The 561,159-nt window shown below is 35.8% G+C and overlaps 5 protein-coding genes and 4 long non-coding RNA genes across 15 annotated transcripts; 8 read left to right on the top strand and 1 right to left on the bottom strand.

The window, feature by feature from the left end:
- Positions 1-155,945: 155,945 nt before the first annotated feature.
- On the bottom strand, positions 155,946-400,260 carry LOC123561423 (basic salivary proline-rich protein 3-like). Of its 5 annotated transcripts, XM_053553186.1 has the most exons (12): positions 400,195-400,260; positions 355,650-355,678; positions 321,270-321,311; positions 304,135-304,191; positions 284,240-284,434; positions 280,733-280,927; positions 277,654-277,848; positions 269,910-270,104; positions 205,176-205,381; positions 179,297-179,340; positions 176,831-176,875; positions 155,946-156,549 (listed from the first exon to the last, which is right to left on the bottom strand). In XM_053553186.1, the coding sequence occupies exons 1-11, from the start codon at positions 400,226-400,228 to the stop codon at positions 176,835-176,837; spliced, it is 1,233 nt and encodes a 410-aa protein (XP_053409161.1). In that variant the 5' UTR covers positions 400,229-400,260; the 3' UTR covers positions 155,946-156,549; positions 176,831-176,834. The 5 variants fall into 5 exon arrangements, with proteins under 5 accessions (XP_053409161.1, XP_053409160.1, XP_053409162.1 ...); XM_053553185.1 differs by lacking the exon at positions 176,831-176,875; XM_053553187.1 differs by lacking the exons at positions 176,831-176,875; positions 179,297-179,340.
- LOC123561425 (uncharacterized) lies at positions 208,363-213,430 on the top strand. Its single transcript, XR_006688414.2, has 4 exons — positions 208,363-208,924; positions 209,910-210,695; positions 211,070-211,166; positions 211,920-213,430. It is a non-coding gene; the product is annotated as an uncharacterized LOC123561425 (long non-coding RNA).
- LOC123561426 (uncharacterized) lies at positions 235,408-241,816 on the top strand. The gene is made up of 5 exons (XR_008372811.1): positions 235,408-235,554; positions 237,204-237,278; positions 238,144-238,239; positions 240,153-240,219; positions 241,332-241,816. It is a non-coding gene; the product is annotated as an uncharacterized LOC123561426 (long non-coding RNA).
- On the top strand, positions 241,925-255,153 carry LOC123561424 (uncharacterized). Of its 2 annotated transcripts, none has more exons than XR_008372809.1 (2): positions 241,925-244,553; positions 244,855-244,986. XR_008372809.1 is itself a non-coding variant. In XM_045353790.2 (2 exons), the coding sequence occupies exons 1-2, from the start codon at positions 242,321-242,323 to the stop codon at positions 253,845-253,847; spliced, it is 1,140 nt and encodes a 379-aa protein (XP_045209725.1). In that variant the 5' UTR covers positions 241,925-242,320; the 3' UTR covers positions 253,848-255,153. The 2 variants fall into 2 exon arrangements, 1 of the variants encoding a protein (XP_045209725.1); XM_045353790.2 differs by lacking the exon at positions 244,855-244,986 and adding an exon at positions 253,843-255,153 and having other exon boundaries at positions 241,925-243,455.
- On the top strand, positions 244,677-246,878 carry LOC123540261 (uncharacterized). Its single transcript, XM_053553192.1, has 4 exons — positions 244,677-245,035; positions 245,339-245,443; positions 246,052-246,186; positions 246,662-246,878. Exons 1-4 carry the CDS (start codon positions 244,857-244,859, stop codon positions 246,861-246,863), a joined length of 621 nt encoding a protein of 206 aa, XP_053409167.1. The 5' UTR covers positions 244,677-244,856; the 3' UTR covers positions 246,864-246,878.
- On the top strand, positions 247,054-251,255 carry LOC123540262 (uncharacterized). Of its 2 annotated transcripts, none has more exons than XM_045325128.2 (5): positions 247,054-247,348; positions 248,682-248,759; positions 249,091-249,283; positions 249,571-249,701; positions 250,067-251,255. In XM_045325128.2, exon 5 carries the CDS (start codon positions 250,081-250,083, stop codon positions 250,888-250,890), a length of 810 nt encoding a protein of 269 aa, XP_045181063.2. In that variant the 5' UTR covers positions 247,054-247,348; positions 248,682-248,759; positions 249,091-249,283; positions 249,571-249,701; positions 250,067-250,080; the 3' UTR covers positions 250,891-251,255. The 2 variants fall into 2 exon arrangements, with proteins under 2 accessions (XP_045181063.2, XP_053409166.1); XM_053553191.1 differs by having other exon boundaries at positions 247,054-247,859.
- LOC123540199 (uncharacterized) lies at positions 331,791-335,892 on the top strand. Its single transcript, XR_008372810.1, has 4 exons — positions 331,791-331,949; positions 332,413-332,551; positions 332,959-333,043; positions 333,653-335,892. It is a non-coding gene; the product is annotated as an uncharacterized LOC123540199 (long non-coding RNA).
- Positions 400,261-467,769: 67,509 nt separating the features above from the next.
- Positions 467,770-520,036, top strand: LOC123560267 (uncharacterized). Its single transcript, XM_053516936.1, has 7 exons — positions 467,770-467,877; positions 480,069-480,491; positions 483,565-483,701; positions 496,390-496,465; positions 502,029-502,100; positions 519,311-519,361; positions 519,884-520,036. Exons 1-7 carry the CDS (start codon positions 467,790-467,792, stop codon positions 519,979-519,981), a joined length of 945 nt encoding a protein of 314 aa, XP_053372911.1. The 5' UTR covers positions 467,770-467,789; the 3' UTR covers positions 519,982-520,036.
- A 13,708-nt stretch (positions 520,037-533,744) lies between these two features.
- LOC123561428 (uncharacterized) lies at positions 533,745-560,934 on the top strand. The gene is made up of 4 exons (XR_008372808.1): positions 533,745-535,448; positions 550,417-550,530; positions 553,847-553,969; positions 555,223-560,934. It is a non-coding gene; the product is annotated as an uncharacterized LOC123561428 (long non-coding RNA).
- Positions 560,935-561,159: the final 225 nt, after the last annotated feature.

Here is a 561,159-nt window from a genome sequence, read left to right as displayed (position 1 = left end):
ATCTCTGGCCTGGCCTGGCCCGGCCAGGCCCTGGCCCGATGAGCCTAATTTCCGACTGAGCCGGGCCAGGCCAGGCCAGGCCAGGCCATAGATTTCAATTTCGTGAAAGTGATTTCTATAGCAACTTTAAAATCTGACTTTTGGAATAAGTTTGGATATTTCAGACATTGTATAAATACATTTTGAACCATCACTCTGTAAAATTATACACCTGGGAATAAGCCTGTAGCTAACAAAACTATTATGTCTAATCTAAAGGTGATGCCTAATTAATTGTTATGACTATTATCAGGGGATCTCCACCTCAATTGACCCTTGACTGGTGGTTTGGTTTTCCCCAAATTGAATAACCTAACTAATTTTATTATTTTGTCTATTGAGGATTATTTAGTACTGTCCGAAATTATTGAACTAGCACTCAAGAATATATTTTGTATGCTTCTGTAAAAAAAATTGTGCCCAAACATAAATAAAAATATAATATTGAAAATCAAATAAAATATAAACATTTCTTTACTGCCAGGTGGTACATGCAGATAAAGTTGTGCTGATAAAACGTTCAGCTGCCAATCTCGGGACTGTAAGTTCGAAACACCTGTTTGATCATTTTCATTATCATTTTTTTTTTAATTTCCTCCGTAAACTTAGAATGCAGGAAAATTACCACTTATCGTGATTTATTGTTCATTTATTGAAAGAAATACACAAATATTTGACATTATTCTACATACAAGTTATTACCATAAAATGTTGTAAGAATAAAACCAGTATCAATAAAATGACATTATATTGATTTAATGAAAACAATCTGAATTGAAATCGAACCCACGGTAACATGTGTGAAAGTCGGAGAACTTATCACTACGCCACTGTGCCATTGGTAAACTTTGCATGAGGCTCAAGAGCATCTTTTAGCATGAAATATATCACTTAGAAATAACATAAACACAATGCACCATTATTTTTTTGTGCAAGAAAAATATCAATAATCTAAAATGCCAACACCCTGACAATGAGTTAGAGGTCCCACAATTAATGAATATTATTTTCATTACTTTTCCATAGATTGAACATCAGCTTAACTAAACCAAACACATTAAAAGTTCAACTGAACAGTTAAAAGGTCAGCTAAGGATAGTAGGGACACAACCTGTAATTACAATTTCCCAAAGAGATGTGTCCTCAGTGCATGTAAATATTCAGTTATATTGCAGCAGGTAAACTTATCAATGAAATTAGCCATTAGTTTTAAAACCAAGTGTTAAAGCTGACTTTAAATAATTTAATTACAGAAAAATGGGTAGTTATCATTTAGTTACACCATTTTCTTCAGTGCAAATCTGTGTTTCAAATAAGATGAATGACGCTAATTAATGATTCTCCAGAGGACTGGTTGACATGCAGCAAGTAAACAATGCAGGTTAATACTGCCTGCTATTGTAATTGTATATTTAGATTTTATGCCATTCATTTGTCTATGTATAATAAAATCTGGCTGGCCTGGCCTGTCCTGGCCCGGCCCAGTACAAAATAGAGCTCATCGGGCCAGGCCAGGCCAGGCCAGGCCGGGCCAGGCCAGGCCAGAGATTAGAACATGCCGTAGGAGCGAGTATAACTTTGTGGGGGGGGGGGGGGGGGGGGGGGGGGGGGGGGGGGGGGGGCAAACTTTTTCGACCGGCGTGGGGGGGGTGGAGGGGGGGGGGTGCGGCAAGGTATCCCCAGTGCATTATTCATGACAAAGCCTCAAATCCTTGTACAGGGGCCAAAGGCCCATTCAAGCCTCTATGTTTTAGCAATCATTGACTTATTCTGATGATACACATACGACTAGGCACTGAACTGTCTTAATCAGTCATATTATGTATTTTATGTATTGTTCTAATTAAGTGTGCTATTTTTTTACATTCTTCTGTTGAAGCCCTGGACATACAATCAATTAAATTAGTGCTGCATTTGTCTAATTGTGATATAAAGTTGTGGAAATATCATTTCCCTTTAATGAACACTGAAAAACAAAAAAAATACATAACGTTTACATGTTAAACAGGCTTAATAGTTACATAGATTTTGCAGGCGCTCAAACCGGAACTGTAGTAGTTGCGCTCAATGATATATTATTTTTATGAAATGTAATCAAACAATCCTTGGCATGGCGCGTACAGATTTCAGTACTCACACTACGGAAAGAGACAAGTCAGAATACAAGGGAAGGCAAATTAGAAATCAGGTTGAAAAGAATTATATGATGCTAAGTAAATGTTATATTAGACTGCAAGTTATATCTCTTTTCCAAAATATTGGGGGTGCCAATCTATAGTTTGGCCCCCCCTCTCCTAGCTTTGGGGGGGCCTGGCCCTCGCTGGCCCCCCTGCTCCTACGCCTATGCATGTAAAGTGTTTGAGACTGCCCCTCGAGTGAATTTTTGTTTCATGTTTTGAGACCTCATAGGCCTTTGTTTTTCATACATTGTATACCAAAATGTATGCAGATTGCTGTCTGTTAACTGCTACCTTAAAAATAGTACAGCTATCTTAAGATGAATTAAGGTTAATTATTTTAGTAAAAAGGGACATGCAGTTTTGTTTCAACAGTACTACATGGTAACACCTTTAAAAACGTAAGTTCACCTTTAAAATTCTTGAATAATATAGTGAATACAGAACTGACAGAACTGTTAATTCTGAATTAATTTTGTTTTATAATATTATCGGATTATGGTGGTGCTTGATGCATTAGTGTGGTAGTGCTCAACAAAAGTATAATTATACTTACTTCATTTGAACATTCGGATGCGGAGACTTTGTGTTTACATTTAAATTTGGAATATTTGAATGACACTTTTCTGCGTGCCAGTTCATTCATTTCATTATTATGGCTTGATGTTGCAAGATTCATGAATACAGGGTGAGGGTCCCTGTCTATAAGGGCCACGCCAGCCTAAACAAATACATTCATATTATGAACATTGACTGATGATAAATTCGACCACTTTGTCATTCGCAAAATTTTCTTCGTATTATTATATTGAAACTTTCTCAAAAAGCTGCAACAGTCATTCCTGATCAAGTAATGAAAAGTGCAACCCTATGTCAGGCCTTCATGTTTCGGCAGTGAGCATGCGCAAAAAAACCCTATTTCCCAGTAATTTTGGATAAATATTTTTTATACAAATACATGTAAGTCATTTATTCGTACAGAATATTTACCAATTTTGTTTTGGTTTACACCAGTTGGTGTTGTAAGTGGAAACTATTAGATGGTGTGTTCAATTTTATAAATAACTGATTGCAATTGAATATTTCCAAGGTGGTCGACTTTATCATCTGTCAGGGTTTATCATCAGTACCAGTACAAAAAAATATAAAAAAATTACTAATTAAGCCAATTGTAATTTTCAGTTGACATTTACAGCACTGTACATAGTCTGTACTGTAGATTCATTTATGCAGCATACCATAAGTAAATGAATTAATTTCTGTCCAAGTATTATTGCAACAGTTTCAAACATTCAATCTGTAAATTTATATAAGGTCTAATTATGGAAAAATATATAAATTTACATAAATTAAATGTGTATAGATTATCGATATGTGTAGAAATTATGGAAAAATATATTTACTTAAATTAAATATGTATAGATTATCGATATGTGTAGACAAGCTAATTGATACTGTCGTATAGTCCAATATGAGTAAGGCTGTCTCCGTAGAGGCAGCCATACTGTAAATGTCGAAAAAAAAATTATTCGGAACCATCTTTGGTCAATTTTGTTCTCAATGAAACACTAGTTTGCTTTATATATTTGCAGAATCGTGTCTCTATATATAATTATGTAATGCTCCTGAAAAAAATTACATATTATGGTGTTTGTGCACGTCCGTCTGTCCATCCATCCATCATTTGTGTCCAGAGCATAACTTAATCAGGTCGGAGATATCCCCTGGATTGAGAGACATTCTCTCGATCTAAACATTGTCTCTTGTTCGAAAGACAAAATGTCTTCCAATCGAAAGACTCAAATTAGCTTAAGCAATGAAAATCACTGATTCTGGTATGCCTGGTATGTGGCCTATGGAGATGATAAGGTCTGCGTATTGGCGATAAGGGCCAATACACAAGTCGGGACCATTGGTAGACTTGCTTCTGTTTATCATAAAAAGCTACTGTATAGCTACTGTGCAGTAAATAAATTGCAGGTGATATTTCTCACCTTTATAACAAATCAGTTCTCACCTTTATAACGAGTTTAGAAAGCTTGATTGAATTAGGGCTAAATAAACAAAGTGATAAGATACAATAGTGTTTTATCATATTTTTAATAAAGTAAGTTTTTTAACAATTACATCTCATTATTGCTGTTTATTATTATCAAAAATATAAAAAATGCATTCAGGCACATAGCTTATAGAAGTAATAAATTATTGTGTATTTTGAACAATGATATATCTTTATTGCTGGATTTTATTATACATAAAAGAAAGTTAACATTATTTAAACAACACAAGAGGATTTAAGCATTTTTAATATATAACATCCTTCTGTTATATACCTCCTCTATCTATTAAAAATGCAACTGAACGCTTCTTTAATTTCTAATAAAATCCAGCAATTATCTTTTTTTTTTCGTTTTTATTTTGTTACTTTTGATAAAAAATATCATAATCATTGATATAAACAAACTTGTAATTTCTCTTATTAAGTTTTGAATAATTATTTTATAGTGAGAATTGCTTTGCTATAAGAGTTATAATTTAATTGGCCAGGACATTACTCACATGACTGAGCAATCAAAATTAGCATCTTAACAATTAAAATTTTGTGTACATGCTGAAAAAAGACTAAAAAAACAACAGCATTTCAATTAATAAAATGCAAAACACAGGAAATAACCAATTTACCTGTAGGCAATAAAATTTATGATTCTCTGACAATAATTAGGCTACATGTCAAGTCTACAGGGGTTTTATGGACCCTTATCAGACTGGACCAGACAGAATCTTGTATATTGGGGATTAAAAAGTCTGGTATTTTGGGGGGGGGGGGGGGGTCACTTATATAGGAGATTTTCTTTGTCTTTAAAACTCTTTTTAGAATGCGCAAATTTACTTCAAATATAGAAAATTATCTTTCTTTTATCAGATTTTCAAAATCAAAATTATTTGGGAATTTTGTTTAAGCATTATAATGCTTAACAGCTAAAACAAGATCAGATAGGGAAAGTAGAATGAGCTGATGTTTTGCGCTTGCATCTCTTTACAATAAAAAGTAAATAATTTATAATATAATGTGTGGCATTGTTTAGAGCTTGTTCTCAGCTTTCTTAGCATGTGTAACACTATCAGGTTTCGGCTCACCGTTTTAAAGATATTATGCATAAAGTAAGCTAAAAGGGCCATTTTTTTATGTTATGCTGTGTCATTTTAAACAAGCCAAAAACTGAACATGTGTGGTAAAGAAGTATGTGAAAAGAAACCAATTTTAAGGTAACCAATGTATAATTATACATATCGGGTAACATTTTGTTGATGCCATTCAATATCATATTTAATATTTTCATGGGAAGCATCTTTTGGGGAAATGTTGTCATTGTTCTGCTTTTTCAGGTATTACATTTGTGGAGTTTGTGAAGATGTAAAAGCAATATCTTTGACAAAACATGTTTATATTCATTATTTATGACACAAGTGATTATGTATCCTTACAATAGATACCGTACAAACAATTACTTGCCAAAGCTCTAGATAAGCTTCAGGAACTAACAATCAAAGTACACTGTTTGGTAGTGTCCGTAGATAGCAATTTTAAGCATGTCTTTCTATAAACATGTCGAGCTATTGGCCTGCCGTTACATGACTGAAATACTGTTGTAAAACGGCATTAAACCCAAAACAAACAAACGAGCTATTGATATGTTTCTACCGTTTTCTGTTTCAGATACTGGATATGAATGGAAATAGTAGAGCTTGAAACCTTAACTTTCTGCATTTTTTAATGGCGACCGGTTCAAATGTGTCCGTAGATCGTAGTGTCCATAGATAATATTTTCAAAGTCGAGTAATTTTGTAAATAATAGTTAGGAAATGTTGTTCTCATATAAATTATGTTCTATTGTTTTCAACTAAATATATCATATTTATCATCTAAGACTTATATATTCTGCTTAGTATTTAAATAAATCAGCATTAATGCATCATTTGCTTCTTAGTATGTTAATATATACTTCAAAACTTAAAAAAAATGACATCAAGTTTTTTAAAAAGGACTTGTTTTTATGTATAAACACCTTTTCAATAAAATACATTAAATTCTTGAACATGTTATTGCAAAAGAAATCTCTTGCAGTTCATTTTTGTTTCAGGGTTTAGTGATCTATGGACACTACAGTCTTAGGCTTAAGCTTACATAATGTTCAAGATAAAGCATTTTTCATGTTTATTTGAGAGATATGAGTGCTAAAAGAAATACCTGCTTTTTAGCTCGACTATTCATAGAATAGTGAGCTATTGCACTCGCCCATGCGTCGGCGCGTCCGCGTCCGCGTCCGCGTCCCGATTTTGGTTAAGGTTTTGTATGTAAGCTGGTATCTCAGTAACCACTTGTGGGAATGGATTGAAACTTCACACACTTATTCACTGTGACAAACTGACTTACATTGCACAGGTTCCATAAGACTATTTTGCTTTTTTACAAAATTATGCCCCTTTTTCGACTTAGAAATTTTTGGTTAAGGTTTTGTATGTAAGCTGGTTTCTTAGTAACCACTTGTGGGAATGGATTGAAACTTCACACACTTATTCACTGTGATGAACTGATCTACATTGCACAGGTTCCATAACTCTATTTTGCTTTATTACAAAATTATGCCCCTTTTTCGACTTAGAAATTTTTTTTAAGGTTTTGTATGTAAGCTGGTATCTCAGTACTTACAAATGGGAATGGATTGAAACTTCACATACTTGTTCACTATAAATGATCTGACATGCAATAAGCAAGTCCCATAACTCTACTCTCTTTTTTTTCAAATTATGCCCCTTTTTCGACTTAGCAGTTTTTGGTTAAATTTTTGTATGTAATCTGATATCTCAGTATCCACTAATTGGAATGGATTGAAACTTCACACACTTGTTCACTGTCATGATCTAACTTGCACTGTGAAGGTCCCATAACTCTACTTGGCTTTTTTACAAAATTATGCCCCTTTGACTTAGCAGTTTTTAGCTCGACTATTCGAAGAATACCCTAGCTATTCTACTCACCCTGCGTCGGCGTCGGCGTCGGCGTCGGCGTCGGCGTCACACCTTGGTTAAGTTTTTGCATGCAAGTACATACAGCTACCCATTTAAAGGCATATAGCTTTGAAACTTATTTATTTTTTTCTAGGTCAATTACCAACCTCACTGGGTCAAGTTCCATAACTCTAACATGTATTTTGAGCAAATTATGCCCCCTTTTGGACTTAGAAAATTCTGGTTAAAGTTTCCCATGAAAAGTTACTATCTCCAAAACTAATGCAGATATTGAATTGAAACTTCACATTGTCTTCGGGTTATAAAACTAGTTGATAGCACCAAGTCCCATAACTCTGACCTTCATTTGGCCAAATTATCCCCCCTTTTGGACTTAAAAAATTTCTGGTTAAAGTTTTGCGTGCAAGTACATACAGCTATACTAAAAGGCATATAGATTTGAAACTTTTTTTTTTTTTTCTAGATCAATTACCTACCTCACTGGGTCAAGTCCCATAACTCTGGCATGTATTTTGGCCCAAATTATGCCCCCTTTTGGACTTAGAAAATCTGGTTAAAGTTTTGCGTGCAGTACATACAGCTATTACTAAAAGGCATATAGATTTGAAACTTATTTTTTCTTTTCTAGATCAATTACCTACCTCACTGGTCAAGTCCCATAACTCTGGCATGTATTTTGGCCAAAATTATGCCCCCTTTTGGACTTAGAAAATTCTGGTTAAAGTTTTGCATGCAAGTACAACAGCTATTACTAAAAGGCATATAGATTTGGAACTTATTATTTTTCTTTTTTCTAGATCAATTACCTACCTCACTGGTCAAGTTCCATAACTCTTAACATGTATTTGAGCAAATTATCCCCCCTTTTGGACTTAGAAAATTCTGGTTAAATTTTTACATGCAAGTTACTATCCCCAAAACAATGCAGATATTAAATTTGAAACTTAACATGTTCTTGGGGGTTATAAAACTAGTTGATAGCATCAAGTCCCTTTAACTCTGATATGCCCCCTTTTTGAACTTAAAACTCTTTTGATATTTAACATTTTGGGTAATAATTTCCACTTCTGTGACAAATTTCGAAAAGTCGAGCTTGGCTGTCTTATGGACAGCTCTTTTTTGTTAAGTTTTTGTATGTAAGCTGGTATCTCAGTATCCACAAATTGGAAAGGATTTAAACTTCACACACTTGTTCACTGTCATGATATGACAGCAGTACAGAGGTTCAATACCTCTACTTGCATTTTACAAAATTATGCCCCTTTCAACTTTTGTATTCATTCAATTGACAAGGCTGTTGAATAGTCGAGCGTTGCTGTCCTCCGACAGCTCTTGTTTATATGACACTGTGTAGGTTGGCAGCCCTTATAACAAGCTTTTGCCACTTTGTCCATGAATCACACAACATCAAGTTGTATATAATAAAATAAATGAACTAGCATACAGAAATATGTTGTTAAAACATTCCAATTAAATGTAGCCACAAGTTGCTTTTAAAAGAAGTACATATTGTATAATTATTTGTATTTAATGCCTATGTGCTCTATGTCAAAACTTGATCATATCATTTTGAGCAACGGTACTCAGGTGAGCGATACAGGGCCATCATGGGCCCTCTTTTAGCTGATTTTGCAGTTTGTGTGTTTGACTGAAAATATTTTTCTTGCATTAAACATAACTCATACAGTTTTCTTTTGTTTTTTATTCAGCATATATATGCATTTACAAATTTTTCAAGAAAATTTTAATTACTGCCATAAAAAAGGGGACTGGCTTCCATTTGAACATCCCAAAGACGAAAAAAATGGTACTACCCAGTTTCCCTCGCTTGGCGCTCAGCTTTAAAGGGGGATAGTGCTAGGATTGGTCACCTGGGTCAGTATAATGTACTTGGGGGGGTCCTTTGCCACGTGTCTACGGCTGATTTTCCAATGGGGCAGCACTAAAAAAATTGGGAAATTGTGCTCCTGCCAACAAGTAGAAAACCTTTCGTTTTTTCCCCTGAAAAATTTTTGAAAAACCCGGGCGTCGGAAGGGGGGCCGCAGGGGCCGTGACCGCGGCCCCAATAATTTGCCAAAAAAAATTTTTTTGAAAATTTAATAATTTGGAGTCGCAAATCCCCCGACCCAATTTTTGTATAGTATTTTAAAAATTTGCTTCGCGTTAAACAATACACGCTGCCAGTTTATGTGTACCGTGGTGGGGTTGACACATCGGGGGTTTAATTGGCCCCTTACACAGTGTCGTGATTAGATTTAAATTTACAATAAAAAAAATCAGCATTTTTTTTAATTGGCATGTCTTTAGTAAAATGGAATGTTTAAGCTATCCCCACCCGCAAAGATCTAAGGTTTTTAACTTTAAAAATTCAGAAAAATAATTATAAATTTTTTTTATTTAATGAAAAGGGTAAGTTTTTAAAGATTTATCACACCGCAAAGAATGAAAGGGAAATTTTAATTACTAAATTGTTTTTTCCCGAAAAAATGATATTTAAACCCAAAAATAAGAAATGAATGAAACCCTGAATGTTAATTGTTCAATACAAAAATAAAAAAAAAAAACATACTTGCATTTTTTTTGTATTGCGTTAAAACATTTTAATTCTGAAAATTTTATTAAACTTTATTTTGCTTATAGTCATTTTAAAAATAGTAGAAAATCTGGAAAATTTGGGGGGGATGCGTTTTCCCACCCCCCTTAAAATGCACCGAACCCCGCCATTTATGACCCCTTTTTTAAAAAAAATTTAAGGGGGGGCCCCCCCTTTCCCCCCCTTAAGGGGAAGCCCCTCCAGTACCTAAACCCCCCCCCCCCTTTCGGCCCCAAAAATTAAACCCCTTTCCACCCCCCCAAAAGAAGTTAAACCCGAACTTCAGCCCCATTGAATCGACCCCCAATTTATTTTTTTGAATGGGGTAAAAAACCTATATTAAAAAGGTTTAAAAACCCTTAAATTACTGACAAATTATATGTTACAGAAACAAACAATTTGCTGTTTTTACAACTTTTTACATGAAATTTTAAAAAAGTTTTTTGTATGCTCTGGGATTATGAAAAAACCATTTTTGAAGTCAAAAATTTCACTAATTCCGTTTATAGTTTATTTTGGGTTAAAAACACGAAAAAATTTGTCTTAATTTGCGGCGGTCCGAGATTGATTCCCGACAAGAGTATCTTTTTTTCTTGTTTTGGGAAAGGAACTGGGACTTTTTCCAAATTCAATTGCCTTTTCCTTTTAAAGGGAAAAAGTGACATAGGGATAGACTTCTGAAATTGCATATTTTACGATATTTAAAGGGACCTTTTCTTGATAAATGCGACTTCAATTTAAAAGTTTATAAAAAAAAAAAAAAAAGAAGACTTTGTGACTTTTCTTTCTCTTTTCTTTTAAAAATTATAAACATAAATCATTTTTCGTTTTAAAAAGATTTTCCCCCCAGTGATGCAACAAAATAGTTCTTATCCCTTTTGAAATGTTATTATATATGTATGCTGCAAAAATGGTCCCTTGATCACAGGGGGAAAGTGTTTAAAAATTAAAAAAACTACGTACGGGTGTCAGCAAAAAAATTTTTCCATAAATTTGGCACTTATTGCATGTTTTTCCCAAAACCCTTAAATACTACATTTTTATTCATTTTTTTAAATTTTTTCAAGCACAAAAAACACTAAAAAAAAAAAAAGGGGACATGAAATCAAGCTAAAAGGCCAGTTTTAAAAAAAAGTTATTTTAAACAAATTTTTAAATCAGATCTTTTTACCGTTTGACAGCAAAGGGCCGTCGATGGAGTGCTCGGGGTTGAGAAAACCTGCGTCTGTCAAAAAGTCAAAAACCCCAAGAAAAGGTGGCTTAGACAATTACATTGTTTTCCTTCAACGAAAAAAACATGAAAAAGAAATACAGACAAACTTTTTAAGGGAATAGTGCCACTTTGGTGCAAATTTTTAACCTTTTGTAGGACACAATTAAAGGGCGAGCCTGGGAAAGCATTTTAAGGCAGCTTTGCTTTTATTCGACCCAGCATCCTATCCCTAACCCAGAACTACCCCCGACCCACCCTCAATGACCCATTTTGCTTCCAAATTTACACTGAAAAACCTATGAACAACACGACCCCCAGAACTAACATGCCAACCCCCCGGAATTTAAAAAACATTTTTCGCTCACACCCCTGAAACTTATTTCGAACCCAAACCTAAAAATACATTAAAGCCCTCAAAGAATAACACAACCCCAAAAAGAAAAACTATATAAATGTTGTCCCCCTAGTGAAGTTTGCACCCCCCAAAAAATAAAAATGCAAAAATTTAGGCCCTCCCTGCCCCCAAAAACCGGGGGGGGAAATAGGCAGCCCTCCTGCCCCCCCCCGTTTAAACCTGGGCCCCTACCCCCGTTTTGGGCCCCGCTCCCCCAAGCATGTTTTAAAAAAAAATCACCCCCAAAATCCCCTTTTTCCCTTAAAAAACCCCCATTTCAAAATTTTCCATTTCCCCCCCCCCCTTGAAAACTTTTTTCCTTTTTATTTATTTTTAACCCAAACATTCAAAACCCCTTAAAAAAAACCAACCCCCCTTTTAAACCCCTAAAATAAAAAATTTTAAATATAAATTTTAAATACCTTTCCCCCCAAAAATTTTAAAATTTTTACAAAACAAATTCATAAAAAACCCTTTTTTACCCAAAAAATTATATTATTTTAATCCCAATAATTAAATTAAAAAACCCCCCCCCAAACCCAAAAACCCAAACCCCCAAAAAATTTTCCCCCCCCCCTTTTTCCCATTCCCCCCCCCCCCCCCCCCCCCTAATTCCCCCCCCCCCTTGTGTCAGGATAAATTTATAAAAGAAAGATGTATAAAAAACAAACAATGGCTTTTAAATCAATGCATCAGTTATAAAGGGCATTTCTGGTGGAAAAAAACTGAAGAAAGTTGGGGATCAAATTTTTTTTCCCCCTTTTTTTTTTTTCCGTTTCTTTTTTTTAAAAAAAATGTCAGAAAAACTGATAATTTCCCGGGAAAAAATTTTTTTTTATTGTTTAAAATATTTCATAAGAAAAACCTTAAATCCAATTTTTTATTTTAACAAAAAATACCCATTTTTAAATTTTTTGGAACCTTAGTTAAAAAACCTGTTAAATTTCAAAAAAAAACGAATTGAATTAAAACTATTTTTTGTGGCATTTTTGATAGGATATAATTTAAACTTCCCCAGAAATTTTAAGCTTTTTATATAAAACTATCAGCTGTGAAGTCAAGAAATAGCTTTGGGAAACTTGGGGGAAAAATTCCCTAGCATAAGGTCCATGTCCTTTTTAAAATTTTTTAGAAGGAAGGGCTATTCTTACGGTCCTGTAGGAAAAGCCTCGCGGGCTATTTTTTAAGGCTTTTCTCTAAGAATATTTAAAAAGGGCCCTCCGATGGCTTTTCCCTTTACGGCTCTCTGTTATTTTCGTAATAAGTGAAAAAAATACTTTTAAAACTGAAATTTGTCAAAAAACGTCTGACAGTTTAATTATTGTACAGATGTATTTTATGTAAAAACAAAACGTTATTATTTTTTTAAACACTAAAAAATTTTTTTAAAAGTTTTTTTCAACAAAACCATTTTGGAAAATTTAAATTGGATCTATGTTTGTGTATATACATGCAAATTTTTCAAACAGAAAAAAACTTTTCCCCACTAAAAAATTTTTATTCCCCCAGGAAGGTCTAAAAACCAGGGTGGGGACACATCGTAAAAAGGGCAATACATTTTTTCTTTATTTTTCTGTCGCCATACCTTAAATTTGGGCCAGTTTTGGAGCGATTGATATTTTTTTTTCCCCGCACTACCCGTTACGTGTAATTAGCATATTACCTCATTTAATCATGGAGCTAAAACCCCTTTTTTTTGTTAAAAGGGTTTTACCAGTCACATTTTAAGCAGCGTAATTAGATGATCAGAGTTTGATCTAAAGGGATTCTGAAGGAAAATCAGCATGCAACTGCTTGGGGTGATTGTTTAAATTTTTTGAAAAAAACCTCGACTCATTCCCTGAAGAAATATTTTACCATAACTTCAAAATTTTATCAAAGGCCCGATTTTTGTTGGTTTTTGAATAAAAAAAAAGGGAAAAAAAAAGGGAAAAGCCGAAACTTTTCTTAATTTGTAAGCCGAAATTTTTTTAATTATTGTTTATAATGTCAGTTTTTCTCATACAGAAACAAACATTTTCTTGAACCAGGGGAAATTTTTCAAACAAAATTTGGGTTTTTTTAAACCCCAAAAAATTATTTTTAATTTAAATTTTTAAATTTTAAAACTGATGTGTGAAAAATACAATTTTTTTAAAAATTTAAAAATAACAATAAAATTTTAAAAAAAAGGCCGACAAAAAAATTTAAAATTTAATTTCTTTTTTTAAATCCCACTCCCTTAAAATCCCCTGGGTTTTAAACCCAGCTTTTAAAAAGGGGAAGAACAAAGCAATATCATAAAAAAGTATTTTCGGGGCAACGGGTTTCCCTTTTCGCTTGCTTTTTTTCATTAAAATTTTTCCCTAATTTTATTGTCTAAAAAACTCTGAATCAACAGGCAAATATTTGAAAAAGCCAACATTTTTTCCCCTGGGTAAGACAACCTAATTTCCCCATTTTCAAAAGGCAAAAAGTAACATTAATGTAATATTTTCCTTTAAAAACAAATGCGGGCCCAAAAATTTATGGCGGGAAACTTTTTTTTTCCCCCCCCCAAAAATTAAACCAAATGTTTTCCCCAGATTTTCACGGGAAAGGAGAAAAAAACTTTATTGGATGACAGCATAAAAAAATTTTAAATGCCAAAATTCCAGCCCCCGGGACAGTTGTTCCATTTCCCCTTTTAGTTTGATTTTATCCCTAAAATTTTGAAACACAACAGCAAAACCATATTGATCAGTTTTGACTTTTTATTTGTAACCCCCAATAAACCAAAAGTCTGTTTCCCCATGTCATTTCAAAAAAGGGTTTTTGAAAATATACCCTTTAAAATGACTTCATTTACAATGTTTTGTAATACAGAAACAGCCGTAGGAAACCAGGCCCGTGTGCAGGATTTTTTAATTTTTTTAATAGGGGCACATAAAATAGATGCTTTTTCCCCTGTTTCCCCTAAAACCCCTTTAAGGATGCATGAATGTATTATTTTTTTGGGAAAAAGTTTTCCTTTTTAATAAATTTCATCAAGCCTTTTCAATGTATGTAGGTTTGTCCCGTCCAGTGTATGGATTTAAATTTTTCGGGTATGATACCCAGTTAAAAAAAATGTAAATTTTTTAAAGATGTTTTATTAAGTAGACGCTCCTAGATATGAGGGTTTTTTTTCACTTTTTTAAAATGATTTCATGTAGTAAACTGAGCCAGTCTAAATACTTGCCCAAAATTTTAAAAATTTTAACACAGTCCTCTTAAAAAATCCTAAAATAGACGGCTTTTGTCTCTATAAACATAAAAAAAAAAAAAAAAAAACATAGAAATATTGTAATTATCAGTCTAGTGGCTAGTCAAATTTTTAAAGGGGAAATTCCTATTTGAAAAATTTGGCTAAATTTTTTTTAGTTTTCCCAAACAAAAAAAAAAAGTTTATGACAAATTACTATTTACATCACAGATTTCAAATGCCAATAAACCCTTTTAAAACTGTACAAAGATCTATAAAAAATAAATAGATGGTATTTTATCTTTTTTGGGATGTAAAAAACTATAAAAACACAGACATATTAAATGATTTTTTTATGTATAAAACCCCCAAAAGTAACAAGTTTTATAGGCGTTTTGAAAGTTTACTAAAAAAAACTACTTTTAAAACTAGAGAGTTTTTAAGTAAGGTTTTTGGGGACCCAAAAAAAAAAAAATTGATACAGTATTTAAAATTTCAAAATTTGTTGAAAAATAAAAAGATAGGAAAAATATCTACAATTTAATAAATTTTTGGGGAATGTCCTTAAGGGAAAAAACAAATGAAAACCGTCATAATGTTTAAATTTTTCAGATTCATTTTTGATTTATTTAAACAAAACCCCCCCCAATGTAATGACTTTTTAAAGGCCCGTGGGGCAGGTTTTGTTTGTTTGGGGGGGCCCCAAACCCTGGGGGGGGGTTCGGGAGGGGTATCCCCCCCGATTTGCGAAAATTTTTTAATATGGCAATGAATAGATGCATTTTCCTGCAAACCTAAACCCCTTTTAAAAGGATGCTGAATGTATCATATATTTAAGGAAAAGTCTATTTTTTTAATAAATTTCATAAAACCTTTCAATGTATTTTATATTGTACAGTGACAGTGTATGGACTTATTTTTTAAATTGAAACCCAGTTAAAAAAAAAAATTTTGACGTTTCCAGAAAATTTTAAAGGGGAAAATTTACTCTCTTTTTTTCCTTTTTTATGTTTTTCATTAGTAAATGGTCATCAAATATACAATGTCCAATATTAAAATTTTTTAACATCAGCCCTCCTAGAAAATCTCTAGATAGACTGGCTTTTGTCTTTTTGGAACATAAAAAAAAAAAAAAAACATAGAAATATTGTAATTTTCATTGGGGCTAGCCCTTAATTTTTAAAAGGGTATCCTAATTCAAATGGCCAAAGGGTTTTTTAAAATTTCAACAAACCCAAATGATATTATGCAATTATTTATTTACATCATAGTTTTTTTAAAAAGCCTTAAAACCCTTTTAAACTGAAACAAAGATCTATAAAAAAAAAAGAGATGTGTTTTTTAATACTTTTTTTGAGTGACAAACAAAAACATCACAGACTATTAGAAATGATTTTTTTTATGTAAAAAACCCGTCATAATACCGAGTTTTATTCCGTTTTGTAAGATTTACTGAGAAACTCCCTTTTAAAAAACTATGAAGTTGTAAGTAAGGTTACTGGACCCAAAAGAGAAAAATTGATACTTGGGTTTCAAAATTTCATAATTGTTGTAAAAAAAAAGATGGGATAAATACCCTTTAAATTTTAAATAAATTTGGGGAATGGGGCCTTAATGAAAAAACAAAATAAAACCCATCATAATTTTTCAATTTTCAGATTCTTTTTAAGATTTACTTAAAAAAAACCACAATTTCTGATCATTTTATAACATTCCCAAAGAGTAAAAAACAAAATGGTTTCTCCCCCTTCCCCAAGGGGAACAATGAAGAAAGGGCCCACAGATAAATTTTTTCCCTTGCATCCGGGGGCAAATTTTCCCAAATAGGGACACGGTTTTTGGCTCTTTTAATTTCTTTTGGTTTGCTGCCCAAATTTCAGCCAGTTGCCCTGGTGTATAAATTTTTTAAAATTGGGGGGCCCAAGTGATAAAAACGAAACTGCCAGCCAGCGGGGGGGGCCCGGGCCCCCGGCCCCCCCCGGACACGTGCCTGTTTTAAAACATTTTTCCAAAAGAAAAAAAACATAATAGTTTCTCCCACTCCCCAATCAAGTACCGATCAAGCGACCCAATGAACATGCAAAAGAAAAAACTTTTCCCTGTAACATCCCTGGGGTAATTTCCACTACTGGGCACCGTTTTATGGCTCTTTACCCTGAGTATTGCTGTAAAAAAAAGCCGGGCGGGGGTTTGTTAAATTTGTTAATTGAGGGGCCCATAGAAATAAAAATCTTAACCGCCTGCCAGCGGGGGGGGGCCGGGCCCCGGGCCCCCCCACCTGGACACATGGTGGAATAGCCACCGGTGTGCTTTTTCACTATTCTTACGAAGAGCCGAAAAGAATAGCCGCAGGCTATTCCTCCGGGACTGTAAAAAAAGGGGGATTTCCCCTTTTGGGAAACACTAACCATATTCTAATGTTCAAAATTGCCCAAAATTTAAAATTTTAAAAAGGTTTTTTCCCCAAATCTGGGGTCAGTCCCCTTTTAAAAATGGGCCCTTGGTCTCCCCGGCCAGGGGAAAATTGTAAACTTTTATATAAAATAAAAGAACAGTATTTAGTGTGTTAACCTAAATTTTTTTGGTCCCCCCCAAAATTCATTTTAATTTCCCCCCCCCCCCCCCCCCCCCAAGGTTTTCAAGACATTTCCCCCCCCCTTTTCCCTCTTTTGCTTTAATTTCTTGGGATTGGGCGGGGGGGGGGGCAGGATCTGCCCTTGCCTTTTAGTTTTTTTGCCCCCTGAAAAACTTGTTTTGTCCCTTTGATTTTTTAAAATGTTTTTGGGGGAAAATATTGGAAAAACCCCCGGTTAGTTTAATTTTACTAATATGTTCTTTGGACTCATAAACAAACCAGTTATAAAAAATCTATCCATTTTATTTATTTTTTTTTAAATTTTTGGTCATTGTATCTTGCCCCGTTTGGTAATTTTTTGGCAAGTAAATTTTTTTTTAAAAATTCATAAATGTTTTTCCCTTTCCCCACAGTCTCATGCAAAATTTTACACCATAACCCATTTTTTTAAATTTTGCAGCCCAAATAAATTTGGATCAAAAAGATTGTGGTTTTGTGTTTGTGTGTCTGTTTGAGATACCTTGTTGGGGGGTTTTGCTTTCCCAATTGCAAAAATTTTGGTTTTTTAAAAAAAAGCATTATTTGTTTGTAATGTTTATTTTTACCTAGTATGCATTTTGGGGTTTTTTTTGGGGAATGTGCCACGAATACACTTTTTAACCCCTACAATGCCCTGATTACTTGGGGAAAAAAAAAGCTGAGTTATTTCATTTTTTTTTTTTTAAAAACACCCTGGTCTGAAACCTCTGATTATTAAAAATATAATATCATAGAAGAAAAACCTGGGCGATGAACTTTTGTTTTTATTTAAATGCTCGGGTTTTTCAAAATGTTTTTGGGTTTTTAAAAAGAAAAAAAAAAAATCAAAAATCAAACTTCAGTTTTTTTGATCATAAATTAAATTTTAATTTTTGGGTGATGTCTTTTTTGGCTATTTGAAAAACTTAAAAATTATTCAATTTTTGGGGTTTCACCAGGCCTTTTTCAGTTGGGGGCCCACCACCCAAAAATTTATCTTAGTCCCTTGCAAAAAATTTTTAAATTCATATTGCCCTTAAAAACAATAAAATCTGTAAAAAGATCCTTTGGGGAAACAAAAAATGCAAACAAGGAAAAATAAAAAGCAGACTTGGTTTTATTGGGGTCCCCGTTCATGAAAAATCTTATCATCTAAAAACATAAACTGCCCTTCTTTTTAAAAAATTTTTCTGATTTCAGGGGATGCACAAAAGGGAAAAAATGTGTACAAAAATTTCTTGTGAGCATCCCCCTGTTGTTGGGAAAATGTTTGGGTATCCATTCCCGGCCCCAAAATGGGCCCAAAAAATGGACACAGAAAATTTGGGTTTAAAAGGGAAAGCTAAAAGGTTTTTTGACTTTTAACAAAACTTTCATCTGCCTTAATTATTTACTTTCAATTGAAAAAGTGCTTCCCTTTTTTGATGCGACAGCATTGACGCTCAGGTTTTTTTATATTATTACAAAATTTTTTAAAGGTTTTAAATTAAAATCCAATTTTTAAACCCTGAGAATGATAAAAAAACATTTAGAAAAAAAACAGTTTTTGTTTTTAGCCCCATATGATTTTTTTGAAAAAAAAAAAAAGTTTTGTTTTTTGTCAAACACCCTTTACGAAAGTTGCCCTTGCCCGGTTAAGTTTTTTTGTTTAGGTCAGCTTTTTTTCCTAAACTATCAAAGCTAATTTTCTTTCAAAAATTGCAACACTTTTTCAAACCCTCAAAACGGGCTCTGGGACCTTTTTTGGACTTAGAAATTAAACAGAATTTTTTGGTTAAGTTTTTGGGTTTGGTCAATTTTTCTCCCCTTTTGGGGCCAAAAACCCATTGGGTTTTTAAAAATTGGGGCATTTAGTCGCTATTTAAAAACTGACACTGTGCAGCCGATACTGTAACACTCAATTTCTTTTTGCCGAGAATTATGGCCCCTTTTGGACTTAAAAAAAATCAAATTTTTGGGTTAAAGTTTTGCGTTTAGGGTTTTAAATTTTCTACTTTCGGTCAAAGGGCCCTTTTTCTTTAAAACTTGGAGCATTAGTTTTCCATTAAAAGCTAAAACTACACAGGGAAAGAACCCTGACTCTGTATTGGGATTTTTGGGAAAAATTATTTCCCCTTTTTGGGCTAAGAAAATATGGGGAGATCAAATTTCAAATTTTACAGAGAAAAAAAAAACAGAAAGAGCGTCTGCACCCACAAGGCGGGGGGCTTTGTTTTAAAAATTTTTTTGAATTGAGAAAGTTTACCCTTTTACTCAAATCTCACACAAAAAATTGTAAAAATGGTTTTTTTACTTTAGGCCCCTGGATCAAAAAGAGGGTGTGGGGGTGGGGATGTGAGCTTTTTGAGATACAATTGTTGAGGAAGGTTGCAGTTAGTTCAGCAACTTGGTAAGAAAAAAATTTTTTCAGTGTATATTTTTTTGCCCCCGGCATCTTTCTGATGCGGGAGGCTTTTAGTGATTGTTTGTTTTGTTCGTCCGGCTGTACGAGGTTTTCCCAAAAGGGACCGTTTCGTTTTAGTGTCAATACCCCCTTACTTGAAGACTTTAACTAATTTCGAGTTTAACCTTACCCATTCCTCATCTTCAGACATAAAGATCTCAGTTTGAAACCTTTACCTTGAACTTGACCTGTTTTTTACTTGGGTTTCTTTTTATGACAAGGATGCCCCCAGGGGCCTCAAGCGTTTATTGAAGCAGTTCTTTTTTTACCCCAGCATGCATTTTTTTAACAGAAATGTGCCCTTGTGCACACATTTTTAATGTACAATGTCATTACTTTTCTCTTTGGGCAAAGGGGGGAAAAAAAAAAAATGGATATAAGTCAATTTTTTTGGGGAAAAATGCATGATTTGGGGAAATATTCCAACAGGGGAAAAGGGGCTTTTAAACTCTTTCCATAGAAAAAAGGGATGGCCTTTTAACTTTAGGGTTTAAATGTAATTTAAAAAACAAGTCATGAGTTATGTAGGCCCAGGGATTTTTTAAACATCAAATTATGTAGGGTAGGAATCATAGATGAAAAAAAATTTTAAAAACAAAACTTTTGTTTCTGATCATAAAATTCCCCATTAATTTTTAGAAATTTGAAAAATTTTTTAATTATTTGGGGGTTTTTCCCCAGGTAGGTCAGCTTGAGATCCCCAGCTAAAATATCTTAGCCCCCTTCTATAAAATTTTCAAACATAAATTTTTTTGTAAGAATCTTGTCACCTGAAAAAAAAATAAACGCCCTTTTTGCCTAAAAAGTTCTTTTCTGATTCCAGGGATACGCAAAACAGGGGAAAAACATGTTTTCGTGATGATGTACCCAAAAAGGAAATTCTCGTGAGCAAACCCTGTTGGGGAACATTTGGAAATGCTGTTGGGGGCCAGTGTAGACAAAAAATGGAAAACCGAAAGGTCGAGACTTACAAAAAATTTTAAATGTCTTTTCATTAAATATCTTCTTATTTTTAGGGTCAAAAATTTGAAGAATAAATAGACTATCCCACTCAACCCTGGTAAACGGCGTCTGCATTCCCACCTTGGTTAAGTTTTTTGTCCAGCCACAAATTTTACAAAACCTTTTTTTAAATAAAGCTTTCAAACTTTTAACCCCTCGGTACCCCACCATGTTTCCCGTTTTAAAGGGGAAAGGGGGTATAATTTTCCCTCAAGATTTTGCCTGAATTATGGCCCCTTTTTAAATTAAAAAAAATTTTTGGGAAGTTTTTTTTACCCGTTCATATCTGGTTTTAAAAATTTGACATTTAAAAATTTAAAGGCTTTGAATTGATTTTTCCCCTGGTTTTCATAACAGTCTCTTTTTTAAGCAAGAGCACATTTCATTTTCAACAAGTCCATTTTTTTTCAAAAATAAATTTTACGTGTGACTATGAAACTTTTAAAAGCTTATTTTTCCCCTTTTGAAATTTTAAACTGTAGGCAATAAAATACATAACTCGTCAATTTTTTTGGCTGAATTATACCCTTTTTTTTGGTCGTTTCTTGTCAAGTCCCTTTAAACAAAACTATTTGAACTTTGAATACTTCTTAATTTTGTAGGCGGTTAAAAATAACTCTGTCAAAATATTCTGGCTGAATTATTGCCCCTTTTTTGCTCAAAATTTTAGAAAAAAAGAGCTAAATTTCACTCCCCTTTTGGCGTGTTTAAAATTTTTTGGGAAAGTCAAAATCCTGTTACTATTTAAAAGGGGTGTCTTTTGACAGCTCTTGTTTTGCTACCTGTCGCGAAGGGGACAAAGGGGAGGGTATTGGGACCCTTTAAGTCCGTGTCTGTCAAAAATTTCTAAAAAATCTTCTTCTTGAAAACCACTGGGCAAATTACAAAAAATTTTACAGGAATTATCCTTGGGTGGCCCCCCCTTTTAAAACCCTGACAACCGAAAGGAAAAAAAATTAAAAAAATTTTTTTGTCCCCCAAAAACCCCAAGGGGGCCCAGGCTTTGGCCCTTTTATTAAGGTTTTGTAGATCATTTTAGTGGTCCTCTAACCCCAAAAAATTCAAATTATCCCCCTAGGGAAACAAAAACGGCCCCGCCCCGGGGGCAATGGTTTTTATAGAACCCTTTTATAGGGAAAACTTTTGAAAAAATTTTGTACAAAACCACATGGCCTAGGGGCTTTTATATTTGGTTGTAGCATCATTTGGGGCCTCTTTCCCAAAATTGTTTTAAATTTTTCCCCCTAGGGGGCCCAAAAATGGCCCCCCCGGGGGGCCCCAATTTTTTCTTAGAAATTAAAAGGAAAAAAAGTTTAAAAGTCTTCTTGTCTTGGAAAACCCAAAAACTTAGGGCCCCTTTTATAATTGGTTTTTACAATTTTTCTCTGGGGCCTCAACCAAAATTGTTCAAATTGAACCCCCCAGGGGGGAAAAGGCCCCGCCCTGGGGGTCCCAAGTTTTATATAGAATATGGAAAAGCTTTTTAAAAAATTTTTTTGTCTAAACCATTTCAAAACCCAGGGGTTTTGATATTTGGTAAGATGAAATTTTCTAGTGTCCCCCTACCAAAAAATTGTTTAATTAAGGACCCTTTGGGGGGTTTTAATAGGGGCCCCCTTGGGGTCATTAGTTTTTTATGTAGTTAATAGGAAAAAATCCTTAAAAACATCTGATCCAATTCCCCAAAACTGTTTTAAATTTTAATTACCTTAAACCCCCAAGGGAATAGATGTACTTGCTGTGACCTTTTCTTACTGACATACTTTCTTGTTTTTTAAGATACGCCCTTTAAAATTTTTATGAAAAATACACCTTTTTTTACATAAATCCTTAAAATGAATTTCTTTGACCATGAAAGTGACCTACTGACTTTTTAAAAATTTTTAAACAGGTTGACCCTTTTAAAAAAGTGGGTATATTTACCAGGTGAGCGATTTCCCGGGTCATTTGACCCTCTTGTTATACGGGCCCCCGGGACGTATTTTGTTTTGACGCGGGGGTCTGTCTGTTTCCCTTAAACAGTTTCAGTCCGTCTTTTAACTCTTAACCCCTGGGAAAGGGTTTTTTAAGGGAAAATTGACCGAAAAGTTCACCCTACCCCGGAAAGACTTTCAGAGCGCATGGTTTTTTTGTCCCCGCTTCAAGGTCCAAAGGGCAAGGGCCTTAGGGGTCCAAAAGGGCTTTTCAATTTTTTCGTGTTTAAGCCCTGTAATCTTGAACCCCCTTAAAAGGGTTTCGAGAAAATTTTGGCCCCGTTTCACCCCCCCCTGAGGCAACCTGCAGAGCGCCTGTTTTCGATGATTCCCCTTTTAAGGGCACACTTTAGGGTCAAAGGTCTAATTGAATGCTTTGTGGGAATTTCTCTGCATTGCCCGGTTTTTGTTTTTTTTTTATTTGGGCAGATCCTTTTTTTTGGGCCCCCCGGATCTACTTATGCGGGAGGCATTTTTTGATCGTCCCTTCGTTCGCCCCGTTCCCCTACCCGGGGTTTAAACCCAAAGGGGGGCTGTTTTGTCAAAATCAATACCCCCTTTTAAAAATGCTTTATTTCTTATTTTTGATGTAAAACCGTGACTAATTTCCCCAACTTCAGACATTTACCGACCTCATTTTACCTTGGGCCTTTACCTCATTTTGGACTTAGGGTTTCTTTTTTATGGGCCCCCTTTGGTTAACCCCCCTGGGACCGTTTCATCAGCATCCTACCGCTTCCAAAAATGGAAAATTTATACTAATACAGATGTTAAAATTGTGACCATTCCTCATCTTTAAAAATCACCTGACCTCATTTTACCTTGACCTTGACCTCATTTTGGGGCTTGGGCGCTTTTTTGGGCCAAACCTTGGTTCCCCCAAAAGGGACCGTTTTTGTCTAGCATTAATACCGCTCACAAGAAAGAATTGATACTAAAAACCGGGGTAACCCGTGGGCCAAACCCCATCTTCAGAAAATACCTGACCTCAGTTTTCCCCTTTACCTCGTTTTGGACTTATGTTGTTTTTTATCGAAAACCCGGGTGCCACTGGGGGGATCAAAACGTTTAATTTAACGCAGTCCTAAATTTTTCACTTTCAATTGTTTTTATGCCCCCCAAGGGAGGCATTTTTTGTTTTTTAAATGTCCCTTGTTTGTTCTTTCGTTGCACCCAAAGTTAACTTTTTGCATGAAGGGACTTTTCTCACAACCAGCCCCCTAGGCCTTTTAAACTTAAAAAAGCTGTAGTACTTGTTGAGTACACGAACCCCCCTGACTTTTGGGGGCACCAGGTCAGGGTCCAGGGCCCAAAAGGGGGGCGCTTCGGGGGTGGTTGGGGGGGAATTTTGTCACTATTAGGGGGGGAGGGCTTTTTTGTCGGAGCCCGCTTGCGGAAGCGAAAACATAGTTGTCCAAATGGCTGTTCGGTTTTAAAGTGCTTTGGGCCTCGGGTTTGTTTGTCTGGACCCTAACTTTGACTTGCAAGGAGTAAACTTTTTTTTAAATTTTTGTGAATGTTAACCTCAGGAAACCCGTGCATGCGCAAACCCCGGGGTTCCTATCTAAAAGGGCAAGGTCACATTAGGGGGCAAAGGTCAAAAATTTAATATCGACTTTGTCCCGGCGCCCTTGCTTCTTCATGGGATGGGGGATTTTGATGTAAATTGGACAATTGTTCATCCCTTTAAGAACGGGGTGTCATGCACAAGAAAAAAGGGCCCCCAGGTTAAGGTCAAAATCACACTTAGAGGGCATGGCCAGTAGATGGCCCTTTCAGAAAAAGAGGGCAGTAGGCCCAAAAATTTTAAAGGGCAAAATTTACCCGAACAGTTAAAACCCTTTCCCCGTTTATACCTTGAGAAGTTTGGGCCTTGGATCATGAAGTCTTATAGGGGGGTTATCCTGACCAACCCGATAAAAACTCTTGATTTTGAGGCCTAGGTCCCAAAAGGGCAAGCTCACAAATGAAACCCGGCCAAAAAGTGGAACTTTTGTTTACAGTGAGGAAATAAAATTTTTTTCCCTTTTGGGATTTACTGGAAAGCCCCAAGAAAGGGGGATTTTTGGTTCGAAAACCCCTTGTTAGGTGTAGTTTTTCATACCTGTACTTGATAAGGATTTTTATGTGGAAATTTTTAATAATTTTTTTGTGGACTTAGGGTTTTTTTTTTGGAAGTTTTCCCTTTTTTTTGTTCCAGCCCTTTTGGGGTAAAAACAGTCAAGTTCTTTAAAATTTTCTCCCCCTCCCAAAGATGTAACCCTTCGGGGTATATTGCCAAAGCTTGGGGGGCTCTTGTTTTTTTTTGTTGAATTGTTTTTAAAATAAGTTTTTTTCTGTAATATTTTTTTTCATTTTTAAAAGCATTTTCATATTTTTAAAGAGCCGGCCTGCTTGCTCAATTTGGTTTTAGCGCAGATCTACGGGTCTCGGGGACATAAAATGTTTAAAAAATTGATGTCTTTTACCAAATTATTATGGGAAAAAATATTATATTTTGGGAAAAAAACATCAATGTCTTCTACCCCCAATTCCCTGTAGGAAGTTTGGGAGTTACTTTCAGAGATCAGGTTTTAATGGTACAGAATCCAAAGGGAGGAACACCCGGGTTTGGTTTAAAAAGTCTGCATTATAAATGAAATATTTTGGGAAAAAATGGTGTTAAACCGAAAAAAAACTAATCATTATTTTGAATAATTTAAAAATCCCCAGTTAACTGAAATGAGTTATTGCATGTTGCAATAAATTTTTTAAAATGTACAAACACCCCCTAGAACCCTTAAATTTTGTAAAAATCTGGTAAAATATAGTTTTCTTGCATGATGTAAGTATTCTGAATATTTTTGCCTCTTTCAAAGGTGCGTTATTTTTTTACCAACCAGTGGACTGAAGACAAACCCTACCCATGAACCCCTTTTTAATTTGCTTTCCAAATGAAAAAAAGAACTAAATGCAAATTTTTTCTAACGGGGGGGGGGGGGGACGGGGGCCAGAAAATGTTTTGATTACCAGCATTTTTAATAAGTGATTTACTCGGGGGGGCCCCCCCCCCGGGGAAAAATGAAAATTCAGTTTTAAAAACCCTTGGAATGGTTTTTATGTGGATTTTTAGAAGGGTTTGAACAGCCGGTTTGAAACAAAAGCATGGTTTTTTGAGTGGACATCAAAAATTCAGTTAAAACCATGTATGGATTTTTTTAGCAAATTTTTAAAAATTTTGAAATTTTCAGACTGATTTTTGGGGTGTTTGGAAAAACACTTCTTTGACATTCGGGGGAAAAGGGGGCTATAGAATGGCAATTTAAATTGTTTGGTTATCAAAATACTGAAAAAATTGTACCACTTTTTGGGGGGGGTTTTTTATGCCCGGAGTGAAAACACAAACCCTAACCCGTTGCCGTGTTTTTTTTTAGAAAAACAAACGGTGTAAACCGAAAAAATTAAAAAATTTTAAGAAAATGGCTTTTTGTTGAAAGTGGCACAGTCAGACATTTACTATCAAAAAAAAAAAGAAATTTCCCGTCAAGTACAAATATCAACGAGGGTGGGGTTTTCCGTACTTTCTATGCAGGGGAAAAAAAAGATAATCTGTAATTTTTAAAGCTAGTGTTGAATTTTAACAATTACTTTCTACTTAAAAATTTGCACAACTTTTTTTGTGCATTTTAAAATGGAATAACTGCTTCCCCGTTTTCATAAAAAGTGCTTAATTTTTTTTGTTTTTAAAAGGGCAATGAAAGATGTTTTCTAGCTCACCAGGCATAAAGTGCTCAAGGTTTAGCTTTGGGAACCGGGCCCTTTTCTGGCATCTGTCAGCAAATTTTCCTTGTGAACACTTTACAGGCCACTTTTTTGACCTAATTTTTTATGAAAAATTCGTCAGAAAAGTTAGTTTGATAATCTCTTTTGGGCATTTTTGAAAAAAGGGGCATGTGGGGGCCCAAAAAATAGGGCAGTAGGTCCGATCAAAGGAAAAAAAACTTATGAACTCTTAAAGACCAAATTTTTGATTTAAATTTATGAAACCCTTTGGGCCGAAAGTTAGTCCCTTTATGATCTTTTTGGGCAAGTTTGAAAAATGGGGCAAAAACTAGGTCACGGGGTTTAGATCAAAAGGGAAAACTTTGTGGAAAAACTAGAGACCCCATTTTTTAAACCCCAAACTTTTTGAAAATTGATCAGATGTTAGTTTTTTGATCCTAGGGCAAATTCAAACTTGGGGCCCTTGGGGGGCAAAACCAAAGGGCCGTAGGTCAGAGCCAAAAAAAAAACCCTTTGAACACCTAGAGATCCCCAATTTTTTAAACCCAAACTTAAAGAAAATTGGGGCAGAATGTAAGTCTTGATGAACCCCTTTGGTCAAGGGTTTAAAACTGGGGGCCCTGTTTTGGTTTAAAAATTTGTAAATAAATCAGAACAAAGGGAAAAGGGTTATGAACGCTAGAGGCCACATTTGTGACCCCAAACTTTATGAAAAATTGGTCAAGTTTGTCTTGATTTTTTTCTAGGGAGTTTCGAATCGGGGGCATGTGGGGGGGAAAAAAATATATTCATTCACGTGTTTTTTTCAGATTGGTTGTTGTTTACGTTAAAAAATAAGGGTTTGTTTTTTTGTTGCTTTCAGGGTTTTTTTTTTTAGGTCAGTAATTTTATCTTTTTAAAAATAATTTCCTGTTTTTTAGATCGCGTGTTTTTTTTCTTTCTATTTTTAGCCCCGGTCACAAAGTGACAAAGGGGAGCCCTTTTTTGATTCGCGAGGTGTCCGTGTCCGTCAGTGCTTTAGTTCGTCCGTTTAAAATTTTGCTTGGACCACTCTAGAGGTCACATTTTTCATGGGAACTTTTTAAAATTGGTCCCGAAAAAGTTCATCTTGTTATATCTAAGGGGCAAGTTTTAAAAATGGGTCACTTTCCGTCAAAAACTAGGTCGTAGGTCTAAAAATAGAAAAACCTTGTGCCCTCTAGAGGCCATATATTTCAAAAAGTCTTCATGAAAATTGGCAGAATGTTCACCTTTATGTATCTAGGCAATTTTAAAAAATGGGTCACGTGCCCTTTAAAAAACTAGGTCAGTAGGTCTAAAAAAATAAAAAACCCCGTGACCCCCTCTAGGGCCAAATATTTCACAAGATCTTCTGAAAATTTTTTGGTTTAGAACGTTTCCCCCTTGATGATATCTAGGTCAGTTTAAACTGGGTCCCCGTGCCTTCAAAAACAGGGCCCGTAGGTCAAAAAAATAGGAAAAAAAATGTGACCTCTCTAAAGGGGCCCTATTTTTCAGGGGAACTGTAAAGAAAAAATTGGGCTGAATTTCATCTTGATGATATCTAGGTCAAAATTTGAAAAAATGGGGCACGTGCCCTTTAAAAAAAAAAGGGCAAGGTCAAATTTTAAAAAAAAACCCCGTGACCTCTCTAAAGGCCATATTTTTATTGGATCTGTATGAAAGTTGGTCTGAATGTTTATCTTGATGATATCTAGGTCAAGTTCTAAACAGGGTCATGTGCGGTCAAAAACTAGGTCAGTAGGTCTAAAAATAGAAAAACCTTGTGACCTCTCTAGAGGCCATACTTTTGAATGGATCTCCATAAAAATTGGTCAGAATGTTCACCTTGATGATATCTAGGTCAAGTTCGAAACTGGGTCACGTGCCTTAAAAAACTAGGTCAGTAGGTCAAATAATGAAAAAACCTTATGACCTCTCTAGAGGCCATACTTTTCATGGGATCTGTATGAAAATTGGTCTGAATGTTCATCTTGATGATATCTAGGTCAAGTTTGAAACTGGGTCAACTGTGGTCAAAAACTAGGTCAGTAGGTCTAAAATTATTAAAATCTTCTGACCTCTCTAGAGGCCATATTTTTCAATGGATCTTCATGTAAATTGATCTGAATGTTCACCTTAATGATATCTAGGTCAATTTCGAAACTGGGTCACGTGCGGTCAAAAGCTAGGCCAGTACGTACAAAAATAGAAAAACCTCGTGACCTCTCTAGAGGCCATATTTTTCATGAGATCTTCATGAAAATTAGTGAGAATGTTCACCTTGATGATATCTAGGTAAAGTTCAAAACAGGGTCACGTACCTTCGAAAACTAGGTCAATAGGTCAAATAATAGAAAAACCTTGTGACCTCTCTAGAGACCATATTTTTCAATGGATCTTCATGAAAATTGGTCAGAATTTTTATCTTGATAATATCTAGGTCAAGTTCAAAACTGGGTCACATGAGCTCAAAAACTAGGTCACTATGTCAAATAATAGAAAAAACGACGTCATACTCAAAACTGGGTCATGTGGGAAGAGGTGAGCGATTCAGGACCATCATGGTCCTCTTGTTCAGATCACAGTTTTCCAGATAACCGTTTGATACATATGTTTACATATGTTCGTCGTACTTATGACTTGTTTCCAAGGCTAAAGCAGTTTCTTCAAATTTGGCAATGTGAAACAATGATTGTGTTGAGTTTGAATTTCAAAGTACTTAATATATCAACATTATATATTGCAAGTTTTATTTGCTCAAAAAAAAATCCAGAAGAAACTGAAAGGGATTTGCGCCCCTTGCCTCTTGAGCTTTTTCATTATCGGTCAAGAAACAATTTTTTCAGCTCGTTCATTTTTAAAACCAATGCTGTTGTTTTCTGTTGTTTTTCAGATCGCGTGTTGTTTTCTGTTGTTTATTTAGATCGCGGTTTTCTGTATTTTTCATTAGATAAGTATCATCTTTAAAACTAATGTTGTTGTTTTATCTTGTTGTTTTATCTTGTTGTTTTCATTATGTATGTATCATCTTTAAAACTAATGCTGTTTATTTTTCATTAGATAAGTATCATCTTTAAAACTATGCTGTTGTTTTATCTTGTTGTTTTATGTTGTTGTTTTCATTATGTATATATGGGTGGTTTTCAAAATAATGAAGCTTTTTCTTCTCTCTCACCTTACTTTAATTCAGTTCAGTTTTAGAATGTGTTTTGGAGCAAAATATATCCAAATCAATGTACTCAATAAATGTGTGCAATTTTATCTTGATGGCTCAAGCAGTTTTAAAGTTATATTAAATTATATAGCTAATTTTGTCCCCTGTGCACCCAAAAAAGTGTGACATTTTACATGAAGTATAGTTTTCAACTGAGGTTTACTTTTTAAAACCATGATTTATTGTTACAGCTTTGGCTTTTTAATGTAACTTAAACTCTGCACATTTAAATAAAATACTTCTTTTCATTAACTACATCTTATTGTTACCAATATTTCACATCTTGTGATGGAACCCTTTTCACGAAAAATAGTGAAAAAAATACTAAATTTAAATGTTGAACACTACAATTTCATAACCCTATTACTTTTCTAAAGTCTTAATGTTTTTCTAAGATGTTTATCCTTTCAGCTGTGAAAGCACAGTATGATTTTTTTCTTTAATAAATCGACTTTCTCAGAAACTTGATGAATGTCTATACTCCTAAAAATGTCCCCTGTGCACCTTTTCAGTTGTTAAGTGTCAGATTTCTTTTATTCTTTAAATAAAATGGGATTTTACTTTATTTTCCTTGAAAGGGAGTTAGAACAGATACAAAAGCAGCCTTCAACTTCACATATTACTGACTGTTAAACATTCACAAGGCCAAAAGTGATGTCCCCTGTGCACCCTTTTTTTGACATATATCAATTATCATAGCATTACTGTAATTTGTGGTGGCATTTCTATATTCTTAGCAGTGTGTATGCAAAATTTAGGCATTACTTGATAATTTAGCATTATATAAGAAACCCTGGACAATTAAAAATTCATTGTTTGCATTTTTTTTCCGAAGTTGCCAATTTTCAAGTTTAAAAGTGGAAATATCAATTTTATTGCTTCTTAAGCTCTTAAGTTTACCTAAATATGTAAATGTTCACTAGTAAATATTATGTACTTAAAAGAATTTTACTTACCATGAACATATTCTATGAATAAATATTTTGATACAATTTGTCCCCTGTGCACCCTTTTTAGTAACATTATAAAGTATGTATGAATTTTACTATTCCATTTTATCATGCATGGTATTTTGTCATTTTTCTAATATGAATAAGCAGTTCATGTAAATTAAATGATTTCAATTTGTTAGTTATGTATAAAGTCACTTATTTTTCATTTAAAGCATTACATTTTGTTGAATTTTCATGTTTTTGTAGTGAAAATTTTCAATTTTGTAGTTATTTTGTGGAATAAACTATTTTTTGATAGTGTTTGTCTGAAGTTTATTACCAGTAGTCTTTTATGAATAGAAAACTAATAATGGATGAATATTACACTGATCTTCAGTATGTGTCCCCTGTGCATCTTTAAAATAACTCAATTTTGAGTAGACAATTCTAGAAATTAGAATTACTGGACATTCTTGAAATTTGGCATGTGGTTTATAAACATGCAACATGTCAGAAAAAAGTTGGTTTTATAATTATATGATAGTTATTTTGCATTCAGCAACAACTTTTCTAGGTAAAGTTTTATTTTCATGTCAAATTTTTGCAGAAAGGGTGATTTTAAAAACCAATGTCCACAAACATATGATTAAATAAGTTTCAAACCATACACATACACCCATTACTTATAATTTATGTTGAAAAAATTTCTGTTTTACATATTTCCTTGTCATAACACCATGCAACATTTATCACACACCTTACTGGAAATTCACTGAACTTTCGAATTAAAGGCTGTCATATTTTCTGATTGGCATTTCTCAACACTTCCCCAAAGTTATTTCCTTCAAATTTGAAGTATTTGCTATAATAAAAAATAGGTGACCACCATAAGAAATAAGTTTGAATTTTCAACCCCTATGTCACACTTTTGCTTCATTATTTTGAAAACCACCCATATCATCTTTAAAACTAATGCTGTTTTCTGTTGCTTTTGAAATTGCGGTTTTCTGTATTTTTCATTATGTATGTATCATCTTTAAAACTAATGCTGTTGTTTTATCTTGTTGTTTTCATTATGTATGTATCACCTTTAAAACTAGTGCTGTTTTCTGTTGTTTTTTTGATCGCGTATTTCTGTATCTTTCATTTAGTTACTATAATATTTAAAACTAATGCTGTTGCTTTATCTTGTTGTTTTTCCGATATTTTCATTATGTATGTATGTATCATCTTTAAAACTAATACAGTTTTCTGTTGTTTTTCAGATCGCGTGTTGTTTTCTGTTGTTTTTTGATCGTGTATTTCTGTATATTTCGTTAAGTAACTGTCATATTTAAAACTAATGCTGTTGTTTTATCTTGTTTTTCCCATATTTTCATTATGTATGCATCATCTTTAAAACTAATGCAGTTGTTTTTTGATCGTGTATTTCTGTATATTTCGTTAAGTAACTGTCATATTTAAAACTAATGCTGTTGTTTTATCTTGTTTTTCCCATATTTTCATTATGTATGCATCATCTTTAAAACTAATGCAGTTTTCTGTTGTTTTCCAGATCGTGTATTGTTTTCTTAAATCGCGGTTTTCAGTATTTTTCATTTGATACATATGTTTACGTATGTTCATCGGACTTATGACTTGTTTCCAAGGCTAAAGCAGTTTCTTCAAATTTGGCAATGTGAAACAATGATTGTGTTGAGTTTGAATTTCAAAGTACTTAATATATCAACATTATATATTGCAAGTTTTATTTCTCAAAAAAAATCCAGAAGAAACTGAAAGGGATTTGCGCCCCTTGCCTCTTGAGCTTTTTTTTTATCGGTCAAGAAACATATTTTTCAGATCGTCCATTTTTAAAACCAATGCTGTTGTTTTGTTGTTTTTCAGATCGCGTTTTTTTTTTAGTCACTTGGTCAAATCAAAGAAAAACTTGTGTATGTGATAGAGGCTGTATTTTTCAATTGATCTTCATGAATTTTGGTCAGAATGATTGCCTTGATAAAATCTAGGTCGAGTTTGAACATGGGTCATCTAGGGTCAAAAACTAGGTCATATCTAAGAAAATGCTTGTTTTATCGCAAGAGACCAATTTTTTGGTCCAATCTTAATGAAAATTGGTCAGAATATTTGTTTCCATGAAATCACTAGGTCAAACATGTTTTACACTGTTATGGTGTGTTTCTTAGGTGAGCGACCTAGGGCCATCTTGGCCCTCTTGTTCATTAAGTAACTATCATATTTAAAACTAATGCTGTTGTTTTATCTTGTTCTTTTTCCGGTATTTTCATTATGTATGTATTATCTTTAAAACTAATGCAGTTTTCTGTTGTTTTTAGATCGCATGATGTTTTTTTATCGCGTATTTCTGTATTTTTCATTCAGTAACTATCATATTTAAAACTAATGCTGTTGCTTTATCTTGTTGTTTTCATTATGTATGTATTATCTTTAAAACTAATGCAGGTTTCTGTTGTTTTTCAGATTGCGTGTTGTTTTCTGTTGTTTTTTCAAAACCGTATTTCTGTATTTTTCATTAAGTAGCTATCACTTTAAAACTAATGCTATTTTTTTATCTTGTTGTTTTTCCGATATTTTCATTACGTGTGTATCATTTTTAAAACTAATGCAGTTTTCTGTTGTTTTTCAGATCACGTGTTGTTTTCTCTTGTTTTCTAGATTGCAGTCTTTGACATTTTTCATTCGGTAAGTATCATCTCTAAAACTAATGCAGTTTTCTGTTGTTTTTCAGATCACGTGTTGTTTTCTGTTGTTTTTTAGATTGCTGTCTTCGATATTTTTCATTCGGTAAGTATCATCTTTAAAACTAATGCTGTTGTTTTATCTTGTTGTTTTTCAGATATTTTCGTTAGGTAAGTATCATCATTAAAACTAATGCTGTTGTTTTATCTTGTTGTTTTTCCGATATTTTCATTATGTATGTATCATCTTTAAAACTAATGCAGTTTTCTGTTGTTTTTCAGATCGCATGCTGTTTTCTGATCAGATATTTCTGTATTTTTCATTTAGTAACTATCATATTTAAAACTAATGCTGTTGTTTTATCTTGTTGTTTTTCCGATATTTTCATTATGTATGTATTATCTTTAAAACTAATGCAGTTTTCTGTTGTTTTTCAGATCGTGTGTTGTTTTCTGTTGTTTTTTCAATCGCGTATTTCTGTATTTTTCATTAAGTAACTATCATTTTTAAAACTAATGCTGTTGTTTTATCTTCTTGTTTTTCCTATATTTTCATTATGTATGTATCATTTTTAAAACTAATGCAGTTTTCTGTTGTGCTTGAAATTGTGTGTTGTTTTTTCTTGTTTTTTAGATCGCGGTCTTTGATATTTTCCATTCAGTAAGTATCATGAAAACAAACATTTATAGTGCATACTGATTATCTCTTACTCAGGAACCAACATCAGAATCAGACATCACTCCTGATCCAGCTTTGAAATAAGTTACAGAGCCACCTGGGAACTGTACACGAACAGTCAGTTGTACACATCGGTGGACACTGCAAATAATTGGAAATTCCTATACCACAACCAAAAAAACAACAAAAGGTCAGGGTTTTCAGACAAGACCGCTGTGGAACCAGAGTTCGTAGTCTGCATTTGAACAAGGGGATATGGCTTTAAACTCTTCCACTAATAGGCTCATTACGTTTTTTGACTGACCTTCTTTAAATTAGGTTGCTTTTCAACCTCTGGTTTTGGAGCAATTTTCCTTTATTTTTGCGGAGAATGGACCTTTTAATCCTGTTTTGCCAGTTGGTAACCTTCATATCAGCAAGAATAATTCTCAGTCCTGCATTTACAGAAGTAAGCCCTACCCAGCCAAATCTGGAGATGTCCATATCTATGTTAGCTTTTCAATAGTTCATGAAATATTTAGAAGCTGTCTTTAATAGAATTCACATTATTTATCACACTGAGTTATTTCAGATGTTTTAAACAATGGGAACCTCATCCACAACATCATCTATTTCATTTGCAGAACTGAAGGTTGAGTGTATTTTTGTGTATGTGCTTGCAAGGGGTTCTTTGATTTCTGTTTCGTCTGGGGACTGCAAGAGTACATATGTTTACATAAGTTATTACATGGTGGACCGTTGCCTTTCGTAATCATGAAGTGTATAAACAACTTGAATAATACATTAGTAATAGTGATATGTATTGCCAGAACTGAAAGGCAATACTAGCGTGTATTTCATTGACCAGCTGAAACTATCAATCGGATATACAAAGGCAATTTGCTTGTCATATTTGGACATCTGCATTTGATTGAGGGGACTGCTGTAGGTTATTTAGTTTTGTTCTCCTCGTGAAATAATTTTCATCTAAATCAAATAAATGTATTAAAAGATCATCCATCCTCCTAATATATTTTCCTTTGTTAAAAAATTTTCTTTCCAGAGTTTTATGGAAGCTTTCTATAAAGTTATTAGTTGTAACTTCAGACTGAAGGTCCTTATCTCTGAATGCAAGACACCACTTCTCTGGCCTGGATGCATACATTTTCTTGAAATACACAATGAAAAATGTCAGTTCACCTGAAATCTTCCAATAAATGCAGTTAAGCTTTCAAAATATCTTCAACAGAATTTGGCAAAACATTAGATGTGACAAAGCCTCTTTAATTCTCTCTCTTTTTCCAAATTTTGAATTTTCTTGTAATTCCTAATCCAAGCCATGCTTTAACATGCCAAAACAAAGATAATTAGAAATACTTGTCTCCAAATACACTTCGTGCAGCTCTTATATACAGCCATGTCATCATCAGACATATGTTTGAAACTGCTTGTGGCCAGGACATACAATTAAGAACTGTATCCAAAAATAGTTTTAAACATTGTCCTTTTCAGTTGCTCTGGTAGAAATACAAAAAGCAGCTAGGATATATCCTTTTTTTAAATTCATCAACACCAAAAACTGTTTATGAAGTTTATAACCCTAACTGTTTGTATCATGTGTTAATCACTGCATATAATTCTGTGGTAGCAAAACTGTTCAATACATCTGCCATGAAACTAGGTCAATAAAACCAGAATGAAATCAGAAATAATCCAGAATTTTATCTTCATCATCTGAATTAAATGGTTGATACAGTAACACAGAATATTTTCTATTGTACTAATAGTTTTAACAAGTAAATCAACAGAAGATTGCCTTACATAAATCACGATTTTTTTATCTAGCATTAAGTCAAAGGTCACAGGGGCCAGGTCCTTAAATCATTTCTGAAAGTAACTTGAGAACCACTTGACCTAAAAAACAATACGGTGATCATCTACTCTTCAGAGGGCACTATTTCCTCAGATGTTTCACGAGTGTGTGAGAGAAGTAATTTACCTTGACCTATATCATCCATAATACAATTTCACTAATAATCGTGCAGGACAAACTTTATTTATTTTGCAAAAGCCTTTCTTATTACATTTTTTTTTTTTTTTTTTTTTTTTTTTTTTGTTTTTTTTTTTTTTACCTCCAACGTTCCCTTTCCCTAGACTGGTGTTTATAAGCTTGGATATTCCACCTTCCATTACAGGATGTATGAAGGTATTTATGTTTTTTGTTTTGCTGTGATTTTTCTTATTTTTTGGTAAAAAATACATAATTATTTCTTTCCTCAATTTCTCCTTTCCATCAAAAGAATTGTTCTGAACTGTTGAAGGTGCCTCTGTGGCCGAGTGTGGTTCAGGAATGGTCGCTGGACTCAAACGCCTTGCCCCTCATCGAGCCGCACTAGAGGCAGTTGAATTCTCATGTGAGCAAGCCATCCAGCTGGCTTACTGAAGGACGGTGTTATTCTACCCAGGGGCCCGCTCGTGATGAAATAATTCACTGAGTGGAACCTCGGTCTTCCTCCACCACAAAGCTGGAAGTCGCCATATCACCTATCATGTGTCGGTGTGACATTAAATCCAACCAAAAAAAAAAAGAACTGTTGAAGTTTAAATTTGAGACAGAGAATCAGCATTCCATGAGGCCTCTAAAGGTGAATCAACAAGAATTAACTTTTGTGAATGTGCTTTGGACATCTCCTGTTTAAACGAATTCACATGGCCAGATCTTGTTAACTAGAAATTGCTTTGTAAAAAATCTCATGTCTCCCCCAAGTGCAAAATCCTATAGGCACGAAGTCAATATGGGGTCAGGAGCGAAAGTCAAAGAGACTACTGATGGTTGGCTCAAAAGGGGATCATCTACTTCGCATAGTCATCATCCACCCACTGAATATCAACACTATTGGCCTAGTGTTTCTCAAGTCATCTGTTCAGGAGCTCCTGTGACCTTGACTCTTTGGATCAAGTTGACCATCAAATAAATAGGGATGCAACTACTCTGCATGTCCAATCATCCTATTAAGTTTCAGCATTCTGGTCAGAGGTACTCAGAGTTATTTTCCAGAAATGATTTTTACATGACCATCCCCTGTGACCTTGACCATTAAACAGATGACTCCAAAATCAATAGGGTCATCTACTTTGCCTGTAAATCATCCAATGAAGTTCAACATTCTGGGTCAAGTGTAACTAAAGTTATTGATCAGAAATGAGATTTCAATGTTCAGCCCCGTGACCTTGACCTTTCACAGAGTTACCCAAAAACAATAGTGGTCGCATCTACTCTACAAGACCAATCATCCGATAAGTTTCAACATTCTCTGGGACAGTTGGTTTCTCAAGTATTGATCGGAAATTTGTTTTCCATATTCAGTCCCCTGTGACCTTGACCTCTGACAGAGTGACCCCAAAATCAATAGGTGTCATCTATCTCTTGATCAATCACCCTATTAAGTATGTCACAACATTCTGGGTCAAGTGTACTCAAGTTATTGATCGGAAATGGTTTTCAATGTCAGAACCCCTTGACCTTGAACCTTTCACAGAGTTACCCACCAAAAACAATAGGGTCATCTACTCTACATGACGCAATCACCTATGAAGTTTCCAACCTTCTGGGTTCAAGTGTTTTCTGTAGTATATTGAATCGGAAATGTTATCAATTTATCATGCCCTGTGACCTTGACCTTTGAACCCCAAAAACAATACGGTCAACTACTCATGCATGGACGCAATCATCCTATGAAGTTTCAACATTCCTGTGTCAAAGTCGTTCACTAGTTATTGATCGGAGAATGGTTTTTCAATGTTCAGGCGCCCTGGACGCTTGACCTTTGACGGTGTGACCCCAAAATCAATAGTGGTCATCTACTCTTCATGATCAATCGTCCATTAAGTTTCAACATTCTGGTCAGTGGTTCTCTAGTTATTAATCGGAAAGGTTTTCAATGTTCAGGTGCCCCGTGTGGACCATAGACCTTTTGACAGAGTGACCTCCCACCCAAAATCAATAGGGGTCATCTATTCTTCCATGACCAATCATCCTATTAAGGTATTATGTCACTATAGAGAACCTCCTTTTTGAAGAGTATTCAAATCTTACCATAAACCTAACTTTTAACTGCAATCTTAGTGGGCTAGGTTCAAGCCCTACAGGGACCAAAATTTTTTTTCTATTTTCCTTTTTTCTAGTATGTTTTTTTTACTTCTTCAAGACTAATTATGATTTCTGTACAAAAAATGAAAAAAGATGTATCTTATAAGTCGATTTCTTGGTGTTTCAAAGTGAATTTACTACTTAAACAGAAGGGGTAGATTACACAGATTCTTTAAATATATTGATTTTACACACGCGGTGAAAGTAACTCTATTTTGTTCACACTTAGAGTATATATTGTGGAAGAAATATAGATAGGTTTTGCGTTTGCCCTAATGGTTATTTTTAATTAAGTAAGCCAAATACAAAAACAGAAACACAGCATACGACCTTATTTTCAAAGTTGAATTATGAATTCATGTTCTCATGACATCCGTTTTAACCTGAGGCAACCAAAAAAAAAGATATTGACATATATATTTTGTTCATTTATAAGTTTTTTACCAATAGTTAGATGTTTCTTTTATTAAAATTGAATGGTAAAATGAGTTCTCAGCAAACGTATTTGTGGTAGTGGCTAACACTTTGAAAAATGTCTCTACTTTAGCTTTAGGAGACTACCAAAAGTTATATCGAAAAAATTTATAAAAATGGGCACGGTAAAAAAAGTTGTTTAAAAATTGGCAAAATAGTGCAAAAACACGGTTTACCTTCAGAAAAAACAAGCAAAGGCCATTTTGTAAACATTACTATTATTATCTAATACCTTAAGTTCAACACTCTGTGACCAAGTGATTCTGTAGTTTATTGATCGGAAATGGTTTTCATTTGTCAGTGCCCCTTGACCTTGACCTTTTACAGAGTGACTCCCAAAAACAATAGGTGTCCGTCTGCTCCAGCAGCCTACAACCCTAATGAAGTTTGAAGGTTCCAGGTTCAAATGGTACTGCAGTTATTGCTCGGAAATGAAGTTGACATATAGACTGACGGACGACCAGACGGACGGACAAAGGGGCAAAAACAAAATGTCCTCCCTCCAGGTAGGGGGGGAGAACATAATTACTTCTCAACAAGGTTCATGTCGGAAAGATTTATCACTGGAACCTAAGAAATGAATTTGAAACAGTTAACTTCAATTCATGCCCATTCACAAGTTATTTTCTAAGAATTTTTACCCGACATTTGTAGTTTAATGTGCCTCTTTAAAGAAGACTTAGTTGAAAAATATGTTCACAGTGTTCACACATGTTATCTGTTTTTCTCTCCTTATTTTGATCAGTTATGAGCATTTACTGAAGAATGTTTATTTTCAATGTCTGTTGTAAGTTGACTTGGATAAATGAAAGGTTACATGTAATGCAAATATGTTAGACTGGAGTGACATTCCTAAACTGTGATTGGGTGTTTGACCCCTGGCTGCTTCTGGGCTAATGATGGAAACAGATTAAACTTGAGGCACAGCACTTGTTATTTTAACTTTATAACAAACATAATGCATGATAGATCAACTGATGCCGTTAACAATGGCGCATAGCGATTAGACGATTATACATCTAGATTACATGATCCACAAAAGGAACTTCAGCCACCAATTTGATCGACAGAACTTGCGAGGTCAATTACAATGATATTAAATATGTAACCAAAGATTCAGGCTGGGGTACATTGTTACCAGGATTAGATACGGATCTTTCGATTTCAATACCAGATCATAGTGACCACCTCCTAAAGATGAGTAAATGAGGAAAATACTATTGAATGACCAGATGTCCGAAATGAATGGAAGTGACCCTTGGGATTTTTCAGGTGCCCACCAAGAAATACACTAAATGAAATCAAAGAGTTTAGATCACCAAAGCAGCAATACAATCATAACCCTGCATAAACAACCATCCTGTTCAGAGAATCAGTTCGTTTTGCTTAAATCAGATGGTGATTGACCAAACTAAAGGGATAATGAAGTCCCTAAAAGCATCGTGTAATTTATCACTATAAAAGAACCAATGGCTGGAGGACCGTCATTCCTGCATACCTGTCCCCACAGGCCACTAGAAAATATGACCAGATTGAAAAAAATCCTTGTTATCAACTAAATGTGTCGAAAATTAAAAATATACAGTAAAATATGAGCCCCCTTCAAAAGATACATATGTCTATTGCAGTAGACATATGGTTCTTTTGAAGGGGTATCATATTTCACTACATATTTTTCATTTTTGACTCAGTCTGGTCATATTTTGTCCCAGGTCCGATACTCATGCCTGTGTACCTGTCCTGAGTACTTTACAGACCAAAACTTATAGCCCTGAACAGGCAGTTACCATCCTTGTCCAACTATTCCTAGTTAAACCTCTGGATCTAAGAAGTTCATCTTTGGTTGAAACATTTCAACACTAATGAGACCAAGATTTAGAGGAAGGGATCCATGACCTGACAGATACCATGTAATTTCATACACTAGGCCAAAATTACATGAAGATACAATCAAATTTATAAATGATAATCATGATTAATTTCTTCTATAAACACTTCCATATTATTCAAAAGTAACTAAATTTACTGGTAAGTATGTTTTTAAAAATTAGTCATATAATTTTTGCAAATGCTCCTATCCTTTCACATTTAACTAAGCAAATTCTTATGAATATCAATAAATTCAATGTTAAGTAATAATATTTTCAAGACTGGTCATATCACTTTTTTCAAAGTTTCAATGAATGAAAAGATTGCCATGATTTAATAAGCTGTGGAGCTATCACTTGAGAGTTTTAATGACTCCTGTGTACAAGACTTATATTTTACAATAGTTTTAGTCATGTATTTAGTAATAACGTTGACCAGACTAGAGCACTGTCTTGATAGGTGCTGACACTCTCTTTTTAGTCCCTCGTACATAGAAATATTGGCCTACCCATGATTATTTTAAGTCCAAAAGGGGCCATAATTCCCTGCAAAAAGGAGGTATGGGGTTCTGTTTTCGTTGCGTACAAAAAAATCAGCTCTTGATGGCACACAAGTAGTTAAAAGTTTTTTAAAGCCAAATAGCTTTGATAGTTTACGAGAAAAGCTGACATAAACGTAAAACTTACAAGGTAATGCAGATGCCGATCAAGCGATGACAATAAGTAATAATTTTTTATCGAAAAATCAGATGAGCTAAAAAATGCATCAAAACTTTAACCAGGCAATTTAAGAAGAAAAAAAATATTCATTATAAAGAACTTTTTATGATCCCTAAAGATCCTTTTGTCTTCATTTGGGGTAAGATGTTGACCAACAACTACTGAACAACTACTCTAGAAAATTTTTCGCGCTATTTAAGTTAGCGACATTCGCAGTTGATGAGAAGTTTTGAACCGAGAACCAGCCAGCTAACCATGAAAACGCATTTTTGTGTAGTTTTCATTGTACATTACAATAGTGCTGTTGATTTAACCATTTATCTTCTTAGGCCGGTTAGAAGAAAATGTTTGCACCTGACAATGTTGACAATGAATGTTTTACCAAACTTGATGATGTATCAATAATGTAGAAATTTCTTAATACATATATTAATCGTAATATACATGTACTTATATCACTGGATCAAGTAAACTTAAGCAAACAGTGTGATACCGTAATAGCGGGTTTAGTTCTACAGAGGGAAAATTTCTGCGTTTACTGCGGTCTCTCGTTATATCGCCAAAATATTACCATCAAATATTCATTCCAGCAAAACATTTGAAGGCAAAAAGATCGACTGCATTATATTCATCAACGTTGTTCACGAAATGTTCAAATGGTAATCCGAAATTCACAATGGCATGGTCTAATTATCTGAAATTACCGTCGTCATCTTACAATTACCGATAATGGTATAATAAGGTGTGATGGTTAATCAAAGTCCTAACTAATAATCCGTCAGAAAACTTTTCTTATTTTGTTTGTTTGATTTTTTGTAAATGTAATAAACTGAGGGAATTTCACTTGAGTTGTTCTTATTAATCCCTTATGAACATCTTCCGAACTATATCTTAGTAGCATGTATACTTGTCACACCCTATAAACGACTGTATTCCCCCATCTTCCTCCTGAGTGACCAAACGACAATAAACATGACACGATCAAAAGGTAAGAAGGCGTCTCAGCCTTCTTTATTTGGCTCTGCACGTAAGAGGTATTTAAGTTAACGCGTAATCTAACATAAAAAGTAGTAATATGGTGATATAATAGTATGAAACTGACTGGTAATGTTATAAAAACTGTTGGACTGATTGCACACCCAATGCATGAAAATGTCACTTGCCCAATGTCACGAAACTGATAATATCATCGCCAAATTGATTTGTAATCCAATTTTCACATGGGGATGTAGGAGTGTTTTTGAGAAATGCTTACGTCCATAAATATAAGGTTCAGGTCGGTTAACTATAAATGTATCGTTTTCTGTGTGTTTTTGAATGAAATTAATTTTTATCTAGTCGGCGAAAAAACATTTACTGTATATGCCGACATGCCAAATTTGATAGTTGAGCTGAAATCTAATTTGCGAGTATACTGGTATACCGTCTTGCAAGTACATAGGCATTTAATGTCCTAAAAGTTCTTAAATGCCAATAAAAAATATTCATACAAAATTGTTTCTTAGATCAGTTCTCATGTATATAATGTCATAATAAAATGTCTAACCCACCATGGCGATCTTGTACAAATCCTTGGTGTGGGTGGAGTGCTGTGACTCGCTAACCTACTTAATTTTAAATACTTAATTGAATGCTTCAGCGTCCATTTACATTGCAAATGTTCAGTGTTGGATTTACACACATATACTAACATAAAATACGAAATTTAGAAACTGATGTAACCCAGGGTCCCAACTATCCCGCAAGAAATTTAACCGTCGATTCCTATGGAAATCAACACGAAGAAATGTTACCATTACGATTCAAAATATAGATGAAATGAGACAGGATAGGAATAAAGGGTTTGACGACCCGTCTGTCTTTCCGTCTTCAAATCAAATGATCGTCTAATTAAAAAAAAACTATTTCGACCCGCAAGTACCAGCGAATTGAAGTACAAGTAGAACAAGAATAACGAAAACATTATCAGAACATGTAGATTAAGTCCTTATTATAATTCAGAGTTAACTACATATAATATCAGTCAACAAATTTACAAAATGTAGTACAAAATAGTTGAATGTACAACCTTATTCCCCCTTCCTCAAAAATAAAATAAACTGTATCGTACAAATACAGCCGACCCCGTGCTTACTACCGCAAGATTTACACTATTTCTCATGTTAGAAATAATTTACATTGATAGTGGAAAATGCACACACGCCGGTAATCTCTCCTTGCTGAATTGGTCGTTATCATATCTAGGCCATACTCGAACCACTTCGCGGTAGTTTTAAAAATGCGTGAGTTTGTACCTCGTCTTTGTTCAGTATGATCGCCAAATTCGACATTTATAATCGAAAGCTGAATGTGATTTGGTAAGAATAAATGTATGAGAATGATTATCAAATCACCGCGGGAAGTCATGGGTAGGCTTAAGAGATATTGCCAAATTTATGGCCGATAGGAGATAACAGGCTTTTCCTTTGATTTTTATCTGGTGACCTAGTTTTTGACGCAGATTTGAAGTCACCTATAGAATTAATCAAGATTTAAATATTAAGTTCATTACGATATGGTCATTGAGTGGCCTCTAGAGTGTTAACTTGCTTTTTCTCCAATTTGATTTTGACTTGGTGACCAAGTGTTTTGACCCGAGTCTGACCCAGATTTGAACTCGACTAATATCCCCAAAAAACACATTTTGAAAAAAAACGTATCATTAATTAATGGTAATAATGTGGTCTCTAGAGTGTTAACTAGGTTTTCCTCTGATTGACCTGTTGACCTAGTTTTTGACCAGATGACCCAATGGCGAACTGGTCCAAATTTTATTGAGGGAAAAATCTGACGAAGTACATTAAGTATTGGACAAAAACGTGGTGGACCACTCAGTGTTACCATCAAATTGTTGACAACGACGACGACCGACGGAAGGCAGAACACAGGGTTATCACAAAAGCTCACCTTGGGAGCACTTCTTACTCCAGTGAGGTAATAAGCCCTATTTCTTCCTCAAATGGCACTTCTGCTTGTAAAATGGGGACTATTTCATTCGCGGAATGAATTTTCAGTAAAAATAAGACAAGTTTCAGTTAAAGTTCAAAGTGTTTTATGCAAAAACAAAGACAAACTAAAAATAGAGTTGTTTACTGTGCGATGGCTATCAAAAATGCAGATCCACAAAGTATTAGTGATTCAATCAGGCACCCTTTCACTCCAAATCACCCCGATTACTGTTCCATATTTACCTCAGCCTTATTAATGCAGCTTCGATTATATATAGTTTTTAATTCACGGCTGGGGATATATTGTGGAGTGTGGGGGGATGGTTTGAAAATTCTAGAAAATATAGTCTTGTATGTGACAATCGTCCCATTAGCGGTCTCATTAAGGTTGAACAATTGTGCCAAGTTATTTCAAAATCCCTTTAATGAATAATGGAAAGAAGTATGGACTGACACGATAACAACCATGTTTCACCTTTAAGTGACACTTTAAAGAAAAAAAGGAAAATAATAATATGGAATTAACTACCTATGGCCGATGTTTGTATGTAAACTTTGAGAGAGGTTGGTGCAATAGCACTGAAGTAATTGCACGACCAAATATATGAGGACACATATACAAACAACCGAACAGACATACCGCATGGTGACTGCTTATACCACCCTCCTTCAAAACATTGTTTGCTTTACGGTTTCTAATTATGAAGAACAACAACAGGAGCAAAGGAAAATTCGAATTTTATAAAGAAGTCCCTCACAAACAGGCATACAGTCTTTTTACCAACTCGCAAGCACGTTGTATCAGAAATTAAGTAAGCGTACATACAGTCAGGAAATAACACCGAATCTTCTTCATTACGTTTGTAAACAATTTTGAGAATTATCAAGGATTTTATTTATTTTTCCAAACTAGTATTTGTTTCTTTATCCATGAAACAGTGGAATTTATCATTAGGTCATTCTTCTAGCAAATAAGTACTTTGACACCGACAATTAACAATTTCTGGACAAAATCAAGTGATCAATCCAGCATTTTGCGATCATTCAACCTGCCATCAGACTAACACATTAAATTACAGAAACAAATCCTGTTTGTAGCTTCCAAGAAAATTTAAATATATATACCTTCAAAGCAAATCATTCACTTTAAAATGCTTGTTTTTCAACTTTAGAGCTGTCAGTTTATTGTTTTGATCTACTCGCAAGAGGAAGAGGGGGAATACATCCTTAATAGGGTGTCTGGTGTAACCGTTATGCCAATATACGTAGTTTGCAGTTGTAGTGTGTACAATACTTGTTTGGACTTAATACTTTGTTCATTTCACATGTTATTATATCCTACAATGCAGTCATTACAAGCAAGCTGAACTTAACAACAGTTTTACTGGAAATTTAGTTAATTGCTTTCATACGCTAACATTCTCACGACATCCGATTAGAGGGAAAATAAAATCGCCTTGGTATCGATAACGCAGAAATTTTTATCACTTCCTTTTAAGTGAAAGTGCAAGAAATTAAAACACTCAGAAATTTTTCACAATCTGGGGACCACACCGCAGAATTATTATTTGACCGCAGAAATAACCCCTCTATACGTAAAACAAATACATCATCCTTTGGGACATAAGCGCCTCAAACAATTATTTAAGCTAAAATAGGTAATTATAGAAAACTGACAATAGTCAAATATTTGTTTGAGCCTGTGATTTTAATCACCTTTGCCAATGTATCACGGTATCAGACAATACATTTTATTGTTAAAACACTTGTTTCCTTGCTTCATGCAATGGTCCATATATCACTGGGAATAATGCTTGGGTTTATTTGATCAGAATTGATATCACAAAAAAATCAGTATTACATTTTAAAAAAAATTTGGTGTTGGGGGGGTTGGTGTGGGGGGCTTTCTTGTACTACTATACAGTGATTTGTCAATACAAACAGTATATTGTGGAACATGAATTTCACTCACTAAAACCAAGTAGGGTAAATTGAAAATATGTTAAGGATAAGTGACAAATTAATAGTAGTTGCCCAATTTATGTGGCAGCATTATATGTTTTTTACCTGCAAACATTTGTTATGTGCATAACTATGTAAGAGCTTTAAGCCAATTTCGCAACTGAATGTAATCCGCGAATCTTCGTATCGCTAAATCGTCCTGTCGTCATAAAAAGAACGCAAAAATATAGTGTTTTGCGAATGTTCTAGGTTTACGTAATCCCTCATGTAACAACAGGGATATTGTGAAAATGGGGCATCAAATGAACCATAAATTTTTTAAGTAAAAGAGGGAATAACTCATAAAACACTGGTTAAGAGTTATGGCCTCTTATGTCATTTTGATATCAGAGGATGACTTTAAACATATGTTTAATGTTTAATCAAACCCATATTGTAATCACAGAGGAAGTGAGGGAAGTGCATCAAACCTGTCATTTTGAAATTTATGAGAAATGTGGTGAGGGTAGAAAATCCGTTCAAATGTGGGAGTGAGACTTATAGCCCTTGTGTCCTAAGCAATTATTAGGATACTGAAGACCAATATTCAGTCTGTAACAAATCCATGTGGAGATAACAGAGAGACAGTGAAAGGTTTCATGGCCGGACATGGAACAGTCCAAAGACACCAGATAAAGTAAATAGCTCTCAATATCAATAGGAAAGTTCAGCTGAAAATCACTGGATAATCAGTCAAAATTCAAATACCAACTTCAATAGAGATATAACCCATAATGTTGTTCTCATGTGTGTGACCAAGTGAATGTACAATTCTAATACAAACTGACTCAATTTCCTATTGAAAAAAAAGAAGGCTAAAACAGTGAATAATTGTAGCCATTCATTTTTCCTGACGTCACAATTATTACGGCATAGCGGTGCACTCATTTCAAAACGACAAATATTTACATGAATGTCACAGGATACATTAAAATCCTTGTCATTTAGATAACGTATTGTTATAACACTTGGGCTGTGCCATCGTGATGTAATTCCTTCGCATCTGAACTCAAAATCCTGATTTATTCAGCGACAAACACTACATGAGATATCATTATATCTTAAACAAATCCAGTACAAGCATTGATCACTGAAGAAATAGTTTATGTGAAAATGGCAAGTAACTGTAGTATGTTTCAAGAAATGAATGATCCTTTTTTGCCCCCAAGAATACTGACCATGACATACTACACACAGATCTTCTAAATCATCTTAGTACCCAGATTTTACAGATCACCCAAATTAATTTTTATGATATTGCTGTTTATGTTTTCCATGCAATAGTTAGGAGCTGGTTTCTCTGCTTGTTTTCAATGAAATACTTCCTGAAAAAGGTTTAACAACTACAGCATAATGTAAAAACTGAAAAAGAAAACAAAACCAAACAGAATTAAAAAAGCTACCCTCGCGTAGTCAGTTTTTTCTAAGCACCAAAGCAAAGAAGTGATTGACACCCTTTTCAACATAACAGTGCCAGAAACAAACCCATTACGTGCAAAGAATAGTACTCCACTGTCAATTTCCATCTCTCCTTATTAGGCATGGCGGGTCCATGCCAGGTACAGGCTATGCTCTACCCCGAATGACTGATGAATGTTATGATACAAAACAATCATTCATGATGTAAATTCTTTCCAAGCAAAAATCTATTATGCAGCAGTTGGGAAAACGCGCAATCCAATTCCGCCGGGAATACGCTTAAAATGGTTGCCAACGTCCGGTGCTGGTGTGCGCTAAAAAAAGGACGCCATAATGAGAGGTATGTGAAGTATGTTTTTTTGCTTAGTATGAGACAAGAATGAATTTTCACGAAAAAAGCAAATGCTATTCGAACACAAATATATACATACACATATTGTAAATATCTGTTTGTAATTTATGTTCGGCTCTATTACAGAAACCACAGGCGACAATGAAGCGTGAAAAAAGTATGAAATCAACAAAAATGTAAGTTCTGACCTCTATATGCCTTAATATGAAGGACATCTGATGCTTTTTATGATAACTCAACTGTTTTGAAGAACGAATATCAAAAGTTATTAGCTTCAAAATCCTGCTTACGGAGACATAATTGACAAAAAAATAGCATCGGAATGGGGTAGCGCACTCGGGAATGTATGTGCTCGTATACACATAATGTAAATAATGTAGACACTGCAACTCCATTACCGGCCAACCCCATTCCCCATTATTTTTGCAATCTCCCCCTAAAGCAATTTTATTCAAGTGTATGTAATATTTCAAGACTGTTTATACACGTGTTTGATCCATTATAAGCCATCACATTTCCAGAAAGAAGGCACAAGAGTTGAAAATTTGCATATATCATGATTCCATGCTTTATTGACAGCTCGAGCCAGCAGAGTTTTCGGGATAACAGAGCTGATTCTTAAATTAACAAGAGCCATGTTAGACATGGCCAATCCCCCCGCCGGGCATATTATAATTGAAGTGCTAAAGTTCCTGGCACGTTATTAAAACAATTTGGGAGAAAGCTTTTAAAAACCGTTCAGTATTTTGGCCACATCAAGGGTGTTTTAAAGATGTGGAAAAAGAATTTTTCAGTGGGTGAGGTGGTTTACTGCTAATTTAATATCAAACAAAGTTTTCTCTACTTTTGATATGGAAATAACAAAGACTGTTTTACACGTGTTTGATCATTAGAAGCATCACATTTCCAGAAAGAAGGCACAAGATTAAAAATCAAACACATCTGTAATTTGCTAATTTACTGCAAAATTTATAATTTTCATGACAGTATAGCTGTATGATGATTTTTCTATATGGCAACTGAAAAAGAAGGAATGGAAAGATAACAGGAACAAGTGCCAGAATGACCCACAACATATGGCCGTCACAGCAAATTTCTTTACCTAGCAGCGAGAATTGCAAATGGAATTTTAAAATTTTGTGTTGTTTTAGTAATCATTGCAAGTCTTTTGTTTTTCTAAGTCCACAAAAAAAACTCCTTACCAGTAGTAGATTTCTTAAAATACACCTAAAAATTGGAAAGTAACAACCAGTGTGATACCACAGAAAAGTGGTCTTGTTTTTCCCTGTGTCAATTATAAAAATGTTTACAACATAAAGATATTTTATAGTACCAACTAATGGAAGTTAATCTGTAAGAAAAAATTAAAAAAAAAAATTGTAATGTCCACACAAAAAATCAGGGTGTCTAGGTTAGAGAAGTGGTGCACTCTACACCTCAAAATTAGATGAAGCAAGCATCTTTGTACTCCTGAAAAGTGGTGTCGATTTTTCCCTACAACTAGTAATGAAAAAGTAACAATAAAAGCTATTTAAAGTAACAACAAAGGGAAGTATTTTTCTAAAAAGGGACCTGCGCATGACAATTCGTCTCATGAGGTTGAATAATTGTGCCAAGTTACATCAAAATCCCTCCCAGCATGAAGAAGAAATGCTTCAGACAAAGTCCTTCTTGTATCTGCCTTTGCACTAAGTGTGACCTTGACCTTAGACCTAGGACCTTGATTCTTACCAAGACACTCTGTCTTGTGGTGTGAACATTTTTGCCTATTATATCAAAATCCCTCAATGCCTGAAGAAGAAGTGCTCCGGACAATGTTTTTCAAACTTGAATCCATTGACCTCAAAAGTGTGACCTTGTACCCCTTAAAACTATGACCTGTTTCTTGTCTAGCAAGTACCACTCCACCACGTTGGATTTTGTGAAAATTGTGCAAAGAACATCAAAATCCCTCCATGCATGAATAAAGATATGCTCAGAACAAATTTTTTTAAAGAAAATATGATAGAAAAAAAGGGTGAATAACTCAAAAAGTTAGGCACGGAAGAGTTTATGTTATTGCACACTGCACTTCCTCCAATGTGTTCTATCAGTGTATGAAGTTTGAAGAAAATACCCTCCAGTACTTTGGAGTAATGCTCCAGACAAAAATTTTTAAAGAAAATTTGATAAAGGGGAATAACTCAAAAAATAGGCAGGTAGAAGTTATTGTTCATGCAGCACTGCACTTCCTCCTCAAGGTATCTATCAGTGTAATGAAGTTTGAAGAAAAACCCTCTAGTACTTTGGATTTAAGCTCCGTACAAAAATTTTTTTAAGAAAATATGATAAAGGGGAAATAAAAAAAATACGCAAAGTAGAGTTATTATTCTTGCATCACTGCACATCCTCCCAAATGTGTTTTTCTATCAGTGTCTGAAGTTTGAAGAAAAATCCCTCAGTAATTTTGGAGTTATGCTCCAGACAAAGATTGTGCGGACTCACTGCACGATGGACGGACCGCACGACGGAGAGCATTTACTAATATCCCCTCGCCTTTGGCGGGGATAAATAAGTTGTATTTTCACACATATTATCTTAATTTCATTCTTTGTGTCGAAAAGCCATTTTGCTTTTTTCTAAGCACTCGTAAATGTAGTCAATATTTACAAAAAAAACCCACCTACCTCGATTTTGTATATATTGGTTGCCAACACCAGCACTGGAAGTTCGCGCAACCCACTTTGTAGCGTATTCCCAGTGGAATTGGATTGCGCTATTACCACCCTTGATTCTGATTGCATAAAGTTATTGTCTGCCCCGAAATGGCTTCCCCATGCATTTATCAATATCTGGTCATACTTGTTCTCAGCTTCATTACAACATGACAATTGCATGGAAACTGTCTTTATCACTTACGCAATCTGTTGACATGCATCACACAACAGTATAGAAACCAAGCTTGATTTTTTCATTCATAGCTACTTGTGCTGTACGACATCTTTGACTCAATTACAGGTAATTGCCAAGTTATAATTTGTACTTCTATTGACTGTGGTGTTAAGAAAACCAAGACTCATTTGTACGAACTGGATTTGATATGCCGGAAGTCAAGGTGACGTTCGCTTGGAATAACGCAAACATTTTAGGACGGCAGAAACTTAAGTGAACTTTACGACACTGAACAAACGATGAAATCTTTACCTTACAAAGCACATCCGATGCACTGAAATAACACTCAATTTTCACGTATATGAAGAGTTGAAACTCTAATATGCAAAAATGCACTGCGTATTACGCTTTTTCGAATACGATAAGGTATGACAATGTATTCACATTATAGTTACACTAAATGTTGACACGAATAACATTATTTTGTTGTACTATATTGAATGAAATTTCATGGAATACAATCAGAAACATGATAAAATGTATGTAATACACCTGTAATAAACTGTTCAAAAGCTAGTTTTCTTTCTCATTTTTTGACATTATTATTATTATTATTATTATTATTATTATTGCTGTTGTTCCTGTTTTGTTTATATTATGTTTATCACAGATGACATGGAAAGGATGAAAGACACGTCAAACCCCGACTTTACATGCCGTAATGCGTATAAAATGGGAAATGTTGTATCTAAATTAGTCAAACTAAAGTCGAAAACTGATGGAAATTATTTACTAATGGAAGAAAAAACCTTGATAAAAAGTCAACTAGATAATCTTTTTTGAAAATAGTTTCTCTTAATATTCTGACCACATCAGTCTTGGGTTTTATTATGTTTTGAGAAGGGTCATAATTATACAAAAATATGAATAGCCTCAGTAGTGATCTCGCGTAAAAAAAGAAAAAAAAAACATTGGGTCTGAAGAAAAACTAATCAAATATAGGCTGTAGAAAGGATATATAACGTACTCCGCTGTCTGTCTATTCAAATTCAATGTTTTACGTAAAGAATGCGGTAAAAGCGTGGTTTGCGATAGTCACTAAATAAACTTCACAGCGAGGTTGATGCCATATATAGATATCCTACAAAAGTAGACATTCTTGTTGTACATTAATGCACCATGAAAGATTCTTCTCTTTGTTCTTCTTATTATTATTTCTGATCATGGGAATATTCTCCTCCGTAAGCATTATTTCTCTTCATAAGTATATTAAATAAAATTTTCATTCAATTAAGAAGAAACAAATAATTAGCGATGATAATAGCTACCTTTTAACGTTTCCAAATATTTCTAAATAGTAATTTGGGTACAAAATTTAAATTTATAACTTTAATAATGTTGAATATCTTATTATTAGCTTATTTCGATTATTCAAACGCAGTTAATCTGTTCCATTCCAGTCTGGGGATTATGGGGATTACAGTGAAATGATTGCGGGGTCCATTGGAACTCGATTCCGGATGAGTGTAATCATCTTTAAAAATACATGATTATTTGAATATATCAATGTTGTTTACATGTACAGTAATAAATTTTCATTTACAATTTTCGATTTCCACTTAACAAACGGTTGATCACGTTTGGCAGGGCATTACCGCACACGGGATAGAAAAAATAAGTAGAAAGACAAACAATAAAACATTCACTGGTGACCCCGGGTTTTTTCGTGCGCATTTTCATGAGAATCCGTGTTTGCCAGCGTGGTCCCCGAATTGTGGCGAGGACAAGTTGTGCGATGATTGATTTAGTTTGTCTCGTTTTTCATGACACAAACGCAAAGATATATAAAACAATGAGCTGTCCAGAAATATCGACACTTAAAGTTATATTTAAAAGCCTTAAATACAGCTAGCACTTCATTTTCTTTTCCCATGTCTGTATACATTAGCATTGCTATAGTTGAAAACCCTCTATCACTTTAGTTTTCGCTTGAATATTATGATTACTTGTAAAATTTGTCCTTTTCTTGGTGAAAATTTTTACAAAATATTGATAATATATTCATGAATATACCGATTTAAATGAAAATACATACGTTCATTTCCTTCTTTGCATTTCCTTTATATGTATGATGTAAATGTATAAAACTTTGTTATGAAAATAATCTTTTTGTGCATATTGTTTTAATAAAATAATAAACGGGCTATCTCATATACAAAGAGAAAAACTACAACAACGAAATGTCTTTAAAAAGGTTAAACATCGACTGGCAATTAGCCTGTAAGGTTTCTTTCTGTCCACTGGCTTGTTAAACCTGTTGCCAGAACGACATGGGTTGAATGTATTGAAACATATTCAATCACCTTTATCAAGTGCTTGCCGGAAACATTGTGATTTCGTCCTGCCATAAATCAATAAAATAGCAGTGAAAAACGCAGATAACTTTGAAATATTACAACAAGTTCAGAACACTGTATAGTCATGATAGTTTCGGAACTATGTATACATCATCAAGAGAAACTGGGCATATTTATGGGACTTTCATAACCAATATTTTTTCAAGGAAGAACAAAAAGGCATAGTTGAATTCGAAACTTGACTGCAAAAAGGTCTGGTATCATACCATCAAACTGAATTTGAAATAATTCACAAAACCATTACATTGAATGCAGAACTAAAAGAATGCTCTGGAAAGCACTTCTCTACCTAGAAGACTTTAATCGATCGGCTAATTGTGATACGCAAACCGTTTTCAGCTCTTTTTGTAAATTGATAAATGTTGGTATTTGAACAAGTTTTTATTATATTTATTAAGTTATTTTTTTAAGATATATCAATTTTCTTGCTAAATATACTGAGCGAACTTTAAACAGCGTCATTATGGATAAACGTCTTGGCTGACATTTCACTCAACATTACACAATCAGCATAGTGAAAACGATATGCTACCTATAGAGAGCCCTATTATCACCTAAATACTGTTATATTCTCAGCATGTAGTGGCCATAACTACTTGCTGACCACTGCTGATGAAAACTAATACTATATTGGCGAAGTTGTCCAGACGTAATCTGTTTGTGTATGAGAATTAAGTATGATTAAGTAAGATGATCAAACAGTCCATATTGTAATATGTGTATTATTTAGAGAAACTTCATAGCATATTAGTTCAAAACATAAAATGACATTTAAACCGATTAAATTTCATTTTGAAGGTCCCACTGGTTTTGATACTAACATATATTTGATAGTATTGTATGTAACTATGCTTTCTATGATCAAAAACATCCTTTCTCTAATAGATTGTTTTCAGTTACAGTTAATATTAAAACTGCATTTAAAATAGTACATTTACACAAAAGTTGTTGCTAAAAGAGAAACAACTGAAAATACATGTAGTAAAATGATCTTCACACGGAATAAAATTATTGTACCAAATTCATATTTATAATGAGACAATGGCTCGATGTTATATTTCAATCTATAATGCGTCCTAAACATACCACAATAATATTTTGTTAAATAGCGCTTGATGGAAGTATAAAAATTTATTCGAAATATGCCTTTGGTACGCAATAAATCAATTTTACATTTTTTCCTAAATAATAATAATACACATGATAAATAAATAAAATTCTATAGATAAAGAAAAATTTCCTGCTTGAAAATTAATACTACATTGATTAACTGATTCAGAAATTTTCTGTTCATATCAGAGGGATTTCATTATAGTTTATTAAGTATTCAGTAAAAATCCTTCAAACTTCTCGAATAAATAATGAAAACAACCGGAGTAAACAAATCAAATCCAGATATTATGTGCAGTGGAATAAGTTTTTGACAAACTCCTTAACTTTATACGGTGTCGACTCAAAGCTTTATGACACTAGTATTTGATCATTTTAAGCAATTGATATATTTCATTACCCCGACGTCAAAAACATGTGATATAAATAATCACCACATTTATTTTTAATCATCTTCAGTTCTTAGGGTAAATATATTATATATTATGATATATAGTTCCGGTGAAAAATATCAATTACAGCTTTTAGTAGTAAAAAACTTGTCTCGATTTAATTTCACAAGAAAAATAAAGAAACTTTGTTTTATATGCAAGATCAAAATGTCATTCGCTCGTATAACATTAGTAGAAATTTTCACCAAGAATAGGTAACATTTAACAAATAATTATGGGCTGTTTTTAAGCACCATTCCGTATTCCATTTGTTAGATATACTAAGTTTCCTTTTCACCATTTCAGACATTATTAATTCTAAATAAAGGCTTGATTACATACTTTAACCATCGTTTTGTGTGTCAATGCATCTAAACAGGAACATCATTTGGTCATTTGCAACTGGAGGTGTGCACATGCAAAAGCCCCGTATATATCTCTACAAAAAGCCAAGATTAAAGAAAGATATATCCAATACGCCAATAATCATCTATTCAAGCGAAAACGAAAGTGATAGTTTCAACTGTAGCAATGCTAATGTATACAGACATGAGAAAAGAAAATGAAGTGCTAGCTATATTTAAGGCTTTTAAATATAACTTTTTTTTGTTGGATTTAACGTCGCACCGACACAGTTATAGATCATATGGCGACTTCCCAGCTTTGATGGCGGAGGAAGACCCCAGTTGCCCCTCCGTGCATTATTTCATCACGAGTAGAACCACCGACCTTCCGTAAGCCAGTTGGATGGCTTCCTCACATGAAGAATTCAAAGCCCCGAGTGAGACTCGAACCCATATCGTGCCGATATTTCTGGACAGCTCATTGTTGTATCCCCCTTCCCCCCTGAGCGGTGGGGGCATATAGATTTGCTCTTGTCCGTCCGCCCTTCCGTCCGTCCGTCCGTCCTTCCGAGACTGTTGTGTCGTGCCTAGTTCCAAAAGTGTTTGACGTAGAGTCACAACACTTTACAGGAATGTTGGTCAGCATGTGTAGTTGTGCACATGTGGTTTCGCGTCCGGATTCATTCAGTCGTGTAGGAGTTATGGCCCCTGACTTTGTAAAAATCGGTCATTTTAGTGTTGTGTCGCACCTAGCTCCAAAAGTATTTGACTTAGAGTCACAAAACTTTACAGGAATGTTGGTCAGCATGTGTAGTTAACAGGAATATTGGTCAGCATGTGCAGTTGTGCACCTAAGGTTTCGCGTCGAGATTTGTTCAATCGTGTAGGAGTTATGGCCCCTGACTTAGTTAAAAATTGGTCATTTTAATGTTATGTCGCGCGTAGCTCCAAAATTATTTGACTAATAGTCACCAAAGTTTACAGGAATGTTGGTCAGCATGTGCAGTTGTGCACCTGGGGTTTCGCGTCCGGATTCATTCAGTATTTTAGGAGTTATGGCCCCTGACCTAGGAAAAAATGTGATTTTAATGTTGTGTGGCTCGTAGCTCCGAAAATATTTTACCTACAGTCATTATTTCACTACACAAGACCAGACTTCTTGTCCAGACTTACTGAAAAAAAAGTTTGTTAAACATGTATGTTAAAATGTACTTGACCTAGAATCATAAAACATTAGAGGATTGTTTTATAGCCTATGAAGTGTTCTCTTTAGGATTTTACTAAGCTAGGCCAGAGTTATGGCCAACTAAGTGGAAAATACACCCAAGGTTCTTAAAAGTTTGTGTTGCAAACATCTTAAAAAATGTTTAACCTGAGTCATTAAGCCATGTTACAGTGGCAGGAGTGGGGGGCACCTGTGTGCTATGGACACACATCTAGTTTTATATATCTTTGCGTTTGTGTCATGAAAAACGAGACAAACTAAATCAATCATCGCACAACTTGTCCTCGCCACAATTCGGGGACCACGCTGGCAAACACAGATTCTCATGAAAATGCGCACGAAAAAACCCGGGGTCACCAGTGAATGTTTTATTGTTTGTCTTTCTACTTATTTTTTCTATCCCGTGTGCGGTAATGCCCTGCCAAAAGTGATCAACCGTTTGTTAATTGGAAATCGAAAATTGTAAATGAAAATTTATTACTGTACATGTAAACAACATTGATATATTCAAATGATCATGTATTTTTAAAGGTGATTACACTCATCCGGAATCGAGTTCCAATGGACCCCGCAGTCATTTCACTGTAATCCCCATAATCCCCAGACTGGAATGGAACAGATTAACCGCGTTTGAATAATCGAAATAAGCTAATAATAAGATATTCAACATTATTAAAGTTATAAATTTAAATTTTGTACCCAAATTACTATTTAGAAATATTGGGAAACGTTAAAACGTAGCTATTGTCATCGCTAATTATTTGTTTCTTCTTAATTGAATGAAAATTTTATTTAATATACTTATGAAGAGAAATAATGCTTACGGAGGAGAATATTCCCATGATCAGAAATAATAATAAGAAGAACAAAGAGAATGCATCTTTCATGGTGCATTAATGTACGACAAGAATGTCTACTTTTGTAGGATATCTATATATGGCATCAACCTCGCTGTGAAGTTTATTTAGTGACTATCGCAAACCACGCTTTTACCGCATTCTTTACGTAAAACATTGAATTTGAATAGACAGACAGCGGAGTACGTTATATATCCTTTCTACAGCCTATATTTGATTAGTTTTTCTTCAGACCCAATGTTTTCTTTTTTCTTTTTTTTTTTACGCGATATCACTACTGAGGCTATTCATATTTTTGTATAATTATGACCCTTCTCAAAACATAATAAAACCCAAGACTGATGTGGTCAGAATATTAAGAGAAACTATTTTCAAAAAAGATTATCTAGTTGACTTTTTATCAAGGTTTTTTCTTCCATTAGTAAATAATTTCCATCAGTTTTCGACTTTAGTTTGACTAATTTTGATACAACATTTCCCATTTTATACGCATTACGGCATGTAAAGTCGGGGTTTGACGTGTCTTTCATCCTTTCCATGTCATCTGCGATAAACACAATATAAACAAAACAGTAACAATAATAATAATAATAATAATAATACCAAAAAATGAGAAAGAAAACTAGCTTTTGAACAGTTTATTACAGGTGTATTACATACATTTTATCATGTTTCTGATTGTATTCCATGAAATTTCATTCAATATAGTACAACAAAATAATGTTATTCGTGTCAACATTTAGTGTAAAAATAATGTGAATACATTGTCATACCTTATCGTATTCGAAAAAGCGTAATACGCAGTGCATTTTTGCATATTAGAGTTTCAACTCTTCATATACGTGAAAATTGAGTGTTATTTTCAGTGCATCGGATGTGCTTTGTAAGGTAAAGATTTCATCGTTCGTTCAGTGTCGTAAAGTTCACTTAAGTTTCTGCCGTCCTAAAATGTTCGCGTTATTCCGAGCGAACGTCGCCTTGACTTCCGGCATATCAAATCCAGTTCGTACAAATGAGTCTTGGTTTTTCTTAACATCCACTAGTCGAATCATTTCTTTTTTCGCTTTCTCGGTCTCTCTGTTAAGTTTGAGCCTTTATATAACACCAATATTAGGCTCCACCCCTGCCGTTCTCGACCGATAATGCACATGTATACCTTATAGATATGAATAAATGATCAGCCAGATAAGGTCTACTGACATATACCAATTAATGTCAGATTCTAAGAAATTTGTATCATTATAGTCTTGTAAGTACCCGAAAGTCATAATTAATTGTTAGCAAAGGATACATTGAGAATAGTTGAGGCTGTGCGTAGCATTGTTATATTGTTTACGTCAATAAAGTAGTTCGACTGTCTGTCTGCCTTTAACGTGCTACATCCTACTAGATGTACATGTGAAACAGTGTGAATATGTAATGCCAAAACAAAAACTGGAAGGTTGTAACAAATGGCTATCACTTTATGGCATTTAATTGTAACTGTAACTGCAATTTTTAGATTTAAATCAGTGTCTTCCGTGAAATAATTATAAGATTTTAAAGCATAGTACATCATGAAAGTTACTACCATTTCGGCTGCCAACTTCAAATTTTAATCAAACGTGTTTTTTAATTATTAGATATAATAAATGTTAACATCAAGAAATGATATCTAATAATAAACACTAATACAGTCTCCGTTGGACATCGAAAGAATATAAATATTTTACTACTGACATCTTCTGGCTGTATTAGCCGCTGGTTTTAAAGGATATTGCAATATGACAGGACAGAATTTATTTTCAAATGGGTCATTTCTTATTATCATCATTATTATTAATTGTGTGTTTTTTTTTTTTCATTTGAAATTATGTTAGAAGAGCAGTCATTTTTGCAATAATCGCACATTATTGCTATTGGAAGCATGAGAAAATTACTCCGAAGAATTATTATAGGTCTCGAAAAGTACTAACATGCATGATACTGCTAAATTTAAGCACGATGCTAAATTTCTCTCACTGAAAATATCGATTGGCGGAACCATCCGGAATATGTTTTAGAGAGATGTGAACCGCGTAAATTATACTGATAAAATATGATATTGGTATATTTTTGTTTAAAAACAAATGCATCCATTTATTGCTGGTTTTTGTTACTTTATTTCAAAGACATGTGAAGAGGGAGTTTCCACAGCATTGATGTAGAAAACTAATCGATGCTATGACAGTGTGATTGTGTATCTATCAATTTTTCTCTTGTTTTAGTGATTTTCACTAAACTGTAAAGGGGGAATGTTTAATGTGACTTTGATGATAACTTCTCCTTTTTTATATTCATTTGCAAAAACCTTTTTTTATTAACAATGGTATTTTAAAGTGGAAATAGTGATTCTAAAGATAACATATCAACTCAAGAAACTCGTAGTATTTAACAATTTTACCATTTTTAAAAATACAAATTTATACTATTGTCTAAAAGGAGTGAGCATATACCGTGGCGTTGTCAATTTACTGATGTCGGCATTTCTTACTAGAACGTTTGGTTGGACCTTAAAATGACCGTTTACTTAACATGCAAAACAGCACCCTGGATACGGGTCTCTTCTGCTCTTGGTCGGCGAAATGGCGTTACATTGGCTACCTTAACCAATGCGGGGCCAAGATATTGTTCTCCAAGGGCTGAAGTAAAGTTGTTATTACGATAATAGTAAATATAAGAATATATACAAATAAAACTGTAAGACAGAAGTGAATATGGAAGAAGATAATTGTTTGCTGTTGCTGGCTTTTTTTTTTCATGATGAACCAGGCGAGACTGAAGTGTCGCCGAAAATCGTATGTATTCAACTTTAAATCCATGGAATGCAATTTAACCCGATTCCGTTGTATCATGCATTGTTGATGTTTTCTTTTTTTCATCTACTTTACAAAGAGATGTTTCTAGATATTGACTGAAAAGGGGCTATAATTTCTAAAGATATCTTTCATCGTCTTATTTCTAATCTGTATTCAGTCGTTACTACAATGTCCAGTATAGCAGGCAAAAGGGAAATCTGTCGACAATTGTCTATTCATAACAGCACGATTAAGATATATTTTAAGTTATCGTACGGATATTGTTTACATCGCAGATCCTTTAATTCCTTACTGTAATTCGTAATCTTTAATAGATTAGCTCGCACAGGCGGAGCATGGCGATTAAAAATCCCAGTAACAGATTTGCATTCCTTGTGTAATATCGTTTGCAGTTAGCATGTGGTTGGTTGATTAATAAATAATAAGTTATTGTAACGATATGCGCTGTCCCACGATTCCATACGATTTTGATGGAATTGTATATGCAACATAAGCAAAAGTACAAAAGACCGTGATGCAATACTATTTAAAACCGGAGATAACCACAGATCTGCAAATTCAAACACATAAATGGCGTGGGTTTGTTTCGTATAAGCGTTTTCGCTTGACAGTAGCTGCATAAATAGACGAAGCCATGACACTTAAACGGTTACACTAGATCAAGTAGTTTTCATAGGTCTACGTACAGTGGCGCCACTCTACAATTTGTTCTTGAAAAGTACACATCGAAACACTCCGTTCATACAGCGCCTTCGCCGCAGAATATCTTTTATCCAACAAAACTTCGCATTGTTCTCACCAGCAACTATGCGCTCTCGCAGTTACCCGATGACTGATCGATTGATATCGTTTAGAGCTTAAAACTATATGCATAATTTTATACTCGAGGTAAACTGAATACAATTTTCGGTCTATACTCTGCGTGGCATGGTTTATGCTTTATTGTGACTGAAAGGGCGGATAGACCGTAATTAAACTTATACACGGACTGACTGAAATATACGTACTGCACCTATTCAAGATGGTAAATAACGGACAGTTATTTTGGTAAAACGTTTTAACTAACGCTTGTGATCCGAGAGATAAGATCGATAATCAACGGTCTGAACTGATCCGTTATCGTGGCATTATCGTATACCTGTACGGCTCTGTGATGTGTTACGCGTATTGAAAGCTTCATGAATATGTTCCCCGCCGTTACATAACTGAAACACAGTTGAAAAACGGCGTTAAACCTAAAACAAAATCATGAATATGTTGTGAAAACTGATCAACAATGTGTATGTCAGGCTGTGACACAAAGAACAAACAAGAATGGATAAGCAAATACTGCAGGCCGTCCAAAAGTATCACGATATGTTTTTCATTCTTGGCCCTGGCCTCGTTACCTGTTTTCGTTTATCGGTGATAAGCAACGATAAATAAACTAAGCGCTGAGCTACATTTGCATATCTTTAAGCTTAGTTGCACGCGTTCTAATATAAAATCAATATCACACGTACTAATTGATGTGCCTTACGCGCGCAGCGGCATCGTCTTAGCAATGCGTACGTATTTTACAGTATAAATATGCATCTTAGTATTTATTCTGTCAAATAACGTGAAAGTATTATGAAAACTTTGGGCGAAAAGATATCTCTGAAGGAGATTATCGAAGTGAAAGTTGAAAGGGTATTATATATTGATTTCATTTTTAATATGATTATTCGTTTAAGTTGCAGTTTTCTAGCGAAGGAAGCCGAAAGCATGAATTGTCATGAGTATGTTTGCTTTCCCCTGAGATTAGAGTATACAGCATGATAAATGTCAATATTTGCTATCAATCCTTCCATAAAAAAGGTGTTAGTGAAAGAACGGCCAGGTTCTGCATTTTAAGACAATATCTAACGTCTTCTGAAAATACTTTTTGACTTTTACAAAGTTTACCTTTTGTAAATTATTGTAACTGTATAGTAATTTGTAAAACAGAAAAAAAACTACGAAGCTACTTCAACAACAGTCCGTGTAGTGTTTTACATATTGATCTTGTCTTCTACAATACAGCGGAAATTTTCTTCAACACCCGAATTTATTGCATTTTACAATACAACGCTGAATAAAAGGTATGTACTCTGGATTAAATTGAATGAAAAGATGTAAACATATCTATAAGGAGGCGTAAAATCCTTAAGTAATTGGTCTAGAAATGAAACATTCAATGCGTTTTTGACATTTTGTTTTAGTTAGGTTGCGCTGTACTAGATGTGTTTTTCAGACAATCATATAAATGCCACTGGCAAATCAGGTGATATCAAGAAAAAGGATATAGGTTTCACCCGAGGCAGACTTTATTTTGTGAAAATGCTCGAAAAGCAACATTGATACTAGTACATGCCACAAGTCGTTTGATAAAAAATCAAGGCGCAACAATCCTGTAAGGTCTTTACTTGGTAATACTTCAAGGTATATCAGCTCAAAATTTCGTAATTACTTGCTACAGTTTTATGGCTGTATCAACAGCACTATGCATTAGCTTTAAACTTGTTCACACTGCGTACATGTATAATAGATAAATACATAATAAACGTGTACAACCGCTGAAATAATGACTTTAATATGTCTGTGGCTCGATATATCAACATACAAATTTAATTTGTATTTTTAGTAAAGTTAAATACATTTGAAGCTGATTATATATATTTCAAGTGAATTTAAATTTTTAGCAAGCGTGCTCGCGCATACATGCCCAAATCCCTTCATTTCCGTCTCCCAGTCAGACAACAGGTTATCATCATCAATACCGTCTATGATATCGCCATGATAAGGAAACAGCTTACTTAATCTCTTTTGAGTGCAATATTTGCTCTCAATATTAGTGTCTTTCGCTTGCACGCTCGGTTTATAGTTCAAACAGGAATGATCCCTTTGTTACAGCCAACCTTCGCTACACCCGAGACAAATATGATGAAATGCGACAGATTCTAGCATATCTACGACGTACCTAGCATACTTTAATTGTAAATATTTACATTCGCACTATTCTTTTCCACTGAAAACTTTGACGTTCATTTCCTATGAATAGCAAAAGGAAAGGCGCGTGAGTAACGTCAATGCTGCTTAGTGATAACCGACCGCTGTTTTGAGGACGTTCGCTTATAGTCAGAGAGAACGTTCCTTAGATGACGTCGCTGTTGTTCCGTCTGGTGAACAGAATGGCCGGGAAGCTGACTAATTTTGAATGCCACAAAATATTTGCAATTTTTAATATTATCTTGTTTATAAATCAAAAGGAAATGTAATGAAAATACAATAAAATGTAAATATAAAAAATATAACTATTTTTTCAGTGTCCATTATTAATATACCTTCGTATTATAAATAAATAGATATATATTTATGTACAAAATAAGCTACAATTAATCGAGTACGGGCACACATTTATTGACTGGTACACTCATACGTACCTTAATTTCATTTTGGAGCCAGCTAGGAGGAGTTCGTACTTAATTACGTGAATAATTTTCAATATCGTTGTAATAAACTGTAATGAATATTAAATTATCGGATTACTAGCTGCTCCCCTAACGCACCTAAAGAAATATAAAATACACAGAATGGCAACTGGCGGTAATCTCACGTGATCTCGTGCCAGAGCGTGAATCGGCGTTATCTTAGTGAAGCGCAATATTCAAAATACATGTTAGCTTCTAAAACAACATCAGTTTAATGTGAAATAGTCTTATCAATTGAGACACATGAACATTGTCTTAAGACACAAAATAGGCCTACACGTTTTACCATCGAAATAAGCGTGGTCATACGATGATAATTGATTTACCGATTAATAATTGAATGTGTCCCTTTTTTGCATACATATGGCGCTTGGAGAATGCGTCACTTCCGGTAAACGAGATCTCGTTCAGTTGTATCGTTTTTTGGTGAGATTTGCTCTATAGGTTATAACACACTAAATAGTTTTTGTTCTTTATTCTATATAAAACTGACCTATTTCCAATGGCCGCAGCACACACCAGGACCCATTTTAAATGTCTGTAACCTACATTTTCTTTAAGAATATTGATAGTGCTAAAGAAAAATCAAAAGAAAAGTAGGGGTCATGTTTGATGCAAGAAAAATAATTTCAGTCAAACACACAAACTGCAAAATCAGCTAAAAAATGAGACCTCAAATTATACTAGTGGTGTATGATCTAAGTTTCCATGAAAAATTTTGTCATGTTGTTATTTCATTATGAAAATGCTACCTACATGTCAGTCATAGATCTGTCATGTGATTTTAGCAATAAAATTGCAAAGAAAATAAGGAAAATAGCTCTACAGAGCGAAAAAACTGAGGACTATTTGTGTCCGCCATTATGCGACTACCATTTTTTTTCGCGCCATTTTTCTATTTAGTGTCTGTATGCCTATAAGAAAAACTTTTTTCTCTGACACTGTGCCAGTTTCATTTGAAATGTATAAGAAACCTAAATGCATGAAAAAATACAAGGTTTTAGCTTGATATCAACAGTTTCTAAGGTTTTATGGCATTTTCAGTACCACAAGACAAAGCGTCAGATTTTGTCAAAAATAGCTGTCGCGACATAATTTTGAAGCAGTTACCCTAAATGCAGCCTTGTTTTGTCCTGTTTTGACTTTTTCTACTCTGATATGCATACAAATTACACATTTAAACTGTTAAATATGTTCACTTTTACCTCTGATGGCTAGAAATTAGCAGTCAGTAGGCTATGAACATGCAGTTTTTGAAAAAAAATACACTCAAAACAGTGAAAGTGTGATATTTTGGGGTTTTGTCCTCATTTTCAACAAAATTGCAATAAATTTGTCATTTTCTATCAAATTCTAATCAAAGTAGCCCATTTCCACCATCATCTGGCCAGATTTCAATTTTTACCAATGTCATCTTATAGGTTATAACACACTAAATAGTTTTTGTTCTTTATTCTATATAAAACTGACCTATTTCCAATGGCCGCAGCACACACCAGGACCCATTTTAAATGTCTGTAACCTACATTTTCTTTAAGAATATTGATAGTGCTAAAGAAAAATCAAAAGAAAAGTAGGGGTCATGTTTGATGCAAGAAAAATAATTTCAGTCAAACACACAAACTGCAAAATCAGCTAAAAAATGAGACCTCAAATTATACAAGTGGTGTATGATCCAAGTTTCCATGAAAAATTTTGTCATGTTGTTATTTCATTATGAAAATGCTACCTACATGTCAGTCATAGATCTGTCATGTGATTTTAGCAATAAAATTGCAAAGAAAATAAGGAAAATAGCTCTACAGAGCGAAAAAACTGAGGACTATTTGTGTCCGCCATTATGCGACTACCATTTTTTTTCGCGCCATTTTTCTATTTAGTGTCTGTATGCCTATATGCCTTTCAAGTTGTCGATCTATTTATTTTTATAGCTCTTTGACTCACCCAAAAATACACAGTCTAAACAATACACACATTATATCCCCGAGCAGATTAATTGTGTAATCTAACTGGATTAACACACCTAATGAAGGGATTCATTGTGTCATCTGAGCGGATTAACACCTTAATAAACGGATTAATTGTGTAATCTAAGCGGATTAACCAAAGCGGATTATTTACTCCTCATTTACTCAGCTACTCAGAAAATTTGAAACCCCAAATCCCCACTACTTGTAGCTTTTGCAAAGACAAATGTAATTTTAATTCTGTAACCCGCGTGGGATGTCAGTTCTGCGCTAATAGCAAATCCTGAATCCAAATATATTTAATTTATAAAACATATCATTTATATACCTTTTAAAAATGTAGTAGAAATAGATATAAACAAGAGCGATTTCTGTCATAACGAGAACGAAAAATTATATGTTTTATCTGTGCAAGACGTATGTCATGCGCTAATAGAAAGTTTTAACAGTACTCCGATAATTTCATACGCTATGTCAACTTTAATTTTGTTATTACAATTACAGACTAAAATTGTGTGTGTGTTTGTGCGTGTGCGTGTGCGCGTGTGCGTGCGTGCGTGTGTGTGTTCGGGTTTTACGTCTTTTTCAACAATTTTTCAGTCATATAAACGACTGTGTCTACTTGTAGCAGTGAGCACTATGCCCAACTTTATAGTGCTGCCTCACTGGAATATCACGCCGTAGACACGTGGCATGATACCCCACCCTGTCACATTATACTGACACCGGGCTGACCAGTCCTAGCACTATCCCCTTAATGCTGAGAGCCAAGCGAGGAAGCTGCTAGTACCATTTTTTACGTCTTTGGTATGACGCGTCCGGGGATCGAACCCACGACCTCCCGCACTCGAAGCGGACGCTCTACTACTAGGCTGCCGAAAATTGTAGCTAGAATATAAAGTTACTTTTACATAACTCGCGGGATGACGGTCCTGCACTAATCGCAATTCCTGAAATGTCAACAATATACCAAGTATATGTCATTTCTTACAATTCTAATTGATATTATGTCTTTTCATGCTTTTATAATGCAAAATAAATAGAATAACGAGTAAATTCCATCAAAACGTGCACGAAAGTTTATATTTTGTAGCTGCGCAAAATGTGTGTCCTGCTCTAATAAAAAATCTGAAAATTACTCTGTTTACTAGAATATCTTTCATAAACCATGTCAATTTTACCATTGTTTTATGGGCTGAAAGTCTAGCTTTTGCCAAAATGAATATCTTGTTACATCTGTAACTGGCGCGGGGTATCGGCCCTCCGCTAATAGCAAATCCTGAAATGATGCCGAAATTTCAAATATATAATTTCATTTCTAAAGCATTCTATTTATGTACTTTTTTCTAAGAAGAAAAAAAGAAGAAACAAACTGTTTTTGTGGTAGAAAATAAATAGAAAAAGGAGTGAGTTCTGTCATGAATAGTACGAAATATTACTTTTTTTATCTGCGCAAGATATGTGTCCTGCGCTAATGGAAAATCCAGATATTACTCCGATAGCTTTAAAATGTTTTATGAATGAAATATATTTGAAATACAGTGTAATTTCAAACTTTGCTATTAGCGCAGGACCGATCTCCCACGCAAGTTACAAGTGTAACATTATAGATCCATTTAGATTTGTAAAAGAACTATAGTTTTAGTCTGTAGTCGTAAATCAAAGTAAAAGTTAATATGATTTACAAAAGATATTCAAGTTATCAGACTAATTTCCAGATTTATTATTAACGCAGACATACATCTTGCGCAGATAAAAAATATAATATTTCATTCTCGTTATGACAGAAATCACTCTTTTTCTAATCATTTTTTACAGTATTCATTTGAAAGTTACAGTAGTAAAAATAGTTTGTTTTATGAATGAAGTATATTTGAGGTGAGCTCTCTCCATAACAACTGAGGTTTTAATCTCTAATGTGGTAATCTTGCGTACATCTCAACTATAAAAAAGTAAACTTTGTTTCTATCTACTCTAAATTCTGAAACCATATGATTTACTTGTTGCTTAACGTATTGCTGCAAAATGGACATACCTGAAATTCCAAATCAACCTAAGACATATAAATTTCCGAAACGCACCTTTACTTTATCATTGCATTAAGTTTGGTGCCACCGCCTGATGAGACTCACAGAGGGGTCGAAATAGTTGTTTTCTTTTGTACATATTGGCTGACACTCGGAAGTGAAATACATCAACATTCATTGGGCAAATGTCGGATAGTTATCCTTGAAAACTTATAAAATTGACTGAAAATCTTAATGGAAAATGCTTTCAAGATACAAGGAAAATGCACTTACGGGCATCCCAAATCTTAAAATTTTCTCCGGGGAGACCCCCAAACCCCCCTTATAAGAGGGGAGAAAGCCCCCTCTCTTGCCCCCCACCCCCTCCTGCCTTCGGCACTTGCGAGGAGCCTTCGACATCCCAAGGCCGGACCACTTTCTTGAAGCCGGCGACGGCCCTGTATATCCTAAACATCAATATAGGAAAGAAAACCTAAAAACAATCATAAGATAATGTGTCATAAGTTAAAAATGGCTCATCCTAATCAGTCATGAAATTTTGACTGTATATGTCATATCAACCTAATTAGTTAATCATTAATGCAGGAAAGAAATTGTTGTGGATCTCTTGTAATAACATGTCAAGTAAAAATATTTTAAGTGTTAGTTAGCTGTAGTTCTACATTTTATAAAAAAAATAAATGAGCATTATCTATAAAATACATTATGCAATTACACTTTATAAAAAAAGAAACGTGCATTATTTGTCCTCGTTTTTACTGATGATGGTTGATGCTTGAAGAGTGAAGCTCATTGATTATGTTATAAGCTTCCAACACATTGATACAGCCTAGTCTAAGTAATGAGACCTCGGGTAGACCGATTTTACATACTGATATTTTACGTTGTCTACCTAGAGAGACGGAGGCGGATATCGACAAGTCAAAAAATATAACAATATTCAACTCTCGAGTACATTTATTTGGACTAGGGACAACCCTCCCATTAACAGGTCCTAGAGAAGTCACAAATTAGCTATACAGCTAGAAGTAGCTATAAAACTGAAAGCAATAATGCAAAATGGTCATTAGTTTCTAAATGGTTTATAAGATAAAAGACAATAAAAAAACAAAACCTTGGCGGTTACATTTTCATTAAATGCAGCAGTATTTTGTGATAAGTCATTGGTGTATGTTTCACTTGCGAGAATCATCGTAGCATTTATAGACAAATTTAGTAATGACTTCGCAGAAATTCGCAACATGCACTGAAACTGAAGCTGCGTAGATCTCCTTTCTTTTTGATTGTCTTTTGTCTCATGCATTATTAAATGCATTAACAACTATTTTATATTTGATACTTGTTGTACAATTGTTATGTTATATAGCTAATTTGTTACTTTTTTGAGACCTGATTAACATGGGAGGGGACACCCTCCCTTACCCACCCAGTCACAGTCTCACGCTGTCCCAATGCTAGATGCCTTGCGACGCGCCTGAAGCCCAAATATCATACCGATGTAATAAAAGTGGAAAAATAAAGGCTAACCTTGTATTTTGTACCCGACCTCTGTTAAGCTGAATACGAATGAATAATTTTGATCTGCTGCCAAGGGAAAATTTTATCTGAAATTCAGTTGATATACAGATACCCAATTTCACCAAGCAAACTTCTGACGTGATTTCAATACACACGCCGAAACGCCGCTTGGCAGAAAAAACAGGTATTACCGTTTCCTCAATGATCTTATTCAAGTAACATTTCATTCCAGATGCAGTATTCCTTGTAAGAGCTTAAATCCTGACAGCAGTCCCTTTTCCCTGAAACTAGATCTATAGATTCAAGTTTCAACTTTATTTTCTATTATATTTGCCATTTGGCATTGATCTACCCGATCTACGACCGTTTCCGTTATAAAACCACTTTGTGGTAATTGCAAACGCTATACATTAGTGACATGGTCTCACGTACCTAATAAAAGTGCGGAGCATGTTAAAAAATAACTACGTAACTATGTTGTTGTTGTTGTTGTTGTCTTTTTAGCGGTCATTTTCAAAAACAAGATTATATTTATGAATTGGCAGTTTCCATCCAGTGTTACGTGTTGGCTGTGCATCCGTACTAGAGGCTTAGTCTTAGTCTACAGTAACACGCATTCCAGCAAGACTACGACTTCTTTCTGGTAATTACATGCTGCAGTCAATTTCAAATCGCCATCAATTCAATCAGAATGAGGTTTCACCAGTGTGTCGTCTTTGTGTATCCCGTGCAGAAACTGTTGAACACTTTTTGTTACTGTGTCTGTCTTTAGAGAGTGTTAGATTGCCTGGCATGAATGAAATAATCAGCATCCTAGAGGAGAAAAGTTATACTCATCTGTTCCAGACTTATGACCAACAAATCCAGTTATTGCTAGACTATTCTTGTGTATTGCCAGAGAAGGTATGGAGTGACGAGTTTGTAACAAGATTGGAGTTTCATATTAGAAGACTTATCTTTCACTTGCATACCATGAGATATACTGGCTAGCGACCAACAAATCCGGACGACTACCAAACCGGACAGTCCCGTAAATGTTTTATTTCAGTCTTTAACCTTGCTCATCTATTTACGATCAAATGGACACTTGATTTTCAACAGCATAGCAAAGTTACAATGGTTATATTTAAGTATTTTACAATAAATGCTACATTTCATTTCGTCTGCACTCACGAAGCATGTTTACATGTTGGGGGAGGCCAGAAAAGGCGTGATGCGCATGCGCAGTATTTCTGTGAGGTCCCACTATTAAATCTAAAAGCCCCCTGCAAATTTCACTTAAACTTAGGAAATACAGCATTGATAATTTAGTGCATGATTTTAATACAATCTAAAACACATTTTCTTATCAAAATATCCACTTCGAAAAGTGTAATTTAAAAGATTCAGTCAGGAGAGATACGATCAAAATCGATTCAAGAGAGGTAATTTGAACTGTATAGTAACTTACACTAATGGCCCTCTTGGCTGACCACCTGTTATGTAATATGTGGTTCCTAAAAAACAATTCAGCGAATAGACAGTGTGTATAAGTGTAATATATTAAAGTTCTCGTTTGTGGTGTTGGATATTTTTTGTTCGCCGACAACTTAATCATTACCCGGTTTGCAACTGGGGTTCGCCATTGCTGGCGGGAAGGATAAAAGATACAGATGGCATCGTTTAAAAAAAAAAAAAGTCCGTTTAAAAACAGCACAATTTTTCTACCCCTACGTTTTACCCTTTAATTCGCATGAATATATAATAAATGATGTTAATAAATTATGACATGTTAAATGGAATAGCATGTTAAATAGAAAAACAGGTTACTGTCTTGAGAAAGGGATTAGCCTAGAAATGGTTTGGAAGGAGCTCGGCTAGTCTCTGTCCTTCCAGGACCATATGTAGCCCGCCTATCTAGCCTCGACTGAGAAACCCTTTCTCAAAAGACAATAACCTGTTATTCTCTATGTAATAACCTGTTATTCTCTGTGTCTGTTATATTGTTCTTAAACGTGAACAATTAAACCTAGTAAGGCTACTCGCCATAACAGCATGTCCACATGGTCCAAATCAAGCCAAACCAAATCAATTGTGATTTCCAGTGACTCTAAGCACTGAAGCAACAAGATTCTGATACAGCTTAAGACTATTGTTGAAAACTTACTTTAGAGTCCATATCAGATCAGAATGGTTTCTTCGATTGCTTCGAGTGTCTCTCATTGTCGTTGGAGTAGATCTATCACGAATTTTCAGTTTATTCCTGAAAGTCTGCGATAAGCGCATGCGCATTCCTGAAGGAGTCTACGATAAGGGCAGATGCACCCGATCGGTTATTGGTTGACGGCCCTATTAACGTTGGTAGCACTAACAGATATACTGTACAGTCTAAAAGACGTTTGTTGTTAGTGCTAGTAGCAGGCTAATATTACTAATAAATTTCTGCTACTAGCAGACAATAATGCATGATTGGGTGTTATTTGATATCATAGTCATATTTGTAATACTGTATCCTTACAATAATGGGTACAAATGAAAAAATCTTGTTTCATATTCACTTTTGTGAAAAAAAAATAACAGTGAAGAATATTTTTTTTAATTTTGAAAAAACTGTTTCATAGAATTTTTTCCTGTTTTTTTTTTGTGTATAAATAATTGTATTGAGAGCATAAACATGTCTAAAAATGTATGGGTCACCAGGCTATTTTTTCTTTTGTTAAGACCGCTTGAATACATCACCTGTTCGGACTAAAAATGGCGCAAACCTGACCAAATTGTATATCTGCTAGAAGTTAAAAAAGTTTTAAAATTCGTAATTCTTTCTATAATTGAATACTAAATAATCTGAAAGGTGATATTGTCTTATCAGTACTAAGTCAATTGTCTTACCTTATATGAACAACACTGTCTTTGTACTAAAATGCGCTGCCAGTGAAAACACAACCAAAAAATGGCAAGATACCTGTCGGGCATAATACTTGTCAATACAACATAAAGCAGTATCAACATTTGATTACTTATAAAATATATCAAAAATGTTATTTTATTCAAGATTCCTCATATTTAAGATTGTCTGTCACATGTTTCAACAAATGTTGACTTCACTTCAGTTTTCCATAGAAAATGTCGGCTGCGCGTAAAAAGCTATAATAATTCCCTTTAAATGTTTAAAATCAAAGTGATGACATATCCAGAATAAGATATTAACCACCAGATTTGTGTCAAATAAATTAATAAAGTTACTCTTCACTTCAGTTTTTGAGATGTGCATGCCCTTAGTCCATTGTTTCCCGAAAAAGAGGTTTGTAACTGACTGCGGCGAGCCAACTACTGAAAGATTTTTTTTTGGTGCAATCAGATTTAAAGAACTTATATATTCTTACTTAATGTGAGACAAGATCTTTTTAAGAATAGCATTATTCTAACAGTACCAACTATATTTAGATATCGTTAAGGTTTTGCAGTATATCACAAAACAACAGATTTTTTTAACGAATGAACAGCATCTTGATACACAACTTATCTGTCCAATACATGTTTTACTGTTCTGTCCCACGGAGTTGGATACTTAAAATATTCTTAATGAGTTGTCCCCCTTTAAATAAGAATGCCATTTGTAAAGAAAAAATGTAAACAATTGTCAAAAACGATGTTTTACCTAGTTATGTAAAGTTTAAACACTCGCACGATGTTGCAAATGCATCAAAACGAAGACGTGAAACAGCTTTTAAAAAATGGTGAGTTTTTAAAGGCGCTGAACTGTCCAGAAGTGTGGCCCCTTCATGCAGTCCCTTTCCGGAATTCAATACATATATCAGTAAATTGACAATGGTTTTGTAGAATAATATAAATGTTTTATATGCTGTTAAATTTTCAAGTAAAACAATGCTTTCTTTCTATGATTTGATGACGTTCGAACTTTTTTCTCTGAAACATGGACCTATACCTTAATATAACACAATTCCATATATGCCACTCTTGAACTTATCTTCTAATAGATTTTAAATGGATCAGGCATGTATAGCATGTGCAACGTATATATAAGTCTGATATAGACTTCTTTAAATATAAGAATATGTAAATCATGTAACATATTATTCTATCAAACAACTGGCAATAAAGCCATTTTAGAATTTCAAAATATCTTGGTTAATTGTGAAAGTATCATTTACACCATTTTAACGGGATACATTCGATTCATAACTTCTTTTTCATGTAAAACTTTCAGGATATCTTTGTCACTACAAAAGCAACATTTTCCTGGAAAATGGTAGGCCATGCAAAAACATACGTCTTTAAATATTTACAGGCAACTATTTTACATTTTTAAATTTATTTTAAGAGACCGGAATTTATGACAGACTTACAGGAAATATAGATAATATCAGGAGTTATGACTTGGGTAACACTGTATACTGTATTCTTTAATCTATAGAATTTAATCAACATTTGCAACTAATTTTGGTTTTAAATGTCTAATATATATATCAAAGCGCTGACAACACAGAAAGGTTGAAACCCGCATTTGATGTGAATAAACAACTCCGCTGTAACAGTTCAAGTCACTTCCATGAAACAATATAACATTCAAACCAATTTGCATCCATGTTACAATATATAGTAGAAATTCTGCTCTGACTAAAACCATCAAGTGTTTGAAACACACTTACAAGTTGGGTAAGGCAACCCTACTAGTATCGGCTTAATTAAAATTTACTTTAATGATACAAACGAGAAATACGGTGTCTGTTTAATTGAAAACGCAAATATTCACAAAGGGAATATAGATAATAGAAATATTAGATATTCAAATTTAACAGTTAAATGCACTGGCCTCCAGATCGTTCGACAACAAAAAAAAGGAGAATTTTTTTAGATATCTGGAAATAAATGCCATATTTCTTAAGAATGCTTTGAAACTTAAATACTGACAGACTATATGTTACGGAAACACATGAGAATGCGTTGTTTTTTGAAAATGGAAAAGCTTTTACTCGGGGTAAACTGTCTCGATTATAGATATCTATATTTTACACGCATTGAACACTAAAGTCTCCACAGTTGCCTATTGGTTACGACAGTCGTAAAACTTATTTATTGTCGCGGCGGTCTGGGTTCTATTCCCGACACAGTCATATTCTTTACTTGGCATTTTAAAAATTGTTTAGAAACAAAAACTCATATTCTAGTGTTCATAATATGACAAAACTTCAATATGGAAGAAAGATAATTTTTAGCCAAAAATCTGGAGTCAGTGCCTATAACGAAAGAACTTTAACCTAAAATCTAAAGAACTTGCTACTTTCGCACTGCAAGTGTGTCATAGTTTCTCTTTTACATTTTCTGAAGTTATACACCATTAGAAAGCTTGCGATCTGAGATTTTCAAAGATGCATAATTTGATATATTTTCTTTTATCATGTACATTGAAATAATTGTTTAACTTGACCAGGAACTTTTACAAAGAAATTAGGTAGAGCGACAAGCGATCGGCATACTCGTAAATCAAACTCCAACACAGTGTTACTTACCCTTATCGGTACAGTCTACTAGATTGTTTGACAATATTCTTGCGTGGAGCTTGCTTGTAAATAATCAACAAGTCAAAAGTTTTTCCGCCGCCAGAAATATATATTCAGATCAGTCATAATGAATGTCCTTTTAATGATCTCAAAATTCAAAAAGTTTTGAAATGCTTATGATTTTCATGTTTTTCTTATCCAAATATCTCTTGAAAATGAATAACCGTTTTAAATGACATATGATTTTAATAGTGGCTTAGCGATGCTCCAAACTTTTAGAAAAAACACTTTAAGTTAAGCGTTCATAATTAATCCATTTTATTTCGAAATAATAATTAAAAGTTATGAATAAATTGTTTGTTTTATATGCTTTCCATTGATCTAAAAATTATTGATATCATTTGTGTTTTAAGAAAGTTTAAGCCGTTAGAAAACATCACTGTTAAAAAAAAAACATGGACGCTCGGCTTCTGCCAATCCGATCTTTGTCTTATCAGTTCTAAAAATAGAATATATAACGGATTTGTGTACAAACATGATCTCTCCTATTTTACAAAATTGTAAACAATTGTGTTGATCTTAATATGAACCAGTTCCTAAATACACAAACCAGATCATCCAGGCATTATCACAACCATGCAAGCCTATCAATCTGCCTCGCTATCAAATGACATATACAAATATTCATGCCTGCCTGTAGAACTCTCTGCCACAGAGTGTAGTCAGTGCTCTCAGTCTCCGGATTTAGGTCAGCCCTGGATGAACACATTCGGACCTTTAAATTTTTAACATTACTAGCACTCTGTCACTTTTACAAACCCCCACGCATGGCCATTATATTCTGTCGAGAATGTTTGCTATTACTATAAAAGAAGAAGAAGAAGATTATAGTCTAATTAGAAAATGGAAAACTACAAGTCACCCAACACGACATAAATGAAAATGTTGCAGGCTCGGTTTGATTTAGCCTGTGTGTGAACGGTAGTGAAATCCAAGCTACCGTCCATGTCTTCCGAGTTTAACGATTTTGTTTAAAATTAACCGTTTAATCTTAAAATTTAAAATAATTAATTCATATGGTCATAAATGTTGAGTATATAATGATAAAATTGCCACTCCAGAAAGGACGAAATTGTAAGATAAATACAGTGATTTTTTAATGGAAAACGTAAAATATTTTTTCTTGTAAGAATGCCATTTTATTAGGCGGCAAGTGATTGTGCCTTTGCGACCAGTGCAGACCAAGGTCCGTCTGCACATCCGTGCAGGCGGATCTTGGTCTGCACTGTACGCTATTCAGTCAGTATTTTTTCAGTGAACACCTATATAAATAATAAAATGTATTGCCCGAATTGAATAATAGATCAGTCCATTTTAGAAATTTAGCAGGATATCAGTTAATGAAGTCCATATATATGGATGTGTACTCAATGCCATTTATGGTACAGTATACATTTAAATGAGTCTGGAGCTGCTGTTCAAAATTTAATGGGGTTAAAAGAATGAAGTAGGACTGTGAAGTTAAGAATAAATACATATCGCACGCAGAATTAAGTAATTTCTGTTCTTGTGCGCACGAAATTGAATGACTTTAGGTTGATGTAGTGTGCCTCGTGTCACCAAGCTGCATTCGATATTTTGACGTAAAAGAATAAATACATTTAGCTAAAGTCCTTTTTTTCGTTCGAATGACAATTTTTCCTTAAAAATAATCCAGCAGGTGTCCTCTTCTTTATATACCTAAAACTAAGCCCATCCTTAATTATCTGCCCGCATGTATATAACTTTAAATATATATATAAACTTTAATGATTACTATTCATTTATAACATTATGAAACTGTACAAATGATCAGAGTGAATGTCTTAGCCTCAGAACATCAGTAAATCAGTGAACACCAACAGTCACTTCCTGGCATACAGGAAAACCTGTAGTGAAAATCACCAAAGTGGTCTCTCAGTAAAAAGGATATTTTTTAATTTCTGTATAAAATCCAATCATATCTCCATAATAAATACCCAATACTGTATTATCAAGAGAGGTATTATAACAAGAGCTGTCTGATGACATCGCGCCCGACTATTCAAAGAATTGATTGAAGAATGGGGTCAAAATATCAACATAGATATTCAGACAAAAGAAAACAAGCAAATTCGATGAATTGGTATCCCCCGCCGAAAGGGTTTGTGGTGAGGAATGGCAAAAAGATATATCTGGCAAAAAGTTAAGGATGTTAATAAGAAGCAAATAATTTCATTAGTCAAAATCCATTTAACAGAAAACAAATGTTTAATTAAAGAGTACACAATAAATGTATGATACTTTGATCCGGACTAAAGAATTTATTTTGAATGGGATATGCTTACTGTAATAAGCTTAGCTTTTAAAATTAAATGCAGTTAATTGAAATGTGAGCTTGAAGTTTAACTGGAATGAAATATTGTCTTTGAATGGTTTGGCACCAGGTGTTGCTGTTTTACATGTACATTTGAACTTAAAAGATCAGATGTCCTTAAGAGAACACAGATAAGATATCTTGAACATGGCTGAGGGCAAGGTTTGTGCAGTCACAACTTAACATGTTGAAGGTTTGAACATTTAAAAAAAAAAAAAAAAAAGGATGGAAATATATATATCTATATATAGATATATGTATATATTTATTTTTTTAGGGGGTGGGGGTGCAGGGGAACGGGAGAGGAAACAAAATTTCACATGCTGATTATAAATATTGATTGAAAATTAAAAATGAAAAAAAAAAAAGGTAAAAGGGTGAAGTTGGAGGTGGGGGGGGGGGGGGGGGGGGTGCAGAGGATGTATGATCAGTGGTGGGCATGACTGGGTGGAGAAGTGAGGTGGGGGAATAGTACAACTTGGAAGGTTTGAAAAAAATCTAAAATAAATGAAAAAAAAAAAAAAAATTGGGAGGGTGGGGGAGTGGGGTTGGGAGGGGGAGGGGGTGTGACCAAGGCAAGTGGGTGACCAGGTGTGGGTGCGCAACTTCACATGTTTACAATAAATGTTCATGGAAAAGAATGAAAGAAATTTAATGAAATTCTACAAAATGGTAAGTTTGTTATGTACAAATATGTGGATTTTTATACAATTAAAGGGCAATAACTCTTAATTTACAAATAAATCCAAACGAAATTGTGTGTACACAACCACATTATGGTGATCTAAATTCTGTTTAAGTTTCATAGTTCTAGGTCAAATATATCAAAAGTTATGATGCAGAAATTGCCATATTTATAGTACCCTATATAGTTAACACTAGAAACTTCTAAGGGCCATAACTCTGGTGTTACTTGGGCAATCTGACTGAAACTTGACGGGCCGCAAGAACTCATTGTGGTGTACACGTATATGAAGTTTTAAATAAATATTCCCAACCATTTCCTAGATATGGCTCCGGACGGATGGACGGACGGACGGAAAGACGGAAGGACGGACGGACGGAAGGACGGACGGACAACGGACAACGCCAAAACTATATCCCTCCGACTTTCGTCAGGGGATAAAAATAGATTAGACAAACAATGTTCCAGTATTTGCGGATTTCGATAAGTCTTGCACTAAATGGCCATTATTCAGCCAAAATAGTTGTCAGAGTTATGTACTCTTGCCTACAGATGGAAATCGTAATGATAAACAAGTGTTCAGAGTTTAAAAGCATATGTCAAATAGTTTTGACAAAACATGGACTTGTATGAAAACCGAACAGATTTCCAAGTCCAAAAAGGGCTGTAATTCAGCCAAAATAGATGACAGAGTTATGTACTCTTTCCTACAGATATAGACTATTATACTAAATAAGTGATAAAAGTTTCAAAGCCATATGTCAAACACTTTACACAAAATATGAACTGGTACGAAAAAACTTAACCAAGATTTCTAAGTAGAAAGTGGCCATAATTCAGCCAAAATCCTTGATGGAGTTATGCACATTTGCCTATAACTGCTCATGGTGATGGTAAACAAGTATTGAAAGTTTCAAAGCTTTATCTCAAAAGACTTTGCCAAAATATGAACTGGTACGAAAAACCTAACCAAGATTTCTAAGTCAAAAAGGGTCATAATTCAGCCAAAATTCTTGATGGAGTTATGTGCTCTTGCCTATAACTGAAACTGATGATGGTAAACAAGTGTTGAAAGTTTCAAAGCTTTAACTCAAAAGACTTTGTCAAAATATGAACTGGTACGAAAAACTAAGCCAAGATTTCAAAGTCAAAAGGGGCCATAATTCAGCCAAAATTCTTGATGGAGTTATGTGCTCTTGCCTATGACTAGACACAGTGATGCTAAACAAGTGTTGAAAGTTTCAAAGCTTTATCTCAAAAGACTTTGTCAAAATATGAACTGGTACGAAAAACTCAACCATGATTTCCAAGTCAAAAGGGGCCATAATTCAGCCAAAATCCTTGATAGAGTTATGTGCACTTGCCTACAACTGGCCATGGTGATGGTAAACAAGTGTTGAATGTTTTGAAGCTTTATCTCAAAAGACTTTGTCAAAAAGTGGACTGGTACGAAAAACTTAACCAAGGTGTAACGCCGACGCCGTGGTGAGTAGGATAGCTCTACTTATTCTTCGAATAGTTGAGCTAAAAATGAAAGAAAGGATTTTGACTATTGAAACTTACACATTTAAAACATTTTAGATCTTCCTATATATTCAATGTTTGTACTCTGGTCTCGGAAATTGTTTACCTAGTTAGAAGGTCCAGCTACTAGTACACATATATTTCACATCTTTACTGTTCAGAAAAACTTAACTCAAAATTTGAAACAAACTGCAATCAGTAGATGATGAAAGACAAAATCATTTTTTTTACAATGACTGTAAAGTCAACAATCATTAAATCACAGAAATAACTAGAAGTTGTTTTTGCCAGAAAAACGTATGTCTCTCCCTATGTATACCTTTACCTCTGGCAGTCATTTTATGCAGCAAAGCCGAACATGTTGGTGATATGCACAACTAGGGTTGGTATTAACCACTCCTGTGAAGTTTCGTCGGAATCAAGCCAGCAGTCTGACCTGTGAATGCCCTAAAAGACTTTTCTATCTTTATCTCTGTCAGCAATTTTGTGCAGTAAAACAGGAATTGCCAGCGATATGCACAACTAGGCTTGATACTGATCAATCCTGTGAAGTTTCATTGAAATCTGCTCAGCGGTCCTGTGAAAGCCAGACAAGCTTAATGCGGACAGATAGACAGACAGATGGTAAAGAAAAAAACAATATATCTCCGCCACCTATGGGGGAGACATAATTATGCAATTAATTATATCATTTCGATTTAGTAGGTGGGGTACAAACAAGAGCTGTCACAGGAGACAGCACGCTCGACTATTTTGATGCTGGATAGTGAAAAATGGCGAAGCAAAAAGGGTGCATAATTCATGTGTTTAACATCTTTTTCGACAATTTTTCAGTCATATAAACGACATATGTCCAATTGTAGCAGTGAGCACATTGCCCAGACTGACCAGTCCTGGCACTTTCCTCATAATTCTGAGTGCCAAGCAAGGAAGCTGCTAGTACCATTTTTTTAAGTTTGGTATGACGCGGCCGGGGATCGAACCCTTGACCTCCCACACTCAAAGTGAACGCTCTACTACTAGGCTACCACGAAATACTGGTGCAAGGGTTATGCACCTTGTATCATATGATTAGGGTGATGTCCAACAACTGCTTTAAGTTTGAATCAAATATATTCAGTTATAACTGAGATAGAGTGAAAGTGCACCAAAACTTTTACCTGAAATACTAAGTAAAAAGGGGAGATAATTCATGAAATACTGGGCTAGAGTTTAATGGAACTTGTGCCATATGATACGGGTGATGATGTGAAACAACTACTTTAAGCTTGAATCAAATCGATATAGTAACTAGAGCTGCTTTTGAGAAAAGCGCATGTCTCCCACAACTGCCTTAATCATCCAAATAGCAAGTCAGTCTTTACATACTCGCTACAAATATACCTTTGAAGAGTAAAAAGGCTGATTTTGGGTAATTCAAGCGCCATTATTTTGAAGTGCCTTGGGCGATTTGGCTAGTTAATGAACTTGGCCAAGGAGTTATTGTTAAAAACATTTGATTCAAGTTTGGTGAAGATCGGATGAGAAACGTTTGACTAAGAGCGCCGAGAAGAGTTAAAAGGCCAATTTTCGGTAATTCAAGGGCCATTATTCCAAAGTGCCTGGGTTGATTTTTTGACTAGTTATCAAACTTGGCCGAGGTCTAAGGTCAAACACATTTTGTTCAAGTTTGGTGAAGATTGAATGAGAAATGTTCGACTAAGAGTGCGGACAGGATTTGTGACAGACAGACACACACACACCGACAGGATTAAATCAGTATATCTCCCACACCACTTGTGGTGGGAGATATAATAACTGAGATAGAGTGAAAGTGCACAAAAACTTTAATCTGAAATTCTAAGTAAAAGCAGGGGGATAATTCATGAAATATTGGTGTGAGAGTTATGGACCTTGTGTGTGATGATGAGGAATGACTATTTCATGTTTGAAACAAGGCAGTCTTAAAGACAGTTATATCCACCACCAATGTTATGGATAATGAAAGGGTTGATGGTATTTTTCAAGAAAAGTTAGGTTGAAATAACTGCAAAAGAGTTTTTTATTGTACAATAACAATAACATGTTTAAGTATGAAATAAACAAGAGGGCCATGAAGGGCCTGTATCGCTCACCTGACCTATTGACCTAAAGATCATCAAGTTTAACATTCTGACCAAGTTTCATTATGTGTGTGCTCTGGTTTAACGTCTTTTTCAACGATTTTTCAGTCATATAAATGACGGCCAAGTTTCATTAAGATATGGTCACAAATGTGGCCTCTAAAATAATAACTATCTTTTCCGTTGATCTGACCTGGTGACCTAGTTTTTGACCGCACATGACCCAGATTCGAACTTGACCTAAAGATCATCAAGATTAAAATTCTGAGTATGTTTCATGAAGATACTGTCATAAATGTAGCCTCTAGTGTGTTAACAAGCTTTTCCTTTGATTTGACCTAGTGACCTAGTTTTTGACCCCATCTAACCCAGATTTGAATTTAAATATGTTTTTCACAATTATTTCTAGCGGACAGAATTTTTTGTAACTTCGCATATTTATAGATTGATGTATGACAAGTTAAAATAAAAAATAAAACTAATAGGTACCCGTGCTTCTTTTTTCAATATTCAAAGTTTATTAAGAGCACCAAATCGGTATTTTTGTCTGAAGAAACAGTACATACATGTTATAATAAAACTACTGCAAACAATTATTTATTCGAAGTTTCACTCTGATGTTACTTTTTATGCATCCCAATTAATAACACCACTATAACTATGCATAAAATGTCGACATATAGGTATATTAACTCAGAAAAATTACTCTTGACAGATGTCGAAGTATCTGAAACTGACAAAAACACGAAATATTTCTTAATGATATGAAAAATCTAGCGGACAGATTTTTCCCCAATTTTATATTATGTAAGCTAGAACTAAGACAAAAAAATCTAAACCAAAAAAATAATATCAACCCGTGCTTGTTTTCAAGAAAAATTAAAAAATATTCACTCCACCCACAAAAGTATTTTTTCATTACCCCACCCACCTAAAAATTATGAACATTTTTTTTTCTTACAAAACAAATTACACAATGTTATTATCAGTTCCTTAACCAATATTCTTACTCACATGCGGAATAATGCTCCTTTAAGGTTGCAAGCCTCTAGATCAAACACTTTTTGAGATACGTGCTACACAAGCTTTCACATCCCATTTACGTATATATTTGACCACGTCAAGGGACATAAATCTGTTTTTATTGAGTGAAACCTCAAATAAAAGCACTGGTCCCATAACTTCGCATTCTGAATTTAATTCTTGTGTGGTTTCGTGACTCTTGGCGCATATAATTTTGGGTTCTTTGCGACACAAATGTTTAGACCCTTTTATGTACAATTTGGACTATCAGGGGCCATAACTCTGGTCTTACTATGTGAAATTCGGGATGGGGCACAAAAAGTATGACAACATTTTTAGGAAGTCACATTTGAACTTGAAGGAGATATATCTATCGTTAAGATTTTCTGGAATTTTATTTGACTTGGGAGGTTCAGCTGCATCATTACTGGACGAAATAGTTTAACTTTCAAATTGGTTTGTCCACAATGTATTCGATTCAAGCACTTCCCACAACTACTCTCCAATAAAACACCATCACTTTTAAAGGTAAAATACGGAATGCACGACCTATATTGTCATTTACATACGATATATTTTGCGCGAGTGCCCTCATATCTGACAATTATGCACTTTCGCGGGGGAATTCTGAACTTACAGTGGATTCGCTTGCGCGCGATTGAGCTGCGCAAAAAAATATTGTGATGAACCCCCTTTAAGCTATAGATCATCAAGATTAATACTCTGATATGATATGGTCATAAATGTGGCCTCTACAGTGTAAACCAGCTTTTCCTTTGATTTGACCAGTCACATTGTTCACGACAGACGGACGACGAATGGACAACTGACGACGGACACAGGGCGATCACAAAAGCTCACCTTGAGCACAGGGTGAGCTAACAAAAGTTGAATTTTCCAAATTATTCAGAATATACAATTCTACAAGCGGGTTGGGTAATAAGAAAATACAATATTTTCCTATAAAAATATCTTATTTTCCAACTATCTAAAATGTAAACATTATTCATTAACTGATTTGTGAAAGAACTATTCCATTTGAAACTTATTTCTTGCGTTAAAAAAACTAGATGAAACACCTCAAATCTAATCTTGAAAACTATCCTTTTTTTTATAGGGGTGTTGAGTAATACTATGGCAAATATATCCAAAACAAGCACACTACAACATGAATTTTACTTCACTTAATGATAGAAAACACACCTTACTACAATTCTGTGAAGTTTCTTAAAAGTCTACAAATGACAAAAAAAAAATCAAGAGGGCCAAGATGGCCCTAGGTCGCTCACCTGAGAAACACACCATAACAGTGTAAATATATTTGACCTAGTGATTTCATAGAGACAAATATTCTGACCAATTTTCATTAAGATTGGACCAAAAACGTGGCCTCTTGAGTGTAAACAAGCATTTTCTTTGATTTGATCTAGTGACCTAGTTTTTGAGCCCACATAACCCAGATACGAAATCATCCAAAACTTTTATGATAAAAAACATTCTGAGTTTCTGACCAAGTTTTATGAAGATAGAATAAAAATGTGGCACCTAGAGTGTAAACAAGCTTATTCTTTGATTTGACCTGGTTACAGAGTTTTTGAACCACATGACCCAGATAAAAATTCATCCAATATTTCATGCAGACAAAAAATTCTAACAAAGTTTCATGCACTTCAAATGAAAAATGCAGCCCCTATTGAATACACAAGGTTTTTCTTTTATTTTAACAGGTGACCTAGTTTTTGACCCCAGAAGACCCAGATTCGATATTGGGCTAAAGATCATCAAGATAAACATTTTGACCAAGGTTCATGAAGATATTATCATAAACGTGGTCTCTAGAGTGTTATCAAGCTTTTCCTTAGACTTGACCGGATGACCTAATTCTTGACCCCACATGACCCAGTCTCAAACTTTACCTTGAGGTCATCAAAACAAACATTCTGACCAATTCTCATGAGTTTCAAACTTAAACTGTTGACTCTTAAGAGTGTTCACAAGCTTTTCACTTGATCTGGCCTAGTGACCTAGTTTTTGACCCCACATGACCCTATTTCAAAGTTGACCTAGATATCATCAAGACAAACATTCTGAACAAGTTGGCCTTGAGAGTACTCACAAGCTTTTCCTTTGATTTAAGCGGGTGATCTAGTTTTTGACCCCCACATTGCCCAAATTCGAACTTGACCTATAGATCATCTAGACAAACATTCTGACCAAGTTTCATGAAGACTGAGTCACAGTTGTGGCCTCTAGAGTGCTCACAAGCTTTTTGTTCCATTTGACTGGATGACCTAATTTTTGACCCCACATGACCCAGATTCAAACTTGACCTAGAGATCAAGACAAACATTCTGACCAAATTTCATGAAGATTGAGTCACAACTGTGGCCTTTGGTGGTTAACAAGCTTTTCCTCCGATTTTGACCGGATGACTAGTTTTTGACCCACTGACCCAGTTCAAACTTGACCGAGAGATCATCAAGACAAACATTTGCCCAAAGTTTCATAAAGATTGCGTCACAACTGTGGTTTTTAAAGTGTTCACAAACTTTTCCCTTTGATCTGGCCTACGACCTAGTTTTTGACCCCACATGCCCCAGTTTTGGAATTGACGTGGGAGATCATCAAGGCAAATATTCTGAAAAGTTTCATAAAGATTGGGTCACAACTGTGGCCTCTAGAATGTTCACAAGGAAAATGTTGATGGGCGAGCCATGCCGGACAATGCCGGTCCCAATACCTTACTTGAGCACTTGTGCTCAGGTGAGCTAAAAAATGACAACAACCATTATTTTGTTATTTTCTTTTATTCGTTTCCATCTATATCAACGTGTCAAGACATAAACTAGTCAAAAAAGGTCTTCGCCCAATGTGTCTTTATATTAGCTACAACTTATGTATCTGAACATATTGCCTTCAGTAGCAGATTATTACATCCTTAAAAAACACAAAAGAATAGTAACATGAAAAAAGGTTTCATTCAATAGGACATGTGATTACCTTACAAGTAAACTTTTGTGTGCATAACCAAAAAAAAAATTTGGAACCACTGCTTTGGCAAATCATATAGTTCTTCATTTATACTTTCAATTCTTTAAGAAAGGATTTTTTATGTTCATTGACAATGCACATTCCTCCCAGGCTGATGTGCTGTACCTGAAAAATAAATTAGACTTCAACAAAATCTTCCCCCCTTATCCCTGTACTACAACTGACAATTCTTAAGGCTGTTTATCCCTACTACACTAAATGAATAGTTTTTGTGTTAAAGATTAGCTTATTAGCAATGTTTCCTGCAATATTCAAAACAAACCCTTCCTGCATGAAAACATAACTTACTATTAATCCGATGGCTTTCCTAACCATGACATACCAACCACAAAATTCCAATGTAATTCTTGACAACAGACCATTATCGATTACAATTCTGGCCATTCCTAATTAAAGACATAATCAACCACAAATGTGGAAGTTATAATGTTCCAAAATGCTCTTTTGTGGGATTGATTAGGTGTATCCCATTAAGTGCAAAGTAAGGCATACAATTTACTTTCAATCTTGTGTTGCTGGTGACTTTAAATGTATTATTTTTGCACTTTGTTTTCTAAGGTTAAAAACAATTTTCATCCTACAACATTGGAAAAAATTGAAATGTTTTCTTGCAAATAAATTAAACAAAGCAGTGGTTCCGCTCCTTTTTAATTTTAAACAGGGACACCTTGCTCTATGATAACCAAACTGAACTGTTTAACAAAAATGGAATGTGGTTTAAAGAAGTAGAAAAGTTTGCCCCATGTAGATAAATAAGAAATAACAAGAGGGCCATGAGGGCCCTGTTTTCGCTCACCTGACCTACTGACCTAAAGTTCATGAAGATTAACATTCTGACAAGTTTCTTTAAAGATATGGTCATAAATGTGGCCCTCTAAAGTGTTAACAAGCTTTTCCTTTGATATGACCTAGTGACCTAGTTTTTGCCCCCACCTGACCCAGATTTTAAACTTGACCTAAAGATCATCAAGATTAACATTCTGACCAAGTTTCATTAAGATATGGTAATAAATGTGGCCTCTAAAGTGTTAACTAGCTTTTCCTTTGATTTGACCTGGTGACCTAGTTTTTGACCCGACATAATCCAGATTCAAACTTGTCCTAAAGATCATCAGTTTAACATTCTGACTAAGTTTCATGATGAAATAGTCATAAATATGGCCTCTAGAGTGTTAACAAGCTTTTCCTTTGATTTGACCTGGTGACCTAGTTTTTGATCTCGCCTAACCCAGATTCGAACTTGAGCTATAGATCATCAAGATTAACATTTTGACCAAGTTTGATTAAGATATTGTCATAAATGTGGCCTCTACAGTTTAAACTAGCTTCTCCTTTGATTTGACCGGGTGATCTAGTTTTTGATCCTACATGAACAAGATTCAAATCGGACCTTAAGATAATCAATGTTAACATTCTGACCAAGTTTCATGAAGATACAGTCATAAATGTGGCCTCCACAGTGTTAACAAGCTTTTCCTTTGATTTGACCTGATGACCTAGTTTTTGACCCCAGATGAACCAATATTGAACTTGTCCAAGACTTTATTGAGGATAACACTCTGATCAAGTTTCATTAAGATTGGGCCAAAATTGTGACATCTAGAGTGTTAACAAGCTTTTCCTTTGATTTGACCTGGTGACCTAGGTTTTGATCCCAGATGACCCAGTATCGAACTCATCCAAGATTTTATTAAGGGTAACATTCTGACCAAGTTTCATTAAGATTGGGCCAAACATGTGACCTCTAGTGTGTTAACAAGCTTTTCCTTTGATCTGACCTGGTGACCTAGTTTTTGACCTCAGATGACCCAATATCGTCCAAGATTTTATTGAGGGTAACATTCTGACCAAGTTTCATTAAGACTGGGCGAAAAATGTGACCTCTAGAGTGTTAACAGTCAAATTGCTGACGACGACAGACTACGGACACAGGGCGATCACTAAAGCTTACCTTTGAGCACTTCGTGCTCAGGTGAGCTAAAAAAAAACAGCAAAATTAATGTAGAAAAATCTGTAATTTCCCAAATGAAATATGGCCCATTTCTTTCCAAAACCAGCAACACCTTTAGCTAAACAGACCTATCATTTTTGTGCTTATTTTTCTTAAATCACATGTATGGAAAAAAATAGCACTTGAAGATTCTACATTGTTAGAATTATTTTTATATAAACGTGAAGAATTACCTTATTTAAAATTGCCAGGAATGAAAGAAGACCAAACAAGTTTTAAAATTTTAAAAACCAAAATTAGCTGAAACTAATTAAATGTCCTTATCCAGCATATAAGGTATGTTGAAAGCTTATGAAACACACAATAGATTTGATTTTTTAAAACTCAAAGTCTTGATGAGCTTTATAACACTATACACTCATGTAAGACAACAATACCTTCCATACTTCACAAACAAAGCAAATTAAAAGACAAGGCAAAACACAGCATATATATATTGGTAGGTAGACAAAAATATATAATAGAGGAAACCCAATGGATGTTTTTTTTTTATATATATCTTTCCGATATATAAGAAAAAACATCCAATGGGTTTCCTCTACATATAAGAGAAAACTAGAATGTGTCTTTAGGACACAGGGTGTGCCCCCCACCCCCACTACACTGGTTCATTTGTCACAAATAAGGGGCAATAATTAAAATGTTTGCAGTCTTAATGGGATATAGCCTAAAACAAACATTTTATGAAAAGGATTCATAATTCTAGGCCATATCTTTTTGAACTATGAGCTCACAAATAAACCCACTATTTGGCTATTCCAAGGGCCGTAACTCTGTAATAAGTGCTAAGATTCTCAAGAAGAATGCCAGTGTGCAAGGTCACATCATGATAAAGAGCAAGGTTTTTTGAATTTACATCAATTACTTTATGAGCTAGGCACAGAATTAGGTGAAAATGTGCATTTTTTTACTATTTCAGGGGCCATTAACTTTAAAAATAGGGGTTGTAGCCAGCCAAAAAATTTTGAGTTGTGCAAGTGTACATCATGATAAAGGACTCATGCAAGTTTTCAACTATTTATATTAAAATACGTTTTGGGTAGGTGTGTCACAAGGTTTAAATTGTGCATTTTTGACTATTTCAGGGGCCATACTCTGAAAATAGGGGGCAGACCAAATGAAAAATAGAAGGTGAGCAACTTCATATCATGATTAAGACTCGTGCAAGGTTTTATGACTCTGTATCAATTACTTTTTGAGCTAGGCTTGTCTCAAGGTGAAAATGTGTATTTTTTTTGACCATTTCGGGGGGGCCATAAACTCTGAAAATTGGGGGCAGAGCCAGTTGGGAAAAAAAGGAGGTGCGCAAGTTCATATCATGATAAGGTTTCATCAATTTATATCAAATACTTTTCGAGCTAGGCATGTCACAAACTTCGAACAAGACCAAATCTATATGCCCCCACTACTCAACTGGGGGGGGCACAAAAACATCCATTATTAAAGAAAAAACATCCAATGGGTTCCAAATAAATTGGATTTAAAAAAAGAAGCCCATGTGCAGGTATAGCAATCTGTTGGATATTAAAATAGCCTTAAATTCATTGTAAGCAGATTTATGCCTTTTTATAATTTTCAATGATTATAAGCAGATATATGATTTTATGCCATTAACTTTGAAGAAGTGATTTTCAACAAGAGGGCCATGATGGCTCTATATCGTCACCTGAGACCATTGCTTTATGATTAAAATCAAGTTTTAAACAAAAGATCACATAGGCATACACATTAAAAATCATCAGGATAAATATTTTCTTCTAACAGTCCTTTTGACCTATGGGTCAGGTACTAGTCAGGGCCAATCTGCATACCAACATTGAGGGCCACAGGCTAAATACTGCATTTTGTACTAGCATGACTATTCATTACCCTGGAAGACTTAAATAACATTAAAACCATCCGTTAGAAGTTTCTAACATTTATTCATTTATATAAACAAGAAAGGGGGAAGATGGCCCTAGGTTGCTCACCTGAGGGAAAAACACCATAACACTCCATAACAGTGTAAACTGTTTGACCTAGTGTTTCATGGAAAAAAATATTCTGACCAATTATCATTAAAATTGGAGCAAAAGCCTTGAGTATAAACAAGTATTTTCTTTGATTTGACCTAGTGACCTAGTTTTTTCCCCAGATGACCCATATTCCAACTTGACCTAGATTTCAGCAAGGCTATCATTCTGATCAAATTTCATGAAGATCAACTGAAAAATACAGCCTCTATTGCATACACAAGTTTTTTCTTTGATTTGATTTAGTGACCTAGTTTTTGACCCCAGACAACCCATATTTGAACCTGACCTAGATTTCATCAGGGCAACCATTTGGCTAAATTTTATGGAAAATCCAGTGAAAATTTCAGCCCCTCATACACAAGGTTTTGTCTTGATTTGACCTGTGAACTAGTTTTTGACCCCCGATGACCCATATTCAAACTTGGGCCTAGATTTGATCAGGGCTATTACTCTGACAAAATTTCATTAATCAGTTGAAAAATACAGCCTCTATCACATACACAAGGTTTTTCTTTGATTTAATCTAGTGACTACTTTTTGACCCCAGATGACACATATTCAAATTCTACCTAGATTTCATCAAGGCATTTATTCTGACTTATCTTCAGGAAGATCAATTGAAAAATACAGCCTCTACCGCACACACAAGGTTTTTCTTTGATTTGACCTAGTGACCTAATTTTTGACCCCAGATGACCCCTAATCAAACTCAAACTAGAATTCATCAAGGCAATCATTCTGACTAAATTTCATGAAGATCAATTGAAAACAATACAGCCTCTATCACATACACAAGGTTTTTCTTTGATTTGACCTAGTAACCTATTTTTTGACCCAAGATGACCCATATTCGAACTTGATCTAGATTACATCAAGGCAATCACTCTGACTTAATTTCATGAAGATCAATTGAAAAATATAGCCTCTATCGCATACACAAAGTTGTTCTTTGATTTGACCTAATGACCTACTTTTTGGCCCCAGATGACCAATATTCAAACTCTACCTAGATTTCATCAATGCAATCATTCTCACCGAATTTCATGAAGATCAATTGAAAAATACAGCCTCTATTGCATACACAAGGTTTTTCTTTGACTTGACCTAGTCATCGAATTTTTGACCCAAGATGACCGATATTCGAACTTGATCTAGATTTCATCTAGGCAATCATTCTGACCAAAATTCATGAAGATTAATTGAAAAATACCGCCTCTATCGCATACACAAGAGTTTTCTTTGATTTGACCTAGTGACCTGATTTTTGACCTCAGATGACCCATATTCAAACCTGATCTAGATTTCATCTAAGCTAGAGAGGTCACAAGGTTTTTCTATTATTTGACCTAATGACCTAGTTTTTGAAGGCACGTGACCCACTTTTAAACTTGACCTAGATATCATCAAGGTAAACATTCTCACCAATTTTCATGAAGATCTCGTGAAAAATATGGCCTCTAGAGAGGTCACAAGGTTTTTCTATTTTTCGACCTACTGACCTAGTTTTTGACCGCACATAACCCAGTAACGAACCTGACCTAGATATCATCAAGCTGAACATTCTCACCAATTTTCATGAAGATCCATTGAGAAATATGCCCTCTAGAGAGGTCACAAGGTTTTTCTATTATTTGACCTACTGACCTAGTTTTGACCCCACGTAACCCCGTTTCGAACCTGACTAGATATCATCAAGGTAACATTTGACCAATTTTCATGAAGATTCCCTTGAAAATATGGCCCCTAGAGAGGTCACAGGTTTTTTATTTTAGACCTTCTGACCTAGTTTTTGACCCCCCGTGACCAGTTTCGAATTTGACCTAGATATCATCAAGGTGAACATTCTGACAAATTTCATGAAGATCCATTGAGAAATATGGCCTCTAGAGAGGTCACAAGGTTTTTTTCTATTTTTGACCTACTGACTAGTTTTTGACCCCCCATGACCCCGTTTCGAACCTGACCTAGATACCATCAAGATGAACATTCTGACCAATATTCATGGAGATCTCATGAAAAATATGGCCTCTAGAGAGATCACAAGGTTTTTCTATTTTTAGACCTACTGACCTAGTTTTTGACCGCAGGTGACCAAGTTTCGAACAAGACCTAGATATCATCAAGGTGAACATTCTGACCAACATTCATGAAGATCCATTGAGAAATATGGCCTCTAGAGAGGTCACAAGGTTTTTCTAGTTTTAGACCTAATGACCTAGTTTTTGACCCCACGTGACCCAGTTTCGAATCTGACCTAGATATCATCAAGTTGAACATTCTGACCAATATTCATGAAGATCTCATGAAAAATATGGCCTCTAGAGAGGTCACAAGGTTTTTCTATTTTTAGACCTTCTGACCTAGTTTTTGACCGCAGTTGACCCGGTTTCGAACTTGACCTAGATATCATCAAGGTGAACATTCTGACCAATTTTCATGAAGATCTTGTGAAATATATGGCCTCTAGAGAGGTCACAAGGTTTTTCTATTTTTAGACCTACTGACCTAGTTTTTGAAGGCATGTGACCAAGTTTCGAAGTTGACCTAGATATCATCAAGATGAACATTCTGACCAACTTTCATAAAGATCCCACAAAAAATGTGACCTCTAGAGATGTCACAAGGAAAAGTTTAAGCACGGACGACGGACGCTGCGTGATCACAAAAGCTCACCTTGTCACTATGTGACAGGTGAGCTAAAAATACAGCCTCTATCGCATACAAGATTTTTCTTTGATTTGACCTAGTGACCTGGTTTTTGATCCCAGATGACCCATTTTCGAACTCGGCCTAGATTTCATCAAAGTAATCAACTGAAAAATACAGCCGCTATCGCATACACAATGTTTTTCCTTGGTTTGACCTAGTGACCTAATTCTTGACATCAGAAGACCCATTTTCGAACTCGGCCTAGATTTTATCAAGATTATTATTCTGACAAAAATTCATGAAGATAAATTGAAAACAAGAGGACCATGATGGTCCTGAATCGCTCACCTATCCCCACATGACCCAGTGTTGAACTGAGTATGACGTCGTTATTTCTATTATTTGACATAGTGACCTAGTTTTTGAGCACATGTGACCTAGATATCATCAAGAAAAAAAAATTCTGACCAATTTTCATGAAGATCCATGAAAAATATGGCCTCTAGAGAGGTCACAATTTTTTTTTTATTTGACCTAAAAGACCTAGTTTTTGAAGGCACGTGACCCACTTTTTTAAAACTGACCTAGGGTATCATCAAGGTCAACATTCTCACCAATTTATGAAGATCTCGTGAAAAATATGGGGCCCCTAGAGAGGTCACAAGGTTTTCTATTTTTCGACCTATGACCTATTTTTTGACCGCACGTGACCCAGTTACGAAACCTGACCTAGATATCATCAAGCTGAACATTCTCACCAGTTTTCATGAAGATCCATTGAGAAATATGGCCTCTAGAGAGGTCCAAGGTTTTTCTATTTTTAGACCTACTGACCAGTTTTTAACCCCACATGATCCAGTTTCGAAATTGATTAGATATCATCAAGGTAAACATTCTGACTAATTTTTATGAAGATCCATTGAAAAATATGGCCTCTAGAGAGGTCACAAGGTTTTTCTATTTTTAGACCTACTGACCTAGTTTTTGACCGCACGTGACCCAGTTTTGAACTTTACCTAGATATCATCAAGGTGAACATTCTGACCAATTTTCATGAAGATCCATTGAGAAATATGGCCTCTAGCGAGGTCACAAGGTTTTTCTATTTTTAGACCTACGACCTAGTTTTTGAAACCCCCCATGACCCGTTTCGAACTTGACCCAGATTCTCAAGGTGGACCATTCTGACCAATTTTTCATGAAGATCTCATGAAAAATATGGCCTCTAGAGAGGTCACAAGGTTTTTCTATTTTTAGATCTACTGACCTAGTTTTTAACCCCACGTGACCCAGTTTCGAATTTGACCTAGATATCATCAAGGTGAACATTCTGACCAATTTTCATGAAGATCTTGTGAAATATATGGCCTCTAGAGAGGTCACAAGGTTTTTCTATTTTTAGACCTACTGACCTAGTTTTTGAGGCACGTGACCCAGTTTCGAACTTGACCTAGATATCATCAAGATGAACATTCTGACCAACTTTCATAAAGATCCCACACGAAATGTGACCTCTAGAGATGTCACAAGGAAAAGTTTACGCACGGACGGACGGACGGACGACGGACGCCGGACACCGCACGATCACAAAAGCTCACCTTGTCACTTTGTGACTGGTGAGCTAAAAAAACAGCCTCAATGCATACACAAGGTTTTCTTTGATTTGACGCAGTGACCTAGTTTTTGACCCCAGATGACCCTTTTCAAACCTGGCCCAGATTTTGTCAAGGTAATCATTCTGACAAAAATTTTATGGAGATCACTTAAAAAAATACAGCCTCTATCGCATACACAAAGGGTAAATGTTGACAAACAGATGACAGAGCCAGACATCGAGTGATCACAAAAACTCACCTGAGCAAAAATAAAGGGATGAAATTTGTCATAAATTCATCAATATTATCTAAATGATTGTCCAAGTCCAATGATGGCATAAATGAAATTTCAGACCAGTATCTTATCAGTTTTCAAAAAATATACCCATTTTAATTTGATTAACAAAGGGAGGTAATTCGACATAAAATCAGTCCATAGCCATCTACCTGATTGCCTCAGTCCAACTAATGACAATAATGAAATTTCAAACGAGTCCTATAAATACTTGCTGAGATAAATCTCTTTTATAACTGAATTAAAATCAGGGGAGGTTATCATGCATTGGTATATTTCATGTAGAAGATACAGAGTACAAACCTTTACAACAATATATTAGAAAAGGAAATGAAATAGAAATTTCTTACCTTTGGAGACTTAATACCGTTCAATTTTTTTTTTTTGGTTTTGGTTTTAAAGGGTCGAAACGGGCCCAAAAAATAGGTTTTTATGGCGGTTTTTCCAAGTTTTAAAATGGGGGGAAAAAGCCCCCTAAGGGGTCCTTTTTGCATTTTTTTTCATCAGGGCGGGCACCGGGTTTTAAAACCCACCAAACCTTTCCCGGTTAGCCAGCTGGATGGTTTTCACAAAAGAATCTGCCCCCCCGAGTGAGACTTGAACCCAAATAAATTTGAGGGGCAAGGATCTGAAGTCAGCGACCTTTAAAACCACCCCCAGCCACGAAGGCCCCTTTAAACTTTTTAAAAACCTTTCTCATTTAGAATGGCAAGGTTTTTAAATTTACATAAAAATTAAAGGGAGGAAATTTTTTTCAAAATTTCAGCCCAATAAAATTCTTCACTGATTTTTTCCAAGTCCCCCCGTTGGCATAAATTAAATTTCCCGGATCTATTTTCTTTTAAGTTAGGGGAGATATCCCCCATTTTAATTTGAAAAAAAAAGGGAAAAAATTTACATAAAATCAGTCCATAGTTACCTGCCCTGCTGTCTTAGTCTAATAATAAAAAAACAAGGGAAAATTTCAAACTTAGGGGTTGTCACAGGAGTGACAAAATTAAAACCCCCAAAATTTGGGCCTTGTCCCCAGAAAAAGGGCCAAGGGCCCTAAAAACCTCCTTGACCTTTGCCAAAACCAAACCCCTAAAAATCAATAAGGAAAACCCTTGTGGTCTTGAAAACCCCCCTAGGAAGTTTTCTTGACCCTTTTTCCGAAAAGCGTTCTCAAGTTTTTGGGCCAAAAAAGGTTTAATGCCTTTTTAAACCTTTTGGAACCCAAAATTTAATTACGGGTCATCGGGCGGGTTTCATGCCCAAACCCTCCCTTTTTAAATTTTTGGGTAACCCCTTACCCCAAACTTTGTAAAGTTATTTTCTGAAAAATTTTTAAAAGTTTTTCCGGGGGCCATGTGCCTTGGGGGCCCTGTACCCCCTGATCTAAAAATTTATTAGGGGAAAATTGCTGGTCATAAAAAAAACCTCACTAAAAATTTTCATAAATTCCTGGGCCCCAAAACGTTCAAGTTATTACCCCGGAAAACCATTTAATTTTTTGTTTTATTGGGGGACCTTTGAATTTTTAAACCTTTTAATTCTCAAAGTCAAAACATGACCTGTTTTTAAATCATTTTTACATCGGTGTATAAAAATTTAAGATCCTGGGACCCAAAAGTGTTTAAAGTTTTCTTTTCGGGAAAACCCGGGTTTTAATTTGTTCCAAAAGTCAAAAAAATTTGGATCTTTGGGACCTACAGACCTCAAATTTGGGAACTTGCCCTTTATTTCATGATTTTTTACATTGTGTACCAAAAATTATGTTCCTAGGCCCAAGTGTTTTTCAATTTTTCACCCGGGAAAATTTTTTAACTTTTTCCCCGGGGGTAAATGTGACCTTAAACCTTTGCCCCTCCCAAAACCCCAAAGTCGAACTTGCCTGTATTTCAAGATGTTTAAACCTGTTTACCAAAATTTTTTAAATAAATGGGCCCCCAAGGCATTTTAAAGGGTTTTTCGTCTGGAAACGGGCTGAACTGTTTCAGGGTCAGTGTGACTTGCCCCCTTTGCCCCCCCAAATTCAAACCTGACCTGTATTTTCTGATTTTTCCCTGTGTCCCAAAAATTATTAAAATCGGAAAAGGCTTTCATGATTATCACCCGGGAAAACCAAAAAAAAACCAACGGACCGACGGGGACCCCCCAAGCTCGCCCTATTTACGCACCCCCCCTACCCCAAATTTGTTTTGGGGGGGTAAAATGAGTTTTTATAAAGACTACTGATAAAAAACCTTTTTAAAAAAATCGGGGAAAGGTAATCAGATATAAAATAAACTCCAGAACCTATGCCCGGTTTTCTAAACAGTTTCTTTCAAAAAGAATAAAATTATTTTTTGTTTTTGGGCAGATATTTTGCAAGTTTGTTTTAAAATCAAAACCATAAATAAAAGTCTTTTTTATGGCTGAAAAAAAGCCAAAATAGCAAATTTTGGTTTTTAAAGGGGCCAAAAACTCTTAAACCCCAGGGACAGGATCGGGACCAGTTTTTTAAAAAGGAAAACCAAAAAAATTATAAAAATTTTAAACTTGTGAACAAGTTTTTTGGGGTTTATTACAAAATGGGGTTTTTTATCTTGTTAAACAAGAAAACAATTTTTAAATGCGCCCCAAAAAGGGGCCAAAATTTGGGAAAAACCTATGAGGGGTTTTCGGGGCCGGGTTTTTAAAAAGGGAAAAACCGAGATTTTTATGCCAATAAAATTTGGGTTTTGCAATTTTGTTTTAAAATTGTTTTGGTTACTTTGGTCCTATCGTGTTCAGAAAAAAAATTTGTAAAAACAGAGGGAGGGGCGGTTTGACGGACAAAGGGGCCATACAAAAGTTTCCCCTTGGGTCACTTTGGGACGGTGAGAAAAAACAAGAGCTGCCCTTTTTTTAAGTTTAGCCCCGCTCGACTTTTCTCAGTGTTTGGGGATTTTCTGAATTAGAGTTTTGTCAGTAAAAAAAAAATTTTCCAATTTTAAAAAAAGGGACAAAAACTAGCCCAAAATTCAAACAGATTTAAAGGGGGAAATTGGGTTTTCCTGGTGTAGATTTTTGGTAGAAAAATTAAAAATTTTAAAGTTTAAAAGCCCAAAAAGCTTTAAATTAGAAAACAGAGTTTTTTAAATTTTATAAAAAAATTGAAACCCCAAAATTTTAAGTAAAAAAAAGGGGGGCCACAACTCTGTAAAATTTAAAATTAAAATGATGGTTTTTATTTCTCCGGTGCGGGACTTTGATATTAAAAAAACTTTTAAAAAGGTTCAATAAATTTGCTTTTTTTATAACAAAAGATTTTTTCCCTTTATAAAAAGTTTTAACAAAAATTCTAAGTTAAAAAGGGGAAAAAAATTCTTCAAAATGTCAAAAAAGGGGTTTTTTGGGGGGAAATTGTTTCTCCGGTGGGGGACTTTAAGGGGAAATAAAAACTCAGTTTCAAGTAAAATTGCTTTGATAGAAAAACCAGAGATTTTTGGGATTTTAAATCAAAAAATTTTAAACCCAAAAAAAATTCTAAGATAAAAAGGGCAAAATTTCTGTAAAAATTTAAAATTCAGATTTAAAGGTGATTTTTTTCCCCTGGTGTAGGATTTTTGGATAGAAAATTTAACTTTTTTAATTTTTTTTTTTAAAAAGTCAATAGTTTTTGTTTGAAACCCAGAGATTTTTTACTTTATCTAAAATTTTAAAAACCAAAAAGGGGCGAGGGCGGGACGCCTGGGGCCGGGGCGAGTGCAATAGCTCAACTTTTTCTCGGAAAGTTCAAGCTAAAAACAGACTTCTTACAAAAAGGAAATTTTTTCCCTTAAAATTTATATTTAACATGTTTTAAAAATTTTAAAAGATTATGAAAAAGAGTATTTTTAAAAAAAACTTTTTCCCTAAAGAAAAAATGAATTGCTTTACTATATTCTATTTAAAAAAAAAAGTGAAAAGAAATACTGCCAAACAAAACAAAGCCCCACTATAAGCACCTAATTTTTCTCTATTTCAGTGTAACATAATGAAAATGATATCTGTCAAAGACAATATGTTTAAAAATTTAAAAAAAAACACTTTTGGGAAAAACATTTTTAATGTATTACAAAAAAAACCACAGTTGTTTTTATATGGCACCTTTTTTTTCCAAATTAAACAAAAATGAATGTATAAGTTATTTACAGTAAAACAAGGGAAAATTTATCCTTAGAGTTACCTTAAAGGGCTACAAAAAAATCCTACCAGGTAACCCGTTTCCTTTAAAAAAAACACCAAAAAAAATTTGGGCAAATCCATAATGTACCACAGAAAATGGGCCCTTTTTTTTCCTAAGGCCAATAAAAAAGGTTACCAAAAAAAACTATTTTTTTTAAACATAAAAGGGAAAATACATGTAATTCAACAAAAAAAAATGATTTTAAGTCAACAAAAAGGATCTGTCCCAAAAAAAAAACAAAAGCACCCCAAAGCAGGGCAATATACAAAATGGAAAAAATTTTTTTAAAAATCCCTTTTTGGGATTTTAACAGTTACAGAGCAACCCGGAAAAAAAAGCAAAATGGGCCCTTTTACCCCTGAGTGTGGACCTTGACCTTGGAAAGGGGGTCCCTCCGAAAAATGCCCCCTCTGCACCTTGTCTTGATTTTGGGAAATTAAATTTTGGTTGGGCCAAAGGGGCTTTTCAATCCTTTTTTAAGGGGTTTTAAGAATTTTTAGAGGGGGGCCAAAATTTTCTAAAAGGACAAAACAGGGGAAAGGAAAGGGCCAAACCCGGGGTTCATAAAATAAACATCCTTGGGGAAAATAAAAAAATTCTTTTAAAAGTGTAAGTCCACCAAAAAAATCTTTACCCCGGGAGAGAAATTTGGGCAAATTTAAAACCCAAAAAATTTGGGGGTTACATTTTACATTTTGCGAAAAAACAAAGGGGGTATAAAACCCAAAATAAGGGGGGTTCATGGGGGGTGGAAAAATTTGTTTCCAAGTTAAATCAAAAAAACCCCTTTTTTGCACCAAAAAATTAAAAAGCTGAGGACAAAGTTATTTCTTGAATTTTACCTTTGGACCCCTAAGTGTGGGGGGTTGGGCCCTTTGGCCCCTTTGGGCCTGTTTTTTTGCACCTAACAATTTTGGCCAATAGTAAAACATTTAATGCCATGTTTAAAAACAAAATCCCCCCCATGGGATGAAAAAAGGGAAAAGTTCTGGAAAAAAATCATTTTTTATCTGACCTTTGGGCCCCGGTTTTGTGTCCTTGACCTTAAAACCCAGAGACCAGGGTTTTTTGCAAAATTTTACACTTGTCCATGGGGTGGAAACTAAAGTTTCAAATAAAAACAAAAACCCTTCAACGATTTTTGGGGTTTTTTTGAAAAAAAAGGGCCCTTTAAAGGCCCTTTTATTCCAAGTGTGGGGCAATGACCCTTGGGAGCTAAGGGCCCCAGTTTTGGGGCATGATTTTCATTGTTTTCATCCCGGGGTTTTTTTTGTTTCAAACTGTTAAACTTAATTTTATTTTTCTTTATATTCGGGCCGGGCTATATAACCCCTCGGAAAAACCCCCTTTTTAATGCTTTCGGATATACCCGGGGATTCGGGGGAAAAAAAGCAGGGTTTCTCTTGCTCCCAAATTTTTTAGGGGGAAAAAAAAAAAACAAGAGGGCAAAGATTTGGGCCCAAGGGCGCCCACCTGGGAAAACCCCCCCGACTACCCTATTCCCAAGTTTACCTACATTTTTACATATTTTTTTCATGATTTTGGGGCGTAGGGGATTTTGCTTTTTTAAAAACATACCCATATTTGAACTTTACCAAATTTTATCAAGGCTATCATTCTGACAAAAAAAAAAATTTCCCTGAAAAAACAAATTTATAAAAAAACAGCCCCTTTTTCCGGGGTACACAAAATTTCCCTTTTATGAAATTTGGGGCCTAGTGGGCCTTGGTTTTTTCCCCCCAGAAAAAAACCCATTTTCAAACTTCGCCTAAATTTTAAACAAGGGGGACCTTCTAAAAACCAAAGGGTTTATGAAGGGTCAATGGAAAAAATTTTCAGCCTTATGCATACAAAACTAAATGTTGGCCCGGGGCAACGGGCAGGGCATTGACGAAACAGCATTGGGTTTTGGGGGACAAAAAAAAACCCCCCCAAAAAAAAACCCCCCCCAACAAAAAAAAAAAAAACCCAAAAAAAAAATTTGGGGGTCAAAACCCAAACCCAAATTAAAAAACAAGTCCTGTGTACTTTAACCCTTTTTTTTTTTTCCCTACAAAATGTGAAAAAAAATCAATAACTGGTCTGCTAGCTTACTTTACTGTAGAAAATTTTTGGCCAAATTTGGCAAACCCCAAACCCTGTCAAAATTAGATTGTTTTCATAAAAAAAGCGTTTAATATTGGTTCCCGTTTAACATCAAAAAAAGTTTAAGTTTCATCAAATTAAAAACAAATGAAATGAAAAAATTTTAGGAATAAAAAAACCAAAACAACAGGCCCATTTTGTTAAAAAAGGGCAATGAAGGGCCCTGTATCATTTTCCCTTTGCCCATTTACCTTTTAAAATCATCAAGGGTTAACATTTCTGAAACCCAAATTTCATAAAAAATTTGGGGCCTAAAAAGTGGCCTTACCGTGTTTTTCACCCCCCTTTTTTTTTGATTTGACCCCGGTGACCTTTTTTTTGATTTTTTTCGTGACCCCCCGATTTTTAAAATGGGGCCCAAGATCTTTATGGTTTTTCATTCGGGTAAGGGTTTTAGAAGAAAAACATCAAAAAATTTTGGGCCCTTTTCCGGGGGTTTAAAAAAGCCTTTTTCCCTTTTATTTGCCCTTGTGAAAAAAGTTTTTGGGGGGGAAACCCCGTTGGGCCCGACTTGGGAAATTTGTTCCCCGATTTTATTGGGGTAACATTGACCAAAATTTCATTTTAAAGGTTTTGGGCCCCCAAAAATGTGACCTCTAGGGGTGTTTTAAAATTTTTTTTTCCTTTGATTTTACCTAGTGAAACCCGTTTTTTGGGTTTTCCCACAAGACCCAAATTTAAAAAGGACCTTGACATTATTTAAGATTTATATTTTGGGCCAAGCTTCACGAAGATACCCGTCATAAATGGGGCCCCCTATATGTAAAGAAGCTTTTCCCCTTTTAAATTTTACCTTTGGGGACCATTTTTGGGGCCTTAAAAGGAATGAATATTTTTTTTTTTTGGGGGGGATGGGGGTTGGGGTTGGGGGTTTTTGGGGGGGAGGGGGTGTGACCAAAAGGGAAGGGGTCTGGAACATAAAAATTTAAAAGGATTTTAAAAAAAAAAGGGTTGGGGGCAAAAAGGGGCAAGGTCATAGTGACCCCCAACAGGTAAATTTGGGTTTTCCAGATGATAACTCAAAAAAACTTTAGCCTGGGATTACAAAAGTTGATTGGTGGACCAGGTTGGGTACACAACTTCACATGCTTATAATGAATGTTCATGGAAAAGAATGAAATAAGTTCAACGAAATTCTACCAGTTGGTTGCTGCCAGGTTTGTTATGTACAAATCTGTAGATTTTTAAACAATTAAAGGGCAATAACTCTAAGGAAAATTGACGAATTAAAAAAGAAAAATGATACGCAATCAAAGTATGTTGATTCATATTTATTTCAAGTTTCATTAAATTCTACAAGTAGTTACTGGAAAATGGCTGCAGACATGGATTTTTCATAAATCAAGGCAATAACTTTTAAGGGAAATTGACCAATAAAAAAAAAAAAATTGATGTGCATCATCGCAGTACGTTGATTATGTTCTTTTCAAGTTTCATGAAATTCTACCTGCTAGTTACTGAGAAAAAGGCTGCGGAGGGGACTTTTTTTTGGGCATTTTTCAATATATCAAGGGCAATAACGCTAAGGGAAACTGACCAATCAAAAAAAAACTTGACGGGCATCATTCAGTATGTTGGTTCTGTTTATTTTAAAGTTTCATGAAATTCTACCTGCAGAATAACCAAAGACAGATTTTGCTCTACATGTACGTAGGTTAATCACTGGTCATGTTAGAATGTAAAATAATATAACAAAACAAGAAACGCGGCAATGCCACGAAACCAGGTTTTCAACACTTTTCATAAGAATAAACAAGAGTGCCAGAACAATATACAACCGTCACAGCAAATTTCTTTACTCTAGCACCTGTATTTGCAGATGTAATTTTTAATTTTGTGGTTGTTTATTAAATCATTGTATTCTTATGTTTTTCTCCTTACCAGTAGAGATACCTTAAAATACACCTAAAATTAGAAAGTAACAACTATGTTTACCACAGAAAAGTGGTCTGGTTTTTTTCCTACGGTCAATTATAAAAAAGTTACAAAACAAGTTATTATACAACAACTAAGGGAAGTTAATCTTTAAAAAAAAAAGAAAAAAAAAGAGAAAAATTGTAAGTCCGCACAGAAATCCTTACCAGGTAGAGATTGGTCAAAATACACCTCAAAAATTGGATGTAACATGCATGATTGTACTACAGAAAAGTGGTTCGATTTTTCCCTACGTCTAGTAAGAAAAAGTTACAATATAAGCTATTTAAAAGTAACAACAAAGGGAAGTAATTCTAAAGAAGGGAACTGCGCAAGACACTTCGTCTCATGACGGTGTATAATTGTGCCAAGTTACATCAAAATCCCTCTATGCATGAAGAAGATATGCTCCGGACAAAGTTTTCATTCTTGTATCCTTTGACCTCTAAGTGTGACCTTGACCTTAGACCTAGGGACCTGGTTCTTGCGCATGACACTCCATCTCACGATGGTGAACAATTGTGCCAACTTTCATCAAAATCCCTCCATGCATGTAGAAGATATGCTAACCCTAACCCAAAACCTAACCCTAACCCTATTTTAGTAACAATGACCTTGACCTTGATCCAGAAACCCCAAAATCAATCCCAAGCTACAACTTTATATAATTTTTCTATAACACCAAGTTTCATCATGATAGCTCATTCCTAAGTTAAGTTATTGACGGGAAAACCCCTTTTTCTTTTTTAAAGTAAACAGTGACCTTGCCCTTTGATCCCAGAAACCCAAAATAAATTTCCCAGCATTTGTCTTGATATAAGCTACATACATACCAAGTTTTATTCAAATATCTTTACCGAAACAAAAGTTATTGACCGGAAACACCAGTTTGACGCCGCCCGCCCGACCGACCAACGTCATACCCCAATCTAATAACTCGGGTTTTCGTTGAAAACCTGGTTAATTATGGTTCTAGTTCAAAGAGTACCTGAAATCCCTCCAACAGTCTTACAGTTGTCCCCTTACATTTCAAAATGTTAATAGGCCTTAGATGCATTTTATAATAATTTTAAACATCTTTTTGCCTATAGCTAAAATTTTTAGGTATTTTCCTGACTGAAAAATTTTTTAAAAATTCTGAAACAGACAATTTACTTCTTATCAAGAACTTGTGGCCAATCTGGATTCCAGGCCAAGATTTCAAAACCTATAATGTAAAAAAAACATCTTTATATGCGCAAATTCTACATATAGATGACACGCTTGTTAAATGAAGTATTACACCCAACAAACAAATAAAATGACAAAAGAGACAATTAAAACCTCTTATTTGCCTATCAAAATAGACTTTACATGTGTGACTAACTGTGTTTATTAGTTTTCTTTTTCCGGCTATAATGATTGAAAATATCACAAGGAAGTAGAAAAAACAGTTGGTTAAAATTTGTTATTAAAGTTCCATTAACTAAGAATATCATTCTGTAACAGCTGATTCAATGACAGTTTATAATAATCTATTCTTCTTTCTTGTTGGAGAGTCCATATTAACGTCTGGAGTCGCTGTTCATTTCCGAGAATAGCTAAATTCAATGAAGTTTATAATAATCTATTCTTCTTTCTTGTTGGAAAAGTCCATATTAACGTCTGGAGTCGCTGTTCATTTCCGAGAACAGCTGATTCAATGACAGTTTATAATAATCTATTCTTCTTTCTTGTTGGAGAGTCCATATTAATATCTCGAGTCACTGATCATTTCCGAGAATCAGTAGTGTGATAACCTGTTGGGATTTGAGTACTATATGGCCTAAATCCAGCTCTGATGTTGTCTAGACCTGAAACATTAAAAGTTGACAATACTTATTTTAGTTCATCTTGTTATGCTGGATTCTAATGTAAATTATAAATATAACAGTTAAATTGTCACTATTCCCTATGTACATGTATGTGGCTATTACTCCACGTTATAACAGTACAACGGATATAATAATTTAACAGTTGCAGAGAGCTTTAACTATATGAAATGGGATGAGATGGGATCAAACTGGAAGGCTAAGGATAGGCTGTTAGAAACTCAATCATTTTAGCCAGCAGATTAGCTACAAACAAATTTTATAACCTTTACACCAGAATCTTAAAAGAAACTTGATATATCTTAAATTCTTAAGGACAATGCCTTTTTTTTTCATTCAGAACGGATTTGTTTTTCTTCAGTTTTTTTGGAGATACACTGTATCCAGTAAAATGTGGAAAACAAAACACAATTATGGATTAAGAGGAAAACCCTGAGACATCAAATTCATTGACTGAAAAAGGATACAGCTGCCCTATATCTAAACCCACAAATTTGGTGCACTACATAGCTACATTTTTGTATGAGGGGATACTTGTGATAATAAATATCAGGAATCACTGAAAATTTCTCCATAGCAACTGATTCAATATTTAACAATTAGAATTATTCTTCATGAAGTTTGTATGGTTTGGGATTCATTCAGTTGCTAGTAGCAAATTTTACATTCTGAAGATAATTTGAAATTAAGAAGAGTATTAATTACATGTATGTGTATTTTTTCATATTATAACCAATATAACAATTTTCCAAATTATGTAGGCCACCATATAAAGCTTAAGTGAACTATGTCCTTTCAACATAACAACATCACTTTCTCCTAGTACATTGTTACATCTTACTTCTTTATTGTTTATTTGGATGTGATGTCAATAATAACGACATTTAATTTTATCAGTTAAACTGTGATGCAGCAGATCCTTTTTTCAAAAGAATATCCAGTAAACGTCGTTCGCAAAATTATGACGGCTCCTGGTTTGATAACGAATGCTTTGAAGCAAAACAGTTTTATAAGGAGAAGTTGCATATTTTTAATGTAAACAAAACATTTGAAAATAGAGCTTCTTTTTGTGATTCTAAGAAATTGTATGAAACGATTTTGAAAAGGAAGAAGCGAGCCTTTATATACAAGAAATCGCAAGAACTAACAAACTTAAAAAAACGTAAGCCGCGGGATTTTTGGTGCCATTTTAAAAAACGACACCAAATGACTGGAAGTGATATTACGTGTGAAGAATTTTAAAAATTTTTCCTGAAAAGTTTTAAAAATATTAAATCAACAGTGATTGATGAGGTAGAATCATTAAACCAAAATGGTGATTTCAATACAGAAAACCATACTTTTGAAGATTTGAATATTCCAATTACAAATGAGGAGGTGAGAGCAGCAGTCCGACGTTTAAATTGCAATAAGGCATCTTCTCCTAGTGGTAATCTGTTAAATGAATATTTCATTGAGTCTATTGATATATTAGTAGGACATATTACAGATTTATTCAGCATTGTTTTTGATTCAGGACATTTTCCTGAACTTTGGACACAAGGTTTTATTGTTCCACTACATAAAAAGGGAGACGATAAAAATGTAAATAATTACAAAGGTATCACTTTACTCAGCAATTTTGGGAAATTATTTACCAGTATTCTTACGTCAAGAGTAGAAAAATGGTTTGAGGATAACATTTTTTTCAGATGCACAGTTTGGTTTTCGAAAGGGATGTAGCACAGTAGATGTAATTTTGGTTTTACACAATTTGATTACAAACGTTAACAGAGAAGCATAGACTTCCGTGTGCTTTTATTGATCTTAAAAGGCATTTGATTTGGTACAGAAACGCCCTCTGGTTCAAATTATTTAATATGGGCCTTGATGGGAAAATACTAAATATATTCAAAGCTATGTATTCAGTTGTGAAATCATGTGTTAAACATTGTAATTCTTACTCTGACTTTTTAGCTCACCTGTCACAAAGTGACAAGGTGAGCTTTTGTGATTGCGCAGTGTCGTCGTCCGTGCGTGCGTCCGTAAACTTTTGCTTGTGACTACTCTAGAGGTCACATTTTTTGTGGGATCTTTATGAAAGTTGGTCAGAATGTTTATCTTGATGATATCTAGGTCAAGTTCGAAACTGGGTCAAGTGCCTTCAAAAACTAGGTCAGTAGGTCTAAAAATAGAAAAACCTTGTGACCTCTCTAGAGGCCATATATTTCATAAGATCTTCATGAAAATTGGTCAGAATGTTCATCTTGATGATATCTAGGTCAAGTTCGAAACTGGGTCAAGTGCCATCAAAAACTAGGTCAGTAGGTCTCTAGAGGCCACATATTTCACAAGATCTTCATGAAAATTGGTCAGAATGTTCATCTTGATGATATCTAGGTCAAGTTTGAAACTGGGTCATGGGCCGTCAAAAACTAGGTCAGTAGGTCTAAAAATAGAAAAACCTTGTGACCTCTCTAGAGGCCATATATTTCAAGAGATCTTCATGAAAATTGGTCAGAATGTTCAACTTGATGATATCTAGGTGAAGTTCGAAAGTGGGTCAAGTGCCATCAAAAACTAGGTCAGTAGGTCAAATAATAGAAAAACCTTGTGACCTCTCTAGAGGCCATATTTTTCATGGGATCTGTATGAAAGCTGGTCTGGATGTTCATCTTGATGATATCTAGGTCAAGTTCGAAAGTGGGTCACGTGCCATCAAAAACTAGGTCAGTAGGTCAAATAATAGAAAAACCTTGTGACCTCTCTAAAGGCCATATTTTTCAAGGGATCTGTATGAAAGTTGGTCTGAATGTTCATCTTGATAATATCTAGGTCAAGTTCGAAACAGGGTCATGTGCGGTCAAAAACTAGGTCAGTAGGTCTAAAAATAGAAAAACCTTATGACCTCTCTAGAGGCCATAACTGTGAATGGATCTCCATAAAAATTGGTCAGAATGTTCATCTTGATGATATCTAGGTCAAGTTTGAAAGTGGGTCATGTGCCATCAGAAAGTAGGTCAGTAGGTCAAATAATGAAAAAACGTTGTGACCTCTCTAGAGGCCATATTTTTCATGTGATCTGTATGAAAGTTGGTCTGAATGTTTATCTTGATGATATATAGGTTAAATTTGAAACTGGGTCACGTGCCCTAAAAAGCTAGGTCAACTGCAATCCAAACCTAGGTCAGTAGGTCTTGAAATAGAAAACCTTGTGACCTCTCTAGAGGCCATACCCTTGAATGGATCTTCATGAAAATTGGTCAGAATGTTCACCTTGATGATATCTAGGTCAAGTTTGAAACTTGGTCACGTGCCCTAAAAAACTAAGTCAGTAGGTCAAATAATAGAAAAACCTTGTGACCTCCCTAGAGGCCATACTTTTCATGGGATCTGTATGAAAGTTGGTGTGAATGTTTATCTTGATGATATCTAGGTCACGTTTGAAACTGGGTCAACTGCGGTCAAAAACTAGGTCAGTAGGTCTAAAATTAGAAAAATCTTTTGACCTCTCTAGAGGCCATATTTTTCAATGGATCTTCATGAAAATTGATCTGAATGTTCATCTTGATGATATCTAGGTCATTTTCGAAACTGGGTCATGTGCGGTCAAAAACTAGGCCAGTAGGTATAAAAATAGAAAAACCTTGTGACCTCTCTAGAGGCCTTACTTTTCATGAGATCTTCATGAAAATTAGTGAGAATGTTCACCTTGATGATATCTTGCTTAAGTTCAAAACAGGGTCATGTATCTTCGAAAACTAGGTCAATAGGTCAAATAATAGAAAAACCTTGTGACCTCTCTAGAGACCATATTTTTCAATGGATCTTCATGAAAATTGGTCAGAATTTTTATCTTGATAATATCTAGGTCAAGTTTAAAACTGGGTCACATGAGCTCAAAAACTAGGTCATTATGTCAAATAATAGAAAAAATGACGTCATACTCAAAACTGGGTCATGTGGGAAGAGGTGAGCGATTCAGGACCATCATGGTCCTCTTGTTTAATATATCAATTGGTTTAAGACAGGGACAAAATAATTCCCCAGCACTATTCGCCTTATTTTTAGAAGACCTTGAATTGTTTTTACAAAATAGGTCAGACTGTGGTCTTACTCTTTATGAAGTGTGTATTATTATTTTACTATTTGCGGATGATATGGTAATTTTTGGCAGATCCCATGAAGATTTACAACAGTCTTTAAATACGTTATATGAATATTGTAATATGTGGGGTCTTGAAGTTAATACTGCAAAAACAAAAATTATTGTATTTCGTAAAAGGGGACCTTCCGGAGCGAGTGAAAAATAGTTTTATAATGGTGAACCTACTGAAGTTGTCAACGACTTCAATTACTTAGGCGTGGTTTTTAACTATACTGGATCTTTCATCCTTAATAACCAATGCTTAGTAGGAAAAGGTTTAGTTTAAACATATTTATTCGCCAATAATTTTTACATACATATAGTTCACAACAGATAATACAATGAACTGACGAGTGGAAATTGAACCGGAAGCAAACTGCTTATTGAAAGGTTCGTTCCATAGGAAAAGGTTTAAAAGCTATGAACGTGTTATTAAGTAATATGAATAAATTTCATTTAGATCCTTACATAGCACTGCAGTTGTTTGATTCATCTGTTGGTTCAATATTGAATTATGCTTGTCCAGTGTGGGGTTTTACAAAGTCAAAAGACCTAGAAAGAGTTCACCTAAAGTTTTGTAAAACACTGTTGGGTGTTAAACAAAGTGCAAGTAATGCAGCTGTTTATGGTGAATTGGGTAGATACCCACTTTATATTAATAGGTATGTACAAATTGTTAAGTACTGGTTTAAGATATTGCAAACCGACAATGTTATATTAAGGGAAATATATCTAAATGCATTAGATAATAGTTCACATGGTGTAAAAAATTGGGCGCTAGATGTAAAGAATCTACTGAATGATTTTGGTTTTTCTGACGTTTGGGAGCACCCGTTTAATGTCAATAGCAATGCATTTATACCTGTTTTTAAGCAAAGAGTTATAGATTGTTTTAAACAAAAATGGTTTTCAGATTTAGAATCTAACCAAGTATTGAACACTTTGTATAAGAACTATTGTTTGTAAATCTATCCGTAAGAATATTAGCAGAATACGAATATCAGCATATAGTCTATGCATAGAAACTGGTAGATACGGACATAATAGAATACAGCGCCGTGAAAGACTATGTCAGTTATGTAACTTAGTGGAGGTAGAAGATGAATATCACTTTATTTAAGTATGTTCTAGTTACAATGAACTTCGCCGAAAATTTATCAAACGTTATTATTATACCAGACCAGGTATGTACAAATTAGTTGAATTGTTACAGTCAAACAATAAATCTGTTCTTGTTAATTTAGGTAAATTTATTAGTTTAGCCGACAAACAGAGAAACAAATCGCTCCAGTTGGTACTGTAAAATGTTTGCCGAGTTGTCAACCATGGGGAAACTACACCTACGGTGGACACCGCCGTGGGGTAGGGGACACTCATGTGTTGCTCACTGCGCAACAAAGGGTGTGCTGCCATGAAGATGGTCTGAATGCGATCCTCTCCTGGTGGCTTGGCACCTCTGCATATGTAGTACATATGGTTCATTTTACATTTTACTCAATTCATATGTCAATTAATTATTTCGACCCATATACTATTTATGTTTGATTCATCCTTAGTGCAAATGACTTTACAGTCAGTCTTATAAATGCATGTATAAGATATTTGTAATAAATTGGTCAGTGTGTTATATTGTACTGTACAACTTGTAAAATATTTACAACGTATGATGTCATGTCGTGCAGTTACAATAGAACAACATCTGTTAAATGTGAAAGTCTATTCTCCATTTACAAACTGTGATTACAATTTGCTATATGTTTCTTTTCTTTACTTTTTTTCTTTACGTAAACATTGTATGTGTTTATCACGTGACCATGAAATAATTATATAAAATTGTATGTATGTAACGAGATACTATGTATGTATAAGTTACTGAAATAAAATTATGTTCTGTTCTGTTCATTTTATAGTCACCATAAATGAAAATTTCATTTTGTTTCTGTGAATCATTAGTGAAAAATTGACTGTATCTGATAGTCTAGCAACTAGAATTTGTTAAAAATAATATGATCTTAAATACAAAACTAAAGATGCTTTTGAGAAAAGCGCATGTCTCCCACAACTGCCACTATGAAAAATGTCTAGTTTCTCTAGCTGGTTTAGACAAGTGGATCCAATTAGATGGTCTGGACGTGTGGATCCAATCAGTAATTCAAGGACCATAATTCAAAAATGCCTGGGCAGGTTTGGCTAGATATTGAACTTGGCTGAAGTCTTATGGTCAAACACATTCTGTTCAAGTTTGGTGAAGATGGGATGAGAAATGTTTGACTAAGAGAGCAGACAAGAGTAAAAACGCTGATTTTTCGGTAATTCAAGTGCCGTAACTCAAAAATGTCTGGACCGATTTGGATAGTTATCGAACTTGGTCGAGGTCTCATGGTCAAACGTATTTCGTTCAAGTTTGGTGAAGATCGGATGAGAAATATTTGACTTAGACTCAGTGCGGACAAAAATAACAAGAGTGCAAGAATGTCACAAACTACGCCCGTCGCAGCAAATTAGCAAATAGCAGCTGTGTTTGCAAATGGAATTTTAACTTTGTGGTTGTTTAGTAATAATTGTAATTCTTTTGTTTTTCTATATCCACAAAAAAACTCCTTACCAAGTAGAGATACCTTAAAATACACCTAAAATTTGAAAGTCACATCTATGTTGTACCACAGAAAAGTGATCTTGGTTTTTTCCTACGGGCAATTATAAAAAAGTTACAGTATAGGTTATTTATAGTAACAACTAAGTAAGGGAAGTTAATCTTAAAAAAAAAAAAATCAAAAAAAAAATTGTAAGTCCACACAAAAATCCTTACCCTGTAGAGATAGGTCAAAGTACACCTCAACATTGGATGTAATATGCATGCTGTACTACAGAAAAATGGTCTCGATTTTTCCCTACGACTAGTAATGAAAAAGTTGCAATATAAGCTATTTATAGTAACAACAAAGGAAGTAATTCTAAAGAAGGGACCTGCGCATGACACTTCGTCTCATGATGGTGTACAATTGTGCCAAGTTACATCAAAATCCCTCCATGCATGAAGAAGAAATGCTTCAGACAAAGTCATTCTTGTATCTGACCTTTGGCCTCTAAGTGTGACCTTGACCTCAGACCTAGGGACCTGGTTCTTGTGCAAGACACTCCATCTCGTGGTGGTGAACATTTGTGCCAAGTTATATCAAAATCCCTCCATGCATGAAGAAGAAATGCTCCGGACAAAGTTTTCATTCTTGTATCCTTTGACCTCTAAGTGTGACCTTGACCTTAGACCTAGGGACCTGGTTCTTGCGCTTCACACTCCGTCTCATGATGGTGAACAATTGTGCCAAGTTATATCAAAATCCCTCCCTGCATGAAGAAGATATGCTCCAGACAAAGTCATTCTTGAATTTGACCTTTGATCTCTAAGTGTGACCTTGACCTTAGATCTAGGGACCTGTTTCTTGTGCATGACATTCCGTCTTATGATGGTGAACAACTGTGCTAAGTTTCATCAAAATCCCTCCATGCATGAAGAAGATATGCTCCGGACAAAGTCATTCTTGAATTTGACCTTTGATCTCTAAGTGTGACCTTGACCTTAGACCTAGGGACCTGGTTCTTGCGCAGGACACTCCATCTCATGATGGTGAACAACTGTGCCATGTTTCATCAAAATCCCTCCATGCATGAAGAAGATATGCTCCGACAAAGCCATTCTTGAATTTGACCTTTGACCTCAAAGTGTGACCTTGACCTTAGACCTAGGGACCTGGTTCTTGTGCAGGACACTCCGTCTCATGATGGTTAACAACTGTGCCAAGTTTCATCAAAATCCCTCCATGCATGTAGAAGATATGCTCCGGAAAAAGTCTGTGGATGCCACATGCCCACCCATCAACCCGCCCGCCAGGGGCGTTCCCATAATACGTCCCATTTTTCAAAAGGGCGTATAAAAAGGCTGATTTTCGGTATTTCAAGGGCCATAACTCCAAAATGCATAGACAGATTTGGCTAGTCATCAAACTTGGGCGAAGTCTCATGGTAAAACACATTTTGTTCAAGTTTGGTGAAGATCGGATGGGAAATGTCCGACTTAAGAGTGCGGACAAGAGTAACAAGAGGGCCATGAAGGCTCTGTATTGCTCACCTGACCTTTTGACCTAAAGATCATCAAGATTAACATTCTGACCAAGTTTCATAAAGGTATGGTCATAAATGTGGCCTCTAAAGTGTTAACTAGCTTTTCCTTCGATTTGACCCAGTGACCTAGTTTTTGACCCCACATGATAAAGGTTCGTACACGACCGGAAGATCATCAAGATTAACATTCTGACTACGTTTCATGAAGATACAGTCATAAATGTGGCCTCTAGAGTGTTAACAAGATTTTCCTTTGATTTGACCTAGTGACCTAGTTTTTGCTAATACCTGACCCACAATTGACCTTTAAATCATCAAGATTAACAATTTGACTAAGTTTCATTAAGATATGGTCATAAATGTGGCCTCTACAGTGTTAACTAGCTTTTCCTTTGATTTAACCTAGTGACCTAGTTTTTGACCCCACATGACCCAGATTAAGAATAGATATTGAGATCATCAAGATTAACATTCTGACCAAGTTTCATGAAGATACAGTCATAAATGTGACCTCTACAGTGTTGACAAGCTTTTCCTTTGATTTGACCTGGTGATCTAGTTTTTGACCCCAGATGACCCAATATCAAACTCGTCCAAGATTTTATTGAGGGTAACATTCTGACCAAGTTTCATTAAGATTCGGCCAAAATTGTGACCTCTAGAGTGTTAACAGCCAAGATTGGATCAAAATTGTGACCTCCAGAGTGTTTATAAGCTTTCCCTTTGATTTGACCTGATTTGACCTGGTGACCTAGTTTTTGAACCCAGATGACCCAAATTCAAACTCGTCCAGAATTCTTTTGAGGGTAACATTCTGACCAAGTTTCAGTAAGTCTGGGCCAAAATTGTGACCTCTAAAGTTTTAACAAGCTTTTCCTTCGATTTGACCTGATGACCTAGTTTTTGACCCCAGATGACCCAATATCAAACTCGTCTACAAATTTATTGAGGGTAGCATTCTGACCAAATTTCATTAAGATTAGGTCAAAACTGTTACCTCTAGAGTGTTAACAAGCTTTTCTTTTCACTTGGTGACCTAGTTTTTGACCCAAGATGACCCAATATTGAACTTGTCCAAGACTGTATTGAGGGTAACATTCTGACCAAGTTTCATTAAGACTGGGCTAAAATTGTGACCTCTAGAGTGTTAACAAGCTTTTCCTTTGATTTGACCTGGTGACCTAGTTTTTTATCCCAGATGACCCAATATCAAACTCGTCTAAGATTTTATTGAGGGTAACATTCTGACCAAGTTTCATTAATATTAGGTCAAAATTTAGAATGTTAACAAGCTTTTGCTTTGATCTGACCTCGTGACCTAGTTTTTGACCCCAGATGACCCACTATTAAACTTGCCCAAGATTTTAATAAGGGTAACATTCTGACCAAGATTCATTAAGATTGGGCCATAATTGTGACTTCAAGAGAGTTAACAAGCTTTTCCTTTGATTTGACCTGGTGACCTTGTTTTTGATTCCAGATCACCCAATATCAAACTAATCCAAAATTTTATTGAAGGTAACATTCTGACCAAGTTTCATTAAGGTTTGGCCAAAATTGTGACCTCAAGAGTGTTAACAGTCAAATTGTTGACGACGGACGGACGACTGACGATGGACAACTGACGATCGACGACGGACACAGGGCGAACACAAAAGCTCATCTTGTACACTTTGTGCTCAGGTAAGCTAAAAAACAACATAGAAATTCATGCCAATAAAAACTAGAAATGTGTCCATGGGACACAGATACCCCCACTACATGACAAAGGACACATATTTTTTCCTAGGTCAGGGGCAATACTGAATGAATCCATATGCGAAACCCCAGGTGCACAACCGCAAATGCTGACCAACATTCCTTTAAACTTTGGTGATTCTGGGTCAAATACTTTTGGAGCTATGCACGACACAACATTAAAATGACCAATTTTTAACTAAGTCAGGGGCCATAACTCCTACATGACTGAATGAATCAGGAAGTGAGACCCTAGGTGCACAACTGCACATGCTGACCAACATTCCTGTAAACTTTGGTGACTCTAGGTCAAATACTTTTGGAGCTAGGCGCGACACAACATAAAAATGACCAATTTTTACTACTACACAACTGTATGAATCCAGACACAAAACCCCAGGTGTACAACTACACATGCTGACCAATATTCCTGTATAGTTTTGTGACTCTAGGTCAAATACTTTTGGAGCTACGCGCGACACAACATTCTCAGAAGGACTGATGGACGGAGGACCGACGGGTTGACGGAAGGATGGACAAGGGCAAATCTATATGCACCCCCGAGAAGTGGGGGTATAATGAACAATTTCACAGTACCAACTTGAATGTTAATAAAATCATGTCTTGTAACAGAATTACCTTTTTACAGGAATTTTTTAAAATATCCTGGGCCGGCTCTGTTCCCTTTAATAGACAAAAATTATTTGAAAGTAAAATGCAACATTTGTACAGTACAACCTCCCTAAAACAAAAACCTCTCTAAAACAACATCATCAAAATTTCAGGGCACATAACTTTAAAAATAGGGGTGTAACCAGCCAAAAAAAAAAGAGATGTGCAAGTTTATATCATGATAAAGACATGCAAGTTTTCATCTATTTATATCATATACTTTTTGAGCTAGGTGGGTCACAAGGTGAAAACATGAATTTTTGACTATTTCAGGGTCCATAACTCTGGCAATAGGGGGCGGATCCAGATGAAAAATAGGTGCACAAGTTCATGTCATGATTAAGACTCATGCAAGGTTTCATTAATCTATACCAAATACTTTTTGAGCTAGGTGTGTCACAAGGTGAAAATGTGCATTTTTGACTATTTCAGGGGCCACAACTTTAAAAATAGGGGGCTGAGCCAGACGAAAATAGGAGGTGCACAAGTTCATATCATGATAAAGACTCGTGCAAGGTTTCATCAATTTATATCACATACTTTTTGAGCTAGGCGCATCACCAACTTCAGATGGATTGACAGACAAACTAACTAGACCAAATTTATATGCCCCCACCACTAATGGGGGGTGGGGTTGTGGGGGGGGGGGGGACAAAAATTTGAATAACATTTGTAGAAAGTCACACAAGGACAATTTGTGTGAAATTAGTTTTAACTAAAAATGTGTCCATGGGACACAGATGCCGCCACTATATGACAAAGGACACAAATTTTTTCCTAGGTGACAGGGGCCATAAACTCCTACAATACTGAATATATCCGGATGCGAAACCCCAGGTGCACAACTGCACATGCTGACCAATATTCTTGTAAACTTTAGTGACTCTAGGTCAAATACTTTTGGAGCTACATGCGACACAACATTAAAATGACCAATTTTTTACTAAGTCAGGGGCCATAACTCCTACAAGACTGAATGAATCCAGACGCGAAACCCCTGGTGCACAACTACACACGCTGACCAACATTCCTGTAAAGTTTTGTGACTCTACGTCAAATACTTTTGGTGCTAGGCGCGACACAACACTAAAATTACCGATTTTTACTAAGTCAGGGCTCATAACTCATACACGACTGAATTAATCCGGATGCGAAACCCCAGGAGCACAACACTAAAATGACCAATTTTTACAGTCAGGGCCCATAACTCATACATGACTAAATGAATCTGGACGCAAAACCCAAGGTGCACAACTACACATGCTGACCAACATTCCTGAGAAGTTTTGTGACTCTACGTCAAATACTTTTGGAGCTAGGCGCAACACAACATTCTTGGAAGGACGGACGGAAGGACGGACAAGGGCAAAACTATATGCCCCCCCCCCCCCCCCCAAAGTGGGGGCATAAAAATCCGGGTAGCTGGTGACCAAGTTTTTGACCCCACATAACCCAGTTTGAACTTGGCCTAGAAATAATCAAGATAAACATTCTAAGTTTCATGAAAATTAGGTCATAAATGTGGCCTCAATAGTATTTACAAGCTTTTCCTTTGATTCGACCAAGTGACCTAGTTTTTTACCCCATATAACCCAGTTTTATACTAGGTAAAGGAATCTAGTTTCATGAAGATATGGTCATAATGTGGCCTCAAGGGTTTTTAAGAAGCTTTTCCTTTGATTTGACCTGGTGACCTCAATATTCACCCTACATGACACACTAGAAATTATCAGTGCAAGTTCGTATCAAATCAAAGTATGAAACCTCTATGATAATTATGGCTGAAAGGGACAAAATAGAAAATTTTGTCCCTTTCAGCAGCAATAACTCTAGAACCCATGAAGAAATCTAGCCAGTTTTTTAAAGGAACTGAGATCTTATTGTGACTTAATGTGTAAGTGTGATTAAAATCAAATGTTAAATGTCAATTCTATCCTGTTCACAAAGTAAAACTTAACAAATTTTGGCTCTTTCAGGGCTCAATCAGGAGCCGTAACTCAAGAACCTATGATTGGATCTGAAATGTTCATCCTGGAATCCAAGATCTATTTTTGTTAAAGATATTCTGCAAGTTTGTATCAAATCAAACCATAAATGAAGTCTCCATATGGTCGCAAAAGCCAAAATAGCAAGTTTTGGTCCCTAAAGGGGTCATAACTATGGAACCCATGATGGGATCTGTCAAGTTTTTTGAAAGGAACCAAGAAATTATGCTTATACAGGTTCGGTGCAAATTTGATTGAACAGTTGAAAAATGTGGTGTCTATCATGTTCCCAAGAAATTGTGGACAGACGACGGACAGGTCACTTTGTCACTACATGACAGGTGGGCTGATAAAACTAGTACCTTTTTGAGCCATCTACCAGAAAAAGATAAAAAAGTAACAAATATTCTCCATTAACTTTTACATAGGTCATAGATCAAACTTCAAGAACTCACTTGTACAAAGACACAAATACACATCACAACTGTTGGTGACTTAGTTCTTGAAGTAAATACATGAGAGAACAAATGATCAAGGACAAATAAAGCAATTATATTACTTCACTCTAAACATGCACATTAGCAGAAAGACTCTCAGCTTAACCTACCTTGTCTCAGGCTCCTCCGCCTACGTATAGCAGCTGGAGTTTCCCTGAAAAGATGTTTTTCATAATTATTTGTATGGGATGGATGGAAGGACTTTATTATGTATGTCTCTCTCTCCCTCTCTCTCTCATGGAAAAACTAAAAAGGGAGCTGTAACATGAGACAACGCGCTCGACTATTTCGATGCTTGATAGTGAAACTGGGCACATCTGAGGAGGCTGCAGCTATCACTGGAGTTTTTAATGACTCCAATGTGGATGAAGATATTGGACAATAGCTTCATACTGTGTCAAAAGTATCAAGTGATAAGAGAGATAAACATAAAGTGTGTCAAAACATTAAATAAGTATTATTATAAGCAAAAAGGGGGCATAATTCATGAAATATTGGTGAAAGGTGATGCACCTTGTGTCACATGATGTGGAAAAACTATTTTAAGTTGATGATATTGAACAGTTGTTTTAGATTTGAATCAAATCCATTTAGTAATAACAGGGATAGAGAGAAAGTGCACCAAAACATTAACATGAAATTCTAAGTGTAAAAAGGGGGCATAATTCATGAAATATTTGTGCCAGTTATGAACCTTGTGTCAATGATGTTGAACAATTATTTTGAGTCTGAATCATATCCATTTAGTTAAAACTGAGATAGTCTGGAAGTGCACCAAAACTTTGGCATCACTTAAGCACAGTCCAACCTGAAATGTATCAGCGACACCAAACCACTACTGCCAGTAACACAGGCAAGTCAGCTGAACATCTCTACATTGTTTTCTGCAAGAAAATCTTCAAAACACACTTAAAACACAAAACTGAAACTTTCAGACATAATACTGCAAATGAAAAACTAGGAATACTAGGAGCATTTTAGAAAAACTAGGAAAAAATAGAAAAGGCTGGAGGCCTGCTAATGTGCAATGAAATGGGTCCAATCACTAAGGTGACTATGTCTCAGACTAAAATAACAAAATAAACTTAATGTAGAATGTCCTTTGTTAAAACATAGAGGTGTTGGGACAATATATCTCATATATAAAATTTTTCCCTGGCTACCCCATTTAAATGATTTGTGTACCAATGATTCATAAATGAACTCAATTACGAGCTAGATAATTTCAAAGATCAGGCAAATTGCTCAATGTTTCAAACAAACAACCTTTAACTAATTATAATCAGTTCAAACTGCGATCCTGTTAGACGATGTCTTTGAATCATCAACATACAAGTCTTATTGCTCAATATGATTGCTCTGACTAATGGATACTCAGCACCCTTATGCAAAAACATATTTTCTTTTTGTTTCATTGGGTTTAATGCTGCACCGACACATAATACTGAGGCACGCCATGGGAAAACCAACATAGTGGCTTTGCGACCAGCATGGATCCAGACCAGCCTATGTATCCATGCAGTCTGGTCAGGATCCATGCTGTTCACTTTCAAAGCCAATTGGAATCAGAAACTGTTAGCGAACAGCATGGATGCTGACCAGACTGCATGGACTGGTCTGGATCCATGCTGGTCGCAAACCCACTATGTTGGTTTTCTCATGGCATGGCTCATATATAGGTCATATGGCAACTTTCCAGCTTTGATGGTGGAGGAAGACCCAAGGTGCCCCTCTGTGCATTATTTCATCACGAGCAGGCACCTGCTATAACATAAAGCATTAAAGTACCATATAGGTGTCTTGGCTGTACTTAGCCAAAAACGTTGAACTTTGTCTGTAAGCTGTCTCAGCAGATTACAAGACCATAATGTCTCTGTCTCAGCTTTCTGATGCTCAGCCTGTATTTGCTATCATCTATCCCATAAAGGTTTAATTTCATATATTTTTGACAAACAAGGGCCATACTTCAGGTCTGACTGACAGAAACCAGTTTGATGACTTAAAGATTAAAGATACCTTTTGAGATATAAATGATGCATATTCAGATAGATTGAAGGAAAAGGACAACTCTAAGTGCTCCCCCACCGCCATCCCAATTTTAGAGAACAAAAACATGAATGTGAGGAGAAAAATCTTGTGTAATTTTTTAACCTGATTAAAGATATTAACAAGAGCTGTCAGTAAGACAGCAAGCTAGACTTTTCTCAGTGCTCAAGTCTGAATTTGAGCTTTACCAGTAAACACTTTAGGCCACATTTTTTGTTTTTTGGTTCTCGGGAGATTTTTTGCCAGAATCTTGGGTAGGAAGAGAAAATAAAAATAAAAGTGTTCAAATTCTCGAGTCGAGATGTAAAAAATAAAAGCACCAAAATAGCATTTATTTTTTAAGTGCCCTAAATATCAGCACATGTCTTTAAGAAACATTCTTTTTTACAGTATCTGTTCCCTTCTCTTAATATTTATTTTCTTCAGTTTTCTTCTTTCTTTTTTTGGATAAGTTTTAGAGCGTTTCTAGCAATGACTTGATTCATCTAGGTCAGAGGTTTGTTACTCAGTCTCCTGCTACTCCAAGAATATATTATTCACCTATACACAGTAAGCATTTGAATAAAATGGCGTAACTGCATAATGGTGAAACAACTTTAATGCAACTAAATATAGGTGTAATGATCTTTTATAGATGATGTGTGTGTAGTATGTATTTATTTTGATTAAAATCCATTTGAGAACAATCTGGGACTGGAATTATAAGCATTTATACACTTTTACATCCGTAAAAAGTAGCGCACCAAAACATTTTGTACTGATTTTTCAATGGGGCGAGCGCAAGCAAAAAAAACAAAACATTTTTTTTGTGTTTCTTAAATTATACGAGCGGCAAATCCGATGAACAACTTTTTTATTTGGTGAGGCCTAACGTCATAAGTTTTGTAATAAATAAAGGAAAACATAATTAACATTTCATAATCAGTATTTTTTATTTTTCTACAAAATTAAACAAGAGGGTCATGATGACCCTGGATCACTCACCTGAGTAATATGAGCTACATGTTTCAAATGTCAAACTGATGTTTTTAAAAAACATTTTTGAAGATTTTCTGATGTACAATCAAGTAACCCCTGGGGCGGGCCAATTTTACCCCGGGGGTCATGATTTGAACAAAGTTTGTAGAAGTCTACTAGGCAATGTTACATTATCAAATATCTAGGCCTTCTGGTTTATTTTTAGCAAATTTATGAAGTTTTCCCTATGTACAATCAAATAACCCCTGGGGCTAGGTCAATTTGACCCTGGGGGTGTCAAGATTTGAACAAATTTTGTAGAGGTCTACTAGGCAATGCTACATGTCAAATATCTAAGCTCTAGGCCTTCTGGTTTATTTTTAGAAAATTCTGAAGATTTTCCTATGTAAAATCAAGTGACCCCTGGGGCAGGGTTAATCTGAACCCGGGGGTCACGATTTGAACAAATTTTGTAGAAGTCTACTAGGCAATGCTACATATTAAATATCTAAGCTCTAGGCCTTCTGGTTTATTTTTAGAACATTTTTGAAGATTTTCCTATGTAAAATCAAGTGACCCCTGGGGCGGGGTTATGATTTGAACAACTTTACTAGAGGCCCACTAGTCAATGCTACATGTGAAATATCTAAACTCTAGGGCTTCTGGTTTCTGAGAAGATTTTTAAAGATTTTCCTATGTAAAATCAAGTGACCCCTGGGGCAAGGTCAATTTTGACCCCGGGGTCATGATTTGAACAAACTTGGTAGAGGTCCACTAGGCAATGCTTCACACCAAATATCTAAGCTCTAGGGCTTCTGGTTTATGAGAAGAAGATTTTTAAAGGTTTTCATGGCAACCAGAGTTCTGCATGGAATTCAATTCTTTGAACAATTTTGAAAGGGGGCCACCCAAGGATCATTCCTGTGAAGTTTTGTGTAATTCTGCCCAGTGGTTTTCAAGAAGAAGATTTTTTTAGAAATTGTTGACGGACAATGCACGACAGACATCAAGCGGTCACAATAGCTCACCTTGTCACTTCGTGACAGGTGAGCTAAAAAAATTCTGATGATACAAATAAATATGAAAGTTTTAGCAGTCAGTAAAAAGAAATTTTGTTACAATTAACTGCATTATACTATAAGATACAACAACCAAAATATTATGCAAGAAAGTCACATACAAAGGAATCTCAAATAATTTAACATACGGTTTCTTCACTCTATTATTTAATGAAGTATACATAAAACAGAGACAATTTAAGTTAGTACCCTATATTCTTTATCGTGGTGCATATTATTATACAAAAGAGACAGCACACTCAGCTTTTCTCACTTGCCTGAGTCTGAAATACAGCTTTTCCTGTAAAAACTTTCATCAAATAATTAAGTTAACAAGAGCTGCCCATAAGACAGCACGCTCGACTTTTCTCAGTGCCTGACTCTGAGTTAGAGCTTTGCCATTAGAAACTTTATAAAACTTTAAACAAAAAATTCTATGTCAAAAAGGGACATTATTCTAGCTGTCAAAATTAATATCAGAGTTAAGGATATTATTTCTCCTGGTGTAGACTTTGATAGTAAATAATCATTTAAAGATTTGAAAGTAGGATATATCTGACTTTATCAAAAACTTCAACCAAAAAATTCAAAGTTTTAAGGGGCATAACTCTGTAAAAATTCAATACAGAGTTATGTGGATTGTTTCTCCTGGTGTAGACTTTGAAAGTAAATAACTTTTTAAGTTTCAAGTCAAAAGTTTTAATACTAACAGAGATGTTTGACTTTTTCAAAAACTTTAACCAAAAATTCTATGTTTTAAAATGGGCATAATTCTGTCAGAATTTAAATCAGAGTTATGGGGATTGTTTCTCCTAGTGTAGACTTTGATAGTAAAAACTTTTTTTTAAATTTGAAGTCAATAGCTTTGATAGTTACAGAGATATTTGACTTTATCAAAGACTTAAATCAACAGCAACGCTGACCCTGGGGCAAGTGCAACAGCTCTACTTTTTCTTCGAAAGTCGAGCTTAAAAGGGACATCACTTTGTCAAAATACAGATCAGAGTTAAGGAGAACTGTTTCTCCTGGTGTATAGCCCAATTGTTTTCTCTGAAAAGCCGAGCTTATAACTAATGGAGTATCATTAGTCACTCTCTTTTCTGTTTGGTAACTGACTGACAAATCCTTTGGAAGGAATGTTTGTGCTTATAAAAAAACATCCATTTTTGATATTCTCCAACTTTATTACTCTAAGAAAATCTAAATTCCAATTCTTCCAGTAGAGCCACATATTCATTTGTAGTCAACTTAATGAAAAATTTAACTCTGCCAAAACTGATTTTTTCTCCTGCATGAAAACAAACAGCAGAATTATCCCGCTTTATCATTCTTTTGTATGCTAGACCATACACGACAAAATAGTCTTTTTCAACCCTATTAAATGTTAAGAAAGTGTCACTTGTTGGGGCCTCTCCAATAAATTTCACTACTGCTGCAAGTTCTTTAAATGACAATTTTTTATTCTTTATACTATCCAATATATACACACCATTACTAATTTTCAAGTGTCTTTTTAGTTTGTATGGATTTTCAGTCCTTTCATACAGTTCTTCAACTTTACTTCCAGATTTAATACATTTTTGTTTTAATTCTGGTATTTTCTGAACAAATGAAATTCCTGTTGTAATTTGGTTGTCAATAGATTGTGTGCCTCTTATCATTTTTAATATCATCCCATTTTTATCTTCAAAAGAAAAACAACTGTGTGTGTACAATGGTCCAAGCTGTCGGACACTATCAGGCAAATGTAAAAGCTGATGCACATTCAGAGTCATGAACTTTTTATGATAAGCTCAGAAAAGCGTTTGCAAAAATCAAACAACATCAATTCTGCGTACTCAATATCTACCTCACTAGAACCAGACTTTAATAAAATATGAATGGCTTGGACAAAAAGCAAATAATGTGAAAAGCATTGATCATCTAAAATACCAGACATTACGATAGAACCATAATAAAGTAAAAATGAGCGAAACTCTGATGCTTTCCAGTATTTCAAGTCATTTTGAAAAGAGCGTGGAAGTCTTGTAATGTCTAAAGTAGGGCGAATCATTTTCAGTTTCCTATCAGCTGGTGTCACACTTTTGTTGAAACTAAATGGTTCTTGGGAAAACTGAGGTGTAAACCACAAGCGAAGGAGAAGTTTTTGCACACCAAGTAAAACACCATGCATGTAATCAATTGCTATTCCGTCAATTATGTAAAAACGAGGGAAGAGTATTAACCAAGATGATCCTTTTATGCCACGTGAAACAGTTTTTGACTTTCCTTCAAGTTTTCTGTTGACTGCTATTTCAGCATCACTTACAACTGATTCATTGGTTCTTACAGGGCCTTTAGGTGATGCATGATCAAAGGGGAATACATGCGCATGACCTTTTCCACTTTTCGCTGTTACACCTTGCTGGAGACATTTCCAGCAGCTGTGTGACCCACTGTATTGGTTTGAGTTACAGATTAAACTTCTGGCTGGCAAATCACATGTCAAGCACATCAAAAAACTCCTTGAAATGAAATATCCAACTTTTGGGGCATAAACCTAGATTCCGTTGGACAGTTGCTTTAAAGAGTCAAGAAATGGTTTCAAAAATGTAGACATCATAGGCTTTTTGTTACCAAACCAAAGTGCTGCCAATATCATATTTTCATTTTTCATTCTCATTTTGTATGGTAGCTCGTTAATGACAAAAAAACAAAAAACAAGAGAGCCATGATGGCCCTATATCGCTCACCTGTTATCATTGCACTTGAGGACAAGAAGGTCCTCAGAAAAAATATCTAAGTCCAAAGGACAGTAACAACAAAGGAAAGAAATTTAACCAAAAAGAAAAAAAAATTCTTATTAGGTACAGATATGTCAAAATACACCTAAAAATTGGAGGTACCATCCATGTTGTACCACAGAAAATTGGTCTCGGTTTTTCCCTACAACCAATAACAAAAAGTTACTAAAAATAAGCTATTTATAGTAGCGTAAAAGGGAAGTAATTGAAAACTTTTTTTATTGTAAGTGAACAAAAGAAGGATCTGCCGAAAAAATCTGATGACATAAATGAAATTTCAGATCAGTATCTTCATTAGTTACGGAGATATACCCATTTTAATTTGAAATAAAGGGAGGTAATTTGACATAAAATCAGTCCATAGTTACCTACCCTGATTGGCTCAGTCCAACTAATGACAATAATGAAATTTCAAATAAGTCCTACAAGTACTTACTGATATAAATCCATTTTGATTACAATCAGGGGAGGTAATCAAATATAAAATAACTCTGAACCTACGCTTGGATCTGATTTGTCATGGAATCCAAGAATTATTGTTGTTGAAGTTATTTTGGAAGTTTGTATCAAATAAAACCATAAATGAAGTCTCTATATGGCTGCAAAAGCCAAAATAGCCAATTTTGGACCTTTAAGGGGCCATAACTCTGGAACTCATGAAGAAATCTGGCCAGTTCAATAAAAGAATCAAGATCTTGTGGTGATACAAGTTGTGTGCAAGTTTGGTTAAAATCGAATCATAAATGAAGCTGCTATTGTGCAGACAAGGTCAAAATAGCTAATTCTGGCCCTTTCAGGGGCAATAACTCTGGAACCCATAATGGAATCTGGGCAGTTCAAGAAAGGAACCAAGATCTTATGGTGATACAAGTTGTGTGCCAGTTTGGTAAAAATCAAATTATAAATAAAGCTGCTTTTGTGCAGACAATGTCAAAATAGCTTATTTTGGCCCTTTCAGGGGCCATAACTCTGGAACCCATAATGGGATCTGGCCAGTTCAAAAAAGGAACCGAGATCTTATGGTGATACAAGTTGTGTGCAAGTTTGGTTAAAATAAAATCATAAATGAAACCACTATCGTGCAGACAAGAAATTGTAGACGGACGGACGCATGCACGCACGCACTGACGACTGACGACGGAGGAAGGTGATCACAAAAGCTCACCTTGTCACTATGTGACAGGTGAGCTAAAAAAATAAGTTTCAAAGCTATATGCCTTTTATTAATAGCTGTATATATACTTGCACGCAAAACTTTAACCAGGATTTTCCAAATGCAAAATAGGGCATAATATGGCCAAAATGAAGGTCAGAGTTATGGAACTTGGTGCTATCAACTAGTTTTATAACCCCGAAGACACATGTGAAGTTTCAATTTAATACCAGCTTTACTTTTGGAGATAGCAACTTGCACGTAAAACTTCAACCAGAATTTTTAAGTCCAAAAGGGGGTATAATTTGCTCAAAATACATGTCAGAGTAATGGGGCTTGACCCAGTGAGGTTGGTAATTGCACTGGCACCGGACCAGAAAGAAAATGCCTCTGTACATGTTATACCCTACCCCTAGGTATCATATAAGAACCATGGTCATGAACGGGAAAATATACTAACCCATTTCAATCGCGTATTTCATACCTAAAATACGCAGTTCAGTAAATGTGTACTATTGATATTAAACAAGCGATAATTTATCTTCCATCGTGCACCAGTCACATTGTCTCAATATTCCATATTGCAGAGATGCTCCATATATTTTATGCTTCAGTCAACGTTACAGAAAAAACTTGCGTGAACTCCCCTAATGAACATCCGGTCTAGAGGTCACGGCAGTGTGCACATGTTAAGCGAAATGTAAACAAACAAAAACAGAATGCAATATATTCACAGTTTTACGATAAGACTCGAAATGATGAATGAAATTCATCTTGTATATGATTTTGAGTTTGAAATCATACATTGGTATACATCTATTCTGTTTATTTAATTCATTTTGCACATTTATGCTGCATATAAACATTTTAGCGTACACGCGTAGTAAAATGACGACCGACATACATTTTCACATCAGCCAATCAGAGTGTGTCTGTAATCTTGACCTGAACTTCACCAGGGAAGTTCAAGCAAGTTTTTTGTGTACCTTCGAAAAAACTGTAAACTACACGTTGTTTTTCTAAGATAAGAAGTATTGAAGAAATGTGACCGGTACAAAACGGAAGATAAATTACCACTTGTTTAATATCAATAGTACACCAAAAGCAGGTATATATCAGTGCACTTGAAATTTGTTTTCAGAAAAGAAAACAAAATACGTACATCATAGCACAAGAAATTATGATCAGGCTCATCTTTGCCCAAGAAATGTAACTGAAAAACATTTGTATGAAAGTAAGATCACATGCAACACTGCACAATAAATTTGAAATTGATTTTTGTTGTTTTTGTTGTTTCGCAGATATGGCCACGTGCATCATTGCACAAAAATTTACAAACAATTTCATGTGTACCATTACCCAAGAAATTTGCTACTGCGAAATTAATTCGTATCTTCCTTTCTATGCAAACAGCTCTCCCTGAGTTATGTCATTAAGCTTTGATTTACTTGACCCTTGTTTGTTTATGCAAGTGGCTGTGACAGTATTATCTGTAAATATCAAGCATATCTTTACAAAAAGACTGTAATGCTATTAAAAACTGCCAAACTGCCCTAAACTCTAGGTGGTTCCTGTTTATATCCCATTGACCAATTCATTTACAGTACTCCAACCCTCTAGGGAAGATTCTGTGAAAAGTGAAAAGTATGGGGTACTGCAGGGACAGCAAATGTTTCAGCAAAAACCCAACTATTTTCTGCATTGTTCCGCCACATTTACGCTTAATTTATTTATTTTGTTGGGTTTAACGTCGCACCGACACAATTTTAGGTCATATGGCGACTTTCCAGCTTTAATGGTGGAGGAAGACCCCAGGTGCCCCTCCGTGCATACTTTCATCACGAGCGGGCACCTGGGTAGAACCACCGACCTTCCGTAAGCCAGCTGGATGGCTTCCTCACGTGAAGAATTCTACGCCCCAAATGAGGTTTCGAACCCACATCGATGAGGGGCAAATGGTTTGAAGTCAACGACTCTAACCACTCGGCCACGGAGGCCCCACATTTACGCTTTAATAAGCATCTTTAAGATGGCAGCTTTGCTAAGTATAAAAATGGTTTCATCAGTAAAATAGCAGATTTGAGCGTTTCCATTTTAAAATGTTTCGAATCAATATATTCATTTAATCTTTAAGATCAATAGAACTAAACCGTCTTTTTTATACCTGATAAACACATTTGAATATCTAAAATCCGTTTTTTTTTTTTTGTTTTTTTGTTTTTTTTTTAATACATGATCATGTGCATCATTTCGCCAAGATTCTGTCATTGATACTTTTCCCTGTCAATTAAGATCTCCTTGCACGAAAAAATATGATCACGTGCATCCTTGCACAAGAAATTTATAACTGAAAAACATCATTTTCCAAACGTGACCACACGTATAACTCACAAACATTAGTTCAGAAAGTTTATCTATTTCTTTTTTATTTTCAAAAATTTCATCACGTGCGTCATTGCACAAAACATACGCTATTGAAATTTTATTCCTTTTAATACTTCCTATCACGTGTTTCCATGCTGACAAAACCATACCACGGGATTTAATTGGTTTATTTTATCCTTTGCACCCATAACATAATAAATATTTTTGGTATTTTGGCATCTTAGCACAAAAAAACCTACAACAACACAACAAGCACTGTCAACAGTTTTGAGTCCTCAACAAAACACCTAAATACACATGTCCCTACATCACTTTTACTTGAATATCCTTCACTTGCAACTGTAACACCGTCTTTCAGGCAAAGATTCAATTAAATACGTAAATCACCTCAGACTGCCAATAACATTATATACCACCAGTTACACGTGCGACAACACAAATAAACTTCACGGTTTTGATCGCCACATAGCATTCTTTATATTTCGTTGTTAAAAAAAAATTTTTTTTTTAAAAACTAATTTCTGTACATAATAATACCCTTTACCTGTGCCAGTAGCACTACCAACGTTCGTTACTCAAAACCTAATTCTAGTAGCATACTCTAGTAACATTTTGAACAATTTCTACTAGTTGCAGTGTACATTCAGACTATTTTCTAACATATAACAAATAATTTCTCAATTTGTTTATATTTCAGTAACAAAACAATGGCTATGCTTCCAGTAAATATAACAGAAACTATGAGGGAAAAACTCAAGTTGACAGTCTATCATGGCAACAAACTCTTTTTAATACATTGATCTACCAGTTATATGTGCTAGTTCATGAAATTGAATATACACGTATATTATATACATTATAACTTACATTCTCTACAACTGTGATTAAATCTCGTCGACACTGCACATCACAGTACGTGCATTTCACTTTTACGATTTCCGAGTTATTTAAACATTTTGTGCATTAGACTATTTTCAAAACACCAACTGAAAAACCAAGCATAACAATTCAGTTCTGACAAATAAAAGAGATTATTTGATATCAGACCTCTCGTCAGTCACTTTACTCTCATATATTACAATTTTTAATCACTAATCTAGCATCTCATATTAGTCTGGTTGCAATAATGAAGAAAATAAACATACCGGTTCGATCCACTTTTCCTTATTACTATCACCTCTCATCGTCTACCTTACCTTTTACTTTTCCATCCATATTTAATACATACATATTTAATTTCATCACTATGTTTATATGTATATCCATTGCTACTCCTTTGAAATCAAGAAAAGAGAGACAACGTATTATTGTCCAAGACAATTGTTATGTCTAACATTAAATTGTATCAGCTACATTAACAACGATGCTGCTGCATGCATGTTCAGTAAACAACTGACCAAGTGGCTTATCATAATCGGGGCACATAGAGGGCACTTGAAATAGTACACATTTACTGAACTGCGTGTTTTAGGTATGAATGATACCTAGGGGTAGGGTATAACATGTACAGAGGCATTTTCTTTCTGGTCTGGTGCCAGTGGGTAATTGATCTAGAAAAAGAAAACAAGAGGACCATGATGGTCCTGAATCGCTCACCTCTTCCCACATGATCCAGTTTTGAGTATGACGTCGTTTTTTCTATTACTTGACATAGTGACCTAGTTTTTGAGCTCATGTGACCCAGTTTTGAACTTGACCTAGATATTATCAAGATAAAAATTCTGACCAATTTTCATGAAGATCCATTGAAAAATATGGTCTCTAGAGGTCACAAGGTTTTTCTATTATTTGACCTATTGACCTAGTTTTTTAAGGCACGTGACCCAGTTTCAAACTTGACCTAGATATCATCAAGATGAACATTCTGACCAATTTTCATGAAGATCCATTCAAGGGTATGGCCTCTAGAGAGGTCACAAGGTTTTTCTATTTCAAGACCTACTGACCTAGTTTTTGATCGCAGTTGACCCAGTTTCAAACTTGACCTAGATATCATCAAGATAAACATTCAGACCAACTTTCATACAGATCCCATGAAAAATATAGCCTCTAGAGAGGTCACAACGTTTTTTCATTATTTGACCTACTGACCTATTTTTTGAAGGCACGTGACCCACTTTCGAACTTGACCTAGGTATCATCAAGATGAACATTCTGACCAATTTTTATGGAGATCCATTCACAAGTATGGCCTCTAGAGAGGTCACAAGGTTTTTCTATTTTTAGACCTACTGACCTAGTTTTTGACCGCACATGACCCTGTTTCGAACTTGACCTAGATATCATCAAGATAAACATTCAGACCAATTTTCATGAAGATCCATTGAAAAATATGGCCTTTAGAGAGGTCACAAGGTTTTTCTATTATTTGATCTACTGACCTAGTTTTTGACCGCATATGACCCACTTTCGAACTTGACCTAGATATCATCAAGATGAACATTCAGACCAACTTCCATACAGATCCCATGGAAAATATGGCCTCTAGAGAGGTCACAAGGTTTTTCTATTATTTGACCTACTGACCTAGTTTTTGAAGGCACGTGACCCACTTTCGAACTTGACTTAGATATCATCAAGGTGAACATTCTGACCAATTTTCATGAAGATTTCATGAAATATATGGCCTCTAGAGAGGTCAAAAGGTTTTTCTATTTTTAGACCTACTGACCTAGTTTTTGACAGCACGTGACCCAGTTTCGAACTTGACCTAGATATCATCAAGATGAAATTTCAGACCAACTTTCATACAGATACCATGAAAAATATGGCCTTTAGAGAGGTCACAAGGTTTTTCTATTATTTGACCTACTGATCTAGTTTTTGATGGCACGTGACCCAGTTTCGAACTTGACCTAGATATCATCAAGGTGAACGTTCTGACCAATTTTCATGAAGATCTTGTGAAATATATGGCCTCTAGAAAGGTCACAAGGTTTTTCTATTTTTAGACCTACTGACCTAGTTTTTGACCGCACGTGACCCAGTTTCGAACTTGACCTAGATATCATCAAGATGAACATTCAGACCAACTTTCATACAGATCCCATGAAAAATATGGCCTTTAGAGAGGTCACAAGGTTTTTCTATTATTTGATCTACTGACCTAGTTTTTGACCGCATGTGACCCACTTTCGAACTTGACCTAGATATCATCAAGGTGAACATTCTGACCAATTTTCATGAAGATCTTGTGAAATATATGGCCTCTAGAGAGGTCACAAGGTTTTTCTATTTTTAGACCTACTGACCTAGTTTTTGAAGGCACGTGACCCAGTTTCGAACTTGACCTAGATATCATCAAGGTGAACATTCTGACCAATTTTCATGAAGATCCATTGAAAATTATGGCCTCTAGAGAGGTCACAAGGTTTTTCTATTTTTAGACCTACTGACCTAGTTTTTGATGGCACGTGACCCAGTTTCGAACTTGACCTAGATATCATCAAGTTGAACATTCTGACCAACTTTCATAAAGATCCCATGAAAAATGTGACCTCTAGAGTGGTCACAAGCAAAAGTTTACGGACGCACGGACGGACGCACGACGGACGACGGACACCGCGCGATCACAAAAGCTCACCTTGTCACTTTGTGACAGGTGAGCTAAAAATAAGTTTCAAAGCTACATGCCTTTTAGTAATAGCTGTATGTATACTTGCACGCAAAACTTCAACCAGAATTTTTAAATGATAGCTGTACTTGCATGCAAAAACTTTACCAAGGTGTGACGCCGACGCCGAGGCCAACGCCAGGGCGACTAGAATAGCTAGACTATTCTTTGAATAGTCCAGCTAAAAATCATAATCAAGATGAATCAACAGACTATGAGAAAAATGTAGTTGAAATTTTCTTAAAGTTACTTCAAATAAAATTATTTTCAAATCAGGCTAGTAGTTTCATACAAGAAGTTTTCTGTATAGCCATATGGGAAAATGAGCCACTGCCCCAGACGGCCACTTTTTCAATATATCACAATTATTTGAAGGAATTTGGTAGAGGGTCACCCCAGAATGTTTTTGTGAAACTATTTTGAAAATGGACCAGCAGTTTCTAACAACAAGAGGACCATGATGGTCCTGAATCGCTCACCTCTTCCCACATGACCCAGTTTTGAGTATGAAGTCGTTTTTTCTATTATTTGACATAGTGACCTAGTTTTTGAGCTCATGTGACCCAGTTTTGAACTTGATCTAGATATTATCAAGATAAAAATTCTGACCAATTTTCAAGAAGATCCATTGAAAAATATGGTCTCTAGAGAGGTCACAAGGTTTTTCTATTATCTGACCTATTGACCTAGTTTTCGAAGGTACGTGACCCTGTTTTGAATTTTAACTAGATATCATCAAGGTGAACATTCTCACTAATTTTCATGAAGATCTCATGAAAAATATGGCCTCTAGAGAGGTCACAAGGTTTTTCTATTTTTATACCTACTGGCCTAGTTTTTGACCGCACGTGACCCAGTTTCGAAACTGACCTAGATATCATCAAGGTGAACATTCAGATCAATTTTCATGAAGATCCATTGAAAAATATGGCCTCTAGAGAGGTCAAAAGATTTTTCTAATTTTAGACCTACTGACCTTGTTTTTGACCGCAGTTGACCCAGTTTCAAACTTGACCTAGATATCATCAAGATGAACATTCAGACCAAATTTCATACAGATCCCATGAAAAGTATGGCCTCTAGAGAGGTCACAAGGTTTTTTATTATTTGACCTACTGACCTAGTTTTTTAAGGCACGTGACCCAGTTTCAAACTTGACCTAGATATCATCAAGGTGAACATTCTGACCAATTTTTATGGAGATCCATTCACAAGTATGGCCTCTAGAAAGGTCACAAGGTTTTTCTTTTTTTAGACCTACTGACCTAGTTTTTGACCGCACATGACCCTGTTTCGAACTTGACCTAGATATCATCAAGATGAACATTCAGACCAACTTTCATACAGATCCCATGAAAAATTTGGCCTTTAGAGAGGTCACAAGGTTTTTCTATTATTTGACCTACTGACCTAGTTTTTGATGGCACGTGACCCACTTTCGAAAATGACCTAGATATCATAAAGATGAACACTCAGACTAACTTTCATACAGATCCCATGAAAAATATGGCCTCTAGAGAGGTCACAAGGTTTTTCTATTATTTGACCTACTGACCTAGTTTTTGAGGGCACGTGACCCACTTTCGAACTTGACCTAGATATCATCAAGGTAAACAATCTGACCAATTTTCATGAAGATCTCATGAAATATATGGCCTCTAGAGAGGTCACAAGGTTTTTCTATTTTTAGACCTACTGACCTAGTTTTTGATTGCACGTGACCCAGTTTCGAACTAGACCTAGATATCATCAAGATGAACATTCAGATCAACTTTCATACAGATCCCATGAAAAATGTGGCCTTTAGAGAGGTCACAAGGTTTTTCTATTATTTGATCTACTGACCTAGTTTTTGAAGGCACGTGACCCAGTTTCGAACTTGACCTAGATATCATCAAGATGAACGTTCTGACCAATTTTCATGAAGATCTTGTGAAATATATGGCCTCTAGAGAGGTCACAAGGTTTTTCTATTTTTAGACCTACTGACCTAGTTTTTGACGGCACGTGACCCAGTTTCGAACTTGACCTAGATATCATCAAGGTGAACATTCTGACCAATTTTCATGAAGATCTTGTGAAATATATGGCCTCTAGAGAGGTCACAAGGTTTTTCTATTTTTAGACCTACTGACCTAGTTTTGAAGGCACGGGGACCCAGTTTCGAACTTGACCTAGATATCATCAAGATGAACATTCTGACCAACTTTCATAAAGATCCCATGAAAAATGTGACCTCTAGAGTGGTCACAAGCAAAAAGTTTACGGACGGACGCACGCACGACGCACGGACGACGACGACGGACACCGCGCGATCACAAAAGCTCACCTTGTCACTTTTGACAGGTGAGCTAAAAGATTTTCAAATTTTTTCTTAATACGATTTTCCCCCTATTCAAAAAATTCCCCCGCGCGGTCCCAAAACAATCAGTGTCTAAGCGATTTGCAGTGGACCTTGTTGGCCTTGAAATTAATTGTTTCCGAAAATTCAGTAGCTCAGAAAAAAAATAAAGTGTGATGCCTGAATAAGGTTGTTTTAATTGGCAGAATTCAATACAGCAGAGTTTTAATTAACAGAATTCAGTTTGGGCAGCAAAATTGAAAAGCCTGATTATATTTGGTTTGCATTTCCGTTGTGTTTTGAAATTCCCCCTCAAGATTTTTTATTTGAAAATCATGCGAAATTCCCCCCATTTTTTGGACCCTGGACCCCCGTCCAAAAAGCAAACGAGAGCCCTGTCATGTTCAGTTTGTTTGTTTTATACGTGACACTTTAACTTGAAAGTCATCTCGAGTATTTTAAACTTTGTTATTGTGGCAGATATCTTGGACAATTTAACACTGAAAATATATTGCTGTTCTATCTTAAAAGGTGACTTACTTTACAAAAATATAAAAAATGACTCATGTGTAAGATTTGCAATTTAGAATTTTGGTAAAAGATTGGCTGTTTTTTACCATATAAATTAGAACCATTAGTATGTCCAGAACTCTTTGGACCTTGCTCTTAACAGGAGTGTAAAGATTTTGTTCTTATCTTTAAAGTTTTGTACCAGTGTTACTTGAAATGAGATCAGTGAAACAGTTTTGTTTTCATTATTTGTTGCAAGGTTATTTGTTGTTTAAATTAAATGGTTTTGCTCGTATTTTATTACAATGAAAGTAACAATTTAAAACTTTCATAATTGGATGATATAAGCAAAACTGATGGTTTTAAGCCTAGTTAAAAGTTTGCACATGAAAATACTACAAGTTATGACTTTTATATTAGAGTTAATAACTGAACCGAAAACTGTTTACATTAAGCAACAGACACTAAGATATAGTTTGTAATAGTAGACTTCGTTATTATTAAGTCAGGAGTAGGATTTTGTTTCTTTCTTAAAAGTTATGACCATTGTTCTTGAAATGAGATCAGTTTAAAACAGTTTGTTTTCATTATTTTGCAAAGGTGTTTGTTGGTTAAAGTAGTAGGTTTTTGCTGTGATCTTTTATTACAAAAATTGAACAAATTAAAACTCCCGTAATGGTTGATATAAACAAATTGATGGGTTTTTTAAGCCTCAGTAAATAAATTCCTGCCAAGAAATAATGCTTACATGTAATGATTTTTTTATATTTAGAGTTATAATGACAGAAACTTGTTGCATTCAGCATCCCATAAACTAAGAACTTAGTTGTTCTAAATTAAATGACTTATTATTATGTCAGGAGTGAAGATATTTGAGCTGAAAATACTGCTTTCGGAAATGAAAGTGATTTGATACAAAGAGTGACCGATTTTGCTGAAATTTGCATGTTTGCTACTGCGGATCTAACTTAAAATCTGCATAAATTTTCCAAACTTAGCTATTGATGGAAAGAAACAATGAAAACTTTTGTCACCATTTATTTATAGAAAGAACATTGTGGGGGGGACATTAAAAGGTAGAAACAAAATAATGGAAAGGGAATGTTACGAAAGTAGTTTTTTCAATTTGTTTTAGAACCTAATCCAACACTCATGTTGAAGAAAAATAGAATATAAGTACTTAAAAAGACAGAAAGAATACTATATTTTTTATGTTTTATTATTGTATTTTTTCAGTTTTTTTTAATACCATTAACGTTTTCAATAAAAAAAAACGGCTTGTATTTCTGTCCCTGAAATTTTTAAAGCTAAAAAATTCAATGTAATCTACTTATCAATGAAGGCAATGCATAACAATGCATCTGAACTTTATTTTTGACCCCCTATGTCACGTTTTTAGCCATTTTTTCTGAAAGTGCCCATATAGACATTTTTTTTGTGTAAAAAAAACTGCGGTCAATGCTTTCACTGTAGAAATTATCACCTATGATTGAATTAACTCTTGCTTATAAATGTCGAGTATTCTACTTTTTATTTGCAGAAAATTTACTGTTAAATGTTCTTGATTAATCCACAGATTTGTCATTCCAATTTCATTTAAATTTTGTTTTATTTGAAATGCCCAATTATTTCCACCATAAGAAAGACCATTTTCTGCATCAAGTTTTAAGACGTTATACATTCGTTTCATAACTAAGTTAATCATAATAAATTATAAAAAAAAACCCCGAAAGTTCACAGCTCATAATTAGCCGGGACTTCATTTTTCTATTATAATTCGAATTGTTATTTTCTTATATTTCAGTATATGCTAACTGGTCACTTGCTCATATTGACATAATTATTTTTTAATTGAATGAATAACATTTCACGGCCCACCGAACAATCTATCCGTCTGTCTGTCTGTCTGTCTTTCTGTCTGTCTATCTGTCTTTAACAAATGCTGACTTTTTGCTATTATACGCATAATATTTCATATGCGAAAATGGTGCACGTTTAAAACATTTAATAATTACATCAGTTTTCAATATAACATGCTTAAATATCATACATATGAGTCTATTAACATATTATTTACGATAATTAAATAAAACATGTTGATTTATTGAATAATAAACAAACGCCGAGCTTTCTTGCTATGGTACCTCATATGCGAAAATAGCGTAAAAAGATTTTTTTTCATGGTGCGTTACGACAGGTTAACATATAATATCTTCGTCATTTTTCGATATATCACGGCCAAGTATCGAACAAATAAGTCTATAAACATTATTTATGATATTTATGAAAAAACATGTTGATAAACTAAATAATAAACGAACGCCGAGCTTTTTTGCTACTTAACATCATAGGCGAAAATAGCGAAAAAAAGTTTTTTCATGGTGCGCTGTGAAAACATTTAATAACATCATCATTTTTCGATATATCATGGTCAAGTATCGTACATATGAGTCTATATACATTATTTATGATACTATTGCTTTAAAATGTTAATAAATTATATAATAAGCAAACGCCGAGCTTTTTTTGCTATTAAATATCAAATGTGAAAATAGCGGAAACATATTTTTATCATTGTGCACATTGAAAAGATTTAATAACTTCACCATTTTTCGATATATCAAGCTCAAATTTCGTATTTATTAGTCTATTTACGATATGAAAAAACAAACATGTAAATGAATTGAAAAATAAACAAACGCCGAGCTTTTTTTGCTATTAAATATCAAATGTGAAATTAGCGAAAAAAGATTTTTTCATTGTGCGCATTGAAAACATTTAATAACGTCACCAATTTTCGATATATCAAGCTCATTTTTCGTATTTATTACTCTATTAACCTTATTTACGATATGAAAAAACAATCATGTAAATGAATTAAAAAATAAACAAATGCCGAGCTTTTTTTGCTATTAAATATCAAATGTGAAAATAGCGGAAAAAGATTTTTTCATTATGCGCATTGAAAACATTTAATAACTTCACCAATTTTCGATATATCAAGCTCATTTTTCGTATTTATTACTCTATTAACCTTATTTACGATATGAAAAAACAATCATGTAAATGAATTAAAAAATAAACAAACGCCGAGCGTTTTTGCTATTAAATATCAAATGTGAAAATAGCGGAAAAAGATTTTTTCATTATGCGCATTGAAAACATTTAATAACTTCACCAATTTTCGATATATCAAGCTCATTTTTCGTATTTATTACTCTATTAACCTTATTTACGATATGAAAAAACAATCATGTAAATGAATTAAAAAATAAACAAACGCCAAACTTTTTTTGCTATTAAATATCAAATGTGAAAATAGCGGAAAAAGATTTTTTCATTGTGCGCATTGAAAACATTTAATAACTTCACCAATTTTCGATATATCAAGCTCATATTTCGTATTTATTAGTCTATTAATCTTATTTCCGATATGAAAAAACAATCATGTAAATAAATTAAGAAATAAACAAATGCCGAGCTTTTTTTGCTATTTAAAGTGTTTTTTGCAAAAAAAAGTGTTTTCCGCTATTTAGGCGTACCCCTTTTTTAAAGTTTTAAACAAAGAAAATGAATAAAAAAAGTATGCAGATTATCATTAAACATTGTTGTAATTAAAATATAGCAAAAATATCTTCAAAGTTTACTTTATTTTTGAAATTTTATCTTTTATTCTACACTGCCGCTTCCGTGGCTCGACACCGAAGGTGTGAAATTTTTTGCATTGTTCAAGATAAACAGATTATTTTTGCAAAAAACAATGTTGCCGAAGTCGTAGAATAGTATTTCCATTGTGAGAAAGTAAGATCTTTCATAAATTCTTATCTTCTGGCAAAAATAATCGCTCATAGTGTACACTGTCTTTATATCGGTTAATCTCGCCGACCCCCCTGACCCTATGTACGGAAATGCCGGAAAACGGGATTTATCAATAATGTCGATATGGTCAATACGACAGAAATTATTTTTTATATCTACACAACTTATTTGAAAAGCTAAACATTTTTTAAAAATGAATATATGCATTTTGATAGATTATCTGACTGCCGTACTAAAGAAGTTACGTTCAAAACGATTTGGGCCTGAGACAATTAATGTGATGGATCAGTCAGGATCTGTGAACAAACTTTCTTTTCAAGAAAGCACTGGCTTTGGCTCTAGATCTAAAATATTTAACTAAACAACTGATAACAAATGGTTTGAAAACTTTATCTGAACAATATTTCTATGTTTAATCCAAATATTTTCAATTTGAATCCCCGTGGCCCTGCACGTCTTACAAGTCGGGCTTTGTTCTTTTCACTGTATAATTTGAACAATCGTAGAACGTGCCTACTTCATCACCTACCGGCACATCGAAGGCCATGTGTGGCACTAGCACAGACCCTCCAGATTTAAAACAAATGATGAACAACACCATAATTCCTGACTTTTTGAGTTTGTGTCATCAGCTACACGTTACCATTACGAACGCATGGATTCCGATCAATATCACTTTGATGCATTAAAACAGCGATAAAACCTGTTTACCGTTATCATTCCGGACCGCGTAATAGGAAAAAAAATTTTTTTCGGCGATTTTTATGTACGTGCGGGCGGGTGAATTTTTTTTTTCTTTTTCTCGGGAATGAAATCATTGATGCGGTAGTTCCGACGAACGACAAATCAATTTGGTATGGCCTAAAGTCAACAATCATTAAATCACAGAAATAACTAGAAGTTGTTTTTCCCTATGTATACCTTTACCTCTGGCAGCCATTTTATGCAGCAAAGCCGAACATGTTGGTGATATGCACAACTAGGGTTGGTATTAACCACTCCTGTGAAGTTTCGTCGAAATCAAGCCAGCAGTCTGACCTGTGAATGCCCTAAAAGATTTTTCTATCTTTATCTCTGTCAGCAATTTTGTGCAGTAAAACAGGAATTGCCAGCGATATGCACAACTAGGCTTGATACTGATCACTCCTGTGAAGTTTCATCGAAATCTGCTCAGCGGTCCTGTGAAAGCCAGACAAGCTTAATGCGGACAGATGGACAGACAGATGGTAAAGACAAAAACAATATATCTCCGCCACCTATGGGGGAGACATAATTATGCAATTAATTATATCATTTCGATTTAGTAGGTGGGGTACAAACAAGAGCTGTCACAGAAGACTATTTTGATGCTGGATAGTGAAAAATGGCGAAGCAAAAAGGGTGCATAATTCATGTGTTTAACATCTTTTTCGACAATTTTTCAGTCGTATAAACGACAGTGTCCAATTGTAGTAGTGAGCACAATGCCCAGACTGACCAGTCCTGGCACTTTCCTCATAATTTTGAGTGCCAAGCAAGGAAGCTGCTAGTACCATTTTTTATGTCTTTGGTATGACGTGGCCGGGGATCGAACCCTTGACCTCCCACACTCAAAGTGAACGCTCTACTACTAGGCTACCACGAAATATTGGTGCAAGGGGTATGCACCTTATATCATATGATTAGGGTGATGTCGAACAACTGCTTTAAGTTTGAATCAAATATATTCAGTTATAACTGAGATAGAGTGAAAGTGCACCAAAACTTTAACCAGAAATACTAAGTAAAAAGGGGAGATAATTCATGAAATACTGGGCTAGAGTTTAATGGAACTTGTGCCATATGATACGGGTGATGATGTGAAGCAACTACTTTAAACTTGAATCAAATCGATATAGTAACTAGAGCTGCTTTTGAGAAAAGCGCATGTCTCCCACAACTGCCTTAATCATCCAAATAGCAAGTCAGTCTTTACGTACTCGCTACAAATATACCTTTGAAGAGTAAAAAGGCTGATTTTGGGTAATTCAAGGGCCATTATTTTGAAGTGCCTTGGGCGATTTGGCTAGTTAATGAACTTGGCCAAGGAGGTATTGTTAAAAACATTTGATTCAAGTTTGGTGAAGATCGGATGAGAAACGTTTGACTTAGAGTGCCGAGAAGAGTTAAAAGGCCAATTTTCGGTAATTCAAGGGCCATAATTCCAAAGTGCCTGGGTTGGTTTTTTGACTAGTTATCAAACTTGGCCGAGGTCTTATGGTCAAACACATTTTGTTCAAGTTCGGTGAAGATTGAATGAGAAATGTTCGACTAAGAGTGCGGACAGGATTTGTGACAGACAGACACACACACACTGACAGGATTAAATCAATATATCTCCCACACCACTTGTGCCAATTGTGGCCTCTAGAGTGCTCATAAGGTTTTCTTTCCATTTGACTGGTTGACCTAATTTTTGACCCCACATGACCCAGATTCAAACTTGACCTAGAGATCAAGACAAACATTCTGACCAAATTTCATGAAGATTGAGTCACAACTGTGGCCTTTAGAGTGTTAACAAGCTTTTCCTCCGATTTGACCGGATGACCTAGTTTTTGACCCCACATGACCCAGTTCAAACTTGACCGAGAGATCATCAAGACAAACATTCTGACCAAGTTTCATAAAGATTGCGTCACAACTGTGGCCTTTAAAGTGTTCACAAACTTTTCCTTTGATCTGGCCTACTGACCTAGTTTTTGACCCCACATGACCCAGTCTTGAATTGACGTAGAGATCATCAAAGCAAATATTCTGACAAGTTTCATAAAGATTAGGTCACAACTGTGGCCTCTAGAATGTTCACAAGGCAAATGTTGACGGACAACGCATGCCGGACAATGACCGGTCACAATACCTTACCTTGAGCACTTTGTGCTCAGGTGAGCTCAAAACTGACAACAAACCATTATTTTGTTATTTTCTTTTATTCAATTTCCATCTATATCAACGTGTCAAGACATAAACCTAGTCTAAAAGGTCTTTGTCCAATGTGTCTCTTATATTAGCTACAACTTATGTATCTGAACATAATGCCTTCAGTAGCAGATTATTACATCCTTAAAAACACACAGAATAGTACATGTAAACTGGTTTCATTCAACAGGACATGTGATTACCTTACAAGTAAACTTTGTGTGCATAAACCAAAAAGATATGGAACCACTGCTTTGAGCAAATCATATAGTTCTTCATTAATACTTTCAATTCTTTAAGAAATGGATTTTTTTATGTTCATTGACAATGCACATTCCTCATAGGCTGATGTGCTGTACCTGAAAAAATAAATTAGACTTTAACAAAATCTTCCCCTATGCCTTTACTACAACTGACAATTCTTAAGGCTGTTTATCCCTACTACACTAAATGAATAGTTTTTGTGTTAAAGATTCGCTTATTAGCAATGTTTCCTGCAATATTCAAAACAAACCCTTCCTGCATGAAAACATAACTTACTACTAATCCATGGCTTTCCAATGTAATTCTTGACAACAGACATTATCAATTACAATTCTGGCATTCCTAATTAAGACATAATCAACCACAATAGTGGAAGTTATAATGGTTCCAAATGATTAGGTGTATCCCATTAAGTGCAAAGTAAGGCATACAATTTACTTTCAATCTTGTGTTGCTGGTGACTTTGACTGTATTAGTTTGCACTATTAGTTTTCTAAGGTTAAAAACAATTTTCTCATCCTACAACATTGGAAAAAATTGAAATGTTTTTCTTGCAAATATAATATTAAACAAAGCAGTGGTTCCGCTCCTGTAATTTTAAACAGGGACACCTTGCTCTATGATAACCAAACTGAACTGTTTAACAAAAATGGAATGTGGTTAAAGAAGTAGAAAAGTTTGCCCCATGTAGATAAATAAGCAATAACAAGAGGGCCATGAAGGCCCTGTATCGCTCACCTGACCTACTGACCTAAAGATCATGAAGATTAACATTCTGACCAAGTTTCATGAAGATACAGTCATAAATGTGGCCTCTACAGTGTTAACAAGCTTTTCCTTTGATATGACCTAGTGACCTAGTTTTTGACCCCACCTGACCCAGATTTTAAACTTGACCTAAAGATCATCAAGATTAACATTCTGACCAAGTTGCATTAAGATATGGTCATAAATGTGGCCTCTAAAGTGTTAACTAGCTTTTCCTTTGATTTGACTTGGTGACCTAGTTTTTGATCCGACATAACCCAGATTCAAACTTGTCCTAAAGATCATCAAGTTTAACATTCTAACTAAGTTTCATGAAGATATAGTCATAAATATGGCCTCTAGAGTATTAACAAGCTTTTCCTTTGATTTGACCTGGTGACCTAGTTTTTGACCTCACCTAACCCAGATTCGAACTTGAGCTATAGATCATCAAGATTAACATTTTGACCAAGTTTGATTAAGATATTGTCATAAATGTGGCCTCTACAGCGTAAACTAGCTTTTCCTTTGATTTGACCGGGTGATCTAGTTTTTGATCCTACATGAACCAGATTCAAATTGGACCTTAAGATAATCAATATTAACATTCTGACCAAGTTTCATGAAGATACAGTCATAAATGTGGCCTCTACAGTGTTAACAAGCTTTTCCTTTGATTTGACCTGATGACCTAGTTTTTGACCCCAGATGATCCAATATTGAACTTTTCCAAGACTTTATTGAGGATAACACTCTGATAAAGTTTCATTAAGATTGGGCCAAAATTGTGACATCTAGAGTGTTAACAAGCTTTTCCTTTGATTTGACCTGGTGACCTAGTTTTTGACCCCAGATGACCCAATATCGAACTCGTCCAAGATTTTATTGAGGGTAACATTCTGACCAAGTTTCATTAAGATTGGGCGAAAAATGTGACCTCTAGAGTGTTAACAGTCAAACTGTTGACGACGACAGACGGACTGCGGACACAGGGCGATCACTAAAGCTTACCTTTGAGCACTTCATGCTCAGGTGAGCTAAAAAAGAGCAAAATTAATGTAGAAAAATCTGTAATTTCCCAAATGAAATATGGTCCATTTCTTTCCAAACCAGCAACACCTTTAGCTAACAGAACTATCATTTTTTGTGCTTATTTTTCTTAAATCACATGTATGGAAAAAAATAGCACTTGAAGAATTCTACATTGTAGAATTATTTTTATATAAACGTGAAGAATTACCTTACTAAAATGCCAGGAATGAAAGAAGACCAAACAAGTTTTACAATTTAAACCAAAATATAGCTGAAACTAATTAAATTTCCTTATCCAGCATATAAGGTATGTTGAAAGCTTATGAAACACACAATACATTTGACTTTTTAAAACTCAAAGTCTTGATGAGCTTTACAACACTATTCACTCATGCAAGACAACAATACCTTCCATACTTCACAAACAAAGCAAATTTAAAGACAAGCAAAACACAGCATATATATATTGGTAGGTAGACAAAAATATGTAATAGAGGAAACCCAATGGATGTTTTTTTTTTTATATATATCTTCCCGATGTATAGGAAAAAACATCCAATGGGTTTCCTCTACATATAAGAGAAAACTAGAATGTGTCTTTAGGACACAGGGTGTGCCCCCCCCCCCCCAACTGGTTCATTTGTCACAAATAAGGGGCAATAATTAAAATGTTTGCAGTCTTAATGGGATATAGCCTCAACAAACATTTTATGAAAAGGATTCATAATTCTAGGCCATATACTTTTTGAACTATGAGCATCACAAAATAAATCCACTATTTTGGCTATTCCAAGGGCCGTAACTCTGTAATAAGTGCTAAGATTCTCAAGAAGAATGCCAAGTGTGCAAGGTCAATGATAAAGAAGCAAGGTTTTTTGAATTTACATCAAATACTTTATGAGCTAGGCACAGAATTAGGTGAAAATGTGCATTTTTTTACTATTTCAGGGGCCATAACTTTAAAAATAGGGGTTGTAGCCAGCCAAAAAATTAGAGTTGTGCAAGTGTACATCATGATAAAGACTCATGCAAGCTTTCAACTATTTATATTAAATACGTTTTGAGCTAGGTGTGTCACAAGGTTAAATTGTGCATTTTTGACTATTTCAGGGGCCATAACTCTGAAAATAGGGGGCAGACCAAATGAAAAATAGAAGGTGAGCAATTTCATATCATGATTAAAACTCATGCAAGGTTTTATGACTCTATATCAATTACTTTTTGAGCTAGGCTTGTCTCAAGGTGAAAATGTGTATTTTTTTTACCATTTCGGGGGGCCATAACTCTGAAAATTGGGGGCAGAGCCAGATGAAAAATAGGAGGTGCGCAAGTTCATATCATGGTAAGGTTTCATCAATTTATATCAAATACTTTTCGAGCTAGGCATGTCACAAGCTTCGAACAAGACCAAATCTATATGCCCCCACTACTCAACTGGGGGGCACAAAAACATCCATTATAAAAGAAAAACATCCAATGGGTTCCAAATAAATTGGATTTAAAAAAGAAGCCTATGTGCCGGTACTAGCAATCTGTTGGATATTAAAATAGCCTTAATTCATTGTAAGCAGATTTATGCCTTTCATAATTTTCAATGATTATAAGCAGATATATGATCTATGCCATTAACTTTGAAGAAGTGATTTTCAACAAGAGGGCCATGATGGCTCTATATTGCTCACCTGAGATGCATTGCTCTTAATGATAAAATCAAGTTTTAACATAGATCACATAGGCATACACATTAAATATCATCAGGATAAATATTTTCTTCTAACAGTCCCTTTTGACCTATGGGTCAGGTACTAGTCAGGGCCAATCTGCATACCAACATTGAGGGCCACAGGCTCAAATGCTGCATTTTTGTACTAGCATGACTATTCATTACCCTGGAAGACTTAAATAACATTTAAAACCATCTCGTTAGAAGATGCTAACATTTATTCATTTATATAAACAAGAGGGCCAAGATGGCCCTAGGTTGCTCACCTGAGAAACACACCATAACACTCCATAACAGTGTAAACATGTTTGACCTAGTGATTTCATGGAAAAAAATATTCTGACCAATTATCATTAAAATTGGAGCAAAAGCCTTGAGTATAAACAAGTATTTTCTTTGATTTGACCTAGTGACCTAGTTTTTTCCCCAGATGACCCATATTCCAACTTGACCTAGATTTCATCAAGGCTATCATTCTGATCAAATTTCATGAAGATCAACTAAAAAATACAGCCTCTATTGCATACACAAGGTTTTTCTTTGATTTGATTTAGTGACCTAGTTTTTGATCCCAGACAACCAATATTTGAACCTGACCTAGATTTCATCAGGGCAACCATTCTGGCTAAATTTTATGAAAATCCAGTGTAAAATGCAGCCCCTACATACACAAGGTTTTGTCTTGATTTGACCTAGTGACCTAGTTTTTGACCCCAGATGACCCATATTCAAACTTGACCTAGATTTGATCAGGGCTATTACTCTGACAAAACTTCATTAAGATCAGTTGAAAAATACAGCCTCTATCACATACACAAGGTTTTTCTTTGATTTAACCTAGTGACCTACTTTTTGACCCTAGATGACCCATATTCAAATTCTACCTAGATTTCATCAAGGCAATCAATCTGACTTTCTTTCAGGAAGATCAATTGAAAAATACAGCCTCTACCGCACACACAAGGTCTTTTTCTTTGATTTGACCTAGTAACCTAATTTTTGACCCCAGATGACCCCTAATCAAACTCAAACTAGAATTCATCAAGGCAATCATTCTGACTAAATTTCATGAAGATCAATAGAAAACAATACAGCCTCTATCACATACACAAGGTTTTTCTTTGATTTGACCTAGTAACCTATTTTTTGATCCAAGATGACCCATATTCGAACTTGATCTAGATTACATCAAGGCAATCACTCTGACTTAATTTCATGAAAATCAATTGAAAAATATAGCCTCTATCGCATACACAAATTTGTTCTTTGATTTGACGTAATGACCAACTTTTGGCCCCAGATGACCCATATTCAAACTCGACCTAGATTTCATCAATGCAATCATTCTGACCGAAATTCATGAAGATCAATTGAAAAATACAGCCTCTATCGCATACATAAGGTTTTTCTTTGATTTGACCTAGTCATCGAATTTTTGACCCAAGATGACCGATATTTGAACTTGATCTAGATTTCATCTAGGCAATCATTCTGACCAAAATTCATGAAGATTAATTGAAAAATACCGCCTCTATCGCATACACAAGAATTTTCTTTGATTTGACCTAGTGACCTAATTTTTGACCTCAGATGACCCATATTCAAACCTGATCTAGATTTCATCTAGGCAATCATTCTGACCAAAATTCATGAAGATTAATTGAAAAATACAGCCTCTATCGCATACAAGGTTTTTCTTTGATTTGACCTAGTGACCTAGTTTTTGATCCCAGATGACCCATTTTCGAACTCGGCCTAGATTTCATCAAAGTAATCAACTGAAAAATACAGGAGCTATCGCATACACAATGTTTTTCCTTGGTTTGACCTAGTGACCTAATTCTTGACATCAGATGACCCATTTTCGAACTTGGCCTAGATTTCATCAAGATTATTATTCTGACAAAAATTCATGAAGATAAATTGAAAAAAATAACAGCCTCTATCGCATACACAAGGTTTTCTTTGATTTGACGCAGTGACCTAGTTTTTGACCCCAGATGACCCTTTCAAACCTGGCCTAGATTTTGTCAAGGTAATCATTCTGACAAAATTTCATGGAGATCACTTAAAAAAATACAGCCTCTATCGCATACACAAGCTAAATGTTGACAAACAGATGACAGACGCCGGACATCGAGTGATCACAAAAACTCACCTGAGCAAAAATAAAGGGATGAAATTTGTCATAAATTCAGTCAATATTATCTAAACTGATTGTCCAAGTGCATGTGATGGCATAAATGAAATTTCAGACCAGTATCTTCATCAGTTACAAAGATATACCCATTTTAATTTGATTAACAAAGGGAGGTAATTCGACATAAAATCAGTCCATAGCCATCTACCCTGATTGCCTCAGTCCAACTAATGACAATAATGAAATTTCAAACGAGTCCTATAAATACTTGCTGAGATAAATCTCTTTATAACTGAATTAAAATCAGGGGAGGTTATCATGCATTGGTATATGCATGTAGAAGATACAGAGTACAAGCCTTTACAACAATATATTAGAAAAGGAAGTGAAAGTAGAAATTTCTTACCATGGTAGACTTAATAACGTTTCAATTTTTTTTTTTTTGGTTGGATTTAACGTCGTACCGACACATAATAGGCCATATGGCGGCTTTCCAGCTTTAATGGTGGAGGAAGACCCCTAAGGTGTCCGTCCATGCATTATTTCATCATGAGCGGGCACCTGGGTAGAACCACCGACCTTCTGTTAGCCAGCTGGATGGCTTCCTCACATGAAGAATTCAGCGCCCCGAGTGAGACTTGAACCCACATCAATGACGGGCAAGTGATCTGAAGTCAGCGACTTTAACCATTCGGCCACCGAGGCCCCTTTATAACGTTTCAAACCAATCTCATTAGAAGCTGCAAGGTATATTCATTTACATATAAAATAAAGGGAGGTAATTTGTCATAAATTCAGTCAATATATCTTCACTGATTGTCCAAGTCCATCTGATGGCATAAATTAAACTTCAGATCAGTATCTTCATTAGTTACGGAGATATACCCATTTTAATTTGAAATAAAGGGAGGTAATTTGACATAAAATCAGTCCACAGTTACCTGCCCTGACTGTCTTAGTCTAACTAATGACAACAATGAAATTTCAAACTAGAGTTGTCACAGGAGTGACGAATTATACCCCCACAATATGGCCTTGTCACAGAACTAAGCCAATGTCAAAGCTGAACCTGCTTGACCTTTGACCAACCAACCTCAAAATCAATAGAGGACATCTGCTGGTCATGATCAACCTCCCTATGAAGTTTCATGATCCTCTGCCCAAGCGTTCTCAAGTTATTGTCCAGAAAAGGTTTAATGACCTTTGACCTTTGGAACCCAAAATAATTACGGGTCATCTGCTGGTCATGACCAACCTCCCTATTAAATTTCGTGATCCTAGTCCCAAGCGTTGTGAACTTACTTCTGAAAAATGTTTAAGTGTTCCGGGCCACTGTGACCTTGACCTGTGACCTGCTTATCTCAAAATTATTAGGGGTCATCTGCTGGTCATAACCAACCTCACTATCAATTTTCATGATCCTAGGCCCAAACGTTCTCAAGTTATTATCCGGAAACCATTTAACTGTTTTGTTTTATTGTGACCTTGACCTTTGACCTATTAATCTCAAAGTCGAACCTGACCTGTATTTAATCATGTTACACCAGTGTATATAAATTTAAGATCCTAGACCCAAGTGTTCTAAAGTTATCATCTGGAAACCGTTTAACTGTTCCGAGTCAGTGAACTTGATCTTTGACCTACAGACCTCAAAGTTGAACTTGACCTGTATTTCATGATGTTACATCTGTGTACCAAAAATTATGATCCTAGGCCCAAGTGTTCTCAAGTTATCATCCGGAAACCATTTAACTGTTCCGAGTCAATGTGACCTTGACCTTTGACCTACAGACCCCAAAGTCGAACTTGACCTGTATTTCAAGATGTTACATCTGTTTACCAAAATTTATGATCATAGGCCCAAGCATTTTCAAGTTATCGTCTGGAAACTGTTGAACTGTTCAGGGTCAGTGTGACTTGACCTTTGACCCCAAATTCAAACCTGACCTGTATTTTCTGATGTTACACCTGTGTACCAAAAATTATTGAAATCAGTCAAGCGTTTCATGAGTTATCATCTGGAAACCACAAAAACCAACGGACCGACTGACCGCCAAGCTCGCTCCTATTTACGCACCCCCCCTACCCAAACTTCGTTTTGTGGGGGTATAATGAGTCCTATAAAGACTCACTGATATAAATCCATTTTAAATAAAATCAGGGAAGGTAATCAGATATAAAATAACTCCAGAACCTATGACCGAATCTGACAGATTCATCACAGAATCCAATATTTATTGTTGTTGCAGATATTTTGCAAGTTTGTATCAAATCAAACCATAAATGAAGTCTCTTTATGGCTGCAAAAGCCAAAATAGCAAATTTTGGATGTTTAAGGGGCCATAACTCTTGAACCCATGACAGGATCTGACCAGTTTTTGAAAGGAACCAAGATATTATGCTAATACAACTTGTGAACAAGTTTGATTAAGGTTGATTACAAAATGTTGTCTTTATCATGTTCACAAGCCAACAATAGTAAATGCTGGCCCTTAAAGGGGCCATAACTCTGGAACCTATGATGGGATCTGGCCAGTTTTCGAAAGGAACCGAGATATTATGCCAATACAAGTTGTGTGCAAGTTTGATTAAAACTGATAGCATACTGTGGTCTCTATCGTGTTCAGAAGAAATTGTGAACAGACGACGGATGGATGACAGACGAAGGGCCATCACAAAAGCTCACCTTGTCACTATGTGACAGGTGAGCTAACAAGAGCTGTCCGTAAGACAGCGCGCTCGACTTTTCTCAGTGCTTGACTCTGAATTAGAGCTTTGCCAGTGAAAAAAATTCCAAGTAAAAAGGGACATAACTCTGTCAAAATTCAAACAGAGTTATGGGAACTGGGTCTCCTGGTGTAGACTTTGGTAGTAAATAAATATTTTGAGTTTCAAGTCAAAAGCTTTAATAGTAACAGAGATATTTGACTTTATCAAAAATTTTAACACAAAATTCTAAGTAAAAAAAGGGGCATAATTCTGTCAAAATTCAAATTAAAATGATGGTGATTGTTTCTCCTGGTGCAGACTTTGATAGTAAATAACTATTCTAAGTTTCAAGTCAATAGCTTTGATAGTAACAGAGATATTTGGCTTTATCAAAAGTTTTAACAAAAATTCTAAGTTAAAAAGGGGCATAATTCTGTCAAAATTCAAATAAGAGTTATGGGGATTGTTTCTCCTGGTGTAGACTTTAATGGTAAATAACTATTCTAAGTTTCAAGTCAATAGCTTTGATAGTAACAGAGATATTTGACTTTATCAAAAAACTTTAACCAAAAATTCTAAGATAAAAAGGGGCATAATTCTGTCAAAATTCAAATCAGAGTTATGGTGATTGTTTCTCCTGGTGTAGACTTTGATAGTAAATAACTATTTTAAGTTTCAAGTCAATAGCTTTGATAGTAACAAAGATATTTGACTTTATCTAAAACTTTAACCAACGGCGACGCTGACGCCTAGGCCGGGGCGAGTGCAATAGCTCTACTTTTTCTTCGAAAAGTCAAGCTAAAAACAGCACTTCTTACAATAAGTAATTATACTTAAATTAAATTTAACATGATTTCAATTTATAAGATTATGCAAGGCAGTAGTTTTTAACTATTTCATAAAGTAGAAATGAATTGCTTTACTGTATTTTTATAAACAACAAGTGAATGAAATATTACCAAGCAATACAAAGCCCTACTGATAAGCACCTAATTTTTCTCTACTGCAGTGTAACATAATGAACCGATATCTGTCAATGACAATATGTAATAATAACAAAACACTTGGAATAACATTTGTACATGTATATACAAGAACCTACAGTTGCTTTTATATGGCACCTTTTTTGCCAATTATCAAAAATGAATGATATAAGTTATTTACAGTAAAAACAAAGGGAAATTCATCCTTAGAGTCTACAAAAAAATGCTTACCAGATACAGATACCTCAAAATACACCTAAAAATTGGACACTCCATAATGTACCACAGAAAAGTGGCCTTCATTTTTCCCTAAGGCCAATAATAAAAAGGTTACAAAATAAGCTATTTATATTAACATAAAAGGGAAGTACATGTAATTCAACAAAAAAATGATTGTAAGTCAACAAAAAGGATCTGCCAAATAAAAACAAGAGCATCACAATGCAGGGCAATATACACATGAAACATTCTTTAAAATCCTTTAAGCATTTCAAGAGTTACAGAGCACACAGGAAACAAAGTCATATGACCTTTGACCCCTGAGTGTGACCTTGACCTTGAAGGGAGTCATCCAGAACATGCACTCTGCACGTTGTCTTGATGTGGAGAACATAATTATGTGCCAAGTGTCTTTGCAATCCTTTAAGGGGTTCAAGAATTACAGAGGGGACACAAAATTGCTAATGGACAGACAGATGGATGGACACCGGCGTCATAACATAATACATCCTTTGGGCATATAAAAAAATTCTTAATAGTGTAAGTCCACAAGAAACTCTTTACCAGGTAGAGATTGGTCAAATTACACCTAAGAATTGGACGTTACATATTACATCTGCAGAAAACAACAAAGGGATATAACTCTAAAATAAGGGTGTCTCATGGTGGTGAACATTTGTGCCAAGTTATATCAAAACCCCTCCATGCACCAAGATTAAATGCTGAGGACAAAGTTATACTTTAATTTGACCTCGGACCTCTAAGTGTGGACTTGACCTTAGACCTATGGACCTGTTTCTTGCACATAACAATATGTCTCATAGTAGTAAACATTTATGCCATGTTAAATCAAAATCCCTCCATGCATGAAATAGATATGATCTGGACAAAGTCATTCTTGTATCTGACCTTTGGCCTCTGTGTGTGTCCTTGACCTTAAACCTAGAGACCAGGTTCTTGCATATGACACTAGTCTCATGGTGGTGAACACTAATGTGTCAAATAATATAAAAAACCCTTTCAACGATTTTTGAGTTACAGAAAAAGGCCCTTAATGGCCTTTGACTTCCAAGTGTGACAATGACCCTGTAGCTAAGGGCCCGAGTTTTGCGCAAGATACACTGTCTTATCCTGGGGAATATTTGTGCAAACTGATATCTTAATTTTATTTTGCATGACATTCGACAGGTCTATATACACTCGAAACCCGTTATAATGCTACTGGATATACCCTGGTATTCGGTATAACGCAGTATGCTCTTGCTCCCAAATTTTCAGGGGTAAAAAAACAAAACAAGAGGGCAAAGATGGCCCTAGGTCGCTCACCTGAGAAACACCCCAGACTACCCATATTCGAAGTTGACCTACATTTCATCATCATTTTTTTCATGATTTGACGTAGTGACCTGCTTTTTGAAGAAACATGACCCATATTTGAACTTGACCAAGATTTCATCAAGGCTATCATTCTGACAAAATTTCATGAAAATCAGTTGAAAAATACAGCCTTTATCGCATATCCAAAATTTTTCTTTGATGATTTGACCTAGTGACCTATTTTTTGCCCCCAGATAACCCATTTTCAAACTCGGCCTGGATTTCATCAAGGTGACCATTCTAACCAAAGTTCATGAAGATCAGTGGAAAAATACAGCCTCTATAGCATACACAAACTAAATGTTGACAGACAGACGACAGACATTGAGCGATCAGCATTGCTTAGGTGAGCTAAAAAAACAACCCAAAACAACCACCCCCCAACAAAAAAACAAACCAAAAACAAATTTGATCATAACCAGCATTTAAACTACATGTACCTGTGTACTTTAACACCTTTGCCATGACAACTGTGACAAAAATCAATAACTGTCTGCTAGCTTACTTTACATGTAGACATGTGACAATTAGAGACACAATCCTGTCAACCTATGAAATGAAGGTGTAAATCCTCAACTTTGCAGGGTAAATCCCTTGGATTAAATTTATAAATGAACAGGCTCCAAATAATTTTTGTAAAGGCATGTATTTACGTTATCATGATTAGTGTAATGTTGATGAACTTAATAAGTAAAAATCCAGAGGATTTGACCCCGCAAAGTGAGGATTTGTAACCTTCTTTCAGGGATTGATCAATGGGATTTAGCATATACAGTCGACAATTAGGCAATCAGTACCATGTCAAAATTAGATTGTTTGCATAACAAGCGTTTAATATTGGTCAGTCAACTATCAAACAGTTTAAGTTTACATCAATTAAGCGGATGAAATGAAAATTTGAGTGAATAAAAAATCAAACAACAGGCCCAGTTTTGTAACAAAAGGGCAATGAAGGCCCTGTATCATTCACTTAGCCTATTTACCTTAAGATCATCAAGATTAACATTCTGACCAAGTTTCATTAAGATATGGTCATAAATGTGGCCTCTACAGTGTTAACAAGCTTTTTATTTGATTTGACCTGGTGACCTTGTTTTTGATCCTACGTGACCCAGATTCAAACTGGACCTGAAGATCATCATGATTAACATTCTGACTAAGTTTCATGAAGATACATCATAAATGTGGCCTCTACAGTGTTAACAAGCTTTTTATTTGATTTGACCTGGTGACCTTGTTTTTGATCCTACGTGACCCAGATTCAAACTGGACCTGAAGATCATCATGATTAACATTCTGACTAAGTTTCATGAAGATACATCATAAATGTGGCCTCTACAGTGTTAACAAGCTTTTCCTTTGATTTGACCTTGTGACCTAGTTTTTGAACCCAGATGACCCGATCTTGAATTCGTCAAAGATTTTATTGAGGGTAACATTCTGACCAAGTTTCATTAAGGTTGGGCATAAACTGTGACCTCTAGAGTGTTAACTAGCTTTTCCTTTGATTTTACCTAGTGACCTAGTTTTTGATCCTACATGACCCAGATTCAAAATGGACCTTGACATTATCAAGATTGATATTCTGACCAAGCTTCATGAAGATACAGTCATAAATGTGGCCTCTACAGTGTAAAGAAGCTTTTCCTTTAATTTGACCTGGTGACCTAGTTTTTGACCTAAAGGAATGAATATTTGTTTTTTTTGGGGGGATGGGGGTTGGGGTAGGGGGTTTGGAGGGGAGGGGGTGTGACCAAGGCAAGGTGTCTAGGATCATGAAAGTTGATAGGATGTAAAAAGAAGTTGGTCAAAGGTCAAGGTCATAGTGACCCGCAACAGGTAAATAGTTTCCAGATGATAACTCAAGAAAACTTTAGCCTAGGATTACAAAAGTTGATTGGTGGTGACCAGGTGTGGGTACACAACTTCCATACATGTGATCTCCCGCGCGGGAGGGTCAAAATCCCGATTTTTTCAGCTTGCCTCCCGTCTCCCGACCAGAACCATATTTCTCCCGCTTTTCAAAAAAAAAATCAGTATTATGACTGGATTGATAATAACCGAAGAGTGCCAAACATGTTTACATAGTAAATCAAAGTGTTACCGACTGTTGTGTATTATACATGTTTGACACACATGTACCTGGAGGAAAGAGTTGTTTTTCACAGGTGAATTATTAGTTGTTTGTTTTGATAAGGGATTAGACAAGCAGGGCCTTTTCCACCTGTCTCACGGGCCGAATATCTGCCCATTCTCAATGCCAATTAAGCTACATTTTTTACCAATTGGAAGCAAAAAACTCCCAGTTATAAGAAATAAATTCATAACTGAAATGAATTTTGATTATTCAAAGAAAAATTTTGCTCGGTAATAAAATCACATAAATAATTGTTGGAAAAACCCACCCATTACTATTTTTAGAACAGGAGTGTTATTTCCCCTTAAGGAGTTACGCCATTTTCTTCAAATGTTTACCAAATTAATTTGCTACTAAATCGGACATATTTCATTGAAAATTGGATGAAAACACACACTCATTTATTTGATAACATCAATCTACATTATTTTGGTAAGGGTAAATACATGTTGATGCATTTCTGTTTTCTGTTTTTCATGTCAAAATCATCAGTATTTTTATACGAAAGTGGGTGGGGTAAGGAATTTACATAATTTATGAGTTGTGTTCAGACCAATTTAGAGCTTCGTTTTTTTTAAGTCCTCAAGTAGAATAATGTTAATGCATTTTCACCTTCATTTCAGACTTTCTACAAATTTAATCTGTTAAGAAAGTTTAAATTAAAGTTAGAACAAGAGGGAGCTTCAGTAAGATAGCATGCTCGACTTTTCTCAGTGATTGACTCTGAATTAAAGCTTTGCCAGCAAAAGGGGCAATTAAAGCTTTGCCAGTTAAAGATGCATAATAGTCGAAAGCTATGAATGTAACAGAGCTATTAGATATTATATAAAACTTTAACAAAAAAAATTAAGTTAAAAAGTGGCATAACTCTGTCAAAATTCAAATCAAGAGTTATGAGGATTGTTTCATCTGGTGTAGACTTATATACATTATTGTGTGGCCAAAAATGTTGGATTTTGCCTCTAAGTTATGTGTCCGCGTGCTTAATTTATGTCGATAAAAAACCTCCAGTTTTGAGACTCCTACTCCAGCTGAAAAATGGCAAACCTCCAGTTTTGGGATCCTGAACTTATCACATGTATGCAACTTCACATGCTTATAATGAATGTTCATGGAAAAGAATGAAAGAAGTTCAACGAAATTCTACCAGTTGGTTGCTGCCAGGTTTGTTATGTACAAATCGGTAGATTTTTAAACAATTAAAGGGCAATAACTCTAAGGAAAATTGACGAATTAAAAAAGAAAAATGACAGGCATCATCAAAGTATGTTGATTCATATTTATTTCAAGTTTCATTAAATTCTACAAGCTAGTTACTGAGAAATGGCTGCAGACATGGATTTTTCATTAAATCAAGGGCAATAACTCTAAGGGAAATTGACCATTCAAAAAAATAAATTGATGTGCATCATCGCAGTACGTTGATTCATGTTCATTTCAAGTTTCATGAAATTCTACCTGCTAGTTACTGAGAAAAGGCTGCGGACGGACATTTTTGGGCATTTTTCAATATATCAAGGGCAATAAAGCTAAGGGAAACTGACCAGTCAAAAAAAAAAACTTGAAGGGCATCATTGCAGTATGTTGGTTCATGTTTATTTCAAGTTTCATGAAATTCTACCTGCAGAATAACCAAAGATAGATTTTGCTCTACATGTATGTAGGTTAATCACTGGTCATGTTAGAATGTAAAATAATATAACAAAATTATGGTTCTAGTTCAAAGAGTACCTGAAATCCCTCCAACAGTCTTACAGTTGTCCCCTTTCATTTCAAAATGTTCATAGGCCTTAGATGCATTTTATAATAATTTTAAACATCTTTTTGCCTATAGCTAAAATTCTTAGGTATTTTCCTGACTGACAAATTTTAACAATTCTGAAACAGACAATTTACTTCTTATCAAGAACTTGTGGCCAACCTGGATTCCAGGCCAAGATTTCAGAACACTATAATGTAAAACCAAACATCTTTATATGCGCAAATTCTACATATAGATGTACACAGCTTGTTAAATGAAGTATTACATCCAACAAACAAATAAAATGACAAAAGAGACAATTAAAACCTCTTATTTGCCTATCAAAATATGACTTTACATGTGTGACTAACTAGTGTTTATTAGTTTTCTTTTTTCCAGGCTATAATGATTGAAAATATCACAAGGAAGTAGCAAAACAGTTGGTTAAATTTGTTATTAAAGTTCCATTAACTAAGAATATCATTCTGTAACAGCTGATTCAATGACAGTTATAATAATCTATTCTTCTTTCTTGTTGGAGAGTCGCTGATCATTTCCGAGAATAGCTGATTCAATGACAGTTTATGATAATCTATTCTTCTTTCTTGTTGGAGAGTCCATATTAACGTCTGGAGTCGCTGTTCATTTCCGAGAATAGCTGATTCAATGACAGTTTATAATAATCTATTCTTCTTTCTTGTTGGAGAGTCCATATTAACATATGGATTTGCTGATCATTTCCGAGAATCAGTAGTGTAGATAACCTGTTGGGATTTGAGTACTATATGGCCTAAATCCAGCTCTGATGTTGTCTAGACCTGAAACATTAAAAGTTGACAATACTTATTTTAGTTCATCTTGTTATGCTGGATTCTAATGTAAATTATAAATATAGCAGTTAAATTGTCACTATTCCCTATGTACATGTATGTGACTACAGTCATGTATTACTCCACATTATAACAGTACAACGGATATAATAGCCTAAGATAAAAAATTTCTTTTAATTTAACAGTTGCAGAGAGCTTTAACTATTTGAAATGGGATGAGATGGGATCAAACTGGAAGGCTAAGGATAGGCTGTTAGAAACTCAATCATTTTAGCCAGCAGATTAGCTACAAACAAATTTTATAACCTTTACACCAGAATCTTAAAAGAAACTTGATATATCTTAAATTCTTAAGGACAATGCCTTTTTTTTTCATTCAGATACGGGATTTGTTTTTCTTCAGATTTTTGGAGATAGCACTGTATCCAGTAAAATGTGGAAAACAAACACAAATTATGGATTAAGAGGAAAATTGAGACATCAAATTCATTGACTGAAAAAGGATACAGCTGCCCTATATCTGAACCACAAACTGGTGCACTACATAGCTACATTTTTGTATGGGTGGGATACTTGTGATAATGAATATCAGGAATCACTGAAAATTGCTCCATAGCAACTGATTCAAATATTTAACATTAGAATTATTCTGCATGAAAGTTTGTATGGTTTGGGATTCATTCAGTTGCTATGTAGCAAATTTTACATTCTGAAGATAATTTGAATTAAGAAGAGTATTAATTACATGTATGTGTATTTTTTCATATTATAACCAATATAACAATTTTCCAAATTATGTAGGCCACCATATAAAGCTTAAGGTGGTTTGCGGTGTTCCTACGAAAATTTCGAAGTATGAGATATAAGACTGATATTAGGTCTGTATGTACTAACATCTCCTGTCTTTCATTTGGAGAAAAAAGAAAATCGTTCCGAGTCCACATTTGCTTTGGAGAGCGCCATCTGGCGGCATAAGTAGATCTATTTTTCAAGGGGAATCGCCGTTTTACTGTAATAATCTCATTATAATTAATGTTATTACATTTTTTCAAACTCAGGAATATAGCTAAATTCAATGTTATTGTTTACATGTTGCGTTTTGTAAATTATTTCATTTGGAAAATGCTTAGATAAAGAGATATCCGTAGTAGGGGTGGGGAAAAATAGCGAAAATATTCAATGTATTTCATGGCCGTTTAGCCGAAATATCATAAAACGGAACGGTCAAAGTTCTTGATTTTTAAATATATTCTTCTTTAACCATTTCTGAACAAGAAAATAAAATAAAAATAGGGGGTCTTCACGGCAGATATTTTGCAAATTTACTTTTTATTTGTTTTGGTAAGGCCCGAGTTTTTTAATAACTTGGGCTACGGGGAGATTTTCCAAAAATGAGCATTAGGAGGAGGGAATAAAAATAAAAATAAAGTAGGAAAATGTTAGCATCGGAAAAAAAAATGAAAATAAAATGAAAATAAAATGAAAAAAAAAAACACAAAAATTTTTATTTTGTAAAAAGTGCCACTGGGTTAAAGAAAAATGTTGTTTCAGGCAAATGTAGATTCACAACATAGTCTAGATAAATCAGACAAGTTATTTTCCCAATTTGAAGCATTTTATTCCCACTTTCTTTATTAAAGCCTCCATGTTGTACGTTATAATATTATGTTGTAGAAACTATTAAACTAGAATTTTTTTGCATGTTGCTTGCCTGCTTTAAACATATATATAGCTTGCAAATAAATAGAGACTAAACACGCCTGGCATTGTATTCTGTTTCTGGTGTTGGTGTGATTATATATAGTGTAAGTGTAGTATTGTTGTCACATCCTATGCATATTGTGTTTCTGACATTTTAACCCTTAGCATGCTAAGTTTCTAAAATGGACAGGTCCATCATTCAATTTCGGCAATACCATTTATCATTCGAAGGGGTGTTCACTCAAAATGTACTGACTGAATAGCGAACAGTGCAAACCATGATCAGTCTGCACGGATGTGCAAGCTGATCTAGGTCTGCACTGGTCGCAAAGGCAAAACCAATCGGTTGTACCATTGTAAGGGTTAAGGAAGACGGAAATAACTTGACACTTTTTTCTTTTATGATTTCTCCATTTTTCATTTATGCTCCGACATGGGCCATTTTTCACTATACATGCCAGACAGTCCCAAGCCTGTTAAGTGTGAGGGGTCTCTTAAAAGTTACTGAACTCCATATCTGGCTACAACTTTGAAAGTAATTTGAGGTAGACTTTAAGATTTAAATTGCCAATTTTAAAAACAATCAGCAAAGGTACTACATTCAAACTTACACATACTTTTTCTTTAATAGTTTAATATTTTGTAATATTACTCAGTTTCAAATGTTTTAAATATTAAAAGTAATTGGTCCATACATGGAGTTCAGTACCCTTGCAGGGCTTCCATTATGATTCAATTTCATGGAGTCAGGACTGCCTAACATTCAGATTATGGAGTCCCTCTTAAATTTTCTTGGAGTCCTACATATTTTCACTTTGTACAGTTACCTTCAATACCATCATCACCATCATCATCATAATCATTACTATCATCACCATACTAATTGGTTCAGAACAGTGCATAAAGTAGTAGAATTTAGAGAAAAGGACCACTAGATTGATTAGAAAACATCTATTTAACAAAAAATATTTTATTGTTTTTTAAATTTATAGCAACAGTCAGCATTTTATTAAAATCACCAGACTTACTGTTGTTCAGCTACAAAATGAAAATCCACTTAAAACAACAGCTGTCTCCGTGGGATGACACATGCCCCCAATGGCACTTTGAATGAATAGTTATGACCGATGTTAGAGTTTAGGACCTTTGATCTACGGAGCTATGTCTTGGGCGCGACACATCGTCTTACTGTGTCACACATTCATGCATAGTTATTTTAAAATCCATGCATGAATGACAAAGATATGGACCGGACATGCCCATCAATGCACTATCATGAAAAATGATCTTTAACATCTAAGTGTGACCTTGACCTTTGAGCTACGGACCTGGGTCTTGCGCACTGCATGTCGTCTTACTGTGGTACACATTCATGCCAAGTTATTTGAAAATCCATCCATCGATGACAAAGATATGGACCGGACACGCCCATCAATGCACTATCCTTTAACGTCTAAGTGTGACCTTGACCTTTGAGCTACGGACCTGGGTCTTGCCCACTGCACGTCGTCTTACTGTGGTACACATTCATGCCAAGTTATTTGAAAATCCATCCATCGATGACAAAGATATGGACCGGACACGCCCATCAATGCACTATCCTTTAACGTCTAAGTGTGACCTTGACCTTTGAGCTACGGACCTGGGTCTTGCGCACTGCACGTCGTCTTACTGTGGTACACATTCATGCCAAGTTATTTGAAAATCCATCCACCGATGACAAAGATATGGACCAGACACGAAAATTGCGGACAGACCGACAGACTGACAGACAAGACAGACGGTTCAAAAACTATATGCCTCCCTTCGGGGGCATAAAAATCTGAAGTACATTTTACTTGGAGTAGAATTATGTCAAATTACGTCATTCACCTTGCAATACCCAACCAGTTAACTTTTATCCAACATCAAAGAAAATCAATAAAGGAAAATTTTGCCGACACTCCTTTTGATGTCAGCTGCCATGTGCAGGTCGAAATGTGTCAAAGATACATGTATTTATTATCGGGAGCATACACCTTAACTAGAAATCTCCTTATAAGGAAATAAGCGGGTTTATGATTACGCGGTAAAAATGCACGAGTTTTTCGGTAGTAGTAAGAGTTGCCATTCGAGGTTTATTAGACAAGCCGTCAAGTTGTGAAATTTTAAAACATGTCGGAATCGATAGACGAGTTAAAATCTTACTTTGACTCAAAGTTTTCGGAAATTAAAATTACCTTTCGGTCTATGTTCCGCAGGTTTTATTTTCACTAAAGTTTTGAGAGAATTAGTTAAATACTGGAGAACACATGGTATAAAAATCATTGTGTATTTAGATGATGGCTGGTCAACAAATTCCTCATTTCAGGAAACGTATAGAAATTCTGATTTTGTACGTGATTCTTTAAGCAAATCTGGTTTTTAAGCAAACGACGAAAAATCAGTTTGGATCCCTGTACAAATTTTGACCTGGCTCGGACACATTTTCAATCTTCAATCGGGTTACTTAATGGTAACGAAAGACAGGGTAGATAACTTAAAACAAGAGATTATGGCCTTGAAAACAATGGCAAACAGAGTTACTTCCCGTAGACTAGCTAAGGTAACCGGCATGATAGCATCAATGCATTTCGTGTTGGGCAACCTAGCACGTTTAATGACCAGGCTCATTTATAAAAGAGTGAACGAAAGTTACAGTTGGGATTCTGTTCTTGTTATTGCAGAAAATGGCCCCGAAATGCAGGAATTAGTTTTTTGGTTAGATAATGTAGATCGTCTGAACAATCGTAATTTATTCCCCATCTCCCAAGACTCAGTCTTAGTTTATTCTGACGCCAGTGATTTAGCCTGTGCCGCGTTTTCGCCGTCTTTTCCAGACTGCATTACGCACAAACAATTGGCGGAGTCTGAAAAAGTAAAAAGCTCCACATGGAGAGAATTGAAGTGCATAGAGTGGGGTCTTTGCGCATTATCAAAGTTTTTAGTTAACAAGCGCGTTCAGTGGTTCACAGACAACAAGAACTGTGAAATTATTGTTCAGTCTGGAAGTACCAAGCTCGATTTGCAATTCCTGGCTTTGTCTATTTTTAATTTTTGCAATTCAAACGGAATAGATCTTTCAGTATTATGGATACCTCGCAAAGATTACGAGATTGCGGACAGTTATTCCAGAATTTTTGATGCTGATGACTGGGGCGTTTCCATAGAGTTTTTCACATTTTTAAATACAAAATGGGGACCCTTTTCAGTTGATAGATTTGCTAATTACAATAACAGAAAAACAGCACGGTTTAATTCAAAGTTCTGGAATCCAGAATGTGAGACAGTAGATGCTTTTTCGACAGACTGGTTCAGTGAAAATAAATGGCTGGTACCCCCTGTTAACCTAGTTTGTAAAACAATCATACATCTGATTAAGTGTCATTCAGTAGGTGTACTCGTAGTTCCCAGATGGCAGTCGGCTGCTTTTTGGCCTCTGATTTTCGAAGATGAAACACTTAACTGGAAGCACTATGTTAAAGACGTTTTAGAGTTTTACGACCCGAGCATTTTTGTTCATGGCACAAACAAAAAGTCCTTACTCGGATCGAAGCATTTCCATGGCAGTATTTTAGCCATAAAATTAGATGCTACTTTTTGATACGCTATCTTTAACCATTTGTGTTAATCCTAGAATGTAACAATGAATATAGGAAGTAATATTAAGAAGAAATAGTTATAAAGTTAGTAAATCCGGGAATAAATGGTATTAGTTTCCTATTATAGGCCACAGGAGCCTTATTAGCTACAGAGGTTAGCCATTTTGAAATATATATATATATATATATATATATATAAAAAAAAAAGGTCACAGGAGCCTTACTTATTAGCTACAAAGGTTAGCTTGGATGAAAATTAGAATACGAGGTCACAGGAGCCTTAAAAGATAAAATGATAAGCTCTAATGAAACTGATTTTTTTTTCAACTTTAATGCTGAAATCATTAGAACATCGTTCTGCTTTTCTTTTTTACTTTTCGTTACAATATAAAGTTTACTGATATATTAAAACATACAGATTTACAAAGTTATTATGAATTTTATTTTTTTTTTTTTTTTTCTTCAAATATTCTATATTAAATTTGTTAACAGAGACATTCATTATTTCATTAAAATTTTCAGATATTTTCAAATTTGGCAGTTGGAGAAATTGCTTGGCTAAAGATTTACCTCAGATGATTTTACAAAGTAGAGCAGATAATACTCGAAAATCTTACACAACCTATTTCAATAAGTGGATCTCGTGGTGTAAACAAATGGATATTTTTCAAACTTTTCCAGCCTTGGATTTTCATGTAGCTTTATTCTTGCTATCATTGATACAAAATGAGAGTTCTTTTCCGGAGATTGAACAAGTCTATTACAGTTTAAAATGGGCGCATGACGTTTCGGAAGTAAAAAATCCATGTAATTCGAAAATAGTTACTTTTATGTTGGATTCAGCTAGAAAACTTTGTGGAAGACCAACTGAAAAGAAAAAACCCATAACGTCTGATATTATTTTAAAAATGTTTAGTCGACATCCTCCAAATTACGAAAATTTATATTATTTAAGATCATTGGTTTTTGTCACATTAGGTTTTGCTGGCTTTTTAAGAGTTTCGGAATTGTATAGTCTCAAATGTTCTGACATTTCATTTAACGAAAGCTATGTAGAACTGAATATCAGGTCAAGCAAAGTAGATCAGTCTAACAAAGGAGAAAAAGTTCAAATTTCTAAAACTGACAACATTACTTGCCCTTATAACGTTTTACAGTTGTACTTTAAAAAGGGTAATATTTCTGTAAATGATGACTGTTATCTATTCAGACAACTTTCTTTCTGTAAAAAACGTAATGATTACGTATTTCGGAAATCGAATCGTTTGTCTTACACTCGATGCAGTGAGATTCTTAGAGAATTATTAAGCGAACTGGGACTTAAAGCACATGAATATGGAACGCATAGTCTTAGAAGAGGTGGCGCAACAGTAAGCGCAATGAACAGTATATCAGATAGACTGTTTAAGAAACACGGAAGGTGGAAGAGCGAGAAAGCAAAGGACGGTTACGTCCTAGCTAGAAGACATTGATGAGAAATTAAGTGTTACAAAAAACTTGGGTTTATAAAAAAAAAAAAGATCTCATTGACATTACACTTCAAATATTTGAAGTAATTAACATTGTGGGTTACTGTTTACTTTATATGTAAAATACATTATATGTTGATATTTATAGTTATGCTTAATGAAAATTTCCAGTCTCAAACGTAATGTTATTTCCGGTTGTCGATTGATTTGGAATAAGTGTGCGTGGAGGCTGGTAATTTTCCCGTTCTTTATTTTTCGACGGTTTGCTAACGATCCCTCTAGCCTAATTCAATCTTGTGTTATGTTGTTTTTAAAAGTGTATGTTCAAAGAGTGTAAATGATTTATGCTCGTTTGAGAGTAATGAATTAGAGCATAAATGTATTTATTATCGGGAGCATACACCGTAACTAGAAATCTCCTTATAAGGAAATAAGCGGGTTTATGATTACGCGGTAAAAATGCACGAGTTTTTCGGTAGTAGTAAGAGTTGCCATTCGAGGTTTATTAGACAAGCCGTCAAGTTGTGAAATTTCCAAAAATATTTAAATATTTTCGTTTATTTGTTTAAAAAAAAAAAAAAAAAAAAAAAAAATGTCAACAATTATTATGTCATACCATTTCACATGACTCACAGTATTTAATTTTAATTTCAGATTTACAGTTCAGCAGGCGATTAAATGGAAGTGTAACAATTGTGAAACATATTATGGACTCTTTTTTCGTCACATGAAATAAGTTTGGTTTTTCACATGCAATTATACATGTACATTGTTTTGTGCCTAAAGACGTTATTATACGTAATGTAAAAATCGATTTATATTTCAGGAAAATTCCTCCTATATTTTCAGTCATGTTTTTTGCGTCAAAACTACAAAAACGTTTTATTTTGCTTCAAAATTGGGTATATATGTCAGGCAGGCCGGAAGGAGCCGCTGGTCTTGAGCCTTGGACCCCTTCATTAAATACCTCCCCCTCCCACGACGGAGTAGGGTTAGGTATTCCGCTCCCAGCACACCTGACTTTGGCTTTTTCAGAAATTTACAAATATGTTTTTATAAAGATATTTTATTAATTAGAAATTTCATTAAAAATTTTGTTGGTGAACGAGAAGATGTGTAATATTTTGACAGTATGGATTCTGACAGTATATCTTTTTGTTGGTTGGGTTAATAAATGGTTGATTGGGACGGTTTGCTAACGATCCCTGTAGCCTAATTCCATCTTGTGTTATGTTGTTTTTAAAAGTGTATGTTCAAAGAGTGTAAATGATTTATGCTCGTTTGAGAGTAACGAATTAGAGCATAACAGTTTTTAATAGGTCAGGAGACATATTGAATGTTTTTTTTTTTCTTCTTCTAGAAATACTGTAAAAGGATTTATCACTGATGAAAATCCAAAGTAAGTAGCAAATTTATTACCGGTCGGAAAAATGTATTAATTTAAACTGGATGTGAAATGTCATTTGCTAAAATAAAAATATAGTTACTTGCCGAGGCTTTTGTGCTGAAATTATCGATATATTTTCCACAATTAAGTTACTTTGTCTTCCGACTTGGGAGCTTGTTTCACCAATTTAATCCAAGCCTTTTGCTGTCTGCAATTAACGCCTTCTAAACATGTCAGCTGATCTGGATAACGGTTTATATTTACGGACGTTCTCTATCAGACACGATACTTTCACACTGTCACACACTTCGAACACTGCCGGCAGTTTTTACGAGGCTGTCAATCATCAAGTGTTAAACCGCTTTGATTAGTTACGGGGCAGAGCCAGTCACGTCCTTCTAGTAAAGTTACGTCACAGTGTATTGATTTTGTTGTCCTTTGAGAATATCGGAAGTCCTTTGCACGCGCTGTGATATTTATTGTAGGTTAATAGACACTGTTTTATTTTCCACTACGGAAAGTAGATACAAGCGTCAGGGAAAATAAAAATAAAATTGCAATTTTGAATTTTATTTTTATTTGGATTTTGGAGAATTAGGACCCGGCCCTCCCGTAACCCAAGTTATTAAAAAACTCTGGCCTAATGTAAATTTTGTGACGTTGATACACAATGACGGTGTTAACGTCGCGCAAACACTGATTTCATTATGTCTTTCATTGATATAACAAAACCTTTAGAGTTCACAAAAATCTTTAGAATCTTTTTTATTTGAATATATTCACATGTATACATTGTTGCGTATTTTGCAGTCAAAGTATATTATCTAGTAATATATATCAGTCAGTTAAAGCTACTTGCCTACAGTTCTGGTGAAATTTTTCAACATGTTCATGTTCACCAAGTTTGGCACAAAATGCACAATATGTCGCGCTAAAACATGTACTATAACTACTGAATATGGTATAAGTGGTTGAATTTTTTATGAAAATGTTTAATCTTGCATAACTCGCGTATCTGGCTCCGTATTTATGGGTTAGTGTTGGGGGAACGGGGGTGGGGGTGTAGAAAAAATCTTATCAGTTTATCCGCAATGAATTAAAACGGAGCTGTCAAAATTCTTTATTTTCAAACATAGGTTTCTTTAGTTATTCCCCCGACAAGAAAATAGAAAAAAAAGTGATTTTCAAATTTACATTGAGTCGCGCCATGTGAAAACCAACATAGTGGCTTTGCGACCAGCATGGATTCAGACGAGCCTACGCATCCGCGCAGTCTTGTCAAGACTCCATGTTGTTAGCTTTCAAAGCCTATTGCAATTAGAGAAGCTGTTAGCGAACAGCATGGATCCTGACCAGACTGCGCGGATGCAAAACCATTATGTTGGTTTTCTCATGATGAGGCTCATTTTACCTTTTGTATGAAATGTTTAAGTGCGAAACTGAACGACATTCCTTATTGTTTTTCAATATTTCAAGTGACTAGCAAACAACGAAGATACAAGATACGAAATGTGGTGAAACTGTTTTCAAGACAAAAATGAAATACATTTTTAACGAAAAAGAACATTTTGAAGGGTGGCTAAAACATCAATATGTTTCTTTTTTGTTATGATATGTAACTTTATTTAGAGGTTTTGATTTTCATTATAATTCTAATTGTGTATTATATTTATTGCTTTTTAAACCTGTATTGAATATTTTCAATAAATAAAATCATGGAATCTTTAGCAGATGATGGATAAATGAGATAATGCCTCCTACGGTAAAAATGTACTTCAGTCTGTGAACTTGAAACCATTACTTGAATAAAGCTCATTTTGGTGCCGCTTAGTGCATTAAATTTATAACGTCAACGTGAATGCACAATGCAAACCGTATTGAGGGAAAACTTGCTTCAAAATGACAGAACAAAAATAAAACTAGATATTTTAGGATGGAAAGATGGAAGAAGGGTGTTTTAACTGAGGCTGCTCTTGCGAAAGGTTTAGAGGCATGCTTTCATTGTTCAGACCCGCTGTTTCTGTCAGATGTTTTCAAGGAAACGCACTTTTGACATGGTTCACTGTTGTACATACAAAAAGTTTCGATTATAGAATTTTGGCGGCAAATTGGAATCATTCTTATTTGATGAAGGTTTTATTCCAAAATCGAAGTATGGTATTCCAGTGCTGAATGTAATATCAAAAAAGTAACCACTATGATTTCATCTCGTGCATTTCTTTTGGTGTTTCAAAAATTTTAAAAGACGAATAAAACTAAGAAATAAATAAAACCACCATTTACATGTACTTTGAAATGTTTTCGCTAGAATGCTGAAAACAAAATATTTGACTGGTATTTAGTGTAAAAGTGCATTTTGACGCAGATTTGAATAAATTCGGATATTTCAGGTCTGCAACTCACTGCAGACCTGGAACGCCTGTATAAATTACAGACCCCGGTATATACCGGATTCAAGCAATTTGATTGAAAATTATCTTTAATGTATATATTTTGTGACCATCGTAATACTAACCCTAACCTTTTGTTAGTATATTATACATATTATACACTAAATGCGTGCTGTCGTACAATAATTTGCGTATTTTTGCCGTGCGTTATGATTGATAATCAGTTTAGGACATGCACAGAAAACCGCTCCAGCTATGACAGACTGCAATGAGCAACATCGCATAAAGAATGTCCATGACATTGTGCGCAAAATGAACAGAAGTTACGATATGCAAGCATCAAATGGGGATTTCACATTTATGTGTTTTGAAGCGCCCTGTCAGATTTTTCTGTTGATTTTATTTTCACAGTTTTGCATATCATGGATCACAAATGTATCATAATTAAAATGATTATAGTAAAGTCTACAAGCAACCACCGACTGGATATATTCCTTAATGAATTACTGTGATGATGATCACTGCGTTGGAGATCCAAAACTTAAAAATGTACTATGAATTGATTACAGTGAAGTCTTCATGCATTAACTTAGCTCTAAAACTGTTTCAAACAAGAGCTGTCTCCGTAGAATGACACATGCCCCCGATGGCACTTTGAATGAATAGTTATGGCCGATGTTAAGAGTTTAGGACCTTTGATCTACGGAGCTGGGTCTTGCGTGCGACACATCGTCTTACTGTGTCACACATTCATGTATAGTTATTTTAAAATCCATGCATGAATGACAAAGATATGGACTGGACATGCCCATCAATGCACTATCATGAAAAATGATCTTTAACGTCTAAGTGTGACCTTGACCTTTGAGCTACGGACCTGGGTCTTGCGTGTGACACGTCGTCTTACTGTGGTACACATTCATGCCAAGTTATTTGAAAATCCATCCATCGATGACAAAGATATGGACCGGACACGCCCATCAATGCACTATATTTTAAATTCTAAGTGTGACCTTGACCTTTGAGCTACGGACCTGGGTCTTGCCCACTGCATGTCGTCTTACTGTGGTACACATTCATGCCAAGTTATTTGAAAATCCATCCATCGATGACAAAGATATGGACCGGACACACCCATCAATGCACTATCCTTTAACGTCTAAGTGTGACCTTGACCTTTGAGCTATGGACCTGGGTCTTGCGCACTGCACATCGTCTTACCTTGGTACACATTCATGCCAAGTTATTTGAAAATCCATCCATCGATGACAAAGATATTGACCGGACACGAAAATTGCCGACAGACCGACAGACAGACGGTTCAAAAACTATATGCCTCCCTTCGGGGGCATAAAAATGGATAAAACAATTTAGCAGATGCGTATTGGTTGCACGCAATGCTAATTACGACGCCAGTATTCAGAAATCCATGTGAATGTAGACTCTGTTCTTGCAGACAGCTATATAGTCTAATAAAATCTGAGATAGGCTGAAATTTTAATACCCTGACAGAAACGGTAAGGGTGTCCGTGGTCATCATTTTTAAATGACATTTTACATAATAATATAAACAAAATAATTAGCGTCTTTAAGGAAATTGTTGAACTGACATTGAAGTATATTTCTAGATGATATACTTAGATTGTAAATTACTTAACACTGTAAATAATGTGAATCTATTTAGTAAAAATATTTCATTTTTGTGTACTTTCATCATCCTGTATATAAAAAAATGTATCTTTAAAAGGACATAATGAACAAAACGTTTGTGTGACGTAAACACCATAAATGATGTATCAACGTCACAATATTTACATTACCAAAACAAATAAAAAGTAAATTTACAAAAAATCTGCCGTGAAGACCCCCTATTTTTATTTTATTTTCTTGTTCAGAAATGATTAAAGAAGAATATATTTGAAAATCAAGAACTTTGACCGTTCCATTTTATTTTATTTCGGCTAAACGGCCATGAAACACATTGAATATTTTCGCTATTTTTCCCCACCCCTACTACGGATATCTCTTTATTTAAGCATGTTCTTAATGAAATAATTTACAAAATGCAACATGTAAACAATAACAATGAATTTAGCTATATTCCTGAGTTTGAAAAAATGTAATAACATTAATTTTAATGCGATTATTACAGAAAAACGGCGTTTTCCCTTGAAAAATACATGTGCCGCTAGGTGGCGCTCTTCAAAGGAAATGTGGACTCGGAACGATTTTCTTTTTTCTCCAAGTGAAAGACAGGATATGTTAGTACATACAGACTTAATATGAGTCTTATATCTCATACTTCAAAATTTTGGTAGGAACCCCACGAACCACCTTATGTGAACTATGTCCTTTCAACATAACAACATCACTTTCTCCTAGTACATTGTTACATCTTACTTCTTTATTGTTTATTTGGATGTGATGTCAATAATAACGACATTTAATTTTATCAGTTAAACTGTGATGCAGCAGATCCTTTTTTCAAAAGAATATCCAGTAAACGTCGTTCGCAAAATTATGACAGCTCCTGGTTTGATAACGAATGCTTTGAAGCAAAACAGTTTTATAAGGAGAAGTTGCATATTGTTAATGTAAACAAAACATTTGAAAATAGAGCTTCTTTGTGTGATTCTAAGAAATTGTATAAACGACTTTGAAAAGAAAGAAGCGAGCCTTTATATACGAAAAATCGCAAGAACTAACAAACTTAAAAAACAGTAAGCAACGGGATTTTTGGCGCCATTTTAAAAAACGACACCAAATGACTGGAAGTGATATTTCATGTGAAGAATTTCAAAAATATTTTTCTGAAATGTTTAACAATATTAAATCAACAGTGATTGATGAGGTATCATTCAACCAAAATGGTGATTTCAATACAACAACCCTACTTTTGAAGATTTGAATATTCCAATTACAAATGAGGAGGTGAGAGCAGCAGTCCGACGTTTAAATCGCAATAAGGCGTCTTCTCCTAGTGATAATCTGTTAAATGAATATTTCATTGAGTCTACTGATATATTAGTAGGACATATTACAGATTTATTCAACATTGTTTTTGATTCAGGGTATTTTCCTGAACTTTGGACACAAGGTTTTATTGTTCCGCTACATAAAAAGGGAGATGATAAAAATGTAAATAATTACAGAGGTATCGCTTTACTCAGCATTTTGGGAAATTATTTACCACTATTCTTACGTCAAGAGTAGAAAAATGGTTTGAGGATAACAATTTTTTGTCAGATGCACAGTTTGGTTTTCGAAAGGGATGTAGCACAGTAGATGTAATTTTGGTTTTACACAATTTGATTGTACAAACGTTAAAGAGAAGCATAGACTTCCATGTGCTTTTATTGATCTTAAAAAGGCATTTGATTCTGTGTACAGAAACGCCCCCTGGTTCAAATTATTTAATATGGGCCTTGATGGGAAAATACTAAATATATTCAAAGCTATGTATTCAGTTGTGAAATCATGTGTTAAACATTGTAATTCTTACTCTGACTTTTTTAATATATCAATTTGTTTAAGACAGGGACAAAATAATTTGCCAGCACTATTCGCCTTATTTTTAGAAGACCTTGAATTGTTTTTACAAAATAGGTCAGACTGTGGTCTTACTCTTTATGAATTGTGTATTATTATTTTACTATTTGCGGATGATATGGTAATTGTTGGCAGATCCCATGAAGATTTACAACAGTCTTTAAATACGTTATATGAATATTGTAATATGTGGGGTCTTGAAGTTAATACTGCAAAAACAAAAATTATTGTATTTCGTAAAAGGGTACCTGTCAGAGCGAATGAAAAATGGTTTTATAATGGTGAACCTATTGAAGTTGTCAATGACTTCAATTACTTAGGCGTGGTTTTTAACTATACTGGATCTTTCGTCCTTAATAACCAATGCTTAGTAGGAAAAGGTTTAAAAGCTATGAACGTGTTATTAAGTAATATGAATAAATTTCATTTAGATCCTTACATAGCATTGCAGTTGTTTGATTCATTTGTTGGTTCAATATTGAATTATGCTTGTCCAGTGTGGGGTTTTACAAAGTCAAAAGACCTAGAAAGAGTTCACTAAAGTTTTGTAAAACACTTTTGGGTGTTAAACAAAGTGCAAGCAATGCTGCTGTTGGTAGATACCCACTTTATACTAATAGGTATGTACAAACTGTTAAGTACTGGTTTAAGATATTGCAAACCGACAATGTTATATTAAGGGAAATATATCTAAATGCATTAGATAATAGTTCACGTGGTGTAAAAAACTGGGCACTAGATGTAAAGAATCTACTGAATGATTTTGGTTTTTCTGACATTTGGGAGCACCCGTTTAATGTCAATAGCAATGCATTTATACCTATTTTTAAGCAAAGAGTTATAGATTGTTTTAAACAAAAATGGTTTTGAGATTTAGAATCCAACCAAGTATTGAACACTTTGTATAGGTATATTAAACCACAATTTTGCATGGAATACTATCTTAGAACTATTGTTTGTAAATCTATCCGTAAGAATATTAGTAGAATACAAATATCAGCACATAGTCTACGCACAGAAACTGGTAGATACGGGCATAATAGAATACAGCGCCGTGAAAGACTATGTCAGTTATGTAACTTAGTGGAGGTAGAAGATGAATATCACTTTATTTTAGTATGTTCTAGTTACAATGAACTTCGCCGAAAATTTATCAAACGTTATTATTATACCAGACCAAGTATGTACAAATTAGTTGAACTGTTACAGTCAAACAATAAATCTGTTCTTGTTAATTTAGGTAAATTTATTAGTTTAGCCGACAAACAGAGAAACGAATTGCTCCAGTTGGTACTGTAAAACGTTTGCCGAGTTGTCAACCATGGGGAAACTACACCTACGGTGGACACCGCTGTGGGGTAGGGGACACTAATGTGTTGCTCACTGCGCAACAAAGGGTGTGCTGCCATGAAGATGGTCTGAATGCGATCCTCTCCTGGTGGCTTGGCACCTCTGCATATGTGGTACATACGGTTCGTTTTACATTTTACTCAATTCATATGTCAATTAATTATTTCAACCCATATACTATTTATGTTTGATTCATCCTTAATGCAATTGACTTTACAGTCAGTCTTATAAATGCATGTATAAGATATTTGTAATAAATTGGTCAGTGTGTTATATTGTACTGTACAACTTGTAAAATATTTACAACGTATGATATCATGTCCTGCAGTTACAATAGAACAACATCTGTTAAATGTGAAAGTCTATTCTCCATTTACAAACTGTGATTACAATTTGCTATATGTTTCTTTTCTTTACTTTTTTTCTTTACGTAAACATTGTATGTGTTTATCATGTGACCATGAAATAATTATATAAAATTGTATGTATGTAACGAGATACTATGTATGTCTAAGTTACTGAAATAAAATTATGTTCTGTTCTGTTCATTTTATAGTCACCATAAATGAAAATTTCATTTTGTTTCTGTGAATCACTAGTGAAAAATTGACTGTATTTGATAGTCTAGCAACTAGAATTTGTTAAAAATAATATGATCTTAAATACAAAACTAGAGATGCTTTTGAGAAGCGCATGTCTCCCACAACTGCCACTATGAAAAATGTCTAGTTTCTCTAGCTGGTTTAGACAAGTGGATCAAATTAGATGGTCTGGACGAGTGGATCCAATCAGTAATTCAAGGGCCATAATTCAAAAATGCCTGGGCAGATTTGGCTAGATATTGAACTTGGCTGAAGTCTTATGGTCAAACACATTTTGTTCAAGTTAGGTGAAGATGGGATAAGAAATGTTTGACTAAGAGAGCGGACAAGAGTAAAAACGCTGATTTTTTGGTAATTCAAGTGCCGTAACTCAAAAATGTCTGGACCGATTTGGATAGTTATTGAACTTGATCGTGGTCTCATGGTCAAACGTATTTTGTTCAAGTTTGGTGAAGATCGGATGAGAAATGTTTAACTTAGACTCAGTGCGGACAAAAATAACAAGAGTGCAAGAATGTCACAATATACGCCCGTCGCAGCAATTAGCAGCTGTGTTTGCAAATGGAATTTTAACTTTGTGGTTGTTTAGTAATAACTGTAATTCTTTTGTTTTCCTTTATCCACAAAAAAACTCCTTACCAAGTAGAGATACCTTAAAATACACCTAAAATTTGAAAGTCACATCTATGTTGTACCACAGAAAAGTGATCTTGGTTTTTTCCTACGGGCAGTTATAAAAAAGTTACAGTATAGGTTATTTATAGTAACAATTAAGTAAGGGAAGTTAATCTTAAAAAAAAAAAAAAAAAATCCAAAAAAAAAATTGTAAGTCCACACAAAAATCCTTACCCTGTAGAGATAGGTCAAAGTACACCTCAACATTGAATGTAAAATCATATGCATGCTGTACTACAGAAAAGTGGTCTCGATTTTTCCCTACGACTAGTAATGAAAAAGTTGCAATATAAGCTATTTATAGTAACAACAAAGGAAGTAATTCTAAAGAAAGGAACTGTGCAAGACACTTCCTCTCATGATGGTGTATAATTGTGTCAAGTTACATCAAAATCCCTCCATGCATGAAGAAGAAATGCTTCGGACGAAGTCATTCTTGTATCTGACCTTTGGCCTCTAAGTGTGACCTTGACCTTAGACCTAGGGACCTGGTTCTTGTGCAAGACACTCCATCTCGTGGTGGTGAACATTTGTGCCAAGTTATATCAAAATTCCTCCATGCATGAAGAAGAAATGCTCCGGACAAAGTTTTCATTCTTGTATCCTTTGACCTCTAAGTGTGACCTTGACCTTAGACCTTCGGTATTTCAAGGGCCATAACTCTAAAAGGCATAGAAAGATTTGGCTAGTCATCAAACTTGGGCGAGGTCTCATGGTAAAACACATTTTGTTCAAGTTTGGTGAAGATCGGATGAGAAATGTCCGACTTAAGAGTGCGGACAAGAGTAACAAGAGGGCCATGAAGGCTCTGTATTGCTCACCTGACCTTTTGACCTAAAGATCATCAAGATTAACATTCTGACCAAGTTTCATAAAGGTATGGTCATAAATGTGGCCTCTAAAGTGTTAACTAGCTTTTCCTTTGATTTGACCCAGTGACCTAGTTTTTGACCACACATGACAAAGGTTCATATGTGACCTGAAGATCATCAAGATTAACATTCTGACTATGTTTCATGAAGATACAGTCATAAATGTGGCCTCTAGAGTGTTAACAAGATTTTCCTTTGATTTGACCTAGTGACCTAGTTTTTGCCAACACCTGACCCACAATTGACCTTGACCTTTAAATCATCAAGATTAACAATTTGACCAAGTTTCATTAAGATATGGTCATAAATGTGGCCTCTACAGTGTTAACCAGCTTTTCCTTTGATTTAATCTGGTAACCTAGTTTTTGACCCCACATGACCCAGATTCAGAATAGATATTGAGATCATCAAGATTAACATTCTGACCAAGTTTCATGAAGATACAGTCATAAATGTGACCTCTACAGTGTTGACAAGCTTTTCCTTTGATTTGACCTGGTGACCTAGTTTTTGACCCCAGATGACCCAATATCAAACTCGTCCAAGATTCTATTGAGGGTAACATTCTGACCAAGTATCATTAAGATTCGGACAAAATTGTGACCTCTTGACTGTTAACAGCCAAAATTGGATCAAAATTGCGACCTCCAGAGTGTTTATAAGCTTTTCCTTGACCTACCTAGTTTTTGAACCCAGATGACCCAATTTCAAACTCGTCTAGAATTCTTTTGAGGGTAACATTCTGACCAAGTTTCAGTAAGTCTGGGCCAAAATTGTGACCTCTAAAGTTTTAACAAGCTTTTCCTTCGATTTGACCTGATGACCTAGTTTTTGACCCCAGATGACCCAATATCAAACTCGTCTACGACTTTATTGAGGGTAGCATTCTGACCAAATTTCATTAAGATTAGGTCAAAACTGTTACCTCTAGAGTGTTAACAATCTTTTCTTTTCACTTGGTGACCTAGTTTTTGACCCAAGATGACCCAATATTGAACCAAGATTGTATTGAGGGTAACATTCTGACCAAGTTTCATTAAGACTGGGCTAAAATTGTGACCTCTAGAGTGTTAACAAGCTTTTCCTTTGATTTGACATGGTGACCTAGTTTTTTTTATCCCAGATGACCCAATATCAAACTCATCTAAGATTTTATTGAGGGTAACATTCTGACCAAGTTTCATTAATATTAGGTCAAAATTTTGACCTCTAGAATGTTAACAAGCTTTTGCTTTGATCTGACCTCATGACCTAGTTTATGACCCCAGATGACCCACTATTAAACTTGCCCAAGATTTTAATAAGGGTAACATTCTGACCAAGTTTCATTAAGATTGAGCCATAATTGTGACTTCTAGAGAGTTAACAAGCTTTTCCTTTGATTTGACCTGGTGACCTTGTGCTTGATTCCAGATGACCCAATATCAAACTCATCCAAAATTTTATTGAAGGTAACATTCTGACCAAGTTTCATTAAGGTTCGGCCAAAATTGTGACCTCTAGAGTGTTAACAGTCAAATTGTTGACGACGGACGGACGACTGATGATGGACAACTGACGATCAACGATGGACACAGGGCGAACACAAAAGCTCATCTTGTGCACTTTGTGCTCAGGTGAGCTAAAAAACAACATAGAAATTCATGCCAATAAAAACTAGAAATGTGTCCATGGGACACAGATGCCCCCACTACATGACAATTGACACATATTTTTTCCTAGGTCAGGGGCAATACTGAATGAATCCATACGCGAAACCCCAGGTGCACAACCGCAAATGCTGACCAACATTCCTTTAAACTTTGGTGATTCTGGGTCAAATACTTTTGGAGGTATGCATGACACAACATTAAAATGACCAATTTTTAACTAAGTCAGGGGCCATAAATCCTACATGACTGAATGAATCAGGAAGTGAAACCCCAGGTGCACAACTGCACATGCTGACCAACATTCCTGTAAACTTTGGTGACTCTAGGTCAAATACTTTTGGAGCTAGGCGCGACACAACATTAAAATGATCAATTTTTAACTAAGTCAGGGGCCATAACACCTACATAACTGAGTGAATCCAGACGCGAAACCCCAGGTGCACAACTGCACATGCTGACCAACATTCCTGTAAACTTTGTTGACTCTAGGTCGAATACTTTTGGAGCTACGCACGACACAACATTAAAATGACCAATTTTTTACTAAGTCAGGGGCCATAACTACTACACAACTGTATGAATCTGGACACAAAACCCCAGGTGTACAACTACACATGCTGACCAATATTCTTGTAAAGTTTTGTGACTCTAGGTCAAATACTTTTGGAGCTAGGCGCGACACAACATAAAAATGACCAATTTTTACAAAGTCAGGGGCCATAACTCCTACAATACTGAATTAATCCGGACCAGAAACCCCAGGTGCACAACTACACATGCTGACCAACATTCCTGTAAAGTTTTGTGACTCTACATCAAAATTCTTTTGGAGCTACGCGCGACAAAACATTCTCGGAAGGACGGATGGACGGAGGACGGATGGGTTGACGGAAGGATGGACAAGGGCAAATCTATATGCACCCCCGAAAAGTGGGGGTATAATGAACAATTTCACAGTACCAACTTGAATGTTAATAAAATCATGTCTTGTAACAGAATTACCTTTTTACAGGAATTTTTTAAAATATCCTGGGCCGGCTCTGTTCCCTTTAATAGACAAAAATTATTTGAAAGTAAAATGCAACATTTGTACAGTACAACCTCTCTAAAACAACATCATCAAAATTTCAGGGGACATAACTTTAAAAATAGGGGTGTAGCCAGCCAGCCAAAAAAAAAAAGAGATGTGCAAGTTTATATCATGATAAAGACATGCAAGTTTTCATCTATTTATATCATATACTTTTTGAGCTAGGTGGGTCACAAGGTGAAAACATGAATTTTTGACTATTTCAGGGTCCATAACTCTGGCAATAGGGGGCAGATCCAGATGAAAAATAGGTGCGCAAGTTCATGTCATGATTAAGACTCATGCAAGGTTTCATTAAACTATATCAAATACTTTTTGAGCTAGGTGTGTCACAAGGTGAAAATGTGCATTTTTGACTATTTCAGGGGCCACAACTTTAAAAATAGGGGGCTGAGGCAGACGAAAAATAGGAGGTGCACAAGTTCATATCATGATAAAGACTCGTGCAAGGTATCATCAATTTATATCACATGCTTTTTGAGCTAGGCGCATCACCAACTTCAGATGGATTGACAGACAAACTAACAAGACCAAATTTATATGCCCCCACCACTAATGGGGGGTGGGGCACAAAAATTTGAATAACATTTGTAGAAAGTCACACAAGGACAATTTGTGTGAAATTAGTTTTAACTAGAAATGTGTCCATGGGACAAAGATGCCGCCACTATATGACAAAGGACACAAATTTTTTCCTAGGTGACAGGGGCCATAAACTCCTACAATACTGAATATATCTGGATGCGAAACCCCAGGTGCACAACTGCACATGCTGACCAACATTCCTGTAAACTTTAGTGACTCTAGGTCAAATACTTTTGGAGCTACATGCGACACAACATTAAAATGACCAATTTTTTACTAAGTCAGGGGCCATAACTCCTACATGACTGAATAAATCCAGACGCGAAATCCCAGGTGCACAACTACACATGCTGACCAACATTCCTGTAAAGTTTTGTGACTCTACGTCAAATACTTTTGGAGCTAGGTGCGACACAACACTAAAATTACCAATTTTTACAAAGTCAGGGCTCATAACTCATACAGGACTGAATTAATCCGGATGCGAAACCCCAGGAGCACAACACTGAAATGACCAATTTTTACAAAGTCAGGGCCCATAACTCATACATGACTGAATGAATCTACGTCAAATACTTTTGGAGCTAGGCGCAACACAACATTCTTGCACGGAAGGACGGACAAGGGCAAAACTATATGCCCCCCGCAAAGTGGTTGCATAAAAATTCGGGTAACTGGTGACCCAGTTTTTGACCACACACAACCCAGTTTGAACTTGGCCTAGAAATAATCAAGATAAACATTCTAAGTTTCATGAAAGTTAGGTCATAAATGTGGCCTCAATAGTATTTACAAGCTTTTCCTTTGATTCGACCAAGTGATCTAGTTTTTTACCCCATATAACCCGGTTTTATACTAGGTAAAGGAATCTAGTTTCATGAAGATATGGTCATAATGTGGCCTCAAGGGTTTTTAAGAAGCTTTTCCTTTGATTTGACCTGGTGACCTCAATATTCACCCTACATGACCCACTAGAAATTATCAGTGCAAGTTGGTATCAAATCAAAGTATGAAACCTCTATGATAATTATGGCTGAAAGGGCCAAAATAGAAAATTTTGTCCCTTTCAGCAGCAATAACTCTAGAACCCATGAAGAAATCTAGCCAGTTTTTTAAAGGAACTGAGATCTTATTGTGACTTAATGTGTAAGTGTGATTAAAATCAAATGTTAAATGTCAATTCTATCCTGTTCACAAAGTAAAACTTAACAAATTTTGACTCTTTCAGGGCTCAATCAGGAGCCATAACTCAAGAACCTATGATTGGATCTAAAATGTTCATCCTGGAATCCAAGATCTATTTTTGTTAAAGATATTCTGCAAGTTTGTATCAAATCAAACCATAAATGAAGTCTCCATATGGTCGCAAAAGCCAAAATAGCAAGTTTTGGTCCCTAAAGTGGTCATAACTATGGAACCCATGATGGGATCTGGCAAGTTTTTTGAAAGGAACCAAGAAATTATGCTTATACAAGTTCGGTGCAAATTTGATTGAACAGTTGAAAAATGTGGTGTCTATCATGTTCCCAAGAAATTGTGGACAGACGACCTTTTTGAGCCATCTACCAGAGAAAGATAAAAAATAACAAATATTCTCCATTAACTTTTACATAGGTCATAGATCAAACTTCAAGAACTCACTTGTACAAAGACACAAATACACATCACAACTGTTGGTGACTTAGTTCTTGAAGTAAATACATGAGAGAACAAATGATCAAGGACAAATATAGCAATTATATTACTTCACTCTAAACATGCACATTAGCAGAAAGACTCTCAGCTTAACCTACCTTGTCTCAGGGTCTTCCGCCTACGTATAGCAGCTGGAGTTTCCCTGAAAAGATGTTTTTCATAATTATTTGTATGGGATGGATGGAAGGACTTTATTATGTATGTCTCTCTCTCCCTCTCTCTCTTATGGAAAAACTAAAAAGGGAGCTGTAACATGAGACAACGCGCTCGACTATTTCGATGCTTGATAGTGAAACTGGGCACATCTGAGGAGGCTGCAGCTTTCACTGGAGTTTTTAATGACTCCAATGTGGATGAAGATATTGGACAATAGCTTCAGTCTATGTCAAAAGTATCAAGTGATAAGACAGATAAACATAAAGTGTGTCAAAACATTAAATAAGTATTATTCTAAGCAAAAAGGGGGCATAATTCATGAAATATTGGTGAAAGGTGATGCACCTTGTGTCACATGATGTGGAAAAACTATTTTAAGTTGATGATGTTAAACAGTTGTTTTAGATTTGAATCAAATCCATTTAGTAACAAGTGAATGAAGTATTGCCATGCAATACAAAGTCCCCTACTGGAAGGCACCTAATTTTCTCTACTGCAGTATAACATAATGAACTGATATCTGTCAATGATGTATGAACAGTATTGTACTACATATACAATATGTTATAACAACACACTTGGATTAAAATGTGCACATATAAAAACCCACAGTTGTTTTCATATTGAATTTTTTTGGCTGATTATAAAAATGTTATCATGTAAGTTATTTATAGTAACAACAAAGGGAAATTAATCTTTAAAAAAAAAAATCAAAAAAAACAATCAAAAAAATCTATATAATATAAGTCCACAAGAAACTCTTTACCAGGTAGAGATAGGTCAAAATACACCTAAAAATTGGTTGTAACATGCATGCTGTACCACAGAAAAGTGGTCTCGATTTTCTCTACCGCCAGTAATAAAAATGTTACAATAAAATCTATTTATAGTAACAACAAAGGGACGTAATTCTAAAAACAAGGGTGCCTCATGGTGGTGAACATTTGGTCCAAGTTACATCAAAATCCCTCCATGCATGAAGAAGAAATGTTCCGTACAAAGTCATTCTTGAATTTGACCTTTGACCTCTAAAGATGACCTTGACCTTAGACCTTGGACCTGGTTCTTGCACATGACATGTTGTCTCATCCAGGGGAATATTTGTGCCAACTGATATCTAAATCCTGCTTTGCATGACAAAGTTATAGACCGGACAGGAAAAAAATCCTCTTGACCTTTGATCTCAAAGTGTGACCTTGACCTTTAAGCTAGGGTACTGGGTGTTGCGCATGACACGACGTCTCATCATGGGAAACATTTATGCCAAGTAATATTGTAATCCCTTGATGGATGACAGAGTTCTGGATCGGACAGGGAAAAAACCTTATTGACCTTTGACCTCCAATTGTGACCTTGACCTTTGAGCTAAGGGTCTGGGCTTTGCGCATGACATGTTGTCTCATTATGGGGAACATTTGTGCCAAGTAATATTAAAATCCCTTCATGGATGGCAGAGTTATTGACGGGACAGGAAAAAAACTCTGTTGACCTTTGACCCCCAATTGTGACCTTGACCTTTGAGCTAGGAGTCCGGGATTTGCGTATGACACGTCGTCTGATCATGGGGAACACTTGTGCTAAGTGATATTTAAATCCCTTAATGAATGTCAGAGTTATGGACCGGACATGAAACAGACCCTGTTCATGCTATGTTAACATTTGACTGCTAAGTGTGACCTTGACCTTTGAGCTATGGGTCTGAAAGTTGTGCACGACACATCGTCTTATTATGAGGTACATTTGTGCCAAGTAATATTAAAATCCCTTCATAGATGGGAGAGTTATGGACCGGACAGGAAAAAAGCCTTGTTGACCTTTGACCTCCAATTGTGACCTTGACCTTTAAGCTAGGGGTCCAGGTTTTGCGCATGACACGTCGTCTCCTCATGGGGAACATTTGTGCCAAGTAATATTAAAATCTCTTCATGGATGGGAGAGTTATAGACCGAACAGGAAAAAAGCCCTGTTGACCTTTGACCTCCAATTGTGACCTTGACCTTTGAGCTAGGGGTCCGGGATTTGCGCACGACACATCATCTCATCATGGGGAACATTTGTGCCAAGTAATACTAAAATCCCTTCAAGGATGGGAGAGTTGTGGACCGGACAGGAAAAAAGCCCTGTTGACCTTTGACCTCCAATTGTGACCTTGACCTTTGAGCTAGGGGTCCAGGTTTTGCGCATGACACGTCGTCTCATCATGGGGAACATTTGTGCCAAGTAATATTAAAATCCCTTCATGGATGACAGAGTTATGGACCGGACACGAAATTGCGGACGGACAGACAGACGGATGGACAGACGGACGGACGGAATGACGGAAAAGTGCATTCCTATAGTCCCCGAAACTGGTTTTCAACCAGTAGGGGACTAATAACAGGGATAGAGAGAAAGTGCACCAAAACATTAACATGAAATTCTAAGTGTAAAAAGGGGGCATAATTCATGAAATACTTGTGCCAGTTATGAACCTTGTGTCAATGATGTTGAACAATTATTTTGAGTCTGAATCATATCCATTTAGTTAAAACTGAGATAGTCTGGAAGTGCACCAAAACTTTAACCTGAAAGGAAAAGGTTCACTGTTGCCCAAAAATAGCCTAAAAACTGAAAGTCTCTGAATGGAGTAAAGAACCAGTTTTCTTATGTCAAGAAGATTAGTATTGTTTTATCAAAATCACAAAATATTTCATGATTCATTCATTTCCAAAGAAAATATCTGATAAGAATGAAAATAATCTTTTAACAATATTGGTATGGGAAACCTTCAGCTTTTAACCAAACTTTTTAACAAATCTGAAATTTTCACCTTGAGCACAGCTGTCAACCACAATAAAAAAATGACCATAAATTCTGTGAAAGAAGCTGGACCAATGGTCAAAATATTTTTATGGTCGTTGAGTGTGCTCTGTGAGTACTAAACACATTCCCATGTGACCTAAATATGGTAAAAATGCACATTTCCACAAATATCTGCAATTTCAGCAATATTCAGTGACATGTTTTGAACAAAACAATAAATTTGTTTATAAAAAAATAAATTCTTTATGGTAGATAAATATTCTAGTAGCAAACTATGTACATTTTTTTCTCATTAATATAATCAATTCGAAAATTTTCCAAATTGTGTAACAACTATGTTAAATTTGAATCAAATCCATGTAGTAATAACTGAGATGGAGTGAAACTGCACCAAAACTTTAATCTGAAATTCTAAGTAAACAAGAGCTCGTTGAACACGAAATGCCCCCCCTTGATGCATAATTGCACAAGGAACAGAAATTATATGCTCACTGTAAACAAAAGTTCTACCATTCTGGTTTAATCTGACCTTGACATTTAACCTATTAACCTAACAAGAGATTACAGATTGAGAAATGTGAAAGTAGGTAATAGATAAAAATCAATGTAAAATTTCAATTCAGAACACAAAAATATGCATGCAGTCCAAATTTGAAGCCTGTACCTTCAAAAATGTGAAAGTAGGTCACTAGGTCAATCTTAAGATCAAAGTTTATTTCGGTACACAAAACTATGCATGTGGTTCAAATTTGAAGGCTGTAGCTTGAGAGATGTGAAAGTAGGTCACTAGGTCAAAATCAAGGTCAAATTTTATTTCGGAACGCAAAACTATGCAAGTGGTCCAAATTTGAAGCCTGTACCTTCAGAAATGTGAAAGTAGGTCACTAGGTCAATCTCAAGATCAAAGTTCATTTCAGTACACAAAACTACGCTTGTCATTCAAATTTGAAGGCTGTAGCTTGAGAAATGTGAAACTAGGTCACTAGGTCAAAATCAATGTCAAATTTTATTTTGGAACAAAAAACTATGCATGTGGTCCAAATTTGAAACCTGTACCTTCAAAAATGTGAAAGTAGGTCTTTAGGTCAATAAAAAGGTCAAAGTTTTTTTCAGTACACAAACCTATGCATGTGGTCCAAATTTGAAGGCTGTAGGTACAGAAATGTGAAAGTAGGTCACTAGGTCAAGATCAAGGTCAACTCATGTCAAGGTTCATCTTGCCATTCAAAACTATACATGTGGTCCAAATTTGAATGATGTAAGTTATGGACATGAAGATTCTAAGTTTTTCCCTATATAAGTCTATATGAACCATTTGACCTCTGAGGCAGGGCCATATTTGACCCGAGAGGGATAACTTGAACAAACTTGGTAGAGAACCACTAAATGATGCTACATTACAAAATACCAAAGCCATAGACTTTGCGGTTTGGACAAGAAGATTTTCAAAGTTTTTCCCTATATAAGTATATGTAAACCATGTGACCCCCAGGGCGGAGCCATATTTGACTCTAGGGGAATAATTTGAATAATCTTAGTAGAGGATCACTAGATGATGTCATATACAAAATATCAAAGCCCTAGGCCCTGTGGTTTTGGACAAGAGGTTTTTCAAAGTTTTTTCCTATATAAGTCTATATAAACAATGTGACCCTAGGGGTGTGGCCATATTTGACCCCAGGGATATAATCTGAACAATCCTGGTAGAGGACCACTAGATTTTGCTACATACCAAATATCAAAACCCTAAGCCCTATGGTTTTGGACAAGAAGATCAGAAACCATTTAACTGTTCCTGGCCAATGTGACCTTGACCTTTGACCTAATGACCTCAAAATCAATAGGGGTCATCTGCTGGTCATGGCCAACCTAACTATCAATTTTCCTGACACTAGGCCAAAGCGTTCTTGAGTTATTGCCTGGAAACCATTTTACTGTTCCTGGTCACTGTGACCTTGACCTTTGACATACTGATCTCAAAATCAATAGGGGTCACCTGCTGGTCATGACAAACCTCCCTATCAACTTCCGTGACCCTAGGCCTAAGCGTTCTTGAATTATCATCCGGAAACTGTTTTACTGTTCAGGGTCACTGTGACCTTGCCCTTTAACATACTGACCTCAAAATCAATAGGGGTCATCTGCTGGTCATTACCAACCTCCCTATCAACTTTCATGATCCTAGGCCCAAGCGTTCTTGAGTTATCATCCGGAAACCGTTTTACTGTTCAGGGTCACTGTGACCTTGACCTTTAACATACTGACCTCAAAATCAATAGGGGTCATCTGCTGGTAATTACCAACCTGCCTATCAACTTTCATGATCCTAGGCCCAAGAGTTCTTAAGTTATCATCCGGAAACCGTTTCACTGTTCAGGGTCACTGTGACCTTGACCTTTAATATACTGACCTCAAAATCAATAGGGGTCATCTACTGTAGGTGACCAACCTCCCTATCAACTTTCATGATCCTAGGCCCAAGAGTTCTTGAGTTATCATCCGGAAACGGATAGGTCTACATTCAGACCGACCGACCGACCGACTGACCGACCTACCGACCAACATCTGCAAAACAATATACCCCTCCTTTTTCAAAGGGGGGCATAAAAAGGGGGATAATTCATGAAATATTGGCGTGAAAGTTATGGCCCTTGTGCCATATGATTTTGGTGTTGTGAGGAATAACTATTTGAAGTTTGAAACAAATCCACCAAGTAATTACAGAGATAAGGAGAAAAAACGAAACTATAAAAAACTTTAACCATTGGGTAGGGATGCAGAAAGACGCCGACAATGACCCGAGTAGGACAGCTTTCCATAGACTTGGTTTAGTCAACCTTAAAAATTACATGACAAAATTAGATGTGTGTCCATAGGACACAGATGCAACTAACTCATGTAACTGTACATGGTTTCATGACTCAAAATGAAATATTCTTATAAGATGTTTACAACACCAACTTTTTAGAATTCTTTATGTATTTTTTACTAAGTGAAGGACCTAACTCTGTCCTAGCCCATTTAAATTCCAAAGAGAACATCCTGCAGGTATACAACTTCACACACTATGAAACTTGAAGGGGTGCCTTTGCCCATATTAGGGTTTTCTGGAATTTTGTTGAAATGCAGGTATGAGATGGTGGCCTCTCGTGCATTTTTTGGTGGATGTACAGCCCTCATTGTAGGGAGGTCAGGGGCTTCTCCCCCTGGAAATTTTTGAAATACAAGGCATGAAATGGTGGCCTCTGGTGCATTTTTAGGTCTAAATTTTGAGGTAGTTTTTATATTCTGTGATATCATATTTATTGTCTTCTGTTTTTGTGTTTTATGCTATTGATCTTAAATGTCAATAAATAAATAATGGAGGGGTTACTCCCTTCTTGATGGTGGGGGGGGGGGGGACGTCAGGGGACACTTCCCCTGGAAAATTCTGAAATACAGGTATGAAATGGTGGCCTCTGGTGCGTTTCTGGGTCTAAATTTCGAGAAAATATTATTCCTTTGCCAAACAGTCGGTTGCATCTTTGATGAGTATAGGTCACTTCTCAGCCAACGGGGGACACAGGCCCCCTCAGCCCGGCCATGGATCCGGGCCTGGTGTTCAGCTGACTGTAAATTTGCTTCTGCAGTTTCTGTTTGGCATCACTTAAGCACAGTCCAACCTGAAATGTATCAGTGACACCAAACCACTACTGCCAGTAACACAGGCAAGTCAGCTGAACATCTCTACATTGTTTTCTGCAAGAAAATCTTCGAAACACACTTAAAACACAAAATTGAAACTTTCAGACATAATACTGCAAATGAAAAACTAGGAATACTAGGAGCATTTTAGAAAAACTAGGAAAAACTAGAAATGGCTGGAGGCCTGCTAATGTGCAATGAAATGGGTCCAATCACTAAGGTGACTATGTATCAGACTAAAATAACAAAATAAACTTAATGTAGAATGTCCTTTGTAAAAACATAGAGGTGTTGGGACAATATATCTCATAATAACATTTTTCTCTGGCTACCTCATTTAAATGATTTGTGTACCAATGATTCATAAATGAATTCAATTACAAGCTAGATAATTTCAAAGATCGGGCAAATTGCTCAATGTTTCAAACAAACAACCTTTAACTAATTATAATCAGTTCAAACTGCGATCCTGTTAGATGATGTCTTTGAATCATCAACATACAAGTCTTATTGCTCAATATGATTGCTCTGACTAATGGATACTCAGCGCCCTTATGCAAAAACATATTTTCTTTTTGTTTCATTGGGTTTAATGCCGCACCGACACATAATACTGAGGCGCGCCATGGGAAAACCAACATAGTGGCTTTGCGACCAGCATGGATCCAGACCAGCCTACGCATCCATGCAGTCTGGTCAGGATCCATGCTGTTCGCTTTCAAAGCCAGTTGGAATCAGAAACTGTTAGCGAACAGCATGGATGCTGACCAGACTGCACGGATGCACAGGCTGGTCTGGATCCATGCTGGTCGCAAACCCACTATGTTGGTTTTCTCATGGCACGGCTCATATATAGGTCATATGGCAACTTTCCAGCTTTGATGTTGGAGGAAGACCCAAGGTGCCCCTCTGTGCATTATTTCATCACGAGCAGGCACCTGTTATAACATAAAGCATTAAAGTACCATATAGGTGTCTTGGCTGCCAAAAACATTGAACTTTGTCTGTATGCTGTCTCAGCAGATTACAAGACCATAATGTCTCTGTCTCAGCTTTCTGATGCTGTATTTGCTATCATCTATCCCATAAAGGTTTAATTTCATATATTTTTGACAATCAAGGGCCATACTTCAGGTCTGACTGACAGAAACCAGTTTGATGACTTAAAGATTAAAGATACCTTTTGAGATATAAATGATGCAAGTTCAGATAGATTGAAGGTAAAGGACAACTCTAAGTGCTCCCCCACCGCCCTCCCAATTTTAGAGAACAAAAAAATGAATGTGAGGAGAAAAATCTTGTGTAATGTTTTAACCTGATTAAAGATGTTAACAAGAGCTGTCAGTAAGACAGCAAGCTGGACTTTTCTCAGTGCTCAAGTCTGAATTTGAGCTTTGCCAATAAATACTTTAGGCCACATTTTTTGTTTTTTGGTTCTCAGGAGACTTTTTGCCATGATCTTGGGTAGGAAGAGAAAATAAAAATAAAAGTGTTCAAATCCTTGAGTCGACATGTAAAAAATAAAAGCACCAAAATAGCATTTATTTTTTAAGTGCCCTAAATATCAGCACATTTCTTTAAGAAACGTTCTTTTTTACAGTATCTGTTCCCTTCTCTTAATATTTATTTTCTTCAGTTTTCTTTTTTTGGATAGGTTTTAGAGCATTTCTAGCAATGACTTGATTCATCTAGGTCAGAGGTTTGTTACTCAGTCTCCTGCTACTCCAAGAATATATCATTCACCTATACACAGTAAACATTTGAAGAAAATGGCGTAACTGCATAAAGGTGAAATAACTTTAATGCAACTAAATATAGGTGTAATGATCTTTTATAGATGATGTGTGTGTAGTATGTATTTATTTTGATTAAAATCCATTTGAGAACAATCTGAGACTGGAATTATAAGCATTTATACACTTTTACGTCCGTAAAAAGTAGCGCACCAAAAAATTTTGTACTGATTTTTTTCAATGGGGCGAGCGCAAGCAAAAAAAACAAAATTTTTTTTTGTGTTTCTGAAAATATACGAGCGGCAAATCCGATGAACAACCTTTAAATTTGGTGTGGCCTAACGTCATATGTTTTGTAATAAATAAAGGAAAACATAATTAACATTTCATAATCAGTATTTTTTATTTTTCTACAAAATTAAACAAGAGGGTCAAGATGACCCTGGATCACTCACCTGAGTAATATGAGCTACATGTTTCAAATGTCAAACTGATGATTTTTAAAAAAAAGTTTTGGAAGATTTTCTGATGTACAATCAAGTAACCCCTGGGGCGGGCCAATTTTACCCCGGGGTCGTGATTTGAACAAAGTTTGTAGAAGTCTACTAGGCAATGTTACATTATCAAATATCTAGGCCTTCTGGTTTATTTTTAGCAAATTTATGAAGTTTTCCCTATGTACAATCAAATAACCCCTGGGGCTAGGTCAATTTGACCCTGGGGGTGTCAAGATTTGAACAAATTTTGTAGAGGTCTACTAGGCAATGCTACATGTCAAATATCTAAGCTCTAGGCCTTCTGGTTTATTTTTAGAAAATTCTGAAGATTTTCCTATGTAAAATCAAGTGACCCCTGCGGCGGGGTTAATCTGACCCTTGGGGTCATGATCTGAACAAATTTTGTAGAAGTCTACTAGGCAATACTACATATTAAATATCTAAGCTCTAGGCCTTCTGGTTTATTTTTAGAACATTTTTGAAGATTTTCCTATGTAAAATCAAGTGACCCCTGGGGCGGGGTTATGATTTGAACAACTTTACTAGAGGCCCACTAGTCAATGCTATATGTGAAATATCTAAACTCTAGGGCTTCTGGTTTCTGAGAAGATTTTTAAAGATTTTCCTATGTAAAATCAAGTGATCCCTGGGGCAAGGTCAATTTTGACCCCGGGGTCATGATTTGAACAAACTTGGTAGAGGTCCAGTAGGCAATGCTTCACACCAAATATCTAAGCTCTAGGGCTTCTGGTTTATGAGAAGAAGATTTTTAAAGGTTTTCATGGCAACCAGAGTTCTGCATGGAATTCAATTCTTTGAACAATTTTGAAAGGGGGCCACCCAAGGATCATTCCTGTGAAATTTTGTGTAATTCTGCCCTGTGGTTTTCAAGAAGAAGATTTTTTAAGAAATTGTTGACGGACGACGGACATCAAGCCGTCACAATAGCTCACCTTGTCAGGTGAGCTAAAAAAATTCTGATGATTCAAATAAATATGAAAGTTTTAGCAGTCAGTAAAAAGAAATTTAGTTACAATTAACTGCATTATACTATAAGATACAACAACCAAAATATTATGCAAGAAAGTCACATACAAAGGAATCTCAAATAATTAATACATATGGTTTCTTCACTCTATCAGAGACAAAGTTAGTACCCTATATTCTTTATCGTGGTGCATATTATTATACAACAAGAGACAGCACACTCAACTTTTCTCACTCGCTTGAGTCTGAAATACAGCTTTTCCTGTAAAAACTTTCATCAAATAATTAAGTTAACAAGAGCTGCCCATAAGACAACACGCTCGACTTTTCTCAGTGCCTAACTCTGAATTAGAGCTTTGCCATTAGAAACTTTATAAAACTTTAAAGAAAAAATTCTATGTCAAAAAGGGACATTATTCTAGCTGTCAAAATTAAAATCAGAGTTAAGGATATTATTCCTCCTGGTGTAGACTTTGATAGTAAATAATCATTTAAAGTTTCAAGTCAAAAGCTTTGAAAGTAGGATATATTTGACTTTATCAAAAACTTTAACCAAAAAATTCAAAGTTTTAAGGGGCATAACTCTGTAAAAATTCAATACAGAGTTATGTGGATTGTTTCTCCTGGTGTAGACTTTGAAAGTAAATAACTTTTTAAGTTTCAAGTCAAAAGTTTTAATACTAACAGAGATGTCTGACTTTTTCAAAAACTTTAACCAAAAATTCTATGTTTTAAAATGGGCATAATTCTGTCAGAATTTAAATCAGAGTTATGGGGATTGTTTCTCCTAGTGTAGACTTTGATAGTAAAAACTTTTTTTAAATCTGAAGTCAATAGCTTTGATAGTTACAGAGATATTTTACTTTATCAAAGACTTAAATCAACAGCGACGCTGACCCTGGGGCGAGTGCAACAGCTCTACTTTTTCTTCGAAAGTCGAGCTTAAAAGGGACATCACTTTGTCAAAATACAGATCAGAGTTAAGGAGAATTGTTTGACAGTTAATAATAATCTCAAGTTTCAATTCAAAAGCTTTGATAGTAACATAGATATTTAACTTCATCAAAAACTTTAACGAATGTCGATACAGACGCGAGCACAATAGCCCAATTGTTTTCTCTGAAAAGCCGAGCTTATAACTAATGGAGTATCATTAGTCACTCTCTTTTCTGTTTGGAAACTGACTGACAAATCCTTTGGAAGGAATGTTTGTGCTTATAAATAAACATCCATTTTTGATATTCTCCAACTTTATTACTCTAAGACAATCTGAATTCCAATTCTTCCAGTAGTGCCACATACTCATTTGTAGTCAACTTAATGAAAAATTTAACTCTGCCAAAACTGATTTTTTCTCCTACATGAAAACAAACAGCAGAATTATCCCGTTTTATCATTCTCAGACATCCCAACTTTTTCTGAATGCCAAGTGGGAGTTTTTGCTTTCCAAAGTGGGAGATTGAGGTGTTCAAGTGGGAGATTTTATACCGCGGTTATTATGTTCATGATAACGAAGCTTTTAACAAATCTAATGATAATATAAACTTATTTGCCCTTATAAAATCACTAGTCTTAAAAAATTCACTTGTCTATATCTTATTATTCATGCATTTTTAATGTTTTGGAACAATAATACATGAAGCCTTCTGTGCAAATTAAATAGTATGGCACTTTAAGCACTATGTCTAAATTCAAAACACCACTGAGAATTAAACCTGCACTTTTATTTCTTTGTTGGAAAGAAGACTCCCAGTGAATTTTACATGACAAACAGTGCAGCTGTTAGAACTGTAAAAACAAAATGTATATAGCTAAAGAATAAAGTTCAAGCAATAGAAAATTTACTGTTTGATTCTCATCCCTGTCAACCAGTATTTAAAACCCTTGCTCAAATACTTTTATTGATCAAAATCTGTATCCAAAATTGAATGTCCAGGTATTGTTACAACTTTCGTAGATTTGCCTAAATCTCCAGTTAAAAGGATGTGTTTGACAAATTGTTATGATGCAAAGACAGTTTAACAGCATTTGATAGTAAGTGATATTAAAATTTACCATGACATTTCCTCTATCAAATGATTTTAAGAGAACGTTTTTTAAAACCTAGCAGGTTGACTCGGCGACCATCTACTTTCGATTTCAAAAAAGTTACAGAAAAAGGTAAAGCCAGTATAATTCTAATCTAAATTTGATTGAATTTAATTAGATATCTAATGTCTGGATTTTAATTCAATTGTGACACATTAATCAACACCTGGCTTTGTTGAATCGTGTAATAAACAATAATCAGCACGGTAGAATAAGGTGCGAAAATATCCGAAAGGTGTTGTTTACAGACTCATCAGTAGTGATACGTACAGTATCAGATAGGCCAAAGAAGTGGAATTATTTCATAATTTTGTTTTTTTTTTATGTTGTTTATTGTTGTTTTGTTTGTTTTTTTTTAATCGGGAGATTGAGACTTCTGATCGGGGTGATCGGGTTTTACAACCAGAATCGGGAGAAACCCGATCGGATCGGGAGAGTTGGGATGTCTGCATTCTTTTGTATGCTAGACCATACACAACAAAATAGTCTTTTTCAACCATATTAAATGTTAAGAAAGTGTCACTTGTTGGGGCCTCTCCAATAAATTTCACTACTGCTGCAAGTTCTTTAAATGACAATTTCTTATTCTTTATACTATCCAATATATACACACCATTACTAATTTTCAAGTGTCTTTTTAGTTTGTATGGATTTTCAGTCCTTTCATACAGTTCTTCAACTTTACTTCCAGATTTAATACATTTTTGTTTTAATTCTGGTATTTTCTGAACAAATGAAATTCCTGTTGCAATTTGGTTGTCAATAGATTGTGTACCTCTTATCATTTTTAATATCACCCCATTTTTATCTTCAAAAGAAAAACAACTGTGTGTGTACAATGGCCCAAGCTGTCGGACACTATCAGGCAAATGTAAAAGCTTATGCACATTCAGTGTCATGAACTTTTCACAATAAGCTCAGAAAAGCGTTTGGAAAAAATCAAACAACATCAATTCTGCGTACTCATTATCTACCTCACTAGAACCAGACTTTAATAAAATTTGAATGGCTTGGACAAAAAGCAAATAATGTGAAAAGCATTGATCATCTAAAATACCAGACATTACGATAGAACCATAATAAAGTAAAAATGAGCGAAATTCTGATGCTTTCCAGTATTTCAAGTCATTTTGAATACAGTGTGGAAGTCTTGTAATGTCTAAAATTGGACAAATCATTTTCAGTTTCCTATCAGCTGGTGTCACACTTTTGTTGAAACTAAATGGTTCTTGGGAAAACTGAGGTGTAAACCACAAGCGAAGGAGAAGTTTTTGCACACCAAGTAAAACACCATGCATGTAATCAATTGCTATTCCGTCAATTATGTAAAAACGAGGGAAGAGTATTAACCAAGATGATCCTTTTATGCCACGGGAAACAGATTTTGACTTTCCTTCAAGTTTTCTGTTGACTGCTATTTCAGCAACACTTACAACTGATACATTGGTTCTTACAGGGCCTTTAGGTGATGCATGATCAAAGGGGAATACATGCGCATGACCTTTTCCACTTTTCGCTGTTACACCTTGCTGGAGACATTTCCAGCAGCTGTGTGACCCATTGTATTGGTCTGAGTGACAGATTAAACTTCTGGCTGGCAAATCACATGTCAAGCACATCAAAAAACTCCTTGAAATGAAATATCCAACTTTTGGGGCATAAACCTAGATTCCGTCGGACAGTTGCGTTAAAGAGTCAAGAAATGGTTTCAAAAATGTAGACATCATAGGCTTTTTGTTACCAAACCAAAGTGCTGCCAATATCATATTTTCATTTTTCATTCTCATTTTGTATGGCAGCTTGTTAACGACAAAAAAAAAAAAAAAATGGTCAAATTGATACATTGCTACTTTTAAAAACAGGTGCCCCATCTGTATTTCCTAAAAATGATAAATTTTCTTGGTTTTTTAAAGGTCTATCATTTTTAAAGTAAGACTTGTAAAGGGACCCATCATAGACATTGATCATTATAATGATCATTGCTAACATTGCATTCAAATCTGTGATTTAATGATTCAAAAAAATTATCTTGAGCAAACAAATTCTTTAACTGATTGATGATAGGAATTTTCTAAAAAATAATTTCCGGTTGCAGAGTCAAAAGGTTTTCCACATTCTTCATTTACACAAAACTTCAAATCACTCTGATCAATTGGAAAAAGACAATGTTTACAAAAAAAATGCTTTTGTAGTGGGTTTTTCAAGTTTTTGAAAAACATTTTGTATGCACGCAAACTAGTTGTTAAGTTGTGTCCAATGGGTAAAATAAGAGATATTATATTTAATAACTGTTGTATAACTGTTGTATGCCATCCCCAACAATGTTATGTTTAGTGCAAAATAAAGCAAGCAGTAACATAAATGCTCCTAGAGTTACATTGGCACCAGGATAAAGAAGTTCATTTTCTTTGTCAGTGTAAGTGTCCTCTCTACTTGAAACATTGGCGAAGATGTCGTCTAAATCATCTTCAATCTCTTCTTCATCATCGTAATCAGATAGATTTGCGCCATCTGATCCAGAGTCAACATCGTTTTCATTACTGTCAGAACTATCATAGTTTAAATGTAACAAATTTTGAAGCTTTTCTTTTGAGCTGAAGTGGTCCTTGGTAGCTTGACTACAACCAGACACAGATGTATCAACTTCCGGGTTGTCAGGAACAATGTCACAAGCTGGGGTTGTCAGCTGAACATTTTCATCTTCACTGTCTTCTGAACTACTCTCTAAACAAGAGGACCATGATGGTCCTGAATCGCTCACCTCTTCCCACATGACCCAGTTTTGAGTATGACGTCGTTTTTTCTATTATTTGACATAGTGACCTAGTTTTTGAGCTCATGTGACCCAGTTTTAAACTTGACCTAGATATTATCAAGATAAAAATTCTGACCAACTTTCATGAAGATCCATGGAAAAATATGGTCTCTAGAGGTCACAAGGTTTTTCTATTATTTGACCTATTGACTTAGTTTTCGAAGGTACGTGACCCTGTTTTTAACTTTACCTAGATATCATGAAGGTGATCATTCTCACTAATTTTCATGAAGATCTCATGAAAAATATGGCCTCTAGAGAGGTCACAAGGTTTTTCTATTTTTATACCTACTGACCTAGTTTTTGACCGTGACCCAGTTTCGAAACTGACCTAGATATCATCAAGGTGAACATTCAGATCAATTTTCATGAAGATCCATTGAAAAATATGGCCTCTAGAGAGGTCAAAAGATTTTAATAATTTTAGACCTACTGACCTAGTTTTTGACCACACATGACCCAGTTTCAAACTTGATCTAGATATCATCAAGGTGAACATTCAGACCAACTTTCATACAGATCCCATGAAAAGTATGGCCTCTAGAGAGGTCACAAGGTTTTTTATTATTTGACCTACTGACCTAGTTTTTTAAGGCACGTGACCCAGTTTCAACCTTGACCTAGATATCATCAAGGTGAACATTCTGACCAATTTTCATGAAGATCCATTCAAGGGTATAGCCTCTAGAGAGGTCACAAGGTTTTTCTATTTCAAGACCTACTGACCTAGTTTTTGATCGCAGATGACCCAGTTTCAAATTTGACCTATATATCATCAAGATAAACATTCAGACCAACTTTCATACAGATCCCATGAAAAATATGGCCTCTAGAGAGGTCAAACGTTTTTTCATTATTTGACTTACTGACCTACTTTTTGAGGGCACGTGACCCACTTTCAAAATTGACCTAGATATCATCAAGATGAACATTCTGACTAATTTTTATGGAGATCCATTCACAAGTATGGTCTCTAGAGAGGTCACAAGGTTTTTCTATTTTTAGACCTACTGACCTAGTTTTTGATCGCACATGACCCTGTTTTGCACTTGACCTAGATATCATCAAGATAAACATTCAGACCAACTTTCATACAGATCCCATGAAAAATATGGCCTTTAGAGAGGTCACAAAGTTTTTCTATTATTTGACCTACTGACCTAGTTTTTGATGGCACGTGACCCACTTTCAAACTTGACCTAGATATCATCAAGATGAACATTCAGACCAACTTTCTTACAAATCCCATGAAAAATATGGCCTCTAGAAAGGTCACAAGGTTTTTCTATTATTTGACCTACTGACCTAGTTTTTGAAGGCACGTGACCCACTTTCAAACTTGACCTAGATATCATCAAGGTGAAAATTCTGACCAATTTTCATGAAGATCTCATGAAATATATGGCCTCTAGAGAGGTCACAAGGTTTTTCTATTTTTAGACCTACTGACATAGTTTTTGACCACATGTGACCCAGTTTCGATCTTGACCTAGATATCATCAAGATGAACATTCAGACCAATTTTTATACAGTTCCCATGAAAAATATGGCCTTTAGAGAGGTCACAAGGTTTTTCTATTATTTGACCTAATGACCTAGTTTTTGATGGCACGTGACCCAGTTTCGAACTTGACCTAGATATCATCAAGGTGAACGTTCTGACTAATTTTCATGAAGATCTTGTGAAATATATGGCCTCTAGAGAGGTCACAAGGTTTTTCTATTTTTAGACCTACTGACCTAGTTTTTGATGGCATGTGACCCAGTTTTGAACTTGACCTAGATATCATCAAGGTAAACATTCTGACCAACTTTCATGAAGATCTTTTGAAATATATGGCCTCTAGAGAGGTCACAAGGTTTTTCTATTTTTAGACCTACTGACCTAGTTTTTGATGGCACGTGACCCAGTTTCGAACTTGACCTAGATATCATAAAGGTGAACGTTCTGACTAATTTTCATGAAGATCTTGTGAAATATATGGCCTCTAGAGAGGTCACAAGGTTTTTCAATTTTTAGACCTACTGACCTAGTTTTTGATGGCATGTGACCCAGATATCATCAAGGTGAACATTCTTACCAATTTTCATGAAGATCTTTTGAAATATATGGCCTCTAGAGAGGTCACAAGGTTTTTCTATTTTTAGACCTACTGACCAAGTTTTTGATGGCACATGACCCAGTTTCGAACTTGACCTAGATATCATCAAGATGAACATTCTGACCAATTTTCATAAAGATCCCACAAAAAATGTGACCTCTAGAGTGGTCACAAGCAAAAGTTTACGCACGGACGCACGGACGGACGGACGACGGACGCTGCGTGATCACAAAAGCTCACCTTGTCACTATGTGACAGGTGAGCTAAAAATAATATACAATTCAAAAACAAATAAGGAAGATTTTACTGTCTGAATTAAATTCTGTCGATATAATATTTAACAAGCGCTGTCTAATTATTTCAAAAGAAGTACATTTATAAAAACAAAATAAGTATTTGCAAGCTTTCTTAAGGTGGCCCTGTGTATACAGTTTATCAGTCACAGTAATCGCGAGGAGTGGGCATCCTGGGGTTTGTGTTATGACTTTGCTACTTAAGATGCACCTATATTCATGCTCAATTTAATAATTGCTCAATATAATAAAGCTGCAATAAAAAAACAATTAACTTCAAAGCTTTCTATAAAAATAAAGGTATCCTGGGGTGTTCTGTGGTATCCCCCTGGGTAGTCAAACTAATCCGACGTATACAGTTTTATATAGTGACAGTCAAACTGTGGTGGCTGCAAAAGTCAGAAATTAAAAAGCAGCCACTCAGCGACAGTAAGCTTGTCTACCCCCAGCGTGTCACATGGTGTTTACACCAGCTGCAGAATATTGATCAAGTCTTACTTGATATTTTATTTTAGCAGTGGCTAGTGAACTGTCATCGATGCAGCAGATCAGAGGTCTAAAATAGACTCTAGTGCACCATCACCGGTGCAGCAGACCCAAGGTATAGTGCACCATCATTTGTGTTATATATAAAATATAGCCTTTATGTAAAGTTTAATTCAAAGATATTTTCACCAGTAATATGCAAGAACATGATTAAAAGGATGAAGAAAAGATAAAACTTGATTTACCTGTTAATTCACCATTTTATCTTAAAGCACTGATCTTTGTTCTTCGGCAACAGTAGTATCTGTCATTTATTTTTAAGTTATTTCCGAATGACAGAATGAATTTCATTGAAAAAAAATTAATTCTCAATTTAAGTTGAATATGCAAAATTAACTAGAAAATGCTTTTGTAAAAAAGCGCATGTCTCCCCAAATGCAAAGTCCTATAGGCAAGAAGTCAATAGGGGTCAGGAGCGAAAGTCAAAATGACACTGATGGTTGGCTGCAATAGGGATCATCTACTTGGCATGTCCAGTCATCCCGCTAAATTTCAACACTCTTGGCCTAGTGGTTCTCAAGTCACTGTTCAGGCTCCTGTGACCTTGACCTTTGATCAAGTGACCTCAAAATATATAGGGGTCATCTACTCTGCATGTCCAATCATCCTATTAAGTTTCAACATTGTAGGTCAAGTGGTTCTCAAGTTATTTCCAAAAAATGATTTTACATGAACATGCCACTGTGACCTTGACCTTTAATAGACTGACCCCAAAATCAATAGGGGTCATCTACTTTGCATGTTCAATCATCCTATGAAGTTTCAACATTCTGGGTCAAGTGGTTCTCAAGTTATTGATCGGAACTGGTTATCAATGTTCAGGCCCCTGTGACCTTGACCTTTGAAGGAGTGACCCCAAAACCAATAGGGATCATTTACTCTGCATGAACAATCATCCTATGAAGTTTCAACATTCTGGGTCGAGAGATTCTCAAGTTATTGATTGGAAATTGTTTTCCATGTTCAGGCCCCTGTGGCCTTGACCTTTAACAGAGTGAACCTAAAATCGTTAGGGGTCATCTACTCTGCATGATCAATCATCCTATGAAGTTTCGTCATTCTGGGTCAAGTGGTTCTCAAGTTACTGACCGGAAATGGTTTTCAATGTTCAGGCCCTTGTGTCCTTGACCTTTAATGGAGTGACCCCAAAATCAATAGGGGTCATCTACTCTTCATGACCAATCATCCTATGAAGTTTCAACAATCGGGGTCAAGTGGTTCTCTAGTTATTGATCAGAAATGGTTTTCAATGTTCAGGCCCCTGTGACCTTGACCTTTGAAGGAGTGACCCCAAAATCAATAGGGGTCATCTACTCTTCATGACCAATCATCCTATGAAGTTTCAACATTCTGGGTCAAGTGGTTCTCTAGTTATTGATCGGAAATGGTTTTCAATGTTCAGGCCCCTGTGACCTTGACCTTTGACAGAGTGACCCCAAAATCAATAGGGGTCATCTACTCTTCATGACCAATCATCCTATGAAGTTTCAACATTCTGGGTCAAGTGGTTCTCTAGTTATTGATCGGAAATTGTTTTCAATGTTCAGGCCTCTGTGACCTTGACCTTTGATGGAATGACCCCAAAATCAATAGGGGTCATCTACTCTTCATGACCAATCATCCTATGAAGTTTCAACAATCGGGGTCAAGTGGTTCTCTAGTTATTGATCGGAAATGGTTTTCAATGTTCAGGCCCCTGTGACCTTGACCTTTGAAGGAGTGACCCAAAAATCAATAGGGGTCATCTACTCTTCATGACCAATCATCCTATGAAGTTTCAACATTCTGGGTCAAGTGGTTCTCTAGTTATTGATCGGAAATGGTTTTCAATGTTCAGGCCCCTGTGACCTTGACCTTTGACAGAGTGACCCCAAAATCAATAGGGGTCATCTACTCTTCATGACCAGCCCGCCCGCTTAGCTCAGTAGGTAGAGCGTCGGTCTACGGATCGCGGGGTCGTGAGTTCGACCCTCGGGCGGGGCGTATGTTCTCCGTGACTATTTGATAAACGACATTGTGTCTGAAATCATTAGTCCTCCACCTCTGATTCATGTGGGGAAGTTGGCAGTTACTTGCGGAGAACAGGTTTGTACTGGTACAGAATCCAGGAACACTGGTTAGGTTAACTGCCCGCCGTTACATGACTGAAATACTGTTGAAAAACGGCGTTAAACCCAAAACAAACAAACAAACAAACAAACTCTTTATGACCAATCATCCTATGAAGTTTCAACATTCTGGGTCAAGTGGTTCTCTAGTTATTGATTGGAAATGGTTTTCAATGTTCAGGCCCCTGTGACCTTGACCTTTGACAGAGTGACCCCAAAATCAATAGGGGTCATCTACTCTTCATGACCAATCATCCTATGAAGTTTCAACATTCTGGGTCAAGTGGTTCTCTAGTTATTGATCGGAAATGGTTTTCAATGTTCAGGCCCCTGTGACCTTGACCTTTGACGGAGTGACCCCAAAAACAATAGGGGTCGTCTACTCCAGCAGCCCTACAACCCTATGAAGTTTGAAGGTTCTAGGTCAAATGGTTCTCCAGTTATTGCTCGGAAATGAAGTGTGACGTACGGACGGACGAACGGAAGGACGGACGGACAGGGCAAAAACAATATGTCTCCTGAGGGAGACATAATTACTGTCTGTATATTTAGATATATATGTATGTATATCAAAACTGAAATTTGATCTTAATTTCAAATTTATTATGTCAGTGACAATTGAGGATTAATTCTTCATGGAACCTGAAGTTCAGAAATGTATTAAGACACCTTACAAGCAAATATTTGTAATAACGTACATGTACGGTGAAAACTATTTATGATTTCAATATTTGTTAGATTCTATTTTATTTATTACAATATTAAGCTATATCTCACAAAATCTATGATAAAAATTATGGAAGGCAATAAAGATTAAATTAAGACAATGAATAAAGGTCTACAAATGTAGGCGTTGTTGGGTTGCTTGTCAAAATTATTTAAAGATTGGATTGGGCATGTTTGTCTTTTGTGTTGGCAGCTCTGATCACGAGATAGTGAATCTGAAATCAACTTCGGGTTTCAATTTTGATGATATATTCCAAATACAGACAACAACTAATCTTAAATTGACTAGTATGCTGTTATGAAATTCAAAATTAATAATTTTCTTTCAATGAAAATCATTCGGTCATAACTGAAAGCTCTCCTTAATCATTCTGCAAATAATAAACTTTCTAACAGACTGTTGCCAATAGCGATGTTTTCATTCAGAAATATCTGAGTAATTGTCTGTTTGTTTGGGGTTTTATACAGTTTTTCAACAGTATTTCAGTCGTGTAATGGCGGGCAGTTTACCTAACCAGTGTTTCTGTACCAGTATAAACCCGTTCTCCACAAGTAATTGCCAACTTCCCCACATGAATTAGAGGTGGGGGGATTATATAATGATTTCAGACGCAATGTCTTTTATGAAAATGTCACAAAGAACATACGTTCCACCCGAGGATCGAACTCATGTCTGTCACCCCGCAATCCGTAGACCAACACTCTACCTACTGAGCTAAGGTAAGTCAAGGTTATAAGGCTATATTTTACGTATAACAAAAATGACGGTCACAGTACTAAGTCCTCATGTCTGCTGCACCAGTGACGGTGCACTAGACGGTAGACCTTGGGTCTGCTGCACAGGTGTTGGCACACTAGCCACTGCCTTTCATTTTCAACAGTTTTATGCTCTATCCCTTAACAGTATTGTCTAGCCATACCATACCCCTAGAATCAGATTCTACAGGTCTGTACTCTCATTAACACTTCCTGCCAGAAAATCAACATTATTCTTATTTGTGCAAGGTGAATCGTTACAGCTAATCTAGATGGTCATTTTAACAGATTTCATACACTCAATCTGTAAATTTAAACAATGAAAAATCTTTGAATTTATGCACTGCCCGTAGACTTAAAGAATGTTTGTCTGTCAAAACGACAAAATCTTTCTGAGTCAGGCCAAACTCTGTCATCTTACTTAGACTTTTTGATGTTTACCATCGGTGACATTTTGCCAAAACATTATGTTTAATGTTAGTGTAACGGAGAGAAGGATAATGTAACTGCTGACGAGTCTTTTGACTTAAATTTATGCAATATATTAGCAATTTTCTAAGGCATGTGTGGGTGTTTATTCACATTAACACCGGTTAACGTTATCTGAATGTTCGGGCTTCTTCCCTGTATTCACTTTCCATCGGCTAACTCCGGTTAATTCCGTAGTGACCCTGCTCTTGTTCATATCTAGACAAATAATTTGGAATTTCAAGTTTTACTTTAAAATGAACAAATAAAATTGAATAAAATTAATTTAAATTACCATGACATTTGAATTTTCTAAATTCATATCAAGTCCATACGTTGGTACATCATCAACGTTCTGATCTGTTCTTTGCCTTTTCCTGTACGGTCCATATTTTCGTCTTTTTAATTCCGCCATTCCGATTAACAAAGGAAGTATGGTGACCAGCTGCAGATTTTTGGATTACTGAGCCTAATCCTGCTGTTATGTATATATACAAGCACGCATACTAAGACGGGTCATCAGTGGAATTATCTCGGGGAATAATAGACTTCTGAAGCAGACGTTCAAGCAGTATTACCAGCATCTATAGTTCATACATAAAGCACAGACGAACAGCTATGCTTTTGTTTGGTTAGGTGTTTATCCATTCTAAGTTCGTATTTATCCAGCACTGTTTCCTATACCAGTCAGGAATTATCCGCAAAACTAAACCCACTTCATAATCAGTACAGTTTTTAAGCTATAAAAATGAATTTCAAACTCTGATATTGATAAGCATAATGTCTAAGAGATGTTTATTGAACTAATATATTGATAAGTAAGGTCTTATTGCAATTTCTGGTACTTTTAAAACAGTTAAAAACATAAAACATGTTCATTTTGAAGACTTCTTTGAGTACATTTTAATGAATTTCTGCCACATCATGTGAATTGTTGATTGAAATATTTAGTACACAAAAAAAGTTATCAATACAGGATATTATGACTATCAAATGTTTTACGCTAACATTGCATACTAACATAAAAACATGAAAAAAGACAGCGAAATTAACTACATACATGGTCTTTCTGTCAGCCATGTTGGCACTGAGTTAGGATTATCTGGGTACATAGTGTGATTACCAGATTACGTATGCATCTTGCCCTTGTTGAGCCTGTCAGGAGTTTTACTGATAAGCCCACTGACTGAGAGTTTTATTGAGCAACTGTTCCATTTTGAAAATAAAACATTTACATATGAAATAACTGTTCTTTGTAAGTAAAAAGGAGACCATTTTATACCGTAATGATCTCGATTCTGTTTAAACTAGAAATAGTTTGTTCCACAATTATTCATCCAGATAATCAGTACCTGGACCAAAGCGGCGTTTAAGAAAGCTTTTTAAGAAAGATTTGAAAATGGATTTGATAATGTTTATTTTGCTGAAGATGCGAGTTTGAGTGTTGTTGGCTGCAATGACAAAAATCTGGAACAGCTTGGTGATTTCACACCACGTGAAAAAGTAAAAATGAAGTGGGGGAAAAAGATGTTGATTAAAAATGAAATGACCACAACTACTGTATTAGATAATTTTTATATGCTATTTTTACAAATATTTTTTCTTTCCTGGATAAAAAGAAACATACATGTACATTTGTATTTCAACTTAAAACTTGAATTTTAGGCTTAGCCTTACTGATCTGGCTTATCGGGATTATTTTATGATAGGATATTTTATAGTTCACTGTCATCCCTCTGTGATGGAGACAGCAACAGTCAAGTTATCAAGCTGTCCAGAAATGTCCTATTGGACTACTGAAAGGCTGGGCACATTATAAGTGCAGTGTATTAAAGACCTGCTCCAGTCCTAGGTCTTAATCTTAAACTGTCACTGAAAAAGCATTAAAATCATGACTATGATCAGTACCAAGCAAGCATAGTTGTGCATATTGCCACCACATTCGGCTTTGCTGCACATAAAGGCTGCCACTGAGCTAAAGCTACTCTGGACATGTTTGTGATATTTGAAATGACTTCAAATGCAACAAACTGTTACCCTTCAGGCTGGAAATTCCCATCTGCACCTATAAGCAGTGAAAGAATCTTATAAGCTTTATCTCTTTATTGCAAATATATAAATTGTATTTCTAGATCAATGGTATGCATGTCATTTGAAACATGGCTTAACATGCAAAACACACTATATTGAAGTCTATCAAGTGTTTTATGACAGAATTCAAGATGTTATCAACAAGAGTGCCAGAATGTCACAATATACACCCATCACAGCAAATTTCTTTACACTAGCACCTGTATTTGCAAATGGAATTTTAATTTTGCAGTCGTTTACAATGTTTTGTTTTTTAGAAATTATTGTAATTCTTTTATTTTTCTAAGTCCACAAAAAAATTACCTGGTAGAGATACCTTAAAATACACCCAAAATTTGAAAGTAACAATGTTGTACCACAGAAAAGTGGTCTTGGTTTTTCCCTGCGGTCAATTATAAAAAAGTTACAATGTAAGTTATTTATAGTAACAACTAAGGGAAGTTAATCTTTAAAGAAAAAAAAAAAGAAAAAAAGAAAAAGAAAATAAAGAAAAAATTGCAAGTCCGTATAAAAATGCTTACCAGGTAGAGATAGCTCAAAATACACCTCAGAATTGGATGTAACATGCATGTTGTACTACAGAAAAGTGGTCTCGATTTTTCCCTACGACTAGTAATGAAAAAGTTATAATATAAGCTATTTATAATAACAACAAAGGGAAGTAATTCAAAAGAAGGGACCAGTGCATGACACTCCGTCTCATGATGGTGTACAATTGTGCCAAGTTACATCAAAATCCCTCCATGCATGAAGAAGAAATGCTCCGGTCAAAGTCATTCTTGTATCTTACCTTTGGCCTCTAAGTGTGACCTTGACCTTAGACCTAGGGACCTGGTTCTTGTGCATGACACTCTGTCTCATGCTTGTGAACATTTGTGCCAAGTTATATCAAAATCCCTCAATGCATGAAGAAGAAATGCTTCGGACAAAGTTTTCATTCTTGTATCCTTGACCTCCAAGTGTGACCTTGACCTTAGACCTAGGGACCTGGTTCTTGCGCATGACACTCCATCTGATGATGGTGAATAATTGTGCCAAGCTACATCAAAGTCCTTTCATGCATGAAGAAGATATGCTCCGGACAAAGTTTTTATTTTTGTATCCTTTGACCTCTGTGACCTTGCCCTTAGACCTAGGGACCTAGTTCTTGCACATGACACTCTCTCTCATGATGGTGAACAATCGTGCCAAGCTACATCAAAATCCCTCAATGCATGAAGAAGATATGCTCCGGACAAAGTCATTCTTGAATTTTTCATTCTTGTACCCTTTGACCTCTAAGTGTGACCTTGACCTTAGACCTAGGGACCTGGTTCTTGTGCAAGACACTCCATCTCATGACGATGAACAATTGTGCCAATTTTCATCAAAATCCTTCCATGCATGAAGAACATATGCTCCGGACAGTCATTCTTGAATTTGACCTTTGACCTCTAAGTGTGACCTTGACCTTAGACCTAGGGACCTGGTTCTTGCGCATGACACTCCGTCTCATGATGGTGAACAACTGTGCCAAGTTTCATCAAAATCCCTCCATGCATGTAGAAGATATGCTCCGGACAAAGTCTGTGTACGCTGCCCGCCCGCCCGCCAGGGGCGTTCCCATAATACGTCCCGTTTTTCAAACGGGCGTATAAAAAGGAACTGGAGATGCTTTTGAGAAAAGCTCATGTCTCCCACAACTGCCTAATCATCTAAACAGTAAGTCTTTATATCCACATGTGCATGCGCTTTCTTGACACCAAAAGGATCCCTATACTACTTTTAAAAGAAGTATAGTTAAAAATGCACAAGAAATCTAAGTGTTTTCTGGTAATTCAAAGGCCATATTCTGAAGTGCCTGTGCCGATTTGGCTAGTTATCAAATTTGGCAGAGCCCTTATTGGCAAACACATTTTGTTCAAGTTTAGTGGAGATTGGATGAGAAATGTCTGACTTAAAGAGTGCAGACAAGCTTTGTGACAAACACACAGACTGGAGTAAATCAATATGTCACCCACCCCACTGTGTGGTGGCAGACATAATTAATTGAAAGATATTTTAACTATATTTTATGCTCATTTGCTTTGGATTGTGAGAAAACTGCATACTACCAGTCAACAAACAAACAAACAGATGTACTTACTGTTGAAGATTTTGTTGCTGTGGCTGTCCGCAGGGCAGCCCTAGCTGTCCTTGGGGTGGCTGCAACTGTGTTCTAGGTGGCATGGGCTGTCCCTGTGGTGGCCTGAGGGGTCCCTGGGGTGGCTGGGTAGGTCCCTGGGGTGGCTGGGTAGGTCCCTGGGGTGGTCCCTGGGGTGGCAAGGGCTGTTGGGGTAGTTGGGGCTGTTGCTGAAAATATAATCAGTGTATGGTGCAAGGGGTGCTTTCATCTTTTTTTCAGTGATTTGTTGCAATATAACTGTTACAGTGATTTTATATGAGTCACTGTTCCAAACAGGAAATATATTTTTCATGATTTTCAGTTGTAGCAAGTATCTTCCTATGTTGCTGCTTATGCAAATAGTAATAAAATAATTTTAGTTTAGAATTTCCCATTGTAAATTTTAACCATTTCTGACCCCATTTCTTCAAAAAGAGGGCCTAGAAGGTACTTGATCACTCACCTGTAAAGTTTCAGAGCTTAAACAAGCTAGGGAGTATGCAACTTTGGAGGAGGATCATATTATGCTCCAGATGTTGAAAGGGTTTTTGTTTGTTTTGTTTTTGGTTTAACGCCGTTTTTCAACAGTATTTCAGTCATAGAACAGCGGGCAGTTAACCTAACCAGTGCTCCTGGATTCTGTACCAGTACAAACCTGTTCTCTGCAAGTAACTGCCAACTTCCTCACATGAATCAGAGGTGGAGGACTAATGATTTCAGACACAATGTCATTTATCAAATAGTCATGGAGAAATTACGCCCCACCTGAGGATCAAACTCATGGCCCCGCGATCCATAGACCGACACTCTACCTACTGAGCTAAGCGGGCAAAGTATGATGTGGCTAGGTGTGAGCCATAGAGGACATGCTCTCTTGTTGGTTAGATATCTTCCCTGACCGGTTTTATTCAGCAGTTGTGAACTTTTTCAGAGGACTTGACCGTAATGCCGGTTTCTATTTTTAGCGATGCTGTGGTGCCGGTAGTGATCTATTTTTAGGTGGTGCCGGTTTTAATATATTTTTAGATTTTCAGATCGGTGCTGCTGGTGCAGTGATCTAGTTTTAGTGGTGCCGGCATGGTGCCAGTTTTAATCTATTTTTAGATTTTTAGATTGGTGCCGGTGGTGCCAGTAATGATCTGTTATTGGTGGAGCTGGTATGGCACAGTTTATATTAGATCGTGAGTAAGTTTGATCACGAGTATGGGGAAAATGTATAGTATTTTATGCAAACAGGACACTTATCTTGGATTTAGTTTAATTTTTTATTTTGCAGTTATTTTCAGGGCAAGATGAATGCATAGTTCAGTACTGCAAGGCTGATGTACTGCTTTTCCACATATCTCTCTGGCATGGCGACTTGTTTGTAAATCAGTTATATTTTGTTACTGTTCAGTCCTTCTTCTACATCTATATACATGATATAGTCTAGTATTTAATGTCCCCACCCCCCTTGATCTCTATGAGGAGTTAGGTCTAGTAGTTAGAATGTGTTCACAGTGGTATCAATTCCAGTGATTGGTTGTATGTACCAGGGGTGTCCTTACTGATAGTAGATAGATTGCCAGAATAGCAGCTTTGTGAACGTTTGTCCAGATCCTCTGTCCTGGTAGAATGCTGAATGCATTTTCGACATTTGTAACAAGTGTATTGTTATCTTGTGTCTGTTGTAAGATTCACAGTGTTTGTATTATTTGTAACAAATTTCTGTAGTAGTGCATCGCGCCTCTGTTGTAGGAGTCGCTATGACACTGATGTCACATGATGTTGCGTTCATGATGTTGTTCAATTATATGTATAGTATGGAGGTTTTCTAGACGCTTTTATGGCGTTATTAATATACTGTTTTGTGGTTAGTTATATCTCCGTATAATTAATTAAGCTAATAAGTGTGTGTTTTTGCACCTGGAAGATAAGTGGTTCGTTACTAATGCTTTCTTTGTACTTACATATTCACGGGTAGTATGGGAATGAAAGAAAATCATATAAGATAAGGTAAGTTCACTAACCCTACTATTTTGCCCTGTAATTTCAAATACATTAAATACTTAAACCTCAATTTTCGCTATTTTTCACTGTTCAGGTGAATAATTCAGTATCAGTGCATCTGTGTACCAAACAAATATTTGTATCAGTGAAAGGTTAGTTAAATACCAACAAAATGGTGTATGTTTAACTCTCGTACACAAAAGCGCTGATGTTGACATTTGATAAAATACGTTTCCAGGTACAGAAGGATTGGACTCTTTTACGTACACCTGAAAGCAGTTCTAATTTTCAAATAAACGCAAGTTTTCAAATGAACGCAAGTTAATTGAATACAAAAGGGACTATGCCTTCAAATAAATGCAAGGGACTATATCTCATATAATACTATATCAAATAATGGTGCATATTGTGTCCAAAATATGAATTCAAAGATGCTTGACTACTGTGGACTACTGTACCCCTCCACAGAATACAAAGATTTTGGTGACTGTCTCCATATTTCTAGATGATTACAGACATATTGTGGATTTCTCTGTGATCTATGTTTAATTTAAAACATATTTGAAACCCTTCATATTGAACTACAGAGAAAGTGTATGTTGGCTGCAGATTCACTCGTTATATTTATATTAGCATCTTTGGGTTACTTTGAGCTTGATGTCAAAACAAATATAGCGTCATGTACTTTGTTACAGTTAAACATCAGCACACTGCAGTATTTTTGAAAAATAATGTGATTCACATTCCTTTCAAAATGGCAGAGCATGGCAGGTAATTTTATACATTTTTAAGATTGTATATTACGTGTATCTAGAGTATATTTTATTGGTATAAAATTTATTGTTTAAGACTAAATTAAGAAAACACAGACTTTCAGAATTTACTAATTTCATTTAAAATGTAAGTAAGTATAAAAATATCTTACAATATGTCAGAAAATGTATACTGGCTAGCGTCCTACAACCGGACACTTTTGGAATATTTTTAATGACAACTCGAGAAATAGATATATCTAGTGGTTGAAAGGGCTTGGTTCACTAATGTACGTAAATGGCACCGAATTTAGCCATATTATACATTACTTATTCTACATTGATACATATACTGTTCGTAACAAGTAAACACAATGCTTCATATATAAGTAATAAACTTTGAAAAATAATGTATTGTAGTGTTTATATATTACTCCAAACATGCCCCACTTTCCAAAAAAATGTGAATTTTCCATGAAATTTGAGACTTTATTTATGATTTTCGCCTTGGCGGCATCCTTTACCAGTCTTAATATTTTAACCACTACTTTGTACATTAAAAACCAACAAAAAGTGCAAAAATCATCGCTGGTGAGCAATGCCGCCATATTCAAAAACGAAAAAAACGTCCGTCTCAGAGACACATTTTTATCCGAAATTACACAAGCCTCGATTTCGGTAAAATGACGTTGTTCACAGTTGACGTCACTTAATTAGATATTTGTTTTCATTAATTTGTTTTTCAAGCAACAGGCATTAGAGCTAGTGTTAAAATCAATAATATCGGACAAAGATTTTTAAGTTTAAACGTTTCAACATTTAGTGAAATATCACAAACCTAATGAGTGAATTAGCGAATTGTTTCCCTTTGAAATCAACACGCCATTATCGGTGGATACATGTCTGAAACTGGGTCAGAGAATGCATGCAGTTATTGCTCTGAATATACGCGGATATTTAAAGTGCATGGCGGATTTAATAATTGTTATGGTAAGTATTAATTTTCATTATAAATTTATTCGTAATTGGAAAAAAAAATGGACAGACCGCTTCGTTTGTTGACTTATCGAAGATACAACTTTGCAGCGAAAAATAGCAGTGTTGACATTTCTATTCGACTGTCTGCTGTCAAATAGATCTACTTTTAATATCTTTCCTGTGTACTTGTAAGTTTTCATGATGGCAGAATATACTTGTAGCCAAGACAGTCGGGCATCTACTATGTTAAGTAGGCCTACATTCTGTATGAAACTTTCTATCTAGAATTTGTAAAGAGGTAAATGAACTGATGAACAGGAATGGGCTATTCCAGAAAATATCCACCCCCCACTGTGGAAGCAGTTTTTTCGGAGAAAATTACCCCCCCCCCCCCTCCTGGAGACATTTTACCCCCTCTCCCCCTTCCACACCCCGGTTACCTGAAAATACCCCCTCCCCTTCCTCCCAATAGGATCCCTCCAAATACCCTCCCCCCCCCTCCCCTCCTCTCGGGTTATTTCAGAAAATATCCCCCCTCCGCCTTCCACCCCGGTTACCTCAAATACCCCCTTCCCCTTCCTCCCAATAGGATCCCTCCAAATACCACCCCCACTCCCCCCTCTCAGGTTGTACCAAAAAAACTGCTTCCACAGGGAGGGGGTGGATATTTTCTGGAATAGCCCAATATTACAAGATATTGTACATTGTTTAAACTGTCACAGATGTGAACAATTCAATAATTACATGGTCATTATGCACAGTGGAATCTATGAAAATTGAAAATTATAGTACAATAACACAGGAAAAGTGGTGTTTTAAATTGTCACTTTTTGTTGTAATTATAGCAACTAAAATAGACCTCCTGAAAATTTCTTAAAAATTCTACATGCAAATTACAATAAAAACTACTTTTTTCATTCTCACTACTGCCATTACTGGTAGACAGCATGCTGGTAGGCTACTAAATAAATGAGAAATTCTTTTTTATATTTTTCAGGGTAACCTCCAGCAGTAAGAAATATAAAGGCTCACTGCAGTTTTGAGTGCTCAACAAGTATTGACCCCATACTATGCTCAGCAAGTAGGGCCCTTGTATTTCTGTGAAATCCTCATGCAGGTATAAGATTTTGAAGTTAGTGTTTACATTCATATCAGTGTCAGTATCCTCAAATGCACTTTTTCAATATCAATTTTAACTATGAAATTCCATATATCACTAAATTAAATTCCATAGTCTTCAAACAAATCATGACTCTATGAATAAAAGCTTCAGGCCTGCAGTGCACATTTTACATTGGAATTATAGTGACACCTTTGCAGAAATTTTGTCAAGTAAAATTATCTAAAGGAAGTTATGTTTTGTTAAGACTTGATATTACTAATTTCTATGGGTTTTTTTTTTTTCACTGAACTTTCTGTAAATCCATGAAATTGGGTTGAAAATACTGCATTGCTTTATAATAAAGATGCTATATCATAAGCACTGTGAATTGGAATTCAATTAAATTTTGATAAATACAAGTTAATGTTAAGCAATATCTATAAGAAAGGATGAACTATTTGGTCAGTGTTGATTCACTCAATTTTTGATGAGAATTTAATACATTTCTTATAAACTGTTCTTGTTTTTGTATGAAAAGTACAGTACTGCTGTTGGAAGAGGAGCAAACAGTGTGGTATCTATGGTCCACCATCACTCCAAGCATCATGGCCATGGAGAAAAGAATGTTTCATTACATATGGACAATTATAGTGGACAAAATAAGAAAAGTGTTGTAATAAGGTAAGAATTCCCAATAAATAAAGAAATATTTATTAAGCACACAGAATTTGATGTTGAAATATTTAATTTTACAGTGTGTTCATACACTTCAGTTTGGAAAGTCACTAGTTTCCAGTTTATATATATAATGTGCATAATTTTATCTAAATGAAAAATAATATCTCCACTGATAAACATTGAATTACAATTTGAATATTGCATACTTACACAACATACTGTATTAAGACTTAGGTGTGTATGTAAGAAAATAAACTATGTAGCTGGCATTTATTTGTTTTAATAAAGTGATGCTATGTTATATTCTAAGGACTCACTATTGCTACTTAGAAGTTTTTGTTTAATAATTCATTGTTTAAATATACCCGTTATTTTAGCTATGGAATGTGGCTTGTTATGATGGGTTTACATGATGACTTGGAGTACAGCCTGATTGAGGCCCGGCATACAGAATTCAGTCCTGAACATGTTTAGGTATTTTTGGCTTTTTTTTTTTTTTTTTTTTTTTTTTTTTTTTTGTTGGGTTTAACGTCGCACCGACACAATTTTAGGTCATATGGCGACTTTCCAGCTTTAATGGTGGAGGAAGACCCCAGGTGCCCCTCCGTGCATAATTTCATCACGAGCGGGCACCTGGGTAGAACCACTGACCTTCCGTAAGCCAGCTGGATGGCTTCCTCACGTGAAGAATTCTACGCCCCAAATGAGGTTTCGAACCCACATCGATGAGGGGCAAATGGTTTGAAGTCAACGACTCTAACCACTCGGCCATGGAGGCCCCCATATTTGGCTTGAGCCTCATTAATCAATTATGTTTTTATTAATAATCAAGTATTGATAAAACTTGCTGCAGAGATCATGTCTGTAAAGAGGCCACTTACATTAAAATACCACAGTTTCTGTTTATGTTTGTGTTGTTAAAGAGTGTCTAGCTCACTGCAAGCAAGTTAATCAGAAATAACATAATCCTAATAAAGTAACTGTTTTTTCTTAACCCAGGTTAAAGAACAATTTGTTAAAATGAGATCAAAATCATGGCCCTTACTTGATGTAGAATATGTGCGATGGTTGAATTGTTTCATGAAAAGAAGTTATTACTGTAATAAAATTCTAAAATGTTATTTAATGTAATTATGTGTGGGATGTCTTTTGGAATGCTGTTGTTCAGGATTGATGAAAAGGTTATGTGTTCTTTGTCTTAAATATTTGATACATTTATCATTACAGAATGTCTTCTGCATGACCTGGTATAGATAGTATTCTTGAAGGATTATAACTTCAACACAGAGACGGAGATTAATATTTTTAGGCAGGGGGTTGGCATGACAGGCAAATTCACCAACCGTATTGCCATTCCTGAGCTGGATGCCAGTCGACAGTGGTACCTGTATAATGATATAGCGCCCCTTTGCAGCAACAGCAATGTATGCTCAAAACCAGCAGTGTCAAAGCCATTAAAATTGATAATTCAAGTCATTTAAAACGAAGAATGAATGGAAAAAAGTGTTTAACATTTAAAGTAATACAGAGAAAGAGCTCTGAAATTTTGATTAATTGAAAGTGTTTTTGATTTTTTGAAGATGTAACAAACCCAAATTCCATATATTTGAAAAAGAACAAACGATACAGATAGTTTATGTAAACATTGAATTAACAACTTTATGGTGTCAACAGTACTATGCATTTGTTAAATATTGACTCACTATATACAAGTAAGGCTGAACACAGTATAAATGTGAAATTCCTCTAAAACACTGGAAGATCTTTCAACAATAATTGTAACATATATGGTAGTAATGTACATTTTTTTCATTATGACAGTTGGATTATATAGATCTACGAATATTTTCTGCTGTATTCAAACTGCATGTAATCATTTCCTTCGGCAGTATCATGTTTATTTTCCCTTTTCATGAGCAATTAATTTAACCTGTCTTGAAAGCACAATATATGTATATTTTGTAAAACATACATTGGATTATTGTGGAAACAATTTAGTGTTTGTATGCCTAATTATATATTATTGCCGTTAGTATTATCTAACTCTTTTAATATGATCAAGACATTTGATAAGGCATTTTTCTTAAAGTATTACTGTGTGTTAAATGAGATTATGTAGTATTATGTTTACGGAATTAACTGCGTAACCATGGAAACATTTTTCTGTTGTTCTATGTTATGTCTTGAAAAAAACATTGTTTGAAGAACACTTTTCAGTGGTGCATTTTTTTTAAATTTTTACATGTAATGGTAAATGCTGAAAGTGTTCTACAATAACTTAGCAAAAACGTCATTGTTGTCTCATATACTGCAACTCCATTGTAACCATAGCAACAGAAATATATTGTATTATTTATGAATAAAGATCTTCACAAACAAATTACATATGTTATTTTTCTTAAAGAATGACCTAAATTGTTTTTATTCCATAAAAAACAGACATAGCAAATATTCTCATTTTTATCTCCGTTTCCATGGCAACCATATATTTTTTTGCCTCAAATTATAGGCGTTGCTTAGGGTTATATCTTAGCATGTCTGAATGTTAATTATACGTTCTGATGTAATTGTTATAAGAGATTTTCGTGTTTCCATAAAGAAAATCAATCGGTTGCCATGGCAACAGCACACTTTCAAATGAATTAAAATATGAGATTTTGCATTCTGAGTTGTTGATCATTCATTATAATAATATTTCAACAACATTTGATGTTGTGCCATTTTAACCTATAAGTGAACCAAGCCCTTTCACGTGAACAAAGCTAGGTTCTCCTCCTAACTAAAGAGCTAATTTGTTTACTTATAAAATTAGGTCAGGTACTTTTTCGAGGCTTGCACAAAGGGCCACCGAATCATGTTGTTTTAGGGTCTAACAGTACCATGTTTCTGGACAGTGAGTTGCCACTTTATTGATTTTCAATTTACATTCAACACTGATTTAAACTTTTATTTCAACCAATGGAAAGTATTCGTACAGTGTCTGAGTCCTAGAATTGTACGAATTATCTCTCTTCAATCTATAAATTTGATCGTATCTCTCCCAACCAAATCTTTTAAAATTTCACTTTTTGAAGTGAATATTTTGATATGAAAATGTGTTTTAGGGTGTGTAAAAGTCATACACTGAATTATCAAAGCTGTATTTCCCCGATATAAGTGTTTACTAAACGTCTCGTCTGCTTACCTCAAATTTGCATGGGACCTTTAGATTTAATGGCGGGACCTCACGAAAATACTGCGCATGTGCATCGCACCACTTCCGACTTCCCCCGACATGTAAACATGCTTCACGAGTGCAGACTAAATGAAATGTAGCATTTCTTGTAAAATAATTAAATTTAACTGTTGTAACTTTGCCCAGTTGTTGAAAATCAAGCGTCCATTTGATCGTAAACAGATTAGCAAGGTTAAAGACCGAAAAAAGCATTTACAGGACTATCAGGTTTGGTGGTCGTCCAGATTCGGTGATCACTAGCCAGTATATCCCAATAAGGAATACCATATGAAAATGCACACAAACTGTTTTTCTGTTGGAAATGACAGACGACTGCTATAGGATAGAAACTGAAGAAACTTGCAAATAATCATTGTTGTGTTCTTAATGTTTAGTACATCATTAAATGCCAATTTTGCAGTAAAAACGAACTTTAAGGTAGTTAGCATTGTTGCCATAGCAACCATTATGATGTCCTTCAGCCGAAAATGAGTCAGCGTATTTGAACAGAATATATATTTCTCTATCACATGTGTGTAATTTATCTATTTCTGAGACTGGGCAAATTTTGACTATTAGTGAACTTATTCATTTGCAGAAGCAGCTGATAAAATGATGGCCATGGTTGACCATGGTCACCACAGTATTTGATGGTTGACCATGTTTTCACGTGGTCAACCATCAAATACCATGGTGAAAACATGGTCAGGAGCAGGGTCGGCCATGGTGAGAGAAGACTGGCCATGGTCGACTCTGGTCAGAAAAGACAATCAACAGTTTGACCATGGTCTACTGTAGTCAACTAGGGCTGTCATTGATTGGGTCTTTTGCATATCGACGATACCGATATATCGGAAGACAAATATCGACAATACATCGATATATCGATTATTAAGTTAGATTAACAATCTCTTTGTTTATGGGCATGCTATATACCTTCTTGTTAATGTTATGTCTTTTTTTTTGCCTACTTTTTATATTACTGTTTGATTGTGTTGTATTTGTATCTATGAAGCAAATAAAATAAATGAAAATTAATGAAATCTTTTATAGATCTTCATTGTGCCTTCACTCCTCTTTTGCATTTATCCTACTTTACAACCTAGTAAACTATAATATCAGGCACTGGAGTTGGGTTCAAACAGCTAAAAATCTGCATTTCTCTTCCACAGATATCTATTTATTTATTAAATTAATTAATTTATTTATTTACAATGTTTTTATTTATTTTTAGCCTGTTTCATACCCTGTCTTAATTTTTACCTTGCACAAGTTTACATTCGGATTAGGTACTGGCACCGCGTGTTTTGTTTTTTTGTTTGTTTTTTTTTGTTTGTTTTTTTTCTTTTTTAACTTCTGCCCAAGTTTTCAATGAGCCTCAAATTTGTAGTGTTTGACTGTTTGTTTGTTGTACTGAAAAGCATGTTTAAGCAACACCCTGTATTTCTACGAACCCAAACAAAGCTTTTCCTTCCGTCTTTTGACTGTTTTTCCACTATTTAAGCCGGCGACGGCTTCCTCTTCGGCCATCTTTGATTGCTATTGTTATGGGCACTAGCTAAATTCTGTACCTTTTACTGAGTGATCAGCTATACGCGAACAAGTAAAAAGCCGAGATTGACGTAGAAACAGTATATATACTCTATATTTTTACATGCACAAACAACGAAGCGACCTTTCAAGACAGGACAACGTAACTTTTTGCAAAAAGATTCTGAAGTTGAGCCCTTTTTACTTCTACCCATATAGGTAGTGCCGGCTAGTGGGAAAAGACTGCTACGGGGTTCCGGAGGTTATTAATAAAACCCGGCCCGAACCACGGAAATAGCCGAATCCGACTGTACGGAAACCACCGGAAATTTACGGACGGAAGGCTAATATAATTACGAATGGTGATACCGTCATCTTTATCAAAGCAATTATGTGTATTTTATTTCATTATTACAAAAGTAGAAGCAAAGTATTTAATATTGATGATACGTATGTTTGATGAAGTATTGCACTTGACATAAGCAAAGACCTAAAATAACAAGATATTTGAATCACACTCAATCAAAGAAGTAATACGTTCGGCAGTCGATGTGTCATTTTGTGTACCGGACAGACACGAGATAGCAGTTTGCAGGATACTTTCAACAGAACTGGACAGGCTAGTTAAATGTACGTCGTTATTTCACACCTAACGATGTGACACTAGGTTGTGTAGTAAGGCGAAGGGGTCTATACCGTGCACTGGAAGTATTTATAAAATTTGGTTGCCCGACCAAGACAGCGTGTTAGCATATTAAGTATTAATTTAATGAAAATATCTTGTCTTAGGGAACATATGAATATAAACACTCTTATATTAAGGTTGTCAAAGATTTGCATTGATAAGTACACATTTTGCGCAAGTTTAGACATGACCTTTTTTGACAACTTCCGTTACTTTCGGCACATTTTTGCAGGCAGAAAAAGTTGTTTTAGAGGGTCTGAGTGTTTATCTAGACAGTTGTTTTTTTCTCTCTGTAAAATATCGATTTTTGAAAATGGGAATCGATAATCGATCGACCAAAAAATATCGTTGATACATCGATATCGTTTCTATCGATGACAGCCCTATAGTCAACTTTTTTCAACCACGGCTGACCATGGACTACAATGGTCATGTTAGTAATTTTCACAATTATTAAGTTTTACAATGTACCAAAGATGCCTGACTGAATTTTTGCTCCAAAAGTTTTCCTAGATATAGAATAGTATTCCTGCATTTATAGACAGATTCAAAGGTAAACTTTCATAGTCTGACTATAATTTGTTGTCATCTTAGCAATTTTATGACAAATAAATGACTGACTTGCAAAAATAGATATAGACTGCAATTGTCATGTATGTTCACGACCCTTTAAAATTTATATTTATACATTTAATTACTTATCTGTGTTGGTGAAATATTTTGATATATTTTAAACAAACCTTATAATTTGTAAAGTGCAAAACATTGTTTCAAATATACTGATTTTAAGATATTCAATAGTGTATTACAAATAATTTTTTCCATAATTTACCAATTTTCATATATTTACTATATGTAATATTTACCAAAGAATGGTCTCTCAGAATAATGAATTCTCCAATGATGATTTTTTTGGAATGTCTTTTTCTTTTATAAATTTAGCCAGACAATTTCGTTTTAACTGTTTATAAATTTCAATCGAACACGATATCAACAAAATCAAGATGCTTCCCTTCCTCTTTGCATTTCTTTATAAATTTAAAAATCCAAGCCTTTGGATGTTGTGATTGCGGGTTGTTTCATAGGTTTATTTTCATTTTAAATGCATCTATAAAAATAAACATGTATAGTAGAAACTAAATACCTATTAAGCCTGATCTAGATAAATCTGACTGACCTTACATGACAGCTGGAAGTCAGTGATAAAAACCATGCTGAATACCTAATCATTGACAATCATATATATTAATGGCCAGTGGAAATGGATTGAGTGAATAAAAATAGCTTGATCATTGAAATCAATCCACTTGTTCATGAATTGGACGACTATTTGGTGTAGCACATGAACAAATTCCTTTATTGTGATTTGAATCACAAAAAGTGAACAAATGATTGTCAGAAATAACTTAATTTGTTTTGCTGGATAAACCGCAACCAACAAGAGCTGTCACTAATGTGACAATGCCCCGAAGTATCTTGATCTTTGACCTGGTGCTTACTTTGACGGGGTGACCCAAAGTCAATAGTGAACGTGTACACAGTAAGTACATAGCTTAAATTTGAAGTCACGGTGCAGTGGTTGCGAGAAGTAAGGGCCTTACTCACAAAGTTAACATTGGCCTGTGACCTTGACCTTTGACCTGTACCCAAAGTTAATAGGTTCGTGTCTCAATAAGTATATCACATGGTTCATACACATTCTTCGTCAAAATTCTGACATTCCTGTACTTTTCCATGACATGAAAGCATTTTTCCTTTGTACTTTGGTTCGGTACGATACAAAGTTTAAGTCACCTAGTATGACTTGTTGTTATCTTAAAATGTGCATTTAGTGGTTCAATTTAACAAAAAATAAATGTTGGGACCTACCACAACCCTACAGCCAACCCTTACTCCTTTTTTGCAAAACATTTACATGTTTATATTTGTTATCAAATCTATGGAATGAGCTGTGTTATACAAACACACGGCAGGCCAAAATGACATGAATTATCATGCTTTTAAAAGAATCAAATACACTTTCAAACAAACTAAATGTTTGTATGTATGACCAATAGACAATTTTAGCAATACATTGGAACCTGACATATACAAATCGAACTGATTTTCTGATATCACGCTTTACAATTAATTCATAAAAACGATTGTGTAATTTGATTACCATTAAAAAAGTAACATCTTAGGAAATCCCATTGCAAAACACTGTAGCATAAAGCATGTCTTTAAGTATTGTAATATAAATTTTGTTCATTTTATAATTCGCACATAAAATAAGCCCTCATAATAAGTGAAGATTTCGCATACTATTATATACAACAAGCTGATCACCCCATTACCAGGCACAACAGCATAAAAACCACTAATGTCACAAAATGTTAACAAGTTGTACAGGTTAAACATATTCTTATAATAAACGCTGAGTTTTTGAATTATCTAGTTACTTAACAAGCAAGATCTTAGATAAGATCTATATAAAACAATACTATAAGCCTGATCTAAGTCATAATTACTAGCACAGTGCCATGGAACAAGGAAAACCAATACAAAGGAATATTGGAAATTTCATTTCTTGCAGTGATGATACTGCATCTGATCAGTAAATCCTTTTCATATCTGTTTCCCTTTGCCCGGAAAGGACATTTTGACTTGGAAAGAAATTTCCCATTTCTTTCTTTTCAGCCTCCAAGCTTAAATTGCTTAATGTTGTAAAGTGTGATAGCTTTTTGAAAAAGAAATATTTTGAAGAAACGCCTTAACTTTACGTCTGTTGCCTAACTAGTCAGAAAATTCCCTGAATTTACCAAAGATTTCAAAATTATCCTGGACATTTGTAAAATGCCTGACAATTCCTGCCCTAAAAAAAATTTTCCCTGACTTTTTCCTGGACCGTTATGGACCCTGTATCAGCAAGTGAAGTTTGAAGGTCCTGGGTGCAGTGGTTCGCGAGTAAAGTGCCTTCATGCAAAAAGTTAACGTTAGCCCCTGTGACCTTGACCTTTGACCTGGTGACCCCAAAGTCAGTAGGGGTCGTGTACTCGATTAGTACTATCAGCAGGTGAAGTTTGAAGGTCCTGGGTGCAGTGGTCGCAAGTAAAGTGCCTTCATGCAAAAAGTTAACATTGGCCCCTGTGACCTTGAGCTTTGACCTGGTGACCCCAAAGTCAGTAGGGGTCGTGTACTGGATGAGTACTATCAGCATGTTAAGCTTGAAGTCCTGGGTGCAGTGGTTCGCCAGTAAAGTGCCTTCATGCAGAAAGTTAACGTTGGGCCCTGTGACCTTGACCTTTGACCCCAAAGTCAGTAGGGGTCATGTACTCAATGAGTACTATCAGCATTTGAAGTTTGAAGGTCCTGGGTGTAGTGGTTCGCGAGTAAAGTGCCTTCATGCAAAAAGGTAACACTGGCCCGTGACCTTGACCTTTGACCTGGTGAACCCAAAGTCAATAGGAGTCGTGTACTCAATGAGTACTATCAGCAAGTAAAGTTTAAAGGTCCTGGGTGCAGTGGTTCGCCAGTAAAGTGCCTTCATGCAAAAAGTTAACGTTGGCCCCTGTGACCTTGACCTTTGACCTGGTGACCCCAAAGTCAGTAGGGCTTGTGTACTCAATGAGTACTATCAGCATGTGAAGTTTGAAGGTCCTGGGTGTAGTGGTTCGCGAGTAAAGTGCCTTCATGCAAAAAGTTAACATTGTGACTAACGAACGAACAAACGAACAGTTGAAAACTAATATGCTTCCCTTTGGGGGCATAAAAATTGCAAGTCAGTACATCAATAAATGAAAAAGGAATCAAATTTTAGTAGTCAGATAAACACTTGATTTTATTTCTGTCCCATTTTTAACCTCATGTGAGGACTGGTTCTCCCCATAAGCATTTGAGCTTTTGTGTTTGCTAGTTGTCCGTCAGGTATCTGTCAAGACTGATCCCTGTGTATATGGACTACAATGGTAGTTTGACCATGGACGACCATGTTTTGTTAAATGGCACCACAGTTTTTTATAGTCAATAATCACCACGTTCGACCATGGTCATGTTTGACCATTTTGGTTATTGACTATCAAAAACCGTGGTGCCATTTAACAAACCAAGGTCAACCGCAGTCAACCACGGTCATATGACCTTCATTTCGCCTGGGTAAGTGGATTAGTGTGACAAATTACAAAGGATTAAGACCATATAATTCTTCTTAGGTCTTTAAAACTGGGTGGAAAAATTAACAAGAGGGCAAGGATGGCCCTATATTGCTCGACTGAGTACCACTGCTCATAACGATAAGATCAAGTTTTGACAAAGATTACATAGGCATACACATTAAATATCATCAGGATAAATATCTTCTTGTAACAGTCCCTTTTGACCTATGGGTCCATCTGATGGCATAAATGACATTTCAAATCAATATCTTCATTTGTTACTGAGAAACAATCATTATAATTTGAAATGAAGGGAGGTAATTTGACATAAAATCAACCCATAGTTAGCTACCCTGATTATCTCAGTCCAACAAATGACAATAATGAAATTTCAAATGAGTATTATAAATACTTACTGAGATAAATTCATTTTTAATAAAATCAGGGGAGGTAATCATGCATTGGTATAAGCATGTAGAAGATACAGAGTTTAAGCCTTTACAACAATTAAAAAAGTATTCATATCGACAAATGTTCAATCAAGAGTTATCTAATATGACTATTTCTTACCATGGAAGATATAAATAACCTTTCAAACCAATCTCATTAGAAGCTGCTAGGTATATTCATTTACATAAAAAATAAAGGGAGGTAACTTGTCATAAATTCAGTCAATATATATCTTCACTGATTTTCCAAGTCAATCTGATGGCATAAATTAAATTTCAGATGCATATCTTCATAAGTTATGGAGATAAACAAGAGGGCCAAGATGGCCCTAGGTTGCTCACCTGAGAAACACACCATGTGTAAACATGTTTGACCTAGTGATTTCACGGAAAAAAATATTCTGACCAATTATTATCAAAATTGAAGCAAAAAGCTTAAGTATAAGCAAGTTTTCTTTTTATTTGACCTAGTGACCTAGTTTCTGACCCCAGATTATTATTATATTATTATTATTATACCAGATTTATATAGCGCCCTTTTCATGATCAATTTCACGTTCAAAGGTGCTTTACATACAGTGATACACCGCTCGCTCGAGCATCGATGACTCGAGCAATTCATTTGGTCCCAGCCGATTTCCTTCTATTTTCTATGTGATATTACCATGGCTGGGTTGAGCATCGATAACTCGATCGCTCGAGCATGACACCTGGTCCCTGTGTATTAATTTACACTTTGTTGCTTCCGGCTAACTCGAGCAGAGGTGTCAAAATTTTTCACACATTCGGCGGTCTGAATGTATCGGTTAATTAAACATTTTCACACACCGTGAGAATTGCGTAGTCTATTCCAAGACTATCTTTATTGTTTGTTTGTAGGTATATTTGATCTTATGATCAGATTAATTATTGATAAAAGCTTAAAGAAAAGTTTTATTGATCAAATATCCATCAGTTACTGATAACTTAAAGCATCTTTTCTGCGGGATTGAGAAGATAGTTATGGGATCTTAGTATTTTAATCAGCAGTTGTTTGCATGCAAATGAAGGAAATAACATAGTCGTTTCATAAAATTGAGACGATAATTATGATATGCACTTGTTGATAAACAAGAGGACCATGATGGTCCTGAATCGCTCACCTCTTCCCACATGACCCAGTTTTGAGTATGACATCGTTTTTGACCAACTTTCATGAAGATCCCATGAAAAATGTGACCTCTAGAGTGGTCACAAGGTTTTTCTATTTTTAGACCTACTGACCTAGTTTTTGAAGGCACGTGACCCAGTTTCGAACCTGCCCTAGATATCATCAAGATGAACATTCTGACCAATTTTCATAAAGATCCCATGAAAAATGTGACCTCTAGAGTGGTCACAAGGTTTTTCTATTTTTAGACCTACTGACCTAGTTTTTTACCGCACGTGACCCAGTTTCGAACTTGACCTACATATCATCAAGATAAACATTCTGACCAACTTTCATGAAGATCCCATGAAAAATGTGACCTCTAGAGTGGTCACAAGGTTTTTCTATTTTTAGACCTACTGACCTAGTTTTTGAAGGCACATAACCCAGTTTCGCACTTGACCTAGATATCATCAAGATGAACATTCTGACCACTTTTCATGAAGATCCCATGAAAAATGTGACCTCTAGAGTGGTCACAAGGTTTTTCTATTTTTAGACCTACTGACCTAGTTTTTGACCGCACGTCACCCAGTTTCGAACTTGACCTAGATATCATCAAGATGAACATTCTGACCAACTTTCATGAAGATCCCATGAAAAATGTGACCTCTAGAGTGGTCACAAGGTTTTTCTATTTTTAGACCTACTGACCTAGTTTTTGACCACACGTGACCCAGTTTCGAACTTGACCTAGATATCATCAAGATGAACAATCTGACCAACTTTCATGAAGATCCCATGAAAAATGTGACCTCTAGAGTGGTCACAAGGTTTTTCTATTTTTAGACCTACTGACCCTAGTTTTTGAACGCACGTGACCCAGTTTCGAACTTGACCTAGATATCATCAAGATGAACATTCTGACCAACTTTCATGAAGATCCCATGAAAAATGTGACCTCTAGAGTGGTCACAAGGTTTTCCTATTTTTAGACCTACTGACCTAGTTTTTGACTGCATGTGACCCAGTTTCGAACTTGACCTAGATATCATCAAGATGAACATTCTGACCAACTTTCATGAAGATCCCATGAAAAATGTGACCTCTAGAGTGGTCACAAGGTTTTTCTATTTTTAGACCTACTGACCTAGTTTTTGACTGCATGTGACCCAGTTTCGAACTTGACCTAGATATCATCAAGATGAACATTCTGACCAACTTTCATGAAGATCACATGAAAAATGTGACCTCTAGAGTGGTCACAAGGTTTTTCTATTTTTAGACCTACTGACCTAGTTTTTTACCGCACGTGACCCAGTTTCGAACTTGACCTAGATATCATCAAGATGAACATTCTGACCAATTTTCATAAAGATCCCATGAAAAATGTGACCTCTAGAGTGGTCACAAGCAAAAAGTTTACGGACGGACGGACGCACGGACGGACGGACGCACGGACGGACGACGGACACTGCGCGATCACAAAAGCTCACCTTGTCACTTTGTGACAGGTGAGCTAATAAAAATAAAATAAATCTAAGTTGTTTCTTCACATGTGCCATTTACAAATTACATATTGAAACGTCTATAAATAGATACGTTTGTAATACATTTGCTTTTGAAAATGTCAAAAGTATGTTATTATTACGCATCACCATTTACTCTGCAAATGGTCCCGATGACAATTGGTAAAACAAACTTTAGTTTTCTTCATATGTTGGTCAATGTTTGGGCCTCTCAAAACCATGGATAACTCGAGCATTTTGCTCATCCCCTTGCGACCTCCAGCAAATGCAGCCACACAGGGTGCATAATTCATCCTCTACTAGTACAGACACAGAGCGATCTGACCAGAGGGACAGAGTGAGACAAAGCCCCCATGACAGAGAGATCAGAAATCAGATACAGGCTTTTCCGGCTAACTTAACCTAGCTCACTGCGAATAGACAGCCCGGTTCTTTAACGTGCCCAGTGAAAAGCACTGATACACGCAAGGATTCCTGACCAGTACACCTCTAGTTGGGTGGGAAACACTGAAAAGCGTTTCTGAAAATTCCCGAGTAGCTGCCGGTGATCGAACCCCCGATCTCAGGATTGGAAGGCCAGTGTGCAAACCACTGAGCTATCCGTCCACCACATGACCCATATTCGAACTTGACCTAGATTTTATTAAGGCTATCATTCTGACCAAATTTCATGAAGATCAATTGGAAAATACAGCCTCTATCGCATACACACTGTTTTTCTTTGATTTGACCTAGTGACCTAGTTTTCGACCCCAGACTACCCATATTCACATCTAATCCTAGATTTCATCAAGGCAACCATTCTGACCAAATTTTATGAAAATCCAGTGTAAAATGCAGCCCTTATTGCATACACAAGGTTTTTCTTTGATTTGACCTAGCAACCCAGATGACCCATATTCGAATTTGACCTAGATTTCATCAAGGTTATCATTCTGACAAAATTTCATGAAGATCAATTGAACAATACAGCCTCTATCGCATACACGAGGTTTTCTTTGATTTTACCTAGTGACCTACTTTTTGACCGCCAGATGACCCATATTCCAATTCTATCTAGATTTCATCAAGGCAGTCATTCTGACCAAATTTCATGAAGATCAATTGAAAAATACAGCCTCTATCGCATACAAAAGGTTTTTCTTTGATTTGACCTAGTGACCTAGTTTTTGCCCCCTGATGACCCATTTTCGAACTTGGCCTAGATTTTTATCAAGGCCATCTATCATTCTGACCAAATTAGTTGAAAAATACAGTCTCTATCGCATACACAAATTTTTTCTTTGATTTGACCTAGTGACCTAGTTTTGATCCCAGATGACCAATTTTCGAATTCGGCCTAGATTTCATCAAGGTAATCATTCTGACCAAATTTCATGAAGATCAGTAGAAAAATACAGCCTCTATCGCATACACAAGCTAAATGTTGACAGACAGACGACAGACGCCAGACATCGAGTGATCACAAGAACTCACCTGTGAGCTAAAAAAGAAAAATTCTTAGTCCACAAAAAAATCATTACCAGGTACAGATATGTCAAAATAAACCTTAAGATTGGAAGTACCATAAATGTTGTACCACAGAAAAGTGGTCCTAGTTTTTCCCTACTGCTAATGATAAATTGAAATTGAATTCTCTGCTATTGATATTTAAGGCCTAAAATAGCAAACACTGCCTCATACCACTGGCATTCTCATAATAGCATATCAAGAATAAAACATTTGGCATTTTGATACTGCTTAGACATTTGTATGACCTGCATTTTCCCAACGGTTTGTCAGTGAAAAGAACGTAGTTCAGTAAACAGGTGAATGTAGGACTTTTCAACTCTCAAAATAATTCAGTACCCTTAAGTACAGACTGATAAGTTTTCAATAAAGGCCATGAAGGCCCTGTATCGCTCACCCTGACCTACTGACCTAAAGATCATCAAGATTAACATTCTGACCAAGTTTCATTAAGATATGATCAAAAATGTGGCCTCTAAAGTGTTAACTAGCTATTCCTTTGATTTTGACCCTGTGACCTGGTTTTTGACGAAACATGACCCAGATACATTCTGACTAAGTTTCATGAAGATACAGTCATAAATGTACGTGGCCTCTAGAGTGTTAACAAGCTTTTCCTTTGATTTGACCTAGTGACCTAGTTTTTGACCCCTACTGACCCAGATTTAAACTTGACCTAAAGATCATCAAGATTAACATTCTGACCAAGTTTCATTAAGATATGGTCATAAATGTGGCCTCTACAGTGTAAACTAGCTTTTCCTTTGATTTGACAGGGTGACCTAGTTTTTGATCCTACATGACCCAGATGCAAACTGGACCTTAAGATCATCATGATTAACATTCTGACCAAGTTTCATGAAGAAACAGTCATAAATGCAGCCTCTACAGTGTTAATAAGCTGTTCCTTTGATTTGACCTGGTGGCCTAGTTTTTGACCCCTGATTACCCAATATCGAATTCGTCCAAGACTTTATTGAGGATAACACACTGATCAAGTTTCATTAAGATTGGGCCAAAATTGTGACCTCTAGAGTGTTAACAAGCTTTTCCTTTGATTTGACCTGGTGTCCTAGTTTTTGACCCCAGATAACCCAATATCGAATTTGTCCAAGACTTTATTAAGGGTAACACTCTGACCAAGTTTCATTAAGATTGGGCCAAAATTGTGACCTCTAGAGTGTTAACAAGCTTTTCCTTTGATTTGACCTGGTGTCCTAGTTTTTGACCCCAGATAACCCAATATCGAACTCGTCCAAGACTTTATTAAGGGTAACACTCTGACCATGTTTCATTAAGATTGGGCAAAAAATGTGACCTCTAGAGTGTTAACAGTCAAATTGTTGACGACGGATGGATGGACGATGATGGACACAGGGCGATCACAAAAGCTCACCTTTGAGTACTTTGTGCTCAGGTGAGCTAAAAATAATCAAGGCAGTCTGAAAGACAGCTAAATCCCCCGCCACTGCTATGGATAGTGAAATAGTAAACCCTTGACCTTTAGCTGTGACCTTGATCTTGAACTGACATGGCTGACTCATGAATTCTGCACAACGTCTTGATGAGGTGATCATTTGACCCAAGTTTCATGAAAATACTTCAAGGGGTTTAGGAGATACAGAGCTCCAACCTTTGACCTTGTGTTGTGACCCTGACCTTGAGTTGACATGGCTGACTCATGAGTTCTTGATGAGGTGATCATTTGACCCAAGTTTGATAAAAATCCTTCACAGGGTTTAGGAGAAGGACGGACGGAAGGATGGACGGAAGGACTGACGGAAACCATTCTTATAACCCTCCACCACTTGGGGCGGGGGATTAGTAAGCACACATTTAGTCTGTTGTAAATATTGAGGTAATTAAATTTTCTGAAAGTCAACATTTCCGATCTTACTCAATGAGCGATTGCTTCTAACTTTGACCAGTAAGCGCTTAAACAATCAAGAGTATCAAAATGTTGGCCCCCCCATGACAGCTGGACCTTGAACTGTCACAGGAGTGACTCATACCCCCACCATTATGTCTTGTCACAGAAGAATGGCAACCATAAGTAATCTTAAAAATACTTAGAATAATATAAAAATGTCAAAAAAGCTTAATACTTAAAAAGAAGTTTACTCGTCTTTGGAGTACTTCATCCTGGGCTTCCACAAATAAGTACACACCCGTTAACCGGTTCCGAGCGAAACAGTTCGTGGCGGACAAAACAGATCACCGATATTTTTGCCGGTATCTGCATTGGGTTAAGTATTCTCCATCCAAGAATCTGTTGGTGCAAAATATGTTAAAGATTTTTATTTCTGTAAAAAGTAGCATAAACGAAGAACATGCCATGTCGCGGGCTTAGCGCAAAACGGTTGTAACTCCTTCTTTATTTCATATAAGTTACAACCGTTTTGCGCTAAGCCTGCGATGTGCTTCCCGTTTAAAACTAACCTATATTTAATAAGTTATGACGAGTTAAAAGTGTGATTTTGTTGAAAAAATGCGAAAACGAAAGTTTATCGCGATATATTTAATTCACTTTTCAACTTGGGTCTATTATATTTACATCAACCTTTATAATAATGTTTGCCCTGAATATTGTCCAATTTTTAAGCGACAAAACGCAATATTCATCGAGTTATAGATATTCAAACATGACGTGGTCGAAAAAAAGTGTGGCGGCATTGCACAGCTCAAAATTATTTGTGTGGCGAGCAAGAGCAGTCCTGAGTCTTTTTTTTTATTTAACTTTAATAAATGGTCTAAATAGTGATATCAAGCCTGTTACTCGTTGTAATCTGACAAAAAACAAAAAACAAGCACAGCAATGTTCAGAAAATACAGCGGGGATGACATGATGCAATTCGTATGCATATAGTGATGTAAAATACGCGTATAATGATTATACACATCACCAGTCCATAGTTGGCACTATTAAACCAGCACATGTATTTTGTAAAAAGAACACATGTTTGGATTTTAATCGGGCTTTTCTGTCAGTCAGTGTTGGATCAGGCTCGAACCACCAACAATCTATAACTCCCATTGTTTTGCCTTTACCCCTTGCAATTTTCTTTCCGTCTGTGCCGGTTTTGATAGGATTTTCCCCTACATAGTTTGCAAACATCTTCATAGTGTCTACAAAAACACCTAGTAGTATTGGTTCCAATGCGTCCTGAACTATGATTGGTTTAGAAGGCACTGCAAGTTTATACTTGAGTTTTGTGTAGAACAATCACGAAGAACTTGCTGTCAACTTACAACTTGACCTGTATTTCGGGGACCAGCCATGAAACGCAACAATTTCCCACGGAACAGTTTGTAACCAACCTTCCAATTTTTTTTTAAAAATTCGTGCATATATCTCATCCGGGATGAAGAGGATTTCGAAGACCATTCTACAAAATCGAGGAACAACAAATAACATATGTTTTCCATTGGGAACTGTTTACTAGCGACTAGTGATAGCCATTATTTTTTTTTATATAATTCTAACTGACCATTTCATGTAATGTTTTTATTACCTCAGGTATATTGTCATAAATATCAGTTAAATTTACTTCAGGTGGGTCTGTTTCTTCTGAAAGACAGGGAGAGGATTCTAATTTAAATGTTAAGGTGTTTCCTAATTCCTTGTTTTCGTTAACGTTTAGTGAAAGATTGTCTTCTGCTACTTCAGATAAAAAAGAATTTTCAGTGTTGTTTTCTTCAAGAAGAGATATGTGTAACTGATTTTTTTCATCAACGGATAATATGTGTGACACAGGTTTAATACATTCAAATATTTTTGTCCGATATCTAGTTTTTCCTGTAAGACAGTCAAGCTCAAGTTGTTTGTACTTGAACGTGTCAAACCTATGGCTATTACAAAGGTGCTGAATTAAGTGCCTATAAACGTCAGCTGTTGTATTGCAGTAGTAGCACAGGTACATATGCATTGTGATCCTGAAAGAAATATCACAAAGGATATAATAAAGTAAGTGGAACGTTCCTAAATGGGAAGGCATCACATCAAACTACCGTACCACTGTAAACATAATTTAAAAATGTATGAAGAAGTGTTGATGATATATTACATTGTTAGACAGTTGTATGACTTATATATGCTTTGATTTACATCTGTTTGTTAATTAAAATTAGTGTAAATTGCTGTTGTCTGATTACAAACGTTATTTTTCAAGACTTACGAGCTGGATATCACTATTTAGACCATTTATTAAAGTAAACTAAAAAGATACAGGACTGCTCTTGCTTACCACACAAATAACCTTAAGCTGTGCAATGCCGCCACACTTTTTTTCGACCATGTCATGTTTGAATGTCTATAACTCGTTGAATATTGCGTTTTGTCGCTAAAAAATTGGACACTATTCAGGGCAAAAATTATTATAAAGGTTGACGTTAATACCATAGACCGAAGTTGAAAAGTGAATTAAATATACCGTGATAAACTTTCGTTTTCACGTTTTTTTTCAACAAAATCACACTTTTAACTCGTCATAACTTACTAAATGTAGGTTAGTTTTAAACGGGAAGCACATGACATGTTCTTCATTTATGCTACTTTTTACAGAAATAAAAATCTTTAACATATTTTGCACCAACAGATTCTTGGATAGAGAATACTTACCCCTATGCAGATACGGGCAAAAATATTGGTGAACTGTTTTGTCCGCCACGAACTGTTTTGCTCGGAACTGGTTAACGGGTGTGAAGTAATACTAGTATAATTATGTGCCCTGGATGAGGGATGAGGTAAATATAAAAAACTCTAAAATTAGAGATACACTAAAAGTGAATACAAAAAAGTGTCTTACCGACCCTTGTTATCATAGAAAAATGTATTTACTTTTTACATAGGACTGATAATAAAAAAGTTAGAAAAATACCAAAAATATTGAAAATCTAAAAATAGGATTTCTAAAAATAGACTAATTCCTGGAATTTAAGGGGAAGAAACTCAGTACAAAAGTTAAAACAAAGGTTACTTCCCTTTAGCTCTATGCCAATCAGAATGAGATATAGCGAAAATACATCAAAATTAACCTTAAATTCTAAGTAAAAGAGGACATAATTCAAGAAAAATTGGTGTCAGAGTTATGCACCTTGTGTCACATGATGTGGGTGATGAGGTGGAACATCTATTTTAAGTTTAAATCAAATCCATTTAGTAGTAACTGAGATGCAGTGAATATACATCAAAATTAACCTTAAATTCTAAGTAAAAAGGGGCATAATTCATGAAAACTTGGTGTCAGAGTTACGCACCTTGTGTCACATGATGTGGGTGATGAGGTGGAACATCTATTTTAAGTTTGAATCAAATTCATTTTGTAATAACTGAGATATAGTGAAAATACATCAAAATCAACCTTAAATTTAAAGTAAAAAGGGGACATAGTTCATAAAAAATTGATGTCAGAGTTAAGCACCTTATGTCACATGATGTGGGTGATGAGGTGGAACAATTATTTTAAGTTTGAATCAAATCCATTTAGTAATAACTGAGATATAGTGAAAATACAACAAAATTAACCTTAAATTCTAAGTAAAAGGGGACATAATTCATGAAAACTTGGTGTCAGAGTTATGCACCTTGTGTCACATGATGTGGGTGATAAGGCGGAACATCTATTTTAAGTTTGAATCAAATCCATTTAGTAATAACTGAGATAATAGATTTCGGGACGGGAAGGGACGTGACATGACAAAACTGACTCCTATATACCCCCCTTCAAACATGTTTGGTGGGGGTATAAAAAAAATTTGAATTGCATGGTACTGGAAATATTTTTTTCATTTGTTTTCAATACTGTTTCATATATTTCATATACATCATACATGTTATCTAAAGGTGCTGCTAGCCCTTGCGGGGCCTTTGGCCTCACTCAGGCTTTCCGCGGATTTATAAACATTCTAAGTAATCACATGCAATCAGTAAGCAGAAAAATGTTTTTACAACAAGTATTCAGTCTCAACTGATTTTGATTACAATCAGGGGAGGTAATCAGATATAAAATAACTCTGGAACCTACGACCGGATCTGATTTGTCATGGAATCCAAGATTTATTGTTGCTGAAGATATTTTGGAAGTTTGTATCAAATAAAACCATAAATGATATCTCTATATGGCTGCAAAAGCCAAAATAGCCAATTTTGGACCTTTAAGGGGCCATAACTCTGGAACCCATGATGGAATCTGGCCAGTTCAAGAAAGGAACCAAGATCTTGTGGTGGCACAAGTTGTGTGCAAGTTTGGTTAAAATCAAATCATAAGTGAAGCTGCTATTGTGCAGACAAGGTCAAAATAGCTAATTTTAGCCCTTTCAGGGGCCATAACTCTGGAACCCATAATGGAATCTGGCCAGTTCAAGAAAGGAAACAAGATCTTATGGTGATACAAGTTGTGTGCCAGTTTGGTAAATATCAAATCATAAATGAAGCTGCTATTGTGCAGACAAGGTCAAAATAGCTAATTTTGGCCCTTTCAGGGGCCATAACTCTAGAACCCATAATGGGATCTGGCCAGTTCAAGAAAGGAACTGGGACCTTATGGTGATACAAGTTGTGTGCAAGTTTGGTTAAAATAAAATTATAAATGAAACCACTATCGTGCAGACAAGAAATTGTTGACGCACGGACGCATGGACTGACGACGGACGACGGGTGATCACAAAAGCTCACCTTGTCACTATGTGACAGGTGAGCTAATAAAAACAAGAGGGTCATGATGACCCTGGATCGCTCACCTGAGTAATATGAGATACATGTTTCAAATGTCAAACTGATGATAAAATATTAAGAAAGTCAGTAGGTCACATTCATGGTCAATGAAATTTAGTTTTACGATTTGTGTGCAAGTCATCAATATTTCAAGAAAGTAGGTCAGTAGGTCAAGGTCACAATCAAGTGACATCATATTACTTGGGGTCATCAGGTAATTATAATTAAGTAGTCTTAGAAATAGGATCAGATGATTTTTTAAGTATTTTTCCTATATAACTCACATGATAACTAAGTGATCCCAGGGACATAATTTAAATAATTTTAGTAGAGGACTACTAGACAATGCATCATACCAAATATCAAAAGCCTAGGTCGCATGGTTTCTGATAAGAAGATTTTTAAAGCTTTTTCCTATATAAGTCTATATAAAACTTGGGACCCCCAGGGCAGGGCCTCTTTTCACCCAAGGGGTACAATTTGAACAATTTTGGTTGAGGACCATAAGACAATGCTACAAACCAAATATCAAAGGTCTAAGAGTTGTGGTTTCAACAAGAAGATTTTTAAACTTTTTTTACTATAAAAGTTTATGTAAAACTTGCGACCACCGGGGCGGTGCCATATTTGACCCTAGGGGGATGATTTGAAAAATCTTCTTAGAGGACCACTACGTGATGCTACATACCAAATATCAAAGCCGCAGGCCATGTAGTTTTGTACAAAAAGATTTTCTAAATTTTCCCTATATAAGTCTACATAAACTTTGTGACCCCCAGGGCAGGGCCATATTTGACCCTAGGGGAATAATTTGAACAATCTTGGTAGAGGACCACTAGATGATGCTACATACCAAATATCAAAACCCTAGGCCATGTGGTTTTGTACAAGAAGATTTTCGAAGTTTTCCCTATATAAGTCTATATAAACATTGTGACCCCCGGGGCGGGGCCAAATTTGACCCTAGGGGGATCATTCGAAAAATTTTGGTAGAGGACCACTAGATGATGCTACACACCAGATATCAAAGCCCTAGGCCCTGTGGTTTTGGACAAGAAGATTTTTAAAGTTTTCCCTTTCGGTTGCCATGGCAACCAGAGTTCTGCATGGAATTCAATTCTTTAAACAATTTTGAAAGGGGGCCACCCAAGGATCATTCATGTGAAGTTTGGTGTAATTCTGCCCAGTGGTTTTCAAGAAGAAGATTTTTTTAGGAAATGTTGACTGATGCCAGCCGACGACGCACAACGCACACCACACGACGGACGCCGGAAATTGAGCGGTCACAATAGCTCACCATTAGCCTTTGGCTTAGGTGAGCTAAAAAGTAGAAAGGTTATTTTGTTAGTAGAGAAATTTTGGTTTGAAAATGTGTAAACACGGATGACCTAGTAATCGAACTGTAAAATCTACATCCGTTTAGATCAGTGTTAATTTGTATACTGTAAATTTGTACATGTATACAGTGCAGAATGGTGATAATTGTTTTCAAATTTACACTTGGTTTTCAAAGCAGTAAAATGTTATAGTGACACTCGTAATTAGTGTGACCGGACAAACTGGCAATCTACTGCGAAGGTGTTATATACCATGTTTACCGACAATGGTGAAGATAAAAATAATGCATCTTAATTTACAACAAGAGGGCCATAGTGGCCCTATATCGCTCACCTGGTTAAATGGTTGCTATGAAGATTTGCATTTAAGCTTGACCCGGGGTCATGATTTGAACAAACTTGGCAGAGATCCACTAGGCAATGCTACACACCAAATATCTAAGCTCGAGGCCTTCTAGTTTATTTCTAGACATTTTTTGAAAGATTTTCCTATGTACAAGCAAGTAACCCCTGGTGCGGGGCCAATTTGATACCCCTATGATTTGAACAAATTTTGTGGAGGTCCCATAGGCAATGCTACATGTCAAATATCTAAGCTCTAGACCTTCTGGTTTATTTTTAGAAATTTTTTGAAGATTTATTGATGTACAATTAAGTTATGGCTGGGGCCTGGTCAATTTTACCTCGGGGGGTCATGATTTGAACAAATTTTGTAGAGGTCCACTAGGCAATGCTACATGTCAAATATCTAAGCTATAGGCCTTCTGGTTTATTTTTAGAAAATTCTGAAGATTTTTCTGTGTACAATCAAGTAACCCCATGGGGCGGGGTCAATTTGACCCCGGGGCTCATGATTTGAATAAATTTTGTAGAAGTCTAATAGGCAATGCTACATGTCAAAAATCAAAGATCTAGGCCTTCTGGTTTATTTCAAGATTTGAACAAATTTTGTAGAGGTCAACTAAGCAATGCTACATGTCAAAATATCTGAGCTCTAGGCCTTCTGATTTATCTTTAGAAAATTTTGGAATTTTGGGGTGGAGTCAATTTGACCCCGGGGGTCATGATTTGAATAAATTTTGTAGAAGTCTATTAGGCAATGCTACATGTCAAATATCTTAGATCTAGGCATTCTGGTTTATTTTTAGAAAAAAATTTAAGATTTTTCTATGTAAAATCAAGTGACCCCTGGGGCAGGGTCAATTTTGACCCCGGGGGACATGATTTGAACAAAGTTTGTAGAGGTCCACTAGGCAATGCTACAAGTGAAATATCTAAGCTCTAGGCCTTCTGGTTTATTTTTAGAACATTTTTGAAGATTTTCCTATGTAAAATCAAGTGACCCCTGGGGCGGGGTCAATTTTGACCCCGGAGGTCATGATTTGAACAAATGTTGTAGAGGTCCACTAGGCAATGCTACATGTGAAATATCTAAGTTCTAGGCCTTCTGGTTTATTTTTAGAAAAATTTTGAAGATTTTCATATGTAAAATTAAGTGACCCCTAGGGCGGGGTCAATTTTCATCCCGGGGTCATGATTTGAACAATTTTAGTAGAGGTTCACTAGGCAATGCTACATGTCAAATATCTAAGCTCTAGGGCTTCTGGTTTTTGAGAAGAAGATTTCTTAAGATTTTCCTATGTAAAATCCAGTGACCCCTGGGGCGTGGTCAATTTTGACCCCGGGGGTCATGATTTGAACAAATTTTGTAGAGGTCCGCTAGGCCATGCTACATGTGAAATATCTAAGCTCTAGGCCTTCTGGTTTATTTTTAGAAAATTTTTGAAGATTTTCCTATGTAAAATCAAGTGACCCCTGGGGCGGAGTCAATTTTGACCCCGGGGGTCATGATTTGTACAAATTTTGTAGAGGTCCACTAGGCAATGCTACATGTGAAATATCTAAGCTCTAGGCCTTTCTGGTTTATTTTCAGAAAAATTTTGAAGACTTTTCTATGTATGGGGCGGGGTCATGATTTGAACAATTTTAGTAGAGGTCCACTAAGCAATGCTACATGTCAAATATCTGAGCTCTAGCGCTTCTGGTTTTGGAGAAGAAGATTTTTTAAGATTTTCCTATGTAAAATCAAGTGACCCCTGGGGCGGGGGTCAATTTTGACCCCGGGGTCATGATATGAACAAAATTGGTAGAGGTTCACTAGGCAATGCTTCACACAAAATATCTAAGCTCTAGGGCTTCTGGTTTTTGAGAAGATTTTTAAAGTTTTTCCTTTCGGTTGCCATGGCAACCAGAGTTCTGCATTGAATTCAATTCTTTGAACAATTTTGAAAGGGGGCCACCCAAGGATCATTCCTGTGAAGTTTGGAGTAATTCTGCCCAGTGGTTTTCAAGAAGATTTTTTTAGGAAATGTTGACGGACGGACGACGCACGACGGACAATGAGCGGTCACAATAGCTCACCATGAGCCTTTGGCTCAGGTGAGCTAAAAACTAAAGCACTTACTGAATTGCAGCTTGTAGGCATTTACCTACAGCATTTTATTTTCAAGGGAAATAATTGTGGTCTGACTGTATTATTTCAAAAATCACATTTGAGATTTTTTTACTTGCACACTGGTACAGTTTTTGCGGGGAAGCGAAAGTTGCTGGAATTTTGTCTTCTTCTAAAAACAAGGTAAGATGACAGTCTTTGTTGAAATATATATCTGATACAGGCACGTGTCCAGGTGGGGGGCCAGGGGGCCTGGGCCCCCCCAGCTGGCAGGCTAGTTACGATTTTTATTACTATGGGCCCCTCAATTAACAAATTTATACACCAGCGCAATTGGCTTGATTTGACAGCAATACACAGGCTAAAGAGCCATAAAGCCGTGTCCGGTAGTGGAAATTAGCGCCAGGCATGTTACAGGTAAAAGTTTATCTGTACATGCTTCATTGATCGCTTGCTTTTTAAACACGGTACTTGCTTGGGTAGTGGGTAGTTTTTCATTATATTTGCTTAGAACACAAGAAATGCAGAAAAAGTTCAAAAAATATTTTTGTGTTTTTATTTATTTTATTATTAATACTTATCTGTGAACTTATTAAATCATTTTTCTACAAATCATGTCATTTCGTATATCAGTTTTTAGCAGTTTTTGATAACTTTCTTTTTAGTGAAATTATACACATATTATTTTTTTTTAAATTTAATTAGAAAACATTATGATTGAAAGAAAAGGGTAGAATGAATGAAATTTTATTCATTTGATTAAAATGTAGTATAATTATTGCTGACAATCATATAGTTTGTTTTATTATGATAAATAAACTTGATTTTCAAACCACTAGCTTCTTTATTATTGGTAGCTGGTTATACATTGGATTGGTAGATATCAGAGCCAATACACTGAGACCTGGGTATCATACAGAAAAATGAAGTCCATACACTGTGACTATACAATCATACATACATTGAAAAGGCTTGATGAAATGATTAAAAAATAGACTTTTCCTTAGTTATATAATACATTCATGCATCCTTAAAGGTGTTTCAGGTAGCAGGAAAATGCATCTTTTCATGTACCATATTAAAAAAATTTCGACATCGGGAGGGGATACCCCTCCCAAACCCACCCCAGGTTGGGCCCCCCCGGCAAAAAAATCCTGGGCACGGGCCTGTGATAGCTGACACTTAGGAGAGTGTTTTGGTTTATATTCATCGTACAGATTGTTTGAAAATAAAGATCTAAGAGAAACAGGGGAAATTCTGTAAATTTCTTCTTATATGCAAATGAGCTGAAAATGTATTGAAACGACTAGATCAGAAGTGTATGCCTTTCCAGTAAGTTTTTCCCTACCTTTGACGATAGTTATTAAAAAGTATAGATATCAACCTCTTTGCTGATATTAGTAACTAAACTTTTGAGCCTGTGATTTGCTGTGGAAATTTGGGACTTCCATTTTTTAAAGATATAAATAGATCTTAGCTATATTTAGACTAAAGTTTATTTCAGTATAACAACATCTAGGGAACCCTTACATACAGTCAAATATTCTTGAAATTGCAAGGAAATATAATGCATTTTTCAAGTGCTTGCTGTTTCTTACCTTGTGCATACTTGATATAGGTCATTGTCAGTGTCAACTATCATTATACTGACATCTGAAGTATTTTTTTTCTAAATTACCTCCCTTATATATACACTTTCCTTCAACTATTTTATTGATAATTACTTCCCTTTATGTTTTAGCAATAACTTCTCAGATTGCATTTAATTAACTCCCTTTATTTAACATAAAAAATTATCTTGTGTAATGATTATTTGCTTATTTTACTTTCAGTGTCTGATACATGTAGTTGCAGTCTGTCTTTAGAAGCTGTTGAAGTAACAAGAAAGAGGCTACATTGACATCCTGGTATACTTTGTTATAGGTTATAACACACTAAATAGCCACCACTATATATTCTATACAAAATGACAAGTTTTCACAATGCTGCAATACACACCAAGACCCATTTTAAATTTTTTTAACTTACATTTTCTTGTAGAGCAACATTTATACTGTAAAAATATCCAAAGAAAAGTAGGGGTTATGTCTGATGCAAGAAAAATATTTCTGGTCAAACGGACACACCGTAATTTTTACACTGAAATGACAATCACAATTTAGGGTAGGGGTGTATGAATAAATTTCATATGTTAAATCAGTTTGGAGTCTTTTTTCAACATGCAAATGCTACCAGTATGTCAAGTATAGGCATGCAATATGATTTCAACCAATATATAGCAATGATTTCAAGGAAAAATCCTTCTTACAGCAAAAAAAAAAAACTATTTGAATCCGCCATTATGCGACTACCATTTTTTCATAGGTGCTCAGGCTATTTAGTGTCTGTATGCCTATATATGAAGTTTACATATTGATGGCATTCATGATATCATTATAGAGTACCCTACATTGATTTTCTGACAGTCATGTGTTAGTACATTTGAACTGGGACTGTTTCATAATCAGGTTCATGATACTTTTTTTAAAATATACAATAGTTGCGTTTTTTTGTTTTATTTTCAATACTAATTACAGCTTATAAATTAGAACACTTCAGCTTCATGTTTAATAATAATTATAATTTTAAACATAAAATCATTAAAATGAGTTATGAGATATTTTATTAATTTCCTTATATTTACATTAATATATGTAAAAAGTCTATATTAAATGTATGGGTCATCTTTTGTACAAAAATAAAGGGGAAAAAATGTATAATTTTCATTTTCAGTTTTGGTAGGGAGAAGTTTGAGTATGTACAGTTGTTTGACCTTTTTTACCATGTGGCAGTCCCAGATGATGTTACCATTATGAATAAATGCAGGGGGTATTATGCTTTTGTATGTTAAAAAACTGGTCTCAAAGTGCATTTATATGCTGTATGACTAGATACTTGCTTCTGAAATAATTGTACAAGACAGCTTTATGACTGACATTCCTGACAAGATGTGAACCTTCTGGACTTTATATCAGCCTGGCATAAACATTTCTCTCCTGTAGCTTTGTGTATCCCTCAATTTACTAAGTACATATCTCCATTAAAGATAATCACTTTGGGGAATCACATGATCAAAATAATCTCTAAACCGAAGTTACATTTTGAAGGACATGAACACATTTCCTACCATGATTAGATATGAAATTTAAATATAGCATAACATATGACTAATGAAAATGGTTAAAACTTAAATTATTATGTAGTTGACAATAATGATAGATATCCTGTTATTACAAACACTAAGGAAGATAAGAAGTATCAGTTTCTTGAAGTGTTCCAGATAACCAGAAGGTGATTGTGATTGAAATCTATATAGTTTTAGGATACATCTATGCTGCCATATGATAGGCTATATTTTAGACTTACAGCAAAACTTGCTTGCTTCAACATCATCCCGTATTATTCATAAATTTATTTTGGTTTAAAGATTATTTTGATCATGTGATTCCCCACAGTGATAATGCTAATAGATATGTTTTAGTAATAAATGTGTGATAGCTTTGTAATGTAAACACATTAATCAAAGGCCTGAATGGCCTGAGTCGGCTAATGATTGATGTACTGACAGTAAAGTCTACCAGTTTCAGTTTGTTGTTAGTTTTTTTCTTAAAATTTCATAACACAGCTCGATATTTACCCAAAATATTATATCCGGATACGATTACACTTTTCTCCAGTTTGAACAATATATTTTACAAATTGTGATGATACTAAAACATTTAGCAGCAATTGGCAGTATCTGACATTGAAGTTTATGGTTAAATTACCTCTTATTTAAATCTTTTCATTAAAAAGTTGTTTCGTTTCGCCAAACATAGACGATCTACTTTCGATTTCAAAAACTACAAGAAAATACAATTTAATGTTTCGCCGATTTGTTTATTTCTCGAAAAATAAGAATTAAAACCATTTTTAATATCAGTAGTAACTAAACAAACCAGTAAGAGCTTCTTCTTCCGATAATTTATCCGTTTACTGACTGCAAAATTCAACCCATGCAAAGTTTATAGAAATCATACGATGCGTGTTTACGTTCAATGTGGGAGAATTAAGGCTGATCGGCTATGTTACCTAACGCATCCAGACGATTCAGATTTTGTTTTTAAAAAAGCATTGTGTGCGTTTCTGTAATTTTATATACGTTTTTATACGCTTAGAAATTATTAGACATGCGTATTTGCATTATTTCTATATGTAATTTACGCTAATATGCATCTTATCTGAAGCCCTGCTGGAACTATTTTTGTCTTTTGCTGGATGTTACCCAAGCTTTGTAAGCCTGCGCAATTCTTAAAATGCACATTTATGCTTAATGAGTTACATTCGAGAATTGCACAATTACAAGTCATAAATATGACAGATTACATCGTATATTGGTCATAGCAAAGGGAATTGACACAACTTAACTTTATTCATGCAGTGAACTGTTTGAGTTTGAGAAATCTAATGGAACTACATCCCTTCACTGTGTTATTTGGTCCATTTAGAGAATCGTTGGATAACAAGGACTCGTCAAAAGGCTTTCAGCCTTTAGCCGACTCAAAAATAGAATGAATTAATGTACTTTGATAACAAGCATTGAAATAAAAATTTATCAGTATATTGTATCAGTCAGTAAAAACATGAAGTACATTTGTATCTTTATATCAAGAAAATTAAAATAAATATATTCAAATGCTTTGACACTGATTTTATGTTGGTTGCCTAGAAAGTGTGTGAATTAATGTTTTACAATATTTCAGAACTTGAAGACAATGGTTAGTGCAGAAGGGACATAAAAGTAATGTGAAAGTAACAGATATAAATAAGGTAAATTATTGTGATAAAAAGGCATGGCCAGTGCTGCACATCACAAAGGCAACATTTAAATTTAATTTGCCACGTATGAGTTCTGTAAAGCTGATTTTGCAATATATATGAACTGATTAGATTAATATTTTTTACTGTGACCTTTTTTCACATGATTTTTGTCAAGACTGACAATTTGTTCATCGGAATAAAATAGTTAAAGGCGACATTGTATCACATAAAAATATGTCTGCACAGTTGCCTAACATTAAATGTCAAATTGTAAACAAGGAAATTCTAAATTTGGAGAATCTGTTGTTGTTTTTCTCCATTTAGCTCAATTGAAAGAGATGGAGTTTGAAGCAACTTTTACAGTACAATCTGGCCAGAGTAGCTCACTCTGAAGCAAAAACCTCTCAATAACAACATAAAAAGAATTACCCTAAGCTGAAATTTAACTATCAAATTTACCTCTCCCGAAAAACAACCTCAACATAACTAAAAATATTTGTATATCCCACAGGGTGTTGCTCTACAGAGGTTGCACTGTACTTATAATATCTATTGTTAATGCTTTAAGAAAAACAACACTTTAAACAAGGGGGAAAGAGAACATCTATTACTCATAAGGTGAAGTTTTGGCAGTTCTCAAGTTCATTGTTTTTGCATGTTACATAAAAACACTTTAGGAAGTTTATCATTATTACATCATATACTAATCAGAGGTTGTAGGTTTTTGTTGGAGCTATTAGGTGAGGTCATAGGTGAACATCATCAGATTTATCTTTTTATTGTTTTCACTATTCTACTGAATATGTAACTGAATGTTATAAAATATGCAATCTTTTCAGACAGTCCTATTATATAACTTGTCATTTAGTGAATCTAAGTATATGTAAAATCAAAATAAAGCAACAAGCCAAGTAGGAACACAGTCTTGCTGCTTAAGACGGGTGATTCTCCTTTGACAAGTTGAAATTAGACAAAATGTCAATTTGTAGAGTTACCTGACTTGCTGCTTGATCATATATTTCTAAGAATATCTGCAAATGTCAAAAATGATGTTATAATTGTTTTACAAACTGCTATGTTTATTCTCTTTATGTAATAAAGTTCTACTTTTGTATTTCCAGAAGTGCTACAAGTGTGTTGTCATGTGAAAAGGACTTTACCCCAACTGTGCTGCATGATGTATATTCAAGAGTGATACAGCCATGCACCATCTGTAAACTGAGATGGACCCACACATGAAATATGTTGACTTTTTCCATGTATTATCATCTGTACAGAATGTGTTTATGACAAGACTGTATACACACATATTGTTAAATCATTTTTTATTTCCATTATGGCATGTATGTAAGAAGAAAACATTAATTAAACAATTGCATTCATAGAAATGTTAAAATGTGATCAATCTAATTTAAAGAATAACCTTTATTTGGACTTTCTAAGTTTCATATTATTTTTGGTGGAGATTGGCCCAGTCATTCAGCATCTTATACTGTCTGTGAGTCATTTCTTGTATGTTATAGTTTTCTTAATAATGCAAAATATCAAAATAATGGTTAGATGAACTCATTCATTAGCTCATTCATCACTTGTACATTAATGTTAAAGCAGATCAACATTCTTTTACATCATAACACACCTCAGTTCACAGATGAGATGTGCGCAAAGCGTGACCATAAATCCTCAGTGCGCCTTTACATATCAAGCTGAACGGACGTGGTCTTGTTCAGTATTGATTTTTACCTAAATCCTTCGTATAGCGTACATTTATTAATACATGTAGGCTACATGTTGGCCTATTTGGGTTACGATGTAATCCATACTGTTTATTGGGCGTTGCTCAATATATTTGTACATTATATTAAATTTCTACCTTGTAATTGAGTTTATGACGCTGTCGTAAACTTTTTATCGTGTAGATAATTTGTACAGTTTTTGTTACGGTGTCGTAACAGTTTCTAGATATTATCACAAAATCTTCTACGTAGTAAGCAGAAAATTGACAGTTCCTGCACATATTTTGTGTACGTAGTATACAATTTATACATGCCGTGCGTAAATTGATGACGTAGTGCACAAATTTACCACATTTTTTACACAGTATTGTAAGATGGCAGATGCTATGTTGCAGCAGCAATCTGTGCAAAAAGATGCGTCTACGGACGCTACTACAGTTAGTAGACAGCAAGAAGGCTCCTCAAAGGGTGCAGGTACTGTTAGAGCTTCTGAGTCGGGTAAGCCTAGAGGGAAACAACCCGCTAATCCGTCAAAAACTCCTCTTGTAAAGTTGACCACAGCGACTAATTCAGATGCATTTAATGCTGAGGCACTGTCCATTTTAAGACAAATGAATGCTAACATTAATAAAACAAATAAGACAGTGGAAGAATTAACCGGTAGAGTTGATGCCTTGTATAATGATTTTGATGGAGGTGACTATGACTTGTCACAGGGTAATGGAATTGATGACTATGACGTTCAAGATTGGGAGCAAGATGACCAGTATGCTCCTGATGATCAGAGGTCTTTGTCTGGAGATGATGATGACGTTTTCAGTCGATTTGCAAAGAAATTTCAGAAGTCGGACTCTGTTGCTCCTGAGGTGTCTGAAAAATTAGCTACTGTTGTCAACAGTACATTTAGAGAGGGCATGTCGGATGAACATTTTTGTAATGTGTCTAAGAACATTTTAAGCCCAAGTAACTGTGAAGCCCTTAAAGAAACAAGAGTTAATTCAAGTGTTTGGTCAGTTCTGAAGCCAACCACACAGACAGAGGACTCTAAGATGCGAGGTATTCAGAATAGTATCGTAAAAGCAGCCTGTAACATTGTGAAAATTATGGATAAAGGCAGTCAAATGTTCGATGATGAGATGTTAGTTTGGGGTACTGATGCAATTGGTCTTCTAGGACATGCAAATCGATGGATTAATATCTGTAGAAGAGACTTGCCTAAGAGGGATATGGATCCGAAACTACACCACCTTTGTTCACCCATGGTTCCTTTCACAGACCAACTTTATGGTGACTCTATGATCAAAGATATCAAAGATATCCAGGAGCTCAATAAGATCAGCAGAAATGTGGTTAGAGGTGGCGGTAGTGGACGCTTTAGAGGTCGTCAGTTTAGAGGCCGTAGGTTTCAACCTTACAGCAGACGAGCACCTTCTGGGCGTATGAGATCTGGTACTGGTAGATCCCGACAAGGGATGAGAGATCAGAAGAAGTCTACCACTTTCCAGGCAGGTAGGTTTAGCTCTTTTTGAAAATAAATGGAGAAATCTTACTTCTGATGAAAGAATTTTGGACATTGCTTTGCATTGTCATATAGAATTTACTCAAAAACCTGAGAAACAAATTGTTTGGCCAATGCAGTTTTTCACTGCAGATGAGAGAAAAACTATTGATGAAGAGATTGAAAAACTGCTTGAAATGAATGAAATTGAACAAGTTGAGTTTAATGATAATGATGAGCAGTTTATCTCTCCAATTTTCACTGTACCAAAAAAGGACGGAGAATATTGCATGATCTTAAACCTGAAGGAGTTCAATGAAACATACGTGGTGTATCATCATTTTAAAATGGACTCCTTTGAAACAGCATTAAAGTTGGTTAAACCCAATTGTTTCATGGCTTCAATTGATTTAAGGTAGCGGGAGCCTAATGGAATCGGCAGTAATCGGGCGATGTCGTTATTTTTCGTGGCGTGATCGGAACCTTTCGTCTATGGACGGCATGACTCGGAATATAAATATAATTTCGAAATTAAACGTTGTTTTTGCAAAAGGCGTATAAAATTCATTATTTATATCGGTAAAAAGCTGTCAAATAATGCTTAAACATAAAAAAATTCCATTTTTGGAAAATATTTCATGGATCGATAGCGGGATTTCCCATCGAATGACGTCATACATGGAATTCCTTATGAAAGTGAAAACATGAAATATCGAGACGAGCGAGGAAGATACCGCAAATTTGGTGAGAAAAAGAGGAGAAATGAAGTATCCAAGCGAATAATTAATGAGCATAATTACACAAATACTGGGTTATGTAACGGTAGTGACTGCACAGCTACAAATTGCAGCAACTTTCACTTTGAACTTGGCGCTAGTGTTAGCCGTGATGGCTGGAGGGAAGGCAGACGTTTGATTGAACTTGACATTTTGTTGAACAATTTAAAGTACTGTCGCTCTTGTAAGTTAGGACCTGTGCCGTTGACAGCTTATAACGTGGTTGGTGAGTTGCAAAAGGGGCTTGGTGGATATTTATATGTGGTTTGCCAGAATCCTGACTGCAACTTCGTCATACATAATTGGTAGTGACTAGGAGTCCTGTCAAAAAAGGTACTAGTATATAGTCCAGTTTAAAGCTAATAAAAGTCTTGTTATTGAGATATGATATTACTTAATGTTACCTGTGTGTATGATAATTGCTAGTGTGACCTTAATTCAAGCTTATCTTCACTGTGTTGATAAAATTTACTACTTCAATAAGTCAAGTATTGTTTGTAATTAAAGTACAATAACTAGACACATAGGCAATAACAGTGCATGTCCTTATTCATTTTGATTGCTGTTTTATGCCTGCAGTCATGTTCTAGTTTTGTGGAATAAATTTGCAATATTTTTTATTGTTTATTTTCAGCTATGATTGACAGTTTGGGCGGCCCAGTCCGTGTCAACAATTTATTATCCACTCTAAATGTCAAGCCTATATGTAACAGGAATCTGAAGAAAATGGAGGAACGTGCAGGCGAGGCCATAGAGGCACATTCTGTGCATTCTACAAACCAAGCTGCTCTCCAAGCATTTGAGAAAGAAATTGAGTAAGTGCAGATTATCATATAAATATAAAATGCCAATGAATGTGATACAGTGAATGAAATGTCAACCTGAGATTTAACTTGCAAAATTCGGCTTTTTAAAGAAGAAATAAAATTGTTCTCAAATTAAGAATATTCATTTCACCATCACTGACATGTGATATTAACTTTACATGCTAATTTAATCGGAGCGCAGTCTGTAGGGGCAAATTTTCCCAGTTTGTAGTATTATTAGTGACTAAAATGTTATAAAGATTTTCTGCCTCATTGATTACATACTTGGAATATTTTTTCAATTAATTACAGAGACATTGCACATCAAGAATCATATGAGGCCCGGAAATCAATGGAAGGGATGTTATTGGATGATCTTGGGGTTTGTCCACTACCAGATGAATCACCAAACCTTCGGTGAGTGTGACTTTACACAAAGTACTAAAGTAAAGAAAAAAATCTAGATATCACAGTTTTACACTATAACTTGTTGCATCTAAATTTTATGCCACATGCCCAAGTTTAAACTTGAGGACATTACTAGAATCACTATTGCCCTTTTTGGTTAAGCCCGCTTGTGGAAATGAGTACATAGTTGTCTAAATGGCTGTTCGGTGTATGTGTGTCCGTCCATCCGATTTCTTTGTCCGGACCATAACTTTGGCATGCATGATGCAATCTTGTTTATATTTGATGTGAATGTTAACCTCAGTGAGACAGTGTCATACACACAGCCCAGGTTCTAGTATCTCAAAGGTAAATCTTTGTTGAGGTCAGATGGATAATTTTGACATTCAATGAGGAATGCATGAATGTTTAACTCAATGAGACAGTGTCATGTGCAAACCCTAGGTTTATATTTCAGAGGTCAAGGTTACAGTTATGGGTCAAAAGGTAGGCTCGACATGTTGCCCATAGGCATCTAGACTTCAGTTGTAATATTATTGTCTGAAGTTGTACAAACTGTGCAAAACATATAAAATTTGAATTTGAGGAAACATTTGTGGTTTTTTTTTTTTTTCAAGTCGACTGTTACAAGATACATCAGTTGTTGAGGGGGATTCAGATTGGACTGATGTTGAGTCTGATACTGAAGAAGGAAATGATGGTCCAGCTGACAACATTCAGAGCTATAGACCTGTTACAGACGATCCCTTCAGGTGAACAGATTTAAATATCATATAGTATTTGTGTGAATTTTAAAACAATTTATTGTCATTGACTATATCTATTTTGTGTAAAAAATTAAAGATGATTATTTGCCTTTCTAGCTTGGTAATTAATGTCTGGTCATTCTCCACCAGTAGAAGCTGTGAAGATTCCAAATGACCCAGGACTATAGGAAGCATTTTCAGATTGGGGGCACACACATTTTTGAAATCAGTCGATTTATAACAGACCCAGATTAAATGAATACACTCGCTGTCAAAAAATTCCTTTGATAATTACCATAATTGGTTAGATTGTTAGGGGTCAGCTCCCTGGTGCCCCCCCCCCCCCCCCAAACACACACACACAGACACACTTACGGCCCTGTGACCGGAAATTTGCAAGTTGCTACAAAGAGAAATTGTAATATCCATAGACACGATGCAGTAATTTTTATGTTATTTTATACTGAACCTTTTCCTTTAGAACTCCAGAAACAAATGGCATACCACAGTCTGTCAGAAAAAAGACAAAGAAACACCATATCCAAGATACAGGCTCTTCAAGCAGAAGATGTTTGGTTAAGAAATTCCCTTGTAAGACCAGAAAGGGGATGACTTGTGCTGTCGATACTGCTTGGCAAAAAAAAGGCTTTGATAGTTTAACCTTAAGTATTGCAACATTGTAATATTAAGAAATTGTTTCTGATACGTAAATAAGTATTATTTAGATCTTGTGGTAAGGTGTTGTTTATTAATTTTAAATAACACCAGAAATTGTTGTTGTTGTTTTTTTTGGTGTAACTGAAAGTCTTAAATTTTACTGAATTGTCTTAATTAACTAAATTATGAAATGCTTCTCTTTCCCCACAGCACACACGTTCTTTATGAGCAAGGCAAAGTATGGAAAGAAAGTTGTGAAGTCTGTTATAAGTCATAGGACATGTGGTACATGTAACTGGTGGAGACGAAATAAGCCCGGTCAGCCTGTTAGACCTCACAAGTGTGTACGAAATCATACTGGAAGTGCCCGTTTGATGGAGAGTGTCAGTGGAGAGAGGGGGGTAGCAGAACTTGCAGCAGAAGGAACGCCAGTCGAGTACATTGAAGGCGATGGTGATAACACCCTGATAGCTAGATTAAAAAACAACATGAACATAGACATGAAAAAAAGGTACGATAGAAATCATGTGGTAAAAAATGTAGGCAAACGTTTATATGCCTTACACAATCAAAAGGATGTTAAGTTAAGTAAGACTGTTATTATTCATATAGAGAAATGCTTGAAATATGCATTTGCCAGAAATCAGGGTGATAGTGAGGCTTTACGTGAGAATTTGAAGGCTCTAATTCCCCACCAGTTTGGAGATCATTCATTGTGCAATGAGAGGTTTTGTGTATTCAAACGAAAGCCTGGTGAAGTGTATATACACAAAAGTCTACCGTACAAAAGATCACTGAAGGATGACACTCTTCGTGAAAAACTTCAGCAAATATTTGACCCATTGGTAGCAAATGCACGGCAATATGCTGATTTAGGATCCAGTCAGCAGTGTGAGCATGCCAACAAAGAAGTCAGCCTCCGAGCACCCAAATCACACCACTATGGACATTCAAAATCCCTTGACTACAGAGTGCATGCCACAGCCTCTTATATTAATGACGGTAGACACTATATACCAGAGGTAATTCCAAAATGTAAACTGTTAAGACTTTATTATTGTTTTGATTTAGTTCTGTTGTTATTGTTCATAATTTTTCAGTTTTTGTTAAAGTTTTATTTCACTCTTCCACTTAAATGACCAGAATGTTACATGAACTGATTAGTTTATAAATAGAGGATATTACACAAGTGTCTTTTCATATTGAATTTATTATACCAGTTGAATAAAGTTATAAAATGCGGGGCTCTGCCGAGCATTTTATCAATTTTATTCAACTCGTTTAATAAATTCGATATGGAAAGTCACAAATGTAATATTCTTTTTATCACATGTTAACCTTTCTTATCGAAACCATTTGCCCCTCATCGATGTGGGTTCGAAACCTCATTTGGGGCGTAGAATTCTATACGTGAGGAAGCCATCCAGCTGGCTTACGGAAGGTCGGTGGTTCTACCCGGGTGCCCGCTCGTGATGAAATAGTGCACGGAGGGGCACCTGGGGTCTTCCTCCACCATTAAAGCTGGAAAGTCGCCATATGACCTAAAATTGTGTCGGTGCGACGTTAAACCCAACAAAATAAAATAAATAAATTTCTTATCGAAACATAAAAAAATCGACTTTCTTTTACTATATAAACAAAACAGTTTGACCGACGTCACTTTTACTATAAATGACGTCAACGTCAAAGCTTTATTACACTAGTGTATTATCATTTTTATTTAATCGCTTCATTACACTCCCGCGACGTCAAACATGTGATAAAACCAGTTTATTATATTTCACGACAACTGAAGAATTGTTTTTTTTAGCTTGTTCAAAGTTTACATTGTTTCTGTTCAACAGTTGACTGCTGTTCGTTTACTGTTACACAGTTGATCTTCGGTACTAGGCCACTTTGGTTGCAGTTCTACAGATGTTATGGTATGTTGATATTTTTCTTGTTTATTACTTGCTCATGATATTAATACTTTTAATATAAGTGATAACAAGATTACATTGTTTGCTCTGCTTTTCGAAGAAAAACTAGAGCTGTTGCACTCGCGTCGGTTATTGGCAAAGATCAAAGTAGAGCACTGAGAAAAGTTGAGCCTGTTGTCTTACAGCCAGCCCTTGTTTATAAAGGCTTTTATAGGTTTAAATTAAGCAATCACCTAGCTTTCCAATTACATTATACATTACTGTATTATTATAATGCACTAGTAAAGATATAAACCATGGAAAAGAAAACACATATATGTATTTAAATTTTCAGACCAATATGAACCTTGGATTGTCACCTGGAAGTCATACCATAAAGTACGCAGATAAATGTCTCAAGCGACGTCTACAGAAGCAGCAACGCCAACAACTTCCATCAGTTAAAAGGCGCAGACTTGTTCTGAAACAGGAGCGTTCGATTAACCAGGGAGCTCTTGAAGCCTTAGAAGGTGTTTCATATCAATCTGGTAAGTTTTTTATCTTGGTAAAATAACTGAAATATGTTTGCTTGTATCATACTGTGTAATTACTTCTCAAAGAGGCGACCTGGGTTTGAATCCCTGTCTATGTGCATGTAAGAGTATTATGTGATAACCAAGTTCGACAAGTTATTCATTGTCTGTTGCAATACCAGATAGCATGTGCTCCAAAAAAGTAAAATTCGTACATGAGTCTTAGACTTTTTTAAAATGCTGCATTGTAGATCTAAATATTGTGGTTAAGGTTTTTGTTGAAATTATATTGTGCATTGCAGAAGTTGGCCATTCCTCCAGTGTTGATATTGAGAAACTTCCAGATGCTGTCCCGCGTGGCAATTTCAAACCGTGAAAGTTGAAATTGGACAACCTACAATCATAGCCATAGACCTGGAAACTACAGACCTGAGTAAGAACAAAAATTTTAAACAGATACAGCACTTTCTCTTTCTTGTCAATATTATTCTAAATTCAGTCTGCTGGTCAGTATTGCAATACTCTAACAAATACATATACCTTCTTTTTGTTTATCACAATATTTTCTATCACTGGAAAGACAATTTTAAACAGAAAAAAGAAAACTTTTTGTTTTACATGCAAGATAAGAAATATTTCACTGGTGTACATTAAATCTTGCGGTTACACTACTGTGCAAATATTGCGTCTGGTGTTCACTCACTGAAAAATTCGGATCTTACACTGTACCAAACAAATCTCCTCGATAAATTAATTCTTCAAGTTTTCTGTACTGATCATTCACATTGTTTGCTTCAGTACGTGGTTCTGTTATGCCGCACATCACACAGCTGGCAGCAGTGGAGGTAAAGTCTGGTGTCCAGTTTGCAGTTTACACAAAACCAAAGATGGCAGTTACATCTGAAGCCCAAAGGGTAACTGGAATATGTGTTGATGACAACGGCGATATAGTTGTGAATGGAAATCTGGTAGAGTCTATTCATATTCAGTCTGCCATTGAGAAGCTGTGCAGGTGGCTTGACCAGTTTTCCAATGTGTTTCTCATTGCTCATAACGGAAGGAGATTTGACTTTCCAATTCTCATGACAGCTGTACAGAAAACCAAAACCACAGATGTCTTTTTCAAATCAGTATTTGGCTTTGTCGATAGTTTGTCTGTGTTTAGAAAGAAGTACCCTGGAGAGTCATTAAAACAGGAAGACCTTGCACGACAACATCTTGGTATGACATACAATGCCCACAATGCAGAGGCTGATGTTGAGGCTCTTGGACATCTTCTAAAACTATGTGAAGTGTCTGATCTCCTAAACTTCAGTTTTTCTCCTGTGGCTGTGAAAAATTCTTTACTGTTCAATTGTGAAAAATCGAAAAATCTGCGCTCCTTTGATCCATTAATAAGCAAGGGGATATGCAAACGTCCTACAGCAGAAAACATTGCTGGCTCTGGTTTGAGTGTTGAACATCTGAAATTTATATTTAGGCGCTCAGGTGAAGATGGACTTAGAAATACATTTACAGCTGTAAACTGTGATGGCTTACCGAGAGTAACAAACTCAAAAAAAGTTCTAGAGGAAACTGTTCCCAAGTTTTGTCAGTATTTTTCATCAAATGTACCTTCATAGACATAGGTACTTGTATGAATAATCTGTGATTCAGAAAGTACATTAACTGAATCATCATTGATGACATGCTGATTAGTATATTTGTGAAGTATTTGCATTTTGATTATGATTTTTACTTGGTGTATAAAAACCAAGATTTAGTCTTTTATGGAAAACAAACATATGCTGCCAAATATGTAATTTTCTTGCATACAAGACCAAGATTTCCGGTATTTTTGCTGGTGATGGAAATTCTATCCTGCACCTCGGGGTGTCAGACGACTGTTGTGCTATGATTGATGTATATTTCTCAATTCAAGAAACACTGTTTTATCAAAAAATACAGAAAGTTAGGCAGAAACTGATAAAATAAAACTGGAACTAGATCTTGTTACTTGTCTTCGAAATGTTGTGATGTCTTTCCTGTTTATGGATGTTGGTTTCACTTACTTTGTATGAATACACTACTATACAGAACTAGCTACTATACAGAACTAGTTCTAAAAAGAAAGTCATTTGATTCATTTTTTTTTATTATTATTATTGAATATGGTATGCAAGAAAAAATTCTATCACTGGTTGTCGATGTTGATAGGAATATCCGGCTCTCGGGGTAACTGTATATGTGTTAACTCGGCAGAGCCTCGTTACCCCCTAAACAGGTAACCATTTCATTTAGACAGGAAATTCTAATCTGCACTGATTATCAGTGAAATAATTATATATAATTATGCATGTACTAAACTCAGGAATTTTTCTGTCTTTAGAAGAGGTCAAAATTCATTGTACTTGCCTGAAGTTGGCTCAGTATTTTTCCAGCTGTGGAAAAAATATTTCGTTTTTTGTTTTCAGTCAGGACTTTCTCTATTTTATCAGAAACATGTAATTTACAAGACATAATGTTCAATTCAGTCCAAAGAATGTAACTTGTTGCAGTATCATTGAAACACAACTTCTTTATGAAGTTCTAATAGGCAAAATTCACACTAATTTTTCAAAGACACTGATGACCAGGATCTCTTACAATGTCAACAGGAAATGAAGATTTTTAAATATTTTGATATCTTAACTGTCTTTTTATAACTTAAACAGTTAGTATATATAGTTGCATGTAGAAAATGTTGCTTTCCTTAAACATAGTTTGACCATATTTGAGACATTGTGTATTTCGTCATTTTTTTGTGAAAATCTTGTTTGTGGGTAGCCATATGCAAAATTATATTTCTTAAATTACAGATGGTAAAAATTTTTTTTCTTTGTATATTTTGTTTGAAATAATATTTAGCTAAAAAATAGAAGAGGTTACCTTAATTGACTAGTATTAAATAGCTGATTTTTTTTAATTAAAAAAACATGTATTTTTGATTATTTGTGAAAATTTGTGTGATTTTTCTTGGGTAACCATGCCGTTTAGCTTCAAAATATCTGTTTACTATAGTTTGAGCTTTTAATATGCACTTGTTTCATTAGATATATGTATTGTGAATGAAATGAAATCATATAATAAATAAAAAGGGTGAAAATTCATTAAAAAATAGTCATTTTTGCAAATGCACCCCTGGTACAATTTAACCGACTTTCAGTAATAGGGGGTGGGCAAATGAAATCGCTATATTTCCGTAACTGTTGGTGAAATTCTTTTAATATTTCACATACAATCCTGTATTTGCATATAGATTTTAAAAATGTTATGATATAGAGAATCTGGAGAACAGTCCATTAGGATCCCACTACCTTAAGACATGGATATTACTCTGTTCCAATTGCCTCAGAACACAGAAAATATCTGAGATTTAGATGGAGGGGTAAGATTTACCAATATGCTTGTTTACCAAATGGTCTGGCCTCGGCTCCCCGTTTGTTTACAAAATTGATGAAGGTTATTTATGCCAAACTGAGACGACTAGGCCATAAGAACTCTGGTTACATTGATGATAGTTTTTTGCTAGGAGATACCAAATCTGAATGTTCAGATAATGTTAAAGATACTGTGAGTGTCATGGAGGATGTAGGCTTTATCATACATCAGCAAAAGTCAGTATTTGTTCCTACACAGAACATAGTTTTTCTAGGAAATCACATTGATTCTGTAAGAATGATAGTATACTTAACAGAAAAAAGAAAACATATCATAAATTTGGAGTGTTCAAGGTTAATTGGCATGATATTCACTAGTATAAGAGAAATGGCCCGAGTAATAGGTCTCTTAGTTGCCTCGTTTTCTGCAGTTGAATATGGTCCATTACATTACCGTACCCTTGAGAGGGCAAAAACCTTGGCCCTTTCAGAAAGCCGAGGAGATTTCAGTGCCAAAATGTTTTTGTCAGATTCAGTAAAATCTGAGTTAAATTGGTGGACCAAAAATTTGTCAACTTCAGTCAGAAATATTTCTCATGGTTCACCGAAGCTTGTCATAGAAACAGATGCAAGTCTTTCAGGTTGGACTGGAGTTTGTCAGAATGAACAAATTGGGGGTCGTTGGTCAGAAGAGGAATCAGGCAACCATATTAATTACTTAGAGCTTTTAGCAATATTTCATGCTTTGAGAACATTTGCGAAAGATCTGTCAGCCACTCACATTCAGATTAGAACTGACAATACATGCGCAATGTCTTACATTAATAATATGGGTGGCATAAAGTCAATTATTTCTGACCAGTTGGCTTGTAAAATTTGGCTTTGGGCTATTAAAAAAGATATTTGGTTGTCGGCAACTCATGTCCCGGGTAAACAAAATTTAGCAGATCATGGTTCTCGATTTTTCAATGAAAATGTGGAATAGATGCTAAATAAAAGGTTTGCAAAGACTATTCTGAGTTTATGGGAGACCCCTTCACTTGACATGTTTGCAAGTAGATTGAACGAACAGTTGGATAGATTTGTCTCATGGAAATTGGATCCAGAAGCAGAATTTGTTAATGCCTTTGGTATGAATTGGTCAGACACTTATTTTTATGCTTTTCCTCCTTTCAGCCTAATTCCTCGTGTGTTGATGGAGCTGAGAGAGGATGCAGGCGAGTGTATTCTTGTAGCTCCTTTGTGGACGACCCAGAGCTGGTTTCCGGCTGTAATGGAAATGTTGATTTCCAGTCCTTACATTCTTCCGAAGGAACGGAATTTACTGACGTTACCAGGAACGGTGAAGGTACATCCTTTGTACAAAAAACTCATACTGATGGTTTGTCGCTTATCAGGAAAACCCTCCAAAAACGAAACATTTCAGTCAGGTCTACAACATTATTATGGCCTCATGGAGGTCAGGAACTCAGAAACAATATAACATGCACTTACGAAAGTGGTTTCAGTACTGTAATCAAGAACAAATTAATAGTTTTCAAGCAACTATAGGTAATGTTACTTATTATTTGACACATTTATTTGAACTTGGATTAACATACAGTGCTTTGAATACAGCACGATCAGCTTTGTCTGCTATAGGGATTATAATAGATGGGTTTACAATTGGAGCTCACCCTCTTGTCATTAGATTTTTGAAGGGTGTATATAATTTAAAACCGCCGAAATCCAGATACTGTGATACTTGGAATGTCTCAGATGTGTTAAAATACTTAAAGATGTTAACTCCTGTCACTGAAATCAGTTGGAAGTTATTAACTCTCAAACTAGCAATGTTAATAGCATTAACTACAGCTTCACGTTCCCAAAATTTACATTTACTGTCTGTTAGAAACATGAGGAAGGAATCCTGTAAATATGTTATGTTTTATAGTGGTCTGTTAAAGCATAGTAGAAGGGGTAAGGTTACCCCACATATTGAACTTCATGCATACACATTAGACAATAGATTATGTGTGTACAATACTTTGACTGAGTATCTAAGTAGAACAAAAGGCCTACGAGGTAATCAGGAATGTTTATTTATAAGTTACATTAAACCTTTTGGGCCTGTGTCAAGCAACACAATAAGCCGCTGGATTCGCACAGTGATGTTCAGTTCCGGTATTGATTGTAGTAAATATAAGGCACATAGTGTTCGTTCAGCCTCCACTTCCAAAGCAAATGTTAACAATGTGCCAATTAGTGACATTCTTAAAGTTGCAGGCTGGACAAATGCAGTAACTTTTGCTCAGTTTTATAATAAGACTGTAAAGGATGCTGGTGCAGAATTTAGTTCTGCAATACTGTCTACTACCGAGACTTAGTAATATATTTTACTGTGTCGAACATACATAATATACTGTTAAGATGTACAGGACATTTGTATGCTGTAATGCGTCATGAGTACCATAATGATGCGTGTGAATAAAATGACTGTGCTTTCTATTTAATTTTATTCTGGTCTTTCTACTGCAGTTGATATTTGGTGTTCAGCTTGGGTGACGGGTTTCTTTCCCAAAAGTTTGGGCTTTGAAATCTCATCTGTGAACTGAGGTGTGTTATGACGTAAAAGAATCCCCCCCAAATAAACGAGACTTACCTTGGTTAAGTTGATGTTTGGTTGGGATTCTTTGTAGTCATAAAACACACCGAAGTGATCAGATGCCCACCCATTGCTAAGATCAGCTCAGTAACCCTCCCTGACAAGTTTATTATCTAGAATATGTTCAATTTACCATTATGAACAATGAACTAAGAAGATAGGATTTTGTGCCTGTATGGAAAGGAAAATTTTGGGAAAGAATTTTCCGGCTTTGAATACTGAGGATTTATGATCACGCTTTGCGCACATCTCATCTGATCATTTCGGTGTGTTTTATGACTACAAAGAATCCCAACCAAACATCAACTTAACCAAGGTAAGTCTCGTTTATTTGGCGGGATTTTACCATAACTTAATTAATATTCTATTAACCAGATCTGACACATATTTTCGTATAAACATTTGTATAATACAGTCTAATCTAATCTAGAAATGATGTTCCACAATTTTTCAGTTATATTTTATGTTGTTTTGATGTCTCAACATATAATTACTAACATCAACAAACTTAAGTATTTTACAATTTGGTTGGTATAAATGTTTGTTTTGTTTACATGTTTTATTTATTTTCATCCAGGGGAATAAAGAAATATACATTTTAAAATATCTCATCATTCCAGATAAGTACACTACATAATCAAGATAAAAGAAATAAGAAAAAATTATGTTGGTGGAATTTTATTTCAAAAAATTGATATACAGTCTTTGTAGAATTTACTTCTTTAGATATGTTGGACTGAAATGGGAATAACAACATACTTTAAATTTTTGTAGTCATAAGTTAATATGGGAATTATTAACTTGAAATAGATTTTATCTCGCTATTATGCCATCTGAGCTTTAATATTTTTCAACATTGTCATTGGCAACAAGGCTAAACATTATTTCTGATGTATACCTTGCATTCATGTGTGATAAATGATTTTATGGTATTCTTTAATATGATATATTATGCTTTTCATCTTACCATGGATTAAAAAAATATATATTTATTTGTCTGAAAATTAAGGTAAAAATACTGACTGATTAAACTGCAATATAAGAAAGCTTATATGAGATAAAGGGAGGTAATTCCATTAAAATATATGTAGAATGTAGATGATTAAATATAATGAAGAGAGGTAATAAAATATTGTGAAGTTAATAGTCTTCATTTCTTTGAGGAGCTAATCAATTGTTTTACATGTTGGTTAATTAACTACAAGTATGACCTAACATGTGTATTTGTCCTGAAGGAAAATAAAAAAGGTTGTTTGATGTCCTTGTACTGTTAAGTTGTTCCTGGATTTGTTTACATTCCTTGTCTGAATGAACAGGTGAAACAGACTTTAATGAGGGTATCACAGGAAAATACCTAAGTTTATTTTTATATCAGCAAATTTGATGAGATAGTCATTCAGGAGTTGTCTATCCTATTTCCAAAAATGTTATGGGGACTAAATTTTTTGGAGTAAATATCTCTTTTAATAAATAACACACAGCATTTTAATGTTGTGTTTATATTATCTGATGCACTTAGCAATATATATTTGGAGTCTAAATGTTAAAAAATCCGATTTTAATTTTTTAGTTACAGTGTCTTCTGCTTGGAGTGGGGCCTGTTGTTGGTCGCTACAGGATAAAAAGAACAAAAGATAATGAAATGAGTGACAGACCTAAAGCAATCATAAACAGTAATCATAAACAAGATGGCATTAGGTTGCTCACCTGAGAAGCACACCATAACAGTGTAAACATGTTCAATCTAGTGATTTCATGTAAACAAGTATTCTGGCCAATTTTCATTAGAATTGTACCAAAAATGTTGTCTCTTGAGTTTGATCATGTATTTTCTTTGATATGACCTTCTTCTTAACCCCAGATGACCCAAATTCAAACTTGACCTAAATTTCATCGAGACAATCATTTTAACCAAATTTCACCTTTATTGCATACACAAGGTTTTTCTTTGTTTGAACTAGTGACCTACTTTTTTATCCAAGATGACCCATATTTAAAGTCAAGCTTGTTTTTAACAAGGCAACCATTCTGACCAAATTTCCGGAAGATCGATTGTAAAATACAACTTCCATCACATACACAAGGTTTTTGTTTGATCTGACCTAGTGACCTACTTTTTAACCCCAGATGACCCATATTCAAACTAGACCTAGACCAAGGCAATCATTCTGACTTAATTTCAAGAAGATCAATTGAAACATACAGCCTCTATCACATATACAATGTTTTTCTTTGCTTTGACCAACCTACTTTTTGACACCAGATAACATATATTCGAACGCGAACTAGATTTCATCAAGGCAATAATTCTGACCAAGTTTAATGAGGATCAATTGAAAATATACAGCCTCTTTTGCATACACAAGGTTTTTTCTTTGATTTTACCTAGAGACCTACCTTTTAACCCCGGATGACCCATTTTATAATTCAATCTAGACTTCATTAAGGCAATCATTCTGACCAAATTTCATGAAGATCAATAAAAAAAATACAGCCTCTATGGCATACACAATGTTTTTCTTTGATTTGACTTAGTGACCTAGTTTTTCAAGCCAAATGACCCATTTTCAAATTTGATCTAGATTTCATCAAGGCAATCATTCTGACTAAAATTCATAACGATCAATTGAAAAAATACAGCCTCTATTACGTACACAATGTTTTTCTTTGATTTGACCTAGTGACCTGGTTTTTGACCCAAGTGGCCCATTTTTGAACTTGGCTTGGATTTTATCAGGGTTATCATTCTGACAAAATTTCATAAAGATCAGTTGAAAAATACAGCTTACACAAGCTAAATGTTGACAGACGACAGACAGATGCTGGACATCGAGCGATCACAATAACTCACTTGAGCAGCATTGCTCAGGTGAGGTAAAAAGAAGTAATTTGTTACATTTGTTAAAGTCATTTATAATTTTCACATTCAATCAGTAAGCAGAAAAATCTTTTGATGACAGATATTCAGAGTTTTATAACAAAGCTTTATTTTACTCTTATGTCTAAATTGCATGTATAAAATCAAATTTTAACATAATGAATACTTCAAGTGACTACTCAATGCTGAATGTCAGGCTGAACCACGTCCAAGCAATTCCACGGAAAACATCAATTAGAACTATTTCAATTTTTATCCATTATAAGTGTTCCCTTAAAGACGTATCTGGGAGTTGTTATTCAGGCAAAGAAGGAAAATTTTAACTTGCGGAAAGAATTTTCTTAAACATTGCATGATCATAGAGCATCAAATTAGAAGCAAATTTATGACAAGAGGGTCATGATGGCCCTATATTCCTCACCTAAGCACATTGCCCTTAATGATAAGATCAAGTTTTGACATAGATCACATGGGCATACACATTAAATATCATCAGGATAAATATTTTATTGTAACAGTCACTTTTGGTCTATAGGTGACATATTAGTCATGGCCAATCTCCGTATCAAGTTTGAGGATCCTAGGCTCATATGCTGCAATTTGTACTAGCAGGACTATTTTTACCCTGGAAGATTTGAATAACATTCAAAACCAATTTTCATTTACATAAAATAAATGGAGGTAGCCCGAGTCCATTTGATGGCATAAATGGCATTTCAAATCAATACCTTCATTAGTTACTGAGACACACCCATTTTAATTTGAAACAAGGGGAGGTAATTTGACATAAAATCAGTCCATAGTTATCTACCCTGATTATCTCAGTCCAACTTACTAATGCCAATAATGAAATTTCAAATGAGTCCTACAAATACTTACTGAGATAAATCCATCTTTATTAAAATCAGGGAAGGTAATCATGCATTGGTATATGCATGTAGAAGATACAGAGTATAAGGCTTAGCCTTTACAACAATTTATTAAAAAAGTAAGTAAAAGTAGAAATTTCTTACCATGGAAAACATAAATAATATTTCAAACCAATCACATTAGAAGCTACTATATATATTCATTTACATAAAAAATAAAGGAAGGTAACTTGTCATAAATTCAGTCAATATAATTTATATTTTTTAATTTGAAGTGACATAAAATAAGTTCATAGTTATCTACCCTGATTGTCTCAGTCCAACTTATGACACAATGAGATTTCAAATGAGTCCTATAAGTACTTACTGATATAAATCCATTTTGATTAAAATCAGGAAGTCTCTATATGGCTGCAAAAGCCAAATAGCAAAATTTTTACCTTTAAAGGGTCATTAACCCATAACTCTAGAACCCATGATGGGATCTGGCCAGTTTTCAAAAGGAACCAAGATTTTATGCCAATGCAAGTTGTGTGCAAGTTTAATCAAAGTTGATTGCAAAATGTTGCATTTATCATGTTCACAAGCCAAACATAGCAAATTTTTGCCCTTTAAGAGGCCATAACTCTGAAACCAATAAAGGGATAGCAAATTTTGACCCTTTTTTTAAATTCACATAGTTATTACATGTTAGAAATTTTTTTGCTGAAAACCATGAACAAATTAAAAACAAGGTCACTCACCTGAGTAACACATCATAACAGTGAACGCATGTTTGACCTATATATATAGTGATTTCATGGAAACAAATATTCCGGCCAATCTTCATTAAGATTGGACCAAAACTGTGGTTTCTTGAGTTTAAACAAGTACTTTCTTGGATATGACCCAATGACCTAGTTTTTGATTCCAGATGACCCATCTTCAAACTTGACCTTGATTTTATCAAGGCAATCATTCTGACAAAATTTCATGAAGATCAATTGAAAAATAAGGTCTCTATTGCATAAAAAAGTATTTTCTTTGATTTAACAGTGACCTACTTTTTGACCCCAGATGACCTATTTTCAAACTTGATCTAGATTTCATCAAGACATTCATTCTGACCACATTTCACAAGAACCAATTGAAAAAATTACAGTCTCCATCGCATACCCAAGGTTTTTCTTTGATTTGACCTAGTGACCTAGTTTCTGACCCAAGATGACCCATATTCGATCTTGACATAGATTTCTTCAAAACAAGAATTCTGACCAAATTTCATGAGATAATTCTATAATTTGACTAAATGACCTAGTTTTTGACCTAAGGTAACCCATATTCAAACTTGACCTAGATTACATCAAGGCAATCATTCCAACAAAATTTCACAAAAATTAAATCAATTGAAAAATACAGCATCTATTGCATACGCAAGGTTTTTCTTTGATTTGATCTAGTGACCTACTTTTTGACCCAAGATGAACCATTTTCAAACTCAGCCTAGATCTTATCAAGATTACTTATCTGACAAAATTTCATGAAGATCAGTTGAAAAACACAGCCTCTATCACATACACAAAGTTTTTCTTTGATTTGACTTAGTGACCTAGTTTCTGCTCCCAGATGACCCATTTTCGAACTTGCCCTAGATTCATCAAGGTAACTATTCTGACCAAAATTCCTGAAGATACAGCCTCTATCACATACACAATGTTATTCTTAGATCTGACCTAGTGACCTGGGTTTTGACCCCAGATGACCCATTTTTGAACTTGGCCTACATTTTATCAAGGTTATCATTCTGACATGTGACAGACAGACGCTGGACATCAAACGATCACAAAAACTCACCTGAGCATTGCCCAGGTGAGCTAACAATGGGTCACCAGGCTTGTTTTTGTGAAAAAATGTTTTGAAAACACCCACTGTTGCTGAAACTGATATCGATTTTTCAACATTTTCTTGATTTTTTGTTTTTTTTTTATAAATACAAACCAAAGTATGCATAAAGACAGCATAATACAGTTTATTCTTTTTACAAATGTTATCATATACTTACTTCATATCATAAGTCATATTTTGTAAACAATATCATTACAATTATGTGCACAAATAGAAAAAAAAGTCTGGTTTCATATTTACTTTTGAGAACTTTTTTCAATCAAAAATACTCTTAGTAGGAACATTTTTTTTTTTTTTTAAAAACTTTTTTCTAGAACTTTTTACCTGTTTTCATTGTCAAATAACAATGTATTGTGACAAGAGCTTGTCGAAAACGAAATGGTCCCCTTGATGCATTCAGTAATTGCGCAAGGAACAGAAATTGTATGCTCACTGTAAACAAAAGTTCTACTGTTCTGGTTCAATCTAACATTGACCTTTAACCTATTAACCTAACAAGAGATCACAGAGTGATCTTGGCGCCCACCACTGAGCCATTTTTAAATGTTTCAAATTTCAAGACTAGCTCAAGGTCAAATCTAGGTCAAATTTCATTCAGTACAAAACTGTGCATGTGGTCCAAATTTGAAAGCTGTGGCTTCAGAAATGTGAAAGTAGGTCACTAGATCAATTTCAAGGTCAAAGTTCTTTTTCGGTAGACAGAACTATGCATGTGGTTCAAATCTGATGGCTGTAGCTTGAGAAATGTGGAAGTAGGTCACTAGGTCAAAATCAATGTCAAGGTTTATTTCAGAACACAAAACTATGCATGTGGTTCAAATTTGAACCCTGTACCTTCAGAAAAGTGAAAGTAGGTCACTAGGTCAATCTCAAGATCAAAGTTCATTTCAGTACACAAAAACTATGCTTGTAGTTCAAATTTGAAGGCTGTAGTTTGAGAAATGTGAAAGTAGGTCAAAATCAAGGTCTTGTTTCATTTCAGAACACAAAACTATGCATGCGGTCCAAATATGAAGCATGTACCTTCAAAAATGTGAAAGTAGGTCACTAAGTCAATAACAAGGTCAATGTTTGTTTAGGTACACAAACCTATGCATGTGGTCCAAATTTGAAGGCTGTAGCTACAGAAATGTGAAAGAAGGTCACTAGGTCAAGATGAAGGTTAACTCATGTCAAGGTTCATCTTGCTACTCAAAACTAAACATGTGGTCACTAGGTCAAAATCAAGGTCAACTCACGTCAAGGTTCATTTGCCACTCAAAACTAAACATGTGGTCCAAATTTGAATGATATAGGTTACGGACATGAGGATTCTAAGTTTTTCCCTATATAAGTCTATATGAACCATGTGACCCCCCAGAGCGGGGCCATTTTTGACCCTAGAGGGATAATTTGAACAAACTTGGTAGAGAACCAATAGATGATGCTACATTACAAATATCAAAACCCTAGTCTTTGTGGTTTGAACAAGATTTTCAAAGTTTTTCCCTATATAAGTCTATGTAAACCATGTGACCCCAAGAGGAGCCATATTTGATCCTAGGATAATAATTAACCATCTTAGGAGAGGACCATTAGATGGTGTCATATACAAAATATCAAAGCCCTAGGCCCTGTGGTTTTGGACAATAGGTTTTTCAAAGTATTTTCCTATATATTAGTCTATATAAACCATGTGACCACCGGAGTGGGGCCATATTTGACCCCAGGGAAACTAAAAGATGCTTTTGTAAAAAAGCGCATGTCTCCCCCAATGCAAAGTCCTATAGGCAAGAAGTCAATAGGCATCAGGAGCGAAAGTCAAAGAGACACTGATGGTTGGCTGCAATAGGGATCATCTACTTGGCATGTCCAGTCATCCCGCTAAGTTTCAACACTCTTGGCCAAGTGGTTCTCAAGTCACTGTTCAGGCTCCTGTGACCTTGACCTTTGATCAAGTGACCCCAAAATATATAGGGGTCATCTGCTCTCCATGTCCAATAATCTTATTAAGTTTCAACATTCTAGGTCAAGTGGTCCTCAAGTTATTTTATGGAAATGATTTTACATGACCAGGCCCCTGTGACCTTGACCTTTAATAGACTGACCCAAAAATCAATAGGGGTCATCTACTCTGCATATTCAATCATCCTATGAAGTTTCAACATTCTGGGTCAAGTGGTTCTCAAGTTATTGATTGCAAATTGTTTTCCATGTTAGTGGTCATCTATTCTGCATGTTCAATTATCCTATGAAGTTTTAACATTCTGGATCAAGAGGTTCTCAAGTTGTTGATTGGAAATGGTTATCCATGTTCAGGCCCCTGTGACCTTGACTTTAAAGGTGTGACCCTCAAAAACAATAGGGGTCATTTACTCTGCATGACCAATCATCCTATGAAGTTTCAACATTCTGGGTCAAGTGGTTCTCAAGTTACTGATCGGAAATGGTTTTCCATGTTCAGGCCCCTGTGATCTTGACCTTTTATAGAGTGACCCCGATAGTGGTCATCTACTCTGCATGACTAATCATCTTAATATTAAGTTTCAACATTCTGGGTCAAGTGGTTCTCAAGTTATTGTCCTGAAATGGTTTTCAATGTTCAGGCCCCTGTGACCTTGACCTTTAACAGAGTGACCCCAAAATCAATAGGGGTCATTTACTTTGCATGTACAATCATCCTATGAAGTTTCAACATTCTGGGTCAAGTGGTACTCTAGTTATTGATTAGAAATGGTTTTCAATGTTCAGGCCCCTGTGACCTTGACCTTTAACAGAGTGACCTCAAAACGATAGGGGTCATCTACTCTACATGACCAATCATCCTATGAAGTTTCAACATTCTGGGTTAAGTGGTTCTCTAGTTATTGATCGGAAATGGTTTTCAATGTTCAGGCCCCTGTGACCTTGACCTTTGATGGAGTGACCCAAAAACAATAGGGGTTGTCCAGCAGCCCTACAACACTATGAAGTTTGAAGGTTCTAGATCAAATTGTTCTCCAGTTATTGATTGGAAATGAAGTGTGACGTATGGACGGACGGACGGACAGGGCAAAAACAATATGTCTCCCCCAGAGGAGGGGAGACATAATAATTTGCTCAATCTTGGTAGAGGACCATTAGGTACCAAATATCAAAGCCCTAACCCTGTGGTTCTGGACAAGAAGATCAGAAACCAGTTAACTGTTCCTGGCCAATGTGACCTTGACCTTTGACCTAATGACCTCAAAATCAATAGGGGTTATCTGCTGGTCATGACCAACCTCCCTATCAACTTTCATGACCCTAGGCCCAAGAGTTCTAGAGTTACTGCCGAGAAACCATTTTATTGTTCCTGGGCACTGTGGGCCGGTGGAATTTTACACCCCTGCCTCCCCATCAACTTTCATGTCCTAAGCCAAAGTGTTATTGAGTTATCATCCGGAAACCGTTTAACTATTCAGGGTCACTGTGACCTTGACCTTTGACATACAGACCTCAAAATCAATATGGGTCATCTGCTGGTGATGACCAACCTCCCTATTAACCTTCATGATCCTAGGCCCAAGCATTCTTGAGTTATCATCTGGAAACGAATTGGTCTACATTCCGACCGACCAACATTCTGCAAAACAATATAACCCTCCTTCTTCAAAGGGGGGCATAAAAATAAAAAAGGCAAAAAAAAGTATGGGTCACCAGACTAAATTTTATGTTAAGACAACTTGAATGCAACACCTGTTCGGAAGAAAAGTGATGCGAACCTGACCATATTGATTTCATGTATACCTGCTAGAAGTAAAAAAAAAAGTTTAAAATATTTTAATTCTTTCTATTATTGAATACTAAATAATCTGAAGCGGGATATTGTCTTATCAATACAAAGTAAATTGTCTAACATTACGGCTAAAACAAGATCAGATAGGGAAAGTAGAATGAGCTGATGTTATGCGCTTGCATCTCTTTACAATAATAAGTAAATATAATATAATGAGTGGCATTATTTAGAGCTTGTTCCCAGCTTTCTTAGCATGTATAACACTGTTAGGTTTCGGCTCACCGTTTTAAAGACATTATGCATAAAGTAAGCTAAAAGGGCCATTTTTTTATGTTATCCTGTGTCATTTTAAACAAGCCAAAAACCGAAAATGTGTTGTAAAGAAGTATGTGAAAAGAAACCAATTTTAAAGTTACCAATGTATAAATATACATATCTGGTAACATTTTGTTGATGCCATTCATTATCATATTTAATATTTTCACGGGTAGCATCTTTTCAGGAAATGTTTTCATTGTTATGCTTTTTCAGGTATTACATTTGCTGAGTTTGTGAAGATGTAAAAGCAATATCTTTGACAAATCATGTTTATATTCATTATTTATGATACCAGTGAGTATGTATCCTTACAATAGATACAAACAATTACTTCACAAAATTCTAGATAAGCTTCAGGAACTAATAATCGAAGTACACTGTTTAGTAGTGTCCGTAGATAGCATTTTTAAAGTTATAATACTGGCCAGCTAGGATTATGTAGTGAAAGTTACAGGAAGGTCATTTTTCTACAGCAACGCATAAAACAACCGTTCGTGAAGAAATTGGCTGGATAAATTTACTTGTAAATTGACAGATTCCACCGATGGAGACGGATACAAAAAATGTTACTTTCTGTTACAGTGACACAACCGCCATCATTCGGATACGTCCGTGACTACGCTAAAGGAAGTGGCTAATCGTACGGTCCAGTATGAACAGTGAAATAAACCGCAGGTGGTTATTCGTACAGCAGTTTTGTATTACATTGTACTGAAGTCATTCAACTGATATGTTTTCAACTGGTTTCTTTACTTTTCTTTAATTTTCAGTTGCACATAAACAGGAAATGATTTCGAATATAGAAAAAGGCTAACTTTATATCTGCATGCAATATTGTTGTCATCGTATGACATATATGCAATAAGTGTGAAAAATAAAAATGTCATCTACAGAAGTTCACATCATCGTTTGAATATCATGTAATATGCTTACTTTTTCTTTCATATTTTGGTTGATAAGACTGGAACTAATTATTGACAATAATAAGTCTTCTCTCTTTCTCTCTCTCTCTCTCCCACTGCAAACTAGAGACGCTGCTAAATATCTGAGCGTCACACTAAGTAAATACATGTATCTCATTTGGTCAGAATATGTTGATAACATCACATCAAAAGCAAAGAATTCACTTAGATTCATCAGAAGGGGAATAAACAAAAAAAACAAAATAAAAAACAAGAGGACAATGATGGTCCTGAATCGCTCACCTGTCCCCACATGAACTGAGTATGACGTCATTTTTTTTATTATTTGACATAGTTTTAGAGCTCATGTGACCTAGTTCTGAACTTGACCTAGATATCATCAAGGTGAACATTCTCACCAATTTTCATGAAAATCCATTGAAAAATATGGCCTCTAGAGAGGTCACAACGTTTTTCTATGTTTAGACCTAGTGACCTAGTTTTTGACCGCAGTTGACCCGGTTTCACACTTGACCTAGATATTATCAAGATAAACCTTCTGACCAAATTTCATGAAGATCCCATGCAAAATATGACCTCTAGAGAGGTCACAAAGATTTTCTATTATTTGACCTACTGACTTAGTTTTTAATGGAATGTGACCCATTTTCGAAGCTGACCTAGATATCATCAAGGTAAACATTCTGACCAATTTTCATGAAGATCCATTGAAAAATATGGCCTCTAGAGAGGTCACAAGGTTTTTCTATTTTTAGACCTACTGACCTAGTTTTTGAAGGCACGTGACCCAGTTTCAAACTTGAAATAGATATCATCAAGGTGAACATTCTGACCAACTTTCATAAAGATCCCATGAAAAATGTGACCTCTAGAGTGGTCACAAGCAAAAGTTTACGCACGCACCGACGGACGGAAGACGGACGCTGCGAGATCACAAAAGCTCACCTTGTCACTATGTGACAGGAGAGCTAAAAACATCGCTTTTCGCTATAAGCTTCATATCCATGAATTTAAAACTATAAAAATGCTTAATATTTAGGTGAACCAGCAGTGTTAGATCACAAAACAAGAGGACCATGATGGTCCTGAATCGCTCACCTCATCCCACATGACCCAGTTTTGAGTATGATGTCGTTTTTTCTATTATTTGACATAGTGACCTAGTTTTTGAGCTCATGTGACCTAGTTTTGAACTTGACCTAGATATTATCAAGATAAAAATTCTGACCAATTTTCATGAAGATCCATTGAAAAATACAGTCTCTAGAGAGGTCACAAGGTTTTTCTACTATTTGACCTATTGACCTAGTTTTCGAAGGTACGTGACCCTGTTTTTAACTGTAACTAGATATCATCAAGGTGAACATTCTCACTAATTTTCATGAAGATCTCATGAAAAATATGGCCTCAAGAGAGGTCTTAAGGTTTTTCTATTTTTATACCTACTGGCCTAGTATTTGACCGCACGTGACCAATTTCGAAACTGACCTAGATATCATCAAGGTGAACATTCAGATTAATTTTCATGCAGATCTTATGAAAAATATGACCTCTAGAGAGGTCAAAAGATTTTTCTAATTTTAGACCTACTGACCTAGTTTTTGACCACAGTTGACCCAGTTTCAAAGTTGACCTAGATATCATCAAGATGAACATTCAGACCAATTTTCATACAGATCCAATGATAAGTATGGCCTCCACAGAGGTCACAATGTCTTTTTATATTATTTGACCTACTGACCTAGTTTTTTAAGGCAAGTGACCTAGTTTCAAACTTGACTTAGATATCATCAAGGTGAACATTCTGACCAATTTTCATGAAGATCCATTGAAGGGTATGGCCTCTAGAGAGGTCACAAGGTTTTTCTATTTCAAGACCTACTGACCTAGCTTTTGATCGCAGTTGACCCAGCTTCAAACTTGACCTATATATCATCAAGATAAACAGTCAGACCAACTTTCATACAGATCCCATGAAAAATATGGCCTCTAGAGATGTCACAACGTTTTTTGATTATTTGACCTACTGACCTACTTTTTGAAGGCACGTGACCCACTTGCGAACTTGACCTAGATATCATCAAGATGAACATTCTGACAAATTTTTATGGAGATCCAGTCACAAGTATGGCCTCTAGAGAGGTCACAAGGTTTTTCTATTTTTAGACCTACTGACCTAGTTTCAGACCGCACATGACCCTGTTTTGAACTTGACCTAAATATCATCAAGATGAACATTCAGACCAACTTTCATACAGATCCCATGAAAAATATGGCCTCTCGAAAGGTCACAAGGTTTTTCTATTATTTTACCTACTGACCTAGTTTTTGATGGCACATGATCCACTTTCAAACCTGACCTAGATATCATCAAGATGAACATTCAGACCAACTTTCATACAGATCCCATGAAAAATATGGCCTCTAGAGAGGTCACAAGGATTTTCTATTATTTGACCTACTGACCTAGTTTTTGATAGCACGTGACCCACTTTCGAACTTGACCTAGATATCATCAAGGTAAACATTCTGACCAATTTTCATGAAGATCTCATGAAATATATGGCCTCTAGAGAGGTCACAAGGTTTTTCTATTTTTAGACCTACTGACCTAGTTTTTGACCGCACGTGACCCAGTTAGGAATTTGACCTAGATATCATCAAGTTGAACATTCAGACCAACTTTCATGCAGATCCTATGAAAAATATGGCCTTTAGAGAGGTCAGAAGGTTTTTCTATTATTTGACCTACTGACCTAGTTTTTGATGGCACGTGACCCAGTTTCGAATTTTAACTAGATATCATCAAGATGAAAGCTCTGACCAATTTTCACAAAGATCTAGTGAAATATATGGCATCTAGAAATGTCACAAGGTTTTTCTATTTTTAGACCTACTGACATAGTTTTTGATGGCATGTGACCCAGTTTCAAACTTGATCTAGATATCATCAAGATGAACATTCTGACCAACTTTCATAAAGATCCCACAAAAAATGTGACCTCTAGAGTGGTCACAAGCAAAAGTTTACAGACACATGGACGGACGCATGGACGACGGACACCGCACGATCACAAAAGCTCACCTTGTCACTTTGTGACAGGTGAGCTAAAAAAACTTGTATATGCAATAGTGGCTGCATTTTACATTGGATTTTCATGAAATTTGGTCAGAATAATTGTCTTGATGAATTTGGCTTTCAAAGCCTATTGCAAATAGAGAAACTGTTAGTGAACAGCATGGATCTCGACTAGACTGCGCAGATGCTCAGGCTAGTCTGGATCCAAGCTGGACGCAAATGCATTATGTTGGTTTTCTCATGGCGCAGCTCAAATGGAGCTTTCAAGAAATTTAACTTTTAAGCTATATGACTTTTGACCTCCAAATGAGACCTTTTTGATTTTTGCATGTCGTCCACTTGAGGTAAACAATTGTTTTATGAAAATCTTCCAAGTGGCTTAGACAATATGGAGCTGAAATGAAATAAAGCTATTTTGCCTCTAACCTCAAAGTGTAACCTTTGACCTGGTGACCCGAGTTGTGTGCTCTCAGTCATCCTGATGCTAATTTTATAGAAAAAATCTTCCCAACGGTTAAGATGTACAGTGAACACAAATGTAAGCAATTAACCAAGTGTAACCTTGACATTTGATCTTGTGACCTTGGTTGTAAGCACTGTCTTGGTAACAGTAACAATGATTGCCAGTTTTATGAAAATCTTCTTAACGGTTTAAATACAGAGTGGACATGACGGAAGGACAGATGGACTAATGGATAGACAGACATGCCTGAATCTAATAAAGCCCCGATATACTGAGTTTATGTATCTGGGAGAATAATAAAATTATAGAATCAGTCACCACATGCCAAGTCTTCGCAGTAAACAAGTGAACGAAATTTCAATCAATTCCAAGAAACAGTTACTGAGAAATCAGATGTCGAAAAAAAAACTTCTGGCACAGAGGCAGTTGAGCTAACAAACAATACTTACAGGTGCAGAGTCAAGATGTCCTGGTGGTGGTGGTGGCATACCCATCATGCCTGGGAACATGGGACCAGGAACTTGGGGCTGTGGCATATGATCTGAAGTTCCTGGCTGTCTTGGTGGGGCCATAGATGGAAGACTTGTTGAGTGGGAGGCTGTATGGGAACTGCGTGCACTCCTCAAATCCATACCACTATCACTCTGAAAACAAAACAAGAGGACCATGATGGTCCTGAATCCCTCACCTCTTCCCACATGACCCAGTTTTGAGTATGACGTCGTTTTTAGCTCACCTGTCACATAGTGACAAGGTGAGCTTTTCTGATCGCACAGCGTCCGTCGTCCAAGCGTAAACTTCTGCTTGTGACCACTCTAGAGGTCACATTTTTCATGGGATCTTTATGAAAGTTGGTCAGAATGTTCATTTTGATGATATCTAGGTCAAGTTTGAAACTGGGTCATGTGCAGTCTAAAACTAGGTCAGTAGGTCTAAAAATAGAAAAACCTTGTGACCTCTCTAGAGGCCATAATTTTCAATGGATCTTCATGAAAATTGGTGAGAATGTTTATCTTGATGATATCTAGGTCAAGTTCGAAACTGGGTCAACTGCAATCAAAAACTAGGTCAGTAGGTCAAATAATAAAAAATCCTTGTGACCTCTCTAGAGGTCATATTTTTCAAGGGATCTGCATGAAAATTGGTCAGAATATTCATCTTGATGATATCTAGGTCAAGTTTGAAACTAGGTTAACTGCGGTCAAAAACTAGGTCAGTAGGTCAAGTAATAGAAAATCCTTGTGACCTCTCTAGAGGTCATATTTTTCATGGGATCTGCATGAAAATTGGTCAGAATGTTTATCTTGATGATATCTATGTCAAGTTCGAAACTGGGTCACATCCGGTCCAAAACTAGGTCAGTAGGTCAAATAATAGAAAAACCTTGTGACCTTTCTAGAGGCCACATTTTTCAAGGGATCTTTTTGAAAGTTGGTCTGAATGTTCATCTTGATGATATCTAGGTCAAGTTCGAAATTGGATTACATGTGGTCCAAAACTAGGTCAGTAGGTCTAAAAATAGAAAAACCTTGTGACCTTTCTAAAGGCCATACTTTTCAATGGATCTTCATGAAAGTTAGTCAGAATGTTCAACTTGATGATATCTAGGTCAAGTTCGAAACTGGGTCATATTCCATCAAAAACTAGGTCAGTAGGTCAAATAATAAAAAAACCTTGTGACCTCTCTAGAGGCCATATTTTTCATGGGATCTGTATGAAAGTTGGTCTGAATGTTTATCTTGATGATATCTAGGTTAAGTTCGAAACTGAGTCAGCTGTGGTCCAAAACTAGGTCAGTAGGTCTAAAAATAGAAAAACCTTCTGATCTTTTTAAAGGCCATACTTTTCAATGGATCTTCATGAAAGTTAGTCAGAATGTTCAACTTGATGATATCTAGATCAAATTCGAAACTGGGTCACATTCCATCAAAAACTAGGTCAGTAGGTCAAATAATAAAAAAACCTTGTGACCTCTCTAGAGGCCATATTTTTCATGGGATCTGTATGAAAGTTGGTCTGAATGTTTATCTTGATGATATCTAGGTCAAGTTCGAAACTGAGTCAACTGTGGTCAAAAACTAGGTTAGTAGGTCTAAGAATAGAAAAACATTTTGACCTCTCTAGAGGCCGTATTTTTCAATGGATCTTCATGAAAATAGGTCTGAATGTTCACCTTGATGATATCTAGGTGAAGTTTGAAACTGGGTCACGTGCGATCAATGCTAGGTCAGTAGATATTGAAACAGAATCAAAGGCCTGAAGGGCCTGAGAGTTGGCTAATGATTGATGTACTGGTAGTATAGTCTACCAGTTTCAGTTTGTTTTTAGTTTTTTTTTCCCAACTGAACAGAGATTTTGTTACAATAGATGAAATTAACATTCAATCGATGCCTAGTAAAACTTTGATTGACATTATACAAGTATTTATACCCAATATATTTCTCTAAAACTGAAGAGTGGTTTGCAAAAATAAAAATGTTGAAAGTACAAACTATAATTTTACAGCTGACACTAAGATACTGCCCATGACTATATATATTTTTCCAGTAAACATTTGCCTCCGGCATTACCAAAACAGGCAATTATCGGCTGGTATATATTCGCACATGATTAAATTTGAATATGACAATTCATATATTGAAATTCATAAGTTATAGTGTAACCGGCTCATATTTGTTTCTTTAATATTATGACTGTTCTTACTCATTTGGGGAATTAACACATACAACTCGCTTTCTGTGTTCTACTATTTATTTTCGATCATTAATTTCAATATCCATGTCAATCATTTGTAACTTTGCATTTATTCACTAATATTCTTCCATCAACCTTCAAACTTTACTTCCTTCTATCACTACCTCTTTTCTCTAACTAACTTCCAACTCCCTTCTTTCATTCATTCCTCAGCCCCTAAGATTTTCATGTATGAACACACCCTTTTACAAATATTATCCAATAGATATGTAGATTCCCATATCAATCATAATTAATTATTCTCATCCCAATATGGTTTCTGCTACTAGAACTCCCAGACTCAAAGAACTTGATAAGTAGGTGTTACTTTCTTTGAACCTTAATCAGGCATAATTATCCTCAATAGCTGGTCCAGTATTGTAGACATAGATTATATGCATCTATTTGTAACACCTGTATGGAACCCACATTCAAAGACTTATCAATTACTATCAGCCTGAAGCTAATGCTTTATAACTAATTACCTTTACATAAATCTCATTGTGATTGTCTAAATGTTAAATGTATCTTGAATATTTATTTTAAACATTATATATAATATAAAAAATTACATCATAAACATCACCCTGTCACAATAGCGCGGATTATCAGATACAATTTGTAACGGATGGACAAAAGAACTGTTCAGATATTTTACAAATAGCTGGCCTGGCGATAACATTGTCACACGCTAGGTATTGTTCAATCAGAATTATAAGTGATGTGAAATTAAAGTATACTTACTTTTGCATTTAAAGATATGCAAATGTTGCTGAGTGTCAATATTTAGTGTCATGAATGTTTACACTGACAGGAAAATTGTGCATTCGAAACTAAGGGAAGTTATTCGGACTAGCTACCAATTTCGAAAAAGATAACCGATATTAATAAATGTAGTTCTTTTTTAGTTAAAACCATCATTTATTCTATTTCAGACCTGTAAACCCCTTCAAAACCATGTCAGTAGTCCCCAAGTCCATGCACTTTCAATTATCCATTTTGATTCATGTAGACAGACAGTCCCAGTGGGGGAGGGGTGTTGCTTCAGGCTTTGAACTGCAGTCAGATTTTGAAATGGGCATTGCGGCAGGTGGTAAAAGGGCAAATGTGTCAAACTGTAAAGTGGCAATATGGGGGGAGGGTATGGGAGAATACCCCCTCCTGCATGTAGGGTTTGGGGTATCACCACAAGAAAATGTTTAAAATGTAGACCCTTGATACAGCCTTTGGTGCGATTTCTAACTGAAAATTTTATGTTTCACTTTCTTAATATAACCTAGATTCTTTTAAGTTTTACAATATCCAATGTATGAATGACTGTCACTTCATATTTTTACTTTCAGGTCATGCCTCTGGACTAGAATATAAGTCTGATATAGATTCTATGTATGTGTTATAAAAATAAATTTTAGAATCATTTCTGTTACAATAATATTTATCATGTCTGTTACTTGAATGTTAAAATTTGATAACACAGCTCGATATTTACCCAAAAGATTATATTTGGATACGATTATACTCTTCTTTATACCGCCAAAATCTCCAATGTCAACAATATGTTTTACAAATTGTGATGACACGAAGACAGTTTAGCAGCAATTGGCAGTATCTGACATTGAAGTTTACGGTGATATTACCGCTTATTTAAATCATTTCATAAAAAGAATTGTTTCGTTTCGTCAAAGCAGTGTAACATAGACGATCTATTTTCAATTTCAAAAACTACAAGAAAATACAATTTAATGTTTCGCCGATTTGTTTATTTCTCGAAAAATAAGAAATAAAATCATTTTTAAAATCAGTAGTAATTAAAAAAAAACCAGTAAGAGCTTCTTTTCCCGATAATTTATCCGCTTACTGACTGCAAAATTCAACCCATGTGTCATCATGAAACGCAGAAAGGGTGACGGTTTCATTTTTTTGCGACCTGAATCGTAAGCAAATTATCTGAACCAGTCAAAATTCCAGAAAGGTTACGATTTAGAACGAAGTTGTATGTAGGCGTTTGCATTTTTCGCCACTCATGATTTTGCATCGTGATCTGGTCGATCTTCGTAGTATTTTCTCGGTGAACCGAAGTTCGTATTTTCAAGCGCAAAGTTGTAGAAGCGTTGTTATAAGCAGGTCACGTGTGTTCGCCAACAAGTGCCCAGAATGTAATTAGGATTCATCCGCGAAGTCTCGCGGAAGATTTAACTTACTGCACATATCTAATATTCGGGCCATTTAAAATAAAGCTGTCATAATTTAATTTCACCGATGTGGTAAACACTTTGATAAGAGACATTCCAATGCTTTCAGAGGTACCCGACTCAATAAAATACTAGCAGTATGTTCTGGAACTATATTTTGTCTTTCGCTGGATGTTACGCAAGCTAGGTAAGCCTGCGCAATTCGTGAAATATGTTATTTGCGCAATGATTTTAAAGATTATTTTTTGAAACGGACAGGGTAACAAATGGGTAATTTGGCTAATAAGTTAGTATGCAGTTTTTATTTGAATTTTTGAATATCATAATTGCTATTTTGTGACAAAAGGGCATAAAATTAGTCACCATAATCTAATGCACAAATGTATTACCAAATCCCGCAGAATCGTTATGCATGTTTATGCTTAATGAGTTACCGCGTAAGAAAATACGTGGCTTTATTAGAGTATTACACAATTACACTTCATAAATATGACAGATTACATCGTATATTGGTCATAGCAAATGGGATTGACATAACTGAACTTCATCCGATCAATGAACTCTTTGAAATTAGAGACAATCTAATGGAACTACATCTATTCGCTGTGTTGTGAGGCCATTTAATGAGAATGAGAAATTGGGCGATAGCAAGAACTCGTCAAACGCTTTCAGCGTCTAGCCGACTCAAAACCCTTGTGACCTCTCTAGAGGCCATAGTTTTCATGAGATCTTCATGAAAATTGTTGAGAATGTTCACCTTGATGATATCTAGGTCAAGTTCAAAACTGGGTCACCTGCCTTCAAAAACTATGTTGTTAGGTCAAATAATAGAAAAACCTTGTGACTTCTCTATAGGCCACATTTTTGAATGGATCTTCATGAAAATTGGTCAGAATGTTAAACTTGATGATATCTAGGTCAGCTTCGAAACTGGGTCACATGACATCAAAAACTAGGTCAGTAGGTCAAATAATAAAAAACCTTGTGACCTCTCTAGAGGCCATAAATTTTCATGGGATCTGTATGAAAGTTGGTCTGAATTTTTATCTTGATGATATCTAGGTCAAGTTCAAAACTGGGTCACATGAGTTCAAAAACTAGGTCACTATGTCAAATAGTAGAAAAAACGAGGTCATACTCAGTTCAAAACTGAGACATGTGGGAACAGGGGAGCGATTCAGGACCATCATGGTCCTCTTGTTTCTATTATTTGACACAGTGACCTAGTTTTATAGCTTATGTGACCCAGTTTTGAACTTGACCTAGACATTATCAAGATAAAAATTCTGACCTATTTTCATGAAGTTCCATTGAAAAATATGGTCTCTACAGTCTTAGAGAGGTCACAAGGTTTTTCTATTATTTGACCTACTGATCTAGTTTTCGAAGGTACGTGACCCTGTTTTGAACTTTACCTAGATATCATCAAGGTGAACATTCTCACTAATTTTCATGAAGATCTCATGAAAAATATGGCCTCTAGAGAGGTCACAAGGTTTATCTATTTTCATATCTACTGGCCTAGTTTTTGACCGCACGTGACCCAGTTTCGAAACTGACCTAGATATCATCAAGGTGAACATTCAGATCAATTTTCATGAAGCTCCATTGAAAATATGGCCTCTACAGAGGTCAAAAGATTTTTCTAATTTTAGACCAACTGACCTAGTTTTTGTCCGCAGTTGACCCAGTTTCAAACTTAACCTAGATATCATCAAGATGAACATTCAGACCAATTTTCATACAGATCCCATGAAAGTATGGCCTCTACAGAGGTCACAAGGTTTTTTTTTATTATTTGACCTACTAACCTAGTTTTTAAGGCACGTGACCCAGTTTCAAACTTGACCTAGATATCATCAAGGTGAACATTCTCACCAATTTTTATGATCCATTGAAGGGTATGGCCTCTCGAGAGGTCACAATGTTTTTCTATTTCAAAACCTAGTGACCTACTTTTTGATCGCAGTTGACCCAGTTTCAAACTTGACCTATATATCATCAAGATAAACATTCAGACTAACTTTCATACAGGTCTCATGAAAAATATGGCCCCTAGAGAGGTCACAACGTTTTTTAATTATTTGACCTACTGACCTACTTTTTGAAGGTACTTGACCCACTTGCGAACTTGACCTAGATATCATCAAGATGAACATTCTGACAAATTTTTATGGAGATCCATTCACAAGTATGGCCTCTAGAGAGGTCACAAGGTCTTTCTATTTTTAGACCTACTGACCTAGTTTAAGACCACACATGATCATCAAGATAAACATTCAGACCAACTTTCATACAGATCCCATGAAAAATATGGCCTTTAGAGAGGTCTCAAGGTTTTTCTATTATTTTACCTACTGACCTAGTTTTTGAAGGCACATGACCCACTTTCAAACCTGACCTAGATATCATCAAGATGAACATTCAGACCAACTTTCATACAGATCCCATGAAAAATATGGCCTCTAGAGAGGTCACAAGGTTTTTCTATTATTTGATCTACTGACCTAGTTTTTGACAGAATGTGACCCACTTTCGAACTTCACCTAGATATCTTCAAGGTAAACATTCTGACCAATTTTCATGAAGATCTCATGAAATATATGGCCTCTAGAGAGGTCACAAGGTTTTTCTATTTTTAGACCTACTGACCAAGTTCTTGACCGCACGTGACCCAGTTATGAACTTGTCCTACATATCATCAAGTTGAACATTCAGACCAATTTTCATACAGATCCCATGAAAAATATGGCCTTTAGAGAGATCGGAAGGTTTTTCTATTATTTGACCTACTGACCTAGTTTTTGATGGCACGTGACCCAGTTTCGAACTAAACCTAGATATCATCAAGGTGAACATTCTGACCAAATTTCATAAAGATTCCACAAAAAATGTGACCTCTAGAGTGGTCACAAGCAAAAGTTTATGGACGCATGGACGCATGCACGGAAGACGGACGCTGCATGATCACAAAAGCTCAACTTGTCACTTTGTGACCGGTGAGCTAAAAAAAACTTAAAAACTAAAAAAAAAGGACAGATGGACTAATGGATAGACAGACATGCCTGAATCTAATAAAGCCCCCATATACTGAGTTCATGTATCTGGGAGAATAATAAAATTATAGAATCCGTCACCACATGCCAAGTCTTCACAGTAAACAAGTGAACGACATTTCAATCAATTCCAAGAAACAGTTACTGAGAAATCAGATGTCGAAAAAAAAACTTCTGGCACAGAGGCAGTTGACCTAACAAACAATACTTACAGGTGCAGAGTCAAGATGTCCTGGTGGTGGTGGTGGCATACCCATCATGCCTGGGAACATGGGACCAGGAACTTGGGGCTGTGGCATATGATCTGAAGTTCCTGGCTGTCTGGGTGGGGCCATAGATGGAAGACTTGTTGAGTGGGAGGCTGTATGGGAACTGCGTGCACTCCTCAAATCCATACCACTATCACTCTGAAAACAAAACAAGAGGACCATGATAGTCCTGAATCCCTCACCTCTTCCCACATGACCCAGTTTAGAGTATGACATCGTTTTTAGCTCACCTGTCACATAGTGACAAGGTGAGCTTTTGTGATTACGCAGCGTCCGTCGTCCGTGTCCAAACTTCTGCTTGTGATCACTCTAGAGGTCACATTTTTTATGGGATCTTCATGAAAGTTGGTCAGAATGTTCATCTTGATGATATCTAGGTCAAGTTCAAAACTGGGTAACGTGCCTTCAAAAACTATGTTGTTAGGTCAAATAATAGAAAACCTTGTGACCTCTCTATAGGCCACATTTTTGAATGGATCTTCATGAAAATTGGTCAGAATGTTCAACTTGATGATATCTAGGTCAGTTTCGAAACTGCGTCACATGACATCAAAAACTAGGTCAGTAGGTTAAATAATAAAAAAATCTTGTGACCTCTCTAGAGGCCATACTTTTCATGGGATCTGTATGAAAGTTGGTCTGAATTTTTATCTTGATGATATCTAGGTCAAGTTCAAAACTGGGTCACATGAGTTCAAAAACTAGGTCACTATGTCAAATAGTAGAAAAAACGAGGTCATACTCAGTTCAAAACTGGGTCATGTGGGAACAGGGGAGCGATTCAGGACCATCATGGTCCTCTTGTTTCTATTATTTGACACAGTGACCTAGTTTTTTAGCTTATGTGACCCAGTTTTGAACTTGACCTAGATATTATCAAGATAAAAATTCTGACCAATTTTCATGAAGATCCATTGAAAAATATGGTCTCTAGAGAGGTCACAAGGTTTTTCTATTATTTGACCTATTGACCTAGTTTTGGAAGGTACGTGACCCTGTTTTGAACTTTACCTAGATATCATCAAGGTGTACATTCTCAATAATTTTCATGAAGATCTCATGAAAAATATGGCCTCAAGAGAGGTCACAAGGTTTATCTATTTTTATATCTACTGGCCTAGTTTTTGACCGCACGTGACCCAGTTTCGAAACTGACCTAGATATCATTAAGGTGAACATTCAGGTCCTCTTGTTTCTATTATTTGACATAGTGACCTAGTTCTTTAGCTCATGTGACCCAGTTTTTAACCTTACCTAGATATTATCAAGATAAAAATTCTGACCAATTTTCATGAAGATCCATTGGAAAATATGGTCTCTAGAGAGGTCACAAGGTTTTTCTATTATTTGACCTACTGACCTAGTTTTTGACAGCATGTAACCCACTTTCGAACTTGACCTAGATATCATCAAGGTTAACATTCTGACCAATTTTCATGAAGATCTCATGAAAAATATGGCCTCTAGAGAGGTCACAAGGTTTTTCTATTTTTAGACCTACTGACCAAGTTTTTGACCGCACGTGACCCAGTTATGAACTTTTCCTAGATATCATCAAGTTGAACATTCAGACCAATTTTCATACAGATCCCATGAAAAATATGGCCTTTAGAGAGATCGGAAGGTTTTTCTATTATTTGACCTACTGACCTAGTTTTTGACGGCACGTGACCCAGTTTCAAACTTTACCTAGATATCATCAAGGTGAACGCTCTGACCAATTTTCATGAAGGTCTTATGAAATACAATGGCCTCTAGAGAGGTCACAAGGTTTTCCTATTTTTAGACCTACTGACCTAGTTTTTGAAGGCACGTGACCCAGTTTCGCCTCTGACCTAGATATCATCAAAGTGAACATTCTAACCAATTTTCATGAAGATCTTGTGAAATATATGGCCTCTAGAGAGGTCACAAGGTTTTTCTATTTTTAGACCTACTGACCTAGTTTTTAATGACACGTGACCCAGTTTCGAACTTGATCTAGATATCATCAAGATGAACATTCTGACCAACTTTCATAAAGATCCCACAAAAAATGTGACCTCTAGAGTGGTCAGAAGCAAAAGTTTATGGGCGCATGGACGCATGCACGGACGACGGACGCCGCACGATCACAAAAGCTCAACTTGTCACTTTGTGACCGGTGAGCTAAAAAAAACTTGTGTATGCAATAGTGGCTGCATTTTACATTGGATTTTCATGAAATTTGGTCAGAATAGTTGTCTTGATGAATTCGGCTTTCAAAGCCTATTGCAAATAGAGAAACTGTTAGTGAACAGCATGGACCTTGACTAGACTGCGCATATGCTCAGGCTAGTCTGGATCCATGCTGGACGCAAATGCGTTATGTTGGTTTTCTCATGGCGCAGCTCAAATGGAGCTTTCAAGAAATTTAACTTTTAAGCTATATGACTTTTGACCTCCAAATGAGACCTTTTTGATTTTTGCATGTCGTCCACTTGAGGTAAACAATTGTTTTATGAAAATCTTCCAAGTGGCTTAGACAATATGGAGCTGAAATGAAATAAAGCTATTTTGCCTCTGACCTCAAAGTGTAACCTTTGACCTAGTGACCTGGGTTGTGTGCTCTCAGTCATCCTGATGCTAATTTTATAGAAAAAATCTTCCCAACGGTTAAGATGTACAGTGAACACAAATGTAAGCAATTAACCAAGTGTAACCTTGACATTTGATCTTGTGAGACAGTGCGTCTTGGTAACAGTAACAATGATTGCCAGTTTTATGAAAATCTTCTTAACGGTTTAAATACAGAGTGGACATGATGGAAGGACAGATGGACTAATGGATAGACAGACATGCCTGAATCTAATAAAGCCCCCATATACTGAGTTCATGTATCTGGGAGAATAATAAAATTATAGAATCCGTCACCACATGCCAAGTCTTCACAGTAAACAAGTGAACGAAATTTCAATCAATTCCAAGAAACAGTTACTGAGAAATCAGATGTCGAAAAAATACTTCTGGCACAGAGGCAGTTGAGCTAACAAACAATACTTACAGGTGCAGGGTCAAGATGTCCTGGTGGTGGTGGTGGCATACCCATCATGCCTGGGAACATGGGACCAGGAACTTGGGGCTGTGGCATATGATCTGAAGTTACTGGCTGTCCGGGTGGGGCCACAGATGGAAGACTTGTTGAGTGGGAGTCTGTATTGGAACTGCGTGCACTCCTCAAATTCATACCCCGATCACTCTGAAAACAAAACAAGAGGACCATGATGGTCCTGAATCCCTCACCTCTTCCCACACGACCCAGTTTAGAGTATGACATCGTTTTTAGCTCACCTGTCACATAGTGACAAGGTGAGCTTTTGTGATCGCGCAGCGTCCATCGTCTGTGCGCAAACTTCTGCTTGTGACCACTCTACAGGTCACATTTTTTATGGGATCTTTATGAAAGTTGGTCAGAATGTTCATCTTGATGATATCTAGGTCAAGTTCAAAACTGGGTCACGTGCCTTCAAAACCTATGTTGTTAGGTCAAATAATAGAAAACCTTGTGACCTCTCTATAGGCCACATTTTTGAATGGATCTTCATGAAAATTGGTCAGAATGTTCAACTTGATGATATCTAGGTCAGTTTCGAAACTGAGTCACGTGACATCAAAAACTAGTCAGGTCAAATAATAAAAAAAACTTGTGACCTCTCTAGAGGCCATATTTTTCATGGGATCTGTATGAAAGTTGGTCTGAATTTTTATCTTGATGATATCTAGGTCAAGTTCAAAACTGGGTCACATGAGTTCAAAAACTAGGTCACTATGTCAAATAGTAGAAAAAACGAGGTCATACTCAGTTCAAAACTGGGTCATGTGGGAACAGGGGAGCGATTCAGGACCATAATGGTCCTCTTGTTTCTATTATTTGACATAGTGACCTAGTTCTTTAGCTCATGTGACCCAGTTTTTAACCTGACCTAGATATTATCAAGATAAAAATTCTGACCAATTTTCATGAAGATCCATTGAAAAATATGGTCTCTAGAGAAGTCACAAGGTTTTTCTATTATTTCACCTATTGACGTAGTTTTCAAAGGTATGTGACCCTGTTTTGAACTTTACCTAGATATCATCAAGGTGAACATTCTCACTAATTTTCATGAACATCTCATGAAAAATGTGGCCTCTAGAGAGGTCACAAGGTTTTTCTATTTTTATATCTACTGGCCTAGTTTTTGACCGCACGTGACCCAGTTTCGAAACTGACCTAGATATCATCAAGGTGAACATTCAGATCAATTTTCATGAAGATCCATTGAAAAATATGGCCTCTAGAGAGGTCAAAAGATTTTTCTAATTTTAACCTGCTGACCTAGTTTTTGACCGCAGTTGACCCAGTTTCAAACTAGACTTAGATATCATCAAGATGAACATTCAGACCAATTTTCATACAGATCCCATGAAAAGTATGGCCTCTACAGAGGTCAAAATGTTTTTTTTTTATTTGACCTACTAACCTAGTTATTTAAGACACTTGACCCAGTTTCAAATATGACCTTAATATCCCATGAAAAATATGGCCTCTAGAGAGGTCACAATGTTTTTTAATGAATTGACCTACTGGCCTACTTTTTGAAGGCTCTTGACCCACTTGCGAACTTGACCTAGATATCATCAAGATGAACATTCTGACAAATTTTTATGGAGATCCATTCATAAGTATGGCCTCTAGAGTGGTCACAAGGTTTTTCTATTTTTAGACCTACTGACCTAGTTTAAGACCACACATGACCCTGTTTCGAACTTGACCAAGATATCATCAAGATAAACAATCAGACCAACTGTCATACAGATCCCATGAAAAATATGGCCTTTGGAGAGGTCACAAGGTTTTTCTATTATTTTACCTACTGACCTAGTTTTTGAAAGCACATGACCCACTTTCAAACCTGACCTAGATATCATCAAGATGAACATTCAGACCAACTTTCATACAGATCCCATGAAAAATACGGCCTCTAGAGAGGTCACAAGGTTTTTCTATTATTTGACCTACTGACCTAGTTTGTCAAAGCACGTGACCCACTTTCGAACTTGACCTAGATATCATCAAGGTAAACATTCTGACCAATTTTCATGAAGATCTCATGAAATATATGGCCTCTAGAGTGGTCACAAGGTTTTTCTATTTTCAGACCTACTGACCTAGTTTTTAACCGCACATGACCCAGTTATGAATATGTCCTAGATATCATCAAGATGATTATTCTGACCAACTTTCATACAGATCCCATGAAAAATACGGCCTTTAGAGAGGTCAGAAGGTTTTTCTATTATTTGGCCTACTCACCTAGTTTTTGATGGCACGTGACCCAGTTTCGAATTTTACCTAGATATCATCAAGGTGAACACTCTGACCAATTTTCATGAAGATCTTGTGAAATACAATGGCCTCTAGAGAGGTCACAAGGTTTTTCTATTTTTAGACCTACTGACCTAGTTTTTGATGGCACGTGACCCAGTTTCGAACTTGATCTAGATATCATCAAGATGAACCTTCTGACCAACTTTCATAAAGATCCCACAAAAAATGTGACCACTAGAGCGATCACAAGCAAAAGTTTACGGACGCACGCATGGACAACGGACGCCGCACGATCACAAAAGCTTACCTTGTCACTTTGTGACCGGTGAGCTAAAAAAAAATTGTGTATGCAATAGTGGCTGCATTTTACATTGGATTTTCATGAAATTTGGTCAGAATAATTGTCTTGATGAATTTGGCTTTCAAAGCCTATTGCAAATAGAGAAACTGTTAGTGAACAGCATGGATCTTGACCAGACTGCGCAGATGCTTCCATGCTGGACGCAAATGCATTATGTTGGTTTTCTCATGGCACAGCTCAAATGAAGCTTTCAAGAAATTTAACTTTTAAGCTATATGATTTTTGACCTCCAAATGAGACCTTTTTGATTTTTGCATGTCGTCCACTTGAGGTAAACAATTGTTTTATGAAAATCTTCCAAGTGGCTTAGACAATATGGAGCTGAAATGAAATAAAGCTATTTTGCCTCTGACCTCAAAGTGTAACCTTTGACCTAGTGACCTGGGTTGTGTGCTCTCAGTCATCCTGATGCTAATTTTATAGAAAAAATCTTCCCAACGGTTAAGATGTACAGTGAACACAAATGTAAGCAATTAACCAAGTGTAACCTTGACATTTGATCTTGTGACCTTGGTTGTAAGCACTGTCTTGGTTACAGTAACAATGACTGCCAGTTTTATGGAAATTTTCTTAACGGTTTAAATACAGAGTGGACATGACGGAAGGACAGATGGACTAATGGATAGACAGACATGCCTGAATCTAATAAAGCCCCCATATACTGAGTTCATGTATCTGGGAGAATAATAAAATTATAGAATCCGTCACCACATGCCAAGTCTTCGCAGTAAACAAGTGAACGAAATTTCAATCAATTCCAAGAAACAGTTACTGAGAAATCAGATGTCGAAAAAAAAACTTCTGGCACAGAGGCAGTTGACCTAACAAACAATACTTACAGGTGCAGAGTCAAGATGTCCTGGTGGTGGTGGTGGCATACCCATCATGCCTGGGAACATGGGACCAGGAACTTGAGGCTGTGGCATATGATCTGAAGTTCCTGGCTGTCTGGGTGGGGCCATAGATGGAAGACTTGTTGAGTGGGAGGCTGTATGGGAACTGCGTGCACTCCTCAAATCCATACCACTATCACTCTGAAATAAAACAAGAGGACCATGATAGTCCTGAATCCCTCACCTCTTCCCACATGACCCAGTTTTGAGTATGACGTCATTTTTAGCTCACCTGTCACATAGTGACAAGGTGAGCTTTTGAGATCGCGCAGCGTCCGTCGTCCGTGCGTAAACTTCTGCTTGTGACCACTCTAGAGGTCACATTTTTCATGGGATCTTTATGGAAGTTGGTCAGAATGTTCAACTTGATGATATCTAGGTCAAGTTTGAAACTGCGTCACGTGCAGTCTAAAACTAGGTCATAGGTCTAAAAATAGAAAAATCTTGTGACCTCTCTAGAGGCCATATTTTTCAATGGATCTTCATGAAAATTGGTGAGAATGTTCTCCTTGATGATATCTAGGTCAAGTTCGAAACTGGGTCAACTGCAATCAAAAACTAGGTCAGTGGGTCAAATAATAGAAAATCCTTGTGACCTCTCTAGATGTCATATTTTTTTATGGGATCTGCATGAAAATTAGTTTGAATGTTCATCTTGATGATATCTATGTCAAGTTCGAAACTGGGTCACATCCGGTCCAAAACTAGGTCAGTAGGTCAAATAATAGAAAAACCTTGTGACCTCTCTAGAGGCCACACATTTCAAGGGATCTTTATGAAAGTTGGTCCGAATGTTTATCTTGATGATATATAGGTCAAGTTTGAAACTGGGTCAACTGCGATCAAAAACTAGGTCAGTAGGTCTTGAAATAGAAAAACATTGTGACCTCTCTAGAGGCCATACCTTTCAATGGATCTTCATGAAAATTGGTGAGAATGTTCATCTTGATGATATCTAAGTCAAGTTCAAAACTGGGTCACATGCCTTCAAAAACTATGTTGTTAGGTCAAATAATAGAGGTCACAAGGTTTTTCTATTCAAGACCTACTGACCTAGTTTTTGATTGAAGCTGACCCAGTTTCAAACTTGACCTATATATCATCAAGATAAACATTCAGACCAACTTTCATACAGATCCCATGAAAAATATGGCCTCTAGAGAGGTCACAACGTTTTTTCATTATTTGACCTACTGACCTACTTTTTGATGGCACGTGACCCACTTTCAAACTTAACCTAGATATCATCAAGATGAACATTCTGACCAACCTTTATGTAGATCCATTCACAAGTATTGCCTCTAGAGAGGTCACAAGGTTTTTCTTTGATTTGACCTGGTGACCTAGTTTTTGATCCTACATAACCCAGATTCAAACTGGACCTTGAGATCATCAAGATGAACATTCTGATTAAGTTTCATAAAGTCATAAGTGTGGCCTCTACAGTGTTAATAAGTTTTTCCTTTAATCTGACCTGGTGACCTAGTTTTTGACCCAAGATGACCCAATATCAAAATCGTCCAAGATTTTATTGAGGGTAAACATTCTGACCAAATTTCATTAAGATTGGGCAAAAAATGTGACCTCTAGAGTGTTAACAAGCTTTTCCTTTGATTTGACCTGGTGACCTAGTTTTTGACCTCAGATGACCCAATATCAAACTCGTCCAAGATTTTATTGAGGGTAACATTCTGACCAAGCTTCATTAAGATTGGCTCAAAACTGTGACCTCTAGAGTGTTAACAGTCAAAATGTTGACGACAACAACAACGACGACTGACACAGGGTGATCAAGGTGAGCTAAATAGCACTTTCTACACAAAGAGAAACTAAACAAAATAGATTTTTAAATTTTTCACTGCAGTTGTCTCTACACATCAGAACTGAAATTAAACAAGAGGGTCATGATGACCCTGGATGGCTCAGCAGAGTAATATGAGCTACATGTTTCAAATGTCAAACTGATGAGTTTTAGAAATTTTTTGGAAGATTTTCTGATGTACAATCAAGTAACCCCTGGGGCAGGGCCAAGTTTACCCCGGGGGTCATGAATGGAACAAAGTTTGTAGAAGTCTACTAGGCAATGTAACATATCAAATATCTAAGATCTAGGCCTTCTTGTTTATTTTTAGCAAATTTATGAAGATTTCACTATATACAATCAAGTAACCCCTGGGGCTGGGTGAATTTGACCCTGGGGGGTCCAGATTTGAATTTTTTTTGTAGAAGTCTACTAGGCAAATATCTAAGATCTAGGCCTTCTGGTTTATTTTTAGAACATTTTTGAAGATTTTCCTATGTAAAATCAAGTGACCCCATGGGGCGGGGTCAATTTGACCCCGGGCTCATGATTTGAATTTTTTTGTAGAAGTCTACTAGGCAATGCTACACGTCAAATATCTAAGATCTAGGCCTTCTGGTTTATTTTTTGAAAATTTTTGAAGGTTTTCCTATGTAAAATCAAGAGAACCCTGGGACGGGGTCAATTTTGACCCCGGGGGTCATGATTTGAACAGATTTTGTAGAGGTCCACTAGGCAATGCTACACGTCAAATATCTAAGCTGTAGGCCTTCTGGTTTATTTTTAGAAAATTTTTGAAGATTTTCCTATGTAAAATCAAGTGACTCCTGGGACGGGGTCAATTTTGATAGGGGGGTCATGATTTGAACAAATTTTGTAGAGGTCCACTAGGCAATGCTACATGTCAAATATCTAAGCTGTAGGCCTTCTGGTTTATTTTTAGAAAACTTTTGAAGATTTTCCTATGTAAAATCAAGTGACCTCTGTAGAGGTCCTCTAGGCAATGCTACATGTCAAATATCTAAGCTCTAGGCTTCTGGTTTTTGAGAAGAAGATTTTTTAAGATTTTCCTATGTAAAATAAAGTGACCTCTAGGGCAGGGTCAATTTTGATCCCGGGGTCATGATTTGAACAAAATTGGTAGAGGTCCACTAGGCAATGCTTTACACCAAATATCTAAGCTCTAGGCTTCTGGTTTTTGGGAAGAAGATTTTTAAAGTTTTTCCTTTCTGTTGCCATGGCAACCAGAGTTCTGCATGGAATTCAATTCTTTGAAAAATTTTTAAAGAAGACCATCAATGGAACATCCCTGTGAAGTTTCATCAAAATTGGCCTGTTGGTTTAGGAGGAGATGTTGTTTGAAGGAAAGTGTGGACTGACGCCGGATGGACGGAGGCCGGACGGTGAGCAATCGAAATAGCTCACCCCGAGCACTTTGTGCTCTGGTGAGCTAAAAAGGGTACTTGATACATTACAGCTGAAATAAATAATATAACAAGAGCGCCATGAAGGCCCTGTATCGCTCACCAGACCTATTGACCTAAAGATCATTAAGATTAACATTCTGACCAAGTTTCATTAAGATATGGTCATAAATGTGGCCTCTAAGGTGTAAACTAGCTTTTCTTTTGATCTGACCTGGTGACTAAGTTTTTGACCCGATGTGACCCAGATTTAAACTGGGCCTTGAAATCATCAAGATTACCATTCTGACCAAGTTTCATGAAGATACAGTCATAAATGTGGCCTCTACAGTGTTAACAAGCTTTTCCTTTGATTTGACTTGGTGACCTAGTTTTTGACACCACCTGACCCAGATTTGAACATGACCAATAGATCATCAAGATTAAACTTCTGACCAAGTTTCATTAAGATATGTGATGCACCATGAAATTTTGGGTCCAAATTCGGCATTACATCATTTGAGAAAACATCGATTAAAGTTACGTCACAAAAAATGGTGGACTTTACCACGTGTTTGCGGCAATTAATGCATTTTTGTTTCCAATAATACTCTACCTTGCCACAAAAAATAAATGAAGTGACATAAACATTTCTGTGTTTCGCAATTCCATTTCTTTAAATAAATTATTGATAATTTATCGCCCTTTGAATTGACATGCTATTTGTAAACATAGTAGGTCGTGGAGAAAATGAATCTACCAAAAACAGATATCTGATAATTTATTTCAATGAAATAAAGAATGACAGCTAGCTAATTTCCAGGTAAGTAAGTATTTAAGCGATATGTAGGGTTTAAAAATATTATTTGAGTTCATATCTTCTGTTTTGTCCAGTATCTTTTCCAAAATAGCTCGGATATTGTACGTATTTGACACTAATGACAGTTTGGAGGTAGCGTAATTGTCACTATGTTCTAGACTATATTTTAACTAAATCTGCCATGAAGTAAACTTTTTTAAACAGTTTTGACTCTTACTAGAACAGTAGAGTAAGTTAAGCAAGACAAACTGAAAAGTAGATTCTATGAAAGAAGACTGTGACTCTGGTGCCACACAAAAACACAACAGTCTGAGTCACAGTGTTTAGTTACATAATTTAAAGTCCTGATCATTTTCTATAGCCATACTATGAAAGCGACTGATCAGGAACAGTTGAAGCACATCTATTGTCAGCTTAAATCACTTATTTCTTACTTGTAATATCAAATCAGACCATACATAAAACTTCTACAAGGCATAAATATTGTTTTTACTTGGAATGAGACAGTTTTTCCAAAGCTTTTCATATTAAATTTGCATGTACAGTTCGCTTTGCCATGATTTCTGGATTCCTCACCATTTTGTACTGTTCCTGGCAAGTTACTCACAACCACTTGTAAAAATGAATAAACTTTAGATACATTTTGTTTTGAAAGTCTTGCCAGGGATTCAAACCTATTACTCTTTTGATAGAAGTCTTTGTGCTCTATGTATTGAGCTAACTGCCCAGGCCAATTTTATCTTACATTTCAGCCTTTTTCAGTATTTGTTTCATTTTACAGATCAAGCACTGAGGAACTTTTGGCTTGATGCAATGACATTAAGCAGTTAAGGGATTTCGCGGAAGGTGTATAGATACACCACAAGCTGGATTTTTGGGGGTTTGTAATTTTCTTCATAGTATTACATTTTTTACAGTTACTGTACAGTTATTCTAAGAAAGATAAAGGCATATTAAAGTAACATCAACACAAATGATCTCATTGTTTTATAATATTTTAAGAGAAATGATTTTAATCATAGACCAATTCAATAAATATGTATAGCATATTAAGAAGTGATAAGTATTAATATACATGTATAATTATTAAATCATGAGGAAGAATTGACCTCATGTCCGATATTGCATAAAATCGATATCAGTGGAGACAACAGCTATATGGTATTGGTAACAGGCGACCGGTATTGCGATATCGATATTTATTGCCTGCGGGTATTGTCACCTGGATGTTTATTTCAATATCAAGAGAAGATTTTCCATTAGATAATTAAAGAAGCTTATTGAAACTATGGAGAAGAGATTTTTCATTACAAACTAGAGATGCTTTTGAGAAAAGCGCATGTCTCCCACAACTGCCTAATCATCTAAATAGTAAGTCAGTCTTTATATACTGTTTACTTAATCCACATGTGCATGCGCTTTCTTGACACCAAAAGGACGCCTATACTACTAGTAGTACATATAGGTGCCGGTTTAGGGGTAAAACTGCGCAAGAAATCCGAGTGATTTTGGTAAATCAAGGGCCATAATTCCGAAGTGCCTAAGCCAATTTGGCTAGTTATTGAACTTGGCCGAGCACTTATTGGCAGACACATTTCGTTGAAGTTTGGTGAAGATCGGATGAGAAATGTTCGATTTAGAGTGCGGATAAGCTTTGTGACAGACAGACACACACACACAGACTGGAGTAAATCAATATGTCTCCCACACCACTGTGTGGTGGGAGACATAATAAAACACGTCATTTTTACCAAAAGAACATTTAATATGTAATTTTCTGAATCATAGCATTATAAACATACTATTTTATAACAATTAAATTAAATTTTTATACTCAATATAACATATCTATAAGTAATAAAAACCATTTTTTCATATAAAAATCATATTTTCATACATATTCTTATATAACTTAAGTTGTAGGAAATCTAAAATAGGGCTTTGCTCTATTGCTCATTTTAACATAAAAAGCTGCATACTTTAGTAATAAAGTTACTGCAAGTCTGCAACTGTTCATATATCTAACAGATATATATTGCGTAAACTTTGACAAATATCATTGTTTAAAATTGACATTTTCTACCTATGAAACCTTATTGCAATATCAGTGCATACACATCTTGTGTATTTCTTGACTATTACTGTTTTGACATACCGGTAGACTGTTTCAGTAACTCGTACAGTTTTTCCTTTTTTCTAAGTTTTGTTTTAATACCCAATTCATCCAATTTCTGTTTGATATCATTTACTGACAATTCATTAGCATCACACATAGAAATGCTTCTTTAATGTCATATCTATTTTTAAGTTACAAAAATACATTTTTTTTTAACACAGGTGTAGGTTTTGAATTTTTTACTCTGAAATGTTTAAATATCGAACATATATCAATGCAGTAATTCTGAACATATTGGCAAAATAGAAAATTTAATGAATCGAAAATTATGGTATGTTTGTAAAATTGAAAGAAAAAAAAAAGATAGTGGCAATCAGCGTGGTACAGGTATTTTGCCGTATTCATGCAGACATTACTCATTTTAATATACTGTGTTAATTATTTTTACAGTATTTGTGTTTACATTAAGGATTACATGGTGTAATAGCCATATTTCATATCTTGCAATTGGATGGTAATATTTAAATTAAATATGGTCACTTTAAAGACTTTCAAAATTAAAAACTTTTCACCAAGAGATTTTTCAAATTTTTATCATTTTTTGGGGAGATAATCGGTATTGAAGTTAACATTGATGCCCATGGGAAATATATAATTTCTTTGATTATGAGAATCTGAACTTGAGTTTTGAGAAAATTTTGCAGTAGAAAGCTGCATTTTATGATTCTAATACGAATATAAAAAAGAAATCTAAAATTACCCATAGGGAAAAGGAGAAAATCATTTTTTCTAGTTTTAAGGGGAGGTAACACATGAAAAACTTATTAGGGGAGGTAATGTTAAGGAAATTTTTGAGAACTTCTGTCACTATATTACTTGTCAATATGCACCTTATTTCTATCGTTTGACATTTTTAAAGCTTACATTAACAAGTTGTATGTACGCTTTTGGTGAAATTGAGGCCTATTACACAATGTTATCCTTAAGTTTGATTGCATGGATTGTGTGTCTAGTTTGTCTGAATCTTAGCTAGCTTATGTATTCTTGAAAAGCTACTTTTTCTACTTGAAAACTGTAAGATTCTTGGTTGAGTTTATACTTATCATTCCTGCTTTCATTTAGCTTTTAACAAAAAGAATCTCTTAAGCTTAAAAATTATGCTTTACAGTCTTATATTCTGTAAACTTATACTAATCTTAAAATGAAATTCTAATGTTGTTGAATTTTTGTTTTGCAGTGATAAAATAATTTATGAATATGAAACCGAAGGAATTGATGTGTTCTACTATCATCGAGCTGAAATCATGCCTATAGAATAGAGCACATGGCACAACTACAGATATGAGCAAATAACTCCATATTGCACAAAAATAAGGTCATGTTTCCTGCCCTCAGGACTCGAAAAAGTTAAACATTCTGATTCACACTACAAAATTAATGTGTTTCAAGAAAAAGTAGAACTTAGTCAACTGTGAGAAATATTTGGTAAAAGTATTTTATAAATGTTTTGTTGCCATGACAGCTATGAAGTGGCTTGAGAAGCACAATCTTAATTGTTCTAACAATACAGATTTTAACTTAATAAATTTTCCAAAACTGCATGCATGAAATACTAAGACATGTCCTAGCATAACCTTTGGAGGAAACATTTTTACAAGCAAAACTGCCTTGCCAGTGTAGGAAGGATTTTTCAAAAAATGGCCATGACAGAAAACTACAATATTGCAGAAAATATTTGTTACTGGATAAATGTAATGTATTTTATTTCAAGAATTAATCATGTAAATCCATGTTTATAATTGTGTAAAAAAATTTTTTTACATGAACTTAGCAGAAAAAGCTAATTTTTGTTGCAAAATATAGTTGCCATGGTAACACAAATTTGACTTAAATTTAAATTTGTTTGATTATAATATATGTAGACAGCATGTTTCTTGTTTTCTGTATTCTGCTAATCAGACTATACTCTGCAAGAAAATATCTTTTATGTGTATTCATTGCTTCAGCATACATGTCATATGTCCCGGATTGTCCCGGAAATCACATACTCGTCCCGGTGTCCCGGACAGTGTTGAAATGTCCCGAAAAATTAAAAATACAGAAAACAAAAATAACCTATTTTGTCTATAAATTGTTGAATTTTACATTAATAAAACACAATAAACAGTCCCCGGTGTCACATTGTTTATTACTAATTATCCGATATCAGTTTCATGCCCTCGAGTGGGACACATGTTGATTAAGCCAGCTCCAATCAACACTTATATTGAACGCGCCCCGCGATGTTTTGATGACCCAGATTAATTTACAGTCAGCTATTTTGATGACCCTGATTATGAATTGACAGAATTATGCAATCAATAACAGTTTTATGATAATTTAATATTAGGAACAATAGCCGAAAATCCCGTTGTTTTTAGCACGTAGGCGGTGAAGCTACATGTAGCCTTTATGGAAGAAATGGCTGAAAACGGTCAATTAAACGATAATTATTTTAAAAGGTTGTAATCTTTTAAAATGTTGATTGATTGTCACACATATTCTAAATTAAAATTTTGACTACTGAATGCCTTTGCTGACCGATCCATGAAAATTGGACCCAACCCGAAATATTTTATATCGATTTTATCTACAAGATTTAATTTATTCCTTTAAGGATTCCATTTTATTAATGATTAGACAAACACTTAAGCTTTAAAATGATACCAAATAACCTGGATTCTAAATCTTGTAGTGACCAGGTTAATTCTTCATATGTAGTAAATCTCCCAATTCTGTTCACCTCGGGAATGCAACCAATTCACGTGCCGAACTATAGACGTGAATTACCGTCTTTACCTCCCTTAGAAAGCTAGACGACATTTGCAGCAAATTATTCCTAAGCGAGTAAACAATGTTTATCTCCAGAAACTGCATGTAATTTTATGATATTTATGCATGAAACAGACGAATACTAATGTCACGGTGTATGTCCCGGACCAAGGGTAAAAATCCCGGAAATTTTAACTCAGAATCCCGGAAATGTCCTGAAAACTTATGGCACGTATGGCTTCAGTAAAACATGTTACAACACAAATCTGCCTTAAAATGGCAGAGCTGTAATGCAGGAAGGCATATCAGGAAAATATGTAGTTCTCAAAGTCAAATTATATTACATGAAATGATGTTTGTTTTTTATACATGCTCATACTGCCCAATTTCAGAAAAGCTCGCTGAATGGGCGTTTACATCAAACGCTGGTAGTAAATGACGTAGGTGTCACTCTAGTTATCGGTGAGAGGTTAATTTGATCACGCTTGTAGTTTGCTCTGCCCTAAAGTATTTTTCAACTGATTGTTACGGGTTAGTTACAAAAGCAAAATATCACAGGTATTTATTTCAAGATAGCTCTGACTCAGCATAATAAATATATTCATGTGCAGCTTATACACTTAAATCTATGTAGATTATAGATTTGAACATTGATGTGTATACATGTATTTATATAACAACTCTCGACGAAATAAAATAAAAGTTTTGTCTCGAAGGTTTCATGTATTTATTTTAAATTGATGTACATGTATCTATTCTTCGTAAAATGTCCACGGATGTCGGTCATGGAAAATATCGCATACTTGATGTTGTTTTTACACATTGAACTATAAGTTTGCTTTCAGTTGTGAGAAAACAAACTCTGTAATAGATTATATTCATCCATTTATTTATTCAAAACTACATGCAGTATCTTGTCGAAATATAACTGGAAGTTTTGTCCCTAGACTCTTGAACGTCTAGTAATATCCAGTATTAATCAAAATAATTCGGCGTTCAGATTGTTTTATATTTGTGACAGGCAATCTATGCGTCAAACTTTGAAGTACCAAAATATTGGAGGATAAATCACAATACACAGTCATGTATAGTTATTGGTTTTATCATTTGTGCATATTAGCGTTTCAACATACAATGATACATAGGTTTAAATCACTAGAAAATTCGTAATGTTGGATATTCTTTGATAATTTTTACATAAATCAATGAGAAATTGAATCACCTTTTGATGCATGTAAGTTTTATTTAAATTTATGGCCAGTTCTTGAAATAATCGGCATTTAAACTTATAGCATGTAAAGCGTCAGCAGCAATGAAAATTTCATCGGAAATTGTTCAATTATTTTGGTCTTTTGAGTGTTTGACGCTAGTGGGGATATTGCCCATATGAAAAAAGTTTCTCAGTATTTCCTAGGATCGCTTCTAATCAGGTGGACTATACCTAGTATGTGTAGTGCCTTCTGTTTTAAAAGGCACACAGTTCTGTCGCAGCTTGTTGCAAATAATAGAACATTTGGCTCTTGTTACACAGAGAATGAAAATCTATGACCATGCACATGATTTTGTAATAAAAAGTTTATTGCACAGGTGCCACTCAATGCATTGCTATTTTAAATGAATATGCTTTCAGGTTACTACAATACAATAGCACTAAGTCTTAGTTTATACATAATTTATTTTTAGGTCGATTGTGAAGGAAGTTCTACAACTTATATTAATCACTCTCGACACCTCATTCCTGATGGAATCCATCGCCACGAGGGTATGAGAGAAGAGGCCAGTTTCTGCCCTTTTAATGCTGAGCGCCAAGCAAGGGAGCCACTGGTACCATTTTTCACGTCTTTGGTATGACGCGGCCGGGAATCGAACCCACGACCTCCCGCACTCGAAGCGGATGCTCTACCACTAGGCTATCGAGGCGGTTAAGTCTTGTTCAGTAAGTCGTTTCTTCTACACACGTGTATCGGACCACAACACACGCTGAGTGCGACCGGGTAAATCGCGTGCAGTCTTAGCATTTTTTATTTTAGACTGTTTCAAAAGTTGCTAAATGGTGCAGATAAACACGCAGCCAATTTTCATTAAACATATACGCATTTTCTTTCCTACACGGTATGAATTTATGTAACAATTGTTGGTTAAAAATACAAAGTGATGCGATCGTTATAACTATACGTCCACCTGAGTCTGATTACTACTTCCAGTCTTCCATTTCTACCAATATTTTCTCTCAAACTGTAGAATACCAAACAAAAGAATTAACATCGATAAGAAAAGATTCCATATGAAAAGATATACATTATTTCATAGAAATGTGTCAAATAATTACTGCATACTAAAGACATGTGGTATGCGATGTCATGAAAACTTTAGTCAAACAAAAAAAAGTAGCGATAAAAATAAGCTGTTAGACGAACCCGTTGACATAAATCAATTTGGGAGTTCTATGTCGACTTCAGTCTGGCATTACTGCAACTACGTACCCATGTGGTTTCTAGATTCTGAATTGTAGTAACTAACCATCCATCGTATGATCACCCTTGTAGTCGAGTGGTTAGTCGCTGACTTGAAATCACTGTAACCTGGGGGGGGGGGGGGGTTCGAGCCTTGCTACCGGCCATATCTCTTTGTGAGAATGCTTGGCAGATTATAACAGAGGACGGGGGTCTTGTACTTGTTCTTCCCAGGAGTGATGGTTAGGTAAACTGCCCACCCGACATACAGGAAGAACTGTTGTAAACGGACATTAAACCCAAGAAAAAAACAAGTGAATGAAGTATTGCCATGCAATACAAAGTCCCCTACTGGAAGGCACCTTATTGTTTCTACTGCAGTATAACATAATGAATTGATATATGTCAATGATGTATAAACAATATTGTACTATATATACAATATGTTATAACAAAACACTTGGATTAAAATTTGCATACATGAAAAACCTATAGTTGCTTTCATATGTATTTATTTTGGCCAATTATGAAAAAGATATCATATAAGTTATCTATAGTAACAACAAAGGGAAATCAATAAAAAAAAAAAAAAAAGAAAAAAAAAATCTATTAGAAAAAATATATTACAAGTCCACAAAAAACTCTTTACCAGGTAGAGATAGATCAAAATACATCTATAAATTCAATGTAACATGCATGTTGTACCACAGAAAAGTGGTCTTGATTTTTCCCTACGGTCAGTAATAAAAAGGTATCAATATAATCTATTTATAGTAACAACAAAGGGAGGTAATTCTTAAAAAAGGGTGCCTCATGGCAACGAACATCTGTGCCAAGTTACATCAAAATCTCTCCATGCATGGAGCAGAAATGCTCTGGACAAAGTCATTCTTAAATTTAACCTTTGACCTCTAAGTATGACCTTGACCTTAAACCGAGAGAGCTGGTCCTTGCGCACGACAATCCATCTCATAGTGGTGAACATTTGTGCCAAGTTTCATCAAAATCCCTCCATGCATGAAGAAGAAATGCTCCAGATATAGTCTTTTTTGTATCTAACCTTTGGCCTCTGTGACCTTGACCTTAGACTTAGGGCCCGGGTTTTGCGCATGACATGTTGTCTCATCCAGGGAAATATGGCAACTGAAATTGTGCCAACTGATATTTAAATCATGCCTTGCATGACAAAGTTATAGACCGAACAGGTAAAAAATCCTATTGACCTTTGATCTCAAAGTGTGACCTTGACCTTTAAGCCAGGGTTCTATGTGTTGCGCATGACATGTCATCTCATCATGGGGAACATTTGTGCCAAGTAATATTAAAATCCCTTCATGGATGGCAAAGTTATGGACCGGACAGGAAAAAAGCCATGTTGAAATTTGACCTCCAATTGTGACCTTGATCTTTGAGCTAGGGGTCTGGGTCTTGCGCAAGACACGTCGTCTCCTCATGGGGAACATTTGCGCCAAGTGATATTAAAATCCTTTAATGAATGACAGAGTTATGGACCGGACACGAAGCAGACCCTGTTCATGCCATGTTAATATTAGACTGCTAAGTGTGACCTTGACCTTTGAGCTAGGGGTCTGAAAGTTGGGCATGACACATCGTCTTATTATGAGGTACAGTTGTGCCAAGTAATATTAAAATCCCTTCATGGATGGGAGAGTTATGGACTGGACAGGAGAAAAGCTCTCTTGACATTTGACCTCCAATTGTGACCTTGACCTTTGAGCTAGGGGTCCGGATCTTACGCTTGACACGTTGTCTCCTCATGAGGAACATTTGTGCCAAGTGATATTAAAATCCCTTTATGAATGACAGAGTTATGGACCGGACACGAAGCAAACCCTGTTCATGCCATGCTAACATTCGACTGCTAAGTGTGACCTTGACCTTTGAGCTTGGGGTCTGAAAGTTGGGCATGACACATCGTCTTATTATGAAGTACATTTGTGCCAAGTAATATTAAAATCCCTTCATGGATGGGAGAGTTATAGACCGGACAGGAGAAAAGCCCTGTTGACCTTTGACCTCCAATTGTGACCTTGACCTTTGAGGTAGGGGTCCGGGTCTTGCGCACGACACATTGTCTCATCATGGGGAACATTTGTGCCAATTAATATTAAAATCCCTTCATGGATGACAGAGTTATGGACCGTACAAGAAATTGCGGACGGACGGACGGATGGAAGGACGGACGGAATGACAGAATGACAGAAAAGCGCATTCCTATAGTCCCCGAAACTGGTTTTCAACCAGTAGGGGACTAAAAATCCGTCGTGAGCAAGTTTCTTGGTTAGGAAACTTACTTAGTCATGAATCCCAAATCAAGTTTTAATTCCCTTTATATAAAGTTAAATGAAGGAGTCCAGCACTTATTTTTGTTTGGGGTTAACGTTGCATCGACACATTTATAGGTCATAATTATGGCGACTTTCCAGCTTTGATGGTGGAGGAAGACCCAAGGTGCTCCACCATGCATTATTTTGTCATGAGCGGACACCCGGGTAGAACCATCGACTTTCCGTACGTAAACCAGCTGGATGGCTTTCTCACACGAAGAATTCAACGCCCCAAGTGAGACTCAAACCCACTTCGATAAAGGGGATGTGATTTGAAGTTGGCGACCTTAACCACTCGACGAGTCTAGCACTCAAAGCGTTTGAAGCTACAGGACCGAAATTTGAATCGATGATTAGGTATAAATACATGTTCAATGTACGAAAAGAAATGACTCCAGTTGATTCAACCACATGTTTACTAGATTCTCAAACACATAAAACTTTATTACCTTTACAACTTCAGTTCCGTATATAAATCGTGCATTTATGTTTAAATCAAATATTGTATTTTCAACATGAAAAGTCCCTGACCTAACGACTTATATGCACCCCCTGATTAAATCTGCATTTTGTAGTGAGTGATTTTATCAATTTGTCACAAAAGGAATCAATTAAAGAAAACAAGAGGGCCATGATGGCCCTATATCGCTCATCTGTTATCATTGCACTTGAGGACAAGAAGGTCCTCAGAAAAAATATCTAAGTCCAAAGGACAGGAACAACAAAGGAAAGAAATTTAACCAAAAAGAAAAAAAAAATTCTTACAAGGTACAGATATGTCAAAATACACCTAAAAATTGTAGGTACCATCCATGTTGTACCACAGAAAAGTGGTCTCGGGTTTTCCCTACGGCCAATAATAAAAAAGTTACTAAAAATAAGCTATTTATAGTAAGGTAAAAGGGAAGTAATTAAAAAAAAATTATTGTAAGTGAACAAAAGAAGGATCTGCCAAATAAATCTGTTGATATAAATGAAATTTCAGATCAGTATCTTCATTAGTTACGGAGATATACCCATTTTAATTTGAAATAAAGGGAGGTAATTTGACATAAAATCAGTCCATACAGTTATCTACCCTGATTGGCTAAGTCCAACTAATGACAATAATGAAATTTCAAATAAGTCCTATAAGTACTTACTGATATAAATCCATTTTGATTACAATCAGGGGAGGTAATCAGATATAAAATAACTCTGGAACCTACGATTGGATCTGATTTGTCATGGAATCCAAGATTTATTGTTGTTGAAGATATTTTGGAAGTTTGTATCAAATAAAACCATAAAAGAAGTATCTATATGGCTGCAAAAGCCAAAATAGCCAATTTTGGACCTTTAAGGGGCCATAACTCTGGAACCTATAACGGAATCTGGCCAGTTCAAGAAAAGAACCAAGATCTTGTGGTAATACAAGTTGTGTGCAAGTTTGGTTAAAATCAAATCATAAATGAAGCTGCCATTGTGCAGACAAGGTCAAAACAGCTAATTTTGGTCCTTTCAGGGGCCATAACTCTGGAACCCATTAAGGGATCTGGCCGGTTTAGAAAAGGAATCGAGATCTTATGGTGACACAAGTTTTGTGCAAGTTTGATTAAATTCAAATCATAAATGAAGCTGCTATTGTGCAGACAAGGTCAAAATAGCTAATTCTGGCCCTTTCAGGGGTCGTAACTCTGGAACCCATAATGGAATTTCGCCAGTTGAAGAAAGGAACCAAGATCTTATGGTGATACAAGTTGTGTGCAAGTTTGGTTAAAATAAAATCATAAATGATATTTATAGCTGCTATTGTGCAGACAAGGTCAAAATAGCTAATTCTGGCCCTTTCAGGGGCCATAACTCTGGAACCCATAATGGGATCTGGCCAGTTCAAGAAAGGAACCGAGATCTTATGGTGATACAAGCTGTGTGCAAGTTTGGTTAAAATAAAATCATAAATAAAACCACTATCGTGCAGACAAGAAATTGTTGACGCACGGACGGACGCACTGACGACGGACGAAGGGTGATCACAAAAGCTCACCTTGTCACTATGTGATAGGTGAGCTAAAAATCATATGTGAAATAAACTGAGATAATGCGACGTTAATAAACGGCTATCAAATGGGACAGTCTTGTGCACATAATGTAAACAGGCCGAGTGGTTGATGTCTATTCTGTAAAAAATGTTTGACTTGAAACTGATTCTGAGACACGACTTAAAACTGCAATATCATCAGTTTTAAAGACCGTAAACACATTGCATGACTGACTTCAGTTTATGTGTTGTTTAGACAATTAATGGGAAAACCCCACAGAATTTTAAATGTACATAACTTGTCTCGCGTCTTGGGTGGAATTTATGTAAATGACTGTTACAAGATTAGCCACTCATGATAAGAAAATCGATATCAGTCAGTCACTCCATGTGTATGGTGCAAACACTGAATCGGTGCACTATTCTGAAACTGGCAGTAACTGACCATATTTGGTGTAAAACAAATACATATACTGAACAGTTGCTAAATGAATGTTCTGATTCATTCTGGAAAATTTACAAAAATACAACTATTTTAAGAAAATAGTGTATTGTTGCCATGGTAACATTAATTTGACTTCTAAATTATTTTGGATATGTAAACAACATCTTTCCTGTTTTAATATATGTAAGATCTATATTTGTTAATCTGTATTATGTTAGTGAATATATTTTCACACGTCATAATTGCATCAGCAAACCACTATGTTACCATACAAATCTTCCTTAAATGGCAAGAGTTGTAACTATCTTCTATCTATCTATCTTCCATAACCGCCGAACCCCTTGCGGGGACGTAGACATTTTGCGCGTCAAAATCATAAAGAGAAAGAATATAGTGATAAAAATTTAGAGTGGAAGAAACTAAAAAAGAACTTTGGTGAAATAAAAAGGTTAAAACTTGAGTTAGCAGGATAACTAGGGTGAGACATGATCAAGGCTGCAAACTGCGACACTGAACTGCTCTAGGGTATGGAGGTGGGCGACACTGGGGGGAAGTTGGTTCCAATGGTACACTGTTCTCGGAAAATAAGAAAACTTGTAATAGTCAGTGGTTGCAGTAATTAACTTATAACTTAGGGAATGGCCATAGCGGGCACATCGGGTCATTGGGGTAAGGTAATCTACGATTGGGATAGCAACCAGATCATGATGAATCTTATAGAATAGTGATAACCTAGAATCTATATATATATAACTGAGAGAGGTGTATCTGAAAATCATGAATTTCTCAAACAATATCGCATTAATTTGCATGGAATGATGTCTCTTACTTTTGAATAAGAAGCAGACAGCTTTCGATGTAAATATATGGAAAATCAATTCAAATATTCAAAAAATATTACAAAAAAAATTGACAAAAATGTTAGTATTTTTGTATGAAAATACCACATTGTTACCATGGTAATGTTAGTATTTTTGTAAGAAAATACCACATCATTGCCATGGTAATGATTCACTGATCAGTATAATTAAGTCTTCTGAAATTTTAGCAAACTCACAGTTGATAATAACAGTCTAATAATTATATCTTCCTACCTGATTTTCATTCAAACTGTTTAGCAGATAAGGTGTCTATAACAATAAGATTAATGTCCCAGTTTTTGGGATGTTGTATTTTGTTCAAAAGAATGTCATAAGACTAAGGACATAAAAACAGTTGTCTGTAAACTATGTTTGCACACTAGAAAAAGTTAATTGTGTATTTATTTCACATTCTAATTGTAATTTATTGCTAGATTCATCATGGGACTATTAAAAAAGAGGTTAAACAACAATGTTGCTATAGAAACAATTTGTAGAACAACAAGAGCTGTCCTTACGACACTGCACTGGACTTTTCTCAGTGCTTGTCTCTGAATTAGAGCTTTGCCAGTAAAAATATTCCAAGTTAAAAAGGGACATAACTCTGTCAAAATTATAATCAGAGTTATAGGAATTGTGTCTCTTGGTGTAGACTTTGAAAGTAAATAACTATTTAGAGTTTCAAGTCAAAAGCTTTAATAGTAACAGGAATATTTGACTTTTATTAACAAAAAATTCTAGTTAAAAAGGGGCATAATTCTGTCAAAATTCAAATCAGAGTTATGGGGATTGTTTCTCCTGGTGTAGACTGTGATGGTAAAGAAGTATTTTAAGTTTCAAGTCAAAAGCTTTGATAGTAACAGAGATATTTGACTTTATAAAAATCTTTAACCAAAAGAACTTAGTTAAAAAGGGGCATAAATCTGTCAAAATTCAATCAAAGTTACGGAAATTGTGTCTCCTGGTGTAGACTTTGATTGTAAACAACTGTTTTGAGTTTCAAGTAAAAAGCTTTAACAGTAACAGAGATATTTGACTTTATCGATTTTTTTTTTAAAAATCTAAGTTAAAAAGGGGCATAATTCTGTCAAAATTCAAACAGAGTTATGGGGATTGTTTCTCCTGGTGTAGACTTTGATGGCAAATAAATATTTTAAGTTTCAAGTCAATAGCTTTGATAGTAACAGAGATATTTGACTATATCAAAAACTTTAACCAACGGCGACGCGGACGCCGGGGCGAGTGCAATAGCTCTACTTTTTCTTCGAAAAGTCGAGCTAAAAATGTTTTGATACTACATTAAAGAAAGAAATACATTTCATTAACTGCATGTTGCCTTGTTATTTTATCATGTATTTTATCTTGATATTATGTGAAGATGGAGTCATTATTAAGATATACTGCCTCAATTTTGATACAGTTAGATAAAAACATTGTGTCCGGAAAGTGGTAATTTCTCCATGACAATAGCTAATTTCTCTTTTCAAACTGCAGTTTTTTTCTCAGAACATGTCAATCTGTCAAATTAGCCCAAAACCCCATTTCTGACAAAAATCGCATTTAGACCCAAAATCTCATGCTCGGACATATGGTCATAAAAGTGGCCTCTACAGTGTAAACTAGCTTTTCCTTTGATTTGACCTGGTGACCTAGTTTTTGATCCTACATAACCCAGATTCAAACTGGATCTTGAGACCATCAAGATTACCATTCTGACCAAGTTTCATCAAGATACAGTCTTAAATGTGGCCTCTACAGTGTTAAAAAGCTTTTCCTTTGATTTGACCCGGTGACCCAGTTTTTGACCCGACATGACCCAGGTTCCAACTTGACCTAAAGATCATCAAGATTAACATTCTGACTAAGTTTCATAAAGATACAGTCGTAAATGTGGCCTTTACAGTGTTAACAAGCTTTTCCTTTGATTTGACCGAGTGACCTAGTTTTTAATCCCACCTGACCCAGATATAAATTTGATCTGAAGAGCATCAAAATTAATTCTCTGACCAAATTTCAATAAGATATGGTCATAAACGAGGCCTCTACAGTGTAAACTAGCTTTTCCTTTGATTTTACCTGGTGACCTACTTCTTGATCCTACATGAACCAGATTGAAACTGGACCTTGAGATCATCAAGATTCACATTCTGACCAAGTTTCATGAAGATACAGTCTTAAGTGTGGCCTCTACAGTGTAAACAAGCTTTTCCTTTAATTGAACTGGTGACCTAGTTTTTTTACCAAAAATGACCCAATATCAAACTCATCCAAGACTATATTGAGGGAAACATTCTGACCAAGTTTAATTAAGATTGCGCCCAAATTGTGACCTCTAGAGTGTTAACAAGCTTTTTCTTTGATTTGACCCGGTGACCTAGTTTTTGACCCCAGATGACCCAATCTTGAACTTGTCCAAGATTTTATTGAGGGTAACATTCTGACCAAGTTTCATTAAGACTGACTCAAAATTGTGACCTCTAGAGTGTTAGCAGTCAAATTATTGACGACGACGATGACGACGGATGGCTGATCACAAAAGCTAAAAAGTTCAAGATTCCTCATATTTAAGATTGTCTGCCACATGTTTCAACAAATGTTGATTTCACTTCAATTTTCCATAGATTGTGTCTTAGCTGTGCATATAGATGCGTATAAAAAACTACTGGAATTCCCTTTAAAAGGGCCAAGTGCTCCCTTTTCAAAAATCATCAAATGCCTGATGAGAGTAAGACAAGTCACAAAACTGAAAAACGCAAGTACTTACACTCATGGCAGCAGCCAATGGGGCTACCCTTCCTGAGCTAACTGGTGGTGCAGTGGCCTACAGGATAAAAAGAACAAAAATAAACAAGAGTTGTCACTATTAGTGACAAATTCCCCCCAAAGCATGCCCAAGTACATGTATTCTACAGTTGTCTGCACAAAATATGCCAGAATAGTTTCGGTATTAATCGTTCTGTGTCCAGGCAAAAAAAAAAAATAAATAAAAAAAATAAATAAATAAACAAGAGGGCCATGAAGGCCCTGTATCGCTCACCTGACCTATTGACCTAAAGATCATCAAGATTAACATTCTGACCAAGTTTCATTAAGATATGGTCATAAATGTGGTCTCTAAAGTGTTAACTAGTTTTTCCTCTGATCTGACCCAGTAACCTAGATTTTAACCCCACATGACCCAGATTCAAACTTGACCTAAATATCATCAAGATTAACATTCTATCTAAGTTTCATGAACATAAAGGTATAAATGTGGCCTCTAGAGTGTTAACAAGCTATTCCCTTTAATTTGACCTAGTAACCTAGTTTTTGACCTCACCTGACCAAGATTAAAACTTGACTTATAGATCATCAATATTAACATTCTGAACAAGTTTCATTAAGATATGGACATAAATGTGGCCTCTAGTCAGTTTTAACAAGCTTTTACTTTGATCTGACCAGGTGACCTAGTTTTTGACCCCAGATGACCCAATACCAAACTCGTCCAAGATTTTATTGAGAATAACATTCTGAACAAGTTTCATTAAGATTGGGCCAAAATTTTGACCTCTAGAGTGTTAACAAGTTTTTCCTTTGATCTGACCTGGCCACCTAGTTTTTGATCCCAGATGACCCAATATCAAACTCGTCCAAGATTTTATTGAGGGTAACATTCTGACCAAGTTTCATTAAGATTGGGCCAAAATTGTGACCTCTAGTGTGTTAACAAGCTTTTCCTTTGATTTGATCTGGTGACCTATTTTTTGACCCAATAGCAAATTCATCCAAGATTTTACTGAGGACAACATTCTGACCAAGTTTCATTAAAATGGGGCCAGAATTGTGACCTCTAAAGTGTTAACAAGCTTTTCCTTTTATTTGACCTGGAGACCTAGTTTTTGAAGCTATATGACCCAATATCAAACTCTTCCAAGATTTTATTGTGGGTAACATTCTGACCAAGTTTTATTAAGATTGGGCCAAAATTGTGACCTCTAGAGTGTTAACAGTCAAACTGTTGATGACGGACGGATGGACGTTTGACGAACAACGACGGACACAGCGCGATCACAAAAGCTCACCTTTGAGCCCTTTGTGCTCAGGTGAGCTAAAAATAAATGTTCTTGACCTTAAAGTTAGGGGTCTGGGTCTTACACATGACACATCAACTCACTATAGGGAACATTTGTGCAAAGTAATTTTAAAATCAGAGTTATTGATCAGACAAGAAACAGACCCTGTTAACCTTTGACTTCCAAGTGTGACCTTGACCTTGGAGGTAGGGGTCTTGGTCTTGAAAATAAAAAGAACAAGAATAAATCATAATGAAATGAGTGACAGACCTACAGCAATCATAAACAGTAATCATAAAAAAGATGTATTTAGTTACATTAAATTTTGTTAAAGTAATTTATAATTTTCAAAATCAATATCAGTAAGCAGAAAAATGTTTTGCTTACAGGTATTCAGTCTCAACTGAGTTTTATAACAAAGCTTTATTTGACCCTTATGTCTGAATTGCATGTATAAAATTAAATGTTAACACTAGAGATGCTTTTGAGAAAAGCACATGTCTCCCACAACTGCCTTATCATCATAATAGTAAGTCAGTCTTTATATACCATTTACCGGTACTTAGAGCATATGTGTGCAAGCGCCTTTTTGACACCAAAAGGACTGCTGTGTACTACTTTTAAAAGTAGTACAGGCATCGGTTTGTGGTAAAAAATCGCAAGAAATTCGAGTGTTTTTTGGTAATACAAGTATTATGTTGTAAATCTGGAACATTTGTGTTTTTCTGATATTGTTGTTTAAATCCCATACTTTTACCTTAATTTATTAATCAAACATTAACTTAACTCTCTGAAGAAAAAAAATCCTTATTAGCAATTACCATTAATCATTATTTCCTTCTCAAAATGTGTCATTTGTTACTTAAATATTTGTTGAGTATGTAAAAAGAACTGCTTTCAAACAGAGTTTATATATTATGGCTTTTAGCACCTTTTGTATGTATGCAATAACCATACCTCTGCTGATTTTACCATTTACAAATTTTCATACTTCTTTTGTTTGTTCATCTACTTTTGTAAGTATCTAAAAGTGACTGAAGGCTGTCACTCAAAATATGACATATTTGTATAGGATAGACAATGAGTGACCGTGTCTATTCGATATATACCAGAGCACAGCGAGGGTATATATCGAATAGACACGGTCATGAGTTTGTCTATCCGACTTAGACCACGTGATATACAATACAGTAATCACTCAAACTGTCCCGTGCAATATCCACAAAATGTAACTTTAGACCTATTGTAATGCTATCAAGTAAATGCTATAATTTGAATGACCATTGAACACTGATCACTAAAGATAATCCCATGCTTTATATTAGTCCCTAGCTTATATACGACTTTAATGTTGAAAATTTAGGTTAGGTTCACAATTCGTACAAAATGGAAACTAGAAATGTGTCCATGGGCCACAGATGCCCCCACTACATGACATTAGTCAGGGGCCAGAACTCCTACAATACTGAATGACTCCGGATGTGAAACCCCAGGTGCACAACTACACATGCTGACCAACATTCCTGTAAACTTTGGTGATTCTAGGTCAAATACTTTTGGGGCTATGCGCGACACAACATTAAAATGACCAATTTTTTACTAAGTCAGGGGCCATAACTCCTACATGACTGGATGAATCCGGACGCGGAACCCCAGGTGCACAACTACACATGCTGACCAACATGCCTGTAAAGTTTTGTGACTCTAGGTCATATACTTTTGGAGCTAGGCACGACACAACATTAAAATGACCAATTTTTACAAAGTCAGGGGCTATAACTTCTACATGACTGCATGAATCGGGACGTGAAACCCCAGGTGCACAACTACACATGCTGATCAACATTCCTGTAAACTTTGGTGATTCTAGGTCAAATACTTTTGGAGCTATGCGCGACACAACATTAAAATAACCAATCTTTTACTAAGTCAGGGGCCATAACTCCTACATGTCTAGATGAATCCGGACGCGAAACCCCAGGTGCACAACTACACATGCTGACCAACATGCCTGTAAAGTTTTGTGACTCTAGGTCATATACTTTTGGAGCTAGGCACGACACAACATTAAAATGACCAATTTTTACAAAGTCAGGGGCCATAACTTCTACATGACTGAATGAATCCGGACGCGAAACCCCAGGTGCACAACTACACATGCTGACCAACATTCCTGTAAAGTTTTGTGACTCTACGTCAAATACTTTCAGAGCTACGCGCGACACAACATTTTCGGAAGGACGGACGGAAGGACGGAAGGACGGACGGACAAGAGCAAATCTATATGCCCCCCCCCAAAGTGGGGGCATAAAAATAGATTTGAATGAACTTTGTGATTCAGAAAATATTTCTGTTACTCAACTTGATTTCTTGCCAACTCAGGATTTATTTAAGTTTGACATCTCAGAAAATAAACGTTTTGAGTTAGTTTCTGCGGTCAGTGATGAACAATTAAACAAGAGGGCCATGGAGGCCCTGTATCGCTCACTTGACCAATTGACCTAAAGATCATCAAGATTAACATTCTGACCAAGTTTCATTAAGATATGGCATAAATGTTGCCTCTAATGTGTAACTAACTTTTCCTCAGATTTGACCCGGTGACCTAGTTTTTGAACCAACATGACCCAGATTCGAACTTGACCTAAAAATCGTCAAGTTTAACATTCTAAGTTTCATGAAGATACAGTCATAAATGTGGCCTCTAGAGTGTAAACAAGCTTTTCCTTTGATTTGACCTAGTGACCTAGTTTGACCTATAGATTACCGAGTTTAACATTCTGATCAAGTTTCATTAAGATACGGTCATAAATATGGCCTCTAAAGTGTTAACTAGCTTTTCCTTTTATTTGACCCAGTGACCTAGTTTTTGACCCAACATGACCTGAATATCATCAAGTTTAACATTTTGACTAAGTCTCATGAAGATACAATCATAAATGCAGCCTCTAGAGTGTTTAATAAGCTTTTCCTTTGATTTGATCTAGTGACCTAGTTTTTGACCTCACCTGACCCAGATTTAAACTTGACCTATAGATTATCAAGATTAACATTCTGACCAAGTTTCATTAAGATATGGTCATAAATGTGGCCTCTACAGTGAAAACTAACTTTTCCTAAGATTTGACCTGGTGACCTAGTTTTTTATCCTACATGACCCAGATTCAAACTGGACTTTGAGATCATCAAGATTACCATTCTGATCAAGTTTCATGAAGATAAAGTCATAAATGTGGCCTCTACAGTGTTAAGAAGCTTAAATTTTGATTTGACCTGGTGATCTAGTTTTCGAACCCAGATGACCCAATATCGAACTCGTCCAAGATTTTATTGAGGATAACACTCTGACCAAGTTTCAATAAGATTGGCTCAAAATTGTGACCTCTAGACCGTTAACTAGCTTTTCCTTTGATTTGACCTAGTGACCTAATTTTTGATCCCTGATGACCCAATATTGATCTTGTCCAAGATTTTATTGAGGGTAACATTCTGACCAACTTTCATTAAGATTGGGCCAAATATGTGACCTCTAGAGTGTTAACAAGCTTTTCCTTTGATCTGACCTGGTGACCTAGTTTTTGACAGATGACCCAATATCAAACTCGCCCAAGATTTTATTAAGGGTAACATTCTGACTAAGTTTCAATAAGATTGGGCCAAAATTGTGACCTCTAGAGTGTTAACAAGCTTTTCCTTTGATTTGATCTAGTGACCTAGTTTTTGACCCGAGATGACCCAATATCGAACTCATCCAAGATTTTATTGAGGGTAACATTCCTACCAAGTTTCATTAAGATTGGGCCAGTCAATGGTTTAGTTCCAGTTGAACTTTCAACACAATCTCTCATGGCAATGGATTATTGGATGTCCAGATTCATTATTGAATGCAGGAGAAAAGATGGAAAACCATATCCTCCAAGTACTTCGAACCTCTATAAAAATTGAACTTGAAGGGCCAGAGATAAAAGAAATAGAGATTGTAGCAGTCAAAACATTAAATTACACGAAATACAAACTAGAATGTGTCTGTAGGACACAGGGTGTGCCCCCCACTGGTACATTTGTCATAAATGAGGGCCAATAATTCAAACGTTTGCTGTCTTTATAGGGTATAGCCTCAACAATCATTTTATGAAAAGGATTCATTATTCTAGGCCCTTACTTTTTGAGCTATGAGCATAACAAACAAAACATCCACTATTTTGGTTATTTCATCGGCCATAACTCTGTAATAAGAGCTAAGATTCACAAGAGGAATGTCAAGTGTGCAAGTTCACATCATGATAAAGACTCCAGCAAGGTTTCCTAAATTTACATCTGATACTTTTTGAGCTAGGCACATAATTAGGTAAAAAAGTGCCTTTTATTTTTACTATTTCAGGTGCCATAACTTTAAAAATAGGGGGTGGAACCAGCCAAAAAATTAGAGGTTTGCAAGTTTATATCATGATAAAGACTTATGCAAGTTTTCAACCATTTACATTAAATACTTTTTGAGCTAGGTGCATCACAAGGTGTATTTTGGACTATTTCAGGGGCCATAACTCTGAAAATAGGGGGCCGACCCAAATGAAAAATAGGAGGTACGCAAGTTCATATCATGATTAAAACTCATGCAAGGTTTCATGAATCTATATCAAACACTTTTTGAGCTAGGCATGTCACAAGGTGAAAACGCGCATTTTTTACTATTTCAGGGGCCATAACTCTGAAAATAGGGGGCAAAGCCAGATGAACAAGAACTGTCACTAATGGTGACAAATGCCCCCACAGCACCTTGACCTCTGACCTGGTGACCCCAAAGTCAGTAGGGGTGGTGTACTCAATAAGTACTATCAGCATGTGAAGTTTGAAAGTCCTGGGTGAAGTGGTTCGCGAGTAAAGTGCCTTCATGCAAAAAGTTAACGTTGGCCCCTGTGACCTTGACCTTTGACCTGGTGACCCCAAAGTCAGTAGGGTTGGTGTACTCATAAAGTACTATCAGCAGGTAAAGTTTGAAGGTCCTGGGTGCAGTGGTTCGCGAGTAAAGTGCCTTCATGCAAAAAGTTAACATTGGCCCCTGTGACCTTGACCTTTGACCTGGTGACCCCAAAGTCAGTTGGGGTAGTGTACTCAATAAGTACTATCAGCATGTGAAGCTTGAAGGTCCTGGGTGCAGTGGTTCGCGAGTAAAGTGCCTTCATGCAAAAAGTTAACGTTGGCTCCTGTGACCTTGACCTTTGACCTGGTAACCCCAAGGTCAGTAGGGGTGGTGTACTTAATAAGTACTATCAGCATGTGAAGTTTGAAGGTCCTGGGTGAAGTGGTTCGCGAGTAAAGTGCCTTCATGCAAAAAGTTAACGTTGGCCCCTGTGACCTTGACCTTTGACCTGGTGACCCCAAAGTCAGTAGGGGTGGTGTACTCAATAAGTACTATCAGCATGTGAAGTTTGAAGGTCATGGGTGCAGTGGTTCGCGAGTAAAGTGCCTTCATGCAAAAAGTTAACGTTGTGACTAACGAACGAACGAACTAACGGACGGACAGTTGAAAACTAATATGCCTCCCTTCGGGGGCATAAAAATAGGAGGTGCGCAAGTTCATATCATAATCAATATCATGCAAGGTTTCATGTATCTATATCAAATACTTTTTGAGCTAGGCATATCACAAAGTGAAAATGTGCATTTTTGACTATTTCAGGGGCCATTACTCTAAAAATAGGGGGCGGAGCCAGAGGAAAAATAGGAGGTGGGCAAGTTCATATCATGAATAAGACTCATGCAAGGTTTCATCAATTTATATCGAATACTTTTTGAGCTAGGCGTGTCACAAGGTGAAAATGTGTATTTTTGACTATTTCAGGGGCCATAACTCTGAAAATAGGGGGCTGAGCCAGACGAAAAATAGGAGGTGCGCAAGTTTATATCATGATAAACACTCATGCAAGGTTTCATCAATTTGTATCAAATACTTTTCGAGCTAGGCGAGTCACGAACTTCGGATGGATGGACGGACAGATGCACGGACAAGACCAAATCTATATGCCCCCACCACTCATGGGGGGGGAGGGGCACAAAAATTTGTGTGGTTTAACTAATCTAAATTTACCCTGGTAACAAAGGTAACAAAACCCCCATAATTAATCGAAATCATTATGCATATAAGATGAACATTTGAGCCACACCATGAGAAAACATAACCGCGCAGTCTGGTCAGGACCCATGCTGTTCGCTAATGGTTTCTCTAATTGCAAGAGGCTTTGAAAGCGAACATCATGGATCCTGACCAGACTCAGCCTGGATCCATGCTGGTCCCAAATGCACTATGTTGGTTTTCTCATGGTGCGGCTCATTTAATCTACAAAGTAATTATTTCTTAGAATTTTTCTCTTCAATAATTCTGTGAGATAGAAATGCATTTTTGGGGACTGAAACGCCGGGTTTGCTCCACAACTGAACCGCCCTTGTAAGTACGCTAAAATAACTACATTTACAAAGTTGTAAGGATTTACTTAAGTCTTAAACATTGTCACAAATATAAAAAAGTGCAGACTCGTGTTTTTGTTACAGGTGTTGGCATTCACAAGGATCGTGCTGATCCTGTGTCGGAGGATAATGAGATACAGCTTTGGGAGAAGGGAGTCATTGGTCACAGCAATGCAAAGGCTTTAAGTTACGGTGTTTTCTTTTACAACTGTAAAGTTTTTGGTTTTCGGGGTGGCGATGAACACAGGAATCTTGATGTTAACCAGTATAGTATTACTATGGAGTTTGGATGCAAGGTTCTCACTTTTATGGGTAGGAATTCAAAAAATGTCAAGGCGGCTTAAATCAAAGAAAAGTTGAACATAAAATGATCAAGCAGTTTGAAAGTCCTGAAAATCCAAGATGTGTGGTAAAATTATTTGAAAAGTACCTTCAGAGTATCCCACCAACAGGCCCATTCTACAGAAAACCGTTGCCAAGTAATGCTGGCGGGGCCTTAAATTTTTCTAAACAAAACACTGGAATAAATACACTTGGAAAATATATGAAATCCATGTTTTCTGATGCACTGATTGACTGTTCAGGCAGAAACATAAGAAATCACTCCGGAAAAGTAACCCTTTGCATGCGTATGTACGAACAAAACTATGAAGAACAAGCTATCATGGACAGAAGCGGGCATCGTAGTACAGCAGTGAGAAGTTACAAACGTCCATCTGAAACCATGCTGCAATGTGTTAGTGATTCTCTTCAACCGCCAACTGTACATCCTCAGTCCGACAAGAAATTAAAGACGGAGATGGTTTTACCTTCAAATGAGGAATTTTTTCCTCAAAGTTCTATTGAAATATCAGTGCCAGAAACAATCACAACAGTTGTAATAAATAAATGTGGCAGAAAAATTTTCATTAATTTGTAACTTCAATGAAATAAACATATACCTTAAGTGAAATACTTTTTGCAGGGAGATAAGTCATCTGTTCGAAGGATTTTGTATTACAATAGAATATAAAGACATAATGCTTTCCCCTCATGAAACTGGTATATTTATATGTAATAGATTACTAGCATTTGTTTTCTGTTGTTTTATTTAAATTTTATTTCATTCTTTGTAAATTACCTTGAGGCGCTTATGCAATACGTTTTTACACTGGGTCAAATTAAGCTATTTATTTTCTGGCCTCACGATTAATTATATCATGATATGTTCTCACTCAGCTTGAGAAATTTATACCCATTTAAAGGATTATTAGACAACGATATACTGTGTCTATACGATTTATACAATCGAAATACTGGCCAGCGATTGGTGGAAAACGGTAGTGCGTGGTCAAACAAAGAAGATAAAAGAACACTAAGAACTTTGTAAAAGAAACAAGAGCTGTCCGTAAGACAGCACGCTCCACTATCTGGGATTTGACAGTAAAATGAATACATGTCTGAATAAGAGACCTCTACTTTAAAAGGAAGATACACCAAGGGGCATAATTCCATCAAATACACAAATTTGAGTTATGTGGATTGCTACAACACATGCAGATGACGATAATAAAGATATGTTTTGAGTTTCAAGTCATTATCTTATATAGTACCAAAGTTATGTCCAGAAAACGAAGTTTGTAAAAAATTTAAGTATAAAAGGGGCATAATTCGGTCAAAATTACAAATCAGAGTTATGGGGATTGTTACCACACATGCAGATGATGATGATAAAGATACATTTTAAGTTTCAAGTCTTTATCTTATACTGCATTAAAGTAATATCCAGAAAACGAAGATTGCAAAAAAAGTTTAAGTACAAAAGGGGCATAATTCTGTCAAAAACACAATTAGAGTTATGGGGTGTGTAGCCACATATGCAGATGATTATAAACAAATACTTTTAATTTCAAGTCATTATCTTTTAAAGTACCAAAGATATGTCTATAAACGAAGCTTTCGAAAAAATTTAACAAGAAAATAATTCCAAGTATAACTCCTTGGTGACCTTGACCTTGGGTATAATGGGCCCAGCCCCAGCACATAATTTGTTTGTATGCTGTACAATGTTTATGTGAACTTACAGTATGATATAAGCAAAAGTAACAAAGATATGACAGAAAAACAAAGGTTGCCGAAAAACTTTAACCTTAAAAATAACCTAAGTATAAGATCTTGGTGACCTTGACCTAAGGTATAATGCGCTCAGCCCCTACTCATACTTCGTTTATATACTGGACAATGTTTATGTGAAGTTACAGTAAGATATAAGCAGAAAAACAAAGGTTGCCGAAAAACTTTAACCTTAAAAATAACCTAATATAACAGCTTAGTGACCTTGACTTTGGGTATAATGGGCTCAACCCCTACACATACTTTGTTTGTATACTGGACAATGTTTATGTGAAGTTACAATAAGATATAAGCAATAGTAACAAAGATATGACAGAAAAACAAAGGTTGCCGAAAAACTTTAACCTTAAAAATAACCTAGTGTAACAGCTTGGTGACCTTGACCTTGAGTATAATGGGCTCAGTCCCTACACATACTTGTATACTGGACAATGTTTATGTGAAGTTACAGTAAGATATAAGCAATAGTTACAAAGATATGACAGAAAAACAAAGGTTGCTGAAAAACTTTAACCAAAAAGGGTCACGCCGACGCCGGGGTGAGTAGTATAGCCCCCCTTTTCTCCTAATAGTGGAGCTAAAAACGGGACTTAGTGAACAACCTTTGTGAAGTACACCTGGATATATTCTCTTTAACAAGAGCTGTCTGATGACAGCGCGCTCGACTATTCGAAGCATTGATTGAAGAATGGGGTCAAAATATTTCCACGGATATTCAGACAAAAGAAATAAATAGATCAGACAAACAATGTTCCTGTATTTCTTTGATTTTGATAAGTCTTGCACTAAATGGCAATGTATGAGCCAATTTCAAAGTCCAAAAAGGGCCATAATTCAGTCAAAATAGTTATGTACTCTTGCCTACAGATGGAAATCATAATGATAAACAAGTGTTCAAAGTTTAAAAGCCATATGTCAAATAGTTTTGACAAAACATGGACTTGTATGAAAACAGAACCAATTTCAAAGTCCAAAAAGGGCCATAATTCAGCCAAAATAGAGGACAGAGTTATGTACTCCTTCCTACAGATAGAGACTATTATACTAAACAAGTGATAAAAGTTTCAAAGCCATATGTCAAACACTTTACAAAAAATATGAACTGGTACAAAAAACTTACCGGTAACCAAGATTTCTAAGTCAAAAGGGGCCATAATTCAGCCAAAATCCTTGATGGAGTTATGTACTCTTGCCTATAACTGGACATGGTGATGGTAAACAGGTGTTGAAAGTTTCAAAGCTTTATCTCAAAAGACTTTGTCAAAATATGAACTGGTACGGAATATTAACCCAGATTTCTAAGTCAAAAAGGCCATAATTCAGCCAAAATCTTTGATGGAGTTATGTGCTCTTGCCTATAACTGGACATGGTTATGGTAAACAAGTGTTGAAAGTTTCAAAGCTTTATCTCAAAAGACTTTGTCTAAATATGAACTGGTACGAAAAACTTAACCCAGATTTCTAAGTCGAAAGGGGCCATAATTCAGCCAAAATCCCTGATGGAGTTATGTACTCTTGCCTATAACTGGCCATGGTGATGGTAAACAAGTGTTGAAAGTTTCAAAGCTTTGTCTTAAAAGACTTTGGCATATATGAACTGGTACAAAAAACTTAACCATGATTATTAAGTCAAAAGGGGCCATAATTCAGCCAAAATCCTTGATGGAGTTATGTGCTCTTGCCTATAACTGGCCATGATGATGGTAAACAAGTGTTGAAAGTTTCAAAGCTTTATCTCAAAAGACTTTGTCAAAATGTGGACTGGTATGAAAAACTTAACCAAGGTGTGACGCCGACGCCGACGCCGTGGTGAGTAGGATAGCTCTACTTATTCTTCGAATAGTCGAGCTAAAAATAATATACTTACAAGCTGGATAAATAACATAAAATAAGTTGTTACTTTATTACTGTTGGACAGTGTTATATATTGTTATTAAAACTTAGTGTCAGATTTTAAAAATAGAATATACAAATAATTCCCCACCAGTGAGTTGTGTTCTATATTTGGTAATCGAATCAGGACTTAGGGACACTTATATTACAACTTTACCCTAGCACTGTTATACAAGGGCCATAATTCCGAAGTGCCTGGGCCAATTTGGCTAGTTATCGAATCTGGCCGAGCACTTATTGGCAAACACATTTTGTTTAAGTCTGGTGAAGATCGAATTAGAAATGTTTGACTTCCAGTGCAAACAAGCTTTGTGACAAAAACACAGACTGGAGAAAATCAATAATTTTCCCACACCACTGTGGTGGGAGACATAATAATGAATACATGTACCTTCAAATGACTTCTAAATGCTGAATGTCAGTCTCAATTGTAATTTAATCTTAAGGTTCTAGTAGAATTTGCTACTAAAATTTCAATCTCAAACTCAGTTGAAATCAAAATATATTTTATGAACACTGGGTCTTGACAATGTACAACACACTGAAAAAGAACATGTTATTAATTCAAGTGCCCCCATTTCTATTAATTCAAGTGCCTCCATTTCTACAAATCTGAGGGAGGATCTTACATAGATACTACAGGCTGAACCACGTCCAAGCAATTCCAGGGAAAACATCAATTAGAACTATTTCAATTTTTATCCATTATACAGTCCCTGGCTTGCGGATTTTGCTTTTTCTGCATTACCACTGGCACAAATATTTACCCTGAGTGGAAAATTGCGATGATTTTTCACACTGTATCACTACTAAAGCTTTGTAAACTTTTGTAAAACACCGCGATCTATTATATATAAAATAACCATGGCGGCCCGCAATGAAAAATCTCAGTGGGTCGTGCTGAATTGTGATGGATCGCAGCGAATCACTGGCAGTCACTGTGAAATCCAGGTAAGGTTTGCTAAGGTGCAAATTTATACACTTAACTGATGATTTAACAAACTATTTGCATCCCGTTTACTGCATTGCCAAATATTTTAAAAACTAATTAATGTATCGTTATAAAATTTCACTTTAATTTATCAAATACACTTTTAATAATTTAAATGCAAAAATATTTAAAATGATAATTTTACTTTAATCAACAAATAGTAGACTATAATAGGAATTGCGCATTATTTCTAATCTAGTCTATTTCCTTTAAATTGGTTTGCTACAATTACACTTGGTATTTAAAACCAGTATTTTATTTATTTTCATAATTATATCACATGTGCTTGAAACTCTTTCAACGAAATATATGTGCAGGTTAAATGTAGATCTCTTCGTTGGTAGTTGACATGTGGTTCGATTTCTCAGTCGATAAAAATTGATAAACAAGAGGACCATGATGGTCCTGAATCGCTCACCTCTTCCCACATGATCCAGTTTTGAGTATGATGTCGTTTTTTCTATTATTTGACATAGTGACCTAGTTTCTGAGCTCATGTGACCCAGTTTTGAACCTGACCTAGATATTATCAAGATAAAAATTCTAACCAATTTTCATGAAGATCCATTGAAAAATATGGTCTCTAGAGAGGTCACAAGGTTTTTCTATTATTTGACCTATTGACCTAGTTTTTTAAGGCACGTGACCCAGTTTCAAATTTGAACTAGATATCATCAAGGTGAACACTCTGACCAATTTTCATGAAGATCCATTCAAGGGTATGGCCTCTAGGCAGGTCACAAGGTTTTTCTATTTCAAGACCTACTGACCTAGTTTTTGATCACAGTTGACCCTGTTTCAAACTTGACCTAGATATCATCAAGATAAACATTCAGACCAACTTTCATACAGATCCCATGAAAAATATGGCCTCTAGAGAGGTCACAAGGTTTTTTCATTATTTGATCTACTGACCTACTTTTTGATGGCACGTGACCCACTTTCGAACTTGACCTAGATATCATCAAGATGAACATTCTGACCAATTTTTATGGAGATCCATTCACAAGTATGGCCTCTAGAGAGGTCACAAGGTTTTTCTATTTTTAGACCTACTGACCTAGTTTTTGACCGCACATGACCCTGTTTCGAACTTGACCTAGATATCATCAAGATGAACATTCAGACCAACTTTCATGAAGATCCATTGAAAAATATGGCCTTTAGAGAGGTCACAAGGTTTTTCTATTATTTGACCTACTGACCTAGTTTTTGAAGGCACGTGACCCACTTTCGAACTTGACCTAGATATCATCAAGATGAACATTCAGACCAACTTTCATACAGATCCCATGAAAAATATGGCCTCTAGAGAGGTCACAAGGTTTTTCTATTATTTGACCTACTGACCTAGTTTTTGATGGCACGTGACCCACTTTCAAACTTGACTTAGATATCATCAAGGTGAACATTCTGACCAATTTTCATGAAGATTTCATGAAATATATGGCCTCTAGAGAGGTCACAAGGTTTTTCTATTTTTAGACCTACTGACCTAGTTTTTGACCGCATGTGACCCAGTTTCGAACTTGACCTAGATATCATCAAGATGAACATTCAGACCAACTTTCATACAGATCCCATGAAAAATATGGCCTCTAGAGAGGTCACAAGGTTTTTCTATTATTTGACCTACTGACCTAGTTTTTGATGGCACGTGACCCACTTTCGAATTTGACTTAGATATCATCAAGATGAACATTCTGACCAATTTTCATGAAGATCTTGGAAAAATATGGCCTCTAGAGAGGTCACAAGGTTTTTCTATTTTAGACCTACTGACCTTAGTTTTTGATGGCCCGTGACCCAGTTTCGAATTTGACTTAGAATTATCCAAGATGAACATTCTGACCAATTTTCATGAAGATCTTTGAAAAATTGGCCTCTAGAGAGTCACAAGGAAGTTTACATTTCAGGAACCACTGACACTTGTGTTTTGATGGACGTGAGCCAAGTTTCTGCAACCTGTACTATCTAGTAATTTACGGAAGATGAAATTCTGACCAATTTTCATAAAGATCCCATGAAAACTGTGACCTCTAGAGATGTCACAAGGAAAAGTTTACACACGCACGGACGGACGCACGGACGACGGATGCCGGGCGATCACAAAAGCTCACCTTGTCACTTTGTGACTGGTGAGCTAAAAAAGACAAGATTTACTTGCCAACCTGTACTATTTCATAGTATATTAGGTGGGTGGGATATGGTAATGCATATATTTATTGATAGAGCTTCAAGCGCCTGTGATTATATACATAGCCGGTCTAATACATATTATTATATTTTATTATTATGATACTGAAAAAATATAAAGTTTTCACTATATGCAGATATTTACTTTTTACATTATACCGCCACATTGAAGAACACACTTAACGTGTTATACAGTAAACCTCGCTTATAAGGAACAGCTTGGGACCTCAGAAATTTGTTCCTTATAACCGAGGTTCCTTATATCCGTATAGCGAACTAGTTCCTTGTAACCGAGGTTTGTATAACGAACACAATTTATAAAGGGAACATTATTTTATTGAACTTTAAAAGGAGTATGTGTTCAAACTCCGGGCCAACCATGAATTTTAGTGAGAAAGTTGCGAGTCTAGTACCGGTCTTGTCCTGTAGGGACAATAAGGTAAACTGTCTGCATTTATATGACTGAAATAGTGTTGAAAGAAACAGCATCAAATCTAATAAAAGCCAAAACGTACGGTAAGAATGGCCGTAATTTGTGTTTATTTTTTCTAGGTTACGTCTATCTTCATTTTAGAGAGCGCTAAGGAGCAGGTAATCCAGACTATACATTACAACTTTAAGATACTTCATTTAATATTTCATATTTAATTTCCAAGGTTAAAGCTTTTCTTTTTCTTCCATCCTTACGAAACTATAGACTAAAACTGACCATATTTAGATCCCAACGTTTAGTAACCGTGACCAAGGCCGTGACTGATTTTCGTTCACTATTGTTAACATAAAATACTTATTACATGTACAAATATAACCCTTTTGAGTAAATATTAAATCTTCTATCATCTAGATCTAGTCTTTTTTAAACTTTAAAGGTCCATTACTAAGGGAAAGTGAGTTGGCAATTTTTTTCATAGCCAGTGCACAGACTTCTGCAAGACACTAAATAATGAAGATTGGCAGGTCAAAATTTACAGAAGGTCTTTGGAACTCAAAGAAATGTATGTGTATTATGTTGAAATTTCAATGAATCGCCAGAATGACCCCCCAGGTCTTTTTAACTTTCTTCATACTTCATAGAAAAATAATTGTACATATATTGCAATTTATTTCGAATTTCTACATACCAACTTTCATTTTCCAATAAAATGAAATAGTTTCTGTGCTTTTTAAAAGAAATTAAAATGTTCATTTTCCTTAGTATTGGACCTTCAATGATAGTATTATATATTTTTTCTTTTTATCGTATCCGTGAAATAACAAACTAAAGAGCATAGAAATGAAATAATTTATGTTTATTCATGTAGGCTAACATGAACGCGCATTAAAGTGCCGGCATTACTCTGTCATCAGCGTTCCGGTTTTTAATCATTTTTATTCTTTATGTCTGTTCGCTATAACTGAGGTGTTTTCCGTTGATTTTTGTACTTTGGGACCGGAAAAGTTGTTCCTTATAACCGAGTGTTCCTTATAACCGAGTTCCCTATAACCGAGGATTTTTACATTGAATAAAGGATTTAGATCGGGGAATTGAAAACTGTTCCTTATAACCGAGTGTTCCTTATATCCGAGTTCATTATAAGTGAGGTTTACTGTAAATGGTAAGACAAATAATGTATTATTTTATATAAAGATAGTTGTTATCAAAACTTGTCAGCAGATAATTTTTATATTTTGAAAACACATATTACTGAAAATCTATGCAAAATATGTTTGAAATTATTATTATTAAAGATGATGAAAAGCCATTTACTTTACCTTTTTCCCTATTAATGTTAAAATTCCTGTCAGTTTATATGCATTCTACACAGTATATAGCATTTATATACTCATTCTCTTACCTGTAAATCGCGGCGATCCACCACAATTCACCGCAAACACTGGCACTTCACCGCAATGCACTGCGATATGTCTTCGCAATACATTGCAATTGTTTTATTGCTTTTGGTAGCGGTGGAAGCTGTAAAATATAATACGGGGCTGCAGGAAAAAATGCAGCTCATAAAAGTGTCCGCACTAGGGTCCAATCGCGGGGAAGTGCGGACTTTGAAAAATCTGTGAGCCAGGGACTATAAATGTTCCCTTAAAGGAGCCAAGTGCTCCCATTTCAAAATATATCAAATGTTATAGATCAAGTCTTATGAAATCAATCAAGTAAGACTGGTCAAAAAACTGAAAAACGTAAGTACTTACAGTCTGCGCCCATGGGGGTCTTACTCTGAAGGCAGGCTTGTCCTACAGGATAAAAAAAAACAAGAATTAACAAGAGCTGTCACTATAAGTGACAAATGCCCACAAAGCATTCCCAAGAATGCTACAGTTGTCTGCACAAAATAAACGGTTTAGGTATTAATCATTTTCTATCCAGGCCAAAAAAACCCAACAAAACAAAACAAACAAACAAAAATGTTCTTGACCTTGGAGCTAGGGGTCTGGGTCTTGCACATGACACATCAACTCATTTTAGACAAGAAACAGACCCTGTTAACCCTTGACTTATAAGTGTGACCTTGACCTTGGAGCTAGGGGTCTTGGTCTTGAGAATGACATATCATTTCATTATAGTGAACATTTATGCCAAGTAATTTTAAAATTCTTTCATCAATTGTAGAGTCATGGACCAGATAAGAAACAGACTATTAACCTTTAACCTCTTGGTGTGACCTTGACCTTAAAGCTAGAGGTCTGAATCTTGCATGTGGCACATCGTCTCATTATAGGGAACATTTTTGTCAGATAATTTCAAAGTGAATGGCAGAGTTATAAACCTGACACGAGACAGACACTGTTAACCTTTGACTTCTAAGTGTGACCTTGACCTTAAAGCTAGGGGTCTAGGTCTTGAGCAAGACACATTGTCTCATTATGGCATGCCAAGTTATTTAACAAAAGGGCAATGATGGCCCTATATCGCTCACCTAAGTTAAGTTGCTTGCTTGAACAAATTTCTTTGCTAAAGCTTTAAAAACAAGTTAGTAGGTCAGAAGGTAATATTCATGGTCACTGAAAGTCAGTTTTCTAATTAGTGTGCAAAACTGTACATGTCAGCCAAATTTCAAGGCTGTATCTTGAAAAACAATAAAGAAGGTCAGTAGGTCAAGGTCACAGTCCTGTGACCTTATCAATTGGGGTCATCAGATAAAGTAATTAAACAATCTAGGAAATATGATCTGATAATTTTTGAAATATTTTTTCCTATATAACTCCTATAACCTTAGGATGACCAGCACTTATTTATTCAATCTCGCCAGGCATATGTATGTTTTTGACAACACAGAAAATGACGTCACTCGACCTTCAGCTATTTCCGGAAGTAAATAAAATGAAAGTAGAAATGCTAAACTTGAAAACGAAAGCCGCATTTTGATTCGTAGATAGTCAGGGGTCACGCGCAGGGGTCACCCCGTCTAAATGTATGCGCCTGGACTTCTTCTTTTTTTTTTTTTTTACGAATTGAAATTATCTGGGCTTTAGTACACCATGTCAGCTTTTAATCTATGAAAAAGTATTTGAGCTCTGGATAAACACATATACCACAGGGGTCCGTAACGGACCAAGCATACATTGATAATTTTGGAACTTCATCAAATCGCTCAAAATGTCATTTCTGATGTTGTCTGAGAGTGTCATTATATGCCTCAGATGTAAGATATAACCGTATTTGAGAGCTGCAGACCTAGACATTTCAGAAATATTTTCAAAATAAGTTTCGTGTAATAAATGTTGTTTCTACGGAAGCGTGAAAGGGCCATCAGACGATAATACATTTTAGTACGTTAAGGCTGCGGAAAGGATATCAAGTGACCCATGGGGCAGGGCCTCTTTTCACCCCAGGAGCATATTTCGAACAATCTTGTTAGAGATCAACTAGGCAATGATACAAAAAAAATATCAAAGGCATAGGCCTTGGACTTTCAGACAAGAAGATTTTTGAAGTTTATTCCTATATAAGTCTACGAAAACTTGGGACCCCAAGGGTAGGGCCTCTTTCACCACAGGGCAATTTTGGTAGTAGACCACTAGGCAATGCAACATACCAAATATCAAAAGCATAGGCCTTGCAGTTTCAGGGAAGAAGATTTTTCCTATATATGTCAATGTTAAACTAGGGAACCTCTTGACAGGGCCTCTTTTCACCCCAGGGGAATAATTGGAACAATCTTGGTAGAGGCCCACTAGATGATGCTACATACTAATTTCAAAGCCCTAGGCCTTATGGTTTTGGACAAGAAGATTTTCAAAGTTTTTCCTTATATTAGTCTATATAAACCATGTGACCCCCCCCCCCCCCCCCCCAACCAAATGTGGGGCCACATTTAACCCTAGGGGGATAATTTGAACAATCTTGGTAGAAGCCCACTAGATGATGCTACATACCAAATATCAAAGCCCTAGGCCTTGTGGTTTTGGTCAAGAAGATTTTTAAAGTTTTTCATTTCGGTTGCCATGGCAACCAGAGTTCTGCACAGAATTCAATTCTTTGAACAATATTTAAAGAAGACCATCCAAGGATCATGCCTGTGAAGTTTCATCAAAATTGGCTTGGTGGTTAAGGAGAAGTTGTTTAAAGAAAAGTGTGGACGGATGATGGACGGACAATGGACACCGGACTGTGAGTGATAACAATAGCTCACTCTGAGCCTTTAGCTCAGGTGAGCTAAAAATCTTGCATGGATGGCAGAGTTATGAACTGGAAACAAAACTGACCCTTTTAACATTTGACCTCTAAGTGTGACCTTGACCTTGGAGCTTGGGGTCTGGGTCTTGCGCTTGACATATTAATCTCATTATGGTGAACATTATTTCAAGTTATATCAAAATCCCTTGTTGGATGGCAGAGTTACAGCCAGGAGAAGAAATAACATGGACGAATGGACCCATCAACGGATGCACACATGGACAGTGCGATTTTAATATGCCCACATTTGGATGCATAGAAATAATTAAATGATTGACAAACATAGAGCAAGTATAAACAGCAATCATAAAAAGAAGGAATTAGGCCAATAAAAAATGTTTAGTTTCTCAGGCCCCGCCGCATATGATCTTGACCCGCCGCATGTAAATTTTTTATCAAACAAAACTTGACGAAATTTGCGAAAAGAGAAAATTAAAAAAACAAGAGGGCCATGAAGGCCCTGTATCGCTCACCTGACCTATTGACCTAAAGATCATCAAGATAGTTTCATTAAGATATGGTCATAAATGCGGCCTCTGAAGTGTCAACTAGCTTTTCCTTAGATTTGACCTAGTGACCTATTTTTGACCCCACATAACCCAGATTCAAACTTGACCTAACGATCGTCAAGATTAACATTCTGACTAAGTTTCATGAAGATACAGTTATAAATGTGGCCTCTAAAGTGTTATACCACAGTCACACATACGGCGCGGATAGCTTCGTTTAGCTACGGATAGAAACGTAGTAATTCATACCGATCTGTACCTGAGCCGTACGGACTGGTACGGATTGATACGGGTTACTACTTTAAGATACGGATTGATACGGATTACTACGTTTCTATCCGTGGCTAGATGTAGCTATCTGCGCCGTATGTGTGACTGGGGTATTAACAAGCTTTTCCTTTGATTTGACCCGATGACCTAGTTTCTGACCCCACCTGACCCAGATTTGATCTTGACCTATAGATCATCAAGATTAACATTCTGACCAAGTTTCATTAAAATATGGTCATAAATGTGGCCTCTAAAGTCTGCAAGTTCCTAATGAAGTCAGCTGCTGACAGTACCTTTATACAGTCGTCAGGAAAGAAAAAATGCATTTCAAATATGGAGGCCAATTAACCGGTTCGATTCGATTTCATACAAATGATTAACTGGTTTCAAAATTTTGAAATCGTCCCAGCCCTAATTATAACACGATCCATAGCAGTTGCTATATAAACATATAGCTAAATCACCTAAACATCAATCTACGATAAAATATAGCTGTTCTATGCCAGCAGTAGTATTTTCTTTATATTCAATGTCTCTCCATACAAAAACAAGAGTGCCAGAATGTCACAATATACGCCCGTCACAGCAAATTTCTTTACTCTAGCTGCTGTATTGCAAATGAATTTTAATTTTGTGGTTGTTTAGTAATCATTGTAAGTCTTTTGTTTTCCTAAGTCCACAAAAAAAATTCCTTACCAGGTAGAGAGACCTTAAAATACACCTAAAATTTGAAAGTAACATCTATGTTGTACCACAGAAAAGTGGTCTTGGTTTTTCCCTATGGTCAATTATAAAAAAGTTACAATATAAGTTATTTATAGTAACAACTAAGAGAAGTTAATCTTAAAAAAAAAAAAAAAAAAAAAAAAAAAAAAAAAAAAAAAATGGAAGTCCACACAAAAATCTTCACCAGGTTGAGATTGGTCAAAATACACCTCAAAATTGGATGTAGCATGCATGTTGTACTACAGAAAAGTGGTCTCGATTTTTCCCTATGACTAGTAATGAAGAAGTTACAATATAAGCTATTTATAGTAACAACAAAGGGAAGTAATTCTAAAGAAAGGAACTGTGCATGACACTTCCTCCCATGATGGTGTATAATTGTGCCAAGTTACATCAAAATCCCTCCATGCATGAAGAAGAAATGCTTCGGACAAAGTCATTCTTGTATCTGACCTTTGGCCTCTAAGTGTGACCTTGACCTTTGACCTAGGGACCTGGTTCTTGCGCACGACACTCTGCCTCGTGGTGGTGAACATTTGTGCAAAGTTATATCAAAATTCCTCTATGCATGAAGAAGAAATGCTCCGGACAAGGTTTTCATTCTTGTATCCTTTGACCTCTAAGTGTGACCTTGACCTTAGACCTAGGGACCTGGTTCTTGCGCATGACTCTCCGCCTCGTGGTGGTGAACATTTGTGCCAAGTAATATCAAAATCCCTCCATGCATGAAGAAGATATGCTCCGGACAAAGTTTTCTTTCTTGTATCCTTTGACCTCTAAGTGTGACCTTGACCTTAGACCTAGGGACCTGGTTCTTGCGCAAGACACTCCGTCTCATGATGATGAACAATTGTGCCAACTTTCATCAAAATCCCTCTATGCATGAAGAAGATATGCTCCGGACAAAGTCATTCTTGAATTTGACCTTTGACCTCTAAGTGTGACCTTGACCTTAGACCTAGGGACCTGGTTTTTGCGCATGACACTCCGTCTCATGATGGTGAACAACTGTGCCAAGTTTCATCAAAATCCCTTCATGCATGTAGAAGATATGCTCCGGACAAAGTCTGTGGACGCCGCCCGTCCGCCCGCCAGGGGCATTCCCATAATACGTCCCGTTTTTCAAACGGGCGTATAAAATGAGTAAGTTGGGTTTTACAGCAACCAACACAATTAAAAGGTCATATATCACCGAAAAAAAATCTAATTGATCAAAGTTAACTGTAAAGCATATCTAAAAATATCTAAAACCATAAAAGTAGAAAGGTATATACATTACTGTATTGTTAAAAATACCATTTGCATTGGTAACATTGTGAAGGTTTCAATAAAGAAAGTTCCAATTTGATAAATCCATAACGAAAGTTCCAATTTTATATGCCTCATCACTTGGTAAGGGTTAGCTAAAATTTCTCCACAGAATTATTTCCGCAATTAACGCAGAATAAATTCAGAGTATTAAACCCCAGAAATCTGTTCAAAGCAAAAACCAGGATGCAGAAAAAAAGCGAAAATGGGGAGCAAAATCAGGTCACTTATCTTTGTGTATTTTGATCTTTGGGATCTCACTTAATACTTCCGCGTTGGATGTATGTATGTACTGTGCGTACAATAGTATAATCTAGGCTACATGGTACAATAGTGTGCAAAACATCCAACAGGGTCACAATGCAGAGTACTGAGCCTGAAAACTCACAGCAATTAACAATGCGGAGAAGCTGCGGAAAAGAGAATTAATATTTTCAATTCAAAATATGACAAGCTTTAATCTAAGAATAAAAGTTTGATGACGGACATTGGTTGGTCACAATAGCTTGCCAAAAACATTTCGCGCTAATGTGAGTATATATTATAGTCAAAATCTTCTAAATTGTATTCTTTATTCAATTTTATTAAAAAATATTTTCACACACAAGCTCAAACAGTCAAGAATATTAATTCCTGAAATTTAATTAATGAAAGCATTTAATGAATTTAGGCACAATTATGCAACAGGGCATTAATCTTATTAATACTGTAGTCTAAATTAAATTTTAAAGCCAAAATAAACCTTAAACACAAGGTTATTCTAAGCAAAAATTCCAGCTGTGTATATATATATAATTATGTAACACTTAATAATCTAACTCAATAAATGCATTCATGCAGCTTTGTAGAACAAAATTTTCATCCTTTTAAAAAATGTCAAAACAGTGCAAATGCTTCCGATAATAGTTGTCATGAAAATTTGTAAAATGGTTCAATATGTAAAAATGGTTGAATAACACAATTAACAATCATAGGATAAATCGAACTGAAAGAGGGATTTTCATGCTCACAAAAGTACTAAAAGGGTCAAGTTATTTTCACTAGTTACAATTTTTTTAAATATTAGGTAGATGATACCAGTACTGCTGATTTAGTTTGGCTGATTCACAGACTGTTAATTGTCACATTTACTTATCTTCTTGCATCATGGTGATAGTTTGCATTATCACTGCTGTCCATGAACAGGCTCAATCAAACCATGCCTGCAACATTTTTGTTTTTGTCTTGTTGTACTACCTGTACAGTTTCCACTTTTCTATTTTAAGTGAGTTAATTGGGTTTTACGGCGAATTGACACAAATTAAAATGTCTACAAGTTTTCTATTGACCTATGCCAGATTTATGTCGACATTTGGGAATCATCTCCAGCACTGTGAGTATATCTGAAAAACAAATAAAATACATTGTGATTAAAAGTGCCATGTGGATTTCCAAAATATTGCAGTGAAATTCTTTTCAATCAGTTTAAAAGCTTCATGTAATTTTTTCCTTAGACCAACTGGACAACAACCACAACGTTTTATAGTGAAAACAAGTGAATTAAGTATTGCCATACAATACAAAGTCCCCTACTGAAAGACACCTTATTGTTTCTACTGCAGTATAACATAATGAATTGATATATGTCAATGATGTATAAACAATATTGTTCTATATATATATATATATATATATATATATATATATATATATATATATATTATAACAAAATAATTAGATTAAAATTTGCATACATAAAAACCTATAGTTGCTTTCACATAGATTTGGCCAATTATGAAGAAGTTATCATATAAGTTATCTATAGTAACAACAAAGGGAAATTAATAAAAAAAAATAAAAAAAAAATAAAAAATCTATTCGAAAAAAATGTATTACAAGTCCATATAAAACTCTTTACCAGGTAAGAATAGGTCAAAATACATTTAAAAATTCAATGTTACATGCATGTTTTACCACAGAAAAAAGGTCTCAATTTTTCCCTACAGCCTGTAATAAAAAAGTAACAATATAATCTATTTATAGTAAAACAAAGGGAGGTAATTCTTAAAACAACGGTGCCTTATGGCAATGAACATTTGTGTCAAGTTACATCAAAATCCCTACATGCATGGAGAAGAAATGCTCTGGACAAAGTCATTTTTAAAATTAACCTTTGACCTCCAAGTATGACCTTGACCTTAAACCTAGATACCTGGTTTTTGCGCAAGATAATCCGTCTCATAGTGGTAAACATTTGTGCCAAGTTCCATCAAAATCCCTCCATGCATGAAGAAGAAATGCTCCCCACAAAGTCATTTTTTGTATCTGACCTTTGCCTTTAAGTGTGACCTTGACCTCAGACTTAGGGCCCGGGTTCTGTGCATGACAAGTTATCTCATCCAGGGAAATATTTGTGCCAACTGATATTTAAATCATGCCTTGCATGACAAAGTTATTAACCGGACAGGAAAAAAGTCCTATTGACCTCTGATCTCAAAGTGTGACCTTGACCTTTAAGCCAGGGTTCTGGGTGTTGGCATGACATGTCATCTCATCATGGGGAACATTTGTGCCAAGTTATATTAAAATCCCTTCATGGATGGCAGATTATGGACCGGACAGGAAAAAATCCGTTAACATTTGACCTCCCAATTGTGACCTTGACCTTTGAGGTAGTGGTCTAGGTCTTGTGCATGGCACATCGCCTGGGGAACATTTGTGCCAAGTGATATAAAAATCCTTTCATGGATGACAGAGTTTATGGACTGGACACAAAGCAGACCCTGTTCATGCCATGTTATTATTTGACTGCTAAGTGTGACCTTGACCTTTGAGCTAGGGGTCTGAAAGTTGGGCAAGACACATCATCTTATTTTGAAGTGCATTTGAGCCAAGTAATATTAAAATCCCTTCATGGATGGGAGAGTTATGGATCGGACAGAAGAAAAGCCCTGTTGACCTTTGACCTCCAATTGTGACCTTGACCTTTGAGCTAGGGATATGAGTCTTGGCATGACACATCCTCTCCTCATGGGGAACATTGTGCCAAATGATATTAAAATTCCTTATTGAATGACAGAGTTATGGATCGGACACGAGGCAGACCCTGTTTATGTTATATTAACATTTGACTGCTAAGTGTGACCTTGATCTTTGAGCTAGGGGTCTGGAATTTGGGCACGCATATCGTCTTATTATGAGATACATTTGTGCAAAGTAATATTAAAGACCCAATAATAGATTTTGATGAAATGTTCTGTATTAAAAGATCATATTATGATGTATTGAAAAATGAAATAAAAGGCAGTCTGAAAGACAGCTAAATCCCCCGCCACTGAGCAGAGCAGACACAAAATGGAAGGCTCAAACCTATGACCTGCAGTTGTGACCTTGACCTTGAGCCAGCATGGCTGACTCATGAGTTCTGCACGTTGCCTTGATAAGGTGATCATTTGACTAAGTTTGATGAAAATCCTTCAAGGGGTTTAGGAGATATAGAGTGGACACAAAATGGAAGGCTCAAACCTTAGTTGTGACCTTGACCTTGAGCCCGCATCACTGACTCATGGGTTTTGCACATCATCTTGATGAGGTGATCATTTGACCCAAGTTTCATGAAAATCCTTTAAGGGGTTTAGAAGATATGGAGCGGACACGAAAGTGTTATGGACAGACGGACACACGGACAGAAGGACGGAGATCATTCCACTTTTGTGGTGGGGGATTAATAAAAATACTACGTCACTAACTTTGTTTAAATGTATTTGCCCCTTGATATGATGCTATTTTTAACAATTTTCAAAATTTTTATACTCCTAAAATATATTTCAGTAAATTACAATAATCAGCATAAATTTGATATCTAAGCAATTTTATAAGGCCTAAAAAAAAAAATGTTGTGGTTCGGGTCACCAGACCCTACCTAGCAAAAGGTTCCAACCCTGCTGTTTTTTTTCGACGCCAGACATTGCGAAATTTGTCGGTCCGACGGATAAGACCGGAAGATATTGACGCGGACCGCCGTTTTATGAGTCGAGGCTGGTCCGACCGTCCAGCATACTCGGCCGAGTGGTTTTTACGTCGTAACTTACCAAATTCAGAAATTACATCCAGAAAAATTACCTGGATCGAGTGGAATTTACCCGCGAATCGTAAAGATATCAATACGTCATGCTGGTAATTTTCCATTCCACGAGCACGTGCGACCTATCGTAATATTTACATCGCCGTTACTTTCGTTTTAAATATCGACACGTACACAAGAAACGTACATAGTGCATTCATTCTTTAATATTATCACCTCAAATTTTCATCACCGCTTGAGAAGTAATACAGTTTGAATTCTGTAACGATTTTAGTAAGATATTGACAGAAATGTACGCAAAATCTTAATTATTTTTTTATTTCTAAAAGTAAATAAATGATACATACTATGATCATACAATTCAGACTTTTGACCAGAAAGTACAAAAAACAGAATTAAAAAATCTTAAATAATGAAAAAGCGGCAGCAATTTAAATACATGGAGTAAAACGATCTTTGGCTAGCAGATTTCCAAGTGTGGCAGAAGGATGGATTAAGCCAAACCGGAAGTGACTACTCAGTGTTACATGTGAAGTACTCCAAAATGTAGTTCCATGCTATGGATGAAATCTGGTATAATGAGTGACATGAGGAGGTGACAGTTAAATTTTTAGCTTATGTTTATTGCTTATTGAGAATAGATCTAGACCATTATCATTGTAAATTTCTTGGAATAAGTTTCATTCTTTGCGAAAAATGTCTACCTACGCGTAACTGCTAAACAGCTGTTTTCATGGGGGCATTTTTAGAGGGTGATGTTTCTCAGAACAGATTATTTTTCTTATATTCAACATAACATGTCAATATTTTTCTATTTTTGATAAGAAGACATATTATACTAAATGACCATATATGGTTTTCATATCATTGAAATGCTCTAAAGTGCTGAAAATGAGGTCTGAATGTTTTGTTATTAATATGAAATAAATAAGGAATTGAATTGGTAGAATGTAACCAGAATAGGTTACGTGACCTCGTGGATGTAAATAGAAATGTGGTTTTAAAATAAAGCAGTATGATGTCGTTGTGGTTTTTAATAAGTTTTAAATGAATCTTTGTACATTTATTTTTTGACACAACACTATGTAAGATATTCTTCTCACAATAATGTAAATTCCTTGAGGGCAAATAGGTCACAGAGGTAGGATATCTACTAGGCATAGTACTAGAGCCGATTTACGCAATCGAATACCGCCGGAAGTAGAACATTTATGTCAACACCGGTTTCGTATTTTCACGTGAAAACGGCCGAAAACTGAGAGGTTATCAACACATTATAAGTTTACGGGTACCATGAGGATTGTTCATGCATTTAAACGGTAAGTATAATGTTTATGGATTATTCAATACAGTATGAAAGTAAACTGTTACGCTTTAAATGGAAATTACGAAAGAAAAGTCGATAAGAAAATATTGACTTTCTACTTTCACTTTCATTGTCGCTTTTTAAATTGCCCAAAAATGTTCTTTCTATTAATTTGTTTTTTCTTGTTTTTTGTTTGTAGAAACATAATCCTATGGCAAATTAATGTGTGAAGTGACAGCTTATTTAAAGCATCTGTTATTAACTGGGCCTAAGTTTACCGATTTTCCCTTTTAGAGTGACCTTTGACCTTATCTTAGCTTATAGTCTGTTCTATGTATTTTAGCTGTAGTCAGAACAGAATTTAATTGCGATAAAATGAATTTTCAAAATAAACTGTTGGAAATTGTAGGAAAAGAATAATAAAATATATTTATTATAAGTTATTGAAATATTCTATTATAATTACCTCATTTCAGAAAGAAGTACAAGCGAACAGATGACACATAAAAGTGGCTGCAGAAGCTTGAAAAGTTAGATAGAGCAGGGGCAGTCAAAACAATGGGATAATACTTCTATGTAATTTCTTTTTAAAGGCAATTTATACAGGATGGAAGGGTATGTCAAGGGTAATATAATGCCAGTTATTAAAATTACATTCCCCTAAACATTTAACAGATACACATAAAATGATTTTATGAAGTTTCATGGAGGATGGTACAGCCAACCATTTTGAATCGAGAAGCTTTGACTTAGGTAAAGATATCTATTCAGACTTCTTATCTCTTAGCCTTTCATATGATACAGAGATAAAAGAACTACTATTGTCAGCCACTAACCATGTTTCAAAGCTTTTAAATACACTATAGCATTAACCATTTTGTTTAAATATCTTTTTAATGCAATGTTTTCTTGATATCTGTCACTTGATGTTTTCAATGGATTAGAGTCCTAATTTAATGTAAAATCTGTAAATTTCAGTAATTGAAGTACAAAATATGCAGGAAGCTGTTTCTTTATTTCAGTGTAAAATGTTCTGTGGATTCATATGATGAGAATGCCAGTGTTGATCTGTATGACTTAATTAAACACAGATATTGATACCTTCAGGTAATTGTTTACAATATTCAAAGAGTTACAATGTAATTCAGTTATTGATTTGGTATATATCACTTCTAGAGGCTTGTGTAAAGTTTATTTCACCTGAGACCAAGGGTAAAGTATGATATATAAACTTTACACTTACAAAAAGAAATTATACAGTACCAAATAATTACAGACTTATGAATGTAACTTTCCAAATATCTTACATTTTTCTCCTGAAATTAATTAAAAAGGTAAACACAATTCTATTGTTATAAGCTTAAAAAGGTGAATGTAAGATATAAATTATGAAATATCAAGTATAAGGTGTGTTTTTTTCAAAATATTTAAGATATAGAATAAAATATAGCCTGCCATCATAATATTTCAAAATAAAAAGTGTCATACATATATTTTAGGTCAAATAGTAAGGTCAAGTGAGTGACTTAGGGTCACTATTGGCCTCTTCATATATTCTACTAAAATGGGTCTTATGCATAAGATATGTTGAAGTTTTATTAATCTAGTAACACTTTTATTCTACCTTATATATTCAGAAATACACATATTTTGAATATTAAAGAGCTGCAGACACCTCGAATACAGAGTAACTACAATATGTATTTCTTTCTTCAGATATATACCTGTGAAATCTTCGGTGTCACAGTTCAGCTATTGTTCAAGATCAGTGTCTGCAGCTTGCACAGTTTAGTATAGAGGAGCCTTCTGAATCAACTTTGTTACATATTTGCTGTTATTGTAGGACACGCATGTAGAGAGCAGCAAGTCCTGTCCAGCCGTGCATGTAAATGTGATTCAGAAACTTTGAGAATATGTAAACATTACACTGTTATAATTTTCAAAATACTGTGTCTTGTAGTGTATCAGTACTGTTTTGTCCCAGTTTATAGCACAGTATGTTCACAAAATCAAACATAAGACCATAGTGATCAGTATTATCAAAATCATTAATTATTTGTATGGTGACAAAATTTAATTTCATGCAATACCACAGTAAAACGTTTGATATTTTTCGCTTTTAAAGTTGTAAGTTTAAGGTTGGCATAAATTGTTTTTTCTTCTTTCATAAATCTAAAAAGTGATTGGTCATTATAACTGCAATATTATTTTAGAATGACAAAGTTTATATTGAACTAAAACACTAATGTAAATTTTTGAACTAATCAATGCATTTTCTTCAGTCTTAAAACATTTGTTTATCGTACGTGTCATGGCCCATAACTCCTCCATATAACTTGTGTTTTGTCCTTTTTCATTTCACTGAAGAATAGGTAAAGGTATTGCACATCCATTTTTAGCATCCTGATTTTGTAAAGTGTTGTATGTAAGGTTTTATCTCGGAATTATGTCTCATCTAAAGGTGGTGAGAGGTATTAATTATGCCTTCTCGTCTATCCGCATTAAACCTGTCTGGCTTTAAGAGGACAAGCTGCTGGCCAGATTTTGATGAAACTTCACAGGACTGATCTGTACCAAGCATAGTGTTGTGCATATCGCTTGCATGTTTCGTTTTGATGCACTTAATTGCAGCCATAGCTAAAAATAGAAAAATCTTGTCGGCTTTCACAGGTTAAAACTACTTAACAGATTTTGATGAAACTTCACAGGAGTGATCAGTACCAACACTTTCCATTTTGCTGCACAAAATAGCCGCCACAGCTAAAGGTATACATAGGTGGGAGACATGTTTTGTCATAAAAATACATAAAGCACCTTCCACTTTGTTAATGAAAAATGTAATAAACGTCTTACAATTGCAAACTGTAATAATTTGACACTAAATGCACTAGTTCCATAACTGCATTTGGCTTTTTTCATAATTATTGCCCTTTTCTTACCATAGCAATATTTTGTGTAACATGTTACCTCATTAAGCATCATAAGATCAGAAAGTTCTATGACTCAGACATGTTGGCCCTTTTGTACTTGTCATGAGTATGTTTTCAGTATTTTAAATTGTCATTACTTTTTGTTGTGCCAGTTTACGGAAATGAAGACTTAGTTGTCCAAATGGTCTGCCTGTGCCTGTCCTGATTTGTTTGTCTGGACAATATATTATTGATTAGTCTTCACGAAACTTTGCAGGTTAATTTCCTTAAGTTCCCTGTCAACTTGGATAGTGGCACGGTTACTTTAGAAACACTACAGTGATGTAACCACTGTACTAGTCAAACGTTTTGTATTTCAGATTTTATATCACATTACAGGCTACTGGTCTTCAGCAGCCTCCATAAAACTTTCATAAAAGTTTCCAAAAATGTTGTATTTTGAATTAAACTGGCATTATTCAAACAGTAAGAAGTAGTACTATGAGGCAACATTTGACCTCTTTTCCAGTACTTTTTGATTTTCTCTGTTACTATGAAATTGCCTTTTCCTAGAAATTGGTTGGCTTATTTTTGATGATCTTATGTTTTTAATCAATTGTGGCTATGTTCTTTATCTCATGAAAATTTCCATTTTTGTATAATTCATATTTTTTACTGTCAACAAAGTGCAATACCACATACTTATTACTTTCATTAACATACCTGTAGTATTTTCATAAAACATTGTAATAATCATTATATTTCATATAAACAGAATTAAATAAATATTTAAGAACATCAGTGTTTTCTTTGATTGCTACATGAAACAGACCATAGGTCAATTTAGGGTCAATTCTGACACTTTATATGCAAATTGATAAGGGAGATAACTAGTACTGTCTTAAGTAACCAATATTTAGTTACACAGTTACCTTCCCTTTACACAGATAGGACTATTTGTTGTTGATCATCTTTTGAACATTATACCATTACTGATGACAGAACATTGAAAATAAAAGTTGTTGTATCATGCAATGACATCATATATGACAATATTTACTTTTTTATTCCATTTTTTAAATATTCTTTAAATTAGGTACAATGCCTATATCTACTATTATCGTTTGACACATTTACCTGTCAGTTAATACGAGATATTGCACATTCCCTTTCAAAAAAAAAATAAAGAAGAAACTTTTTTTATTGATTTCTCTCCAGCAATTTAAAGACCGAGGCGGTCGATCGACAGTGATGGCGCAACTACGTATGCATGACAATTCGGGCAACTATACCGCTTTGATCTCCACTTCAGATGCAATGATACGCACACACTTCTTTTAGCTCTTTGAGGGGGTTTTAATTGATCATGAAAACAAAGCCAATTACTTAGTTTATCAACAGAATAATTACCGATAATTGTTAATGTTTTTTTCGCTTTAAACACAGGTGGGTTGAATGATGAATATTGTGTCCATATTTTTGGGACACTTTTCAAAATAATTATTTTTCGGGATTTTTGAATCCAAAGCAATGTAGAACTGACTAGATACAAGAAAAATATACCAATAGCTGCATACTGATAAAAGGAAGCAAGATTCCTGCTTATATCATATTTTATGTTCGGTCGGCAAAATTTTGTTGGTCCGGCATGTCTATGAACGCAGGTTTGTTTCAAGTGGGTGGGGTAAACATTTTTTGACGGATAGCTTTGTTTGCAATTGATTTTATTCAATGTTTGATGTTTATACATGTAGTTATTATTTTTGTCAAAGGCATAAGTGTATTGTTTATAATATGCAACACTATCGCACAGGAGTATCAGTGTTTTGTTTAAACTAATGACTAATGAAGAAGACAGCCACACAACAACATTTAAAGCAAATATACATTGTAAACCTTAGGTTTTAAGTTGAAACTGAGTAAAAACTACAAGATATAATGGTTTTCAAAAATGAATCACTTTACCTCAAAAAAAAAAAAAAAAAAAAAATAAATCAAAGGCCTGAAGGGCCTGAGTCGGCTAATGATTGATGTACTGACAGTATAGTCTACCAGTTTCAGTTTGTTTTTAGTTTTTTTCTTAAAATTTCATAACACAGCTCGATATTTACCCAAAATATTATATCCGGATACGATTACACTTTTCTCCAGTTTCAACAATATATTTTACAAATTGTGATGATACGAAGACATTTAGCAGCAATTGGCAGTATCTGACATTGAAGTTTACGGTTAAATTACCTCTTATTTAAATATTTTCATAAAAAAGTTGTTTCGTTTCGTGAAAGCAGCCAAACATAGATGATCTACTTTCGATTTCAAAAACTACAAGAAAATACAATTTAATGTTTCGCGGATTTGTTTATTTCTCGAAAAATAAGAATTAAAATCATTTTTAATAGCAGTAGTAACTAAACAAACCAGTAAGAGCTTCTTATTCCGATAATTTACCCATTTACTGACTGCAAAATTCAACCCACGCAAAGTTTATAGAAATCATACGATGCATGTTTACGTTCAATGTGGGAGAATTAAGGCTGATCGGCTATGTTACCTAACGCATCCAGACGATTCAGATTTTGTTTTTAAAAAAGCATTGTGTGCGTTTCTGTAATTTTATATATGTTTTTATACGCTTAGAAATTATTAGACATGCGTATTTGCATTATTTCTATACGTAATTTACGCTAATACGCACCTTATCTGGAGCCCTGTGGAACTATTTTTTGTCTTTCGCTGGATGTTACCCAAGCTTTGTAAGCCTGCGCAATTCTTAAAATGCACATTTATGCTTAATGAGTTACATTCGAGTATTGCACAATTACAAGTCATAACTAGAACTGTCACAGGAGTGACTCATACCCCCACCATACGGTCTTGTCACAGAAGAATGGCAACCATAAGGAATCTTAAAAATACTTTGGAGTACTTCATCCTGGGCTTCCACATATAAGTAATACTAGTATAATACTAGTATAGTAATACTAGTAAATATATTAAATCTCTAATATTAGAGATACACTAAAAGTGAATACAAAGAAGTGTCTTACCGACCCATGTTACCACGGAAAAATGTTTTTACTTTTTACATAGGACTTATAATAAAAAAGATTGAAAATCTAAAAATAGGATTTCTAAAAATAGACTAATTCCTGGAATTTCAGGGGAAGAAACTCAGTACAAAGGTTAAAAAAGGTTACTTCCCTTTGGCTCTAAGCCAATCAGAATGAGATATAGTGAAAATACATCAAAATTAACATTAAATTCTAGGTAAAAGGGGACACAATTCAAGAAAAATAGTGTTCTTGAGTTATGCACCTTGTGTCACATGATGTGGGTGATGAGGTGGAACATCTATTTTATGTCTGAATCAAATCCATTCAGTAGTAATTGAGATATAGTGAAAATACATCAAAATTAACCTTAAATTCTAAGTAAAAAGGGGCATAATTCATGAAAGCTTGGTGTCAGAGTTATGCACCTTGTGTCACATGATGTAGGTGATGAGGTGGAACACCTATTTTAAGTTTGAATCAAATCCATTTTGTAATAATTGAGATATAGTGAAAATACATCAAAATCAACCTTAAATTTAAAGTAAAAGGGGACATAATTCTTAAAAAATTTATTTCAGAGTTAAGCACCTTATGTCACATCATCTGGGTGATGAGGTGGAACAACTATTTTAAGTTTGAATCAAATCCATTTAGTAATAACTGAGATATAGTGAAAATACAACAAAATTAGCCTTAAATTCTAAGTAAAAGGGGACATAATTCATGAAAGCTTGGTGTCAGAGTTATGCACCTTGTGTCACATGATGTGGGCACATGATGTGGGTGATGAGGTGGAACATCTATTTTAAGTTTGAATCAAATCCATTCAGTAGTAACTGAGATAAAGTGAAAATACATCAAAATCAACCTTAAATTCTAAGTAAAAAGGGGCATAATTCATAAAAAAAATTGTGTCAGAGTTATGCACCTTATGTCACATGATGTGGGTGACGAGGTGGAACATCTATTTTAAGTTTGAATCAAATCCATTTAGTAATAACTGAGATATAGTGAAAATACAACAAAATTAACCTTAAATTCTAAGTAAAAGGGGACATAATTCATGAAAACTTGGTGTCAAGAGTTATGCACCCTGTGTCACATGATGTGGGTGATAAGGTGGAACATGTATTTTAAGTTTGAATCAAATCCATTTGGTAATAACTGAGATAATAGATTTCGGGACGCGACGGGACGGGACGCGACGGGACGCGACAAACGCGACAAAACTGACTCCTATATACCCCCCTCATACATGTTTGGTGGGGGTATAAATATGACAGATTACATCGTATATTGGTCATAGCAAAGGGAATTGACACAACTTAACTTCATTCGTGCAGTGAACTGTTTGAAGTTTGAGAGATCTAATGGAACTACATCTCTTCACGTGTTATTCGGTCCATTTAGAGAATCGCTGAACAGCAAGGACTTGTCAAAAGGCTTTCAGCCTTTAGCCGACTCAAAAATCGACCTACCCTACCTAGCAATTTTGGCAATGTTACCAGAACCTCAACATTATTTTTTTAGGCCTAATGGAAAACAATATATATATTTGAAGCATGCTCAGAGAAATCAAAAGAAAATGATTTTGCAAAGAAAGGAATACTTGTTCAGCAGACCCAAGGGCTATTTTTGCATATTTTTGTCAATTTTAAGTTGGCACTTCTACTATTTTATTGAGTTTCACATAACAGAATTAAATCGAACTTAACCTAAAGATTATCAAGATTAACATTCTGACAAGTTTCATAAAGATACAGTCATAAATGTGGCCTCTAGTGTTAACAAGCTTTTCTTTTGATTTGACCTAGTGACCTAGTTTTTGACCCCACCTGACCCAGATTCAAAATTGACATATACAGCCTCAAGACTAACATTCTGACCAAGTTTCATTAAGATATGGTCATAAATGTGGCCTCTACAGTGTAAACTAGCTTTTCCTTTGATCTGACCTGGTGACCTAGCTTTTGACCCCACAGATTCAAACTGGACCTTGAGATCATCAAGATTAACATTCTGACCAAGTTTCATGAAGATACAGTCATAAATGTGGCCTCTACAGTGTTAACAATCTTTTCCTTTGATCTGACCTGGTGACCTAGTTTTTGACCTCAGATGACCCAATATCAAATTTGTCTAAGACTTTATTGAGGGTAACATTCTGACCAAGTTTCATTAAGATTCGCCCAAATTGTGAACTCTGGAGTGTTAACAAGCTTTTTCTTTGATTTGACCTGGTGACCTAGTTTTTAACCCCAGACGACCCAATATAGAACTCGTCCAAGATTTTATTAAGGGTAACATTCTGACCAAGTTTCATTAAGATTGGCTCAAATTTGAGACCTCTAGAGTGTTAACAGTCAAACTGTTGACGCCGACGATGATGGACGACGACGGACACAGGGCGACCAAAAAAGCTCATCTTTGAGCACTTTGTGCTCAGGTTAGCTAAAAAAAGGTGGGGTGTGGCGGGCATTTATACAACTTAGGTTGGTATGAAATACATAATTAGTTTTTATTTTAAACAATGGCACTTATTCAGCCAAACTCTTGGCAGTATTCTGTATTTGTCTTCAGCTTAAGGCAGAGATACTTAACAAGAGGATCAAATGGCCCAAGGTTGCTCACCATAGGAACATTTGGAATAAACTTGCTGAAAGTGTAATTGTAGAAACTTTTTTCTGGATTTCTTTAGGAAGAAATCATTTAATCATTTCGGCTGCCACATCTGTAACCTTTAACATATTGATCTTAAAAGCAATAGGTGTAACCCAATCCATTTAGCCAATCATCTAACTAAGTTTGAAGAGTGCAGGTTAAAGACTTCTTGACAAATGCCATGGAAACTCTTTCAGTGTTTGAGCAAATGACTCAGAGATATATCAAATTACCAAATGAGAGAATTCTTAATAAGTGGATTTTAACGTGTTTCTAAAGTATTTTGATGTCATAGACCGATGTAAGTTTCCCCCTTTCTCCGAACAAAACCTATAGTTTACGAATACGCATGTACAGTATGGGATTAGAAAAGGCTGTGACTCAATTCAGAGTTTGAGCGCCCATATAAATTACAGACTCAGGTAAATGCCGGATTGAAGCAATCTGAGCTAAAAGTACTTTAAATGTATATATTTTGTAACCATGGTGATACTAACCCTAACCTTTAGTCAGTATATCATACATATTATACACTAAAAGCATGCGAGCATGCAATAATTTGCGCATTTTTGCAGTACACAACATTAGATAATCCTTTCCGGGCATGCGCAGAAGACCGCTCGAACTCTGCAATGAGCTACATCGATTAGAAACAACCAAATTGGCACGGTGTTGTGGTAAATATCGACCTGATCAGAAAAACTATCGCAAGCGCATTTAAAATCCCTTCATGCATGGGAGAGTTATGGACCTGACAGGAGAAAAGCCCTGTTGAACTTTGACCTCCAACTGTGACCTTGACCTTTAAGCTAGGGGTTCGGGTCTTGCGCATGACACATCATCTCATCATGGGGAACATTTGTGCCAAGTTATATTAAAATCCCTTCATGGATGAAAGAGTTATGGACCGGACAAGAAATTGCGGACGGACAGACGTACAGAGGGAAGGACAGATGGAATGACAGAAAAGCACATTCCTATAGTCCCCGAAACTGGTTTTCAACCAGTAGGGGACTAATAATTAATTCACTTTATTTTAACGTTGCACTGAGACAATAATAGATCATATATGGTGATGTTTCCAGTATTAATGGTGGAAGAAGACTTCAGGAGCCCCACAGTATATTATTTCATCGTATGAGCCGGCACCTGAGTAGAACCATCAACTTTCCGTGAGCAACCTGGATGGCTTCCTCACAAGAAGGCTCTAAATCACATCAATGAGAGGCAAGTGATTTAAAGTCAGCTATATCGACCACACGGCCATGGAGGCCCAGTGAAAATATAAAGAAATAAAGTTTATTCAGATGACGATTATTGTGCTTGTTTTTCTCATTTGGCACAGGCATCTTCACAATCGGAAACATAATTTAACACTATAAATGATATCAAAATGCTATATTACAAAATCAAAAAGTTAAATATTCCTTAGAAAACATTTTCATAAATAAAACTAGAGCTGCTTTTGAGAAAAGCGAATGTCTCCCATAACTGCCTAATCTAATCATCTAAATAGCAAGTAAGTCTTTATATACTGTTTACTCACTACAATTCAAGGGCCAGAACTCAAAAATGCCTCTATTGATATTACTCATTATCAAACTTGTACGATGTCTTATGGTCAAACACATATTGTTCAAATTTGGTGAAGATTGGATGAAAACTGTTCCACTTAGAGTGTGGACAAGAGCAAAAAGGCCGATTTTCGGTAATTCAAGGGCCGTAACTGCAATATGCCTGAACCGATTTGGCTAGTTATCGAACCTGGCCGAGGTCTCATGGTCAAGCACATTTTATTCAAGATTGGTGAAGATCAGATGAGAAATATTTGACTTTAGAGTGCAGACAAGAGTAAAAAGGCCGATTTTTCGGTAATTCAAGGGCCGTAACTCAAAAAAGGCCTGGACTGATTTGGCTAGTTATCGAACTTGTCTGAAGTCTCATGATCAAACACATTTCGTTCCAGTTTGGTGAAGATAGGATGAGAAATGTTTGACTTAGAGTGCAGACAAGAGAAAAAAGGCTGAGTTTTGGTAATTCAAGGGCCGTAACTTCAATATGCCTGGATCGATTTGGCTAGTTATTGAACCTGGCTGAGGTCTCATGGTCAAACACATTTTGTTTAAGTTTGGTGAAGATCGGATAAGAAATATTTGACTTAAGAGTGCGGACAAGCTTTGTGATAGACACTGACACACACACACACACACACAGACTGGAGTAAATCAATATGTCTCCCACACCACTGTGTGGTGGGAGACATAATGAGCCTGAAACTAGTTACATGTTGAAGATCATGTTCAAGGTAAAAAAAAACAAAATTTGAAATTTTCAGATTGTGGATAAATTTTGAGAAGACTGGGGAAAAATACTCAAAATTTTGTATGGGCTACAGCCTGTATTCAGAGGCAAAGTCAAGTAAACAAAATCGATGTGCACTTAAACAAGAGGGCCATAATGGCCCTATATCGCTCACCTGTTATCATTGCACTTAAGGACAAGAAGGTCAAAAAATCATTATAAGATCAATCAAAAGAATCATGAGATTTTCTTAAAGGTACAGATATGTCAAAATACACCTATGAATTGGAGGTACCATCCATGTTGTACCACAGAAAAGTGGTCTCGGTTTTTCCCAATGGCCAATAATAAAAAAGTTACTAAATAAGCTATTTACAGTAACATAAAAGGAAAGTAATTTTAAAAAAATATTGTAAGTGAACAAAAGAAAGATCCGCCAAATAAACATAAGAGCACTGCAATGCAACGCAAATGCAGAGCAATATACACACAAAATAAAGTCATATGACCTTTGTCCCTTAAGTGTGACCTTGACCTTGAAGTAAGCCATCCAAAACTTGTGCTCTGCACATCATTTTGATGAGATGAACATTTGTTTCAGGTTTCTTTGAAATCCTTCAAGGGGTTCAAGAGTTACAGAGTGGAAGGGAAATTGCTAATCAACAGACAGACAGACAGATGGACACCAAGGCGATAACATAATACGTCCCTTAGGGCTTATAAAAAGGAAACAAGATCTTATGGTGATACAAGTTGTGTGCAAGTTTGGTTAAAATCAAATCATAAATGAAGGTGCTATTGTGCTTTTAGAGGCCATAACTCTGGAACCCATAATGGGATCTGGCCAGTTCTAGAAAGGAACCAAGATCTTATGGTGATACAAGTTGTGTGCAAGTTTGGTAAAAATCAAATCATAAATAAAGCTGCTATTGTGCAGACAAGGTCAAAATAGTTAATTTTGGCCCTTCTAGGGGCCATAACCCATTATCTGGCCAGTTCAAGAAAGGAACCAAGATCTTATGGCGATACAAGTTGTGTGCAAGTTTGGTTAAACAAGAGCTCGTCGAACACGAAATGCCCCCCTTGATGCATTCAGTATTTGCACAAGGAACTCACTGTAAACAAAAGTTCTACCATTCTGGTTTAATCTGACCTTGACCTTTAACCTATTAACCTAAAAAGAGATTACAGAGTGATGTTGGCGCTATCCACTGAGCCATTTTTGAATGTTCCAAATTTCAAGACTAGCTCAAGGTCAAAATCAAGGTCAAATTTCATTTTGGCACAAAACAATGTGTATGTGGTCCAAATTTGAAAGCTGTGTCTTGAGAAATGTGAAAGCAGTTCACTAGATCAATTTCAAGGTCAAAGTTCATTTCGGTAGACAGAACTATGCATGTGCTTCAAATGTGGAGGCTGTAGCTTAAAAAATGTGAAAGTAGGTAACAGTAAAAATCAATGTCAAATTTCAATTCAAAACACAAAAATATGCATGCGGTCCAAATTTGAAGCCTGTAGCTTGAGAAATGTGAAAGTAGGTCACTAGGTCAATCTCAAGGTCAAAGTTCATTTCGGTTCACAAAACTATGCATGTAGTTCAAACTTGAAGGCTGTAGCTTGAGAAATGTGAAAGTAGGTCACTAGGTCAAAATCAAGGTCAAATTTTATTTCGGAACACAAAACTATGCAAATGGTCCAAATTTGAAGCTTGTACCTTCAGAAATGTGAAAGTAGGTCACTAGGTCAATCTCAAGATCAAAGTTCATTTCAGTACACAAAACTATGCTTGTGGTTCAAATTTGAAGGCTGTAGCTTGAGAAATGTGAAAGTAGGTCACTAGGTCAAAATCAAGGTCAAATTTTATTTTTGAATAAAAGACTATGCATGTGGTCCAAATTTGAAGCCTGTACCTTCAAAAATGTAAAAGTAGGTCACTAGGTCAATAACAAGGTTAACTCATGTCAAGGTTCATCTTGCCATTCAAAACTATACATGTGGTCCAAATTTGAATGATGTAAGTTATGGACATGAAGATTCTAAGTTTTTCCCTATATAAGTCTATATGAACCATATGACCCCTGGGGTGAGGCCATATTTGACCCTAAAAGGGATAACTTGAACAAACTTGGTAGAGAACCACTAAATGATGCTACATTACAAAATATCAAAGCCATAGTCTTTGTGGTTTGGACAAGAAGATTTTCAAAGTTTTTCCCTATATAAGTCTATGTAAATCATGTGACCCCCCCCCAGGGTGGAGCCATATTTGACCCTTGGGGAATAATTTGAACAATCTTAGTAGAGGACCACTAGATGATGTCATATAGAAAATATCAAAGCCCTAGGCCCTGGGGTTTTGGACAAGAGGTTTTTCAAAGTTTTTTCTTAAATAAGTCTATATAAACCATGTGACCCCCAGGGTGGGGCCATATTAGACCCCATGGAAATAATCTGAATAATCTTAGTAAAGAACCACTAGATTTTGCTACATAAAAAATATCAAAGCCCTAGGCCCTATGGTTTTGGACAGAAACCGTTTAACTGTTCCTGGCCAATGTGACCTTGACCTTTGACCTAATGACCTCAAAATCAACTATCAATTTTCCTGAAACAAGACCCAAGCATTCTTGAGTTATTGCCTGGAAACCATTTTACTGTTCCTGGTCACTGTGACCTTGACCTTTGACATACTGATCTCAAAGTCATCTGCTGGTCATGACCAACCTCCCTATCAACTTTCGTGACCCTAGGCCAAAGCGTTCTTGAGTTATCATCCGGAAACCGTTTTACTGTTCAGGGTCACTGTGACCTTCACCTTTAACATACTGACCTCTAAATCAATAGGGGTCATCTGCTGGTCATTATCAACCTCCCTATCAACTTTCATGATCTTAGGCCCAAGTGTTCTTGAGTTATCATTCGGAAACCGTTTTAATATTCAGGGTCACTGTGACCTTGACCTTTGACATACAGACCTCAAAATCAATAGGGTCATCTGCTGGTGATGACCAACCTCCCTATCAACTTTCATGATCCTAGGCCAAAGCGTCCGGAAACGGAATGGTCTACATTCCAACCGACATCTGCAAAACAATATACCCCTCCTTCAAAGGGGGGCATAATAAAATCATTAATGAAACCACTATCGTGCAGACAAGAAATTGTGGACAGACAATGGACGAAGGGCAATCACAAAAGCTCAGCCTGTCACCACGTGACAGGTGAGCTAAAAAGGAAATTAACAGATGTATCTTTATATTTATAATTCATACCGCTTTGTTCAGCATAGTTTGGTTAAGCCTTTTTACAGTTGCACCTCAAGACTTTCTTCTTCAGCCCTACAGTAACACAAGTTTTTTTCAGTATTGCCTAATTGCCTACTCCTGCCTCGCCTTTCTTCACAAAGTTACAAAAGTAGCACCTTTTATGAGTTGTTCCTGAAATTGATAATATTAAAATTGTTTCACATACCTGTCAAAATCAAACATTTTATGTAAAAAATATGTCACATGACCGGACATTGCACTATGGTCATCAAGCAGTAATTCAACAAAATTTTGTGTATGAAAAAATTCGTCAGAATAGCACAATAAGTAAATTTGAAGACAGCACGCTCAACTTTTCTCAGTGCTTGACTCTGAATTAGAGCTTTGCCAGTAAAAAAAATTCCAAGTTAAACAAGAGGGCCAAGATGGCCCTAGGTCGCTCACCTAAGAAACACACCATAACAGTGTAAAACATGTTTGACCTAGTGATTTCATGGAAACAAATACTCTGACCCATTTTCATTAAGATTGGACCAAAAAATTGGTCTCTTGCAATAAAACAAGCATTTTCTTAGATATGACCTAGTTTTTGACCCTAGATGACCCATGTTCAAACTCGACCTAGATTTTATCAAGGCAATCATTCTGACAAAAATTCATGAAGATCAATTGAAAAATACAGCCTCTATCACATACACAAGTTTTTTCTTTGATTTGACCAAGTGACCTAGTTTTTGACCTCAGATGACCCATATTCAAATTCGACCTAGATTTCATTAAGGCAATCATCCTGACCAAATTTCATAAAAATCAATTGAAAAAAACAGTCTCTATCGCATAAACAAGATTTTTCTTTAATTTGACCTAGTGACCTAGTTTTTGACCTCAGATAACCTATATTCGAACTCGACCTAGATTTCATCAAGGCAATCACTCTGACCAAATTTCATGAAGATCAATTGAAAAATACATCCTCTATTGCCTACACAATGTTTTTCTTCGATTTGACCTAGTGACTTAGTCTTTAATCCCAGATGACCCATTTTCGAACTTGGCCTAGATTTTATCAAGGTAATCATTCTGGCTAAATTTCATGAAGATCAGTTGAAAAATACAGCCTCTATTGCATACACAAGGTTTTTCTTTGATTTGATCTAGTGACCTAGTTTTTGACCCCAGATGACCCATTTTCGAACTCGGCCTAGATTTCATCAAGGCTATCATTCTGACCAAAATTCATGAAGATTAATTGAAAAATACCGTCTCTATCGCATACACAAGGTTTTTCTTTGATTTGACCTAGTGACCTAGTTTTTGACCCGAGATGACCCATTTTCGAACTCGGCCTAGATTTCATCAAGTCAATCATTCTGACCAATATTCATGAAGATCAATTGAAAAATACAGCCTCTATCGCATACACAAGGTTTTTCTTTGATTTGACCTAGTGACCTAGTTTTTGACCCGAGATGACCCATTTTCGAACTCGGCCTAGATTTTATCAAGGCAATCATTCTGACCAATATTCATGAAGATCAATTGAAAAAATACAGCCTCTATAGCATACACAAGGTTTTTCTTTGATTTGACCTAGTGACCTAGTTTTTGACCCGAGATGACCCATTTTCAAACTCGGCCTAGATTTCATCAAGGTTATCATTCTGACCAATATTCATGAAGATTAATTGAAAAATACAGCCTCTATGGCATACACAAGGTTTTTCTTTGATTTGACCTAGTGACCTAGTTTTTGACCCGAGATGACCCATTTTCGAACTCGGCCTAGATTTCATCAAGGTTATCATTCTGACCAATATTCATGAAGATTAATTGAAAAATACAGCCTCTATCGCATACACAAGCTAAATGTTGACAGACGACAGACGACGGACGACGGACTCCGGACATTGAGCGATCAGAAAAACTCACCTGAGCATTGCTCAGGTGAGCTAAAAAGAACATAACTCTGTCAAAATTCAAATCAGAGTTATGGGAATTGTGTCTCCTGGTGTAGACTTTGATAGTAAATAAACATTTTGGGTTTCAAGTCAAAAGCTTTAATATTAACAGAAATATTTGACTTTATCAAAAATTTAAACAAAAAATTTAAAGTTAAAAAGAGACAAAATTATGTCATAATATAAATCAGAGTTATATGGACTGTTTCTCCTTGTGTTGACTTTGGTGGTAAATAAGTATTTTAAGTTTCAAGTCAAAAGCTTTGATAGTAGTAAGAGACATTTGACTTTATCAAACATTTTAACCAAAAATCTGATTTAAAAGGGGCATAATTCTGTCAAAATTCAAATCAGACTTATGGGAATTGTGTCTCCTGGTGTAGACTTTGATAATAAATAACTCTTTTGAGTTTCAAGTCAAAAGCTTTAAAAGTAACAGAGATATTTGACTTTTATCAAAAATTCTAACAAAACATTCTAAGTTAAAAAGGGGCATAGCTCTGTCAAAATTCAAATCAGAGTTATGGGGACTGTTTCTCCTGGTGTAGACTTTGATGGCAAATAAGTATTTTAAGTTTCAAGTCAATAGCTTTTATATAGTAACAGAGATATTTGACTTTATCAAAAATTTTAACCAAAAATTCTAAGTTAAAAAGGGGCATAATTTTGTCAAAATTCAAATGAGAGTTATGGGGATTGTTTCTCCTGGTGTAGACTTTGATAGTAAATAACTATTTTAAGTTTCAAGTCAATAGCTTTAATAGTAACAGAAATATTTGACTTTATCAAAAACTTTAACCAACGGCAACGCTGACACCGGGGCGAGTGCAATAGCTCTACTTTTTCTTCGAAAAGTCGAGCTAAAAATGAAATGTAAACTTTGTCACAGGAAATTAACAGAAGTATTTCAGGAAATAAGTGGTCACAAATTCAACAAATAATTTATAGCAATTTGTACCCCGTAATTGAATTGCTTGTATAACAGTTTTTTTGTTTTTTTCTCGGGATGGACGAATTAAAATAATAAACTTATTGTTTTCTTTAGTATTTTAAAAGACAATGTCTTGAATTGTGCTCATAAATTGTTTAGTTATTTTTACTGCTTGAATAAGTAAATACGGTACCCTATTTTTATATTGTCTGTAAGTATTGACATGGCACTCATTAATTTTCGCCAACATTTTCGGGCATTTTCGTTATTTTACGCAATATTTTGTATCCTGAAAATATCTATATTTCTTAAGTATCATATCCAGTTAACCAATGACACGGTGGCGTAGTGGTAAGATGTTTGACTTCCATGCACGTACCTTACCACGGGTTCTAAATCAATTAGATAATGTTTTTAATGTAATGTTATCTAAACCCGTTTTAGTTTTACATTATTTTATGTATCATTTTTCATGAATTTTAATTGTTTCTTGTGGAATTTATTTTCTGGAATGCTGGTGACAAATAATTAGTGTCTTTATCTAAGGTATACTTTTAAACAATTTTATTACACTTTTTACAATGGGTAAATATGAAAAGTTAAACTTAACTTAATAAATGAACTATAAATATCATGATATATTCGATAAGGTAAGTCAGGTAGTCCACATATAAAATATTTTGGGGAAAAAAGATGTGGTCAGACTTAGACTCGAACTGACAATCCTGATACTGGCAGCTAAACACTTTGTCAGCACAGCTACATGCCCATGCATAGTATATAAATTAAAAAATATATGAAAAAGTTAATCGCTATTTATGTTCAAATACCGAGAATTATTTACAGAAATATAACTAGCTCTCTCGGGTTCGATGCGTACTGTCTTTTTATTAAATATGAAATTTTTAACAGCAATTTCCTGTAGTCACCATTATTTATTTACTCAAGCAGACTAAAACAAAATCTACAATTCATAAGTGAAATACATGTCTTAAAGAGAATTCCAATAGTTTTTTCCTTTCATAGATTTTTTTCAAATTCACATATATGAAAGGAAAATTTGTGCTGAAAACAATGAACAAATAAAAACAATTGGTTACCAGGCATGTTTTCGTGAAAAATTGTTTTGAACACACCCACTATTGCTGAAACTTCCAGCGATTTTTCAACATTTTCATAATTTTCTGCTTTTTTATAAATAATGACCAAAATATGCATTAATACACCACAATAAGGTTTATTCTTTTTACAGATTTTATTATATTCGCATTTGATATTATAGTCATATTTATAATGCTATATCGTTACATTAACGGGTACAAATGAAAATAAAATCTTGTTTCATATTCACTTTTGTGAACTTTTTTCAATGAAAAATACCCATAGTGAAGAATATTTTTTAAAGTTTTGAAAAAAACTGTTTCATAGATTTTTTTCCTATTTTTTCTTGTGTTTAAGTAATTGTATTGTGAACAAAAAAATGGCTAAAAATGTATGGGTCACCAGGCTAAATTTTATGTTAAGGCCGGTAAAGTACATCACCTGTTCGGACGAAAAATGGCGCGAACCTGAACAAACTGATTACATGTAATCTGCTAGAAGCTAAAAAAAGGTTTAAAAATTCTTAATTCTTTCTATAATAGGGTTATTATAACAGTAGCTTGATCTGGGATGCAGTATTCGGCTTGAGTGGATTTTGCTAGATGGGATCTCACGAGGCTCGCAAGCACCGAGTGTGATCCGACCTTGCAAATTCCACGAGAGCCGAATACAAAGTCCCAGATCCAGCTACTGTTATAATGACCCTTTTATTATATACCTTTACCATTTTGATTCTTTTTTTGTTCTTGAACGAAATCTTCAATGTTTATCGATATTGAATGGAACTTAGTGAAGTTTTTATGTGCGCTATTTATAGAAATGTGTCGGGTCATGCATACTGATGAAAATAGTCCGGCAGAATACAATACGGAAGGTACAATACGGAATTTAAAAGGTACAATACGGAGTTTTTGTCTGTCTGTTCATATTTAATTGAGAAATACAAGCCGATTTTTTACAGAATTTATATAGGTATATAATAAAATTGAATACTAAATAATCTGGAAGGAGATATTGTCTTATCAATACAAAGTTAACTGTTTAACATTATATGAACAACACTGTACTAAAATGTGCTGTCAAAACGCAGACACAAAAATGGCAAGATACATGTCAGGTATGATTCATGTCAATACTACATAAACCAGTATCAACATCTGATTACTGATAAAACTTATCAAAATGTTATTTTATTCAAGATTCCTCATATTTAAGATTGTCTGTCACATGTTTCATCAAATGTTGACTTAACTTCAATTTCCCATAGTGTAGGCTGTGCAGAAAAATGCCCATAAAAAACCATAGGAATTCCCTTTAAATAACTGAAGAAAACATTGTATATTATTTTTGGCAGTGGCTAGGATTACGGTACCATAATTCTAGCCTCTGATTCTAGGATTACGGAAGTTCCATATTCCTAGACAACCCTATGAGGATAGGCTAGGGTTACGGAAGTATTTATAAGCCATCAAATATATGTTGATGCATGCTTAAATGGTGTTGTAAACTTATGTATTTTGCTTAAAATGGCAATTTTATAGGCCTATTGCAGATTTAGTAGTATCGACCCACCATTTTTGGTTTAGACTAATCTTAAGGGGGAAATATCATTGCCGTCCTTCTTGGTAAAATAGTTGTACGTGAGCATCATTCTACATACAAATGTTTCAACATTTAATTGACCACAGTTTGGAACACTCATTTCAGGTGTGTAAATAGAGTAATAACTAACAATAAAAGAAAGAAAAGGAAGAAAGACAAGAGGGCCAAGATGGCCCTAGGTTGCTCACCTGAGAAACACACCATAACATTGTAAACATGTTTGACCTAGTGATTTCATGCAAAAAAAATATTCTGACCAATTATCATTAAAATTGGAGCAAAAACAAGTATTTTCTTTGATTTGACCTAGTGATCTATTTTCGAACTCGGCCTAGATTTCATCAAGGTAATCATTCTGACCAAAATTCATGAAGATTAATTGAAAAATACAGCCTCTATCGCATACACAAGGTTTTTCTTTAATTTGATCTAGTGACCTAGTTTTTGACCCCAGATGACCCATTTTCAAACACGGCCTAGATTTCATCAAGGTTATCATTCTGACCAAAATTCATGAAGATTAATTGAAAAATACAGCCTCTATCGCATACACAAGGTTTTTCTTTGATTTGACCTAGTGACCTAGTTTTTGATTCCAGATAACCCAGTTTCGAACTCGGCCTAGATTTCATCAAGGTAATCATTCTGACCAAATTTCATGAAGATTAGTTGAAAAATACAGCCTCTATCGCATACACAAGCTAAATGTTGACAGACAGACAGACAGACAGACAGACGCCAGACATCGAGTGATCAGAAAAACTCACCTGAAAATAAAAATAGAAAAGAGAACATTGAAATAATAAAAAAAAAGATATATGCAAAAATAAATCAACCTTTAAAAAATACAATTATATTTTTCAAAAACGATTATTCTTATGTTGAAACATTTTTACATAGAATTAATGATGTTAACGTATAATAATAGCCTGTTATGCTGTGGTTTCGATCCCTTAATACTTCCTTCCGCGCATGCACATTAACACACACATGTAGGAGAGTCAAAGTAGGTCAAAGTATATTTTGGGAATTCCTTCAAACATATAAAAGCATAAAACACAAAGCAATATAAAACATGATAATTATGCATACCTGAAACCAGTCATGTCATCGTGATCCAGACCGAAAGAGCTTTCTTGTCAATTCACAACCTCAGACTGCACATGTGTTGAAAGTCAGGTTAATGGTCAAAATTAATATTTACAGCACAGTTCATTTCGAAGAAGATTTTTAAAGCTTTTCCCTATATAAGTATATATAAACCATGTGACCCCCGGGGTTGGGCCACTTTTGACCCTAGGGGGAAAATTTGAACAATTTTGGTAGAGAACCACTAGATGATGCTACACACCATATATCAAAGTCCTAGTCCCTGTGGTTTTGGACAAGAAGATTTTTAAAGTGTTTCCTTTCGGTTGCCATGGCAACCAGAGTTCTGCATGGAATTCAATTCTTTGAACAATTCTGAAAGGGGGCCACCCAAGGATCATTCCTGTGAAGTTTGGTGTAATTCTGCCCAGTGGGTTTCAAGAAGAAGATTTCTTTATGAAATGTTGACGGACGGACGACACACTACACACGCCGGACACTGAGCGGTCACAAAAGCTCACCATGAGCTTTTGGCTCAGGTGAACTAAAAAGCCATAACATCTTTGCTAAGAATGCCACGTTTAAGGCACGATCAACAACATCAGGCCATTGGCACGGTTGACGCCGAACTTTCATGTCTTGAAATTGCACGTCGTATGACCTGTTCTTACCTGAGGAGTCATGAAATGGATTAGGAGACATGATCAGACAGGGTCTATGAGTAATAGACTGCACACAGGCCTTGAGAAATTGACGTCGATATTGTATAAGAAATAAAGAGGTATATATTAAGTGGTAACTTTTCAATGACGCCCAGTATATATAGTGTAACAGTCTCAGGAAAAATGTGCAGCCTCAACCGGGATTCGAACCTCAGACCTTCGGCTTACCGTGCCAACGCTCTACCAATTGAGCTACGGAGGCCACCCAATACGAGAAGCGCTACACACCTTCCCTCTTATTGCGAGACATTGGCACTCCTGGCCAATGTCTGCCGCAGACTGTTAACTGAATTCAGATGCACACCCCAGCCAAACTGCTTCACCCGCATGGGTCCCAAGGGTGAGCATCCCAGACGAGCCACCAAATGTAACAGTCTCAGGAAAAATGTGCAGCCTTGACCAGGATTCGAACCTCGGACCTTCGGCTTACCGTGCCAATGCTCTACCATTTGAGCTACCGAGGCCACCCGATACGAGAACCGCTACAATAGCGATGATGTTTTCTAAACATTAATAAATGCTACTGGAGGGAAGTTTCTCCCAGGAAAAGGGATTCTTTGGGGGATATCATGCATCAGAAAATGGGGCTCGGCAACCTTTGGGGGAAGTGTCTTATAGCGTTGTGTTTTACGGAATGAATCGCAAAATAAGGTTGCAAAAGAAATCTTCCCAGGGCTGTAGACCGGATTATATATATATCAACGATGTTTTCTAAACATTAATAAATGCTACTAGAGTTTCTTTGGGGGATATTATGCATTAGAAAATGGGGCTCGGCAATCTTTAGGGGAAGTGTCTTATAACGTTGCGTTTTACGGAATGAATCCCAAAATTATAGTGCAAAAGAAATCTTCCCTGGGCTGTACACCGGATTATATATAGGGGTACAATTCATAATTATCTGCATTATTTTATAAATACATAAGATTCATTCCGTAAACAAAATATAATGAACATTTTTACACGTAAATTTTTGTCTTTTAAGGAATCGCAAAATTATACTGCAAAAGAAGTTTTCCCAGGACTGTAGACCATCATCATCCCAGGGCTGTATTCATAAAGTATCTTAAGTATAAGTATAAGAAATTAAGTATTACTTAGATAAGAAATTTATTTTACTTAAGTATATTTGTTATTCATAAAACAACTTACAGTAATATGTAAATCTTGGCTTTTATTGTGGACGAAAACATTAAAAAAACAACAACATTAATTTCAGACTGATACACCATGCACAATTATGTTTAAAGTGCTTTTATCTGAAAAACAGCACTTCAATCGTACTCACAACGCCATTTTGTTTTCTGACTTAAGTCATTGCAAGAAGTAGGTATTTTAAGTTTAAGCTGTTTTATGAATAGGACTTAAGTATTTTACTTAGATTTAAGCAGAAATCAACACAAACTTAAGTAAAATCTTCAACTGAAGTCAAAACTTATACTTAAGATGCTTTATGAATACGGCCCCAAATTATACAGGCCTGCAGTTTTTAGATTTGCCATGTTCTTTTTTAACAAAACAGAATGATTTAAATAAAATTGGTAGAGGATCACATATGGAATGACACAGTGAAATAATTTAGAAGCTGGGCCAGCAGTTTCAGAGATGAAGATTTTATAAGTTTTCGCAAAGCTATACAGAGGTACCTGGCAGCCATATTTTGTAATGTTTGAATAGTCTGAAGGAAATCAGTAAAGAATCACCAAATTATTTTGAAAACATGTCATGAGTTTCTAAGAAAAAGAATTCCAAAGTTTTTCCTTTTTTGTCATGACAGCCAAAATGCTATAATTATGCAGATTTGAAGGAATCTGAATCGGGAGCTTCAGGGAGGGAAAAGTCCTCTCAAATTTGTTTAAATTAACTGTGTAGTTTAAAAGTTGAAGTTCTAAAATCAAATGTTCACTCTATGGCTGACATTCTGGCACATTTCATTGACAATAAATGACATTGATGGACAACTGATTAATTTTTTAAAATCCATTTTACACATTCAGTTTATGCTAAAATAGTCTACTTTGGCAAAAGAAAAAACAACAAAAAACATTACCTTATCATGTCCCTATCCAAACCAGTTTCTTACTTACTACCCATTTCTTTATCAAAAGTATACTTACCAAATTTATGAGGTCCCTGGATGCACTCCCTGCAAAGTAAGTATTTAAATTAGAAACTTGAGTTTTTATGTCGGATTTTTGAAAGCAAATTGGTATTTCCAGGAGGACCAACTGTGCACTTCTTGTCACAGATTTGTTTTTATATTATTATAAAAAACAACAAAGATTGACGAAAAACTTTAACCTTAAAAATAAGTATAACACCTTGGTGACCTTGACCTTACCTTTAATGGGCCCAGCCCCTGCACATACTTTGTTTGTATGCTGGACAATGTTTATGTGTAGTTACAGTAAGATATAAGCAATAGTCACAAAAATATGACAGAAAAACAAAGGTTGCTGAAAAGCTTTAACCAAGAAAGGTCAAGCCGATGATGACACCGGGGCGAGTAGAACAGCCTCCCAATTCTCTGAATAGTGGAGCTAAAAAGTGCTGGTCAATAAAATCTCCCAGACTTTTATCAAATCTGAATTTTCAATTGAAATCTGAAAAACTGTCCACGAAACTTGACATTTATGCCATGGAAATCATGACTCGTGAGTATTTGGACAAACTTTACAGAGCTGGATATGGAATACTGCAGAAAACTGCAAAATATTTGTAATCACTCTGGACAATGTTTATGTGTAGTTACAGTAAGATAAAAGCAATAGTCACAAAAATATGACAGAAAAAGAAAGGTTGCTGAAAAGCTTTAACCAAGAAAGGTCAAGCCGATGATGACACCGGGGCGAGTAGAACAGCCTCCCAATTCTCTGAATAGTGGAGCTAAAAAGTGCTGGTCAATAAAATCTCCCAGACTTTTATCAAATCTGAATTTTCAATTGAAATCTGAAAAACTGCCCACGAAACTTGACATTTATGCCATGGAAATCATGACTCGTGAGTATTTGGACAAACTTTACAGAGTTGGATATGGAATACTGCGGGGAAACTGCAAAATATTTGTAATCACTCTGGACATGTTATATAACGGGTGACTTTTCAAAACTATTCAACAGATCTACTTTCCATGGAGGTCTTGAATTTGTCCACAGTTACTCTGGAATATGTATAGCTTGGTGTCTTAGCTCTCATTTCCTGATAGATATTTCATAAATGGAAAGGACTAGAGATTTGTGGTTGGTCTGATTTTTTTATCAAAAGATAATTTTTGTAATTTTCTAGAGTATTTGTTTCACAATGGCATGGGGAATTGAATCCATTGCTTTTAGCCTGGAATTTCTAGTTTTTATCTTTTGTAAATGATATATCATTTTTTGACAGGGGCTCGTATTGTACCTAATAATTTTCATTTTGGATTAATTTAGGACTTAATCTGTCTTGTCATATTTTTTTTTCATCTCATTCCATACTTGTGCCTGTGGCTTATATATACCTTTAACAATCAAGTAAAATTCCATGACTTTTCTTGGATTATTAAGCTATTTTGTCAAATTAAAATTATGTCTAGTCAAAAAGTTTATTCAGTACATTACAACTACATGTACAAGTATTAGAAATAATGTTATGTGGTAAGTTGTTGAAAACAGTACCCGGAATGTTGATATAATAGATTTACACGTAATCCAAACATAAATATTTACACAAGAAGGCCATAATGGCACTACATCACACACCTAACTTGCCAAAATGGCACTACATCACTCACCTAACTTGCCATAATAGCACTACATCACTCACCTTACTTGCCATAATGGCACTATATCACTCACCTAACTTGCCATAATGGAACTGCATCACTCACCTAACTTGCCATAATGACACTACATCGCTCACCTAACTTGCCATAATGGAACTGCATCACTCACCTAACTTACCATAATGGCATTACATCGCTCACCTAACTTGCCATAATGGAACTGCATCACTCACCAAACTTGCCATAATGGCACTACATGGCTCACCTAACTTGCCACAATGGCACTACATCGCTCACCTAACTTAACTTGCCACAATGGCACTACATCGCTCACCTAACTTGCCATAATGGCACTACATCACTCACTTAACTTGCCATAATGGCACTACATCACTCACCTAACTTGCCTCTATTACATGCCAAATATCTATGCTCTTAACCTTTTGATTTTAGACAAGAAGATTTTTAGATATCTTATTGTTTAAGCCTATGTAAAACAAGTGACCCCAATGGACACTCCGGTGCATGATTTGAAAAAAAAAAAACCTGATAAAAGTCAACTGAACAATGCTACATGCAAAATGTCTTAGCTAAACTTTTCCTTTGTACTCTACTAAAAAATATCAATAGTATTCCACTGGAATGCTACATAAATTCCACTGGAATATGCTATGTTACTGGAATACCAGTGGAATTACCAAATATACATCTGGAACTGGAATCTGAAATACCAGTAGAGGTGGAACTCCACTGGAATTTGAATTTGAAATACCAGTACAAGTGGAATTCCACTGGAACTGAATTTCATGATTTGTGAATAAGGCCTAAAAGAAAAAATCTGTTTCCGGTAACATGCTAAAAAATATTAGGGTAGGTAGGTCGGAAATTTGAAATTTCTTTTATTAATTAAGGGAGACTTTTCGGAAATTATTTTTGTGACAAAAATGAATACAAATCAGGATTATGCCTTTAGAGCATCACTATAAGTTGATTTCTAACATCACTGACCATGTTTAAAGCATAAAAAGTGCAGTTTTGCAATTTTTTGTTAAACAAGAGCTGTCGGAGGACAGCAACGCTCGACTATTCAACAGCCTTGTCGATTGAATGAATATGAGTCGTAAAAGGGACATAATTTAGTAAAAAAGCAAAACAGGGTTATGGAACCTGCATAGTGCTTATCAGCTCAGGACAGTGGACAAGTGTGTGAAGTTTCAATCCATTCCCATTAGTGGGTACGAAGATACCAGCTTACGAAAAAGGGGCATAATTTTGTAAAATGCGAAGTTGAGTTATTGACCCCTTGCATTGCATATCATATTATGACAGTGAACAAGTGTGTGCAATTTCAATCCTTTCCTATTAGTGGATACTGAGATACCAGCTTACATACAAAAACTTAACCAAGAATTTCTATGTTGAAAAAGGGGCATAATTTTGAAAAAAAGCAAAATAAAGTTATGGGACCTGCTTTGTGCATGTCAGATCATGACAGTGAACAAGTGTGTGAAGTTTCAATCCATTCCAATTAGTGAGTACTGAGATACCAGCTTACATACAAAACCTTAACCAAAAAATTCTAAGTCGAAAAAGGGGCATAATTTTGTAAAAAAGCAAAATAGAGTTATGGAACCTGAGCAATGTAAGTCAGTTTATCACAGTAAATAAGTTTGTGAAGTTTCAATCCATTCCCACAAGTGGTTACTGAGATACCAGCTTACATACAAAACCTTAACCAAAATTTTCTAAGTCAAAAAAGGGGCATAATTTTATAAAAAAGCACAATAGAGTTATGGAACCTGTGCAATGTAGGTCAGTTTATCACAGTGAATAAGTGTGTGAAGTTTCAATCCATTCCCACAAGTGGTTGCTGAGATACCAGCTTACATACAAAAACTTAACCAAATCGGGACGCGGACGCCGACGCGGACGCCGACGCATGGGCGAGTCCAATAGCTCTACTATTCTATGAATAGTCTAGCTAAAAATTGAAAAAAATATTCTCCAAGGCCATAAAAACATTTAGGGTCGGCCAAAAAATTTAGGGTAGGTCGGGATACTGGAAATGAACAATTTTTTTACACCTAAGATAGCACCAGTTTTGGGGGAAAAATGATGGTTTGTATATAGTCTGAAATTCTGGACCAGATTTATGTGAATAGCATGGTATCAGCTACAGTAAGTGCCTTATATACTTTGAAAACACAAGAAGTCTAAATCAATTCCAAACACTTGTTGTGAAGGATGGGGGACATTATTGGAAAAAGACTGGAGGCCGAAATATCCAAGCATATCACTTTAGCCACCGGTCCGGATCATCGCTACTTTACAGTATTTTTTTTTTACACCTAACCACTGAACACTAGGTGTGACCATGACTATATAAACCTCTCGAACAGCACAATGTTCTCGTAGTTTTAAAGATAAGTTTATGTTGGCTCAAAGCAAAAGTATGTATCAGACAAAAGGCTGATTACGAGACAATATCTACATTATACCAACTTGAAATTCCAAACACTTCTATAACTGTATGCAGAAAGCAAGGGGGGGGGGGGGGGGGGGGGGCAGGGGAGGGTGTAACCTGTCTCTTCTGATTGTCTTTTTTTTGGTTGTTGCTTGGATATTTCGGCCTCCGGCCTTACTCCAATATGTCCTCCATCCTTCACAAGAAGTGTTTGGATGGGAGGTCCATTATTTTCATAAGGCCCTCTGCCTTCATATTCAAGCATTTTAAAGCAGACAACATAAACCAAAATAAATCTGCATCTTTATCATTTCGATATAATAATCAATTTACAATCTATACATAATACATTACAGATATAAAAGTTCACAAAAATATCTTATGTTTTGTAAGTCATACTTCATTCTGAACACTGATCATACTAAACAAGGCAATGATATGCATTAGACACTTCGTATTTTACCATCAGATCACTAAGACTCTAATACAAATTCACTGTAATTGTTCTGACTACTGTCTGTAGAAACATCTCTCAGCTAAAACAGTTTGAAATTTTTAACAGAACTCCAATTAGCCATTTTTAGAATGTCTGACATTTTACGTCCAGCTTTTACTGCTGCTGAAGAGGTTGGTACTCTGTAGGAGTGAGCTTTAAAAGTCTTTGTACCTATTCCAGCAAGAACCAACACCAACTCAAGCTGTCTTGCTAATGTATTTGTTGTGACAGCCTAAAAGTTAACTTAGGATATAAAAAGTTGCATGTCTTTTCTATGACTTTTTGTCATTCTGATATATTGTTTCAAGTCCTAACTGGACATTATTCTATTTTTCATAAAGTTTCAAATGAAGGAAAAAAATCACTTCCTGGTTTGGAACACTTCAACTTATCACCACAGTTAAATACAACGCCCTGACTGTTAAAAGAACAACCCTGAGAGCTTTCAAAGTCTGTGCACGAGCTGCCGTAGACAATGCTAAAAGTGACACTAACTAAAAAGTCAAGTTCTTTAGAAACAAAGAATCAAGTGGCATCCATCCAGGGCAGCAAGTAAATTAAGCACTGTTGAAACATTACATGTAGATGTATATCGTGGTTTTGAAGGGAAATTATTGTGAAATCCAGTCTCATGAAACTTCTTATTAGGATAAAATCTCTGTTGTTGTAATTATCATCTGAAAGTTTCAAAGTCTCCAAAATAACTGCTTTATGGGTATTAATGACACTATAGGATTACTAGTGTTCTTCAAAAACAGTAAATAAGAAACAATCATTTCTTCAGATGGTTGAAAGGGATCAACATACGCCCAGCCCGTGGATCGAACTCACGACCCTGCAATCCGTAGACCGATGCTCTACTTACTCAGCTAAGCGGGCGGGTATGGAATCTGACTGCACTCCAATATGTACATGGTTCTCATCCACAGCCCAGGATGTCAAGGCAAAGAATATTGCAGGAATGTAAGATAGTTCATGTGATTCTGTGCCTCATGTGTCCACCTTCCACCTGTTTTACCCTCTTTTTGTACGCATGTTGAACCAAAACCTATGTTAGATGCATCAAACAGAATCCAAAGTGAAACTGGCTTTTGCCTAATGTTCTTCCCATTCTTTGCATGAATTTTCTGTTTCCACCACAGAATTTCCTGCTCCTTATCTTCACCAAGCTCGACCAGAGAGTCAAAATCAGGTGGAATCTTCAAGGCTTGAACCTCTCTAATGTTCTTTAATGTAGTGGAGCCTCTAACACAGCAAGGAAAGCATTGATAAACAAACCAATGAATGCAGTTAAGTCCCTGGCCCCGTGTTCACAAAACATTTTCAGTCTCAGCTGAGCTTGATAATGAAACTGTTTTTGTCATTTACATCTAAATAGCATGACTAAAACTAAATTTTAAGTTAATAACGATTTTCAGTAATGATGGTCAGTCTCAGCTAGAATTTAACCTTGAAGTTTTAGTAAAATTGATATTAAAATTTCAAACTCAAACTCAGCTGAGACCGAAAAATGTTTTGTGAACACGGGGCCTGATGTTAATCTTTGTCTTGCTAAGCAAACAATCTGCAGTTTATAGGATTTTCGAAACCTTATCTTCACGGAGGAAAACCATGAAAAGTACAGAATCAAGTATATATCCAAAGTATGTAATTCGTTGAGTGGGTACTAAAACTGATTTTTGTTTATTACAAAACCCAAAGTATCTAACAGATCATTCATTGTTAAAGCATTTCTGGCGCAAACTTGTCTATAAGAGTCTATTTCAATGGAATCTTCAATGTTAAAGGAGAATCTAATGCCAAGTGGACAGAAAAAGAGTACCGGTGAAGCAATAAGGCGCCAAGGAAAGTCCAGATGGTAAAGCAATGTGTGCGTATAGCTTGTTTTGCCAAGAAAATTTAAGAAACTTCACACAGTTCTTGTGTATAGGTATAGACCAGTAAGCAGATTTTAAATCTAGAGAAGGAAACCAATCATTGGGTTGCACTAATTCTAAAACAAACGGGAAAGTTCCTGCTAAAATTTTCCATAACGTACAAATTCATTTAAGGTATAGGTCCATGTTTCGGAGAAAAAAGTTCGAACGTCATCAAATCATAGAAAGAAAACATTGTTTTACATGAAAATTTAACAGCCTTTTTTATTGTATATATATGTTGACTATAAAATTGACAATATAATTATGTGCCAAACATTTTAAAATCTATTTTTAGACTATTAATCACTTGATCATGAACCAAACATTTTTAGTACTTCAGCATCAAAAATTTTGTACTCATTTATATATTCCCTGAAGAAGACCTTTGTAAGGTTGAAACGTAGGAACTATTAAATTTAGTCAAATTCAACCGGTGTTGGTCGTGTGTTCCACTTTTATGTTTTATTGTCTTTGATTTTCTGTAAGTGTAACGTTGCATCCAGCGGGGGATCCGTCCTTCACCGGTGATCTATTCTGTCAACCCAAGGGTGTGGGAAGTTTCCTCAGATTTAATTCTTACTTCCACGTATCCAAACATTTGGATCCACCCATTTGGCAAACAGTCACCCTTGGATAGGGACCTCTCCCCGTATCTCACAACGACATGTCAGACACGGATGATAATTAATAAGAGGCTACATTAACACAGTCAGTACCCATAACAACACTTCCGGTAACGTCTAACAACCAAACCAAGAAACGAAAAGCGGACGACAGCGATACAACCCACCGTATTAGCTAAGAAAATATATCCAGGTTTAAAGTTCTTAAGAAACTGAATATACAACTAACCAGAACGCAACATCACATAGAATTTCTACAGCGGTGTATCACAACCAAATCAATCCCCAAATCATTAGCTAAAGAGGTCCCCGCATATATCAAGTACACCAACCATTTTCTTCAAAAATTAACTAAACTTGGGCAAATACTACCAAACTCTTACCTGGTAACAATAGCTGTCTCAACCTTGTACACAAACATTCCACACCGAGAAGGCATTTTAGCCGCCAAAGAGTATCTTGAAACTAGAAGTTTCAAAGAACCTAAAACGTGGATTTTATTAAGATTCCTACATTTTATCCTTACAAAAACATGCTTCAAATTTAATGGGAAGTTTTAAGAACAAGTGTCAGGAACTACCATGGGTATGAAATGTGCCCCAAGTCATGCCATCCTATTTATGGGACAACTGGAGCAAATATTTCTTTGACAACAACCATTTTCACCATCCACTTGGTGGCGCTTTATAGACGATATATTTATGATATGGCCACAGTCTGGAGGATTTGAATTCCTTCTTATTGGCCTTAAACAGTTATCATAACTCTATTAAGTTTACGTACAACATCAGTAACAAGAGCACCGCCTTGCGGGTGCTGACGCTCATCTGACTTTTTTTGTGTAATAGAAATATTGTCCTACCCATGATTTTCTAAGTCTAAAAAGGGCCATCATTCTTGCAAAAAGCAGGATAGAGTTATGTTTCTTGATGTACAGTGTCCACTTATGATGGTGAAAAACTGTTGCAAGTTTTAAAGCAATAGCTTTGATAGTTTATGAGAAAAGTTGACTTAAACATAATACTCAACCAAGAAAATGATTTTCTAAGTCCAAAAGGGGCAATAATTATTGCAAAAATCAGGATGGAGTTACGCTGCTTGCTGTACAGGGTCAGCTTATGATGGTGAGCAAGTGTTGCAAGTTTCAAAGCAATGGCTTTGATAGTTTAAGAGAAAAAGTTGACCTAAACATAAAACTTAACCAAGAAATCTGATATTTTCTAAGTCCAAAAGGGGCCATAAATCTTGCAAAAAGCAGGATGGAGTTCTGTTTCTTGCTGTACAGGGTCAACTTATGATGGTGAACAAGTGTTGCAAGTTTTAAAGCAATAGCTTTGATAGTTTAGGATAAAAGCTGACCTAAACATAAAACTTAACCAAGAAAACTGATTTTCTAAGTCCAAAAGGGGCAATAAATCTTGCAAAAAGCAAGATGGAGTTATGTTTCTTGCTGTACAGGGTCAGCTTATGATGGTGAACAAGTATTCCAAGTTTCAAAGCAATAGCTTTGACAGTTTGGGAGAAAAGTTGATATAAACATAAAACTTAACCAAGAAATCTGATATTTTCTAAGTACAAAAGGGGCCATAAATCTTGCAAAAAGCAAGATGGAGTTATGTTTCTTGCTATACAGGGTCAGCTTATGATGGTGAACAAGTATTCCAAGTTTCAAAGCAATAGCTTTGTTAGTTTAGGAGAAAACCTGACCTAAACATAAAACTTAACCAGGCAACGCCGACGCAGACGCCGACGCCGACGCCGACAACCGCTCAAGTGATGACAATAACTCATCATTTTTTTTCAAAAAATCAGATGAGCTAAAAATAGCGCAAATTTTTTTGACGTTAGCATTACAAAAGACGAGAACGGCAACCTACATACTACCCTTTATACTAAACCAACGGACGCCCACATGTACTTACATTTTAATTCATTTCACCCAACCCATCAAAAGAAAAGTATCCCTTTCAGTCAAGCTGTCAGAATCAGACGAATTTGCAGTGACGAAACGTCGTTTCAAAAATGTGCTAACCATTTAATTCATAACTTGACCGAACGTGGATACCCTAAACAAGTGATTACAGACGCAATCAAGAAAGCCAAAAAACATGACAGATCAATGCTCTTATCAGGTAAAACAAAACAAACAAACAAGGAAATTATTCCAGCGATATTTACAAACAACCCCAGAATCCAGCGCACTACTCCATATATGGATTTTCAAATAATAACACATAACAGGGTCCTAACAAAACCTTTTTTATTGTATATATATATGTTGACTATCAAATTGACAATATATGTGCCAAACACTTTATAATCTATTTTTAGACTATTAATCACATGATCATAAACTAAACATTTTTAGTACTTCAGCATCAAAAATTTTGTACTCATTTATATATTCCCTGAAGAAGACCTTTGTAAGGTCGAAACGTAGGAACTATTAAATTTAGTCAAATTCAACCGGTGTTGGTCGTGTGTTCCACTTTTACGTTTTATTGTCTTTGAAAATTTAACAGCGTATAAAACATTTATGTTATTCTACAAAACCATTGTCAATTTACTCATATATATATATATATTGAATTCCGGAAAGTGACTGCATGAAAGGGCCACACTTCTGGACAGTTCAGTGCCTTTAAAAACTCACCATTTTTTAAAAGCTGTTACATGTCTTCGTTTTGATGCATTTGCAACATCGTTTTTGACAATTGTTTACATTTATTTCTTTACAAATGCCATTCTTATTTAAAGCCTTAAAGGGGGACAACTCATTTAGAATATATTAAGTATCCAACTCTGTGGGACAGAACAGTAAAGTATGTATTGGACAGATAAGTTGTGCGTCAAGATGCTGTTCATTTACTAAAAAAATCTGTTGTTTTGTTTTGGGTTAAACGCCGTTTTTCAACAGTATTTCAGTCATATAACGGCAGGCAGTTAACCTAACCAGTGTTCCTGGATTCTGTACCAGTACAAACCTGTTCTCCGCAAGTAACTGCCAACTTCCCCACATGAATCAGAGGTGGAGGACTAATGATTTCAGACACAATGTCGTTTATCAAATAGTCACGGAGAACATACGCTCCGCCCGAGGATCAAACTCACGACCCCGCGATCCGTAGACCGACGCTCTACCTACTGAGCTAAGCGGGCGGGCCTGCTGTTTTGTGATATACTGCTAAACCTTAATTGTCTATAGCGTATAGGTTATACAGCATTCCCATTCACGCAAAAATCCGCGTAATTCACACATAAAAAGTCACTTGCACGCAAGTTTCAAAATTCCTCGGGTACAATGCACGCGTAAAAAATCTGACAGAAAATACATTCTTCGTCGATAAAGAGCCGAAATTCAAGTAATCAGACATCATTTTTGATCCGTACACGCAAATTACCGCAATACACACTGTTGACAATTTGCTACATGTCAAGAGGAGTTGAATTTACATGCCGATAGCATAATTTAAGCTCCGCCTACTCCATGTACTTGTGAGATTTTCGCGAGAACTGTGACAGCGAATCAAATAATTTGTAAAACTAGACGTGATAGTATTCAGCCAATCAACGACGCAGTTGCATCTTTGACACTTTCCGATAATTGTCCACATGTGCGAGTGCAAAAAACAACGATTTTGGACGTTTTTTCAACAAGTTGTTGAATAATTAAGTGGTCAGCTGGCGTCCACTACACAATTATTTGGTCTCCATTGTAAAAGAAAGACTTGTAAGCTGCTTGTTTATTAATATTTACAAAATAACCGGTTGTGGACTGACTTTCATCTTTTATTCGAGTCCGATACTGTTCATGCTAAATAAGTATTACCCGCCGAGTTTTTATTTTATAACATTTTTTTTGTTGCTATAATGTTGCAGCAAGATAGCAGCAAAAAAATGTTATAAAAACTCGGTGGATGGTACTTATCAGCGTCTGCTTGAATTTTTGAAAACGTTTTTTTTTTTTTCAGAACTATGGAATAAAGAAAAACTCTTTGCATAAAAACTCTTTGCATGGAAAATGATTATCTAAGAAAATGAATGGTCACATCAATAGTTTTTATCCATATTGAAACAAGAAAATTATAGCCATCTTTTCAAATTGCTTCACAAGCTTGCTGGGTGTGTGTGCTGGTGGGGTAGGGGAGTGTATACTGAGTTAGAAATGATGTTCATAAATTTCTATCTTTCAACTAGAAGTCTCTCCACTTTTCTATAAGGAGAAGTGACTTTTAGCTGTATCCCTATGGTGCATGTGTAAAACAAACCACTGTCATTAACACAGGCTGAATAAAAGTGTCACTTCCCATATACTTCTTTATAATTTTGTTTCAGTTGGAACATTTTTTTCAATTTGTATGGTTTGTACCCAACATTTTTATCATGTACCCACATTTTCTAAAGTATGTGGGTACATGTACCCACTTTTCAAAAAGTCAGTGGGAATGCTGGTTATAGGGGAAAAGATATTTCCTTTTGTGAAGAAAGAATCAAACTTTGTATGTAACTATTTTGAAGTATGCTGAATCAAAAAAAACAGAAGACACGCAGTTCGCCAACCCCAAAAATGGGACCTTATAATGTTTTATTTATTTTAATAATATATTTTTGAAAGCAATGTCCAAAAAGTTAATTTATGACCTAAATAAGTAATTATTCTTGACATGATACTTATTCAGTTACATTTTATACACATTTGATACAAGAGGGTCATGATGACCCTGGCTCGCTCACCTGAATAATATGTGCTACATGTTTCAAATATCAAACTGATGATAAAATATTAAGAAAGTCAGTAGGTCACATTCATGGTCAATGAAATTCAGTTTTACAATTTGTGTGCAAAACTGTGTATGTCGTCAAAATTTTAAGGCTGTATCTTAACAAGAGGGCCATGAAGGCCCTGTATTGCTCACCTGACCTACTGACTTAAAGATCATCAATATTAACATTCTGACCAAGTTTCATTAAGATATGGTCATAAATGTGGCCTCTAGAGTGTTAACTAGCTTTTCTTTTGATCTGACCCAGTGACCTAGTTTTTTACCTACCATGACCCAGTTTTGAACTTGACCTAGAAATCATCAAGACTAATATTCTGACCAAGGTTCTTAAAGATTGGGTCAAAACTGTGGCCTCTAGAGTGTCAACAAGCTTTTCCTTTAATTTGACCTACTGACCCAGTTTTTAATCTCAGATAACCCAGATTTTAACCTGACCTATAGTTCATCAAGATTAACACTCTGACCAAGTTTCATTAAGATATGGTCATAAATGTGGCTCCTACAGTGTAAATGAGCTTTTCCTTTGATTTCACCTGGTGACCTAGTTTTTAATCCTACATGACCCAGATTCAAACTGGACCTTAAAATCATTAAGATTAACATTCTGACCACTTTTCATGAAGATACAGTCTTAAATGTGGCCTCTACAGTGTTAACAAGTTTTTCCTTTGATTTGACTTGGTGACCTAGTTTTTGACTTGTCCAAGATTTTATTGAGGGTAACATTCTGACCAAGTTTCATTAATATTGGGTTAAAATTGTGACCTTTAGAGTGTTAACAAGCTTTTCCTTTGATTTGACCTGGTGACCTAGTTTTGACCCCAGATATCGAACTTGTCCAGATTTTATTGAGGGTAACATTCTGACCAAGTTTCATAAAGATTGGGCCAAAATTGTGACTTCTAGAGTGTTAACAAGTTTTTCCTTTGATTTGACCTGGTGACCTAGTTTTGACCCCAGATGACCCAATATCGAACTCGTCCCAGATTGTATTGAGGGTAACATTCTGACCAAGTTTCATAAAGACTGGGTCAAAATTGTCACCTCTAGAGTGTTAACAAGCTTTTCCTTTAATTTGACCTGGTGACCTAGTTTTTGACCCCAGATGACCCAATATCAAACTCGACCAAGATTTTATTGAGGGTAACATTCTGACCAAGTTTCATTAAGATTGCGCCTAAATTGTGACCTCTAGAGTGTTAACAGTCAAATTGTTGATGATGATAGACGCCGGCAGACAACGGACACAGAGCATCAGAAAAGCTCACCTTGAGCTGAGCTAAAGAACAAGAAAGTAGGTCAGTAGGTCAAGGTCACAGACAAGTGACATCATATTACTTGGGGTCATCAGGTAATTATAATTAAACAGTCTTAGAAATAGTATCAGATGATTTTTTAAGCATTTTTCCTATATAACTCACATAACTAAGTGACCCCAGTGCAGGGCCTCTTTTCACCCCAGGGGCATAATTTGAACAATTTTGGTACAGGACTACTAGACAATGCATCATACCAAATATCAAAAGCCTAAGTCATATGGTTTCAGACAAGAAGATTTTTAAAGCTTTTTCATATATAAGTCTATATAAAACTTGGGACCCCCAGGACAGGGCCTCTTTTCACCCAAGGGGTACAACTTGAACAATTTTGGTTGAGGACCATAAGACAATGCTAAAAACCAAATATCAAAGGTCTAAGTGTTATGGTTTCAGACAAGAAGATTTTTAAACTTTTTTTCCCATACAAGTCTATGTAAAACTTGGGACCCCCGGGCGCGGCAACATTTGACCCTAGGGAGATAATTTGAAAATCTTGGTAGAGGACCACTCAGATGATGCTACATACCAAATATCAAAGCCCTAGGTCATGTGGTTTTGTACAAGAAGATTTTCAAAGTCTTCCCTATATAAGTCTAAATAAACCATGTGACCCCCGGGGCATGGCCATACTTGACCCTAGGGGGATAATTTGAACAATCCTGGTACAGGACCACTAGATGGTGCTACATACCAAATATCAAAGCCCTAGGCCTTATGGTTTTGGACAAGAAGATTTTCAAAGTTTTCCCTATATAAGTCTATATAAACCATTTGAGCCCCGAGGCGGGGCCATATTTGACCCTAGGGAGATAATTTGAACAATTTTGGTAGAGGACCACTAGATGATGCTACATACCAGATATCAAAGCCCTAGGCCCTGTGGTTTTGGACAAGAAGATTTATAACGTTTTTCCTTTAGGTTGCCATGGCAACCAGAGTTCTGCATGGAATTCAATTCTTTGAACAATTTTAAAGGGGAGCCACCCAAGGATCATTCCTGTGAAGTTTGGTGTAATTCTGCCCAGTGGTTTTCAAGAAGATTTTTTTAGAAATTGTTGACGCATGACGTACGACGGACATCAAGTGGTCACAATAGCTCACCTTGTCACTTCATGACAGGTGAGCTAAAAACACAGACAAATGACATAAATGAGGCCCTAAAAGGGAGGATATTGTTTAAAAATCTCATTTACAGGATGACTTTACTTTTAAATCTGAATATTATATCACTCATGTAAACAAAACTGATTTTAGTATTTAGTTATTATATCAAAACATTATTTAAGGTTTCGAAGTAGGCCTTGAGAAACAAAAATCAAACAACACCACATCATAGAAAGAAAGAGTTGTTTGACATGAAAATTGAACAGCATGTAAAACATGTATATTACTTTACAAAACAAGTGTCAGTATACTGATATAAACTTTGAATTCCAGAAAATGACTGCCTAAAGGGGCCACACTTCCGGACAGTCAAACGCCTTTAAAAACTCACCATTTTCAAAGAACTGTTACACATGTTCGTTTTGATGCATTTGCAATAGCGTGCGAGTGGTGAAATTTCACATAACAAGGTGGAACATAGTTTTCAGCAATTGTTTATCCTTATTTCTTTACAAATGGCATTCATTTTCAAAGGGAGACAACTTTTTCTCGACGATTACTTAAAATAATCAGAAAAAGTTGTCTTCTTTTGAAAATGAATGCTATCTGTACTTAAAATAATCGGGAAAAGTTGTCTCCCTTTGAAAATGAATATCATTTGTAAAGAATAAAGATAAACAATTGCTGAAAACTGTGTTCCACCGTGTTATGCTAAATTTCACCATCGCAATGTATTGACAATGCTAGAGTCAAGAGTTACCGGAACTTGTGAGTAACATTAATCTTTAGGAGGAGTATGGCGGAGAGTGTTGTTTGACTATGTGGCGTTTGAGCTAGGGGTCGGGTTGGGGCCCTATGAGCAGTCATTTTCTGAAATTCCAATATTTAAATTTCAGTATACAAAGACAACGATTGTAACTACAAGTGATGAAGAGATGCCATGCAATACAAAAGACCCTACTGTAGAATGGCACTAATTTTTATCTACTGCATGTATGTAAACAATTGTACTGATATCTGGTCAATGATGTATCAAGCAATATTGAACTACATTTACAATTTAGGTTATAAGATTATAACAACAACGTTGAATATTAAATGTTGCATATTATAAGATTCCCCACATTTGTATTTACATATTGAATTTTGGCTGAATATTAAATATGGTTATCATGTAAGTTATTTATAGTACGACATTTGGAAATTTCACGCATCTTTAAAATTAAAAAATAAAAAAACAAGAATATAAAATTAATACAGTCACGAAGAACGCTTTACAGGTAGAATAGGTCAAAATACAACCTAAAAATTGGATGTAACAGATGCGTGTTACATCAGAAAAGTTGGTCTCAATATTTCTTATGCCTTAAGGTAATAAAAGTTAAATATAATCTTTTATGCTAATATAAAAGGATAAATTTCAAAATCAATGGTGCATCATGGTGTGAACATTTGGTCCAATTTACATCAAATCCCTCCATGAATGAGAGAAATAAATGTTCCATTACAATAGTCATGGGTTGTGAATTTGACTTTGGACTTCTAAAGTCATGACCGTAACTATGACCTTGGGACCTGATTCTTGCGCATGACATGTGTTCATCAGGGGAATATTTGTGCAACTGATATCTAAATCCTGCTTTGCATGACAAAGTTCTAGACCGGACAGGAAAAAAATCCTCTTGACCTTTGATCTCAAAGTGTGACCTTGACCTTTAAGCTAGGGTACTGGGTGTTGCGCATGACATGTCGCCTCATCATGGGAAACATTTGTGCCAAGTAATATTAAAATCCTTCATGGATGGCAGAGTTATGGACGGGACAGGAAAAAACTCTGTTGACCTTTGACCCCCAATTGTGACCTTGACCTTTGAGCTAGGGGTCCGGGATTTGCGCATGACACGTCGTCTCATCATGGGGAACACTTGTGCTAAGTAATATTAAAATCCCTTAATGAATGTCAGAGTTATGGACCGGACACGAAACAGACCCCGTTCATGCTATGTTAACATTTGACTGCTAAGTGTGACCTTGACCTTTGAGCTAGGGGTCTGAAAGTTGTGCATGACATATCGTCTTATTATGAGGTACATTTGTGCCAAGTAATATTAAAATCCCTTCATAGATGGGAGAGTTATGGACGGACAGGAAAAAAACCTTGTTGACCTTTGACCTCCAATTGTGACCTTGACCTTTAAGCTAGGGGTCCAGGTTTTGCGCATGACACGTCGTCTCCTCATGGGGAACATTTGTGCCAAGTAATATTAAAATCTCTTCATGGATGGGAGAGTTATGGACCGGACAGGAAAAAAGCCCTGTTGACCTTTGACCTCCAATTGTGACCTTGACCTTTGAGCTAGGGGTCCGGGATTTGCGCACGACACATCATCTCATCATGGGGAACATTTGTGCCAAGTAATACTAAAATCCCTTCAAGAATGGGAGAGTTGTGGACCGGACAGGAAAAAAGCCCTGTTGACCTTTGACCTCCTATTGTGGCCTTGACCTTTGAGCTAGGGGTCTGGGTTTTGCGCATGACACGTTGTCTCATCATGGGGAACATTTGTGCCAAGTAATATTAAAATCCCTTCATGGATGACAGAGTTATGGACCGGACACGAAATTGCGGACGGACGGAATGACCGAATGACAGAATGACGGAATGACGGAAAGACGGAATGACAGAATGACGGAAAAGAGCATTCCTATAGTCCCCAAAACTGGTTTTCAACCAGTAGGGGACTAATAAAGTTATATACATGTTTTACATGCTGTTCAATTTTCATGTCAAACAACTCTTTCTTTCTAGGATTTGGTGTTGTTTGATTTTTGTTACTCAAGGCCTACTTTGAAACCTTAAACATTCTTTACATTTTGAGGTTCATTAAGGGTATTTTATAAAACAAGTTAAATATATGTACATACTGTAATTCATATTATAGTCTGCATTCCTGTTCCATACACTTTTCATTCTCACATCGATTGACAGTTCTAATACTGTACATAGGGTAGACTAGCCACTAGACTAATAATAAATATAGATCGATTTCTACTTTTTTGTTGAATTCATTTTCATAGAAACAAAAGCCAGTCTATTTAAGAGATTTTCACAGAAGAATGATGTTGAAATTATGATATTGGACATAGGATATAGACAGGCTCAGTTAACTACAGTCGAGACTGTTTTAAGAGACCGACTTTGGGAAGCAGCGAAAAAGGTCACATATGACAGGGAGTCTCTTAAAACAGTCTCACTTAACAGGATGACGCTGGTTTCATATATTTTTCCAATTAAAGTACATGAATATAGGATACTTATATATTGGCCTCTTTTAAGGTAGGAGTGGAAAATGATTAAATACTATTTCTTTAATTGCATATTGATAAAACATAAATTTCAAATAATTTGCATCATTCGTATGATGTTGATAAAACAAATTTAAGCTCATAACCTGGCAAGAAAATAAAGGGGAGCAGTAAAATATAAATGTTCCATTTGAACTATTTACACACTGAGGTTTGTGATACTTATATTTTTGAGGGAGCATCTCAAAGTCACTGAAAACAGTCAAAATATCGATTCGGGAGCCTGATTTCACAGTCGCTTGTCGTGTAAGGCAGGGGGTTGCTTAATTCAGACTATTTTAATAGTAAATTGCGTCCGGAGCATAAAATAGGGTCGCATATGACAGGGAGTCACTAAATTCAGGGGGTCGTTAAGGCAGTCTCGACTGTATATTCAATCATAACAAGGCAGTCTGAAAGACAGCAAAATTCTCCGCCACTGCTATGGATAGTGAAAGGGTAAACCTTTGATTTTAGCTGTGACCTTGACCTTGAACTGACATGGCTGACTCATGAATTCTGCACAACGTCTTGATGAGGTGATCATTTGACCCAAGTTTCATGAAAATCCTTCAAGGGGTTTAGGCGATACACAGCTGAAACCTTTGACCTTCATTTGTGGCCTTGACCTTGAGTTGACATGGCTGACTCATGAATTCTTGATGAGGTGATCAGTTGAAATTTCTGAAAACCAAGCGGGTTTTAAAGCTGGTTACTCTACCATCGATAACGCATTTATTCTTAAATCTGTTGTTGATCGTATTCTTGGAATGAAAAGACGTAAATTATACGTCGCATTTGTAGATTTTCAAAAATGTTTCCATACTATAAACAGACAATTATTGTGGAATATACTAAAGGAAAATGGTTTATTAAAAGGGTAAATTATTCAGTGCATTTCAGAGTATGTACGGTACAGTTAAGTCATGTGTCAGATGTAATAACACAAGAAGTGAATATATACAAAGTACTGTGGGCTTAAAACAAGGATGTATAGCTAGTCCCATTTTTATTCAGTGCATTTCAGAGTATGTACGGTACAGTTAAGTCATGTGTCAGATGTAATAACACAAGAAGTGAATATATACAAAGTCCTGTGGGCTTAAAACAAGGATGTATAGCTAGTCCCATTTTATTTTGTTTTTTCATAGATGAATTAGAAAGATATTTGTCTGAGAACAATGTAAGGGGTATTCAGTTACATCCTGATACTATGCAACTATTTCTGTTAATGTTTGCAGACGATATAGCACTAATGTCTGACACTGTTTATGGTCTACAAAAACAACTAAATGTTCTATCAGGGTTCTGTAATGAATATATGTTAAAGGTGAATGAAAATAAAACAAAAATTGTTGTTTTCAAAAATGGTGGAATTTTAGCCAGAAATGAAAAATGGTATAATAATAACACACAATAAGAAGTTGTAAATAGATTTTGTTATGTTGGATTAACTTTTACTAAGCAGATGTCCATGAATAGTATGGTTTATGAATTGTGTGTCAAAGGGAAACAAGTTTTGATATCAATTTTACATTCATTGTATAAACCAGGTCAATTACCTAAATCTATTTTCTTTAAAATATTTGTCTGCAAAATTTGTCCCCAGTTATTGTATGGATCTGAAGTATGGGGCTTAGACAAATTTGAGGAACTTGCACGTCTTCAATATTATGCATGTAAAAGGTTTATGTGTGCCAAACAAAAAGCATCAAATTCAGCAATCTTGGGTGACTGTGCAAGATATCCATTGTATATAAAAACATATAAAAGGGCTTTAAAGTACTGGCTAAAAATTTTAAAAATGCCAGATGAAAGACCTGTGAAAAAGTGTTATAACATGATGTTAAATGGTGACAGATATGGGTGTGTAAATTGGGCTACTTCTGTTAAAACATGTTTGCAGACCTTCGGGTTTGGTTATGTATGGTATGATCAAAATGTACAACATGAAAACTCTTATTTGAATATGTTCGAAAACAGACTTAGAGATGTCAGTACACAGGAGTGGTGTGAAACTGTTAGTGTTAACCCGAAACTTAGAAGTTATAAATTGTACAAAAGTGATTTTGTTTTCGAACCTTATCTAGATGTCTTAGATATTAGAAAGTTCAGATATATTTATGTCAATTTTAGAATAGGTAGTCATGATCTTGAAATTGAAAAAGGAAGGTATGCAAATATTTCAAGACAAAATAGACTATGTAAACTATGTGATACTAATAGTATTGAAGATGAATACCACTTTTTGTTGAAATGTACCTGTTACTCAGATCTACGTGTTTCATATTTACCACAAAAGTATTATCTTCAACCAAATGTTAACAAATTTAATATGCTTATGTCATCTAACAAGAGCTGTCTGATGACAGCGCGCTCGACTATTCGAAGAATTGATTGAAGAATGGGGTCAAAATATTTCCACGGATATTCAGACAAAAGAAATAAATAGATAAGACAACAATGTTCCTGTATTACTTTGATTTCGATAAGTCTTGCACTAAATGGCAATATATGAGCCAATTTCAAAGTCTAAAAAGGGCCATAATTCAGTCAAAATAGTTATGTACTCTTGCCCACAGATGTAAATCATAATGATAAGCAAGTGTTCAAAGTTTAAAAGCCATATGTCAAATAGTTTTGACAAAATATGTACTTATATGAAAACAGAACCAATTTCAAAGTTCAAAAAGGGCCATAATTCAGCCAAAATAGATGACAGAGTTAATATGTTCTCTTTCCTACAGATAGAGACTATTATACTAAACAAGAGATAAAAGTTTCAAAGCCATATGTCAAACACTTTACAAAAAATATGAACTTGTACGAAAAACTTAACCAAGATTTCGAAGTCAAAAGGGCCATAATTCAGCCAAAATCCTTGAGGGAGTTATGTACTCTTGCCTATAACTGGACATGGTGATGGTAAACAGGTGTTGAAAGTTTCAAAGCTTTATCTCAAAAGACTTTGTCAAAATATGAACTGGTACGAAATATTAACCCATATTTCTAAGTCAAAAAGGGCCATAATTCAGCCAAAATCCTTGATGGAGTTATGTGTTCTTGCCTATAACTGGACATGGTGATGGTAAACAAGTGTTGAAAGTTTCAAAGCTTTATCTCAAAAGACTTTGTCTAAATATGAAATGGTACGAAAAACTTAACCAAGATTTCTAAGTCGAAAGGGGCCATAATTCAGCCAAAATCCCTGATGGAGTTATGTACTCTTGCCTATAGCTGGCCATGATGATGGTTAACAAGTGTTGAAAGTTTCAAAGCTTTATCTCAAAAGACTTTGTCAAAATGTGGACTGGTACGAAAAACTAAACCAAGGTGTGACGCCGACGCCGACACCGATGCCGTGGTGAGTAGGATAGCTCTACTTATTCTTCAAATAGTCGAGCTAAAAATGTAGAACTGATCAAGTCAGTTGCTGTATTCTTATACCATGCCTTTCAAAAGAAAAAACTTTGTATGCAGGAGTTATAACCACATATTGTTAACCAGTACTTGAAAGATATTGCCTGATATAAATGTATCATGTCTATTTGATTGACTTTACACATGCTATACTTTGAACAAATATTTGTAAATGTATATATATTTTGCATGGGCCGGAAGCCTAAAAGCGAATAAAACTTTGTCATTGTCATTGACCCAAGTTTGATGAAAATCCTTCAAGGGGTTTAGGAGATCTACAGAGTGGACACCAAATGGAAGGCTCAAACCTTCGACCCTTAGTTGTGACCTTGACCTTGAGCTGGCATGGTTGACTCATAATTTCTGCACATCGTTCTGATGAGGTAATCATTTGACCCAAGTTTTATAAAATTCCTTCAAGGGGTTTAGGAGATATAGAGCGGACACGAAATGGGGCTCAAACCTTTGACCCTAAGTTTTGACCTTGACCTTGAGCCAGCATGACTGACTCATGGGTTCTGCACATCCTCTTGATGAAGTGATCATCTGACCCAAGTTTTATAAAATTCCTTCAAGGGGTTTAAGAGATATAGAGCGGACACAAAATGGAAGGCTCAAACCTTTGACCTTGAGTTGTGACCTTGACCTTGAACCGACAAGGCTGACTCATGGGTTCTGCACATTGTCTTGATGAGGTGATCATTTGACCCAAGTTTCATGAAAATTCCTTCAAGGGGTTTAGGAGATATAGAGCGGACACAAAATGGCAGGCTCAAACCTTTGACCTTGAGTTGTGACCTTGACCTTGAACCGACAAGGCTGACTCATGGGTTCTGCACATTGTCTTGATGAGGTGATCATTTGACCCAAGTTTCATGAAAATCCTTCAAGGGGTTTAGGAGATATGGACCAGACACGATTTTGTTACGGACAGAAGGACAGACAGACGGACGGATAGACGCAGACTATTCCTATAATCCCTCCGCCACGGCGGGGGATTAAAAATGTAACAAGGCAGTCTGAAGGACAGCTAAATGCCTTGCCACTGCTGTGGATAGTGAAAGGGTAAACCTTTGAATTTAGCTGTGACCTTGACCTTGAACTGACATGGCTGACTCATGAATTCTGCACAACGTCTTGATGAGGTGATCATTTGACCAAAGTTTCATGAAAATCCTTCAAGGGGTTTAGGAGATACAGAGCTGAAACCTTTGACCTTCAGCTGTGACCTTGACCTTGAGTTGACATAGCTGACTCATAAGTTCTTGATGAGGTGATCATTTGACCCAAGTTTGATGAAAATCCTTCAAGGGGTTAAGGAGATCTACAGAGTGGACACCAAATGGAAGGCTCAAACCTTCGACCCTTAGTTGTGACCTTGACCTTGAGCTGGCATGGTTGACTCATAAGTTCTACACATCATTCTGATGAGGTAATCATTTGACCCAAGTTTTATAAAATTCCTTCAAGGGGTTTAGGAAATATAGAGCGGACACAAAATGGAAGGCTCAAACCTTTGACCCTAAGTTGTGACCTTGACCTTGAGCCGGCATGACTGACTCATGGGTTCTGCACATCGTCTTGATGAGGTGATCATTTGACCCAAGTTTTATAAAATTCCTTCCAGGGGTTTAAAGGTGGTCAATCACATTTAAACAACATTTAATGACATGTTTTACTTTTTGTATATTCTTGTAGAGAATTATTTAAGGAACAAAAAAACTGATTACATAGAGTTAGATTCCTATTTAAAATGTATATTTTATTATTTATATAAAATTTTGTAATTACTCCCCTTTAATATGAAAGTATATAAAAAGCTGGGTATTTCTTTTTATTTCGATACAATGTCTAGTTTTACATTTGCATTTGATAGACATATCAACTATTGAACAATCTGAACCAAAATGCAAGTTTAAAAGCTGTGTGTAGCTTCTGAATTCATTTATTTCCAATCTATCTTGGTTGCGCAACCATATTTTTCAAACTTGCGTTTCTAATGAATTCCATCTAAATACATAATTTTTAATGCAAATAGTTTACAAATATATTACAATATGTCTAATATTTATACATTTCCTTAGGCAAAGTATGTTCATCAAATTTATACTTATGATAAAATAACTCTATCTTGGTTGGGCAACCAGGATAGGAAAATGAAATTTTAACAAGAGCTGTCGGAGGACAGCAACGCTCGACTATTCAACAGCCTTGTCAACTGAATGAATACAAAAGTTGAAAAAGGGGCATAATTTTGTAAAATGCAAAGTAGAGGTATTGAACCTCTGTACTGCATGTCATATCATGACAGTGAACAAGTGTGTGAAGTTTCAATCCTTTCCAATTTGTGGATACTGAGATACCAGCTTACATATAAAAACTTAACAAAAAACTGCTAAGTCAAAGGGGCATAATTTTGTAAAAATGCCAAGTAGAGTTATGGGACCTTCACAGTGCATGTTAGATCATGACAGTGAACAAGTGTGTGAAGTTTCAATCCATTCCAATTAGTAGATACTGAGATATCAGATTACATACAAAAATTCAACCAAAAACTGCTAAGTCGAAAAAGGGGCATAATTTTGAAAAAAAAGAGAGTAGAGTTATGGGACTTGCTTAGTGCATGTCAGATCATGATAGTGAACAAGTATGTGAAGTTTCAATCCATTCCCATTAGTAAGTACTGAGATACCAGCTTACATACAAAACCTTAACCAAAAATTTCTAAGTCGAAAAAGGGGCATAATTTTGTAAAAAAGCAAAATAGAGTTATGGAACCTGTGCAATGTAGATCAGTTCATCACAGTGAATAAGTGTGTGAAGTTTCAATCCATTCCCACAAGTGGTTACTGAGTTACCAGCTTACATACAAAACCTTAACCAAAAATTTCTAAGTCGAAAAAGGGGCATAATTTTGTAAAAAAGCAAAATAGAGTTATGGAACCTGTGCAATGTAAGTCAGTTTGTCACAGTGAATAAGTGTGTGAAGTTTCAATCCATTCCCACAAGTGGTTACTGAGATACCAGCTTACATACAAAACCTTAACCAAAATCGGGACGCGGACGCGGACGCCGACGCGGACGCCGACGCGGACGCCGACGCATGGGCGAGTGCAATAGCTCACTATTCTATGAATAGTCGAACTAAAAATACCTCCAGTGAAAATCTAATTTGTATTAAGTGTTAAGTGAACATAAATGAGTGTAAATGATCAGATGCTAAAGTTTCGAACAAATCCGTTACATGGCCAAAATCTGATTATCCACTTTTCAGAGATATAGAGCGGACACAAAATGGCAGGCTCAAACCTTTGACCTTGAGTTGTGACCTTGACTTTGAACTTACAAGGCTGACTGATGGGTTCTGCACATCGTCTTGATGAGGTGATCATTTGACCCAAGTCTCATGAAAATCCTTCAAGGGGTTTAGGAGATATGGACCGGACACGATTTTGTTACGGACGGAAGGACAGACGCAGACCATTCCTATAATCCCTCCGCCACGGCGGGGGATTAATAAAGATGTATCATAGTCTAGGAGCTAGTTTATACATGGGGTACCGATAGTTAGATTTCCGTATGAATATAATTATCAGGTAAATATATCTACATTCAAAAGAGAAGCTAAAGAAGGGGTTATTTTGTGTTTTTCTTGTGTTGCAATATCTAAATTTAAATCCAGGGTGTAAAACATATTATACTTAACATAATTTTAAGGGTTTTTTGGGGGGGGTTTTGGACAAAATTTAATATATCGAAATTATATGTATTTTTTTAATTTAGGCTCCAAATCGGCCTGTATACTAATATCATGCATCTAATAAGAAATGATGTAGAACATTGTACTTGTTGGTCAGCATTGAGTATAAAACTCTGCATCTCTGTATAGCTGGTGGAGCTCATTCAACATGGGTAAAATGACTTTTGCAGGCCCTCCTAGTTAAAAACATAGCTGATATGTGCTCTTTGTCCAATAAAGTGTTAGTAATATCTCTCAGTAGCGCAATCATAGGGCCTAGGATAATTGCTTGTTTAGGGTAATGCCCCAAGAATTTGTCGTGAACTTACAAAACATGAAAGAAAATTTATGATCAAGATATATCCGGCAAAAAGTTAAGGATGTTGATAAGAAGCAAATAATTTCATTAGTCAAAATCAATTTAACAGAAAACAAATGCATAATTAAAGAGTACATAATAAATGTATGATACTTTGATCCTGACTAAAGAATTTATTTTGAATCGGATATGCTTACTGTAATAAGCTTAGCTTTTAAAATTAAATGCAGTTAATTGAAATGTAAGCTTGAAGTTTAACTGGAACGAAATATTGTCTTTGAGTGGTTTGGCACCAGGTGTTGCTGTTTAACAAGTTCACTTAAAAGAACAGATGTCCTTAAGAGAACACAGGTAAAATATTTTGAACATGGCTGAGGGCAAGGTTTGTGCAGGCACAACTTAACATGTTGAAGGTTTGAACATTTAAAAAAAAAAAAAAAAAAAAAGGAATGGAAATATATATATCTATATATAGATATATGTATATATTTATTTTTTTAGGGGGTGGGGGTACAGGGGAATGGGAGAGGAAACAAAATTTCACATGTTGACTATAAATATTGATTGAAAATTAAAAATGAAAAAAAAAAAGGGTAAAGGGTGAAGTTGGGAGGGAGTGGGGGGGGGGGGGGGGGGGGGGGAGATAGGGGGGAGGTTTGTGATCAAGGTAAGGGGATGACCAGGTGTGGGTACACAACTTCACATGTTTACAATAAATGTTCATGGAAAAGAATGAAAGAAATTCAATGAAATTCTACCAAATGGTAAGTTTATTATGTACAAATATGTGGATTTTTATACAATTAAAGGGCAATAACTCTTAATTTACAAATAAATCCGAATGAAATTGTGTGTACACAACCACATTATGGTGATCTAAATTCTGTTTAAGTTTCATAGTTCTAGGTCAAATATATCAAAAGTTATGATGCAGAAATTGCCATATTTATAGTACCCTATATAGTTAACACTAGAAACTTCTAACTCTGGTGTTACTTGGGCAATCTGACTGAAACTTGACGGGCCGCAAGAACTCATAGTGGTGAACATGTATATGAAGTTTAAGGTTCCAAGTTCAACGCCGTTTGAATACATCTGCGGATGTCTCTAAACTGCTTTTTGTACTTTTAGCATGTGTAAATGTTGAGTTCTGCTCAACCTGGGGCTAGAGGGCGTTGACGGTAGCATGCATTTCCACTACCATCCATGAACAGGCTCAACCAAACCGAGCAACATTTTCATTTTTGTCGTGTTGAGCGACCTCTTTTCTCTATTTTATTATCACAGCAGCGTTGTTTGTGCCGTGTGGCGGCCGTAAAAAGTCTCCCCGTACATTCAATCAGGGCTGTTATATTTCGATCTTTTCAGTTCGTTCAGCGCAACTTTTATGTCGTGTTATTGGTACTGTTCAGTTTCTCAACATGACCATTTCGGCCTGGGTGGTTCCAATACTCCCACTTTCATAGCCTTGGATATTGTATAATCACCCCTTGGATATGGTGCCTGCTTTTTAATTTTGTTTTTTGACAGTTCCTGTGAAACGCAGGCTCCATAACCTCAGATCCCCTTCCTAAATTCCAGTTTGTTTAGTTCTGCCCATTGTTTTCTCCTTTGGGGCAAACCAATTATTTTATCTGGGGACCAAACGCTGCTCTTCGTGGAATTACACACCTCAACGCGTGTATCATTGAAGGTTCCATGTTCACCACCATTTGAATACATCTGCGGATGTCTCTAAACTGCTTTTTGTACTTTAAGCATGTGTAAATGTTGAGTTCTGCTCAACCCAGGGCTAGAGGGCGTGGACGGTAGCATGCATTTCCACTACCGTCCATGAACAGGCTCAATCAAACCGAGCCTGCAACATTTTCATTTTTGTCGTGTTGAGCGACCTGTGAAGTTTCCTCTTTTCTCTATTTTAAACTTGAAATTGCTTTTGTTAAAAAGCATATGTCTCCCCCAATGCAAAGTCCTATAGGCAAGAAGTCAATAGGGGTCAGGAGCTAAAGTCAAAGAGACACGGATGGTTGGCTGCAATAGGGATCATTTACTTGGCATGTCCAGTCATCCCTCTAAATTTCAACACTCTCAGCCTAGTGGTTCTCAAGTCACTGTTCAGGCTCCTGTGACCTTGACCTTTGATCAAGTGACCTCAAAATATATAGGGGTCATCTACTCTGCATGTCCAATCATCCCATTAAGTTTCAACATTCTAGGTCAAGTGGTTCTCAAGTTATTTTCCAGAAATGATTTTACATGACCAGGCCCCTGTGACCTTGACCTTTAAAAGACTGACCCCAAAATCAATAGGGGTCATCTACTCTGCATGTTCAATCATCCTTTGAAGTTTCAACATTCTGGGTCAAGTGGTTCTCATGTTATTCATCGGAAATTGTTTTCCATGTTCAGGCTCCTGAGACCTTGACCTTTAACAGAGTGACCCCAAAATCGATAGGGGTCATCTACTCTGCATGTTCAATCATCCTATGAAGTTTCAACATTCTTGATCAAGACGTTCTCAAGTTATTGATTGGAAATGGTTATCAATGTTCAGGCCCCTGTGACCTTGACCTTTAACGGAGTGACTCCAAAAGCAATAGGGGTCATTTAATCTGCATGAACAATCATCCTATGAAGTTTCAACATTCTGGGTCGAGAGGTTTTCAAGTCATTGATTGGAAACGGTTTCCATGTTCAGGCCCCTGTGACCTTGACCTTTAACAGAGTGACCCCAAAATCGTTAGGGGTCATCTACTCTGCATGACCAATCATCCTATTAAGTTTCAGCATTCTGGGTCAAGTGGTTCTCAAGTTACTCACCGGAAATGGTTTTCAATGTTCAGGCCCCTGTGACCTTGACATTTAATGGAGTGACCCCAAAATCGCTAGGGATCATCTGCTTTGCATGTACAATCATCCTATGAAGTTTCAACATTCTGGGTCAAGCGGTACTCAAGTTACTCACCGGAAATGGTTTTCAATGTTCAGGCCCCTGTGACCTTGACCTTTAACGGAATGAGCCCAAAATCGATAGGGGTCATCTACTTTGCATGTACAATCATCCTATGAAGTTTGAACATTCTGGGTCAAGTGGTTCTCTAGTTATTGATCGGAAATGGTTTTCAATGTTCAGGCCCCTGTGACCTTGACCTTTGACGGAGTGACCCCAAAATCAATACAGGTCATCTACTCTTCATGACCAATCATCCTATGAAGTTTCAACATTCTGGGTCAAGTGGTTAACAAGTTATTGATCGGAAATGGTTTTCAATGTTCAGGCCCCTGTGACCTTGACCTTTGACGGAGTGACTCCAAATTCTGTAGGGGTCATCTACTCTTCATGACCAATCATCCTATGAAGTTTCAACATTCTGGGTCAGATGGTTCACTAGTTATTGATCGGAAATGGTTTTCAATGTTCAGGCCCCTGTGACCTTGACCTTTGACAGAGTGACCCGAAAAACAATAGGGGTCGTCTACTCCAGCAGCCCTACAACCCTATGAAGTTTGAAGGTTCTAGGTCAAATGGTTCACCAGTTATTGCTCAGAAATGAAGTGTGACGTAAAGACGGACGGACGGATGGACGGACGGAAGGACGGAAGGACAGGGCAAAAACAATATGTCTCAACAATAGGGGGGGAGACATAATAAATATTCCCAACCATTTCCTAGATATGGCTCTGGACGGACGGACGTACGGAAAGACGGACGGAAGGACGGACGGACAACACCAAAACTATATCCCTCCGACTTTCGTCGGGGGATAATAAACCAGGGCTACATAAAACATTTCCTTAGAAAATAAACCTCTTGCGAGTTTCGAACTGGTACTGCATTTGAAAACCGGCAGCTTAGCCTCCTGAGCTATTTCACCATTCAAGTAAATATTAACTTTAATTTGACAAGTATAAGAATGCCTATCTAATTTACCTTGATAACTGACCAACCTCAATTATCTGTCTTAGACTCGCCTGGCATTTACGCGCCATTTTTATTATCGTTCGCCAACTGTAGATATTTATCGAAAGGGTGCAAGTATCAGTTTCTTTTTTTATGGGTCTTTGGATAAGTCATTTGATTTTAAAACATGATTGTGTCGTATACTGTTATGTAACAGACAAAAGATTAAGGGAGTTAATTTGATGTTTCCTACAAAAACATACAAAAATTATCCATTAAGGGGCCTCTTCTTTTGCGCTAATAAATACAGCTATACAGGTAACCGCTTGAACCTCAAAATGTGAGTATTTTTTTACTTTTTTGATATCTTATACATGATATACATGAATTCAGTTCATTTATTTATGTTAAGTTCAGTAATATGATATTTTAACAATTAAAATAAATTAAATTGCCCTTTAGATTAAACTAGATTTTAAAAATTGTTTCCTTTTTTCCTGAGCCATGTATATTGAATGTGTATAAAATGTAATTGAATAAATTTGAGTCAATGGTTATAATTGATTAAGGTCATTAATTAACCATTTGGAAATTGTTCTAGATATATTTAATTGAAATAAATAAAAGGCAGTTCCCTTGGGGCCTCTGTTTTTAGTGATCATATATATAATCCTTCCCTGAGTCAGTATACTTCATAATAGATAAATACAAACTTTCATATTTTCTTCATAAGAAACATCTTTTCACATTCAGTTTTAAAATTAAACATATAATAAATATTTTAGGGGTAAACTTTGTACATTTGTCAATACCAAATGGTTGTCTGTCCATGTTAGTTTTTCAATGGTATTTTGCAGTGTGGGGAATCACGTGACTTACAAAGGCAGATTACACGGAAAAATGGCCAATAATCTCTCCAATTCATCAGGGAAATCAAGGTATTTCTATTGATAAACATTTGTTTTAGATGTTCTAATATGTCCTATTATATGCCCCTTACCTTCTGATTTCCTCTGGTACCTTTCCTTTGTTCCATTCACCTATATTTTCCGAGAACACTTGGGAAGTTTGAATATATTCGCAGTTTTTGGAATGACGGTATCCATAGACCGACATTATTTTGTTCAGAAAATACTAATTACTGAAGTAAACGACAGTACAATTACCTTAAAACTTAACAAAGTATCTAGTCCATCATAAACATGTAACGGACTGGCAAAATCAAAGCTACCAAAAAGAGAATGTCGAAATATACGAAATGGCGCTGAACACTTACACAGTCTTCTAGGGCGCTGTGCACGTACAGGGTCAATGATTCAATCTTATATTATAGAAATACTTATAATTCCATTAGGCTTCTATGTTTACAAGTGTTTTACATATTTATAATGTCAAAGGTTGTATCGCATTTTCTGCAAAACAAAATCTACAAAAGTTCATGCACTTAAGCAGACATGCTCTATATTTGTCCACATAATTTAATTCTGGACGTGCATGAAAGAACATGCAAATGTAAATAAAAAGAAAACCTTTTTACAACGTCTGTATAGGTGGACTGCAATTTTCCCCATTTAATTACATAAACGCAGTATTTAGAGTAATATCAATTGCAACACATACTTACATAGTGTTATATAACGTCTCGGAGACACATATAGGCACTTTAGACATATGACAACACATTTTCTTCAAATATGAGAAAAAAAAACCACGAAAATGCCAAAAATGCAATTAGAATACGAGGGTGAAAAGGCTGGCGGATGTTACATATTTTTTTCCTAGTTTCTGTAAATTCATATGGAAGTCATGTTTTTATTTACATATTTTCAGTATGTTTGTTGCCGGTAGGAAGAAAACCTTCATATTAGAGCCACCAGTTTTACACAGATTCGAAGAATTTTTTTCATGTTATACAGAATCCTATCACCATGTTTCGTCGGTCCTAGAGGGAAGTTATTATGCGATTATCAAGACAGGAAAAAAATAATTCGATAAGCAAGAAAATATCTGAATCAACAAAGAATTTAGCACAAAGAAATAGACACGTAATAGGTGAAATAATAAAGGTTACTGTTGTTTGTATTGAGCAGAATATAGCGACACATGGCCATACGGAAGACGGTAGCAACTTCATGACAATGTTAAACATATTTGCGCAGGATGGTGAAATTCAAAAGGAGCTTTTGGGCAATGCACAGTATAATTTAAACAAGAGGGCCATGATGGCCCTATATCGCTCACCTGTTATCATTGCACTTGAGGACAAGAAGGTCCTCAGAAGAAATATGTAAGTCCAAAGGACAGGAACAACAAAGGGAAGAAATTTAACCAAAAAGAAAAAAAATTCTCACAAGGTACAGACATGTCAAAATGCACCTAAAAATTGGAGGTACCATCCATGTTGTACCACAGAAAAGTGGTCTCGGTTTTTCCCTATGGCCAATAATAAAAAAGTTACTAAAAATAAGCTATTTATAGTAACGTAAAAGGGAAGTAATTAAAAAAAAAATTACTGTAAGTGAACAAAAGAAGGATCTGCCAAATAATTCTGTTGACATAAATGAAATTTCAGATCAGTATCTTCATTAGTTATATCCACTGTACGATGTATCACCGTGAAGGTGAGCGTATTGCTAACATAATGTATTAAAGACTACTTTTAGGAAGTCCAAGATTAGATTTACAACAAACCCCTATTAACCTGTTTAAATATTATATATATAAACAGATGAAGTATATCATATGTCCATAACAAAACGACACATTCAGCAACGGAGCTCCATTGCCTCAATGTCAACAGTAAGGGATGGTACTAACAGGTGTAGGAAATCGTCTCGTTTGTTTATTCCCTCGGTCATTTTTAACAACTTGTATATCATGTAGTGTACAATGTACAAACACATGTACTGCCACTGTGTAACATTGTAAGCTGACCCCCATAGAAAAATGAACCCCTCCCCCCAACCCACCCCCACTCTCCCCCGGTCATAATATCATGACCCCTGGTCATTATTTTATATAGAATAGTGATTCCCCAGTCATAATATTATGACCGGTCACATAATTGTGACCCCACAATAGAATAACGACCCATTAACCCTAACCCTAACCCATCTAAGGTACACTTACAACATAATTATCACCCGCTGATAGGCATTGGAGGAGAATATGGTAATGGCAGCTGTCCGTGTGCGCGTCCTTGCAACATTTTTGTGACCTCAACTTCTCATTTATTGGACGAAATAGATTCAAACTTTCAGGGATTACTACCACCGATGCCTAGTTGTGCAGGAAGAAAAGTTTGGATTTGCTCAACCTGTTCGGGCGTTATAGCCCTTTGTTACTTTTTTCTTAAATATACTTGCTCACAGTTGATCTCTTGTCATACGTTGACTCTGCTCAGAGTTGGTCTCTGGTCATATGTTGTCTCTGCTCAAAGTTGGTGTCTGGTGATATGCTGTCTCAGCTCACAGCTGGTCTCTGATCATATGCTGTCTCTGCTCAGAGTTGGTTTCTAGTCATATGCTGTCTCTGGTCATATACCGTCTCTGCTCACAGCTGGTCTCTGGTCATATACTGTCTCCGCTCATAGTTGGTCTCTGGTTATATGCTGTCTCCGGTCATATGAAGTCTCAGCTCACAGTTGGTCTCTGGTCATATGTTGACTCTGCTCACAGTTGATCTCTGGCCATATGCTGTCTCTGCTCACAGTTAGTCTCTGGTTATATGCTGTCTCTGCTCACAGTTGGTCTCTAGTCATATGTTGTCTCTGCTCTTAGTCGCTCTCTGGTCATTTGCTGTCTATGGTCATATGCTGTCTATGGTCATATGCTGTCTCAGTTCACAGTTGGTCTCTGGTCATATGATGTCTCTCCTCAAAGTTGCAGATGTTTTCTGGTCATATGCTGTCTCTGCACACATTTGGTCTCTGTTTTTGCTTATAGTTGGTCTTTGGTCATATGCTGTCTCTTCTCAGAGTTGGACCCTGGTCATATTCTGTTTCTGCTCACAGTTGGTCTCTGGTCATATGCTGTCTGATCTCATATTTGGTCTCTGGTCATATACTGTTTCTGCTCATAGTTGGTCTCTGCTCATATGTTGCCACTCCTCAAAGTTGGTCTCTGGTCATTTACTGTCTATGCTCATTGTTGGTCTCTAGTCATATGCTTTCTCTTCTCAGAGTTGGACACTTCTCATGTATATTCTTTTTCTGCTCACAGTTGGTCTTTGGTCATATGCTGTCTGATCTCATAGTTGGTCTCTGGTCATATACTGTTTCTGCTTATAGTTGGCCTCTTGTCATATGTTGCCTCTCCTCCAAGTTGGTTAATGGTCATATACTCTCTGCTTATAGTTGGTCTCTGGTCATAAGTTGCCCGTCCTCAAAGTTGGTCTATGGTCATATACTGTTTCTGCTCACAGTTGGTCTCTGGTCATCACTGTGTGATCTCACAGTTGGTCTCTGGTCATCACTGTGTGATCTCATAGTTGGTCTCTGGACATATACTGTTTCTGCTTATAGTTGGTCTCTGGTCAAATGTTGCCTCATCTCAAAGTTGGTCTCTGCCCATATGCTGTCTCTGCTCACAGTTAGTCTCAGGTCAATGTTTACTTTGCTCACAACTGGTCTCTGGTCATAATTATGCTGTCTCTTCTCATAGTTGGTCTCTGGTCATAATTATGCTTGTCTCTGCTCGTAGTTGGTCTCTTGTCATATGCTGTCTCAGCCCACAGTTGGTGTCTGGTCACATGCTGTCTCTGTTCACAGTTGGTCTCTGTTCATATTCTGTCTCTGCTAACAGTTGGTCTCTGGTCATATGCTGCCTCTGCTCACAGTTGGTCTCTGGTCACATACTGTCTCTACTCACAGTTGGTCTCTGTTCATATTCTGTCTCTGCTAACAGTTAGTCTCTGGTCATATGCTGTCTCTGCTCACAGCTGGTCTCTGGTCATATGCTGTCTCTGCTCACAGCTGGTCTCTGGTCATATGCTGTCTCTGTTAACAGTTGGTCTCTGGTCATATGCTGTCTCTGCTCACAGTTAGTCTCTGGTCACATACTGTCTCTGCTCACAGTTGGTCTCTGTTCATATTCTGTCTCTGGTCATATGCTGTCTCTGCTCACAGTTGGTTTATGTTCATATGCTGTTTCTGCTCTTAGGTGGTCTCTGCTCACATGTTGTCTCTATCATCCTTTCACAGTATAATTTAGTTATTCTTTCAAAAGAGACCTGGCTACAGCATATGGTGTTAGTGATGTACAGCATAGCTTGTAAGTTTTGTACAGCATGCATAGGTGGTGTACAGCATACTAGTAGCTTGTGGGTAGGTACAGCATAGATTGTGTGTACAGCAGTGCTTATTGGCGGGATGCAGCACAGCTTGTATGTTGGGTACAGCATATTGCGTAGGTGGCGTACAGTAAAGCTTGTTGATGTGGTACAGCAAAGATTGTGTGCACAGCAGAGCTTACTGGCATGGTACAGTATAGCTTGTGGGCGGGATACAGTATAGGTTGTTAGTTCAGCTGTGAGAGCTAAAGGTGGAGTGGAGCATGAATGAGGTACAGCATATTTGTTTCGTTTAGTGCAGTATGTGGATAAGTTTTTTGACAATGTCGTTATATATATAAATACATACGTTCAAAATGAGTTTGCATTTATTTCGGATTTTCACGCATGTTTCCATTAAAATGTGCAACAATATTTATTGTTCCTTCTCTTGAGAAAGAATATTATAGTTTGGTAAGTCACACTTGACTGAGCAACTGATATTGAAAGCTGTTGTCATTACAAGCTGGTCAGTCAAACACAGTGACCTTAGAAATAACCTCTGACGTTAAAACTATTCTTTCCTAATTGAGGCGACTCTCTAACTGAACGCGTCGATGGATTATATATTACTAAACCCAAGGATGGTTGACTGATTCTTTTATTTCCTCCATTCTTGAAGAACATAACGTATGTACAAACAAATTTACATGTAAACAACTAAATATTATCATTATCTTCAAATGCGTGGTTAATATGCAGAAACAAACCCTATTGCAACCCTCTAATTATGTGTAACAAATTCACACATCGAATCATAACGGATTGACCTCAATCCGGGTCAATGTCTTATTGCCGTATTTACTCAACTGAAAGTGGTAACAGATTTAATTTGTTATTGGATTTAACAATTTATGTTAAATAATAACAAGCGTAAATACCTACTTGACATTTTTTGGCAGTATAAAACAGACATTGCAACCAAACTTTTACAACATGATCATTATATATTTATATAGATGTGCCCTAGAAGGAACTTTTGGTATGCTTAAACTTGTTTTATAAGTGGTGTCAGTATTTTATAGAAAAGGGGTCATTATTCTATATAAAATAATGACCTGGGGTCATTATTCCATGGAGGTCAGTTTACAACGTTACACCACCCATTTGAAATTTGAATGCATGAAAAACTCGGGTAATACCATTAGTCGATACATTATATTATTTTTTTGTTTGTTTCGGGTTTAACACCATTTTTTAACAGTATTTCAGTCATAAGACAGGCAAACAATAATAATGTAATGTTAATCTTTCAAACAAAAATTGTTTATCTATTTATTTATTCATTAATATATTCATTACACTTATCGAGGTATATGTTAGATACTGAGTTACAATGAAGTAACCCCTGGGGCGGAGCCAATTTTACCCCGGGGGTCATAATTTCAACAAAGAAGTCTACTAGGCAATGTTATATATCAAATATCTAAGATCTAGGCCTTCTGGTTTATTTTTAGCAAATTTATGAAGTTTTCCCTATGTACAATCAAGTGACCCCTGGGGCTGGGTCAATTTGACTGTGGGGGTTCAAGATTTGAACAAATTTTGTAGAGGTCCACTAGGCAATGCTACATGTCAAATATCTAAGCTCTAGGCCTTCTAGTTTATTTTAAGAAACATTTTGAAGATTTTCTTATGTAAAATCAAGTGACACCTGGGGCAGGGTCAATTTTGACCCCGAGGGTCATGATTTGAACAAATTTTGTAGAGCTCTAGGCCTTCTGGTTTATTTTTAGAAAATTTTGAAGATTTTTCTATGTACAATCAAGTAACCCCATGAGGCGGGGTCAATTTGACCCCGGGGTCATGTTTGAACAAATTTTGTAGAAGTCTACTAGGCAATGCTACATGTCAAATATCTAAGATCTAGGCCTTCTGGTTTATTTTTAGAAATTTTTCGAAGATTTTCCTACGTAAAATCAAATGACCCCTGGGGCAGGATCAATTTTGACCCCGGGGATCATGATTTGAATAAATTTTGTAGAGGTCCACTAGGCAATGTTACATGTCAAATATCTAAGCTCTAGGCCTTCTGGTTTATTTTTTTTTTAAATTTGAAGATTTTCCTATAGAAATCTATGTAAAATCAAGTGACCCCTAGGGCGGGGTCAATTTTGACCCCTGGGTCATGATTTGAACAACTTTAGTAGAGGTCCACTAGGCAATGCTAAAAGTCAAATATCTAAGCTCTAGGCCTTCTGGTTTATTTTTAGAAATTTTTTGAAGATTTTCCTATGTAAAATTAAGTGACCCCTGGGGCGGGGTCAATTTTGACCATGGGGTCATGGGTCAGGTCAATTTTGACCGTGGGGTCATGATTTGAACAAACTTGGTAGAGGTCGACTAGGCAATGCTTCACACCAAATATCTAAGCTCTGGGGCTTCTGGTTTTTGAGAAGAAGTTTTTTTAAGTTTTTCCTTTCGGTTGCCATGGCAACCAGAGTTCTGCATGGAATTCAATTCTTTGAACAATTTTTGTAGAGCTTCACCCAAGGAACATTCCTGTGAATTTTGGATGAAATTGGCCTAGCGGTTTATGAGGAGATGTCATTTAAAGTAAAAGTTTATGGACAACAGACAACTGACGACGGACAACGGACAGTGATTGATCCTAATAGCTCACCCTGAGCCTTTGGCTCTGGTGAGCTAAAAATGGGAAACAGGGTTATGAAACCTGCATATAGCCTTTATCAGCTCATGACAGTGGACAAGTGTGAGAAGTTTCAATCCATTCCCATTCACGGATACTGAGATACCAGCTAACATACAAAAACTGAACCAAAAACTGCTAAGTCCAAAAAGGGGCAATTTTTTTTTTTAAGTAGAGTGATGGTACCTACACAGTGAAGGTCAGATCATGACAGTGAACAAGTGTGTGAAGTTTCGATCCATTCCCATTGAAGGATACTGATATACCAGCTTACATATATTTTGAAAAAGGGGCATAATTTTGTAAAAAAGCAAAATAGAGTTATTGAACCTGTCAGTGTAAGTTTATCACTATGAATAAGTGTGTTAAGTTTCAATCCATTCCCACAAGTAGTCACTGAGATACCAGCTTAAATATAACAAGAGTGCCATGATGGCCCTATATTGCTCACCTGAGTTTAATTGCTTGCTTGAACAAATTTCTTTGCTAAAGCTTAAAAACAAGAAAGTGGGTCAGTAGGTCATATTCATGGTCAATGAAAGTCAGTTTTAAGATTGGTGTGCAAAACTGTACATGTCATCAAAATTTCAAGCCTGTATCTATAAAAACAAGAAAGTAGGTCAGTATGTGAAGGTCACAGCCCAATGACACCTTATCACTTGGGGTCATCTGGCAGATATAATTAAACAGTCTAGGAAATATGATCTGATAATTTTTAAAGTATTTTTCCTATATTACTCGTATATCAAGTGACCCCTGGGGCGGGGCCTCTTTTCACCCCAGGGGCATAATTCGAACAATCTTGTTAGAGATAAACTTGGCAATGATACAAACAAAATATCAAAGGCATAGGCCTTGAACTTTAAGACAAGAAGATTTTTAAAGTTTTTCCTATATAAGTCTATGTAAAACTTGGGACCCCCAGGACATGGCCTCTTTTCAACTTGGGGGTCATAATTTTAATAATCTTTGTAGAGGACCATCTAAGGCAATACAAAATATCAAATATCAAAAGCCTATACCTTGCAATTTCAGACAAGAAGATTTTTAAAGTTTTTTCCTATATATGTCTATGTAAAACTAGGGACCCTAGCGGCAGGGCCTCTTTTCAATTCGGGGGTCATAATTTTAATAATCTTTGTAGAGGACTAACTAAGGCAATGCAAAATACCAAATATCAAATGCCTATGCCTTGCAATTTCAGACAAGAAGATTTTTAAAGTTTTTTCCTATATACATCTATGTAAAATTAGGGACCCCCGCGGAAGGGCCTCATTTCACCCCAGGATAATAATTTGAACAATCTTGGTGGAGAAACAAAAGGCAATGCTACATACCAAATATCAAAAGCCTAGGTGTTGTGGTTTCAGACAAGAAGAGTTTTAAAGTTTTTTCCTACACACTATATAAACCACGTTGATTCCCCTGGGCAGGGCCAGGGGGCGATGGGGGTGGGGGAGTCATTTGAACAACTTTGGTAGAGGCCCACTATATCATAGTTTTTCCCTATATAAGTCTATAGAAAAAATGTGATCCCCAGGGCAGGGTATATTGTACCCTAGGGGGATAGTTTGAAATATCTTGGTAGAGGCACACTAGATGATGCTACATTACAAATACCAAAGCCCTAGGCCTTATGATTTTGGACAAGAAGATTTTCAAAGTTTTCCCTATATAAGTCTACATAAATCATGTGACCCTGGGATGGGGCCATATTTGACCCTAGGGGGATAATTTGAACAATCTTTGTACAGGCCCTCTAGATGATGTTACATACCAAATATCAAAGCCCTAGGTCTTGTGGTTTTGGACAAGAAGATTTTTGAAGTTTTTCCTTTTGGTTGCCATGGCAACCAGAGTTCTGAATGGAATTCAATTTTTTGAATAATTTTTAAAGAAGACCATCAAAGGAACATCCCTGTGAAGTTTCATCAAAATTGGCTCAGTGGTTTAGGAGGAGATTTTGTTTAAAGGAAAGTGTGGACGTATGGACGCCAGACGGATGAACGGACGGATAGGCCTTTGGTGCTGGAATTCATTAAAATGTACTCAAAGAAGTCTTCAAAATGAACATGTTTTATGTTTCTCACCATTTTAAAGTACCAGAAATTGCAATAAGACCTTACTTATCAACTGTATTAGTTCAATAAACATCTCTTTGACAATGTTTAACAGTATCAAAGTTTGAAATTCATTTTATAGTTTAAAAAACTGTATTGATTATGAAGTGGTTTTAGATTTACGGATAATTCCTGACTGATATAGGAAACAGTGCTTGATAAATACAAACTTAGAATGAATAAATACCTAACCAAAAGAAAACATAGCTGACTACATCTGTGCTTTATGTATGAACTATAGATGCTCGAAGTTATTTGACCCATCCGGCCCTGCTGGGATGTGGGATTCCTATGTCCAACTTGTCCAACTCGTGATTGTTTGCTGGCTTACAAGTGCATTTTTCATTCTGTGTGTCCGCAGACAATTAGACTTTTTCAGGTATAAAATGAGATAACAAAAAATATCATTTAGATTGTGTGTTGCTTCAAGTGTATAGAGGTGATAACGATAACTTAATGTATGAAATCCCTGATGTACTTGCTGAGAGCCTCTCGACTACTGCAGTTTAAGAAAAAATAACATACATCTGTCTTTACGCATCACTTTCCATGATCTGATTGGTTCTTTGGCTAGGTCTCGTGCACATTGTAACCCGGTGACTATGATAGAAAATCAGATACGTAAACAACTTAAAAAAGTATTTAGACAAGTTTGTTAGTAGAATTCTAACTGCTGAGACAATAAGTCAATGTCAAAAAAAATATGGGAGCCAGTAGTCAGACAAATAACAAGAGGGCCATCATGGCCCTATATCGCTCACCTGTTATCATTGCACTTGAGGACAAGAAGGTCCTCAGAAAAGATATCTAAGTCCAAAGGATAGAAACAACAAAGCGAAGAAATTTAACCAAAAAGAAATTATTTTTTTTACAAGGTATAGATATGTCAAAATACACCTAAAAATTGGAGGTACCATCCATGTTGTACCACAGGAAAGTGGTCTCGGTTTTTCCCTATGGCCAATAATAAAAAAGTTACTAAAAATAAGCTATTTATAGTAACGTAAAAGGGAAGTAATTAAAAAAATAAATATTGTAAGTGAACAAAAGAATGATCTGCCAAATAAATCTGTTGACATAAATGAAATTTCAGATCAGTATCTTCATTAGTTATGGAGATATACCCATTTTAATTTGAAATAAAGGGAGGTAATTTGCCATAAAATCAGTTCATAGTTATCTACCCTGATTGTCTCAGTCCAACTAATAACAATAATGAAATTTCAAATAAGTCCTATAAGTACTTACTGATATAAATCCATTTTGATTACAATCAGGGGAGGTAATCAGATATAAAATAACTCTGGAACCTACGATTGGATCCGATTTGTCATGGAATCCAAGATTTATTGTTGTTGGAGATTTTGTAAGTTTGTATCATATAAAACCATAAATGAAGTCTCTATATGGCTGCAAAAGCCAAAATAGCCAATTTTGGACCTTTAAGGGGCCATAACTCTGGAACCCATGATGGAATCTGGCCAGTTGAAGAAAGGAAGCAAGATCTTGTGGTGATACAAGTTGTGTGCAACTTTGGTTAAAATCTAATCATAAACGAAGCTGCTATTGTGCAGACAAGGTCAAAATAGCTAATTCTGGCCCTTTCAGGAGCATAACTCTGGAACCCATTATGGGATGTGGCCGGTTCAAGAAAGGGACCGAGATCTTATGGTGACACAAGTTTTGTGCAAGTCTGATTAAATTCAAATCATAAATCAAGCTGCTATTGTGCAGACAAGGTCAAAATAGCTAATTTTGGCCCTTTTAGGGGCCATAACTCTGGAACCCATAATGAGAACTGGCCAGTTCAAGAAAGGAACCGTGATCTTATGGTGACACAAGTTGTGTGCAAGTCTGGTTAAAATAAAATCATAAATGAAACCGCTATCGTGCAGACAAGAAATTGTTGACGGACGCACGGACTGACGACGGACGAAGGGTGATCACAAAAGCTCACCTTGTCACTATGTGACAGGTGAGCTAAAAATCAAAAGCACACATAGATCGCAAGTATGACTAAAAACATGAATTCATCTGGCTTTGCACCATTGCATGGACAATGTTTCAGGCATGGCACCAAAACCCTTCCTACGCGATTTCAGACTTTTATAAACTTTAAAGGGCAAATATTATCAGCTTATTTTTTACCACAGTTACTGTGATATGTTTTTCTTTTCATTGTCCTAAATAAAGAACTCTTCAGTCTATTAATTTTGCAGTTTCATGAAGGTTTAATATTACAAATCCGAGCGAGTGAAATTTGACTACGGACAAGTGGATTTTTAAGTTTCCGTGGACAAGTGAAAAATGTGAGGATTTCCACACCCCTGCCCTGTCTGTCCATGCCTTCCCCCTCCCCCTCCCCCCACCCCCCACTCCTACACACACATACACTTTTCTTCCGTTCAGATGCGTATGAATTGAACCACGAGGGCATTGACCAGAGTGGTCAAATACTGTTCAAAGCCTCTGAACGATGAACCGTGGTAAATTAGACGATAAATCACAAGAAGGGCTTCATTGTTTTCATTTTGACATGCTCAATGACATATTATAATAAATATTATGCTGGACTTCATTTACCCGAGAAGCAATGAATCGGACGTCATGTGGCAATTTGACATCATAATTGACGTCATAATGCTCTCTTAACGGTCCACGCGTCAACCGTTGTTTATCGCAGAATATACAGAGCTTGATTTCGAGTCATGTTAGAATTAATAATTAATCATAAATCTAATCCAATTTAAACAATATCAAAATATTCCATTAGCACCTCTATAAAATCTACACTTTACAGAGAGAGAGAGAAAGAGAGGGAGAGAGAGAGAGAGAGAGAGAGAGAGAGAGAGAGAGAGAGAGGGTAAAGGGTGATACAGAACTTCTAACATCGGTGGTATTAAATAATTTCTGATATAAGTATATATTAATTCTGATTTATATTGAATTATTTTCGAGGGTTTATCCAGAGTTTTGCAAGCATTGCTATACGCATAAAAATATTTGACTGTAGTGGGCATACATATAACACCTTGTAGAATTAATGGCAAAGTTTGAAGACAACACCTCTTATAAAGTAATGTTTACAAAAGACCATGAATATGTCAACTCATTCATTTCTATAGAATACTAGTCAGTTAAGTGTTTATCCTTCCCGCGATTTCGTGTAAGTTAGGTTTTTATCCATTCCTCATGTAAACTGAGTTAGGTTTTTATCCCTTTTCTCGCTGTCAGTACATTTGAACATGTATTTTGTCAACATGTAGTGGGTTAACAACATAGTGTAATCGGGCCTATAAAGCAGCTATACTTTTGCTTTCAACAACAAAATAGTAGAGGCATCAAAAGCATATAAGTATTTTTTAAAGATTTTTTGTGAATTTTTTCTTTGAAAAATTTGCCTCGTTTGTCGGTATTCTGCCTGAAAACACAAGGGTTGATATATTCAACATGATACATTTTGAAATAAATATACACTTGATCAATGGAGACAGATATAACAACCGAAACATTCCTTTATACATCGAAATTACACAGAAAACAAAGTTGTATAGGCTTTACATCGGCCATGTTGGCATTGAGTTAGAGTCGCTGAACAGAGTCAAGATTGTCAGGGTACATAGTGTGAACCTGTTCTCCACAAGTAACTGCCAACTTCCCCACATGAATCAGAGGTGGAGGATCGAACTCACGACCCCGCGATCCATAGACCAACGCTCTACCTACTGAGCTAAGCCGGCGGGCTAAGAAGAGATTTTTGACTAAATAATAGGGCTTGGATGATTTCAAAATTCTGAAACTGTTTAACATTTATTTGAAATCAAATCCTACCGGCTAATCGCTGCTTTCTTTTCAAGGTACTTTAAGCAGCTGACTTCATTAGTCGACATTACCGACTTTATCGGATGCAAGCAAAGTTACAACTAGAAATTGTTTTTGTAAAAAAGCGCATGTCTCCCCCAATGTAAAGTCCTATAGGCAAGAAGTCAATAGGGGTCAGGAGCGAAAGTCAAAGAGATACTGATGGTTGGCTGCAACAGGGATCATCTACTTGGCATGTCCAGTCATCCTGCTAAATTTCAACACTCCTGGCCTAGAGGCTCTCAAGTCACTGTTCAGGCTCCTGTGACCTTGACCTTTGATCAAGTGACCTCAAAATAAATAGGGGTCATCTACTCTGCATGTCCAATCATCCTATTAAGTTTCAACATTCTAGGTCAAGTGGTTCTCAAGTTATTTTCCAGAAATGATTTTACATGACCAGGCCCCTGTGACCTTGACCTTTAATAGACTGACCCCAAAATCACTAGGGGTCATCTACTCTGCATGTTCTATCATCCTGTGAAGTTTCAACATTCTGGGTCAAATGGTTCTCAAGTTATTGATCAGAAATTGTTTTCCATGTTAAGGCACTAAAATCGATAGGGGTCATCTACTCTGCATGTTCAATCATCCTATGAAGTTTCAACATTCTGGGTCAAGTGGTACTCAAGTTATTGATCCGAAATGGTTATCAATGTTCAGGCCCCTGTGACCTTGACCTTTTATGGAGTGACCCCAAAATCAATAGGGGTCATCTACTTTGCATGTACAATCATCCTATGAAGTTTCAACATTCTGGGTCAAGAGGTTCTCTAGTTATTGATCGGAAATGGTTTTCAATGTTCAGGCTCCTGTGACCTTGACCTTTGACGGAGTGACCCCAAAATCAATAGGGGTCATCTACTTTCCATGACCAATCATCCTATGAAGTTTCAACATTCTGGGTCAAGTGGTTCTCTAGTTATTGATTGGAAATGGTTTTCAATGTTCAGGCCCCTGTGACCTTGACCTTTGATGGAGTGACTCCAAAAACAATAGGGGTCGTCTACTCCAGCAGCCCTACAACCCTATGAAGTTTGAAGGTTCTAGGTCAAATGGTTCTCCAGTTATTGCTCGGAAATGAAGTGTGACGTATGGAAGGACGGACGTACGTACGTACGGACAGAAGGACGGACGGACAGGGCAAAAACAATATGTCTCCCCCAGACGGGGAGAGACATAAGTCATATATTGGTGTATTCTATTTTAAATATATTACGTCAGGCAAATCTGACAATTAATTATGTTCAGTTGTAAAGATTTAGCAGAAATATACCAGGGTCAATGTGCTGGTCAAAGAAATGTATAATTATAAAGTACCCACTCCTGATGTTTACTGTCTGAGAGGGATTACAGGGTTTGCAAAATTGAGGTCTGTATACAGGGGTAAAAAAACCAGATGGGATGATAAAAGCAATCTGTAGTAAAAATAAAATCTGCAAACATAATTTCAACTGAACCAAATGTCTTCCAACTGAAAATAAGAGCTTTGCGGGTATATCATACATACCTTGATTTCCTGACTCCTGAAATTCAAGTCCCATTCCCACTAGCTCCTGAAAACCAAAAAATTCTACTTTAACTTCTTGAAACCTGCATAATCAGTCACAGGAAAAAAGAACTTAGGACTAAATAAATAAATTATTAATTATTATTATTATTATAGTTATCATTATCATCTAAAGGCAAATTGACGTTCATGTCACAATTTTTTAATATTTTAATACGGACATGACGGAAGTCTTTAATTTATCTACATTTTGCAGTTTGTCATTTGTCAAATTCTCTTACTGTACTCAAAATACTGTCAAATACATTGTGTACATTTTTAGCAGGTGTGCAAATCACAACACCAGAAAAAAGTAATTTTAGTATTTCTGCATTATATTTCTTTAGTTTTATGGCTCATTTTACAAGTAAAATAATTATGTAATATTTAACTACTGACAAGGGCAGATGTAGGATTTTGTGTTGGGGGGGGGGGGGGGGGGGGGGCAAATAGGGGGTCCGGTTTTTGAAAATAATGGATCATTCTGGTGCATTCTGGGTGTTCTGAGAAACTTTATTTGGTATTTTAAAAGGACAGGTTTTGTGACAAATTCAACCAAAATGACACGCTAATTACATTCCAAGTTTTATGACTTATAAGACTTATTCTTGTCTAAGTATCTCAGAATGGAATTTCTTAGCCCAATAGGATTTCTGGGGATTTTTTATGGGGAGGTGTATCCAAGGGCTATTTGCATATTGCACAAATGGTAAGAGCGTTATAGGAGCTAATGCAAACTTTGCTGAATTTTTGTTGTGCGAGCCTAACGAGCGAGACAAAATACATGTTTTTTTTGTTGTTTTTTTTTTAACCCAGAACAAAAGACAAATACCTATGCAAGAGAAGCTAGCGAGAAAAGAGCATATTTTGCACTTGCTTATTCCAGAACAAAGATAAATACCTATACGAATGTAGCGAGCGAGAAAAAATGCACATTTTGCACTTTTTTCACCCAGAACAAAGACAAATTACCTATGCTCCGCAGTCTGGTGATTTAAGAGGGTGGAGCACTCCGAGTGCCCTTGTCTGAGATAAAAAACTTTGTACAAACTGAATGTGTCTGTAGGACACAGTGTGTGCCCCCACTCACAGTGGTACATCACATAAAGGTTTTTGGATGGTCTGGGTATTTATAGACAAACAGGGGTTACTATACCCCAGACCAGCCCAAAACCTTTATGTGATATACCCCTGTGCCTCCACTGGTACATTTGTCACAAATAAGGGGTAATAATTCAAATGTTTGCAGTCTTAAGGGGAGATGGATGGTTTGCAATCTTAAGGGGAGATGGATGGACAGATGGACGGACGGATGGAAGGACTGACATATAGATAGATAGAATTTCTGCGGTATTAGTGCTCAAGTATGCTGTCATTACATCGACATGCATGTATTACATGGACAAGGTTATCACAATAACAAGAGGGCCATAATGGCCCTATATTGCTCACCTGTTATCATTGCACTTAGGACAGGAAGGTCAAAAAATCATAATCAAGATCAATCAAAAGAATCATGAGTAAATGTAGTTGAAATTTTCTTATAGGTACAGATATGTCAAAATACACCTAAAAATTGGAGAAGTGGCCTCAGTTTTTCCCTATGGCCAATAATAAAGTAGTTACTAAATAAGCTATTTATAGTAACATAAAATGAAGTAACCCCTGGGGCTGGGTCAATTTGACCCTGGGAGGGTCAAGATTTGAAAATTTTTTGTAGAGGTCCCCTAGGCAATATCATGTCAAATATCTAAGCTCTTCTGGTTTATTTTTAGAAAATTTTGAAGATTCTTCTATGTACAATCGAGTAACCCCATGGGGCGGGGTCAATTTGACCCCGGGGGTCATGATTTGAACAAATTTTGTAGAAGTCTACTAGGTAATGCTACATGTCAAATATCTAAGATCTAGGACTTCTGGTTTATTTTTAGAATTTTTTTAAGATTTTCCTATGTAAAATCAAATGACCCCTGTGGCGGGTGTCAATTTTAACCCCGGGGGACAAGATTTGAACAAATTAGTAGAGGTCCACTAGGCAATGCTACAAGTGAAATATCTAAGCTCTAGGCCTTCTGGTTTATTTTTAGAAATTTTTTGAAGATTTTCCTATGTAAAATCAAGTGACCCCTGGGGCGGGGTCAATTTTGACCCAGGGGGGTCATGATTTGAACAAATGTTGTAGAGGTCTACTAGGCAATGCTACATGGGAAATATCTAAGATCTAGGCCTTCTGGTTTGTTTTTAGAAAATTTTTGAAGACTTTCCTATGTAAAATCAAGTGACCCCTAGGGCGGGGTTAATTTTGACCCCCGGGTCATGATTTGAACAGTTTTAGTAGAGGTCCATTAGGCAATGCTACAAGTCAAATATCTAAGCTCTAGGACTTCTGCTTTTTGAGAAGAAGATATTTTAATATTTTCCTATGTAAAATTAAGTGACCCCTGGGGCGGGGTCAATTTTGACCCCGGGGTCATGAATTGAACAATTTTAGGAGAGGTCCACTAGGCAATGCTTCACACCAAATATCTAAGCTCTAGGGCTTCTGATTTTTGAGAAGAAGATTTTTAAACTTTTCCTTTCGGTTGCCATGGCAACCAGAGTTCTGCATGGAATACAATTCTGTGAAAAATTTTGAAAGGGGGCCACCCAAGGATCATTCCTCTGAAGTTTGGTGTAATTCTGCCCAGTGGTTTTCAAGAAGAAGATTTTTTTACAAACTGTTGATGGAGGACGGACGACGCACAACGCACGACGGACATCAAGCGGTCACAACAGCTCACCTTGTCACTTCGTGACAGGTGAGCTAAAAATGATTCCGTACTTTGGGATAATTTCGTGTTGGCAAATTTTCGCACTTTTAACTCAAAATGTAGTGGTTTAATTTTTGCGTGTATATTTTCGCCATCTTACATAGGTGGCGAAAATATGCAGGAAAATTTCATCAAAATCCAACAACATTACCGGCATTTTTGAAGAGTATGTACTTGGTATACACATATGAAACTTATTGCAAATTGTATTAAAATATAGAAGCAATAAAAATGGTTAAAATGTTCACGAATATCTGGGAATAAAATGTTGTACTTCTCACGTTTGCAGCCGGGTGTTTCATTGTATATTTCTGGTAATTCCGCATTACACAAGTCGCGTGAATTACAGTCTTCACTGCTTTCTTCAACTAGTAGAAGAACTTCTTTTTCTTTCGGTTGAAAATATTTGAGAACAGACATGTTTGTTTTCACACTGTAACAACCATGTACAGTAAGTGTATCGAAATTCTAACTGCCGATTATCGACAACACGTTTTCAATAGATTTAATAAAAATTGGTCAAGGTGAGAAAATCTCGGGTTTGACTTTATGTAACAATACAGGTAATGCAAAAGCAATTATCCTTTTATACCCGATGTCAGGTATTTGCAACAGATCACTCTTGTTACCCGTATAATACAAAATGATGTGATAATTCCAAAATGCTACAAAATGACAGATGAACGTTTCTGAAAATTTCAGGTTTTTCGGTAAGTTGCTGTGGCTTGATAAGAGATTTTAACCACCAGATGTTGTAAAAAGAACGAATGGTGATTTGTTTCCATGGAACTTTATTTCACTTAAGAATACAATACACAGTATGTTAAATAGTTTACAAAATCCATGTAAGTTTAGTTTGAAAATTCATAAAAAATATTTAGAATTGTTTTTTTATGCTTGTAATTCACTGTATATACAGCTCTACCATTTCATTATCTGACATAGTTTAGAGTAAGTTGTTTACGTTTGTCGTTTTTATGTCAAAACCATTTATATTAATCCGTGTGCGAAAATTGGATAATAGCCAAAAATGACCATGGATAATGATGCCCTACATGTGTTGTCTTTGAAAGTGGATAACAGCCATCATTGACTTCTTTTATTTACATACCATTACGCATTGACCAGTTTTGTGTGTGTGGACATGTTTTTGTGAATGAGTTTGTAACAACATGATGATATGAACCTGTTAACGATTTTTAGACTCACCCAGACTACTACACTCACCCATGCGTCGACGTCGGCGTCCCGATTTTGTTAAGGTTTTGTATGTAAGGTGGTATCTCAGTAACCACTTCTGGGAATGGACTGAAACTTCACACACTTATTTACTGTGATAAACTGACCTACACTGCACAGGTTTCATATCTTTATTTTGCTTTTTTACAAAATTATGTCTCTTTTTCGACTTAGAAATTCTTGGTTACAGTTTTGTATGTAAGCTGGTATCTCAGTTCTCATTAATGGGAATGGACTGAAACTTCACACACTTGTTCACTGTCGTGATTTGACATGCACTGTGCAGGTCCCATAACTCTATTCTGCATCTTTTCAAAATTATGCCCCTTTTTCAACTTAGCAGTTTTAGGTTTTTGAAAGTTTCTGCATGTAAGCTAGTTTTTCAGTATCCACTAATGGGAAAGGATTGAAACTTCACACACTCAGTCATGAGTATCAGTCATGAGCTGATAACATTGTGAAGGTTCCATAATCCTTTTTCCCATTTGAACAAAATTATTCCCCTTTTTCGACTTTTGTATTAATTCAGTTGACAAGGCTGGTGAATAGTCGAGCATTGCTGTTCTTCAACAGCTCTTGTTGTACTGGTTACAGGCACAGCAATCTAATAAGTACAGCATATGAAAACTATCGCAGATTAAGAGTTTTTGCCTCATGTGTTATCGGAAATTTTTTTTAACATTCTCTTTCCATGAATGTAATTCTTACAATTATAGAAATAGGCCTAATGATGACTTTGGATAAAGACCCGATAAAGAATGCCAAAAAGATATGGCCATATATTAGCGCTTGTTTCAGTGCTGGCAGGGGTACCCGGCAGTCGACCTATACAGATCTTTAGCTCCTTTAGAAATGGCTTTTGGAGTTTGGCTGGAGGTTATCTTCATCCTACCAAGATCTACGAGATGAGTATTACTGTCTTCAAAAATGCCCAGGGTTTTCAACACCACAAAATATTCCACAGATTTTGACCAGTAGTCAAAATACCATGGTTATTATAGCCCAAGGAACAAAGCAAAAAAAAAAGATCTCTGTTACAATTCATAACACCAACTTAATGTATTGAACTTACAGAAGAAGAGGGAAGGGGATATTGAACAAATATTAAGTTAATGAACGTAGATCTTACCCTATACACTGGGACCAACTCTTTATATTTCAGTATAGAAATGCATGTGAGTCTTGTATTGCAGATGAAATTTTGGTAGGAAACAACTTTGTATGGAAAAGTTAACAAATGTACTAAATTATTAAGTACAATATCAAACTATTATCAGTTAAGGGATTAAGGGAATGTACCTCTATGAATTCACAGCAGTATTCAACATATTCCAGCAAAACTGACCTGTTGAAGTGCCATTATTTTCACACTCTTAAAATGCTAACAGACCCCTAGCATACTTAATTTCTAAATATGGGTGTACGCCCTCCCCCTGTGGAATCTCAGCACATGTAGATTCAGGTGTTAAATTTACCTGTTCTGGCTTGTTTAATTTTTTACCAAAATCTAGCAGAAAAGATACAGGCGTGTAAGCTTTAGAACCTTCTGACAGCGGACTTGAGTTTTAAAACAGAATTTTACAAAGATATAGACATTTACCCTTCTGATAAAATGTTTAAGGAACATCTGGTAATGACCATGTGTATAAAACATTACCTTAGGCAAGCTAAAGCCATTAGTTACCACATTTTATGAGTATACTTCTTCAATATACAACAATCAGTACCTTCAAAACAGCATATGCAAAATTTCAAACTACAATATTGGCTATTCATCCTCATAGCATTTTGGGCTTTATCTTCGAAATTTCTGTGAATACTTGGGTCAGTATCCATCAACTACTACATAAGCTTATATATTTGTCAATGTGGGTTATTTGATCTAAAATAAAAACTTTTGAACATGTTCATATCATTGTTTATATAATAACTGAATAATACAAAATAATATGCATTACCTAAAGTCCATTAAATGAGGCTGACAACGCTTTGAATCGCCAAACTCATTCTCAGTAGCAAAATGTACACATTGTTTTGGGCTCTCCATACTGAACAATATGTCTCATATTCAAATTGTTTAGTGCAAATGGTACAGCTTCTAAACCATGTTAAATCAGTTATAATACTTTAAACGATCAGAATGAGTAATAAGAAAATATTGACAAAAACAATGTCCATACCAAGTTTGACATTTCCTCCAGTTTTTAGCATTTTGGAATTATCACATGATTTCATATTATCCGGGTAACAAGGGTGTAGATAGTCGATGTAGATAAGCAGGTATTGTAGTGTTAACGTTTATATGGTGTCAAATTTTTGACATAGGTATATTTTCTAGCGTTATATTTTCGACACTTCATATGGGTGGCGAAATAGGCGAAAAATTAACCATGACGAAAATATCCCAAAGTGCGGTATCACATTACATCTATATTTAACTATTACAAACTATTAAGGTAGTTCTGCACGTCTGAAAAACCGGAAGTGATGGCGTAACGTTATTTACCCGGAAAATGTAGAATAAAGCCTGGATTCGGCGTACAGAAATGAAAATCAATTTATTAATTAATTGAAACCTGTGAGTAAATTTATGGCACTGTTACTATATTTCTTAAGTCAAAATATGATATTAAAACATAGTAAACGGAACTTTAAAAAATTCAAAATAATGTGTTATAATTAGCGTGAAATGTCTGGTCAAATATCTCAAAAATAAGCACATGGACCTATACATTTTATTTCACCAAATTATAGTCCATATTTTTATTAACAACCGTGGGAAGTTTCATTAAAATCTATTAGCGAAAATGTAATGAAAGTTATGATTTTCCCATAGACTCCCATTATGAAATATTGCATGAGGTCGAAATTTTTCAAATCAGTCTAGCAAAAAATCAAGCACAAGACCCTATCTTTTTTATTTGCTGAATTTTCCAGGTATATTCTGAAGTTTTGAAAAATCAGAGTTTAATCAAATTCTGCATTGTAGAAAAAATTTCAATCCAAACGTGCAGAACTACCCTAAAAATAGATATAACTGAAATCCTCAGCCAACTTCACAGTAAAAATCAAATGTTTTTTAACTTCCTTTTTAAAAGCATATTTGGTTTGGTTTGGTTTGGTTTGTTTTGGGTTTAACGCCGTTTTTCAACAGTATTTCAGTCATGTAACGGCGGGCTGTTAACCTAACCAGTGTTCCTGGATTCTGTACCAGTACAAACCTGTTCTCCGCAAGTAACTGCCAACTTCCCCACATGAATCAGAGGTGGAGGACTAATGATATCAGACACAATGTCATTCATCAAATAGTCATGGAGAACATACGCCCCGCCCGAGGATCGAACTCGTAACCCCGAGATCCGTAGACCAACGCTCTTACCTATTGAGCATATTTATCTTTGTATTATGAATACTTTGTGGTAATTGGTTCCAGTCTAAAATACTATTATAGTACGAAGGGTATAGCCTCAACAAATCTTTTATGAAAAGGAGTCATTATTCTAGGCCATATACTTCTTGAACTATGAGCATACAAACAAAAACCCCACTATTTTAGCTATTTCAGGGGCCATAAGTCTGTAATAAGATCTAACATTCTCAAGAAAAATGCCAAGTGTGCGAGATAACATCATGATAAAGACTCAAGCAAGTTTTCATGCGTTTACATCAAATACTTTTTGAGCGAGGCACAAAATTAGGAGAAAATGTGCACTTTTGACTATTTCAGACTGCAGGGTTGCCAGCACTCTGGGTGAATAAAATTCCCTGACTTTTCCCTGACCAATTCATGTTTTTCACTGACCAAAACTGCCAAACATTTAAAAGGCCTCCTGACCTCCCCTATAGCCGTCCAATCCTCCCATTATTTTTTTTCCAAATGTTTTGTATTTATTTTCCAATATATTAAACATAAACAGCAAACACAATGATAATAAACATGGTTTTCTTTCTTGTATGACTGTTTGGTGGTCAAGCCAATGAAACATAATTGTGACTATTGGTCAGTGAAACCTAATTATTAAGAGATACATATCAAAAGCATCTTTGCAAGACATGTAACTATCAAAAATCTAACATCTTTTAAGGTACACTTTCCTCATGGTAAAAACAATAAAGTATGGTTAATAACAAGACCATTGGAACCCTGCTAGTATTAGCAAAATATCATTCTCAAAAATCCAAGATCTGTTATTATACAGTTTCCTAGAGGCAAAAACAATAAAACACCATGACTAGTAGCAAGATCATTGGAATCATATTGACAAAGCATCACTCTCAAAATCCAAGATCTCTTAATATACATTGTCCTGAAAACACCTGGAGTACCTACAACAAAAAAAGTGTATTAGAATAATGTTAGTTGTAGGCTCTCTTCATGTGTCACTTTCCTACAAAATAACAAATCAAGAGCTGTCTGATGACAGCGCGCTCGACTATTCGAAGAATTGATTGAAGAATGGGGTCAAAATATTTCCACTGATATTCAGACAAAAGAAATAAATAGATTTGACAAACACTGTTCCTGTATTACTTTGATTTCGATAAGTCTTGCACTAAATGGCAATATATGAGCCAATTTCAAAGTCCAAAAAGGGCCATAATTCAGTCAAAATAGTTATGTACTCTTGCCTACAGATAGAAATCATAATGATAAACAAGTGTTCAAAGTTTAAAAGCCATATGTCAAATAGTTTTGACAAAACATGGACTTGTATGAAAACAGAACCAATTTCAAAGTCCAAAAAGGGCCATAATTCAGCCAAAATAGACGACAGAGTTAAGTTCTCTTTCCTACAGATAGAGACTATTATACTAAACAAGTGATAAAAGTTTCAAAGCCATATGTCAAACACTTCACAAAAAATATGAACTTGTACGAAAAACTTAACCAAGATTTCTAAGTCAAAAGGGGCCATAATTCAGCCAAAATCCTTGATGGAGTTATGTACTCTTGCCTATAACTGGACATGGTGATGGTAAACAGGTGTTGATAGTTTCAAAGCTTTATCTCAAAAGACTTTGTCAAAATATGAACTGGTACGAAATATTAACCCAGATTTCTAAGTCAAAAAGGGCCATAATTCAGCCAAAATCCTTGATGGAGTTATGTGCTCTTGCCTATCACTGGACATGGTGATTGTAAACAACTGTTGAAAGTTTCAAAGCTTTATCTCAAAAGACTGTCAAAATATGAACTGGTACGAAAAACTTAACCATGATTTCTAAGTCAAAAGGGGCCATAATTCAGCCAAAATCCTTGATGGAGTTATGTGCTCTTGCCTATAACTGGCCGTGATGATGGTAAACAAATGTTGAAAGTTTCAAAACTTTATCTCAAAAGACTTTGTCAAAATGTGGACTGGTACGAAAAACTTATCCCAAGGTGTGACGCTGACGCCGACGAATAGTCGAGCTAAAAATGTTTAAGTTAGCTCTGGAGGCAAGGGTTGCAAAGCCTTTCAGTCTTCAAGCAAAATCAGTGTTTAAAGAAAAATGGGGGATTTAAACAAATTAAATGCATGTTACAGTATTACATCATTAAACTTTGTTTTTAATTACTTAAATTTAGTGCTTGAAGACTGCCATTGCCACAAAAGTTTAAAATGATTAACTTCTTCGAGCTTTGAAATAATTTTTCCCTGACTTTTCCCTGACTTTCCAGGATTTTCATTTTTCAATGACCAAATTTTAAAATTCCCTGACCTTGAAAAAGAAACCAATTTCCCTGACTTTTCAAGATTGCTGGCAACCCTGATAAAGATCCCATGAAAAATGTGACCTCTAGAGTGGTCACAAGCAAAAGTTTACGGACGGACGGACGCACGATCACAAAAGCTCACCTTGTCACTTGGTGACAGGTGAGCTAAAAATCCACTATTTTGCTCTTTCAAGAGCCATAACTCTGTAATAAAAGCTAAGATTCTCAAGGAGAATGCCAAGTGTGCAAGGTCACAGTATGATAAAGACTCAAGCAAGGTTTCATGAATTAACATTAAATACTTTTTGAGTTAGGCACATAATTAAGTGAAAATATGCAGTTTTTGACTATTTCAGGGGCCATAACTTTAAAAATAACTCTGAAAATAGAGGGTGGAGGCAGATAAAAAAAATAGGACTTGCTCAAGTTCATATCATGATAAAGGCTCATGCAAAGTTTAATCGATTTATATTAATACTTTTTGAGTTAGACGTGTCGCAAGGTGAAAATGTACATTTTTTATTTTTTAAGGGGCAATAACTCAGATATAAGGGGGCAAAACCAGACGAAAAATAGAAAGTGCACAAGTTCTTATTATGATAAAGACTCATACCAGGTTTAATAAATCTATATTGAATACTTTTTGTGCTAGGCGCGTCACAAGAAGGTGAAAATGTGCATTTTATACTATTTCAGGGGCTATAACTCTTAAAATAGGGAGTGGGCCTAGATGAAAAATAGAAGGTGCGCAAGTTCATATCATGATTAAGACTCGTGCAAGGCTTCATGAATCTATATCAAATAATTTTTGAGCTAGGCGTGTCACAAGGTGAAAATGTTCATTTTTTATTTTCAAGGGGCATAACTCAAATAAGGGCAAACTAGATGGAAAAATAGAGTGCGACATGTTCTTATATATTAAAAGACATGCAACAGTTTAAAATTTATATTGAATACTTTTTGGCTAGGCGTCGTCCAAGAATTGAAGGTCACACAGATGCTCTTGTCCTTGGAGATAATCTTATGAAGCCAAAAGCATGACTGTGTAAAGTTTGAAAGCATTTGACTTAGTAGTTTCTGAGAAATCTGACTAGGTGCAAAGCATGAAACTTTTATGACACAGACATTGGTAATTAAAGCAGCTCTGTATCTGAAAAATTTCTGTTTCGGATAATAATCACAGAGCCCTTATAATATCATGTAAACTTTACCATTCTAAAAAGGTAACATCTGTTTTTAGAAGGGATTCTGATTGCTTTGTAAAATCAAAACAAGTGGGCCAAGATGGCCCTAATCGTTCACCTGAGAAACACACCATAATATTGTAAACATGTTTGACCTAGTGATTTCATTTCAATGAATATACTGACCATTTTTTATTAAAATTGGAGCAAAAACCTTGAGTGTATAAACAAGTATATTTTCTGATTTGACCAAGTCACCTAGTTTTTGACCCTAGATGGCCACCCATATTCAAACTTGACTCAAGGCTATCATTCTGACCAAATGTCATGAAGATCAATAGAAAAATACAACCTCTATTGCATACACAAGGTTATTCTTTCGATTTAACCTTGCAGCGTTTTTTTTCACCAAAATATTCGGCGAAATTCGGCCCCATTCCCCCCTCAAAATAGTACATTTTTTTCCCCTTTCCGATGCCTTAAAATTTCCCCTCTGAAAATAAAAAAAAATCCAATCATTAAATCATATAAGGTCACAGTTTATGTTTATTTAATATTTATAGACGTTTCGCGGTGAAATGTACTTTTTTTTAAGGGGCAATCGAACACAGATTAGGGGTCACCACGAAAATAGAACATGCCAAGTCCTTTATTATTTGCAACAGCCCAACCGGTTTAATTTTAGTCTAATTGATTACTTTTTTGTGCTAGGCCGACAAGGAAGGGGGTCAAGATGTTTTCCATAATCTTAGAGCCAGTACTGGTGTTTGATTTATTATGTTTGGGAACTGACTGGGTGCAATGCATAACATTTTTTTTACACAGTTGGTATTACATTGTTCTGAATCTGTCAAATATAATACAGAGCCTTAAATTCAGAAACTTTGACCAATATAAAAAGCGTATCACGTGTTTTTAGAAGGGATTATGATTGTTTGTAAATATCGTAGTCAATGGATGCCCTAACCCGTCCCATTGAAAAACCATAATTTGGTTAATCTGTTTGACTATGCTTTCAATTGAATATATGATCCAGATGCTTTTAGGGTAATTTCAAAATTGAAAAACTGTAGTTTTATAACAAAATGAAAAGTCACCTTTTTCCTAGTTTTAAACTGTCGCATCTTTCTCCAAAGTGAGTCACGAACCCCTATTGCTACACAAACTGAATTAATCCTTGTGACCTAGTTTTTGACTCCAGATTATCCATATTCAAACATGATCTAGATTTCATCAAGGCAACCATTCTGACTAAATCTTATAAAAATCCAGTGTAAAAGCATACAGTTTTTCCTTTATTTGACCTAATGACCTATTTTTTGACCCAAGATGACTCATTTTTGAACTTTGCCTTGATTTCAAAAAGGTTATCATCCTGACCAAAATTCATGAAGATCAACGGAAAAAGCAGCCTAAGTAGCATCAGAAGGTTTTTCTTTGATTTGACCTAGTGACCTAGTTTTTGAACCCAGAGATGACCCCTTATTTGACACTGACCTAGATTTTATCAAGGCTATTATTTTGACAAAATTTCATGAACATCCAGAGTACAATGCAGCCCCTACTGCATACACAAGGTTTTTCTTTAATTTGATTTGGGGACCTAGTTTTTGACCCCAAATGACCCAAATTCAAACTTGACCTAGATTACGTTCAGACAAACAATCTGATCAAATTTCATGAACATTCAAGGTAAAATGCAGTACCTATTGTATACAGAAGGTTTCTCTTTGATTGAACTAGTGACCTAGTTTTTGTCACCAGATGACCCATTTTCAAACTTAGCCTAGATTTCTACTGCTTAAGCCGGTGCTTGGGGGTGTGGGCAGTGTTGCATTTTCCATTACTGCTCATGAACAGACTCAATCAAACCGAGTCTGCAATTTTCACTTTTTGCCTTGTTCTCAGTGCTCTGGGGGATCTTCTTTTCAGATTATATTATTAAGATAATCATTGAATTTCTGAAAATAATTCATGAAGATCAACTGAAAAGTACAACCTCTATTGCATATACAAGCTTTTAATTTGATTTGACCTAGTGACCTAGTTTTTGTCCCCATATGACCCATTTCAAAACTGGCCTAGATTTCTGACAAAATAAAAATCTCATGAAGATCAGTTGAAAAATATGTCATCTATCACATACACAAGCTAAATGTTGACAGACAGACTGACAGGTGAGAGACAACAGACGCCAGACATCAAGCGATCACTAAAACACACCTGAGCATAAAAATAACTTGACAAACTATGCAGGAATTTTTAACACCTTTTTTTTTCATTGGAAAGCTTTTTTAATTTTCTCCTAAACATATTGGCTGACCTGGCCAAAATTGTGGGAAACGTGACCAATAAACAATCTCACAGGATTCTATTTAAGATACATTAAGGAACTATTTCAATGGCTCAAAGGTAGTCAACTCTAAGTGTGGGAGCTCACTGCTTTGATCCTTGGCCACTTCATAGCAAACACATAAGTACTTATAGCAGTCAGTATGTAAATGGTTGTACCAAGGGGAAAAATAAAGCCAGCTATATAAATATCTATTACTTGTTAGCTAAAAAAAAACAAGAGTGCCGTAATGGCCCTATATCACAAGCTGTTATCATTGCACTTAAGGACAAGGTCAACAAGAGCTGTCCGTAAGACAGTGCTATCCACTATTCGGGAATTTGTCGGTAAAAAGAATATATGTCTCAATACTTTAAATGGAAAATACACCAAGAGGCATAATTCTGTCAAGAACACAAATAAGAGTTATTGGGATTGTTATCACACATGCAGATGATGATGGTAAAGATACATGGTAAAGATCTATTTTGAGTTTCAAGTCATTATCTTATGTGATCCCAAAGTTATGTCCAGAAAGTTGGTTAAAAAATTAAAGTATGAAAGGGGCATAATTTGGTCAAAAATACAAATCAGAGTTATGGGGATTGTAACCCACATGTAAATGATGATGATAAAGATACATTTTCAGTTTCAAGACTTTATCTTATATTGCATTTAAGTTTTATCCAGGAAGCGAAAATTACAAAACAACTATAAGTACAACAAGAGCTGTCCATAAGACAGCCAAGCTCAACTATTCGAAATATTGTCCCAAAAGCAGGAAAATATTACCCCAAAAGGTTAAATATCAAAAGGGGACATAATTTGATCAAAATGCATATCAGACTTATGGAACTTGCTGCCAACAACTAGTTTTATAACCCCAAAGGCACATGTGAAGTTTCAATTCAATATCTGCATTAGTTTTGGAGAAAGTAACTTGAATGTACATGTAAAACTTTAACCAGAATTTTCTAAGTCCAAAAGGGGGCATAATTTGCCCAAAATACATGTCAGAGTTAGGGGACTTGACCCAGTGAGGTTGGTAATTGATCTAGAACAAGAGCTGTCACTAATGGTGACAAATGCCCCCGCAGCACCTTGACCTTTGACCTGGTGACCCCAAAGTCAGTAGGGGTGGTGTACTCATAAAGTACTATCAGCATGTAAAGTTTGAAGGTCCTGGGTGAAGTGGTTCGCGAGTAAAGTGCCTTCATGCAAAAAGTTAATGTTGGCCCCTGTGACCTTGACCTTTGACCTGGTGACCCCAAAGTCAGTAGGAGTGGTGTACTTAATAAGTACTATCAGCACGTGAAGTTTGAAAGTCCTGGGTGCAGTGGTTCGCATGTAAAGTGCCTTCATGCAAAAAGTTAATGTTGGCCCCTGTGACCTTGACCTTTGATCTGGTGACCCCAAAGTCAGTAGAAGTGGTGTACTTAATAAGTACTATCAGCACGTGAAGTTTGAAAGTCCTGGGTGCAGTGGTTCGCATGTAAAGTGCCTTCATGCAAAAAGTTAATGTTGGCCCCTGTGACCTATGACCTGGTGATCCCAAAGTCAGTAGGGGTGGTGTACTCAATAAGTACTATCAGCATGTGAAGTTTGAAGGTCCTGGGTGCAATGGTTCGCGAGTAAAGTTCCTTCATGCAAAAAGTTATGTTGGCCCCTGTGACCTTGACCTTTGACCTGGTGACCCCAAAGTCAGTAGGGGTGGTGTACTCAATAAGTACTATCAGCATGTGAAGTTTGAAGGTCCTGGGTGAAGTAGTTCGCGAGTAAAGTGCCTTCATGCAAAAAGTTAACGTTGGCCCCTGTGACCTTGACCTTTGACCTGGTGACCCCAAAGTCATTAGGTGTGGTGTACTCAGTAAGTACTATCAGCATGTGAAGTTTGAAGGTCCTGGGTGCAATGGTTCGCGAGTAAAGTGCCTTCATGCAAAAAGTTAACATTGGCCCCTGTGACCTTAACCTTTGACCTGGTGACCCCAAAGTCAGTAGGGGTGGTATACTCAATAAGTACTATCAGAATGTGAAGTTGAAGGTCCTGGGTGCAGTGGTTTGCGAGTAAATGGCCTTCAAAAGTTAACGTTGGCCCCTGTGACCTTGACCTTTGACCTGATGACCCCAAAGTTAGTAGGGGTGGTGTACTCAGTAAGTACCATCAGCACGTGAAGTTTGAAGGTCCTGGGTGCAATGGTTCGCGAGTAAAGTGCCTTCATGCAAAAAGTTAACGTTGGCCCCTGTGACCTTGAACTTTGACCTGGTAACCCCAAAGTCAGTAGGGGTAGTATACTCAATAAGTATTATCAGCATGTGAAGTTTGAAGGTCCTGGGTGCAGTGGTTCGCGAGTAAAGTGCCTTCATGCAAAAAGTTAACGTTGTGACTAACGAACGAACGAACAAACGAACGAACGAACGGACGGACAGTTGAAAACTAATACGCCTCCCTTTGGGGGCATAAAAAAGAAAAAAATAAGTCTCAAATCTATATGCCTTTTAGTAACAGCTGTATGTACTTGCACACAAAACTTTAACCAGGATTTTCCAAGTCCAAAAGGGGGCATAATTTGTCAAAAATACATATCAGAGTTATGGGACTTGACCAAGTGAGGTTGGTAATTGATCTAGAAAAAGAAAAAATAAGTTTCAAATCTATATGCCTTTTAGTAATAGCTGTATGTACTTGCATGCAAAACTTTAAACCAGGATTTTTTAAGTCCAAAAGGGGGCATAATTTGCCCAAAATACAGGTCAGAGTTATGGGACTTGACCCAGTGAGGTTGGTAATTGATCTTGAAAAAGAAAAAATAAGTTTCAAATCTATATGCCTTTTAGTAATAGCTGTATGTACTTGGAAGCAAAACTTTAATCAGGATTTTCTAAGTCCAAAAGCGGGCATAATTTGGCCAAAATGAAGGTCAGAGTTATTGGACTTGCTGCTATCAACTAGTTTTATAACCCTGAAGACACATGTGAAGTTTCAGTTCAATATCTGCATTAGTTTTGGAGATAGTAACTTGCATGTAAAACTTTAACCAGAATTTTTTCTAAGTCCAAAAGGGGGTATAATTTGCTCAAAATACATGTCAGAGTAATGGGACTTGACCCAGTGAGGTTGGTAATTGATCTAGAAAAAGAAAAAATAAGCTTCAAATCTATGTGCATTTTAGTAATACATTGTAGCTGTATGTACTTGCACGCAAAATTTTAACCAGAATTTTCCTAGTCCAAAAGGGGGCATTATTTGGCCAAAATGAAGGTCATAGTTATGGGACTTGGTGCTATCAACTAGTTTTATAACCCCGAAGACACATGAAGTTTCAATTCAATATCTGCATTAGTTTTCGAGATAGCAACTTGCATGTAAAACTTTAACCAGAATTTTTTAAGTCCAAAAGGGGGCATAATTTGCTCAAAATACGTGTCAGAGTAATGGGACTTGACCCAGTAAGGTTGGTAATTGATCTAGAAAAAGAAACAAGAGGGCCCTGATGGCCCTATACCGCTCACCTGTTATCACTGCACTTGAGGACAAGAAGGTCCTCTGAAAAAATATCTAAGTCCAAAGGACAGTAACAACAAAGGGAAGAAATTTAACCAAAAAGAAAAAAAAAATTCTTATTAGGTACAGATATGTCAAAATACACCTAAAAATTGGAGGTACCATCCATGTTGTACCACAGAAAATTGGTCTCGGTTTTTCCCTACAACCAATAACAAAAAAGTTACTAAAAATAAGCTATTTATAGTAGCGTAAAAGGGAAGTAATTGAAAACTTTTTTTTATTGTAAGTGAACAAAAGAAGGATCTGCCGAAAAAATCTGATGACATAAATGAAATTTCAGATCAGTATCTTCATTAGTTACGGAGATATACCCATTTTAATTTGAAATAAAGGGATGTAATTTGACATAAAATCAGTCCATAGTTACCTACCCTGATTGGCTCAGTCCAACTAATGACAATAATGAAATTTCAAATAAGTCCTACAAGTACTTACTGATATAAATCCATTTTGATTACAATCAGGGGAGGTAATCAGATATAAAATAACTCTGAACCTACGCTTGGATCTGATTTGTCATGGAATCCAAGAATTATTGTTGTTGAAGTTATTTTGGAAGTTTGTATCAAATAAAAATTTTAAATCAAATAAAATAAATGAAGTCTCTATATGGCTGCAAAAGCCAAAATAGCCAATTTTGGACCTTTAAGGGGCCATAACTCTGGAACCCATGAAGAAATCTGGCCAGTTCAATAAAAGAATCAAGATCTTGTGGTGATACAAGTTGTGTGCAAGTTTGGTTAAAATCGAATCATAAATGAAGCTGCTATTGTGCAGACAAGGTCAAAATAGCTAATTTTGGCCCTTTCAGGGGCCATAACTTTGGAACCCATTAAGGGATCTGGCCATTTCAAATAAGGAAACAAGATCTTATGGTGATACAGGCTGTGTGCAACTTTGGTTAAAATCAAATCATAAATGAAGCTGCTATAGTGCAGACAAGGTCAAAATAGATAATTCTGGCCCTTTCAGGGGCAATAACTCTAAAACCCATAATGGAATCTGGGCAGTTCAAGAAAGGAACCAAGATCTTATGGTGATACAAGTTGTGTGCCAGTTTGGTAAAAATCAAATCATAAATGAAACCACTATCGTGCAGACAAGAAATTGTAGACGGACGGACGCATGCACACACGCACTGACGGACTGACGACGGACGAAGGGTGATCACAAAAGCTCACCTTGTCACTATGTGACAGGTGAGCTAAAAAAATAAGTTTCAAAGCTATATGCCTTTTATTAATAGCTGTATATATACTTGCACGCAAAACTTTAACCAGGATTTTCCAAATGCAAAATAGGGCATAATATGGCCAAAATGAAGGTCAGAGTTATGGAACTTGGTGCTATCAACTAGTTTTATAACCCCGAAGATACATGTGAAGTTTCAATTTAATACCAGCTTTACTTTTGGAGATAGCAACTTGCACGTAAAACTTCAACCAGAATTTTTAAGTCCAAAAGGGGGTATAATTTGCTCAAAATACATGTCAGAGTAATGGGGCTTGACCCAGTGAGGTTGGTAATTGCACTGGCACCGGACCAGAAAGAAAATGCCTCTGTACATGTTATACCCTACCCCTAGGTATCATATAAGAACCATGGTCATGAATGGGAAAATATACTAACCCATTTCAATCACGTATTTCATACCTAAAATACGCAGTTCAGTAAATGTGTACTATTGATATTAAACTAGTGATAATTTATCTTCCATTGTGCACCAGTCACATTGTCTCAATATTCCATATTGCAGAGATACTCCATATATTTTATTCTTCAGTCAACGTTACAGAAAAAACTTGCGTGAACTCCCCTAATGAACATCCGGTCTAGAGGTCACGGCAGTGTGCACATGTTAAGCGAAATGTAAACAAACAAAAACAGAATGCAATATATTCACAGTTTTACGATAAGACTCGAAATGATGAATGAAATTCATCTTGTATATGATTTTGAGTTTGAAATCATACATTGGTATACATCTATTCTGTTTATTTAATTCATTTTGCACATTTATGCTGCATATAAACATTTTAGCGTACACGCGTAGTAAAATGACGACTGACATACATTTTCACATCAGCCAATCAGAGTGTGTCTGTAATCTAGACCGGAACTTCACCAGGGAAGTTCAAGCAAGTTTTCTGTGTACCTTCGAAAAAACTGTAAACTACACGTTGTTTTTCTAAGATAATTGAAGAAATGTGACCGGTACAAAACGGAAGATAAATTACCACTTGTTTAATATCAATAGTACACCAAAAGCAGGTATATATCAGTGCACTTGAAATTTGTTTTCAGAAAAGAAAACAAAACACGTACATCATAGCACAAGAAATTATGATCAGGCTCATCTTTGCCCAAGAAATGTAACTGAAAAACATTTGTATGAAAGTAAGATCACATGCAACACTGCACAATAAATTTGAAATTGATTTTTGTTGTTTTTGTTGTTTCGTAGATATGGCCACGTGCATCATTGCACAAAAATTTACAAACAATTTCATGTGTACCATTACCCAAGAAATTTGCTACTGCGAAATTAATTCGTATCTTCCTTTCTATGCAAACAGCTCTCCCTGAGTTATGTCATTAAGCTTTGATTTACTTGACCCTTGTTTGTTTATGCAAGTGGCTGTGACAGTATTATCTGTAAATATCAAGCATATTTTTACAAAAAGACTGTAATGCTATTAAAAACTGCCAAACTGCCCTAAACTCTAGGTGGTTCCTGTTTATATCCCATTGACCAATTCATTTACAGTACTCCAACCCTCTAGGGAAGATTCTGTGAAAAGTGAAAAGTATGGGGTACTGCAGGGACAGCAAATGTTTCAGCAAAAACCCAACTATTTTCTGCATTGTTCCGCCACATTTACGCTTTATTTATTTATTTTGTTGGGTTTAACGTTGCACCGACACAATTTTAGGTCATATGGCGACTTTCCAGCTTTAATGGTGGAGGAAGACCCCAGGTGCCCCTCCGTGCATACTTTCATCACGAGCGGGCACCTGGGTAGAACCACCGACCTTCCGTAAGCCAGCTGGATGACTTCCTCATGTGAAGAATTCTACGCCCCAAATGAGGTTTCAAACCCACATCGATAAGGGGCAAATGGTTTGAAGTCAACGATTCTAACCACTCGGCCACGGAGGCCCCACATTTACGCTTTAATAAGCATCTTTAAGATTGCAGCTTTGTTTCGAATCAATATATTCATTTAATCTTTAAGATCAATAGAACTAAACCGTCTTTTTTATACCTGATAAACACATTTGAGTATCTAAAATCCGGAGTTTTTTTTTTTTTGTTGTTGTTTTTTTTAATACATGATCATGTGCATCATTTCGCCAAGATTCTGTCATTGAAACTTTTCCCTGTCAATTAAGATCTCCTTGCACGAAAAAATATGATCACGTGCATCCTTGCACAAGAAATTTATAACTGAAAAACATCATTTTCCAAACGTGACCACACGTATAACTCACAAACATTAGTTCAGAAAGTTTATCTATTTCTTGTTTATTTTCAAAAATTTCATCACGTGCGTCATTGCACAAAACATATGCTATTGAAATTTTATTCCTTTTAATACTTCCTATCACGTGTTTCCATGCTGACAAAACCATACCACGGGATTTAATTGGTTTATTTTATCCTTTGCACCCATAACATAATAAATATTTTTGGTATTTTGGCATCTTATAACAAAAAAACCTACAACAACACAACAAGCACTGTCAACAGTTTTGAGTCCTCAACAAAACACCTAAATACACATGTCCCTACATCACTTTTACTTGAATATCCTTCACTTGCAACTGTAACACCGTCTTTCAGGCAAAGATTCAATTAAATACGTAAATCACCTCAGACTGCCAATAACATTATATACCACCAGTTACACGTGCGACAACACAAATAAACTTCACATTTTTGATCGCCACATAGCATTCTTTATATTTCGTTGTTAAAAAAAAATATTTTTTTTTAAAAACTACTTTCTGTACATAATAATACCCTTTACCTGTGCCAGTAGCACTACCAACGTTCGTTACTCAAAACCTAATTCTAGTAGCATACTCTAGTAACATTTTGAACAATTTCTACTAGTTGCAGTGTACATTCAGACTATTTTCTAACATATAACAAATAATTTCTCAATTTGTTTATATTTCAGTAACAAAACAATGGCTATGCTTCCAGTAAATATAACAGAAACTATGAGGGAAAAACTCAAGTTGACAGTCTATCATGGCAACAAACTCTTTTTAATACATTGATCTACTAGTTATATGTGCTAGTTCATGAAACTGAATATACACATATATTATATACATTATAACTTACATTCTCTACAACTGTGATTAAATCTCGTCGACACTGCACATCAGAGTACGTGCATTTCACTTTTACGATTTCCGAGTTATTTAAACATTTTGTGCATTAGACTATTTTCAAAACACCAACTGAAAAACCAAGCATAACAATTCAGTTCTGACAAATAAAAGAGATTATTTGATATCAGACCTCTCGTCAGTCACTTTACTCTCATATATTACAATTTTTAATCACTAATCTAGCATCTCATATTAGTCTGGTTGCAATAATGAAGAAAATAAACTACCGGTTCGATCCACTTTTCCTTATTACTATCACCTCTCATCGTCTACCTTACCTTTTACTTTTCCATCCATATTTAATACATACATATTTAATTTCATCACTATGTTTATATGTATATCCATTGCTACTCCTTTGAAATCAAGAAAAGAGAGACAACGTATTATTGTCCAAGACAATTGTTATGTCTAACATTAAATTGTATCAGCTACATTAACAACGATGCTGCTGCATGCATGTTCAGTAAACAACTGACCAAGTGGCTTATCATAATCGGGGCACATAGAGGGCACTTGAAATAGTACACATTTACTGAACTGCGTGTTTTAGGTATGAATGATACCTAGGGGTAGGGTATAACATGTACAGAGGCATTTTCTTTCTGGTCTGGTGCCAGTGGGTAATTGATCTAGAAAAAGAAAACAAGAGGACCATGATGGTCCTGAATCGCTCACCTCTTCCCACATGATCCAGTTTTGAGTATGACGTCGTTTTTTCTATTATTTGACATAGTGACCTAGTTTTTGAGCCCATGTGACCCAGTTTTGAACTTGACCTAGATATTATCAAGATAAAAATTCTGACCAATTTTCATGAAGATCCATTGAAAAATATGGTCTCTAGAGAGGTCACAAGGTTTTTCTATTATTTGACCTATTGACCTAGTTTTTTTAAGGCACGTGACCCAGTTTCAAACTTGACCTAGATATCATCAAGGTGAACATTTTGACCAATTTTCATGAAGATCCATTCAAGGGTATGGCCTCTAGAGAGGTCACAAGGTTTTTCTATTTCAAGACCTACTGACCTAGTTTTTGATCGCAGTTGACCCAGTTTCAAACTTGACCTAGATATCATCAAGATAAACATTCAGACCAACTTTCATACAGATCCCATGAAAAATATAGCCTCTAGAGAGGTCACAACGTTTTTTCATTATTTGACCTACTGACCTATTTTTTGAAGGCACGAGACCCACTTTCGAACTTGACCTAGATATCATCAAGATGAACATTCTGACCAATTTTTATGGAGATCCATTCACAAGTATGGCCTCTAGAGAGGTCACAAGGTTTTTCTATTTTTAGACCTACTGACCTAGTTTTTGACCGCACATGACCCTGTTTCGAACCTGACCTAGATATCATCAAGATGAACATTCAGACCAACTTTCATGAAGATCCATTGAAAACTATGGCCTTTAGAGAGGTCACAAGGTTTTTCTATTATTTGACCTACTGACCTAGTTTTTGACCGCATGTGACCCACTTTCGAACTTGACCTAGATATCATCAAGATGAACATTCAGACCAACTTTCATACAGATCCCATGGAAAATATGGCCTCTAGAGAGGTCACAAGGTTTTTCTATTATTTGACCTACTGACCTAGTTTTTGAAGGCACATGACCCACTTTCGAACTTGACCTAGATATCATCACGGTGAACATTCTGACCAATTTTCATGAAGATTTCATGAAATATATGGCCTCTAGAGAGGTCACAAGGTTTTTCTATTTTTAGACCTACTGACCTAGTTTTTGACAGCACGTGACCCAGTTTCGAACATGACCTAGATATCATCAAGATTAACATTCAGACCAACTTTCATACAGATCCCATGAAAAATATGGCCTTTAGAGAGGTCACAAGGTTTTTCTATTATTTGACCTACTGATCTAGTTTTTGATGGCACGTGACCCAGTTTTGAACTTGACCTAGATATTATCAAGGTGAACGTTCTGACCAATTTTCAAGAAGATCTTATGAAATATATGGCCTCTAGAAAGGTCACAAGGTTTTTTTATTTTCAGACCTACTGACCTAGTTTTTGACCGCACGTGACCCTGTTTCGAACTTGACCTAGATATCATCAAGATGAACATTCAGACCAACTTTCATACAGATCACATGAAAAATATGGCCTTTAGAGAGGTCACAAGGTTTTTCTATTATTTGACCTACTGATCTAGTTTTTGAAGGCACGTGACCCAGTTTGAACCTGACCTAGATATCATCAAGGTGAACGTTCTGACCAATTTTCATGAAGATCTTGTGAAATATATGGCCTCTAGAGAGGTCACAAGGTTTTTCTGTTTTTAGACCTACTGACCTAGTTTTTGAAGGCACGTGACCCAGTTTCAAACTTGACCTAGATATCATCAAGGTGAACATTCTGACCAATTTTCATGAAGATCCATTGAAAATTATGGCATCTAGAGAGGTGACAAGGTTTTTCTATTTTTTGACCTACTGACCTAGTTTTTGAAGGCACGTGACCAGTTTCGAACTTGACCTAGATATCATCAAGGTGAACATTCTGACCAACTTTCATAAAGATCCCATGAAAAAGTGACCTCTAGGATGGTCCAAGCAAAAGATTTTTCACAAAACCCTCTAACTTGAAAGATATTTTTCCCTTAAATTTACATACATTTTAGATTAAAGATATGTCTTCTGTTTCTTCAAACAATACTTTATCATTTGAAATAGAAAAAATACAATATAATCTATTCTGAACAGTAAAGTTTTGCATTTCAAACTGTAGGTTTAACTTAAATCACATGTATTAATATATCAAATTAAGTTACAATTTACGTTACAGAACACTCTAACTTATTCTCTTGTGTTCTGTTACCTTAATTTATTTATTTATTTTGTTGGGATTAACGTCGCACCGACACAATTATAGGTCATATGGGGACCCTCCAGCTTTGATGGTGGAGGAAGACCCCAGGTGCCCCTCCGTGCATTATTTCATCACGAGCGGGCACCTGGGTAGAACCACCGACCATCCGTTAGCCAGCTGGATGGCTTCCTCACATGAAGAATTCAACGCCCCGAGTGAGGCTTGAACCCACATCGATGAGGGGCAAGTGATTTGAAGTCAGCGACCTTAACCACTCGGCCACGGAGGCCCCTCTGTTACCTTAAATATACTGTAGCACTTAGAAATAGCATATTTACAATTCAATCAAAATATGTTTTGACATAGCTTTGCATTTTAAATTTAAACCCATGTATTTATAAAACAATCTACGTTACAATTTACCTAACATATAAACCATACATTTTCGTGTATTCTGTAATCTGAACACATACTTTATCTTTGGAAAATAGGAAACTTACAATGATTCTTTTTTGTATTTTGTTTTATATTTTAAACACATACATTTAACAACCAAACCATGAAACTAGACACTTATCAACGTGGTTCATGATTACACCTTCATGAGAACACTACGTAACACTTCATATATATATATATATTAATTTTGAGCAAATTTTACTTAAAGTCAAACCACCTGTGTGAAGTTCGGAGGCCACTTCCTTTCAAAGGTTTGTGGACATCATACAAGCAACCCCATTCAAAATCAAGAGCTCGCTAGATTATTGCTCTTCAATCAAACTGGGCAGTTGCCTTTTAATAATGTTGTGAACCAACAGTTAATCTATCCTTGTTTTGTCTAGGTCATGAGGGCATACATGCCTGGTGATTGTCACCACTAGAAACCGTGTCATTGTATTCGGTACCACCTTCTCTACCAGGGTTCGATCTTTCCGCATTTAACCTACATGCATGTACATCAAGTCCTCTTTGGCAGCACATATGGAACGAATATATGTTGAGCGATACTTGTCCTGCGTCGCAAACTGTAGTGTCCTTCTTTGGGCATCTGGGTCCTTTACGTCAATTTTACTAATTCCTTCATTTCGACATTGGTAGTATACACTACCCTTTCTGTGTATATTTCGGGGGAAAAGAGTAAGGTTATGACAATAATAATTACAGTATGGGCCTTTCTCCTGACACTATGGCTTTACACAATTACGGAAACATCGGCTTGAGGGGTTTCGTGTAGGGTCTATGAGATGTGTGCAGATCTCTTGTTCTGATGGGTAGACCAGTAGGGGCATGTTGTGCCAGAGTGTCACTTATGGGTCTGGTTGTGGCTTGCTAACCTTTACTCAGTAAGTAGAGGTGTTGATTTGGTTAAGTTGAGGCATGATCAACTTGTCTTCAGTTTGAGACTGCAGTCTCTAAAACTGATGGTAGATATGGCTGTGCAGCCTTTATTTAACTACAACATCCTTTGTACTTTGGTTGAAACACGAGTCCCTTCCAGATGGGAATTGGTATTTCGGGACCTGTCATGGGACCTGTCTAGTTTAAGCAATAGAGATCCTTCGGCTAGAGACCTTGGGAAAGGGACTCTGGGTCTTGGATCATTTACTTTGGATCCTCTTTCAGATACGGGTCAGCAGAGGCAAAGCCCAGTCCGGCAATAGACGCAGAAACTGCGTCCATCTGTTTGAAGTCTTCCCAGCTTCCTGGGCATCCCGTTTTTCATGTCTGTTGATGTTTATCTATAGTCCAATGTATTATTCTTTATTTAAATCCTAACCATTTCTGTAATACCAAACTTTTAAATATTTTTTTTCTTTAACACATATAGTCATATTTCGGAGACGTAACATAATGTACGAGACATATTGAATCAGTTAACTCTGGGGACAGTTGTATTATAATTAAATTTAATTACTGAACTGTGTATTTGCCATTACCATTATTTTACATCTTAAAAAACATCATATTTCTTGATTCATAATGTTCTAGTTTTTTGTTTGTTTTGGGTTTAACGCCGTTTTTCAACAGTATTTCAGTCATGTAACGGCGGGCAGTTAACCTAACCAGTATTCCTGGATTCTGTACCAGTACAAACCTGTTCTCCGCAAGTAACTGCCAACTTCCCCACATGAATCAGAGGTGGAGGACTAATGATTTCAGACACAATGTCGTTTATCAAATAGTCACGGAGAACATATGCCCCGCCCGAGGATCGAACTCGCGACCCCGAGATCCGTAAATCAACGCTCTTACCTACTGAGCTAAGCGGGCGGGCTCATAATGTTCTAGTTATTCAAACAGAGTAACGTAAGTTACAGATAATACATAACATCTGTTAACCTAAAATGATATGAACATATGATAATTTCAGTTTTAAATGCATAAACAAATGTAAATGTCATGTTTATTATGATTAATCGTACAATGGGCATGTTTAAGATATTATACTGGCACAAATGGTTAATTAAATGAAAATTTGCATGGTAACTTATTTTAAAACTCCGTAACTCGTTAAAGCCCCAACAGAAACTTGCAAACTTTTGTCTGTGAATGCCAACTACCATAACTTTTAAGAAAATCATAGTGTTGAAAATTCCCCCTGGGTAGGGTTGGGGCGGGGAGCAGGGTCAATTGTCAGCTCAAGGTCTATATGGCCCTTACGAAAATTTACTGGTTTACAGTAAGTAGCTTCTACACATCCTTAACGTTTTTCCCAGTAGACCATGTGTATCAAACTGTCATGGGTGGTACATATGTTTATATTTAACTGCAGTAGTGTTCTGCTGTATACTGACCACAATACATTTTTGGTCTTGATGAAACCTCGTTATGCAGTTTAATTGGTTTCGACTTCTTTGTGTATTTATCAACACTTTTCTTTGAAACCTGTCATTACTTTGAAATAATCAGTTTTTATCAGAAAAGAACATACTGAGTTGGGAAGAAAAAAATGATTCTCAAATAACCAAAATTTTCAGAATGATTCTCTTTCCCATTATTAAATCAACAATTAAAAGCCACCAATACAATATTCAGTTGGAGTTTATTTATGACTTTTAACAAATACATGGTATTCAAGGCATTTAATTACAAACATGAAAATCCCGATCATAATATTTCTTTTGAGCTTTTTTTCACTGTGCCTAACAAATTACTTCCTTGTTAGACTATACTTAAGAAAGATAATTCAAATCCACATTTACATAGTCTTTCTAAAGAGTTATGCAAACTTCTTGTTTTAAGTTATCATAAATTCTTTTTAAACTGTGAATTATTACACTATTTATATTTCTTGCTATAAAAAGACCCTTGTACTTCAGAGAAAAGCATTTATCACTATTGTTTCATTTCTTTTAACAGCCACTACAAAGAAAATTCTCTATTACTGTATTATATAACCGGTATCAAAATTATGGTCTTAAACTGTAACCTTCTCATCTTAACTATATAACAAGAGGACCATGGTAGCCCTATATCGCTCACCAGAGTTGATCTGACCTATTTTTTGACCCCAAATGTTCCAGTTTGGAATTTAACCTAAAGATCATCAAGACAAACAGTCTGAACAAGTTACTACATACTTTTCCTATGATTTGACCATGTGACCTTGTCTTTTACCCAAAATGACTCGTATTAAAACTAGACCTAGAGATCATCACAACAATCATTCTGACTAAGTTTCATAAAGATTAAGTCACAACTGTGTCCTCCAGAGTGTTCAAAAGCTTTTGATCTGGCCTACTGACCTAGTTTTTGATCTCAAATGACACCATATCAAACTTGACCTAGAACACATCAAGATAAACATTCTCACCAAGTATAGAACAGGGTGATCCCACATGACCCAGATTCAAACTTGACCTAGAGATCATCAAGACAATCATTCAGACAAAGATTCATAATAACTGAGTTACAACTGTGACCTGTAGAGTGTTCAAAAGCTTTTCCTTTGATATGACCGGGTGGCCAAGTTTTTGAACCCACATAACCCAGATTCAAACTTGACCCAGAAATCATTCTGACCAATTTTCATAAACTTTGGATCACAACAGTGACCTCTAGAATGTTCGAAAACTTTTCCTTTGATCAAGCCTACTGACCTAGTATTTAATCCCATATAACTCAGTTTCAAACTTGAACTAGAGATTATCAAGACAAACATTTTGATCTCAAGTTTCATAAAAACTGAGTCAAAATTGTGGTCTCTAGAGTGTTCAAAGAAAAAGCTTTTGATATGACCGGGTGGCCTAGTTTTTGAAACCACATAACCCATTCTGATTAAGGTTCATAAATGTTAGGTCACAAAGGTGGATTCTAGAGTGTTCGCAAGCTTTTCTTTTGATCTGGCCTACTGACCTAGTTCTTGACCCAAAATGACCCAGTTTCGAACTTGACTTTGAAATTTTCGCGAAAAACATTCTGGCCAAGTATCAAAAAGATTGAGTTAAAATTGTGGCCTCTGGAGTGTTCACACGCTTTTCCTTTGATTTGACCGGGCGACTTAATTTTTGACCCTACATGACCCAGATTCAAACTTGACCTAAACATCATCAAGACAATCATTCTGCTCAAGTTTCATAAATATTGGATCACAACTGTGGCCTATAGAATGTTCACAAGCTTTTCCTTTGATCTAGGCTACTGACCTACATGATTCTGTTTCAAACTTGACATAGAAATCATCAAGATTAACATTCTGACTAAGTTTCATAAAGATTGGGTCACAAATGTTGCCTCTAGAGTGTTCACAAGGCAAATGTTGACGCACGCACGACCGACGTCGCACGACGCACAACGGACGCCAGACAATGACAGGTCACAAAAGCTCACATTGAGCACTTTGTGCTCTGGTGAGCTCAAACTCAAAACCCATATAAAAGAAATACCACCTGAAACTCTAAATACTTTTTGCCTGACTGCCTCACTTTGTTCCTCTTGTGAACTTGTAATACTTTGCATTTCTGTACAAGACTTATGTTTGACACAGGATGTAAGACTTCTTTAAAACAAGGTCTTAGAAACAAGATACCTTTTATATTAAATAACTAAGTAGGACATATTCACTAGCAGAAGTGTCAGTAAATAGCATTTTTCTTTAAATGACCCATGCTATTAGTTATAACAAAAGGGCAAAGATGGCCCTAAGTAACTCACTTGTGTAACGCACCATGACACTCTAAACATACTTTACATAGTGATTTCATGGAGACAAATATTCTGACCATCTCATTAAGATTGGACCAAAACATGTGGCCTCTTGAGTGCAAACAAGCATTTTCTTTCTTCGATTTGACTTAGTGACCTAGTTTTTTTACCCTACATGACCAAGAGTAGAACTTGTCCAAAATTTCATGAAAACAAACATTCGGACAAAGTTTCGGGAACATTGGAGCAAAAGGGTGGCCTCTAGAGTTATTCGTAAGATTTGACCTAGTGACCTAGTTTTTTTTACCCTACATGACCAAGAGTAGAACTTGCCCAAAATTTCATGAAAACAAACATTCGGACAAAGTTTCGGGAACATTGGAGCAAAAGGGTGGCCTCTAGAGTTATTCGTAAGATTTGACCTAGTGACCTAGTTATTTTATCCTACATGACCAAGAGTAGAACTTATCCAAAATTTCATTAAAACAAACATTCGGACTCAGTTTCGGGAACATTGTAACAAAAGGGTGGCCTCTAGAGTTATTCGTAAGATTTGACCTAGTGACCTAGTATTTGACCCTATGTGACACAGATTTAAAATCGTCCAAGACTTCATGGTAACAAAAATTCTGTCCAAAATTTATGAAGATAGAATAAAAAGTGTAACCCCTAGAATCACATGACCCAGATGAAAATTCATTCAATATTTCATGCAGATAAACATACTGACCAAGTTTCATGCACACCAGATATACAAAAGTGTTAACAAGCTTTCCCTTTGATTTCACCGTGTGACCTAGTTTTTGACCCGACAGGACAAAAGTGCAATCCAAGTCTAGAGATCATCAAGATAATCATTCTGTGCAAGTTCACATCAAATCGGAGCATAAATGGACCCTCTTATGACTGGAAGGGCCAAAATAGAAAACTCTGCCCCTGTCAGGGGCAGTGACTTTGGAACACATGATGGAATCTAACCTGTTTTCAAAAGTACCCGAGATCTTCTTGTTACTTAACTTGTGGGTAAGTGTGGTTAAAATCAAATATAAAATGTTACTTCTATCTTGTTCACACGTGGACAATCTCGGTAGAAAAAGGTGTAGTTAATGGTAACCAGATAAGGGGGATAATATTACCGACAAGTACGAAAGTTGCTGCAAGATGCAGCAAAAGGAAACTCCGCGCCAAACAAAGCAGTGCATGTAGTACGAATAGAACAGGAGATGATATAACGGTACTGGTGTCTTTGTTGTAGACCCAAGGCAAACATACATTCTGATGGGGTTTCAGTGATGAATGTTGGAGAAAAAACATTGTCTATAAAGTGTGAGCAGGATTTTTATTGTTGTAATTAGTGCCCTAATTATTGATTGATCATGACCCATATGCGAAATTGACGTCTAAGTTTTGGTATATGAAATGAAATGTATTGTATACACAAGGTTGTGCTTAAATTCAGACTTGCGTAGTTGTTCATCCGAAATGACCGAGTTTCAAACTTAGCTCATATGTTATCAAGACCATTATTCTGAAAAATGTCTAATCAGGAATATGGACTCTATAATATTATGATACTTTCAAGTTAAATGATGAGGAAGGACTAAGAATGCAATAAATGAACACAACAAACATCATTTTATCCCACCTAGGGGCGTGAAACTCACAGTTTAAAAGGAACCCAAGTGTTATATATTGACGATTATTATGGTGTATTTACTTTAGAGGGTATTGTTGCTATTGTTGTTTTCTTCACCTCCTCCTTAGGAGAACAGCTTCTGAATACGCAGCAATAAATATTGACTAAACAGTTCACTACATGACTACTATAAACCCCTTTACCACTTTATACAGTCATATACTGATCACCTGGTATTTTGGAAGGACAAACGGTCAATGATGTGCAATCAGCCACATCTCAAGGCAGACCATTGTTCTAATATTGCTAAAGAAATAGAGCAAGGATTCTTTAAAATGCAAGTTACATCGGTTCAAAGGCCAGTTATTTTTTTTTTGTTTTTTTTCTTTCGTCTTATTGTTAGGGACAATGTAAAAGGTTTGACTATGATTATACATATCAAACATCAAACATATTATAATACTTAACTTAAATCAATGTAATGTATAAAACCTAAAAATATAAGACACTGTTTATGGCTGTTTGTGTTCCAGACGTACGTACTGTGTAATAAGGTTGGTATGGATTACCGGAAGAGTGATGTAGTATGTTTAAACAAAATAATATCCCTGTGGATAATATGAGCATTTTCCCCACTCAGATTTCAAATATAATGTGTTAATTAAATGCTAATGATATTAGTAAAAATTATGGTAATAACTATGAAGTTAAATATTCCAGTTGTTAATGACACACACACACACAGTTTTTTTGAGCAACGTAAGAGTAGTTAATTTTATACCGGTTTATAAATACAAAAACACAAGTCTCCTTTATCTTATTCATTTCCTGTTAATTTTAATTTTCTTATTATAATAATTATACATTTAATGATTTTCTAAGACTTGCATTAATAAATACAGTTTTTCAAATAAATAATTCTGAAACATCATTGATTAATTACCTCCCTTTATTATTTTTTTTTCAATTTCTAAATAAAGAGTTTTCTTGTGGAAACCTGTAACTTTCTATAAGTAGCGCAAGTTTTAAGTAGAAAGTATGTACCCAATTTTGGCGGGTGTACGTCGATTGTATTCTTTACATAAACGTTATTTCCGTGATTCCATATAACGTTACTTATCTTATGTATTTGTAAGCCAGAATAATTGCAAAACATGTACTCTAAAAATTGTGCAGTGACTTGATAAAGGCCCTGGGCCGAAACGGTGTCGCAATGAGTGATAATAAAAGTAAGAAATAAACGTTCCCTTTCAAAATATACAATTAACAAATAATCAAGGCCTTCGAGTGGTTTATCGTCTAATTAATCATGGTTCAGAGTTCAGACGCGTAGGAATTGAACCACAAGGGCGTTAGCCCGAGTGGCTAAATACTGAAGCATCTGAACGATGAACCGTGGTAAATTAGACGATAAATCACAAGAAGGGCTTGATTGTTTTCATTCTGACATGCTCATTGACATATTATAATAGATATTATGCTAGACTTCATTTACGCGAGGAGTAATGCATCGGACGTCATGCGGCAATTTGACGTCATAATTGACGTCATAATGCTCTCTTACCGGTCCGCGCGTCAACCGTTGTTTATCGCAGAATATACAGAGCTTGATTTCCTTCTTTGTTTAACTGGAAATCAAATCGAGTCATGTTAGAATATTTAATTAAACACAATTTCGTACATAATTTATGAATTTTAAAGATATTTTTATATAAATAAGTCAGAAATCTGAGTCTTTGTGTTTTCGTTTTACGGCAAAGACCGCTCTGATTTTATCAAATGTTACAAAGTTTATCAAACTTTATTCAATTTTAACAAATTTGAAAAGTTTAAACTTTAATCTAGATAAAACTATTAGAAATGGCCTCAAAAATAACCTTATAAAGGACCCAGTCAAGAATATTACAAAATAAACATTTAAAGTTAGGCCAGCATTCTTTTATACATGTGTTAGGGACCTATGGTAGCATGCAACGCACTGTCCAGAACAACAGGTATATGAAAGAGGCCACCATCAGAAAATCCAGTAGTGATGATGTACAATACAAAACCAGACAACGTCAGGAAGAAAGTAAATAAAGTACAACGAAATAGGTGATCAAAGCACCGCGAAATTTAGCCGTTACGCACACATACACACACACGCGCACACACACAAAGAAAAAAAAGAAGTTAGAAAAAAAGCACGTAGTGCATTCATCATTTGATAATACAAACCTGAACACTGCTATAAAATAAACATAGCTCGAATTCTATAGCAATTTTGATATGATAATAGCAGAATGTTAAGCAAAAATATGTAGAAAAACAATATCATAAAGCGCGATGGTAAAACGCTATTTCGTTTCTATCGTTAATAAATGTGAAATTCTACGAGCATAAAATTCAGACTTTCAGAAGAAATCAAACACAGAGAACAGAAAAAAATCTTTAATAACTGAAAACCGGCAGCATTTTAAAAACATAGAGTAAACACTGTTGTCAAACAAAATTAATTTCTGTTAAATTACATATAGCTACATTGCATTTATCGAACGAAGCGTTATATTATATATAAAACATTTTTGTAACACTAACATTTTAATAATGTGTTCAAAATTTGGAACTTTAGACAAGTTTGATTTGAAAGTCACACTTATAGGCCTAACATTACAAAAACAAATCAATTATATCACCACCAATACGCAGTTCTAAAACTAACACACGGGCTTTGAATTAAGGCCCCACATCCAGTTTAGATCTAGGGTAAAGATGTAAAAGCTTGCTAACATTAATAATTCAACGCTTTGAGTGAGGCTCGAACCTACATCGGTGTATGGCAAGTGATTCGAAGTCGGACATTTCATTTTGCGCAGTCTTGAAAAGATGACGTTAGTTGTCTTGTTGGAAAATTTCAGGGATATAAATAGATACACTTTTCCTGTAGATATACAGCAGAGATATTGAGAATAAAAACACTTTTGGAAATATCTGTTAAAATTTTACAAGTACGTTAAAAATGTGGGGTGGCGCATTCTACCATAAACGAGCAAAATATAATACCCTTATATTTGTTTTCGATTTTGTTATTTGTTAAGACAGTGACTAGGCATCAGTGACTGATTCTTGCAACTTAGTGTCACATACCTAGGGGTTTTATGAGGACTGTGAATACTTTATTTAAGTAATTTTCGTGTGAATGTGATGACCCTCAGTTTACATCGTTGGCAAAGCGGGAGAACTTCGTCTGATAAAAAATTTTTTTCGTGACAAATAAAATGTGAAATAGATAACTACAAATGCATGGAGTCATTCTGAACAGAAATATAAGAGACTATATCTAACAGCCATATCTGTACATTCTATAAATGAATTAAAACCGTAGATTATACATATCCGTAAAGTTAAACATTCTTATCATGAGATAAAATATTTCGAACCTGGCATTAGGACGTATAAAGATAAAAAATTTCAACGCAAAAGAATAAATCTCCATGTGTTACAGAAATATCACTTATAAATATCTTGTTATCATAGGAAAAGGTGCTCCCTGTGTGGAAGTCTCGATGTGCCTACACCCACCCACCTGTCGAAAATCATTGTGTTAATCTTTCGTTAACAGTTCTTTTCCAACATAAAGATGATCTCGTCTACCTCGGCAAAATTGTCAGTTTGAGCCCGGGCTCGGCCTTGTGAAATTATTTTAAAAGAAGCTATCCAGCAAGCCTGTGATAATTTCTGGTTCTTTCCAGTGTGTTTCTCTACTACAAACAGATGATCTCCGACGTTTTACTTAAATTTAACTAACCTTTAAAAAATGACCCCATTCCTGATCAAAATTTAACGACTGATCAGGTCTCAGCGACTTTTTGATCAAAATTTAATGTTGAAATATTGGTAGGGTCGATTCTCAACGTTGAAAAATGACCCATGGGGTCAATTTTCAACGGGGTCCGCAAAATTTAATGTTACACCGGCTGCGCCAAGGATATATGCATCAAAGTATGGGAAAATATCTAGAAATATGATAAAATCAAAAAAATCAATTCCAGGCCTGTTAGATGCATGACTGTGGTATCATGCATAGCATTTAACAGAGATAGGCTACTTTTCTTTTGCACTGATATAACATGGACAGAATTATGATTAACAAGCAAATTCGATGAATTGGTATCCCCCGTCGAAAGGGTTTGTGGTGAGGAATGTTAATAAGAAGCAAATAATTTCATTAGTCAAAATCAATTTAACGGAAAACAAATGTTTAATTAAAGAGTATATAATAAATGTATGATACTTTGATCCTGACTAAAGAATTTATTTTGCATGGGATATGCTTACTGTAATAAGCTTAGCTTTTAAAATTAAATGCAGTTAATTGAAATATGAGCTTGAAGATAGATAGATAGATAGATATTCTTTATTTCCTCCAATAAGAAGAGCATACTATTTACAAATAGTACAAATATATTCATGTTCAACGTTACAATTACATTAGAAATACACAATTACATTAGAAATACATATTTACAATATTCACGGGAAAATATATATCACTATGTATATTCTATAAGAGAGACAAAATAACAAAGCTTACAAGGAAATTAACTACATACATCTTCTTTCTGTCAGCCATGTTGGCACTGAGTTAGGGTCGCTGAACAGAGTTAAGATTATCCGGGCGTGGTTAATCATAAATTATATCTAATACAAATATGTCATATGGTCACTGTGGTATACATAGTTGCATACAATCTTATAAAAGGATATTATAAAGTGGATGCGACACATAATGAGTGAACTTGGATACAATTTTAAAAAGCGCCACCCTCATTTCACCTTCTATATTTTGACACGGAAATCCTGACAGCATTTCTAGAAGTTGTTCTTTGTAATTCAGTTCACAGAAAGTTATAAACTTTTCACCTCCTAGGATAGCATGTATTTTTCTCCATAATTTATGTCTATACATGTCATTTAAAGGGCAAAATAACACAACATGATGTATCACTGACATCGTAGAGCAACGACATTTTGGACATATTAGAATACGTTCTCTTGTAAAAATTTGACTTATAACAAACATTCTAGCATAAAACTGCTGTTCTTGTCACATTTCGGGGATGTTTTAACAGGAGAGAAAACGTGTGTTAACAGAGAGATTCTCGCGCTCGCGTGCTGTTATAACACCTTTTTATATATGCGAGTTCCGTGGCAAAGCGTAAACGTCATTCGGCCCCAAAACGGATAATTCAAAACAAAATGACGTCAACGTAAAAAACAGCTCAGACATTCCCGCGCATTTCATGGAAATTTAAAGACGTTGAGCTAGGATGTATTCATTTATTAGTATTTTTTCCGCGTTTTATGCTAGAATAGCGTTAGCGCATGTTCGTTTCGTGTTATAACATCTGCAGAATCCCTTGGGATACGTTGGTACCCTCGCCCTACGGGCTCGGGCACCAACCAATCCCTCGGGATTCTGCAGACGTTATAACACGAAAAACATGCGTTATCCCTACACAACAATCCGACAGTACGGTAAATAATCACGATATAACTGACTGAACCGCCAAACATTACATGGTACTATTTCGGTATGAATGCTTAAGAAGTCAGGTAAAGTAGCATCATTTATCAACCTGCTAATGTACTCAAAATGTGCATGGTAACTTAAAGTTGATTTAACAGTTCTTTTCCAGACATTATTCGATGGAAAACTTTCCCTGTAGTAATAGTCATGAAAGTAAGTAATCATATTATACTTTCCAAAGATTCTGAAGACATCTGGTACAAAACCTAGCATTTTACTTGGGCAAACCATAAAGCAATTAAGACGGAAATCAAACATACTCTTCACTCGATTGTCTCTGTCTAAATTACATAACTGGCCAAAAAAGAGCAGTTTCCGTTTATCAATCTCATGTTCAATTGAATACAAGTCAAATGGTTTATCGCGCCAGAAATTTGTACAAACCGGACAGAAGTTGCGAAATTGTCATTTGTGCAGGAAAGAAGCGTTTACCATAATGTCCAGTACTTGACAGGTATAGTTACCCTGCACGGACACAGCCAATTTTCTCAGAGGGGGTCCGATCCCCTGCCCCCCCCCCCCCCCCCCCCCCCCACACACACCCTGGAAATTTTGAAATTTAGCACTTCATTTTTTGCATTCTGGGACAGTTTTATGGACTAACCTGTTAAATTTGGGAAAATGATAAAATCAAGCTTTCTTGAAGGTAAAATTCTTAGTTTCTTTTAGATAAATAATATGAATTATGTCGGGGTCGTATGTAGCAGCAGCCGTATATACTTTACATGCAGTCCTAATGTTGCCTTTCTCGAAAAACATTTTCTTTCCTTCTTGTCTTCTTTCCTTTTTTTTTTTAAAGATTTTCCAGAGGGGGTCCGGACCCCCGGTCTCCCCCCCCCCCCCCCCCCCCCCCCCCCCCCCGCTCTGGATCCGCGCATGGTGACATATCATGCTTTCTGTTTATGCAGGTAAACTTGAGCACAATTGTCTGAACAGTGTACAAACTCATTACTGTTTTTTTTCAGGCAAGGGTGGAAAAAAAGTGGTAGACAATGAAAGCAGTAACATTTTTATTAAAGAAAAATAAACAATGAGACAAACATTTCCAACATCTTTGGACGGTTCAAAAATCCCATGTTAAAGTGGCAGGGGCCAGTTTCGCATTTGGCCCGGGCCCGGGTACGTTTTTTTAAATAAAATAGACATATGTACTTTACAGGCATATATATTCAACTGGTTATCTATGTTTATAGAACTAAGGATTCCTGCGTACGAGTGATTATTGTGTAAAATAAATATGTGCATGTATCGATTTTCCTAGCTCCATGTAGACGGCCGGGTCTAAAACTTTACCGGAGGTAACGGAAGTCAGACGAATTGGAAACGGTCGTCCATCCATCCAGCTTCAGCTCAAGTTTGCGGAAAAAGTAAACGGTTATGCGATACTTTTCTTCCCACCATTATTTTCGTCTGGCCACATGCTTTAAAAATATGCATGTGTTTTAGGTGAGTCATTTGCAGATAATACGGTACAGGTCGCGCAGGGTGTGCATTTTTACGGAATTCCGTTAGTGCCATCGCCTTTGTATGTGCTGATCTGAAACGCGATACTCGATAGTACGATGATGAAAACGCGAAATCACGAAACTACGATAACGAAAACGCGACAACACGATGATGATAACGCGATACCACGATAACGAAAACGCGATGATACGATATCACGATGATGATAATGCGATATACTATCGCGTTATCACCATCGTACTGTCGCGTAATCATCATCGTACTGTCCTGTTATCATCATCGTACTATCGCCTTCCGGTGTCCATGCGCATAGAAACATTTCCCCTCCATGTGACAAAATGTCTGACTCTGAGTCAGATTACGAAGGTAAACATTAGGCTAATTCTGATTCATAAATTAATACATTGGTGCGATAATGATAACGCGACAGTACGATGATGATAACGCGATAGTACGATGGTGATAACGCGACAGTACGATGATGATAACGCGACAATACGATGGTGATAACGCAATAGTACGATACTACGATAACGAAAACGCGATATCACGATATTACGATGGTGATAACGCGACAGTACGATGGTGAAAACGCGATAGTATATCGCATTATCATCATCGTACTATCGTATTATCGCGTTTTCGTTATCGTAGTATCGCGTTATCATCATCGTATTGTCGCGTTTTCGTTATCGTAGGTTCGTGATTTCGCGTTTTCATCATCATACCATCGAGTATCGCGTTTCAGATCAACACATGCAAAGGCGATGGCCCTAACGGAATTCCGTATTTTGGGCCATTTTTGTCTCAAAATTTAGTGTCCTGAAACCTGCGTTTTACTCGTTTTTATCACAGAGGCAACAGAATCGGCAGACTGAAAATGTCACATAATGAAGTGCTATGTCTATGCAAGACATTCGCTCAACAATTGCTTTGAATTTGTCGAAATTGGATTTTTTATGATTTTTTCCGCATTGGTATCAGCGCAGAGTTGTGGAGTTTTCAAATTTACTGTCCCTTGCCCCCTAAACATACGATAAAGCCCGAAACGCGTGAAAATGTTCCGAATGTAAATCGGGTGAAGTAAGCGCTCTATGTATAGTTAGATCGATGTAACTCATTGCAGACTTGGAGCGGTCTTCTGCGCATGCCCGAAAGTGATTATCAATTGTAGCGCACGGCAAAATATGCATATTTTTGCATGTCCGCATGCATTTGGTGTACAATATGCATAAAATACTGACTAAAGGTTAGGGTTAGTATCACCATGGTTACAAAATATATACATTTATGATATTTTCGTTCAAATTTAGTTAATCCGGTATGTACCGGAGTCTGTAATTTATACCGGCGCTCCAAGTCTGCATTGAGTCACGGTCATAGTTAGATATCTTAAATGTATATATTTTGTAACCATGGTGATACTAACCCTAACCTTTAGTCAGTATTTTATGCATATTGTACACTAAATGCATGCGCACATGCAAAAATATGCATATTTTAGCCGTGCGCTACAATTGATAATCACTTTCGGGCATGCGCAGAAGACCGCTCCAAGTCTGCAATGAGTTACATCGGTTAGATTATGCGTCTAGATTGATTAAACTGGGCGAGTCTACTTACTTATTACTTGAGGATGAAAAAAACGTGTTTTTTAAATGTTGCTCTTAAACAAGGGTGGCGGTTGAACTACTAAAAGTACAACAACAGTTAATTCACAACAAATCGTACGGTATGTTTTATAATCAGTAGAAGCTAGTCGTATTTACGCTTATGAGACCTGTTTCACCCACAAGTAAAGAATTCACAGGTCCATCATGAAATATTTTCCCCAGCGCGCATATACTTGTCCTATTCAATATGATCGCGGCCGCGATCAATAAACCAATGAGGCTTAAGGTAACTTTAGATTTGCTACAGTTTACCGGGTTGTAGTGATTAATATAGCCAGTCTATCCCTCTGATCCATGACATTCCGTGCAAAACATGGTTGTAAATTATCTAAATGCATGTACACTGCTGACTAGCGTACAAATTAAACCAACTAAAGCTAATGCGGTCTCAATCAAATCGAGTCTGCAATATTTACTATTTGTTTTGTCCTCGTTGCTTCCGAGGGATCTATTTTTCAGATTTTGTTAGAGCCTAATAGATTTCTATATTATGTTGTTATTAAGTGATTAAGTATATATCTATTTCAAGACTTTTACAAAAGCAGTTGATAATATTAGGTTTTTTTTATAATAGCATCCCTACATTCTTTAAAGTTGTTTCAGCAAAAAAACGTTTTATTTACACTACAGTATGTTCTTTGATTTTAATGCCCCTGAAGGTGGCCATATTAAAATCGCAATGTCCGTCCGTTCGACCGTAACTTTATAAATTCATTCTGTCATCCATGAAGGAATTTTGAAATAGTTTGGCATAAATATTAACATTAATGAGACGACGTTTCAAGTGAAACACTCAGACCCCTATCTACAAGGTCAATGTCACACTTAGAAGTCAAACATAAATAGGGTCTGTTTCGTGTCCGGATCGTAATTTTGCCATTCATCAAGAGGTTTTGAAGGTACTAAGCATAAATGTTTATCAAAATGAGAACCCTAGCTCCAAGGTCAAGGTCAGACTTAGTGCTCAAATGTTAACAGGGTCATTTTTTTGTGTCCGATCCATATTTCTGCCATCCATGGAGGGATTTTGAAATATCTTGGCATAAATGGTAACCATAATCAGACAATGTGTCACGCGCAAGACCCAGATCCCTCACTCCAAGGCCAATGTCATATTTAGAAGTCATATCTTAATAGATAACTCTGTTATCCCTGAGGGGATTTTGAAACAACTTGGCATAAATATTTGCCATAAGGAGTTAATGTATTACGCGCAAGACCCATACCCCTAGCTTCAAGATCAAGTTTACACTTAGAAGTCAAGTGAAAGGTTAAAAGGGTCTGTTTCATATCCGGTTCGTAACTCTGTCATTAATCAAGAAATTTCGAAATTAATTGACAGAAATATCCCCCGATAACGAGAAAACGTGTCATGCATAACAACCAGACCACTAGCTTAACGGTTTACCTGGTTTGTTTCTTGTCCGTTTCATAACTATTCCATCGATGAAGACATTTTAAAATTACATGGCATAAACGTTCCCTATATTGAAATGACGTGTCAGACGCAAGTTCAAGATCTCTCGCTTCAAAGTCAAAGTCAAACTTAGATTCAAAAGTTAACATTTATGTTTCTTGTCCAGTCAATAACTCTGCCATCATCAAACATTACTTGTCACAATTTTTCCCTATGATGAGTTAGTGTGTCATGCTCAAAACCCAGACCCTAGCTCTAAGGTCAAGGTTACTTTCGGAGAATTTTTTATCTGGTCGAAAAATGAGTCACACCTGAACTATTCTGGTATATTTTGCGCATCGAACTGTAGCATTCTTGGTCAAACCTCGGGGGCGTTTGTCACTAAACTTGCTAGCTCTTGTTTGAGCTTCAATTCTAACTTTGAGAATTATATATATTTGTAATTTTCCCTATAAAATGTCAAGGTCAGTAGAGGCTATTGTCAAGTTACCTTAAAGACACACCACAAACTAACTGTAACCTTTTGTATTTCCATGATGCTATCTGACTAAAGTACATCTCCTATTACGCTATACTTAGGATCTGAAGACATGATATTGATAGCCTCGTTCTGACGACCATTCCGCTAGCCAATCAGAAGGCTTCCTTACAACATTTTGTAAGAATAAAAAAATCTATATTTAGACTGGGTTTTTGATATTTACATTTTTATGAGGTAAAGTGTCAGATAGCCGGTTAGCTTTGTCGGTAAAGCGTTAGCTCTGTCGGTAGAGCACTTGTTCCATGATTGTAATTATACATTTTTTTGTATGGAGAAATGAGAAATAACAAGTATCTAATTACAGTTTGACAGTAACAGATATAAGGCTAAGGCAATGTATTACTAAATATATTATTCAATTAATGTAATAGCATGCACGGTACTTCCATGTATTAAGGTGAGTTTAGACCACACTTTGTTTCTATATTCAGTGTAAGTAGTTATTATTCTATTTTTTTATAAAACTATACTGAGAAGAGAATGACTGAGTAAGTTTGCAGGTGAAGTTATGAAAACAGGGCTTAGCTTGTCCATCTTTCATCTTGTAGAATAGTTGTATGATACCAGTATTACCAGAATTATTTGTTCATGTGGGAGGAAAAAGTAGACCACTAGGTATTGGTGGGTCTTTAACTCTTCTAATTTGTTGAATACCGATGGATAAAAATAAATGCTATAGCCTATAATTAACGGTCAATGCGAATACGGTAATGTTACACACCGAAAGCCACACGAAAACTACATGCAGATATAGACTTGCCACAGTTCGCTACTGCGAAAATCTAAAGTGGTAATATTGGACTGGGAATTCACGGCATGATTTTCATTTAAGCACATATTTTTTATTACACTTAACACCTAAGTGCACGTAACTGTCTGATTCTACCACACTATCTGAACCCAATTTCCATTTTCTTAAGGTTTTCTGGTAAAGCTTAGCTACTTCGTTATAAACTACAACACTACTTTTCTTAGCATTGTATAAATATTGTTCCTTTGTCGAATTTTCATAACACATAGTCATTAGACCATCTAATCCAGTTTTAAGTGACGTCAGGACCATGTCGTTGGCGGAAGTGGGACAACCATAGCTTATGTTGTTAATACGAAAACAATGTCTCGAATTTTCAACTGTATCTATTAAACTATCAATAAAAATTAGGTACAACAAGAAATATCTTTAAAAATGATGGTCGGCGAATTGTAATAAGGAAAGAATTTTATGAATTTTTCATCTAACATTCATCTTTCATCTAACATTTTTCAAATTGCAAAACTAAACACCGCACTTTAACAATTTAAATGGTTCTCTTTTAATTTTTCGCAAAGGTTTCGTAGGGTTGCAATTTTGTTTCGTTTATCCTTAGACGAATAATTACAGCAGTAGTTTGATGAAGATTCATGAAGCGGTTATGCTGCTCAGTAAGCTCACTATTTCAGTAAGGTTTTATGTAAGGCTTAGACGATTGTTTAGGTATGCACTTTTCTGAAACAGATTGCAATATACTAACAAATAATTACAGCAGTAGTTTGATGAAGATTCATGAAGCGGTTCATGAGAAGAGGTCATTAAACGTGTTTATATTTTTAGCTAAATTGGTCCCTATCCCCATTTGTAACAAAATAGCAGGAGACCTTACGATATTGTTACACATCGAGTTTGATAAAAATCCATTACATTTTAGTGGTTAATGCGAAGAAAGGCATATCTACTTTTAGCTATAGTGGTCCCTAATAGGGCCCAAGTTCCTATATAAATAAATTTGGAAGAGGACTTTATAATGATGCTCCAGACCAAGTATGACAAAGATCCACCAAGCTGTTCATGAGACGCTGTATAAAGGCATTTCTAGTTTTAGCTCTGGCAGCCCCTAAAAGGGGTCAAATGTCCCAGCTGAACAAAGTTGGCTGCGGACCTAATAAAGATGCTACAAATCAAGTTTGATTAGAATACATGAGAAAAAATCAATTAAAGGATTTTTTTATTTATTATTTTTATTTATTTCTAAAATAGGCCAACTGATCCCGTTTTAACAAATAGCATATTCGCTATTCATGAATCTTTGGACAATGACGTCACACCTATAAAAAAGTGAAGGTCAAGCAAAACATACAATTGTAATTATTTCAATATTTCTGTTTCATAAGCAAAGTTTAACCGTAGTCATATCACATAGATAAACTGTATGCAGCGTACCTTCATTTCAGTGTAATGAGATTCAGTCATTATATAGCAGATATATAATAAAACAGAGTTCAATATTTTCATACTATACTAAAGAAAAATATTCATATATAATAAATCAGTTAAATAATTTATAACAAATATATCAAAGCAAACAAGTACTCATTTTAATATGCAATCTGAATAAGTCACAAAAGCAAGAAACCTTTTCATATACAGACGACAATTGTAATAAGGAAAATCTTTTAAAAAGCACTTCTCTACATAAAAGACTCTTATCACACCCTTATTCATGTGATACGCAGACCGTATTCAGCTCTTTCTTAAATTTGATATATGTTGGTATTTGAACAGGTTTTTATCATATTTATTAAACTTACTTATCATTTTGAGATATATCAATATTCTTGCTAAATATACTGAGCCAAAGTTAGCTTTAAAACTGTGAACAGCGTCGTTTAGGATAAACGCTTTGTCTACATTTCACTCAGCGTATCACAATCAACAGAGTGAAAGAAATTGACACTCTCGTCCAATCAGGCAGAGTGTTGCATAAATCTTCCATTTTGATAAATTATCTATAATGCGTTATCAAGTAGTTTGATTTGCAAACTGAAGTCACATGGCATAGGTAACGAAAACGAATTTAGACGGCGTCGCCGAAAAATTAAGGTCATAAGAATAAAGCATATGTTCAGCAATGCCACATATATGGATACAATTACGCTCAAGAAAGTCGCTAAGATAACTGGAACTCGACATAATACCAGCTGAGTTCCATGTTCCAACTCTTAATCTATCATTCACAATATTATACATTTGCAAATTATCAGTTCACATCTAATCGTCAAGGTCAATATTTAACCTTTCATACCTATTGTCACTATTGAACCCGCCTTGAAACCAATCTTCTGTTCTATGAAACCTTGTGGGGTTCCGGATTCGCATTTTGCCATCTACATGGATATCTTGATATCTTGAACATGACTGAGGGCAAGGTTTGTGCAGTCACAACTTAACATGTTGAAGGTTTGAACATTTAAAAAAAAAAAAGGAAAAAAAGAAGGAATGGAAATATATATATGTATATATATTTATTTATTTAGGGGGTGGGGGTGCGGGGGAACGGGAGAGGAAACAAAATTTCACATGTTGATTGTAAATATTGATGGAAAATTAAAAATGAAAAAAAAGGGTAAAAGGGTAAAGTTTAGTGGGGGGGGGGGGGGGGGGAAGCAGAGGATGCACGATCAGTGGTGGGCATGACTGGGTGGAGGAGTGAGGTGGAGGAATGGTACAACTTGTATGTTGATAAATAATCATGGAAGGTTTGAAAAAAATCTAAAATAAAAAAAATGAAAAAAAATTTTTTATTTTTTTTGGGGGGGGGGGGGGGGGGGGGGGGGCGGTGACCAAGGCAAGTGGGAGATCAGGTGTGGGTGCGCAACTTCACATGTTTATAATAAATGTTCATAGAATGGAATGAAAGAAATCTGCCAAATGGTCAGTTTGTTATGTACAAATATGTGGATTTTTAGACAATTAAAGGGCAATAACTCTGAAGTTACAAAAGAAATCCATACGAAATTGTGTGTGCACAACCACATTGTAGTGGTCTAAATTCTGTTAAAGTTTCATAGTTCAAGGTCAAATATATCAAAAGTTATGATGCAGAAATTGCCATATCTACAGTACCCTATATAGATAGCACTAGAAACTTCTAAGGGCCATAACTCTGGTGTTACTTGGGCAATCTGCCTGAAACTTGATGGACCCCATAACCTCATTTTTTTTTGTGTGTGTGTGGGGGGGGGGGGGGGCGGGCGATCGGGAGGAGGAGGGGCGTGATCAAGGTAAGGGGGTGACCAGTGTGGGTACACAACTTCACATGTTTATAATAAATTTTCATGGAAAAGAATGAAAGAAATTTAATGAAATTTACCAAATGGTAAGTTTGTAATATACAAATATGTGGATTTTTATACAATTAAAGGGCAATAACTCTTAATTTACAAATAAATCCGAAAGAAATTGTGTGTACACAACCAACACATTATGGTGATCTAAATTCTGTTTAAGTTTCATAGTTCCAGGTCAAATATATCAAAAGTTATGATGCAGAAATAGCCATATTTATAGTACCCTATATAGTTAACACTAGAAAATTTTAAGGGCCATAACTCTGGTGTTACTTGGGCAATCTGACTGAAACTTGACGGGCCGCAAGAACTCATAGTGGTCAACATGTATATGAAGTTTTAAAAAAATATTCCCAACCATTTCCTAGATATGGCTCCGGACGGACTTTCTAACGAAACGGTCTTTATGTGACTCCCCCATTGTTCTCTCTATTGTTCTAACAGTCACATAAAAAGAAAAATAGTCACATAAACAGAACGGAATGAATGACATCAAAGAGGAAGTACCGTTATGCAGTCACTTAACCATCATTTCGCGGGCACGGAAGGACGGACGGACGGACGGACAACGCCAAAACTATATCCCTCCGACTTTCGTCGGGGGGATAACAAACGGTGTTCACTCAACAGTTTCACAATGTAAACGGATTGTTTCCTTTGTGCACCGTAGAACCTTTGAAGCACAATGCGTACATAAATTTAGAAGTTTTCGCAATGAATTGGCGTATTTCTAAAACAACATAGCCTACTGTATGCATAATAAATCGCCACAATGCTAGCTCAAAAATCATGGGGATATGTGTTTCTTTGGAATGTTCATCTTGCTGTATGAAGCATCCCAACAATACCAGAGAAACTCCATTAATATGCAAATCTGTGGCATAGAGCGAATAGCATGTATCAGATGAGAATCAACATAGAATTAAATTCATTAGTAAATTTGGAAACTTACACTTCTATATCTATCTTATCTGTAGGTTGTGTTGTTGAGGAATAAAATTTTCATGTTTTCCACACTTTTTTCGCTTTTTCATATGTCATTGCATAATACAATGGATTGGTTGGTTATACCGGTATATATACATCACAGAAATATCAGTGCTATATGAATGTAAATCTGATCACTATTAACTGACAATAAAGTATTTATCTACTGAAAGGATCTAACGGATTAACTTGTTTACTGATACGCAGTGCACAGTGCTAAACAAAAGGAACAGTTTATTTTATGCTATAAGTACCGCACAATATTATGGCGTTTCTTTTTTTAGTAATAAGTAAATAAACAAACATAAGGCTAGCAGTCTCATTTAAAAGACAAATTATGGTTATAAGAACGTTAATCAGCCGGCTTGTTGGCACAGGTGATGAGCGGATGAGTCCAAAGATTTTTTTATTTTGCATTACATACTTTCCGTAGGTTTGTTCTTCAACGGTTTCTTATTCATTGTTTTGTTTTCATTTTCGTATAAAGTTTATATTATTCAATACCGGAATTAAGGCCGGGCAATGCTTTTTAAAGTGAGGTATGAGATTGTCATAAAATTTATAAAACCATCCCGTTGTGCTTTAAAATATCACAGGTGAGCTTCAAAAACATTGTATCATCATCATATTATTTAACGCGAAGTGTATCTAAACATAATTACATGTTAGTATAATAAAATGACATATTACAGTTAACCAAATTTACTAACTTGAGAGGTCTTCGTTGAATTTTATTGAACAATAAAAAATAATACACACTTTTCAAATTAAAAAGTATACCGGTCCGGGAATCGAACTCGCGACGAAAAAGTATGAGACGGAGCGCGTTACCGCTCGGCCAACGAGGAATTAGTATTGTTATTGGAAATGTTACGTATTGTACGTATAGACTCAAACTTATGTTAATCTTGTGTTTGTTTACATTTCAAAACGCCATAATACTGTGCGATACCTATAACTAATGAAATACTGTATTCTATCAGTTAAATATTTTTATATCTCATCACTCACACTGTGAAAATATGAAATCTATATTTTCACACTGTGAGAGATATAGCTCCGCCCCATCATACATTGTGTATGAATTTTAATGAAAACTGTAGTCGCACTTTGTTCTATATAGTATATTTCTCGATTCAAATTCTTTACTTAATGATAATTTCATAACGTTATGCAGCAAAAAAAAAAAAAAAAAAAAAATGGAACTTATGTTGTGTGCGTCTTTCTAACGTCACAACATGTCTGACGTCATGTCTGTTTATGCGCGTCTGTTTCCCGCGGAACTTAATAAAGAAAATTCTAACCTTCGCAATCAGATTCAAAGTCTAGAGCATATGCTAGACGATCATGAAGAACTCGCGAAGAAATAACATGCGTATATCTGGTGTGCCAAAAACTGCGGACGAAAACACCGACACTATTGTGGTGAACATGTGCAATGACATCGGGGCTGGCATTTCTTTAAATGACATAGATCGAAGTCACAGGGTTGGTAAAACAAAACAAAGTTCCACTAAACCAAGAGACATTATCGTCAAGATGTGTTCATACCGTATTCGGCAAAATGTTTTCTCACGGCGATCTGCTCTTAAGGAAAAAGGCCACGCCGGAGTGTACATTAACCACTTCTGTGCCAAAGGATTCTCTAACGGGTTTCGACGTCATCGACGTCACTTTGGCATCTTTTGAATTTTCCGTTGGCAGCGAAAGGGTTAAGACCTCACACGAAAGCGCAGTTTGCTTTTGTTCCAGTCTAGAGAGCTGGTGCGTTCCAGACATTTGATTGGAGCATGGTCTGCCGACGGGAACATTTTAGTTAAAGACAACAAGTCCAAAGTGCACCACATTCAGTCCGAAGACCAACTTGACACTTTTTTGATTTACCAGCCAAGACCGAAAGACTAGGCTATACTTCGTCAGAAAACACTAACTCAGTTTTATATAATTACAATCCCAAGTGCTTCTATACCTACAACGACGAAAGTGCTATATAGTAGAAATCTGTTATTTATAACCACTATTCTCTGTCATGTTAATACGTTATATATATATATATATATATATATATATATATATATATATATATATATATATATATATATATATATATATATATATATATATATATATTATACCTTACTTTTGTCTACAATGATAAAATCCCATTACCCGAAAAAGTGATATTTTGACTATCAGAAACATTTCCAACCTTTTTGACACGTGACCAAGCGAAAGTGACTGTCAGGTCATGTGACCGCGCTGATATTTTGAATGTCATATAAGGGCAAATAACTGCTTCAAATTTTTAGCCAAAAGATTGCCTCCCTTGTACACAATGTCATATTGTAATGACGTCACTATTCAATGTGTACACAGGTGATTGCCGCGCTAAAGACGCAACTGTTGAATTAAATTAATTAAAAACATTGTAAAAACTTTTTTTATGTGCTTAATTTTGTTCGGTATAATAAAATAAATATCATATGACAGCGTGTGTGACATTGATATTGTCAACCCTCGAAACAGAATGTCACCACTCGGCTTTCGCCTCGGGTGATATCTGCCCTCGGGTTGACAATATCAATGTCACACACGCTGCCATATGATATTTATATAATATATATATATATATATATATATATAGAGAGAGAGAGAGAGAGAGAGAGAGAGAGAGAGAGAGAGCTATATATATTTATTTTATGCTAACTAATGAAATACTGTATTCTATCAGTTAAATATATTCATGTTTCATCACTCACACTGTGAAAATATGAAATCTATATTTTCACACTGTGAGAGATATAGCTCCGCCCCCTCATTACATTGTGTATGAATTTTAAATTATTTGCTTAAAACAGGATGAAACTTGTAGCTGCACTTTGTTCTTTATAGTATATTTCTCGATTCAAATTATATTACTTAAAGAGAATGTCATACCGTTATGCAGCAAAAAATAAAACAAAATGGAACTTTATGTTGCATGCGTCTTTATAACGTCACAGTACGTCTGACGTCATGTCTGTTTACGCGCGTCTGTTTCCCGCGCTGAGATTAAAATAATTGCAAAATGCACATCTCAACGTAATTGAGCATAAAATAAAAAAAAAAATTGTTTGTTTTTCGTGAATATAGAATATATCTCACCTCAAAGTGAGAAAATTTTCACATTTTCACTCGCGCTACGCGCTCGTGAAAATATTTGAAATTTTCTCACTTCTCAGTGATATATATTCCATATTCACTCAAAACAAACAAATTTTCTTTTTATTTTATGCTCAATTACGTTGAGATGTGCATTTTGCAATTATTTTAATCTCAGCGCGTTATATCAAAACAAACAAATATCCTCTCTCTCTCTCTCTCTCTCTCTCTCTCCCTCTCTATATATATATATTGCGATCTGAGCATTTTTTTTTGGTTTATAAATATTTTTTTAAGTAACCACATTTTCTCTGCCATGCTTATATGTTCTATATGTTTGGTGAATTTAGCATCTTTTCCTTGTTAAAAATATTTTCAAAAAGTAACTAGATTTTACATGAAACAATAATACGTGTACTCTCATAAAAGTTAATCGGTCTCGTGACCTATAAACTACGGAATTCCGTTAGGGCCATCGCCTTTGAATGTGTTGATCTGAAACGCGGTACTCGATAGTACGATGATGAAAACGCGAAATCACGAAACTACGATAACGAAAACGCGACAACACGATGATGATATATAGAGGATATTTGTTTGTTTCAGTGAAATATCAATTTTATTTCACTCGTGAGCACCAAAAAAAGTCATTTTCACTCGTGGTGTCAGGAAATATCAATTTTATTTCACAAGTGAGCATCAAAAACTGATATTTTCACGAGTGGCGTAGCCACGAGTGAAAATGACTTTTTTTGGTGCTCACGAGTGAAATAAAATTGATATTTCCTGACACAAACAAATTTTCTTTTTATTTCATGTGTAAAACTCTACTTTTGTCGCGTAATTTAAAAATATGTCGAAAATCGCGGGAAAGATCAACAGAAAGCATAACGCAAATGACGTCATTTTAACGACGTCATCGTCATTATGGTCCCCGGTATTCATAACGCTCGGTATACAATTTGACTTTCAGTCGCGACGGAGGACCGGAACTAGTTCGGCAAAAACAGTGAAAAATAAAAATGATAATCTACTGTTTCAAAACTGTGGATTATCACTTTTATTTCCTGAGAAAACTCTATAATTCACTGGAAAACATAAAATAAAACGCGATACCACGATAACGAAAACGCGATGATACGATAGCATGATGATGATAGATCTAATGCGATATAGAATCTAATACGGAATTCCGTTAGGGCCATCGCCTTTGTATGTGTTGATCTGAAACGCGATAATCGATAATACGATGATGAAAACGCGAAATCACGATGATGATAACGCGAAACTACGATAACGAAAACGCGATAGTACGATTTATATACTATCGCGTTTTCACCATCGTACTGTCGCGTTATCACCATCGTAATATCGTGATATCGCTTTTTCGTTATCGAAGTATCGTACTATCGCGTTTTCACCATCGTACTGTCGCGTTATCATCATCGCACTATCGCGTTATCACCATCGTACTGTCGCGTTATCACCATCGTACTGTCGCGTTATCTTCATCGTACTATCGCCTTCCGGTGCCCATGCGCATAGAAACATTTCCCCTCCATGTGACAAAATGTCTGACTCAGAGTCAGATAACGAAGGTAAACATTAGGCTAATTCTGATTCATAAATTAGTACAACTTTTTATTTGCTAACGGAAATAAGAGGTTTGTTTATCTTTGCCTTCTTTGCTGTATAATTTTATGTTGTTATCACAGAAAATTCTGTTTAATCTGGTCACAATTTGACATGATCATTACCTTGAAAACTTCAGGTTGCTTTTGACAGTACAATAGTAACTTCCCTTAGTTCTAAATCCGCCATTACAGTATTTCCCTCTCATTTTCAGTAACATTTTCTTATAATTTTATGAGGTTTTGTGTAATGAAGGGATGTCCCATAATTGTAAGTAGAAGTTCTATGAATATTTGTTTTTTTTTTGTGTGAATTTCTAAACAAAGTACAGTTATGACTTATGTACCACATGGGTAGTCCAAATAATAAGACGTTACGGGACAGTGTGATAACTTTCGACAGCCGCTGTCCATGCAGTTAATAGAGGGATGACAACTACACTATAATATGAAATTAGGCGCTACCTATCTGACGGGAAAACCTAGTCATACGGATTCTTTTTTTTTCTGCATAAATTAAATTGTTCTTTCTGATATTTTCAGTTTGGCTTTCAGTTTTGACAGTAAGCCTGATGGTTTTGCTCTTGTTATAAAAATAACAAAGGAAAATGTTTTGAAATGTTTTGTTTAAATGAACGTAGATCTAATCATTTCTTCGAATGTGTCAAGACTTAGACAAACAATGGAAAATAGTGTTCATGAGTTAAAGATAATAGTGATATTTGGGTGCACAGAATCGAGTCCCAAAATGCACCCATACTGGTACTGGTGATAAACCTGGACAGAGAACGAGGTTTTTTTTACCTGTAACTTTTTTTTATTTCTGCAAATTGTTATCAATGGTTGGTATCAAAATAATGCTTAACATTTGCTGAAAACTTTACATAATTCAATTTTATATTTAGTAAGCATACTCACACGAAGTGAGGACTTGAAAGGGGTATGTAAAATGGGGACTGTACGAACGTTGATAAATTCGACCACTTTGTTATTTACAAAATTTTCCTCATAGTATTATATATGCTGCAACAGTCATTCTGGATCAAATAATGAAAAGCGACCCAATGTCAGGCCTTTATGTGTTGACAGTGAGCATGTGTAAAAAACACCCTCTTCCCCAGTAGTTTTGGATAAATATTTTATTATACAGGTAAATGTATTTTATACTTCTTTGGTAAATGTAAGTCATTTATTTATACAGAATATTACCAATTTTGTTTTTGTTTACACCAGATGGTGGTGTATTAGTGGTTGCTATTAGATGGTGTGTTCAATTGTATAAATAACCGATTGCAATCAAATAATTCCAAGGTGGTCGACTTTATCATCTTTGCGGGTTTATCATCAGTACCAGTAGGCCACCAGTTACATACGTACATAGTTTTAAAACTGTTCAGTATACCCTCTTAGGTACATACCACACTTGGCGCTATGCGCCTCAACGATCATGCCTTTGCTATCAATTTGTTTCTTTAATACAAATTTCTGAATCCGGGAATGCACAGTTTCTTTTCAGTTCATTTGTTTAATACAAATAGTTTCTAAAAACGACAAAAAAAAACCTCACAACAATTTACACATTAAGCCTGCGTAACATCACGCTCAACCTCGTGTTCTTCTGATATTCTTTTGTAGTACAGATACCGGAACTAATATAATCCTGCTATCCTAATAACTGACTATTTCAATTCTTTTAAATGTCATTATTGTCAAATGACACTATTTTATATATCTGAGAATGACAAACACCATTTACATGTTAAATTCTTATTTCAAACTCAATCTAAAAATTTCTTGACCAGAATTTTATCTGTAACACAAACACTCTTGGTTGAAATTCAAGAAATCCAATTTAATTTACCTAACTCCTTACAGTCTGTGCCATTTTTATACGCCCGTTTGAAAAAACGGGACGTATTATGGGAACGCCCCTGGCGGGCATGCGGGTGGGCGGGATGGCGGGCGGGCGGCGTCCACAGACTTTGTCCGGAGCATATCATCTACATGCATGAAGGGATTTTGATGAAACTTGGCACAGTTGTTCACCATCATGAGACGGAGTGTCATGCGCAAAAACCAGGTCCCTAGGTCTAAGGTCAAGGTCACACTTAGAGGTTAAAGGTCAAATTCAAGAATGACTTTGTCCGGAGCATATCTTCTTCATGCATGGAGGGATTTTGATGAAAGTTGGCACAATTGTTCATCATCATGAGACGGAGTGTCATGCGCAAAAACCAGTCCCTAGGTCTAAGGTCAAGGTCACACTTAGAGGTCAAAGGATACAAGAAAGAAAACTTTGTCTGGAGCATATCTTCTTCATGCATAGAGGGATTTTGATATAACTTGGCACAAATGTTCACCACCACGAGGCGGAGTGTCATGCGCAAGAACCAGGTCCCTAGGTATAAGGTCAAGGTCACACTTAGAGGTCAACGGATACAAGAATGAAAACCTTGTCCTGAGCATTTCTTCTTCATGCATAGAGGGATTTTGATATAACTTTGCATAAATGTTCACCACCACGAGGCGGAGTGTCATGCGCAAGAACCAGGTCCCTAGGGCAAAGGTCAAGGTCACACTTAGAGGCCAGAGGTCAGATACAAGAATGACTTTGTCCGAAGCATTTCTTCTTCATGCATGGAGGGATTTTGATGTAACTTGGCACAATTATACACCATCATGAGAGGAAGTGTCATGCGCAGTTCCCTTCTTTAGAATTACTTCCCTTTGTTGTTACTATAAATAGCTTATATTGCAACTTTTTCATTACTAGTCGTAGGGAAAAATCGAGACCACTTTTCTGTAGTACAACATAAATGCTACATCCAATTATGAGGTGTATTTTGACCAATCTCTACCTGGTAAAGATTATTGTGTGGACTTACATTTTTTTTTTAGATTTTTTTTTTTTTTTTTTTTTTTAAGATTATCTTATCTTAGTTGTTACTATAAATAACTTATATTGTAACTTTTTTATAATTGACCGTAGGGAAAAACAAGACCACTTTTCTGTGGTACAACATAGATGTTACTTTCAAATTTTAGGTGTATTTTAATGTATCTCTACCTGGTAAGGAGTTTTTTTGTGGACTTAGAAAAACAAATGACTTACAATGATTACTAAACAACCACAAAATTAAAATTCCATTTGCAAATACAGGTGCTAGAGTAAAGAAATTTGCTGTGACGGGCGTAAATTGTGACATTCTGGCACTCTTGTTTGAATATAATTAAATTATAAGGTTAAATTCTTAGCTCGATAGGGATCGTAGTTGAGGTCTCTCAAGTTTATAGCCAATATTTTTCCAAGTGTAAAAATGAATTGATTTTTTTTGAGAAAGTAGTTGCAATGTATGTGAAAGACTGTGGAAGGGAGGGGAGATAAGCAATATCGACATATGCTTTTCCATGCCTTCGATTTTTTGTTCAAAATTTACAGACAGAACAGTGGTTAACTATACACATTATTGATTTCTGTTCCAATAATTGCAAAAAAAAAATTGTGATAAATATCAATAGAAAAAAAAAATAAAATTGGGCCTAAGCCAAAAAAAAAAATATTTCAAGCATCTGACGAGATTCGAACTCGGACCTCGCGCATGGAAAATATGTGCACTAACCACTGGACCACGGTGAACTGTTACACTCAGTTGTGAGAAAATTATGTATATAAATAAATTTTTTTAGGGCAGCGTGTCTAAATTCATTTACTTTGACATTTTTGAAATCATTGGCTTTTCTACATTAAAAAAGAATAAATAAACGATGATTTTCTTATTCAAACAGTGCTGTAATATAGCCTACATTATTATTCAATATTGGAAACAAAAAGCGTGCCGCTTGAATCATCCATGAACTCGTTACATGAAGAAACCTGAATAACACCGATTTCCATTGATACCGCGAATTTTCAACTCGATAGAATAATTTGTTTTGATAATGCGGCGCCGGATCGTTCATGAGCAATTTTATTTTATCAAATGTTGTCCTGGTAATTATTTATTGCGCAAGCATGGCAGCAGGTCCGGTAGAATTATGGGATAGAGCAACAACAACAAAACCGGTGAAGGTATAGAACATATTCCCAAGTTGAACGGTATTTAGGTTTACTTTGACATATATACACGTACACATTATCTCTAGACGGAAAAACCTTCGGTTTTCCCGTATAATATCAGGTTGTATAAAAGTCATCCCGATAAGCGAAATGAGTAAGACTACTACTTTTGGGGACTCGGGGGACATATATTTTCCTACGTAGTAGTTTGCTGGACATCAATTTCGTTGAATGCAGACTAGACCTTGATAGCTTGGTTCATGACGGCCGATGTACTGTATATAAAAATAGTTATAGAATTTGATTGTGATTGAATTGAAATGTAAATCTTCAACAAGTTTCAAAAAGACTATGTAAATCTAATTGTCCAAGTAGCTACTTGTGTAACTAGAACAATAAAGGAGTACTAAGTTCACAACAGATTGCTATCATTTTCTGCCCTTTAAAGAAATTAATATATATAATAATATATGAAATTAATTTATGATTTTAACAAGCACATGTCAAGTCAACCAGTAAAAACTATTGTTCTTTTAAAAATTACAAGAATACAGCATATTACATAGTATTATTCTATATATATATTCTACCGGTATTTTATTTATCCAATCGTGAATGTTTATTTGCAACATGTGACCGTACAAAAAAATCTGTATCTTTCCATATTTGGAAGGTTCAGCAGTCCCATGTTAAACATACGACGAAGTCCGAAACACGTGAAAATGTTCCGAATGTAGATGGGATGAAGTATGCACTCTATGTACAGAGTTCGATTATGCATCTGGAAATACAGAAAGGCAGAAATACAATATTCACTGAATCATTTTTAATTTAAACTAAAATAATTTAGATATAGAATGAAAAGGTTATTTAACATTGTACTGTACAATACGAGATATATTTGGACTTGTACCCAGCTGGGAAAACCATGATATTGGACTCGCCTAGCAGCACGTCCAGTATGGTTTTCTCAGCTGGCTACTCATCCAAAGATATCTCCGTATTATAAAGAACAATGTTAAATAACCTGGTATTATAAAGAACAATGTTAATTTTTTTTTTATTTAATTTAATATTATTTAACATCCCCAATTATGTGTCCTTTGTTCACTGTGTGGTTGCATTTCACCCGTGTTATAAAAGTGTTCAACAATATCTCCAACTGAGCCATATCTGATGAGTAGTAAATTTTAACCTACTCTTTTCATACATGTATGCATTATCTGAGTTTTGCAAAACAGAAGTGAAGTGTTAAGCACTCTGATACCAAAGAGAAAAAGATCAGCATTTTATATGCCTTATAAATAATAAAAGTATTATTTTACCTATTAATGTAGAAATAGTTTAACTGCTTTAAAACAGTCTACTGGGTAGATATTATGTTCAAAGTGGATTTATCCATAGCCAGCAACAAATCCGGTAATTCCCATCAAGGTCAACAGGTTAAATGTCACTTAAAACTCAAGTAGTCTCAGTTAATTACCACTGTCTGACCATTTTTGGCTCGACTATTCAAAGAATAGTAGAGCTATTGGACTCACCCATGCGTCGGCGTCCGCGTCTGCGTCCCGATTTGGTTAAGGTTTTGTATGTAAGCTGGTTTCTCAGTAACCACTTGAGGGAATGGATTGAAACTTATCACACTTATTAACTGTGATAAACTGACCTACATTGCATAGGTTCCATAACTCTATTTTGCTTTTTTACAAAATTATGCCCCTTTTTCGACTTAGAAATTCTTGGTTAAGGTTTTGTATGTAAGCTGGTATCTCAGTAACCACTTGTGGGAATGGATTGAAACTTCACACACTTATTCACTGTGATAAACTGACCTACATTGCACAGGTTCGATAACTCTATTTTGCTTTTTTACAAAATTATGCCCCTTTTTCGACTTGGAAATTCTTGGTTAAGGTTTTGTATGTAAGCTGGTATCTCAGTAACCACTTGTGGGAATGGATTGAAACTACACACACTTATTCACTGTAATAAACTGATCTACGTTGCACAGGTTCCATAACTCTATTTTGCTTTTTTACAAAATTATGCCCCTTTTTTGACTTAGAAATTCTTGGTTAAGGTTTCGTATGTAAGCTGGTATCTCAGTAACCACTTGTGGAAATGGATTGAATCTTCACATACTTATTCACTGTGATAGACTGACCTACATTGCACAGGTTCTATAACTCTGTTTTGCTTTTTTACAAAATTATGCCCCTTTTTCGACTTAGAAATCCTTTGTTAAGCTTTTGTATGTAAGCTGGTATCTCAGTACCCACTAGTGGGAATGGATTGAAACTTCACACACTTGTTCACTGTCATGATCTGACATGCACTGTGTAGGTCCCATAACTCTACTTTGCTTTTTTTAAAATTATGCCCCTTTTTCGACTTAGCAGTTTTTGGTTAAGTTTTTGTATGTAAGCTTGTATTTCAGTATCCACTTATGGAAAAGGATTGAAACTTCACGCAATTGTTCACTTTATGAGCTGATAAGCACTGTGAAGGTTCCATAACCCTTTTTTCCATTTTTACAAAATTATGCCCCTTTTTCGACTTCTGTATTCATTCAATTGACAAGGCTGTTGAATAGTCGAGCGTTGCTGTCCTCCGGCAGCTCTTGTTCAATGTCAAAATAATAAGCCATAAAAATACAACAAATACTTATAATAAATAAGATATGTATGACAGAGTCCTGGCATACCGATATAATTTTATTTCATTGTTGAAATTTATATAATCATCTGAAAAGAAGATTAATAATTTTTCATATAAATTTCACAGAAATATTTATGAAAATAAATCCAGTCAATTTCTATATGCAGTTGAGATCATTCATACATACGGGTGAAATGGTAAAGCTACACTTGTAAGCTATGGAAAGTCATGTCTGTATTTTTCCAACTGAGCCATTTTTAGCCCACCATCACCAGATGGTGGGCTATTAAAATCACTCTGCGTCCGTGGTCCGTCCGTCCGTCCGTCCGTCCGTTAACAATTTCTCGTTATCGCATCTCCTCAGAAACTACTGGGGGGATTTTGACCAAACTTTGTCAGAATGATGTATTGGTACCCTAGTTATGTCCCTCTGAAAATCAGACTGGTTCAGCAATTTATGAGTGAGTTATGGCCCTTTGTTTATTTCTATGTTATATAGATTTATATAGGGAAAAACTTTGAAAACCTTCTTATCCAAAACCACAGAGCCTAGGGCTTTGATATTTGGTTTGAAGCATCATCTAGTGGTCCTCTACCAAGATGATTCAAATTATTTCTCTGGGGTCAAATATGGCCCCGCCCTGGGGGTCACATAGTTTATAATGACTTATATAGGGAAAAACTTTGAATAACCCCTTGTCCAAAACTACAGGGCCTAGGGCTTTGATATTTTGTATGTGACATCATCTAGTGGTCTTCAACTAAGATTGTTCATATTATACCCCTAGGATCAAATATGGCCCCGCCCTGGGGGTCATATGGTTTACATAGACTTATACATATAAGGAAAAACTTTGAAAATCTTCTTGTCCAAACCACAAAGCCTAAGGCTTTGATACTTGTAATGTAGCATCATCTAGTGGTTCTCTACCAAGTTTGTTCAAATTATCGCCCTAGGGTCAAAAATGGCCCCGTCCCGGGGGTCACATGGTTCTTATAGACTTATATAGGGAAAAGCTTTTAAAATGTTCTTGTCAATAATTACAACATACAAATTTGGACCACATGTATATTTTTGAGTGGCAAGATGAACCTTGACATGAGTTGACCTTGATTTTGACCTAGTGACCTACTTTCACATTTCTGTAGCTACAGCCTTCAAATTTGGACCACTTGCATAGTTTTGTGTACCGAAATGAACTTTGACCTTAAGATTGACCTAGTGACCTACTTTCACATTTCTGTAGCTGCTACAGGCTTCAAATTTAGACCACATGCATAGGATTGTGTACCGAAACAAACTTTGACCTTGACATTGACCTAGTGACCTACTTTCACATTTCTCAAGCTACAGCTTTCGAATTTGGACCAATGCACAGTGTTGTGTATGGAAATGAAATTTGACCTTGAAGTAGTCAATAAGTCTTGAAATTTGGAACACTCAAAAATGGCACATTGGTGGGCGCCAAGATCACTCTGTGATCTCTTGTTCCAGTTATCCTCTTGTTTCAGATTCAGCCATTGGTGAAGTCCTGAGACGGTTAGGGTGTGGGGAGCATGTCGCTGCATTTGAAGCCCAAAAGGTAGTTTCATTGTATTTTAAAATGTGTAAATTCATATCTTTATTTTGAACTGCCTCTGGTCGGCAGGACTCTGTAGAGATATCTGTTTGCTGTCCCCGGGCAGGTGGGTACGACAGATTGTAATCTCTGTCTTCTATATTCTGTTTTTGCTTTTTATGCCCCCGAAGGGAGGCATATTAGTTTTCAACTGTCCGTCCGTTTGTTCGTTCGTCACAATGTTAACTTTTTGCATGAAGGCACTTTACTTGCAAACCACGACACCCAGGCCCTTCAAGCTTCACGTGCTGATAGTACTTATTGAGTACACCACCCCTACTGACTTTGGGGTCACCAGGTCAAAGGTCAAGGTCACAGGGGCCAACGTTAACTTTTTGCATGAAGGCATTTTACTCGCGAACCACTGCACCCAAGACCTTCAAACTTCTCACGCTGATAGTACTTAATGAATACACCACCCCTACTGACTTTGGGGTCACCAGGTCAAAGGTCAAGGTCACAGGGGCCAACGTTAACTTTTTGCATGAAGGCACTTTACTCGCAAACCACTTCACCCAGGACCTTCAAACTTTACATGCTGATAGTACTAAATGAATACACCACCCCTACTGACTTTGGAGTCACCAGATCAAAGGTCAAGGTCACAGGGGCAAACATTAACTTTTTGCATGAAGACACTTTACTTGCGAACCACTACACCCAGGACCGTCAAACTTCACCTGCTGATAGTACTAATTGAGTACACCACCCCTACTGACTTTGGGGTCACCAGGTCAAAGGTCAAGGTCACAGGGACAAATGTTAACTTTTTGCATGAAGGCACTTTACTCGCGAACCACTGCACCGAGGACCTTCAAACTTCACATGCTGATAGTACTTAATGAGTACACCATCCTACTGACTTTGGTGTCATCAGGTCAAAGTTCAAGGTCACAGGAGCCAAGGTTAACTTTTTGCATGAAGGCACTTTACTTGCGAACCACTGCACCCAGGACCTTCAAACTTCACATGCTGATAGTACTTACTGAGTACACCACCCCTACTGACTTTGGGGTCACCAGGTCAAAGGTCAAGGTGCTGCGGGGGCATTTGTCACCATTAGTGACAGCTCTTGTTCTTTGATATTCTTTGTAGGGGTGTAACGATACATCGAACTATCGATGCATTGCGATACAAAGTGTCCCGATAGAATGCATCAATAGAAAAGTCACGATCCAATAACAATCACCGATAGTTCCTTCAACAATTGATAGTTTCGATAGTTTTGAAATTTTTGTAAATACAGAAATAATTTATAATTTATAAACCAAGAAACAGAGCCAGCTTTCATTTGCGCCTCGGAAAATGTTAACGTCTCCATTACAATAATTACCCTCACGGAATTAAACAACCATAAAGGACTGAGAAGTCTGGGAGATAATTAATAAATTTAGTTTCTTAGAAACTTTGATTAAATATATTTAAATAACCTGTTAATTTTAGATGAGAAAATGTACTATGGACATGGAGAAAGAAGGCTATATACTTGTATTATACAGCAGACGGTTCGGTAGGGCCCTTCATTTAGTGCTGGTACACCTTAATCCGATCCGTTAATTTTCGTCTTTTTTGATGCTTTGGGTTATTAAACATGTTGATATTCGCAACAAAATGGCCGATTCGTTTGAGTATACCTTGCATAGGTTTATTGTTTTACTTATTTTTCCAAAGCCAAGGAAGGCAAGAAATATTTAATGTTAGAATTATTATGTCTCCCCCAGGAGACATATTGTTTTTGCCCTGTCCGTCCGTCTGTCCTTCCGTCTGTCCGTCCGTCCGTACGTCACACTTCATTTCCGAGCAATAACTGGAGAACCATTTGACCTAGAACCTTCAAACTTCATAGGGTTGTAGGGCTGCTGGAGTAGATGACCCCTATTGTTTTTGGGGTCTCTCTATCAAAGGTCAAGGTCACAGGGGCCTGAGCATTGAAAACCATTTCCGATCAATAACTAGAGAACCACTTGACCCAGAGTGTTGAAACTTCATAGGATGATTGGCCATGAAGAGTAGATGTCCCCTATTGATTTTGGGGTCACTCCGTCAAAGGTCAAGGTCACAGGGGCCTGAACATTGAAAACCATTTCCGATCAATAACTAGAGATCCACTTGACCGAGAATGTTGAAACTTCATAGGATGATTGGTCATGAAGAGTAGATGACCCCTATTGAATTTTGGGTCACTCCATGAAAGGTCAAGGTCACAGGGGCCTGAACATGGAAAACCATTTTCGATCAATAACTAGAGAACCACTTGACCCAGAATGTTGAAACTTCATAGGATGATTGTACATGCAAAGTAGATATTCCCTATCAATTTTGGGGTCACTCCATTAAAGGTCAAGGTCACAGGGGCCTGAACATTGAAAACCATTTCCGATCAATAACTAGAGAACCACTTGACCCAGAATGTTGAAACTTCATAGGATGATTGGCCATGAAGAGTAGATGTCCTCTATTGATTTCGGGGTCACTCCGTCAAAGGTCAAGGCCACAGGGGCCTGAACATTGAAAACCATTTCCGATCAATAACTAGAGAACCACTTGACCCAGAATGTTGAAACTTCATAGGATGATTGGTCATGAAGAGTAGATGACCCCTATTGATTTTTGGGTCACTCCATCAAAGGTCAAGGTCACAGGGGCCTGAACATGGAAAACCATTTCCGATCAATAACTACAGAACCACTTGACCCAGAATGTTGAAACTTCATAGGATGATTGTACATGCAAAGTAGATGACCCCTATCAATTTTGGGGTCACTCCATTAAAGGTCAAGGTCACAGGGGCCTGAACATTGAAAACCATTTCCGGTCAGTAACTTGACAATCACTTGACCCAGAATGTTGAAACTTAATAGGATGATTGGTCATGCAGAGTAGATGACCCGAACGATTTTGGGGTCACTCTGTGAAAGGTCAAGGTCACAGGGGCCTAAATATTGAAAACCATTTCTGGTCAGTAACTTGAGAACCACTTGACCCAGAATGATGAAACTTCATAGGATGATTGTTCAAGCAGAGTAGATGACCCTTAACGATTTTGGGGTCACTCTGTTAAAGGTCAAGGCCACAGGGGCCTGAACAATGAAAACCATTTCCAATCAATAACTTGAGAATCTCTCGACTCAGAATGTTGAAACTTCATAGGATGATTGTTCATGCAGAGTAAATGACCCCTATTGTTTTTGGGGTCACTCCGTTAAAGGTCAAGGTCACAGGGGCCTGAACATTGATAACCAGTTCCGATCAATAACTTGAGAACCACTTGACCCAGAATGTTGAAACTTCATAGGATGATTGAACATGCAGGGTAGATGACCCCTATTGATTTTGGGGTCAGTCTATTAAAGGTCAAGGTCACAGTGGCCTGTTCATGTAAAATCATTTTTTGGAAATAACTTGAGAACCACTTGACCTACAATGTTGAAACTTAATACGATGATTGGACATGCAGAGTAGATGACCCCTATTTATTTTGGGGTCACTTGATCAAAGGTCAAGGTCACAGGAGCTTGAACAGTGACTTGAGAACCACTAGGCCAAGAGTGTTGAAATTTAGCGGGATGACTGGACATGCCAAGTAGATGATCCCTATTGCAGCCAACCATCAGTGTCTCTTTGACTTTCGCTCCTGACCCCTATTGACTTCTTGCCTATAGGACTTTGCATTGGGGGAGACATGCGCTTTTTTACAAAAGCATTTTCTAGTTTCTGTCCGTTTCAGTTATACAAACATCTCAATGTGTGTTAACAGCAATTATAAACAGTGCCGTCTCTTACACTGTGTAACAATGCCAGTTGGTAGCTTTACTGTATAAAACATGATGGCCGATAACTATTGCAATAGTATCGCAATAGTAACCTGCAATAGAATAGTATCCCAATAGTTTTAAGCAATATCAGTAATATTGCAATAGTCAAAATTGGCCTCAATAGTCACCCCTAATTCTTTGTCTTTCTCTTTGGTCTTTCTGTACATTGTTTATGCAATCCACATACAAGAAATTACTTTGTCACCTTTTTTGTCACAACTTTTGTCTCTTGGGTACTAAAGCTTGCAGGTACGCTATAATTCAAAACAACTCCAAATGACATCTCCTAAACTTTTTCGCAAATGTTGATGAAACTTGATTGGGATGTTTGTTAGATAGTGGTCCCTTTCTATAGCTGTTGTAAGATAATTGAAATTCCATGTAGATATCTGGTTGCCATTGCAGCTGAATAGAAAACTTTGGTATTTGGTATTTGACATCATGTAAAAGTCCACCACAAAGATTGTACAGAATTTACAAATTGTGGCCTCTAGGTAAAAATTGGCCACCTACTGGGATGCGGCTTATTCCACTTTCATGTATGTAAAAAGTATGAACTATAACATGTTTCCTACTTTGAAATTTTCGAAATTAGATACATTGTATTGTTGTTTCTGTAGTATCTACAATAAGGACCACTACAAGGTAATTAAGGTAACTACAAAATGCAAGTACCCTACACTGTGGCATCTGGCTCTTCATAATTATGACAGTCAAAATTTTAAATGTTCTCCGGCTTCTTATGCTGGAAAACTGTGAAATAGAATATAATTATATTAACACTACCTAAAATAGGTTGTGACTTTGTTTTTTAAAAAACAGTATAATGCATGAAAGGACATGTGTAACATTGTATATGACTATATGTATATCAATTAGCCAGTCAATTCCAATACAGGTAATAGTAATGTAACTTTTTATAATGCTACACTCAATAAACGGTTTTGAAATTTAAACTGTATGTACAGATTTATGTGCAAAATATAATTTAAAGAATAATTATGAACAATTACATTAATTTTGATAAATTTGACTTTGTGACCTGCTCTTGGATGTTTTTAAGCTACAACCATTAGGCCTAAAAATAATTCTTTGTTTCCGGTAACATGCTCTAAAAAATTAGTTGTTTTTTTATGTCCCCGAAGGGAGGCATATAGTTTTTGAACCGTCGGTCTGTCGGTCTGTCAGTCTGTCCGCAGTTTTTGTGTCCGGTCCATATCTTTGTCATTGATGGATGGATTTTCAAATAACTTGGCATGAATGTGTACCACAGTAAGACGATTTGTCGCGCGCAAGACCCAGGTCCATAGCTCAAAGGTCAAGGTCAGACTTAGACGTTAAAGGTCATATTTCATGATAGTGCATTGATGGGCGTGTCCGGTCCATATCTTTGTCATTCATGCATGGATTTTAAAATTATTAGGCATAAATGTGTGGCACAGTAAGACGACATGTCGCGCGCAAGACCCAGGTCCGCAGGTCAAAGGTCCTAAACTCTAACATCGGCCATAACTATCCATTCAAAGTGCCATTGGGGGCATATGTCATCCTATGGAGACAGCTCTTGTTAGTCCCCTACTGGTTGAAAACCAGTTTCGAAGACTATAGGAATGCGCTTTTCCGTCATTCCGTCCGTCCGTCCGCAATTTCGTGTCTGGTCCATAACTCTGTCATCCATGAAGGGATTTTAATATTACTTGGCACAAATGTTCCCCATGATGAGACGACATGTCATGCACAAAATCCGGACCCCTAGCTCAAAGGTCAAGGTCACAATTAGAGGTCAAAGGTCAACAGGGCTTTTTTCCTGTCCGGTCCATAACTCCCCCATCCTTGAAGGGATTTTAGTATTACTTGGCACAAATGTTCCCCATGATGAGATGACGTGTCATGCGCAAATTCTGGACCCCTAGCTCAAAGGTCAAGGTCACAATTGGAGGTCAAAGGTCAACTGGGCTTTTTTCCTGTCCGGTCCATAACGCTCCCATCCATGAAGGGATTTTAAGATTACTTGGCAAAAATGTTCCCCATGATGAGACGACGTGTCATGCGCAAAACCTGGACCCCTAGCTTAAAGGTCAAGGTCACAATTTGAGGTCTAAGGTCAACAAGGCTTTTTTCCTGTCCGGTCCATAACTCTCCCATCCATGGAGGGATTTTAATATTACTTGGCACAAATGTACCTCATAATAAGACGATGTGTCGTGCACAACTTTCAGACCCCTAGCTCAAAGGTCAAGGTCACACTTAGCAGTCAAATGTTAACATAGTATGAACAGGGTCTGTTTCGTGTCCGGTCCATAACTCTGACATTCATTAAGGGATTTTAATATCACTTGGCACAAATGTTCCCCATGATGAGACGACGTGTCATGCGCAAATCCCGGACCCCTAGCTTAAAGGTCAAGGTCAGAAATGGGGGTCAAAGGTCAACAGAGTTTTTTTCCTGTCCCGTCCATAACTCTGCCATCCATGAAGGGATTTTAATATTACTTGGCACAAATGTTCCCCATGATGAGACAACATGTCTTGCGCAAACCTCAGACCCTTAGCTCAAAGGTCAAGGTCACAGTTGGAGGTCAAAGGTCAATAAGTTTTTTTTTTCCTGTCCGATCCAAAACTCTGTCATCCATCAAGGGATTACAATATTACTTGGCATAAATGTTCCCTATGATGAGACGACGTGTCATGCGCAACACCCAGTACCCTAGCTTAAAGGTCAAGGTCACACTTTGAGATCAAAGGTCAAGAGGATTTTTTTCCTGTCCAGTCTATAACTTTGTCATGCAAAACAGGATTTAGATATCAGTTGGCATAAATATTCCCCTGGATGAGACAACATGTCTTGCGCAAAACTCAGGCCTAAGGTCTAATGTCAAGGTCACACTTAGAGACCAAAGGTCAGACACAAGAATGACTTTGTTTGGAGCATTTCTTCTTCATGCATGGAGGGATTGTGATGTAACTTGGCACAAATGTTCACCAACATAAGACGGATTGTCTTGCGCAAGAACCAGGTCCCTAGGTCTAAGGTCAAGGTCACATTTAGAGGTCAAAGGTAAAATTCAAGAAGAACTTTGTACCGAGCATTTCTTCTTCATGCATGGAGTGATTTTGATGTAACTTGGACCAAATGTTCATCACCATGAGACACCCTTGTTTTTAGAATTACGTCCCTTTGTTTTTACTATAAATAGATTTTATTGTAACTTTTTTATTACTGGTGGTAGAGAAAAATCGAAACCACTTTTCTGTGGTACAACATGCAATTGTTACATCCAAGTTTTAGGTGTATTTTGACCTATCTACCTGGTCAAGAGTTTCTAGTGGACTTATATTATATACATTTTTTTTTTATTTTGATCTTTTTATGATTAATTTCCCTTTGTTCTTACTATAAATAACTTATATGATAACATTTTTATAATCAGCCAAAACAATTCAGTATGAAAACAGCTGTGGGTTTCTATATATGCACATTTTAATCCAAGTGTGTTGTTATAACATATTCATATTGTATATATAGTACAATATTGTTTATACATCATTGACAGATATCAGTTCATTATGTTATACTGCAGTAGAGAAAATTAGGTGCCTTCCAGTAGGGGACTTTGTATTGCATGGCAATACTTCATTCACTTGTTTTATTAAGGGAGACTTCGAAAATTATTTTTATGTCAAAGAAGGAATACAGATCAGGGACTTACGCCTTTAGAGCATCACTAAGTTGATTTCTAACATCACTGACCATTTTTAAAGCATAAAAGGTGCCGTTTTGCAATTTTTTGTTAAAAAGTTGAAAAAAATATTCTCCAAGGTCATAAAAACATTTAGGGTCTGGCCAAAAATTTAGGGTAGGTCGGGATACCGGATACGAACAATTTTTTTTTACGCCTTATTAGAACCACTTACATCATTTTATGTGCTGATTTGAATTTTTTATTGGCCAAATATATTTCAGTAATGCTTGCATGCATTTATTCCAGATCAGCATTGAGCAAGTGGAGGTAATGACGGATGAAGATTTTCAGAAAGTTGGCTTGAATACGATTGGAACTCGCATTAAAATTAAACAGGCCTGTAGGAACTTTTTGAAAGGTAGGCGTTAAATGAATAATAAAAAAACATATAATAATCGGTATATTATAAAGTGCATAAGTACAGTAATTTTAAAGGAAGAATGAGCAGGGCTCCAGATAATTTTTTTGGCCAATGAGTATTTACTCATCATATTTTTTGTGAAAGAGTAAAATTGTAAAATCTGAAATTGACTGGGAGTAATCTTACTCCTGAAAATTTATAATGAATGTGAACAAAAATTCAGAAATGAGTTTTATAACATATTTATTGGGTACATAACACCCATGAATTTGCTTGCAGTTCAGTTTCAATTCAATATTTAAGTTTTTGATTCTTTTTTTTATCCCTTGCCTTGCTTTTGGCTTCATTCACCAAAAAATATATGAAAGTCTAATATTCAATAAAGATCTACCTTTAGTTATATTTTGGGATTTTTTTTGTTGGTTTAAAGAATTCAGTTTTTGTTTACTTTTCCATTCTTAGAAAAGGACATTTTTAGCTCACCTGTCACAAAGTGACAAGGTGAGCTTTTGTGATCACGCAGCGTCCGTCGTCTGTGCGTGCGTGCGTAAACTTTTGCTTGTGACCACTCTAGAGGTCACATTTTTTATGGGATCTTTATGAAAGTTTGTCAGAATGTTCACCTTGATGATATCTAGGTCAAGTTCGCAACTGGGTCACGTGCGGTCAAAAACTATGTCAGTAGGTCTAAAAATAGAAAAACCTTGTGACCTCTCTAGAGGCCATATATTTCACAAGATCTTCATGAAAATCGGTCAGAGTGTTCACCTTGATGATATCTAGGTCAAGTTCGAAAGTGGGTCACATGCGGTCAAAAACTAGGTCAGTAGGTCAAATAATAGAAAAACCTTGTGACCTCTCTAAAGGCCATATTTTTCATGGGATCTGTATGAAAGTTGGTCTGAATGTTCATCTTGATGATGTCTAGGTCAAGTTTGAAATTGGGTCTACTGCATCAAAAACTAGGTCAGTAGGTCTAAAATTAGAAAAATCTTTTGACCTCTCTAGAGGCCATATTTTTCAATGGATCTTCATGAAAATTGGTCTGAATGAACACCTTGATGATATCTAGGTAAATTTCTAAACTGGGTCACGTGCGGTCAAGAACTAGGCCAGTAGGTATGAAAATAGAAAAACCTTGTGACATCTCTAGAGGCAATACTTGTGAATGGATCTTCATAAAAATTTGTCAGAATGTTCATCTTAATAATATCTAGGTCAAGTTAGAAAGTGGGTCACGTGCTTCAAAAAGTAGGTCAGTAGGTCAAATAATGAAAAAACCTTGTGATCTCTCTAGAGGCCATATTTTTCATGGGATCTGTATGAAAGTTGGTTTGAATGTTTATCTTGATGATATATAGGTCAAGTTTGAAACTGGGTCAACTGCAATCAAAAACTAGGTCAGTAGGTCTTAAAATAGGAAAACCTTGTGACCTCTCTAGAGGCCATACCCTTGAATGAATCTGCATGAAAATTGGTCAGAATGTTCACCTTGATGATATCTAGGTCAAGTTTGAAACTGGGCCACGTGCCATCAAAAACTAGGTCAGTAGGTCAAATAATAAAAAAACCTTTTGACCTCTATAGAGGCCTTACTTTTCATGGGATCTGTATGAAAGTTGTTCTGAATGTTCATCTTGATGATGTCTAGGTCAAGTTTGAAATTGGGTCAACTGCATCAAAAACTAGGTCAGTAGGTCTAAAATTAGAAAAATCTTTTGACCTCTCTAGAGGCCATATTTTTCAATGGATCTTCATGAAAATTGGTCTGAATGAACACCTTGATGATATCTAGGTCAGTTTCTAAACTGGGTCACGTGCGGTTAAGAACTAGGCCAGTAGGTATAAAAATAGAAAAACCTTGTGACATCTCTAGAGGCCATATTTTTCAATAGATCTTCATGAAAATTAGTGAGAATTTTTACTGTGATGATATCTAGGTCAGGTTCAAAACAGGGTCATGTACCTTTGAAAACTAGGTCGATAGGTCAGATAATAGAAAAACCTTGTGACTTCTCTAGAGGCCATGTTTTTCAATGGATCTTCATGAAAATTGGTCAGAATTTATATCATGATGATATATAGGTCAAGTTCAAAACTGGGTCACATGAGCTCAAAAACTAGGTCACTATGTCAAATAATAGAAAAAACGACGTCATACTCAAAAATGGGTCATGTGGGAAGAGGTGAGCGATTCAGGACCATCATGGTCCTCTTGTTGTTGTTTACTCCATAGTCGAAGTTGATATTTTAAATCGACACCGCTTTAAAATACACTACCGTACCGTCAATATTAATTCCCAACTATCTGATTTACGCACACATCGAGTGTATAATAAAGTTTAACCTAGGTCTATGGAGTACCATTCAATGCGTGTGTTCGTTCAGTGTGGGAGAATGCCTACTGTGCTCTGTTACATAAAGCATCCAGACAAATCAGATTTTGTTTACGCTAGTAAAAAGTAATTGCGTGCCTTTCTGTAATTTCATATACGTTTTTATATGCTTAAAAATTATCAGACGTACGTATAAGCATTATTTCAAAGTGTAATTTACACTAATACGCATCTTATCTGGGAATGTAGGACGTTTTGGCCCGGACGTTTCGGCCTAGGATCTTTCGGCCTAGGATGTTTTGGTCAGGCATTTTTTGGGGGTAGGACGTTTTGGCCAAAAATAAGTTGTGGTTCCATATCATGCAAAATATGGTCTGGAGATTATTCTAAAGAATGTTATAGGATAAGTGAACAAATTAAACTGATAATAAAACATACTCATGGTATTTTATTTTTATTTTTTATAATCTTTCTATATGTATACATATAAACATATACACATTGTATGTGTTTGTGCTTGTGAAAATATTTGCCATTTACAACAAACCAAAAGAGTTATGAAAATAAATTTTATTCACAATTACATTTTTAAAAAGAATGATCAGTTATACTGTAACATATGATAGCATATTAATGTCCAGATCATAATTTGCATATTATGGAAATAATTTCTTTTTGGCCAAAACATCCTACCTCAAAAATTTTCTTGGCCAAAACGTCCTAGGCCAAAAGATCCTAGGCCGAAACGTCCGGGCCAAAACGTCCGTGGCCAAAACGTCCGTCCTCCCTTATCTGGAGCCCTGAATGAGCTTATTGGCAAAGTAGGATAACTGCGTCTTTTTGAAAGAGCGGACCAGATAAACAAATAAATGTATGTATGTTTGTAGTGAATGAACAAAATGTAGAATTCTATTTCAGCATCACATCCCTGTGTAGTCCGAGAAATTCGTAAAATAATTGTGCACATCATGTGAAAAGCATGAAACTTGGCATTCTAGCTGATGAATATATTTCATTTTATTAGCTCATCTGATTTTTTGAAAAAAAAATGATGAGTTATTGTCATCACTTGAGCGGTTGTCGGCGTCGGCGTCGGCGTTGCCTGGTTAAGTTTTATGTTTAGGTCAGCTTTTCTCCTAAACTATCAAAGCTATTGCTTTGAAACTTGGAATACTTGTTCACCATCATAAGCTGACCCTGTATAGCAAGAAACTTAACTCCATCTTGCTTTTTGCAAGATTTATGGCCCCTTTTGTACTTAGAAAATATCAGATTTCTTGGTTAAGTTTTATGTTTAGGTCAACTTTTCTCCTAAACTATCAAAGCTTTTGCTTTGAAACTTGGAATACTTGTTCACCATCATAAGCAGACCATGTACATCAAGAAACATAACTCCATCTTGCTTTTTGCAAGAATTATTGCCCCTTTTGGACTTAGAAAATCAGTTTCTTGGTTAAGTTTTATGTTTAGGTCAGCTTTTATCCTAAACTATCAAAGCTATTCCTTTAAAACTTGCAACACTTGTTCACCATCATAAGCTGACCCTGTACAGCAAGAAACATAACTCCATCCTGCTTTTTGCAAGATTTATGGCCCCTTTTGGACTTAGAAAATATCAGATTTCTTGGTTAAGTTTTATGTTTAGGTCAACTTTTTCTCTTAAACTATCAAAGCTATTGCTTTAAAACTTGCAACTCTTGTTCACCATCATAAGCTGACCCTGTACAGCAAGCAACATAACTCCATCCTGCTTTTTGCAATAATTATTGCCCCTTTTGGACTTAGAAAAATCATTTTCTTGGTTGAATATTATGTTTAAGTCAACTTTTCTCATAAACTATCAAAGCTATTGCTTTAAAACTTGCAACAGTTTTTCACCATCATAAGTGGACACTGTACATCAAGAAACATAACTCTATCCTGCTTTTTGCAAGAGTGATGGCCCTTTTTAGACTTAGAAAATCGTGGGTAGGACAATATTTCTATTATACAAAAAAAATCAGATGAGCGTCAGCACCCGCAAGGCGGTGCTCTTGTTTAACCCTTTACTCCATAGATATGCTTTTTACCACCTCTATCCATTCCCTGATAGATACCCTTTTTACCACCTCTATCCATTCCCTGATAGATACTCTTTTTGACGCCTTCAAGTTTAAAAGCAAATTATGAATAAAGTACAACATCAAGGAATCCCACAAAAGCATTTTTGTAAAGTTTAAACCATGTACAAATGATATCTGTCAAAAAATATATGGTTTATATTTTATTTTTAATGGTAATTTAAACCTGAAATGAGGTAGTGTATTTATGGAAAATTACTGTGAGGAAAGTTTCATCTTGAGCTAAAATTCTGATTTTTTGAAAAAAAATGATGAGTTATTGTCATCACTTGAGCGGTTGTCGGCGTCGGCGTCGGCGTCGGCGTTGCCTGGTTAAGTTTTATGTTTAGGTCAGCTTTTCTCCTAAACTATCAAAGCTATTGCTTTGAAACTTGGAATACTTGTTCACCATCATAAGCTGACCCTGTATAGCAAGAAACGTAACTCCATCTTGCTTTTTGCAAGATTTATGGCCCCTTTTGTACTTAGAAAATATCAGATTTCTTGGTTAAGTTTTATGTTTAGGTCAACTTTTCTCCTAAACTATCAAAGCTTTTGCTTTGAAACTTGGAATACTTGTTCACCATCATAAGCAGACCATGTACATCAAGAAACATAACTCCATCTTGCTTTTTGCAAGAATTATTGCCCCTTTTGGACTTAGAAAATCAGTTTTCTTGGTTAAGTTTTATGTTTAGGTCAGCTTTTATCCTAAACTATCAAAGCTATTCCTTTAAAACTTGCAACACTTGTTCACCATCATAAGCTGACCCTGTACAGCAAGAAACATAACTCCATCCTGCTTTTTGCAAGATTTATGGCCCCTTTTGGACTTAGAAAATATCAGATTTCTTGGTTAAGTTTTATGTTTAGGTCAACTTTTTCTCTTAAACTATCAAAGCTATTGCTTTAAAACTTGCAACTCTTGTTCACCATCATAAGCTGACCCTGTACAGCAAGCAACATAACTCCATCCTGCTTTTTGCAATAATTATTGCCCCTTTTGGACTTAGAAAAATCATTTTCTTGGTTGAATATTATGTTTAAGTCAACTTTTCTCATAAACTATCAAAGCTATTGCTTTAAAACTTGCAACAGTTTTTCACCATCATAAGTGGACACTGTACATCAAGAAACATAACTCTATCCTGCTTTTTGCAAGAGTGATGGCCCTTTTTAGACTTAGAAAATCGTGGGTAGGACAATATTTCTATTATACAAAAAAAATCAGATGAGCGTCAGCACCCGCAAGGCGGTGCTCTTGTTTAACCCTTTACTCCATAGATATGCTTTTTACCACCTCTATCCATTCCCTGATAGATACCCTTTTTACCACCTCTATCCATTCCCTGATAGATACTCTTTTTGACGCCTTCAAGTTTAAAAGCAAATTATGAATAAAGTACAACATCAAGGAATCCCACAAAAGCATTTTTGTAAAGTTTAAACCATGTACAAATGATATCTGTCAAAAAATATATGGTTTATATTTTATTTTTAATGGTAATTTAAACCTGAAATGAGGTAGTGTATTTATGGAAAATTACTGTGAGGAAAGTTTCATCTTGAGCTAAAATTAGCCTGATCAAGGCTAATTATACCCCCAAGTTTATCTTTACAAATTATGAATTTGTGTAGTACATATTTGTACAAATTGTGAATTTGTGCAAGCTAAAAATAGTACTGTAAATTTTTTTAGGTTTCTGCATTTCCCAGGTGATTTAGAAAGCGGAGCATTTTTTTTTTCAATGGATTTATATAAAAAATATACACTTTATGATGGATTAAAAAAGTAACTGTTGCAAATACATATTGGTCTGATTTACCCTGAAGACAAATTAACAGCTAATTACCTGCTGCACTAAGGAATTTTATGACATATGTCTGTATATTACCTATCAGTGTGGGGTATGGTTGATTGGGGTGATCTTTGGATAATTGGCGTGTGCTATGGATAATTGTAGGCAACTTTGATGTTAATCCAATTAAGAAATTTTACTGATAAGTGTTTTATAAGCTGATAAAATTGCTTTTGATCAATTATTCTTATAAAAACATTATGTAACTAATATACCAGGGGAAAAATGCAGAAATGAATAAGTACCATCAATAGAAAAGTAGCTAAAATTATTATAGAAAAGTAAACTAATGGGTTTAAAGCTTTGTATGTCAAGAAATATTTATCACACTTTTATGTAAAATGTACCATTAGAAAGAAAATTTAATTGTGAAAAAACTGGGATCCGGACATTTGCCCCCCAGGACATTTGCCCCCCAATAAAAAAGTGGACTGCTGGACATTTGCCCCCCAGTTGAAATGGTAGATAGGACATTTGCCCCCCAGTGCTTATTTCTGAATCGGACATTTGCCCCCCAATATTTTTGTCCCCCAGTGATTTTTTAGGAACTTTGTAGAAGATAATTATCATATTGTAGATAACAATGTCTTTGTTTCTTACATCTTTCTAGTAGATAATTGCCAAAATAACAAGTCTGAGTGTTAAAAACATTGCACAAATTAAAAAATTATAACATTGTTATGAGCACTTTTATCACTCAATAATAGGCTATTATTTACCTTAACACCTGAATGTAATTAACATATTCATCAAATTTTTATCAATAAAATACTTATTTTTTTACTGAAAATTGCCTTTTAGAGTAATTTTGATAATTAAACAACATAAAAAGCAGTATATCTACTGGCACATAGGACAAAAATATTGGGGGGCAAATGTCCATTCTAAAAATAAGAAGTGGGGGGCAAATGTCCTATCTGCCATTTCAACTGGGGGGCAAATGTCCAGTAGTACATTTTTTCATTGGGGGGCAAATGTCCTGGGGGGCAAATGTCCTACAATCGAAAAAACTTTATGTTGGTTACTAAGTGTTTAAAACAATAATAAATATAGTAATATTGAATTGAATAACACAGGTATAAATTCTGCATTTTTTCCCCAATATCCTGTATGGAGATAGTGTACTGATTATCAGTAAAGCTGTATGGATATGATAAGCCTAATTAGGCTAAATGTATATGGAGTAAAGGGTTAAGAGTGGGAAGCGGGCTGTGAAAATCAAAATGGCTGCCAAAATCCAAGATGGCCACCAAAACTTACAGTTCTATAGGAAAATACTGAGACGACTGTTAAGATAGCATTAAAATAACATATTTTGGCATATTATTATATAATTATATCAAATATCAAATAAGCATGATGTAAAAGCAAAAATAAAATCCAATATGGCTGCCAAAATCCAAAATGGCAGCCAAAATATTATGTTTACGAAACAAAAACGCACTACAATTGAGCATTTTTTGTAATTATCTTGAAACTTGGCAAATAATTGTATACAATCATACTCAGCTTCCAATAAGAATGACAAATTAATAAAAAAGTCCAATATGGCTGACAAAATCCAAGATGGCTGCCATCATGTTTTCATAAGTGAATCACGCAACCATTGGGGTTTACTTTTTGTGTGAATATTTATGAAATTTACATAATTCATGCATAAGTGTTCACTCCTGAAATAACATATAAGTGTACACTCCTGAAATAACATTAACATTTGTTAATAAAATCAATTAGTATGGCAAACAAAATCCAAAATGGCGACCTTAAAAGATAGATGTAGTTTTACATATTACAGAAAAGTTATCATTTCCAAAAAATGCCATATATCAAAGTTCACTGGACCAGTTCTGACCATCGAATGTTTTATATGCATTCATATATATGTATGTATGTTAAAACAAAACTACAAAACAACATCGTTTAGTGGATACATACTGATGTTTTACATATTTCAAGTGTCATTTCAATTCTACCAAACAGACCTTGATATTTATTGTTCGCAGTCACCACTACATTTACACAGCGCGGTGCATTTTAAGTTTGCCTTCAAGCAACTAAGTATTGATATATCAGAAAATCGAGGAATATATTGATTATGACAATGATGCAGTCATATTATGTAAAGCAGCAAACATTGTTCGCTGGGATATGTTCAGTGGTAAAAACTGTGCTTTTAATGGAACATTGCAAGAAACTTGCTAACAGAAGGCTATACCAAAATTCCTACAGACTATTGTAGAGATGATCTTAGGGGGTTCAAATATTAAGACTAGGACATCGAAAGTTGATGAGCTTCAATCCGCCATGTCCAGAGCACAACTTATGATATTTAACAGCACATCTACTCGTTGCAGAGACACAACAAAGAGTGTGTATAATTGCAAGCAACGCGAACCATCTCTACCAATATATGTAGGACTCATTGTACATGCAGAGACCAGAAAGTGTGGTTTTGTGGATAAGCTTCATGATCTCGGTCTGTCAGTCTTGGTGAATCACGTTGATTGCAATTATACACACTCTTTGAACAATGCATCATTGTCATAATCAATATATTCCTCGATTTCTTTCAAGGCAAATCCTACATCATCATTAAATGCCAAAAAACTTCTCGGCCTTCATTATATGCATGCATGTCTTTAAAATGTGCCATGTCAGTCTAGTTTTCAATCTTGTTGAGTGAACTGCGAAATGTAGATACTTTATGCAAGGTTGACCCATCTCATTTATTTCAAATAAAACATATCTTATTATCAAGACGAGTTCCATTTGCAGTGCTCTTCCGTGTAACTTTCATAGGTGTTGCATCACTGTATACTGATGCAGCCGCTTAGTTGCCGTATCAAGCTCTCGGTCTCTGAACTTTACTCTGCATGTCTTATGCCATTTACCTTTGTTCTTTGTCAAAGTATCAGCTATGGATGTTTCCCTTTTCAAACTTTCCAGTTTTAAAAGTACTGGAAGACAAACCCCTGGTTCTATGAATTTATAGATATTATCACAAAATCAGGTATACTCCTTTCCAAAGCCTGGATGAGTAGGGTTAAGGTTAGCAGGGCATTGTAGGGGTTCTCTTGTAGTTTCTTGGCATATGATACAGAGATGCCAATTGATTTCAATACCCTCCTTATCTGTGTTTGAGGTATCATTTGAAAAGTTAGTAGTTTATAAGCATATTAAGTATGTTATTTGTCCAACAATGCAATAATCTATAGCAAGAACATGCAGTAATAACCTCCACCAACAAGAGCTGTCGGAGGACAGCAACGCTCGACTATTCAACAGCCTTGTCAATTGAATGAATGCAGAAGTTGAAAAAGGGGCATAATTTTGTAAAATGCAAAATAGAGGTATTGAACCTCTGTACTGCATGTCATATCACGACAGTGAACAAGTGTGTGAAGTTTCAATCCTTTCCAATTTGTAGATACTGAGATACCAGCTTACATACAAAACCTTAACCAAAAACTGCTAAGTCGAAAAAGGAGCATAATTTTGTAAAAATGCAAAGTAGAGTTATGGGACCTTCACAGTGCATGTTAGATCATGACAGTGAACAAGAGTGCGAAGTTTCAATCCATTCGATTAGTGGATACTGAGATATCAGATTACATACAAAAATTTAACCAAGAACTGCTGTCGAAAAAGGGGCATAATTTTGAAAAAAAGAGTAGAGTTATGGGACTTGCTTAGTGTATGTCAGATCATGACAGTGAACAAGTATGTGAAGTTTCAATCCATTCCCATTAGTAAGTACTGAGATACCAGCTTACATACAAAACCTTAACCAAAAATTTCTAAGTTGAAAAAGGGGCATAATTTTGTAAAAAAGCAAAATAGAGTTATGCAACCTGTGCAATGTAGGTCAGTTTATCACAGTGAATAAGTGTGTGAAGTTTCAATCCATTCCCACAAGTGGTTACTGAGTTACCAGCTTACATACAAAACCTTAACCAAACATTTCTAAGTCAAAAAAGGGGCATAATTTTGTAAAAAAGCAAAATAGAGTTATGGAACCTGTGCAGTACAAGTCAGTTTATCACAGTGAATAAGTGTGTGAAGTTTCAATCCATTCCCACAAGTGGTTACTGAGATACCAGCTTACATACAAAACCTTAACCAAATCGGGACGCGGACGCGGACGCAGATGCGGACGCGGACGCCAACGCATGGGTGAGTCCAATAGCTCTACTATTCTATGAATAGTCGAGCTAAAAACTAGGTCTACTACTACTACTATTGTTTCATGCTGAAAGTAAAAAATGAACACTAGTTAAGGCTACAGTTTGTAGTTATCCAAACAACAAATGGGTAGAGTGCTATATGTTAGTAGCATACATGAAGGATTGAATATATACAGATAAATACATGAGCTATAGTAGGTAAACATATACTGAAATGCATGGAACTATGTGCACTGCACATGCAATGATACAGTCAGGGTGTTAAAACGTATAGATAAACAGTTGATATATCTTTGATAGATTTATTTGGAACAGAAATTATATTTGTTATTTTGAATTGCGGGAACATGTGTCAGTATTAATGTTGTTGACATATATTATAAATGGCTAAATTTAAACAAAGGGGAACAACTTTTGTTAATAACTGATGCATTTAAACAAAAGGAAGGAACTTTTTAAAAATTTGTTTTAAATATCAAATCAAATAGTTGATATATAACAATTTAACTTTTATTTTGAATCCATACAGCATAAACAGTATTTCTTGTATACTTCAGTAACAAATTTCTGTTAGTAGTATACTTCAATAAAAAGTTCTATTAGTATTTATTCAATAAAATTGCATTTTCATTTACTTTGTTCTTGAAATATGGTAGAAAACATGTTTTGTTTATTTGTCTGTGTACTAGAGAGCATTTCAATTAAGTATTATTGTTAACAATGCATTACTTCCACCTAAAGTAAACAATGCTTTGTATTTTTTGGCAGCCATCTTTTATTTTGGCAGCCATTTTGGATTTGTCAATACAAATGATAGACTTATTCCAGGTATTATATTATGATATTCTAATATGAATTAAGGCACCGCCTAGCATTGGGGATTTATCTTTTATATATCCGCTTAGAAAGAAATATTCAACGCTCAAGAAAGTGAAACTTTGCTCTTAACTGTAGTTTACATTTAGTGTCATCATACCTCATACAGCGAATATCATACTTTGCAAAATTTACGGAAGCCATGCCGGTGACGTCATTCAGCGTTCTCGCACTAGCTTTTAGAATTTTGTTTTGTTTGTTTGCACTCCATGCAGAAACTTGATGGTCTTTACACTTCCTTACTGTTTTAAAAGTGTTTTTCAGTTGCATGTACAGTTTTCATTACGAAAAAGAAGTAAAATAATCATGTTAGCGCGGTTTACGAGTTTCTATGACTGATTCGGGGTGCTCGGATGTTCATAAAGACAACCAGTCAGCGGATTTTACATAAACCGGAACCGGAAAACATCGAAAAAATTGCCTCAGTATATGCAAACAGCAAAGACGAATATCTATATACGGACGTTACCGTCTCGGGGATTTTCATCCCCTACTAATTCCCATGTGCATGCTTTTTGCATGTTTTACATAGCTGTTTAATGATTTCCTTAATTTTTTCATAAAATTTTGAATTATGGCGGCCATCTTGGATTTTGGCGGCCATTTTGGATTTAAGACGCTGCTTCCCACTCTTAAATGAAGAGTAATATATTTATCTACTACCATGCCAAGTTTCATGCTTTTCACAAAAAGTGCACAATTCGACCCTTTTTAGGAACGGATTTCTTGGACTAGTGCATCAAGACCCAATTTTCATGAATTGTTCCTCATACCAGTACAAAACTTGAAAAGTATGTAATATATTTTCTAGAGAGGGTTGTTTTGTAATTACAGGAAATCTGCAATCCCAAGTGGTGGAAAAGTACATTGAACTATCACAACCTAGAAAAAAAAAAGAAGTGCGCAATGGAAAACGAAACATTATTAGAAATGAGAAGCCAACAAGGTGTTTATATATAGGGTGGAAACACAAAGCAACAGGTCATTTTAAAATAGTTTCAGCTAGCAAGGGCGGTGGGCAACGGTTATTGGATGTCAGGAAAGATAGCTCCTATACTGAACTGGTTAAGTTGATATGTGACTGCTATTTTCCGAATGGCTACAGCAAATGGCAGGATTTGAGTATCAATGATATAACGTATTTCATTGGAAACTTCACTGGTGAACCAGTACCGACAATGGATGGGAACTTCACATTCTCCAAGTACATGTCCACGCAAGCATCTTTCCCCATGATTGTACCTTCATACAGAAACTGTAAGTGATATCAGTCATTAACATAATGCCATTTGTAAGGAATTCCATTAGGGCCATCACCTTTGAATGTGTTGATCTGAAATGCGATACTTGATAGTACAATGATGAAAACGCGAAATCACGAAACTATGATAACAAAAAAAAGGCAAGAACACGATGATGATAACGCGATACTACAATAACGTAAACACGATAGTACGATGATGATAATGCAATATACTATCGCGTTTTCACCATCGTACTGTCGCGTTTTCACCATCGTAATATCGCATTATCGCGTTTTCGTTATCGTAGTATCATAATTTCGCAATTTCATTATGGTACTATCGCGTTATTACCATCTTACTGTCGCGTTATTATCATCGTACTGTCTCGTTATCACCATCGTACTGTTGTGATGGGCCTGTCTATTACTGCTGCAGCTTATAATGGTTGTGAGCACATTGGTGGTAAATTTTGATTTCATGAACTATTGGCTAATCTTTTATTTCTGCTCTACCAATTACTTAATAAGATGCAGCATTATAACAGTGGTCTTTGTTAGGAAATTGGAATCATCTGTTGCCATTAATTGTTTCAGGCTAATGGATCATTGCTGCCTAGTACAGACGATCAACAGTCTGACAGCAATGAAAGTTTGCCAAGTTTATTGGCTGTTATGAGCACAAACATGGTGAGGTCCTTCCCTACACAACGAATTATTTAAACAAAATGTTGCTGTCATAATGCGTTTTTAGCTCACCTGTCACATAGTGACAAGGTGAGCTTTTGTGATCACGCAGCGTCCGTCGTCCGTCCGTCTGTAAACTTTTGCTTGTGACCACTCTAGAGGTCACATTTTTTGTGGGATCTTTATGAAAGTTGGTCAGAATGTTCATCTTGATGATATCTAGGTCAAGTTCGAAACTGGGTCATGTGCCATCAAAAACTAGGTCAGTAGGTCTAAAAATAGAAAAACCTTATGACCTCTCTAGAGGCCATATATTTCAAAGATCTACATGAAAATTGGTCAGAATGTTCATCTTGATAATATCTAGGTCAAGTTCGAAACTGGGTCATGTGCCGTCAAAAACTAGGTCAGTAGGTCTAAAAATAGAAAAACCTTGTGACCTCTCTAGAGGCCATATATTTCATAAGATCTTCATGAAAATTGGTCAGAATGTTCACCTTGATGATATCTAGGTCAAGCTCGAAACTGGGTTACGTGCCATCAAAAACTAGGTCATTAGGTCAAATAATAGAAAAACCTTGTGACCTCTCTTAAAGGCCATATTTTTCATGGGATCTGTATGAAAGTTGGTCTGAATGTTCATCTTGATGATATCTAGGTCAAGTTCGAAACTGTGTCAGTGCGGTCAAAAACTAGGTCAGTAGGTCTAAAAATAGAAAAACCTTGTGACCTCTCTAGAGGCAATATATTTCATGAGGTCTTCATGAAAATTGGTCAGAATGATCACCTTGATGATATCTAGATCAAGTTTGAAAGTGGGCCACGTGTTATCAAAAAGTAGGTCAGTTGGTCAAATAATAGAAAAACCTTGTGACCTCTCTAGAGGCCATATTTTTCATGGGATCTGTATGAAAGTTGGTCTGAATGTTTATCTTGATGATATCTAGGTCAAAATTGAAAGTGGGTCACGTGCCTTCAAAAACTAGGTCATTAGGTCAAATAATAGAAAAACCTTGTGACCTCTCTAAAGGCCATATTTTTCACGGGATCTGTATGAAAGTTGGTCTGAATGTTATTCTTGATGATATCTAGGTCAAGTTTGAAACAGGGTCATGTGCAGTCAAAAACTAGGTCAGTAGGTCTAAAAAAGAAAAACCTTGTGACCTCTCTAGAGGCCATACTTGTGAATGGATCTCCATAAAAATTGGTCAGAATGTTCATCTTGATAATATCTAGGTCAAGTTTGAAAGTGGGTCACGTGCCGTCGAAAAGTAGGTCAGTAGGTCAGATAATGAAAAAACGTTGTGACCTCTCTAGAGGCCATATTTTTCATGGGATCTGTATGAAAGTTGGTCTGAATGTTTATCTTGATGATATATAGGTCAAGTTTGAAACTGGATCAACTGCGGTCAAAAACTAGGTCAGTAGGTCTTGAAATAGAAAAACCTTGTGACCTCTCTAGAGGCCATACCCTTGAATGGATCGTCATGAAAATTGGTCAGAATGTTCACCTTGATGATATCTAGGTCAAGTTTGAAACTGGGTCACGTGCTTTAAAAAAACTAGGTCAGTAGGTCAAATAATAAAAAAACCTTGTGACCTCTCTAGAGGCCATACTTTTCATGGGATCTGTATGAAATTTGATCTGAACGTTCATCTTGATGATATCTAGGTCAAGTTTGAAACTGGGTCAACTGCGGTCAAAAACTAGGTCAGTAGGTCTAAAATTATTAAAATCTTTTGACCTCTCAAGAGGCAATATTTTTCAATGGATCTTCATGAAAATTGATCTGAATGCTCACCTTGAAGATATCTAGGTCAGTTTCGAAACTAACTGGGTCACGTATGGTAAAAAACTAGGCCAGTAGGTATAAAAATAGAGAAACCTTGTGACCTCTCTAGAGGCCATATTTTTCATGAGATCTTCATGAAAATTAGTGAGAATGTTCACCTTGATGATATCTACATAAAGTTTAAAACAGGGTCACGTACCTTCAAAAACTAGGTCAATAGGTCAGATAATAGAAAAACCTTGTGACCTCTCTAGAGACCATATTTTTCAATGGATCTTCATGAAAATTGGTCAGAATTTTTATCTTGATAATATCAAGGTCAGGTTCAAAACTGGGTCACATGAGCTCAAAAACTAGGTCACTATGTCTAATAATAGAAAAAACGACGTCATACTCAAAACTGGGTCATGTGGGAAGAGGTGAGCGATTCAGGACCATCATGGTCCTCTTGTTGTTAAAAGTTTCAGTGTTTTTTGTTCTACAAAAGCTGTTCATACATCAGTTATATATGAAGATATAGTTTATTGGTATTTATTTTTTTGTCTGGAGCCAAGACATGTCAAATGCAGCATCTGCGACTTTATATTGATATAATGACTGTTATTAACAGGTCTCAACAGCAGTGACAGTCCAGCATTCACATTCGCCAACAGGGTCGACAACCCAGCCATCACAAACGTTAACAGCGGTGACAACCCAGCCTCCAACAGTGCAGTCAAGCAGTTCTTCAGAAAACTACCACTTTGTGTCAGCTGACACTCGAACTGTCCAGTTGCGACTACCACGGCATAACTTGTCTTTGGTATGTGTCGTTTATTAGCTCACCTGTCACGAAGTGACAAGGTGAGCTATTGTGACCGCTTGATGTCCGTCGTCCGTCGTGCGTCAACAATTTGTAAAAAAATCTTCTTCTTGAAAACCACTGGGCAGAATTACACCAAACTTCACAGGATTGATCCTTGGGTGGCCCCCTTTCAAAATTGTTCAAAGAATTGAATTCCATGGAGAACTATGGTTGCCATGGCAAGCGAAAGGAAAACTTCAAAAATCTTCTTCTCAAAAACCAGAAGCCCTAGAGCTTAGATATTTGGTGTGAAGCATTGCCTAGTGGACCTCTACCAAGTTTGTTCAAATCATGACCCCAGGGTCCAAATTGACCCGGCCCCAGGGCTCACTTGATTTTCCATAGGAAAATCTTAAAAAATCTTCTTCTCAAAAAGCAGAAGCCCTAGAGCTTAGATATTTGACTTGTAGCATTGCCTAGTGTACCTCTACTAAAATTGTTCAAATCATGACCTCCGGGCCAAAATTTACCCCACCCCAGGGGTCACTTGATTTTACATATGAAAATCTTCAAAAAATTTCTAAAAATAGACCAGAAGGTCTAGAGCTTAGATATTTCACATGTAGCATGGCCTAGTGGACCTCTACAACATTTATTCAAGTCATGACCCCCGGTTCAAAATTGACCCCGCCCCAGGGGTCACTTGATTTTACATATGAAAATCTTCAAAAAATTTCTAAAAATAAACCAGAAGGCCTAGGTCTTAGATATTTGACATGTAGCATTGCCTAGTAGACTTCTACAAATTTTGTTCAAATCATGACCCCCGGGGTCAAATTGGCACCGCCCCATGGGGTTACTTGATTGTACATAGAAAAATCTTCAAAATTTTCTAAAAAAAAAACCCTAGAAGGCCTAGAGCTTAGATATTTGAAATGTAGTTTTGCCTAGTGGACCTCTACAAAATTTGTTCAAATCTTGACCCCCAGGGTCAAATTGACCCAGCCACAGGGTTACTTGATTGTGCATAGGGAAATCTTCATAAATTTGCTAAAAATAAACCAGAAGGCCTAGATCTTAAAGCTTTAGCTAAGAAATTTTTTCAAGCAAGCAACTCTACTCAGGTGAGCGGTATAGGGCCATCATGGCCCTCTTGTTAAAATATGTATAGGTTTATGTTCAATTGGTAAAATGCGACCTACTAGTGTGACCAGTCAGTTTTTGTAAATGCAAACTTATCGTTTGACTTTTGTCGTTGTCGTCAACAATTGTTGTTAACAGCTTTGAGGCGTAGTTTTGATCCCATCTTAATGAAACTTGCACAGAATGTTTGTCACCATCATCTGTGGGCCAAATTGGAATATGGGTCACATGGGGGGGGGGGGGGGGAACTAGGTCACTAGGGCAAATCTTTATAGAAAAACCTTGTTAATGCTGAAGAGGCTACAGGTTTTTTTTTGAACTTTGTTTGAATGTTTGTAACATATTAAGGCCAATATGGAATATGAGTCACTAAGTCAGGCATTAGAAAAAAATTGTTAGCACTCTAGAGGCCACAGTTTTGACTCACTCTTTATGAAACTTGGTCACAATGTTTGTTGCTGCCATCTTTAGGCCATATATTAATCTCGGTCATGTTCACCCCTAAATTAGGTCACAAGGTCAAATCTTAGGAAAACCTTGTTAACTCTCTGAAAACTTAAAAAAAATCTTGTTCAGTACTGCAAGGCATAGAGGTTTGAAAATGAAGTGTGTGATGTTATCTAATAGTTCTCTATAAAGATTGTTGAAATTATGTCGCTGGGATCAATATCAGCCCCGCCCTTGAGCCTATAAGTTGTCCTTAAAGCCAAAAGCATTCAGAAATCTTTTTGTTGGAAACTACATAGTCCAAAGGTAAATTAACTGGCTTTTGGCATTATCTATTACTCCTATACAGTGATTGTTCATATTATGCCACTTGGATAAAAAAAAAGCCCTGGTGTCCACATTCTGTTTTGTAAAAAAAATCAAACTTCTTTTTCAAAAATATTTTGACATTAGTTCTGTACTTATTGTGTGCCTAACATATCTCTCCAGGTACTCCCAGTGTTAAAATTGCTACAATACATCTACATTTAAAAAAGTTGCCAAAATTGCAAAACGAAAGTGAAAGTAGAGCTGTCAAAATGACAAGATACACCTATATTTCAGAAAATATGTAAGTTAACTGTATTTCAATACTAGGAGTACCTAGATAAATGTGTTACAGACACAAACAAAACGTATTTAAAGAAAAAATACTTTGAAAAAAAAGTTTGATATTTTCTACAAAATAGAACCGTGATGGTCGAAGTACATGTAATTTTAGACAAAATACTTATTCTCAAAGAAGCTTACCTTTGTATAATGTATTCCCTACTTCCTCTAAACAATTCAGTGTATTTATAATAAATAGAAACGGTCTTCAAAGAATAAATTTCCAAAATCAAAATTCACCTGAGGGGTGGTCTCCAAACACTTTACAATCATGAACCTTAAGAAAAATCAAAGTCACCAGAAATGACTGAAAGTTACAATTGACCTTTATTTATACATACCATAAGTAAATCAATTAATCTGTGTAAAATGTGTCTAAATATAATTTCAGCAGTTTTCAAACACTTGATCTGTAAATTTACAGATTGAAAAATCTGAAAATTTAAAGATTATCTGTAAATTTACAGATAATCTGTAAATACTCAACTTTCCTAGACCTGTTCTATGTCATCGTGCATAACTGTGAAAAAATATAACATACATAATAAAGCTAAACTTTATCCGTGTAAATGAGCTGAGAGCTATTTTTCTATTTCCGTTTATTACTTTTCTAAAAAACACATTACAATTTACCAGGTGTTGGCAAAATTTGTCATTTTTGTGCACATGCCTTTACACATGAAAGAAGTCCAAACTATAGGTATGGTGTGTGAGAAGGGCCTGAGCGCTTAGGTAGTGCTCATTTACAGGAATTGTACTGCTCAGATAAATAAATAAATAAATAAATATATATATATATATATATATATATATATAACTTTATCATATTTTAAAGTCTGCAAAGTGCAACAAAAGAAATAGCAGTATTAATTTTGTAATATTATTTATTTACAAGGTAGGTTACAATGTCTGACAAATGACATCGAGAATTCTAACTTTAGAAAGCTGCATTTTCAATTACCTGAAATTTTCCACTTCGGTTAAAAAAGAGTTTTTTAGCTCGGCTATTCTAAGAATAAGTAGAGCTATCCTACTCACCACGGCGTCGGCGTCGGCGTCACATCCTGGTTAAGTTTTTCGTACCAGTCCACATTTTGACAAAGTCTTTTGAGATAAAGCTTAGAAACTTTCAACACTTGTTTACCATCACCATGTCCAGTTATAGGCAAGAGTACATAACTCTGTCAAGCATTTTGACTGAGTTATGGCCCCTTTTGACTTAGAAATCTTGGTTAAGTTTTTCGTACCAGTTCATATTTTGACAAAGTCTTTTGAGATAAAGCTTTGAAACTTTCAACACTTGTTTACCATCACCGTGTCCAGTTGTAGGCAAGAGTACATAACTCCATCAAGCATTTTGGTTGAATTATTGCCCCTTTTTGACTTAAAAATCTTGGTTAAGTTTTTCGTACCAGTCTACATTTTGACAAAGTCTTTTGAGATAAAGCTTTGAAACTTTCAACACTTGTTAACCATCACCATGTCAAGTTGTAGACAAGAGTACATAACTCCATCAAGCATTTTGGCTGAATTATGGCCCCTTCTGACTTAGAAATCTTGATTAAGTTTTTCGTACCAGTTTATATTTTGTGTAAAGTGTTTGATAAATGGCTTTGAAACTTTTATATTTTGTTCAGTATTATAGTCTCTATCAATAGACAAGAGTACATAACTCTGTCATCTTTTTTGGCTGAATTATGGCCCTTTTTGAACTTGGAAATTGGTTCTGTTTTCGTATATGTGCATGTTTTGTCAAGACTATTTGACATATGGCTTTTAAACTTTAAACACTTGTTTATCATTATGATTTCCAACTGTAGGCAAGAGTACATAACTCTGACAACTATTCTGGCGGAATTATGGCCCTTTTTTGACTTTGAAATTTTTGTCAAAACTATTTGAACTGTGGCTTTGAAACTTTTAACGCTAGTATATCAACACGATTTCCATCTGTAGGCAAGTGTACATAATTCTGTCAACTATTTTGACTGAATTATGACCCTTTTTGCACTTGGAAATTAGTTAAATTTTTCATACAAGTCCATATTTTGCCTAACATATAACTTAATAACATATTTGCCATCATGGGCACACATTGCCATTTAGTGCAAGACTAATCCAAATCCACAAATCAGGGAACATTTTTTGCTTAATCCATTTTTTTCTTTTGTCTGAAAATCTATGGAAATATTTTGACCCCATTCTTCAATCAGTTCTTCGAATAGTCGAGCGCGCTGTCATCCGACAGCTCTTGTTTTTACAATAGATAATGACTGACTACAGAAGGTAATAAAAATACCCTTGACCTAGAGAATGCTACAACCTACTAAACTTCAAAGTTTGTTTAAAATTATATGGAACACGTTTGGACATGTCAGACAGCGAGAAAGCAAACATATCGTACGTATTATTTAGCATGGATGATTTGCACTGTGAATTATAATGTACTTTTTACACACAACATTTAATTCCATGAGTACACACACTTATTATTAGGTTATTATGTCTCCCCCCCCTCTGGGGGAGACATATTGTTTTTGCCCTGTCCGTCCGGTCGTCCGTCCATACGTCACACTTCATTTCCGAGCAATAACTGGAGAACCATTTGACCTAGAACCTTCAAACTTCATAGGGTTGTAGGGCTGCTAGAGTAGACGACCCCTATTGTTTTTGGGGTCACTCTGTCAAAGGTCAAGGTCACAGGGGCCTGAACATTGAAAACCATTTCCGATCAATAACTAGAGAACCACTTGACCCAGAATGTTGAAACTTAATAGGATGATTGGTCATGAAGAATAGATGACCCCTATTGATTTTGGGGTCACTCCGTCAAAGGTCAAGGTCACAGGGGCCTGAACATTGAAAACCATTTCCGATCAATAATTAGGGAACCACTTGACCCAGAATGTTGAAACTTTATAGGGTGATTGGTCATGAAGAGTAGATGACCCCTAAAGATTTTGGGATCACTCCGTCAAAGGTCAAGGTCACAGGGGCCTGAACATTGAAAACCATTTCCGATCAATAACTAGAGAACCACTTGACCCAGAATGTTGAAACTTCATAGGATGATTGGTCATGTAGAGTAGATGACCCCTATTGTTTTTGGGATAACTCTGTCAAAGGTCAAGGTCACAGTGGCCTGAATATTGAAAACCATTTCCGATCAATAACTTTAGTACCACTTGACACAGAATGTTGAAACTTTATAGGATGATTGTACATGCAAAGTAGATGACCCCTATTGATTTTGGAGTCACTCCGTTAAAGGTCAAGGTCACAGGGGCCTGAACATTGAAAACCATTTCCAGTCAGTAACTTGAGAACCACTCGACCCAGAATGTTGAAACTTCATAGGATGATTGTTTATGCAGAATAAATGACCCCTATTGTTTTTGGGGTCACTCCGTTAAAGGTCATGGTCACAGGGGCCTGAACATTGATAACCATTTCCGATCAATAACTTCAGAACCTCTTGATCCAGAATGTTGAAACTTCATAGGATGATTGACATGCTGAGTAGATGACCCCTATCGATTTTGGGGTCACTCTGTTAAAGGTCAAGGTCACAGAGCCTGAACATGGAAAACAATTTCGATCATAACTTTAGAACCACTTGACCCAGAATGTTGAAACTTCATAGGATGATTGAACATGCAGAGTAGATGACTCCTATTGATTTTTGGGGTCTCTTTGACTTTCAAAGTGTCTCTTTGACTTTCGCTCCTGACCCTATTGACTTCTTGCCTTATAGGACTTTGCATTGGGCAGACATGTGCTTTTTTACAAAAGCAATTTCTAGTTATCCCCCATTTTACTTAGAACTTCCGGTTAAAGTTTTGGTGCAGTTTCACTCTATCTCAGTTTTTAATCCCCCGCCGTGGCGGAGGGATTATAGGAATGGTCTCCTTCCGTCCTTCCGTCCGTCCGTCCTTCTGTCCGTAACAAAATTGTGTCCGGTCCATATCTCCTAAACCCCTTGAAGGATTTTCATGAAACTTGGGTCAAATGATCACCTCATCAAGACGATGTGCAGAACCCATGAGTCAGCCTTGTCGGTTCAAGGTCAAGGTCACAACTCAAGGTCAAAGGTTTGAGCCTGCCATTTTGTGTCCGCTATATATCTCCTAAACCCCTTGAAGGAATTTTATAAAACTTGGGTCAAATGATCACCTCATCAAGACGATGTGCAGAACCCATGAGTCAGCCATGCCAGCTCAAGGTCAAGGTCACAACTCAAGGTCAAAGGTTTGAGCCTTCCATTTTGTGTCCGCTCTATATCTCTTAAACCCCTTGAAGGAATTTTATAAAACTTGGGTCAAATGATCACCTCATCAAGACGCTGTGCAGAACCCATGAGTCAGTCATGCCGGCTCAAGGTCAAGGTCACAACTTAGGGTCAAAGGTTTGAGCCTTCCATTTTGTGTCCGCTCTATATCTCCTAAACCCTTAAAGGATTTTCATCAAACTTGGGTCAAACGATCACCTCATCAAGGCGATGTGCAGAACTTATGAGTTCAGCCATGTCGGATCAAGGTCAAGGTCACAACTGAAGGTCAAAGGTTTGAGCCTTCCATTCGGTGTCCGCTCTATTTCTCCTAAACCCCTTGAAGGAATTTTATAAAACTTGGGTCAAATGATTACCTCATCAGAACGATGTGCAGGAAATTATGAGTCAACCATGCCAGCTCAAGGTCAAGGTCACAACTAAGGGTCGAAGGTTTGAGCCTTCCATTTGGTGTCCACTCTGTATCTCCTTGACCCCTTGAAGGATTTTCATCAAACTTGGGTCAAATGATCACCTCATCAAGAACTCATGAGTCAGCCATGTCAACTCAAGGTCAAGGTCACAACTGAAGGTCAAAGGTTTCAGCTCTGTATCTCCTAAACCCCTTGAAAGATTTTCATGAAACTTTGGTCAAATGATCACCTCATCAAGATGTTGTGCAGAATCATGAGTCAGCATGTCAGTTCAAGGTCAAGGTCACAGCTAAAATCAAAGGTTACCCTTTCACTATCTATAGCAGTGGCGGGGGATTTAGCTGTCTTTCAGACTGCCTTGTTACTGAATGGATTTGATTCAAACTTAAAATATTTGTTCCACATCATATGACACAAGGTGCATAACTATAGCACCAATATTTCATGAATTATGTCCCCTTTTACTTTGAATTTCAGGTTAATTTTGATGCATTTTCACTATATCTTTGTTATTGCAGAAGGGATTTGATTTAAATTTAAAATAGTTGTTCCACATAGACATCATATGACACAAGGTCCATAACTCTTACACCAATTTTTCATGAATTATGCCCCCCTTTTTACTTAGAATTTTAGGCTAATTTTGATGCATTTTCACAATATCTTTGTTATTACAGAAGGGATTTCATTCAGAGATAAAACAAATGTTCAACATCATCACCCACATCATATGACACGAGGCTCATAACTCTGGAACCAATATTTCATGAATTATGCCCCCTTTTTAATTAAATTTCTGGTTAAAGTTTTGATGCACTTTCACTCTATATCTGTTTTTAACAAATGGATTTTATTCAAACTTAGAATAGTTGTAGCACATCATCACACACATCATATGACTCAAAGACTATAACTCTGGCATCAATATTTCATGAATTATGCCCCCTTTTTTAAATAGTGGCAAGGTGAGCTTTTGTGATCACCCTTCGTCCGTCGTCAGTCCGTCCATCAACAATTTCTTGTCTGCACGATAGTTGTTTCATTTATGATTTTATTTGAACCAGACTTGTACACAACTTGTATCACGATAAGATCTTGGTTCCTTTCTGAAACTGGCAATATTCCTTTATGGGTTCCAGAGTAATGGCCCCTGAAGGGGTCAGAATTAGCTATTTTGACCTTGTCTGCACAATAGCAGCTTCATTTATGATTTGATTTTAACCAAACTTGCACAAAACTTGTGTCACCATTTCTTGAACCGGCCAGATCCCTTAATGGGTTCCAGAGTTATGGCCCCTGATAGGGCCGGAATTAGCTATTTTGACCTTGTCTGCACAATAGCAGCTTCATTTATGATTTGAATTTAATCAAACTTGCACAAAACTTGTGTCACCAAAAGATCTTGGTTCCGTTATTGAACCGGCCAGATCCGATAATGGGTTCTGCATGTTAGGATCGAAATGTTTTAGAATTTGATTAAACTCTTAATTTTTCAGATTTCAGAATATACTTAGAAAATTCAGCAAAGAGAAGAGATAGGGTTGTGTGCTTGGATTTTTTTGCTAGACTGATTTGAAAAATTTAGACCTCATGCAATTTTTCATAATGGGAGTCTATGGGAAAATCACAACGTTCATAACATTGTTCATAACATTTTCATGATAAAATTTTTTGTACAATGTAGATTTTAATGAAACTTCTCACAGTTGTAAATAAAACATATGGCATATAATGTGTTGAAATAAAATATATATGTCCCCATGCTTTTTTAGCTCACCTGTCACATAGTGACAGGGTGAGCTTTTGTGATCGTCCTTAGTCCGTCCGTCCACATTTCTTGTGAACATGATAGAGACCACATTTTGCAATCGATTTAAACCAAACTTGCACACAACTTTTATTAGCATAAAACTGGCCAGATCCCGTCATGGGTTCCAGAGTTATGGCCCCTTAAAGAACCAAAATTTGCTATTTTGGCTTGTGAACACTATAGAAACCACATTTTTGCAATTTATTTTATTCAAACTTGCACAACAACTTGTATTGGCATATTCTCTGTTCCTTTGAAAACTGGCCAGATCCCATCATGGATTCCAGAGTTGTGACCCTTAAAGGGCCAAAATATGCTATTTTGGCTTTTGCAGCCATATAGAGACTTCATTTATGGTTTGACTTGATACAAACTTGCAAAATATCTTTAACAACAATAGATCTTGGATTCCATGATGAATGTATCAGATCCAATCATAGGTTTTGGAGTTATGTCCCCTAATTGACCCCAGAAAGAGCCAAAATTTGTTAATTTATACCTTGTGAACACAATAGAAGTGACATTTTACATTTGATTTTAACCACACTTACACACAACTCAAGTCACAATAAGATCTTGTTCCTTTCGAAAACCAGATAGATTCCATCATGGATTTTAGAGTTACTGCCCCTGAAAGGGGCAAAATTTTCTATTTTGGCCTATTCAGTCATATAGAAGTTTCATTTATGCTTTGATTTGATACAAACTTGCACAGAATGTTTATCTTGCTGATCCCTAGGCCAACATAGAAACTGGGTCATGTGGGGGTCAAAAACTAGGTCACCAGGTCCAATCAAAGGAAAGGCTTGTTAACAGCCTAGAGGCAACATTTATGACCCTATCTTCATGAAACTTTGTCAGAAGGTTTATCTTGATGATTCCTATGTCAAGTTCAAAATGGGGTCATATGGGTTAAAAAACTAGGTCACCTGGTCAAATCAAAGGAAAAGCTTGTTGACACTCTTGAAGCCACATGTATGATCCTATCTTCATGAAACTTGGTCAGAATATTTATCTTGATGATCTCTAGGTCAAGTTTGAAAACTGGGTCATGTGGGATCAAAAACTAGGTCACCGCTCAAATCAAAGGAAAAGCTTGTTATCACTCTAGAGGCCATACTTCTGACACTATCTTCATGAAACTTTGTAAGAATGTTTATCTATGATTCCTAGGTCAGGTTCGAAACTGGTCATGTGGGATCAAAAATAGGTCACCACTCAAATCAAAGGAAAAAGCTTGTTGACATTGAGAGGCCGCATTTATGACCCTATCTTCATGAAACTTGGTCAGAATGTTTGTCTTGATGATTCCAAGGCCAAGTATAACAGGCGAGCGATATAGGGTCATCATTATCTTCTTGTTTTACGTTTTCCGATAAATGACGTTACGCCATCACTTCTGGTTTATCAAACGTGCAGAACTACCTTAAGCTAGATTCACCTCACGTTATTATTAATTAGCAAAGGACCTTTGCTGGCATGTATTATTATCCCCCTTGACCAACTAAAAGCAGTGTTTTTATGCCCCCGAAGGGAGGCATATTAGTTTTCAACTGTCCGTCCATTAGTTCGTTCGTTCATCACGTTAACTTTTTGCATGAAGGCACTTTACTCGCGAACCACTGCACCCAGGACCTTCAAACTTCACATGCTGATAGTACTTATTGAGTACACGACCCCTACTGACTTTGGGGTCACCAGGTCAAAGGTCAAGGTGCTGCGGCGGGCATTTGTCACCATTAGTGACAGCTCTTGTTCCACTTGATTTTTTTAGAGAGAAAAAATTGAAAATGCTTCTAATTCAAAAAGTACAGTAGATTCACATGTATAATGCGCAGTTTTTTTACCCCCGGGACCACCCCTGAATTGTGGGTGCACATTATACACAGGTATAGACGATTTTCCAACTTCAAAACAAGTTTTGTTTCCGATTTTCGCCATTTTGGTAAAGGGAAACTACTCTCCGCACTAACTGTCACCACTAAAATCTAAGATTGCCGTTACGTTCTGTAAAAGATTGAGTGGTTGATTTTTCTTTCAAACAAAATTGATTTCATATAAATTTAAAAAGTATTTTGAAGAAAGAAATATTTAAAAATCACAAAAATTATGATACTAATTAAAGATCGAGTACTATCTTTAAATGAGATCAAACTGTGAACAACCAAATTGACACGAGGTGATATGCTAATTGCCGGTAATTAAGATAAGATAGATAAGATAAGATTTATTTAAAGTCAGCAAGACATCAAACAAGTACAGCATAAGCTCATGTGAGCTTTTGAACCAACTACAATTACTACGGTAATTACTGGCCATAATCGTAACAAAAATACAATCACACCTTTTATCGGTTTGAATTGAGAAGCTCATGTCATTTTGAAAATTACCATTCCGAAATATTGAAACAGTTGCTTTCAATTTATTCAAAATATTTAATTAAAAAAGAAAAAACAATAAATAAAACAATATTTTACTGGTAAAACAAAACTCGATAGTTCCGCAAGACGGATGCTGCTCTCCGCCGCGGAGGTAAAATTTATTACCGGTGTCGATGTAAACTCTACTTTCGTTTTCCATCCACCTCAAAATTGACCAAAAATGTTCACAAAACTTGTGTCACCATAAGATCTTGGTTCCTTTCTTGAACCGGCCAGATCCCATAATAAGTTCCAAAGTTATGGCCCCTGAAAGGGCCAAAATTAGTATTTTGACCTTGTCTGCACAATAGCAGCTTCATTTTTTATGATTTGATTTTAACCAACTTGCACAAACTTGTATCACCATAAGATCTCGATTCCTTTTTATACGCCCGAAGGGACGTATATTCTGTTATCACCTCGGTGTCCTCTGTCTGTCTGTTGGTTAGCAATTTCCCTTCTGCTCTGTCACTCTTGAACCCCTTGAAGGATTTCAAAGAAACCTGACACAAATTGTTCACCTCATCGAAACGATGTGCAGAGCGCATGTTTCGGATGGCTCACTTCAAGGTCAAGGTCACACTTAGGCGTCAAAGGTCATATGAATTTGTTTTGTGTGTATATTGCTCTGCATTTGCGTTGCATTGCATTGCTCTTGTTTTTATTTGGCAGATCCTTCTTTTGTTCACTTACAATAATTTTTTTTAATCACTTCCCTTTTATGTTACTATAAATAGCTTATTTAGTAACTTTTTTATTATTGGCCGTAGGCAAGAACCGAGACCACTTTACTGTGGTACAACATGGATGGTACCTCCAATTTTTAGGTGTATTTTGACATATCTGTACCTTGTAAGAATTTTTTTTTCTTTTTGGTTAAAGCAAAATAAAGTAACCTACCGTATTGATGTATATTCATGGAACTTGGTACAAATATAGTTCACTATAGAGCAAAGTTTTTCCCTTTGATTAACTAACAAACTGTTGCATGATCCTTTTATACGTAACTTGTGTATATCTGAAACTTAGGTTTCTTTAAAAATATAGTCCTCTCATTCACAGAGCAACTTATTCGGCTGAAGAATGATGTAAGTTCACTGCATTTGCTTGTTGATATGAAAGCAAGAGAGTCCTACAGTAATGCAGTCCATCTGTCTGTCTGTCTGTCTTTCCCTATGTCATTACACTATTTTGTCCATAACTTCTGCTTCCTTAATTACTAATTTAACCCCTGTTCTGGTTTAAAACACAGTGACAGGGGCTATGGTTGCTTTTTGGACTGCTTTTGTTACATATTGCTATATCTTTGTGTAAATCAGTGAGGAAGTAATTTATCTGAAAACAGTGTTTTGTTATGAAGAGGTGTCTGGGACATCCATATGCTCATTCTGACTGATAACTGACTTCCAAGGCTGTCTGAGGCATAAACGCAAGTATTAGCAAATGCCATATGAAACACATTGTCCTGTTTGTTACCTTCAGAATGTTGAGGAAGAGAAACAACATGATTGGTATAAACAGATGTATAGAAGTTTACACAGAACAAAGAAAAAAGAAGGTATACTTTTATTCTGATTCATGTGAATAGTTTCAACTCTTTTTTTTTTTTAACACTAAACAGGTACTAACATATTTCTGTAAACCTCCTCAAGTTAGTCTCCAATAAAGGCCTGCAAAAATGAGAAACAAATAGTTGGTTTTATGAACTGATTGTTGCATTACTGATCCACTGTTTGTATGCTCGTTTTAACAATAAATATTTCACCAGGCATAAAGGTAACATCAGATTAGAAAGGTAACCTTGGACCAACACTTCAGGTAAAAGTAACAAGTAAGATGTGAGTTGAAATCATTTAAAGGAATGAATTTTGGTTATCATCTTGTCATTGTCATCAAATCTATTCGAAACCTATAAAATGAATGGACATGTTTAGGAATAATAGAAAAACATTTTCCAATAATGGTGTTAAGTGATTTTATTTGCTTGACTATACAAAGTATGGAGAGCTGTCCTACTCGACCTGGCGTCGGCGTCCTTCCGCGTCCGCAACTTGTGTTTAAGTTTTGATGCAGTTTCTCTTTAACTCTGTAATTACTTACTTCAAACTTTAAATAGTTATTCCTCATCATAATCCACATCATATGGCACAAGAGCAATAACTCTCACACCAGTTTTTCAAGAATTATCTCCCCTTTTTACTTAGAATTTCAGGTTAAAGTTTTGATGCACTTTCACTCTATCTCAGTTAATACTAAATGGATTTAATTCAAACTGAATGTAGTTGTTCCACATCATCTCCCACATCATATGACACAAGGTCCATAACTCTGGTACCAATATTTAATGAATTATCCACCCTTTTACTTAGAATTTCAGGTTAAACTTTTGATGCACTTTCACTATATCTCAGTTACCACTAAATGAATTTGATTTAAACTTAAAATAGTTGTTTAACATCATCACTCACATCATATGACACAAGGACTATAACTCTTACACCAATATTTCATGAATTATACCCCCCCCCCTTTTTACTTAGAATTTCAGGTTAAAGTTTTGATGCACTTTCACTCTATCTCAGTTATTACTAAACTATTCCACCTTATCACCCACATCATACGACACAAGGTGCATAACTCTGGCACCAATATTTCATGAATTATGCCCCCTTTTACTTAGAATTTAAGGTTAATTTGATTCATTTTCACTATGTCTCAATTATTACTAAATGGATTTGATTCAAACTTGAAGTATTGTTCCACATCATCACCCACATCATATGACACAAGGTGCATAACTCTTGCATTTTATGAATTATATCCCCTTTTTGCTTAGAATTATACTTATTGAGTGTTTTGATACACTTTATTTTTATCTCTCTTATTACTTAATATTTTTGACACAGACTCAAGCTATTGTCCAATATCTTCATCCACCATAGGAGTCTTTAAACACTCCAGTGACAGCTCCAGCATCCTCAGATGTGCCCAGTTTCACTATCCCGAGCATCTAAATAGTCGAGCGCGCTGTCTCCTATGACAGCTCTTGTATTGTTCTTGTTATTTGTCCAGTTGTTGTATTGGCTGAAGGCCAATATCAAATCAAATTATTTTACATGAGGAACATCCAAATGATTTGTATGAAACAATTACCCTTAAATGAAGCGGTTATTTCATGTGTCCTGAAGCTGCTCCTGTCCATACCCGTTCATTTGAAAATGAAAATGAAGTGACTTTTCCATATAAGCTATGTCTTGGTACACAAACATAACACTTGAATCCCATATTGGCTCTGTTTTTAGCATGCCTGAATTATATTCAGAGTGAGCTATTAGTATAGGTGTATAATGTGGCATCCATCGTTCTGCATCAATAATTTTACTTTAACATTATCTTCTCTGAGAGTGAAGGTCAGAATTACCCCAAAGTTGGTCAATAGCACCCTGGCATGGGCTTCTATCTACTTGGCACGTTGTAGGGCCAGCCAGATTAAAAAATCAAAAAAGCTTTAAACAACTTCTTTTCGTGAACCACTTGATAGATCGTCACCAAACTTGGTATGTAGCATCCTTTTGTGGCCCTCATTCAGTTTTATTCAAATAATTTTGCTTGGCTCTTTTTAAGGGCCGTCAGAGCTACAAAAAGAGAAAGAAACCTTTAAATGACTTTTTCTTGTGATCCACTGGATAGATTGCCAAACTTCATCTGCAGCATCATTGTAAGGCCCTCTCTTGTTTTTTACGGGCTGCCGGAGAATAGAAAAACCTTTTAGCAACATCTTCTCATGAACCAATTTAAGGATCTCAACAAAACTTAGTCTGTAACATCATTGGTTCTATCTTTGATTTTTCAAGTAGTTTATCTTGGCTCCTTTTAGGAGCTGCCAGAGTTAAAAGTAAGGAAATCTTTTAAGCAACCTCTCTTGAACCAATTGACAGATCTTCAGCACATTTGGCTGTTGCATCCTCTTGTAGTCCTCGCCCAACTTGGGACAATGGTTCCAGTTGGGCCCTTCTGGACACTGCAAGAGCTTAAAATGAAATAAAAACTGTAAATGATTTCTTCTCATAAACAGCTTGATGAATCTACACAAAACTGTTCTGTAGCATCTTTATATCTCCCTCATATTTGTACAAATGCTTTAGTCTGACTGCTGTTAGGGGCTACCACAGTAAAGGAAAAAAAAAATCTGTAAATAACTTTTAATGAATTGTTCAATGAATGTTCACCAAACTTGCTCAGAAGCAAGGTCTAAATATCATGGTCCTCAAATGAGGAGTTTAAGCCCAGTTGGGCCTTTTGTTTCATATTCACCTGATTTTTTTTGCATACAGTTTAGATTGGAGTAAGTTCAATCTGATTTATACAAATTGCAGAATTTACCAATGCCATGTCTAATATTTCATTGTTGTTTTAATAGCTGAGATTGTGTAAAGTGTTGTATTTATGCTACATGTATTGTGTTCTGACAACAGTATTTTTCTGTTTTCTATAATTCTGTATAGACACAAACACCGGTATGATTATAGTGTTGTATTTACGTTGTTTTAATTGACTGTGTGGTGTTGTTGTCCCTGAAATACCTTGCTTAGACTGATGTTCCACTTCCCTGAAAAACCTTGCTTAGACTGGTGTTCCACTGATTATCCCAGAAATACCTTACTTCTGCTGATTATGTCTTCCCCCACACAGTGGTGTGGAAGACATATTGATTTACTCCTGTCTGTGTGTGTGTCTATGTGTCTGTCACAAATGTTGTCCGCACAACATTTCTCATCCATCTTCACCAAACTTGAACAAAATGTGTTTGCCAATAAGTCCTCGGCCAAGTTCGATAACTAGCCAAATCGGCCCAGGCACTTCGGAATTATGGCCCTTGAATTACTGAAAATTGGCCTTTTTACTCTTGTCCGTGCTCTAAGTCAAACATTTCTCATCCGATCTTCACTAAACTTGAACAAAATGTGCAAAGAATTTTAGAATATCTTCTCCAAAGTTCAAGACACAGGGGTCAGTGGTTTGGCAAGGAACTCTCCAAAAGTTCAAGACACAGATCTTCACAGAGTAACACGGGAAGTACTTATTAAAAAATGTCTTGTTCTGAAGTACAAGGCTTAAACAAGAGACAATGAGTTTAACAGAAATTTGACATAAGGAAATCTTTAAAAAGTCCTCATCAAAGCAAATAAACAATATATGTAGCAATACCTTTTGGTTTCCTCCTTAGGTATCCTAGACCTGATCTTGTTTAACTCCCTGAGGCCGATATCATAATATACATGCTGCGGCGAGATAAGAATTGCCACCTGACATCGAAGAACATTATCTGATCTTAGAGCATAATCACTCTGACATGCAGTCAGTTGAAATCATGCATGGAAATATTATTAACATTGGTGTAAATCAAACTATACTTATAAAATCTTCCAAGTTTGAACAAATATTTATATATATATCCACTTTCGTCCGTAACTTATATCCAAATAGAATAATAATTTCACTTCGAAACATTCACCATTTTTACACTGTGTTTAATAAATATTTGAACATTTCTGATTTTATTACCTTTTTCACATGTAAACACATTAAATTCCAATAGAAATACATTATTAACACAAGAGTATTTACATCAGCATTACTAAAAAATAACACCCATTTTTGAGAATATTGATGGTTTATTTTGATGTATAATTAATTTCTAAACATGTACACAAACGTTGTGTGACACGCACTGAGACAGTTAAGTTGTAATATTTACACCCATCTTTGAAGAATTATTACATTTACAAAAAACATTTATTTACACACATTTTTATGTATGAAACTTGTTTTGCTGTGTTATTTTTATCCATTTGAATTTAATGCGATGTAAGTGTACGAATATTTCAGTTTTCTAAAACTTAACATTTTCCGACCATTCATTTCTCTGATAATGAAATTTCATCGTCAGAATCATCATCCGACGGAACTGATACGTCAAAAGCAGCATGATGTAAGAAAAAAGAAAAATCTCTGACAGCCGACATTATTTTAATCTTTTCAAATACAGTATGAACGAAACACAGCGGAGTTCGTCTTGTTTTATTTCCTTTACCGCATATTTACAAACATTTATTTTAACAAGGAAACTAATTATTAGCATAATTAATAATTATAACATCTAAGAAATAATAGCTGGTATGCAAAATGATTTTGCTTTTATCAGGATTATCAAAAATTAACAAGTACGTGACGCAATCAGCATGATCTCGATGCCGTGACTATACTCGTCAGTCGCCGTCCTGGGGAGTCCTGATAACGCGCGTATAGTCGGATATCGACGCTACAGGGGTAGAAAATATAGCGCCTTTAGTCGCATTTCGGCCCCAAGGAGTTAATAGATGTATTTTGTCATTAGAGAGACTGTGATTTATTGTAACTTTTAGTATTAAATGTTTTATAAGAGCCTGTGGTGTAAAATTCAGAATATTGCAGTAGTAACCAGATAAACACCTCAATTCTACAATGTCAAAAATGGAGTCATGCATATTTTTAGAAAGGTTTTACAGATGTCTGTGTTAGGAATACACTTGCAACATTCTTACTTTAATAGTAAAATAGTTTATGGCCCAGTAGTTAAAGAGATATACAATAAAAACTTTGAAGTCAATTTTCTCAAAACTCTTGACCTGTTAGGACATTGTGGATTTGAGGGAGTGAAATATAGGTGTACACATTCATAAAACACTTTTATTTCCTTTATATCTCCATTTGAAACTATGTAAGTTAACAAGTAGCAAACTTAGTTGGAAAATTTTAAGCAGAACTTCTTGACTAGGGATTATCAGTTCTCTGTTTCAGTAATATTGTCTAGAAAAAACAAGTTATGTTTTCATCAAAGTTGTAAAATGTAAAAAATAAGTAAGAACTTGAATGATATGAAGTGTCATGTGTTACATTTTAGTTCTCGGTACATGTAGTTTATGCTTGTATTTCCACTTTGCATGTACAATTTATTCATTTAATAAACCAGCAGTTCCCTTTTTTCTGCAGATGTTCATCATAATATTCGTGCATATTCACACAGTAAGTTGAATTACCACACATGCTGCTAAAACTGTAAAGAATATTGCTTATTTCAGCAACAAACAACTATAAGCCGACGTACCAGTGGCCTGATGATGGTGACAGATCAGACACAAAGTCAGTTGATGGTATGTGATATATAGTTGAGTTACTGTTAGTTATGACATGGATGATGATTTAAATTATTGGAGTATGTTTGATAAGATGAAAGTTCATTTTTGATAGGAATTATTTGAGAATGGCAGTTGTTTACATCTTTTAATTTTTAGACTAATTACTTAAATTAGTTCTCAGAATTTTTGTTATGTTCTTGAGTGCTTCCTGGAATTCTGACTGATGTCAGCATTTTTAGCTCGACTATTCGAAGAATAGTCTAGCTATTCTACTCACCCTGGCGTCGGCGTCGGCGTTGGTGTCGGCGTCGGCGTCGGCGTCACACCTTGGTTAAGTTTTTGCATGCAAGTACATACAGCCATCAATGAAAGGCATATAGCTTTGAAACTTATTTCTTCTTTTTCTAGGTCAATTACCAACCTCTCTGGGTCAAGTCCCAAAACTCTGACATGTATTTTGAGCAAATTATGCCCCCTTTTGGACTTAGAAAATTTTGGTTAAAGTTTTACATGCAAGTTACTATCTCCAAAACTAATGCAGATATTGATTTGAAACTTCACATGTGTCTTCGGGGTTATAAAACTAGTTGATAGCAGCAAGTCCCATAACTCTGACTTTCATTTTGGCCAAATTATGCCCCCTTTTGGACTTAGAAAATTCTGGTTAAAGTTTTGCGTGCAAGTACATACAACTATTTCTAAAAGGCATATAGATTTGAAACTTATTTTTTCTTTTTCTAGATCAATTACCAACCTCACTGGGTCAAGACCCATAACTCTGACATGTATTTTGAGCAAATTATGCCCCCTTTTAGACTTAGAAAATTTTGGTTAAAGTTTTACATGCAAGTTACTGTCTCCAAAACTAATGCAGATATTGATTTGAAACTTCACATTTGTCTTCGGGGTTATAAAACTAGTTGATAGCAGCAAGTCCCATAACTCTGACTTTCATTTTGGCCAAATTATGCCCCCTTTTGGACTTAGAAAATTCTGGTTAAAGTTTTGCGTGCAAGTACATACAACTATTTCTAAAAGGCATATAGATTTAAAACTTATTTTTTCTTTTTCTAGATCAGTTACCAACCTCACTGGGTCAAGTCCCATAACTCTGACATGTTTTTTTGAGCAAATTATGCCCCCTTTTAGATTTAGAAAATTTTGGTTAAAGTTTTACATGCAAGTTATTATCTCCAAAACTAATGCAGATATTGATTTGAAACTTCACATGTGTCTTCGGGGTTATAAAACTAGTTGATAGGATCAAGTCCCATAACTCTGACCTTTATTTTGGCCAAATTATGCCCCCTTTTGGACTTATCAAATTCTGGTTAAAGTTTTGCGTGCAAGTACATACAGCTATTACTAAAAGGCATATAGATTTGAAACTTATTTTTTCTTTTTCTAGATCAATTACTAACCTCACTGGATCAAGTCCCATAACTCTGGCATGTATTTTGGGCAAATTATGCCACCTCTTGGACTTTGAAAATTCTGGTTAAAGTTTTAAATGCAAGTTTCTATCTCCAAAACTAATGCAGATATTGAATTGAAACTTCCCATGTGCCTTCGGGGTTATAAAACTAGTTGATAGCAGCAAGTCCCATAACTGATATGCATTTTGGTCAAATTATTCCCCCTTTTGAACTTAAAACTCTTTTGATATTTAACTTTTTTGGGTAATATTTTCCTGCTTCTGGGCCAATATTTCGAATAGTCGAGCTTGGCTGTCTTACGGACAGCTCTTGTTTATATGGCAGTTCAACTATACTGATAAACAAACAATGAGAAAGACAATTTATTTTGTGATATGGTATACATTATCATTAATGACACAACAATCCTGCCTAGCACTGAATTAAAAGTTTGCTTTTGTATGTAATGTTGCTAAATTCCTGTTATAATGGTGTAGCATGCAGGTTTGGAAGCATGTTTTTAGCTCACCTGTCACATAGTGACAAGGTGAGCTTTTGTGATCACCCGTCGTCCGTCGTCAGTCTGTCCATGCGTGCGTGCGTGCGTCAACAATTTCTTGTCTGCACGATAGTGGTTTCATTTATGATTTTATTTTAACCAAACTTGCACACAACTTGTATCACCATAAGATCTCGGTTCCTTTCTTGAACTGGCCCATTATCGGTTCCAGAGTTATGGCCCCTGAAAGGGCCAAAATTAGCTATTTTGACCTTGTCTGCACAATAGCAGGTTTATTTATAACTTGATTTTTACCAAACTGGCACACAACTTGTATCACCATAAGATCTTGGTTCCTTTCTTGAACTGGCCAGATTCCAATATGGGTTCCAGAGTTATGGCCCCTTTAAGGGGCCAGAATTAGGTATTTTAACCTTGTCTGCACAATAGCAGCTTCATTTATGATTTTATTTTAACCAAACTTGCACACAACTTGTATCACTATAAGATCTTGGTTCCTTTCTTGAACTGGCGAAATTCCTTTATGGGTTCCAGAGTTATGGCCCCTGAAAGGGCCAGAATTAGCTATTTTGACCTTGTCTGCACAATAGCAGCTTCATTTATGATTTGAATTTAATCAAACTTGCACAAAACTTGTGTCACCATAAGATCTCGGTTCCTTTTTTAAACCGGCCAGATCCCTTAATGGGTTCCAGAGTAATGGCCCCTGAAGGGGTCAGAATTAGCTATTTTGACCTTGTCTGCACAATAGCAGCTTCATTTATGATTTGATTTTAACCAAACTTGCACACAACTTGTATTACCACAATATCTTGGTTCCTTTCTTGAACTGGCCAGATTCCATCATGGGTTTCAGAGTTATGGCCCCCTAAAGGTCCAAAATTGGCTATTTTGGCTTTTGCAGCCATATAGATACTTCATTTATGGTTTTATTTGATACAAACTTCCAAAATATCTTCAACAACAATAAATCTTGGATTCCATGACAATTCAGATCCAATCGTAGGGTCCAGAGTTATTTTATATCTGATTACCTCCCCTGATTGTAATCAAAATGGATTTATATCAGTAAGTACTTATAGGACTTATTTGAAATTTCATTATTGTCATTAGTTGGACTGAGCCAATCAGGGTAGATAACTATGAACTGATTTTATGTCAAATTACCTCCCTTTATTTCAAATTAAAATGGGTATATCTCCGTAACTAAGGCCATAGTTTTTTAATGACTTGGGTTACGGGAGCGCCGGTCCTAATTCTCAAAAAATCCAAATAAAAATAAAATTCAAAATTGCGATTTTATTTTTATTTTTACCCCGACACTTGCATCTACTTTCCGTGGTGGAAAATAAAACAGTGTCTATTAACCTACAATAAATATCACAGCGCGTACAAAGGACTTCCGATATTCTCAAAGGACGACAAAATCAATACACCGTGACGTAACTTTACTAGAATGACGTGACTAGCTCCGCCCCATAACTAATCAAAGCGGTTTAACACTTGATGATTTGCAGCCTCGTAAAAACTGCCGGCAGTGTTTGAAGTGTGTGACAGTGTGAAAGTATCGTGTCTGATAGAGAACGTCTGTAAATATAAACCGTTATCCAGATCAGCTGACATGTTTAGAAGGCGTTAATTGCAGACAACAAAAGGCTTGGATTAAATTGGTGAAACAAGCTCCTAAGTCGGAAGACAAAGTAACTTAATTGTGGAAAATATATTGATAATTTCAGCACAAAAACCTCAGCAAGTAACTATATTTTAGCAAATGACATTTCACATCCAGTTTAAATTAATACATTTTTTCCGACCGGTAATAAATTTGCTACTTACTTTGGATTTTCATCAATGATAAATCCTTTTACAGTATTTTTAGAAGAAAAAAAACCATTCAATTTGTCTCCTGACCTATTAAAAACTGATATCTTTGACACATTTCGACCAGCACATGGCAGCTGACATCAAAAGGAGTGTCGGCAAAATTTTCCTTTCTTGATTTTCTTTGATGTGGGATAAAAGTTAACTGGTTGGGTATTGCAAGGTGAATGACGTAATTTGACATAATTCTACTCCAAGTAAAATGTACTTCAGATTTTTTTAAGTGGATTTTCGTTTTGTAGCTGAACAACAGTAAGTCTGGTGATTTTAATAAAATGCTGACTGTTGCTATAAATTTAAAAAACAATAAAATATTTTTTGTTAAATAAGATGTTTTCTAATCAATCTAGTGGTCCTTTTCTCTAAATTCTATTACTTTATGCACTGTTCTGAACCAATTAGTATGATGATGAAAGTAATGATTATGATGATGATGGTGATGATGATGTTGATGGTATTGAAGGTAACTGTACAAAGTGAAAATATGTAGGACTCCATGAAAATTTAAGAGGGACTCCAAAATCTGAATGTTAGGCAGTCCTGACTCCATGAAATTGAATCATAATGGAAGCCCTGCAAGGGTACTGAACTCCATGTATGGACCAATTACTTTTAATATTTTAAAACATTTGAAACTGAGTAATATTACAAAATCTTGAACTATTAAAGAAAAAGTATGTGTAAGTTTGAATGTAGTACCTTTGCTGATTGTTTTTAAAATTCGCAATTTAAATTTTAAAGTCTACCTCAAATTACTTTCAAAGTTGTAGCCAGATATGGAGTCCAGTAACTTTTAACAGACCCCTCACACTTAACAGGCTTGGGACTGCCTGGCATGTATTGTGTAAAACGGCCCATGTCGGTGCATAAATGAAAAATGGAGAAATCATAAAAGAAAAAAGTGAAAAGTATTTCCGTCTTCCTTAACCCTTACAATGGTACAACCGATTGGTTTTGCCTTTGCGCCCAGTGCAGGCCTAGATCAGCCTGCACATCCGTGCAGACTGATCATGGTCTGCACTGTTCGCTATTCAGTCAGTACATTTTGAGTGAACACCCCTTCGAATGATAAATGGTATTACCCAAATTGAATGATGCACCTGTACATTTTAGAAACTTAGGGTGCTAAGGGTTAAAAGGTCAGAAACACAATATGCATAGGATGTGACAACAATACTACACTACACTATATATAATCACACCAAACACCAGAAACAGAATACAATGCCAGAGGTGTTTAGTCTCTATTTATTAGCAAGCTATATATATGTTTAAAGCAAGCAAGCAACATGCAAAAAATTTCAAGTATTTAATAGTTTCTACAACATAATATTATAACATACAACATGGAGGCTTTAATAAAGAAAGTGGGAATAAAATGCTTCAAATTGGGAAAATAACTTTTCTGATTTATCTAGACTGTGTTGTGAATCTACATTTGCCTGAAACAACAATTTTTTTAACCCAGTGGCACTTTTTACAAAATAAAATTTTTTGTGTTTTTTTTTTCATTTTTTTTTTTTTTTTTTTCCCGATGCTAACATTTTCCTACTTTATTTTTATCTTTATTCCCTCCTCCTAATGCTCATTTTTGGAAAATCTCCCGTAACCCAAGTTATTAAAAAACTCTGGCCTAATGAAGATACTGATCTGAAATTTCATTTATGTCAACAGATTTATTTGGCAGATCCTTCTTTTGTTCACTTACAATAATTTTTTTTTTAATTACTTCCTTTTTACGTTACTATAAATATCTTATTTTTAGTAAGTAACTTTTTTATTATTGGCCGTAGGGAAAAACCGAGACCACTTTTCTGTGGTACAACATGGATGGTACCTCCAATTTTTAGGTGTATTTTGACATATCTGTACCTTGTAAGAATTTTTTTTCTTTTTGGTTAAATTTCTTCTCTTTGTTGTTCCTGTCCTTTGTGGACTTAGATATTTTTTCTGAGGACCTTCTTGTCCTCAAGTGCAATGATAACAGGTGAGCGATATAGGGCCATCATGGCCCTCTTGTCTTTATAGATGTTTGCATGAATGTAATGGCACATTTTATTTACATACTGTATGATTGTTTTATAGTGGAGAATGTTCCACATTGCTTATATTGTGTAATTTTCTGTGTTATGCTGCTTGTATATGTTGCATGACTGTTGGCATGATGTAGTATTATGTGTCTACAGTTACAAATACAGAAACATCAACAAGTGAATCTTTTACAAAGTCAGAAGAATCCAAGTCCTACTTTGCTCTAGCATCACCAAAAAGTACAGGAGCTTTGTCACCAAGAAGTACAGATTTGTCATCGAAATGTTCTGAACTTTCACACACCTCATCACCTAAAAGTGCAGATTTTTCTTCTAAAAGTTCAGATTTTTCATCAAAGAATGGTGAAAAATCATCCTCAGGTTCACACTACAAGCCACACAGTGCAATTAATGACACTTCTAAGACAAAATCAGACAAGAGTAAATTCTAATTATCAAGTGTATCTGAGGTGTTAAGAAGGGATGCAAAGTTTCCTAGTGGAAAACAAAATAAATCGGGTGATGTTTTTTTGGAGAGCAAAGGGAGCAAGTCGGATGACGAGCAAGGTATTATCTTACATGGCTTGGAGTTACCTATATTACCTTTATCTAACACCAGTTTAACATTTTATCTTACCAGTTACTTATATGCTTTTGTTTCTGTACAATAGGGAGTGGACTATGTCTCAGAGAAATTTTCAGTTTTTCTCCCTATTCTTTCACTGACACATTGTTTAATAAAACAAAGGCTAATTTCCATTTGTTTTTACCTGCTTGAACTGTAAGTCTGGTGCAAGGACTCGAGTGCTATTCACCTTATCATACAAGGCCTCTAGTGCTATTTACTCTGTCTTACAAGACCTCCAATGCTATTCACCCTATCAAACAAGGACTCTTGTGCAATTCACCCTGTCATACAAGGACTCGAGTGCTATTCACCCTATCAAACAAGGACTCTTGTGCAATTCACCCTGTCATACAAGGACTCCAGTGCTACTCACCCTATCATACAAGGACTTGAGTGCTATTCACCTTATCATACAAGGACTTGAGTGCTATTCACCTTATCATACAAGGACTCTTGTGCAATTCACCCTGTCATACAAGGACTCCAGTGCTATTCACCCTATCAAACAAGGACTCTGGTGCTATGCACCCTATCATACAAGAACTACAGTGCTATTCACCCTGTTAAATAAGGACTAGTGCTATTCACCCTATCAAACAAGGCCTAGTGCTATTCACCCTATCATACAATGCCTCTTAATTAGCTACTCTTAATACTTACCCTATCATACAAGGACTCCAGTGGTATTCACCATATCATACAAGAACTCTTGTACTATTCACCCTATCATACAAGAACTCCAGTGCTATTCACCCTGTCATACAAGAACTCTTACGCTATTCACCCTATCATACAAGAACTCCAGTGCTATTCACCCTGCCAGACAAGGACTAGTGCTATTCACCCTATCAAACAAAGCCTAGTGCTCTTCACCCTATCATACAATGCCTCTTAATATTTACCCTATCATACAAGGACTCCAGTGCTATTCACCATATCAAAGAACTCCAGTGCTATTCACCCTGTCATACAAGAACTCAGTGCTATTCACCCTATCAAACAAAGCCTAGTGCTATTCACCCTAGCATACAATGCCTCTTAATATTTACCCTATCATACAAGGACTCCAGTGCTATTCACCCTATCATACAAGAACTCTTGTGCTATTCACCCTGTCATACATGAACTCAGTGCTATTCACCCTATCAAACAAGGCCTAGTGCTATTCACCCTAGCATACAATGCCGCTTAAATATTTACCCTATCATACAAGGACTTTAGTGCTATTCACCCTATCATACAAGAACTCTTGTGCTATTCACCCTGTCATAGAAGAACTCCAGTGCTATTCAACCTATCAAACAAGGCCTAGTGCTATTCACCCTAACATACAATGCCTCTTAATATTTACCCTATCATACAAGGACTAGTGCTATTCACCCTATCATACAAGAACTCTAGTGCTATTAGCTCTATCTTACAAGACGTCCAATGCTATTCACCCTGTCAAACAAGACCTCTGGTGCTATTCACCCTATAAAACAAGGACTCTAGTGCTAGGCACCCTATCATACAAGGACTCAAGTGTTGTTCACTCTATCATATAAGGACTCAGTGCTATTTACCCTGTCATGCAAGGACTCTAGTGCTATTTGCCCTATGATGCAAAGACTATAGCGCTTTTTGCTCTTTCATACAGAGATTTCATGCATATCATATATATACATATCATGTAAGGACTCTGGTGCTTTCTTCCCTATTATGCAAGGACTCTTGTACTATACACCCAATCATACAAGGACTCCAATGTTATTTTTTAAGATCATGCAGGGACTGCAGTTGCTATTCCTCCTATCATACAAGGACTCCAGTGCTATTCCTTATCTCATACAAGAGGGAAGCACCAGTGCTATTCCTCATATCATGCAAGGGCTCCAGTGCTATTCCTCATATCATGCAAGGGCTCCAGTGCTATTCCTCATATCATACAGGGGCTCCAGTGCTATTCTTAATATCATACAAGGGCTCCAGTGCTATTCCTCATTTTATACAGGGGCTCCAGTGCTATTCCTCATATCATGCAAGGGCTCCAATGCTATTCCTCATATCATACAGGGGCTCCAGTGCTATTCTTAATATCATACAAGGGCTCCAGTGCTATTCCTCATATTATATAAGGGCTCCAATGCTATTAATCATTTCATAAAAGGGCTCCGGTGCTATTCCTCATATCATGCAAGGGCGCCAATGCTATTCCTCATATCATACGAGGGCTCCAATTCCATTACTCATACAAGGATCCATGTGCTATTCCAATATTCCAAATAGCATACAAGGATTTGCATGCTACTTCACTAAACTCTACAATACTCCATTGTTGTCAAATGAAATACACTTTCAGATTAAGTGTGGCAAAAGAATTGTAAAATTGATGTCAACAGATTTGTTAAGACAAGTATTTTCTCTAAAAACATTTGTTTTAAAAGAAATTGTGAAGACTTTTAACAGTTACAAATTGGTGGACTTGATGAAGGTGCTATAAGTGTTTTATTGGCCAATCGTCCACTCCTTATTGTACTGTAGTAACCTAATGACCTCAGCAGACATAGTTGATGGTGCCATATGCTTTCACTTCTGAGTGAGTTTCCTCCTGTGTGAAGTTTCTTTCTGAATTTGCTGTAGACAGAGAATTGTATTTCTACACTTTTATTCAAGCTTAGATATTTGTAGAAATGATTTGTTTGTTGTAGATCAGTTAGATAGTAAAAAGAATGTTTCTATGCAGGAATATTTTAGACCATGATAATATATACCAACCACTCCTGAACCAATAACTATTATATTGCTACTCACATAACACCATATCATGATGACATTTTTACATGTTGTGCACAAATAGGAGCATTCTTTTTTCATATTCTATAAGTGCATACTTATAACATGGCAGCAATTTGTATAAAACTTGCACCTATAACATGTAATTAATATACGTTGAGCCCACCCTTTGACCCCTTACTGTGACCTTGACCTTTGAGATAGGAACCGGGGGTTTGCACATGACACTCTGTCTCATTGATTTAGTTATTCATGCTAAATATAAACAAGGTTCCTCAATGCATGTCAAAATTATGGGCCGGACAAGATCTGACTTGAGCTTTGAACTCCAACTGTGACCTTGACCTTTGAGATAGGAACCTTGAGTGTGTGCATGACACTCCATCTCACTGAGGTTAATATTCGTGCCTAATATAAACAAGATTGCTCCTTGCATGTCAAAGGTATTGTCCGGACAAACAAATCCGAATGCACACACAACACATACACTGAACAGCCATCTGGACGACTATGTCTTCAGTTCCACAAGTGGGCTCAACAAAAAGTAGCCAGTATTGTTTATTATTTTTGTTTTAGTTGTTCCTAATAGTTTTCATTATATTGCTTCTAATCTATGTTTGAAATATTTTAACTTTGAGTCTAACACTGATCCCTTGAGCATGCAAGGGGATTAGTAAATTGCTTGAATTTTCCAGAGCAATCCAAACATAGGAAAGTCAATGACCATATGAATTGGGTGCCTCACTGTATATTGTAGGCTAATAAACTTAACTAATTTGTTTGTATTATTTTATAAACTTACTTATGTTTTGTCTTGCTATTCATTTCACATAAATATTTCTAGTAAATCAAGCTGGAAATAATTGTATTTTCAAAATGGTTAACTTTGAAATCAACATTTGAATAATAGTCATAGATATTATACAATTATCGACTTTTTCATAGGTTGATATCAGGATTTATCAACCCGAAAAGAGTTATAATAGGTTGATATCAGGATTTATCAACCCGAAAAGAGTTATATTCACCGAAGGCTCGGTTCGGTGAATATAACTCTTTTCGGGTTGATAAATCCTGATATCAACCTATGAAAAAGTCAATAATTGTTTTATTACATGAATAAATGTATAGTCAGTCTTGTTAATTACAATTGTATCTTTAATAAAGAAATAAGGAAATAAATATAAATTTAGACCAAATCAGGTTGATATTGGTTTTCCAAGCACCTACTTCGATCTATTTTTATTTTCGTACTATTTATAACCCAAGATAAGTTGATATGATATGTACTCATTACTTTTCGAACCGTTTTTAGCCAATCAGAGAAACAATAGAATACAGTCATGTAATAAAAGAAATTAGATATCCCAAACAGTGATTTTGTCTTTGCATAAAACCATAGTTTTGAGTTCCAAGAAATTATATCAAGAGGATGCAGCCCGAGTGGTGTTACTATAAGATTTTATGGCAGAGATAATCACTGTTTGAGGTATAGTTTGTCAATTCTCTTATGATACCAAGGATTGCTACTTGCATTCTTGACATCCACTAGATAGTTGTCCTCTTTTTAGTGTTGTATTCATTTTTAGCTCACCTGTCACATAGTGACAAGGTGAGCTTTTGTGATCACCCTTCGTCCGTCGTCTGTCCGTCCATCAACAATTTCTTGTCTGCACGATAGTGGTTTCATTTATGATTTTATTTTAACCAAACTTGCACACAGCTTGTATCACCATAAGATCTCGATTCCTTTCTTGAACTGGCCAGATCCCATTATGGGTTCCAGAGTTATGGCCCCTGAAAGGGCCAAAATCAGCTATTTTGACCTTGTCTGCACAATAGCAGCTTTATTTATGATTTGATTTTTACCAAACTGGCACACAACTTGTATCACCATAAGATCTTAGTTCCTTTGTTGAATTGGCCAGATTCCTTTATGGGTTCCAGAGTTATGGCCCCTGAAAGGGCCAGAATTAGCTATTTTGACCTTGTCTGCACAATAGCAGCTTCATTTATGATTTTATTTTAACCAAACTTGCACACAACTTGTATCACTATAAAATCTTGGTTCCTTTTTTAGCTCATCTGATTTTTTGAAAAAAAATGATGAGTTATTGTCATCACTTGAGCGGTTGTCGGCGTCGGCGTCGGCGTCGGTGTCGGCGTCGGCGTCTGCGTCGGCGTTGCTTGGTTAAGTTTTATGTTTAGGTCAGCTTTTCTCCTAAACTATCAAAGCTATTGCTTTGAAACTTGGAATACTTGTTCACCATCATAAGCTGACCCTGTATAGCAAGAAACATAACTCCATCTTGCATTTTGCAAGATTTATGGCCCCTTTTGTACTTAGAAAATATCAGATTTCTTGGTTAAGTTTTATGTTTAGGTCAACTTTTCTCCTAAACTATCAAAGCTATTGCTTTGAAACTTGGAATACTTGTTCACCATCATAAGCAGACCCTGTACATCAAGAAACATAACTCCATCTTGCTTTTTGCAAGAATTATTGCCCCTTTTGGACTTAGAAAATCAGTTTTCTTGGTTAAATTTTATGTTTAGGTCAACTTTTATCCTAAACTATCAAAGCTATTGGTTTAAAACTTGCAACAGTTTTTCACCATCATAAGTGGACCCTGTACAGCAAGAAACATAACTCCATCCTGCTTTTTGCAAGAATGATGGCCCCTTTTGGACTTAGAAAATATCAGATTTCTTGGTTAAGTTTTATGTTTAGGTCAACTTTTTCTCTTAAACCATCAAAACTATTGCTTTAAAACTTGCAACTGTTGTTCACCATCATAAGCTGACCCTGTAAAGCAAGCAACATAACTCCATCCTGCTTTTTGCAATAATTATTGCCCCTTTTGGACTTAGAAAAATCATTTTCTTGGTTGAATATTATGTTTAAGTCAAATTTTCTCATAAACTATCAAAGCTATTGCTTTAAAACTTGCAACAGTTTTTCACCATCATAAGTGGACACTGTACATCAAGAAACATAACTCTATCCTGCTTTTTGCAAGAATGATGGCCCTTTTTAGACTTAGAAAATCATGGGTAGGACAATATTTCTATTATACAAAAAAAATCAGATGAGCGTCAGCACCCGCAAGGCGGTGCTCTTGTTGAACTAGCGAGATTCCTGTATGGGTTCCAGAGTTATGGCCCCTGAAAGAGCCAGAATTAGGTATTTTGACCTTGTCTGCACAATAGCAGCTTCATTTATGATTTGAATTTAATCAAACTTGCACAAAACTTGTGTCGCCATAAGATCTCAGTTCCTTTGTTGAACCGGCCAGATCCCATAATGGGTTTCAGAGTTATGGCCCCTGAAAGGGCCAAAATTAGCTATTTTGACCTTGTCTGCACAATAGCAGCTTCATTTATGATTTGATTTTAACCAAACTTGCACACAACTTGTATCACCACAAGATCTTGGTTCCTTTCTTGAACTGGCCAGATTCCTTCATGGGTTCCAGAGTTATGGCCCCCTAAAGGTCCAAAATTGGCTATTTTGGCTTTTGCAGTCATATCGAGACTTCATTTATGGTTTTATTTGATACAAACTTCCAAAATATCTTCAACAACAGTAAATCTTGGATTCCATGACGAATCAGATCCAATCGTAGGTTCCAGAGTTATTTCATGTCTGATTACCTCCCCTGATTGTAATCAAATGGATTTATATCAGTAAGTACATATAGGACTTATTTGAAATTTCATCATTGTCATTAGTTGGACTGAGCCAATCAGGGTAGATAACTATGAACTGATTTTATGTCAAATTACCTCCCTTTATTTCAAATTAAAATGGGTATATCTCCGTAACTAATGAAGATACTGATCTGAAATTTCATTTATGTCAACAGATTTATTTGGCAGATCCTTCTTTTGTTCACTTACAATAATTTTCTTTTTAATTACTTCCCTTTTATGTTACTATAAATAGGTTATCTTTAGTAACTTTTTTGTTATTGGCCGTAGGGAAAAACCAAGAGCACTTTTCTGTGGTACAACATGGATGGTACCTCCAATTTTTAGTAGTATTTTGACATATCTGTACCTTTTAAGAATTTTTTATTTTTTTTTGGTTAAATTTCTTCCCTTTGTTGTTCCTGTCCTTTGGATTTAGATATTTTTTCTGAGGACCTTCTTGTCCTCAAGTGCAATGATAACAGGTGAGCGATATAGGGCCATCATGGCCCTCTTGTTGTTTCTGGTCCTGATATTTGATGGTATGAATAATTGTGCTGTACAAACAAAGATTTAATATAAAACGTCACACTTTCAGTTTTCTCTGTTTAATATAAAAACAAATTAGGTCATGTTAAAATCAGTACTATACTCTGATTGATTAAAGATGAGATGTTTTGTGTTTGTGAGATGTGACTTTGCAGATAACAGAGAAGTTGAGATTCTGTATGTGTATGCATCCTTATAGCAGAAAATATATACTTAGCAATAACTTATAAAAATATCATCTGTTAAGAGTGAGCTATTGGTGTAGGTGGGCGGTCCATTGCTTATCCCTCATCGGACATCTGTTGTCCTGCTTCTACATTTTTATGCTCCACTTCAAAGAAGAGTGGGAATAATGTTTTGTTTATTGACCTCTCTCAACATTGTTTTGTTCATTGACCTCTCTCAACATTGCTCAAATGGTTCTTCTTGGCTCCTTTTAAGGGCATAAAGAACTAAAAGCTGAAAAACCTTTAAGTTACATCTCTAGTGTTGTTTGATGGACTTTCACCAAACTTGGACTAGAGTGTTGTCGGGTATATTGGGACACCTAACAAACTTTTTAAACCTTGATTTTACATATGCTTGTTTCGGGACAGGGCATGAAAATTCTGAATTTCCTATCATTTTCGGTCGAATAAAATTTGGCCCCGGTAAAGGTATATGCACATTAAGTGCAATTTATGTGGATGAAAATAAAACCCGTTGGAGGCAGTTTTTGGACATGTCGGGTATTTTGGGACACCTTCATTTTTATTTTTCAAACAGCTTAAATTGAACACAAATTATCATGTTTTATTAGATGAATGAAGTTAATTGAATTCTGTCTATTAATTCGGTATTAAATGCTTATTATCAATTAAGTGTAATACACAATTTTAGCCTGTATCAAACCACAATAGAACAAACAAGTGTGTATCAATAACTTTCGACAAACAACATGACCGTCTGTTCGATACAGTTCTCATTCTAGTGCAGGTAGAAACACATCTTTTAGCCAGAATGCAAACAGTTCCGAGTCCATCCACCCTGTGTTTGTACCCAAGAATAGCATCTGGGAAATCTTCCAGAGGGTTATACAGCACATGTACTATGAGAGGCCTAGACATAAACCAACAGCATCCATACTCATATATGCTGGAACAGTTACCTGAGTGTTAGCAGATGATGTAAAATTATATATTATATATGTTAGGTACACCCCTTGGAGCAAGTACTTTGCCACTTTTAGGACACAAGAGAAAACCAGATTCATTTGCGTTAAACCATCTACTGGGATCTTTCCATATCAGAGAATCTTTCCCCTCTACTGACATGAAATATATCAGAAAACCAATGCTCAACTCTTTTGGATGTCACATCTCTTTAGCTAATTGTTGAGGCATTCTAGAAACTAATTCTGGGTGTCTTTTGAAATGACACGATACCAGTCTTTTTTAACGGTCGAAAATCTACAACAGGAGAAGCCACACCATCAAGTGTAATGATACTTTGAATGGTGTCTAGGATCTCTGCCCTAGCTTATAAACCAAATCCCATTTTCGTCATGGTAATTTTCCAGTCTGCAAGCATGTCCTTCTCTTCCTTCGTTAATATAGTTTCAGAGCCACTGCGAGCCCCAGTTTCAGGCTTAATTATTGTTAATTGAGTTGTTTTGAGCATACCAAAAGTTTTAGCTGCTTTGTGAAGTGAAATGCTTTTACTTCTTATCATAGTTACTTAATATATATCTAGTGACTTAAAGTTTTGATTGTGAATTTGCAATACTGCTTGCACTGGAACTGGCGACTCATTCTAAAAACGCTTAGGAAGATGAAAATGTAATTTTATCAATTTTATGACATTTGGTTCCAATATACCAGACAGCGATAAAATGTTGTCGGGTATTTTGGAACCATTTACAACATATCATTAAGCAGCGCTAACAACAAGCAGACGCTTTGATTTTGATACGAACATGTTTTTCACTCTAGAAAAAACTATTAAACTGTTAAAATGCGCTTTTTTTACTTGTAATAATGTCAGGTGTTTTTATCCCTTTTTTACGGGTATAAGTAACTTAAAGATTTTGTGCTTCAAATTTCAAAATAAGTTAAAATAACAGCAATGACATGAATGTGCAGACGATGTGTAGACGCCTGCAAAAACAAGTGGACTTGATTATCAATTCAGACTAGGAACAATTAAGGAAATGTGTTCCTAACCAAAAATACGAGATGCGGACCAAAACTGCCTACGGTTCCAGAATACCCGACAACGCTCTATAGCATCCTTGCATGGACCTTTCTCAAGGTTTTACAAATGATTCATCTTGTCCCCTTTTGATGACTGTCAGAGCAAAAAATAGAATAAAACCTTAAACAACTTCTTCTCATGAATCTTTAGATGGATCTTCACTGAACTTGTCCTGTAGCATCATTGCATGATCAAATGTTTCGGCTAAATACCCTTTTAGGGACCCACAGAGCTAAAATAGATAAATCATTAAACGACATTAAGATCTTTGCTAAACTTGGTCTGTAGCATCCTTGGATTGACTTTTTTCTATTTAATCAACATGTTCCAACTTGACTGCTAAACAAAGACAAATTTCCCAACAACTTATTCTCATGAACCACTTGATGTACCAAACTTGATCTATAGCAGCCTTGGTTGGGCTGTTCTCAAGTTTGTTCAAATGGTTTTGAGGCCATCACAACAAAGTTAAGTTTGGATGAAAAATTTGGGACTATTTTCACTGATTGCTTAAGGTCACAAGTGACTGAATAGTAAAGGTTGCTGACATCAGATCACTTGCCCCTCATGTGGGTTCCAAACCTTGCTTGGGGTATAGAATTCCAGCTGGCTAATGGATGGTTGGTGCCCACTCATGCTTGAAACAATGCTTTGCGTGGCACCGGGTGGTCCTGCTCTACCATCAAAAATCTTATTGTAAGATGAATAAGTAGTTGTGTTTCAATCTTAAGATATTTGTTGTATATAAGGTGAATAGTTTGCAATGTTGCAATCTATAAATTGTCCATGCATGTCAAATGAAGAGTTGTTATGTTGCAATCTTAGATATTTGATGCATATAAAGTGAATGAGTAATTGTGTTGCAGTCTAAGATATTTGATGCATGTAAAGTGAATGATTAATTGTGTTGCAGTCTAAGATATTTGATGCATGTAAAGTGAATGATTAATTGTGTTGCAGTCTAAGATATTTGATGCATGTAAAGTGAATGATTAATTGTGTTGCAGTCTAAGATATTTGATGCATGTAAAGTGAATGATTAATTGTGTTGCAGTCTAAGATATTTGATGCATGTAAAGTGAATGAGTAATTGTGTTGCAATCTTAGATATTTGATGCATGTAAAGTGAATGAGTAATTGTGTTGCAGTCTAAGATATTTGATGCATGTAAAGTGAATGAGTAATTGTGTTGCAGTCTAAGATATTTGATGCATGTAAAGTGAATGAGTAATTGTGTTGCAGTCTAAGATATTTGATGCATATAAAGTGAATGAGTAATTGTGTTGCAGTCTAAGATATTTGATGCATATAAAGTGAATGAGTAATTGTGTTGCAGTCTAAGATATTTGATGCATGTAAAGTGAATGAGTAATTGTGTTGCAGTCTAAAATATTTGATGCATATAAAGTGAATGAGTAATTGTATTGCAGTCTAAGATATTTGATGCATGTGAAGGTCCTAGTTACCATAGATATATTTTTACTGTGCTATCTTGTATATTTCAGATATTAACCCATACAGACCTAGTTATGAGAAGCCATCAAGGTCTGTGAGAGGTATGTGAAACAAGAATACTTTTGTAAAAAAGTTAAATAGTATGTTTTCTTTAAGAAGAAGATTTTAGGCACAGTTTTTATGTGCCCCTCAGACTATAATGTGCAAGTTATCTTCATATATTTATGCAAGAGGGTTTTGTAAAAATCATTACAACAGTTACATTCTGTCAGCAAATCAAGAAACAAAGATTTAACAAAATTTGAACAGTTAGTTTTATGCAGGAAACCTGAACAGTGTTCTGACAACCAAAGTATTTGAATCAAACACAAGTCATTTCATAGTTCTACAACAAGTTCAATACATACAGGTCTGAAATATATGTCAGACAAAACTGTTTGACTGTGATGTTTATTAGTGAGAAATAAAGTGGGTTTAAAGGAAATTAAATATTTGAAGAAATTGTCAACAAAGATAGTATTCCTGTATTGATGCAAAATAATATAGTTTATCTATGTATCAAGGGTGTCACTTTATCATTGTCCATATAAAACAATTTGATATATTGTGAATATCTTTTATAGGTGACATTAACTCTGGTTACCTCTCAGAACCAGAATACCGATCAAAGATGAGAAGTAAAAGTACATCAAATGTCAGCAGAACAGCTCGGGCTTTGTAAGTTTGCTTTACTGATATCTGTAACAGGTATATCCAGTAAATGTGTGAAAACCCAAATCCTTTACATGACAGATTGCATGACTAATTTCATACAACACTGCAATCCTTACAATATGGCAGTTCTTGTGCAGATACAGCTGCACAATATTGTAGTTGTTTTACTGAAATATTAGAACAACACAGCAGTACTCTATACAACGTGTCAGTTCTGGTACAGATACATGGGCACAACACAGCAATTCTTTAACGGGAAAGGCAATGTTGTTCTTATGTTAATTCCGGCTGCTAGAATTTCTTATATCATTTAAAGAAGTGAAAAAACACAGTCCTGATAGGAAAGTCTATCCTCCGTTGTTCACATGATTTATTAGCTTGACTATACAAAGTATGGAGAGCTGTACTACTCGACCCAGCATCGGCGTCCTTTCGCGTCTGCACTTTTGTTTACGTTTTGATGCACTTTCTCTTTATCTCTGTAATGACTTGATGGATTTGTTTCAAAGTTTAAACAGTTATTCCTCATCATCACCCACATCAAATGGCAGAAGGGCCATAACTCTTGCACCAATATTTCATGAATTATCCCCCCCTTTCAACTTAGAATTTCAGGTTACAGTTTTGGTGCACTTTCACTCTATCTCAGTTATAAATGGATTTGATTCAAATTTAAAATAGTTGTTTCACATTTATGCCCCCTTTTTGCTTAGAATTATACTTATTTAATGTTTTGATAACTTTATCTTTATCTCTCTTATTAATTCTTTTGGCACAAACATAAGCTATTGTCTAATACGTTCATCCACATTGGAGTCATTAAACACTCCAGGGACTGCTCCAGGTTCCTCAGATGTACCCATTTTCACTATCCAGCATCAAAATAGTCAAGTACGCTGTCTCCTGTGACAGCTGTTTTATCATAATTCACCTAAGAATAATATAAAGACTAATGAAATTTTAATTTAGACCTTGACATTTCTTTTTTATGCCCCCGAAGGTGGGCATATAAAATCGCACTGTCCGTCCGTGTGTCCGGTATTCTTTTCTGGGCTGTAACTCTTCCATCCATTAAGGGATTTTGAATTAACTTAGCATAAATGTTCACCATAATGAGACGAAGTGTCATGCGCAAGACCCAGACCCCTAACTCCAAGGTTAAGGTCACATTTAGAGGTCAAATGTCAACATGGTCTGTTTCGTGTCCAGTCCAGAACTCTGCCATCCATGAAGGGATTTTGAAAGAACTTGGCATAAATGTTTACCATAATGAGACAACGTGTCATGGGCAAGACCCAGGCCCCTAGCTCAAAGGTCAAGGTCACACAAGTCAAAGGTTAACAGGGTTTGTTTTGTGTCTGGTCCATAACTCTGCCATTCATTAAGGCATTTTGAAATTACCTGGCATAAATGTTCACCATAATGAGAGGACATGTCATGAGTAAGACCCAGATCCCTAGCTCCAAGGTCAAGGTCACACTTAGAGGTCAAAGGTTAACATGGTCTGGTTCTTGTCCGGTCCATAACTCTGCCATTGATGAAGGGATTTTGAAATTACTTGGCATAAATGTTCCCTATAATGAGATGAGGTGTCATGTGCAAGACCCAGATCCCTAGCTCCAAGGTCAAGGTCACACTTAGAAGTCAAGGTGTTTCTTGTCTGGTCCATAACTCTGCCATTTATCAAGGGATTTGAAAATGATTTGACACAAATGTTAACTATATTGAGAAGATGTGTCACACTTATGACCGAGGCCTCTTAGGTCAAGGTCACAAAATGATATGTGATTTTTTGGAATACAACTGTGGCATTTTTAGGCCTACTTCAGGGACATTTGTCACCAATAGTGACAGCTCTTGTTCTGTATAGCATATATTGTTTCACCTGTGAATAATATAATGAATAAAACATGTTAGTTTAGACCTTGACATTTCTTTTTCTGTGTAGCATAATATTGTTTCACCTATGAATAATATAATGAATAAAACATGTTAATTTAGACCTGAACATTTTGTTGGGTGTGTAGCATACATTGTCAGGTCTATTCATAAGTTGATCGAGTTTCTGCGTACTCCTGTTTGTACAACAAATTTTGTTTTGTAACTTGCCCCTTCCTGTTTTAACAGTATACACCAATTTTGCATGACTTTGTGATATTGGTTTGGAACTGAGTAATTTCTGGCACTTTGAGTTCAGTAATGAACTTTACCTTTGCATTTGGCTTTTGCAAAACATCATGCATCATTTCATATAGAAAACACAGTGACTGGAAATGGACAGCCATCATGCTCCTGGGCAACATGTTGACTGTGCAACATTGAAGTCAAAGGTTTGAACACTTTTGGATTCACAACTGTGTCTGCACTAGGTTATCCCTGGAATCCCAGCAGTATCTGCCTTCATTACAGGTTGATTTAAGGAATCACACCCATATCTGCCCTAAACAATCTAGTACTAGTTTATCCCTAGATTCACAACAATATCTGCCCTAAACAATCCAGTACTAGTTATGTCTCCCCCCACCCCACTCTGGGGGAGACATATTGTTTTTGCCCTGTCCGTCCGTCCGTACGTACGTCACTCTTCATTTCCGATCAATAACTGGAGAACCGTTTGATCTAGAACCTTCAAACTTCATAGGGTTGTAGGGCTGCTGGAGTTGACGACCCCTATTGTTTTTGGGTCACTCCGTCAAAGGTCAAGGTCACAGGGGCCTGAACATTGAAAACCATTTCCGATCAATAACTAGAGAACCGCTTGACCCAGAATGTTGAAACTTCATAGGATGATTGGTCATGTAGAGTAGATGGCCCTATTGTTTTTTTGGTCACTCCTTCATAGGTCAAGGTCACAGGGGCCTGAACATTGAAAACTGTTTCCGATCAATAACTTGAGTACCGCTTGACCCAGAATGTTGAAACTTCATAGGATGATTGTCATGCAGAGTAGATGACCCCTATTCATTTTGGGGTCACTCTGTTAAAGGTCAAGGTCACAGGGGCCTGAACATTGAAAACCATTTCCTGTCAGTAACTTGAGAACCACTTGACACAGAATGTTGAAACTTCATAGGATGATTGATCATGCAGAGTAGATGACCCCTATCGATTTTGGGGTCACTCTGTTAAAGGTCAAGGTCACAGGGGCCTAAACATCGAAAACCGTTTCCGATCAATAACTTTAGAACCTCTCGACCCAGAATGTTGAAACTTCATAGGATGATTGGTCATGCAGAGTAGATGACCCCTATCGATTTTGGGATCACTCTGTTAAAGGTCAAGGTCACAGGAGCCTGAACATGGAAAACAATTTCCGATCAATAACTTGAGAACCACTTGACCCAGAATGTTGAAACTTCATAGGATGATTGAACATGCAGAGTAAATGACCCCTATTGATTTTTGGATCAGTCTGTTAATGGTCAAGGTCACAGGGGCCTAAACATCGAAAACCGTTTCCGATCAATAACTTTAGAACCTCTCGACCCAGAATGTTGAAACTTCATAGGATGATTGGTCATGCAGAGTAGATGACCCCTATCGATTTTGGGATCACTCTGTTAAAGGTCAAGGTCACAGGAGCCTGAACATGGAAAACAATTTCCGATCAATAACTTGAGAACCACTTGATCCAGAATGTTGAAACTTCATAGGATGATTGAACATGCAGAGTAAATGACCCCTATTGATTTTTGGATCAGTCTGTTAAAGGTCAAGGTCACAGGGGCCTGGTCATGTAAAATCATTTCCGGAAAATAACTTGAGAACCACTTGACCTAGAATGTTGAAACTTAATAGGATGATTGGACATGCAGAGTAGATGACCCCTATTTATTTTGAGGTCACATGATCAAAGGTCAAGGTCACAGGAGCCTGAACAGTGACTTGAGAACCACTAGGCCAAGAGTGTTGAAACTTAGCGGGATGACTGGACATGCCAAGCAGATGATCCATATTGCAGCCAACCATCAGTGTCTCGTTGACTTTCGCTCCTGACCCCTATTGACTTCTTGCTTATAGGACTTTGCATTGGGGGAGACATGCACTTTTTTACAAAAGCAATTTCTAGTTTAACATTGTTCTGTACAATATGGAGATATATTTGGACGAGTACCCAGCTGAGAAAACCATATTGGACGAGCCGCTAGGTTGATTTTGGGGTCACTCTGTTGAAGGTCAAGGTCACGGGGGCCTGAACATTGAAAACCATTTCCGGTCAGTAATTTGAGAACCACTTGACCCAGAATGTTGAAACTTAATAGGATGATTGGTCATGCAGAGTAGATGATCCGTACCGATTTTAGGGTCACTCTGTGAAAGTTCAAGGTCACAGGGGCCTGAACATGGAAAACAATTTCCGATCAATAACTTGAGAACCACTTGACCCAGAATGTTGAAACTTCATAGGATGATTGAACATGCAGAGTAGATGACCCCTATTGATTTTTGGGTCAGTCTATTAAAGGTCAAGGTCACAGGGGCCTGGTCATGTAAAATCATTTCCGGAAAATAACTTGAGAACCACTTTACCTAGAATGTTGAAACTTAAAAGGATGATTGGACATGCAGAGTAGATGACCCCTATTTATTTTGGGGTCACTTGATCAAAGGTCAAGGTCACAGGAATCTGAACAGTGACTTAAGAACCATTAGGCCAAGAGTGTTGAAACTTAGCGGGATGACTGGACATGCCAAGTAGATGATCCCTATTGCAACCAACCATCAGTGTCTCTTTGACTTTTGCTCCTGACCCCTATTGACTTCTTGCCTATAGGACTCTGCATTTGAGGAGACATGCGCGTTTTTACAAAAGCAATTTCTAGTTCAAATTTGTTTCTAGTTTACTTAGTCAATCGTCTTAAGGTATTAGGCCCCTAATAGTAATGTTTAAAAAATGGCATTTGCTTGGTATATTCTTACAGTTGACCGTGCTTCGCACTTTGTTGCAAATTTTTAAAAACTTTTATCGTGCCGTTTTTTATAAATTTTGTGTAATTTATGGTATTTCCTCAAGCTCAAGTAGAGACATATTTCAAGTTGGCGTCCTGTATCCAAAATGTTTGCAGAGATTTCATTACACAATTATTTTTTATGAAATAATCATCAAACTATTGGTAAACAATAATTATAAAACTAAAGAACATAAGTGTCAGTATCATTTTTTCTAGGGTGCCTCAAGTAATCAGATTTAATCTTACAGAATTCTATCTCCAACATTAAAAAACTGAGGTCAAATCCTGCGGGTCTGTTTTCAAATTTGCTCACTTCATTCAAAAATAACTGCTGGGCAGAAGTAAATCTTACCTGAATTTCTTCCACAATATGTAATCTAAAGAATGAAGGCAAAATAGAGAACTTTTACCGCATGTAACTCAGTATTTTTAAAGATGTCTAACTCTACCCCTTCTATTTCAGAGGTAAATTCACTTTGAACAGCAAGAAATTGCTTATCAAATGAATATTTTCCATTTTTGTACAATAAATCAATAACAAGTCTTGAAAAAAGTAAAAACTTACTAGAAAAAAAAAGAAAAATAAGGGAAAAAAATGTTGGTCCCAATGGGGCTTGAACCTACGCACCCCTGCAAATCGCAGTCAAAGTAGGTTTATGGTAGAAATTGAATACTCTTCAAAGAGGAGATACTCTATTATGGGCCTAATACCTTAACTTCGGTCTATTGCACACAGAGTATCTATTCAATGACTTTTTTGCCTGAAGTTATAAACTGAAAGAGTTTATTAATTGTTATGTTGAACCAAACAATATATCTAATGTCCTGATTTAATTTCAGATGCTTGAAGATGAAATGAGAACGTTAGAGATGTGCCTCGAGGCCACAGAAGGCTTGTGAGGCCAGAATGAAGAGACCTTTTTGGAGGAAAGTACAGCTCAGGGTTATTGCCAAGCCCTTTTAAAATATACAGAACAGTACTTGTGCAATACTATCGTCCATAAGTATTATCTGGCACTAATGAATATATTCAAATGTTTTCATCAATTTAAATCAATATTTCGAGGGTTCAGTGGGAAAACTATCATAACTGCTTTTAAGCTTACCTGAGACATAGGCACAAAGTGAGCTTTTGTGACAACTTAAAGAGAAATCCTATAAAAATTTTTTGTCAAAATCACATTTCTGATACAAAATTCTGTGCTGAAAACAATGAACAAATAGTCCTACAGACACATTCTAGTTGTATCAAAAACCAGTCTTTGCCTTTCCTTGCAGCTGCAATTTTTTAAAAAGTGGAAATGAGATAAGAGGCATCATGACAAAAAATACTCATTTGCCATTTCCAGTGGGGGAAACTTCCCGATCAGGAAATCGGGACTTCCCCTTTTTTGTTACTATATTAAGACATTTTTTCCCGTTCGGGAAACAAAATCACAGTTTTTATTAAGGTAAGAAAAACTGATCAGTGCACAAGGATTTTCAAGTTACAGAAATATTGATGGTACCACTGTACAAAAGAAATGTAGTTCTAAAATTCTACCATTCAGAATTTGTTTTAATGTTCTTGTTATCTTTATATTGTCCTCGAAAGTTAGCACTTTACTTAGATTTAGTGCAAAATATGCATTTCCCGAATTAGAAATGCAATTTCCCAGTTGGGAAAGGTAAATGGCTTCCAAAAGTGCTGGATATAATTTTGCTGAAAAAATGTGGAACCCATTTCACCCATTTCATTTATTGTCTCTGAAATATTAGCAATGCCGGAAGTATTGGAATACTGAGAAACAGAAGTGAAATAAACAAAGTCATTGATGCCATTGTATAGAATTTGCAAAGATGAACAATACTCAACAACAGCAGCTTAGAAACACAAACAGAGGCTTGGTATGGTGGGCAAATATAATTAATAGCAATGTAACTACTGGTATAAAGATCACTGTCATAACAGAATTACTGTACATACATTCCAAATGCTGTGATTAAGTTGCTATAATTGCAGCTTATATACAATTTACCTTAATTTTCTCAGGTCCGAACTGCTGTTCTTTAAATAATTGGGTGATCTTATAATCGAGTTTCCTTTTCAAATGATGTAGAAATGTAAATTTTATCTTAAAGCGATTAGTACGGGTCTTTTGCCATCACACCGAGTATGTTTTTCTAATGTAAGAAGTGAAATCAATATTTGCATTTTGAGAACTTAGACCAGTCATTCATTTTGTATGAAAAATGGAACATAGCATACAAAAGTCATTGACATTTCAGTCTGTTTGTGCATTGATTATTAACCTGTTTTAAACTAGAGCACACTGGGCTAAAAACTTAAGCAAAAAAATCCTATTAAAGTTGAAAAATAGACATAATTTTGTAAAAAAGCAAGAGTTACAAAACCTGTACAGTGAGCAAGTGTGTGAAGTTTCAGTTCATTCCAACCAATGGTTATGGAGATACAAACTTACATAGGACTAAAATTGTGTCCACAGGACACAGATGCCCAACATACTGTTTGTATAGCAAAAACTATCAAAGGGCCATAACTGCAGTAAAACATTCACAGAAAACATGCCTTCCTTTATGGACATCTGCACATCAAATTTGTTCATCTGTGAACGTTTGATGCAAATCATGCTAATAGCATGGAAGAGGTTGGACACATTAGACTTTTCTCTACATTCAATATTGCAAATAAAAAACATCGAAGAGCTATAACTGCAGTAAAAATAGCTGCAGAAAAACAATTCTTCTGTTATGGATACCTGCATATCTAGCTTGTTCATCTATGAAAGTATGAAGCAAAATAGCAAATTAGGCTTATAGTGTGAGAGGAGCTCAACACACAAGATTTCGGGACGTACGGTCCGACGGACGGATACATACAGTCAGCAGCAAAGTTATAAGCTCTCTACATAAATTTGTGGGGGTATAGAAAAAGTAGATCGTACTATTGTATGGCTGTTTTTGCTATATACATGTATTATCTTCTTGAGAAAAACAAACCATAATTTACTAGGGTCTGTTCGTATTGCCTCAAAACTTTTTATTGACTGAATTCTATTTTAAATCTGTTTTCTTCATCCAAGATTTTTTTTTTTTTAAAAGTAATAATTCATGAGTACTAGGTGTTGATATCTGCGATGAAAAATCATTCAGGTTTGATCAAATCAAATGACATAAATATGAAACAATTGTTTCCATCTAGAATATTTAATTGTTGTGGATTTTACAGAATGGTATGACAGATGTACATAAAACTTTATGGTGTGTGGTATTGTGTACATATTGGATTGAAACAGGTGGTCTTATAAGCAAATAAAAGGACTTAATGAGACCACAGAAATATAGAATAAAACATATGCTCTGATGAAAATAGCATTTTAATGGGTTTGTTTTAGTACATGTATTGGGTAAAATATTTAAGGTATTTTGTTCCAGTTGATGATGACTAAAATATTAAACCTTTTTTAATCCCCCGCCGTGGCGGAGGGATTATAGGAATGGTCTGCGTCCGTCCTTCCATCCGTCCCTCCTTCCGTCCGTAACAAAATTGTGTCCGGTCCATATCTCCTAAATCCCTCGAAGGATTTTCATGAAACTTGGGTCAAATGATCACCTCATCAAGACGATGTGCAGAACCCATGAGTCAGCCTTGTCGGTTCAAGGTCAAGGTCACAACTCAAGGTCAAAGGTTTGAGCCTGCCATTTTGTGTCCGCTCTATATCTCCTAAACTAAATAATCTATAAATTTACGGATTTTTCAATCTGTAAAGTTACAGATTGTGTGTATGAAAACTGATGAAATTACATTTATCCTCAAAACCACAGCTTGGAATTAATTGGTTGATTTACAGCATGCAAATTAAGGTCATTTGTGGGTTTCAGCCATTTTTGTTGACTTTGAGTTTTTGGCATTTTAAGGTTCATGTAAAGTGTTTGAGACTGCCCCTCGAGTGAATTTTTGTTTCATGTTTTGAGACCTCATAGGCCTTTGTTTTTCATACTTTGTATACCAAACTGTTCAGAAAGAGTAGACGTGTCATTCAAAGGAGGTTGTTTTGTTCGGTACAATAATATTTCTCTTATATGACATGTACTTTGCTTGTCCACATTCTGTTTTGTAAAAAATATCAAACTTCTTTTTCAAAAATATTTTGACATTAGGTCTGTACTTATTGTGTGCCTAACATATTTCTCCAGGTACTCCCAGTGTTAAAATTGCTACAATACATCTACATTTAAAAAGGTTGCCAAAATTGCAAAACGAAAGTGAAAGTAGAGCTGTCAAAATGACAAGATACTCCTATATTTCAGAAAATATGTAAGTTAACAGTATTTCAATACTAGGAGTACCTAGATAAATATGTTACAGACACAAACAAAACATATTTAAAGAAAAAATACTTTGAAAAAAAAAAGTTTGATATTTTCTACAAAATAGAACCGTGATGGTCGAAGTACATGTAATTTTAGACAAAGTACTTATTCTCAAAGAAGCTTTCCTTTGTATAATGTATTCCCTACTTCCTCTAAACAATTCAGTGTATTTATAATAAATAGAAACGGTCTTCAAAGAATAAATTTCCAAAATCAAAATTCACCTGAGGGGTGGTCTCCAAACACTTTACATGAACCTTAAGAAAAATCAAAGTCAACAGAAATGACTGAAAGTTACAATTGACCTTTATTTATACATACCATAAGTAAATCAATTAATCTGTGTAAAATGTGTCTAAATATAATTTTAGCAGTTTTCAAACACTTGATCTGTAAATTTACAGATTGAAAAATCTGTAAATTTAAAGATTATCTGTAAATTTACAGATAATCTGTAAATACTCAACTTTCCTAGACCTGTTCTATGTCATCGTGCATAACTGTGAAAAAATATAACATACATAATAAAGCTAAACTATATCCGTGTAAATGAGCTGAGAGCTATTTTTCTATTTCCGTTTATTACTTTTCTAAAAAACACATTACAATTTACCAGGTGTTGGCAAAATTTGTCATTTTTGGGCACATGCCTTTACACATGAAAGAAGTCCAAACTATAGGTATGGTGTGCGAGAAGGGCCTGAGCACTTAGGTAGTGCTCATTTACAGGAATTGTACTGCTCAGATAAATATATATATATATATAACTTTATCATATTTTAAAGTCTGCAAAGTGCAACAGAAGAAATAGCAGTATTAATTTTGTAATATTATTTATTTACAAGCTAGGTTACAATGTCTGACAAATGACATCGAGAATTCTAACTTTAGAAAGCTGCATTTTCAATTATCTGAAATTTTCCACTTCGGTTAAAAAAGAGTGTTTTTTTTTACAATAGATAATGACTGACTACAGAAGGTAATAAAAATACCCTTGACCTAGAGAATGCTACAACCTACTAAACTTCAAAGTTTGTTTAAAATTATATGGAACACGTTTGGACATGTCAGACAGCGAGAAAGCAAACATATCGTACCTATTATTTAGCATGGATGATTTGCGCTGTGAATATGTACTTTTTACACACAACATTTAATTCCATGAGTACACACACATATTATTAGGTTATTTAACATTGTTCTGTACAGTACAGAGATATATTTGGACGAGTACCCAGCTGAGAAAACCATATTGGACAAGCCGCTAGGTTGATTTTGGGGTCACTCTGTTGAAGGTCAAGGTCACGGGGGCCTGAACATTGAAAACCATTCCCGGTCAGTAAATTGAGAACCACTTGACCCAGAATGTTGAAACTTAATAGGATGATTGGTCATGCAGAGTAGATGATCCGTACCGATTTTAGGGTCACTCTGTGAAAGGTCAAGGTCACAGGGGCCTGAACACGGAAAACAATTTCCGATCAATAACTTGAGAACCACTTGACCCAGAATGTTGAAACTTCATAGGATGATTGAACATGCAGAGTAGATGACCCCTATTGATTTTTGGGTCAGTCTATTAAAGGTCAAGGTCACAGGGGCCTGGTCATGTAAAATCATTTCCGGAAAATAACTTGAGAACCACTTTACCTAGAATGTTGAAACTTAAAAGGATGATTGGACATGCAGAGTAGATGACCCCTATTTATTTTGGGGTCACTTGATCAAAGGTCAAGGTCACAGGAATCTGAACAGTGACTTAAGAACCATTAGGCCAAGAGTGTTGAAACTTAGCGGGATGACTGGACATGCCAAGTAGATGATCCCTATTGCAACCAACCATCAGTGTCTCTTTGACTTTCGCTCCTGACCCCTATTGACTTCTTGCCTATAGGACTTTGCATTTGAGGAGACATGCGCGTTTTTACAAAAGCAATTTCTAGTTCAAATTTGTTTCTAGTTTACTTAGTCAATCGTCTTAAGGTATTAGGCCCCTAATAGTAATGTTTAAAAAATGGCATTTGCTTGGTATATTCTTACAGTTGACCGTGCTTCGCACTTTGTTGCAAATTTTTAAAAACTTTTACCGTGCCGTTTTTAGCTCACCTGAGCAATGCTCAGGTGAGTTTTTCTGATCGCTCAATGTCCGGCGTCCGTCGTCCGTCGTCTGTCGTCTGTCTGTCAACATTTAGCTTGTGTATGCGATAGAGGCTGTATTTTTCAACTGATCTTCTTGAAACTTGGTCAGAATGACTGCCTTGATGAAATCTAGGCCGAGGTTGAAAATGGGTCATCTGGGGTCAAAAACTAGGTCACTAGGTCAAATCAAAGAAAAACCTTGTGTATGCGATAGAGGCTGTATTTTTAGCTCACATGTCACAAAGTGACAGTGTGAGCTTTTGTGATCGCGCAGCGTCCGTCGTCCGTCCGTCCGTGCATAAACTTTTGCTTGTGACCTCTCTAGAGGTCACATTTTTCATGGGATCTTTATGAAAGTTGGTCAGAATGTTCATCTTGATGATATCTAGGTCAAGTTCGAAACTGGGTCACGTGCGGTCAAAAACTAGGTCAGTAGGTCTAAAAATAGAAAAACCTTGTGACCTCTCTAGAGGCCATATTTTTCACAAGATCTTCATGAAAATTGGTCTGAATGTTCTTCTTGATGATATCTAGGTCAGGTTCGAAACTGGGTCACGTGCCGTCAAAAACTAGGTCAGTAGGTCAAATAATAGAAAAACCTTGTGACCGCTCTAGAGGCCATATTTTTCATGGGATCTGTATGAAAGTTGGTCTGAATGTTCATCTTGATGATATCTAGGTCAAGTTCGAAACTGGGTCAGCTGCGGTCAAAAACTAGGTCATTAGGTCTAAAAATAGAAAAACCTTGTGACCTCTCTAGAGGTCATACTTATGAATGGATCTTCATGAAAATTGGTCAGAATGTTCACCTTGATGATATCTAGGTCAAGTTTGAAACTGGGTCACGTGCCATTAATAACTAGGTCAGTAGGTCAAATAATAAAAAAACCTTGTGACCTCTCTAGAGGCCATATTTTTCATTGGAACTGTATGAAGGTTGGTCTGAATGTTCATCTTGATGATATCTAGGCCAAGTTCGAAACTGGGTCAACTGTGGTTAAAAACTAGGTCAGTAGGTCTAAAAATAGAAAAACCTTGTGACCTCTCTAGAGGCCATATTTTTCACAAGATCTTCATGAAAATTGGTCTGAATGTTCACCTTGATGATATCTAGGTCAAGTTTGAAACTGGGTCATGTGCCTTCAAAAATTAGGTCAGTAGGTCAAATAATAGAAAAACCTTGTGACCTCTCTAGAGGCCATATTTTTCATGGGATCTGTATGAAAGTTGGTCTGAATGTTCATCTTGATGATATCTAGGTCAAGTTTGAAACTGGGTCAGCTGCGGTCAAAAACTAGGTCATTAGGTCTAAAAATAGAAAAACCTTGTGACCTGTCTAGAGGCCATACTTTTGAATGGATGTTCATGAAAATTAGTCAGAATGTTCACCTTGATGATATCTAGGTCAAGTTTGAAACTGGGTCACGTGCCATCAATAACTAGGTCAGTAGGTCAAATAATGAAAAAACATTGTGACCTCTCTGGAGGCCATATTTTTCATGGGGTCTGTATGAAGGTTGGTCTGAATGTTCATCTTTATGATATCTAGGTCAAGTTCAAAACTGGGTCACATGAGCTCAAAAACTAGGTCACTATGTCAAATAATAGAAAAAAAAACACGTCATACTCAGTTCAAAACTGGGTAATGTTGGGACAGGTGAGCGATTCAGGACCATCATGGTCCTCTTGTTCAGTTTATCTTCATGAATCTTGGTCAGAATGATAGCCTTGATGAAATCTAGGCCGAGTTCGAAAATGGGTCATCTGGGGTCAAAAACTAGGTCACTAGGTCAAATCAAAGAAAAACCTTGTGTATGCAATAGAGGCTGTATTTTTCAACTGATCTTCATGAATATTGGTCAGAGAGATTATCTTGATGAAATCTAGGTTGAGTTCGAAAACGGGTCAACTGGGGTCAGAAACTAGGTCACTAGGTCAAATCAAGGAAAAACCTTGTGTATGCGATAGAGGCTGTATTTTTCAGCTGATCTCCATGAAACTTGGTCAGAATGATTACCTTGAAGAAATCTAGGCTGAGTTCGAAAATGGGTCAACTAGGGTCAAAAACTAGGTCACTAGGTCAAATCAAGGTAAAACCTTGTGTATGCGATAGAGACTGTATTTTTCAATTAATCTTCATGAAACTTGGTCAGAATGATTACCTTGAAGAAATCTAGCCGAGTTCGAAAATGATTCAACTGGGGTCAAAAACTAGGTCACTAGGTCAAATCAAAGAAAAACCTTGTGTATGCGATAGAGGATGTATTTTTCAATTTATCTTCATGAATATTGGTCAGAATGATTATTTTGATGAAATCTAGGCCGAGTTCGAAAAGGGATCATCTGGGGTCAAAAACTAGGTCACTAGGTCAAATCAAAGAAAAACCTTGTGTATGCAATAGAGGCTGTATTTTTCAACTGATCTTCATGAATGTTAGTCAGAATGATTACCTTGATGAAATCTAGGCCGAGTTCGAAAAAGGGTCAACTGGGATCAGAAACTAGGTCACTAGGTCAAATCAAGGAAAAACCTTGTGTATGCGATAGATGCTGTATTTTTCAATTAATCTTCATAAATTTTGGTCAGGATGATTGCCTTGATGAAATCTAGGTCAAGTTCGAATATGGGTCATCTGGGGTCAAAAAGTAGGTCACTAGGTCAAATTAAAGGAAAAGCTTGTATATGCCATAGAGGCTGTATTTTTCAATAGATCTTCCTGAAATTAAGTCAAAATGATAACTTTAATGAATTCTAGGCCGAGTTCGAAAATGGGTCATCTGGGGTCAAAAACTAGGTCACTAGGTCAAATCAAGGAAAAAACTTGTGTATGCGATAGAGGCTGTATTTTTCAATTGATCTTCATGAATCTTGGTCAGAATGATTGCTTTGATGAAATCTAGGCCGAGTTCGAAAATGGGTCATCTGGGGTCAAAAACTAGGTCATATCTAAGAAAATACTTGTTTAAACTCAAGAGACCACATTTTTAGTCCAATCTTAATGAAAATTGACCTAAATATTTGTTTTCATGAAATCAGTAGGTTAAACATGTTTACACTGTTATAGTGTGTTTCGCAGGTGAGCGACCTAGGGCCATCTTGGCCCTCTTGTTTATAAATTTTGTGTAATTTATGGTATTTCCTCAAGCTCAAGTAGAGACATATTTCAAGTTGGCGGCCTGTATCCAAAATGTTTGCAGAGATTTCATTATACAATTATTTTTTATGAAAGAATCATCAAACTATTGGTAAACAATTATAAAACTAAAAAACATAAGTGTCAGTATCATTTTTTCTAGGGTGCCTCAAGTAATCAGATTTAATTTTACAGAATTCTATCTCCAACATTAAAAAACTGAGGTCGAATCCTACGGGTCTGTTTTCAATTTTGCTCACTTCATCCAAAAATAACTGCTGGGCAGAAGTAAATCTTACCTGAATTTCTTCCACAATATGTAATCTAAAGAATGAAGGCAAAATAGAGAACTTTTACCGCACATAACTCAGTATTTTTAAAGATGTCTAACTCTACCCCTTCTATTTCAGAGGTAAATTCACTTTGAACAGCAAGAAATTGCTTATCAAATGAATATTTTCCATTTTTGTACAATAAATCAATAACAAGTCTTGAAAGAAGTAAAAACTTACCAGGAAAAAAAAAAGAAAAATAAGGAAAAAAATTTTGGTCCCAGTGGGGCTTGAACCTATGCACCCCTGAAAATCGCAGTCAGAGTAGGTTTATGGTAGAAATTGAATACTCTTCAAAGAGGAGATACTCTATTATGGGCCTAATACCTTAACTTCGGTCTATTGCACACAGAGTATCTATTCAATGACTTTTTTGCCTGAAGTTATAAACTGAAAGAGTTTATTAATTGTTATGTTGAACCAAACAATATATCTAATGTCTTGATTTAATTTCAGATGCTTGAAGATGAAATGAGAACGTTAGAGATGTGCCTCAAGGCCACAGAAGGCTTGTGAGGCCAGAATGAAGAGACCTTTTTGGAGGTAAGTACAGCTCAGGGTTATTGCCAAGCCCTTTTAAAATATACAGAACAGTACTTGTGCAATACTATCGTCCATAAGTATTATCTGGCACTAATGAATATATTCAGATGTTTTCATCAATTTAAATCAATATTTCGAGGGTTCAGTGGCAAAACTATCGTAACTGCTTTTAAGCTTACCTGAGGCATAGGCACAACGTGAGCTTTTGTGACAACTTAAAGAGAAATCCTATAAAAAAAAATTTGTCAAAATCACATTTCTGATACAAAATTCTGTGCTGAAAACAATGAACAAATAGTCCTACAGACACATTCTAGTTGTATCAAAAACCAGTCTTTGCCTTTCCTTGCAGCTGCAACATTTTAAAAAGTGGAAATGAGATAAGAGGCATCATGACAAAAAATACACATTTGCCATTTCCAGTGGGGGAAACTTCCCGATCAGGAAATCGGGACTTCCCCTTTTTTGTTACTATATTAAGACATTTTTTCCAGTTCGGGAAACAGAATCACAGTTTTTTAATAGGGTCAGAAAAACTGATCAGTGCACAAGGATTTTCAAGTTACAGAAATATTGATGGTACCACTGTACAAAAGAAATGTAGTTCTAAAATTCTACCATTCAGAATTTGTTTTAATGTTCTTGTTATCTTTATATTGTCCTCGAAAGTTAGCACTTTACTTAGATTTAGTGCAAAATATGCATTTCCCGAATTAGAAATGCAATTTCCCGGTTGGGAAAGGTAAATGGCTTCCAAAAGTGCTGGATATGATTTTGCTGAAAAAATGTGGAACCCATTTCACCCATTTCATTTATTGTCTCTGAAATATTAGCAATGCCGGAAGTATTGGAATACGGAGAAACAGAAGTGAAATAAACAAAGTCATTAATGCCATTGTATAGAATTTGCAAAGATAAACAATACTCAACAACAGCAGCTTAGAAACACAAACAGAGGCTTGGTATGGTGGGCAAATATAATTAATAGCAATGTAACTACTGGTATAAAGATCACTGTCATAACAGAATTACTGTACATACATTCCAAATGCTGTGATTAAGTTGCTATAATTGCAGCTTATATACAATTTACCATAATTTTCTCAGGTCCGAACTGCTGTTCTTTAAATAATTGGGTGATCTTATAATCGAGTGTCCTTTTCAAATGATGTAGAAATGTAAATTTTATCTTAAAGCGATTAGTACCGGTCTTTTGCCATCACACCGAGTATGTTTTTCTAATGAAAGAAGTGAAATCATTATTTGCATTTTGAGAACTTAGACCAGTCATTCATTTTGTATGAAAAATGAAACATAGCATGCAAAAGCCATTGACCTTTCAGTCTGTTTGTGCATTGATTATTAACCTGTTTTAAACTAGAGCACTCTGGGCTAAAAACTTAAGCAAAAAAATCCTATTAAAGTTGAAAAATAGACATAATTTTGTAAAAAAGCAAGAGTTACAAAACCTGTACAGTGAGCAAGTGTGTGAAGTTTCAGTTCATTCCAACCAATGGTTATGGAGGTACAAACTTACATAGGACTAAAATTGTGTCCACAGGACACAGATGCCCAACATACTGTCTGTATAGCAAAAACTATCAAAGGGCCATAACTGCAGTAAAACATTCACAGAAAACAAGCCTTCCTTTACGGACATCTGCACATCAAATTTGTTCATCTGTGAACATTTGATGCAAATCATGCTAATAGCATGGAAGAGGTTGGACACACAAGACTTTTCTCTACATTCAATATTGCAAATAAAAAACATCAAAGGGCTATAACTGCAGTAAAAATAGCTGCAGAAAAACAATTCTTCCTTTATGGATATCACATCTAGCTTGTTCATCTATGAAAGTATGAAGCAAAATAACAAATTAGGCTTATAGTGTGAGAGGAGTTCGACACACAAGATTTCGGGACGTACGGTCTGACGGACAGACATACATACAGTCAGCAGCAACATTATAAGCACTCTGCATAAATTTGTGGGGGTATAGAAAAAGTAGATCGTACAATTGTATGACTGTTTTTGCTATATACATGTATTATCTTCTTGAGAAAAACAAACCATAATTTACTAGGGTCTGTTTGTATTGCCTCAAAACTTTTTATTGACTGAATTCTATTTTAAATCTGTTTTCTTCATCCAAGATTTTTTTAAAAAAGTAATTATAATTCATGAGTACTAGGTGTTGATATCTGCGATGAAAAATCATTCAGGTTTGATCAAATCAAATGACATAAATATGAAACAATTGTTTCCATCTAGAATATTTAATTGTTGTGAATTTTGCAGAATGGTATGGCAGATGTACATAAAACTTTATGGTGTGTGGTATTGTGTACATATTGGATTGAAACAGGTGGTCTTATAAGCAAATAAAAGGACTTAATGAGACCACAGAAATATAGAATAAAACATATGCTCTGATGAAAATAGCATTTACATGGGTTTGTTTTAGTACATGTATTGGGTAAAATATTTAAGGTATTTTGTTCCAGTTGATGATGACTAAAAATATTAAACCTTTTTTAATCCCCCGCCGTGGCAGAGGGATTATAGGAATGATCTGCGTCCGTCCTTCCGTCTGTCCCTCCTTCCGTCCGTAACAAAATTGTGTCCGGTCCATATCTCCTCAACCCCTCGAAGGATTTTCTTGAAACTTGGGTCAAATGATCACCTCATCAAGACGATGTGCAGAACCCATGAGTCAGCCTTGTCGGTTCAAGGTCAAGGTCACAACTCAAGGTCAAAGGTTTGAGCCTGCCATTTTGTGTCCGCTCTATATCTCCTAAACCCCTTGAAGGAATTTTATAAAACTTGGGTCAAATGATCACCTCATCAAGACGATGTGCAGAACCCATGAGTCAGCCATGCTGGCTCAAGGTCAAGGTCACAACTCGAGGTCAAAGGTTTGAGCCTTCCATTTTGTGTCCGCTCTATATCTCTTAAACCCCTTGAAGGAATTTTATAAAACTTGGGTCAAATGATTACCTCATCAAGACGATGTGCAGAACCCATGAGTCAGTCATGCTGGCTCAAGGTCAAGGTCACAACTTAGGGTCAAAGGTTTGAGCCTTCCATTTTGTGTCCGCTCTATATCTCCTAAATCCCTTGAAGGATTTTCATCAAACTTGGGTCAAACGATCACCTCATCAAGGCGATATGCAGAACTTATGAGTCAGCCATGTCGGCTCAAGGTCAAGGTCACAACTGAAGGTCAAAGGTTTGAGCCTTCCATTTCGTGTCCGCTCTATATCTCCTAAACCCCTTGAAGGAATTTTATAAAACTTGGGTCAAATGATTACCTCATCAGAACGATGCGCAGAAATTATGAGTCAACCATGCCAGCTCAAGGTCAAGGTCACAACTAAGGGTCGAAGGTTTGAGCCTTCCATTTGGTGTCCACTCTGTAGATCTCCTAAACCCCTTGAAGGATTTTCATCAAACTTGGGTCAACTGATCACCTCATCAAGAACTCATGAGTCAGCCATGTCAACTCAAGGTCAAGGTCACAACAGAAGGTCAAAGGTCTCAGCTCTGTATCTCCTAAACCCCTTAAAGGATTTTCATGAAACTTGGGTCAAATGATCACCTCATCAAGACGTTGTGCAGAATTCATGAGTCAGCCATGTCAGTTCAAGGTCAAGGTCGCAGCTAAAATCTAAGGTTTACCCTTTCACTATCCATAGCAGTGGCGAGGGATTTAGCTGTCTTCCAGACTGCCTTGTTCTATCTAGATCTCTATCTGCTCTGGAAAAAGAAAATCTTGCCCTCCCCGTTGGAAAATCAGAAGCAAAATCTGTATTAGATGACTCTAAAATACTATCTTCCGTGTACAAAGATGTGTATTTGTTAAGGCAGCTCAACTTGAAAGTATATAAATGGAAGCGGAGTTAAACTATTATTGCCTTTTTAGAAGACATTACTTCAGAAATTAGCACTAAGCCTTGTTTACTAAACAAGTGCATTGCAATTGAACATATTTACAGTTTATTTAACTCTTACTTAGTAGCACCTTTGTCTTTTATTTGGAACCTAATTCAGTATGAAGCTGCACAGAGTACATTTGTCATTAATCTGAATGCAAAATAAGGTCCTTCTGTCGGTTATCCAACAACTGTCTCATTACATTACATTACATTTCCTAAATGTTGACTGTATAGTAGCTTTTGATAATGATTAAATAATGGGAAAATCTGACAAGAAGTTGAATGCTTCAATGGAGACATGTTACTTGTATTATAAGCAGTATATATGACATTAATTATAGGGAGTTATATAAAAGTTTGTACAATTTTGTAAAAAATCGTTTATGAAGAGCAAACGCAGGTACACAGTCATGTCACTGGTGTTTGTGATTGCATCGATCAATCGTTTTACAGACTTTATCAAATTGACAAAAATTTGCAAACAAAAAATAACACGTTTTATATGCTTTACCTTTGAACCCCAACTCATACAATTCAGTTAGACTTGTACTTAATCGTAGAAATGGTTTAGAAGCTGGTGTTGAAAGATATTCTATGTCACAAGAAACAAAATAGAATCGGCAATGGGTATTTCTCGGTATTTTGTGACAGTTTAACATATGTGCAAATAAGCTTATACATGACAAAATGTAGCGACTCCATCCGTGGTTTTTAAACTAAACAGCACAACTTAAAGGGATGACACAAAATATATCTTTGAATCTGGTTGGGTTGTTTTACCTTAAGGTCACTTTGAAATGAACATGATTTTTTAACTAAACTTTGAACCCTGTTTAAAAAGTCTTGCTGTTTCGATTATGTATAAGTCAGGAAAAGCTTTAAATTGTGCCAGACTCTGTCGTGATAATAACAAATCTTGGCAGATGCTGAAAATATTTCATTTTGGATCATTACCATATGCCAGGGAGGCCATTAAGAACAATAACGTCCCTTGAGACTGCAGAGAGATACATACATTGATGTAAAAGGTGAAAAAATCCAAATCAGCTGTATATACATGAAGTGTTAAGTATGCAACCTAACAATCATTATCAAACCTGTATGGATACAAAAACTAATTAGTTTGAAAATTAATTTGTTTTATATGGAGACAGTTTTTAAGGAAGAAAGGTTATCTGTAACAATCAAAAGGGAACGGATAGCACGAGCCAGTTACACGAGATTAATTTGATTCTGGTCTCATATCTCATAACTTTTAATTACCAACTTTGCAACAGTTAATCACCAAGTTTTCTTTGACAATGTAATATCAACAGGTAATATGGCAGATGTCCGGTGTATGTACCATCCACTGAAAGACTGACTCAAGAGAGCATAAATAATCAGTCTAATGAAGCAATTTACATATTAATTGAGAGTTGTTTGTACAGACAAAAGAATTAAGATATGCAACAGTATTATAAGGAGAATACATGCCTTGAGTTTTGTGTAAATGTTTTGTCTCCAGAATTTCAATAAAAATAGTTACTATTACTCATTTTTGTTCAGACATTACCTGAATGGGAAATCAAGAGTAAAAGAGTAAACTGCTACATTTCCAAATCGGGAAATTGCATTTCTAATTCGGGTAATGTAGGCTTTGAGCAACGATTGAGCAAATGTGCTTATTTCGGATGACAAATAAAAAATAACAAGACCGTTTAAAAAAATTCTGAACGGTAGAATTTTAGAACAACATTTCTTGTGTACATTGATATTATCATTATTTCTGTAACTTGAATATCCTTATGCACTGATCAATTTTTTTGACCCTATTAAAAAACAGCAATTTTGTTTCCCGAACAGGAAAAAATGTCTTAATATAGTAACAAAAAAAGGGGAAGTCCCGATTTCCCAATCGGGAAGTTTCCCCCACTGTATATAGGAAAAAAAACTTTTAAAATCTTCTTGCCTGAAACTGTTGCCTTTCCTAGTGTTTCTCTACCAGAATTGTTCAAATTATGTCCCTAGGGTGAAAAGAGGCCCTGCCCTGGGGGTACCAAGTTTAACATAGACTTATATAGGAAAAAAATTAAAGATCTTCTTGTCTGAAAGTTCAAGGCCTAGGCATTTGATATTTGGTGTGTAACATTGCCTGGTGGATCTGTAACAAGTTTTTTCAAATTATGCCCCTGGGGTGAAAAGAGGCCCGGCCCTGGGGGTCATTTTGTTATAATTATGAGTTATATAAGAAAAAATACTTAAAAAATTATCAGGTGTTTAGTTATAATTACCTGATTACCCAAGCGATTAGGGATCACTTGTCTGTGACCTTGACCTACTCACTTGTCTGTGACCTTGACCTACTGACCTACTTTCTTGTGTGTTTTTTTAAGATACAGCCGTGAAATTTGGATGATATGTACTGTTTTGCACACCAGTCTTAAAACTGTCTTTCAGTGACCATGAATGTGACGTACTGACCTACCTTCTAATATTTTAGCATCAGTTTGTCATTTGAAACATGTGGCTCATATTACTCAGGTGAGCAATTTAGGGTCAACATGACCCTCTTGTTTCTTGTTTATATATATATAAATAGCGGATCAGAATTTATTTTATTAGACTGAAAACATTATCCGATGTCTTACAATATACATGTATTTTACAGCTATTTTACAGTCGGAGAAGTTCTTTCAGCAATAATCCTGTTATAATTGGGGATTAAATAAATATCAGTGACTTGATAGGTAGGACTATCTGCAAGTGGGGATACATGAACATTTTTCAAAAAAGTTTCAGAAAAGCTTGAACAGTATTATCAAAAATGATCAGATTAATTAAGACTTTAGTATTATGTTTTATATAAGCACTCAATCTTTGTTTTTATATGCCTGAAGGAATGTATCATGTTATACCCCAAGCGTCCGTCTGTTCATCCGTCTGTTAGCAATTTTGTGTCCGCTCTAACTCTTGAACCCCATAAAGGATTTCAAAGAAACTTAACACAAATGTTCACCACATGGAGACGACATGCAGAGCGCATGTTTCAGATGGCTTTCTTCAAGGTCAAGGTCACACTTGGGAGTCAAAGGTTATATGAGTTTGTTTCGTGTCCGCTCTGTAACTCTTGAACTGCTTGAAGGATTTCAAACAAACTTGGCATAAATGTACACCACATCTAGACGACATGCACCGCGCATGTTTTGGATGGCATGCTTCAAGGTCAAGGTCACTCTTAGGGGTCAAAGGTCATATTACTTTGTTTCGTACGTATATTGCTCTGCATTGTGGTGTTCTTGTTTTTATTTGGCAGATCCCATTTTTAGCTCACCTGTCACATAGTGACAGGGTGAGCTTTTGTGATCGCCCTTCGTCCGTCGTCTGTCCGTCCGTCCACAATTTCTTGTGAACAAGATAGAGACAACATTTTCCAAGCAATTTGATTAAACTTGTACAAAACTTGTATTTGCATGATATCTCAGTTCCTTTCAAAAACTGGCCAGATCCCATCATGGGTTCTAGAGTTATTGCCCCTTAAAGGGACAGAATTTGCTATTTTTGTGCGTCAACAATTTCTTGTCTGCACGATAGTGGTTTCATTTATGATTTTATTTTAACCAAACTTGCACAAAACTTGTATCACCATAAGATCACGGTTCCTTTCTTGAACTGGCCAGATCCCATTATGGGTTCCAGAGTTATGGCCCCTGAAAGGGCCAAAATTAGCTATTTTGACCTTGTCTGCACAATAGCAGCTTTATTTATGATTTGATTTTTACCAAACTGGCACACAACTTGTATCACCATAAGATCTTAGTTCCTTTCTTGAACTGGCCAGATTCCATTATGGGTTCCAGAGTTATGGCCCCTGAAAGGGCCAAAATTAGCTATTTTGACCTTGTCTGCACAATAGCAGCTTCATTTATGATTTTATTTTAACCAAACTTGCACACAACTTGTATCACAATAAGATCTCGGTTCTTTTCTTCAACTGGCGAGATTCCATCATGGGTTCCAGAGTGATGGCCCCTGAAAGGGCCAGAATTAGCTATTTTGACCTTGTCTGCACAATAGCAGCTTCGTTTATGATTTGAATTTAATCAAACTTGCACAAAACTTGTGTCACCATAAGATCTCGGTTCCTTTCTTGAACCGGCCAGATCCCTTAATGGGTTCCAGAGTTATGGCCCCTGAAAGGGCCAGAATTAGCTATTTTGACCTTGTCTGCACAATAGCAGCTTCGTTTATGATTTGAATTTAATCAAACTTGCACAAAACTTGTGTCACCATAAGATCTCGGTTCCTTTCTTGAACCGGCCAGATCCCTTAATGGGTTCCAGAGTTATGGCCCCTGAAAGGGCCAAAATTAGCTATTTTGACCTTGTCTGCACAATAGCAGCTTCATTTATGATTTGATTTTAACCAAACTTGCACACAACTTGTATCACCACAAGATCTTGCTTCCTTTCTTCAACTGGCCAGATTCCATCATGGGTTCCAGAGTTATGGCCCCTTGAAGGTCCAAACTTGGCTATTTTGGCTTTTGCAGCCATATAGAGACTTCATTTATGGTTTTATTTGATACAAACTTCCAAAATACCTTCAACAACAAGAAATCTTGGATTCCATGACAAATCAGATCCAATCATAGGTTCCGAAGTTATTTTATATCTAAATACCTCCCCTGAATGTAATCAAAATGGATTTATATCAGTAAGTACTTATAGGACTTATTTGAAATTTCATTATTGTTATTAGTTGGACTGAGACAATCAGGGTAGATAACTATGGACTGATTTTATGTCAAATTACCTCCCTTTATTTCAAATTAAAATTGTTATATCTCCATAACTAATGAAGATACTGATTCATTTATGTCAACAGATTTATTTGGCAGGTCCTTCTTTTGTCCACTTACAATATTTATTTTTTTTAATTACTTCCCTTTTACATAACGAGACCAGTTTTCTGTGGTACAACATGGATGGTACCTCCAATTTTTAGGTGTATTTTAACATATCTACCTTGTAAGATTTTTTTTTCTTTTTGGTTAAATTTCTTCCCTTTGTTGTTCCTGTCCTTTGGACTTAGATATTTTTTCTGAGGACCTTCTTGTCCTCAAGTGCAATGATAACAGGTGAGCGATATAGGGCCATTATGGCCCTCTTGTTGTTCAGTTACAATAAAAAAAATTTTTTAATTACTTTCCTTTTATGTTACTGTATATAGCTTATTTTGTAAGTGTTTTATTATTGGCCATAGGGAAAAGCCGAAACCACTTACACAACATGGATGGTACCTCCAATTTTTAGATGTATTCTGACATATCTGTACCTTGTAAGGATTTTTTTGTGGACTTAGAATTTTTAGCTCACCAGAGCCAAAAACTCAGGGTGAGCTATTCTGATCAGTCACTGTCCGGCGTCCGTTGTCCGTCGTACATCGTCCGTTGTCCGGTGTCCGTAAACTTTTACTTTAAACAACATCTCCTCATAAACCGCTAGGCCAATTTCATCCAAACTTCACAGGAATGTTCCTTGGGTGAAGCTCTACAAAATTTTTTCAAAGAATTGAATTCCATATAGAACTATGGCTGCCATGGCAACCGAAAGGAAAAACTTTAAAAATTTTCTTCTCAAACACCAGAAGCCCTAGAGCTTAGATATTTGGTGTGAAGCATTGCCTAGTGGTCCTCTACCAAGTTTGTTCAAATCATGATTTGACCACGCCCCAGTGGTCACTTGATTTTACATAGGAAAATCTTCTTCTCAAAAACCAGAAGCCCTAGAGCTTAGATATTTGACATGTAGCATTGCCTAGTGTACCTATACAAAACTTTTCTGATTTTGACCCCCCAGGGTCAAATTGACCCCGCCCCAGGGGTTACTTGATTGTACATAGGGAAATCTTCATAAATTTGCCAAATAAACCAGAAGGCCTAGATCTTAGATATTTGATATGTAACATTGCCTAGTAGACTTCTACAAACTTTGTTCAAATCATGACCCCCGGGGTAAAATTGGCCCAGCCCCAGGGGTCACTTGATTTTACATTGGAAAATCTTCAATTTTTTTTCTAAAAATAAACCAGAAGGCCTAGAGCTTAGATATTTCACATGTAGCATTGCCTAGTGGACATCTACAAAATTTATTCAAATCATGACCCCCGGCGTCAAATTGACCCCGCCCCATGGGGTCACTTGATTGTACATAGAAAAATCTTCAAAATTTTCTAAAAATAAACCAGAAGGCGTAGAGCTTAGATATGTGACATGTAGCATTGCCTAGTGGACCTCTACAAAATTTGTTCAAATCATGACCCCCGGCCCCAGGGGTCACTTGATTTTACATAGGAAAATCTTCAAAAATTGTCTAAAAATAAACCAGAAGGCCTAGAGCTTAGATATTTGACATGTAGCATTGCCTAGTGGACCTCTACAAAATTTGTTCAAATCATGACCCCCGGGGTCAAAATTGACCCCGCCCCAGGGGTCACTTGATTTTACATAGGAAAATCTTCAAAATTTTTCTAGAAATAAACCACAAGGCCTAGATCTAAGATATTTGACATGTAGCATTGCCTAGTAGACTTCTAAGGACATTTTCAAATCATGACCCTGTGGTCAAATTGACCCCGCCCCATGGGGTTACTTGATTGTACATAGAAAAATCTTCAAAATTTTCTAAAAATAAACCGGAAGGCCTAGAGCTTAGATATTTGACATATAGCATTGCCTAGTGGACCTCTACAAAATTTGTTCAAATCTTGACCCAGGCCCAGGGGTTACTTGATTGTAGTACATAGGGAAATCTTCATAAATTTGCTAAAAATAAACCAGAAGGCCTAGATCTTAGATATTTGAAACGTTACATTGCCTAGTAGACTTCTACAAACTTTATTCAAATCATGACTCCAGGGGTAAAATTGGCCACGCCCCAGGGGTTACTTGATTGTACATCGGAAAATCTTCAAATTTTTTTCTAAAAATATCGGTTTGAGATTTGAAACATGTAGCTCATATTACTCAGGTGAGTGATCCAGGGTCATCATGACCCTCTTGTTTTTTTATTAATTTCTTCCCTTTGTTGTACCTGTCCTTCAGGCTTCAACAGTCAAGTTCTTTAAATTTTTCTCCCATCATCTGATAGAACCCTTGGGGCATATATTGCCCCGCTTGGCGGAGCTTTTGTTTTTTTATTGTTTTTCTGAATTTAAAATTTTAGTTACTATCCCTACAAATATAGATAACCTTGTTTGCATGTTGGAAGAGCATTGTGCAGTACCCTTACCCTGATTTTTAATCCCCCGCCGTGGCGGAGGGATTATAGGAATGGTCTGCGTCCTTCCGTCCGTAACAAAATCGTGTCCGGTCCATATCTCCTAAACCCCTTGAAGGATTTTCATGAAACTTGGGTCAAATGATCACCTCATAAAGACGATGTGCAGAACCCATGAGTCAGCCTTGTCAGTTCAAGGTCAAGGTCACAACTCAAGGTCAAAGGTTTGAGCCTGCCATTTTGTGTCCGCTCTATATCTCATAAACCCCTTGAAGGAATTTTATAAAACTTGGGTCAAATGATCACCTCATCAAGACGATGTGCAGAACCCATGAGTCAGCCATGCCGGCTCAAGGTCAAGGTCACAACTTAGGGTCAAAGGTTTTGAGCCTTCCATTTTGTGTCCGCTCTATATCTTCTAAACTCCTTGAAGGATTTTCATGAAACTTGGGTCAAATGATTACCTCATCAAGACGATGTGCAGAACCCATGGGTCAGCCTTGTCGGCTCAAGGTCAAGGTCACAACTTAGGGTCAAAGGTTTGAGCCTTCCATTTTGTGTCCGCTCTATATCTCCTAAACCCCTTGAAGGAATTTTATCAAACTTGGGTCAAATGATCACCTCATCTAGACGATGTGCAGAACCCATGAGTCAGTCATTCCAGCTCAAGGTCAAGGTCACAACTTAGGGTCAAAGGTTTGAGCCTTCCATTTCGTGTCCGCTCTATATCTCCTAAACCCCTTAAAGGAATTTTATAAAGCTTGGGTAAAATGATTACCTCATCAAAACGATGTGCAGAAATTATGAGTCAACCATGCCAGCTCAAGGTCAAGGTCACAACTAAGGGTCGAAGGTTTGAGCCTTCCATTTTGTGTCCACTCTGTATCTCCTAAACCCCTTGAAGGATTTTCATCAAACTTGGGTCAACTGATCACCTCATCAAGAACTCATGAGTCAGCCATGTCAACTCAAGGTCAAGGTCACAACTGAAGGTCAAAGGTTTCAGCTCTGTATCTCCTAAACCCCTTGAAGGATTTTCATGAAACTTGGGTCAAATGATCACCTCATCAAGACGTTGTGCAGAATTCATGAGTCAGCCATGTCAGTTCAAGGTCAAGGTTACAGCTAAAATCAAAGGTTTACCCTTTCACTATCCATAGCAGTGGCGGGGGATTTAGCTGTCTTTCAGACTGCCTTGTCTATATTGAACTTGTCCATCTTTCAATTTGGACAATACCATTATAGATAAAAGGGGTGCACATCAAAATAACACTGACTGAGTGACGAACAGTGCAGATCATTATCAGACAGCACGGATGTGCAGACTGATCATGATCTACTCTGGTCGCAAAGGTAGAGTCAGTCATGTTAAGCATGATAAGGGTTAACTCTTGCCAGGTATATTAACATTATTGTTCCAACCTATGCACCACATCAGTCATAATGTACTGTGTAATTCTATAGTTAAGAAATAATTTATAACAAAACTGTGTTTTAACACTATCTATACACAGTGGGCGGTTATATGTCGGGATGCTGTCCAAGTGCAATTATTTTGTACAACATATGACTACCTGAGTGTATAAATAGTGTTCAAACACGGTTTTGCTATAAATTATTTCGATTGTAATATGTTTTTATTATGCCCCCGAAGGGAGGCATATTAGTTTTCAATTGTCCGTCCGTTAGTTCGTTAGTTAGTTCGTTCGTTCGTTCATCACAACGTTAACTTTTTACATGAAGGCACTTTACTCGCGAACCACTGCACCGAGGACCTTCAAACTTCACATGCTGATAGTACTTATTGAGTACACCACCCCTACTGACTTTTGGGTCACCTGTTAAGGTTACAGGGGCCAATGTTAACTTTTTGCATAAAGGCCTTTTACTTGCGAACCACTGCTCCCAGGACCTTCAAACTTTACATTCTGGTAGTACTGTTGAGTACACCACCCCTACTGACTTTGGGGTCTCCAGGTTAAAGGTCAAGGTCACAGGGGCCAACGTTAACTTTTTGCATGAAGGCACTTTACTCGCGAACCACTGCACCCGGGACCTTCAAACTTCACGTGCTGATAGTACTTATTGAGTACACCACCCCTACTGACTTTAAGGTCACCAGGTCAAATGTCAAGGTCACAGGGGCCAAGTTAACTTTTTGCATGAAGGCACTTTACTCGCGAACCACTGCACCCACGACCTTCAAACTTCACGTGCTGATAGTACTTATTGAGTACACCACCCCTACTGACTTTGGGATCACCAGGTCAAAGGTCAAGGTCACAGGGGCCAAGTTAACTTTTTGCATGAAGGCACTTTACTCGCGAACCACTGCACCCAGGACCTTCAAACTTTACGTGCTGATAGTACTTATTGAGTACACCACTCCTACTGACTTTGAGGTCACCAGGTCAAAGGTCAAGGTCACAGGGGCCAACATTAACTTTTTGCATGAAGGTACTTTACACTTGCGAACCACTTCACCCAGGACCTTCAAACTTTACATGCTGATAGTATTTTATGAGTACACCAACTCTGCTGACTGGGGTCACCAGGTCAAAGGTCAAGGTCACAGGGGCTAATGTTAACTTTTTGCATGAAGGCACTTTACATGCAAACCACTTCACCCAGGACCTTCAAACTTCACATGCTTATTTAGTACACCACCCCTACTGACTTTGGGGTCACCAGGTCAAAGGTCAAGGTGCTGCGGGGGCATTTGTCACCATTAGTGACAGCTCTTGTTTATTGTTAATATTATTGGAACGCCCTTTGCAGGCGGTGTTCACAAACTTTGTCTGGAGCATTTCTTCTTCTTTGGGGGATTTTGATGTTACTTGACACAAAGTTCACCATTATGAGATGGAGTGACATGCACAAGAACTAGGTCCCTAGGTCTAAGGTCAAGGTTACACTTAGTGGTCAAAGGTCAGATACAAGAATGACTATCTGGAGCATTTCTTCTTCATGCATGGAGGGAATTTGATGTAACTTGACACAATTGTTGACGATCATGAGACAGAATATCATGCAAAAGAACCAGGTCTGTGGTTCTAAGATCAAGGTCACACTTAGAGGTCAAAGATCAAATTCAAGAATGACTTTGTCTGGAGCAGTTCTTCTCTATGCATGAAGGGTTTTTAATATAACTTGGCACAATTGTTCACCATCATGAGACGGAATGTCATGTGCATGAACCAGGTCCCTAGGTCTCAAGTCAAGGTCACACTTAGAGATCTAAGGTCAGATACAAGAATGACAACAAAAATTTTCTTCTAACAAGCTCTCGACGGGCATATTTTTTGACTATGGCACACTTGTTGTAAAATTTAGAAAAATCTGATAGAAATGTGTTTATTGGTGAATGTTACAAAACTGAAGGCCGCAAAGCTCCTTTGTTATACACTTCAGTCCTGAAAATGGTAATATGTCTTGTGGAATAGTTCCATTAGGGCACAAAGGATGGTGAAATATTCTGTACAGCTTATGAGCAACTCCATGTCTGTATAAATGAATAAGGACAGTTATGCTATGTGACATTTCAGTTTAAACATGTTTTTAAGTAAAATTTTTTTATCAAATTTGAAAGCGCTGTTTCTAGATGCGTACATAGTGCTTAATATCATGTCGACATGGTGTAAAACATAATACAATGTATCACTGTGATGATTAAAGCATTGTTAGACATATTAGAATTATCATTAAACACTTCTTGTACATGATCCTTTTTGGGAAATCTTTATTATATAATAAGATATCTTATATTTTAGGACAAAGGGAAGACAACTCTGGTGAATATTTTAGCTGGCAAAGAGACCAAAACTTCCAAAGAAAGGCTATATAAGTATTGTCAGAGAAGAGAAGAAGTCAAGAAAGGTTTCAATGTACGTAAAAACATAAGAAATTAGTGTTTTCAAAGTAGAGTTCATATTGACAGCAAATCTGTCTGCTGGAAGCCTGTATTTCCAACAGTTCAATATTCATCCAGTTATTAATTAGACAGAATATTGCAAAGAATGGGATACAAAAAAGCATAAATTTATAAATATTTAAAAAGACAGTTATGAACTTTAAGAATTTAAAATTTTGAAGTTGAAATGAGTAGGAATTATGTCTCCCTAATGTAGTACAGGAGACATATTGATATTGTGCTGTCTGTCCGTCTTGTCATAAAGATTGTCCATGCAACTCTTACAACAACACTGGATGGATTTACACCAAAACTTCACATGAGTGATCATTGCCAAGGCTTGTTGTGCATGCCATTGGTATTTTCTGGATCGATGATTTTCAGGAAAGTCGTGGCTCTTTATAGGTCAATTTTCTATTTTATTGTTTTGGCCGCTTATTTTATAGAATCAGGCAGATTTCCACAAAATCTTACAAGAATAATCAGTGCCAAGTCTCATTATGCATATTGTCAGCATTTTTGGGTCCGAAGATTTTCAGAAGAGTAATGGCACTCGATTCATCAGTAGATAATTTGTCCGTTTCTCTAATATTACTGGGCAGATTTCAACCAAACCTTACAGGAGTTATCAAGGCCAAGCCTTATTACACATATCATTGACATGTTCTGGTTCAGTGAAATTCTGCAGAGTTATTGCCCTTGATTCATCCAATATTATTGTGTTTTTGCCACTTCTCTTATATACTTAGGATTTCTACCAAACCTTACAGGAGTGATCAGTGCCAGGTCTTATTATGCATATTATCTGCTTGTTCTAGACAAAGAAGTAAACAAAACAAAGGATACTTGATCAGTGTATTTACTTTAATTCAATTGAACTATTCACATGTCTTGTACATAGTTTTTGAAGTGCCACTAATACTTAGTTGACCATTCATTTAAAAAAAAATGACATGTAAAAATTTCTTGTGAGTATTCTTATTTACTGCAAATTGTAAACCAAATAACTTAATACTTCTCACAGCATGTTCCCCAATCGAAGCAGACTAGTAATTATGTCTGGGGAAAACATATTGTTTTGCCCCGTCCGTCCGTCACACTTCATTTCTGCTCAATAACTGGAGAACCATTTGACCTACAACCTTCAAACTTCCAAGAGTGATAGGGCTTACTGAGTAGATGACCCCAATTGTTTTTGAGGTCACTTAATCAAAGGGTCTTCAACATGTAAAACCTCTTCTGTTCAATAATTTGAAAAAATGCTTGACCCAGAACCTTGAAACTTCATAGTATGATTGGACATGCCAATTAGATGACCTCAAATGATGTTGGGATTAGTGTGTCAAAGGTCAAGGTCACAGGGGCCAGAATATGGAAAGCCATTTCTGATTAATAGCTTGTGAACCACTTGACCCAAAATGTTGAAACTTCAAATGATGATTGTACTTGCAGAGTAGATGACCCATATTGTTTTTAGGGTCACTCTGCCAAAGGCCAAGATCACAGGAGCCTGAACATGGAAAACCATCACTGATCAATAACTTCACCCAGAATGTGGATACTTAATGGGATGATTGGACATGCAGAGTAGATGACCCTATTGATCTTTGGGTCAGTTTGTCAAAGGTTAAGGTCACTTGAGCAAGAACATGCAAAACTGTTTCTAACCAATAGCTTGGGAACCACTTTACCCAGGACCTTGAAACTTCACAGGATGATAAGACATGCAAAATAGAAGACCCCTATTGATTTTGGAGTTACTCCGTCAAAGATCCAACGTCCGTTTACGATCAATAACTTTAGAAGCACTCTACCCAGAAGGTTGAAACTTCATAGGATGATTGGACATGCCAAGTAGATTTATTATTTGAGAACCACTTGACCCAGAACCTTGAAATTTCACAGGATGATTGGAACATGCTGGGTATTATTTAACCCCGCTTGATTTTGAGGTCAGTTGGTCAAAGATTAAGGTCACAGGGCCCAGAACATGGAAAATCATTTCTGATCAATAACTGGAGCACACCTTGACTCAGAAGCTTGAAACTTATAAGGACTATTGGACATGCAGAGTACATGACCCCTTTTGATTTTAGGATTTGGACTTAATTAAGTAGTATGTGCACCCCCCCCACTCACCACCAAGGTTCCTATGTCAAAGTTAAAGGACACACTTACAGGTCAAAGGTCAAATTCAAAACTGACTTCATTTGAGAGCTGTTCCAGAGTGTCGTAAGACATCTTCCTGTCTGAATGAGACTGCGGGGCCTCCGTGGCCGAGTGGTTAAGGTCGCTGACTTCAAATCACTTGCCCCTCATCGATGTGGGTTCGAGCCTCACTCGGGGCGTTGAATTCTTCATGTGAGGAAGCCATCCAGCTGGCTTACGGAAGGTCGGTGGTTCTACCCAGGTGCCCGCTCGTGATGAAATAATGCACGAAGGGGCACCTGGGGTCTTCCTCCACCATTAAAGCTGGAAAGTCTCCATATGACCTATCATGTGTCGGTGCGACGTTAAATCCAACAAAAAAAAAACAAAAAACAAAAAAAAAAAATGAGACTGCATGTATGGCATTGTTGCTGTGCAGTCAGCATGGCCACTGGGGCAAGTTATGTCAAATCCCTTGTTCTACAGATACACTGGGGCAAGTTATGTCAAATCCCTTGTTCTACAGATAAGCCTCTGTCCAACAGAGTTTATTTTGGCCCGCTAATCCATCTATGTAGTTGTAACTTTTGTGGTTCTCAATAGGCTTGTGAAGCCTGTACAGGTTTGTAAGAGGACACCATTCTGGTTGCATTGTAGCAGCCATCAAAGGGTAGGTCTAGAAGATGTGGGTTCTGCTGTCCTTGTTCCTGGTTATGCTGAATGACAAGCTGCCTTTTCTCTGCAATGTCCTCCTCTTTCAGCTTCACAGTGTTTATGATAGAAGCATTCATCAAATCTTGCATATTGCTTCTTGCTGTGATGGTATGTCCATTGAAGTGAAGAGCAAGTTCACTTTATATATCGACTGTATCCAGAAGGGCAGATGCAAGTAACATATTGATTGCTGTCCTTTTGTATTCCTAGTGTCTTTTGTATGTTTCTATTTTATTTGAAAGGAAATCACAGGGAATGCACTTGAACTGAAATTTGGAGCCTAGTCCATATTTCTCTTCCCTGTGCAATGAAATGTTTAAGTTTTTGCACTTTCCAGAACTATATTGTTGATAGACATTGTTCAAAATATAGATCAGTTGGTCCAAATTTTCAACCCTGTTCCCTAATGGTTCACATTCAATTTTCAGATCTGGTTGTTGTGGCTGAAGTTAATGTTTCTTGGAGCAGCCCTTATCCACCTAGTCTTCATTTACATTTGAACTATATATACATGTATATACAGGATTGGACGCATGCATAAAAGGAAGAAGGTAAGCAGGTGATTTCTTCTGTCCTGGCTGAAATGTTTGCCAGCTTTTTTGACATGATGAATTCTATACATGTAATCCCCCCAATACATTGCACAAGATCCTTAACTCTAGTTTACTTTTTTGTACAAAAATTAGGTCCCTTTTTCAACTCTGACAATTTTGGTTAAGGTTTTGTATGTAAGCCATAACAGGGAATGGATTGAAACTTTACAAACTTCACACAGTCATTCAATGAAATATACTGACTAACAATGCATAGATTCCATAATTCTATTTTGCTTTTAAAAGAAATTATGCACCTTTTCTTGACTTAGCAATATGTTTTTGTATGTAAGCTGGTATCACAATACCGACTTAGGGGAATGGATTGAAACTTCACACACTTGTTCACTGTCATGATCTGACATGCATTGCACAGGTTCCATAGCTGTACTTCGGATTTTTACAAAATTATGCCCCTTCTTTGTCTTACCAGTTTTTGGTTAAGTTTTTGTATGTAAGCTGGTATCTTAGTATCCACTAATGGTAATGGATTAAAACTTCACACATTTATCCACTGTCATAAGCTAAAAAATGCACTATACAGGTTCAGTAACACAGTTTTGCATTTTTACAAAATAATGCCCCTTTTCAACTTCTATATTCGATCAGTTGACAAGGCTGTTGAATAGTCGAACGTTGCTGTCCTCGGATAGCTCTTGGCTCTTGTTTTACTAAAAATGTCCTATTTGGTTTAGTAATTTCTTATTTGATGTTCTATTTTACTAAAAAATAAGGTATATTGTTACATAGAAGATCCTACAAGACTAGCAAGATCAAACTTCATTTCATGAAAATCCATCAGAAATTTTCAAAAGGTATGACAGTGTTTCTAGCATGCCTATTTTCACTTGGAAAACCAGTTTTCGAGCCAATTTGTCTGCAAAATAGGTCTCATGTTTAAAGTGTTACTGGGGTACAGATTTTGGTTTGCAGTGAGAATGTTTTGTTTAACATTTCTCACAGTACCCTAATTAACAAGAATATGTGTGAAAATTTTGGCTTAATTTAAAATTTGGTTAGATTTGGTGTTGCCCGTTATTGAAGTATTCACCAGTAATCGTATCCTAGGAAGTAGTTGTTTGAAATATTAAAGTTTCCCAATTCGAAGCCATCTCTTCTTTGACGTGCTAAATTTCAAATGTAATTATTGACACTCTGTACATTTTGTGTCATTTCTGATGTCTTTAACAGTTTTTGTCTGTGTTTTACAGTACTACATTTCTGTGCCGAAGGATTAGAAACTACTCCAGACTGGCAGCCTCGACAGATGTGTTTTGGAAATTTGAACAGTGACTGAATACTTTACTTTGATTGTGGCAAACAAGTTCATTGTTGATGATAGTAGTGTTTTTGGGGGGTTTTTTTGGAAAGATTGACTAGTACAGTGTTAATCTCTAGAATTGCAGAGCTGTCAGTGCTGTGATTTTGTTGTTAAATTCAAAATCCATGTCCAAAAGTGCTTGTTCTTCAATTAAGGACAAAGAAGGAGAAATTGTACTGGGCCAACACCATAACACCATAAGGAGACAGTCTTGTTTGATTTATTTGTCTGTGGATGAAAAGGGACCACCTTGCAGAATGATGTTTCAAATTAATATTCTTATGGTGGATTTTAATTACATTTGAAAGAAATATATATGTTACAAGAAACATGCGTTAGTTAGAAATTATGTTGTTAGATTTCATGTTTGTCATTTAAAAGTCAAATTTGGTTGTTTACAAACATTGGTGCACATAAACTGACAAGATAAAATGCATTTATATATTCAGTATTATACAGGTTGTCAACCAGTTTGTTTTTTTGTGTTTTCTTTTTCCGTGTTTTAAAGATTGTATTTTTGGAAATCTACATCCTTATTTTTTCTGCATTTTGAATTATATCAAATAAATGTCACATGTTCTTTGAAAATTAAAAGATGTGTTCATTTCTAAAATTTTCATTGTTCTGTTGCTGACTTGGCTAAAATATTGACAATGAGTAGCTGCAAGAAGTTTTATAAATGCCACTTTTAAAGATTTGAAAATATGAACAATTTCATAGTATCAATGTAAAGATACAATTAACATGTTTGTGTGTATAAAGAGAACTTTGTTAGGTATAAAATAGTACACACAAAATATGTGCATAGCTAAGTGTAGTATAAATGTGTACTCCCTCTGCAAAAGTGGAAGTTTTTGTACCCCTGTTTTGGAAAAACTGGACATTTTATGTGATGGCTGTTTGCCTCCGTCTGTCTGTCTGTCTGTCCATCCATCCATCCATAATTTGTGCCTGGATCATAACTTAAAAAGTATTTACTGACTTAAAACTTGACATTTAGGTAGGTTGCAATGAGATGATAAGCTGAGTGCAAAAGGGTTTGTAGATCAAAGGTCAAGGCCACAAATTGAGGTCGAAGGTCAAATCTGACATGCTATTTTATGTCTGGAGTTTATCTTTAAAAGCATTCAAGGTATTGATTTTAAACTTTGCATTTAAGTTGGTGGTGATCAGACAAAATGTGCAGAGCTCAAGATCTGGGCCAAAAGGTCTGAGGTCATGGTCACAGATTGAGCTCAGAGGTCAAATCTGACTTCTATTTCATGTTTTACTGGAGAATGACTGGGTCTGCAGCTGAATTACTATATAAGGTGGTTGTTGTCAGAACATGACCACTATTGGTCTTACACTTAATGAGATTATTGCCCTTTTGATTGAGGTTTAGTAGGTCAAAGGTCAAGGTCATATTGGCTTTAAGGCTAAAACAGTTGCCTATAATTATAAAATGATATCTTGTGATTATAGAGGATTTGTAACTTTTTGGTCAGTATGCCAAACGCTAAGGTCATAACATAACTTGAGGCTGAAAATAATCCACCCAGTTACCCAGACAGGCCATTATTACATACTCGTTTCTATTCCCCATTAAGTTACACTGGTACTGGAAACGTCAATATTTTTCCATACACTGACGCCTGAATTTCATACCGGGTGCGTGACGTAATTCAGTGCGTGTTGTTGCACTATTTTTTCTATTTCGTTCAGTATTGTCAATCCTATTCAGGCTATTGAACAAAATTTTGAAATTTACATTATATCTATATGTGTAGATGCGTATGTAATAAAAAGGTTATTATCTTTGCATCGGGAAATATGCACTTGTTCTTCAGCGGAAGAAGATGGCGCTCCTAAAGTTGCGCAATATTTTCGCTGAAGAACTCGTTCATATTTCCCGATACAAAGCTAATAACCTATAATTATTGGGGGCATGTGTGGTTTTCAAACAACTCTGTTTATATGTCATTGACAACTTGTGAGAAAGTTTTACATTTCTTGTTTGTCTATCAGTTAGCATTACAGTAGATTTCAAGGCATTGTGGCAAATTCTGTGTGAGAGTTATATGCTAGTAGATTGTGAGGGCATAAATTTGGTAGCATTTCAGTAAAAGTTGTTAAGTTTAATTTGAGCTATTATGATTATGGGTCATGCTTACATTTTAAAGCCTTCTTAAGCAATATAGCATTTATTTCAAGATATCTAAAAAAAGAAAAAACATTTTTGTTGTCAAACGATCTGGAGGCATGCTGCTTTAAGGTACACACTGAAATTGGAGATAGACTTTCACAATCAGATTCATATAAAACTTCATGAACTTCATGAACAATTAAAGAGAAAAAATGCAAAGAGCCCAGTAGTTCAGTTTGTACAGCATTATAATTTGAGGCCTGGGTTAGAGTCTCAGTTTGGCTGCACATTTTTCTATGTAACACCAGCGTTGTTAACAGTTGCATTGCATACAAGAAGCTTGATATACAATACCAGCCAAATTTGTGTATGTTAGCAGTACCATAACCTGTATTGAACCAAATAAAGCAATTTAGAAGAAATCAAATAAAAAACAAAATAATAGACATACTAATAAATTTTGATAATGTGGCGGTTGATCTCAATACAATCGACACTGTTTATTTGCCAATACAGGTAAATCCAGTATTAAATTTTGCTTTAGGCCTACAATAGATCTAAGACAGATTATCTTTGAACACCCCTGGACTTATTGGACTCAACTGCCAAATTATCAAAGTTTATTAGTACATGGAAAAAGTCATTATCACTACTAAAGTATTGTAGTTTATTGATAAAGTTTGAATTGTTACCATATTCCAGTGGTTAATATTCAGATCACTAGACTACAGCTGCAGGTTTGAGGCATAGAGTGAATAGAATGGTGTTGGTTTTATTTATTTTATTTTATTTTGTTGGGTTTAACGTTGCATCGACACAATTATAAGTCATATGGCGACATTCCAGCTTTGATGGTGGAGGAAGACCCCAGGTGCCCCTTCGTGCATTATTTCATGACAAGCGGGCACCTGGGTAGAACCACCAACCATCTGTAAGTCAGCTGGATGGCTTCCTCACATGAAGAATTCAATGCCCCAAGTGAGGCTCAAACCCACATCGATGACGGTGGTTTTATTTAGTTGCCTGTCCAAATTGGAAAGTCACCATCTAACCTAGATTGTGTCGGATTGACTTCAAACACATGGATCCATCTTGTTGATTTTAATGCAAGGTGAAATATAGGCTTTCAAAGTAGGAGATAGGAATCTGTAAATAAGGACATCACTCTTTATATAGCTTGTCCCCAGAAGAAAAACAAGATTTTCTCTTCTATTTACTGAGATACAAAGCTGTTCTGCAAGATCTGAGGACACTGAAGGCATATTCTCTTTCTGTCCACAGAAGCCGTGTGGGCTTTTCTCTCTATAGAGATACTAAGCAGTGCTACAAGGTGTGGGGACACTGAGATAATATTCTCTTTCTGTCCCCAGAAGCTGTGCGTGTGTTTCTCTCTATGGAGATAACTTAGAAGTGCTACACGGTGTGCGGACACTAACATATATTCTCTTTATGTCCCCAGAAGCTGTGCAAGATTCTCTGTCTTTATTGAGATAATGTGGGTCCTCGGAAGGTTCGAGGACAATTGAGAGACAGTATGTTTTACTATGACCCCACAAGTCGTGTTCTTTGAGGATCTTTCTCTTGTCCCCAGAAATACTAGAAACTGTTCTCTCCAATGTAATGAGACAACAGTAGGTCCTTGCAATGAATGGGGACAATATGAGAGAAAGTGTACCAAAGTCCACACCAGGATTTCTGTATTTCTTTTAATCAGCTCATCAATGGAGAGAGTTGTTTAAAGATATCCAATGGCCATTCTGTCAGTGAAATATTTTATCTTTAGATATCTTCTTCTAATGTATAAAATCCTGATCAAATGTATTTAACTTTACTAAATATATAAATTAATTTTCCATATAGAGCTACTGGTATATCCATAATCAAATGTCGTGCAGTAACAGTTGACTGTTAAAAAAGCAGCCAGCTTTTTAAGTGGTAGTACACATTTATACTATATTCATATGAAGAACGTACTGTTTTAAACCAAATGCATAGCGCTGTTAATACATATAGATGTGTCAATATTATGTTTACTTAAACTATATGAAGTAATTGTTAATGTTTTAATATGAAACTTGGATCTAATATACCTGTAATAAGGACCTGTTGAATATGGAAACCATTTCCTTTTCTAAATTTTTATATGCCCCTAGTCAATGGGTTTACAGCAAATTCATTTTATCACAGTGCAATCAAGGACTGGAATATGTTACCAGCTGACAGAAAATCAGCAAAGTCCAAAGCTACTTTTAAAGGAACATCTATTAACTATGGTGGCTGATTTCTGCCAGTGTGGCGCCTCCGCCATAACGAAAGAACGACGTTTTCCTCTTGGCATTGTGTCGTTCTGGCGCCCCCCGCCATAACGAAAGAACAACGTTTTCCTCTTTTGGCGTTGTTTCGTTCCCTCGTTCTGGCGCCCCCGCCAAAACGATATAACGAAGAATGCAACGCGACAGAACGAAAGAACGACACTTATAAACGGCGCCCTAAAAAACGTCGTCTTGGCGTTCTTTTGTTCTGGCGCCCCCGCCACAACGACAGAACGAAACAACGCCAAATGTGAAAATATCGTTCTGGCGCATTCCGGCATATATATATACATATATATATATTTTTTTAAAGATTTTCACAGAATTATGGCCCCTTTTCGACTTAGAATATGCTTATCATAATGTTAAGTTTTACTCATAGCTTATATTATACTATCAAGCACTGAGAATAGTCGAGCGCACTGTCAACTGACAGCTCTTGTATATATATATATATATATACATTTTTTTAAAAAAAATTTAAGAATAAAATATGGTGTTTTTATGAAATAAGTGTTTAGTATTTGTGTTACCATGTCAGTTCGTGTAGAAAGTTATTAAACCCTTAGTTTCTGCATATGTTTGTATCATAGTGTAATTGATTTGATTTTGTAAGACTTATATAATATGCTAATGACACAAACACCTAAATTGTAATGTCACTCGTAAGATCATGACATGTTAACATCTTTGTATTCAAAATAGGTATAGAATATATTAACCACTATATGATATGTATTATGACAACGTCAGATCTTTGTCTTGTGATTTCATTATCACTTTTATAACATCATGTGACACAGTTTTGCTAAAGCAGTTAGTGACTTAAGATCTAAATGTGACAGTATGGACCCCGTTGGAGATAAGTTTTTGCATGTAAATGCCGAAGCTTTTCAGGCAATCCTGTGCACAGTCTGCTATTTATAATTATATATACTATATATTTTATATACTGAAATAAGTATTATAATTATCAGTGATATCGGATATCATTCACATTTTGTTTCAGTCACTATATTATCAGAACAACAATAACATCCTGTGATAAATTATTAATATCATTATTATGTGAAGGATGACATTTCTTTGTTACAACTATGATATCTGAGAAATACCATGATTAGGTAATATGCTATATAATTTGTATTGACATGAAGTGCACAAATAAAATTATTATTACTGTTATTATTATTATTATTATATCTATTAGTCAACTACTGTGTGCTATCAGCACAATGTTGCTTTTAACAACTGTAATAATTGGAGGAGATACCAGAATATGTTGAACACCAAAGTGCAATTGAAATATAACACTGACAAGGGATAGTGTGCTTTCTTAACTAAGAAGGTATGAACAGAAATAATGACAGAAGGCCCTTAATGGTGCTCA

The sequence above is a fragment of the Mercenaria mercenaria genome, chromosome 10, assembly GCF_021730395.1.
Source record: "Mercenaria mercenaria strain notata chromosome 10, MADL_Memer_1, whole genome shotgun sequence".
Lineage (NCBI taxonomy): Eukaryota > Metazoa > Mollusca > Bivalvia > Venerida > Veneridae > Mercenaria > Mercenaria mercenaria.
Note: the sequence above shows the minus strand (reverse complement) of the source record. Positions and strands in the feature narration are given on the sequence as shown.

Coding starts and splice junctions, on each gene's coding strand:
- LOC123561424 (XM_045353790.2), top strand. CDS start 242,321: ATGGCAGATGCTATGTTGCAGCAGCAATCTGTGCAAAAAGATGCGTCT.
- LOC123540261 (XM_053553192.1), top strand. CDS start 244,857: ATGATTGACAGTTTGGGCGGCCCAGTCCGTGTCAACAATTTATTATCC. Junction 245,036..245,338: donor GCATTTGAGAAAGAAATTGA/GTAAGTGCAGAT, acceptor AATTAATTACAG/AGACATTGCACATCAAGAAT. Junction 245,444..246,051: donor GATGAATCACCAAACCTTCG/GTGAGTGTGACT, acceptor TTTTTTTTCAAG/TCGACTGTTACAAGATACAT.
- LOC123540262 (XM_053553191.1), top strand. CDS start 247,062: ATGAGCAAGGCAAAGTATGGAAAGAAAGTTGTGAAGTCTGTTATAAGT. Junction 247,860..248,681: donor GTAGACACTATATACCAGAG/GTAATTCCAAAA, acceptor TCTGTTCAACAG/TTGACTGCTGTTCGTTTACT.
- LOC123561423 (XM_053553185.1), bottom strand. CDS start 400,228: ATGGGACTTGAATTTCAGGAGTCAGGAAATCAAG. Junction 277,849..280,732: donor GACATCTTGACCCTGCACCT/GTAAGTATTGTT, acceptor TTTTGTTTTCAG/AGTGATAGTGGTATGGATTT. Junction 205,382..269,909: donor GACATCTTGACTCTGCACCT/GTAAGTATTGTT, acceptor TTATATTTTCAG/CAACAGCCCCAACTACCCCA.
- LOC123560267 (XM_053516936.1), top strand. CDS start 467,790: ATGACGGATGAAGATTTTCAGAAAGTTGGCTTGAATACGATTGGAACT. Junction 483,702..496,389: donor TCAGAAAACTACCACTTTGT/GTCAGCTGACAC, acceptor TGTTACCTTCAG/AATGTTGAGGAAGAGAAACA. Junction 496,466..502,028: donor CAGAACAAAGAAAAAAGAAG/GTATACTTTTAT, acceptor TGCTTATTTCAG/CAACAAACAACTATAAGCCG.